At 38.8% G+C, this 564,617-nt stretch overlaps 4 protein-coding genes across 5 annotated transcripts; 2 read left to right on the top strand and 2 right to left on the bottom strand.

Annotated features, from left to right (window-relative positions):
* The first annotated feature begins 45,992 nt into the window (after positions 1-45,992).
* Positions 45,993-100,806, top strand: LOC124171611 (segmentation protein Runt-like). Its single transcript, XM_046550818.1, has 4 exons — positions 45,993-46,785; positions 67,251-67,364; positions 94,222-94,401; positions 99,208-100,806. Exons 1-4 carry the CDS (start codon positions 46,269-46,271, stop codon positions 99,768-99,770), a joined length of 1,374 nt encoding a protein of 457 aa, XP_046406774.1. The 5' UTR covers positions 45,993-46,268; the 3' UTR covers positions 99,771-100,806.
* A 219,775-nt stretch (positions 100,807-320,581) lies between these two features.
* Positions 320,582-437,342, top strand: LOC124171572 (runt-related transcription factor 3-like). 2 transcript variants are annotated; one of them, XM_046550750.1, is made up of 5 exons: positions 320,582-321,093; positions 384,492-384,605; positions 406,710-406,868; positions 432,762-433,025; positions 436,213-437,342. In XM_046550750.1, the coding sequence occupies exons 1-5, from the start codon at positions 320,655-320,657 to the stop codon at positions 436,950-436,952; spliced, it is 1,716 nt and encodes a 571-aa protein (XP_046406706.1). In that variant the 5' UTR covers positions 320,582-320,654; the 3' UTR covers positions 436,953-437,342. The 2 variants fall into 2 exon arrangements, with proteins under 2 accessions (XP_046406706.1, XP_046406707.1); XM_046550751.1 differs by lacking the exon at positions 406,710-406,868.
* Positions 437,343-438,127: 785 nt separating this feature from the next.
* LOC124170613 (brefeldin A-inhibited guanine nucleotide-exchange protein 3) lies at positions 438,128-534,107 on the bottom strand. The gene is made up of 30 exons (XM_046549441.1): positions 533,815-534,107; positions 531,868-531,953; positions 531,650-531,783; positions 531,433-531,567; positions 531,171-531,336; positions 530,953-531,091; positions 529,068-529,343; positions 528,819-528,951; positions 528,458-528,555; positions 524,361-524,545; positions 521,769-522,226; positions 520,977-521,124; positions 519,610-519,791; positions 517,358-517,520; positions 509,071-509,178; positions 507,339-507,557; positions 503,058-503,286; positions 502,808-502,975; positions 500,352-500,516; positions 498,352-498,643; positions 495,698-495,877; positions 494,844-495,105; positions 494,541-494,712; positions 493,770-494,077; positions 491,204-491,374; positions 490,245-490,368; positions 455,476-455,704; positions 451,019-451,299; positions 449,501-450,680; positions 438,128-445,609 (listed from the first exon to the last, which is right to left on the bottom strand). The coding sequence occupies exons 2-30, from the start codon at positions 531,950-531,952 to the stop codon at positions 445,394-445,396; spliced, it is 6,606 nt and encodes a 2,201-aa protein (XP_046405397.1). The 5' UTR covers position 531,953; positions 533,815-534,107; the 3' UTR covers positions 438,128-445,393.
* A 12,609-nt stretch (positions 534,108-546,716) lies between these two features.
* LOC124171458 lies at positions 546,717-564,119 on the bottom strand. The gene is made up of 5 exons (XM_046550629.1): positions 563,943-564,119; positions 563,581-563,813; positions 555,275-555,493; positions 553,805-553,990; positions 546,717-549,292 (listed from the first exon to the last, which is right to left on the bottom strand). Exons 1-5 carry the CDS (start codon positions 563,969-563,971, stop codon positions 549,039-549,041), a joined length of 921 nt encoding a protein of 306 aa, XP_046406585.1. The 5' UTR covers positions 563,972-564,119; the 3' UTR covers positions 546,717-549,038.
* Between the last annotated feature and the right edge of the window lie 498 nt (positions 564,120-564,617).

Here is a 564,617-nt window from a genome sequence, read left to right as displayed (position 1 = left end):
CACTGTACAGCTATTTTGATTGATTTATAATTACTTTTAATTTTTATAAATGACACATTTAGCCATTATAACTCGTTGTTGTCGAGTTTATCTTACTAATGAAAGCAGTATTTCGAAGCGCAGGTTCTACCTTAATGAGGCCGGGGAAATGGAGCAGGGTGGAGAGGGGTGGGTCGGTGAGAGGAGAGGCGAGGGCGGGGGTCCCTGTGGGGGCCGAGATGGATGCCCCCGGCTCGTGGAGTGGGGCCACAAAGGAAGATAAACGCGTGAGCAGATGCCCCCACTATCACTCCCTCGCTTCCCCTTCACAACGGCGGATAAATATATCTCCCACTCACCCCACAAAGCACCAAGGCGTCGGGAAAGGCAAGAGAGTGCCTTGAGGACATGAACATTTCAAGGGTGCTTGCACTCCTTTTTGCGCCTTACGCATAACCCGTTCCCATCAGTTCGGCGGTACACGGTATGGTGTATCCTGAGCTTCCGCCGAAATAAAAGTGAATGAGAAAGGATGAAGAAGGACAATGTACGTCAAACCGTAGGCTGTGTAAGAATTAAAGCAATTTCGTAAGAGTATTTCTTTAGTTAAATGCTGCAGTAAGATTCTTAGGGTAATTAAGAGAGATCCATGAGCATATCAGGTTATGCTAAAGAGCTGATATAAGCTATTGCATTTTTCTTTGTAACTTGGATTGTGGTCTCTATGCAGGAGTGGCAAAATAGGGAGGGAATATAAGAATAAAATTACATCATCGAGCATGTCCAATGAACGAATTTTACTAAATATTCCTCGAATAAACTCTACCTACCCTCTTTAGTTGAGCTCAGCCGATTCCACTATAACCCAATGTTACTTCTAAGTAACACCAAAACTATACACATTTTCAGCTCTCTTCAGGAAATATTTAAAGAACGCGTTTTACTGCTGTAAAGTTTAATGGCGAAATGTTTAGCTGCCACAAATATTTTAATTGGGGGGAAATTTTTTACAAATTTTTAGAATGAGAAGTCTTGAAATTTAATTTTTCCAAGAAGCATCTCCGGGTTATAAAGGATTAAAGGCCAACGAGAAGAAACTGCTTTCATGTGCACATTCTTTCACGAAATAATACCAAGTTCTTCAAAGTAAAATTCGAATATACAAGCGTGATAGGGGGATTTTTCAATACTGAAATAAATACTAGCAATTTCCCACGACTATAAAATTTATTATGACCAAGATTTCACTGTCACTTGCCCATGCCAGGTTTCAATGACACGTTACCTATGGTTTTTATAAATACCTTGAAGATAATTATTTTTAAATACTTTATTAGATTGAAATAAATGCTTGCAATTTTCCAAGATTATACAATTTTTTATGACACTGGTTTCAAGTTCACTACATATACCTTGAAGATGATGCATAAGAATTGACACCTAGGTCATAGTAAATTTTATAATCGTGAAAAAATACAACTATTTTTTGCACTGAAAAAAATTATTTTAAAATCAAGGTTGAGAAGGGGGGGGTGGGAGTTAAGCTCCGTGCTTAACCCCCACCACCGCCTTCCACTGTCACATGTGTGAATAAATATAAGATGCATGTAAGATCAGCCACCTGATGATGTAACCACGTTACAAAACCCGGGTCGTGCCCATATAAATAACAGTGAACCTTACAAAGTTTTATTTATTTATTTCCAATAAGTGATCAATTCAAGCGATGCAGTTGAGAGTTCCCCGAAAGAGCCACATGGCCACAAATATTACAAAAAGAGGATCCTCAAGTCTTCCTTTAAATGTGCTATCACCCACCGCGCTTTTAAATGGATTTACAAAAGCCGCTACTCCCGTCGCTGACGGACAAATTGATCCGAGTTTCACGGGGAAATAAGGTTTAAATTAGGGGTGTTAACCGATATTAATTTACATGATGATTTCATTCATCAAATTCATTATTTTTCAATGCCATTTCTCGCCATAACAAACATTTAACCGAAAATATTGGAAAAAAGTGGTCCGCACCGCGGACATTGTTGAAAACCGATTAAAATGCGACCGAAGTGGCAAGAGAAATCACCTATCTTACGGATGGAATTGGGTCTCCTCAGTGCAGTGTCCTTGCGCGTGGCTTCGGACACCACTGAATTACCCATAGATCCGTGTATTTTCTCTCGTATCCATCTTTCTCTCCGTTAATATGATTCCGCTACCCTCCACGCCGTCACCTCGAACCTCTCATCCTCAGTACCCACACAACTTCCGCACTCGCGATTGTCACAAGTGCTCTCCTATTCCATAGCAGTTCGTACGCAGGACTCTCTTCATAATTTCCAAGTGGAGTACATAGAGGAGGCCCAATGCCATCCCATGGAAGACTGATTTCTGTCGCCACTATCGATCGCATTTTAATATGTTTTCAAAACTGTCCGCGGCGCGGTGACGAGTGCAATGCGTTACACTTTTTCCCCATATTTTGGAGTATTACGTTTGTCATTGCGAGGAATAGCATTTAAAAGTATTGATATATCACATCATCATGTTATTAATTTCAGTTATCACCCCTAATTTTACCTTATTTACCCGTGAAACTTAGATCGATTTGTTCGTTAGCGCCGCGAATGGCCACTTCTGCAGACCTATTTAAATGCGCGATGGGTGACAACACTTTTAGAGGCCTGCTTTAGGTTTCTCTATTGTAATATTATGATAAATTCCATGCATCAATAAATATTTCCCTCCGAAACACAACCCAAGCGATAAGGGCGTTCTAATTTCGCTGCTTCCATTCCTTTCTAATTTTGAACTTGGTCTTCCACGTCTCGGGGAATTTCTTAAGCTACGACCTTTAGTAGTTAATCAACCATTAATTACGTGAGGCTTTTAGGAGGGTAGGGGGTCAAGCTGATTCTCATCCAATCTCACGTGGGGGACAGGGGATCCCGTCAAGTATCACGTAATTTCTTTCCGCAAGAAACATTGTAAAATTGCGAGAAAACTGGGTTGAATTACGCAAAACATGTATGTCTTTAACAATGACTAAATTCTACACGATAAAATTCTACTAATTGTTTTCTTTTAAACAAATCCAACGCATTGAAGCACAGATTACCGTATTTATACTCAAAATACGCATTTTGAATATTCTCGCCTGAGGTTAGAGGGATGGGGTCGAGCCACATCTCACGATATCTCTCTATGGGGGAATTCGGGGCGTCCAAAAATCGCCAAAATCACCTCACGTAATTGATGGACGCCCCCATACCATATTTGTCGCACTTCTTGGTAAACACATCCACCAGATCTCAACATTTCTTCAGGCTTACCCTAGGCTGGATGGGAGCTACTCTGTGAGCTCCCATCCAGCCTACGGTATATAAGCGAGGCAGAAACCAACAGCCGACACCTTCGATCTGAAGACGCTGGCAGGATAGCCAGCGAAACTGTTGTCTATAAACAAGCTGACGAGGAAGAAAACCCTGAAGAAATGCAGAGGTCAGACCATCGCCGCGGAAACCTACGTTCTAACAATACATCCACCAATTTCAAACTTATTATACCGGTAAAAAACGAATGCAATATGACTACCTTTTTTTCACTTCCCAGGCAGCAATCACCATCTTGGTCTTTGGGTGTGAACCAGCCACATTCACCAGGTTGCGAGATTAAATAGATTATCATATTAATATGATAATCTATTTAATCTTGTAACTATGATGGCCATAGTAGTTTGTATATGCTAATAAAGGCAATCTATATATTTTAAAAAATTGACCCCACGCAGCACGTAATTACACTGGTTAACAATAAATTGTAAATTTAACAACATTAACCAATTTAAAGAGTTGAGAAAGCGAGGGAGAGGAAGGAAGAGAATACGATTTTTACATAGAATGAAAGTGGTGGGGTGTGGACCTTACTGTGAATTGAAGAGGGAACTCCATGTTGAGAGGGTTGATTGGCCGGTGTGTTTGGCTAATGACTATAGGGAAGGAAAAGTCTTTAATAATACACAACTCAGATGTATTTTCTCCGCCGAATAACGAAGATGGCAGTCAAAAAATTACGATTCTCGTCAAAATGATAATTTTACCATGGCCTAAATTAGAGAAAGGCTGAGAGCTGAGCGCTATATAGCAGTCATACGATGTCGTTTCTTCCGCTGTTAAAATCGAATACTTTGAATTTCCAATTTTAATTTTTATAAAAATGTATAATTATTCTATTAGAATTAATTCATAGTTTGGGTTTCTCCGCAATAAAACTAATGCTTAGCAAAGTTTTGACGTGATTGTAACAAATAAAGCTTTTTAAATCAGTTAGCTCTAATTAATAAGTAAGTCATCTCACATTGTATTAATCATCACGGTTATTTCTGTTTATAGCATAAAATATGCGAGTAAGATATACCGTAAGAGGAACTAACAAACGAGAAAAACATAATAATATCTTAAAACTTTCCTGAAGCAAATACAATATTGCGATTGACCGACGACATGGTAGGTATCAGCGGAGCGCAGAACACGCATCCGTTCATCCCCCGAGTGTTTTTCCCGGAATGAGAGACCCTCCCGAGTCACTCCATCGCGCAAAAAGAGATGCAAATACCCATCACGATGAAACGCGGACTAAGATGAAGAGGAGGGATGCCATTCAGAGGATTACTATGAAAAATCGAAAGGGCCCAACGCGAAAAAATCCGAGCGCAACAAAGAAATATCCATAAACAGGGGGGAGGAGAGTATGTGGGGAGGGCGGGAGATGGGTTGAGTTACATTCACGGAGAAAGGGTTAAGTGACAAGGCGCAACCTATTGAGCGATAGCCATCGAGGGTGCGGGGGGCGGGGGGGGGGTGAGCGGGGGCGGAGCCTCATTTGTCTAATGACGGCGGGGTGCGAGGAGGGGAGGCTTCAGCGAGCCTGCCAACAATGATGCCGACCGGCATTGTTGCGGGGCAGCGGCCCGGAAGGAGGACGAGGAGGGGCACAAAGGGGTGCAGAGCAGCGGGCACTTCCAATCAGCCGGGCGCCCACCGCGCCGCGCTGGCTGCGGCACACGGCGCCCGACCCCTCCCGCCCCCACCCCCCTCTGCACGCCCCCAGGTGCACGAGGAAGCGGACAAACGAGGCTTAATTACGCGAGGGGGCGGTGGAGGCGCATTCCCAAGCGGGCAAAAAAACTGGGGATGGCGGTGAAAGAGTGATACGACCACCCCCGCCGAAGCTGGGCACTACTTCCCGAGATGACAATCGAAATAATATGCAGGAGAGGGGCCCGTAGAGGGGGGGGAATGGTGATGGGTGGGAGGGTGTCGTCTCGCCGGGGTCGCGGGGGTCAGCGGGGCCAACGCCCGTCGCAGGAGTGACGGGGAGTAGGTACTGCGCGACTATTACAGAAGTTATGTAGGCAGGGGCGATCTGTGGTGATTGGGGGCCCTCGGCTGGGGCTCGTAATGGGATCCTCCTTACTAGGGTATTCGGGGTCCTCCTCCTGAAAATTTTACGAAATCGAATGTCCGGAAATGGATCTTAATGCTATTTTAGCTCTTAAAAACTACGACGTGGAAATGGGTTCCCCATGTAAGTAGAAAAAGCCAAGTTTTTATTTCTTAACCCTCGAGCTGGTGCGCTGGCGTATCAATCTTTGAAAACCAAGGATTTCAACGTTGTAAGTACATTATGGTCTATAATAGCCTCGCGTATTCTTACATCGTACTTTGACTGTCTATAGGGCAAGTTTTCAAAGCTCGAAGTGTTGTAGCTGATATATATTTAGATCGGCAAGAGGACCCGTGGCGTACAAAGTACGCCGCGCGTCCGGCCGTGTACCTCGTGCTTTTCTTGAATGGCCTCGTGTATTATTACTATGTCATTTAGTCAATAGCGTGAGTTTTTAAAGTACAGAGTATTTTTGCAATTTTTTTTGATTGGCAGGAGGAACCCGACACCCGTAGCGTATAAATTACGCCACGCGACCGGCCGTGTACCACCTGTACCGCCTGTTTACCTTTACATCTTTATCACTTATAAATGTGCAAGCTTGAACTAACTTCTACAAATAAAGATAAATTTTAACAAAAATCGAGTGTTGCCATAAAAATGCATGTATTGTGGACAAAGTGCGCCACGCGCCCGGTCGTGTAAAAATATCAGGCGCGCCCGCTCGAGAGTTAATCCTACGATAAAGGATTGCCACCAAGTTTCGCACGCTACTATTGTACTTAGTTATACTTAGAAACTGCATCGAGGTTATTTTAAAAAAATAGCAATTTCGTGACAAAAATTACTTTGAAAATAAAGAATTCCACAGCTTGTTAAATTTAATAATGTATTACGGTTCTGATATCTATTTATTGAATTTGTCCCTTGAAGCTGCACTGAAATTTTAAAACCTCCAGAATAACCTTTTCGAATAACCCTCTTTTTTAAATCAGGTTCTCTTTAATTTTCTCCTTCACTTTATTTATTTTTTCACAAAAATATTTTACACTGGGTATGTTGTAAGTAAGTAACTACCTAATGAAAACCTAGAATTTCATAATTGCAATGAAACATTGATTAAAGTAACATGAGGGTTTAACTACACCTTTCATATACGCTTCACCAAAGACACGAGTGTTTTGGGCCCCCTAAGCCTGGGGCCGTCGACGATCGCCGACCAGCCGACCTGGTCTGACCGCCCCTGATCGAACACATGCCGATCGAAGCAGTCTTTTTCACCACCGCCACGCATGGCAATCTTGAGGAGAGAGAATAATTTTCACTCAAAATTCCTCTGCGATATGGTTTTGAACCCAAGAATAAAATCTGAGAAATTTTCAACACCACTCATATGTAGTTCCCAAAAATCGTAATTCCAGTGCAAAACTCATTATTACACCAAGTGCTACCACAGAATCATGAGTATAGCATGGCTATCATAACTTCGAGACATAAAACCAGAAAAGTTTATCATCACTGGTTAACAGCACTTAGATTGGTTCCAGCTCTTCAAATAAGTAGTATAGGTGGCAGATATTCATCCAAGAGACCTTAAAATGGATTACCACATAGTTTAATATGAATAAGTATTTTTTTTTGCTTCACTCACTTCTCATTTCGGCTAATCTTTTCACATCTAATTTCCTCTATTTCGCATCCAAATGTTTCATTCTAGGCCCTCCTCACAGCATTTTTAATTGAATAAATTAAATAAATAAGATATTAATATTTTATACATAAACCTATGATATGGATGCGGTATCACTAATTCGCAAAGCAACTTTTTCTTAAAAAATCAGCAAAATGCATAAAAATGTCATCAAGTAGATCTAATAGACCTTAGAATACCTATATACATACATAATTCTCAATATAATTCTCATTTCAAAATGAAATACGATTCCCGCGAAATATTAATAGTTTAAATCTTCGCAAGATCATCCATGGTTAAATTTCACATACACTTTAAAGGAGCAATATTTCCACAGCAGCTAATGACGGATTTTCAATATATTTTTTTACTTTTCTTTGATTAAAAAACCTTCATCACAACAAAGGTTTGAGGCCAGTCATGGGAAATTTATCATACAACGGTGAAGTAGAAGTCTTTTTTACGCTTTATATAATTGCAGTCCATCTTCCATTGACTCTCCCAGCCCATAAGAAATACCATTGAGAGTCATTCATTGCCATTTTTTTTTCTTTACTTCTTTACTTCACAACGGGGCAGAGAGGACCGCGAGCCTGACATCATCGCTTTGTGAGTTCGTGTCCAAATTCCTGAGGGCTACCTTGAGCCGCTGTGACCACGGCTGCGTTGAATGCGGAAACAGACACAACCGACGAGCGGTTACCGGCATTAAGCCTCGCGAACACTTCTCAAATATTCCCTTTCATGCTATCCACTTCATATCATGGTGACATTTTTACCATTAAGGTCACGTCCGTTTATAACTGAATTAGTTAGGAATGACACATACAATTTTGAACTTTCCTGGGAATTCTATGTAAAATAATGCTTATGAATGGTAAGTATGGTAATAGTCCCATAGTTATTAATTTATAGCCACAAATGACACTCTAAAATACTATTATTTGTCGCTGTATCAGAAAGGATTAAAGGGTAATGGTCTGAGTAGGGTAACTAACCACTAAAAGGAGTATTTCTAAACTGTCATTGCCCTTGGTAGAATTCGATGCTAAGAAGCCAAAAACGGGAGATATCACTTAATGCATGATATACACATACATGACGTATTCAGCATATAGCATAAGTTTTCGCAATTTCAGTGACTAAGGTATTGATCAAAGAATGACATAAAACAAGTCACAAACTACCGAAGGGCAAAGGCATTACTTTCATGGCATGTATGACTTTGAGAAAGTATTCTTATGCAGGAAGATGAATCATCTCAACACAAATACAGGGTGTTTCAAAAAGGACTTTACAACTGTATTATGGCAACAATTTTTAATACCATAGATTGATGAGGATGACCGAGAACGAAATGTTTTCTTTATGCAAGATGGCGCACCACCACACTATCTGACTGACGTCCGGGATTTTCTAAATGACCGCTTCCCAGGTCAATGGATTGGCCGTGATGCGCCAATTGCATGGCCCCCCCGTTCCCCAGACCTGACACCACTCGATTTTTTCTTCTGAGGTTTCATAAAAGATATGGTGTACGTACCTCCTTTGCCGGCCACTCTAGCTGAACTTAGAGCAAGAATTTACGCTGCTGCTGAGCAAGTTACACCTGAAATGCTAGTGAGAGTCTGGGAAGAAATCGACTACCGATGGGATGTCTGCAGAATAACCAACGGAAGCCACATAGAATATCTTTAGTTTAAGGTAAAAAAAACCTGCTCTGTACCTTGTGTAATAAAATTTATATGAATTTTCGAAGTTGTAAAGTCCTTTTTGAAACACCCTGTATATGAAAATTAGGGCCAAGCCATACTCCGAAAAGTTGACCATTAAAAATTGTGAGATCATAACACGAAGACAGATTAATTTGGGGCACATGACACATTAGAGTGGTAGTCAACATGAATCAATAATTAAATACGTAGTTTCTTAATATACTGTTTTTTGTACATGACAGCCACAAACTGTGTTTTCGAATGAAAGGGTAAACACGAAACGTATTTATCATCCTAGATATTTTTCATTCAGTGTTTTCCCTGAACCTACATGGCTATTTTTCGTTTAGATTTGTCTTTCAATAACTAATATCGAACCGCAATGTTTCACGTTGCTATTATGCAAGGTAGTTGAAGTAAGGATAGATGTGTTTATTTTTTGACAATAAGGATCGAAAAATCACCTAATTAAATGAGATATATGAAATTAAAATATCCTCTTCACACTTTACGCTAGATACTCTTCTGAACGATTTTCAAATGGATAAATAATTTTCGTCCGTCGCATTGACCCACTTAGGCAAAGTCCAGTACCATTTTGAATACTTTCGGACTCGCCAGTTTTGACGAATGAGCGTTGAGTCAGCGGTAAAATAACGGTTGACGACGTTTCAATTACTAACGTTAACTAGTCGGTTCTACGCAGCACTTAGAATTTGAGGTTTCATCACTGAAGGCAACGTAATGACAGAGTATAATTTCAGCTCACAATTAAACGATAAAATAGCTATAGCGGCAGTAAAAAAAATAACAGCAAAATATTCCACGTACTACATGCTGAGCATGGGACTTGGTTTATCGCACTGCAATGCAGCTAAATAAAATTTGATTTTAACAAACGTGCAGTATTTTTAATTGCATTTTGTCGAATTTTATAAGAAAAATGCCATTAGGGGAACTACTGACGGTCAGTCCCCCCAATGAGGGTCAACCCTCGACTTCAAGCCTAATCCGTCCCTTTCCCGAGGACTCGAGCTCAAGATGCCTAACTAAAAAGTTGGCAAGAAACAGTCAAATCCATGCAGTAATTATAGCTATGTGGCGCATTACCTGCCACAATATGGAGTTGGCCCGTCCGATTGGGAGTCGAACACCTATCCACCTACTCTATGTTGTGGCAGATAATGCGTCACAGACACATAAATATTTGGACAATGAACCTATTAGCTAAATTTGATTTTTTCGACGTTTTACATATTTTCCGTATGCTTTCTTTGCGTTCAGCGATTAGAACTACAGGACGATAAGAAAAAGAATTGACTACTTTTTGGAGTGTTGCCTTATGAAGAAATAAGGAGAGAAGAATTCAGTTTGGAAGGACATCACTCAAAGGTAAGTTACTGCCTTTTGCTTATGTGTTGCTGTTATTTTAAATTTCGTTAAGATTACCATCAACGGATTGGAGTTAAATCGAATTATATGCACTTCAGTTGATGATATGACATCCTAGTGACATTAATTAAAGCATATGAAAACAACTTAGAATACCTAGGAGGCAAAAATTGAAATGAAAAGCGTAATCCAATCACTTGAAACAGACCAATTCACATTTTAAAATTTTAAACATTTTTAATTTCCATACAGAAAACAGGGTATTTTGCGCACAACGCTAGAGAAATTGCTCTCTAAACTCAATTGCGTTTAAAAAATAAGCATATCATAAAAACTAAAGTAACTTTAGCTTCAATAATGACGTTAAACAAGATATTAATCGTACATAGTTTCACCAAACGTGTTAGCGTGGAACTACCTTGACAACAGAAAAAATTGCTAAATTTTTTTTAGAACAATATGATCTGCTTCAGTCTTAATGCATAATATTTTCTTCATAGCGAAAGCAATAAAAGTAATTGGATCTAACTAAATAGAATATAATTGTAGCCATTTTTACTAATCTGGCTTTCATTCATGACAATCACCTCTCGCATGCTTAAAAATTGAGGAAAACCGGTCGATTGTGGGACTTAAGCTCCGCCAGCCGATTCGATGTCAACATCGCTACATTGCCATACATTGCCAGCGATGACGGAAACATCATAGGAGCTACAGTGACTGCAGTTTTGATATGCTTTCTTTTGAAATAGAATTGAGTTAAGAGATTTCTCTTGTAATGTGCGCTAAATATCTTCCACTCGCTGAACGCAAGTAAAGCATGCGAAATATATCGAAACAATTTCCTTCTGTTCAGAGAATATTCAGATGCCTGTAAAAAGTCAAAATTAGCAAGTAAGATAATTGCTCAAATATTTATGATGTAGCTATAACTACTGCATAGATTTGATCCCTCTCAAAGCCACCATATAGTTAATCTGGCAGGTACATGCATGATTTTATAATTTAACCGTGATAATGTAATGCAAAACTGATAAAATGGTATCATTTATTTATTTGAGTAATTTCTCACTAACGGCATTCTGTCAATTTAAACTGACGCCGCAACAAATATTAAATATAAACATAAACAATCAAAACAAAGAGTACAGGCAAAAGATAGCAAAGGACAAAAATACCAAGACAAGAGGAAAGGGGGGTAAAGAAAGAGGTTTATTTATTCGCCGGGGAATGGGACATGGCCAGATTGACAAATGAGTTTAAAGGAAAAACGGAACAATATCATGCATATCAAGAGCATATAATGCAATTAAGTACACGCGGATGTGCGTTTTAACGATGGGCATTTGAAACCGCATACATAAGTCAAAATTGGCAAGTATAAGGGTGGATCAGTAGGGTACGAGACAGAGAACAAGGAAGGGAATGACCCGCTAGAGAGCACGCAAGAGATGGCCTGGAATGCTTTATCTTGCCATCCACTCATTAAAGAGAGGAGATGAGAGGACCTAATTCCCAGCGCGCAATAATAATCGATCGATTCAGGGAAAGAAGAAGAAAGGATGTGAATTTTCAAAGTGAGAAGGCGGGAGAACGACTTCAAAATGGTATGCATTACTATTGAGCCTAAAGAATGTTATAGGTAAATGAATGAATAAATATACGTTTATTTATGTTCTGGGTTTCCCCATAAGAGCAAATACGAAAATTTTTACACAAACAACAAAAATAAAAAATAAATGTATAACATACAAGTATAATTGATATCATAAAAATAAATACACTCGCTACATAACTATTTGCAACAAAAAACAAAAACAATGTGTCGAAAGCAAAAAAAAGCTCAGGTGATCAATGAGAACAAAAAGAATCGAACAAGAGTAAGAGGAAAATAAGAAAAAAACATTGTGAAACACGCTAAAAAATAAATGTAATTTACTGAAGTAAGTTTTATATGAAGTGATAATGAAAAAGCTTTTTTTTAATATGGATAGGGAAGAGGTATATCTTTATAATAACGGAAAGGAATTACGGATATCAGAACTAGATATGAAAAATAATTGAGATATGTGTTTGTCCAAGGTATAGGACGAAGGAGGTGGGAAGGATCAGTTCTAGTAGCTCTAGAATCGGAGGCTGATTTTGCTTTAAACATGGAAAAAGATATACTGGATAATCAGTCTTAAAGAGTGTGAAATCTATGATCCGTGTAAAATATTTCTTTTTGAGAAGAAGGTCCGAGCCATTACAAACTGTAGAGATGTTAGAAGATGTGATCATCTTCAAGAAGGTCAAGGACGAATCTAGCTAAGGAATTGAAGAGTTGCTGAAGTTCATTCTCCAATTCCAATGAAATGTCAATACAGACCAAGACGCAGTAATCGAATGAGGGGGAGAAAAGCGTTGAAATAAGCAGGTGACGTTAATTCGGTAGCTCTGCCGGTAGAAGAAGGCTAGGTAGTATTCGAATGTGTTGAATATTTAATGCAGTAACCGTTCAATACTCATACAACAAGTATTAAAACAATTCCGTCACTGCTGACTACGGCTTTAGCGATGCCAACTCGGAATCGTATGGCGGAGTTGAAATCCCATGATCAGCCGGTTTTTCTCAATTTTGGAGCACGCGCGTGGCAATGGCCTTGAAAGAAAGTCAAATTACTAAAAGTGGCTCAAATTACATTCAATTAAGTAATATGCCATTACTTTTATTACTTTCGCTATGGAGAAAATAATACGCATTAAGACTGAAGTAGTTCATGCTGTACTATAATAGTATTTCCCATGAGTCAACACATAATTCGAAATTTGCTGCCCGTTTATTCTTTTTCGTTCAAGGCGGTGAAAATGGATAAAATAGAGAGTAACTAGAAAAGTAGGAGTAAGTAAATAGAAAATGTGGATATTTAACCGTATTCAAAAATTTTCTAGAAGAAGTTTCAATCAATAACTTGTGAATTCAACATTCCTCTTTCTATAGAAATATAGAAAAGAGTAACTTATCTAGAGTTTTAATGCAACTAATTGTTTAGTAAAACATATAATTCATTGACTAAATGAAATAAGAACAGTATATGAGGCAGTCGGTTTTTTAAGTTCAATGTTTGCACTTTTCTGCGGTCTTAATTTGCATTCTGATACCACCCGATGGCCACAAAAACACAATGCAGGTAGGTGACAGCCAAAGAATAATGGTAGTTCCCAAAAAAAAGTTTGAGGAGAGTGATACACTAAAATACTACATCCTACTTGCCAAACCAGGGATAGTACATACGCCAGCATTTTTACGTTGTACAGTCGTGAAATAGAAAAAAAAATTATTCAAAATGAATGTTGAATAAGTAAGAATTCGTAGGATTTACACAGGCGAGGGGTGAGTAAAGGATTTCGCGGAAAAATGTTTTATTCACTTCCTTGTCTCACGCATGACTTCGCGGAATTAAATTCTTTTTTATTTAAATTGCTTTATTTAACCACTATGGTGTGAGTACTTTTATGTTTTGCTGGAGTGCTTGAGCCTGGTCGAGTTAGTTATAAATGCATTTGCATGCAATGCCGAAACCCTGCTTTTAAAATAATTTTTTTGTGGAATTACAAATATTTGCTTTTAAAGCGCAGCTTTTACATTTCCATTACATTAATTTACCGAACACTATGACCTAATTCTTGATAGATTTTGATTTACGGTCATCATGCGATTTTTATTTGATACAACATGAAAACCCGCAGTGGAATCCTTTTCGGAAAAATACGAATTTATTCTATTAAGTGAATTCGTAATTAATTTCTTTGGGATATTTATTTTTATTTCGATATTATGTAATGCCCGGTAGCATTGATCTCGAGGGAATGGCTTTATTGAGAAATAATGGAGGAAATTTGGATACAGCCCAAAGCAAACCACAATTAATATAGCGATCAGTTCAGATAAATATAAGCACTACGGGGATGATACGAACACTGCTATTACGCATCCATGGTAGGAGGGCTGGGGACAAGTCATTGGTGGTTGAAATACGAGAATCACGGAATAAAATCATAAATAATGTAAGTATGTATGCTGTTCCATCCACTTTTTAAAGTGTCGATCAAATAAATATCACCGAAGATGTGATTTAAGGTAGCCTTCGGAATAAAAGATAAACATACGGTGAACATAGCCGCTAGATTTGCGAACAAACGGATGTCGCTGGGAGAATTATCGATAGGTTTTTCAGACAGATTTGAAAAATCAATGCAAGGAAAACGAAATAAAGGTAAATCAAAATAACGTTCACATCATTGGGTTTTCAATGACAATTGATGTGATATTATATAAACATTAAAATTCATGAAAGAACATTAGTAAACTTGAGTACCTACTTATGAACTATTCTAAAATCCTGAGGAAAACAATCAAAGTTGGAAGGGCTTATGCTATGCAAATAGAAAGTGGTGAAAAGTATAGGAAACGATGTATTTCAAAGAAAGAAGAAATTAGAGGCGAAGAATCTAGCATAGCACACAACGTCAAACGAAGCTGAATTGATTATGAATGAGGAGAAGTAGAATTGATTGCACGATTTTGGGATGGAAGTATAGAAAACGTAATAGGGTGGAGAGAAGATCTGGTAAAAGAGAAATACAAATAAACTATTGGAATTTTCTGCGAAATATTCCTCAGTTACAGCCAAGTATTCGCGATATAAATAGTCATATTGAAAAACTCATGATATAATTAAATAGAATTAACGTACACGGAATGACGCATTTCTTACCCCAGTGAATGGACGTATGGCAAAGAGTGACGTTGATGATGTTCCATGAAAAGTTACAAACTTCAATTCTTTACAACCGACAACTCAAAAGGAAGAAATCCATGAAAAAAAGGAAAATAAGGTCTCCATTAGTATTCAAACTTAAATATAAGGGCAATAATAAATTGTTGTTCTTGCCAACCCCAAGAAAGAGTTATCAGTAAAACAATTTTTACGCAGGAGGTGGGTTCAATCTCATTTCTACCCAGCTTCCTACTACATTAAATATATAATAGAAATAACATTGAAAATGCGGCAAGGAAGGGTCACACTTAATCAGTATAAAATATGCTTGCATATGACTCGTAATAAGAGAGAGGCTTAATAAGAAAGAGAGAAACTATATGAGCCTCCTTTGCTAAAACTAAGTTCATCTAAACGAAAGGTATTTGTAGGTGCTAAGTAAATATACTTGACAGCGGCAGAGAAGTCATGGGTGGAGGCATTCGAAATCTGATGCCACCGAAGAGCGATGAACATAAAATGGATCGACCGAGTGAGTGATGAGGCAGTGTTGAGAATAGTGGGAAAAGAGAACTCTTTCAAAAACCTAAAGGAGAGGACGGGACAACTTAGTTTGCCACAATATAAGAAATGATGGTCTGATTAAAGTAATCATAGAAGGAAATGCGGAGGGGAAGAGGGGCAAGAGACGGCCTCGAATGAGTCACATAAGACAGGTTGTAAAGGATATAAAAGAAAAGAAATACGTCGCTATGAAAAGGCTAGTGGATCGGAGAAGAAATGGAGAGCTGCGTCAAACCAATGTTAGGATTGTTGACTGGTTTATATTGCAACTTTTTTCCTCACCAGTTTTCAACACCAAAACGCCATTCCCAAGCGACCCACCAAGAGAGTACGATAAGCACCCACGCATTTATTAAACGCCATGGAATACAACAAAGGACGTAGTAGTGTACGTAGTATTGTTCGTACCCACCCGAAAGGACATGTGGGTGTCACTCAACAGCTCTTGGTTTGGAGCTTGCCACTGGCCACTGCGTGCACACACACCTCAGTCAAATTCGCGCCCCCCTCCCCCCTCCACCCTGCCACCACTGCCCTCTCCCCCCCCCCCCCTCGGCAACGATCGATATCGCATGTGATTGGCCCCCCCCTACCACACTCGGCCGCATACTACTCCCCACCTCTCATCTCCGGTCGTGAGCCAATATTTAGACTCGCGTAACAATCTCGATAATTTCATTCATGCAATCCGACAGCGCTGATGGAATGGAGTTCACACCCTTCGCGACTGAAATCCTTAAATTCCATCGGGAACAAATTACTGCTCGCTCTGTGCGGCTCTGAATTTTTTTCGAAAAAATTTTTATGTTGATGTTGATGGGTGAAGAGCTACAGAAATATGAAACCTTGGAAACAGTAAAAATATTGAAATAATTCACAACCATCATGGTGTTAATGTGCATACTAATTTATCTTATTTTTCATCTAAAAAGATTCAAAGCAATATAAAACTGGCATCATAAGATGATATAAAGGAATAAGATACATGAAGGTTTTTTCTATAAATTAAATGTTCCAACTCGTAAGTTAAATGCATTGACCAGCAATTCATGATCTCCTCATATAGACCCACCAATAGATTACTAATTTTACAAATACAGATTGCCAGCGACGTAGTCAAATTGTATTCCTGACATTCCATGGGAACAATACGCAACATTGCCCATGAATTCAAGCGTCTGAAATTCGAGATAGCCACTTCGAGGAGTTTCTACAACTGTTAGTTGATTTCCAAATGAAATTGAAGCTTTTGTTTGGTTTCACTTTTACTGCTTAACTCTTTCTTTACAAATTTTCAACTTTATACACCTCTTTGTAGCAACTATTTTCTTATTATGAGTTACATCTGGGTAAAAGAAAATCACAGTTAAATTATCATCATCATTAGTCAACAATCCTAAGATTGATTTAACGCAGCTCTCCTTTTCTCTCCTATCCGCCAACCTTTTTATAGCGACGTATTTCATCTCTTTTACATCCTTTATAGCTTGTTCCATGTAACTCATTCGGGGCCGTCCGTTGGCCTTCTTTCCTTCCACCTGTCCTCCTATAATTGTCTTCATCAGACCATCGTGCCTCAAAATGTGGCCAACTAAGTTGTCCCGTCTTCTGCTTATGGTTTTTAGGAGGCTTCTCTTTTCTCCCACTCTTCTTATGTTAGCACTTCCTCGTTACTTACACCGTCAATCCATTTTATCTCCATCATTCTTCGGTAGCACCACATTTCGAATCTCTTGACTTCTCCGCTGCTGTCAACGTCCAATCCTCGCTTTCATAGAGGAACATACTCGATATATAGCATCTGATGAATTGTTTCCTTCCTTCTATGCTTGCATTCTCAGCTGTAAGATGATACTTCTTTTTGTAGAAAGCCCTCTTTGCCTGCGCAATTCTACTATTTCTTTCTTGCTTCGTCCATCGCTGGTAATTCGGCTTCCCAAGCAAGAAAACTCTTTCGCCTCTTCAGGCTTACGCTTTCCTAGGTTAATCTTTGTCTTAGCCTCCTCTTTTTTGCTGCAAACTTATATCTTAGTCTTCTTTCTGTTGATTTTCAGCTTATATCTGGCCATTGTCCCTTCCATATTTGTCAAAGTCTTCTTCAAATTCTTCTCTGACTCGACTATGACTGCTATGTCGTCAGCAAATCGCAGCATACTTATTTTTTCTTCGTGGATATTGACACCCGTGGCTTTCCCCTAGCTTTCATTGATTGCTTTCTCTATGTAAACATTAAAAATTAAGGGGCAAAGTGCACACCCTCGTCTCACCCCTTTTCTTATTCTTGCTTCTGCACCGTTGGGTCCACATTTGTTCACAGCTACTTTGTTTTTATACAAACTATGAACAATTCTACGATCATTGTAGAGCACTTGATTTCTTTCAGAATTCTAAGCAATGAATTCCATTCCTCGTTAACAAATGCCTTCTCTAAATCGACAAATACTACAAAAGTCAGTTTTTTAAATCTCCATTCTCTTCTCTATGAGCAGCCTAAGAGCCAAAATTGCTTCTCTAGTGTACTTGCTTTTCCTAAATCCGAATTGCTCCTCATCCAGGAATTCTTCTGCTCTTCGTTATATTCTCCTGCAAATGAATCTTGTCAGAATCTTCGACGCAGGTGTCGTCAGGCTTATGGTCCTTAAGTCTTCGCACTTCTCTGCTCTCTTCTTTTTGGGATTGGGAATGATGATATTCTTCTCGAAGTCACTAGGTAAATCTCCTGCTGAGTACATATCGCAGATAGTTTCATACAGCTGAGTTAAGACCTTATCTCCTGCATTTTTTAATAGCTCTGCTGGAATGTCATCTATTTCATTCTTCCATCCTGACCTTCACCGACGACAGCGTTCGAATCACCTTAAACAATAAGGTTTTCTTCACCCCTTACCTGTTTGATTACTTCCCTGATATCATCGTAGACGTCTTCAACTTCTTCATCCTCGCAGTCTGTCGCAGGTATGTAAACCTGTACCACTACGACATTTACCGGCTTTGACTCTAACTTTTCCAGAACTATCCTTTTATTGTACCATAGGAAGCTTTTCACACGCATTCCGGCGCTCTTTCTGAGCGTTATCCCAACCCCAGCATTATTATTTAGAGATCCTGAGTGTATAATCCTATAGCTTCCACTCCAAAAGTCTCCCTTCTTAGGCCACTTCATTTCGTTAATTCCTGGCACGTCGATATTCAATCATTCCATTTCCACCTTAAGGTTTTCTAGCTTACCGTAAGTCCTATGTGATCACACGTTCCATGTACCGATGTACCCTCTCGGGTAGTCCCCGCCCGAAGATCGGAATGGGGAACTAGTTTACCTCCGGATTTTTTTACCTCAGAGAATTCCATCATGTCACATAATTTAAAGTTGGAGTAGCTGCGACTCCTCGGGATAATAACGTACTGGTTTCTCCTTGTCTTCCGCATCGCAGTACTGCATCTGATAAAGTATATGTTACCACGCCTGAAGTTAAATGAGTGTCGCTGTACTGACCACCGTGGTCTCCACCTTCGCTCTTATCAAGAAGAGCTGCTGCCCTCTCCCCCAGGTGATGTAAGGCATAATTGTTGGCGGCCTCCCATCGCCAAGTCACGGCATCTTCACAGCTTTAATGTATCATTTAGATGGCCTATCTTACGCAGGGATAGACCCATAGCACCTCGGGATGCCGCCGCTTTTTGTCCACGACTGCTTAATCGACAGTTAAACTGGCTTATATCGCAGCTAACCTCTATATCTAGAGGTTTACCCACCGTCCGCAACCCGGTGGACGCACTCGAAGGCGGGAGTACAGTTAAATATAAACTTAAAATAAGCCTCTAATGCAATGAATTGGATGGATGAGGCAGACACTTTGTGGAGATCCATTATGAGATATGAAGTGAAACACTTTGCACTTTCCCCATAAAAATTTATTAAACTACAGTCGACATGTTTCGCTGCTCTGTAGCATTATCAACACTAAACCAAAAAATTAACCATACCAAATTGCACGTTTGAATGAAATTCCCACGAAATATATAAACGATTCAAATGCTATAGCGAATTCGTAAGCTTTCTCCAAAAGATCGCTGGCATCTCCCTTGCGCCAATATTACCGTAGATTTACTTAAACATAATTAGTTATCTGCAACTACGCCTATTATTGCACACGCTCGATTTAAACCATTCTCCCTATCAAACACAACGAAAAAAATTATTTTTATTTCCAGTATTTTTAACGGATATTTCCGGACTACTTATTATTTCCTACTGCAATGTTACCCCATTTAAATTCTATCTTTCAAGTCACTTACATAATTGCTCCACAATCAATAATACAGACAGAGTAAGATAAAAACTGGAGCAGTCATTCTTAGGTACTGTATCTACCAAGGGTAAAACACCTGATTTCACAATTCCATTTGGTATATTCAAAATATGGTGCTACCAAAGAATGGTGAAGATAAAATGGGTCATCCGTGTAAGTAAATAGGCAGTGCTGAGATAGTGGGAAAAAAGAGAGTCTTCTAAAAACCGAAGAGAAGACGCGACAACGTAGTTAGCCACATTATGAGACTTGGTGGCCGGATGAAAACAATCGTTGGAGGACAGGTGGAAGGGAAGAAGGGCAAGGAACGGCTCCAAGAAAGTTACGTAAGACAGGTAATAATGGATATAAAAGAGAGAAAATACTGTGAACGGGCTATCAGATAGGAGAGAGGGATGGAGAGCTGAGTCAAACCAATCTTAGGATTGTTGACCACTGATGATAACATGAATAGCGTTGCAAGCAGTGTATATAAGGGGGGTTACGGGTATTGGACATAAGAAATTTGTGGCACAGATGATTCGGAAGGAGAGGACGAACAGGTACTGCTAACTGCTTGTTAACCCATTTACGGCCATAGTTGCGAAAACGCAACATTATTAAGAAATGCAAAAAATTGTTTCAATTGATTTTTATTCATATAGAATTCGCTTTTTTCGATAAACATAAGTTTAAACTGATTTTTAGTGAGATAATAATGTTATTTCATAAGTATTTCGATTTTTTTTTAAATACTCAAAATGTGTCAATTATCAAGTTACCTGATACGTAAGATAAATATATTTTTCCTAAAAGTAGCTGTTACCTTAATTAAGTTTTTTGTTCGTCCATATAAACTTCAAAATTTCAATCAACTGATATAACAGCTTATATTTCGCCGGGAAGTCAAAATTAAGTGAAAATCGGATCGGGAACATAATGTTGCGTTTTTGCAACTTACGCCGAACTCAGTATCTATAGTCAGTTATGCAACCCGCATTACTATATACTGCCGTCTCGTTGGAATATGCCGTTTTTACTGTCAAATATAATCCTACATTTTTATGCCACGTATTTGACGGAAATCATCGTATTTGACAATTAAAATTCCTAGAAACGCAAACGAAACATTTTTTTTATCATAAGGAATTTTTTTGAAGGCCTATATTTTCAATTTACCATGTTATTAGGTAAAATTAAGAGAAAAAATTATACACTTTCAAGTATTTCTTAACTCGGCCGGTAATGGGTTTAAGAGTATGAGAAGAGGGAGGAATTGCGGTTGAGAGCTTCACAGGAAGGTGTGCGAAAATACCGTCTAAGTGAAATCTTCATTTGAAAGTCAAAAATTTCGGTTATTTAAATTAAGATAGGCATGTGACAGTTACAATAGTAGTAAATTTACTGATGATTCTTCGCATGGCAAGAACACCACATTGCTCCGCATTTAAACAACGTGTGTGAAGGAGAAAAATCTGGCAACGTTCTGTCAATTTGATTGCGTTAAATTAGCATATATACCTCTCATAAAAATAAGGATGAGTGCAGTTATCCGGCTTTCATCAAACATTTTCCATTCTAATATATACCTAAACGAGATTAGCTTCCAACCATAGGTAGGAAAGAGGCCGACCGGTTTCTTTACGAAGAAGGTAATTCCCTTGTGTCACTCGAAATCGTAAGAAAACAATTCGCTTAAAATGATTGATTCGGTTCTCACTCTCAATAAACTTGCAATTTTTTGGTCAAATAGATGATTTTTTAAGTGACGCTTGCACGGGCTTAAAAGTAAAATATTTAACGTGTTCATGGAAATACGGCGACATTTCATTACGGCGGAGACCCTGTTACTATGCGGTATTCAAATAAATGCAGAGCTAGTCTGTTCTATGGTTGCGAGGGCTGGGAGCATCTATCCTTTACTTATCTCCCTGCACAATAATTAACTTGAGGAAATAACTATAGCCCTATAAAAGCTATAAAATAGTTTTCTCGAATATAAATAAATGAATGAAACTTATGGCCAACAAGAAACATGACACCAGGATTCCTTCAAAAAACTTTGATCCGAAGTAATTTGTCTCCGTAGGCTCATTAATTGAATAAATTACATAATTCATTTATCATTTCTCTTTTTTCGCTGCACTGCAATCATTTACGTTTTGCAACTACATCAGTAGCCCATTGGCGTGAATGAAACAATGGAGCATAAAGAAATTAGGAATCTGAACGCGGAAACAATTTTTTTCAGGCGAAAAGTGTGAAATAGCAAAGAAACTACTCAATAATATGAGGTACCGAGCACGCAAAATGCAAATGAAAAATAGTCATATCCTACATCACCTTGCTAGGCATTAGGCAAAGAATTTTTGTCAGCATTCGCCAGGTTCCCAAGCCCATGTATAAATATGGAAATGTACACTATTTCACCAATGAATCTCGACATAAAATATCTACTGCCAGAGCTAACATCCAATTACATTTATTCTCCGAGTGCCGAACTCGGAAATAAGAAACAATCCAACGGCTTTAGCAGACAATTACAACAGCTTCAAACCGGTAACATCGCTCAATATTTTGACGCCGGCAAGAAATTAAATATTCAAGCGCGGAGGCTCCTCATACGTTTCCGCACGCGGCAATAATTCGGTGGGCGGACGAGTCCGCGACGGCGGGTGATGAGACCACCAGCCGATATCACTCCGCGCTGACACCTTCGACTCGACTCCGCCGCTCAATTATGTAATGTCCGCCCTTTGAGTCCACGACGCGGCTCATCCATAATGGACGGTGCGAGGGGGCCTCGATATTGACGCCGTCAAACCCTTCGCCCTGCACGCTTACTTGCGATGCGACGGAGCCGGCTAGGCAAGGTACCGGAGCCAACCTGTGCGATCCAAATATTTTAATCCGCGATGATCAAGGAGCAAATCCCCCAGGGATTCCGGCAAAAGATCGCACGGCGGGCAGGCGGCGATTCAATTGAGCGGCCGTCACCAGGGGCCAGCGTCACCACCGTTCGGGGCGGACAATATGGCGGTGCGGCGTGTGAGAGGTCGAGGCGGGTGCGCAAAAGGCGCCAGTTTGCCATTCACAAACGGTGGTGCTGGCTGGGGGGGGGGCGAAGGAGGCGTTAAAAGGGAGAAAGCGGCGTCCACGACGGGGTCGGCCGAAACAAGTGAAGAGCGACTCCGCGAAACATGGCATCAATGCACATGATGAGGGAGGAAGGGCTTGGACCAGAAAACAAGCTCACTTAAATTTTAGCAAACGGATGGGTGATTCAATCCTCATATCTATTGAATATAAAAATGTCCGTTTAAAGTAATCTGAAAATATTATGCGTTTCGGATCTTCAATTTAACACTATGCTTCTTTAATAGCCATATCAGTTCTTATAATCTGGCAATATCGAAGTTAGTTGGTTGACTTTTTTAACGTACCTCACAGCTGAGGTATTCTGTTAATCAATCGAGAGCATTTTGAAGGAGAATTATAATTATGAAAGTAAAAATACCGTAAAGACGGAGTTAAAGGACGATTTAATTCATTTTAAAATTATACAACTAACCTAATTTTTCAACAATGTATTTTTCAGGGAAATAATCGTTAAGTAGTTGACGCATTTGATTGAGAAACTTAAAAAATAATTCCGCTAAAAAGTATATTACCACGTGTTAAAATGTGTGTTGCTTCTACTAACGAGCTCAATGCCTTTAGCAATAAGCTTGATTTAAAGTATCCTCCAGGATTCCTCAAAATCACGAAACGAAATCAAAAATGCTTTTTCCATCTCTTTTTTCTGTTTCGAGCTAATTCTCTATTCACTGCCCTACTCACAGCTCGCTTTCAATAATAGTTAGTCAAAGATAAAACAGCATAAAATAGAAATGCCACAGTTTGCTTTTCAAGCATATTTTCAGCTTAAGAATCCAAAGTAGATAAAATGTGAAAGGAAACAATACTTTCCGCTGTCGTTGAGACCTTATTCAGTTTTTCAGTATCATACATCAGTTTGTGCCTAACCATGCTTTTCCCAAAATAATGTCATCCAAATTTTTATTTTATTTCATCAGTCATTTACGAGGTAGGACTGAGTGACTCAATATAAAAGTAAGTGGGCAACAAGTTGTGCAGGTTGAGCAATCCAACTAATTGGGCATCACATTAGAGAGTATGGTACAACAGTAAGGACACCGGGAAGGGAATTGCGTTAGCAAAGGAGGTGTTCATGAATAGGATAGTGCTGATTAGAGGATCGTTACGTAAGAGTTAAAATAAAAGAACAGTGAAGAGTATGATCTGGAGTGAAGCTCTCTACGATACGGAAACATGGACATTTTGGATGAAGGACTAAATAAAGCGATAGTGGCGTTCGATATGTGCTTCTGGAGAAGAATGGAGAAGGTGAAGTGGACGGAAAGGAGAAGGAGCGACGGAGTGCTGGACATGGTGGGTGAAAAGAGAGGACTTCTCGATATGATACTAAGGATGCAGACGGTTTGAAAGATGGGAGTAGTGAGTGGGAAAGGACGTTGAAAATAATGTTAGAGGGAATAATGTTGAGTGAAACGGAGAGGAAGAGAATATAGTTTTTAGATAGAATGAAAGGGAGTAGATGTGAATTGAAGAGGGACGTCCAGGAAGGGAGGGAATTCTGCCAGAATACTTCGTAAATACTCCATGCAAACATATCTTAATTGGTAGAATACCTAAATAATAACACACCTAGCGGTATTCAAACAATATTTTAATGAAAATTAAAGCTCGCATGTAAAAACACTTTCCAAATTTATGCTCAATCCATTGCAAGCTAAACATGTTTTTTGCCGGAAAGTAGGTTGTCGGCTCTGTACCCATTTTAAGTAGGTACTCGAGACATTAATAGCCTCCAAATATCAATTATATGTAATCATAACGTTTATATTAATCTGCATATCTGCATTCAGCTTGTTTATTCCACACCTTTAGGTATTCCCGTATGAAATCAAAAATTTGGAACGTTAAAGCTGCATAAGCATTAAATTACATACTTGAAATTCTATTCTACCACAAAATCCAATGTTATCTCCTATACTTGGAGTCTACAAACGTTTCATTCTATGGTTCAACTTAATTGAAATTTAGCACGATAATATGTGCGATAAGCTACTCGAAAATTAACTCTCAATAAGCCTCTCCGGTATAATTAATTATCGAATTCCTCACACGTAACGAAAAATAGAATTCACGCCCAGCCGTTTAAGTGATTATCACAACAAATGCAGCCCTTCCCTCGTTATTAAATTCTCTTCATTAAAAAAGAATAGATTTAATTAATTGAATTACCGATTCGCGGAAAATTGACTCAAATTTCCATCTCGCAAGCATGAGGCGTGATATATGATTTCAGAACAGTTAACACCTCGCAATTTAAAGCCATAAACATAACAACAGCGATAATGCTTTCAAAAAGAAAATTTGAAATATTCTTCATTTATCTAAATCTAGTTGGATAAATTTGGCGAGTCATTCTCATCCAATGGCTGGTAAAATGAGCGATTTGGTGAAAGAGGTGATCTCAGGGTAGAAATGGTGGAATTTTTCAATGCTAACTTCTTCACTCTTACCTTCGAATTTAAGCAGCAATAAAAAATAATTAAAAAGAGTGGAGTGTTAATATATATATATTTAGGTATCGTGCACATTAGAGCTTAACCATTGAATGGTCAAAAACTTACTAAATGAAACTGTATTCAATGAAAAAACTCTTTCTACCTGCGAAAAACTTAATATTATTAATTTCATGGTATACCGTGAATTATAATGTTTCCAAATCCAACTGCATATGTCAAGATATGGTGGCATAGAAGCTAAATAGAGTAATTCAATGAACATGACCATACCACATGATGGAACGAAACCTCTGAAGCTCCTATAGTCGATACATTAATGAATTTTGGACAGTACACAAAAACTTTCACTTTAATCTAATATAATTTTTTATATAACTTTTTTAATAGCTGTTGTGTCCTTCAAAATTTTATTTTTTTAAATTTGAATGCTTAATACAATAATACCTCATGCTTAATAGACTTTAAAGGTAGCAACCAATCAGCTTTCAATCAACTAGAAGCTCCGAATCACCACATACATCCCCAGGATTTGCTCGATAAAATGTACTAATGCGAATATAACTTAAATCGACACATTTCATAAATGCGTATTGGATTTAATAAATACATGGGGGATCAGGCTGCTGTGGTGACCAGAGTGTTGGCTTCCCAACCCGAGGGCTCGGGTTCAAATCCCGGCAGCGGCAGAGAATTTTCAGATACTGCCCGATCCCTGCTAGAGTGTTGTGTGGAGGACATTTCAAGCGTAACACTCCGTCCGTCGGATAGAACGTTAACTTGTGATCCCATTGGTGCCTTTCGTTATGAGCAGGATAATACCGACGCCGGGTTTCTCTCCACCCTTCCCTCAAGGCGCAAAACCCCTCAGCTATCGGTCGCCTCCTCCAAATACCATACCACCTACAAATACATTGCACATAAAATTCTCTTTGTTTTTGACTGTATAAAGTAAAAGCTAAGCAATTGAAAGCAAATAATAATAAAATATCAACATATAGTCAATTCAGAAGTAGCAACCAGTGATTCAAGCTTCGATTCGAGATTCATCCCTATAAATTCCGAGGTTATGGCGAATTTCACCATAAGGAAACATGGTGCCACAGAAGCATGATGAGGATCAAATGGATCGACAGAGTTAGTAAAGAGGAAGTCCTAAGACGAGTAGGAGAGAAGCCTCATGAAAACCTTAATAAGAAGACGGAACAACCTAAGAGGCCACATCTTGAGACACGATGGCCTGATGAAGACAATCGTCGAGGGACAAGTGGAATGTAAGAACGGAAAAGGAACACCTCGAAAAAAATATGAAGAACAGGTAAAGAAGGATGCGAAAGAGAATAAAAACGTAGGAGTGAACACATTAGCCGATAAGAGAACTGAGTGGATAGCTGCGCCAAAGCAATTTAGGACTGTTGACCAGTGATGAATATTACAAAATCATGATTATTATTTCTTATTCAGGTCAGGAAAAATACCCCAATCATGATGGAAATTAGGATCAGAGGCCTGAAATTGGGTGCTAAATTCGTAGGTGTGAAAAGATTAGCTGATAGGAGAATTGAGTGGAGAGCTGCGTCAAACCAATCTTAGGATTGTTTACCAGTAATGATGACAGCCAATCTTACCGGACATATACGGAAATGATGTTAGCCTAATCCATGATTGAGATTGGGTAGTATGCAGTTGAAAAATCCTCAACACAAACTAAATACTAGGAGGAAGGGAAACTATGAGCCGGAAATTGAAAGTTAGTGCACATAATAATTAACATATTAATAAAAGTACAATCCGAATATTCAACATAGCTTCCTCTAGGATTATTATTGACTTGATAGATCTCAAAATAGTGATTAACCAATGGGCATAGCCTCACATTTGCACAAAACTTCGCTTGAAAATTTTCAAATGTTTCTAAACCAAATAAATTATCAAAAATAGCAATAATAAAAGTAAAATGTGCTGAAACCATCGCACTTCCGCTAATTTTATACCACTATCTTCATCCAATTTGCGAATGTTGAGGTTAACTACTTGGTGCCGAGTTCCAAGACAAAACCTGCAGTCGGCATCGAATAAGATCATTAGAATCAAAAACTTTTTGTCTAATCATTGGAGATTCAACTTCTTGATGCAACAAACTTATTTTGGCAGGCTAATACTTTTTACTGTAGCTACTGTAACAATTAGTATGACTTTTTATGCCCTATGCCAATGAATACGGTGTATTTAATTGAAAAACTGGACAAATAAACCCGTATATTTCGCCATCAAGCAGCCAGCACAAATTGTGCCCATCACGTAAACTATGATAGTGTAATTGACCCTCTATCTTAAAAATTGATGGGTATTGGAAAGTGAGATGGCTAAAGAAATTCATTTTCATTAATAATCACCAAATATCGTCATACAAAAGTAGAAAAAGTACGTAAAATTTGCAAAAACAATCTTGTTTTTTGAACCATCAAGCAGCACCTTTCGACTGCAGTACCAAGAAAAAATAGTCATCATTGAGGTTCAACTATGGTGTATGGTCTTGAACAACATGGGTTTTTCGTAAACTGTCATCACCCAAAGAAACTTGTGAATTCAGTGCAGTTTTTACTAAACGTTGTATCTTAGACATTCCTCAAGATCTATTTTTAACAGGATTTTCCGTTAAATAGTTGGCTTAATGGAAAAATATTGACACAAATTTTAAAACCCATTCACTCCTTGGAAAACTCCGTAGAGCACCCAATTGAAATTGTCTTTTCTAAAAATAAATCCAAGTCCGCAGCATTTAAGTTTCTTCAAACATTTTTAATGTTAAACATTCTCATTTATACTCCTGTTTCGAATAATTCCTTTAAAGCTTGACGAAATATTTAGCAATTTATTCCACCAACAATCATAACTGTCAGAGATCCGAGATCTGCTACAACTTCCACTTTTAATGGGTCAAAACACCCAGGGTAAGTTTTAATTTAGCAGATGTATACATCTACTTATACCGATTATGACACAGCTTTAATGCATTATACCACCAACATGAAAAAATATTTCATGCAATAAAGTATTCCTTGAATTTCGCAACTCTTTCGAGAGCCAACTTCAAGCTTCACCAAAAGCAACTCTCTCCCACTCGGAAACCCAAGCATGAAACATTAACGTAATTAACATGTGTGCTGGAGATGAGTTTTGGTTCAGGAGGGCCTGACGCCAGACTGGCACCCCATTTCTTATTCTAAATGTTTGAGCCCGGCGTCCCACAGGGCGAAAGATGGGATTGAGGCAACGCTGGTGCGCCCAAATGCGGTGCCCGAATGAGTTGCACGGAGTCCAAGGAAGCGAGTGGCCCGATCACATTTCCGGCGCAAAGGCGGTGTCATTTCCTGAAGGACTAGGCCCGAGGCGCCGAGGCCGGACGGCCAAAAACACCCCCTGCCACACATCAAAGGGCAATTGCTATTCACGTCCATTAAGCGGAGAGAGCAGGAGTGAGAGAGGTGGGCAATTCGCTCGAGTCAGCCGGCAACTCCCCTCACGCCACCGCGGCTAATACAGCCGCCCCTTTTGACGGCGCCCCCCTCCCAGGCCCCATTCACCTCGCACGGACGATACGCTCCGCGAAACATCGCCCTCCCCACCCCACTACATACATACATACATACACACATACACGTTGACCACCTCCCCCGCACGATGTGCAACGCACCCACGCCCCATCATTTACCCCGCGCGAGGAAAAAGACTAAAAAAAACATCGGGACGAAAAAAAATAATTCCAGGGCTCCATTCGATTCTGGTTTCTCCACCCGCCCGACCAATTAGACCTACAACGGGAACGAGGAATGGTAATTACTGTCTCACGCGTTTGACACGTGGAAACATGTTTGACGTTCAAAACGATTGGCCGCCATTATTCTTCTCGTGCGCGGCAAGGCATTTCTCTCTGGCCGCCCCGTTCCGGTCCGACGGGGTTATTTGGGGAGGAAACGGGTGGTTGGGTCGTGGAGCCGCGATGGACAGCAGTGAAGGCAGGAATTGAAAGGCAAGGTAGCAACTACGGCAGCCGAGGTGCGGCCGGAGTAATATAAGCCTTGAGAAGAGTAGCGACCACAAACGAGTGGTTGAAGAAGCCCTCACCATGAAAACCACGAAAACGGCCTATTTTACGGGCATCATTCACCAATGCGCGAATAATGAATTGAAAAAGGCATCTCAATGGCCAGGAATTCGGAGGAAGATCTGTACATTTTTTAATGAGAGATTAATGAGGAAGGATAATCCAGGTATTCATTATCCTCAGTGAATTGTAAACGAGATTAAGAATATTTTATGTGATCTCGAAGTACCTCCTATCTATATTAAGAAGTAATCTAGATAGGGCAACATAGATTTTACGACCTTATGAGAAATATAACGTAAAAAGAGTAGAAAAACTGTATGAGTTGGAGATAATGGATATGAAGCGGCAGATGCATCTCATTTTGTTCACCATTTTAAGATAAATGTAAACATATTCTGCTGCCTTTGACCACCTAAAGACGGATTCTACAACTAAAGATACACTCGGGTGATTGTCTAGGGAAAAAGAATCCTGAATTCTGCTATTTCCACCCCTAACAAATGCTTCTCGTGGGAGCAATTTATTGGAATCGTATCTTAGCAATAGACGCGTATTACATTTCTTTGAATACTGTAGCGCCATTCCCAAGTTAACACATTCTATGGTAACACATTCCCGAGTTACCATCGCAACTCAGGGCTGCCATCAGAATAGGATGAGTAAAAAATGTGTGAGGCGCCATGCCCATTTTTAGATGATATTATTCATATATGTTAAGTCATTTAATACAATTCCGGGAGAATATTCAAAATATTTAACTGTTAGCTACCTTATAAGGTGCTCGGGGATAACTGGGACCATGGGGTGACTGGGGCATGGGAAGATTATATGCGTATTTATGGAAATTTTGAGTTTATCAGGTTGACACACCTACTTCTTCTTCTCCTTTTGTTACATGAACAACATGCCTAACCTCATTTGGAGCCATTTTGAGATTTTGGGCTGCCGTGGAATTTCAGGTCATGATGGACCCAGTTACCCCACATGTTAATTTGAATTGAAATTGCACTGAGATATTTATTATGTAACTAAACTTAGCTCATCGATAGCTCAAAAATTCCTTCTACGTAACCATTTTGCTCAGCTGCAGATAATGGTACGAAATACGAGGAGAACTCAGAAGAATGCTAGACTAATCTACTCAACTGAAGACCAAGAATATGCTGTAAATGATGTAAAAAACGAGAACAAAACTACTTGTGGAGCAGCATTGTTTTACCGCATTCCTAGGAGTACTGTACAACATCATGTTTCTGGAACTCGGGGGAAAGAACACATCTCAACGCCCAAGTAAGGGTGGTGGGGGTGTGACTTATTATATCTCTGTTGCTGAGGAAGAGGTTTTTGGCAATGCTACAGAAGTTATAGAAATTTATGGAATGCTATAGAAGCAGAGTAAAACCCTCGCCTGTCAAACCGTGGGTCGCGGGTTCGATCCCGCCTGGGTAGGTGTCATCCAGGGCATGGATGTTTGTGTCGTGCTTTGTTAATTCCTCCGATGTATGGGCCTCTATGCGCTGTTTTCTGGGAAGTTGGCAATTAATGAAATTAAAAAATGGCTTTGGACTAACTGGTGAGGAGGTATTAGACATTGAACAGTGCTAAATCGTTGTAAACAAATTCGTAACCAGATTAAAAAATCAGCGACCTGACCCAGACTGGTTTTTATAGTTTCGAAAAAGGAATCGCCTATCCTATGCCTCAAAGTATTAGCACTTTCGTTGTGACCTAACTATTCCTTGGGTCATTTAAGACTTTAAGAAAAATAAACAGATCTTGTTCAGAAACTCGGTTTTAAAGGGAAGCCAAGCCAAATATTCAGCTGTGACGAGAATTCCTTCACGATTCGTCCAAAACCAGTTTTATGAAAGCAATTAATCAGAATATCCAACCCAAAACAAGCATCTCTGGCGAAGAAATACAGCAACATGGTTTTTAGTTTCTGCTGATGGTAAGATGCTTCCTCTATTATGTGTTTTGAAAGGAAAATCCGTGACGTCTCAGAAACTGTCCGAGTACAACGGCCTTAAGGAGCATTTTTTCAAAAAGTTGGGTAAGCTAATATTTTTTCTGATCAATCAAAATTACTAGAGAGTAAAGATAGATCCTTTTACCCCAGATAGTGGTGGCAGTGTTCTAATGGGATTTTCCATGGGGTGATCTAGTTATCCCTAAGTCGTGGGGCAACTGGGGCCAAGTGAGACGTGAAAATAATATTAATTTTAAAAATTGTAAACTGTTAGAAATTACATTCAAGCCACATGATGCACTAGTATGATTGTTGATGAATCAATACGTGTTTTTTGTAAACCATTCACTGGTGCTTTATTTCCAAAAAAAAATATTTGAAAATGATGTTGCGCTATCATATTCAAAAGCTACGCCCCAGCTACCCCCCAGCACCTTACTCTCTTATTCAACACTGCGAGGTTATATTTCACCCTCACGGGACGGAGATATTAGTTCCCCTCGACTCAAGCAGCTTCACCCTGTTTCATTATTATTAACATTGATAATTATTCACACATTTGAAGACATTATAATGATCATATATGATACATTAGACCTTTAGTGTCATTGAAAATTTAAAAGTACTGACGATGACTCAGAGTATCTGCGGCAGGCAATTAATCATTTTTAATATGCAAAACATTAATGATTGTCAACTTCAAAACTTCCTATGCACGGATGCACATTGAAATACATGTAATAAATACCAAAAGGGAGGCATCTGAGAACTGATTGAAGCACTGGAAAGAGTTCAAGCATGGCCTGCGTTGAATGAATGAATTTAGTTCAATATGAGTTAAGACTTCATTACCGTGAAAATCGTGATGGTGAAAAGTAACGTCACACATTATCAATTGAAACTTAAGTCACAGAGAATATGCGCTTCGTAATTTAATTTACCGCCTATTTTTAATGGACCATTTAACTATTGCATGACGAATGAGAAAATATATTATCTTTTACTATGTCAAATGACCGTCGGAACTTGTTTGCTAGCCTTCTTCCACTAATGTGCATAGATGATAACTAATTTAAGATCATATACTTAGAAAAACACCACTAAATATCAGTAATATACAAAGTGTTTACAAGCTTATGAAGCCTATTAAGTAAGAATATCTTTAGAAAAATGATTTTTAGTCATTCACGACAAAATGGCAATACGTATTGGCAATCATACCAATATGTACCATACATCCCTTATAATTTCAACAATATGTACCAACGTATAACTGCTACATTAAAAATGGGATAAAGGAAGCCGCAAAAGACGTTCCTGGGAAAACAAAAGCTGTAAAGCCAAATCCATGAATCACGGATGAAGTCAGTTTTAAACCGGGCATGTTATTGCGCAGGTTAGCAGTGAAAGCATTTTTGAAATTACGAGAATGCGAGCTCGGAATTAGATTAGGAGCTATTTTGCCATCTCGCATCCATGCATTCTCACATGCGTTCCAGTAATTCACCGTTTTGAACGTCGACTTTTGTAAATAAATTTTGACTGGGCATTCGTGCGTACGTCAGATTGCGCAATGACGTTCTCTGAGTAAAATGGCCTTTAGACTCATAAAAGAGTGAAGAAAGTACTAGAAGGCAAAAACCGAAGAAAACCGGCTTAACTACAAGAATATGCTGAACGAAATAAGTCGCAAAGTGAGGAAATCTAGAGATATGTGGTTAAAGAATATCTGCAAAGATATGCAGAACGTCCTCTCGCGTAGAAAAGGAGAATCTGCCCACACATTTGTGAGGAACCACTTCAGAGATCAGAGCGTAAGCTGCAATGCCATTGAGAGCAAGAACGGAGATCTCTAGATTAAAAATGCAGACAAATTAAAGGGATGGAATACCTGGAAGAGTAACGTCACGGAGATGATCTTGCACCGCAAATGATTGAAGAGGAAAGTGAAATCAAAAAAGATGACATGGGAACTTCAAGCCTAAGATCCGAATTTGATGGCGCAATAAAATATCCACGGGTGCATAAGTCGTCTGGAATTAACGATGTTCGTCAGATATTATTAAAAATGCAGAGGAAAAGACATAAGCTCTATGATCATAGGTTTTCCCGGCGTATCAGTTGCAGAAAAGTTTCTCGGGTTATCCACCCAAGTGTCGTCCATGTCTCCCAAGACATGGACGACATCAACCGGTTGCTTGCTTGGGAGACATGGACGACATCAACCGGTTGCTTGCTTGGGAGACATGGACGACATCAACCGGTGGAAAGCCCGAGAAACTTTTCTGCAACATAAGCTCTACTTTGCAAAACCATCTGCGACATGTACACAACAGGAAGCATACAATGGGACTTCAAGAGGAACATCATCATCCCTATTCTCACAGACAAGAGACCGAAGGAATATGACCATTTCAGGATCATTAGTACATTCATCTCTTCGCACAATCTATTCTTGTCCATTGAAGTATTTGGAGCCGAACTTGAACTCCGCTCTATGATTTTCAATGAGAATTAACTACCGTTCGTTATTTGATGGATTTCCAATTTTCCTGGGCGCGTAAGCGCCAACCATTGAAAACCGGCAGTAGGTATCTGGAAGTACGTGTTATGTTGGTTAGTCCGCGAGTCCACGCGTTTTTTCGGGGATATGCTGGTAACGAAGAACGTGAGGACATCCGTTGTATAAACGAGATTATTAGACACTTCCTCATACGGATCAAAAAGATATATCAAATCCACACAACCTCTATCACTATTTTTTTCTCTCTTTTCTTTGTCTTTTTTACAATTCACAAGTTTGCACAATCGCCAAGCAAATTTCTGTGTATACATTAGAGTAGACCCTTATCAGCATTTGCCTCTATTTTAATCATGAAAATTTTAGTCTAGAGTTTACGCGAAGATAAAACTTTTATATTTAAGATACAGGTAGAAGTCAACTAAAGGTTTATTCTATACAGCCTGAAGGCTTCAAGATGACAGAGGAGGCTTTCAACCAGTAATGCCTCGGGAAAAAAAGACAAAGTAAGAGCAGTCGAGCAAAAGTGATGCCTTTTCTTTATGAACCTCGTCAATAAAAGACGGTCCAATATCTTGGTAGCAAACGAAAAGGATCCCATCATTCTAAAAACGGAACCCCCCTTTGGTATTGAGTACCGTTCATTAGCATGAGAGAGCAACAAACCAACCTTAGAATTGTTGATAGGTGATGATGGACTCTTCCAACCATTTTTTCCCTCCCTTCCATTTTTCTTCGTTTTCCATGAGGAGTTGTCCGCTCTTGCTCTAAATAGCATCGCATCTTGTGTGCTACACGTTGAAGTGGCACCACACTTGAAGCCTATTGAAACCTTGAAAAGAAGACGGAACAACCGTATGGGCCATATCTTGAGACATGATGGTCTGATGAAGACAGTCATCGAGGGACAAGTGGAATGCAAGAACGGAGAAGGAACACCTCGAAAAAAATATGTGGAACAGGGAAAAAAGGATGCGAAAGAGAATAAATACGTAAGTATGAACAGATTAGCCGATAAGAGAACTGAGTGGAGAGCTGCGTCCAACCAATTTAGGACTGTTGACCAGTGATGAACATTACAAAATCATGATTATTATTTCTTATTAAGGTCAGGAAAAATACCCCAATCATGATGGACATTAGTATCAGAGGCCTGAAATTGGGTGCTAAATTCCAGTTGAGCCTCCAACCGGGTATCTTGTGGCCGTAGCGTTGGATAGCGTAGTCTATAACGCGCAAACCCCCCGATATGATTGGAATATACAGATTTAAACGCAGATACACCCTCCGACTCAACACCTCTCGATATTCACAGGTGATCCCCTCCGAAGTTATTCTTGGCTATTGCCTTCCCAATAGGTAATATTCGAAAGGGAAACGTATTCCTAACACTCGGTTGACCTAATTTCCACTGACAATCTGTGACGGAGTAAGGACCCCACATACAGTTCTTATTTCATCAGTTTAACAAACAATGTTTACTATTAAATTATGATTATCTAGAAGCCACTGTTCTGATCTCGGACGAATTATGGTATTTTATTTTCGCGTTTCCAAGAAGGCCCCAAATACGAAACACGTCATCAGTCCTACATTTTCCCTTCAAATCTGCTTTAAGAAATAATTATCACTGGCGGTGGCATGTGATGACAGTTGGCTCTTTTTTCGCTCATATGGAATCCCAAGAAGCCACCACTGGGTTCATCTCTTTGTGTGCCCGTGCAAATTCCCTGACGGCCATTCTGCCACGGCCCCCGCTTGCCCCGGAGGGCATTTTTCAGCGAAGGATTTGGGACGAGAGCGTGTTTTCCAGGCATGGTTTCCAGTTTCATTATTGCGCCGAAGTGCTTTAAAAGGAGGCCATTGTGAATTTCCACTCCGGGACTCGTCAGCGTTAGTAACGCCTCCCCCAAACAGGTGCGACTGTTGGGGCAGCGGTTGAAATGAAACTACCGATCTTCAGAGACGGTTCACTCCTCAAAGGAGCTTATTATTTCCCCATACTTGTCTTGAAATACATACGTATCTTGCACAAAAGGCAAAAATAATAATAATAAACATATTTATTTCAGTGCCCAAAAATTACACCTGAATACATAGATACCTAGTCAGTGAAATGAGGCACTCCAGAATATAAAAAAGAAGAGAATAAAAAAATGTAGGAGTTGCCATTCAATGAAATAAGACAATGCTCGGCATTAGATTTTACAAAATAGTTTTAAACAAAAGCAGATCATCTATGATTCATCATAGTAACATTTTCCCATGCATAATGAATAAAAAGTAACGCAAAATAACCACTTCAAAATACTATAAGAATATAGTAATGGCAATAATTACTAAACAAAATTTTAATCGAATAAAATTAGTTGAAAAATAAAACATTATACGCAATTAGAATAATTAACCCTTTTTGAGCAAAATTAAGTAATTGTCTCAGAGAGAAACTCAACATTCTAGTGACAAAACAACCAGCCACTCAATTTATTAATATACTCATTTGACTATTGCAGTTCATTAATTACTGACGGGACGGAGTGTTGCGCTTGAATTGTCCTCCAAACAACATTCAACCACGGATCGGACAGTCTCTGAAAATTTTCTGCCACCGCAAGGATTTGAACCTATGCCTATAGGATGAGAAGGCAACACTCTAGCCACCAAACCCACCCGATCCCTAGTTATTTGCACTGATTACCATCACAATAACATTCGGAGAGTAGCTGCATTCACAGCAAAAGTCACGTTAATGATAATCAAGCCTCCCGAATTCAGTAATTTAACACGATAATGGTTTGGATACATGAGGTTAGATCTCATACCAAACAACGCGTGGGGCGTGTAAAATCCATAACTCCCTCATAGGAAAGCCAATTCCTTTCCCTAGACCACCTCGGATTGCAACGTTTTTCCTCGAGGGTGCCTAAAGGGTTCAGACGGATTTGAACCTGGGACTCTCAATAGGGCTCATTAAACACAAGATAATAAGTTTCAGCAGACGAAGACCAGCCAATTTAAGTATAGCGGCACTAGTCAAGGTTATAACTTTACGGAGTCATCCGCAATGCACAAATTGAGCGAAAAATCCACGGAGAAAAAAAACTTCGGAGATCTGTCAATGCGAATGATTTTTTTGTCAGTGGACTTTTTGCACAATATATCAGCCATTTATCCACAATTTCGAACAAGACAGAGCCTATGATACTTTGAAAGTATTCATATGTGCGATTGTAATAGTCACCCTTTTTCATTTAAGGCATGGAAAAATGTGACACTTTTCACGTGTTTGTAAATATTTCCAAGTAGTTTGGTTAGTTGTAAGACAACAGGGTCTTCTCCCAAGAAGAAAGTTAACAGATGACATTTAATACTATTATCTAGTTAATTAAGTACTTAGTTGAATATATATGTGACTTCAGCCAACGCTAGTGTTCAAAGGAAGTAAAAAATATTTTTGACTTGGAAGAGGAAGAAATAAAAGAATCATGAGTGAGACGGTGTTGTTAAACGAGAGATGGCGCGCGGGGAAATCTACATCTACACAATACCCCGCAAGCCGCCTAAAAGACGTGTGGCAGGGGGTGTTAGGACACCAGCCGTTTACAACTAAAAAAAATGAGGCGCTCTAACGAAGTTGGGACTAGCGTTTATCTAAGTAACGGTGGAAGGTGAGAAATATTTTCTCTTTCCTTGGAATGATATAATTATGTTGTGTTCTTTTTTCAATAGGTCCATCGAATTAAATTGATACCAACTATTTACATTTACAACATTACCATAAAACTGATAATGGGAGAAAAATATTCAACTGGAGTTTTCTAAGTAGGTTGTTTGACATTCGGTAACATATATGATGTTACCTTAATAACTTAGGGTTTCAAGGCACGAAATACCTTATTTAACATGCTGAATGTAATGCTCTACCCGCTAAAAGAGAAAAAACATAAATAGCTATTATGCAAGAAAAAAGCTCTGGGGAAGTCCTATGGCTCGGAAGAGGAACGTGCGCGTGGGGTATAGGTGACACCCCTGGACAATTTACCTCGTTCCGATCCCGTTGAAAAACGAAAATTTTACGGAATACTGACAGCATTTTGTCAAAATGTGAGGCTTGAAGGTATAAGGACTAACAGCTCTGTAGATACCACGATGCGCGTACAATGGGTCAAAGAAGGACCATGGTGTGTCATTTAACTCCATTTTAAACTTACTTCTATATTCGATAATGCATATTTTAGAATTTTCTAAGTATATCTAAGAGCATGTTTTGCATGTTCTACATTTAATGGTAGAGTTCCTTCATGAGTATTTGGTAAGTTTTACCATTGCATGAATGTGTAAGTATAAATTGTTATTATGCATAACGTTTTTTGGGCCGTGTGGTGTGCATGTGGGAATCGTCTTGTATGCTGCATGCTGGTGATTGATCAACCCTGCCAAACATCCTAGAAGTGGCTCGCAGGGCATTATGTAGATGTATATTTTTAAGATTCCGATCCTTCATTGTGTGGAACCCCATGTCAATACAGTTGAACCTTGCTAATTGTAAGTGAGAGTTCGGGGGGCATGCATTTTTTTCTCGCTTATAGAGGTTTCTTACTAACCAAGTTTCTCATTTACAAAGGTTTCCGGAATGACCTCTCTCACTTATAGATGAACGAATAAGGAATTAAGGGAAGGATAATGCAGGGAATCCACATCTATGTTTTTATTATGTAATTATCTATAAATTTATACGATTTACATTGTTTATCTAAAGAAATCAGTTGATGTCTTTTGATATTCTCTTGTGGTATTGTAAATATTCTTTTTGATCTCATTTCTCTTATCAAAAAATGATTGTTAATTTTTTTAAACGACTCTACAGCAGCTGGTCAAGATTCGCTGGATTCGAAGATGCAACAATGTAAACTTCTGGAATTATCTTCGAAAATATATCACTATCTTTCTCTTAACTTCCGTTTGATAGTGTGTTAGGAATAGATAGAGTCATGAAGACTATATTCCATTCAAGTTAACGTCAACCAAAATGTACAAAAATCTAAAATTAGGGTGCAACATAGGTTTACCGTCACTCCAAATCGAGTCGGACAGCGTGCACGTATTTACCCATCTGATGTCGGCCAAACAATCTCTCACTTATGGAGGTTCCAGGAGTTTCACTTATAGAGGCTTTCAAGGGTAAAAATGACGGCACCTGGCAATGAGTCACACTCACACATGTTTCTCACTTATCCAGTTCTCACTTATAGAGGTTTGACTTTATATGGAAAAGTTATGCTCTTTTATTTATTCCCACCACCCCGTAAGCAGTGCATGCAAGACCCGTGCAGCGGGTTATTCTAACAAATAACAATGATGGACGATCACAGATACCAATGACCTTGATAGGGGCAACCTATCCATGCGGGATACGAATTCGCGACCTTCCGTTTCGAAGACGAGGACTTTAACCAACTACCAGCGAGGTGGTCGAATTTTTATTCTTGAGAAAAAAGCACTCAAAGTAGAGCTTCTCTTTTGGTACACATTGTCTTTTGGAAACACATGAGTCAACGATGGACATACCCAGTTCGCAGTTAATTTTTTTATTCCTACTCATTTTATCGATTGGTTTTTCTTCAAAATCCAATAAACTGCTATCAAAAAGACAACGGCTTTATGACTCGGGGTCCTGCAAACCAAAAATGCAAAATCAAGAGTCTTAATTAGCATTCAAGTTTTCAGACAAACTCCAAGGTATATTCAAATATAATGCTAAAAAATGTATACGAGGTGGCTCTGAGGCAATAATCATGATCATATAGGGAAGAATTAGATTCAGATTAAATTTATATAGAATGGTACTTATTAATCCCATACCTTAGGAGGCGAGAATATCAATTCAATCCGTGAAATATCTAGGGGTTAAGACTCAATAATGATCTATCGTGGAATAAACATATTCGAGAAATAACCGGTCAAGCTAATCGTAAAATGGGTTTTGTTAAAAGAATATTAGGAAAGGGTGACGACAAAGTGAGAGAAATTAGCTACTTTTCCCTCGTTAGACCACATTTGGAATACGCTGCCAGTGTTTGGGACCCTCATGAAAAAGGCTTAATAACAGAGTTAGAACGCGTGCAAATAAGAGCTGCCAGGTATTTGAAAGGTCAAAACGATAATCTTGTTAGTGTAACTGACCTCCTAGATAAACTCGGATGGGAATCTCTGTCGGACCGTAGATTGAAAAATAGACTAAACCTTTTAGATAAATTCAAGAGCAGTGTCTTTTCTGACGAAGTTAACCATATCTTGCGGACGCCAACGTACTACGGAAGATCAGATCATATAAATAAAATAAGAGAGATAGATTGCAGAACAGACAGATTCTGAATGTCATTTTTTCCACGATCAATAAGAGATTATAACGGCAGAAATAGAACTCGTAAATAGATTGCATGACTTGTAGTGTAGCCTACTAACCTATGTAAAACTTAATGCATGTTTCTGAATTTCTATTCTATATTCTATTTCTAACAACATATAGTAGTATAGTTTGTTATTATACGGGACGTTTTTTGGACGGTAAGGTGTGCATGTGGGAGTCCAAATGCATGCTGCATGCTGGTGATTGATCACCCCCTGCCGAACACCCTAGAGGTGGCTCGCAGGGTATTATGTAGATGTAGAATATCTGGGATAAATCAAAAAACTAATATCATCGTTACGTAGCGTATTTACCCAAGCAGCACATAATATCCATCGGATATCTAAATAAGGTAGATATATCCAATATACGTTGTTATTACACGATGGATATTTTGACAACATCAAATAGATATCCTATCTGTAACATCCACGAGTTGTAAAAATAATGTATTATCTACTCATTAGATGTAGTGAAGATGCCTCAGAGATGTTGTAATATGAGCCTCCATGTATAATGTTGGACATCGCTCCAATGTTGCTTGGCGGGTCCTTAGGATATTTAACAGATATCCACATAAAGTTGATTAGATAAGCATGGATATTGCATCATATCATATGCTAACGCCGACAATGCTGTCTGAATGTTGTTGGGATAATGATTGCAGCTTCACTATAAATGTTTCTTAGCGTAATAAAAATGAAATACTATTCAGTTTTGCCAAAAAAATACGAGAGGTTGATTTTTTGGAATGATTGTGACTGTAAATTAAATAATTTTATTTTTTTTAACGTTAGTGATACAAATTGCACTGCATTCAAAAGAGATTTAAATTCGATGGAGAATATGCACATCCCCGTGCCGCGCGTTTATACTCGCCATACGCAAAACCTTCAAAACATACTGCTCACAACATGCGGGCGAAAATTCTACCCCAACAAATGCTCGGGTTCTAAGCATTCAGGGTACTAATCAGACCTTCTTCAATTCGTGGATCACCCCATATTTAGTGTTTTCGCCGCGTTCGTTGTCAAAGGTTGACGACCAGACGACGCCTGGTGGAATCCCGGCGAAAATGTCGTCAACCTCTGGCCACCAACGCGGCGAAAACACAAAATATGGACGGATTCACGGATCCAGAATGCCTCGGAAAACTACATCTGCATCATACCCTGCCAGCCAACTTTAGGGTGTTTGGCAGGGGGTGACCAATCACCAACATGCAGCATGCAAGAAAACCGCCACATGCACACCGCACGGTCATAGAAATATTACGCATACTAGCAAAATATACATGCATATTCATAAAAAAAACTTGCCAATGGTTATTAATTCCTATAGTAAACACATGCAAGGTTAGAACTATGGAAAAAAACATGCAATGAGTCAACCTAGCGAGTGACGCCATTAATCCTATTAATTGATACTACGTTTCTATCCATAATAGTACGAGGGAAGAATAACATTTTAAATCTCTCTGTTTTGCAGTCTATTTCTTCTATTTTACTCCCATGATCGCGTCTACCATATTACGACGGTAAACGAGGGATATGATTCACGTCGTCTGAGAAAATATCTTCTTCGAATTTACCAAATAAATTATGCCTATACTTCGATCTACGCTCCTGTAAAGATTCCCATCCTAGCTCGTATAACATACTGGAAACACTACACTTTTTGTCGTAACAACTCATCACAAATCTGGCCTCCCTGCGCTGTACTCGATTGATTTCAGCTATCAGTCCTGCTTCATAAGGGTCCCATACGCTAGCAGCATACACTAAGTTAGGCCTCACTGGAGTCAGGTAGCATATTCCTTTCACCTTTTTTTGGGCATTTACCGAGAATTCTTTTTACAAATCCCAGTTTACGGTTAGATTTCCCGCATACTTCTCGTATGTATTTACCCCACGAAAGATCCCGGACTACGAGTCAACGATTCTCCTCAATCGGTGCGAAGGTTTACACGGTGTTTCGAAGGGGTTGACGTTCCAGCACGCGTCTTCAGGTAAAACTGTTGTCATCAAAAACAATGAACTCGGTGGGAAAATCCAAAAAGATGCTGTCACTCAATATTTAGTCTTGTGACCCATCTAATAGGTGCCAAACCGGGAAAGAGACCCTCAGATGGCTAATTTCATGTTAGCCGTAGTCTACATATCCGCCAAAATTCATTCGCCCCAGTACAAAAATTGACAGACCCTCGAGTAAATTTTCATGACTCTCGAAAATACCAGAATGATTTCAATTCTACAGATCCACTCACTTTCCCGACAGCTTGGAGTCGTCCAAACAACTTGACATGCCGACGGGCCGGCCTGAGTGCACTTTACAACCCCTTCATGCCGAGGGCCCCACACCCACAGCTCATTCCCGAAGCTATTAAGGGCATGGGCGAGCCAAATGCTTTCGAGACATCTGGCAAACATAATCATAACCACACGGAGAGCAGTGACTCCACTCTCTCTACGTGGCCATAACCCAAAAAGGGACCTTTCGGCACTTGACTTTGGCCGAGCAAGACGCTGTTTTACGGTCGCGCACGGCTAATTTGACGCATGCCTCTAAAAACCAGGGGTCTTCCCCGTGAAAAAGGGGGGACGACACTCGCTCCTTCCTGCGGACAAAATAATTTCCAGGAGGGGTCCCCAGGAGGAGAGCGAACGGGGTGCAGGGGGCCCACAGCTGCCAGTAATTGCCGGGCGCGCGAAAAGCGAACGGGAGGTACGGCTCGGAGAGGCGGGCCGAGGTGTCATTGTCGTCGTAAGGGTGGAGGGGGGATAGGAGGGGGGGCAGGGAGGGGGGAAGCCGATGAATAGATGCATTAGGTCCCCGAGCCACGACTCCGGGGCTGCCCCTTCCTCCGGGCCCCTCAGCGGCCGACAATAGCCTCCGCCAACAATGGGACGAGAAGGGAAGGGTCGCTGTAACAGGGGCTCAGGCTTCCATTCGGCTTCGAAACGAGAGCTCTGCTTTTCCAGAAGTTGGCTCCAACCGTGGACGGAAGAGGCACAGCCGTGTGCTCTCGTTTTCACGACGAAGTGAACACAACTAGATGGGATTCTCGGACTACTGGTGGAGAGGTCTTAAACTTTCTGCGCTGAGCTTTGACTGAGTGTCCAAGTAGTTGAGGTCATCAGGTACATCATTCAATGTGTAAACACAGGCCCGCCCAGTCTAAAAAAACATGGACACTATACAATACCCCGTAGAATAGACTCTGTTGTGCCTATGATACTCCGCCAAATTTAATAAGAGCATATAAAAAAATAAAAATTGGTCGTTTAGAGATTGTTACATAAAAACAAACGCTTAATTCTCACATTTAAGCTACTTCGATAAAAAAAGATAAAGTTAACGGACGATATTGTCCGACAATATTGAGTGTCTGGATGCAAAGAAAAATCATCGTGTTACATGGCGACAAATTTCAATGGAGAGCTGGTGTTGCCGTTTATCCGACTCGTAATGGAAAACATTCCTTTAGTCGGGAGACATTGAGGTAATTACGACGGAAAATTCTAATAAAGTTTGGTAGCTACTCCCTCCTGACGTTTGAAACGAGTGCATATGCTTCGAATCGGAATTTATGCATGTAAATCTTCATAATAAAGCACAATTGTAAACTACAGGTCTATTTTAATGTTAACCATCCATGGTTTCAGTTCAGCGGCATTTTCTAGGCCTAGACTCAGCAGTCGAAACCCGGAACATTACAATATGTGCGGAGTTTACAATTGTGTTTCATGATGAAGATTAATAACTTCCACAAAGTATCTGCTGAAACAATTTTTCATAAAACATAAGTATGTTAATGTAATAGTTAGTATATTTGAATGTGTTATAATGGTTTCTTTGTTCGTATCTACAATTAAAATTTTCTGTTACACCCTCATAATAACTTTCTGTTTGTCTAGCCAAGCTATTGAATGAGAATCGTTCAGAAATTGTTGACATAATTTGCATTAGCTCGGATTTTAAAATGCCAAATATCTATGCTGAACGCAGAAGTAAAATATGAAATATATGATTAATAGATGCGAAATACATCAATATAAAAATGAAAACTGTAGGACCAAAAGTTTGTGAATTTTTTACGGTTTATGTAATGAACTGCTAACTCTATTACGATTTAGGTTTATATATGCTCCGTGCAAAATTCGGAGAAAATTATAAATAAATTTTATTTTTTACACCATGACTTTATCCTTTGTCTCAATTTGGGTGGGAGCTACGAATTTCAAAAGCTAAGGAATATAATTGCGGTGCGCCAGCAGCCAAGAGGTCTGGGAATTTTTAATAAATAATTTATTTAGGAAATTCTAATTATGATAACGCATTTTCAAAACCTTCCTTTCTTATTAAGTATCATACGTTTGCTTTAAACTCTACCGATAAATGACTACGGCCACACAAGCTATGGCAGCCTTTTCAGCATTAGCATAACAAACAAGTTAATAGATATTTAGAATTGTATTGGGACCGAGTTCGATTTTTAAATAGGCACCCGAAGTTACCATAGTAGAAATTCTTGCATCAGAACGAAACCAACAAAGAAATTCCAAGCTCAAAAACGTAGCTGCTGACGGCTGAGAGGACCCGCAATATCTCCGGATGCATGTACCCAGACACAAATCGGTGAATGCAGCGGCAATGTTGCCGAGGGAATTACTTCTTGTATTCAGCGATTATCGCCCTTTAACGGCGCGGTGTAGCTCTAAAATTCTTAACCCTGATCTAATCGATCATTGCACTGGCAGTGGAAAGAGAGGAAAGCTTTCCTTAATGCCAAACCTAACGCAAACAATTCCTGAACAGCAGATCAAAAGATCAAACTTTGACGCTTACCTTTCAATTATGCTGTTTAAAGTTTCATTTAAGTCAAGTCATCTCTGAACGGTAAATCCCCTCACCGTCCGAAACATTAATGGTACAAAATAGGCCACGGGACGTTTTATAGCGAGTCGATTTGTAGCCCGGAGGCAAGAGACACATCGCATTTGGAGCCGGGACGAACTTGCACCGTTCGCGCTGAGACCCCTCAAATTATGGGCTGGGATGTTTGGGATAAATCTCCGCGAGGCGATTGCTTTCATTGGCCTTTGGGAGCGGCGCTATTTCAGCCGCGGGGCCGCCGAACGTGAGGCATTTCCTTCGCAATCGATACATGAAATCCGTGAGTGGGGGCGGGACGCGAAAAGACGACTCGGGAGATGACCCACGGGAGGGAGAAGACGAGGGCCCGCGGGCCGCACCCTGGCGGCCCGCCGCGTCCCACCCCCACCACCGCCGTGCACCCCCCGGGGGACCCTCTTTTCGACCACGGGCCGTGGGCGGGGGTAAGAGGGGTTCCGTGGCAGCCGTCGGCCACAACACGCGGCCGCCGCGGCTGTGGTCCGGTGGCCGGAACACGAAACCAACGCCACGGATTGGAGGACGGAGGGCGGCGGTGGGGGGGAGGGGAGGGGCGGGGAGGGGAGGCAGCGGGGAGAGCGGCCCCACGGGGGGCAGAACAGCAGAAGGGGACGGACGGCGCACGCGAGTGTCACGCAGCAGCTGTGGAGGGGGCAGTCGACGCCTCCGCCCGTGGGACTTGTCTCGCTCTCCGTCATTACCGCGGCTGCCCAACTCTCCTCATCATTAGTCGGTGGGACGCTTGGCTTGGGCGTCGCTGATCGACTCGGCCTCGCTCGGCACCCCTTCGGCCCGCGTCGCGGCAGAGGGGCGCGCGTCGGCGCGGCACTCGCCACCCAGAGACCTGTCCGCCCGAGGCGCCTGTGGCCGCCTCGCGCCTCTCGCCAGCCCTTCCTCGATGCATCTCCCCGCCGAGCTGACGGAGGCGCGCGGGGCGAGCACCACCAAGCCGCTGTCGCCGGCGAGCATGGCTGCGGCGGCCGCGGCCGCCGACTGGGAGCTGGGTGCGGGCGGCGGTGGCGGGGGCGGCGCGGCGGCCGCCGCTGTTTCACCCGGCAGCGGGGACGCGTCGCCGCCAGCCTCCAGCCCTGGAGCCGCGCCCGCCGTGCCCGGCGTCGGAGTGGCCGGCGTGCCCGGACTGCGCGAGGCGCTCGCCGAGCACCATGGTGAACTTGTGCAGACGGGCAGCCCCGGCTTCCTCTGCTCCGCACTGCCCTCCCACTGGCGATCCAATAAGTCCCTCCCGGTGGCATTCAAAGTGGTTGCCCTCGACGATGTCATGGACGGCACGCTAGTCACTGTCCGTGCCGGCAATGACGAGAACTATTGTGCGGAGTTGCGCAACTGTACGGCTGTCATGAAGAACCAAGTGGCTAAGTTCAACGACCTCCGGTTCGTGGGACGTAGTGGACGAGGTGAGTGACAGTTTATTTGCATCCACTCACCTAATCACGATGGATAATCTAAGCGTTTCCTTCTACTAAAGTGATTAAATTCTAACTAAAGTGATTTTTTACCAATCGGTGTCAGTTTAAATGTCATTCACTCACGCGCTTCTTATGCTGCGACCGCTGTTTGGTCGGCCGTAGGGAAATCCCTTTTGAACGGCTTACCATTCAAAGTGGTGCATCCCGTGCTCGCGACACTGCATGAGAGACCGGGATGAACTAATGGTTGCATTTATGCTGTCCGTCGTAAATACAGATGTGTACGATGTGCAAAATGCATAAGGAGCGACCGTGTCCCGTAGCCGTTCACTCTAACCTAGTGCAACGTGCAAGTGGCTGAAAGAGCTTAAGAATCAGAGGCCGTTATTTTTTGCGTTTGCGTCACACGGACTTTACTTAACGTGCAGATCATCCACTCTGATGTCTACTCTAAGAAAATGTGCTGATAGTTCGTAAAAACGTGCTAAGATACCCGTGAAATTTTCGTGCGAAAGTATATTTGATTTAGTGCACTCAATACAGATCAACACGGTTTCGATGAGTCAGTTGCCGTAGAATTTATCACAGTATTCCATGCTTTTTTTCTTCGCCATCAATTATAATCCTACTTAAGCATGAGATAGTTTTTTAAGCTTTCATTCCCATAATAATTAACGCCTAAATGATACACAGCCCGAAATATGATAGACCATGGAGCAGAGAGTATCAATAAAAGCAATAAACATAAGTGTATAATTTAATTAGAGACTCGTGGATCACGGCATAGTTGCGTTTAACTTTCTCAGATAATAATGGAACACAAGCAAAATAAAACTATTAGTTAATTCATAATAGTTTTAATCAGGGATTATGCAAAAAAACACATTGATTGCTGCGATACAACTGAAGTAACTAAAACACGAAATTTCAGATCGGTGCTTTTGGCTGAAGAACCCACGAAATTATAACCTTTGTACCGGTCTTTTAGAGAGCAATCACTCTCAAAAACGATCTTTCATGATGTATTATTACAGAATAATACAAAGATGAGTTGGAAATTCTTCGCCGTTAACCATTGAATATCTAAGGTTTATATGTTGAAATTCATTCATAGATATTTATTCATTCTGTAGAAGCTTCCAGAACCAACAGCACTACATGCCACATTTATTCCCCGAGGTAGGAAATGATATGTGAGACTATTGTCTTAGTTGGTTGACTGTTAAGTGATGCAGACTTTACTTATGACAGCTGTCACCGCAACAGTAATGTAGAATATTCAATAGAAAAACAAGGAATTTTTATCAGGTGCAACCTTATAATCCGTGAACACCTAACAAAAACTGAATGTGCTTTGAAACATTTCTGCTGAAAATGTAGATCTTTTTCAGGATAATAGTGTATTTCTATTATGCATTTCCAAGGCTTTCATTTTGAGTAGCTATTCACTCATTCATTAATATCATTTAAGCCAAAAAACTATGTTTTCATGAAGTTTTTTATTAACTTTAATAAGCAATCTGAAACTGAATATTCATCATTTTTATTACAAAAGATTTTCAATCACCTGCATAAAACAAATTTGAATACAAAGATTACGAATAACCAGTACTTAAATATTTAAATTAAGAGAAACTTAAATAGATATTATTATTGGTATTAACATGGTTGACATGCAATGCATGAAATCATGGTAAAGAAATTGATAATTACCTCAGTCAAACGAGTACAAAGATTCAGTCAACCCCACAAAATAACATGGCATTAGGACGCTTTCCAATAGAATTTCAATTTCTGTTCTGATGTTTTAGGAAAAAATTGATATATTTATATAGCCTCATCGACATGATACTTTTTCAATTACGATCACCTCGATTTTTTTCTCGCCACGAACACAATTAAACAGAACTCTTTATAAATTTGGAAAGAATATGGAGTATAAACAGATCTCTTTCGAGAAAATTTCATTCATAGATTATAACAATGATAAAAACCGAGAATGAAAAAGGTAGGGCGTAAAACAAACTCGAGGTATAGGAGGAATGTATGAATAATTAAAAGGGCCCGTAGTAATAGCATGATTATTAGTAACTCTTCCACTCGAACTATTGTTTATAGCCTCTCATCATTATCTGGAACTTTAACTTCACGAGTTGATTACTTAATTAGCAACAGTCAAAGCATAAATGAGAAACTTGGGAAACTATCATAATAATCATATCTATTCGATTCGATACTGCAAACAACAACATTTGCAAGTGTTTACAGTTCGGTAATATCGAACACTAATCTATCATTTTCGATACTATTGACGACAAATTAATTAAGCAAAAGCGACATCACTGATGGTTTATTTGTCAAAATATGCGGAATGACCACTGGCGCAAGTATCGTAATGTTTAATATTGCAGCCACTTTGATGGTACGAAAAATAATAAAATTTTCATGAATTTAGAATGAAATAACAGTTTTAATTTCACACGAAGTTATACATCCTAATACAAATATATGTTTCTGTTCATTTGACAGTTTTAAGTACGCACAGATGATAGAAGAGAGTTTTAACTTCATGGATCACTAAAAGTAAGCCAATTCTGATGGAGCAAAAAAACAAAGCTCTCTTATAGCTAAAATAATTTGGATTTATCAAAATATATTAAGCTGGCAATCTACCTTAAGTTGCTATTCCAACTTATAGCACTGGTTTTGATCAAAAATTTTATGTAGTCAGTTTATTTACAATTGATTTTCCAGTGTCAGCCACTTAGATGACATCTTTTTGACTCTTAATATTCATATGTTTATACAATTGTGTACCAGTGTGAGTGTTGAAATGACACACTCAAAAGGGGATTGTATAAGCAGTCCTCGACGGTGGCATGTTGTCGATCCTACGGTCTGTGGTTCGAGTCCCAACCTAGTATATGTCCCCGCGCAGAGCTTGGGGTGTGCTTGAGATCATCTATGGCTACTAAATGACAAACCACAACGTAAATGGGCCAGCTTTCGATTTTTCTCCAGAAAAAAGTTATTACCAAACCAAGCGAAGAATAAAGATATGTTATGCAGAATTTATTCTAGATACTAATTGAATGGAGTGGTTGATCTTATCATTTCAATTACATAAAAATGCAGGATATTTTTACATATAAATAACTGGATTTGTTTGCTCCATTCGAAAGGTATGCCTTTAAGTCATGACATTTTCGCTAAGTATGATGAACTGGGTAGTGCTGTACAATTTTGGCAACAATTATCAGTTGTAATATGAAACGTGTTAATGTCACAGGAGAAATGTGAACAATATTCTTAAAATTTAAAATAGCTCGTGGCTAATTTAAGATTGAATTGAGCAGATTGCAATACAAGCGATTCATAATTCGACTCGTACTTCGATTAGTCGATAGGCGGCTTAAGTACAGAAAATCTTCGGCGTGAGGTAAATATGTGATAGCCTTCATAATATACTAAACTCTTACGAATTAGGGGACTAGAACAGACAGTAACATTGATAATTTAGAAATTAAAAAAACAATTTCCACTGTTTTCTCATCGAATTATAGAGAGTGTAAAAAAGAGTAAAACGTCATAAAAGAAACAGTAATGCGTAATGCAGTTGTGTCTCTCTGAGTTTTAATAAAATATATTATATATACGACGACGCACCCTTGGTTAATAGAGTGAATACTTCAAAAAACCTAATTTTAAAATGAAGAAGTGTATAATGCTTCCCTATAAGCATAAAACTATAGTTAAATTTAAGACAACATAAATTTTACCTTCGATTTAAAGGTGGAAAAACAGGTTTCTATTGCGTTTATTTGAGGAGAAAGGGGAAAATGCCACAATGGCAACCTACAAAATTCAGCTGACTTCGTTGAAAATAAAAGATTGATCAAATTTTTAAAAATACCATAATAGGTAATAAATCGATTAGGAAATAAACTACGAGTAATTTCCTACAGCTAGGAAAACATTTGCTTCATGTTTCTTCAGCTAGGAAAACATTCGCTTTATGCTTCATGAATTAGGAACAACTGGTGCCTATTAATTATATTAACTAAATTAATTAACTATTAGAAATTACCTTACGTAATTTAATCATTAGCGCCAAACTAATACTTAATAAAAATACAAATTTTTGTCAGGGTACATATAATCTTGATATAAATCTTAACATAAAAAGATAATCAGGTCACTATTACATTTCGGTGGATTCCTAAAAAAATCATGCTAAGATTATAATACAAGCCGACAAACAGCACCCTTTTCTGTATAAAATGAGCATTAGTTTTTTCTACAATGCACATCAAGATCATTTCGTCCATATCGTTATGGCTATCACATATGGCCAAAGGACGCATTGTAAAAATGTTTGGACAATATGGGGTACACGGCAGAGTTTATTTTTGCATACAATTTTCATTGAAGTGGCTGTTGCGTGGAGAAACAAATAAGGCTAAGTGTATTTGATATATGTTCAAAGTTTTGAAGCGACTTAAACGCAGGTAAAGGAGAATATTAATTGATTATGAAATTATTCATTATCATACTTTTCCTTTCTTCAAAAAAATCTGTGAGGTAAAGATAAACTCTTTTCATCGATATGGCTTTTAAAATAGCGGAAAGCATGATACACTTCTAGCTTCTGCTAGCACATGGGACAGTTCCAATTTAATTTATCTACATTTCACCAATCTTATACATTATTCTTTCAATATTTCAGGCTACGCGAAATAATCGTAATGGTATACAACAAGATATCTTCATGACATAGGATTTCTTACTGAATGAGCCGCAAATAACATCGTTTTATGATAATCATAAACCTAACAAAGCAAATCAAATATTACCATTTGTAAATACTTCTTTTCGCCTGTGAAAAAATGCGTCTCAAGACTATAAACTATCAAGATCATACCACTACTAATAACTACCTTCCAACTTTTAGGAATTCTCCTTTATACAAATATTCAAACTCAAGATAGTTCAGTCCTCAAATAAAAACTTCAATGCAGAGTAAACATGGTCACGTGGGCTGACTCAGCAGCCATTACGCATACAATGACAATTATCTTCGTAATCAAGAATCCTCATGGTTTTTACCATTTGGGTAACCGTACCGTTCCACATAACACATAAAATCCAGTATATACGGAAATAAAAAGTAATGCACCCCTTATTCAAATCGATTTCCACCATTTCCATGAAATGGTCGCAAAATGTAATATGGTCCCGTAAGCAATACGACTCGCAAGGTGCTCAAGAGAGAGCACAAGTAGTATTAGCACATATCGAAGAACATTTCAAGTGGCATCAATTTCCTCGCTTGAATACGTTAGGAGCTCACGGCCAAAATTTAATCCCAACATTTCCTGGAAAACAAAGGAATGGTGATCGCGCGAAAGCGATTTCGATATCTTTAGGCAACACTTAAGTCGCCTTAAAATGGGGATTTTAGACATAATCTGCCAAAATGTAACGGATTACTTGACCAGGATGTGTCATCCTCTTCGGTATTGAGTTCTAAAATGCGATTAAGAACGTATTGCTGCATAACGTATCTACATCTACCTTGTACTCCAAAAAAACAATTAGAGATAGATTCAGGGTCAACTCTAGGACTAACATTAGAGTATGAAGTAGGCTGGCAAGATTTCCCTTGAAATGTTCATCCGATAAAATTTTGAGGAAGACCTTTGTCAAATATAAGAGGAATTTATTAACTTGCTTCTAGCAGAGAATAATGACCCTTTTCTTTGTTTGAGTACTCGTCAATATCTACTCCAGAGCTTGATATGGTGTAGAGGTCCTTACTTGTATTAAAGAGGGAATTTTTCCATGTGTCTCTCGATTGCAACATAAACAGTTATTTTTCCACAAAGCTTATTTTTCCGTAAAAAAGAAATCCGCGAGTGCCTTGTAATATATGTATAGCAAAAACTATACCATTATTATTATCGGATTCGCAGAATTTTCCATTCAATGAGGAATCAAAAAGAAATCATTGGCATAATTTACTTTGCATTCCTTAACTAGTCATTATCTCCTCCGACTAATTAATTATAAAAATCCATGACAAGAATGCAAAGAGTTTCGTTTCCTTGACTTATAAAACTTTTCAACATATGTTAGTGAAGGCTGCTCGGCGAACCCGTTTTTCTCCACCCTCAGGTCTAAATGATTTCAGCCCTGATGATGAAGTACGACTCGTAACCCGAAACGTCGGCAGTCATTGAGAAGATTACCCGGTGGGTCACCCGAACATACGCCGGGAAAGAATCAGATCTTTTTTCAAGATATATTTACAAACAATATCCACCACTCCAACGCATATTCTGTACATACATAGAAAAACTTTTTAATTGTATGTTATCTCTCGCGCGAGTATTTAAAAAAAACACAGAACACTGAAAAAATACTCAAAATGAGCCTTAAATATTACTCAACATTAAGATGTTGACTATTATGCCTTGCTAGATTCAACCTTTTAGTTTTACCGTTCAGCCATTAGTTTTACATACCTGGTAATAGCTATGGCCTACACTTTGGTCGTCATCTAAGGAGGTTAGAATTTTGGAAGAAAATTTCACGCGATTCCACAAGAACGAGCTTGGGTAGGGACATAATAAAGGTTTTTCTTCCATCCCTCCCCTCAAGTTCATTCTTTTTTTTAATATTGAAATGAAATAAAACTATTTTTCTCTACACTTGAAAGCGGTAGTCCTTTTGTTGACGCTAAGCGTTGGAAATAATGAAAACCCCGACCTAAAATAATTTCTTCAACTAGAGTGCTGCGGAATGTGCGAAATCATATTTTAAATTTTGAGATGATTACACTTCTATGGTGTGAAATTATTTCACTATAGGGCATTTTGAAGAAGTTTTAACCTTTAAGTATGTTCTGGAGAGCAATATTTGCTGCGCCTGATAAATTCTCTATAGCGGAATCAGCGTTTTGCAGTTATTAGAGCGCTTCCTTTTGTGCAGTTAGCAATAGATTTTCATTTTATTCCAATAGCAAATACAATCTCAAAATAAATAAAACTTCTTTTTCCTTACATCTCACAGTCCTATCAAAAATTCCACGTTTCTAACCGCAAATTTAATTAATCATTTTCGAAAAACATTCTTCAGAAGAGACTTCATTTTTCCGTTGTCATCATGGAAAGTAATCCATAGCAGTAATTCCATCCATTTACCTATTAATCGTTCAAAAATTCCCAAAAACTGTCATTCCCAAGTGAATATCTTTTGGCATTGTATTGTATCCCCAAAAATTCTTCACACAAAATTACCGAATATAATGCGCACTTAAACATTTTCTCATGACACCAAAAAGGGTAAAAGATGTCGCTTCACATAAATAAATTTTTTTCAGTTCTTCTTACGACACTTTCATTTTTCAAACCAATATGGTTCCATCACGCATGTTACTTAGAATACTGCTGGGTAGGCGAAATTTTAACTGTAATTTTACACCAAGTTATTTTTGAATGACATGACAAGATAATTGCAAGCCATGAAGGACTTTCCCACAAGCTTCAATTCAATTATTTCGTGAAAAGTACTTCATTTTTTCAATTACGAATGCTTTCAATTACATCAAGCAAAACTCTTTTGATATTATTTCAGAATATTTGAAGAGGTGAAGTAGAATGAATGTTCAAAGCCAACCAGCATTGATCAATAAATGTCAGCTGATTTCCTTATTTTTTCAAATGTAAGACCCCAAGGGAAAAAATCAAGCTAAAGCAGCTTGCAAAGCATCAACGAATGAATCCACGAAAATTAAAAAGCATCATCCACTGAAACATATCGACTTCCACGAAAAATGCCGTTTTCAATGAAACAATATGACGCCGTGAAATTCTATAACCATCCGGTCCACAAACTTCCTGGAAGCCTCAGTTAAAGTACAAATATCTCTCGGTTTTTGTCACGCAAAACACTTCACACAGGGTTAACTCAAAGAGAAGATGATTCAAAACTACAATATTAATAGGAATGAAAACAAGAGATAAAACTTTATTGACGTAACTCGAAAACAACCACGTAAAGTTATTTTCCTTAAGGTCACAAAGTTCTCTTCAAAGCTCCATTGATTTATGCTGCTCTGCTCGATGAATGGATAACTTCTTACCCGGAAAACCATTCAATAAAGACAATACATCGCATGCTGTAAAGGGATGTGGGCTAGATATGATTTCCCCTTAGAAGGCAGTGATAACCGATATCCGCGTTTAAATCGTCAATAGAAAGAGAAAATCAGGAAGCCCAAGGGGTAATCTACAAAAATGCAAGTTTTGAAGGTGGCTTTCAGCGAGCAGATTTCGTGCATTCCATCCACCACTGCCGCTATCGCTCGTACACGCTAGAAAAAGCAAATGAATACATACAAATACGTTTTAACGTAGGTGCATTTGGTAGGTGTACTAGGTGTTTGTGAACTAAAGTCCGAAGATTAATTTTTTGAATTTGCTTAACGGTTATGTATTTTTTCAAGCGGATGGATGTCACTCAATTATAAATATTTTGAGTACTTCGTCGCCTTCCAAGGCATCCCTTATAACATTTAAGCGAAGTTTTGTTCTCAACAAACGAGTAGGCAAAACTGTAAAAATAGATTCGTAAAAGAACTTCTTCGAGGAAAAACACTTCTATAACATGGTGAATCCTCCAGGAAAAATCAAATAAAGCCGTAACAATATAGAAAGCTCCCCTTTATACGATTGGACAATAGTGTATTTTTTCCGCTATGGCTAATTCTACGCTAAGCACAGTTCTCTAATGGATACAACGAGGTAAACAGACTGTATATGAAAAACAACACCAGTACAGACGTTTTTATGCCATATTATCCCTACCTTTCGGGATATATTCCCTTAGAAATTCCAGGTATAAAATAAAGTACATAAAAGAAAGACTTTCACACGAAAAAGATTTAGAAACACCAACAACTATTTTTATATAAGTGCTGACATTGTAATAAAATGAAAACAACCACTATGATTTTTGCCGTTTGAAAAGTCAAACAATATCCCCATTTAGGACGAGAACAGATCGAAATGTTTATTTAATTTAAATATTCATTCACTCGGAATGTAATCAATTCAGCAAGATCGCCCAAAAAGCAAGTGGACAAGCACGACCAGTGTTTTTTTTCATTCCGTAACAGTCGTTTGACACGCATGTAAAATTTTCTATCATCGTAAAATTTTCAGGGTATATGGAATAAAACTTACTTAACATTTACATTTATCACACATTTTAAAATTTTAAATCGGTCTCATCCATGTTTTTTTTTTCAAAAATGTATAAGACACAGACAAATGTAACCGAATATCTGCCAATAACACACTGAAAATTTCCAAATCATGACTCAAGTTTTGGGCGTCATATAAGTCAAGGAAAACGATAAAATAAGGCCAGTCAAAAGGGAATGATACGTCCTCTTAATCCAAAACACACTCACGTGTATGAAACACAAGGATCAGTAGTTAAGTGCGTAAAACTCAAGTGGATGATAAACACTCCTACATAAAACTAAATCATAGCATTCCCGCCCACGACAAGTGCCACGAAAAGTAAAATGTGAGTGAAACTCGCGATCCGACCGCAATGTGTTAAGACTCCGAAGCCGACGACAAGGAAATATGTTGCGATCAAGGAGCAGAGGGAGTATAGGATACAGGACCCTCTCAATGGTCCGGGGATGAAGTATCAGTTTTGTTTCCTTTGATGCTGAAGGATTTAAGTCATTGTAAATAATGGGCGACCCACCAGCCCCAAATCCACCACCGACTCTATACCCCCCCCCCCCTTCAGCCTCCAACCTCCCCTCCGCACCCCCCCTCCACTGCTCACCCTCCCCTCGCCCTCCGCGCCGCGCCCACCAATCAGGGAGCGCGGCGAGCGGCAGATGTGCAGCGGAGGGAGCCAAACATGGGACGGCCGAGCCCGCGATCCCCCCACCCCCGTCCCTCCCCCGATGGAGAGGGAGTGAATAAGAGACGAGCCGCGGCGACTCCCCCGCGTCGATCCCCTCCGCCCCCCCCCCCTTCACACACGCTGCCGCCCCCGACCCCTCTCCCCCCGCCCCCACACCGCCTCCGATCGGGATGAGCACACACCTCCGAGGACGGGAAACCAACACTCCCTCCCCACTCCGCTTTTCCGCACAAATCGATCTTTTCGGCAATGATTATTCATCGAATCGTGTCAACTGATTCTTTTTCATACCTCTCTCTTAAACTCTCCGCTCTTCTCCGTACCCAGGGTTGCTCCTTGCGCAGGTTTAAAACTAACTATTTAAGACCAATACCATATTCACGCACTACATTTGGTGATTATTATGGTCAACAAACGTTGAAGCACTACGGTATCTTTTACTTTGGTTGCCAAGCAAGGAAAGATTACCTCACTTAATAGTTCAATTAGGTCGTCGCAATAATAAGTAGGTCGTCGCCCTAATTATTATTATTATTCATCGAATCGAGGCAACTGATTCATTTTCATGCCTCTCTTTTAACACAATATAACCCAATGTTCCTTCGAAGTACAATCTAACATGCATATTGCATATATTGTCAGCTCTATTTAGGAAAGATTGAAACTACGTGTACATTTGTGCTGTAAAGTTTAATTACGAAATATGTAGCTGCCACAAAAATTAAGATTGAGTAGAAAATTTTAACACTTTTATAAGATAAGTCTTGAAAATTAATTTTTCCCATAAGCAGCTCTGAGTAAGGGTTAAAGAAAGAAAGGGTTAAAATCCAGCTCTTCTCCGAAACCAGTGCTACTCCTTGCAAAGGTTTGAAACAAAATATTTACGACCAATGTCATATTCACGCAATAACTATATCTCTCTACCAGATAATGTCGATCCTTTCCCACTTTAATCTGATTCTTTCATCAAACTTACTATATCCCAATTATCGATTAAAAAAAACTTATCTCCCCCTCCTTCCCATTTAAGACTTTCGTTGAATTTTTTATTTATATTTTTGTAGTATCGTCTCTCATGTTTTGTTATTGTTTATATTTTAAACTTTTCACTTTTATCCATTATTATCATATCACTGTTTCACAGCTAATTTACAGAAGTATTGTATGAGAAAAACTTAAATAAATAAATAATTATTACGGTCAACACACGTTAAAAAACTTCAAAGACTAGAGAACTTTTACTTTGGCCACCAAGCAAGGGAAGATTACCTATTTTATCGTTCAGCAGATCTATGCGGCAAGTATTACTCACTGAATCGTATCAACTGATTTCATTTTTATGCCAAGTGTTCTATTTCAGCCCCACTCGTTCCAATAACCTACGATGCCCTCTAGAATTTGAATAAATTTAATACGCAATAATTAAAATACACACACAGTTAATAGCAATATACGTAACTAAGTGAAAAATGTCACTGTACCTACCTATCCCACGGCATCAAAAGCCCAAAAGTAGTGAGACAAACGAACTACGTTGGCTGTGACTTAAAATTGCCACGGGATGGCACTTGAACCCACGAAATTTATGTTTTATAGATCTTTCGATAATTGACGGGGGATCGGGTTGATGTGGTGGCTGGAGTGTTGGCTTTCCACCCAATGGACTTGAGGTCAAATCCCGGCGGTGGCAGGGAATTTTCAAAGAGTGTAATGTTCCTGTTAGAGTGTAATGTGGAGGACAATTCAAGCTCAACAATCCGTCCGATGAATGGGACGCTATGCAGTGGTCACCTTGGCGCCTTTCGCTAGGAGCAGGCTAATGCCGACAGAGAGTAAATCCCCATCCTTTCTTCCATAGCCATCCCTCAGTGCGCAAATTACATAATTATAATAAGATGGTAATTATCACTCATTGAGTATATAAATCATAAAGCAGACTTTGGCAGGGTCCGCCAGTGAAACTGGACGATTGTAGGTGCTCTTAGGACGGAGTTGGGATGTAGTGCCAGGGAAGGCTATTGATGCGTTACCAATTGCACACTCAGCCATTTCAGTCGCCATGGATCGTTGGACTGGAGAGCATCGCGGCATTGCATCCAAAGTTTTTTATCAAAACGGTGGAATCTTTGTGCAAACGCGGCGAGCTTTCCATCATTTTAAAATTCCGCGTAACCGGTCTATTCTGAAAGTTTTTTCAAACCAATCCACTTGCAGACGAGATAGCAGCAATACCTGTCAACATGCTACGAGAGGTTATGCAAAATTTCCTGGCTACGCTGCAAGAATACCTTATCTGCGATGGTGGACATTTGGTGGACATAGTGTTCAGAAAACAGTTTTTCTCGTTTTTATTCAAACGGGCTGCTTTTGTACATTTAGTTAATTAGTAAGAAAATATTTAAAACTATTTTTCAACATGTAATTTCTTTATTTAATCACCCCATTGGAGAACCCTGTGTGAGAGCCAAACCGCACTGCGGGACCTTTCGACCTCATATCCATGGTATCGTTTTTTTTTAAAGTCCCACTATATTTTGGAGGAAAGTGTCAATAAGGTTTCGCATGGACGATCGGTCGTCTCCAATGCTTTACACCCCTCGCCTCCCCATCCCTCTTTCTTCCCACCTTATTATTCCCACCTTCCCACATTTGTATTATTACTATCGATGAATTTCCACAAAGTGAACTCGCCAACAATCAATCTGGTGAGTAAGTATTATATTACGATATGACTGCTTAAACGTTTTGCTAAACAAATCCCTCGCGGTCATGTCTGAGCGTGAGCTTTCTCCCTCGTGGTGTTTAGAGGTCAACTAGAAGGGGGATATGTGGCTCTGACGACTGAACGTCGCCAAATATTCCAATAGAGACCCTCTTTAAACCATTATAACCCAAGGTTGCATCTAAGAAATATCAAAAATTTATACACTGTCAGCCACATTTAGGAAAGATTTAAACTACGTTAATAATCAATCATAATTAGTCTTAAAAATGTATTTCTCCCAGAAGTAGCTCTGGGTTAGAAAGGTTCAATTCATTCAGGCGGTGAGTTATCGAAAAAATTGTCTTTCTTTCCAGTTCTGATCAATTTTTTTTAACAGAGATAATTTCAAATCCTTAAATTCAATTACCTTCTCCTATAAGGTCGCCAAATTTTTATACCGCCAATTTTTCTGACTTAGCGGAAATAGTAATATTTACACACTAAAAAAGAATGGAAGTAAAACATCACAAAAACATGACAATAAGTCAATGTAAAAATCAAAAATTATTTATAGGCGGGCCTCAAATGAATATTAGGAAATTTCTGAGTCTTTCGATACTTTTTAAGATATGGTTGAGGATGGTAACTGATCTTTGACGGAAATATTTACTTTTTCCAAACTCGTTAATCGCATAATCTTATCATTACTTTCAAAATTTACCATAGCCTTACGTATAATTCGAGGATTTATGTAGAGAACACAGGGGAGAAAATTATTAGCGACCCCGTGTCCGAGGGCTAAACTGTCGAGGAAATAGTAATGATACAAATAGTTGTAGAAATATTCCACACTTTTTGATTAGCTCGAGCGGTTTCAATGCTTACACATCATTATCAAGACCAGTCTACTATTACTACAGCTGTTTGTATTATTACTATCGATGAATTTCCACAAAGTGAACTCGCCAACAATCAATCTGGTGAGTAAGTATTATATTACGATATGAATGCTCAAACGTTTTGCTAAACAAATCCCTCGCGGTCATGTCTGAGGTAAGTTCGCAAAATTGCAGCTGTCATGTTCTCGCGAGTGTCGCACTCCTCCGTGGAGAGGAAAAGGAACTAGGGTCTCAATTTCGCTCTGGCGAAGCCGTTCGTTCCTTCCCCCCTCACCCCACAACCTTTCCGCCCCCCCAGAATTTCTCGCACCCCTTTGTGCCGCCTCGACACGACACCACCCACCCCCGCCCCACAGCGCAGTCCGGGGGGCAGCACCTCACGGCGGGCAATGAGCTGCAACTAATTAAGGGAAGCCCGCCTTTTCTTCCGCGCCTGGCGCCCTCGTGAGCCGAACAATTGCCGCGCGTTTTCCGTCGCGCGGGAAACAAAGGCAGGGGGGGTAGGGGGCGAGTCGCGTCCGGCACTCAGCCCACCCCTCACACCCCCCTCCAATTACCCCTCAGTCACCCCCCCCCCCCCACGCGGGGCCTCCTCCTCCGCCCCCTTAAGCCTTTTCTTCTACGAATCCTCCGACGTACACCTTCCGCGCCCCCCCTGACAGGAGTTAGCGCCTCCGGCAATGCGGACTTGCTCCCCAACACGTCGCCCGAGATAAGCCTTATCATTTGAATCTGCTTTTATTCTTAACGCTCCGAGAAAATAACCCTTTTTCAACCATCCATTCGTTTCGTCTCCTTCTTGGAAACCATAATATGTTTTGTTTCGTTCTCCATTAAATACACACTCGTAATGAAAATTCCCCTCTTTGACTTTTCCGGATCCTTTCAGTGATTCCTCGAACGCTCTTTGCATCCCAAATGGGCTTAAAAAGTGTTCATCAGGTTTTTCGAGAGAGAGACCACGCCACCCCAAATGATATCTTCTTTTCAGCATCTTCAGCATCGAATTAGTCTTTGTCGCTATGTGGTGTACGAATATATGGCTACCCCAAGGGCTTTTAAGAGATTACGGTGCAAATATGGCAAGAGCAAAGTTTTATTTGATCATCGTAGAATGCGGAAGGAGTTCAGGATGGAAGTGCCCGAAATAAGAGGAATTTGCAGATTGAAAACAGTCTTCAAGCTCGTGAAGAGATGAGAAAACGTGTATTTTTGTTCAGAATGATTAGAATGATTCCAATCGCATTATTCAGTCCTTGGAAAATCGGAAAACTATGGGATTATAATATTATTTAAACTAACATCATTTCATCTGATCATAGCTAAATCGGATCATTCCATTGACTAAAGAGGATCCGATGACTTGAAGCTTTACAACTGAATCGAACTTGAGATGGATTATTAATAGCAATCAATGGGATAGATTGCATATCACTATCATCCTGTACATTAATGACAGAATTCAATTGAACAGTGAGGCTTCTAAAACTCATGTATTTAAATGTATTCATTCAAACTGCTAGCTATAATTAAACCTTGCTTATTTTTCCCGAATAAAATATTATCCGCAACTCATATATGTATAAAATATTGTATATCCTGACGCATGATATCATTTAGCTAGCTTATCGCGTATAATGTTCACTGTTTAATCGCAAACGCGGGACCAGCAATACGGGGAAACCCATTGGGGCAAGCCGACCTCAAGCGGGTGTATTTAGTGATACTTGAACAAAAGCGTTTTAGGCAACTTTTTGGCTGAGAAAGGACAACATTGAGGTGCATAACTGTCGGAGTATCGGGTGCAGTCAAACATAAAGGTCAGTCCTTGAAGGCACATATTGACGAAAAGCTGATATTTATGACGACGAGAGCCATTTTTCAGAGTTGGCATAAATCCTTCGTTACGATTAAATTCACTTCACAACGGAAGGGAGAAGTACAGCGACAAGAAGGGGCTTACTGTCTTTTCTGTCCGTTGTTCGCTATTCGCAGTACTGCCGCTCAACAAGTTCATCGATTTTAGTTACATATGGCATTTTGAAAACATATGTGAGGTGTATCTAATTAAAAGGAGTTGTTGAAGAGAACAATAAGGCAAAGAAGACTGCTAGCAAAACACCATGTTCTGAAACTGAAGAATTTCCTTGCCGAGCATAATTTTTAAACAGCCGCTAACTTACTTCATACGAGGCGCTTATGTTCACCCTCTTCCCCATATCAACCATCCTCGTTCCGTTTAGTAACCATCACTATCATCATGTCCACATTAACTGCAATGCGTTAAATTTAAAAGTTCTTCACTCAACAGCAACTTTTGTCAGCTTTCCTGGCCCAAAATAGTATCCTTTTAATCCACCTGTAAATCGACAACGAAATTACGGTCAAGCCATTTTCATTCCCTTTCTTACGCGTCAAATTTTATGCACTGAACATTTCTACAGGTTTTTAGTCATTATTTTACCGGTTACAACGGCTTTTTACTCGCAGAAAGGTTCAATAGTTCTATCCCCTTATGTACCCGATATCAAGAATATTTTCATTCAACATTCCACTCATATAATTGCCTTTCTCACTACAACAGACAAAAAAACTCTGCCTTGATAGATAAATATCTTTGCTTGAGGAGTCTTGAAGGAATGGAAGGGGTTAAATGCATTAGGAAAAAAATTCCCAAGACGTTTCATTACGCAGCGGTGAGCCTTCACGACACTAACAACTATGCAACGGATCCATTTTCAGGCAATAACTAATTACCTTCACGTCTAAATACAGCGCAGAGCAAATACTAAGTCGCGCAGTGAATTTCACGAGGTGGAATATGACGGAGCGTCCCGAAAGCTCGGCTCACATAAGGAATCAGCCCTCTCTCAAACCAAACCGTCTTGACTAAAAACCCTTCAAGAGCAATTGAATCGTTTTAGAGAAACCCCATAACCGATATTTTTGTCGATTTTGACTTGTTAGAACATAATGAATCTACATTTTTAAATACATCGTTTGGTCCAGAAACTACACAACGCGACAACTGGATATAGACTGAGCATTTAAGTCTTCATAGAGTAAAAACACCTAACTTACAGGAGTTAGAAAATTTTTTCCTTGATTTCCCGAACATTCGCAAATTGTTGGCAATGGCGTTTCTGTAATAAACGATTCAATTTAATGATCAACTTCCTGAAAATATTGAGGGACGTCCAAGGTCCCGAACTCGTGGAGTGAGAGTTTAATATCTGGTGGTTGTCGGCCATGGGATATTGCACTTTCACATCAGAAAAAACAAACGATAATTAGAAGAAAAAAGCGAATAATATTTGCAAAGTTACCGAATAGAGGTGATTAAAACGATTTAGTATTTTACTTAGTGGCAGCTTCAATGCACCCCCCCTACTCGTCGTGTTCCCAGTCCCTTCTTTGCTTTCCTATGTGACTTTTAGTTTCTCTTCGTCCATGATTTAATATTTCTTCCCAATGTTTTATCACTGTTCTCCCCAATGTCGCAAATAAAAATCCATGATAAAATATATACAAAAAATGTAATTTCCACTCTTGGACATATAAATTCATATCAAATAAATGTGGAAATTACCATTTGTTGTTTTTATTTTACCATAGATATATCGCATTTTCTCTCCGTCTAGCCAGAAACGATTACATAATTAATTTAAAACCTCTCCTCAGTTAGAATAACTCCCATCTTGCACCTCTCTCTGAACATAATTGCGTTCAGAAGTGCTCTATCATACCTAACACTCTACAGGATATCACGAAGAATAACGCTAAGAGCATCGATACTACCGTGAGCAAAGGAGGCCATTATGTAAAGAAAAAAGTTGATGAGCATATCGTACCGTAAAAATGTAAAGAAAATACTGAAAATGTGACATGGAGGGAAGCGCAGTGCGGAGCGGAAACGTGAACGCTGAGGAAGGACGATGAGAAGAAGCTGGAGGCGTTTGAGATGTGGGCACGGAGGGGAAACATGAAATGTACGGAGAGAGAAAGGAAAAGGAACGAGGAAGTTCTAGACATGGTGGCGGAGGAAAGGAAACTGCTGGAGGAGATAAAGAGAAGACAGAGAGTGCGCATGAAACGGGAAATAAAATGCAGAAAACCATAACGAAGGAAAAGATTTAGAGTGTGCGGGAAGGAGGAGGACCAAGAGAAGGTTACTGAATGGAACGTGCCCTAAAAAGCCTTATGCCGAAATGAAGGAGGACACTTAAAATGGGAATAGACCGGAGGGATCCGTCAAATATTCCACTCAATCCTAGACTTACAGAATACTAACACAAGATAAATAAAGAAACACTCCAAACATGTAATTTCATACTATATCCAGTAGATTCAGCCGAGTAAGTAATGAGGAAGTGATGAGAAGAATGGGAGAAAAGAGAAGTCTTATAAAAATCCTAAGGAATGGACGGGACAACTCAGTTGGCCACATTATGAGTCATGACGGACTGATGAAAACAATCGTAGAAGGAAATGTGGAAGGGAAGAAGGGCAAGGGAATGAGTTACATCGGAAAAGTAACGAAGGATGTGAAATAGAAGAAATACGTCACAATGATTAGGGTAGCGGATAGAAGAGCTGCGCCAAACCAATCTTAGAATTGCTGACTAATGACGATGTTGATCCAGCGAACCCCAAAATTTCCCCAGCTCTCTCCAGTTCTGATAAACTGTTTCCTAGCTTCTATGCTTAAACTTCCCGCTCTAAGAAGAAAAAAAAGCACGTCATAGAAATGTAAGTGCGGGCATGGTTCCGCGCTACTACTCGGGGAAAATACAAGTGCGAGATCAAGGGTCCCGACGTAATAATATTCGGCAGTGGTGCTCCATTCCAATCGCAGCATCCCCTTGCCACGCACTCGGCGTCGCTGCCAGTTCTCCTCCGTCCGGGGTGCGGGTCGGTAATTGCGGGGCGCGGGGCGTGCTCTCCGCCGGAAAGGGGACAATCCTCGGGACGCCTTGGATGGGGGCGGAAGCAAGGGTTGCGGCTCTCCCTTTGGAGGTGTCGCCCTGGGGGCAGGCGGGTCGGCCGGGGGAGTGGGCAGGGGAGGTAGGGCGGCCGCTTGGACTTCGCCGCCGGCCGATAATATCGATCAATCCGTATTCATATGACTCACAGTGGTCATGACGCACTGTTCACTCAGCGGGGACGGTTGGAGGGGCGGTGGTCGTGAGGGGGAGGGGGTTTGGCGTTTTCGGAACCGGGGGCGAAAGGGGCGACTCTGGGTCTCGTGGACATCCAGGGCCGGCGCGCCACAGAGGCCGCCGTGACCGGTCGGCCGACCCTTGGTGCTCGCTCCGTCCGTTTTTTGATTAGCGTCGCACACAACGAGCAGCCCTTTCTGCTCCACTCCCCCGTTTCCTTACTCCGAGATAAAGTGGAAATCTACGGAATAGAGGAGTATATCACTAGCGCGAATGAAAGCCATCCCACCCGTTTGCATCAAGGCATTCCTCAAGTCAAATTTTACCCCAAGGATAAATTAGATGCTCGGTGCAAATACTCGTACACGATATTTCCTCCCATGTTCAGTTGCAAATTATATCTTACGCGCATAGGAATAGGTCAATTGTTCCAATCGATAACTTCCCTCGTATCGAAGACTAAATATTAAAAATTTCCTACCGTTACTTAATTTTCAACTAGCTATCTTTAGCTATCCTTCCTTCAGTCTTCTAGTGGTATCGATAAAGATCTATGGCATTTTTTCGCGAAAATATTTTTGCAAATCAAGCCCCGAGGTTTTTATGCTTGGACAGAATCCATCTCCAGCAACTTTCTATTATGCGGCTTACAAATCAAAAAACGGTTTGAAATGTAATAAAAATGGCGTAAATAATGATGAAAATAATTAATCAAAACATATTTCGTGCAAGGACATCGGAAACACTGCGGTGTATGAATGAATTTCCTTCGAGCAGCAGAGTAGTAATTACAGAAAAAACAACGTAGCTTAGGATGTTAATAGAAACTACGCTCTGATTGGTCATTTTAATGTTATTTTCTGTTCTAATTGCACGATAGTAATGATCTGCCATTCCGTGTATCTAATAATCCCCAATAACACCTTAAATATCACCAATGAATCGAAGTCATGATTACAATTATATAGGTTGGGAATTTGCATTGATGGGAAAAGGCATCAGAAAATTTCCTGTAAACAATCTTTATTTGGGATAACCACCTTCTTCTTAAGGTATTTCAGAAAAATGAGCCGCTTTTCATGAAATGTAGTTTCAACATAAAATTTAGATATAAGACTAAAGGGTTTAATGAATATAGTAGGTATCTCATTAAGTTTACACAAGTTTCTTATATTTTTCTTAGAAGGAAAACATTATATCAGCCACATGCAAGCGGGTGAAAAAAATGCATTTCGATTGTTTTGACATAAAATTCAAAGATTTTTAACTCAAAATTCCAACTCATATCCATACATACCTATATATTTCCATGAGTACATATTACCACGGAGCGATGGTGATAAAACACTGCATCTGCTAAAGGAACAGTTATGTCAAATACATTCCCTCTTTCATTCCTCAACAAAGCGACCTGAAAAATGTTTTAAATAGGTAAAAGCACAAACATATATTTCACAACAGCAAATGCTTAACCTATCATAGCTATGCCAAGCAATTGTAGAGAAAAAATATCTAATTACAATCAGTAAAATAGGTGATAAAATTTTGTTCTTTTATCTTAGGTACTCTTACTAAAGCATTCACTTACACATTTTAGTTATAAAATGATGCATCACTAGGAATTATCCAAGTAACATATTAGTAAAGTATTAGTTCAGAGTGCTGTGGAATGAAATGGTTGTTTTCTGTATGCATTGACGTGCAATTTTTAATATATATGCTTCACAATTTTCCTTACAGGGAAGAGTTTCTCCTTGACCATCTTGATCAGCACCACGCCATTCCAAGTGGCGACCTACAATAAGGCCATAAAAGTCACCGTGGATGGACCAAGAGAGCCAAGGACTAAATCAGGTATGATAAACAAAGATTTTTGAGGTTGTTACTATTATTATTAAGCTCATATCTATTATTTGACATTATTTATTATACTACTTCATTCATTCACACCACGCCTTAAGTGCAAACATACAAATAAATTCACAGGTAAGGAAAGAAAGGAATAGGAACATATAATAGAAAAAGGACTAGGACAAAGGTGCTGTGGTAGATGGAAAAAATCCAGAAATCAGAGGGTAAAATTGCAGCCTGACTGGGATACTATGTGTTACAATCGTTTTGCTCACTTCTGCAATATAGAGGGAATTGGGAGTGACACTATTAATACAATCAGCAGCTTCAGAGAAATGTGGCTAAAATGTGAATCTTTTACTTGCTTTAATGAAAAATATTTATCACTTTACAAAATATACGGTCAATATCATAAGCACATCAATTATTTTGTCGATAATGTGTGTTTTTCAGTCATCTGTTTATTGCCTTACATCCACAAGCACAAATAATTGAGAGTTGACTGTAACTTGGTTTCATTCTTGGATCTTGGTAAATCATTGGTTTCATCTTTTCTAGCCTTCGGAATCAACTTTTCAGGGTTATTGTAGTTACATTAGTTTATAGACTTTTCTTAATTTCTGTTGAAAATAAGAGATTTTAAGTGGATAGGTATCTCGAGAATTCATTGTACATTCCTCATGAATTTTTCCTGTTTCAAACTGCAACGACATCATAGCTAAGTAACAATTTTCACTGTGAATAATATCATTATCATGCATGAGGGGTCTAAATGATCGCCAAGCGTATTCAAGAGATATCGCGAGCACTATTACTCTTCCAAAACCTATCTTCAAAAATATTATCCACCGATTGAAATCAAATAAAGCTGTTAGTATGTACAGTTTAAAAATGGCATAAAATTAAAAGTAATAACAATACTTTTCAACTTCATTGTCTCTCAGATTCTTGCTCACAGTAGAATTTATCTATCAAGCATTAAAAGCTGGCATATTATTTCCCTGAATTACGAAAGTATGTTCACGTGACGCGCTAGAAATTTTTAAATCATACTTCACTCCTAAGTCTGCATTTAATAGCCCTAATTATAATTTGCATGAAGTCATATCATTCATAACCTCCCTTTCTGCTTTTTTTCAAGGTAATACGCTATTATAACATCCTTTTTTTAATAGTCGGTATGTATCATCATTTGGAACATAACACGAGGTTATCTCTGGGTTATAGCGATTTCATACGGATTAATTTGCCACATAATGCTAAAAAAATAGCCGTATGCGTTGTTGCAGCGCTACTGTAGAGCGACTGTAAATTGAATAACCATCGTCAAAGAGGCACGCCAATGCAGGCAGGTACGTTTTACTTCCGTGGAACTATTTCACTTTCGAAAATTTTATTTTCCAATTCGAGGAAGGATTTTTCATTTCATCGGCCGATGCGGAGCAATTCCTGAAAAATAATGGCGGGCACATTCGGTCGTGGCCATCATCCATCAGTTCGGAGACTTCCTGCATCTTTTCAGGCAAAAACTCCTCTTGCACAACCGTACCGCTTTATTGTAAAATTAACCAATTTCTCGACGTTTTTCATATGCTACCGCCAACAGCATTTCAATTTTCAAAGGCAGTTGTCCCTAGGAAATTCTTCTTTCGCAAGGCATGGGTGGTTGCCGTAAACCGGGATAATTTTGCCAGCTTTTTTTTACAACTCCTTTCTTGTAAGTTAAGGTACTATAATGCTTTAAAACCATCATAAACTATTAATCCTCATCTTAAATTTCAAAATGTGTGAAAAAATGACAACTTCAGTAAAATTTTATAAGTTGAAAATAATTAAAAATACAGTAGGCAAAGATTCCCTGGAACTGGGGCAAATGGGCTATGACAGCTACCGACTGAGCTATAACAGTGGAAATATAAAAAAAAACAAAAGAGAAAAATAATTTTGAACTTTTAGAAAAGGCTAAACATGCCACGAGTTTCATTGTAAGGAGGATCAATTACATCGACTGTGTGATGAAAATATAGGCGCCTCTCTTTGTTGCGCGCCAAGTATAATATTTTTCTAAACCTGGCACAGTTGTCCCTATTGGCAAAGTACGGTTACGGTATATCTTATTGTGCATTTAACTAGGTGGAAATCGGCTCCATAAAATCAGGAGGAATCGGCTGAGATCAATAAAATAGGGGGAGGTAGAGTTTATTCGAGGAATATTTCGAAACATTCATTCATTGCGCATGCTCGATGACGTAACTTGATTCTTATATTCCCTCCCTTTTCTGCCACTCCTGCATTAATCAAGACCACAATCCAAGTAACAAAGAAAAATCAATAGTTAATATTACATATTTAGCGCAACTTCACATGCTCATGGATGGCTTTTATCTACATTAAGAAACACTACATCATTTAACTAATTAACTGCTATTACGAAATTGCATTTATTCCAGCAAAGCCTACGGTTTGACGTTAATTTTCTCTCTCGTTCATTTTTATTTCGGTGGAGGCTAAGGATAAGCCATAGAGAGGGCAATTAATGGGTGACAAATTAGGAGTACTCGGGGTATATTGGCTGTTCATTAACTATATAACGAAAAGATAGAGCAAACATTCTGCTTAAAAATAAACACCCATCGTCATGTCTCAAAATGAGAACGTCTAAATGGAAAATTGACCCATATAATAAGAGCTTCTATGCTGTCCATTTTCCATCCATGCCATTTCAGATTATGCAAAATATAGATTCTTTTTTATAGATTAAAAATTACCACCGCTTAACATTTTAATACATGCCTTTGGATTATTTCCTTAGGAGATGTCATTTGTTTTGTGGCCTCGCAAGACATCCTGGTGGGCTAGGATTACAGAATGTTTATTAACTCCTTAACGAATGAGGAGCATGACCTTGTTACCCACACGCTTTCAACTTATGAATTCTGAAGCGCTAAGTGGGATCTGTATGAATCATAGGCTCCATTTAAAGCGCTTTTGTAACATATGCTCACCTATCCCGAAAGGTGAAATTAGAATATGTTATACCAATGAGAAATAAAAAATCCGTCCACTGAGATAGTCACACGAAATTTAAACGGAAAATTAAAATCGAGCATGACACCATACTCTCAAACCGATTGCACCGCGAACATTTAAAATGGAAAGCGGAATGCACATTTACAAAATACAGGAGAGGGGGGGGGTCTACCTTTAGAAAAAAAAACTCCGCAATAATCGTTATCAAATATTGCACCTGTGTACATACAATGAATAAGCTACTCGATAATTGATGTATCGCAAACCAAGCAAATTACCTTTTTAACCATGGAGTATCACTAATTTATATTAGCACCAGCTCGTAGCGCTGCTTCAATTATTGCCTAGAAATTTCAATGCTTTATCATTGAAAAGTACATTTTAAAGTTACAATCATCGACGAAAATATGCACAAATCTAATATGACAAAAGTCGAAATGGATATCTGAAGGTATTCAGATGTTGACAGAGGATACCTTAGAGCAATAACAATAATACTAATGAATTTTTCCTCGAGAGAGAGACTACTTAAATAATAAAGCGCTAGCGCTCGGAGAAAATTATTTAACACTAGTTGTCAGAATCAGATATGCTTATGGAAAGCCACCAATATAAAGCGGTCAAACGAGTTTCCATATCCAATACTCATCTGATGCTTAAAACGGGTTATCTCTGAATTAAAAGCTTTCGAAAAAACTTACGGCACCTAACGTCAAGAATTCTGTCATTCGCCATTCCTGGTTAGCAAGAGGAGTGTTAAATCTGCGCGCTGTTGTGCTTGATAATCCCTAGCAAGTGCCTCCCCAAGCCAGTTTTATGACGCGTCACATCCGTGCACGACGCGGCGGTAGGAACAACAACTTGAACCATGCTATTGTGGTATCTCTACAAGATGTACGATAGCTTCCACTCGGCTGTAAGCAGCCTCGTCTATTCCAGGAGTATCCCTCATTATGCAAACTCTAGGACCAAAAACGTACGCCCTGTTTCTCGGATGTATATAAGTAGATACTGCCTCAAACAGCTCACAGAGCACACGTATACTTCCCAGCACTCATCAATCACATCCCACTAGTGCTTAAATGAAAAAATCACCATCATGAAAATTCCAAATTAAATAGTAGATGGACTACGTCATGGTTGATGGACTAATTAAATCTACAGAAAATGCATCCCTGTTAAGTAAAAACCCGTATGCTATTAAAAATGTGAATATTCGTAAAAGCTAAGTCAGAATGAATTCCAAGAGCGAAAATACCTTCGTTCGTGTCGCCCGAGAAACCTCGAGCAAATGTTTAGACACAAATACCACAATCCTCTTGCTTCTTATATTGTAGGGATCTCTTACATTAGACTTCCATTTGATGCCTTCCAAAAGTCATTTATTCTCAAGTATTCAATTAGTTTTAATACGTATGGAATTCGTTATTCCACTTTTCCCAAATATTGTATTTTAATTCATAAGATATCTTCATGGAAACATAAACTTTAAGTTCTTTATTAACTTAGTTTTAAACTTCTTTAAAGGACATTATGGATGTTTTGACATTGTAAAACTTTCAAAATATTTACATTGTTCCCCTAAATAGTGCTAAAATTATGAAAATCTGTTGACGAGCTACACTCGAAATTTCAGCGCAAGGGGTTTTAATTGAGCGAATTTTGAGTAAAAAGCGTCATGGGCTGGAATTTACTGCAACGGCCGATTGCAAACCACGTCTTTTAGCAGGACCTACGAGTCTGTAGGAAGCACCTTGACTTCACTTGGCGGTGAATTCTACATCATTTATGCCGAGCATTCCCTCAGCCGATGCGAGAGTGATACACATCTTTATCTGCACGTGAATCTGTTTCAGGAAAGTAGATAAGTCGATAAAACTCAGAGGGTTCACACACACAAGAATGTGCAGCTAAGTGGAAAGCTCCGCACATCGCCAAAGGCAAGAGGAACAAAACGGCAAACCGGGGAAGCGGACGTGCAAATGTCGGAGGAAGAAGTGCCCGGACCGCGAGGCCAGGCCACCGGTTGGACCCTTTGTGCGGATGCCATAAGGGGACAAAAATTCCCAGCCATAAATGCATCAGCCATCCCACACACCCCCAGAAATCCCTCCTCGTCCCCCCCCCCCCCCCCCCCCGTCCTCCCGAGGCACTCTCACGCTGTGCCTCTGTCCCGTGGATATTTCAAGGGTGCCACGAAAAGTCTTTTCTTTCGCCACCGTTGCTTTTCATACTTTGTGAACGCCGAATACCGTTACACTCCTTGTCTGCTGAGCTGTTTACTTTCCGCCATGCTACAAGTTCTTCTCTCTTCGACCCATTACCCTTGGGCAAATTCGGAAACGCATTTCTGATGCTATATAAATTGACACAATGTTCGTGAAGCGCGGGGCCATTGAATCACACCAGAATTTGACTGATGTGTTTTATCAAAATTTTTCATGCCAAGTAGACAGAACTTGCTCTGAAATTTTACACAGAAGAATAAAACCATATGAAAACCAGGATTCGTGATTACGTACTCGAGCTCTACTAGGAGCAAATTTGATCAATATTCGTGAGGATAATTTTCTCAGTCATCGAGTTCCCATGCCGAAACTATGCACTATTTTCTGTTTCTAAGAATCAACTGAACTGCATACCCCATTCAGCTCAATGTTTGACAGTACTTAATTTCAGCGGAAACTGTTAGATATTAATACAGAAACTCCTATTATACAACGAATTGTCAGGCGGGGCATTTTAATGCAACCCAGAATTTCGGTTCATAAGCGTCCGGGCTATATTAATCCAATTCTAACTTCAAGTAATACTTTAAAAAAGAGGAACTGATACCACCTTATTACGAAAAATGTACAGTAATTATGAAAAAAGTAAATTTTCACAGTTACTCCTATCTGGTAAAATAAAAGTTGATATCGTTTGTAAATAGCATCGGATATGCAGCAAATATGCGCGGCGTCTCAATTCCTCTTATCTATGTCGAACTCTACGTTTTACAAGAATGTACATGCAGATTCTCCACAAATATTCCCCGCAATGGAACACGAAATAGAAATTGAAAATATTAAACGGAGTAGGATATATACGACGATTGACGTGGCCAGGGACAGTCTGATGACTAGTAAGGCAGGCCTCAGAACAAAAGATGGAATGTTGCATGCGTAAAAAATATTCGACGAGGTATTTTTGTTCTATTTGACGAGTATGAATATTTATCCATTGCAAATGTGATATTTTTTTGCCGCGTAAAAGAGGATTGGGAATGCATTCAAGTACTCAATATTTGTTTCATATTTACAAGTTCGAAAAGATGGTTTTTCAAGCTCTTACGAGTACTTATCTTCAATACGTAAATAAGAAAAGCCATTACCGAGCAGAGTTAATTACTTCATATCAGTGAATATGAATTATAAACCCATGACTAAGTCCTCACAGGGGTATGTTGTGGCACAAGTTACGAGACTGCACATATTGGGGCTGATTGTTAGCACAACAGGCAAATCGTGCCAAGAGAACTACAATAACTCTATAGCATGAAATTCCGATAAGTTTATTTTTATTTCTTGGTCACCTTTTAACAAAAAATATGATAAGATATCCAAGACCTCATTACATTACTATCAGCGTGTATCAGATTAGGAATTATGAAATGCACGTTTTACTTTCAGCAAGAGAAATAAAACCATCGGATTAAAATTATCAAAAAATCTATTTGCAGAGATAAAAAATGATATACGTGCGTATAGATATCTTTACATTTTGGTATAACATATTGTCTTTCTCGCGCAATACGAGACTGAAGCAATGGGTTCTTAAAAACGCGTAACGAAGAAGAGAGGCGAGTTTATATGTGCAGAGAATGCTAACGTACGCACGCAACGTATTATTTTCAGAAGTTCCCAGTTATTGACTGTCTACTGGTAATTTAACTTTTTTATGGTTTCAAACTAAGGTACAGTCATGGTATATCAGGTATTTAGAATCCTGTAAGATAATATTCCCACACCGATATTAGTAAAATAAATGATGCCGACATTAAACACCTTTTATTTCCGCTATGAACAGATATGGTATTACAACGCCTATGACCGTATTCCGTTGTACAGTATGTAACGTTGTTATACACCCAGACCTCTTATCCATCACTGAAGTGCGCACTGCGCAGTAATTCCCCCACCGCCAGGCAGCACGAGAGAGGGATTCCCCCGTAAAGCGGACCCCAAAATCACTCATTGCGCATGCTTGATGACGTACAAACCTATTCCCCTCTTCCTTCCAGCTCTCGCCTGCTTAAGTTTAGGGAGTTCAGCCAAATCCCCACTCAGGAGGGCCGACCTTACCAAAAGCTACGCATACGGATTAACTGAATGTCATATGGGAATCAAAATAGGCCAAACAATACGAATTAAAGACTAATTTCCTTAGCAATCAGGCAATAATCATCTGTGCAATTGGAGGTAACCTATTTACTTTAGAATTAAAATCATAATTGAATCAATTTGTACGATTTTTAACCTTATATAGAAATTTTATAGAGAAATTGAATGGATCCTAGCTCGCCATAAGGTCTTGACTGAAGATCAGATGTATCCATGAAAAAATATAAAATATAATTGTTATTTCCACACTTGAATGTAAAACGCCACTACAATTTTTTTATATATTTAACAGTAGAAATTACCATATTTAGTTTATATTTTATTGCGGATATATCGCATTTCTACCATGTCAAGTCTGAAACGATTTCATACGAAGATCAAAGGCTAAAACCCTCAGTTAACAATTGCTAAGAAAAGTAAGTCGCACGCACCATGTTCATCTAGGGTTTCCTTGCCCCATCAATGTCAACCGTTCACTTATGAACAGTAAAAAAAGGGGGGCGAGGAAGACCGCCACGACTAAGTGTCACCGTCGGGCTTCCTCCACTCATTAGCAGAACTCCGCCTACAAGCAGGGGATCGCCCGTCGCATGCTTTGCCTAAGCTCCGAGCGGGGCCTCTACTTCCATACATTCGATTTGCTGCCGCCGAAAGGTAGCAGCCAATCAGGAGACAGATACATAACTGAAGAAAAATACTGAAACAATTCTCGGGTTCTACGCCGGGTAATCAGCTGCAGGTCTACCAGGGTGTCTAGCCTATCAAAGCAGGAAAATTCATGCATAATTCCAGCTTTTCCAGGGCAATTGTACAAAATTCCAGGTTAATCTTACGTGATTACTGCGATAGATAATAGTTTCAAAACACCCTAAATTACTTCAATAATTTTAATTAATATCATATGCATGTCTTTACAAGGACAAGGAATAGGTTAGTTAACACACATTGAACTTAAAATTTAAATTTATTCAATGCAAGCCAAGAAGCTGCTCCGACCTCATAAGTAGATGTGGACGTCACCTGGCATTTTATTCTTCGTGTTTTTTTAATCTAAATTGAGTCAACAGTGCTTAACATTTCGATTCTGTTGTCTAGTCTGACATTCTACGTTTCCATGCGGCTGTAAAAAAATATGCTTAGGTACGGCACTTATAATTATGGCAGAAAATGAGTGTAGAACATGCAAAATTTGATGTGAAATGAATTGAAAATAAAATATTTTGAAATTCCAGGTTGGAGCAAAAGTTCATCAGGGACGAAAAATTCACGCACAATTCCCGATTGTACCGGTTTTTCCGTTCTTCCGACGTTTCGAAGAACGTCTCGTTCTTCATCCTCACGAGATCTTCTCAAGAATGTGACTTGTTCCTCATCCTTAGAGGATCTTCACAACAAGGTCTAAAGAATATCCCCTGATGATGAAAAAAAATCGCTCTTCGTAAAGTCGGGAGACATGCAGCCAATCACATGATGGAGACTCCGAGAATCCTTTCTGCACCTGATACTTCGGGATAATCTAAGGTTTTACATGACGAGAAATATATCGCTAAAAGTTTTTTTCAATTCAACACTCCGATGTGTCCAATCAAATCGTGACACATTGCTGATGGGCGAACAAAACAACCGCTTTCGATCACCATTTCTGACGAAAAGTACTGGTCGTGCAAATAATTGTAAAATATTTGCACTAAAAATGTATCACGTTGAATGGAATGCACGCATTTTTTTCTAATTAATTTCAGCCACAAAAATCACATATAAAATATCCATTACTATATTTGATTTCTCTGCGGACGCAGATTTGGATCGATTGATCGAAAATAATGAATTTTAGCCCTCCACTCTACTGCATTATCTCACCAGTGATTGAAGATTAACGGATATGCATAGCTCACAGACTATCATTCCTTTTCATCATAGAGAAATTAAGTAAGGAGGATCATGCATGGCTAATGCAAAAAATGAAGTCCACATTTCGTAATTAGAAAATCCACGCGTATATATAACGCTAAAAATATTAACACTGTGATTAGTAAGAAATTATTCATGGGCTGAAATGTAGCAATATAAGCGGTCTTGAATGGTTATCTGTGTACAATCAGCGTTTCACCTCTTCACAGAATGCCCGACGATTTGTCCACTACAGCAAAGAAAACAAAAATAATCTGTGTTTTTCCACATGTATTATTAATCTGACCGAGTTTACGACGAGCTTGGCTTTTAACCATAACCTAAATACTTATTTTACCGCGGTTCATGAGGTATGTGTTCATGACGAAGAGTTTAAAAATATTTTCTATGGCAGAAATTGCATCAATTGTTTCTTCTAAGTCATATTGCTTATTAGAATTGAGAGGGTGAGAAACCAATGGGTCCAAGTGATTTTTTTCTAAACAGAGTTAGGCACAGAAAGATACAAAAACATACAAGAAATATACAAAAACTTGGTGGCCAAGGGAGACGAGTGAATCTCTATATTGTGTTGACATCGAGTGGAAAATGAAATGCACAACTTAATATCTAGTTGATCACGTTTGTTTTCTTTATCTAATTTCTCTTCATAACTCTGTTTAGGAAAAAATCACTCGTACCCCTATGTTTCCCACCCCCTCAAATGTGCTACTAATTTCTGAAAAGAGTCATGACTATGAAATAAATTTGCGCAGTATCAGAAATAACTTCGGTGTAGCTATCACCACAGTTAGTACAGATAGAAGAAGGGAGTACACGAGAGAAGAGATAATATGCTTAATAAATTCGGCTAGTCTCCGTTGTTGCTCAGCGCGAACTTTCAGTCATACCACGGCAGCAAATTCGGGGCAATGAGATTGAATGGTGATTTAGGGAGGTGGCCGTGACTCCCACTTTTTGCCCTCCACACTGCCGGAGAGGCGGGAAGAGGCCACTCAACGCGGGCCCATTGGCAATTAACCCCACGGCGCCACCAGCCAGGCGCTGCATTTTGAAGGTGATTATGGATTTCCCACCCCTGGACATGTGCCAACCCCTCGTCGGGACAATACCCGTCGATGGCGAACCAATCCGCTCTGCCACCCACTCGCGCTCCAACAGCGGCTCCCGAGCTCCCAAGAGTGTGCTTAACATTTGGATTGGCATCTCGGGAAGAGCAGCCACACGTATCCGGGTGCACGGTCGAGAGGCGGCTCATCTTTTTAGTGTCACTTCACCTCGCAACGAGCCTCGCCATTCATCTCCGCGACGCACGGACGGGTGGGAATGAGCCACTCACCTGCGCGATTATCGCCCGGGTGAGAGTGACTACCTTGTCGGGCTGTTAGAGAATGGTTTTGAACCGTTTGGTGATCGGACGCGAGTCATAACCACGGTGAGTGGCCGAGGGGAGAGGGACGCGGGGCTGATTGGAGGGCTTGGATGCACCCGCATCCCGGCGGGGCGCGCCATGTCGGCGCGGAGAATTGAACGGCTCTGAGTGCTCCCGGGCCGTGAAGCTGGCGTGCCGATTAAAATGACCCTTTGGAGTTTTAAGTGACAGCAATTGACTATCCTCTTTGTTCCCTCTTGGGCTGATTTAAGCAGCTATTCTTTACTTCCCCCATCTCCAAGTTGATGCGGTGAATATATCGTTGAGCCAACCGATGGTGCTTTAACATAGCTTATTCACTGATAGTTCTAAAATTTAATGGATATATCGTAGAGCCAGCCGAAGGCGCTATGACTTAGGTTATTCACCGATAGTTCTAAAATGTAACGAATACATCGTAGAGCCAACGGATGGTACTTTAACTTACAATTAGCTTATTCATCGATAGTTATGAAATGTAATCAATGAAAACGATATCCATTACAAAGCTTGTAATGGCACCTCATGACTAGACGTCAAAAACCACAATAAGGGTCCCTTTGAAACCGAAATTTGATCCTCGGCAGGATTTATCATACCAGGCCTTTAGTGTCTAACTATTGGAAATGGATATTATCACCACACCTGTTCTCAGATAACTGAATTATCCTTCAGCGGCGATATAGGTTCGAGATATTCTAAAATACATTTATTTAGGTAACCTTATTTACATTACGCATCGAATAATAAGTGAGTAATAAACGCAAATGAGCGAAAAATGCATCATGACCACTAAGGGTGAACTATCGTTGGATTATTTCCATGTCCATCAACATTCTAAGTCTTCCAAATTAAAGTGCATTATACAAAAAATGTGAAATTTTAAACCATCAGAATAAGGAAGTTGACTTCATTTCCACGAACTTGGGAGTATAATACAATATATATAAATATGGAAAAATATAAGTTAGTGGTATATCTCTCGAATGCATTGCAGTCTTCGTGAACACCAAATATGGTATTTGACCGAGTATTTTCCTTGTTTTAAATTACATTTTGGGGGAAGACCGTGAAAAAAGACTATTAAAATACGCGAGATGATGCAGCAAATAATCGTTCAAATTATCTAGAATGCGTAAAAGAAAATTACAGCGTGTAACATATAATACTCATGACCACGCGCAAGACTATCCCAGGAAAATCAGAACTTTCTCCATTTTGATTTGATTGCTTAATCTCGTATATGTACAGAATAATAAAAAAGAATACGAATAAGAATGGAGCCATCTTTTTAATCAAAATATCGTCATTTAAATAAATACAATCGAAACTATATTAATTCACGAAATCCACATTCTCGTCAGTTATGAATTTAAACGTCATTTGAAAAAGTACTGCTTGATCGGTGTAACATTCGTGAACCCATGCATTCGAGGAAGCCAGACATTTACAAAAGAGTGGACGTAAATAGTAGTACAGAAAAAAACTATTTTCTTTATTAGACAAATTAGTTGTACGGATTGAACCAATTTCAGGAGAGATACTTGGAATCCACGCAGGCACTATCCTCTGCCTGAATCGACAGCCCCATCGCAAATCCCCCATTCAGTTTCAGAGGCTGTAAATCAAAAAAGCTGAAATATGGCGAAAACTTAAAAAACAGATTTTTATTACATGGAGGAAGCAATTTGCATAGTTGTACAGGTGGCTGCAAATGCGTGGCAATGCATCAAGTTTAATACCAAGAGAATTTGCATCCAGTGCAATAGCATCTCTACTCGAGTAGCTACGTTCAGCTAACTCAAATCATGTTTTGCTTGTTTTGATTGAAGAAGATCTCATGCCTAATATTGGCCCGAATCTCATACGCTCACCAGGCACTAGTTGTAATTGAAAAGACAATAATGATGATAATGTTTCCCATGCACAAATTAGGGCGTAATTGGTTCTGACGTTCGCGTTAAGCCCATTCACGTTTGCATGGATATCAAAGATATTTCGCTGGATTAAAGGTCATCGCTCTCTGCATGAATGAACGGCTTTCGCGCAGGCTAGTTCCGATATTTATTGATGAATCAGCAGGCTCACATCGGAGTGGGTTCAAGTCCATTTGCTCCTGCGACTCGTTTGTGCCAATGAGAGCAGTTCACTCCCACGTGCATGACTCGAGAAGATCGGCAACTGATACCAAAGAAACGCATTTGACTGACTTCCGATCCAAACTTTTCCCATTCTCGAAGAGAAGCTGACAATTACTTACGGAAAAATAAATAAAAGGCATTGATATGTGAAAGAATTTAGTTGAAAGTTAGGTGTAATTTTTCTTATGGCCTAAAAATGCACGAATTTCGGTTTGGAAGCTCTGATGCCAAATATATCTGTTGAATATAATTAACACAGATTCTCAAAGGCATATAAATCAATCGGTTATTCCAACATTCCTAAATATGGTGGACAAAGTAGATGCTCAAGGAGCCACTCGGTTACTTCCTTACCTTAATTCAATACAAGTAAAAAAAATGGTACTTACTCGCTATTCAGGCCATACCTAGGATTTGAGGAGAGTCCTGCTGGTGAAGTGTTTACGTGGGCTTCCTATACCAAGGGCCCAGGTTGATATCCCAACGATGGTGGAAATTTATTTCATGGACCCCTAAAACCACATTATTAAGAGCTGGGAAGAGGAAACTATATACACAGTTCTCCATCCATTGGATTGACATAAAACCACGGTCCCCGCGACCCGTTTAACGAAGAGCAGGCTGAGAAGGTTGTCGGGTTTCCCTCCATTTTCCTTCCTTGAATGGTAAATATGGTCTCAGCTTCCGGTCATCTCTTCCAAATAACCAACCAGATGACGAAGACCTTGGGAAAAAAACAAATTTATTCCATTAGGAGGAGTGATAGAAGTAGATCATTTCCAATATCCTAGTAATAGTCACGCTCATTTTGGACGTAATTACCCGTTACCGGCTTATTGCCAGCCTATTCACTGTATTTTGGTGTTAAGTTTAAGTATTTCTAGTCAAACGCTATAAACTCTCTCATTTTTGTCGGTGAAAACTGAGTTCGAAACATCTGAGATAGAAAAACTGTCAACAGCTGCTGCCACTTAAATGCGACACAATCTATTTTCTAATTTGGGTCTAGGGAAGTAGCCCTCGGTTATCCATTCAAACAACCAAAATCTGTCTCCTTTCCGTCATTCTGGAATGAACGCGAAAACTGTCTGCATTATAAATGATTTTCTTGTGTCTTCCATTTACCTAGAGATGGGTCAAATTTGAAGACGAATCGAATACAGAACTCGAAAAGTTTTAATGAGAATCTCAAGCGGTCGGAAATACCATCTCAAATCGAATAAATGTGATTAAATTCACATTTATTCGATTTGAAATATAATGGCTGAATAATAGTCATATCTTCCTTCCGTGAGAGCAACATAATATGATCATCAACATCCTCCTGATATGCGGTTAAACATGATAATAAGCTTTGTCATAGATATTCATTATAAATGCCTACTTTTAATGTCGCCCGAAGATGAAAATGTGGCATCAAATAATATATTAGGGTAACAAAAAGGAAAATTATACAAAGTTAAAATCTTTCACAAGTTTCTCACTCGGTAGGCACTAGAAAAAAACAATACCACGAACTCAATTCCAAGGTTATAGACTAAAATAGGCCACTTCGATTCATTCAATCTTTCTTTCCTTGATAGCATTTTAAGTCATTGAAATCAGTGAGATTTGCTATTTAACCGAGGATAAGTTGAGTCTTGTACGCAGCCTTACTTCAAACTAATTTAAACAAAACGTGTAATTTCCACTTGCTGTTTTCGGGATGCTTTACATAAGGCACTTATTCTGCCACGCATTCGCGAAAGTTGTCGGCTGTAACATCTGGGAAAGATGGTGATAGGCTAATTACTAAAAAAAGTTATTGGTATGGAGGAGTGCTACTGTACAAAAAAATAATAGATGACATTCTCAATAAATGCGAATAATATTAGACATTCACTTTTGCATACTTTGTTTACGTAGTATCGAGATGTACATGTATGTTTGAGTGCCTCACTACAACAAGTAGGAACTCCAAAACAGAGACATCCAGCATATGGAGCGAGGACATTATGGATGGATATCGAATCGTGATTGAAATTTGATTGCTATCGTTGTCAAAAGCATCACATAATAGGTCATTTGCGGTGAAATTTTGCTCAAATACAACGATAAATTCAACTTTGTGGTCCATTCATCGAGGAAAATTACTTATTACCGAAAAGGTATCGTCACCGTTCATGACTATTGTCCGTTTTAGAGCGCTGCTGTTCCGGTGAGCCCAAAACTCACCCCATCCAGCCAGTATTCAAGGTGCATGAATTGAAAATGGTGCATGGTGTATATTGATGTTGGTGTGAAAGAGAAGCTAAAATTAGGGGATAAGAAGACAAGGGCTCCAAGTGATTTTTTCTAAACAGGCTTAGGCACAGGCATTGATATAAGAAATACACAAAATCTTGCAAGTGGCGAAATGATAAGAGTGCGTCTCTGTTCTTCGCTGACATCGAGTGGAAAATCAAATGCACTACTAAATATGTTTTTTCCTTTGTTTTAATGTTTTTTCTTCGCCTAATTTCTGCACCAATCTCTGTTCATAAAAAAATCACTAACCCTTGGCTTCCCATCCCCTCATATCTAATAATTTTTACAAAGTTCAGAATCGCCTATTATTACTGGCCATTTCTGGGTATCAGCAAATAGCGGCTACCAGGAGTGACAACTGCAAATAGTCCACAGTGCAAAAATCTTCATCACGCCACAAGGCTCGAGGGGGGCGCAGATACAGTCGGAGGCAACACTCACCGCCGGCGGAGGATGGGATCACTTTCATTCGGCGCGCGATGCAACACTCGGGTCGAACCGAGGCCGCCCCCGACCACAACCGCTCCCAGCCCCCCTCGCCAACATTTCTTCAGCCCCCCCTCAACGCCACCCCTGGCCCCTCACTCACCAAAACCCTCTGGAGGCGCTCTTTTTTTGGAACGGCAGCTGCCCACAACATAAAATATATCCCAAGCCTACTTCATTTGTTTACGGCAGTGGGGTGCGGCGGCACCCTCTATGTGATGCGACCAAAGCAGACGCCAGGCCCAAGGGCGTCTTTCGGATGCTTGGTCGAAGCGGGGTGCAATCCCGCGGACATTTCACGAAGGAACCTTATCCCGCATGAAGACGGGAATTCCCTCATCGATTCGGGCGGGAAGCATCGTTCCGTAGAAGGAAGGTATCTATGCCATGTAGAAGAGTGGATGCAACCCCATGCTTGGGAATTCGGCTGCAAAAATAAACGTGACCCTTACCAAGCAACATTAATATCCATACAACAACGTCGGCCTAAATCTATGACACCAGTGTAATATCCATTGTAATCCAACTGACGTTGCATGGATATCTGTCAAATATCCAAAGGACCCGCCAAACAGCGTTGTAGCGATGCCCAACAGTGGACATGGAGGTCCATATTACAATATCTCTTAGATATCTTCAGAACATCTAATGAGTAATAATAATTATGGTTTTTTTGTAATATCCAGACATACAAACAAAACATTTGTGCTCATCAATTCTATACAGAACGTATGCTACCTTTGGATACTGTTTGGAATAGCAATGCTTTAATATCACGAATCTATCGTATGCTGCTTGGATTTGTAACAATCTCACTGCTTACTAGATTCACAAGTCATGGAGGAATCGATGCTCAATCTAACTGTATGCTCACCCTAAACCCACTGTGGAAACTATGCCTCGAATACTAGTCGACAATCGATTTTTATCAGGGATGGCAAGTGACACGAAACGAAAATATTTAACGAAATTAACGAAATTAAAATCACCAAGGAGTTAAGCTTCGACCTGGGACGAAACTTTACCCCCAGGAACGAAACTAAATTAATCTAATCTCCGCTGCTCATAGTTAAGTTCCGAACCCAGAAGTTGAGTTGAGAGGGAAAAGAGGGAATAGTTTCGACCCATTACATTTAACATGCGTGTAGATAGGTTGAAACATCGAGATAAAAAATTGAATGGCCAGTTTGCGATCAACGTTCTCCTGTTAGGGGTAAAGATATGAGTGTCCCATGCATCTAATGACGGTAGGCCGAGCCTCTACTTCATTCAACCATACTTCGTACTCGGTGTCTGGGTCGAAACTAAACTGTTTGAAGGTGAAGCACGTGGTCCCTCCGGTGCAAAACATTATCTGTGTTGCTTTTCGCCCCAGGGTTTTAGTTTAGTTTCAACCCGAAGTAGTTTAGACTCCGATTTCGTTTGGACCCTGAGTTTAGCTCCTCGGGTTTAATTCTTTTTCGTTGCGTTTCTACATTTCGCTCCCGGCAACGAAGCTATTGAAATTTTACTGGTTCTGACTTTAGTTTCGTTTCACTTGCCATCCCCGTTTTTAATGCCATTTTCATAGGAAACAGTACATAAGTTTCCTAAATCGGGTTCTTTAAATTTCCTAAAATAGAACTTCAAAAGACTTACGCCAGTCACTAAAATGTAAAGCTTAAGTAAGTTCAAACAGTTCGTCCGAAGGTCACCCATACATTTTCCATCGTTCCGTGGAAGAAAGGATGCAATAAAGACATGAAGACACAATAAAGTGAATGCAATTCCATGCTTGGGAATGCGGATGCAAAAAATAAACACAGGCTTTAGTAACAAGCTCACTGCTTACTTGAGTCACAAGTCAGGGAAGGATCGATGCTCAATCAAATGCACTCTCTCAATCCACTGTGAAATCTATGCCTCGACTACAGGTCGACAATCATTTTTTTGTATCACAGTATCATGTGCGACGGCAGAGAGAACTCGATAGCTGTCCAATCATGGTTAAAGGAAATTTCGACACTCAAGGTAGTTTTTTTTTTGCCCCAAGTTCTGGGAATATTGCATCCCATTCACGATGGAATTTTCATTGAGCAAATTCTTTTTGAAGTCCAGTACTCTAGCCTCCACCATATAGTCGAGGAATATAGTGGAAAAGGAACCGCAAGTATTCGTTAACTGTCCCCGTCTCTACCAAGGCGTTAATTTTTTTTTCGTTGTCAACCGCATGTGCTATGTGATATTCAGGAGATGATATTCAACGTATTTTTTCAAGCATTCTTATTTACCGTTAAATCAATACCATCCACTGGGACCGGTGAAACAAATGAAACGCAGCAATGTTGGTGAAAAAAGTCAAAGTAATGGAGGACCATTTGTTGACAGATGTGGCGGGAGTAATAAATTCCATGAGTGCGACCGAATATTGTCCACATCAGTCCAAATCAAAGACCCTTAATTTTTCATCGAGTTAAATGAAAAGGACTCGCCATAGAAACATTCAGGAGTCGATCAGGATTTGGAAAAATCAAGTGCGACGGCAGAGAGAACTCGATAGCCGTCCAATCATGGTCAAAGGAAATTTCAACACTCAAGGTAGTTTTTTTCTGCCCCAAGTTCTGCGAATATTGCATCCCATTCACGACGGAATTTTCTGTGAGAAAAATCTGTTTGAAGTCCAGTACTCTAGCCTCCCAGAGTCCTTGTCAAAGTCATAATCGAATAACTAGGCTTCAACGAGTTGCAACTGCACTTCCTCGGGAGATTAGCCTTCGCTTTGATGGACTCTGACGGAAAATAAGAAAATCTGTACATTACCTCGAATTCGCACACGGAATGTCAGAAAAATCGAATTATTGAACCACGATACCACTCAGTCAAAGCAGTGACCTCACTCTGTGGGTGAGGAAATGGCATGAATTATGTCACTGATTAATTTACAAAAAAAACTCATTCCATGGCACAGCATTTCTGTCGCAACCACGACGAAAGATACTTTACGCAGATAACTTACGCTAAATTCTTCCTTTTACGTAATCCATTAAGAGTTTCATGCAGGTCCAGTTCTAGACATGTTTCTAGTGCAAGCGAACAACATTCCGACCCTCCCCTCAAAAATAACCTGAGAGGTAGGAAGAAGGGATTCTCTCGGGAAAAATTTGAAAATAAATACAAATACTTCATGAATGAGGGTCGAGACTAAAATATCAGCCTAAACTTACAACGTGCTTGCTCTTATGTACTGAAAGTGATATTTTTAGAGCTTAAAACTAGTTATACATAAACATTCAGAGTAAGTAATGTAAATAAATAAATACTGCGCAAGTCGTCTTTAAAGAAATTCGGCCATTTATTTACTCGCCAAATGAAAACATAACTTAGGAGTTTATACTTCGAACACTAAAAAGAGATTTTTCTTGGGTAAAGGAATCCACTTTACGATATAACTCTACTTCTACAATAATTTTGTGGAGAAAATCGACCGTCAGCGTTTATTCTCCTTGTTTGATTGGTACTGATCATTGCAGTGGCGTAACTAGGAATATGACTTGGGGGATGGGATGCCCTGAAGTGGCGACCCCTCCACCCAGGCAAAATTTGGTAAAATTTTTGAAAAATGACATGCCTGGAGATACATTTTACATCATTTTGGCACTTAAAATTCAACTTTGGGAAGATGTAGTCGTTACATGTCAACACTAGGCAATAGAGTTCAATATTTTTTTCTCCCTGAGCCTTTAGGGGGGATTTATCCCCTCATCCCCCCCATAGTTACGCCACTAGAACATTGGACTGAGGGCTTATGCGCCCCCTTTTGCTTGGCGCCCAACGCGGCGCGTATTTTGCTTATCGCTTCAACCGGTCCTGGTCTCACGCACCATTCACCGTGCCTCAGAGCTTCCCCAATCCCCCAAAGTCATCACCTGTGGCATACGATTTTCTGAAAGCCAAACTCATACCGTGAGAGAATATTCTGGGAAAATACATATGCGAACTATGAACTAAGAAAATAAAATAAATCCCGTCTATCAAGAGCGGAGTAAAATATTGCAGTGACAACTGATCCGATTACATAACAATAAATGGGACAGCAGAATTGATTACAATTTATTTACATTTTCGTTACCCAATATCTATTTCAGGGATACCTAAAAGGGGATTGTATTTGAAGCCATCATAATGATGCACTTAAAGGAAATATCCTGGCAGTTTAATCAGCTAAATCTAACAGATAATATTCTTTAATGAGACGTTTTAAATTATTCCTGGAACCCTAACGACATTTTTTTGCGGCTTTCAAGGTTTCGCAAATAACCACTAGAAGACGAAAACTATGTCCTCATACCTACGTGACCACATACGCAATCTCTACGCCTTAACATAAGCATAATGATAATTAGCATATAATAAGTAGCCGCTGACTCGGAACAAAACGGAGGAAAGAGTTGGAGGAAGATAACATTAAGCAATCGGCCTTACTGACGAAGAAGTAGCAGGCCCACTACTCCCTTTAGCCGAGAAGAAAACATAACCTTTGCGAGATGACTCTCCTCTCAGCTTCCATTTGTAGGATGCGAAATGCGGATGAGCAACAGAAAGGGGGTAGCGGGAGAAAAAAACATCATCCCAAGTGAAAGTGCAAATGCGCAAGGTGCTTGATATTATTTATATCAATATCAAGTACTCAACCAATGTTGGTAAACTCGACGTCACAAAACGGGTAGGTAATGATGGTTAAAATAGGCTTGTTGGAAGACTCGATGGATCAATGCTGGTAGTTTGAACAAAAGCTGTCTGAAAAGCTGTCTTCAATGAACGTGCTGAAGCCCCTACTTCATTATTCTCCTCACTGAGTTAACTCTCATTTACCTTAATTCAATTTTTATATGTAAACGGATGGTGCCCTAACAACCCTCCCGCTCCAGGCTTTTTTAGGCGGCTTGCGGGGTAGCATGTAGATGTAGATGAAGACTGGACAAAAAATGACCGTCATAGTCGCCATCATGTATAAGAAACACAATATATAAATAAGAAACACAACATATTTCACCTTCGACTTATCTTATATAAATTCCTGTAATTGGAACTTCTCCGTCTTGACAAACGAAAAGGGAAGGTATATAAAATAGCAATAAACATGCTTCCTTCAAGGAAAAGAGTTATGATATTTCAAATATTCCTATGATGTGGGTTGTGGTTTGATTGCAGGAAAGAGTCACATGCAACGTGCGAGAGAAGACATTTTTCAGCTTCAAAAAAAAAAATTCTTCCGTCTAAATGTGCCGTCAAAACATCTAGGACAACACTTTTAAAGAGTCTCCAAGATCGATGTATACGAAATAATTTTATCCTTAAATCAGCCCACCGTTACCTCAGCTAGCCCCTTCCGCAGCATTTCAATTAACTGAGCCTCGCTTTGTGCTGCTAGCGTCCCTGATTGGCTAGCTCCCTTCAAAGTGCCCCGCCGAATCCGCGGTCACTTGACCCCGACCAAAGGCCGCAGATACGCCATCCCACGAGCAGCTCTGCAACGTTGTGAATTTTATAGGCGCCCAATGACGTCTCACAGCCGAAGTCGGCGTGAACGACCGGGGCTTTTCCGTGACCCGGGCCCGCCGACTCCGCCAAGGTCCCCGGCGCCGTGCGGGCCTTTGGACGGCTGCGGACTGTTCGGAGGCGGCAGTCGTTAACCCGGCGGCAGAGAGGCGGTCTCGGGCGCCTGTTGAAGAGGGCGCCCGTGTTCGAGGGGCGGCGAGGGTGGGGACCGCTAGGACTGGGATGAACACTGTTTACGCCAGCGGACGATTTTTTAGCGGGGAGGAGGCGGTGAAGACGACTTCAAAGCCGTAGCCGTCGACAATTAAACCGTTTTATTGGCTAGGTTTGGTGGACGGTTGGGGTTGGGGGCCGCGGCTCTCAGTGGCTGGGGAGGCGAACCCACCCCCTCCCTCCTAAACGCCCCCACAACCCTCAGCCCCCCCCCTCCCGAGAGAAATAGTCTGGAAGCATAAACACTCACCGGATACATTGGTCAACACCGGCAGCCGGCCTACGTTACCCTCGCCTCTCCACGGAAAACAGCTCGCCCGAAAATAGTGCCCTCCACCCGGCTAGTGTGTTTTTCGGAGGAGTCAAAGGATTAATCAGCGTCTGGCGGCCGAAAGCCGGTCACACATGAATACATTGGAATCGGCCAGCGGATCGTGTTTGCTCGTGAACTCCCGCTCAATCCTTTGCGGAGAAAAAATATTCATCTCTTTCTGCGGAAAAGTCGTTTCCAATTACCACACTCACTGAGAGAGGAGGAGTGAAAGAATAGAAAATCGAAGAAGTGGGTATCGGAGCACGCAAAGCGCGCTTTAAACAAGGAAAAGGGAACGAGCTTAGGGTGCGCGCACAGGCCATAACGGGCAAAGCCCGCATTATGCAATAGCAACACTGAAAACTTAGGCGATTCACGAAAATGTAAAGCATAAGTAAGTTCAAAAAGTTCTTCAAAGGGTCACCTCAATTTTGAACTCAATAAAGGTAACACAACGGAATAAATTGTAAAAAATTATGATTCAAATACTAAGTATAACTTAGATTTAATACCTCAAGAGGAGATTCCAGCTTCAAAAATAGCAAATTCCACAGGTAAAAGCATGAAACATAAAACCCTCCTTGTAAAATATTTCAGATCAACCTAAAGGCAGCTGATTACTTACTCATCAATTAATGAAATTACACTTTCTACATAATGTCAACAACTTTTAATCAGTCCTTTTTTGGTTTTCCAAAGTCGCCGGTTTAATATCGAGCGTTATAGCCAAGTGATGTAGTATCATCGAAACTTAAGTCGTAGTAAAAAGTGGATAAAACATTTGGCGGCTGATCGAGGAGTCCCGGGTTCAAGTCTCGGGTGAAACCTAAGGACACCCACAAACGAAAATCCTCAAATGTCAAACTTAATCTAAATTTTAACAACTGTAAACAGCTGGATGAAATGTATAATCAAAATAAGCCCAACCCATTCAGGCGAGATGCAGTGGTAGTTCGATGTGTTGAAATGAAAGGTAGTTGCACTTATCCACAATCATTAATAACAGTGGGGAAGTAAAACTACATTTTATTGAAATATTTATAATCAAATAAACGCAATATGTTCATTAATTTTAATATCAAAAATTATGAAGCACACCCATCATTATTAAATACTATAGTGTAATATAAGTGATTGTGATAAAATGTCTACACTTTTCTGCTCAATGCCTCTCTATATCTCAGCCAAAGAAATCCTCTTACAATAACCCTTAATAGGTGATAAAAAGCGAAAATACTGAATTGCATTTAAGTGAAAATGGTGAGAGTATGAGAGTACCCTATTCGAGGAGTGCTAAGGATGGTGGGTGAGGAGAGGAAGCTTTTAGATGAGATACTGAAGAGGCGGAAGGTATGGATGGCGGAAGTACTTAGCGGGGAGGGGATGTTGAAAATGGTCTTAGAGGGTAGGATGCTAGGTTAGCGAGGGAGAGAATAGGATATTTAGATAGAATGAAAGGGAGTAGGTCTCATAGTAAATGGAGAGGGAAGTGCTTGAAGGAAGGAGAGGCTCCAGGAGTGCTTCTCAAGTACTCCGTGGAAACCTACCTTATTCGGTAGAATACTTCAATGAAGATCAATTTGAGCTGATATAAAATATCAGCGAAGCAGAGAGCGCGTGCAAGAACATTTTTTTTTAATGGCCCGCTTGCAGATTCGCAGCCACGGATGGTCCAGTTTTAGCGGAAGCGGTCGAGTTGGGGAGGTTGAGAGGAAAGTGGAAGATGGTTGGAGCAAGGGAGAAGGGATATGGAACGCCGATGGGACGGCGAAACGTTCGTAGAGAAAGATGAAATCGAAATTATGCCCGGATCGCTAGCATAGAAATTATTTTGTTGACTTGATTTCAGGAAAAATTGCCAGTTATGATTTCAACAATAATAATTCACTGCATTAATTTTAACTCAAAACTTCAATTTAAATTCGCATAATTTTTTAATTTTACATTATTTTAATGGAATAAATGATTTTAACAATAAAAGTGAGTAATTATTTCAGATTTTGAAATAATTTCTTGTACCATTCATTCTGAATTGAATTATTTGCGTATGAAAAATTCTCATTTGCCATTTCTTTCATCAATAAAAATACGGAGAAACGTAATGGATCAAATTGTATGAAACCATCTCATGTGTAATAAGTTCATTTATTTTCACTTAACATGTTATTCTTGGCAGAAACCGTCAGGCGAATGAGGTCACTTCGAGGATAAATATTTAAATTCACCTGAGGAAAGAACGGATGAGGATACAATCAAGGCCTTTGCCATCCATTTTAAAAAGTACATTTATTTCGGGGTTCCCGACGAGCCTTGGTCCAGCTGATAAAGCGCGCAGTGGCTGGAGAATTCTGCATGCACACTCGCAACGGAATTCCTTTATATTAGACAATCTGAGCTCAAAACTTCACCACTAATCTCTCATGGCCCTCGGCAAGGAACTTTCAAGTCTTTAGATAAAGGATACATTTTCCAGCGTTATTCAATGGATATCTTTTATATTGAACATAATGAAAGTACCTATCTAATTCCAAACGTATTTTATTCTTCTTCATCAACCCGAAAACAGTTAATTTAATACCTTTCACATTGAGGGAAAAACGTGTAACAACGACCATCACACACAACCATTCCCTGGGTATGGAATACCTAGCCAGGCGGGGCTCGAACCCGCGACCTTCGGCTTGGAAGGCGAGGACTTTACCCCGTAACCACAGAAGCCAAATTTATTTCAGCCTACCCAAGTTTCGGCACAACGTGCCATTTTCATCTTGATAATGTCATTTTGCGCCGAAACCTGGGTTGGTTGAAATAAATAAGAGTGAAAACAGACAAGTATTTTCATTACATGAAATTTCAAGCCTTTACCGCGAACATGATACTTATATGCTGCTTGGCTTATATCGGCAAGGCTGAGTACGAGGTAACCTTTTGACCTCCCCTGTGAAACAAGCATTCCTGCGACAAGGCTGAACGAGTACAATTTTTAAAGCGAGTGCAATGATTCGTTTCATCATTCAAAAATATCTCTTTGAGGTATGTTTCCGCAAATCCGAGGTAATTTCCCTCCTAAATATATGCATATATCCATCAAATTCAAGGGAATGCGAGTCATGAGGACGCAAAAAGGATATTATAAAGGAGGGATCAATCTGATTCGAAGACACAGAATGGAAAAATTAAGAGCATGGATTTGAGTTTCTAGTACACCATATTATTACGTGTAAAGTAAACTAAATGAAGGCACTATGAAACTCCAGTTACCTCATGAGAAGGGTGAAATAATATCAGTTCACAATTTTTGCGGCTAGCCCGCGCGCATCGAAAAATACCTTACTCAAATAGATTTCTGAAAGTAATTAATAACTAAAAACTATTTCTTTAGGCTAATCTTCTACACTTCACTAAATTTATGCACAAATAAAATAACTTTCATAAAATCTACAAGAGCGGTCTAATTATAGAATTTTAATATTCACCTAAGGCTTACCGATTGCGGCATGGCTTCATTTCCATTCATTGTTGCCTCTCGATGGCTGTAGACACGATTTTCAACACAGCTTGTGTCGTTTCTGTTGACCTGGGTCTCGATTTATCCGAGGTCGGTTAGCCAGAGTTTTAATTTACAAACACTAAGATAATTATGGGCATCACAAGTACCCCGTAAAATTCATTTTCAGAAGCGGTGAGGATGATCAATGTTATGAAAAGCTATTCGTAGAGTAAGAGAGCAAGCGAAACATAAGATTCCAACCTTTTGTTTATATCCCATCACAGGAAGGGATGTTGCCAAACCATTCACAGGGGCTATGCGAAGAATAAACACGAGTCTGCCTCAGTGAGTCAGACGAATGGGTACTTATGGTCCTTCGGCGCCTATCGTAACGGGTAGCTTAATGCCGACGCCGGCTACGACTCGTCTCTAGTCAAAAACATAGATTTTCCTCTCCACTCCCAAGTAAAAACCAACGCTATTACGGTTATGACTTAATCGTTTTTAATGACACAAATGTACGGCTTTTGGTCAATTTCCCAAAGGAATAAACCAAATAAGGGATAGCCTAAGAACAAGAGGTCTTTCCCATTAAGGCTTAACGGAAACAAGAGGTGATCATGGAAGAAAGAAAAGCTTTAAAATGTTGACTTAACGGATTTTAGCTATTCAGGGCCCTTGGTCACGATTTTCGGTCGACCATTTCAAGATATTTCTTTGATTTTTTCGACATCCAGGTAATCCTAAGTATCCTATGCCCCTCCCTCCAAAAAAGCAACAGAAAAACGGTTCAAGATTGCATATTATATCACTTAATTACTAAATGACACCTTTCGTTCAGAGATAATCTAAAGGACATAACATTTGATGCTGCATTTCAATGCATACTGAGATCAACTGCATTAATATTGCAGGTGAAAAACGTATTGAGTGCTGTTCAACACTTTTTATCATTCGCAGGAGCTGCAATTTAGAATATGATAACATTACATATATCAAAACCAACCATTTTTTTCCTTGGACCCTCATCATAATTATAGGAATTCCATTACTTTCTTTCTCATAATCACAAAATATTCGCTCAAAATGCTTACCAGTTTTCGATCTTTTACTTGATAATATTTCAAAAATACCCTTACTATTATTTAATTGCGAAGACATTATATTTAACGGTACACTATTCGCAACCAATTTATGAGAAATTCATTTTCATATGATCCACTATCACTATGAAAAAGTATAATATTAAAAATAGTTATCCTAAGTACCTGCAGGCATTTATAGTCGATAATATTGTTGAAATGACACATTGCAATATTTCCACTTATAGATTTATTTTACACTACGCGTTTCGTCGTTTCAACGACATTTTCAAGTGTGACGTCGTTGTAACGACGAAACGCGTAGTGTAAAATAAATCTATAAGTGGAAATATTGCAATGTGTCATTTCAACAATATTACGAACTTCCACCACATCGTGCCTAACATCATACAAGATATAGTCGATAAGATCAATAAACGTAATTATTCCTTCCCTTTTATTTTCATCAGATCTAGCATAATCCTGTAGGTGGGAAAGAGATTCTGGCGATAATAAACACATTTTTAGGCAATTTTTTCTGGTGCCGACTAAATGACTATTTCTTTTGCCTTGGCAGGACTGCATCACTTGCTCCCGGGTCAGCATCCATCCACATTCGGGACATTTGCGGCCATGATGCCGCCGCAGTGGCTGGATCCCGCCGCTGCCTACGTCACAGCCGCTTACAACTGGGACTACTTCCGACGACCAGACCTAACGTCATGCAAGCTGCCTGGTGCCTGCTCAATAGGAAAAGGTAGAGTAACAATTTCCTCCAATCTATCCAGCCACGTTTAGCAGGGTTTCCTCCAAACCCATCAGAATGTAAGGAAGAGACTACTAACAAGATTACGTTCTCCAAATTTTTAATTACGAATCCTTAAAACCGAAGTACAAGGCTCAAGGATCAATCAAATGAGATCCAAAACTCTCATAAAACGCAAAACCAAGTGTTTTCTATATTTTTTGTACATTCTCTCTCAGTTCATGAAACATTAACCTTTCTCCAAATATTTCTCCATTTCCCAAATATTGTGATTACGATTACTCATTACGAACATTTCTGAACGTTGCCATTATTAGGTGCCAATTAATCAGAGTGACTCTTGACTCGTATTTTCATATACCATTTGATTACTACCCTGGCCCCTTTGAACAAGTTTATTGCACTCCTGGCTGCAACTTAGAGGCCAGACTAGAATACCATATCACTTTTGGTAACCATGAATTTGAGCAAGTCCTTTTCACCGCATTTTCTATCTTTTTCATAGTTTCGGGTAGAGCAAATGGCTCTCTGTTGTTACTTGCTGCATTGGAATAAATATTTTCTTAATGTCTTTCCTTTGAGTCGTCAGCAGTGTTTCAATTGAACTGGCTGATGAAATAAGAACTGATGTCCTTTTGAAAATCATTCTTGCCATTTTTAAATGACAATACTCATGCTAAATATTTAATTGTGATGCGAACGAAAAAATGAACAAATAGTCACGGTAAATACAGTACCGATAAAACGCTCACATGATCCAATTATTTAACTGCTACAGAACCATCTCATAAGACTAGACCAGATCACGATGATACTAGAACCGAACAGCATGAAGCGATCAATACTTATGTAGCTAAGCGACGTTATAAAAGGCCATTACTTGGAATTAGAGAAACTACCTTACCTTACCTATGTGGCCACTCAAACCTCAGGAGGTTTTTGGCCTCACCAACAACATGTCGCCATCTATCTCTATCCGCCATCCATTCTGCATCTGCTCTCATCTTCCCTAAGTCCCTTTTCACTTGGTCCTGCCATCTTAGTCGGGGTCGCCCAAGCGGACGTTTTCCTCGGGGTTGATTTTCAGATACCATTCTTAGCATGGACTCATCTTTTCTCCTCTTTACATGACCGGCCCATCTTAATATCCTGCTTTTTATTTGCGCTATTATATCCGGATCTGTATATAATTCTCTGAGCTCTTTGTTGGTTCTGATCCTCCATACTTCATCTTCATTAATAGGACCATATATTGTTCTGAGGATCTTATTTTCAAAAACTATCAGTTTCCTCTCCTGGTTTTTTGTTAAAGTCCAGGTTTCGGATCCGTAGAGTATTACTGGTTGTATTATTGTCTTGTACAGCTTTGATTTAGTTTTTCTTGACAGAAGTTTACATTTTAGCAATGATTTAAGAGCCCAATAACAGTTGTTCCCGAGAAGTAACCTTGCATTTATCTCTACCTCCTCTTTATTTTCCTGTTCTATGGTTACTCCTAAGTATTTAAAATTTGTTGTCCTTTCAAAGGTATAATTTTGGACTTTTAAAGCCTCTGCTTCTATATTTTCTGCGTGTCGACCAACAATTAAGTATTTTGTTTTTTCTTCGCTAATTTCTAATCCTACTTTTTTGGTTTCTTTTATCAGAGACTCTGCAAGAGTTTTTAACCCATTTGCATCCTCCGCCAATAAGGTCACGTCATCTGCAAAAGCTAGCAGATTTATCTTTTTGCCGACTTCAATCCCCGGTTGTTGCTCCTTTACGGCTTTAAGTGCATTTTCTAATGACAGGTTAAAAAGCAATGGTGAGAGTGCATCTCCTTGTCGTACCCCCGTGACTACATCAAAACCTTCTGAAAATTCATTATTTATCTGTACTTTGCAACTTGAGTTTTCTGTACATATCTGAGCCAGTTTGACTAGTTTGTTTGGGATTCCCATTCTCCTGAGATATTTCCACATTTGGTTTCTGTTGATACTGTCGTACGCCTTCTTAAAATCAATAAAGAGGAGGTGCGCATCTCTATTGAACTCCCAATACTTTGATAAGATTTGTTTAATGATAAAAATTTGATCAATCGTAGACATTTGTTTTCTAAAACCTGTCTGGTGCTCTCCTATAATTTCTTCCGAGTATTCCTGTATTCTGTTATACAGTATTTTGGACAGTACTTTGTAAGCCGTGTTTATTAAAGATATTCCCCGATAATTGCTGCATACTAACCTGTCTCCTTTTTTATGCAGCGGGACTATTATAGAGAGGTTCCATTCTTTTGGTATTTTTTCCTCGTTCCATATTTTCACTATTAGTGCATGCAGCTTTCTTAAGAGAGCATTTTCCCCGGCCTTGAGGAATTCTGCTGGTATACCATCCTCTCCAGGAGCTTTGTGGTTTTTTAGAGCTTTTATCACGTTGCATACTTCCTCCTCAGATGGATCTTGGATCTGTATTTGAGGATATATATATAATTCATCTTCTTCTTCTGCTGGGATCCTGCCCGCATTAAGGAGGTTGCTAAAGTAAACTAGAGTAAAGAAAGCTAGAGAAACTAAAAGACCAAAATTCAAAAACGCAGTCACACGATTGGTATAAGCGGAGATAATTAAATGGAGCCACCAATATACGCTAAACACTTGCCAAAACTAGAGCGATAAACACATTTATATGGCTGCCATCCCCGTCACCATATGGCTAGCCATTCATTGGTCTTCTTCAAGAAGCTAAGCGATGTTACAAACAGCCATTAATTGGCATTAAAGAGACTAAAAGACCAAAATTAAAAAACGTAGTCACACAATTGGTATAAGCGGAGATAATTGGGCGGAGCTACCAATATATACGCTCAACACTTGCCAAAACTAGAGCGAGCCTAACTCCGCTAATCTTACCATCCCTTCCTAAACACATCTATATGGCTGCCATCCCCGTCACCATATGGCCAGCCGTTTGTTGGCCTCCATCAAGCAGCACCCGAGGCGGGCACGAGCCAGGCTGTTCAGAAACATTCACGGGTTTCCTTCGAGGATTTACCGAGTATACAGCAGCTCCACGCCCCGGAGGGAAGCAGCCCTTGTGAGAATTGCGATCGCGTTAGTTATCCCCCAGATGCCGGGCGACATCATTTACTCCCGTTCGCACCCCCGCCCCACGCTATTATGAGCGGTTCGCAGGTGTGGAGGGGGGCGGGGGAGAAAGGTACGAGGGCGATAAGGGGGTGGCGGTAGGGGCCGGGGGAGGTGGGAAGGGGATGTTACCGGAGGATCCGACCGCCCCACCCTCCCCTCCAAAACTTCCTTCGCCGCCACTCATACTATAGCTTAAGCCCTCAAATCGGATTAAGTGAGCCCCGTCGATGGATTTCAGCTGATGGCGGGTAATTCCCGAGGCCCGAGGGGCTGGCTCAGCCAATTGGGGCGGCAGCGAAGCAGGCGGCGCTGTGCGGGAGTGTTTGTTTGCCTAGGTGTGCCATTCCAATGTTGTGGGGCATTACCGGCAGGGTTGCCGAGATGAATATAAATCTTCGCTGAGTACGCGGGAGGGGTCTACAGACGGTGCTGAGTTGGAGGAGTTCATCGTTAGGAAGATGGGCGTAAAATTGGGAAGAAATGATCTTTTTCTCAGGCCCGCGCGTTCGTTAACAGAGCTATTCCCCACTGGAATAATTCCTAAGGCCGTTTTACACGGGGCACGTAATTGTGCATGCTGGAACTGCGTTAATTTCTCATCTTAGCATCTAATTTATAATTTTAGCGATTATATGAACGAAAACGGAAAGGGGCTATTTGCCATCTCACGTCCATGCATTCTCGCATACGTTCTAGTAATTCACCACTTTACACGACGCAATTTCCATTGCACTTCGTACCCTTCGTCTGATTATGCAATTTCGTTACCTGTGTAAAAACGGCCTTCAGAGGAGACTTCCTCTGGCCCATCTTTGCACCGCAATATTATGAAAATATAAAAAGCCAGGACGTAATTATTAAAAGTTCCAAAGTTGAGTACCTACCTGTCTATTGTACTTCCTATACGTGCACGGCAAAACATTCCGCGTTGGTATTATACTAGCTTAGAGTGATTAACATTAGAGTGGCTAATATTAAAATATAGCTCCACCGAACATTATTCTTAAATTACTCCAGCAGTTAAAGATTTTTGCCCCCAGTTAATGTGGTGTAGGCATCTGTATTTTTTAATTTAATGCATGAAAGTAGAAAATCGTTATCTGAACTGCGATCGCTAAATTTTTTGCAAAATGCTTGGGTTAACTTCTCTTCATCAAGGTCGTAGAAGCAAAGGACCGTATGTCTCACATTGATGTTATTTACTTTGAATACATTTACTATGTTAAAACGATCACTAATCATTAATGTAGAAGGACCTCAAAACTGTCAAGCTTCGTTAGATTAACAAAGAAATACGAGATAAAACCATCATCATCATACCATAAAGTTTAGAAAAGTACATATGACCATCAGTCAAGAGGTACTAATTAATTGTGTGAAAAATAATTATATAAATACTTGCAATTTTCCAGGATATAAAATTTATTACGAAAATATTCATGCAATTGTAGATGATGCAGTAGTATTGAAACCTGCGTCGTAATCGTCGAGAATTTCAAGGACTTCTTTCAATATGGAATATTTCCACTCCATCACGCTTAAATCTTCGGATTTTATGCGTGGAAAATAATTTACCGCTTACAAGCCTGAGTTGATTGTCAACTAGCATGACAATGGACGCACTAGAAGTGTCCTCTAATTGCAAATCATTAACAAAATTCTCTTTCCACAGGCGCTGCCTCGGCCATCACTGGGGACGGGAGGCCGGCGGACTACTTCCTCGGGCCCAACGGCACCGCATTCGCGCCCTACCTCCACGCCGCACCATCCATCCTCAGCTCATACCACCACCACGCCGCACCCACCGACCTCACGCCCCGACCCGTGCTCACGGATAAACTGCACCCCCCGCTGCCGCCCCCGCTGCCCCCTCCGCCCACGTCGCCAGTGGCCTTCGTGCGATCGGAGCCCCCGGCGCCAGAGGTGACCCCCCCAGAACCATCGACCACCACCACCACGTCCCCATCCAAGGCAAAGGGCGAGTCGCCCACCCGTGCCCGAGACTACGACAGTGACGAGGGCATCGGGTCAGCGTTCCGCCAAGTGCGGCCCCTCTCACTGACGGACCAGAAGAAGTCCGCGAAGCAAGAGGGTGAAGTGTCTGGGGAGGGGAGTGGAGCAAGCGAGATTAGCGGCACGGGCAGTGACAGCAGGAGTCCGAGGCAATCGACAGTTATATCATCCTGCTCCAGTGCTAGTGGCTACACACAAAAGACCGTCTGGAGACCGTACTAGTGGCGGTAGTGATACGAATGAACCAATCCATGGACGGCCTTTTGTGCTGATTGTGAACAGTATACGGAGTGCTACAGGAGCAATGAATGAGCTTTTAGGAGGCTTCGGCCGATTCCAAATTTAAGATGAATTGACTTGTCTAGCAGAGATTCTTCGTTTTAGTAGAACATGTACTAGGCTGGAACTACTACGAGACTGTGAGATCGTAAATAATACCTTATATTTTTAATGTCACCTCAAATAAAACTTGTGTTTGGGAATCATGTGGACTCGACTGCAATGGATAAGAAAAAAGAGAATTTAGTGATGTGTACGTTAACATGTGAGTTTGTGAACGCGTGTGAGTGGAGACTGGTGTGAGGGAGCGTGTTACATAGTGAAGAGATTCAATATTTATTGAATAGCGCTGATGATTAGCTTCCAACATTTCGTCAAATACTTTGCGAGAGACGGATATCTGTTTTTCTAAACCTTCCTCCTTAGACCGACAATAACATTTATAGGCAATGGGCTTAGTTTCTTTTTCTGGCTGACGGATAATTGGCATTCTGCCATCGTCCTCCGAACGGAAATGATCAATCATACGATAAAAATAATAGAATACTAAACCCTTAATTACTCATTTGTGCATGTATATTTTGTACAACTGAATGGACCAAATTAATTGCGTTGTACATATCAGTAAAAAGACATTAGGCACGGTTTAGAAGGGGCAACCCATCAAAAGCTTTCTGCTAATCGAAAAAAGCTGAGTTCACATTTGAAAAGTGACTCAACTTAAAGGCCCATCAAAATCTCAGTCATAAAGTAGTATTTTTGTAATCTGTGTCGTGAAGAAAAGGCCGAAATAACTGAAGGTTTGACTCCAAAATGTAATTCGCTGATGGATGAGGGACATATTTAACCCTGTGCTATCAGTAGTGATTGTGATATACTCTTGTTCGTAAATCACAGTGAGCGACCAATGATGGGAGTTATTTTTCAATGTAATGATTAACTAAACAAATTGATATTAATAAATCACACAAATTATAAATTATGGTTATTTTATGTAAGTTACACACCCTTCACACTATATAATTGGCATTTCACTGAGGTAGCTTTACATTTTCAAGAAATGAAATCAAATTTCTTGGGTGAGTAACCCCTCTTCAGGCAAAATATGTACTACAGTACATAGCTGCAGTGTTGTTCACCTCAAAGTTTGAGCAATTGTCACAATTACGATTTTTTAATAATCGATTGCTGATGTTTTGCAATTTATTTTATATTGAACTCCCAACTTAAACCTATTTATACTCAATATTGGGCATCACCGTAGAACCGTAGAATATTTTTTTACATAGACATCAATCGGTTCTGTGTTTTTTATTCATGTCGGAAGGAAAACAGTCAATGCCTCACCGTCGACGTCAATTGTGTACGGAATGAATAAAAGAAGATCAAAACATGCACCTGGATGCAAAGCAAGCATTGCACTAAATATTGCAATTTTCATTGAAGGGATGAGAATCCAAGGGGTCCAAGTGATTTTTTTTCTAAATAGAGTTTATAACAGAAATTGACAAAAGAAATATTTGGTGGCCAAAAGATAAGAGGCATGGTATTTGGAGGAGGCGACCGACAGCTGAGGTCATTTGCACCATGAGGGAAGGGTATATAAGGAAGGGTGGAGAGAAACCCGGCGTCGGCATTATCCTGCTCTTAACGAAAGGCACCAAGGGGACCACGGCTTAACGTCCCATCCGACGGACGGAATGTTGCGCTTAAAATGTCCTCCACACAACATTCAAGCAGGGACCGGGATGTCTCTGAAAATTCTCTGCCGCTGCCGGGATTTGAACCCGGACCCACCGGGTGGGAAGCCAACGCCAAGGGATGAAATTTCTTTTTTATGCTGACATCGAGTGGAAAATAAAATGCACTACAAAATATCTAGTTCATCTCGCTTGTTTTCCTTAACTAGTTTTTCTACCTAATTCTGTTTAGAAAAAATATCACTTGCCTAGAATTTTTTTAGACGTCTTTATTTTTTCTGACTTTTGTTTACTTTTTATGATACGCATTCTGTTAAAATATAATTTAAAAATTTCACATAGAAATGTTGTTATACCACCTTCCAACCTTATAAGGCCAATATCCGTCCAAAATGACTGGGTAAGCGTTTCTGTTTTAATTTAAACGGTAAAGCGTGTTTTGCTCAGGATATCACTACACTATATAATGCCTGGCCATTTTGATGTTTAGGTTTACACATTTATGCATTTCACATACCTTATTACAGTTTGAATGGAAATAAGCCGTGTATCTGCCATACCAAATGGCGGATGGTAGGCCAGGGTATGGGAAGCAGGAGCGACGTGAACGCTGTTCATTTTTTATTTTATACTGTGAAATATTCTGCATAAAATTTACTCAGTTAACTGATAAATATGGAAAAATATTTTATGTAATAATCAATTGATTTAAAAATAAATGAAGAAATATTAAAAATAATCAATACCCGTCAAAGTGACGGGTATTGGTCCTATGTAGCCATAATGCCCCGGTCATCCTAGTGATAGGTCCTTTACTACAATTTCCGTAACTGCGGTGAAAATTTCTGTTGATGCTTTAATTAAATTCCCTCTTCCTGTTTACGTAGCCAACCTCAATAGACCCCAATTCCCTAAAGCGCATAATAACCATGACTAAACACTCACCCAGGCAGCTCCTTAAATTACGCCTCTGTTAATCATCAGGATTATTATGACTTATTAGATTAGATTAGATTAGTTTATGCGGTGGGGGATCAGCTCCCAGGGCACTTAGACCTATAGGTCCATTGTGCTAACCACCGATAATGGATCATCCATAGAGGCCAATGTCCTTAACGAAGGACAAAAGGTCCCCAATGGGAAGATCTCTTACTTCCTTGGGCTCTATGAAAGGTGAGCCCAGGTGTCTATATCGAGTCCTCATGATTGCGGGACACTCGCATATTAGATGGGTGGTTGTTTCTTCTTCCATCTCACACCATCTACACCTATCTGAGTCTGTTATTCCCAGCAGGTGCATATGTCTCATTACGTGATAGTGACCCGTAAGCAGGCCTACTACCGTCCGCACTTGACTTCTGTTCATAAGAAGAAGTCTTCTCTCGAGTCTAGGAGAGATCTCTCCTATAAGGGTTTTTGCCTGACGTAAACCCGGTGTTTCCCGCCAGATCTTTAGGTGTTGGGTTGCTCCCCACACTTTAATTGCAGCCATCCCAATTGATGGGGCAACTGGCACAATTGGTTCTGGGCCAATTGGATTCTGTTCAGCGCCGGCATTTGCCAGTTCATCTGCCTTCTCGTTTCCGGTGATACCTGAATGTCCCGGTACCCAGAAAAGTTCTATTTTGCAGCGGCTGCCCAGAATATTGAGAGCCTTGTAGCATTCAGCCAATAGTTTAGATCTGCACCAAGGTGAGTTCAGGGCTTTTAGAGCAGCCTGACTGTCAGTGCATATATGGATTGGTCTCTTGTAGAGACCTGTCTCCTCAATAGCGTGCACACAGGTTAGGATAGCAAAAATTTCTGCCTGAAACACTGTGGCATATCTTCCTAGGGGAACATGTATGCTCCTAGGGGGGGACTGGCTGTAAACGCCTGCCCCTGCTTTCCCTTCTTTCATGGAGCCATCGGTGAACCACACTTGGGCTCCATTATGAAGGGCTTTCCCCTCTTCTTTTGCCCAGCATTCCCTGTTTGGGAAATGGGTTTTAAAAAGAGGCGGTGAAGAATTGAACGTCGCCATCATGGAATCCGACCCCATCTCAAAAATGGTGCTAGACTCCCTCAGTCCCGTCCACAGTTGTCTGTGTCCAGAGAAATTTCCTCTGTCGTACCACATACCTAGATTTCTCAATCTGTATAACGTGGCTCTTGCATGAACCTCTACTTCCACATAAAGTGGGGGAAGGTTCAGCAGAGTTTCCATCGCCAAGGTTGGAGTCGTCCTCATTGCTCCTGTAATGCCCATACAGGCCATTCTTTGTAGGTGGTTAAGCTTGTTCCTAACAGTAATTTGTTTGGTCTTTTTCCACCATACAATTGAGCAGTGGAGGAAACTAGGTTTCACCACTACATTGTATAGCCAGCTAATGGCTTTGGGTTGAAGGCCCCATGATTTACCAAGGGCTCTTCTACATGTCCATAATGAGGCACATGCTTTTTTGAGTTTGCTATCCATGTGCTCTCTCCAGTTGAGCTTGGAATCTAGAGTGACTCCAAGATATTTGACCGATGAGGACGGTGTTAGTCTCTTTCCCAAGAGGTAGGGGGAAGTGAATCCCTCTCTCTTCCTTTTCTTAGTGAAGAGAACAAGATTGGTCTTCTCTGGATTAACAGAGAGTCCTGTTTCGGAACACCACTGGGCTGTTTTGTCCAGGGCTTTCTGCAAAAGCTCACATACTGTGTCTAGGAATCTGCCTGAAACCAAGATCACGATATCATCAGTGTATCCTTGTGTGAATACACCGGTATTGTGGAGGTTTGACAGCAGACTGTCGACTACCATATTCCACAGTAATGGGGACAACACCCCACCCTGTGGACACCCTCTTGTCACAGTCACCGTCAGTGAGCTCCCTCCAAGACGGGCGGTAACAGATCTTTGCTCAAGCATGTATCTGATCCATCTCACAATGTGTGTATGGATTCCATGCCTGTCCGCTGCCAGGCAGATTTGTTCAAAGGATGTATTGTTGAAGGCTCCTTCTATATCTAGAAACGCTCCAAACCCATACAAACCATGTTCCAGTACGTTCTCTATCCTACAGACTAGGTTGTGGAGTGCAGTTTCCACAGACCTGCCCTTCTGGTAGGCGTGCTGATGTGGATGCAGAGGATGGTCCCTAAGGGGACCATCTCTGATATATCTGTCAACTATCTTCTCCAGCGTTTTCAGCAGGAAAGACATTAGGCTAATGCCCCTAAATGAGCTAGCCAAAGTGTAGTCCGTCTTCCCTGGTTTTGGGATAAAGACAACTTTGGTAGCTCTCCACTTCTTTGGGATATACCCATATGCAAGACAGGAGCGGAATATCCTTACCATGGGGAGTAATACCAGCTCCTGTCCCTCTTGTAAAAGTGCCGGGAAAATTCCATCTTCGCCGGCCGATTTGTAAGGGCTAAAACTCATTATAGCCCATCTAGTTACTTCATATTTAACGATGCTGGAGGCCAGTCTCCAGTCCGTCACAGCCGGACGGGTGGGAGGCTTCCATTGTTGCATCTCCTCCGACTCTTTGGAGCCTGGAAAGTGAGTCTCCAACAGAAGTTTTAATGCTTCCTTGTCAGAAGACGTATATTCTCCCGAGGGAAGCAAAAGAGACCCTACTCCGGCTTCCGGGTCTTTTGCAATGATTTTATGAAATCTTGAGAGTTGTGGAACTGACTCCACATTCTCGCAAAAGCGCCTCCAAGACTTCTTTTTTGAGCTTTTGATCGCTGATTTGTACCTACGTTGGGTGTCCTTAAAGGTTTCCCAATCTTGCGGCAACCTGGTTCTCTTTGCTTTATTAAAGAGTTTTCTTGTCTCCTTTCGGAGACTTTCTAACTCTGCTCCCCACCAGGGTGGATTACCACTCTCTTTCCTGGTTCTTAACGGGCAGCTGACCTCGTAAGAGGTGATGATGCACTTCTGCAGATGTTCCGCAGCAGCATCAATCTCCTCCACTTTGTTGAATTTGTTAGGAATAGTCTGTGACAGGCTATCCCTTAAATAGTCTCGGTACATTACCCAGTTCGTGCTCCTAGGATTCCGGTATGTGGTTCGCTTTTCAGCGGCGAGCATAAGTGTGAAGAGAATATGCCTGTGGTCTGACAGTGAGACCTCGTTGGATACTCTCCATTCACCCACTGAACTTACCAGTGTATTGGTACAAAAAGTAATGTCTAGCACCTCCTCCCTCAAACTGTTTGAGAATGTGGGTAAGGAGCCCCTGTTGAGCACCTGGAGGTTAGTTGTCATGAGGTATTCCACTAGGGCTCTGCCTCTATCGTTGGAGTCACTGCTCCCCCACACAAAATGATGTGAGTTAGCATCACACCCCACTAGTAATTCTAGACCATTAGATCTGCAATAACTTACCAACCTCTCCAACTCCGCAGTCGGCGGCAGCTCCGGAGAGTCATATGGTAGGTAGGAGGAACAGGTAACAATCCTCCTTATGTTGGCACCAGTCCCCAGAGTCAGCAGGACTGCCGTCTGGTCCCTGGAGGTAAATTGTGGTAAGAGCATGGCTCTCAACCCATTAACAAAGACACATGTCCTTGGTCTATCAGCATTGGTGCAATGAAACATTTTACCAGATGTTGTACTCAAGCCTCTGACCCTACCTTGGAAAGCCCATGGTTCTTGGATCAGAGCAACATTGACCTTACCTTCATAAAGGATCCTTTGCAGGACCCCTGAGGCGGCCTTGGAGTGTTGGAGATTGGCCTGGAGCATAGTGATGCCTGCCATGACTATTTCTCCACTCCCTCCTTGCTGGTTGAGGCAGCTTCTTCATCAGGGGGTTTCGGTTTATCCGTCCCCCCTGCAGTCCCCAGGAAAGCAACCTCAACTTTGCTAAGGCCGATATGCCTTTGAAAGTTGGGGCCCGATATGATGTCGGCAGATGGCTCATCGACACCCAAGATGAAACGGGTGCCCTTTGCAAGCACCTGCCTGTCATACGTCCTCCAAAGGCTGATGTTGAGCCCAGGATTGACGCGTTTAAGTCGCTCTTGAAGAGGCTTGACCTCTGGCCTGCTGTGTCCTGGGACCCAGACCATCAGTCTCCTCCTCTTTATGAGGGTGTCCGCCTCAACACACTTACAGACGATCCCTTCTACAGGTCCCATCTGTTCCGTGGCGGTCACCAGCCACGACGCTGATAGATCGTTGCAGCAGGCAACCTCCATGGCACCATTGATGAGCCTGGTGCCCATAAAAATCGGGAGCTCCTGGCCCTCTGGGACAGCGTCCCAGAGTTTTTCCAGTCGCCCCTCGATCTCCGCAATCCATTCCTCCGTCACCACCCCTGTCGGGTAGTTATGAGGAACGATGGCCATCCTCTTGAGGTCCTTGGTGACCTCAGCATATGAGGGTTTAACCCTCTTATTGTCTCTCGCCTCGCCGGAAGGAGTGTCGCCAGGGGTTCGGCTCCGTTTTGCCGCGGCCTTCGGGGTCTCCGCACCAACCACACCCCGCTCGGGGCCCCTGCTGGGTACATTGTCCCCAGCAGTACACCCTTTCGCAGGGGGGGGGCGCAGATCCTCCGGCAGCCTTAGCAGCCCTTTGCCTCTCCCTCTTCCGCAACCTCTTATTCCTCTTGGCGGAAATCTTGCTCTCTGTGAAGAGCCTTCTCATGTCAGAGGCCACACTCCCTAAGGTGGAAGCACCGGAGTCGGACTCCACTGTCATGGGAGTATGAGGCATCTCTTTCAGTGTTGACTCCGAGGAGTCTGATAATAAGCCCTCCTCCTCCCCCGAGGGGTTGGAAGTAGGGCCAACTTTGGTGGGGATCCCCGAAGGGCCCCCTTTTGTCAGGGCGGTTGAGTTGCTCCCGTCTCGATCCCCACAGGGGCTCATCAACAGGGCCTCCTCCTCCTGCCCAGATAGAGACAGAGACCGCCTTGCGGCAGCCTCCGATGAGGTTTTAGATTTTTGTTTGATATCCATGAAAATCCCACGAGTAGCTAGGGAAATAAAGGTCCTGCCCATACAGAGCCCCGCATGTATGAGTAAGGCTAAATAAAACCGGAGGTCGCCTGGTTTCCGGAGTCGCCCCTGCTAGAGACTTCTCACCCTCCGCCCCACCTCACGTGGTCACCTTGGCGCAGGGGCCCACCGTAGTGAAGGGAGCAGTTTATCGACCAGCCAGGTCTAGATCCGTCATGTTCTGCGAAAACCAGGGGCACCTCGTGGAGGATGTGGCTCTACACCACGCATGACGGTCTTGGCAGGCAGCAAGTCCAAAGGCCCGCTAGCCTGCCCTAGGATCACTTATCCTTCGCCCCCTTTATGACTTATTATATCGCTATATTATTTTATGACCAATCCTTGATTTAAAAAAAGTAAAATATAACGGACATAGTATGGTATGGTATTTGGAGGAGGCGACCGACAGCTGAGGTCATTTGCGCCATGAGGAAAGGAGGTATGGAAGGTAGGGTGGAGAGAAACCCGGCGTCGGCATAATCCTACTCTTAACGAAAGGCGCCAGGGGGACCACGGCTTAACGTCCCATCCGACGGACGGAGTGTTGCGCTTGAAATGTCCTCCACACAACATTCAAGCAGGGATCGGACAGTCTCTGAAAATTCTCTGCCACTGCCGGGATTTGAACCCGAGCCCGCCGGGCGTGAAGCCAACACTCTAGCCACCACACCAACCCGACCCCCCCCCCCCCGCGGACATAGTATTACTCATCATATGCAAAGACGCGAAACCAGAAATAACTGTGATATCATGGTTCAACATAACAGAAATATGAAATTAAACACTTCATTCCAATAAATCACCCGATGAATATCTGCTTGTTTTTTCAGATTAAGATTTTTACACCACAAAATAAACTCTTAAAGCAGGGATTTTTTTGTGGCCATTTGACGTCGTTTTCTTACAAAATTGACACTCGATCAACTCCTTGACCCCCAAATAAATATTCTCGCCGTAAAAAATGAAAATCGTGAAGTCGCATGTTTCTATGGATTTAAAATATTGCCCTCCCTATAAAACTGCCACGAAAGTCTCACATGAATCAAACCCACAATCGAATGGCAATTCTGTGTTTATGGATGTTAGCTATGCAGCAGGTCAAAGGGACTCGATAAGGGTCGTTAAAACTTGTAAACTATAGAGGCAAATGTTTAGCCTATTAGAATGAACAATAGGTCTCTGGAAAAAATTTTAATACCCCTTCAAATGGTAGCTAAAAATCGTCAACTGTAGTAAAATTGTCATTAATGAATCTTTAACGCACTTATTTCACGTATTTTCTCAAGCATTTACAAAAGAAGTGGCCGTAACAATTCCACAAACACACCCACTTCAAACCTTTATTCCATTTGCCAGCCGGAAAGTGACGTCAGCTCATGCAATCGGGTGTGAAATATCAGTGGCGTTGCGCTTCGTTTACCAATTTTCTCGGTTTATTTGACGTCTTTACGTAAAGTTTTGGAGGTTTTATCGTAAAAAACAAACGCCACGGAACCTGGTTTCACCATGGCTGACTTCAGAAACTTGCCGAAAATTACGACGTCAGCAATGTTTGCTTACATAAGCAGCAGCAATTGCTACATACAAGCTGAAAGCCGGGGAGTGAAGATGCAAAGGTATGGAAATATAATATTACTGACTCTTGTAAAATACGTATTGAATGTGTTTATGAAATTTAACAATGAAATTCCATTTAATAGGGTCGGACGAGAAGATTATGGTGACGACGCCATTGGTTACGTGCAAATTATGCACAATCAAAACAAATGTATCGTTCGAGCTCGTGTGTGCCCCGAGCACAAAATTAGAGCTAAGGCCTATTCCGTGGAGGCACGAGTTCTTTAGAAGGACGGTGACGTGGAGTTAAGAGCCTTTCTTGCAATGATTGCATAGCTAGTTCTGATAAGCAAAACTTCGAACGTAAGATCAGTTCAAGTATTATGTAAGCAGGGATGGGCAAAATACAGGCCTATGAGTCTTTGAAATGCACCATACGTTTTACTTGGGTGTTTGAAATGGAAAACAGTATTTGAAATAAAAATATATTCGTATGGAAACTAAGAGATCTTAAAAAATATTTAACCTGTTTTTGCTCGTAAGGATAGTTGCAAATAGTACATGAGAAAAGTATGTTTTATATATATTTCATTTTTAAAAGTACAAATTCTCTATTAATTCTTCTAAAAATTCTCTAAAACTTCTTCTTTATGGTTGAATTATTCTCCTTGAGGAATAGAAGTTTTTAAAAAAAGTGTCGGACAGAGATCCCCTCGCTAATAAAATGGATAAAGCCAGAAACTGAAAAATCTTTCCACTGATGAAGATGAGTATAGGATTGTGTCAAATCTGATAAACATTGTGTTAATATGTATTAGGATCCCTTTTCTTCATTCATTCACATTCGTCGTCACTTTCTCATCCAAACTAATCTTCGGTCTACGTCTTGGGGGACCGTATGGAAATATTTATTTGGAGCATTTCTAGTCGTACTGCTGCACTTAGGCACAAAGTACTTGAAGCTACGCTTCGACATATCAAGGAATAACTACGTTACGAAAAATACGGCTTAATAACCACAATATCTCGACTGTAAACTTCAATAATGTGCACGACCAAGTTGGTTAAGAACAACACTATTGCATGAGATAACGTCATTCTAGATGGCGGTGGTGCGAATTACGTTTTTCTTAAATGGCTTTTAAGAGATATTTTAAATACTCAAAATAAAGAATAAATTATTTTAGAGCCATATTGTTACAACTTTAAGCTTAATAATTACACCTACTTTTCAGAAACGTCTTTACCTAAATAGGTGCTCAGAGACCTATTCTGTTTCCGATCGGAGGAATAATGAAACTTTTTTGAGAGCATAAATAATTCCTTGATAACAGAAAGTATATATTCTTACCACATTTTAAAAGTTGATTAATATCCAAGTTTAATTCAATTGAGTCCAAAAATACTAATTATTCATTCAATAAATACGTGATTTAGCTTGAAATTTGCGAAGAACATCGAAGAAAAGGCGGAAATTATCGAAATGTTTGACTCAAAAATGTAAATTGCTGATAAGAGGGTCATATTTAAACCCTGGGCTATCAGTAGTGATTGTGATATGCCCTTTTCCGTAAATTACAGTGAGTAACCTGTGATGGGAATTTTTTTTCAATGCAACATTAGCTAAACAAATTGATATTATTTAATCACAGAAAACAATTTCAACTACAATTTCTGATCCCCACCGTGAGAGCTAACAAACAACCTTTATCATTATAATTGACAAACTCATCCAAAGGTCAATTCAAAAGCTTAAATCAATGAAAAAATGAACACAACTTTCCGGAGCAGTGAGCGTTTATTCGTTTCCGTTCATATTAATATTCCTATCCAAAAAAGGTCTTCTCCATCAAAAACTCCCTTCGCGGTTAGTTAGGTATCAGCAGAGACCATTCAGAGGGGATATATCAGCAGAGGGAATATAAAAAAAACTCTTCAGATGCATTACTTAAAAAAAAGCACTCGCCTCAAGTCGTTCCCTGGTAGGGTCCTCATTCCTTCACATTCAATGGAGGGGGCGAGTTGGATGCACACCTTCTTCGCTCCATCATGAAATCAAAGGATGTTACTTACCTCGGCCCCATATTTAATTTGCCAGAATTCTGCTCTCAATTTGGACCATTAAGATGATCGTCGGTGGGGAGAGCCTCAATTGGGGTACGCTGAGCTGTTAGCCGAGGGAGCTAAGGACGTCTCCTCGGCAAGGGGTCGAGATATTTCTGGGTACTTTACGGTCGGAAGGAAAGGAAGGGGGCGGGGTCCGCGATAAGGTGAAGACACCCAGGGGTTACGTCAGGTGAGGAGACCTCGGCGGAAAGTCCGGAAAACAACATAAGCAATTGGCCGTCTATTTTTGCATAAAATAGTATGCATTACTGAAATAATATTTTATGCTTTCTCGGCGGATAATATTAATAACTACCAGACCACCCGGCGTTGCTCGGGAAGGATAGTACCCAGAGATGTGAGAAACTTGGAGCTTAGAATTCATGGTCACATGGCAAGATTTTCAGGTAGAGGAACAAAGCAGGTATGATGATGGTATACATATATAAGAGCAAACAATGGAAAAAATTATTTACGTATACCGCGCACGGGAACAGCTTATACCCCACTCCACAACATTAATTGTTGTGTCCGCTCGTGCGTAAACTAAAAACGTCGTGTAAACGCATACTCCAGCGGAATTGTTTGCAGGGAGAGGATTAATAATTGAATGTAAAATCCTTATTTTTTCCCTTTGAGCGTGTCAAAGCTGTATAACGAGACATAACAAACGATAATGAGAAAACGACGCAAGGGACGCATCGGACACAACCAGAAGTAGCACTGCAGGATGAAAAGTGCAAAGAAGTAACTTTACGCAAGAACAACCCTAATAAACAATATACACGAAATTTTTTACTCAATTCAGTGACTTTCAACCATTCCAAAGAATTTTTTTTGACAAAATATTAATTCTACCTGCACCTCAAAGTCATCTTTAATTGTGCATAGCAAATACTCCACCATCAAATGTGTAGTCGTAAAATTTATTCCCTTAATTGTCATCAGTTTTCTACACAGTTCTATAATTCGTTTGTTACTTGAAACCTTGACCGTTCATAAATTTCACGAATAGAAATAAAAAGAATCATACCTTTTCTAATGAAAATTTCTTCTAAGTTTCATCTGATACGACTAGTATGGTATAATTGACTTGAGTTAACTGACTTTTTTTTCAAACACGTAGCTTATTCCCACCACCATATTTAGTTGGATTCAGTTAATAAAATGTCTTGATTAAATCTTCGTCTTCACAGCATCCCTAACAGTGTCTTAGATAAACAAGTGACCTTACATAGCTAGAACCTAAGATTTCCGCTTTCGCTGCTATATATATAACTTATTAAAACTTAAGTCATCGCCGGAATCATAGTTTAATGATACTCTTAATACAAAAATTTCCCATAATACTCTACTATTCTACTTTTCGAGAGAATGATATACATAAAATTTTCAGCTTAAAAAAATCCAAATGCATAACCCATTTTAGCACTAGTCTGTCGAGAGAGCTTCCCTTCCGATACTGAATCGTTTGTGCTCCATTCCAAAGTGCAACAGGCAATTAAATAAAACGAAGTTACATAGCAGTATGAGCTCCATGAACTTCAATAAAAGAGCTCACAGAAAGTCAAATGACCATATTTTGTTCGTGAAAGAATATGCTGGACATAAAAAATAAAATATCTGGTATTCGTGAAATAACGAGTTGGTCGCTGACACTCTCACACATCACGGGGTTTAATATGTTTATTGTATGCACTCCTCCACCCCTACTGTCAACACCTAAGGCTTTCTTCCACGTACTCTACCTCCGGTCAAACATTTATGTTCAGGGGCGGTCTGGTCAGGTCGGCTGGCAATCGCCGAGGGCCCCGAGCTTAGGGGGCACACACAAAGCTCGCGTCCACCATCAAGCGTATATGAAGTTGTAATAAAAAAAGACTCAGATTTCTTGGACAAAAGTGTTTTTGCAATTATAAAATTCTACCCTTACATTAGCTGCTTCATGTACCACATATTCAGTGTAAAATGTTTGCATAAAAGATAAAATAAAGGTGTTCGAAGATAAAAGAGAACCTGGTGCTTCTTGATAAGGTCATTCGAAAAGGTTATTTTAGAAGTTTTTTGTATTTGAAGTACCCATAGTTTCAAGGAGCAAAATCACTAAATATATAATAGTGCCATAATACATTATTAAATTTTATAAGCTGTGAAATTATCACTTTCAATAATATTTTTTCTTACGAATTGCAATATACCATTAACTTTTATCTGGATTTTTATGAGCGAGACTAGCGTCAAAATCCATTTCCGGGCATGCAATTTCCTAAAATTTTCCCGAATCCCCCCGTCAGATGGACCCCATCATGAGCCTCAGCTGGGGGCCCCAACCCCCCTGGAGCGCCCCTGGCTATCAATCTATGATACAGCACCCTAACGTCCTCTATAGAGCAAGTTTGACCAGGAAAACTAAATAATGAAAATAAAGCGAAGATCGTACAGCTACGACCCTCGGACGAAATACTAAAAGTAAGCAGTTGATTTCCACTGTTCAGGCTGCACCTCGTCTATGCAGCATGCATTGAAACTAGAAGAGAAAGATTTAATCTATAAGCTACGTAAAATACGAAGGAAAGCTATTGTATTCGCAGTGAACTGCAATGGGGTAAAAGAGAGTGCTACACACTTAAGTGCATTTTCAAGTAACCGTTTTCTGTTACCGAAAAACTAAAAGCGAAATTGCGCCAGCGTGTAATTTAAATCTAAGAAGCGTTAAAGATACACGCTACATGTTTCGTCCATAATTTTTCCATCTTTTTTATTTCAACATAAATCTTACAGCACAATTCATAAAAGCTAGAAAATGTATTGAAATAAATACTTGTAATTTTCCACGACTATAAAATTTATTACGATCTAAGTTTCAATGTTACTACATCTTCTCCCCCTTATCTCTCCCCTTACTTTGACACATTCCGGCTAAAATTGTATAATCGAATGCACTATAGACCATTTGTATCTCGAAGACGATGTAGTAACATTGAAACCCAGGACGTAAAAATTTTATAATCCTGAAAAATTGCAATTAATTATTTCAGCATGGAAAAATTGCACTCCATCACGTTTGAATCTTCTGATTTTACTACAAAATTTTCATCGTTTCTCATTGAGTTCAGATTTTTCACTTATATATCATATTTCTCACTGAAATTAATGGTATCTCAAGAAGATTAAGCAGTTAAGTGCACTTTAAACAGATAAAATGATCGTTAAATGTGGAATAGACGATTGTCTGAAGTTAAACGGTACACTTTAGTTTAGTAAGCAATTTTTCATGTTTTTTATTTCACTGTAAATCTAATACAAAAAGTCATAAAAGCTAGAAAATTTTCATCTTTCCTCATTTAGATCAGAGTTTTCATTTGTATAAACCACATTCAATCCTACCAAAAAAATCCGTAAACTAAACTAATAAATCCATAAATACTCCCTTCCGGATGAAGTGTCAACGAGAAACAGTTGAATATTCCGTGGAATTCGATGTAAACTCAGATTATATAAAGCAGTTTAGTGCACTTTAAACAGATGGAATGATTGTTCACTTAAATGAATCCCACACAGTCAATCCTACCGAAATATTTTCAGTAAATCAAACCAACCGAATCATAAAGGAAACAAACGTATCTCTCGTTTGGATCAAGTGACAATGAGAAACAGCTCAATATTCCGTGGAATTGAATGGAATCTCAGAGAAGATTAAGCAGTTTAGTGCACTTTAAACAGATGAAATGATCGTTAAATGTGGAGGAGACGGTGGGATTCAATATCCCGAGGGGAAGGGGGCGAGGGTGGGGTTGGTTGTCTGAGGTGCATGCGACTCGTCCCAAAGGAAACAGCAGCAGCGAGAGAGCCGGGGGCGGAGGGGGGGAGGCGTGGGATGGGGGAGGAGGCGGAGGTTCGGCGAAGCACATGAACGTCAATATAACGGCCGCGAAGGAAAACAACACCCCCTGCCATTCTCCCGTTTTTTTTCCCGCCCACCCCACTTCATTCCCCGATTTCCCCGTTCGCGCATCATTTCCTGCCATAACCCTTTCCCCCACCACCGCCTTCCCCCGCACGCCACTCACTCCATTTCTTCTGTTCATTTGGGGCACGTGAAACGCCGCTGCCGCGGGGGTTGAGGCGGTGTGAGGTGGCGTCTATATATTCATGCGCCAACTGCTATGTAAATAGGCCCGAGAGAGAGAGAGGCATTTAAAAGCTTCACTTCGCTTCTCTTCCATCGCAGTGCGTGAAGTGTGAATGTTGCTCAACTGAAGGGCACAATGGGTGATGATGGAGGGGAATATAGGACGCAATAAGCCGCGAGATCCACGCTTTTTGTCCGTGAGCAGGGTGAAAATGTTCGCCTCTGAGATTTTGGCCAACCAGATTAAACCTTTTGAGGGCTTTCAGTAATTAGCAGAAACTCAGTCAATCCAATCAACAACGCTCGCAAGGGGACTGCATATAGGAGGCCCAATTCTATCTCATGGAAGCCTAATTTAGGCTGCCACTTCGGTCGCATTTTAATCGGTTTTCAAAAATGTTCGCGGCGCGGTGATGAGTGCAATGCGATCCACTTTCTTTTAATGTTTTGCAGTATAATACTTGCAATGACGAGGAGTAGCATTGAGCTTTTATAAATAAGATAGATCAAATCAATATGTACATAACTTTCGGTAACACCTTATTACTCGGTATACCTTATTTCCCCGTGAAACCCGGATCAATTTGTCCGTTAGCGACGCGCGTAGCGACTTTTCCAACCCATTTAAATGCGCGGTGGTTGACAACACATTTGGAGGGCGACTAGAGGATCCTCTTTAGCAATATTTGTGGCTAGAGTACAGGTTAGAGGAGACTCTGTACAGCCGCACGGGAGAAGAAAATAGAAAAAAAGGCTAAACATAGTTATGGATACAAGATAAAAAGTATTGATGAGAAAGAAAATAGGATAAGCCAGGACTGAATTTTAAATATCTCAATGACCTGCGCATAAGATATTTCAAATACGATATTTCGTGGATGGTGATGCAAAATATATAATTTAAGCCAAAAATTCTCATCATTTGGGAGAATAATTAACAATAGGTTTTTGCTCCGTTGACAAAGTGTTTCCAGGTATAGAAAAGGTGGGGACACATAGGAGAGAACACTGCGAAAGATTTAGACCCCTTTACAGAGAAAGACCCCAAGAAGTTCACGATATGAATTTTATAAATGAAATTGTTCTAGATTTGGAAAATAAGGATGTCAATACAGCCTGCTATATAATTAATGAGGATCAAAATATAGCCTAAACATTATAGGTCCAAATAAAAAAAAAACCTTCACCACAGCGAAGTTTTCATTCTGAAATGTCGGGAGAAGAAATTGATACTCAAGGAGCCGAATCAGCATGCCTTCAATTCCTTCATCCCCAAAGAAACTTAGATTCGTACGGAGTAACGATATTCTTATAATTGTCACTATATCACCGAAGTGTATCACTGGAAATTTCACCAATGAATACCTTCACGGGATTTATTTTTCAATTTAAACCAATAGGATTCCATAAAAGGTAAATTTTCACTTTGGCTAAAAACGTTTATCGCATATAAATATTTGTAGCAGAATAGTTCCTTTCATCCATAATAGCCCAATGTTACTTTTTAATTTCAGCTCTCTTCAGGAAAGATTTAAACTAGGTGTACATTTGAGCTGAAAAGTGAAATGGCAAAATATATAGCTGATACGATAATTATGATTGAGTAGAATATTTTTACGTTTTTAAAACGATAAGTCTAGAAATTTAATTTCTCCCAGAAGCAGCTCTGGGTTATAAAGGGTTAAAACTCGAGGATAGGGATCATTAAGTAATGGTAACGTCTATTGACACCTGAAGGCGTAAGAGTATTTACCCCAAAATGTGGCTCTTTCCTCAAACTCCCTATCATGGGAAGCATGGAGCAATCTTATGTTTTGCCAACAAAAAATATATCAAAATACATCGAGGTCAGTATTTTCTACGAATTTTTTGCACTGGGTTTTTTATTGATTCCACCGTTAATAGTAAAGATTTTACATAATTTTCAATAGCTTCTACAAACCAAAACACTTTATTGCAAATATTACATAAATACATTTCTTGGCCATGTGATTGAGGCGTGGTTAAATAACTATAGATACCCGGTTTCTAATCCCATTGGAAGAAGACTCTTTTACCTAGCTATTTAAGCAAGTACGAACGACTCGGGGAAATGATAGGCCGACGGTGTTAGTACACCACTAAGAATATTAAAAATATAGAATTTATTTTCCAAGATTACTCCAAGAAAACAGCTTTTCTCTCGATTCCAACAAAAAAAAACTCCGAAGGTGGAATGAGGTCGATGGCCCACCGTTATCACAAACCAAGAAGCAACAGCATCCAAAACTTATCAACTAAATTTTAACTAACAATGCATTAGAAACAAAAGTCAATGTTCATCGTGCAACATCACTTCCTAACACTGAAAAGATCCGCCACTTTATATCAGATATTTAATTTAGCCATCCTTTCGTTTGTGCTTCCGCCAGGCTACACCACGCAAAGGCCCACCCACTCGTTCCATAAGCCACTTTTAATAGTACATGTTGATAAGTAGGAAAACAGTCCATTCCTTACGGTATGGCTATCCATGCCATTACGGTATAGGAGGTCGGGACAGTATGTAAAGTGGCCCACAATAAGCTTTCAAGTTAAATATTCTTTAGGAAATCCTACTGAATTACTTTTTCCTTAAAAAATTGGAATAATTGAAGTTGGAGTATATGCCTGGAAAACGGAAGGCCTATGATACCGAAGTATGGTAGGACATACAATTAATATAAACGAAATCTTTGCTGAATATGTACGGTAACGAGGCGGAGAAAGAACGAGGTCAAAGCGAATAAAAACGAAATTAATGCAAGAATAATACGTGCGTGGAAAATAATGAGAGCATAAATGCCAAAAAATACGGAACACGAAATGAAAAAAACGGAATACCAGGTGCTTCGGTTATGATCAAATGGATGAAGAGCAGGGAATAGTGGAATGATGGCTTCAGAGTATTTCATAGCGGAAGAGAAGAAATTCAATGGGGAATACCGACGGTAATTGAATCGAACTAAGAGAATTTCAAAGGCAATAGAGATAAAGGAGTTCATAAATAGAATTAACTTAGCACCCAGGTGTAAAGATAGAGGTGTGGGTCATGTTCAGCTGGAAAAAAACAGTCTTCCGGTTTTTTTTAAGTGATACTTTTGTGCTTCAATAAATGTAAAAGAAGATATCTGGTCATGCCATGTATGCTCCACGACATAATTTTTTTCGTGTTTCCTCAATTAAAAAAAATATGTATGAGTGACATTTCGGTATTCTTACTAAAATCATTGATGACTCCAAAAAAAATATGATTTTCTTCAAGCTATTCGTTGCAATTATTTCTGATGGAACTGTTCCTTCATCATTACTTCATCTATTAAATATCTTGCATATGCTGTTTATGATCAATTCTCTACCTCCGCTATTCAAGCTAAAGCCAATGTTTATTGAACAAACAAAAAACTGTCACCATTAAAGAATTTACGATTAAATTCCTCAAAACAAATTAATCAAACTGCTTCAGAGATACGCAAAGAAGGTTAATCAAAAACTGTGCTGAATAGAAGTGGGAGTAAGTACTCTTCCTAGCTTCGTTACTTACTCCCATCTCTCCATTTCTAATGACATGCGGCCTCTCTTTCACTCTACCCTTTCTATTCTTCTCCTTCCCGTTTCCGTGGTTTTTTCCCTAGTGTCGTGTTTCAACAGTTCATCTACATCCACATACGAGCCCGCAAGCCGCATAAAAAGGCGTGTGGCAGGTGGTGTTAGGACACCAGTCATTTGCATGTGAAAAAAATGCTCCAAAAAATTACGACTAGATTTTATTCCTTCATAGTTCGGGGTAAAAATGTATTTCCACATCTATCCGTTCGACAAGATATCTCTCTTAATCTATCGCTTCCGTAGTACCTAAAAAGGCGTGTGGCAGGTGGTGTTAGGACACCAGTCATTTGCATGTGAAAAAAATGCTCCAAAAAATTACGACTAGATTTTATTCCTTCATAGTTCGGGGTAAAAATGAATTTCCACATCTATCCGTTCGGCAAGATATCTCTCTTAACCTATCGCTTCTGTAGTACCTGGAAATACAGAGGGGTTCCAAGATGTTGTTCCCCGTGTCGCTCCTAAGACGTCTATTCTCAATTGCTCAAGTAACATGTACTACATATATATTGTATAAGTTATAATTATATTTTATGATTTATACATTGTATAAGTAATATGAACATATTATCGAGGATATTTTATTTTACCATACTCAGAATAGAAAGTATCTCAAGTAGTCATTATTATCAATAAGAAGCAGTTGATATTATGAATGGCTATCTCAAAACACGACCTCAATTAACTGAAATTTTTGAGAAATTCAAATCTGTTTCACGAATTATGAAACCAATATGCTATAAGCTTGAATTATTGGGATAAGGCGGTAAATATTTCTAGTTTGAAACGTTGAGGAGCCATAGGAATTCTGAAGTTATGAGAAAATATGCGCACATGCTGATAGCTATCGGAGGGCATGTGCATATCACTCATTCCCACACGCATTCCTTTCCTCAATGCAACGGTTTTTCCCTCCTCTCCTCAAATTTGTCCAATCCTTCCCACCCCTCCCTCACAGGTATAAATGTCATTTTCTTATGTACTACAGTGTCTTGTACCAGATGATGGTTTGTGAGCCGAAAAGCGTCGCACGCATTAAATTATTGAGGAAAAGTGTAACTAACTTTAATTTCAATAAATACCATTTATTAAAATCTAGAAGCAGAAGCTTTCCAAGGTATATAATTTACCCTGCAATTCGAGGAGACAAAAATTTACACCAGAAATTATATCTTTAAAGGATTGGCCCTTCCACATTTTTCACCTAACTTGGAATTTTAAAGATATTAAATTACGGTTTTTCAAATCATCAAGTCCATAAAAGTCTCCAAAACCACAAATAATACAAAATTAATGGACCCTTTTACCCAATAATTTAGTTAGACTTATTAGCTATCAGAAGATAATACTTTAAGACTTCTAAGAGAATTCATGAGCCTGCTTCCAACGAAAGGAGCCAAGAGGACCACGGCTTAACGTCCCATCCGATGGACGGAGTGTTGCACTTGAAGTGCTCTCCACATAGCGCTAAATTAGGGAAAGGACAACCTCGTTTCATCGCGGCCCACCGGGATTTGAACCGAGGCTCACGGGATGTGAAGCCAAACTCAAGCCATCACACCAACTCCATCCCCGTGGACAAGGGGACAGCATAGAGGAGGACATATTTCATCCCATAGACAGGCTTACTTCTATTGCCATTTCGTTCGCATTTTAACCCATTATAACCCCATGTTGCTTCTAAGCAACATCAAAAATGTATACATTATATGCTCTGTTTAGGAAATATCTAAACTACGCATTATTTTGTGGCATTAATTTTAATGACGAAATATTCAGCTGCCACGATAATTATGATTGATTGCAACATTTTCAAGGTTTCATAATGATAAATCTTGAGAGTTTAATTATCCCAAGAGTAGCTTTGGGTTAGAAAGGGTTACTCGGTTTTCAAAAATGTCCGCGGCCCGATGACGAGTGCAATGCGATCCTCTTTTTTCAATATTTTGCATTATCATGTGATTTCGAGGGATAGCATTGAAAAGTAATGAATTTGATAGATCACTTCATCGTGTGAATAAATTTCGGTCAATTTTCCCTAATTATACCTTATTTCTCCGTGAAACTTGGATCAACTTGTCCATCAGCGATAAGAATGGTGACTAGGCTTCAACTTTTGCAGCCCATTTAAATGCGCGGTGGATAACAACACATTTAGAGGACGACTTCGGGATCCTCTTTCATAATATTCGTGCCCGTGGATATTAAGAAAGGAAATCATTCGGAGTAAAAAGGCGAGAGTGTGACAGCCTACGAAGAGCGATGTGCTTTGGGTGTGCATTTACCTTTAACTTGATAATAATGGCGTAAATCACCTCAACAATAGATGAGAATGCCGACCATACCCACACACAGAGTTAGATAAGATGTAAAGAGGAGTTAATAATAAATTGATTGATCTAAAAGTAGCACCTAGTTACACGAATAGTAGTAAAAGCTCGATTTCAGCTATTCACCGACAGACTAGAGTAGAAGATAGACTAACGATGAAAATGGGAACATTCATCAGTTCTACCAAAAAATATGAAGCTTTACAAAAATACGGCAAATCCCCAGAATCCCCCAACTTCGTAGAAAAAAATAATAGGAAATTGTCGCAGCTATTGGCATATTTTTTCGAGGGCATTCACAATTATGCAGGTGCATACATTAAATCGATATTTTATTTTAAGTCTTTAGATACCCAAGAGCTGCATCATCATGTAAATGAAAACTTAATAGCAATATTCCACAAATTATTTTTTCTCACGACCGGTTTGCAACTGCGACTTGTATTGTATATTAGTTGATCGTGTGAAAAACAATTCAGTGGAAATGTTCAGTAAAGTTTTAATTTAAATTACGTTAGAATTCCACCAGTATCAACTGAATCAACTCTCTAAAGCAGCATTATAGTTTTTTCCGGAAACTTTAACCATTTTACTGATGCCACGTTTTTTATCAACTTTATTCTCTACGTAAAAGCTACATTTTTACTATTCACTCAACTCAAGAGCTTCAGTCGTTATGGACTTACCCTACTACGAGTGGTTAAGATGTCGCATGAAGTTCATACTTTTTGGGAAGTAGGAAGACATGATTATGACTACCAGTTAATATAAAATGAATATTCTGGTATGATAAAAAAATCTGCTTTAACGACGATAGGTGTCCATCGGCAAAAATAACTTCAGTCCTATTCACCTGGCTTAATGCAGAGAGTAATAGCTTAAAAATAACTTCCAAGCAAGTAGTAGTCATAGTCACTAGATCTAGGCATAAATATTATTATTATTATCAATTGCCAAAAACTTCTTTATAAAAATATTCCTTTATTTTCGTGAAATGTTGAATCAAACCAAGGTTGTTTCGGTGCAACCAGGACTATGACACGGATCCAAAAAAAAAGATCCGTATATTTTGACGCCTCCCTTGATCAATATTAATACATTTATATCTATTGTTTTCTACGTTAAAATGGACTATCCCTAGCTCCATCCAATGACTTAAAGACCATTTTACACGTAAGTCGGCGGTCGACGAGGTCGGACCTATCGATAAAATCAGACTCAGAGAAAAGGGAAAAAGATCTTTGACTGAATAGGTAAGCTTCATAAGCAACAATAAATACAAACATGAATACCGAAATGAATCACGAATGAACAAAATACAAATTCTCCCGCATTAAAAGTGAGTAAGATAGGTTTATCCCGGGAGCAGAAAAAATACCATATAGTATCCTTAATCCCAAATCTGCGGGCTCATATCATTCCAGGAATCAATACCTATGGACAAAATACAAATTTTCCCGTATGGGCTATTATTAAAAGTGAGCTAGATAGGTTTATCCACGAATGTTACAAATGAGGGTCCTCAAATCGGCCTCTAAATGTGTTGTCACCGACCGCACATTTTCATGGGTTTACAAAAGTCGCCAATCGCGTCGCTGACGGACAAACTTATCCAAGTTTCACGAAGAAATGGGAGGGCTGTTAACCAAAAATTTATATACGTGATGATGTGATCCATCATATTCATTACTATTCAACGCTATTCCTCGCCATTAGAAACATTATATTGCAAAATATTGCAATGAAGTGGATCGCACCGCACTCATCACCGCGCTGAGGACATTTTTGAAAGCCGATTAAAATGCGACCGAAGTGGCAGCACAAGTCAACTTTGTATGGGATGGAATGGGGCCTCCTCTATGCAGTCCCCTTGGGTTTATCCAAGAAGCATAAATCCTAAAACCCGAATTTGCGGACTCATATCATTCCAGGAATCAATTACCTACGAAAAAAATATTAATTCATCCGTATGGGCTGTAATTATAAGTGAGTAAGATAGGTTTATCCAAGAAGCATAAAAATAAGTATAAATCCTGCAGGCTCATATCATTCCAGAAATTAAGCAATACCTACAAACATACAACAACAAAACCTTGAACAAAATACCAATTCATCCGTGCGGGCCATTATTAAAAAAGAGTTGGATAGGTTTAGCCAAGAAGCATAAATCCTTAAGCCCAAATCTGCGGACTCATATCATTCCATGAATCAATCTCCGCCTAATTAGAAACTATATTTATTTTTGCCTTAATTACGACCCCTCGCCAATCACTTACCCGGGGATGGTCGCCCCCACTTCCTTTGTCATCCCATCGGCGCCTGCAAACCAAATCATCAGCACGGCACCGCCTCCCACCACACCCATCCCCCCAAACTCTTCCCTTCGCCCGGATTGCTGCTTCCGCACCCTCCGCCTCTTCATTAAGCGGCGGATGTTCCACTGCTTATAATTTCCCGACCTGGACGGGGTCACTTCACAAAGTGAATCAGACTGTATTTGGGAAGAGGGTAGCCAATGGCCAGGGCCAGAGAGTGACCGAGCACGGGGCATCGGCAACTGACTGTCGCGCAAACTGTTGCTGGAAGGAAGGTGACCTGGAATTGATTGGTACCGGCCGTCCCGCTCCGATGAGATGGTAAACAGGCCGAGAGCGTTGGCTCCAAGAACCCTTGCTTGCAAACACGGGGCTCAAACCTTCAGGTCCCCGGTGAAATGGTGACCTCACAGTTTATTTGATTTGAAAGCGAGAGACACGGAGAGCATCATCTTAGAGCCCCACGGATTTGCCGAACGGATAGATATGGAAAATCGTTTCCCCCCGAGCCATAAAAGACTTTAATAAATGTTAGTCGTAATATTGTTTGTGCATTTGCTTTTTATGTGCAAATGGCTGGTGTCCTAACACCCCCTGCCACGCGTCTTCTTGCGGGATAGTATGTATATGTAGATGAAATCATGGCGATATAGAGCACTGTGATCCAAAACCTCGGCGAAATTGAAATTCAACTCCTTTTATTCCTTTCCTCTGCGCACCGAGTAGCAGCTTGCAACCTCGATTAGTAGGAAAAGTTAATATTGTCATTCAAATTCCCTTTTTTTATTCATAACACATCCTTCTTTTCAAACATCATTACAAAAATTACATGTTCCCTAGATGTCGTTTCATTCAGTGTGTGTCCTCTGGTTAAAATTACCTTACTAACGGCTTTAATTTCGATGCTAAAATTCGATTAAAATTAAGTTTGTCGTAAAGCCCAACGCTAAGGACTATTTTTATCAAAGAAGTAAATTCATACAATAGTTCGCTCATTACTTCAACAACGGGTTGGTCTTAATCGGTGAGGATAAAGCTCGCTCGCTGGCGGGCAAATTTCAGCCATTTAGGGTAGTAGGGCAGTTCCTTTCCCTAGGCCGGCTCAAAGCGCAAGGTTATTTGTAGTGGGGGAATCTGAAGGCTTCGTAAGACAATTGCTAGATGGAGGACGAAAAATAGTCGAAAATAAACGAGAATGACCCGATGGACAATCCAGGAGTGTTCAATCGTTTAATTATTATTATTATTATTACAACATTTTGCCGATCAAGGTAGGTTTTCATGGAGTACTAGAGAAGTATTGGGGAGCCTCATCTTCCTTCAAGAACTTTCGTACTCAATTCACAATAAGGCCTACTCCCTTTCATTCGTTCAAAAAATCTAATTCTTTTCCTTTTTCTACCTCGTTTACCTCACATTCTACCCTCTAACACTGTTTACAAAATCCCCTCCCCGCTAAGTACTCGCTTCATCAACACTTTGTCTCCTCCGCATCTCATCTCAAAGCTGCCTCTCCTCACCCACCATGTCCAGAATTTCGTCGTTCCTCCTCCTCTCCGTCCATTTCACCTCCTCCATTCTTCACCACACCCACATTTCGAATGCCTCCACTCTTCTCTCGTCCTCCTTCCTAAGTGTCCATGTTTCCACACCGTAAAGAGCTACACTCCCGATCAAACTCTTCACTAACCTCTTCTTTTTTCATTTTTTTTCTTATTCTTTGACTAACCTTTTCTTTACGCTCTTACTTAAAAATCAACTCATAAGCTCCTTCCTGTTCATGAGCACCTCTTTTGCTAACGCAATGCTCTTCCTGATGCCCTTACTGCTGTATCCGTTTTCCGCTAATGTGCGGCCCAAATAGTTGAGTTGATCTACTTGCTCAAGTTTTTCCCCACCTACTTTTACATTGCATCTCACATTCCTAGCATGCTACGCTTTACAAAACCTCATAACTTTGGTTATCTTTCAACCGTTGAATAAAATCAGGAAGTATTTACGATTAATGTATTGATAAGAAGTTATGTTCTGATGGTCACGTTCTGACGTTCTACAGAGTGATAATGAGGATATTGCTCCCCCAATCAACGAATGCTAAAAATCGCAAATAATGTAATATATGCACTCATTTGCAATTGAAATTTATCATGCACTCCAAATAAGTTAAAAGTACCACGAGGAGAGAAATCAGGCTCTCCATATTTACGCTGGTAATACAGGCGAATACGCTAACGGCCGGTTCACTGCTTCCTATGCTGCCAAAATTTCAGATAGCAAGCTGCTGCTTACCATTAGAAAAGAAAGGTCTAATTATTCTATAATAAAGATAAATTATTCTCATCGAAGTGTTGTGCTAGTTGGAAAAAGAAACCGAAAAATTACGCAAATAGCTCTCAGTACCGTAGACGAGCTTTGCATCAGTTGGCATTAGAAATCTCCACAAATTTCCAGGCGTGCTTGAAATGCATGCATAATTATTTCATATTCTTTCATATAGGAATTCAATCAATGAGATGAATCATGTAACTAACAGCAAAGTACTTAACTATATCAAGCATGGAACTTTTACACATGTGATGCATATATGCCAAGTACAGCGCAAAACTGTTATAAAAGTAACGTACGGCGCTCTTTTGCAAACCAATACGAAAGTAAGCTTCCCAATATCTTGTAATTCATCCATGCAGCTTATTTGACAATTTGTGCAGTGCAATAAAATTATATCAAAATCTGAAACTTAAAATTAAAATATGCATCTCAAAATCTGGAGATCAAAATCCTTACGAATACAACACTTCTATCGCTTACAAAATCGAAGCAAGTTTTTTTAAGCGCTAATTTTTCACTATTTTTTCAAACACAAATAGGTTTCTTTGCAATAACACGGAAACTACAGACTTCAAGCTAATATCCGGTGAAATATAACTTAGAAGGAACACACACTAGCAACTTGAATTCAATTAAAATTTGTTCCCAATCAATTGCTCAACTCAACGTGAAGAATAAATAGTGATTGTATCAACCATTCTATTTTAACTTCCATTATTATTATTTCCCATATAATGGCAAATAATTGAATTGAATCGATTGGTGCGACGGAAAGACTGCATGGAAGTAGGAAAACAGTTGTCCGGGGTGTCACCCTGTCCTGCGCTAACGGCATCCACAGTCGGCATACCATTATATTTCCAGCCTTGTTCTATTTTATGGTCCCTATAAGGATCATGTTCTATTCTTTGCGCGAGCTAGGTTTCGAAGGCGGGGATGTCGGAGGCGGGGATGTCGGAGGCGGGGGTGTCGGAGGCGGGGGTGACGGTGGCGGGGTTGCCGCAGTCGGGGGTGTCGGAGGCGGGGGTGTCGGAGACAGCTGTCGCGCGAGCGGGGGAAGTTGGTAGGCCCCGTAGACACAATTATCGGCGAAGGAGAGGTGCTTTCCGGGTCTAAGCGGTGGACTCACCTTCACGGTAAAATGCATAAAGTGCAAGGGCGGATCCAGGATTTTATTCTGTGGGGTTACTTCATACTGTAACAATTACTGTATGAAATTTGATTATAAATATTATGATATCTGGTAGAGTAACCGGTCGGCAAGCGGGAGGTTCTTGGTTTGAGTCCCAAACAGGCTGCACTTTTACCCTCTGATTTCTGGCTTTTTCCACGTGCCACAGCACCGTTGTCCTCGTCCATTTTCAACCCTGTGTTCCTATCCCTTTCTTTCCTACCTCATCAATTATACTTGCGCTAAGGCGTCGTATGAATGAATGGTGTATTGGCTATATTGACTTATTTCAATTAGGCCCACGGTGCCCCGAAACGCATGTTCCTGTCTCTTTAAGCTATCGTGTGTATCTTTCCACTCATTCATGTATCCTTGTCCATTTCTTCTGTTGGTGAGTGGTTAGCTGCCCCACTGCCATCTATTCGTGACTCTTGTAGGCCAAAGCAAAGGGAGTTTTCAGTAAAGCCCAATGGGTTCAACTTTAATATGCCTGCATTTTTAATTTTTTACTAATTCAGGCTACTATTGTAAGTACATTTTTTTCTACTGTTAAAATATGTATTTGGAGTGTTTTTGAATGAATAATAAACATTCTATTGTAAAAACTGTTATTTTTACACAACCGTAGATTTTTCGATCAATCGACCTTTTGATTCTAATTCCAAGGATTTATACTTTTCCGCGACGCGCACTAATCGAAGTTAGACGGAAATCATTATCGAATATTACAAAATTTTCACGTCCATAAAATTCATGGAATCCTCTGGCATATTGTAAAACATGGATATAAATATTGTGATATGGTAAACCTCATATCTCTCAGAAATTTAATGGAACGTACCATGAACTTAAACTAATATGTATGTTCATAGAACGTACACTCGAGATGAATCAATGAATCATTCACTCATTAAACCGATATGGCAGAATTAGAAAGTTTATGCGTCGCAAACCTGCCTATATTTCTATACTTAATGCAAAACGGTTGCATAAATGCGCGGAAAACGATATTCTAATGATATTTCCTTGCGTTTACCTATCAACCACTGGAGTATCGTGAGACACTATTCCAGACACCATGATCGGCAAATCACTCAAAGTTAGCAAACCAAATATTTCATATAGGTACTCTGACATTTATTCTCACACAACTTGCCATGTTCACATCCTATACTTATTTATACGTGAAAATTAGATAGCATTTTCGCTCAGTTCACCAGAATGTTCTGAATAATATTTATGATTACCATTGCGTCATATAACGGAAAAATAGTTGAAATTGCGAGAATGCGAGCTCGGAATTAGAACAGGGGCTAGTTTGCCATCTAGCATCCACGCATTCTCACATGTATTCTAGCAATTCTCCGCTTTACACGACGTAGTTTTTACTGCGCCGTCGTACGTACGCCAGATTGAGCAATGAAGTGCTCCGCGTAAAACGGCCTTAATAGTGTACCGTCGAGTGGATGAGGCAGCTCCGCATCTAAATTATATCTTACTCGTATAATATCAAAAAACCAAGGAGATATTGCGCATGGTGATCGTAGCATGGGACAATTATAGATAGCTTCGTTCGGAGGAACAGCCAGATTATTACATTAAAAACGACCTGCAAGGAGCCCATATTTATAGGTAAATTGATATCACGATCCCGACGATCAATTCAGCGAAAAAATATCATACCTTCAGCTGCAATATTACTGCTAAAATGACATCGTTGGTTTTGGTAAAGGCAGCAACAAAAAAGTAATACTTCAACGCAACACTCACCATTATTTATTTATTTGAAATTACAAATACGCAAATGCCTAATGAAAAGATTTATGCTAAAAATACACACGGATAAAACTGCAAAAACACACTCCAATGACACTATTAAAGTGAGATTTGTCTTCGATAAGCTAAAAATTTACTAAGGATTTGGTAAGAGCTAAAAAAAATTAACAGGCAGTCGATTCCAATGGAGGATACCCCTGTGTGAAAAGGAGTACTTGGCGGTGATTCTTTTGAATTCCTTATTTTACTTTGTATGAGTGGTCATTTTCAATTATGTAATAAGACCTTTTGATGACACCTTTTAGCTCGCCGCAACCCTTGTCACCCGCGGAAATCCTGTAGATTGCACTTAATCTATTTGTGTTCCTTCTGGTTTGGAGTTTTTATATCCCAAGACTTTCATTATATCCGTCACGCCGTCAGTTTTCTTGTGACGACCTTACACTCATTCATTCCTCCATTCTGAGAAAACATATAAATATGTATGTTTGAAACGAAATAACATTCTTCAACATTGTTTATTGAAGTCGATTACCTATACGAACTGTTTGAAGATAATGCGTCGAAAACAAATTGACTCAATGAATTACGATATTCATCTAAGAGGCTCTCAAATCGGATGTTCCAATTGCACTACCATCATTTGAGTGCTTGACGATGACCTGTCTCCCAAAAAATCTGTTCTGGAAATCTGTTCACACGTGGTTAAGTAAACAGCATGGAATACACAGAGAATTGATTTCTGCTATGAGAGAATGAGGAAGGCTGGTCTTGAAAACACTGATATAAGTAAAATATGACACCAATTCTGTAAAAAAACATCGAAACACTTGCAATACAAAGAATATACAATGCTGATCAAGGCCGTAGGAATATAGTTTGCCGTTTACCTCGGGCCTATACATTATATTCCAGGTCATATTTTTCCATTCTAGCCATCCACTTTTCCCTTCCGTGCTGTCTCCCTTCGGCTATCATACCTCAAGTTTGGCCGATTAGGTTTTTCCATCTTCCTCTTTAAGTTTTTATTAGGCTGTCCTTTGCTCCTGCTCTTCTTACACCTCTTCATCATTGCTCATTCGGTATTTAAATATATTAATATTAATTAAAAATATCGCTAATCCGCTGATTTTTGGCGCTTCCTATGCCTCTTATAAAGGAGATCATCCTGATGGGATAATCATGAAAGAAAATTTGCAGGTAGATAATATTCTAGATTTGGAGAATTAGCCTTCACAGAAAAGAGAGCAGCACTCACTCCATTAGAAGTTGAGCTAGCATGACGAAAAAACCACTAACTGTAGATTTTTGAACTCTTGTCATACCTAGTATTAAAAGTGGTATCAATGCTACCGAACTTCTCCTTCTGCTAGTAGTTCCAGCCAGATCATAATGTGAACCGATTTCATTTATCAACAAGAGGCGAGTAAGAAATTCTCACCGATGTGGCCATCAAATCTAATAGATGGCTCCCAAAAGAATTCATTCCACGAATTCTTCAGACTCCATTTATGCCCTGTTTGAGGGAAAGTGGAGAGGCGCGCGTGAAATTTTCTTTTCGCCACAGGAGGGGTAGCATCAGTTTATCACACCATCCCATGGCAAAGGCAAGTGGCTGTTGGAATCCTTGAGATGCCACATATCTCTTTTTGCGGACTGCGGTGAAGGAAGGAAAGTTCTTTCATACTCGTCAATGCTCTCAGTCATCCGAAGAGTGGATTCTTGAGTGAACACTCCTGCGGCAGCCGCTCCTCAACACTGAATTCCTCCCTCCCATTCTAAATGGCATAGCATAAACCCACATACATGCTATTCCGGACAACCATGCATGGCGTTCCATTCACTCTTCTCGGCATGCTTTCTTTTGACAGTGAGCCCGAACTTGAGGCCGCGTCGATGGCCGGTGAACACGTGAGCCTTGCCACCATTCAAGCAGCCCGAAAGCCTTCTTGTCCCAGAAGCTCACGGACCAGCCATCGGAACACGGTCAGTCACCTATAGGAAACGGCGACAATAGATCCATCTCTCTGGGCCAAGGTGAAGCGCGCGTCCAAAAAAGGACCTTTCGTTTTGGAAGATAGTGTTGTCATAAATGATCCCTTGCGAGTCAACGCAGGCTGTCAAGAGGGATCCTAAAGGAATGTTTTCAAAGGCAGGAAATAAATTAGGCCCTACTCTTGACGTTGTCACCACACCTCTTGCAAACCAACATTTTTTCAGGCTTCCACATAAGCTGGAGGGAAATCCAAAATGGGGGTAAGTGTGTCTAAAACGATACGAAGAGTCAAGAGGCTTGGTTTCGGGAATTAAGTTCCAGAAATAATCTAAAAAATAACGTATCACTCTACAAAAGTTTCCATTCATACGTGGTGTGGTAAAAAAAACTTCCGATTAAGTGGCATCAAATACTGATATTGCGCATAAACCTTATAAGCTGCTGTTGACTTCAAAGCGGGCAGGCCCACCCTGAGACTTGACGTGATTCCAGCGTAACTATAACATGTTGAAGCATTTCTAGAAGAAATTTTCCTAAGAAGTGTCTAGAACAAAAAGGTCTTTATGTTTTACGTAACTTACAAATTTTGTTCGTTTCCAATCGCTGAGGGACAAGTGGGTAGGAAGAAAGGCAAAGGACAGCTCCGACTGAGTTACTTAGGACCAGTTATTAAGGATGTAAAAGAGAAGGTAAAGGCAAATATGAAAAGGTTAGAAGAGGGGAGAAAGGAGTGGATAACTGCGTCATAGCAATTTTCGAACAGTTAACTAGTGTTGATGATCCTGATTTTGAAAGTAATAAAAATGGAGGGGATAAATCTTTCTTTGTAGCTAAGTGGAATAAAAAGTAAAATGATTTGTAAAAAATGGTAACATAACGTCAACATTATTATCATTCTCTTGGTAAAATTATCATTGATGAATGCATCGACCAAATTAGTGAATTTCATCCCCGAGCATGTAAACAAGAAAATACTAAACTACCATAAATTTTAAAGAGAATATTATAATTTTGCTGAAGCAATGAAGATACCCAATGATAATTAATAATAGAGGATAAAATTTTAGCCACCACCATAAAAAATTCTCATTTTTTTCCACAGCGGACATACAGCCAGACATCCATTAGTCACAACTTTTATCAATGATTTTATTAACAAGATAGGATCACTAGTCACCTATTTCACTAGTCCAAAGATGGTTTGACGCAGCTCAAATCTCCTGTAAGCTTTTTTTTCACATATACGTATTTCTTTTTTTTACAACCATCATTACCTGTTCTATATATCTTACTCGAGGTCTTCCTTTTCTTCTTGTCTCCTACTGGTCCCTCGATATTTGTCTTCAGAAGACCATATTGTCTCAAGATACGGCTGAATACAGTTTGTATAAAAAACCTAGACACCCGAGTTTGAGTAGAACTTTCGTCCAAAAGAATCTACCAATTTCAATGCCATACAAGCATATGAGAGGACGTTAATTCTTACGTAATATCATACTTTTTTCAATCTGCTGTCCCTAAGTATTTCTTGTACTTCATTTTTTATTCAAAAAAAAAAGTACCCCTTTTTTGTGCGTAAAATCACGTTGAAAACTTTGCGCGTTTGGTATTCCCGTAGTTTTTGTTCCCATGACATGCGGCTTTGATATGAGGAAACAGAACCCATTCTTACAGCGTGCAGAAAACAATGCCACAAAAATTAAATAGATACAACGAAAACGTCATCTAACTTCATAATCAATGACTCAATTGTAAGTTCAATGGACAGGCATCTTTGCATGGCTCAAAGCAACTTTCTCCTTTTGGTAACTTTGTTTTGGTCTCCCTTGTCAGGCTAGAAAAAAATCGAAATTGATCACTAATAACATAAACAAATATCAACTTATCTTAGGTATAATACCACTATTTCATCCGAATATGCACGCTAGTATCAGCATTGAGTACATTATACTTCACACAATAGTACCAATCGACTTTCAATCGAGCCATTGGTTTAGAAAGAAGCAGGTACTCCAGCTTCTATGATTTCATTAGCATAAAAAAATGTTTTCTGCACACTGGAATAGATCTCACTTCCTTCAACCTTTACAAACACAAGAAAAGTGTCAATTTTTTTATTCCTTAAATGAAAAAGGGTGACTATTACCAACGCACGTATGAATACTTTCAAAGTATCATAGGCTCTGTCTTGTTCGAAATTGAGGATAAATGACTGATATATTGTGCGAAAAAATCACAGGGAAAAAATTATTCGCCTTGATAGGGAATCGAACCCGGATCCCGGTCAAGGCGAATGATTTTTTTTGTGTATTTTCGCACAATTGTGTATTGCGGGTGACTCCGTAAAGTTATCACCGTTGCTAGTCCCGGTATAAAAAAATTGGAAGAGTATTTCAATTACATACGTTGACCCTCTACAGTTTTTAGGCATGTAATAACGAATTTGAATACCGATGTCCGTCAATCTATTATATTCTACTCGACCCTAATATGAACATCAGCCTTAAACTCAAAGTACGAGAAAGTCATGAAAAACAGTCATTACCAAGTAGTGATGTTCACTTCCTCTCATAAGGTAATTCCCCAGACCAACAGATCTCCCAGAAAACCGTAGGATGCCCTCACTAATTACTGTTTATCAACAGTGAAACCGGGCCATTGGGCTCCCATTAGTGTTCACAGAATTTAAAGGATACATCACTTTTAATTATACTGCATTCCATCACATGGCTTAAATTTCTTGCGCTTTAGTTTGATTACATTAGTGTTGTGAATTCATCCCAATTTCGAATGGCTACCTCTGATTTCCTTGAGCAAAGAGAAACCTTTAGATCGAAATTATTTTAGCAAACATTTCGTAACAGCAAATATTTATATTAAATACCACATTCCAACATAATGTTCTTACTTACGAAATAAATTACTAAGTGGGAGCCAGCATTAACCCTGTTCACTGAAAAACCCTCAAGTTTCCTCCACTTCGACTTCAGAAATTTTCAGTGTTTCTCACATAATCTTTTCCAGAGGTTGATGGCCACTTGATTATGTAACGTAATATCTTAAGCAAAAATCTATTCCAATGATACGATGTGGTCTCCAATGCTGCATTGCCAATGTGATATTTGGTTTTCGCTGAAAATGTTTCATCTTTCTCAAAAAAGAGAGAAGGATATGGCATTAATTGTGGAAAATATTTCGAAACTATTTCCCTGAAATTTTCAGGGCATAGGAAAATAGCTGAGTGGATAATGCGCGAAGACAGAATTTTGCTCACCCTTGTTCGCCAAGATTGATGTTCTTATTTCCAGGCAATGACGTGAAGCTAGGTATCTTCCGTGCGAGTAACGAGAATTATCAAAATACCATTTGTAGCAAAAAACGGATCCTTCTTTTTAACTGTTTGTAATTTGAAGTAAGAGAGAGGAGAAGTAATATTTACGAAAGCTAGCAAATATAACAATGTCAATTTTCGTCACATCAACTTTTTTCCAGCCAAATCAGGACAGGAGAATAAAATATTAAAGCCCCACTATATTTCCAGGTCTGACGGAAACGATGAATTAAAAGAGATATTTAGCCGAACGGATGGATATGGGAATTCGTTTTCCTCCGAACTATGAAGGACTTTAATAAATGTCATTCGTGATTTCCTTAGAGCATTTCCTTTTAATGTGTAAACGGCTGGTGTCCTAACACCCCCTGCCACACACCTTTTTAGGCGGCTTGCGGGGTAGCATGTAGATGTAGATGTGGTTGTCGACAGTGTCATCATTAAGTGGAAAGTTGTTTAATTTCACTTTTGTACTCTCATCTCACAGTTGTAATTTTTAAAGTGAAAGGGATCAACCATCATTAGCATGCTATCAAATGCGCATGCACCAAATAATAATCACAGCAAGCATTTTTACTTCAAGAACAAGAAATATATTTCTCACTTCGGCGAGTGCGTTAACGTAGATGCAGACATCCCCAATTGATCGAGTTGCTTTTGTGAGTTGCATCATACAGCGCCTAATGTCATATTCCCATTCTCAATCCAACTGTAGCGTCACTCCGGAAAATCCAGTTTCGTTGCGTAATTCTCGTGAAATAGCTGACATTAAAAAAAACTCGGTCCTCTCCACTCTACTGGCTGCTTTCATCACCTATTCAATCATAATGTCGGATCCGGAAGCTAGGCTGGCACCGCGCTGGCCTCGCTGCCTGAGGGCTGCGAGTACAAATCCCCAGAAGTACACCTACTCGTTAATTTGAATGGCCCATTAAGATGAAAGGTACGATATAGCTTTATCATTGTAGCCTGGGGCGAACGCCAGATTGTCATTGATGAGGAGGAAAATCGTTGGATATTACGGTACGCTCCGTCTATCATGGCAATAAATGATTGGTGTATCTCCGCATGAGGAACCAATGGGTGGTGAGCATAGGATGTTTCAGTATTTCCACTGAAAGTACGACGGATGTGGTTAAGAATTACAGCGTTTCATATGAATATGATCCATGTGTAGGATGGAAAAATAGACAAAACCCAATAAGTAAATTTAGGAGTAGTGTATTTTCCGGGGAAGGTAGACATATATTAAGAACGCCAACATATTATGGGAGATCAGATTATATATATAAAATAAGATGGATAGACTGTAGAACAAATTCAGAATGCCGTTTTTTCCACGATCAATAAGAGACTATAGCGGCAGCGTTAGAACTTAAAATAGGTTAGTTGCCTTGTAATTTAGCCTACTAACTAATGTATTGCTTAATGTTTCCGAATTTTCTTATTATTTCTAACAACATGTTTTGTGCGTTATAGCTTTATTAGTAGATTGCCTTCATGAGTAATTGGCAGACTTTGCCTTCGCATGAATGTGGGAGGATAGTTCATTAGTATGAGTAACTTTTTATGTACGTGTGGTGTGCATGTGGGAATCCTATTGCATGCTGCATGCTGGTGATTGATCACCTCCTGGCTAACATCCTAGAGGTAGTTCACAGGGTATTATGTAGATATAGATGAAGAAATGATTGGTGTTTATCCGCAGGAGAAACTAATGGGTGAGCAGCATAGGGTGTTTCAATATGCCCATTGAAAGTAAGACAGATATTGTTAAGACTTGCAGAGTTTAGGCAGAAACTGAAATTAACCTGTCATTCAATTTGTCTATGCGGAACGCTTTCTTATTCCGAAATTGATCTTATCTGCCTTTTCCCAACAGCTGTGATCGAATTTCATCGCAGGTTTATATAAATTTGAATCGTGAGCGAGACGGTGTACCAAGTTACTTCCTTCACCCAGTGCTTTAAATAATTTTTACGTTCTCAATTCATTCTCATGAAGTGTGAAGTCACTAAAGATACATGGCATCCTTTGAGCCGTTATCTTCACGGTTATATTGCACATCTGATTCCATTAACGAACTTAAACAGGTTATTTGATGGTCTTGTGAGTCGACTAATCGGCTTTTGACTTAAATGTTCCAAAAGAAACAAGAGCCCAAGGGGTGATAGGAACGAAACCAGCACCCCTAATCGGATGATTTGACACCCACATGCCAATAGCTTAAAAAGCGTATCACCTAGTTCTGAGTGATTTCGAGTCCTATCAAACATTCTGGTAGCGGTATTGTTGAGAGTGAGAGATCACATAGGACTTCAAAAAAGTGAATATTCTTGGCTTTTTCTGTAGTTTTCGAACATCTACCACGACTTATTTATTTTATTTATCTATTTCAACTACCCCCGAAAACAGCACAATGAGGCCTTTTACATCGTGCAAACAATCAACAACAGACGATCACTTGCCCGTAGGGCGGTGCGGAACCGTAAAATACACATCGCTTACCAATCTAAATGGATGTTTTTCCATTAGAGATACTTAGGGGGAAAAGAAAGTATTTTTTCCTCTATCAGTAATCCAGGTTAAACATTTCTGCCAGTCTAAAATACTAAATGATCCTTGAACAATGAGCTAACTATCACAATATTCAGGCTAATCGTCTAAAAATAGAGCAATTTAGTTTTTGTAATGATTAAAATTTAGTCTTCGATATCCAAGAGAACAACTTCTTCAATGGATTGAATACAACGCTTACTAACGGCGGTGAAGATGATGTACGCGTTTTACTGCTAAGAACATAATGACGACGAAAAATATACCACTCAGTACACCAGGTGAGTTTATCTCATATTGTTGACAATAACTTACAGACAGTAAAAATAGTTGAAAATTTTGAATACGTTAACTGTGACTCCTCTTATTAAATAAGGCTCCGAGAGTAGGTACACTAAAGAAAATTCTAACTAGGCACTAGGTAAATTAGGTAACTCAATTCTTTACTATTATTTCCATACGGGTAGCTACCATGCACTTCAGCCTGATGTAAGATCCACATTCCTATCATTTTAATGCAGAAACGTGAACAATAAAAGATTTTATCCGGAAAAATGTATCTTTACCACACAACTGGGGGAAAGAAGCACTAAAAATTCCAACATGATATTGATTCTTCATTTGGAAACGTAATGACAGAACTGTTTTCGCTCCTTCACCCTTTTCTACATATAATATTCAACTTATTTTAAAAAACATTTCCAAGTATTGAGTGGGACTTTCAATTATACTCACGGTAACCGAAATTCTATGACGAATAATTAGAATAGTAATTAGAATTAGAGTGAAAGGTCGTTATGATAGTCTTGTTAGTGTAACTGACCTCTTAGATAAACTCGGATGGGAATCTCTGTCGCACCGTAGATTGAAAAATAGACAATACCTTTTAGTTAAATTCAAGAGCAGTGTCTTTTCTAACGAAGTTAACCATATCTTACGGACGCCAAATTACTACGGAAGATCAGATCATATAAATAAAACAAGAGAGATAGATTGTAGAACACACAGGTTCAGAATGTCATTTTTCCACGATCAATAAGAGATTATAACGGTAGCGATAGAACTCATAAATAGATTGCATGACTTGTAGTGTAGCCTACTAACCTATGTAAAACTTAATGTATGTTTCTTAATTTTATTATTATTTCTAACGGCATATGGTAGTATAATTTGATAGTATTCGTGACGTTTTTTGGACCGTGTGGTGTGCATGTGAGAGTCCAATTGCATGCTGCATGCAGGTGATTGATCACCCCTGCCAAACACCCTAGAGGTGGCTCGCAGGGTATTGTGTAGATGTAGAATCGTTGAGGAGAGACTTGCCGGCAAAAAGAAAACATTTCGCACATGTGAGCAGTTTTGCTATGTTATTTCGGCGCAGTAACCGGGCGTGATTGTCACCCGGTTACTTCATAGCGCGCAGTCATTCTCGCCCGCTGAGACCTCGACTCGTGACTCCATGAAAGCATTCACCTCGGCCCGCAAGTCTCCGATCGGATAATGGAAAAAGACGCATCCTCACGACGTCGACTCGCGACGTAAACCGAACCAAAAGGAGAGTGGGGTGGGGTATTGGTGGGTGGGGAGCATGGTGGGGTGAGAGGGTAAAGAGGTGGGGGAAATGAAGGGGTGGGGGAAGCGTTTCCAGGACACGGCGTCTTGCGGGGCGAGCGGGAGGGGTGTCGACATGTGGTCCCCCCCTTCCCACACTTCCCCCCTCCATGCACGCCTCCGCTCTCAGGGGGCACACCCTTTTGTTCCCAACAAAGGATGGATGCAAGTCGGGAGCGTGCAGCCAGGGTATCCGACGTGTGTGTTGGGGTGGGGGAAGGGAGGCTGGGGTTGCGAGCAAGGGTTCCGGGGGAGATGTCGCCGCCGTTGGCGAGGAACGATGACTCACGCCTCCCCCTAATCCCCCCCTCGGTGGCCTTGCGAGGGTGGGTTTTGCGGGGTACCCCTAACGCGCGGTCGGCACAGCAGCCCGGCCGCCCCGTCATCATCGGCAGGAATAACAAGGCGCGAATCGCATTTCCACCCTCCTCCCACCGAAGGCAACCAACCTACCATCTCGCTTCGGCTACACCAGCAGACGCTCATGCGAGACATCACAACCTTCCACAGAATGTTTTGTTGCCACCATTGAGCTTTTTCTGCAAATTAAGGACCATATCATTTTCATATCATAAATATGAAGTAAGAGAGATAGACTGTTGAACAGGTAGATTCAGAATGTCCACGATCAATAAGAGACTATAACGACAGCGTTAGAACTTGTAAATAGGTTGGCTGACTTGTAATTTAGCCTACTAACTACTGCATTACTTAATGCATGTTTCTGAATTTTCTTATCATTTACAACCGCAAGTTTTGTGTGTTATAGCTTTATTGGCAAATTGTCTTCATGAGTATTTGGCAAGTTTTTCCTTCGCATGATTGTGGTGGCATAATTTGTCAGTATGCGTAACATGTCGTGGTGCGCATTTGGGAATCCTATTGCATGCAGCATTCTGGAGATTGATCACCTCCTGCCAAACACCCAAGACACAGGGTTTTATGTACACGTAAAGACATGCGAGTTCTTCGAGGTCAAATCGGGAATGATTCGATTCGTCAGCCAATATTAATGCGCATGCGATACACTAAGAATAAAAATATAAACATTACAGCGGTAAGCAATCGTTTTTTAATCTCAAAATCCCAGCATTTGATGTTATGAACGTGAAGTCGTAAATTTTACTGGGGCATTCCGGTTTTGCATTACATGATATTATACTAATATTATAAGAGATTCCCACGTTCGTCGTTAAAATTTAATTGATTTAAATAGTGGAATAGGAATTTTAAAAATTTATTACCCAGAGAAGAAGATAAAGATAAGCCTGAATGTGGTAGCATAATTTTTTAGCATGCGTAACGTTTTTTGACCGTGTGGTGTGCATGTGGGATTCCTATTGCATGCTGCATTTTGGTGATCGATCACCCCCTGCCTAACACACTAGGGGTGGCTCGCACGGTATTATGTAGATAACACCAAAAAGAACACAAAACTACAGACACCGAAACACGAGGACCGAGGAAGCACATTATCCAAGAACATACGGGACCCGAAATAAATTTTGATTGTGTTTCAGACAAAGAGGGGAATTCCACAAAAACAATCGAAGAGCTGATACTATAAGCGAAGTAGAAAGAAAGAAATTCATGAAAAATAACGTATGGTATGCATTTCATTATGACAGTGATGCATGGATGACGAAAGAAATATCAAGGATCAATGGAAGCATTGGTAAGGCTGCGCTTTCGCAGAATAACGGAGATGAAGTGGATCGATAGGGTGGGTAATGAGAAAGAGCTAGGAAGAGTAGGAGGGACAAGAAATCTTTTGAACACCTTAGGAAGAAGATCTTTTTCGGCCACGTCCCCAGAATCCAAGCTTGATTGAAAGTCATCGTTCAAAGACAGAACAGAAAAGTACGGGGGTGGTACCTACATAGATGAGACAGATTGATCAGATGATGAAAGATAAAACAACTATAAAGGTGCCGATGGGAGAATTGAGTGGGGAGCTGCGCCAAACCAATATTATTATCGATGACTGTTGAAAATGGAATTTAGTGAAGACATACGTCATAAATATTTGTTACGCTGATAGTTCATTATTCATTCATATGTTGTATCATTTCGGCTTCGAGCAATCACTATATTCATAGGCGTTGATTGAGGATGAGATGTATGTATGGGAGTAATCAATTCACATTGTGCTGGGAAAATCTATATGCTCAATTGCTTATTGAAATACATGTATGAATTAACATAGAATCATATTCATGGAATAGCTCGATAGATAAACGTTAGGTACAATAAAATTTAGGGCTATACTAAATTTTAACATATTTAAGTGTTTGCATTTTAATTTGACATAAGTAGGAAATAGTATAAAGTCATTATAAGCTAGAATTACTGCAATAAGAAAGGATTTAGACATATTTATGCCTTGGACGTCTCACCTAAGGTTATAGGAGGCAGAAATATAATAAAATATTAAGTTATTGGGAGTGAATTTTTGTCATAGAGTGAAATGTGTGTTAACAAATTATAGATGGCGCGCGCTGCTCACTACTGCCGCAACAGTAATATGCGGCTCTCCTTTGCAAATCAATCGATGCATGGCCTTCTTAATAAATACAACGGTTATCTAGAAGTCGGTAATTGTTTATGGTTATTGATGAAACATGATATACATTTCTCAAATGGAGGAAACCGTATCTTTGAATATCACAATCTCTCCACAGTGTGTTTTATTGCGTAAATAAAGAATGAGGAGTACCAACAATGGGCGTGAAACAAACTTTCAAAATAATTTACTGTACACTTTTTGTGAAAATACTATATTTCGCACTTGCACCATTAAATCTATCAATACAAAATTAAAAGAAACTCATGGGAATTGAAATGAATTGGTGTAACCTGAATGTGACGATCGCCCTCTTCAGATATTACGTAGTTGACGGGAAAACTACGTATTCTGTGACTGTTTGCAACATAAATTCTTCATGAAGGTATTCATCGCTAGGATAGGTATAATCATATACCTATCACAGCGAAGTCCTAAACTACGCCAAAGATTTAGTGTCTCCTCATAGATGGCGCGCGCTTCCAACTACTGCCGCAACAGTAATACAGGGCTCTCTTTTTCAAACTAATGCATGCATGACCTTCTTGATAACTGTAACGGTTATCTAAAAATAATTCACGGTTTATAATTACTGAGGAGACTTGGTTTACATTTCCCAAACGGAAGGAACCGTAAATTTGTATCTCACTCTCTCGTCGCATAATGTTATATAGTGTAAATAAAGAATGAGGGATTCCTAACGACGGGCGTGATATAAACTCTTATATAAGTTTTCACTGTACATTAGCTGTGAAAAACTATCGTTTTTACTTGTAATGGTAAATCTATCAATTAAAATTTTTTTTAAATAATGGTAAGGGGAATGATGTGGTATTATCTGAATGTGACGATCACCCTCTTCAGAGCCTAGTTGACCCGAAAATTACGTATTCAAAGACAGTATGTGGTTTAAATGACGGCTTACAAGTGAGGGCAAGTGGGCAACATACCCATAACGATAACGCGTAAAGGTTTTGATAAATCAGTGCCATCTATGTGGCCCAAGGCTGCCGCGAAGTTTGAAGGCACATCTCGGCGCGTGTTTCAAACTTTTTTCACGCGTCACGATAGGGCGTGCTATTCAGGCTTAATAATGCTACTGCAATTGCGAGAAACTTAAAAGCAATGAATGTAGGAAAACCTTCCTGATGAACTTCCCCAGGTTACTAAATTAGTAACCATAATACAAGATTAATGTACAAAGTCAACTGGCGATCTGGTGGTTGGTAAGAATAATGATCACGGAAACTTACTTCAGTGGACATTGGTATTTATTGATACAATAACTGGAAAAAGAAATACAACAATAACAATTTAAATATGACATACTAGATATGAAATCTGTGGAAGTTAACAATTCTACAAGCACATGGGATGCACAAGCAACAAATATCAATGACAACAGTACATTGCAATGAGAGATGAGCAGCCTTTGCGTAATAGGAGACAGATTCCATTACATAAGTAAACACTCCACACTAATTGATAAAGAGGGTGACCCAATTTTCTTTGAGGTAGATGTATCTTGCAACAGCTCTGGGACAGGGAAAATAATACTAATCCTGAAACTATAGACCATAACACCACTTCACTAGAAATAAGAATACAAGTTTGGATATCATTTCATGGAAGATAATTATTTAATTATGAAAGGAGAAGGACATTATTTCCTCGGAAGTAATTCATGATGAGTTCCCATTAAGATAACATATCTTGGCAGCGGAGTTTTAAAGTGAAAGGTTCTTAGAAGTTGATATCCATCACTTATACGAAAGAAAGTATTCCAAAAGTAGGCAACGAGAAAAGTGATGAATATTTTATGCCATTGTAGTAGAAATTAAGTTCTTACTACAAAATGAAGGAGAAAGTTTTAAGTAATGTAAGCATTGTAGAAACACTTAATGAATTATGCTCAATTGATGACAATTTAACTGTTGAAAGCACAAAGCTGAAATAGCAAATTAAATGCATAACCAACAAAATGATTAGCATTAAACAAACCAAAGCATAGAAGTAGTGATTCATGAGTAGTTTGAACACCAGAAAAACTGCAAATAGAATGAAAAACATATTGCAATATAAGGAAGACAAGACACCATGAAATGTTGAAAACATGAGAAAAGGTTAGTTAATCACAGGTTGAAATCAAAATGGAAAAATAAAGGAAACAAAGAATTACTCACATTTTCACCACCAAATACATTTCATACCCATGCAATTTAGCAATAACCAAGATCATTGAGACTCATATCCTTCATCGAGCACATTCCAACATCCTAAGGGAAACAGTAAGCAATAAAAAAGTCTGCAGTTAATACTAATAACTATTAACAATCCTCAACATCACCTTTGTTTATAGCGGGATTCAATATGGCAGCCCCCAGTTCATGACTGCCCAGCAGACTGCCCAGAAACCATAGATCTTTCATACAGTTTATACAAAAATATATGTACATAATGCAAAAAAATGTGGCAGAATGACACAAAAAGAAACCTGAAAGAAAAGAAGATTGACATATGTGATCGAAATCTACAAAGGATAATAAAAATTGAGTTCCTCAACAAGTTCAAAGAAATAGAAAGTTTATCAACATTAAATTTTTTGGGTTCAGAGGAGATGAATTATACTTACTTTGGATCAGTGCCCTTTGAAGTGAATGGTTTTGGTGTTGATGCTGCGGCTGAAATCCAACTTCAACTCCGACACAATACTTTTTCCAACATGATACAGCCTGATGGATAGGTATTCATATATAATGGCCCGAACCAGGTTGTTGACATGATTTTCTTCAAAATCTTGATCCAGGATATGGTCCCTCAAATGTGAAAATGGTGATGTAATACCTCTGAATGCTTCCAATGTTAATATACAGAAAATATCTTTCTTCCTTAGTCTACCAGCTGCCTGAGCTTCCCTGAATTCTCTCTCCACTGCCCTGCATATATTTACTAGGTCTTTGCATGGAGTTGTAAGTCCTCCCATGTTTTTCCGTGTAAGCAATGATGTGCAGTCATCCTCCGGGTTTTGTAACAATTCCTGTCTACATTCATCACATTTCAGGGTTTTTAGTATCTTCTTCTGAACAAAGCCTGAAACATATCCGACAACGTCTTGCACATAAGCGCTCAGCCTAGATAAATTCGGAAGCTGAGCATAGGTGTGGTCCTTAGCAACAGTATCATCTACTGTTGTTGTCCTGCACACCAAGGACTTCATCCTCATTATATGAGGGTTGCATCTGTATGCCGACTGTGATGGCACAGATAGGATTCCTGAGTAATCCATATTTGTGCAATTCCTGCACTGAGGACCTTACACTTTGGTGGATCAAGAGCCTCTTATACGCAGCCTTAAACTGTCTGTAGGTAGGGTTATTATTGTGACCACCCCGACTGCGAAAGGCAGAGAAAAATGTCTCTAAGTGGTCTTGACTCATTTTATGCGTCAAAAGGAAGGAAAGAGATGAAGACTGAAAAAAGCGTTGTGCCAGTTTTTTCACAGTTTCAATTCCAACCAGAAAACCCAGGAAACCCGTCCGCCTGTTCGACTGTAGAATGGATGGCCCCACAGAACTCACCCTCAACCCACGTATATAGGCTACAGCACTGTCTAAATAGGAGACCATGGAATCAAAATTCCTCTCCGTTACAGGGGATTTAAAGTTCCTGGCCAATAACTTTCTGCTGTTTAAAATGTCAAACACATTGTTAATTGTGCGAAAAATCCCGGGTGACTCCCGTAAAAGTTATCACCGCGGCTAGTCCCGGTATACTTTAAACATTGTTAATAGTGCGAATGAATTTAACAGTTGGCTTACAGCCCACAAAGCCCTAAATTTTTAGATCCTCCTCAAGGCACTCCATTGCAGTGGCAACACTGTTACTCAGGGTTGGAGCTGCAATCTTCACCTTCATTTTCTGCCTGAACCAGTTAATGTGTTCAGAGCGAAGCTTTGTAGCTGCATGAAGGTCTTCTTCACTCTGAAACTCCTGGAGCTTTACAATGTAGTCCCACTTAATAACCCCACCGGACTCATCAATTACAACTTTTTTGCTTGCCAGGGCATTTCTGATTAATTTAAGCATGTGACAAGGGTCTAACATGATCCTGATATCCCTGCCCGTCACAGGGCGTGGGAATGAAGTGGATACTTCGGAGAAGTTAAATGATGCTCCAAGTATGGATGACATGGCAATATTTGCACTGGTGCCATCAAATGTTAACGTCATCACCTCCAAACCCACCAGATGCAACTCCTCTAAATACTGCAACACAAGGTTGGCTTTCTCGGAAGCAGTGAGGCCATCAATGAGGTGATACCCAACTGGTATCTTCCAATTTTCATTGATAGCATTGACCATGAAAGTCAATGCCTCCTTAGCAACTGGCAACTCATCGTCATCGAGGTTAGTGCCATAGTCGATGTAGCCACTACATTTCTGGCCATCCCACTCGATGTGCCTTCTTATAGCCATTTCATCAAACATCAGGGCAGCATAAACCTTATTTCCCTTGGAATTTGCCTCCTCAACCTTCATTTTTGAGGCACACAATGTCTCAGAGGTAATGCCGGGCTCACCATTCACTCCTGAAAACCATTTCCTAATGGTGGAGGGGTGGGGTAAAGACATGTTGAATGTCTTTCTGACGTATTCATATGCCTTGGAGCTATAAAAATGAAGGGTCAAGGCAAAGCTCTTCAACTCTGGAGGATATTTTTCCCGGCTGCCTTCCTTTTCCAACCTCTTCAATAGTTTCTCTACACATGTTGGCATTGAAACCTGGAAAAAAATTAACGAAGTTTATGTAGCACAAAAAAACTTGGCAAAAAAGTGACAACAAATAAACTATATTCTAGCACAGAACTTATTCTCTATTAGAAGCTATGTTAATCAATTAGGTACATATTTTGTCAACACTTGATAAGCCATGCCAAAAATATTAAAATAATATACCTGCAGAGCTGCACATGCATGGTCACTCATACTATATTTTGATTTAATTTCGTCAATTAAGGCCTTGAGGGATTGCACCCGCTTCTTCAGCCCGGGCTCCCTAACCCTTAGCCTTTTAATTTCCTTTTTGTAGCTCAAGCACTGATTTTGAGCCAATTCCAACAATTCCTTAGCCTTGGTGGGCGACGTGATCTCTGAAGGCGTGATATCTCCTAAGTACCTCAAAGGTCGCTTCCTCCTCCTCCTAGGTGCTGAAATAAAAGTCATCCTCAGTGACTGCTATGTAAACATAGAATTTGCTATCATGACCAGTTCTATTAGGAGAGGTTCATGAAACATACAAGGCCTTATCCCATGATCAAGCGATTTTACATGATAAATGAAATTATTAGTAGTGATAAAAATAGAAGCAAAACATCTATATCAGCGTAATAAAAGGAGAGAAATCATCATGAGGATAAACTGTGAAACAATACAGTATTTAATGAACGATTTTAATTTCTCCCTGTGTATTATATTGATGAATTATTCTTGATTTTGCAACCACGTTAACTCAGTTGCATGGGCCTACGTTTCGGAAGACGACTTGTCTCACATTTTCGAGGCGTATTACTCAATGAAAGTCCAATTTAACACTTTTCAATTCAAACTTCCCCTGATGATATGTTTCCACATGTTTATAAAAAAAGCAACCCTGGAATGGTCGATATAGAAGGAAGACGTGAATAAACCTCATGCATAACTAAACCCCTTCGGATTCATGATGTCTTTACAGAACAGAAACTCCCTTGTATCCCTTGGCAACCAAGTTTTTGTGTATTCCCTCTAACAATTAACTTTACCTAACTCTGTTGAGAAAAAAATCACTTGTACCCCTTGCCTTCTCACCCCATCAATTGTAATTTGCCTTCGAAGGGTTCAGAATACAGCTTAACGTTACAGTTACTCTTTCCACAAACAGCAACAGAATGAAATTAAGGCTCTAATCACCAATACCTGATTGCCTAAGAGCACTCATTAAATATATGTAGCATTAAGACGGAGGATTTGATGAAAAACATTACAAAACGGATACCATGCACTTTGCCAAGAAATAAATATTGTAAACAGTACCAGCTTGAGAGTTCAAGTTCTGTTCCATTGAGGGTTCTTCGTTTGGTCTCTCATGGGTTTCAGCACCAGCATCATCTAAAATGAGGAGGAATAAGAATAAAATGCGTTCTAAAGAGGTATAAAAAAGCATTTCAGAGATGGCAAAAAATCCCCAAAAAGTAACTGGCTGAAAGCTTTGACCTGTTGGCAAAAATTTCGATCTCTCAGCTCTGATGAAATAAATCTATCACAGTTATTTCTACACAGATAATACAAATAACAACGATAGCTCAACATCGGTTAGTAGGAATCGCCCAATGGAAAGAATAAATAGAGCTAACAGGAAGCTATTTATCTTGACATCATGCAGTACCTGGCTCAGAAATCACGGCCTGGTCCACTGAGGGATTCATATTCTCTTTCTGGAGGGTTTGAGACGAAGATACAGGCTCATCTAAAATGAAAAAATAATAAATAATTAAGGCACTACTCCAGTGGTCTCAAATAGCGTTCACATAATTTATTAAGCCTAAAGACACTGCCATAAAATTGACTTCCTTTATTGTGTCCGCTTACACGTGGCAATGAGGGAGGTCAATAAAGTGAGATTCCCGATAAACCTTGTCCTTTATACCTTAAGTTATTAGTTTTGCATAAGAAAGGATTTAGAGAAAGGTAACGCAGCAAACGTAAATGTGTACAAAAATAAAGGATGGAACAGTCATTATGGAATAATATGTTTCCACTCACCAAGTTCTTCCACAGATTTCTTGCTCGCTCTGGATGCGGGAGGTTTCCTCAGATTTGATTTCTTCATCAAATGCTGTGGGAAAGCGAAAATCGAAGGAACTGCGTCTGGTTTCAACCATCTTCCGCCAAACTTCTCCCGATCAAAACCCTGCTCAGTGAAATGGTGTGAGCATACCCGTGAGTGGACAGTGGGGGTAAAGTTCTCTCTTCTTAGGGCGACCACCCATTTCGCTCGTATTTCCTTATTGATAGGAAAGCTAATCAAGAAAATATTCACAGGATAAGAATTAAATACATAGGTAATATCTACGAAAATAACTTCAGAACCGTCTAAAAAGTAATAGAAAGAACAACATCAGATGACCTAAAGAAATTATAATGTTAAACTCACCAAGAACCAACAATGAAAGAGATTTAATAAAGAGTCAAGAATAGAATATTCATCAACTGGCATAGAGTTAACACTTTGCTCATCTTCCCCTCACTAGATTCCTTTCTTTAATTCAGCATTACAATATATCTCTCTCCTCATTCTTGGGACAACTCTATCTCTTCCAAAAATGTTCCACTCTGCCATTATCAGTGGTGGTCCTCCCCTCCTAACCTTGAGGTCATGCGTTTTAATTCCTCTATGGTGAGTTAATCACCACATAGATCAGGGCGCACATAGTTGTTTGAGATAGTCTAACAACAAGTTTAATGTGATAGATGACAGTGCATTACTAATTGCATATGGCACATAGACAAAATAAAAATTATTGTTATTGCAATCATCAGCATACCCCATCCGGAAAATAAATGCTCAAATGTTTCTGTCTGCTCTTTTTTTCCTAAATATCCATCCTATTTCCTTTTATCCTACAGGATATGGTATCGAGCCAATCAAAGCAGAATATTCATGCTTGATTCTCAGTTTTCCAGGGAAATTTTACGAAAATCCAGATTAATATAACGTGATGATTGCGATAGTTCATTATTCAATCATATTTAATATTATTTCGACTTCAAGCAATTTGTACTCACATAGGCTTTGATTGTGGGTGTGATGTATGCATCCCGATTGGAGTACACTAAACGTATGTATATATTAAAATACAATCATATTTTGGGAATAGCTAGGGGGATATACCCTGGGTACAATAACATTTAGGGCTAAAATAAACTGAAATATTTTAAAGTTTTGCAATTCAATTTCAATTTCATATACTTAGGAAGTAGTATCAATTCATGGTAAGCTAAAATTACTGCCATTAGAAGGAATTTAGTTCTTCTAATGTCATGAACGTTCTATCTAAGGTAACGAGAGGCAGAGATGTACAAAAATATCTAGTTTTTAGTAGAGGATTTTTCGCATAGTGTTAAATGTTTTTTAACAAGTTAATCGCAATGACTCTTTCACTAATCTTTCTCATGACCTAATGCGTGTTTGATTAGACTTGTTTCTATCCATTCACAAATTTTGGTGAATACATTACCCTATTTATGTAACGCCGTCAAAGCCGGGAAAAGTAAGGACATAGCGTGAGCATTGAAATAGGGCAATCACTCAGATAGCGTAATGCATTGCCCGAGTTGAATTGTCACATATTTCCAGTGTTTCTAGAATGCAAACGTATATTTTATGATAGTTTTCTTCGTGAAGGTATACTCGGTGAGATAAATCATACATTTATCACAGGGAGGTACTTAATTACGCCGAAGGTGGAGAGTCTGCACATAGATGGCGCGCGCTGCTCACTACTGCCGCAACAGTAATGTGCGGCTCTCTTTTGCAAACCAATCCATACATAACCTTCTTAATAACTGTAACGGTTATCGAAATATTGGTAATTGTTTGCCGTTAATGAGAAAACAAAATTTACATTTCCCAAATTGAGGAAACCGTATCTTTGAATGTCACAATTTCGACGCAAATGTTTTTTTTCACAGACAAACTGATACAAGTGAATCGATCACTGGATTGATTACCTATGTCGATGATGATGAAAAACTAGGAATACGCATACATTGTCAGACTCTGAGGTGGTGGAGTACTGTTCTAGCCTGCCACACTAGAGGTCGCGAGTTTGAGTTCCGCCTGGGTAGGTAGGTACAGTATTCAGGGCATGGATGTTAAGAAACGTCTAATTGCTAATTTAAAAACCCCAATGTAAAAAGCCAATGGTGCTGTTTTCGGAGGCGCAGGAATAAATTAAAAATGAAGCATAAAAGTATGTTTATAAAATATCTATTTTAATAATACTCAGACTGATTCTTAGGAAAAACGAAACACTTGAATTAGGAAACAAATACTGGAAGAGGAGAGTGAATTCTGTTATACGAGAAGCAGAATAATTAGCATCGGAAGAAATTGGCAGCATCATAGTCCAGTCAAAGAGACGATTACCATAAAAAAATTAATTATGTACAGCAGGAAATCTATACATATAAAATAGGATGTCTGTTTTTCTATCCGCTATGCATTTCCATACGGCTGCACGGATTGCAACCAAAGTTAGTACGTTGGTGTATCTTATGCTCCTAAAGCCCGTACTACTTCTGGTGTTATCTGACGCGTCGTTAGCGTAGTTTTCTCGTTATATTTTGTTACGTCACGCCATACATTTTTCTGCAGTTGGGCATCCTGCCGGGTGGGCGCACTTCTTGACACGCTCAAAGCTCATCCTATAATAATGGATTCTAGACATGACTATTACCCTTCTCAGTGCAAACCTTTTTGCTGAGGTATGCGTTCACACGACGTCTTTGGTCTATGCGCGTCCGGACACACATGCCGATAAATGCGGAACGGTATATAAGGTGATCCCGTGAGTGGTATACGGAAATAATTTTTATGATAGCTTGCTGTGAAATATGTACACCATCTTCTGCTTTGCTCCTTCACCTAAAAATCCTGCCATGTGACCATGAATTCCAAGTTCCAAATTTCCCAGTTCTCAGAGTATTATCTTTTCCGAGCAACGCCGAGTGGTCTGCTATTAAAGGATTATAAGTCAGGAATAGATTCATGAGAAGATATATCTTGAGTACACTTCTCTACGGCAGTGAGACATGGACGATGGATGACAGCGTCAAAGGACTCATGGGTGGAGGCATTCGAAATGAGGTGCTACAGAATAATGATGAAAATCAAATGGAGTGAGCAATGAAGAAGCCGTAAAAAGAGTGGGAGAGAAGAAGTCCTTGAAAACTAAAAGAAAAGCTAGAATGGCCCTAAATTGAAATGAAATTTATTCAACTCTCTAGGTACACACCCTAAGAACAACAAACAAATAAAGTCACATGACATTTTCAGTTAATATTAGGTAAAAACAACACTGAAAAACGTAATATAATATATATAAAAAGAAAAAACATAATTGCATACTCTTGAAATAACTGTGGCATAATTTAAAAATAAATAATTTGATTAATGATGTGGAAAATATTTGTAGCATTTTTTTTCTTAAAATATTCCAAATTCGTCAAAGCATTAATATAGCTGGGAATTTCATTCCATACAATGATATATCTGACAATAAACGATTTTTGGTAAATTGTAGATTTCTGTGACGGTAAGTAAAGGTTAGACAGTTCACTCCGAGTTGCCATGGATCTGGTTGTAGGCACGTACTAAAATACGCCAAGTAAATATTTTTTTTAAGAGAGAAAATAAAAAATACAAAGGAGGTATTTCCACCGAGAGAAAAAATATCCAACTACTTTAATAAAAGATAACGTATACATTACTCAATATGAAGAAAGATGAAAGTAGTAATTAACACGATGCGATTTCGGCATGATGAACAAAATCGCCAAGGGACAAGTGGATGGCAAGTATAGAAACTTAACCCCTCAGATATAGTAAATGAAACAGATAATGAAAGATGTGAAAGAGAATAAATAACGGCGAAAAGAAAACTGATACAAGAAAGAAATGGAGAGCAGCGTAAAGTCAATCTTGTGATTTCATCATAATCAGGGACGATCATTATGGTTGGTTCAAATTCGACTCGGAAAGTATTCAATAGTGTGGAGAGAAAGTCAAGTACATCCAAGTCGTAGCAGCGGCTGCTGAAATCAATGAGAGTAATAGAAATAAATAGAAAGTGAATTTCAGCTTGACCCTCGCGTAATTAAAGAAGGTAAGTTCAGGGAGCAACAAATGTTCGTTAATATAGTTCAACCATCATTCATATATTTGATTTCCGCCATCCATTCTGCCTCACGCTTAACTGCGTGAAAGCTTAAAATTCAAACACAATGAATTAAGGCAGTCAGGTACTAGAATACCAGTCGACTCCTCACCACATTTCAATTCTACGCCAGAACAGCTGTACTCCAAATGTTCGATTTCGAATCCAAATATCAGATGTTCGCTCCCTCATGCATATAGAGATTAGAGTAAATGACCAAATCCAGACGTGTGCTTATCTCTGATAATATTTACCTCAACGACCGTCAATCCATGAGGCATCAGGTATCATTCGATTTCATCATGAACATTAAAGAAAAGGAACACTATCGCCAAATTTAACTGCATTTAACTCTAGAGGGCATTACATCAAGATCGATTTGAAATGAAAACCCCTTATTTGCGAAGCAGAATGACTCACAAAATACTTTCAAGCGTGTTATGCCCAAAATTCACAATAACAACTTACGTGGGCCTTTACGTCATTTATAAGAGAGTGAAGTAACTGCGAATTTTTAAGTATTGCTTTCATCGAGGAACTCAGGGAATTAAATTTCTATTTTATATAATTAAGAATTAAATTTAGGAAAAGTTCATTCACCATCACTAGGAAGTCTTCAATCAAACCGCAAACTGTCATTTAATACGTACTTTTCGCGTCAACTACGCAATATGCAATGAGGGCGAGCGTCACACTCAGACTACACCACATCATTTCCATTCCCATCATTTTTTTTTATTTTTTAATTGATAGATTTACCATTACATGTACAAACGATAGTTTTTTAACAACTAATGTGCAGTGAAAATTTATATACAACAGTTATATCACGCCCGTAGTTAGGACTCCCTCATTGTTTGTTTACACAATATAACACAATGCGACGAGAGTGTGAGCTTCAAAGCTACGGTATCCTCCGTATGGGAAATTTAAATTAAGTCTCCTCAATAACTATAAACGATGAGATATATATAGATAACCGTTACAGTTATTAAAAAGGTCATGCATGGATTGGTTTGAAAAAGAGTCCTGTATTACTGTTGCGGCAGTAGTTGGCAGCGCGCGCCATCTACTCTATTAAAGATATTAATAGTTATGCGGCCATTCGTACTCTCATAAACATGAGGGGCTCTTGTCAAATTTAGGAAGAGTTCATTCACCATCACTAGAGAGCCGTCATTTAAACCGCATAATGCCATCGAATACGTAGTTTTCGCGTCAACTGCGCAATATGTGAAGAGGGCGATCGTCACACTCGGACTACACCACATCATTTCCATTCCCATCAGTTTTTTTTATTGATAGATTTACCATAACATATACATACGATAGTTTTTTCACAACTGATGTACCGTGAAAATTAATACAAGAGTTTATTTCAGGCCCATCGCTGGAAATCCCTCATTATTTATTTACACAAGATAATACTATGCGACGAGAGTGTGAGATTCAAAGTTACGGTTTCCTCCGTATGGGAAATGGAAATGAAGTCTCCTCAATAACCATAAACAATGACCTATTTTTAGCTATCCGTTACAGTTATTAATAAGGTCATGCATGGATTGGTTTGCAAAAGAGAGCCGTGTACAACCGTTACGGCAGTAGTTGGCAGCGCGCGCCATCTATGAGGAGACACATCATCTTCGGCGTAGTTGAGTACTTCGCTGTTATAGGTATATGATTATCCCACCGAGTGAATACCTCCACGATGAAAACTATGATAAACCACATGTATGCATATCTAACACACTGGAAAATGAAAAATATGGTTACAATTCAACTAGAGCCCTCATGGGATAGCTAGCCTCCATTAAGGCTATCATGATATTGTTTGGGACACATTAAAGGGAATTAGGTTCAAGTGCCTTAATCCTAGACACATAAACCAGGATTCAATAAAAAACTGATTCCATGTCATCAGACAGAGCTGTGGGAGTAATCACTTACCCAAATTCTGAGCAGTTCATTTCTGCATTGAAGATAGCAGTGACCAATGCTGTCATGCAATGGAAACACTGACCTTGACAGTTGCAGTCTTCTCAATAACCTCGAAAATGTTATCTACGTAGTGTCCTCAGTTCCATAAGAAAAACAAATAGATAAGTTAAGTTTAAAAAGGCGGGATGGAAAAATGTGCCTCATTTGGGAGCTGTGACTGCAGCAACCATCTTGTCGAAGTTAGAGTGCAGCTGCTGCTTGACTAATTTAACAACTTGCCCTTGTGGATCTAGTGACATTACCTTTGCTAATTTTTTTGATGATAGTAACAGCCATTACTCTCCCAGTGATGATCTTTTGACAGCAATTGCTGCAGTGATGGCTTCTGTGCTCTCTCATCTTGAAGATATTGCTCATGAGCCCAATTTGTCTGTTTTGTGTTCTCCCATTGCCGTCCAAGCTATGGACCTCAGTTTCATTATTTATGATGAGCATGGGAAGATAATGAGGGAAAGACTATGTTATTTCATTGCTCAGGTGGGGATCAATTTTGCTTGCTGGAAAGCGAAAAGTTGCTTAAAAAATTGTAAATATGTTGTTCACCATATGAGCCAAGGTGCATTTTGGGGTAAGTTTCCTTTCCTTTCCTTTGTGCAATCCAGTTAGTAGTTACAAGGAGAACATGTTCACATTTGCTATCAGATGATAATTACTTTTTAATTTTTAATAAGAATGGCATGGTCTTAAATCAAACCTACTAATTACCATCACTCTGATCCCTTATCATTCATCATCTTCATTTCCATTGTATATCATTCTTGCTTTCAATATTTTATCTTAAAGTTCATGCCAGTCGTCTTTAATTCACAAGAACTACTAAGTCTCTAAGACTAAGAACTAAGAACTCCCTCCTATTAGTCGTTGCAGAACTTGTATAGCAGATGTATTCTTTTCTCATATTGCTAGAGATGACGGATTTACACTAACTTATGCGTTTTAGTGTGGTAATTTGAATACACATTAAGATTCTTTCGGTGGCTGTTAAATATAAGAAAGGAACTACGAATTTAACAATTGCAGTTAATACATGTTTTACAATAGGTGTGGATTTATTGATGAGAGAAGGTCTTTTTGTTCTATTAATGCTTCCTTATGCAAGCTTTTTTGCAGATTATTGGTGGTCAGGTAGCTGAAGACATATAGCGAGGTTTATTCAAACCCCTCCCTCTGTTTCAAAATACAGGCAAAAGGCTTTTCATTGCAGGCCATGTTTGTATTTTCACCCGAGGATTACTGAATGTTTTCTTATTTAATATATGTTTTCTGTTATTTTATTTGCTACGTTATTTCAAACTGACCAATAGATTCAAACAATGAGGGACTTTTTTATATTTCACCTCATTACATTTACTTCTTTCTTTTGCAGAAGAAGACGGTGAAAACAGCAACGATAAGGGTTCTGGATTTTTTTATCATCTATATTCTATTGTATGTAATTAGGTGTAAATATGAGAGTCAGGTTAATAATCTGAAATTTTTTCCATAACGCACAAGGTAATGCAAGCCTTAGCCGAAGGGGAGGAAAGTCCATCCACTATCACTATTGTTTTGCATTGTGTTTGTAGAGTATATCCATAGAGAGGGCGTGGCAAGGGTTCGGTATGGTAGTTACAGTGGGGGAACTTATGTTTAAATCTGTGATGTTGGCGGGTGATCAGGCATTGGGCACAAGGGTTACTGGCACCATTGCATGCATTAGTTTACACGACAGGGTGTACGACAACCCATAAACTTGAGCAGGTTGATCATTTTCATTGTCCGATCAAAACGCTAATGAAAAGCGGGTTCATCGCTCAGGTTATCACAAAAATAATAGCATTCTAAAATGGGAAAAAGTTGGTGAATGGATTCCTGTTATGTATACGAAAGTTTGGCAAAAATGCTACTTAGAAAATAGTTACGAAAAGGAAGAAAACATGCAAATCGAGAAAGGGGAATGAAAGAGTACTTGAGCCGTTGGAGACGTGATCATGCAGTGTGACTAGCGACCGGGGAAATCGGGAATTGTGTCTGAATTTTGAGTCCCTGGAATTATTCATGATTTTTTGCTCCAACCTGGAATTTCTAAATCATTTATTTGAAATTCATTCCACATATTATAATTTAGGAAGTTCAACACTCATTTTCTGGCCTAAAATTTGTTTCACGTAATTATAAGTGCAGCTGAGTAGATTTTTCGCAGCCGCATCGAAACTTGATATGTGAGACAAGACAACGGAATCAAACTTTCTAAGACTCTTGACTTAAGTAAGATTCAAATAACAAAAAATAATAGAATACCAGGTAACGTCAAAATCTACCTATGAGCTCTAAGCAGCTTCTTGGTTAGTATTGAATTTATTTAAAATTTAATACAATGCGTATTATCTAACCTATTCCTTGTAAATACATAAATACAATATTATTTACAAGTAATGAAGTATTTTTGGGTGTTTTAAAAGTCTTATCCATCGTAGTAATCACGTAATATTTACCGGGAATATCGCAAAATTTCCCAGGAAAACTGGGAATCAAGCAGGAATATTCTGCTTTCATGGGCTGGATACCCTGTCATGTAGGACAAAAGGAAATAGGATGGATATTTTGGAAAAGAAAGAGAAGACAGAAACATCTGAGAATGTATTTTGAGGGATGGGGAATGCTGATTATTGTAATAGTAAAAATTTTAATTTTGTCCTTGAGCCAAAAACAATTAGGACTAAACTATGATCTATTACATTTAACTTGTTGTTAGACTACCTCAAACGACTGTAGGTGCCTTGACATATTTGGCGAATAACTCACCAGATAGTTATTCAAACGCACGACCTCATGGTTAGGAGGGGAAGACCACCACTGAGTCTGGCAGAGTGGAACATTTTTGGAACAGATAGGGTTTGGGGAATCCAGAGAGGGGAAGATGAGTAAAGTGTTAACTATATACCATTTGATGGATATTCTATTCTTGCCTCTTTTTTAAATCTCTTTCATAGTTGTTCCTTGGTACTAGAATGAGCTTAGTAAGTGAGTTTTACATAATAATTTCTTTAAGTCACCTGATGTTGTTCTTCCTATTACTTTTGAGGCAGTTCTGAAATTATTTTTGTTGCTATATGCACCCACATCATTAAGTGTATTTTTAATCATTTCTAAGTGGTATTTTGAGTGGTAGTGAACCGTATCTTTATAATTTCCTGCATTTACCTGTTTTATAGAATTGATTTGCATGGCATTTTTACTGCCTCAGTTAACTTTTCATGAAATAATTCCTAAACAGTGCATTATGCTGCTGAATCATTTATATCACTAAAAAATATTTATGGAAATCAAGAAAATTTGGCATAATTTTTATTGAATTAATATTTTCATTGTGGTTAGTTATTTTTAATTAAAAATTAAACTAATTCATTATCATGAAATAAACTAATAGCTTTCTTCTTCATTGAAGTTAAATCGAAGGGTTCATGGAAGAGTTACAATGGACATATTTTATTTTACTGTCTTATTGCCATGTTAAAGAATTGGAAGTTGCGACATTTCTTTACAATTATGTACTTTTTCTCAACAAAAATTTACATATGCCATTATATTCGATTACATTTTTATTACGAAACCTAAACCAATCGCGCTGTCCTGATGCTGAGACTGACTCCTGACAAGGAATTACAGGCAGAATAGAGGTCGCTCTGATAGATCGTGGCTCAAATAGTTAGTAATGCAGATAATAATTCCCAAGAAATTTCATTACAATCTTAGGTTATTGGATGAAAAGAGTAATAGTTGAAAGAACTGGTATCACAAGTGAAACTCTGTAGTAGAAAAGTTATTAAATACGTAGTTTAACGTTAACTACGTAATATGTGAAAATGGCAATCGTCACATTCAGACTACACCACATCATTTCCATTCCATGATTTATTTTATTTTTAATTGATAGATTTACCATTGCATGTACAACTGATAGTTTTTCACAACTAATGTACAGTGAAAACGTATATAAGAGTTTATGGTACGGTCGTCGTTAGGAATCCCTCATTCTTTATTTACACAATAGAACACTATGCTACGAGAACGTGAGATTCAAAGTTACGGTTCTCTCCCTTTGGAAAATTTAAATCATATATCCTCCATAACTATGAACAATGACCTATTTTAAGATAACCGTTACAGTTATTAACAAGGACATGCATGGATTGCTTTGCAAAAGGGAGCCGAAAATTACTGCTGGGGCCGCACTGAGCCGCGCGCGCCATCTATGTGGAGACACTTCATCTTTGGCCTAGTTGAGTACATTAGTACTAGTTGAGCACTAGTAGGTATATGATTTCACATTAAGCCATCTCTGCCTCATTATCAGCCTCATATATCTGCCTCTTATAACCTTAGGTAAAATGTCAAAGGCATAATTAACTGTACATCCTTTTTTTGCAGTCATTCTAGCTTATGAGGAACTTAAACTATTTCCCACTTATGTCAGATTAAAATGCCAACGCTAAAATAAATTTAATTATGTATAGCCCTAATGTCAATTGTACCCAACGTTTTACGAGCGTGATATTACGTAAATAGAAATCTATGTTAACTCATGCATGAATTTCAATAAGCAATGAGCATCTAAATTTTCACTCACAATGAGAATCGATTACTCTCGCACATACATCCCATCCCCTACAAAATCCTAAGAAAATAGTATTTCTTGAAGACGAAATTAAGTAAATAGTTATCAATAACGAACCACCAACGTCACAAATATTTATGACATGTATCTTCACCAAATTCGATTTAACAGCCACCAATACTAATATATGTTTGATACCAAATAGTTTCCTCCTGTCCCCATTAGGTTATTGGAGTCATTGTTTTTCGCAACATTCGTCGCTTAAGAAAATCAGTATTAAATCACAATGGGAAATATGTAACAAATCTAATCGGGCAACACATTAAGCCAACTGGTTAATGCGCCATTTCAATATTTCAACTTTTCCCATTTTTATCAACGTTTCAATAAAGATTCATATGATGACAACAAATTTGTGCATGCATACAAACAAAACTAAACAATCATGCATTACGTCTTGAGACGGATAAGTGAAAAATTCATTGCTATTAAATTAACGACGATGTGACGTAAATGACGTGACGTAAATGTGACGAAAATGCACTCCTAAATACTTGATATTTTATTACCTTCTACCTCTCATAATTTTAGGAAAAAGGTGCAAGGCATGAATACAACTAAATCCTCTCTTAAAGCCGTAATTCTATCTTATAATGAACTGATATTCCTTCCCACTTACGTCAGATTAAAATTCCAACGCTTAGAAATATCTTAATTAAGAATAGCCCTAATGGTCTATATACCTAGCGTTTATCCAACGAGCTAATCCGTAAATACGATCCTCAATATTATTTCTACTGTATAGATACCTTTCTCTCAACTTATACGCAACCACACTCTACAAATGAGGTACCAAAATGCACAGAATTTATCAGAGAACATGCGACGGCATATCTTAATGCCTAAATATTGCTATTGTTTCCAAAAATTGGTTTTTAAAAATTAAAAAAATATAATCGATTAAAAACTATATCGATTCTGGCAAGATTGTCCTCATCCCAAGAATACAGTTAATGCCATCGGATCCCACCATGCCATTTAATTTGACTCGCAGACAATTTCCCATTAAGGTTTCCTATGCGATGACTATTAATAAGGCTCAGGGTCAAACTTTGCAAAGAGCTGGCTTATTCCTGCCTGACCCTGTATTCTCTCATGGCCAACTTTATGTAGCATTCTCTAGGGTAAGATCATTTCAGAATAATTTTGTAAATATTAAGGAAAACGCTAAACAAGTGTTAACAGAGTATAGTGTAATTACTTCCAATGTTGTGTTCAAAGAGGTCCTCTGACCTCAATTTGTACATGAACATTCCAATTAAATTTGTAAATGAGACCCTGCCTTTTTTTTCTACATTTTAAAATTAGAAACGCGCCTATCCCTCTGTGGACCCGCAGTGAAAAGAGCGGGGGATGCCCGCTGGAAGCGGGCGCATCACGCTCGTTCTATGTTAATTCATAAATGTATTCCAATAGGCAATTTATCGCCTAAATTTTTCACTCAAAATGTCAATCGATTACCGTCATATATATATCCCATACACAAATATAGCCTATTAATATAGAAATTGCTTGAGGCCGAAATTATGTAACATATGAATAAATAATTAACTTCAATTATAACATATATTTATGATTTATATCTTCCCTAAAATCCATTTCCATCATTGTCATCAATTACTCTGCTTAAACCTTCCGCATTACTGACACGATATATCCATTTGATCATCATTCTTTTGCAACGACATTATGCTTGGACTCGAATTCGCTTTGAAAACGATCAAAGATTGTGGAGAGTGAATTAGGTACAACCTGAGTCGTCGCAGTGGCTGCTGGTACCACTGACAGGAATAGCAACACGTGAGTTTACAAATCGACGCTTCCCTTCGACGCGACGATTATAAGGAGTTATATCATTCCTCCTGTGAATATCACCAGTGGTTGACCTTCATTCAGAATATGGAACCTTCATTCACATAATTCATGAATGCCATACATTCTGCTCCATGATTGGCTGCAAACATGCTTCGAAATCGAAATGACAGAATTCGGCCATTAAGGTACCAGAATTACAGGCGATTCTTCACAGCAGTTCAACTCTACGTCAGAATGGTCGTACTAAAATAATTCGATTCCGAATCCATATAGCACAGTGCTGTAGTTGGAAAAAAAATTTAGGCAGGGCTCACAAAAAATTCCAACAGCTGAACATGAATTGCACCTCCGGCCGCAAAGGTATTTTGACCGCCATGCTTACAACGAGTTTGATTTTAGGGGGTACCGGCCCAACCACAACACTGATAATACACACATTCGCTATCTTATAGATAATGGGATAATATAAAATGACCAATTCCTGATTTGCTCCTTTATCAGTTGTTATTTCTCTCAAAGACTAAAACATTGAGGTAATAGGTATTGTTATATTTTATTTAGCTAAAAAGAAAATAACAATACCTCCTTCATATAATTAATTCCATTCATTAGGGAAAAGCAGTCACTATCGACTCGAAATGAGAACTCTTTATTCTCGAAGCAGAATTCCTCGAAAGGCATTCTCAAGTGTGTTAAGCCAGAAAGTTTACAATAACAACTTACGTGGACTATTACAATACGGGAGAGTGCCATCATGGTTCTTATAAGAGAGTCAAGTGGCTGGGAAGTGTTAAGTATTGCATTCATCGAGGAACTCGGGGAATTAAAATCCTATTTTATATAATTAAGAATTAAATTTAGGAAGAGTTCATTCACCATCACAAGGAAGCCGCCATTTAAACCGCAAACGGTAATTTAATACGTAATTTTCGCTTCAATTACGAGTGTTCAAGTTCGATTATATGTAGCGAGGGCAATCGTCACATTCACATTGCACAACATCATTACTATTCCCATGATTGTTTTAAAATTTTCATTGATATATGAACTTTACAAATGCAAACTATAGTTGTTTCACAAATAATGTGCAGTGAACATATATGTATAACAGTTTATATCACGCCCGTCCTTAGGAAACCCTCATTATTTATTTACACAAGATAACACTATGCGACGTGAGTGTAAGATACAAAGATACGGTTTCCCCCACTTAGGAAATGGAAATGAAGTCTCCTCAATAGCCATAAACAATGTTCTATTTTTAGCTAACCGTTACATTTATTAAAAAGGTCATGCATGGATTGGTTTGAAAAAGAGCGCCCAGTATTACTGTGTCGGCAGTAGTTGACAGCGAGCGCCATCTACGTGGAGACAATTCATCTACGGCGCAGTTGAGTACTTCGCTGTGATAGGTATATGATTATCCCACAAAGTGAATACCTCCACGAAGAAAACTATGATAAACCATATGTAAATATTTCAAACATCGCGGAAAATGAAAAATATGTAAACAATTCAACTAGGGCAATACATTAACACCAACTGATTGATTGCGCGATCTCAATGCTTAGCGGTACGCCCTTACGGTGTCTTTCCCATTCCTAACAACGTTTCAATAAAGAGTCACATGACCAAAATTTGTGCATGGATACAAACAACCAAAACGAACATGCATTACGTCTTGAGCCGGACACGCGGAAAAATCATGCGATAAATTTGTTAACATACATTTCAAACTATGACAAAAATTCACTCCTAAAAACTTAACATTTTATTATATCTTTGCCTCTCATAACCATACTATATAATAATTAAGGAATATAGTAATTGCTATTCTACATATTTGCATAAATGATGAAATGCATATTCTGAATGGGGTTACCCTTAAATTACTCCAAGTTCAAATTTACTCAAAGCAATTATACGCTGAGTACATGGCATGGTTAGTTGAAAATAAAATTCCATGCAGGGGGATGTTCAATATGAATGTGATGTTTGATATTTTTAGAAGTGAATAAGACGATAATGTTTTCTGTCTTGCCGCATGGACTACTTAAGCTTCGAAGTTAATGGATTTTAATGCCTTTGGATAATTTATGGCCGCATTTCTGTTGTTGCCCGACAGGCCCTTGCGTGTTTGGTACGGATTTTGCCAGGGCATTGGAAGCAACCGGTTTCATTCCTTGAAAATGACACGTGTTGAAACCATGGTCGGTTGCTGAATTGTGACATTAAAAGTGTGGAAATTACCATTGTGTTCTTCTTTTTATCTGAGAGTGAATATCAAGAGTCCGAAGAAGAAGAAACCGCAAGCACGTGTAAGAAGTACAGCAAAAACAAAACTGCAACAAAGTTAGAAACATCTTTAAATTTATCATCCAGCAAAGCATCAGCAGTTTGTAAACGGCTATTTCAACATGGGATTAATGTGGATATGTCTTCACAATGGGGTTTTTACAGATCCACTATTACAGAAGCCGTTACAATAAAAGAAGAAATGAAGAAAACGCTACAATTAGAAATATTTTAATAAAAAAATAATGGTAATTTGAATCAAAACAAATGGAAAAATGTATGGAAAAGTGTGAAGATGATTGTTGCTAATACTACAAATATGAATACCGGAAGAAAAAATGGAGTTGTCATTAGTTATTCAGAGTTTGCTGAAAAGAAACTGGAAAAACCACAATTCATTGCCTGTCAGCATCATGTTCTTGATCGAATTCTTCGCTTAGTAATAGATAATGAAATTGCAGCAAAAGAGACATGTCCCAACATTGAATATCCATTTATTCCGGAACTAATAAATAATTATGAAAAGCTAAAAATGAATTTCAACAATGATAAAGAAGAGATTACTGAATCAGCAGGCTGACGTGATGATATGACATTTCTATTTCATTTAACTTGGGTTTTCCGTTTTTTTTTTTAAGAAACTAGCAGATTTCCTAGATATTCAGAAAATACCTAATTAAAGTAATTCTAGGTGGAATCCCCAAGCAATACTAGCTCATCTGTCATTTAGTATTTTACCAGAAAGAAGATCTCACTACTCAAAACTTGTAGATTAATCTCCGACAGTTGGGCAGATCCAGTGGGGTAGCCATGAATAACGCAGGACGACATGAAAATCGGCCCTCACACGATTCCTGATGGTTTTTACGTAAAATGCCCTCCTAAATCCGAATATGAACTCCGCTTTCTCCATCACCCACCATTATCGGGGGAGCTCCCCCCTCCAATTTTCATCACTTTTCGGTCATTTGGAGAAATTAAAAAGATTATTTTAGCATTTAAATTTTTCTAGGGGTTTTGAGGGGCGAAAAATCCTTAAAAAATAATATTTATGGTAAAAATGTCATTTGGGTATTATCAGTTTCCAAGAATTGTCTAATAACGCATTAAAAATTATCAATTTTGCCATTTTTTTCGCAAATTTTCACGTATTTTAAAAAATTTCCAGCTTCCATTTCACATCACCGTCCCCGAATGATAAAAATATATAACAACAAGAAACAGCAGTGATAATTAAATTTTTTGCTTCATTGCATAGCAACAATAATTAAAATATGTAGCAATAGCTCGGAAGATTCACTTTACTATGCTGGCCCTCGCAGTGCCTCTCCCGCTCAGGCTTGGACGGCAATTCTCTTGCTTTCGCAGCTAAAAAAGGAGAGGTAATACTTTCTAATTACACGCAAAATATAATATTGAGATTTTATATGCTCATTGGAATTAAAAAGTATTCTTTCTCCTTAATCATGGAGTTCCACAAAGTAACAGCCTCTCAAATCAATTGAACTTTTCGTCATCTTTCCTCGGTATACCTCTAGCGATCCCAGAGCTCTGGACAAGGATCCTTCTTTTCCAAGTAGTTTAATTTGTGAAAAAATGTAAAAGTTGTTATACTCCGATTTTTTCCAAGTGAATGTCAATGTGTGGGCTTGAGTTGTGATTATTACCGTGATTTAATGTGTAATTATGTTACGCGTGTGTAAAAATCATCCTCATCACTTCTGCTATGTTTGCGGTGAATTGACTTAAACATCGCAACAATAACATCCTTCTTTAATTCTTTAAACTATTTATAAATTTTACTCTGGCTGCCAAATTGGTGGTCAGGGTTAGGATTAAGATCCAAGTGCTTGCTGCACCACTTGTTACTGTAATTTTACCAAATACTTGGTCAAACTACTATAACGTATGGCACAAAGTTACGCCTAAATGCCAATCTCTTAGAAAAGGGCATAAAAATCTTTTCCTGTAGGACAAGACAGTCAATACTGAAATTAATTTTTACGTAAGATGAAGGCTTGTTTTTTTACTGCAATTAAATGCATTGTTGATAGATATGATGTTGCCATTTGGCCCAGAAAAATGGAGACTGTTTATGGATTTGTCAAAGACAAGCTTTAAAGTGGTCCTGTTGGCCAATGGAAATGAGTTACCTTCTGTCCTATCTACATACTCTGCTGATATGAAGGATACGTACGGAGATATCAGCCAAATCCATCAAAATATTATTTATCGTGATTATAATTGGTAAGTTTGCGCTGATCTGAAAGTTACTCTCTACTCATGGGATTGCAATCACGATTCACGAAATACTGCTGCTTCCTTTGTGAATACAACAGCCGCGCCTAAAAAAACATGAATGAACATAAAAATCATGAATGGCCTCTGCGAGAAAGATGTAAGCTTCACTCATGGTTATAAAAATGTTTCCCATGTTTCCCTTGTTCCGACAGAAAATATTCACCTACCACCATTGCACATCAAACTAGAACAAATGAAATACTTTGTGAAAGCAATCATCAAGACAGGAGCTGAATTTCTATTTCTAACTTAAAGTCCTGGTCTTATTGTTAGTGAGGCTAAAACCAAGGAAGGAATTCGTGGGCACCTAGATTAGGAAACTTTTCCAAGATTCGGCGTTTATGAAAAACCTGAATCATAAAGAAAATCAAGCTCGGCTTGGATTCTGAAAAATGTGTTAGACCTGTTTGGGTGACAAAGAAGTGATGATTATGTCGCCCTTGTCAAGGAATTGCTGTCAGCGTATTAGGCCATGGGGTGTAACATATCACTAAAAACGCATTTTCTTCATTCACACCTGGAACTTTTGTTAGAATATTTTGGAGCAGTTTCAGATTAACATTGGGAACGGTTCCATGAATATATAACCAAATTTCTGTGGAGATTTTCAGGGAGCTGAATGCGGGCATGTTGGTATGTATATTAGGCCTACGGCTGGTTTTTGTGCGAGAAAATTCTAGCACAGTGTATGAAGGGAAATCAAATTCCAAATTAATTATGTTATTCATCGTTCTTCACAGTTATTATTTTTCTCTTTATTGATGCGCGTGTGGTATTAATAATAATAATAAAATGCCGTAATTCGGCCGAGGTTGAGACTAAAAAGTCCTCTCTTCCACCTGACCCCTCGATAAAGTCAATGCAAGCATAATAAAAAATGGTAGACAAACGTTTAAAATATTATCCCTACATATACAATACATCCTTACCATTAATTACGGCATTGAGGGCGCCAGCGTGGTAGCGTACCTTATGAACTGTTGGCACACATTTTTATTATTTTTTCTATGACGTGCCCTTAAAAATTTGATTATTGCTGATATAAGCTGTCAATATATTTTTCCATCAACCTGGGATATTTCGGGTTGGGGAAAATGAAATGGGAGCTGAAATATGAAAAACATATGTGAAAAATTGCGAAAAAATGAAAGGTTGATAATTTTAATGTGTTTTTTTAATCATTAACGGTAACTAATCCCCCAAATCTACATTCTTACCATTAATTATGATGTTTTAGAACTTTTCACCTATCAAAAACCAAATAAGAGATATAAATGCTAATATAATCCTTTTCATTCCTCTAAATTATTGCAAAAGTCATAAAAATCAGAGGGGGCTTTCCCCATGAACATGGTGGGTGATGGCGGAAAACGGATGTCATATTCGGATTCAGGAGGTCATTTGCATAAGAATCAGCATGAATGGTATCAGGGCTCGAGAAAAAATTATTTCAATAAATTTTTGCCGTCCAGTGTAATGTTTGGGGGGGTTTGAAAAACAGGGTACTAAGTAGAGGGTTTAAAACTACTTTTCACACTTTTATAATCGAAATAACTTCATTTGTCAAAGTAAAATTTAGTTAATTCACGACTTTTCAATATATTTTTTTATGCAGATAAGTAATTGTGTTTTATATTTCGGAAGTGGGGGTTGGTCCTGACCCCCCGGAAAACCCCCCCTTCGCCACACCACTTCACAGATGTGTGTTACTACATAAGTGTTATATAATTGCATCATTATAATTTAATTTGTAATCTAAATAAAAAACTGCTACAAAATGACTTTTTCACCTTGTACGTTACAATAGTAAGAGTAGTTTTTGGTTGGGGGTGACCTTTTTCAAAAACAAAATAGAAATCATGTCTTTTTCTTTACTTTTGAATAAAGTTCCTTAATTTATGGCGCAGGAACATTAAGTCATTACCCTAATGGATATATATTACATTTTACTGTATTTATGCGATGTAAAATAATTGGAAGTTGTGACATTTCTTTACAATTAAGTACTTTCCTTCAATAAAAATGTACTTACTCCATTATATTCGATTATATTTTTATTACGACAAACTGAACCAATCGCGCTGTCCTTATGATGAGACTGACTCCTGACAGGGAATAGGGTGGTTTCCTATTATTTTTTATTGCCTAAATCGAAAGATTATTACTCCTGGAGTACGTATTTCACGCTTTTAGATTTTTAAATGACGATATCTATTTTTCGCGATTAAATGAAAAGTGAAAATTTTCAAGCGCGCGAAAACGCGACGCTTAAGTATGAATGTCGGGAAGTCTCTCCGGGTGACGTATTTCTGGTTCCCCCTCCCGCCCTGCGAGGTGACCTTGAGGCGAGGCTTAGCGCTGATACGACGCAGGCTGCTAGCGGCTAGCCTAGTACCCTGCTGGCTGGTAGCGCTTGGCTTAAATAAGGATTATTAATAACTTATCAAACGAGGAAAACTTTCCGACCTTAGCCAGTTTTAATAAGTGATTGTTAAGACATGTTTCCCTGAGCTCTGCGCCTCATGCATGCAATGGTAACCTCAGACGACGTATAACTCCTATCTTCTCGTATAGAAACTAGGTCCCTGTGACGTCACGTGGAGTGGCATCGCATGGGCGCCAATCTGGCCCTTTCCAAATGAGGATAAAAATGGACCATTGCCATTCGTCTAACCCGGTATTTCTAAAACAAAATAATTTGTATATTATGAATACACTAATGGTGGGTAACGAATCGCAATCAATGCCTTTCGTTTTCTTTGATGAAGGAAACCACCCTATTACAGGCAGATTAGCGATGGTTGTGGTGGTGCTTGGCTTAAATAGTTAGTAATGCAGCTAATAATTCCCAAGGAGATTCATTGAAATCTAAGATTAATAGATAAAATGAGTAGTAGTTGAAAGAACTGGTATCACACGTGAAACTCTGTGGCGGTTTGAACTTGGCGGCATATGCTGTAGCATTGACACAACTGCCACCCTATGGTGTAATAGTCACAGCTCACGCCGAATCAATGACAAAAAGCGTTTAGTCTTAAGCACAGGTCACGAACAGTAATTGAATACGTAGTTTTAGCGTCAACTACTTAATATGTGAAGATGGCAATCGTCACATTCAGACTACACCACATCATTTCCATTCCATGATTTATTTTATTTTTAATTGATAGATTTACCATTACATGTACAACTGATAGTTTTTCACAACTAATGTACAGTGAAAACGTATACAAAAGTTTATGGCACGGTCATCGTTAGGAATCCCTCATTCTTTATTTACACAATAGAACACTATGCTACGAGAACGTGAGATTCAAAGTTACGGTTCTCTCCCTTTGGAAAATTTAAATCATATATCCTCCATTGCTATAAAAAATGACCTATTTTTAGATAACCGTTACAGTTATTAACAAGGACATGCATGGATTGCTTTGCAAAAGGGTGCCGAAAATTACTGCTGGGGCCGTACTGAGCCGCGCGCGCCATCTATGTGGAGACACTAAGAGTACCCCGCTGTGATAGGTTTATGAATATCCCACCGATTGAATACCTTCATGAAGTAAACTATGATAAAACACTCGTATACATTTCAAGCACATTGGGAAATATGTAACAAATCATCTTGAGCAATACATTAAACCAACTGATTGTTTGAGCTATTCCAATGCTTCGCGGTATGACCTTACGGTCACTTGTCCAATTTCTAAAAACGTTTCAATAAAGATTCATATGATTACCAAAATGTGAGCATGGATACAAACAAACCAAAACAAACATTCATTACGTCTTGAGACGGATAAGAGAAAAATTCATTGCGATTAACTTTTTAACATGCAATTCACACTATCACAGGAATCCACTCCTAAAAACTTAATATTTTATTACATTTCTGCCTCTCATAATATTAAGAATAAGATGCAAGCCATTAATAAAACTAAATCCTGCCTTAAAGCACTAATTCTAGCTTATAATGAACTGATTATACTTCCTACTTATGCAAGATTTAAATGCCGTCACTTTAATATGTTTAAATTTAGTGTAACCCTAAATGTTATTTTACCCAACGTTCATCCAGCGAGCTTTCCATGAATACGATTCTATGTTAATTCATGCACGTATGTCAATAAGCAATTGAGCATATAGATTTTCCCATCAAAATGTTAATCGATTACTCCCATATTTACCGGGAATATCGCAAAATTTCCCAGGAAAAATGGGAATCAAGCAGGAATATTCTGCTTTCATGGGCTGGATACCCTGTCATGTAGGACAAAAGGAAATAGGATGGATATTTTGGAAAAGAAAGAGCAGACAGAAACATCTGAGAATGTATTTTGAGGGATGGGGAATGCTGATTATTGTAATAATAAAAATTTTAATTTTGTCCTTGAGCCATAAACAATTAGGACTACACTGTGATCTATTACATTTAACTTGTTGTTAGACTACCTCAAACGACTATAGGTGCCTTGACATATTGGGCGAATAACTCACCAGATAGTTATTCAAACGCACGACCTCATGGTTAGGAGGGGAAGACCACCACTGAGTCTGGAAGAGTGGAACATTTTTGGAAGAGATAGGGTTTGCCCCAAGAATGTGGATACAGAAAGATTGTAATGCTGAATCAAAGAAAGGAATCCAGAGGGGGGAAGATGAGTAAAGTGTTAACTCTATACCAGTTTATGGATAGTCTATTCTTGTCTCTTTTTTAAATCTCTTTCATAGTTGTTCCTTGGTACTAGAATGAGCTTAGTAAGTGAGTTTTACAAAATAATTTCTTTAAGTCACCTGATGTTGTTCTTCCTATTACTTTTGAGGCAGTTCAGAAATTATTTTTTTAGCTATATGTACCCACATCATGAAGTGTATTTTTAATCATTTCTTAGTGGTATTTTGAGTGGTAGTGAATCTTATCTTTATAATATCCAGCATTTACCCGGTTTAAAGAATTGATTTGCATGACATTTTTACTGCGTCAGTTAACTTATCATGAAATAATTCTTAAACAGTGCATTATGCTGCTGAATCATTTATATCACAAAAAAATATTTATGGAAATCAAGAAAATTTGGCATAATTTTTTTTTATTTAATATTTTCATTGTGGTTATTTATTTTTAATTAAAAATTGAAGTAATTCATTATCATGAAATAAACTAATAGCTTTCTTATTCATTGAAGTTAAATCGAAGAGTTCATGGAAGATTTACAATGGAAATATTTTATTTTACTGTATTAATGCCACGTAAACAATTGGAAGTTGTGACATTTCTTTACGATTATCTACTTTTTCTCAAAAAAAATTTACATATGCCAATATATTCGATTATATTTTAGTACGACAACCTGAACCAATCGCGCTGTCGTGATGCTGAGACTGACTCCTGACAACGAATTAAAGGCAGATTAGTGGTCGCTCCGACAGTGCGTGGCTTAAATATTTAGTAATGCAGCTAATAATTCCCAAGAAATTTCATTGCAATCTAAGGTTATTAGATGAAAAGAGTAATAGTGGAAAGAACTGGTATCACAAGTGAAACTCTGTAGTAGAAAAGTTATTAAATACGTAGTTTTAGTGCAAACTACGAAAACTGTGAAAAGGGCGATCGTCACATTCAGACAACACCACATCATATCCATTCTAATGATTTTTTTATGTTTAACTATAAGATTTACCGATACAAGTGCAAACTACACTTGTGTCACAACTAACGTGCACTGAAAATTTATATAAGAGTTTATATCATGCCCGTTGTTAGGAATCCCTCATTCTTTATCTATACAGTATAACACTATGCGAGGAGGGTGTGAGCTTCAAAGTTACGGTCTCCTCCGTATGGGAAATTTAAATTATGTCTCCTCAACAACCTTAAACAATGACCTATTTTTACATAACCGATACAGCTATTAATAATGTCATACATGGATTGGTTTGAAAAAGAGAGACGTATATTACTTTTGCGGAAGTACTCAGCAGCGCGCGCCATCTATGTAGAGACACTTCATCTTTGGCCTAGTTGAGTACTAGTAGGTATATGATTTCTCATTAAGCCATCATTGCCTTATTATCAGCCTTATATATCTGCCTCTTAAAACCTTAGGTAAAATGTCAAAGGCATAAATAACTGTACATCCTTTTTTGCAGTCATTCTAGCTTATGAGGAACTTAAACTATTTCCCACTTATGTAACAAATCATCTTGAGCAATACATTAAACCAACTGATTGTTTGAGCTATTTCAATGCTTCGCGGTATGACCTTACGGTCACTTGTCCAATTTCTAAAAACGTTTCAATAAAGATTCATATGATTACCAAAATGTGAGCATGGATACAAACAAACCAAAACAAACATTCATTACGTCTTGAGACGGATAAGAGAAAAATTCATTGCGATTAACTTTTTAACATGCATTTCACACTATCACAGGAATCCACTCCTAAAAACTTAATATTTTATTACATTTCTGCCTCTCATAATATTAGGAATAAGGTGCAAGCCATTAATAAAACTAAATCCTGCCTTAAAGCACTAATTCTAGCTTATAATGAACTGATAATACTTCCTACTTATGTCAGATTTAAATGCCATCACTTTAATATGTTTAAATTTAGTGTAACCCTAAATGTTATTGTACCCAGCGTTCATCCAGCGAGCTATTCCATGAATACGATTCTATGTTAATTCATGCAATTCATTCAATAAGCAATTGAGCATATAGATTTTCCCATCACAATGTGAATCGATTACTCCCATGTATACATACCATCCACAATCAAAGCCTATGAATACAGTGATTGCTTGAAGCCGAAATTATGATAATATAAATAAATAACGAACCACCATCGTAACAAATAACGTTCCTGAAACAGAGCTGCCTTAGGGAGAAATTGAATTTCAAGTCTTCTAATTTTAATTTTTTTTTTAATTTTCCACCTAATCATAGTCAATGCGGCAGCTACATATTTTGTCTTTACACCTCACAGCACACAAAAACACGTACATTATATCTTTCCTGAATGGATCCGAAAATGTACATGTATTTTGATGCTACTTAGAGGCAATATATGGTTACAATAGGTTAATAGATAGGTATAAGAATGAATCAGCTGACACGATTCGTTGAATAATTATTGCCGAAAAGACCGCTAAAATATAAAATGCATACATTTTTGATGTTACTTAGAAGCAATTGGGTCATAATGGATTTATTATAAACATTACAACTAACCATTTTCTCCTGAACGCCGATTCCCTAAGCTTCCTCACCAGTGACTAGCCTGATTCCCACATCCTGCAAATAAAATAAGTTCAAGACTTTGAGAAAAGTGAAACCGATTTAGCAGCCATTCATGTGAATGGATTCCTTAAAATTAAATCAGACATAAATTAAATATCCTGCATGCAGATATCTTCTTAAAAGATGTAATGCTGGAACATATACCAATAAATCGTCGAAATGAGTCCCACACCACCAAGTAACAGTGATTGCTTGAAGCCGATATTATGATAATATAAATAAATAACGAACCACCAACGTAACAAATAACGTTCCTGACACAGAGCTGCTTCAGGGAGAAATTGGCTTCTAATTTTAAATTTTTTTAAATTTTCCACCTAACCATAGTCAATGCGGCAGCGATTTTAACTCACTCGGCGATTTTAACTCACCTTGGCAAGAATATGAGGTTGAAATAATATATTAGCTTACAGGATATCAATAATGTAATGGAAAGAATGCATATGTTCCTTCATTTCCATGCATGAATAACGGTTAAGATGCGTTTCGAACACAGATATGTACACAAGTATATATCTGTGGTTTCGAAGTACCATGGAGCAGTTAGACCCAACATGGGCGTGGTACACCCTCCGAAGGGTTCCTAATCCAGAACCCTTCCCTCGACGCGCTTACCCTCGCTGGCCCGTCTCCTCGACCCTCCAAGCGGGGGGCCTCCCTCCTGAAAAGTGACCGCTCTGACTACAATTTGATAATCAATCAATCAATCAATCCAATAACTTCTACTATATCTCACCTGAATCTTTTGAATGCAATACCTGTACTAATTTGATAATGTGCACGAGTATAACAACGTAAGTACTTTCCTCTCCGCTAATCACATTGAATTGGAACTGCTGACGTTTTATAAGCACATCCAAGCCACGATTATCTGAATCGAAGGTGTCATCAGTTTGAAAACTTAGTCCAGGAAAACTTATGCGTGGCACATGGTGATATTGGCCCTAGAGGCCTGGGTGTTTGCATCCGGGAGCTAGATAATTTTTTTCAGTGGAAATCCAACTCCTGTTTAGGTGCCCTGAGGAGAATTCTAGGTCACAGAACTCCGTCTGGCGGATGGGACGCTAAGCCATGGTCCCCTACTCATCTTTCGCTCAAAGGAGATTAAAGCCGGATGCCCGAGATCCGTCTTCCACAGCGTCACAAAATACATCTTTCCGGCAAGATTCATCGATTTGTACGGGACAGGCTTGGGATATATTAACGAGATATGTTGGGAAATGTAACGAGAATGACGCATAAATATTCCCTCAATCAAGGAAACTGCATATAGGAGGCCCAATTCCATCTCAGAATTCCCGATTCCTATTTCCTCTTCGGCCCCATATTAATCGGTTTTCAAAAATGTCCGTGGCGCGGTGATGAATGCAAATCGATCTAATTTTTTCCAATATTTTGCAGAATAATGCTTGTAATTGCGAGGAATAGCAAAGTTATGGATACGTTAAACCACATCATCATGTGTATCAATTTCTATTAACACCCCTAATTATTCCTTTTTCCCCGTAAAACTCGGATCACTGTGTCCGACAGCGACGCGAGTGACGACTTTTGCAAACTCTTTTAAATGCACGGTGAATAACAACATACTTATTCAGAGGCCGACTAGGTATCCTCTTCCGTAATATTCGTTGTCCGAATAAGCGGCCTCTTGCAATGGACTCTTACATACATTGAGAGTCATGAGTTATTTTGCCGAGCGGGTCACCGCTTCTCAGGTGCTCCTCGATCTTTTGCGTGGGCCTCGCGTGGTATGCTATTTTTAACACTCCTACAAACGATTACTTCCTTCTCTCTGTTAAGCTCTCTCTGGAGCAGTAAATGAACCACAGCTCTAATGAGGTCACCAATCCATGACACATTGGAGGCGCAATTCGGTATTTTACTTTAAAGTTATAAGATAAAGGCTGAAGATAATTGTCGCCGCAACTAACATTTCCCTTCCGAGTTCCGAGTTATTATTTGCAATTCCGACTTCGATGGAATAACCCCATTCGCTTTCGTAAGCTATGGACACTCATCCACATCTACACAATACCCTGCGAGTCAACTCTAGGATGTTTGGGAGAGGGTCATCAATCACCAGCATGCAGCATGCAATATGATTCCCACATGCACACCACACGGTCATGGATATGTTACAAAAACTAACCAATTATTCTTCCACACTCATGCCAAGGCGAAAATAGCCAACTACTAATGAAGACATTCTGCCTATGAAACTAGAACATGCAAAACATGTTGTTAGAAATACCAGAAAAATACAAAAACATGTATTAAGGAATATATAAGTTATTGGGCGAAACTACAAGCCATGACACTGAAGGTAACGAAGGCCGTTGCAACTCAATTGTGCCCACCAAGAGGCTCACTACTCCTACTTCCTCCCTACTCCTCGCTCTTCAACCGGAAGGGGGAAGCAGCATCATCTTCCGGGAGACGAGGTTTCCGCTGCCGAAGCCATGGATCTTCAGAGGCACGAGGCCACTCAGTAGCTCACCGACACTTCCCCCATTACTCCCTCCCCAACATCTTCAAAACATCTCACCGGCATCTCCCGATTGCAGGGCCCCAAGAGAAGGCCTCTCCAACCGTGAACTCTCTTAAAGCCCTCAGCTCCACCCCCTCGAAATCCATAAAGCAGTCTCTCTCTCTCTGGAGTCCTATTGTCTCCGCTTACGGCACCCTATCCGCCCGAGGTGAACCTCCGCCCTCGCCGCCTACAGCTCTTTTGTGCGGAGCGGCTTGCGTCACTCTCCTGGGTCTCCTTAGTGTCTCCCAAATCCCTCACTTCTGATCCGCTCCGCACAATCCGCCTCCTGACCATGGAAGCGTGCTCTCTGTACACAAACATCCCTCAGCTTGAAGGCCGAGCAGCCGCAGAGGAATTCCTCGACCACAAACCCTCATCCTGGTCCCTTGGCAGGAATCCCAGGCAAAAGTCACGGCGAGCTGCTTAGTATTCCACTTCCATGAACTTGTTTGGATCTGATATGCATTTAGACCTGAAGTACATCTATATCTACATGTACTTAATACCCTTCGAGATACCTCTAGGGTGTTTGGCAGAGGGTGATGAATCACCAACATGCAGCGTGCAATCGGATTCCGGCGTCCACACCACACGGTCCAAAAAACGTTATGCATAATAACAAATTGTGCAACCACATTCATGTAAAGGCCAACTAAAGATTAAGATAATCTATCCATAAACCTCGCATACATAAAGCATGCTTTCAAAAATAATAATAAAATTCAGAAACATCCATTACGGTATGCACAAGTTATTAGGCCACAATACAAGTCATCTAATCTATTTGCAGGTTCTAACGCTGCCGTTATAGTCTCTTATTGATCGCGGAAAAAACGACATTCTAAATCTATCTGTTCTACATTCTGTATCCATTAATTTATTCATATGATCTGATATGCTGTAGTATACTTGCGTGGAGTCATGATAACTTCGAACCTATCCTAGGGAAAACGAAAAACGATGTGTTGCGTGCTTTCACCTTTCGTGGAACAATCGTTTTTTCTCCGAATCATAAAGGATGTTAATAAATGCTAGTTGTAATTTTGTTTGAGCATTTGATTTCCATTCGTGGACAGGTGGAGTCCTAACACCCCCTGCCACACGCCTTTTTAAGAGGCTTGCGGGGTAGCAAGTAGATATGGGTATAAGTAAGGAAAATTTGTGGCAGAGCCCTGAAGAAGTTAGGATTCGACCAGCGCACTGCGGGAAGATTTTCGGGTGAGAAAGTAAAAGAAAGGTGCTAATTCGCACTAGTCCAACCACACCCTGAATATGCAGCGAGTATTAAGGATCCGGTGCAGAAGGACTTAATCGTTGAACTTAATAAAATACGAAGGAAAGCTGCGCGATTCGTCAAAATCTTCCACGGGTGTACAACGGGTAAGATAACGTTACCCAGATGTTAAGCGAATTCGGCTGGGAGCCGCTAGAGAATCGGAGGCTGCTCGCTAGGCTTAGGTAGCTTGAACAACTGAGAATAGATATCTTTAAGAGCGAGAGAGAGCCCCACTATATTCCCAGGTCTGACAGAAGCGATACATTTAGAGAGATATTGTACAAACGGATAGATATGGGTAAACGCATTTTCCCCGGACCATAAAAGACTTTAATAAATGCAGATAGCAATTTTGTTTCAGCATTTGCTTTTCAAATTTAAACGCCTGGTGTCCTAACACCCCCTGAAATACGCCATTTTAGGCGGCTCATGGGGTGGTATGTAGATATTTTATCTTTCACCCTGTTATGATTCCTTCAAATTCAACATATGATTCCTTCAAATAGTCCTACGCATCGGATACACAGCGATTAGCCATCACTTTGTGAATTGACATATTACGACGGAACAGCAATCGATGCTTCCGATTCAGCGAAATTTATTTACGTAAATTTAATCACCGCTAGTGGCCGCTACGCAACCGTGACTAGTGACTAACTTCCGTGTATTATGCTTCTCAAGGGATGAGGCAAGGAGAATGACAGCCGCGGAGAAATCAAGGGCACATGCCACGAATATTACAAAAGAGGATCCTCAAGTTGACCTCGAAAAGTGTTGTCAACCACCGCGCATTTCAATGGGTTACTGATAGGAGAATTGAGTGCAGAGCTGCGTCAAACCAATATTAAGATTGACCAGTGACGATGTGTGACCACAAAATGCAAGTCTGACTACCGCCGAAATGGTGGTAGAAAAAGAATGCCTTTGCCAATTTTTCTCTTTTTCAATAATTTCTGATTTATCAAGGCTATTTAAAACATTTTTAAAAAATTATTTACGCCTCCCATGCCACTGTTATGTTGTCGATTGACTTATTGGAATTATAAAAATCCAATTTCTTCAGTTAATTCTACGGCACGTCACGGTCTAAAGTGAAAACCCACTCCGGCGATATTAAGAGTAGGTATATTCGTAATTTTTCAATGTGCGATCATTTTCTCAAAACATCCTACCAAAATTCCTTTTTACACTGTCATTGAAGAGGCATTTAAACTGTACCATAAATTTAAAATGTATTGTGCACTGGTATAAGGCCAAAACCGAGGGTAAATACGTAGATTTAAGATAGTTTTAAATATGAAATTATTCTCAAGTTGTTGATATTGAAATACGACATTGTTACGATACAATTAGATCGTAAACAATCTGCTTTTTTATGCTAAGGAGTCATTGTGGGCTAGTGGATATAGTGAGATATTGTCTATTTTACAAAGGTTCTCGGACTCATGTCATGAGTGAATCCATAGGACATCACCAAAACTCCTTGAGGTGCTGGTTATTCAGGGAAAGAATTCCGAGGTTGCATGTACATTTTCGAGTTAACAAGGATGAGGTAAGCAGGTGCCGAGCAAATTTTAACAGCACATACAGAACGTTTTAGTTGAAAACGGCAAAAACTGTGCAATGACGAGAGGTCGGTGAAACGGCTTGAAGGATGGAGCAAGGGAACTTGCTGGACCAGTAGCTTCTACGAGAATAGGGTATAATTTTAGCCGCGAATGATGTATGAGTAGGAAACGGTAGAATTAGAAACTGGAAGCGGCGGAAACAGAATTTGGTGAAGAACCGGATCTTCGTCGGAGAGATGTAAATAAATATAGAGTGGAGTTTTCCAACTCTCCGAGATGTCCTCATGCTGCAACGCATCTGCTTTTCAAATCTCAAGGGTCAGGGCTGGTAAAAAAAATCTCTTTGTAAGATGGTGGGACGAGAAAGTGGGGTGATACAATACTCGATGTAAAGGGGAAGCTTAGGAGTAAGTGGATAACTCGCAGAGATCTTTTAGGCACCATAATGAGCGTCATGTTATTCCGAAAAGGACTCCATGAAAAGCTACCAGCCAAGATCGATGGGATCTCGGTAATTGACGACGCTTGAATGAAATTGCGACAGTGTTGAAGAGTAATTTTGATATGTGGAACTGATGAGCGCTGATTACAGAAAATCCGACAAAATGAATTAGAAAATAAGGGCGTTAAATAAGCTAAGCGAATAGAAATCATGAGGTGATTGCAAAAATTAGGAAAAATGTCAGATCACATAGACAGCTGAGCATTAACGGGCACAATAGAGTTCACTGATGAACACAATTAAGTAACATAAAGATTAAAAAATGTAATCGAACGAAACCACATGAACTGCAAATTCAGAAAGCATATGATGAAATTAAACAATAATGTTAGCGAATGTGGGACAATTGGATAAAATGGACCCACTATAAAACAAATGTTGATGAATTAGGGCGTTATAGGAATTAAAATAGATTTTACTCCAATAGAACCGGATTTAATTTGAATTGACTCATGAATTAGCCCATATAAATCAAACCTAGCTGAGAAATGATACATTTCAGGAAAACGGATAAACGTAGAAGAGGAGTTAAAGATATTTAAGAGAGAATAATGACAGAAAAAAATAGGGAATAAAACCATTGTGCCAAATTCAAGACAGGTTTTTCCAAGGAGGTTCTTAGAGAGCTCGAAAACGATGAGTTAAAAAAGAGCTATACGAAGTTATGAATGGAGTAAAAATGGTATACTTAAGTAAAGATTAAGGAATTAGATGCATTTCCATCAATCTCAACCATTTTCATACAATTCCTTCGGCCTTTAAGACTAATGGACATGAATTTATTACTACACGGGCAAATAAGCAGCTCATCGAATTTTAAAATCAGAAGAACTATGCGTGATGGAGTGGAATTTTCCCATACTGAAAGAAGCTCATGCAATTTTCCACGGTAGTAAACTTTTACTCCGGACCTAGGTTTCGATGTTACTACATCATCTTAAAGGTACTAAAGAGCTCATTCACCGACCTATTTTGTACGTTAAAGATGATGTAGTAACATCGGAACCAAGGTTGGGAGTAAAAGTTTATGATCGTGGAAAATTGCAAGTGAATCTTTCCATATCATCGAATTTTTCTTTGCACACAGTTGAAAATAAATTACATGGTGATGGGGGGCCCAAGTAGCTCAATATTTCCATGTGAACAGAGTATTTCGCAATTTCCTCGCCTTCCAAATGAGTCTAAGTGCTGTTCAACCTCCATTGCTATGAAAGAGACGTAAAGATCACAAGCGAGACGAGATGATTTGAGGTGCGCGAATGAGGAGACGGCAACAGCGGAAAGCAGAAAGCTCAAGAAATCGGACAATCTTGTATTTTCGGGGATGCTTTATGGTTTTCCTAAAAGGCTGGAAGGGACAGGGCAAGTTTCCCGATGCTTGGGAGAATAATGGAGACGGACAACGGTTTAGGGCGGCCTGTTAAGAAGGGAGTTTCCATGCATAGGGGTAGAAAATAGAACGTCCAACAGGACCCTACACGCTCCTCCTCGCCCTATGGTTCATTCCCCTCCGGGCCTAGCTTCGCCTCCTCCATTGTGTCTCTCAGGGTCGCCCCAAATAACATTCCAGCCTCTGAGTTCCATTCTCACCGGCTCAAGTCCCTTAAATATAGTGCACCCTAATCACTCGAGAGAAACGCAAAAATATGCCAAAATATGTTGGAGAGCTCACACTCACCTGAAAATGCGTGTGACAGAGTGGAGAAAATTATGTCACGAAATTTCAACCCTGGATAGCTGATGCCAGTAAGAACCAAAATTACCTAAGATGTTCAGATCGAAAACGCATTTATGAACTACAGAAGCTTGTAGCCAAGCGCTCCGATTGGCCGCGAGTTTACCCTGTTACCGTTTTCTCAGGACCAAGGGGACCGTAAAGACGAGGCCCGATTCCATCCCAGAGAAGGTTGATTTCTGTTGCCACTTCAGTCGCATTTTAATCGGCTTTCAAAAATGTCCGCAGCGCGGTGATGGGTGCAACGTGATTCACTTTTTTTGCAATATTATGCTTGCAATTGCGAGGAATAGCATTGAAAAGTTATGAAATAGGTAAACAGCATCATTCAGAATATAAATTTCGGTTGACACCCCTAATTATGCCTACCTTATTTCCCCGTATTTACCTGAAGTAATTTTTATCTGTCAGAAATAATAAGTCCAAAATTTTGACCTGAATGGCTCCTGATTTTCTCATCACCCCCCAACACAAAACTACCACCTATGAAAAATCTTTCTCTGTCATTGGAGCACAATTATGGAACAGTATTCCAAATGATGTGAAAGATTCTGTCTCTTTGTCTGCTTTCAAGCAAAGATTTTTTCGATTGATACAAACCCTTAAGGCCCTTACTTTCTAATTAGAAATTTTGTAATTTGTTCATTATGAGCTCTTTTGCATGTCATAACCATAATATGTTCTCGTTGGACAATTTCCAAGAGCAATAAATCATATTGTTAATATTAGTCTATTTACAATTTAACTAAGGCGATGCTCTCCAATTAACTGACAACTGAAGGAAAATGGTGTCTGAGGTATTAGTGTAAAAATCCCTAGTACTACAGTAATTTTTAGCCGATCAACGATACCAGAAAAATTGACTTATAACCACAAGTAAGTGATAGAAAAAAATATAAATAGGCATGCTGAAATCAGTCGTGTAAAACGCTGAATACTACGTCGTACAAGAAAATATTCAACGCATTGAAGATGAATGCTGAAGCCCGTTTCATGTATAGTAACAACTCCAAAGGCACTAACTAACATCCTCGGACATGAACAAGAAGTATCGTAAAAATCAGCAGACATAGAGGATAGCCAGAATCAAAACTGGAATCTAATGAGGAAGATTTCTTTCGTAATCTGATAGTACTTGATCCGAGTAATAGTTGGCTGCTAATGACAAACAAAATCAGCTAACTGAATTTTGATAGCCAATTTTCCGGCATCAACACTTATTCGCCCTCAATTAGTAGTCATTACTTTTTCGATTTCTGACGGTTAATAACTAAAAACTCGTATTAAAAATAAAAAAAATCGCGAAATAGCTCCCAGTACTGATATAATTATTCCTTCGCATTTGGTACTGGGCATCCTGTAAATGTAGAAACCTTCTTGGACTTACACACAGCTCGAAAAAGCCTCAAAACCGTAGCCTGACCCACCGAAACCATTTTTCCGTTTTATTCGATAAGTAAAATTACAGATTATTGAAATGCAATAAAAACTACGAAAATAATCAATCATCAGACACTGATTTTTAATTATCAAAAAAACATCCATGGATACAAAAAAACAGCCAAAGCACTTAAAATATTATATGCTCCAAAAAGTTACTTTTTTCACAACAAATTCCACAAGTGCATGTGATTTTTCCATTGTTAGATAATATTCCAGCGACGCACAGTGCATAGAAAACACCTATCCTTTCACTTCGTGCATCATTATATTATACCACATGATCATCATGTCTTGGAGAACTCTTTTTAACCTTACACTGCATTTTTTATCATATTTGATACACTACACTCAGTGCCGGTTAAGTATATCTGAAGGGCACAATTCTTCCCCTCCAACGCATGATGTATCAGATATGATACACCCCGTCGTAATACTATGTGGTTCTCAACGCAGTCAGTAGGTGCCAAAGGTGATCAGCTTCTAATTATGTTGAAGGAAGTCAGCTCCCCACATGAGAAATGAGTAAGAGGATTTAGCCGAGTGATATCCATTAATGTAATTAGTAAAGGTACGGGCGCCACTGAGGATTTTCAATGAATATGTGAAATGAAAACCTTTTGCGGAAAATTGCCAGATCTATGATACATATCCATCTAATGTAAAAGTTATCTATAACCATAATGTATCATATGTGATACATATAAAAATGTTTCCTTAAAAATTAAAAAAAAATAGCAGAAAGGCTATTAAAAAAAAGTAACAGATGCGTTTCTGGATATATTTTATAAAGAAAAAACTTTTGGCACAAATTCATTCAGTTAAGGAATAAGTTGGCATTTATAGTCTTGGGTCGGGCGTAAATTGGAGGACTGAGATGAGTAATCGCCAGGAGTGTTGCACGGAGAGAATCTGGAGATGATTGGACCAAGTAGGCTAAGCGATACTTCTTAAGCTACCCTACCTAGCCACCACTCACTCGTTTACCCCGGGGGCTTCAATTTGCGCGCCAGCTGGCACACCCCTTCCTCTACTGCCCCCGGAGGCGAAGCCGACCCCACGACCCGCCCCCGAACACACACGCCCCCTGACAAACACATCCTCCCCCTCGCTCAGGCAGCGAGTGCAGAGCAAGCCATTATTTTTCGGGCCCGCAGTGAGGAGTGCGGAAGGGCTGGAGGCCATACCACGAGACACTGTCGAGAATCTTCTGTTCCCGTAATTGTTCGTGAATATTGACCCATTATAAGAACGCGGCAACCATATAGTCGGATATTTTATTCCGGGAACGTGAAAATGACGAGAGAAAAGTAAGCATGTGAGGGGCAAACCTCGAGCTGGTTTAACGGCCTCTCCAGCGGAACAATGCCCCCGTGGTAAATGGGCGAGGAAATGGGAGCTTAACGAACGCCAAATCAGCTCCAATTTAATGAAGAGAAAAAGGTTAGAGTTCCCATTACGAAGACGATACAGGAAAGTTCTATGAGAAAGGATATTCGAAAGTTAGTTGTATATTAACAATTAATTATTGTATCTGTAGATGCTCCGAAACTACATTTATTAGATAGTAATTTTCTGCAGACAAAAACAAATTTTCTGTATTTCGAAACCTAAAACGTCCTTCTACGGTAATGGGCCTTCTAAGCCCGGGCGACGGTTATTTCTAATTTCGGCTGCTCGATAACGATAACTTTCCATTAAATAAGAGGAATTGATGAATGGAGTATGATGAGTAATCATTAAACTAAAACACTACTTCAATCTTCGGAATGTAGGACAATGGGGGCCACTACCCTGTAAAGAAATGTCCTTTGCTTTCATTGTTCCATAAATTCATTCTTTGATCTTCAGAGTCAATGTACTTTATAGTGGATGGAAATGATAAAATGAAACATGCTTATATTCAAGTGATGGATTAAGTCATCTACATCTTTCTCGGAATAAATCCGGCAACTCTTTCATCAAAGGTTAAAACTTTCGCGGTACATGTTATCAGGCAATGACGTTTGGGTTGCCAGGGTTACGGTTTAAAAGGCCAACGATTCGTCTCCGCTGCTGGAGACGTCGTCAGAATCAGTTACATTCCTTCGCTTTAGGTACGCATTCTTAGGAGACAATAATTGGGAATGGTATAGGATAGATATGGGGTCTTACGGAAATTTCTCTAGCAATGCGAGGATATTTAGGTAGACCATCGAAGTAATAAAGGATGCTAACAATTTTAAATAGATAGAGGATAAAAGATTAATTCACCATGCCTACCTGTAATTTCTAAAGAGTGAGAGAAACTCATGATAACTACATCCTCACCGGCATTCTCCGCCGGAGAACATAAAACAGATGCGTAGCGGAGACGTCATTGGCCCTGATTATGTCTCCAACAGCAGAGACGAAAATTTAGCATTTTAAACTTTAATCCGGGAAAACCGAAAGAACAAAACAAAAGGTAAATATTATACAGTTCGTCGTTTCGACCACGGATTTCAATTTGGTGAGACAAAGATGGGTATTTGTCCATTCTTCTCGTTTCTCGGATCGTCTGGTAATGGAGCATATCTCGGTAACCATATCTACAATCTCAAACGAGACATCGGTCTTTTGCTAAGCAGCACTTGTAAGTCTACCTGGGCCAGGTAGTGAAGGCTGCACCGGATAATCTCATCCATAGCTTCCAAGCCATGGAGGAGATTACCCGGTGGAGCACCCGAGAAGCCTTCACTACCAGCATACGCCGGAAAGGCATAAGATCTTTTATCCCACCTAGGCCACTTTACGTAAAGAGTGGGAGTATCACAATATGGCGGGAAGATGTGAAACTATACCGATGAGCAAATCCCGCAACGATGGTAAAAAATTACGATGAGTTAAAAACCTGAGCGATCATCAATTCGAGCCGCAAGGTACTGAAAAAATTATCGAGGAAAAATGCAAAAACAGGCAACCGAAGAAAGGAAATAGCTTGAGTTAACGCTCCCACAAAAATATCGCCGGCAGTTTCACCAAATTCATTCAAAACAGTTCGTAATAGTACATCTAAATGAAATGATAAAGGTGAAAATGAAAAAAAACATCTTAAAAAAAATTATATGCAGGCTGCAGACGAGAAATCGTAAATGCTAATACGTAATAAGGACGAATGTGAAATAAAACAAGAGGTTACTACGTAGGCGATACAGAGATACGTTAAAATAAAAAAATTGCATGCGTAAGTCTTGGAAAGGGGGAAAAGGTTAAATAAAATTGAGGGTGCGAGAGGCCTAGGGGTACGAGAGGTTTTTTCTAAACAGAGTTAGCAACAGAAATTGAAAAAATATACATAAAGTTGGTGGCCACGGGATACAAATGAGTCTCTGATCTGTGCAGACATCGAGTGGAAAATCAAATGCAGTACTAAATATCTAGTATATTTCGTTTGATATCTTTACCTAATTTTAACTCTACCTCTGTTTAGAAAAAGAAATCGCTTGTACCCCTTAGCTTCTCACCCCTCAATGGTCTGAGGCGATTTAAGATACATTTATATGCTTTCGTATTTTCTGTGAGCAAAATTCTTTTCCTGACTGAGTCAATATCCATCCTAAACGAATTGATATCTATCGCGTCAACAGGCAACGTTCACAACGCCATTTTATTACACACACACACCAACTTCCACAACTACAGTGTATTTTCCAGCACGAGTCGACCCGAAATCCACTAACATAAGCCAAAAAGTAAGCTACAGCAAAAATACCCTCCATTTGACGAATAAAAAACTGCCTAATGATGTAAATTTATGAATGACATGTTGTATTCTCCCCTCTATCATAATTTCTCAACCAAATCAATTACCGCTAAAAAAACTGCGAATAGTATATAGCCCACCAAAAAAGCTTTAACAACATTTATAACCCATTAAGATAACATTCCCTTAGTAAGTCATCTTTGCCCTCGTTAATGTAAATTTAAGTGATCTCAAAGAACTGGGCTTGTTTTACCAGCATAGTAAAACTGTCACATACACTTTCTTATCCTATAATTCACAGGACATATTAGCTCATTATAGCTAATTCCAATACCAGGCTCTCAAAAATTGTTGGTCAATATATTATAGTGGTCTCTGGTGATTCGCCATTCCCTTGGCAAACCCACTGGCTGCTATAAGCTTATATATCGGTTCGAGCATAGACCATACTTATAATCGCTGTTGTTGCAATATTAAAATTTAACCTTTATGGAATTTATCACCATATTACTAAATATTAATTCATTTTTAAGTAAAATAAATTACATTCCGCTCTGAAATAATAACTTAATATTGTTTTCGCGTAAGGTTTTATGAAACACTCAAATTCATGCCGTCACTTGACGCTAGTATAATCGAATTTCTGTGGCACCATGATGGGTATATTAGTCCAATTACCCATTCAAAGAGTACCCTTGAGCCACAGAAATAAAGAAACATTATCTCCTATCCACCGCGGATAGCTCACCTACAGCCTATTCCTGCCACTGTGATGACTATTTCCGTGCCAAACGAGTAGCACGAGGCCTCCGTAAGGGAACAATAAAAATATTACTGCACCAAAATATGACAAAACCTCCAATTTGGCAGATCAGTAGGGGAAAGTGGGACAAGACAGGGTTTTTGTAATTGATATCACGGCAGATATCGCAACTTAGCGAATAATAGTTAAACTTGTAGGCAGTTGCTATGGAAGTGTTTGACAGTTCTGGCAGCCATTTCGAGGAAACCCTTCGGAGTGCACACATCAGAACGTGTTTTTCGCCAGTGCTGATCTAATTTTTTGCTGCTTTCATTCATGAAAAGATTACTAAGATTTTCTCTTGTACTATTTAGTATCGTCATCAAATGAAGTGATCTTATTAGGAATAAATTAATGCATAACTCAACTTTATTAATTATATACTTAGTACTGTTACATTAACCTAAAATAGAAAGTGCCCTTGGGGGCAAGAATCTCGTAAAGAACCTCGTAAACCCTGAAAATATAATTTTTTGGTAGGCAAGTTCTGACATTTTACGGCCCTCATTTTTTTAAATAAATTCTAAAAATACTGACGTTAAAGTTGTGATATTTGGGTATTTTTATTAAACACATGTTTCTAAGTATCCCGCTGCGAAGCATTTCTATAAAAATATATCTACATACCAACCCATAATCTGCCTCAATATGCGTGTGGCGGGGGGAGTTAGGACACTAGCCGTTTAAACACAAAATGGAAATTCTCTAACGAAATTAGGCCAAGAAATTGTTAAAGTCTTTTAACGTGCGGGGGAAAATAAATTTCTCTACCAATCCGTTCGGCAAAATATCTCTCTTAATTCGTTTCTGTACGATAGGCCATGATTCGCACGCCTGCGACCGGAAGATGCGAAACGGTAGTCGTAGGAAAATTAACAAAAACGAATGACAAAAAATTCACATGTTCTACAGGAATTTCCAAAGAGTATATTATTACACCCCACCTGGACTAAGAGGATGGCACCACCGAGAAGGTGAGGGAAACTTATCAACTCAGGAGTTGTTACAGGCCGAGCGAGTTTGTTTCGGGCAGATAGTCAGTTTATAATATTTACGGAAAATGGTAGGATTTTTTTTCTTAATCTTTCCTTTCCGTAAAAACATTAAATTATGCTTTCTTTAGTAGTGGCCCACGACGCCCTAATGACGGCGTTGGGATTTCCCTATCCTACTCCTTCCATCCCTATCCTTCCCTTGGAGGTGCCATCGGGCTCTCATCGCGGCGGCGCGCCGCGGCGCCTCCTATCCTTTTTCCTTCCTCTGTCCTTCCCCGCCAGAGGTGTGCGGGTGAAAAGTCTCGGAGTTACAGACTCGGCCCTCAGGAGTGTAACGTAGTGAGCCCGCCCTAGGTCCTCATTTCACCAGTCAGTTTATTATATCAACACTGAGATGTGATTTTCCGTCGCGCCAGTCAATTCAGGCTGAATGACACGCGCGTGCTCCAAATCGCACATTTGAATGGAGGAGGAAAGGCAGGGGAGGAGAGGGGAGTGGTAGAGGGTGGGGAGGCGAAAGGAGAAGAAGCGAGTGGAAGTGAATGACGAATGGATGCTTGGGAGGTGAAAGGCAAGGAGCGAGAAGAAGGGGAAGGAGGAAGAGGGGGGCGATTGGCGGAGAGAAGGAACATGCGCGGCTGAGATAAAGGGATTGTACGAAAGGGAGGGGGTAAGGCGGATCAAGGAGGGGAGGAGAGGGGAGCAGCAGCACAGAAATGGAAGAGAGAATTAAAAGGGAAAGCCCTTGGCGAGGCCAGGCCATTGTCTACGAGAAAAGGCATTGACATTTTAGTGTCGTCGTCCTGAGAATTCCAATAAATTTTATTGATTATATTATAATTTATACTATGACATTAATGAATCTCGACAGAAACGAGAGATATAGAGAATTAAGAGAGATATTACGACAAACGGATAGTTATGGGAATCCGCATTTTCCCCGGAACCATAAAGGACTTTCAGAAATAATAGTCGTAATTTTATTTGAGCATTATTTTTATATGTGAATGGCTGGTGGCCTAGCAACTCCGCCATACACGTTTTAAGGTGGTTTGCGGGGTATGTAGACAGAAGTAGACGTATCCGTTGAATAGGGAGATCCGGGTTTGATTCCCAGATGAGCCATGTTTTTCCATGCAGAATTTCATTCTCGGTGCAAAACTTGGCACCTACGAGCCACCCCTAGGGTGATTGGTACGGGTTTATCAATCACCAGCATGCAGCATCCAAGTCTAGTACCACATGTATAACCACATGAACACCACACGGAAATAAAAATGTTACGCATACTAAAAAAAAAATTTTTCTCTTTTTTTTCAAACTTTCACATTCATGAAAAGGCAAAACTCTCCTACTACTCATGAAGGCAATCTGCCGATAAAACTAGAAAAGAACATTCTGTTAGAAATATTAAGAAAATTCAGAATCGTTTCATGCCAAAACAAAACATTTGTTTTAGTCGGGATTTGAATCCGGATTTCTCGGTTGCCGATCAGATGTGCATTACCCATATGCAGGCAGACTAAATCCGTGAACTAAATTAAATACAAAGGAAAGCTGCGTGATTTGTAAAAACTGCTACCGGCGTACAGAAAGCGATACCCAAATGTTAAACGAATTAGGCTGGGAGCCGCGGACTCGGAGGCTCCGCGATAGGCTTAAAGTGCTTGAGCAATTGAGAATGGATATCTTTAAGAGTGACACGGCGAACATCTTCTTAGAGCCCCACTATATTTCCAGGTCCGACATAAGCGATAAATTAAGAGAAATATTTTGTCAAACGGATAGATATGGGAATTCATTTTTACCCCGAACTATTATGGGCTTTAATAAATGCTAGACGTAATTTTGTTAGAGCATTTGTTTTGCATATTTTAACGACAGGTGTCCATACACCCCCTGCAACACGCCTTTTTAGGCGGCTTTCGGGGTAGTATGTAGATTTAGATGTAGATGTACCCGTTGTATAAGGAGATCCGGGTTTGAGTCCCGGATGAGCAATGCATTTTCATGCAGAATTTCATCCTTGGTGCAATTTACTTGGCACCTGCATGCGTGAACGTTTCCAAAGTTCCTTGTAAAAATAATACCTCAAATTTTCAATCCTCAACGTCCGTCTGTATAATCAAAGGTTGAATACCACGGAATACTTATTCTCAATTCCATAAACGTTGAGATGGAAGCTTACAGAACTTCAGCGAAGAAAATTAACAAATGAAACCAAGGGAGTATAGTAGGGACCAAAGTTGAAAACAGAAAACTCAATTCATTAGGAAGGAAACCTCTCACAGCAGGTTTACCAGAAGTTGAAATTGTTAAATAAGCCTGACGGAGGGTACAATATCAAGTGAAAACCTTCTAATGCATTTTTCAGGCTAACACCGCATTAATTGACAAAGCCCCATGCTATACAGCGTTCACGTAACTGTCGATGTATCAGACCTATGTTACGACATTGACTACTGACATAACGGAAGGGTTGTTGGAATTTTTTGTCGAACGCAAATGAATCATTTGTCGTTACAGATAGGACACACGGACATCCTTCTAATCTTTTCCACTACCTACCGATATTTTCACCATTATTTAATTTTCAATGCAAATTGAATACGTATGACTGTGCATTTTTTCTCACGCCTTGGTCAAACTCTGCCTCACATTATTAATAATATATTTGCTATTATATTCCGTTGCGGGTAAAGAAGAACAGAAAGGATGAGTAACTCTTAATGTTAAAAATAACGTAAGTGTAAGCAGCAGTTCAAATGATAATGATTCATTTGAAATAAATATATTTGCTCCAAAGTACAATACATGTTACAGATAATATAGTAATTGGTTTGAATTATATTGCACTCGATTTCTGTTACTCGATTTCTGTACCGTTCCTCGCTTCATCATTTCGATTCACATTAATATAAATTATTATTAAAGTTATTCAATTGGTAAAGGTACGTTTATGTGGAATTTCGGGAATAAACATGGGCAGACGCAATTTTTTGATAGTGATGATTTCTTTCCTAAAGTTATTATGAAAGTGGTATGCGGAATTTAAAGCCATTACTTTGTGAGAGTAATGGTGTCTTGAACTTGCTGGGAAGACGTGATCGGTAAAACTGGGTTTCCGGAAAATGGAGAAGGAATGCCGACATTTATCGAGTTTGATTAATACTGGCATCCTGTTCACAAAATTCTTAGTAAACGTCCATGCTACCGCGACTTAGAGCCCCACGGTCCAGAATATACACTTCGCTAGCCTTTTCTTTACACTTTCATACTAGGATTCTCTGATTACCTCCTTCCTACTGATAAACGCCTCTTCCAAAGTCATTCTCCTCCTCATAGACTCATTGTTTTCTCCATTTCCCACAAATTTACTGCATTACTAGTTAAATAGATCCACTTTTTTATGTTTATGATCTACTTTTACGCCTCACGTTCCGATTCAAGATTCTCACGTTTCATGAGAAAATCTCAACTTTTTAAGTTTCATTTCAATTTTTTAATAAAAAGACTCAATTCCGAAAATTCATCCATTTTTGTGACGGGTAGTTTAAAAATGCCAAATGAGAAAAATTGATTTTAATGACGCTTGATACTCGTTTTCCAAGTTTGATAAATCGTTGAGAAACACTTGCGAATATCTATTGATAGCGCAAAGAGTACTTTCAACATAAGTAACAGTTTACATCAGAAAAAGAGGAGAATCCAAGGTGACTGAAATAACGAGAACATATTTATAAGCCCTTAAATGAATAAATGTCAAGATACATCATCTTTTGGGTAGTTAAAAGAATAGAAACAAGAACAACACAGGACGAACATTACAAGCAGCTTAGGTAAATTAGTAAATTCTCTACTTTAAATGCCAGAATCGACTAACAATAACATTAAAAGACAAATCTGTTTTCTCCATCTCAAGGGGAAAGCCACTTTGGTTGGAGTTAGTTCGTTTGAGAAATTGGGAAAAACACATGGGACATTATCGAACGGGAAAAGCATAACTTCCTACAAACTCTCGAATGAAAAGTCAATCTCCATTGCAACCAAACCTTTTATTCCAAAATGAAGACCGTTTAACATTCTTGAGTGACTTCGAAATATTCTTCCATCGATGATTTATCAATATTTGCAATGCGTTGCATGATTTACAAGACTAATTTAATGGTCCAGTACAGCACTGAGCCTAAAAGAACAATAGACAAGTACTATGTGTACTCCATTCAAATCTAAAATTATTTAAAATATTCATTGAAAAATTATTTCAAATATGGGGATTACAAAATCTGTTTTATGCTCCTTCATTCTAGAGGACTACAAAAAACTGAGGCGCATTCATATTCAGTCTTAGATTAATACATTGGATTGGTTAAATTACCATAAATAGTGTATTGGGTTTCAGGGATCTTTTTCAAATTACATTTAAAAATAATATAGCGCAAAAACAATTAACTTGAGACACTGAGTAAAGAATATTTCGCGTACAAAATTAAACAGTTATAAAGCACATGAGGTGCATATAAAATCCTCAAAAGATATTTCATGCAAAATAAATTACACCAGAGTCTGTCTTTAAAGGAAAGAACCATCGAGCTTAAAGATCATGGGTTTTCATCACTGAACAAGTAATGAAAACTCCCCGTGAGCCGAGAGGGTAGCTGTGCATTTTGAGATAGTGGGAGGAGACCCTTCAAGCATTGTAAGCGTGTCACTGAATACAGCGAATGAGCCCAGTTGCCCTAATTTGTTGTGCAACGCATATGCATGTATCTCCAGACACTAACTATACTCAAGTAGTGATGGAACAATCGATTAAAATCTAAAATCGAGGGTCAATCGTCAAAGATAGAGGAAAACGAGATCGAGCCATGATGTTTGTGTTTCGATCCAAACTTGATTTTTCAATTCCGATCTTGACCATTACCTTTGACCTCAGCAGTATCATCACCGGCCTATGACAACGTCATCCATCCCATGTGAAGGATTGTTCTCTAAGGCAAGTAAACTTGGTAAGGCACGCCCTCGACCGTCAAGAAAGCATTCGATCAGTTAATTTTCATAAAAATTTATAGCGATTCTCAAATTTAAACGTTCGTCCATTTGTAAACTTTTACAACTGATAATTCAGGCTTGTATCTACGCAGATTTTTTTCTACTACTCAAATTTGCATTTCGAGGGTTTTTTTAAACTAAATAATAAACATGTTTCTGTACAAATGTTTTTGGACGAATCGTCGATTTTTTCCATTAATCGATCTTTTTGTTCAAATTTAACTTTTCATTTCGCTTACAGATAGATTGCTCGAAAAATCGATTTCGATCCACATTTTTTCATCACTTATCTCAACTTTTCGACCAGTTTTTGAAAATGAAATGTGAAATAAAACTTTTATCCGAGAAATTGGGCTAAGACCAGTGAATATACAGCTGTGAATTTGGTACATGAACAAGCATAGGCGGATCCAGGGGGGGGGCACGGGAGCACGTGCCCCCCCCCCCCCCCCCCAGACCCTCAAAAATATGCAAGATTTTTAATACGGTCCCATTATCATTGCATTCGTTTTGTATTACGAGGTATCCTTGTGCCCCACCCAGAACAAAATCCTGGATACGGCCTTGCTTGTGCCCCTCCCAGAAAAAAATCCTGGATCCGCCCCTGTGAACAAGTAGGTTATTTTAAATGCAGATAAATTGCCTGATAAAATAATAACACAATATCAAAACCCTGAGCGAAAAAACGGTTTACTATTATAACTAGCACTTGCATTGGTAAGTAACCTCAGATCATACTCCATCCACGAGTCCCCTTTCCTTCTTTTCATCCCCCTCCCCTGCCAACCCTTCCTCTCCTTCGCTCTATCACGACTTCTGGCGTCCCCTATCTCCTTAATCTCTGGAATGTTCTACCGGTTAAAGTAAAAAATATTCGGTTTTTGAAATCGTTTATGTAATTTTATATTTTAACGCTTACCGTCTCATTATAACTCATAGGCGACCTGAAGAAATATTCACATCTTTTATATTTCTCTGATTGTTTGTTATTATCATTCTTATGTAGCTTAAAGCTATTCCTATAATTTTAGTTAAACGAAACATGCAATATTTCCACTGGATTCCAGTAGAAACGGTACAATGTCTCATTTAACTAATATTTAGAACTTCCACCACATCGTGCCGCATTTCATACAAGATACTGCTCCTATAACTCCTTCTTCATTGGTTTTGCTCTTCATCATTTATCGCTGGGTAATTGATAGGCTGCAATGTTACTTATAGTTACTATGATGGAACTAATTATAATTTTTGGAACATTTTGCATGATGTTTTTTTAACTTTGTATTATGGAACTCTTTTGTTGTACTGTCCTGTAGGTTTATCGCTCAAAAAGAGCAAGTGAGTTATTTTCATGATACCATTTATTCTATGTTTATATATACTCTACGATGTTTGCACAGATATTTTTTTTATTTTTTTAGAGGACATAAGTCCTAGAGCAATAACTATCTTTTTAAATATACGTTCCAACCACACCCTGTGCTTCCTCCTTACTTCCTCTAGAAGTTGTCTTTCCTAACCCAACATTTCTATGATTTCCTCCTTACTATAATTCATTTATTATGGCAAGTGGACAGTGAAGATAAAACGGAGTAGTATTCCTACTATAGTTTTCTAGTAGCTATAGTTTTCTTGCAATCAATTTCTACGGTAAATGCCGTTGAATACCTTCGGAGATGAATTTGGTAAAATTTTCAGTTCTGAGAAACTGAAACTCAAATACTGCGAATGCTTTGCCGATGAGAATCAAGTACGATTCAACCCTTTTTCAAGTCGAACTTAGCTTTCAAAATTAACATAAAAATCACTTAAGATACGAAATAGGAGGCCATAATTCTTTTGGTATATTATACAATGGCAGTCCACTACAAGCCGCGTGAAGTTTTTTCATCAAAGGCAACAGAATTCTTAAAACCCATAAACAATTTAAATATTCGTATATTATTATGCTTGATTGTTTTAAGATTAATTCACTCCGTCACTTGCCATACAGTGTTTTAAGATTTATAATTACCTCCAGCGGTGAGTCCACAATAAAATATCATTCGAACCTAAATTGGAACAAACTAATTCATTTCGGCAAATATTTTATTTCATACGAAAGCATAAAACTGCCATAAATTACTTACTGATAATTCAAATAAAGACCAGTTAGGATCAAAATGAACGCACAAGTATAAACACTCGTAAAAATACCACCGATACCTATGCATACATACCTACTCCTACGCTTTAAAATATTTCCCAGAAATTTATAGATGTACGATTATTCCGTTGTTTGTTTCACTCCTAATATAAAGAAAAAGCTGACGAAATTAGAAAAAATAGGCCCACGGAGGGTAGAGAACCTGCGACCTCGTTGTTACTGGTACGACACACAATCTTAGTTATTGAGTTAAAATACATCCACACTCTTATCCTAATACACACTCGGATGGAGTGCTTTGCGTCGCAGTTAAGGGAACGCTAACCTGCTCACCACCTCTGATATTATGGGCGATTAGCTAACTAGATGTACTCCGCTATAATTATTTACGAAATGAAGATAAGTTTATCTCAATTCAATACAAGACAAATAAAAATAATGTGGCCTTTGGGCTATAATTTATTTTCACATACACCTAACTAATTAATCAAACACTACGGTACTGATCAAGCCCTCCATAATGCTTCTCGCTCTGAAATAATGTCTGCCCTATCTTGGGCCCCACTATCCACTCGAAGGAATACTGCTCTTGTCTCTAAATCTCTGAATTTTAATATGATCTTTCTTTCATTTACAACACCATAAATGGCAATGCACGATCCTCAGAAATACATTCTTTTCACTCCACATTCCCACCCGCGCTTTTCGTATTAACCACCAACTACACCAACCAGAATTCCGTCTTCCTCTCTCGCAGAGATCACTTTTTTGCAGACTTCCTACCTTTTTCAACACTATTTCGTCTACCTACCCTTCCCTCGATCTCTTGATTCCTTTCGGATCATTCAAGAGGCAGCTGCGAAAAGCCATCTTCTCCTGAATCTTTGTTTTATAGTTTTTTTAGAGTTCATACTTGATAAAGCTTCAGATTTTAAATTTTATATACAATGAAAAGGTCGTATCGACTTTTTTTGAATAATTAAATAAATACATAAAAACCACCAAAAATATTCAAGCAAACGAGACTAACAACAAAGAGGGATAAATTTTCAAGATTTTTCTCATATTTTTAAGTTACATCATCCTTGTGCTGCGTTTGGTAGTGATAAGACGAAGTCAAAACAGCTGCGTATCGACCGGCGGTAACGTCAATACTGCGCGGGTTGAAATAACGAGTGAGGGAAAAAAACACCTTTCCTCGAACTAATTGTAAGTTCCCCTGCCTCCCCTGTTTCCCGAGCTGCTCGCCCGCTTAGCATCCGTATCTAATGCGGTCAGTTCGATCACTAGCATCAAAGACAACAATATTTATGCAAATAATGCGTGGAAAATTCAATAACTTATTTTAAAGAGTGATATATTTATTTTTGAAACTACACAAACATAGAATTATTTAATTCAAATAACCATAGGTGAATAATTCCCAACAAGTAAAAATAAATGGTCAGAATTAGGAAGTGTTGAATTCACTTCAAGCTCTAAGATTGAAGAAAGCCTGAGTATTGCACTAAAGGTTGTATGGACTACATAAAACCATTAGCAGATATTTTTATTCGCCGGATGCTATCCGGCGTTCACTTGAAGAAATCAATATGAAATGACAAGAAGGACGACATCTTGAGGCAAACTAGAACACGTAATGAACAGCAGTAAATTCTAAGATCATGACCAGCATCCTGAAGGAAATTGAAAAGTATTTATGAAATACACACGTTCAATCGGGTTAGGCATCTGCGACAGTATATTTCTGTCGGGTAAATGATGACGTAGAGAAAATAACTCTCTCTCCAAATATGACTTTCTGAAAGCTATCATTCACTTCAAATGACTTTGCCGTTGAAGGTTTGGACTTTCTCCTCAGATGTCCTAGACACACTCGCAAGATGGGCTCTGTTGTAATGATATAATTCTAATTGAAATGAAAATCCCGACTTTTCAACAAAAATTTGAAACGAAAGATCGATACATAGAAAAAAATTGCAGAAAAAATTCAGTTCATACAAAACATGTTTTTTATTTATTCCATAAACACAGAAAATACATACTTGAGATGAAGAAAGAAGTTCTAATAAATCTAATCAGAATACGAGACTGAATTATTTGTAATAAACATTTACAAATCCAAATACACTAAAGTTTTGGGAACAGCTCTAGGAACCATTGGGCTCCACGGAAATTTTTAAGAAAGATTAACTGACAGAGATAATTTCCTGATGATCGAGATGATGGCTTTCCAATTTTACCGGCCTTGGAGAAAAGTCTTTCACACTTTGAATGTTTACACAAGCCGATAGAAACATTGCTAAGTTCACCCAAATTGGTCAAGACCGGAGTGGAAATGGAGTTTGGATCGAAATTCGAAGATCATGGCTCGATTTTGATTTCCTCGACATTTTTGTATTAAAACACGATTTTCGATTTTAATAGAAATGATTACAAAGGCCAACAATGAAAAAACTTTTTTACTGAACATACCTTATTCCTATGTTTTTTAAGTTGCTGAATCCAAATATGATGGTTTTAAAGTTGTATCACCCACCATTTATTCACATTTTACAGTTAAATTTATGAAATCAAGCAATATTTTTTAGAATTTAACAGCTTTTTCATAGTTATAATAAAATTGAAAAAGTAGGTCTAATGAACGAAGATAATCGTGGATTACTGTTGATACTTCACCGAAAAGTTCAGAAAGCGATTCATCGCAGAGAAAACTACACAAGAAGCTTCAAGGAAAAAAGGGAAAGAAAAATGTAGACCAATTCCAGTTGACAAGTGAACCCTATATTATCACGCTATAGTAAATACAAACAATTTTATCACGATGTAGTGAACAGTACATTCAAACAATTTTATGATGTAACACTGTGTTTCATTGATTTCCCTATATACCGTATAAAGGTATTAGACTCAATATTAAAATACATATTGCTTGGAAACTATGGGTGATACAAAAAAACTAAGGCCAGGCTTGGATTCGGTACATACAAATCTATAAAGATCAGCTATTAAAATAAAAAAGTTTTCAAACAAAAATTTTTTGTTGGCCTGTGTTATCCATCACTACTCCGACACTAACAATGATAATTATCATTAGACAGGTTCCAAAATTTCCTCCTCCTCCGAAAGACTCAACGAGGAAGGCTCAAATTTCAGCTACCAAGTCATTTAAAATGAACAAATTATTTTTCAAGCTTGCTACCGCAAGCTTAGTTCAAAGTTGGGATTACTCTTCGGAACGGTTCCATGTATAACTCAATTCAAAACTTTTACTCACAGTGCTAAGCTCGGCATTAGCCGTCGCTTTCCCATAAGACATTTTCAATTGTCTCAGTAACTTCTTGAATAAGTTCTTAAGTTTGACATGATAGTCCGTGGCATAGCCACAGGGGGAGGCCATGGGCCGGGAGGGAGTCGACCGGGAGGAAGGTTCTGATTCTAGTTCCGCTACTGCTTAGCAGTATCCTCCTCTCGCTTTGCTAACTTGCAATTCCTACGGGAATGGGGAGGAGTAACAGGTTGAGGGAAAAGTCACGGGCAAAAGAAGAAGGGCATTCAATAAAACCAATGCCAATCGTGCACAACAACAAGCTTTATACCCATATATAAAGAGATAATATTAATTCCCACCATCTGAATATGGAACTACATTACTGAAGGATTTGATTTGTTTTACCTGGCCCAGATGAGGCCACAATCCGGCCCCCTCTTCCTCTGGGCCGGGGCTCTCTTTTACAGAGGTTATTAATACGGCAATAAAAAAACAGGCGTCAGTTAAAAATAAATTAGTTGATACATATACACTTTTATGTAATTAGGCCACGTTATGATTTTGTGCCAGCTGTCAGATAATCTTCGTCCTTGACCAGCCGCGTCTTTGGTCATCCGACAGGGCGTTAAATGAGCGGGTAAAGGTATATAGGAATGGCCCCGTCATACGATAAGACCTATGGATTGGGAGCAGAAATTATAATGGAGAAGTATGGAAATTTCTAATCACAGATAATCATTACAGAGTAGACAGGGAATGCGACTTTTCATTCGAGCCGTATGTATTGGGCCGTATTTTTTGCAAGATACGTTAAATGTTTCGTCTATACGATTAGTTCGAAATCAACTAATATTAATGTGATTTAAAGAATTAAAAGCAAAATGCCAAATAAATATGAGACGCACGAAAATTCCTGAAAAAAGCTGCGATCGATCAAAAGGATGCCAGAATTATTTGAAGGGCTGGGTCGTGATGTGCAGTTAATGGACTACAAATACACGCGCTAAGTTCAGGTTCATAGCATAGAGCCCGAAGAAAGATTATAGAAATTTAAACGATCATAGTGATAGTTGTTGATCATTGTGTAAGTGGCCGTTCAGCATTTGGATATTATTTATGACCTCCCGAGAGGATATATCCGTAGAGTTTTCATACTTCGCGGGGGGAGGGTCCGGACACTTAAAATTCTCACCTAAGGAATTCATTCATGACATGGTTTACTGCTAGTTCCATGGGTTAGCGTATGCGGGGCACGAATCATGAGTCGTGCAACGCCAGTAGTTCAGAGTGGACTCCTCATGAACAAGTGTTGATATTGGGACCAACAGCGTGCCCTAGATAACGGATCGGTAAGGGGCAGAAAATGCCGTGGGCTCTGAGGCTCCCGTCACGTCAACGCAATGCAAAGCTGTAAATCCGCCCGTAACCCGAAGCCGAACTTCAGGTGGATAGGGGATAAGTTGGAGGGAAAGGGTACAAGCCTGTGGTGTGTGTGCGGATATAAAGCTGGCCGCACTGCGGGAAGGTACTTGGGTAATGGGTAGGTAGGAGGGTAGAGTGTGGTGCGTTGATTAAATATCGTGAACAAATGCATTTTCTGATACGCAATTGGAAGCCAACAAATTGAAATCCTAAGCATTTTTAACACTTTGATCTTTAATTATAGAAGTACTTCAAACTTTAAATAATCTTGTCCCAAATATTTTGCACATAGAATTAATTTATATTGAATTGTATTAAGGTCAGTCGCTTAGCCAGGATTTTGAAATGGGGGGGTTTACCGGAGATTTCGGGGCCCTTTCAGGGTGTATAGATAACACCCAAGAGCAAAGGGGGACTGTTCGGGGACTTTTTAAGTTGAAAACGTGATTTTTCAGGACTCAAAAACAGTAATTTTGTACGAGCATTCATTAAAATTAGGAATTTTTTATTTATTGAGGCCATCTTACTTGTCTTTGGCATCTCTTTTAAAGGCTCAAAGGGGGCTTTAACCCGGAAAACCCCCCGTGGCTACGCCACTGATTAAGGTACTAATTTATATTGTATTAATTGTGAATATTGAATTAATTTATGTTTAATTTTTTCACTGTGTTAACTCGAAATGGTTGATTTCTCCATTTTATGCTGCTCAAAAATTGTACTTATATATTTTTTGTTCTTAAGGGGTAGGTATAGCCCCAGAGCAATTCATAAATTTCATTTCAATGTGCTACTACTTCTAATGAGAAAATCATACCTCATTTATACGAAAACCCCGAGATATTATCTAAAAAAACTGAAACCCCATCTCATTAAGTACATACAGGAAAGAAAACTCTTAACCTGCAATACATTCCTAATTTATATGCTTAAAATTTTGAATAAATAAGCAATACAAGTTTCTCATGACATATTAATTCATCATAATTTGGTAACTACACATGATCAAATTTTAACATTTTTTTTCTACCTGCGCGTCGGGAAATTAGTTTTCAGGGTGTTGGGATTTTCAGTATGTGTACGAGTTTCTTCCAATCGGGAAAACGTGCAATTCATTTGTTAATAAGGGTATGAATTAATTTCTGAGAAAATTTCAATGCTGTACTCGCCACCGGTTTTGAGTAACGAGCATTTATTTATAGGGCCACCCTCCGTGGGCAAAGCGCTGTCGGGCTTGTGCAATCTAGTTACAGTCCGGCTTGCCGAACCGTTTCAAAATTCAAGTGACTCAGGTTTAAAAGCTTGTACCTTGGTAAAAATTAATTAGTCTAAACTTGCATCATTAAAAAGCTCATTTCGCTATACGTTCCAATCTTGATGTCTATTGTTTTCGCAACCGCAGGTAATGCGTTTGCCCTAAGGTTGAAAAAAGAGCTCCGTTATTTAATTAGCAGCGGAAGCTGTACCTTTTCAGGCATTTTCATATTTTCCTGGTATGAAACAATGTGCCTTTCACTATTGCAGTCTTATTTAATAAAATAATAAATTTTCGATAAAAAAAACTCTCAATATTTAGCTGTTAAACAGTTGGAAAATTTTATAATTCTCCCAACTGGAAGTTTATCGCCGCAGTAAAATTGAAACTGGAATTCTACATTATATGTATAAGGGTAGAATGATTTTAGTAATTCACCGTTAAAATATCCATCTTAAGATGAGACGAAAGTATGATTAACGCTGGGTTTTGAAATAAATAAAACTACGAGTTGCCGGGCCAGAGCTTCGCCTACGGAAGGGAGACCTCCCGGCCCGCAGTGCAGGCTTTCGGGCTACGGTTGTGCATAGCAAAGGCTTGCGTTGCTTACAACCTCTTCAATTTTAGTGACATAAACAATTTGTTTCGTAAAAACGGTAAGAAATAGATCTAGCTTTGTTACATACAAACTGCAAGTTTTGGGGAACCAAAACTATGGAAATAACAAGCGCTCACATTTCGGCAACGTGATTTTACGGACTTTTAATAGGTTAGCACTTTTTTTGAAAAAAATTAAACCAAGAAATACTAAGGAGCAGAGAATTAAAAAATAATAATGATCCACGTAGAATTTAACTGTCTGTCTTATTCTTTTAGTTGCACTGGAATTGGGTGCTTCGTTCGGATAATACAGCTTCTCAAACTCGGATGTCATGCTTTTCTTTAAAGACAGTAGTTGACTTTTTTGCGTTGACTCCTTCATCTTCAAACGTATCTCTGCAGCACAGTTTACTGTCAATATGATACTTTTAAGCTTTGCTGCATTTGGGAAAATTTAATCACACGTTTTTCTATGCTTATCACGTAAATATGCGTAAAAATGAGATTTATTATTTAAGTACATACGACGGTTCAAGCCGGATTGAGGCTGTATTATGATAAGGTGACAAGTTAACAACAGAGTATTCTAATTTTCAACGTACCAGAGAAATATGATCTGTCCTTACAAAATGAATATTGTTAAATTGAAGACCGATTCTCTTGATGAATCCTAAATTCTTTAAGGCTTCACAGACAGTTCGGTCCAGTTTTAGTTTTACCACATGAAAACGTTAATATCCTTTCCCTAATTAATTCCCTGTACATCAATTCCTTCACGCATCACGTCGTCAGCTGTTAACCGACAAAATTCCACAACGAGGGCCACACGGAGTTACGATGGTAACTTAAGACGTGTAAACGCGCGAGTAGTAGCTACCGTCGTCGCTTCGTTCGTTTTATAAGGCACATGTAATGGGGCGTAAGAGTCAGGCTAAGAGAAGGCAAGTAAATAGCGAGATCTCGACACCAGCGTTTTACGGTGCGGAAACGTGGACGCTGAAGCAAGAGGATGAGAAAAGAGAAGAGAGAAAGGAAATGCGTTAGTGGAGAACTCAAAACTTGAGTTGGAAGGAAAGGATAATAAATAATTCAGGAAAATCTATACATTGTGGACACATAGGAGAGAGGGGGTTTGAATGAAGAAAGTAGTAAGCGCAGGTGGGATCGGTATTCGAAGGAAGAATGTTAGGTAAACAGGGAATGGGGAGGAAGAGAATAGGTTTGGCGGATAGAATGATAGGCCATTGGCGGTACTGCGAATCAAGAGGGAAGTCCAAGGCATGAGGGAGACCGGATGATTCCCGAAATAGAACAGGTCAACTTAAGTTCACTGGTAGAATACCTTCGTTAAAAAAATATATGAGCATTTGCAAATAGGGGCCTTAACAACACGGAGAAGAAATATACGATTAAATATTTGCTACAAAATTAATTTCTTTTTAGTGCCTCAATCACATTTCTGGAAGAAAATCATTGCTATACAGCACATGCTATTGGTGGTAATTTTTTAAAGCAGGACCAACCCAATCTCAACCATAAGGTAGCCAGAGCTTATTGATTTACTCAGTAAGTACTACATTTTGCTACCGCGGAAGAAATCCATATCCGTTATGGAAAAAATATTTCACCCAGCATTGAGGCATATAATAATTGTCTAACGTCTCTCTGTGCATCAATATAACAAAATACTTCATTAATTTTAATCGCACCCTTCACATCAAGGGCCAACTTGCGAAAACAGTCTCGCATCGAACCGAGAGTCATGTTAGACGAGCACAACATTCGCAAAAAAAAGGCGAACAATTCTCGTGGGAAAGGAGGAGCGGGCAAGTGCGAGAGATACGCGGGATTTCGCTCGAACGGCCCATTAGAGGCCCGCCCGCGGGCTCCTTCGACACATCGGAGGGCGACCGACGCGCCACCCCAGCGGATTTTGCGCGACATGTCGCCGAGGCGCGGCGGCGTCGTCGTCCCGCGCACTCCTTGTTTGCCCCGATTCCCTCCCGCTCCCTTTTCAATCTTCGCTCCCATTAATTTCCATTCTCCCGCTCCCCGCTTCCGCTCCCACGACGACTCACGCCGCACCCTGCCGTCCCAGCATTCGTTTCACCCCCACCCTTTCATTATAACCACTCTCCATCTAAGCGCACTGAACACCGACCCCCTTTTAATACAACACTCGGCTCTATTTCCTCGCTCTCTGCCATGCATCCAACCCGACATGCACCCCCCACTCCCCCCTTCCCTTGCGTCATCACATAACCACCCCTTCCCCCCCCCCCAACAAACCCCCTCAACGCAACCAGGGTACCCTCTTTTTCGACCGCCTTTGTGGCTCTCCTTTACACCTCCCTTCCTCCCCGCAATTCCACACGCCCCCCTCCTCCCAGAAGGCCCACTCCCGCCCAGTGCACATATCCCCCACCCCACCTGGGAACCCTAACCATCGCAGCGGTACCCCTCAGAGGTCCGCGGCGGCTGTAGTGTGGGACGCCTCTCTTTCTCTCCTCCCTTCAGTCCCGACCATACAATCTCTCGCAGGAGAAAGGGGAGTGTGGTCCCATTTCCCTCGCTCCTTCTCTCGGCGAAAACACTTTAGCCCGAGGGCGGGGAGGCAGGAGTAAGGATGGATATTGTCCCCTTCGATGGGTCTCCGAGATAAGCAGCCCGAGGGGGTCCGTCGCTTCTGGCGACCAAGGAAACGGAGCCGGACGACCATTGCCCTGCGGACTCGCGGCCGTCAAAACCCCCCCCCCCCCCCTCTCGGATTTTCGTCGCACCACGCACGGAACTTCATCACGGTTACATTTCGCCTTAGTGCTGTGGCATCGTTACATGCCAGGATTTACGACACACATTTCTTTTCGAAGCAGCTTCTAACTCATACGATTGTCAGCAAACACAAGCACGCACCAATAGCTTTCAGTCTATATGAGCTGAATAATACGTCATGAACTATTCAACATTCAACGCAGTCGAACGTTTGAGTGCAAAGAATATACAGTGATTTTGAAACGTTCACCTAAAGCTCTCTGTCGTTTTCTCAATATCATAATTAAATTTGTCCTATATTTCATATTCCGCCGTCATTCCTAGCACTTAAAATCAAGTAAGCCCAGACTATTTCACAGCCAGCCAAATTATAGTATACGCTTCTCTCAGTTACAATTTTCTTGATCCAAAAAAAATTCTTTCTACTTAGAATAAGAAAAGGGGAGATAACACGAAGGGTATACGAACTAAACCACAATTACTTGACAGTATGGACCTTAGATAATACTATTGTAATGTAACTTACAATTAAGGAAACGACCAAAATAACGAACGAAGGCGAAAAAACCACTAGTGGTACTTCTACTGGTGTGATCTATTCCCAAAAGACCTTGTTCAGTAAGGTGTAGTGATTGACAGCAGACAGAGATCACATGCGTAGCATAGCATGACAAAGTGTACGGCTTGCGGCAAATTGTTGAGTTATCCCTTCGCCGGGTTTTGCAACTACGGCTCACTACTCTTTTTTTCACGAGGAGATTTCAAACCTGCATGCCTCCCTAAAATGGGATGAATTCTCGCAAAAATGGACATTCAACTAACTTCAGCACTAATCATCTAATCATCAAGCGCTGAAAAGATTGTTTGCGAAGCAAAAGCTTTCACAATGGCGAAAAACCATCCCCCGATTTTATTTCTTGGTTTAATATTCCAGATAGAACGTCCGAACAAATCACAATGAAAACGCAACAGGCAGGTAACATTACCTGAACGTACGATTTTTTTCACAATAAAGAAGTGCTCATGTTAAAGATTTTTTGAACACTGAAACACAAGGAAGTTTTACGCTCCTCTGTTTTCAATCTTGGGAAATTTATAATGCTGTTTGAGGCCATTACTGAAAATTTCCAGGCATAATTTCTCCCTTAAGACTTCGAACGTTGACGTTAAGGGTGCTCAGTCGTTCTGTCGGCAATACACTTACGTCCACTGCATCCTTCATGAGTATCATTATGAACACTTCACGTCCCATCTAAAATTCCACAGCCTAACATGACCCACCCCAGAGAAGTTAATTAGGTTTTTTTTTAAGGAAGGAGAAACGGCAATAATAAATTTGAGTGAAGTCATTCTCCAAGCTTATGCGATATGTTTTTCCTCTCAGGGTGAGCACATTACTGTTAAATACGACTCTTTTTTAGAGCCTTTAACTAGGGGTCACCCAAAACGGCCTATTGGATCCGAACTTTCAGAGCTTGGCCCTTTTTCAACGTTTTCGACCGCCTTATCTCCTGAATGGCCTCTCACAGTTTTCGCGCAGAGAAGTTTCGGGGCCGGCCTGCCTTTTATGTAGTCCACTTTTTCAACAAGTAATTACATTAGCAGTTTGGGAGGTAGAGCGCACGGTCAGCAGCTTATCTTGCTCATAAGGACGCCGCCAAAAGAGCCTTTCGCATTCCATGCACGTCGACCGCTCAGCCCGCTGGTCCCGATTCCGAACGAGCCGACAGACCGCTCAAACGCATGGCTCCAGAGCGAGATTAAAGCAGCACGCCGCACGAGGACGACGCTGATCCATATGGAAGTGGGACGCAAATTCCGTCTCAAAGAATGGCCCTCAAACTAAAAGAAAAGGGAAGCAAGGAGAAAAGAGTGGCTGCCGGACTTATTCTCTCATCGTTTTCATTTTGAACATACATACTTGGGATTTTTATCAACAGAGTAGTCTTGTCTTGTTTATTGTTTATCCTGACCCAGGTGAGGCCACAAACCGAGCCCCTCTTCCCCTGGGCCAGGGTTCTTTTGCAAATGAGATTTTGTCAATACTTCAGATCATAATATAGTTCAAAATTGTTACAGAAGCCTATAGTCTATTACATTTGCTTGATGTTTTATTAAGGTTGATCTTGTTCTTGTATTGTTATTCAGGTAGTTGATGAAATCAATGTCGATGGCTTCAGCTAGTCAAGTAATTTTACTGCGTACTGTAGAATACAACGCAGCTCAGGGAGCCCAATTCATATAACATATATGTATGAAAACAAATGGAAAGAAGTAGTTAAAAGCAAAGTAAAAACAAATATAAGTAAGTAGGGGCTAAGTGGGTAATATTCCTCTTGCACAGGGCACCGGTGACTCCATTCATCCGAACTTCGGGCGGTAACATTGAATGGGTGAATTTTTCTGAGGCCGTAAGTTAAGCTGACCAAATAAAGATCGAAATTGAGTTTTACAGCCAGGGTTTGAACTACACATTATGACATTTTAACGGACACAAAATTGAGGCTGATTCCCTCTTCAACACTCACGCTAAGAATCATGTCGACAGGAATACTATTGCGATAAAATGAGAAGGTAATACTTTCTGATGAGTAAATACCAGCCCTATATTTTTTAACGATAGGGCTCGAAATTTTCGAATTAATGAATAAGACAATAACAAAAAACTTCTGATAGTTTACGCACACAACTTAGTACCCTTAAAACACTGTAGTTATTTGTCTCGTCTTCTCTCTTGGTCCCAAAGTCAATTTAGTAGTAATTTATTAGTCCCTCAAATAGAAATTTTAGACCTAGTACCTTGAGCACTCTGCAATAAATAGACTTTACTGAAATAACATTTTAAAAATTCTGCTCAAAATATACTGACAGAAATTCACCTTAAACAAGATAAGATGATATGAATGATAATTAGATAATGTAGCTGTACTCTCTCATTGGGAAGACCAGCCTATTCATAATAAGAATCATTTTTTAAAAAAGGCAGTCAAGAATAGGTAGGCTAGTCAAGTTCGAATAATTTACTTGTAGTTATCAATGCCTGACACAGTGCCTGACACAGGAGTGCCTGACACAGGGCTCAGAATAATATGCATAAATATATAATTAAAAAACTATCGCTACATGCATAATTCAACTGAATGCTAAAACAGTTTGGCAGGATTTGCTAATGCGTTGACAATACGGCGAGGAGGATTAGTTGAACTCAAAAGGAATGTTTCCCCCAGCTTACAACTATGATACCATAAATCCCAATGAGAAACAAGTACTTGAGGGCAATAATACTTAATAGAAATCATGTAATGCTTCAATTGGTGATGGATTGGCCACGTTTATCACCAAATTGACTAGACAGGCGTAAGTCGTATAGATTATAATGAAAAATCACTTTCGTGGTGCATTTTAGTGGCATTTAATATAAAAGCTTTTAATAACCACATAACAGTTAACACTGGTGTCGCGTAGTTCGTGATCTGGATTAACTCCTGAAATTTATGTTACGTAACAATATTTCAAACATGAGTCCACAGACGCTTTCCGTAGAAAACTAGTACCGCTACGTTAGAAGACGTTCAAAACCTGACTATAAATACGACTCTGAATCTGTGAATGACGAACGAGAATCATGCGGCTACTGCAGGGGATCTTGCTCTACTTTCTTTGTATACAAGGCTATCACAATCCCGCTTACTAGAACAACGGAACATGAATACATAAAAATATGAGCCAATTTTGAACCCATTCTCACCTCTCATTCAGAAAAAAACTGTTCCTGGCCCTTGATCTAGAAAGTACGTGTTATTCATTTGAAAGTAAAATTTCTCAGAATAAAATAATACCCCGAGAATTACAATCTAAAAAACAATTATCTGTCCTAGCATGATCAATGAATGCGGCTCAGTCTCGCCTTGTATCGCATAATTACCCCGTCGTTGGCTTCCACGTCTTTCTGAGCCCCTTCATCTTTTCCGTGAAGGAGGCCATTTCTCCCAAATTTTCCACATTTTTCTCGTCTCAATTTTCGACAGTCGTACATATACAATGTACACTCACGATATAAACAAAGAAGGAATGAACAGAAGAATGCCACAAAATAGTGAGCCCTTCAGTATCAAAATACGCAAAATTCACGGCATACACGGTTTGGCAGGCAATCATTTAAACATGAAGTACTAACATAATCAACAACTCACCTAAACCTGTATAAAGTCCGTTGTGCGCGAGGCATGTCATTGCGCAGGTTCACACTGAAAACATTTTTGAAATTGCGAGAATGCGAGCTCGGAATTAGAGCAAGAGCTCTTTTGCCTTCTCGAATCCATGCATTCTCACAGGCGTTCTAGCAATTCACCACTTTACACGACGCAATTTTGACTCTGCCTTCGTGCATGCGTCAGTTTGCGCAATGAAGTTCCCCGGGTTAAACGGCCTAAATGAACCGTGGACACAGGATAATACAAAAAAAAAAGAAAACTAACTAAGCATAGTGATATTCAGCGAGGCAGCGCTCAAATGCATGTGGCGCTGACCTAGGGCAGTTATGAAGTTCTCTTGGGAGAAAAAGCAAGGTAAAAGCTTCCATGTTCAAGGGCAAACAACGGTTTAAATGCTTGGAGTAAAATATAAGATATGGTTTTTCATTTCCGAAGGCACATGACGGCTTAGTGCCCTCCTCAGAGAGCCTTTACGTGCCGCGTGGCAAGAAAATAAACATCATCATTAGCTGTTTCTCCAATATTACGCGTCATCCAAGACGGGAAACGGAACACCGTCTTCTTCGCTCACAGGGTAAAAATTAACTCCTCCTTTTCCTTTAGAAAGAGGAGAAGGCGTTCCTGTGGGTAGTAAATGAATTATGGCAACTGCCAGGACCACCGAAGAAAGGCAAGAGAAATAATAAGAGAACCACTATTAGAAAGAACTATGAGGGACTGACAAATCTCGGCCCCGACTTCTCATGGTACAACAGGGTTCCCATTTTAACTACATTATAAAATTCACGGTTTTTTTCCAGGTTTTCACGGTCTGAATGCCATCAAATTCACGGTTTTTAGATAAGGCATTTTAGGCAGAAATATTGATCACGTAACAATCATCGGCCGCACGTTAACTAAAAATGTTAGAAACGCGATAGATGCCTTGAATACAAACGCAACAATGAAAGTGCTATCTCTCATGACGTCACCTATAGTTAGCAAAATTCAGGTCCGGCTGAAGGGTGTGAGTGGGAAAATGGAGAGAGCAGGGTGGCAGGGAATTGAAGAAGTCCCTGATTTTTTACCAGGGTTAATGTCTTCCAATCGCAGGCTTAAGGTCAATATGCTGTCATGGCACACGGACAAATTAATAATTGCGCTTCGAATACACGTGTGCATAAAAATGCGTGGACAGTATCTGCACGTGACTCGGCCTTGAAACATGATCGAAACATCGATTTTTCTTTAATTCCGTCTATCGCAGTTCTACATTCAAGTTTGAGAGATTTCTAAGGTTTTATGGCGAAATTCACGGCTATTTCCAGGTTTTTTCACGGTAGACGAAATTCACGGCTTATTCACGGTTTTAAGGTTTTCAAGGTTGAGTGGGAACCCTGTACAAGATGAGTTACGAATAGGGACCCGACAGAGAAAACTGCTTCCAGCTCGTGGCGAAAAGGACCTTGGAATTCCGAGTACAACACTCCATTACGGAGGATGGAGGGAGTACTGGGCGTAAATCTCTCTTCACACGGTAGGCAAACGTGGATTAGACCAACTACGCAAATATGAAAGGGAATCAAACTGCCTCCTCCCTGTTTTAGTCGAGCACTTGGACGGCAGAGGGATGTGAGCAAGGAGATAGGGGAGTAGGAGGATGGGAAGGGATGAATGTGCTGAGGGAGGGGGAGAGAGGGGGATTAGGAGAAGGGGTTAGCGGCGCGGCAGAGGGTGCACTCCTCTGTGTGTGTGGAGGGGCCTGAATGGCCAACTACACGCCCGCTCCAATGTTTTCGGCGGAAGCGGCTCGCTTCCGGCCGAAATCAACAGACATACTGTAATGGAGACAATTTGCAGGCATAAATGTAGATGCGGCGGAGCCCTCACAGACTTGGCCTCCCGGCACATGTATATGCATGGTTAATGATTCCCCAAATCGTCCACCTCCACGACATCCGTTGGAACCAAGCCATATTATACTTCGCATTCGATGAATGAAGGTCTCTCGAGCAATAAGTTTGTCGAGACCTTTGTCGATGACTGCTTAAATGCCTTTCGTTCTCAGCGTAATGGTTAAGAGGTTCATTACCCGAAAGATAACAGCAGAGTAACAGATTGGAAGGCATGTCAAGGATTTTATAACTGGATAACGTACATGGCAACCCGAGTGATGTTCCTCTAATAAATTTATCAGCAAAGCTTAGAGTTAGTCATTAACGTACCAGCAAACTATTGGAACTTTAACCACCACCATGTGTGATATCCTGCAAACCATTATTTTACCTGATTAAACAAATGATGTGGCGATCTCTTGATATCATTTCAGATTATGTGAAACGTCGAAGTTTAGAAATCTTTCACTGGAAATGAGTGGAAAGTTAGTGACGTCAGTTGGCCGTAGCCAAAAAATTTTTGGTGACGGTGGGAATATATTTCGGAGGGCTCATTGGGAGGGCCTTAACCAAAGACTATTTTTTCCAAGATTTTGGGGGTGGTTTGAATCCTTTGATCACCCTTCACGCTGGCTACGACTTTATAGTGTCACCGCCTGTTCTACTAATAACTACTAATAATTTTCTGCTCCACTGAAATTCGTGAGGATGACCGACAAAGATATTATTAAACTCAATAGTGTGGGTCACATGGTTTACATGCCGGCGTTTAATAACGCTGAAAAACTCGATTCGTTCTGAAAGCAAGAATCAACTTTAGCGGAAAGAGGCTAAGATGATTTTCATGAAGAGATTTAATGAAAACAAAAGACGGAAGTACTTAAGATTTAAGGTGTGAGAACCAGCTAGGGTGCGAGCAAAGCGTAGACTTGAATGACCAAACGATGTTGATTGGTAAAGTACCGGTAATGGGAAAAATTCGTTTGCTATGCCTGGAGTAAAAATTAGATTGGAGTTATCACAGTGAAGCAAAAAAGAAGAGATTTCATTCCTTATTATAACATGAAATTGAGACTAGGATGAAACATAACAGCATAGTTATGTACAAAAGAATGAAATTCGCCACAAAAAAAATCATAGCTTCGCCAAAACACTATCAACCCATCTTCTTTCAAAGTGATTTTCAGGCTAGGTTTTCCGAACAAGATGTTTGCGTCTCAAGTCCACTTTATGACAGCATAGGTTTCCATTAAAACTACCGTTACTACCAGTAATCTCTCTTGGATAAAATAAGAAGAAGACAATGAAAAGATTAAGCAGAGCTAACTAATATACAGCATTCTCAAAATAAAGCTATTCCATGAGGTCAAAAACATTTCACTTACTGACTTAGTTGCAAGCTGGACAAAAAAAACTTATCCACTCCGAAAATGTTTTTCACATGAGCAAAAAAATTGCGCCACTGTATTTGAACATATAAGACCTGATAAAGCATAATAAGTAAGTGAAAACTAACTTACGAGCTCAAGTACTTAATTTCTCTTTCTTTTAGATATTCAACCGCATTAATTCCATGAACGGTAATTGATCTTGCATTATCACGCTATAAACAGAGGTATCAAAAATGCCTACTCATATTTTCCCGTCAAATTCTCCGAATTAGATGCTTAAAAATTGAGCGAGCAAAAAGGATACGTTAGGGGATGAAATTAAAATTTTTATCTTCTATACGTAATGATACCGCTAATGAAAACCAGAGAGATACGGTAGAATAGGATAAAGTGAAATATTATGGCATCGGTAACAGCTGTGAATTTCCTACTTTACACAAACACGCATGCATATGCCCCCGGAGTCAGGAAAATATCCTATTTGCCCCGATGAGCCCCTCAAATATTTGTAAATACACCTTTTAATCCTTGAGTTCCACGAAAATAATATTTATGGACCACTCGGGTTTCCCCTCATTGGATCCACTTGGACGAAGCAAAGAGACACAAAATTGCCTTTTCTCGGCCCTGTTCGACACAGATGTTCCATTATCTTTATGTGAATGCGAGCCATGTCCACGGGAAGAAATCTCCTTGCTACCGTCAGGCACCTTATTTTTCATTTCAGCGGTGTAATGCTCCAAAGAGATTAATACCCTCGGCGAGGAGAAAGGTGCCCTCTGGGCGGGTATATGCGAGGTACGGGAGGGACAAGGCCGCCACAGAAACCAACGGTCGGTTGACCGCGACACAGAAGGACGGAGGTTCACTGGGGTCCTGTAAAACCGGTCACGATGGCATTGCCACGTCTCTGACACCCTTGGGGAAAGGTGCAGAGCTCGCCCGGCCCCGAGGTGGTATAAAAAGGCAGCGCAGACAGCCTATAGAGACATAAAACCGAGAGTAGGACTTTTGGGGCGGGAGGGGGCCTTTCTGGGGGCCCCACTACCCCCCTCCCCTCCCCACAAGGGCCTTCCCCATCCCCGGATCCCCCCGCCCCTTGGGGCCCAAGCCGCGTCTCTTTGTGACTCCGCGGCCCGCCCCCCATTCAACACTATTACGCATGGTCGATCTTTTAACCTCCACCCCTGGCCCTTGATGGATTTGCAGCCACCCCTCCCCTTTTTGCCCCTCGTCCCTTCTTCATATTGTTCAAAAGTTTGCGAGGGCTCCACGCTCGAGATTCGGGAAAAATACGAGTGCAAACGTACCACGTCAGTCCCCTCCCCGTAAACAATTGCCTCCGCGTCAATTTAATCCGTTTAAACGCAGCGTTGAGGATTCAATTCCTCGATATTCCTAGGATCAATTCACCTGTTCAAAGGGTCTAGCCCGGGTGTCGTGTTGCCTTGCATGGCTCTTTAGGACCCACGTTATTTATTTACAATCTCGTAAGTTTGAGCGAATACTACTGCTGCCTCTTCCCCCACACCAATCATCGACGGGAATACTCATAGGTCATAAACATGAGTCTTACTAAGCTAAGGATGGAATACAGACCCGTGTCGCGTTGTTGCTGCTACTCGCAAATTAACTTTTCATAGCTAAATTGTATTGAAAAGACATTTTGAACTAACTTAAAAAAAAAAGGAGAACGGCTGCAAAAGTAAACTCAAAATATCTATATTTAAACTAATTTGCTACTATTGGAGTAAACATACCGAAGCGTCATAAAAATTGTCCAAGAACCTAGTCCATGGATTGAGTTAATAAAACTAGTAGCTGATTAAGGTTGTAAGGCTAATTAACATATGCAAAAACTATGAGAAAATTTCAAGACACGATACAGATTTAAAAACGAGTAGAAAAAGTAAATGGAACCCTTCAGATAAAGATAAAGACCATGAGCGATATAAGGCACTTACTCCTGCTATAAAGACCTAAACAGAGAACATTCAATAACAGGAGGGTTAAGAATCCAGAGAAAGGACAATACATAGAAGAGAGATTCGATGGAGAGAGTAAAATTGATAAGGTGCAAATACGAAGTGTAAATGAGGATGTACGATACATTAAATGAGAATGCGCTGAGAAGCTAATCGAAAAAGAAAAAATTACCAGAATAAAAAACGATGAAAGGGAAAAGCTATAAGAGGGAAATGGGAACAAAATAGAGAGAGCTCAAGATACTTCTATTGCTCGCCGGGAAAGAACCAAACATTATTTAAAGAGAGCTCAACCTAGTGGTATGCGAACATTAGAAAATATGGGCAAAAGAACGGGTAGAAATTCAAGACAGGTAACAGCGGAGTCGCATGTACACACTGGCAACAAGGTCTTCGGCCAATGGGCCCACAACTCCATAGGGCCTATCAATGGCGTAATAAGAAATATGCTTTGAGGGAGAATGAGGGGGACTGGGGGGGCGACCCCGATGAAAATTCTTGAAAAATTACAGGCCTGGAAATACATTTTACATCTTTAATAAATGATCTTTCACCCAAAGCAGATGCAGTTATTATGTGCCAAAACTAGACAATAGTTTTAAATTTGTTTTCTGAGGCTTTGGGGGGATCTATCCCCCTCATCCCCCATAGTTATGCCACTGGGGCCAATAATGGGAAAAATCCAGTGCTGTGTCCTAGTCCTCATGCAAAGTACATACGTAGAAGGTGAATGGTGAAAGGAAAGAACTCGATCAGGACAGGTATGGCTGCATCTACACTCAGACATAATGGCATATAACTTCAAAAGACATTTTCTTTAACTTAATCATTAAATTCACACAAGCATAATTCGTTTTGTTTTATCGCTGATATGCGTTTGAGTTTGAAAGGTTGTTTCTTCGCCTATTTTTCTCTTACTTCTTTGCGAGGCATTTCGTACCTCCCCGCAAAGATCCGCAGTCGTCCGGCCCGAAGTCGGGCGTCTTGACGCCTTCAAAATGATGAGAGGCTGTATTTTGCAAATTTATACCTGGGCTAGTATGCATGCTAAAATAATGAGAAATACGCTACTTTAAAGAAAATTTCATTTTAAACTCTGATTATTTTTTTTGTTTTATGACAAAGTCGAAAATGTAAACACTCCGATGCATAAAATGACCCCGTGTACCGTAAAATTAGCCGTTTTGTCAACTTCTTCATGAACTTTATAACTCAAACTAGGGAAAACTACAACGATCATCGTGTTCATCTTCCACAATAAGTTGCTAAAATTATTCAAGATACATAAAAAGGCCTTGTCGCAATTTTGTAACGCATATTTTGTTGCTAATTGACTAAAATGTTAAAGTAGGGTTCCATTAACAACAATACAGCTCTGGGAGGCAGAAATAAATGAAAGTTTTAGTTAACCGTGAGAAAAAAAGAGAGGCACTGAAAGAACCTAAGAATGGGAATCTTAGACACAACAATGGAAAAACCATTTCTGGAAAAAGATAAGATGATGGGAAACTGATGTAATGGAACCCACCATCAAGCCCGTAGCAAGGAAATTTTATGAAGGATTTCGATTGGGAGGAGGATGCATCTCGGGGCCATAGGCGGAGTTTTGGGGGACCAGGGGGAGCCTGCCTCCTACCCCCCTACAAAAATGGTAATTTGTCCGAAAAAAGTATGAAACTTGTATATTCAAGTACAATGAAAGCAAAAACGTCCAAATTTTAAATAATTTAAAAACTTCATTGTGTTGTTTTTCCTTAGATAGTACTTAAAATGCTGATTTAAGGGGCTAATTTAAACAAATTTTCCAGGCGAGAGCCCCAGGGACGCAACTCCCTCCCCCTCCCCGTTTCACAAGGGGGTATTCCATAGCCCCTAACAACCTGGCAGGATTGCTGACCCCCCAACATAAAATTCTAAACTTCGCCCATTCTCGGGGCATAGGAGAACCTATTCAGCAGCAACAGAACCCAGGTAAAATGGGGATTGGGAATTTGAAGAGTATCTTAAAATGATGTTTTGGAGGTGTTCTGAGTCTTGAAATTCCCTTCTTAATTGTACATTTTGAATCAAATTTGTTAAAAATATATACTTAATCACACATATCTGCTGCTCCCCGTACATATGTTAACTGTTTTTATCCCTTAATTTCACTAAGACAATGTGAAATAGCTAGAAAAAGAAATGAGAGAATGGCTGCAAAACCAATCATGGGGAAAATGCACCACTGAACTAATAATAACACCACTAGAGCAATTAGATTCCAAAGCGTATATAGATAAGGCTTAAGTAGAACACAGATCGAGTTCATGAAAAAAAGCTGATTAGGACCCTGTCGATTTCTGAAACAACAATGCCTGTTCGCTGTCCGTTTGAAGTCTGTTGATAGCCTGTTGGAGATTAGTGAACAGAGTATAAACAGCCAACGAACAATCTCGGGTCACTCACAAGTAGGAACAACTTACGAACAGCCTACCAACAGTTTGTACTCTGTTTGCTGCTTGTTCCGTAACAGGCAGGCAACAAGCATTTCGGGAACAATAGTGAACAAGCTTTTAACAGGCAGGGGCCGGTTGGTAGTATGTTTCACCGAACAGGGAATGAACAGATAACAGTGAACAAACACTAAACACCCTATCGATTTACGTAAAAATGATGCTTGTTCGCTGCCAGTTTGGAACCTTTTGGAGATTTTGAGAACAGATTATGAACAACGTACGAGCAATTGTTTTAAGTTTCGGAATTTGGACAACAATTTGGATTAATCCAAATTTAATTGAGTACAAGGAAGTTTGATTGAATCCAAAGAAAATATCATCTACTTAAACAGTAATTATATACGGTTGAATTCATTATCACGATTACCATCAACCACGGATGACGGTTATTGAAGTGAGCACGCAAATTATATTAGCTATCTGCTCGGCTTACGCACGTTAAATACTTTACTTCGCCAATAACAGGCAGGGGCCGTATGTTTCAGCCAAAGAGTATGTACTCTGTGGTTTCAGCGGACTGGGAACGAACAGACAACAGTGAACGAACAGACAACAGTGAACGGACAGTCAACAGGCAAGGGCCGGTTCATAGTCCGTTTCACGGTACAGGGTACGAACAGAAAACAATGAACAGCCAGTGAACAGGTTCTCAACAAGGACGGAAAGATAGCGTGGTGCTGCTACCTACCCATAGAAGATAGCAAACGCAAACAATGACGCCAATAACCGATACCGTTACCCGGACAGTTTACGAGCACATGGTCGACTGTGTTGTGGTGAAGTTGTTGGTTGCGGAGAAAACAGTTATTTATTTGATTATTATTTAACCTGTGCTAAATGCCCGCAGTGACGAATTAAGTAATTCGTGCATCCAGTCAGTGATAGTGAAAGTCGTGAAGTGATATTTGTTCTTGAGTGTGTTTATTTAATAATTTATTGTGTCTCTTAAGTTTTTGAGCAAGTACTGAGATTTGTGTTGTATTCGTATTATGCGTATGTGCGTTACGTCGCCAATAAGAACCAACAAACATTGTCAGAGGACTATCTTTCTTGTAGGTTTGTTTGTGAGAAGTGAAATCATCGTGTTCATAAATATTCTTTAAAGGCGTGTTTCTCTTTTAAAATCACACGTATTATATTGACATAGTGCAGAATCCGAGTTGTATTAATTTAAGGAAGTACCTACATATTTCTTTGATGAAGGCATGTGAAATATTTGTTGATGTAGTGGTTGTTCTGTTAATGATGACAAAGCTTGCTTTTCTGCAACTATTCAAGATTTTTATAACTAATGGAATATGTGGAAAAGCACAATAAAAGTTTTTCTTACAATCATTCAAATAAATTTCAACTTTTAATTCTATTTTAACATAAATTATCTCTTGTCTATTATGTCCAACTTAGCAACAGCGAACAGTTAAGGAACAAAGTATGCGCATAGGGAGAGAACAGACAAATAACCATCTTCCCACATTGTCACAGACAAGGAACAGACAAGGCGTTCCAATTTACATTCTACGAACAGTCGCCTGCCTGTTCTCTCTTGGTCAAGGAACAGGGAACAAACAACCTAAGAAAACAGGCAATGAACTGACAGCGCACAGTCACCTGCCTGTTCATTGTCTGTGGTCCAACAGGTAAGGAACAGAGAATGCCGCTTTCTTAACAGGGACGGAACAGACAAGTAACCCTTTTCTCACAGACAAGGAACAGACAAGGCGTTCCAATTTACATTCTACGAACAGTCGCCTGCCTGTTCTCTCTTGGTCAGGGAACAGGGAACGAACAGCCAACTGACAGACAATGAACAGACTTTATTGTTACAGAAATCGACAGGGGATAGTGGTAGGGAGCAACCAATGCCAAAACTTTGAGAAAATACAAATACCAATAGCTGATTAGGAAGGGAAAAGGGGAAAACAAATGGAATCCCTTTTAAAAAGATGAGTATCAAAGAAGAAATATAAAGATAATATGGTTACAAACCCCACCCCCTGGTATGGTTTCAGGTGGATAGCCTGAGAGAGTTGGAGGGGTTCTGCACCCCTTGACCCTTCCATCTCCTGGCAACTGCCAAGCCCAAGATAGTAATTCATTGCAGAAATGACGAAACAAAGTTTCGCAACTTACTGGTACTTCACATTGAAAAATCAGAAAAAAATATATTTAACATCCCAATGAAGACAAATAATGTCAGAACAATGAAGCTTTCATGCAATAGTTATAATTAAATTCTTGTAAATAAAAGAGCACTCAAAATCACAAGCTGAGCAAAGGATGGCTAAGTCAACAACCAACTCAAGGTTTCAAAAATAAGGGTTCACACCAGGTTCAGTAACATGCAGTCGCCAAGCAGTCATGCACGGCAAAAAATTAAGTAGGTACTCACTAGTTATTTTAAAACTTTAAGCAATAATGCTTTTTTTATGCTGCTATACGAGTCCCATGGCACATTAAGCCAAAAGGCACAAAAAGGTGGCCAAACATAGCCCCAAACCACATATATTTGAAATAAGACATGGAATGTGTGCGCAATAGGTGGAGAGACGAAGGGAGGAACCAGAGGATATAACCCGGCATTGCATCAGAATTTTCTACCTGTTAAGTTCCATATATGTTAAGATTGGTATGAGGCAGGCTTTTATAAAGAAAATATAAGTAAAAAGCGTGTCCAGGTCAGGCCGTGTCCAGGTATTAGGTAAAAGTCCTCCACTTTAGTACACATTTTTCACAATGGATTACGTATAAATGAGCAAAATACTGGATGAATATTAAGATGATCGAGATTTCTGACATAGAAAGTGTAGACAAAAGCTAATGTTTCTATCTAAACATGTATTTCAGCCATAAACAAAAGCTCACTCAGTATCGAGGGCATTAAAAGAAATGTGTAGATAATGGAGGACTTCATTTAGATGAGACTTTCTTTAAGGCAGGAAAGATAATTATTGACAGAGCTATTAACATACAAGGGACTAGGTCTAACAAGGAGAGCAACAATGCTAGTGAAGTAGCAAGGACCCAGAGGATAGCAAGAGACAAAATACTTATTGCAGATAGGATTAGAAATAAAATTTAGAGGGTAAAATGGAGAGAATGATAGGGACAGTAGATAAGTCAAAATGTAAAATGTCTTCAAAGAGTAATACTGTCTAGGGGAGTCATGCCACAACGGCTCAGTGATTGAAGGCTTCATTATTTTAAGACTTGATTATTAGTGAACCCAAGATTGAACAGGGAGGAATTTAGACTCAACTTTGGAAACCTATCAGAGGTAGCCTTGTAAGGCAGGAGGAATTCATTACCATGTTTCCAATGCTAAAAATAATCGATACCCTCTTCTGATGGTGGGCACCAAACAATTGCACAGGAGATTAGAGGATCCAAAAAAAGAAACGATTACTTCTGCATTATGACATTATTGGCTTAAGTAGGTAGCAGAAATTCATGCATGATGTGTGAGAATTGTTGATAGCACCAGAATGAAGATGATCACATTTCTAGGAGCAGTTTACTTTATTTTTCATTTGAAAATAATTATTTTCAAATGAAAAAATTAAATGGTATCCCTTACGATACCTTTTTTCTGCTCTGTTCTGCCTTATTTGTCTCAAATTTTACAGGCATGCATGGTTGTTCATTTATACTATGCATGGCCAGCACACAAAGAATCAAATCACTGATTTTGGCATTATTTGGTGGACCAAAGTAATATTCATGGTTGAACAACAGCAAGCTGAAAGTACTATTTCACAAACCTTTTCAATGCAATCAACTAGTTTCAATAGCTGTAGCATCATTATCAAGACAAACTGTTAGTCTCCATAATGACACAATAGCTGTTGAAACTAGTAAACGGCTTTAAAAAAGTTTTTGGAACAGTACTTTGTGATTCCTTTTGTTCTAACATGAACACATAAAGAGATAGATGAATATGCATTATACTTTAAACTTAAAAGGTTACATTACTTGTTTGATGTCCAAGTTAGAATGTGTTATAGGCTTCAGAACAAATCATGACTAAAATGCATTCTCTCAATGGTAACAGTAACATAGATATCAGGCTAAAAAAGCCCAATTCAATTTCTTTTCACAATTATTATGGATGAAATTATATTAAAATGACATAGACAGGGTCAGAATGGGGTAAATGCAAATTGTGCAGGCAAAAGAAATAAAGGGAATAAAAAATGGAGAAATCGAAATTAAAATAGCATGCAAGTTAGTTGAAAGTAGAGGTGACACGTAATGCCTTCAGATTCTTTCCAATAGCCTCATTAAATCAATACAGGCAACCTACATAACTTGATATGTGAAATCCAATGACAAGATGAAATGCTAAACAACTTCAACCATCATTACAGATGCAAACCAGAAGTACAGAGTAATATTATTGAGCAAGCAATGGATAATAAAAACGTATAGATTGATGAGTTAAACCAGAAAGACAGAAAATCAGTCACCCAAACAGGGTCACTGGACACTTAAAAGGCTCTGGCAGAACAATAAATATACTAGAAAATATTAAAATATAAGAATCTATGCAGCCACTGTGAAACTATCACAGCATACACAGACAAAACAAGACCAGAAACACTCAGAACACAACCTCCGACAGAAAGAAAATAAAATGAGCATCTCACTAAAGACCATACAAGATCATGAGAGGAACAAAAATCAATACCTCCACTGCACAAATGCTCAGCAATCGCCCTCATCTAGTAGGCCTTGTAGAACTAGATTAACAGATTTGATTCGGTGGGCGATTGTTGAGCGTTTTTGCAGCGGAGCTGTAATGAAATATCGGATGATCATGCAAGATCAAAATATTATTGAGTGGGTGAGCAAATGAAAGAAATGAATGGAATGACCATGATAAATAATAGCTAATATCAGGAGGGTGAGAAAGTTTGAGGCTACTTTCTAACTTGTGAATAAAATATAGGAAGACAGCAAAATCATGTACATAAAGACCAAATGCACCAAAAGATGAATTCAAAAAATTGATAGGTATGGTGAGGAGACTGGCTCTCAATCCACAGGGTGGCATTGTCCACTCATATTAGTGAGAGGTGTACAATTGTTAATTCCTACTTGGGGGTGTTCGTATGACACTCAATGTTAATGCTCTACATCCATTTCATAATGGATTGGGGAAGCATTCAGCACTGAAGCATTCTAAATGCCCCCCTCAAGCTACATGCTACAGGAGACTAAAGGAGCAACAAAGTGAGCAGGGAGTGAAGAATGGTTTGATGATGAGTACAGGAAAGCTATAGGAAGGAAGAATACAGACAGAAAACTATCCAGAAGGAGGCAAGGAAAATTGCCAAGATGCAAAGATATCAAAAGACAAGGTAATAGAATATTAATATGTAATAAGAAAAACACAATTCTGAAGCGAATACATGGGAAAGATCAAGAAACTGGGAACATAAAACTGAAGTGGAAAGTCATACCATACAGACAATCAGATGAGAAATAAATTGAAACTTATAACAAATACATGCAAGGATAAGAACGGAATTAGTTCAACTGATTCAGGTGTTATATACAGTGAAAGTTCGACATATTGAGACAAAATGAATTCACATTTTTTCATGAGTATTTATTGCGTACAATGGGTTTCTGCTCACACAGCCATCCTCTGGTTCAGAGAATGGCTCTGTGAGCATTGAATGCATTAAATACTTGTGAAAAGTGCAAATTCATTTTATTTCAATACAAGAATGGAAGGTTGGATGGAACGGAGGGGGATGGGGTTATGGGCATATGAGCTGTGTACATCGTAGAGTTGCTGAACACAGATTTAAAAAATGAGGAGGGTGTATGAATAGCAGACTTGAGCATAGATATGGAGTCTGAAAGGCCATCCTCAGAGGAGGAAGAATCAGAGACAATGTTCTGGAATGGGAGAGCCACAAGCTAACATCAAACAATGCAGAGGTAAATAAAAGATGAAGGAAAAGTAATGATAAAAATCCTACACAGAATGGCACATGAAATCTGGGAGAAATAAGAATAGCCAGACGAATAGATAATTGGTTTTAATTTCCCTATCTTCCACATGGAAGATAAGTTACAACAAAGCAACTATTGAGGAATCACACTGTTAAATGTCACTCGCAATATATTCTCTGCTACATTCAGAAAAGAGATGACACCCAAGCAGAATAAATCCTTCATAAGTTACAATATAGCTTCAAGCTGGGAAGAGGAACAACTCACTTTAAACTTGTGGAGTGACAATCCATAGAGAAATCTTATGAATACAACATTTAGCTACAAATGGTTTTCATTAATTTCCACTAAGCTTTTGATTGTGTTAATAGAAGAAAAATGTTGCATACATCAGAGGGATTAGGAAATATCCCAAAAAATAATTTTGCTAGTAAATATGACTACAGGAGGATTTCCAGCTCAGTCTTACATTGGAGGTAAGACCCATGAAGGTTTTGAGATAACTACTGAAGTGAGACAAGGAGACTCTTTGCAGTATAATTAAATCTCTTGCATCATGAAATCATTATGGAATAGAGATTATAGGGACCCCTTGCATTTAAATCTACTCAGGTTTATATCTCTGTGGACAACATGGTTCAAATGGAGCTAAACATAGATTTTCTGAAAGAAACAATATAACATAATATGCAGTAAGAATATAGGACTTGGAATCAATGACAGATAAAGTAAAATATTGGCTAGGAAAGAGAGAAGGTGGACTTGAAACATAACTAATAGAGAAAATATGATAAGGTGAAGATACCGCGTGAGGCTAGGTCATTTGGAAAGAATGACTGAAGAAAGAATGTCAATAAAGCTGCTAAATGAAAATATAGATGGGAAGATATAAAGTGGTAGGCCAAGGAAAATATAGATTCGGTTAGTTGAAGAAGATGTAAAGATTAAGAGGATCATATGATGATTGGAGGAAGTGAATGATACAAGAGAATTGCTGTTCATCTTGATGTAAGTGAAAGCCCATACCAGCCTATAGTGCCAATTAAATTAAAAAAGAAGAACTTCCCACACAGCACATCGTTGCCAGAGGACGTCCGCTGCGCGTCCGTCGCGTCCTCTCAGTGTCCGCGGATTTTCAGGACAGCCAGAGGACATCCGCCGGCTGTCCTGGCCATCCGTCCGCACACTGTCCTATCTCGGATGTCCAGCGGACGTCCAGCTAGTGTCCCATTACGCAGGGTTTGGGAGTTTTGGTTTCCTCTTAAAACACTCACCTCCTCAAGGAGGAACTCCGAGAGAAAGTCTCGTGATCCTCCTCCGAGTAGGGAGTATAGGAGAAGGGAGAAAGAAAAAAAACTCTCTCTCGTTTCTGAAGCCAGAATACTTCCTCCCGATCGAGGAAGAGGAAATTTTTCGTGGAGGAAGAGATATTTTGAGGATTATTTTAGGTAACCAAATGTAATCCTCTTGTTGGAGTGTGGACTCGGAGGAAATTATAAACTATTTAACAAAAAAAAAATTGACATTTTTACCGCTTCTATAGTTTAAGAACAACAAATGTACGCTATTTTTAAGTTTTATATTGTTTATAACAATTAATTAAGTTTAAACAAAGTTAGCAACAATTTAAGTAACATTTACGAGCGTTAAAAATTTCTACATGCCTCACGGGTTAAACAACAACAATTGAACGAACTTATGACTCTCTACATTAGTTATAACAATTTTTAAAGTTTAAATAAATTTAGCAACAATTTTAGAAACTTTCAAAAAATTAAAAATTTCCGCATGTTGTACGGTTGAGAAGCGTTGGATGAACAATAAACCCGTACTCTTTCATGATTATAAAAATTACTTAAATTTAGCAACTTTTACAAAAATTAACAACAGGAATAATGGAATTTATCGATTTTTACTGAAATTTTATATTATGTACCAATGTCCTGCGGACGTCGCGTAGCCGTCTCGGGGACATTCCATTCCTACAGGTTAAATGAACTCTTTCAACTTATTGATTAATTAATATTTACTCTCTAGGGATTAAAAAATCTCAGAGGCGATTGATTGGAAAGTATTTTAATGAAACATAACGCTTTAAATTCATTTTAATTTTTAATGGTAAGAATTCTCCTAAAATTATCACGGCATCGATGGCCTCATTCCCAGATTAGAAATTGTAATTGTCCAATTTAAGGATAGGCAAGTAGAAGAAGTAGTAGAAGATAGAAGGTAAGTACTGCCGTACCTTTACTTTATATCGAAATTCTAGTTTTTTTGGTGGCGAACGAATTTTGAATCTACCGCTACTCCGCGATTCAGGTGTTCTACCATGGTTCTCCACATTCCTCCGTTCCTCCTTTCCAACAGAGGAACCGGAACGGAACACCGGAGACAGCATGGTGGTTTGGCGGTTACAAAGATGCTGCTGCAAGTAAGTTTGATGTGATTTCTAAATAATTTTTTCTTGGCGTTCACTGGCGGCAGTATAGTGTTTCCGCATGCTCCTTATATTTCTTATAACTCAGCCTGTAACATCTCGAGGAAAAATATGGCTCTGCTTGGAACAACATTACCGTCTTGGTAAAACCGTTACTTGGCAACTAAAGGTAGCGTCTTTTTCCGTTGTTCATGGTGAAATTTTCGCTTTTGTTCCTTGTTTACATGATATAATTTAAAGTGGAAGTTCTTGTACTATAGTCTCTGTACGCGAGAACTTATAGGAAATAATGTAAGTGCTAGCGCATAAAATAGAACCTGTTGTTTTGATAGCGTAGGCTACGGCTGAATTTGTTGGAAGTCCCGATGGTCCGTTTGGTTCCGTTCCTAAATCAAATCAAGTAGGGTTCTTGGCAATAAATATAACTAGGAATTGTACTTACGTGTAACCGGGGGATTTTGCAACACGCATGTATGATTAATAGGTTTCACGTAAATTATTAATTCTTTGAAATCGGACTACACCGTGTGATTTCTTTCGATATGTATAGTTACGCACGCATCGAAAAAGAACAATAATGTTATGATAGGATAACCACCAATGTTTAGCCTTTTTACACTTTGCTAACCTAATAAAATATAAACTAATTTAACTACAAACTAAGTAACTGTGCTATTAGTCATCCATGCATTTAATTTAGTGGAAACTATAGGACGACTGTAAGAAACTCGGGATGAATCTAAACAAGGTCTAATTGTAAGTGATATATTGTGTAAACAAACCTTAAGGCTATGTTTCATGGTTCATTTATTTGCTCAAACTGCTGCATGAAATCTTATACCCAGAAAATAGAACTTGTGCATCTTTTCGTACAGCCATCGGTACACATTTTGGTGTAGAGTTTCGTGAACCTGATATATTTACCTGGAGGCATTTACTGACTATAGCTTTCATGTAGTGGAGTTGAATAAAAATAGTTCATCTGTATTTTTATTTATTTCCTATCTCTATTTATAAGTTTGTATGTCTCTCTTCTTATAATTGTCTGTATACTTATTTGTCTTCATTCTTTACAGATGTTGCATTTAACCAGGACGATACAGCCACCAATTCTAGTGTGGAAGTTACAGTGAAGAGTTGGCTGGAACATGCTAAAGCGAGGCATGTGAGAGAGGTGTAAGTATTCGTTTGATTATTATATAGGTTTGAGCAAGGAGGAATAATTTTGGTCTGGATACTTTTTTGGCAAGTTGCTCCTGTAAAGGGAGCTCATATAAAGTAAATTTAAATAATTATTAAACATCTTGTAATACAAGGTTCACCCTTCCATGCTAAAGGTAGAGAAAATAGTATTGTTATGTATTATTTTCAGATGCAGATTCCACTACCAAGTAATGCAAACATTTGAAAACAATTTTTGTTCTGCATATGGGAGGTATAATTACCAAAAACGTGGTTGAAAAGGATCTCATGCTCTATAAAAGTTCGATGTATAGCACCTGTAGAACTTAAGAATGGGATAACTTATTCAACAGGGATGGTAGTTGCACAGTACTACAGAAGCTACTATTTTCTAGTAGCTCTAGCTAACTAAGATGTTTTGAAGTAGGTGTTTTTGTAGGAGCTATAGAAATTTCAGTAGCTCACAGCAGGCCTTAGCTGCTATTCCCCTGTTATGTCTCTGTCGAAATGTGAATATTGCCAGTGAGCTAGGTTGTCACTTTTGCCTTGATACCAGACTACATTAGAAGATCTATTTTAATTATTAAGATTGGAAGAATTTGGAGATCTAAATCATGGAATGGCCTTCACTACAGCAAGTTTTTGCTAGTTTTCTATTTTTTTAAGTTGCATCTCGGCCAATGCAGCTAAGTGGTTTGTGTGCCAAATCAGTGTGGCTGTTTTCACACTAATCCCAAGAGATCTAGTTCACTTAAACTTCCTCCTTTAAATTTTCTAGTTTCCTTTACTCCTATATCATATTCAGCTCTTCTGCATTAGTCTTCCTTAGCTCCAGCTTATGTAACACTTTTCTTCACCTCCACAATTCACTCTAGTGTAGTCATAATCTTCAAGGGGAGACCAATTGTTCAGAAATATTATCCTCCATTTGAATGCTTTTTCCAATATCTTTTTCGAGACCTCTACTAAGCTGTCTGGCAAGGATGGATCAAAGAATTTTTTTCTAGATGGTGCACCAGGGTCTAACAGGCAACAGTCTTCTCATATTTGGGATTAAAATCTAGTTCAACAATTGTTCTATGAAAAATGTTCTTAATCATAATATATACATTACTAACACATTAATAATTTTACTCAAAATCTTTTCTTATTTAAGAACAAGAAAAAGTCGAAGAAAAGTTTGTAAAATGTATTCAGCCTGTAATGGACAGGTTTCCTAATTTTGAAACCTTAAGAATGTTAAACATGTGACTAATAAGACTGTAGCGTCCTGTCTTATGTAATCTGCTTGTTACGTACAAGATACAATTTCTTGCTACAATGAAATGTTTATATACTTCATTATTACAGGAGCAGTGCAGGAGAGCAAGACAGCCCCTGAAAAGGATGTGGAGGTTGCCATCCAAAGCTGGCTAAGGCACGCCAAGGAGAGGTTACAGGGGAAGAAGAAAGTTAAATAAATCGTATGTAGTTTCTGGCATTGTACTGTTTTAAGAAGCCAAATAAATATTGTGCATGAAATTGATGCCTTATTTATTTAAATTCTTGTCTGGACCTATTATTTATTAGTATCGAACAAAATGCAATCCTAACCTAAACGTGTCCTGAAGGTGTCCAGAGCGGACAATTTCAGGTCGTCCATAGGCCACCTTTTTTACTGACATGCGGACTTGCAGCGGACATCATTTTGTATGAATTCGGCTGTCCGTAGGATGTCCATAGGCCACTTGGCGGACAATCACCGGATGTCCGAAAGGTGTCCGTGTGCTGTGTGGGTTTGTGCTTTCACATTAATATTTATTCACGACCATGGTTTCAACGTTAGATGTCATCATCAGGTGAACTCTGCAGAAGTCCATCACATCCTTTTATACCAGGCTAGGAGGGGTAGGGAGGAAGTCAACTAGGTTGAACGGATTGGTCAACAGAGAAGAGGGAGGAGGAAAAAACTTGGTCATATGGTATGAAAGAAGTTTCCATATGACCAAGTTTTTTCCCCTCCCTCTTCTCTGTTGACCAATCCGTTCAACCTAATTACCTTCCTCCCTACCCCTCCTAGCCTGGTATAAAAGGATGTGATGGACCTCTGTAGAGTTCACCTGATGATGACGTCTAACGTTGAAACCATGGTCGTGAATAAATATTAATGTGAAAGCACAAAGTTCTTCTTTTTTAATTTAATTATGAATCGCTTTCACCAAGTTACGCCTCAAACAATCAATTCTATAGCGCCAAGTAAAAGTATGTATTTATGTAGCTGAAAATTAATAACATCTTTTTGTGAGAGCATGATGCCTCTGGTTTGAAACTGGAAGTGTCTGGCATAAAAAAATTAGCAGATTAAATTCATGATGAGTTCCACATTATTACACTAATAATTATGAAATTGAGGAGATATGCATGCTATTCAAAATTCTGGATTAGGCGCCACTACATACAAAAAATGGAAAAGGTTCAAATACTCTATTTGAACTGTATTTACAATATAGGGATGTATAAAAATACTGTGAAATCTTACCACTATAGAGAGAAATGGTCCATGAAAATATATTCTCAAGCAAGAGGTATCCTTAAGTAAGAGGTAACCTCAAAGAAAATTAAAATATTCTCATTTTGGTTTAGGGAAAGTACAGTACATGAAGTACAAACCCACATAGCCTGTAAGCTGAATTCCAGCCTGGATTCATCCATATAGAAGGGCATGCGTAATTCCAGCTGCATTCTGGCTTGTTAACAAGACTTCATTTCAGCAGGAGTTTACATTTTGTATAGCTTGAAGTTTAGCAACAACCAAGTCTGCCAATCACTAAAGAAATGCAGTATGAATGCTGTAAAGAGTAAAGCTGGATTTTGGATGGATACCAGCTGGCTAAATGGATTATCTAGCTTGATTTTGACTTGTATTCTGGATTTTGCAAAGGGGATCCTAGCCAGAATCCAGCATGCCAAATGGGAGAAACACCTAGGTGTCTTCAAAGGATCCAAGCCACGTGTACATGACAAACGTGTTATATAATTACAGAATTTTACAATTTACTGACACTAACCAGTCTACCAACAGCCCAATGATGGACGCTTGCATTTCTACATGAGACCGTGAATTGGTTACAAATGGTTTAAGGTCGACCATTCATAGAAAATGAAAGTACCTACATTAAGACTGTGTAGAAGAATAAACGTCAAAGAAGCATCCATGTTATAAAAAGGGAGAGTCTAAATGCATGTGGCTAAATACTACCTTGAAGGTGTATCACTCTGCTGAGAAATATAATATTTTCTGTGAGTAAGATGTGCTCAGAAGCATGAGGAGCCAGTTAATAGACAACTACTTCTTTCTACTATTTCTTGTAACACTAGACAGAGTTTTGGAAACAGCCTTAGGACCTCAAAAAACTTTCAAAGAGAAGATACAGACAGCCATGCCTCATATCAATGGTGAAAAAGCCCTTTTATTGCCATTCGTATCTGGATCTGTTTTGGATTCCTCCACCTGTAAATGTAATCTTGTGAGTGGCTGTCTAACTTATTCCTGGCCAGTCCAAAACCAATGCCATTAAGCTTTGCCACTGGTGATAAATGATATACAAAGGTTTAGGCAAAAAATACCTACCTCAACAGCACCGCTTATCCTCTTTCCATTTGAGCTGATTAATCAGTGTGTGAAGAATGAAAAGGTTTCCCAAGAAGAAGTACCTAATTTAAAAAGACAAATAGTTGATTCAGATGTATCAATTCAATAAATTTTTTATGACCAGGCATATGCTAGACAGCCACTCACAAGATTACAGTTACAGGTGGAGGAATCAGAAAATCAGATCCAGATACGAATGATAATGAAAGTGTTTATTCACCATTTTCTTTTATAGCCAAATGTGATAGAATTGAAAAATAAATAGACTGGAATTATGCTGATTTTTTAACTGTTGCCTATTTCATTTGCTATTTTAAAGAAAGTACTGATTCCCTTAACCCTATTGCAGATAAGTTGATGATCTTCCGAGCTTATGTTGAGTGGATCACCACCTCTCAGCAACCAGCTCCTTTGTCTTACGCGTGAGACTTCGGAGTTTTTTTTTTCCTGTCTACACTCTTGTGAGTGCTACATTACCTCAATGAAAGGTTCATCCTGAATGACTAAATGACCCAGAACTCCATTGATGTGACCAATTCATGAAAACGACAACTTTCCCATTTTCCTACTTTAAACTCATAGGAGAATACCTGAAGGGGGAACATTTTTTCACCTGTAACTAATCACCCTCCACCTACCAAATTTTGTTATTAAATTTCAATCATTACCTTCCACCTACCAAATTCTATTAGTGAATTTCAATTTTTGGTCTGAATGAAACACATCATAAAACAATAGAAGTAAAGAGTACATCAAGAGCTCGCTGAAGCATGGAAAGCAAGACTGAACATGAAAGTAGGCAACTTCAATTTTAAAACTGTGTATTGATTTAAAAGCAAAGATTCCATGGAGGAAAAATAATATTCCTTCCCTGGGATCCTGGTTCGAATCCTGGTCAAAGCAAGCCACATTTCCTCTGAAAATTTTTTGCACCAATTGTGATCTAACAGAAGACTAAACATAAAGGTACACCACCGGCTAATCTGCAGCAATATTCATGAATAATGGCAATTGATTTACTTCTATACTGAAGAGAAACCAGCAGGTATGAACTAATGGCTAGCATCTGAATGTGAAATTGAGGCAACTCCCACCTGAGTACAATTCTGAATGTGCAGCACAGTATTTGGTAAATATATTTCAAAGTTTCTCCAATGACAGGATAATCTTGGTGAACATCCGGGACAAGCAACAGAAACAATGCCACTCAGTACCTTCTTTCTAGGATTTTACTGTATGCCCTAAGGTATAATGGTCTTAAAAAGAGAAATTTTTTCCATTGAGTACTAACTATTTCACTAGTGTGAGACCCATAGATACCGCATCTTGCTATTTGGGACAATTTATTCTGGTATTAAAATTTTTAAGGAACTAAAGGCTATTAAAGCAATAGCAGTGAATAATGGCTACCTGGAAACATTGATAAACACACTCTACCAGAATAAATTGTTCAAAATAGTAAAATGCGGTACCTATGGGTCTCACGCCCTGGTATTCCCCTCTTCCCTAGAATAGGAAGGAGTGTCATATTGCCAATTGCTCAGAAGGAGGTTGGTTGCCAAGGAGGGTAGGCACTGGTTAATTTGAGCAGACATTATCTTAGCTTGACAAGGGATCCAGTCAAGGGATGAATGGACTTTGTGCCCACATGAAGGTCTCTCGTATAAAACAGCGCCATGTAAAGATGTACCCTTTCTTTTTAAATGTCCATGACCATTAGCTGGTCAAGCATAAGCAGTTCATTTCAATAATTTTTCTGTTCATAATTGTAAGAGAGACTATTTGAAGAAGTTCATTATAGTCTGTAGACATATTTCATACATCAAATTACCATGGTACCACTGCAGTATCATAATAAACATTGCTTAACTGAAAAGAAAAGATTGTGATGGTTTGAAAAAACGAGGTGCTTCTAGTAATGAGATATAGCAAGAAGTAAATCATAAAGCAAGCCATTTTCGCCTCATCCAATAAGCAGGCGTGAACAAAAAGCCAAAAGTGTTCGGAGGGATTATTGGTCTATCCTTGGATAAGGTAGGCCAATTAAATGATACCAAAACCTGTGAAGAGGGTGTGACTTGGCAACATGAGGCCCTTAAAATTATGCCTTCCATTATCTAGAGGAGAGGGCACAAGTTTTTCGTCAAGTGAGTGAATGTGAGAACCACAATGGTCAGTGCACAAATACTTATATCACTACAGGCTTGGTAATATTTACTTTACCAGATGTAGTACTCCATGATGAAAGCAAGGGGAAACCACCAATTGTTATTTCAAGGAGTGGCACCAACTCCAATTATTGTTTTATAAAATACATACATAATGGCATTCTCTCACGTGAAATATTCAGGAGGCAACTAATTCCAACAAAATTATGGATAAGATCGAGACCAAACCAGTATAATCTGCAGTGGTAAAGATTAACATGGCAATGACAGACAATGATGATGGAGAGGAAGAACACTTACATGAGAATATTGGAGAAATCTTAACAGGTAAGATGGGAAGAAATTCTCATTACCATTACAGATTGGAATGCTTTTGTGAGCAAATGTCAAGACGAAGAATAAGCAGGAAATATGGAATAGGATACGGAAATGAAAGAGGAGAAAGCAATTCTGCATTCAATACAGGCAAGTGGTTGCTAACACATTATTTAAAAATTGCAACTGATGAAGTTACACGTGGAAAATTCCATGAGACATGAGAAGATGAAGACTATATCTTAGAGAAGCAGAGATTTAGAAGCCAGGTGAAAGACTGCAGAAATCAACCCTGAGGCAGATATCAATAGTAACGATAGCTTAGTGATGATGAAGTGCCACCAAAAATTCATAAAACTGAAGAGAACTATGTAGAACTTATTGCAAGTAGAAAATCTGACAGAGGGTCAACAACAGCTAGCATTTTAAGAAGCAATAGAGAATAAAATATAAGAGGATAAAACCAAGTAATCAGTTGAATATAACTGAGCGTATATTAAAATTGGACTGCTGGAGGCCACAAAAGAAGTCCTTGGGAGAAGAAGAACTGCCAAGAAAAATCCATCGATCATGTTTGAAGTCTTCAAAACTGAAGAATGCACGAGAATTGGAATAAAGGAGGACAACTTAGGTATGTACAAGGAAATTAGGAAAAAATAAATCACTATGTTAGAAAAGCTAGGGGAGAAACATGGATAAAGAACATCTGTAAAGATGTTCAAAACAGACTTTCTCGTGGAGGAGTGGAAGCTGCCGTTAGGGTATTGAGGAACCACTTAAAGGAGCAGAGTATTAGATGCAAGGCCAAATAGAGCAATAATGGAGACCTCCTGATTGAAAATGATAGCAAAGTGAAGAGAGAGGAGTACCTGGAAGATATACACACTGGAAATTATCTTGCACAGCTGAAAGAGGAAAGTGAACTTGAAAAAGATAATATGGGAGCTTTAATATTAAGAACAGATATAATAAGTTGTTTCAGGCGAGACTTTATGGAATCTACTGAAAATAATGAAAAGGAAAGAAACCTTTTTAATTCCACATAAATATTAATGTACCGCCTAGGTTTAGAAATAGCACTTCATTGTCTGGCACAAATGCATACAAGGCATAGAATAAATAGTCACACACAAAATTATTTTTTTTTCAAAAACAAAATGGTCTGCAGAGAGAGTTAAGGAGAGTTAGGCCAAAGAGGTGGGGAATGGGTGTAAGAACATGGAGAGGATTATGGATTACGAGAAGCACCTCATTTTTTTTTAAATAATGACTGCTCAAATTAACCAGTGCCTACCCTCCTTGGCAACCAACCTCCTTCTGAGCAATTGGCAATATGACACTCCTTCCTATTCTAGGGAAGAGGGGAATACCAGAGTATGAGGCCCTTAAGTACCGCATCTTACTATTTTGAACAACTTATTCTCGTAGAGTGTGTCTATCAATTTTTCCAGGTAGCCATTATTCGCTGCTATTGTTTTAATAGCATCTAGTTCCTTAAAAATTTTATAAGAATATATTGTCCAAAATAGTAAGTTGTCTATCTATGCTGTATCTATGGGTCTCACACTAGTGAAATAGTGAGTACTCAATGGAAAAGGTTTCTCTTTTTAGACCCATTATCCCATAGGGTATGCTATAAAATCCAGAAAGACCAAATCAAATTAGCATTCTACAGTAAACAGTGCCCAAGGAATTTGGTTTCACATGCCAAGGACAGAATTCTGTAAAGTAATGAAAGTGGTATGTATAAATAGAAATGTTAATGTGGAGCAACATACATCGGCCAGACTGGATGTAAGTTTAAAGAGAGAATTAAAGACCATAAATCGTGCTTCAAAAATAAGGACTCTCTTCGCCATACGTCTGGTGGATGGGAACCATATTAGTGACTTTACACCAGATATCCTATAATTAGAGAAAAAGGGACCAGGACTTGACGCCTTAGAGCAATTTGAAATTTTGAGTGTCAAAAATAAGGAACATTTTGTTAACGAAATTTTGTATCCTTCCCACTTCTGGACCATCCTTTCTTAAACACCTAAAAGAGAACAAACCCTTTTCCAGCCTTGCCTCCCCTACTACCTCAGATGACTATGTTTTCTGGATACCCTTTTACCTTACACCGGACCCACGTGCCAATACATCCCCCTCTATTTTGAAGACAATGTAAGTACGGAAATCCCTAATCCTCTCCATGTTCTAACACCCATTCTCCACCTCTTTGGCCTCTGGGAATTCCACCCCCCCATCTCATCAGACCGTTGTGTTTTTGATATTTTTAAAAATAATTTTGTGTATGACTGTTTATTCTCTGCCTTGTATGCATTTGTACCAGACGATGACGTGACAAGTCGAAACCTAGGTCATACATTACATATTTATGTGGAATTACAAAGTTTTCTTTTCTTTTACTTTTCATTTTCTTTTCATTTATTTATTTTAACTTTTCATTACATTAAAAATGGAATTTGATGCTGCAATGAAATGACCAACAAATAAATTAGCCATATGGAATTTATTACATTTGTGCAGATCTTATTAAAAATATAGGGAGACAAGAAATTATGTCAGCTCTACGAAATCATCTGCAGGATGTATGCAACAGAAAATATATCATAAGGCTTTCAGAAGAACATTATCATCCCCATTCTCACAAAGAAGGGAGCAGAGGAATGTAAAGAGTTAAGAATCATTTGCATAACAACAGATGTTTTATAAACAGGGACCATTGACAGGAGAATCGTATGGAAAGCATAGGAGATTTTGGATGAAGACCAATTTAGATTTAGGAAAAGCAACGGTGCCAGTGAAGCAATATTGGCCCTTAGGCTGCAACGACAACAGAGAATGGAACAGAACAAATCAACATTCATCACCTTTGTGGACTTGCTCAAGGCTTTTAATAATGTGACTTAGAATGTAATGCTAGTAATCCTGAAAGATATTAGAGTGTTCTATAATGACCAGAGAATTATCCACAATTTAAACAAAAACAAAGTATTAAATCTGGGCCCAGCAGAAAAGTAACAAGAATAAGAAAAGGAGTGAGATAATAGTCTGTCCTGTCCATTGTAATTTTTTTAATGTTTTAACTGAGAAAGCTATCAGTAAAATCAAAGCAGAAGTGTAAGAAGTGAAAATCCATGGTGAGAAAAATCAGCATGCTGCAACTTGCTAATGACATAGCTGTCATAGCAGAGACAGAGGGATCTGAAGAAAATTCTTATTAATATGGAAAGGGCAATGGCTTGATATGAGGAGAAAATCAATGCTAATAAAAACAAGATATTGGTTTGCAACAGATGAGGCTAACACCTATATGTATTTAACTAGTACTTCATAAACTTGAAGAGATGAAGGAGTGTTTTTTTCTTTGGTAGCTAAGTGACTAGCGATGGATGAAGCAGCAATGAAATAGTCAGTAGAATAGCCCAAGCAAAGAGGGCATTACTCAAGAAGAGGAGTCTCTTAATAGCAGGGAATATAAGCAATAGAGTAATGGAAAAATTCATTTGGACATACATTTGGAACTTTCTTCTTCATAGTAGTGAGGCATGGATGATGACAGCAATGGAGAAATCAAGGTTGGAAACTTTCAAAATCTGATGTTATAAAAGAATGGTGAAGAGCAAATCGATAGATCGTGTGAGTGATGAGGACATTCTAAGATGAGTAGGAGAGAGGAGAAGTCTGTAATAAATCTTAGGAAGAATGGGACAATTCAACTGGCCGCATCATGAGATACAATGGTCTAATGAATATCCTTTAAGGTCTGGTGGTAAGGGCAGTAAGAATAGCAGTGGAAGGCCTTGGATGAGATGTGCAAAGCAGATGATGAAGGAAGTAAAACAGAAAACTCATGCAAGTGTAAAAAGGTTAGACAAAAGGAGAAATCAAATCAATTAGAGTGTGGGAACGTTTTTATACGTTTTGCACACTGACTGTGGCATTTACCCAAATTTTTTATTGCTACTTGGATATCTTGCAATCGGGCACTTTCCCTCATCATAAGGATCACTAAGGGACTTAACTCTACCAGACCAGCCCTCATGGCAGGGGGTGCGTCCTGCACAGGGAGTCTCTTCTGCACTGGCTGGTAGCTAAAATCATGAACTCCCGCAGCCCAAGGGTTAATGGAGAGCTATGTCAAACCTATTCTCAGACTGCTAACTATAAATTGACAGACTGACAATTTAAAAATTCCCATCTCAAAATGAATTTCCATTTCCCTTTCATGAGGGTGAGCTAACATCTAGCAAAGAATGTGCACTTACTGACAAAGCTTTTGCATTGTCATAACAATTGAATTTACACTTGGAGCTATCTTCTTCATGGTAGTGAGGCATGGAGAAATCAAGTTTGGAAACTTCGGAAATGTGGTGTCGTAAAAGAATGATGAAGATCAAATAGATAGATCATGTGAATGACGAGGAAGTTCTAGGTAGAGTAGGAGAGAAGAGAAGTAACAATGCACAACTGATAATTGCCAGTGATTCCATAAGCTATGCCTGTTATGTGGTTATGTTTACATAGCTGGCAATCCCTTGCCTACATCAAAAGTAGGTACTCTCATACTATATAATAATATTCGTATGGCGATTGCAGTATCTTTGTGGTTTCGATTTCCTGCTACGGCTAATGTGAACTAAGCTGTGCTTATGGAATCTCAGGCAAAGGAGTAAATTCAGACCATATATCTGCCAAGTGAAATTTTTATCCACTCCTACTTGTCAATGCAACACAGTTTGATGCTGTGAACAAGATCCCTAAGTAGTAAGGCTCTACATTTACATTGTAATCCAAGACCATTTTCAATTCAGGGCACAATGTTTTAGCAAAACTTAAATTTTTCAATGACTTGATAATAGCACCTACATGCATGGCCTGTCATATAGTTATGACAATGAGATATTTCAGCAGATGAGTAGCCTTAACAGCAAAACTTATTAAGAGTTTAGTACTGTAGCCATTGTAAAGAGGAGTTTCTGAAAGCTGCAACCTAGGCTTTCAATGAAAACATGAAAAATTGATACGTTTGACAAATATATTTGCTCACTAAATGAGAGCAATGTTGAATGTAGATCCAGGGAGGGTACACATCAGTTGATTTGGCTGGGCAGCATTGGAAATGCTTTCACAAAGAAAAATTTGTACTAAAGCAAATCTGCCCTTAATTGATGAGCAATAAATAAGGAACAAGAGTAAACATCTAGATAATATACCTAATTCCACAGCAAGCAATAATACTGCCTCCATGTAAGAACTGCTTTCATAAAATGCTCTCGCCAAGACTATCCTTGTCACAACCAAATTAATGACCATTAAATTCGTCTTGCTACCACATGAGGAGTGCAAAGCCTAATAAAAGCAAAAATCTTGTTTGTGGGTTGCAGGGCATATGAAAATGGCTGATTTAACTGCCAGTGATCGTCAAAATATCAGGGCATAATGCCAAGAGGGAGGGATCTAAATGGCAAATAAAGCCTGTGAAGATGCTGCCACTTGGTGACAGGAGGCCAACAACAATTTTGCTTCCCATCACCCAGGGGAAAGGGCACACCAGCTCCTCTTCTTAAGGGTGAAGGTGGAGACTACAGGGTGAGTAAATTGATACTCATTTCATTGCAAGTGAAGAAACAATTTCATAGTGGCTGTAGCACTGTGGAAGGCAAGGGGAAACCACTACATTATTATCCTGAGGAGTCACAGCTATTCCAATATTTTTTAAATCAGACATGATGGAATTCTATTGTGTAAAATATTCCAGGGATAAACTAGTTCCTCATTCTGATCCACAGACAAGAACTACTTGAGAGGGTTCATCAGTCAACTGTGATGAACCTTGAGGATAGGAACATGGGATGTTAGATTTCTTAGGACCTGGGGTATGTAAGAGAACGTGATGATGGAAATGCAAAGATTGAAGCTCACCATGCTACGAATCAGGAAAATGAAGTGGCCTTAAGAGGGAGACTTTTGAAGTGGAAGCTACAAAATTATACAAACAGGATCTCTATACAGTAACGCTGGAATAGGGATAATGCTAAGAAATAGCACCAAAATGTTTGTGAAAAGCTTTCTGCAGTAAAATTAAGGGATGATTATGGTAAAGCTAGAGATTAAATCAGTATATGCTGCAACAGTACTCATTAACATACCTACGGCAGACTATGAGGATGAAAAAATTGAAGAGGTCTATAATGACATCATGGAAGCAATCGAACATGTAAGAGATGAAGGTAACCTGAATTTTTATGGTGTTTGGAATTATGTCATCAGTAAAGGCCAAGATAAAATAATAACTGGAAAAAGCAGATTAAGAAATCAAAATGAAAGAGGAGAAAAGTTCTTGAAATTCTGCACAGAGCACAAGTTAGCCCAAGTAGCAAAATCTTATGTAAAAATTATTTTAAAATATATTGCGAGAACATTTTAAAATGATTTTAACATCATTTTGAAAACATATTAGCTTTCTCTGTTTCAACGTTACAAATCTTTTTTTCACCATTTCAAAATGATTTTAACATAAGTTTAAAATATGTCCTACTCTTGTATAAGCTATGAAATATAGATTTTAAAATAGTTTTAAAATATGTTGTAACTAATTCAGCCTCTTTTAAAAATGATTAATTGCTATGTTAATATGATATAAGTAAACACATGTTTGAAATTTCGAACTGTGCCAGGAACAGTAAAAAAAAACTTCCCACCTAACAATTATCCTAGCGTCAACAGACATGAATGTTTTGAAGGAAATGGTACATGCATCGTGACAATTACAGAACCTCCTTCTCTGCGTGCTTTCACGGAAATCCCACCATACACACCTTGACATCTTGGAAATCAGATGTCAGAGTTTGGATTTGAAACGAATTCATTCTTAAAACATGTATACTCAGTCCTTATCCCTTTTTAGTATGCAATAAAGCACATATTGAGAGTGTTTTCAGGTGTTCCTTGATTGCATTCTCGGATCGTTCACTGTCCATTTTTTGATGATATGCCTTCATTTTGGGATATTTTTCCCAGAAATTCATTATTTTAAATTTCTAGAAATATTATGGAAAACTGCCAAAAAATACTGTTTTGTGGATTTCAAGATGGCGAAATTCAAACTCACTTTTGAAAAAAGGGATTCATTTTTGGTAGACAAAGTCTCCAAAATCATCTGTATTACTTGTTTTATGAAAAGCTACTTGTCAGTTACCACAGTCACCTCCAAGGAATGAGAATGTTTATACTGGTTTATTTTATCACACTAGTATGACTAAGATTGAAATGACCTAATTATTTCAAAATTATGTTAAAATGATTTTAACATTATGTTAAAATGATTAGAAAATAATTATCAAATTATTTCAAAATTATTTTAAAATTATTTTAAAATGTGTGTAAAATAATTTTGAAATTGTTTTAAAATAATGTTCACATAATTATTTTTCTGTGAAATTAAAAAACGAACATTTTTGGCAAAAATAAGCCATTACTTCCTGCATATCCAAGAATATACTATCGACAAAATGAGATCAAATGGTACAAGACTTAAAAAGAGCAACGCCTAATACATTATTTTAAAATTATTTTAAAATCTTGAAAAAGTCATGAATTTAGCCATCTTATGATATTTTGATTTTAAAATCATTTGAAATAATTTTAAAATCATTTTTCAATATTCTTTTGCTACTTGGGAGTGGTTGCATATGCACTATCTAAGAATCATATGCAAAGAAGATACAGATGGAAAATTCCATGAGACAAAAGAAGATTTCAATTAGACTATATTTTAGTGAAGTAGAGATTTAGGAACCAGGTACAGAACTGCAAAAGCTACCCGGGGGCAGACGACAAAAAATATTAAAATTTAGGGATGATGAATTCCATCTGAAATTCAAGAAGTAAAAGATTCTATAGGAGCCAAAAATGAAAAAAAAACAACCAAATTACTGAGTGGTGACCTGTTAAGTCCCTTTTATAGTCATGCTCACTCTTGAAAAATAGGTGATAAGTACTTAATATTAAATCCAGATATGAATGATAAATTCATTTTCTCATATATGGTCTGACAAAGGTGAGTTCACAGTACAAGAGAGTGAGAACCATCTTCAGAGCAGTCAAAAGTCAACGATCGGGGATCAAACAAAAAATCGTCCGAAGATGAAGCACACAGTCCTACATTCAGACTCCTAAATCCTATTCACTTTGGTCCAAGGGACATTGGTTTTAGCCGGGATTCTCAACTCCTATCTTGTTCCCCTACCGAATTCAGCCACTCGCGTTCGATTCTATGTACTATCGTCTATATTTTACTCCCGGGAACGACAGCATTGGTTGTATGGAAGCAAATGTATTGGTTTCCACAATCCCTACAATAACAATTACTGATCTTAGTAGCATAGAGTTGAGCAGCACCTTACTCAGTAACCATACGCATTACCACTAAACGCCTAAGATATACTTTTTTTATGTAATAATTAACTAATACAAATACCTTAAAATTATTAGGCACTCAAACTCTGCTCTTTCACAGTCATATTCAAAATTCCCTCAAGAAACGAGTTTCCATTCACCGGTGCAGGCTGACATCTAGCGGAAAATGGCAAGAACTAGCTACGCTTACCAAGGTGCATTGCGAAGATGGTTGAACGGAATTCGTTTTTAGAATAGCCGAAGGACTAGTTATCTCGAAAATTCAGTTGATGTCGCGTGGACCGTCACATCCAAGTATTTACGGCTCTAAATTTTAATACAAATAGAATTTACTTGCGTCGCAAATAACGAGGCTTTCGCAAAATCACGATTTGGGCGCGAAATACAACTGTGTAGTCTTCAAAAGGCTACGATAATTTTTACAATTTGTTGATGGATGAACGTCAAAGAGTGAAATTTCGACAACATAACTGAGGGATAAGAGGTTTCTCAAATCGTACTCGTCGATTCCGAGCGGTTTTGATTTCGCGAAAAAATTGTTACTTTCCATCATCGATTCATCAATTTTCAACTACACATCACAGGGTAATCAGTTTTCAGCATGGTTTCCATCGTGAAATATAAATTGCTTTCAAAAACACAAATGAAGCAGGAATTCGTACAGCTTCAAACCATCTAGAATTGGTCGAAAAAAGCCTACGTAATACTGCATATTTGCAAGATGTAAAGAAAAAGATCTTCACCCTACATTCTGTAATTGGACTCAATAGGTCATTGACATCTCCCTAGACCAATATATTGCATGAAATCCGGTGAAGTATACGCTTGACGAAATAATAGAATTGAGAATCCCTAAATTAAACAATTTTTTGATCATCTTGAAACCAAAAAATAAAAGAATCAATTATTCTCTTTGCCACTGCAGGATTTGGGAGCAGTAGATGCATAGGATTAGACTTTGTGTGGCCCCTATGAGTGAAGAGGTATGGATTACTACCCAATTCAATGTGGTGGTCTGGGAGACAGGTACTCTATTGTATTATATACCCCAGGCATGCAACTACATACCCTGAGCTTAAATTTTCCCAGCCAAAAGAAGCCTGTAACACGTTTGCTGCAGTGTGAACCAGAGGAGGGTCAAACCCGAATGATTTCCAGTGGGAGAGCAAATTTACTGTTTTTTTTTTACTTCACGGCTGTTGCTATTTTGCAAAATTAGAAGTCAGACACAAAACTTGGCATGTCTGCACCACATATTGGAACTTATGCGGGGAAAATATAAGTTATGAGTGAGCCACTGGTTGGTCATACCACCTGGGACGAAACTTGTTTCAAAAATGGGTGAGCATGAACAACTAGTGGGTCACATTCTAGCCAGAATGGGTGGCACCGAGCAAAGTGGCCAACCATTTGCAACTTGGCCCACCACTTATGATCAGAGAAATCCCATTTGGTATGCGATTCTACATGAAATGTATACATTGTGTTTGTTATATGACTACACTCCCTGACGTCACTTCATACAACACTTTGACCACAAAAGTTTAAGAAAAAGGTCATTGGCACCACATGGATGGTGCTATCAGGTTATGAAAGCCCAGAAATTAGTGCATTAGTATAAGATACGGTCTCAGGCGTTACTTAGAGGAATTGTTTCATCATAGAATAAAATAAATTTACTTCTATTCCACACTTTATTTTAAATAGCACGACCCGGGTTTCAGAATCTAATGCTATCATCAGGTACAATTCGATGGGTGGCTTGCACTTAAATAGGTAACCGTGGCTGAAAGAGGGGTGGGACGGAACATTGATGACGGGTAAAGCTGTTTTTGAAGAAACTGGTGGGGGAAGGCCTTGGGCTGGCTTACATAGGCTAAACGACAAAGGAAAAAAGATAAAGGGGGGGGTTCTCAAAAGGTTTAAAAAACATGAGGAAATCAAGGTTGAGGGTCGTATGGGGGATGGTAGTGTGACGTAAGGTAATGGTGACTGGGAGGGGAACATATGGTCATTACAAAGTTTAGTGGGGCAATTCACAATCTCAAACTGTTCTAAGAAGTCCATTTTTATAAAAATTAAAAAGAAGAACTTTGTTCTTTCACATTAATATTTATTCACAAATTTACGACCATGGTTTCAACGTTAGACATCATCATCAGGTAAATTTGTGAATAAATATTCATGTGAAAGCACAAAGTTCTTCTTTTTAATTTTAATAAAGAATCACTTTCATAAAGTTAAGCCTCAAGCAATCAATTCATCGATCGAGTCCATTTTTCTCCCCTTGTCAATACAATGTAAAATCCTAGGTTCAAAATTACACCAATGGTTTTCGTCACATAAATATTTGGCTATTCCAGAGGATTCGTCGTTATTTGAAAAACATCGTCAATGTTCTTTCATTCTTACGTTAAAATTTCTCCCAGTTTGTCCAATATATTTATCTTAATAATTAATTAATTATTAAGATAATTGGTCCTTAATACTTTGTCCAATATCATAGGTGTCACACTTCCTGATAAACAGCACTTCCCACCCCTCTTTTTCATATTCCCCCCCTCCACCCACGGTTACCTATTTAAGTGCAAGCTACCCATCGAATTGTACCTGATGATAGCATTAGATGCTGAAACCTGGGTCATGCTATTTAAAATAAAGTGTGGAATAGAACAAAGTAATTTTATTTTATTCTATGATAGTGCAATAGAGTCCCAGCAGTGGTTCCACATCCTTGAGACATTGAAGTGGGAGGGCCTCACAATAAATGGCCTCCAGTGATTTTTATGGTACGTACATATTCTGTTAAAATATAATTTGATTTTTTCACATAGAAATGGAGTTATACCTCCTGTCTGCCTTAAAAGACCAACACCCACAAAATGATGGGTAAAGCATTTCCATTTTATTTGTAACGATAACACGTGTTTTCTTGTGGAAATCACTACACTATATTATGTCTGGCCATTTTGATATTTTAGTTAGCATATTTATGTATTTAACATTCCATATTACATTTTGAATGTAAATAAGCAGCATATCTGCCATACCGAATGGCATGTGGTAGGCCAAGGCAGGGGAAACAGGAGCGATGTGACCTCCGTTCATTTTAGTTTTTTCTGTTGAAAAATGATTCAGTTGCATTGATAAAATAAAGGAAAAGATTGTAGTTTATGAAGTTATCAATTAATTCTAATATAAACGAAGAAATATTTAAAATAATTACTAACCACCACAATGATGGGAATGGTTCTTCTAGGTAGCCATACAACCCCGGTATTAGCCATAGCCCGGTACTTTTAATGCTAAACCAAAGAGAGATGGTACTTCACCAAGATTATTTTTATGTTGAAGCAAAGACCTTTTGGAGTACCATGAAAACTAAGATCAGCCACAGTGGAGATAGCGTTACCTTTCCTCTCTCTGGGGGAGGTTTGGGAAGGGGTTAATTCAGCTAATTGATATGTTCTCTCCCATTGGGTCTGCTCCCACATGCAAAACTCAGTGAAAATTCCTGGGAAACACTACGCCAAATGTTAACAGTCAAACCAATTATATCACTGGCAAGCACTAAAGCATTAAGTAAAAAAAAACATGTCTCGTAGATTAAAGCCGCAGCAAGAATCTTCAATCAAAAACTGATTAGAATATAACAGTGGGTGAATACTTTTTCCATGGGTATTTTCACAGTAAAAAAACTCAATTTATCTTGAATGCTCAAATGATTGCTTTTCCCCATGTTTTAACTGAGATTCTATGTTTTAATTAATGTTTTCATTGAAAGTTCCCATATTTATTTACAAACCAGAAGGACTTATTTTAGGCTTGATCTCGTAAAATATCATAAAAAGAATATAATTACATTCTATTCATAAGCTATCATAAAAACCAGCTTTGATGAGTATACATACAATGTCATCATCATGTTCGGCTGACTCAAATCAAATCTGCTTACTGTAATGGTTGTATCGTAGCATGGAACCATAGGTATGCATATTCTTTTCATCAATACATTAACTCAATCACATAAGACCAGCACTTAATATCCAAACCAACCTCATAAGTGGTTCACTGGAAATTTTTAAGAGAAGGATTATCACGCACTTTGATTTATTTGTTTATAGATATGATTAATGTTCATTTAGTGTTAGAAGAAGAACTTCAGTTCATTTCTCACATTGTTGTATGATTCCTTCATTGCCCTTAAGTCTATTATCAACGCACTCCTTGTAAATTGATACTTATGTTCTAAGGGTGTTCAGACTTCTTGAACAATAGGTAAATGAATTTATTATTATATATACATACTCCATGAAGCAGAGTCAATACAACAACATGAACCTGGAAATAAATGGGTGGAGTGCATGGAATGCAAGGAATGTCACCCACTGCAGTTGATAGAAGTACATACCAGAGTGCTAGGTAAAGTACACACAAAAGTGCGAAAACCATGAGAAAGATGGGATATCACATTCTATTGTAACAGCTCACCTCCCACTTGATAAAAATGAAAATTTAGACCTAACATAGCTCTCCTGGGTGAAATCTATAAACCTTTCAAATGCCTAAGAATGGAAGGAGTAAGGATAAGAAGGGAAATGAAACATAAAGCAGGACATTAAAAATATTGCCTTATGACTTAACAGAGAATTAAATTCATCAGCACCCACGTGAGCCACAGCCAAGATCTATGCCAAACACAATATCTACTGCAGGATCAAGGAAAGAGAGCATGATGCTGATTTTACAACTGTGATCATGAGCAAGCATGACATGGGGACAAGGACATGGCCATAGCAAGCAGTCTGGAGTTCCTAGCTCCCACAAAAATGTTTAAGGCATAAAGCCTTAAATGTTACCCCTCCAAATGAAACCACCCAAAATGAACTAGCTTCCCTTATAACTCCACCAAAATTTTGTTCTGGCTATTGCCTTGGATCAGAATGGACATATTAAAGCAACTAAATTTTTTTTGGAATGAAGAAGCAATTCCAAATGATCGTGTTTTCTCCCTCCACGTACCAATACCTGATCTCTCATTGACAATCTATGATAAGCCCTCTGAACATCGGTTCACAATGCATTTCCAAATCATCATACACTCATGGTATGGTATGGTATTTGGAGGAGGCGACCGACAGCTGAAATCATTTGCGCCATGAGGGAAGGGTGGAGAGAAACCCGGCATCAGCGTTAGCCTTCTCTTAACGAAAGGCGCCAAGGGGACCACGGCTTAACGTCCCATCCGACGGACAGAGTGTTGCGTTTGAAATGTCCTCCACATAGCACTCGAACTGGGATCGGGCAGTCTCTGAAAATTCTCTGCCACTGCCGGGAGTTGAACCCAAGCCCGCCGGGTGGGAAGCCAACACTCTAGCCATCACACCAACCCGATCCCTCATCATAGACTCATTCTGAGCCCACTATTCCCAAATCTACCCTCAGTTCCAGCCTGAATCTCCTTTGTACACCTCAGATTCCTCTAACTGGGAGAACCTGTCATGCATGTAACTCATCTTTAATTATCTCCCAAACAATGACACCATTCATGCTAACAAATAGTAAAAATGGGTCACCAGAAAATGGAGACTTAACTCGGATACCATGACAGTAATATTATAAGAATAAACCTCCTAGCTCCCCTGCTCCTGCCCCTCAATCCTTCCCGGTCTCCTCTTGGTTAGAGTGACTTTTTCATTCTAGGATAGATAGGCCCAACAGACACAGAAGGCAAGCCCGAGGAAAATTTCTCCTATGGTATCTTCCCTCCCCAACTTTTACAAGCACTGAGAACATTATTTGAGGGTCCTTTGGAAGCTTTAGTAAATTGGAGACCCCAGAAAGCTGGACCTTGACCCCTCAATTCCTCCCGGGTGACACCAGGAATAAGGTTAGGGAATTAAGTTTTCTTAGCATATTTTTACACTGCAGTCCTTTGGACGGCCTCTTTGAAGAAGATACAGATGTGGGAGGGGCAGAAATTTAATTTGAAATTATGTAGTAATTTACCTCAATATTATCAGAGTCAAAATATAGCATTGATTCGTACAAACGGTGCAAAACTCAACGAAATTGAAAACAAAATTTAAGACAAAAGCAGCAACTGACAATCCTACATCAACAATTCTAAATTATCAGTCACATCCATTCGTAATTATCATAAACCTAATGCAATAATTTCAAGATAAGGTTACTTCAACCAATATCAATCGTAATCGGACTCATTACCTTACTTTCACAGGTCAAGCGATTATCTTGATGTAAAATAGCACTTAATTGATTTGACAAACCAACTTCGAGACAGTACGTCAGTTTATTTATAGAGTAGTGTCAAGGGAACCCCTTACCAAAATCTGTATGAAACATACCAACAATTGACAAAAGTATTTTCTAATACGATAACAGAAATAGAAGGTAACAAGGATAAAAATTTTGATTTCACGCAAGAGAACCCAGCAAATCATATATTAGAAAGAAATCGTATGAGGACTAAATTTTAATTCTCTTACCTAATAAATTTGATGCATGAAGAATTTGACTATTCGCAGACCATCGTGAGGAAACTCCTCAGCTGATTAGGTGAGACAGCTAACCACACAATTAGAGTGAAACAGCATGAATACATAACTAACACCCACACTGAAAAATATAAATATTGCGTGGAATTCTAGGACAGATAACCATTAAAACCACCTCCGACTACACTTTTCTTCCATTCGGACGATTTAAAACCGCTATGAAAAACAATTGCCGCGTGCTCTATGCGGTGCCCTCGTTTCAGTACGCATAGTAAACACCTGAGTAAACATATGGTATCAGAGGAAATAAATATTCTATCTTTTATTGAAGTCCATAACTGTATCGCTTTCATTTACTTTTACCCTGAAATTAGCTGATATAGAAATGTAGTAAGAACATTCGTTATTCTGCGCATGCCCAAGGACACGAAGTTCAAATAGCACAAAAGTTGTTTCACCTCCTCTGGTACTTCGTTTTCACAATATTTAGAGCTATTTGGGGATTTATGTAGAGTCAACTGCTATTTTATGGGCCTATTGAAAATGAATATGATATATCAAGTCGTAAAAAGCTAATATGATGATTATTACGACTAATTATTATACGACTAATACAGATTCAAATGAAATTCCAGCGTAAACGCCTCCATAAATCACAGAAATAAATGGATATCATGAAATTAGGCGAGTACGTACAGGTATATATGATACAAAATGCATAATAAGTTGAAAATTTCAAATTAAGCCGCACATAATTTACAATTGCTATTTGTTCCCCTAAGCTCAATGCCTTTCCAATATAGTTTCCTTCATCAAAGAAAACGAAAGGCATTGACTGCGATTCGTTACCCACCATTAGTGTATTCATAATATACAAATTATTTCGTTTTAGAAATACCGGTTCAGACGAATGGGAATGGTCAATTTTATCCTCATTTGAAAAAGGCCAGATTGGCGCTCATGCGATGCCACTCCACGTGACGTCACAGGGACCTAGTTTCTATACGAGTAGATAGGAGTTTTACATCGTCTGAGATTACCAATGCATGCATGAGGCAGAGCTCAGGGAAACATCTCTTAATAATCACCTTTTAAAACTGGCTAAGGTCGGAAAGTTTTCTTCGTTTGATAAGGTATTAATAATCCTTATTTAAGCCATGCGCTACCAGCTAGTATGGTACTCTGCTACCTGCTAGCATCCTGCGTCGTATCAGCGCTCAGAGCCACGCCTCAAGGTCACCTCAATTGCGGCAGCGGGAACCAGAACGACGTCACATGGAGTTTTCCCGGCATTCATACTTACCCGTCGCGTTGTCGCGCGCTTGAAATTTTTCACTTTTCATTTAATCGCGAAAAATAGATATCGTCATTTAAAAATCTAAAAGCGTGAAATACGTACTCCAGGAGTACGATCTTTCGATATAGGCAATAAAAAAATAATAGGAAACCACCCTATTAAATGGAAGCACATTACCAAATTACGGTCAGAGAAATTATTAGATGCATGCATTTAATGAAAATTATTTTATCATCCCTTAAAATAAGGTAAAATGTAGGTGAAGCTAATCTCCAAATTTATCTTTGTTTTTACGATATTGTAACACGCAGGTATGGCAAATATCAAAAGAGTGTATACTAAAGTCATATACATTATACAAACCCAAAATATCACTTTTAGCAGGTTTTTGTATGAATTCTGCAATTAATATTTCAAGGATTACGGTACTAATGCCAGTGCCGTTGCGATATTATTTCCGCGATAATGCTGTGAGAATCTGGTTTTCCAAGGGACGCTTGGTACATAGGCGAAGTAAAAAAGATCTGAGAGTAATGGGATTTTCAAATATTTTTTCCTGCAAAGCATGCTTGAAAGATATTAAATATTCCCGTGTTTATAACATGTGTTTCTAGCTTACTATCACTATGGCCCTATGTGTTATACTTGCCATTTTACGTATGTGAATACACTTTTCATGTACCAAAACTGTTATTTTTGATTAGTTATCATAATCAATCTTAACTATAATAATATCGTGTTTCTTGCTTCTATGGAATCCTATAATTAAATGAGGAAGAGTCATTAAAAAAGTATTATTCATCCTAAATTATGTTCTCTAAGTAGCTCAGAATGTTATTACTATTATTTCATATTTTCTTGATGACATAGCAAGAATGAAGATTCTCACAAATTATGTAAATAATTATGATGAAGAGCAGCATTTTATCAGAAAACTAATGGAATAACCTATGTGATGCCGTCTTTGCTGCACGCCGTAATTCCGGTCTCCCAACCCAATCTGTCCGGTCTCCCAATCCAATCTTCCGCCAATCTTCATTAGCAGAAAACAGAAGAGGCAACACTTTTCCGCTACATGGCTGCAGAAAAAATTGGATGGTGGAGAAAGATAAGATCTAGAACGATAAATGAGGATAATTCACTATTTAAGGATAATACAATTGGTCGATTGAAACAGTGCATTTCTTAGGGTAGGTGCTAATGACATTGTCGCATACGCTTGAGGGCGGAATCCATACACATCTGCTCGGAATGAACGAACACCTGGCCTCGCCATTCGAAAAAAAATAAAGAAGTGATCCTAATGCTAACGAATGCCGGCCAGGAAATCCTGGTAAGTCAGAAGATTCTGTCAATGGAAAAGTCACGGAAAATATTTTAAAAAGGGAGGTCGAGGACTTTCACAAAACTCCTAGGAAAGTTTTATTTCATAACCAACCATTTTATCCCAGAGTTCAAAAGTGTGGTAAGATTCTGTAAATATTGCGTTTACAGAAAATTACTTTGAAATTAAAGTGATTTTCCTTAAAATTTAAGTAGAATTTCAGAAATAATATTTAGTAACTAGAAATGGAATCAACTACAATAGCTTCATTTAATTCTAGAGGACATTGCTCTTTATTAAATTACTTATAACTCCTTAGTATTCAGCTGGCAAATAGCGTAATTAGTACTGAGTATAGCACCAGCAATTTGTCACTCAGCCTTTTATATGGGGACAATAGATACATTAGGAACACACGAAGTCCCTCGCTTCGATACGATTAGTTGGTAGCCGTTGTTTTATTTATTTTATTTTCTTATTTTGAATAAGATGGTGCACATACAGCAAGACTGCCAATTTGAAGTGAACTTATTAAACAAATAAGCTAAATTACAATTCCAAATGAAACAAAAAAACCAAACAACAAACCAATTACCGTGCCCACAAGCACAGTATTTATCAAGTTATTTAGTGAATTAGGCGTTAAATGAGATGATGCCAAGTGAGTAAAAGTTTTAATTGATAATAAAAACGGATCAATATCAGTCGGGAGAGAATTCATTAGAACATAAGGTCGGTGGAATAGAGAGCGCATAATTACTGATTGCCTGGGTATTGGCAAGTGGAGTAGGGAGGTCGAACGGGTGTGGCGGCAAGGTACTCTAATGTTGAACAAGGAAACAATATCAGGACTGTCGAAGTGGGATTTAAAGGGCATGGCGAAAGAATTAAATGTTTTTATATATGACCGTGGCCGATATCACTGGTCAACAAAATAATATTTTTTTCTGTCCTAGACGTGTTGTTGGGTGATCCTAAAGTTGTTTTTCGTGCCGATTCCGAATCTGGGCTTAGACTTTTCCTATCACGTCTAGTTTCCTTAGGAAAACCGGATTAAATAAGGGTAAAAGAGCGTTTCAGCAAATAAATCGTGATTTTTAAAAACGTTAAAAAATGGGTAATTTCTTAGGATTTTCTCGTATTTTTAGCATCCGACAAGTCTCTATTCAGTGTCCGGCAGTTATCTGCTAACATGTTTCTGAACTTTCCTTGGTGCTATTTTTCCATTCGTAAAATATGCTACTGGAAACGCTCAATGTGTTGATCACTGACAGCGCCGAGGTTTGGTGGAAAAAATGTCAAAGCGTGTTCTCTATTACGTATAAGTCGAGAAAGTGAATTTTTAAATTCATATGGCAGCCCAATTTTTTTGGTATGATTTACTTGGATTATCCACCAGATCGTGATAATTTTCAGCCACTATATTTCCTAGAGAATGCTAAAATAAATTTTTGAATGCGTTACACGCGTTTTTTTATTCGTTGAACTGAATTGCTGTTGAAATTCCGAATCCTTTAGCACTTACCTTATCTGTGGCCCAATACAATTTCCTTCTTTGATCTTTACCTCTCTGATTTTAGGGATTTATTTTTCAAATAAGAAAAACCAGCACAATTTTTGTCCATGTCTTACACAAAGTTTTAAAGAACTTCTTACTCTTCGCTAAGATTAACATGTTCCATTGGTTCCGGCACTTGTAAATTTTCGGAGATGGGGATCGGTAGTATCGCTGATTCCAAATTGTTTGGATATTTTACTGTGCGTTTTGACATCGGTGTAATTCCTTACATTTTTCAAACAAAAATAACAGTCTGAAAAATGATCTTTAGGGTCCCTCCAAATAATGGGGACGGCAACATTCTTATGACGTTTTCCCTCAGTCCAAGCAGTAAGAAGCCTTACACAGGTGCCACAAACCACATAGGGAGCCCATCCTTTATCTTGGTCACCCAACAGGCATTCAAAAATGAAGCTTATAAAACTGTCTCAAAAAGGGAGTCATGTTCCGCCTTTGATTTTTAAAAGTAATTTTATCCACAGGTAACAAAATTCATCGGATGGTTCACGTACTATCTAGGCCTGATGAAAGCTAAGCAACTTCTCAGCGATTACAATGTAATAAACTGTAATTTCCTGCGAGCAACAAAATTCTCAAACCATCTATAGAGAAAAAACAAGACGTCTTCACGCACCCATATTTGGTTACATACTGATGTGAGGCGGCAGCTGATTCAGCATTGCATTTAACAAAACGATAATATAGTGCTTGTTTGAACATGTTTTTACAGGATAGGAAGGCATGACAATATAGGACTACATGTTTTGGCAGAAATGCTTTATTTCCACCTGCTCGTGCTATCACGATATATAAATGAATTCAATTACTACTTTCGTAAAACAAAAACATACATTAAGCTGTCCTAAACTTGACGCGATAGAAAGAATCTATGCACAGATTCGGAATCAGCGCGGAAAATACGTCTAGGATCACCCAAAAACGTCTCTAGGAAAAAATCTATGTTGACCAGTGTATTTTTCTCAATAAGAAGAAATTTTTCATGATGATGACATGCATAGATCAAATTATGCCTAAATCAGGGGGTGGTAGACAAATATTGGAGGTTAAGGGGGTTTCCCAAGTGTAGGAGAGGGGCTGAGGAAGGACTGATTGGGTGAGGAGAGAGGAAACACGTGGGGTGGTCCAGCGTAGAGAAAGAGATGCCAAATTCTCTCATCTCTTGAGCTAGCTCCTGAGGCGGGTCGGTCATTCGGACAGATGGCGAAAATGGGCAAAAAAAAGCGGTGGACGCCAGAAAATGTAAAGCGGAGGGAATGTTCACCAATACGGAAAGTACAGACGGAAATATTTTTCAATTTTTTGGAAAAGAGATTGAGCTCCGGGATATTGCAAAGCAATTATAAATTATAAGAATACTTCAATAACAATAATAATGATATGTTGAGGCACCATAATTATGTTTTTAATAGCACGGCATTCTCCCTTCTAAGAAATAATAAGATAATGAATGTGTAATGGGAGTAAGCGGTAGAAGCGAGGTTATTAAATTGCGGAATTTTAAGATAAACGGTTCAAAATGGTGAGTTTTACGGCTTTCTCAGGGATATTTTAATAATCCTTACACTATTCTATTAGTAAAATCAATCCAATTAAGTAAAATTGATTAAACTTAAATATTTCTCTGAGCTCGGGGGGGGGGGGTTTAACCCCCAAAACCCCCCCTCGCTGCGCCACTGCTCTCTTGAGTCTCAAGCGTGATTGATGACGAAAAATTGAATTTTGGTGTTTACTACTACTACAATGATTGCGGCATTAAGAAAAGTGAGTACAATTTATTGATACTATTTCACTACTATTTATTGATATTATATCAATAGCATGACCTCATTTGATATGAAAACTCTTAAGTGTGCATTTTTTATTTTTGCATAAAACCCTTTTCTTGTAATTGTTGCATTATTTTTACCTATCATGGGTGATACAAGGGACTACTGTACTACGGTTTCAATTTTTTAAGCGGATTGATATTTTTCAGTTCTGTTTCTGTAGAAAAATGAGACAACGCAAATTTTCTGCGGAAAATGCACTTTCAGGTCTGAAGAGGTTACTTCACCGCTTACTGTTTTATGAAGTGAGAAGTTTACTTTTGTCAGCCCTCAAACAAACTTGCATGGCTGTTAGGGCTGGTTTAGTTCAGTGATGAGCGTGATTAAAAAGCGAAATTCGCGTCCCTTAATTTTATCTTCAGTTAGCATGAGAATAGGCAGACAAGTTGAATGACGTGACGTAACAAACGGTAACGATAAAACGACGAAAAAGACGCGTCGGACGCAACCGGAAGTAACACTACGGTGTTTAGAAGTATTAGATGCACCTTTTTATTAACTTTTGTCGCAACCCGTGTAGCAGTATGGAAACGCATAGCGAACAGACAAACAGATGTAATCTTTTGTATGACTAAAAGGCTACCCGGCGTTGCGCGGGAAGGATAGTACCCAGAAAGTGGAAAACTTGGAAATCATGGTCACATGGCAAGATTTTTAGGCACAGTAACGAGGTAGGTATGATGATGGTATACTTATGAAACTGCAAATTATGGGGAAAAAAACTTTCTGTATAACGCGCACGGGATCGGCTTATACCCTGCTCCACAACATTGATCGCTGTGTGTGTAGACCAAAAACGTCTTGTGAACTCGTACCCCAGTAAGAAGGTTTGCACCGAGAGGGTTATTAGGGAAGTGTTGTTTCCTCTGACTAATGTTTTCCCTTTTATTGTGTCAAGAGGTGTGCCCATTACCTTCTCTCCGCCAACTTACTTACTATTGCCTTGAAGGAGTGTGCAAATATTAATAAAAGTCTACTTAGCATTAGCTATATTAATGGACTGATGAATTTTCTATAAAAATATTTCTCATAGTTTCTTGGGTTTTCGATGAACCTTATTATATTCAAGAGGAATAATATCTGGATTAACTATGACCTTCGACGCTAACTTCCATTTTTATTCTAACCCCTTTGTTACATGTAGGAGCGAATCCTTTAGCGTTCTTATTATTTCTCTGTTGCGGACAGGGGCATTGCATTACAGAGACATTTGCGTTTATTAAGTATACCGGGACTAGCCACGGTGATAACTTTTACGGAGTCACCCGCAATGCACAAATTGTGCGAAAACTCCACAGAGGAAAAATCATTCGCCTTGACCGGGATTCGAACCCGATCCCTAAATTTCCGGCCAAGTGCAGCCGAGGATACTTTCGGCGCTACATCGGAAAGACGCATAATACATCGGGAAACCAACCGTCAAATATCTGGCATTTGACAAGAACCTAAAATCCGACTCCTTATTGTGGAAGGGTCACTAAAAAGTCCTTTATGAAATGTGGATGACCCGTAAATATTGAAACTATACGTTTCGGTGGAAGATTCAAGAACTTCGTTGAAAACAGTGTCAACATGGTGCACTCAATGTTCTGTTTGAATGATTATACTCGGACGGAAACGAGGACCCAGGGCGGGCTTGCAGGGTTACACTCCTGAGGGCCGCATCTATAAGTCGGAGACTTTTCATTCCCACAACTCGTTAGGGGAAGGACAGCGGAAGGAAAAAGGATAGCAGGCGCCGCCGCAATGAGAGCCCGACAACACATTCAGGGAAAGGATAGGGATAGGGAAATTCCAACGCCGTCATTAGGGCGGCGTGGGCCGCTACTAGCGAAACCACAATTTAGTGTTTCTACAGAAAGGAAAGATTTCCCTATGAAGAAGGAAAACCCTACAATTTTCCGAAGATATATAATCGGAAACGTATACATTGACGTGCAAGAAGCATAATGGCAAAGGTGTCTTAGTGGCTCTTTCGCTCTGCTCTCCCGAACTTCAAGGAATTCGCCGTGGAGAAGGAGGAGGAACAGAGAATTGTCGGCAAATCTTACGGAGCTAATGATTTCGGGTAAAGAATTGGGTAAGCAAAGGTAGTAAAATTTTACTCCTCTGTCAACTATGCGAATGGCTATGCACAGTTAGAACTGAATGTTAATTAATATGAAATACCAACCCCAATCGTTGAATTTCATCCTTTTCAGCAGCTTTTCAGATTGAATTACCAGGAAAACGGACAGAGGATTACGAGAGCGGCATCCAATTAGCCGTCAATAAAGTTCGATATGCAGGCACTGGGGTCCGGAGGCACTTAACCTACTACTCCTCCGGATACTTTACCCTCAGCGCGACCGTAACGAATGTGCGTGCAACAAATTTCTATGCAAAATGAGTCTATTCTTACATAATGAAAAAGACGTAGTATATATGGTGTAAGGAGATGACGGACAGCGAAGAAGTGAACTGAAATAATTAAAATGGATTTTATGTGACAACGGGTACAGGAAAAGCGATATTGACACGGCCATCCGGAAAACAGAAAACGAAAAGAAACTGAAGTCGCCGCTGAAAGAAACAGCCCCGTGAAAAGGGCTCTCCATCCTTATATTCTAGGGGCGACGTACCGGATTGCAAGAATATCGGCAGAATATAGCACAAATTACATTTTAAAAAGCCACCTCCGAGACATTATAAGCAGCGTAAAAGGACGCAATATATTGTAAATGTATCGCGTCCATGAACTGAAGTTCCAAAAAATGTAAGGAGGAATCCAATAATTAAATGAGGCGTTTAGGGAGGGGGAAAAGTTCAAGCCGTTTCTCACGTGGGGGATAAGGGGGTCCTGGCAAGTATGGCGTATTTTTTCGGCAAGAAACTGCGTAAAATGTGATTCTAGACTACGATGTAAGTAAATGCCAGTCTTAACTTATCTTAAATTAAGATAAGTAATCAATTTTTTAATAAATCCAACACAATGAAGCATAGTTTTAAGCATACCGGGACTAGCCACGGTGATAACTTTACCGGAGTCACCCGCAGTGCACAAATTGTGCGAATAATCCACAGAGAAAAAATTATTAGACGGATGATTTTTTCTCTGTGGATTATTCGCACAATGAAGAATTGATTAACTTATTTACACTGAAAACACGCATTTTGAACAATCTCACGTGAGATATGAGGGAGATGGGGAGAGACTCAACAACTTTTGTCTCAACATTAGACTCAACAACTTTCGTCAATGTTCTGCAATCGGCGGTCACTCTGCAGAAGGGTATATCATAGATATCTGCGTCATGAAAGTCTTACCGAGAGATGGACATTATAAAAGTCGCGTATTTGGGAGGGGTTAGAGCTACGGGAAAGCAACACCAATCATAATAATAATATGGTTTATTGTTCTTGGACATTGTCTATTAAGAAAGTATTGGGGTTAGACCATACTAAAGTGCTTATTACAGAAAATTACAAAATTTATAATAGGAAATTATAGAATTAGGCGGATAAATTACAGTAAAAATGATATAATAATATAAAAGGGAAGGAGTATAAAAAGAAGTTATACACTTTCAAGGGTTTGTACACACAGAAAAAATGTTTGCTTGTAAACAGAACCTTTCACATTCTTTGGATCACTGTCACAGAGTTCTGTGTTGAGGGTGATGAAAAAATCAGGAGCCATTTTAGTCACAATGTTGGACTTATTATTTCTAACAGGAAAAAAATTCTTCAGGTAACTAGGCTGTTCATTTTTGAAAAGAGGGACAGTGGGGCAGCGAAAAAATATCAGCCATAAATAACTTTCAATTTTGATTACTCGAATGTTCGAGAGGAATTATCCCACCCCTTTACATGCTTAACCCCACGCACCCGAAACCACAAGAATTCCTTGGAAATGGGCAGATGAAGCATTCCATCATGAAGGGGCCTCCAGCAGTGGAGGGGAAACGTCGGTGACAAACCCACGAGAACGCGGAGCTACCCAAATACCATTTTACCGACAGCGAAAAGTTGGAGGTTTGATGATTCCCAGTTGTATGAGAACCTTTGGGGAGAAAATTTTTTGAAGACGGATTCTTCCAGCTGTTCCCAGGTTCTCCGCATTCAAACGCAAAAGATATTAACTTCAATTTTTTCAGCTACAGCACTACATACCCGCAAGCCAGACAGTGAATTTAATTATGCACCTCAACAGTGGCGTAACTATTGGGGGATAGATCCTTCACCCCAAATCCTCAGAGAAATAAAAAATTATTTAAAACCATTGCCTAGTTTTGACACATAATAACTGCAGCTGATTAAAGTAAAAATTTTGGTGCCAAAGTGATGTAAAAAGTTTTTCTAGGCACGGCATTTTTCAAAAATTTTACCGGACCCCGTTGCTTGGGAGGATCGCCCTCCCAGGCCCCACCGTCCCCCAAAAGCATACTCCTAGTTACGCCATTGCACCTCACTATTTTAACCGCCAGAAACATAACGAAATTTCCTTCCTTGATTATCATTCCTCGGTTTCATGATCTGAATTCCATCGCTAAAAATCACCCTATGGTAAAGAAGATTGAATTATCGATATATTTCTTCAAAGTCATTCGGTGGCAGACTTCATGAAATGTAACTGTATCAAGAAAGAAGGTATCACAGAATAGCTGCCCCTGCACAAGTTGCTATCCCGGTGGATGTATAGCAGGCAGTCGCCAAAGAGAGAAAATTTCTTGGGAGCACTGAAGCCCCCAAAGAGCTACCCTCGCCACTTGCCCGTCCCGACGGTAGACTTGGATTGGTGAGACTACAGCCCACGCCAGGCTAAGCCAAATGCGTGTGAATGTCAAACATTAACCCTCAACAAGTGACGTGCAATTCTTGTTACACTATCAGTGACGTGCGATCTGGGAAACCGCAATAAAACAAAATCCATAAAACGTTGCAAAGTCATTATTAATGCTTAGTTTAATGTTTCTTTGACTTCTCAACTATTATAAAACTTATATTTAATATTATGCTTTCCCAATACGAACTAACTTTTTCAGTAAAAATTGTTATTTGAAACAGGATAAAAAAACTGATATCAAAAGCACTTAAGTTGTTATTATTATCCTAATTTTTTTAATTAAGTACTTAATTATCCACGTTATGCAACTAAAAATGCTTCCTTACAAATCACTAATTACTATTCTTGAAAAATCACTTGGAATTGTTTTTAACAACTTTTTGAATTATTTCTACCAGAATTACGTTTATTGGTTTTTCCAATTTAGTGATTTGAGGTCTCAAAGACCGCTACTAAAATTCAGTTGCAAATTTTCAGAAATAAATAATAAGTACGTTAAATTTTAAGAGTTCTATGTCCTTGATATACAAAATTATGGCGCTCATATTTTGAAATAGCAATTTTGAAAACATTCATAATTTTAGAAACGCAGTGGTCTCTTAGACCGCACGTCACCGGTTAAGGGTCAAGGGGAAGGGAGGAAATGTGGTAGTTTAGTGAACAGAGTGCTCGGCAGCTGATCGAGGGGTGGCGGGTTCAAAGCCCAGATGAAGCCTTCGGACACCCCTCAAAGACAATCTTCTACGAGGGGACCAGTCCCTTTCCCTGGACTACCTCGCTCTACGAGGATATTTGTTGAGATTGAATGGGTATTTAGAGGTTGAATTGACACCGAATAAGTAGCGGATACAATCCTGGGTAAAACAGAGTGAAGACGACCAAGAACTTTTAATCTAAAAGATTTAGCTGCGCACTCCATTCGGGGAAAAGAAGAGAATGACTGGAAACCGAGACGATTGCAAGTCTGTTGATACTCAGGGATGAAACTTACTAGAAGAAGAAAGAAGTAATTTGTCATCAATTAAGAAAATTTCCGCAAGAAAGTCTTCCTAGCCCCAACTTGATACTTTTCTCGCTAAATTTAGGGTCCTTCTGAAGATTTTGTACCCATAATGGAGTCCTCCCCTCATATCCTTAACTGCAATCCCCTTTTTTAAAAATTGGTTGATGAAGGGGAAAGGTGCGTTACAGAGAAAAAATCTTCCTCATTCAGTCATAATATCATTAGTTTAAAATAAAGAAATATGTGATAGTTCCCGACCACTCTTCATGAGTTGGTAATTTCATTAGGGTTCACATCTACGTCAACATAATACATTTTGGCAGTGGGTGATCAATCACCAGCATTCAGCATGCAAGAGGGTTCCCACATGCACCCCACACGGACATAAAAATGTTACGCATATTAATAAATATGCTTCCACTTTCATGCTAAGGCGAAAATCGCCCGCAACTCATTAAGACAATCTGCCAATAAAGCTAGAACGCACAGAACATGCTGTTACAATTACTAAGAAAATACAGAAACATTCGTTTAGGAAATCGTAAGCTTGTAGGCTAAACTACAATCAACTAACTTATTTGTAAGTTTTAACGCTGCCGTTATAGACTCTTATTGATCGTGGAGTAGAGATATGGCTAACTTTGTCGGGAAATACCTTTAAAAGGGTTACGGCTAATTAATCCAGATTTCATTAGGGATACGACATTTATAAAAACAGAAAGATATTAGATGAAAAGCACAGAGTAACTATTTTAGGGGGTAGGTATTCTGTCAATACCTGGCGGAAAACCGAACCCAATTTCAGCTCTTTCTATCTGGATGTTTGGAGTATCTCGATAACATGAACCCTTAACGAAATCGCAGCAGCGAAATTTTCAACACTGTATCCTGTGCCTAGCAACAGCCACAGCACGCCTCCCTCTCCACGAAAAATATATCTGACCCCTCCCAACCCATATAAATCTGAGTAGATGTTCATTCTATGGGCTACAGCGGAGCTTGCCGGTCCAGAAAATCATGTGGGTACAAATTCACAACAGTAAACTTTACGACGGTGCCAAGTCGTGGTCAGCCCGAAATTGTGCAATTGCGTTCCTGTCACATCGGTAAGGTTTTCTTAGTGATATAAGAGTTGATATGCTATCAACTTCATATTTTTGATAACTAAAAATATAAGAAATATTGAATCAGTATCCAAGAATATAAATGGGAATTTTCATAAGAAACGCAAAGAAACAATCTCGCCGTGGAAATGCCATTTTACAAGCTCTATTTGAAAGTTCAAATGAAGATTCTGCAAGTGAAACCGATAATGATGTCGAAGTGTTTGTAGCTGGTGGTACTAATGACATTGACTCCATTGAAGTGGATAATTCTAGCACGGAGGACAATGACATTGCAAATGAAGATTAGCATTTTTATGAGGGATCTGCATCGAAACAACGTCGCTTATTGAGGAGATCTGAGAAACAATGCACTCGTGATCGTCCCCGAAAGACGGTAACAGCTTCAAGTTCATTCAAGTGGTCAGAAGTTGAACGTGGCATTCGTGGTCGGCGATCCGGCGGCTATCTACTACATGCAGCTTCTCCAAAGAATGATTGCTGGTAATGTAAAAACTCCATGGGAGTCGTTCAGTTCTTTATTCGATGAAGCAATTCTTGGCAGAATAGTCGAGCACACCAATTGAGAAATAGGACTCACTATGACTCACAAATATATGAGTACCTGGTAATACACATATAAGTAAAACAAATTGAACACGCCTAATTTGCAGTCTGATGTCTATGGCTGGGGTATTTACCGCGCTACATTCTCTGAAATTTTTTTCAATTCGTAACGTGTTTAATTCGTTTTGATGGTGAGGTAACTAAACTCAGCGCATAGATACCGATAAGTTAGCACCAATTGTAGAAGTAATCCCTATTTTCATTGAAATTTGTAATAAAAATTATGAACCATCAAATGATTGCACTGTTGATGAACATTTTGATGGTGACATTCCGACTAAACACGGAAAACAAGCCAAATAAGAACGGTAAAAAAAAATATGCAGAATGATTGGGAAACCTTCTAAAATTGTACAGCTATCCTTTACGCGGGAAAAGTAAAAACTGCAGGGAATGACAGCGTTCTAACATTTTTTATAAGCCTGGGTAGATCAAGCTAATTTGCGAGGCTCCTGGCGAACGGTTACCATGATCAATTGGCTCACATCAGTACCCCTTTTTGAGTTGCTTAAGACTTCGAGCTAAAGGCTTCATGCTTCGAGACGAAAAGCTAAATAATCTGTTTCGAGCTGAGGGGACAATCAGTAAGAATAAGCTTGAGATTCCATCAGTCAGGATTGCCAAGCAGGGGCGATGTGGCCAGGTCGGCTGGTCGGCGATCGCCCCGGGCCCCGAGCTTAGGGGGCCCCCACAACGCTCGCGTCTATTGTGAAGCGTATTTGAAAGGTGCAATAAAAACACTCAAGTTACTTGAATCAAAGTTTATTCTTGCAACTACAAAATTCTAAGTCTTCTTTAATTTGATTTGTTCATAACATAGTGTAAAAAGGTCATATAAAAATACATAAAATAAAGGAGTCAGAAGAATAAGGAGAACCTGATTCTTATTTGAAAGGGTTATTCGAAAAGCTTATTTTAGATTTGTATATTAATTAAGTTTCATAAACTGTTAAATTCTCACTTTTTACAGCATTTTTTTTGACGAAATTGCTATTTTATAAACTTTTATGTTATAGTTTTTAAGAGCCAGAATAGCGTCAAAATCCATTTCCGGGCATACAATTTCCTGAAATTTTCCGGGGATGGGCCCCATCATGAGCACCAGCCGAGGGCCCAATTCACGGCAGACCACCCCTGCTACCAAGGCTCCAGTAGGATCTTCACGATTTATTGGTACAGATAATTTGGCACTTGTAACTTACACACCACGGCAAAATAAATGTGTACCTGCTGTTTTCGTCTTCTGTCCATGAAAAAGCAGCTATTCATGGAGAAACTAACAAACCCAAGACCGTCATATCTTGCAATGCCAATAAAGTTGCAACAGATTCTTTCGAGCAAAAATGTCATAACTTCTCTTCACTCCGAACTAGAAGGTGGCCACTTACATTTTTCTATAACATGTTAGATGAGGCAGACAGGATTTTTTCATATTGTATGATTTACATGGAATTAATATAAGGCCCTCACAGTGGCGGATAGATATGGGGGCGCGCACCCCCTACTGGCGGGGCCGCCCGCATTGCCTATAACGTTGCAGATACAAAATTGTAACTTTTTTATGCATGAGATTTCACTGTATTTTATTTACGTATTATCAGTTTTAATAAAAATTTCTTAAACTTTGCATGCGACTGAACTATATGTCGTTACTACAAAAGTAAAGGTAGCTCAAGTTATCTGTTGTGCCCCCCTTGAGTTTTTATGTATCCGCAACTGGGCTGACCTTCTATTCAGAATATATTCATTATTCAGAATAATTAACGTATCTTTAGGATTAAAATAAATAAATTTTAAATTCGTCAATCTTTTATTTACGGCCCTTGTGGACATAGATACTTAAATATTGCAGCATTATCATATGTGTAAGCTTATGGTACATCGGCACAAAATTTTGCTTTCATTTTAATATGACATTTAGGTATGAATTGCACTCGATATAAAAAATATGCATCTGGCAAATATCAAATCCTGCAATTTTTACCTTAATAACGCCATTTTGCAGTGAAATGAAATTGGTTTGATTAATATTTAGTCCTTTCATGGAAATTAGTATTTAAAAATACAAACTTAGTTTTTAAAACTTTAATTTTGCTATGACAATTTTCCAGCAAACAAATGACAAAATAACTCAATTTCATTTGACCTATAGGATTTGGTGGGAAAAGATATATTAGTCGTGGAGGGGGAGGCCTGCTGTGGCTGTTGCTAGGAACACGGTACAGAATTGAAATTTTCCCGGAAAGGGTCCTATGCGATTGATTTCAATGCAGTTTTTCATGATTGATAATCATATAAAATAACAAAATCCCAATTAGCACCAGTGTACCCTTTGTGGGTATGTGCGTTGAAGTTCATTATTTGAGGGTTGAATTCGCCTATATTTAATTACAATAATCGCCTGTATTTAATATTATTTAAAGCGTAAGGAACCAACATCCAAAATGAGAATTCTTAACTGAGGTTTGATTGCATGCCTTTGTTCTTTTTAACAAGGTAAAGACTTGAGACAAGCGATTGAATGATGAAGAAGTAAATTATTATAAGTTAAAAATACACTAAAATACGTATAATCATAATGGAGACATTTTATAAACAAATTCAGCATTCATATTATAATTATTAACTGTGGTTTGATTGCATGTTGGCGTTAATTTTGACAGGCTTGGGACTTGAGTCACCCGATAGTAGAAGCGAATTGTTATAACTGATAAATACGTTATAAGCACGTGTCACCATAACGATAAGATATTTTAGAAATTAATTAAGAAAATAATGCTGTAAAAGCATGAAAATTAATGGATATTCGCAAGGAGTTAACAAGAAAAATGCTCAATCAAGGAGGGTAGAATGGAATAGAAAATGATATTTATTATTCTGGGACAAGTGTGTTCCTTTGGAGCTTACATAATTATAAATATTATGGAATCAAATAATAGTACATAAAATATGAAGATTTACATGATACATCGATATCACAAAATCTGACATAATATTTGACAAAATATAACAAAATATTTAATAGGAAGGCAAACGTATGAATACACATAAAAACATCTGATTCTGTAAACTATAGTTTTACGTTTAATTACAATATATAATTCACTTGTAGTAATATTTCATGCTATTTTTTTAACTGCCACGTGTTTTCAGATTTATTTTCATTGTCTGATATTTGATTCTATACTTCCCAAGAGGAGACATGGCAATACCTAGCGCATACTGATGTTCGAGAGTGTGATATATAAAGTTCTTCCATGCGGCGTGCTGGACATTTATTTGGCCGAGCATTATATTGTACATTTCGGTGTAAATGTGTGGGAAGTTCTGTCGTTCTTAACGTGTACATAAGTGTTACCTTATAAAGTAAGCGTTTTTTAAAACTATTTTGTATTTTTAACCATCTTACTTTTTAAAAATATGGTGTCACATCTCCATAATATGCTACAATGATAAACGAAGATATCGTATCATTATCATTAGTTATGTTCCACGACACCTCTCCAAAGAAAGTTGACTTTATAATGCGTTATGTCAAATATATACCTCACACATGAGTTCTGAATCCTCTGGAGTTTGAGAATTAGTTCGTTTGCAAGTTCAGAATATCCCAATCTTTGAGTTTCATCCTCTGAAACCACCAGCTATCCTCTGTGAAGATTGAATCGCCAAGAAAAAGGTGCGGATCACGAGAGGATAAGGGGGGGAGCATGCTGCAAGGACTACCACTTCTCGGCGAGGAAAATGAAAAAGGAGGGATGAGAGGGGGAGGAGACATATTATTCAGTCACTTGCTAATATCCAAACCCAGTCAGAGAACTCATATGAGAAGTGACGCGCCGTAAAATACACCCAGGGAGCAACAGAAGACGGAGAATATTGTGGCTGGACGAAGGGTGGCCCAAGGCTGCGGTTGCCGTCCCCCCCTGCGCTGCGCTCCTGAATCCGATCTCATGTTTACGGCAAAGACATGATGATACACCGATGAAACGCTCTAACATCTGCATAACACCTAACAGGGAGGATGTATATAATAATAAAGGATATTGAGTAAGCTTCTCTCCACAGACTCGAAGCTTAACTTGGCGGAAAGGTTAGCAAGTGGCAATCAACGTGTGAATGAAATCACCAAAAGGAGAGAGAGCTGTGAATGGATTCAAAGTCATCCACCTCAGTTGGTGCTTACTCTATCTCAAATTATGTTGTACAGATATGTTTTTATGGTTTTAGAATCTGAACGTGCACAAAATTAATTGGTTGTATTTCAAGCATTAATTTTCGGGGAGCTAAATTAATTGGCTGATCTTCTGATAGAAGATGTCCCTAAAATTGCCCGTTATATACTATCCTCTGATGAGAGGCAGTAAGAATACAGATCGATATCCTCCTAAGAACGATTTTTGTACAAGTTTCGATAATCTACAAACGGCCAAGGTGCAGAAAATATCTTTAGATGGGTCTAAATAGTAAAATGAACTGATCCCACTCCGGGATGTAGTAAAATATGAGTGCATGTTCTAGCATAAGTGATGGAAGGGCTGCTGATATTGGGATATGTTTTGGGATATGATCCAAATTGAGATGTTTCCAGTGAAATTTTTTCAACAAATATTTATCATTATTTTCAAAATTTTAAATGAATTTTTCACAGCATAATCTTTAAAATGTGCATGACGCGTTTATTTCAGGAATTAAATTAATTTCTAAGCATTTATTTGCAGTTATTTTTGCATTCTTTGCACTGTGGTGGTGGTTGAGAATGCTCTGAGCAAAATTCCGTCTTGAGGCCGCAAAGAGCTCAAAAGTTCTAATGCATACATGTGATAGTCAACCTTGAATAAAGTAATAAGAAACATGTCACCAAAGCAAAACGCGCGATCAGGATAGTAATCATTGATTTAAATCCATCCATTTTCAATTTTAATCGATGGTTAGTAGACTGATGACATAAACAGGGGGATTTAATGCTCATTTTTCAATATTATTTTCATCTAATTATTTGAAAAAAATAGGTTACACCACCTGATAGGTCCCCAAAATGCAATAAAAAATCAATATCAAAGCGATTAAAGCAAGGATTTTGAGCATAAGGTATCCATCAATTACTTGTTAATAACGATTTTATTAACGATTAAGTGGATCTACTCACATGTATTCCTTAACCATTCATCCCGGCATCTCAAGATTTCGCAAAAAGCAATGGTGATCAGGGAAGACACAAGCATGGATCGTAAATTATCTTTATTTATGCCAACATGATTAGAAACTTCGGCATGGGAAGATTACTTTTCAAATCCGGTGGAAGCAAGTTAATGCAATAAAATGAATTTTGCACGCTCAAGGGAATTCATTGTTTCTCCATTCTCAGACTTGCCATCTACTCCAAGCAGTGAAGCTGTTTACCTTTTCCGTTTCATTTGATTGATGGTGTTTAGAGGAAACTGATACGAATAATTTTTTTCACTGAATAGCTTCCAAGGGCAATCGTTGGGTGTTGCCAACAGTGTCAATATCAAGTTACTCATCCATCGCTCTGCCTTTATAGATGCACGCACGCTTGATAGCGAAGGATCGACTCCACCCTTTCCATACGACGCTTCCCATTAAAATTGCTACATTGGCGTGAATACAGTAATAGGCTTGACAATCCTCTTCAGTGTAAAAACATTTTCCTTAAAATGTTTTTTCACTATCAGTCTCGTTAATTTTGGAAAATGTTGATGCAAGAAATTTTTTAAAATATACTTAGAGGCTTGGCTACCAGGAACACAAGCCATAAAATGACTGCGTATTAAGAATTTGCAAGTAAGGTTTACATTACAATGGACCAGCCGTAACATGTTTGCGATGAACTCTATCGCGATGTAAAGATGTAAGAGCGTACAAATATTTAATTCCCGAGTAAAAATTTTAAAAACATCTAAATTCCTACAGAAAAATTTTTTTAAATTTAAAACTGTCCACCGTTTCAGCACATATTGTCATTATCAGGTATATGTTTTCAAAAAATTCATCATGCAAGCATATTGTGGAAGGAAGGAGAGTATGAAGTCAGCGGAGGGGGTTTATAGAGGTGAAAAGCCACCGATAGTGACTAAGGTCAGGAATCATGGTCCATCAGTGGGGAGCAGGATAAAGAAAACGTTGAAAAAAATGATCGAATCTTAAACAAGGTCATTAAATAACATAAATAGTATAATGCTCAAAGAAATCGAACTTAGCCTCTCAGCCAAAACCGGATAAAATATCAGCGCCAAAATTAATAACATGACTGAATTACACTGATGCTTCGTTAAACAGGATTTATCATCACAATCAACAGAACTCCTCCCGTGTTTCTTCACTCTTGTCTTTAAACAGTCCGCCTCTTTAGTTAATGATACGCAAAATACAAATCACACGTTGGTTTCCAAACACGATATACAATCATATCGATACATCAATACAGTCACAATGGTCTTTTGTATCGAATTCCCTCACCAACCATTCCCACCCCCCCATTCCCTCACCAACCGTCCTTTCGGTGAAACCATATTTATGCAAGGTTAAAATATGCTTCAGTTCGTTCGTTCATTGAAGTCACCGTCTCACTCCGTGGGAACGAGGTTAGAGAGCGATAAATAGGTACATTCTATCAGCAGACATACGAAGAAAAGAGGCAGCGGTGTTGACTAAGGTACGAGTGAAAATGTAATTGACACTACGCTATTATAATGTACAGAGCGTATAATTGTAATTTTGGTCTGTTCTGGACTATAAAAATACAAAAATATCCATCTATAACATGGCTTATAATCTTAAGGTTATCTACATTCCCCAACTAAATACGTTTCTCACGTCAACCCACTTTTTTCTTGTGATGACAAAGTTCTTCCAGATAATGAATAGCGAAGATTAATAATAAATATAGCGGAGTTTAGGAACGATATTAACATTAGCAATCGCATTATCCGGTAAGCACAAAAACGTAAAGTATGACTGTGTTCGCATTTGTGCATGAAATTGCTCCCCTGTAAAATACACCTATTTGCAATCACCACTTCTGTCTCTGTCTGTTCTGTCAAATATCTCCTGCTGAGTATCGCAGATACTCAGCAGGAGATATTTGACAGAACATTGCGTATAATATTTTTATAGTTTATTTAAAGCCTTCTCTCCTGCATTTTTGATTAGCTCTCCTGGTATATCATATATTCCTGGAGCCTTATTATTTCGCAGGTCTCTTATCGGAGCGTCAAATTCCAATCTTAAATTGCTGGCTCTCATGTCATCCTTATCTACTTCACTTACTCCTTCGATTATTTTTGTGCTGAGTTTGCTTCCGTTGTATAACTCCTCGAGGTATTCTTTCCATTTCTTCATTTTGTCTTCGTTTTCAATCAAAATATTTCCATATATGTCCCATATGATATTACATCTTCAGCTCCATTCCTTGAAATGGTTCCTCACCGCTAAATACCGCCACCAATATCCCATGTTATTTTGATTCTAAATGCCGCTACCAATTCCCAGGATACTAACAAAAAAATGGAGTAGTTGCGACTCCTCGGAATAATAATGAGCTGGTTTCCCCTTGCCTTCCACATCATAGTACTACAGCCGTTAAATTAAATGTTACCAAGGCCTCAGTGATTTGAGCGTCGCTGTACTAATCACTGAGGTGTCCACCTTCACTCAAATGACGAAGAGCTATTACTCTCTCCCCTGGGTAATTGGAGGCATACCTAATTGTTGGCGGCCTCCCATCGCCAAACCACGGCTTCTTCATAGGCTTAAAGTATCATTAAGATGGCTTATCTTACCGATGGACAGACTCATACCACCTCGGATAATTCATAGCAATATCAGTGTTCTTTTACTCAGAACATTGTGCCTTAATGCAATTTGCGTTTGAGCATCTTTTACGCTTATGTTTTGCACTCATAAACGAAACGCAGGTTGTAAAGCCGCATATACTGAGTGAGCTATTCGCCCTGTTAGAGTTAAGGGATGAAATGATGCACAAGTTAAAAATAAAGCCACGCCATTATCACAATTTCCTAAATTAACCTCGCTTATCACTGAATTTGGACTCATAAATTCTACGATTGATAGATTGATTTTTTTTAATTATTTTATTCGCATCAGGTCAGCACGCTATGAATGTATTGGGGACTTGTTTTTATTGCTAATTTTGGATTTAACTTAAACCCTGGCAGTTATTTTGCATGACTTTTGTTTATTTCTCTGGTGAGAAAGAGATGGTGAACAATGCAAGTGTATGCTTTAAGGACATAGAGTTCTTCTTAATTCGTAATTTTTCCCATGAATTAACTTTCATTTGATTCACACCTTTCATATACCATGAACCTGATATTGCCCGAAAAAATGTAAAACCCAATTTATTGATTCAAAATTGACCAAATGTCTAGCAGCATATGAAATGGTATATTTACTAGACGTATCCTGGTCATTCTTCAATATTTCTAGAGTTAATATTATTCATCACTGAGATGGCTCTGTTAATTTTGCTTTTGACTTATCTATAATTTCCGTAATCCTTAGCGCAAACGCGTAGCAAAGATTGGCTTTGATGAATTCCTGCTCTTATGGGTAATTTTAAATTTAAGAACTAGCTGGAAGTCTTTTTTCATTTCTTTCCAGAATTTAATTAAGGACAAACTTGTCTTCGGAACAATGAAGAGTAAAATGAAGAAATTCGAGAGTTCGGCTATAAGTAAGAAACGAAGAATTAGGCCTCAATGAGAGATGGGCAGATGGAAGATGATGGGCAGTTCATCGCTTCGTGTTTTTAGTTAATGAGCGTTATTTTTTGTGCAGAGCTCTGGGTTTCAGTTCATTCGTCTTTCACACAAAATGTTTATGTTTGCACACAAATAACACAAGGTATGAACTAAGGTATACACGACGTCCATAAGTGACGATTACTTTGAATGAGCGCAATGACAAGAGTCAGGAGGGTAAATAATGAGTACTCAATGGCAAATTGGTTACAGTAAATAAGAGGTTATGATAACTAATACCAAATCACACGAACAAAGAAATTTCCCTTAGTCCAGTGGCCACGAACAAGGTTAACAAAATAATGAAAATAGCGCTAAAGTAATGGTGCTAAAACGAATGCTAAAATAAAATACCATGTAGACCTTAATTGGGGTTATTAAGATTATGACTTCAATTAGAAAACGTTGGTAGGGGTGAGTGCTATGGTTAATTATTCTTGTGTTTTCATCTTTACATTTTGATTTTGTTTTTGGGAGTCTTGGGTGGAAAGTGTTATGCATATTTTTGCATGTGCGTACTAAACAGACCTCTCCACATAATCAAGTCATCTTTGGATTTGAAGAAAAGAAGGAAGAAGACAATGGTCGAAGAGGACCTAAACAAGTATATTGTGAAAGTGGCGGCATTGATTTGGGCCGTTAAAGCCGAATAATTTGCGTAATCTAGGGACCGCGAGGCTTTGGGATTTTTAGCGCAAGGGTGCATTATTTTGGTATGTGCCTACTAATCCTACCTCTTCGCAGGTTTGTCACTCCCGGTTATGAAGACAACAGCTTGAAAAGACAACGCAATGAAGACAACGAAGTCATTGCTGGATTTCAAAATCAGAAGACAACGGTCAAAGATGACCACATTATGAGGACAGTGAAAGTGTTAGCTTTCATTTTGGTCGTTAGTTCTAATACATAGCGTTACGCAAGGATATGCATTTTTACAAGTGCGTTAACTTTAGCCTTTTGAAGCAAGTTTGGTATAATCGCTAATCGATTACAAGGTACAGAAATGGGACTTTCACTTGGTTTAAATGCAAAAATATCCCGTGCATGTTGTCGTGGAGTTTATGCGAGGAATTGGGATTTTTAGTTCAAGGATGTTTTATTTTTGAATGTGCCTATTAATCCTACTCTCCATAGTCATAAGCCATCCACGAATTTGAAGAGGAGAAGTTGGAAAAGATACAGCATGCTTCACCGCAAATTGAAGAATATAAATAGTTGGCACCATCACCTGAGAGTAAGATTAAATTCCATGTTAATTTATTTTCATATGTGACTATGACTTCAAAATTTTCAGATATACTAATTAAAATTAAGGGAGGATACAATGACTGTCTGTATTTTTTTATGATTATGAGCTTTTTTCATTTTTGTCGTAAAATTTGTACCGCATACATTTTCTGTTAAATTTTAATTTCGATGAGACACTGTCGGAAATAAAGCATTTTACCCATTTTTTAGACAGTGAGTGCAATTAATAAATAAATAATACCTGTAAAATAATTTTTCAATTTTTTAGCATTCGAGAGTCAGCAATATAATTTTTAGTAAAACAACATTTATCACGATTTTTATGATAAGCTACCTTATAAAGTCGATTATTAAATACAATTTGTTCAGTATTTAGAGCGTTAAAATGCAAAGTGCATTTCATAATATTCACTTTTCCCTTCTAAGCAGCAGCTCATCCCCGGGAGTAAAGGAAAATCTGGGTAAAAGACAGCACTGCTCTAGGTTATGAAGACATTGAGATCTGGAATTAATTATCTCATGGTGGGAATGCATTAATTTTATTTCCATATCTACTGAAACATATGTTTGGGCCCTTCACATGAAATTTGAGGACATAATTTTGTTTATATATTAAGGAAAAGCAAACAACTTTTTTAAGAATTGACTTACTATTAATCCTACTCTTTGGTCGCGTTATGCCTTTCTAATTTTAATTCAAAATTTACGAGTAGTATAAAAATCGAGCCATTATTAGTAAAATATTCTTCTTTATACAAAAATTCAGCTTAAAAGTCCATCTTCCACTCGTAAGTCGATATATTCTTTAATGATATGCATTTTCAAAAATGGCACATTAAGGGAACTTTTTATTATTGTTTTCTAATCAAATTTAAATTAAAGCTCACCAATCATCATCACAGGTCAGCAACCCTAAGAATGGTTTGACGAAACTCTCCACTCCATTCTCCAGTCCGCTAATCTTTTCTCATCTACGTTTTTTTTCTTTCAAATCCTTTACCTGCTCCATATATTCTATTTACGCTTAATTTAAATTGGAATAAATTATTTCCTTGCTTCTATGCTTAAATATCCCGCTGTCAGTATATCTTTCATTTGGTAGAATGCTCTCTTCACCTGTACTATTCTGCTATTAATGTCCCTCTTGCTCCACCTATCAATACTTATTTTCCTTCTCAATAATTCAGATTTCAGAATAATTCAGAATTCATTGCCTCTCTTCCAATTTTTGCTTACTTATTCATACATTGTTCAATACATTACTCAATACACTGTTCGTCGTCACTGCGAACATTGAAATTGTAACTCATTGGATTCATTATAATACTTCATTGGCACATAACGATATAGTCCGTTCTTTTTCTTTGTACCGACGCGTCGCGACGTAGTTCTCAGGCCATTAGCATGCGTAGCATATCTACCAGAACATTAGGTGATACCTAAGTAGTTCTTTGGTCGTCGACAAAAGTATATTAGCTGGAAAAATTATTTTTAGTCTCGGAATTTTAGACCTAGGTGGCTGCTACGATAGTTGCATGGTATGGGTCGAATTGTAGTTGTGTGAATGCTGTATTTTGCTTGATGGGAGTGAGTGCGTGAGAGACTTGGTGTGCTTGTTATAGTAGTAGGGGTAGTGTTATTAGTAGTACTAACAATAACTGCCCTTTCATTTCCTGACAATATCTCCCCGACCTCCCCCCCTCAAACGCATACGTGGGGAGGGTGAGTAACAGAGGAAATTCTATACCATTTAATTGATAATGTGAAGCAATAATTTCAATCTGCAAAATCCTGATTGCATGGAGTAATGCGACTTTCCTCTGGTGACAGCAGTGTGGGATATAGCGTAGTATCGAATAATATGAATGTTCTATTTCCTTGGAAAATGTATGATGACAGAATTTTATCCATCGTTGTGGACAAGTGATAATGTTCATTTGAAAATATTTTCCTTGCGTATTTTTTCGTTCCATCACTTAAAATATTGTTGAGAATAATATTACTGATTTCGTTACGATGCATTTGGCTTTTGCAATATCTATGTATTGGGACTTATTGGTCTTTAAGTATTCCACTACATCACGTTTTTGCATTCAATTTATTTCCAAATGCTTCTTTCATTGCTATCATCATGTGATTGTTACTACTGCGTTATTTCGTTTATTCTATTGTCTTCTTTAAAGAGATGAACAAATTTGACTTGCAACTATGACATTGATTTTCCAGTAGAGCGAATTTTAATATCATCTATGATTTCAGTAACACCCTTATTTTCCTTGCCCTCAACAATATTCTTCAGTGATTAGCAGTTACAATGATATTTCTAACACTGATGTGTTTGTGATCGAGTTTTTTTCGTTGCGGGTATTTTTCATGACGGATGTGTCCTTGTGAGGTACAACATTGGAATTAAGATTTGTTGACCTCCATATTTACTATAGTGCTTTGCATTTATTTGCAAAGATTAGCTTAAATCACATAAGGTTAGAAATGCTGCGCTTTTCAATTAATTTTTACGGATGACCTGCTTTCAATGTAATCATTAAACCATTCTGTGCTTTTCTAAAAAACTGACCTGCCTTCCCGATACTTTCCTTGTACCAGGTCAACATTCCAGCTTTTTTATACATGGAATAGCTCTACCCATATCCTGAGCATTTCCGTTTAATTGTTATTTGAGCCATTTTTTCGGTGAAAATTTCATAGATATATTTGTGCATGTGTGATTGATAATTAAGTAAATACATAAAAGTAAATAAAATGTGCTAGGATGACAGGAAATGTGTTTTATTTATGCTAACGTGGAAAAAACTGAATTTTTGTCATCTGATTTAGATAAATATTGATTTTTTTTATCATGCATCCATACTCCTTGAACAAACCAAAAAGTGTGGGAAAAATTGAGAACAAAAACCGCGTGCGGAGACCAGGCTACGTTGCATTCCCGTGTCAATGAAGAAATCATGTGTGTATAGAAGGTATAGGCATTTTGAAAAATACCAAATGTTTAAACCGTTATCACTGATTGAAAAAAATGCCGTTGTCGAATCGTAAGTCTTCCCCGATTAAGATTTCCGCAGCTGCCAATCTGGGAGCAGACTATAAAACTGATTAGAAAGTTAGCACAAGGGGTGAAACAGAATTAGAGATGGGTGCCAATAAAAATCACAAAGGTAATGTCCAACGAGAGGCAGCCAACCTACACGAGGTAATAACATTTATAAAAAAGTGGATAGTTATAAACTGAAATGAGGAAAGGATACTCTGGGTTAGGGGTACACTCGCAGTATCGCAATCCACTCCAAGAGCCTAGAATCTCACTTTCAAGGCGCCCGTTAAATGCCAATAAACATTTTATTGGTACTAATCTATCACTCACCGAAGCCAAGAGGGTTCATTTCTGCGCCTGATACTCACAATCAGCTTCTCCGGTTTAGTAATCGAAGCCTTGGATAGGAAATGAACAGTGAGAGACGGACAAATCATGTTCGAAGCCCGCGTAAATAGCCTAATAATTTTCCGGAGTTCTATAGACACATTTATAGCAAAGGTGACAAAATGGTAAATTTTTATCGCAGAAACACGGTTAGAAGACGCACTTGATCATGTGTTGGCGGGAATACGATGAAAACCATTTAATTTTGTTGCATTTCGTTGTGCCATAAGTTACAATTGCAGCCAGAGCGGGCATTTTCGGGTGGGAGCCCCCCCTCGGAGGGTCAAGGACAGAGGCCAGCGAGGGTGAGCGACGCGAGGAAAGTGTTGCGGATTAGCGACCCTCCTGAGGTTGTACCACACCCAGCTCATGTGGCATGGCCCCAGATAATGCACCTTAGCCCAAGAAAGGAACAGTATGAACCAGAGCGCGAGTGGTCCAGTAAACTTCAAAATGGAACAATTGTTGTAAATAATTTAGATTCTTCATCACGGTTGATAAAAAGGTAAGTGGTTTTTCAAAGACATAATAGTCATTTAAAAAATTTAATGCAAAAATTTCATCAATTGAAATGAGTACTTAAAAACTATTTTCCAGTAATTTTTAGAAATGTATTCGCAACTAAGGTTTTTTTCCACTTTCTCCATGACTCCTCAAGCATTTGGCGAAAAGATGGCACTCATAAAGACACACCTGATAAATTATCGATAGAATAAAACATTTTTCACACTCTTGGGAAATGCATACTTTAAATAACATAATAACTTTCACCTTATTGCTAATTTAAAAATTTGCAACTTGCAAAATATTCGACATGTTCGAAGAAAATGAAGGATTTAATTCGCATACATCGCCGAAAAATTGAGAGGAATCAATTATTTTAAACTAAAAATACAACCATCGTAAGTTTTTTAATTAATTAAGGAGAAACTGTGTTTTTTGTTGAGATAAGCAAAAAACACCTACTTTCAAATAGCGCTGGAGCCTGAACGTTTCGCCAGGGAAAAGATTTTAGGGATAAAATTTGCAAGAATAGCCGAATAAGAGTGTGAAAAGTCCCCCCTCCGGGATTTTTCCCGGACTTGAGGCATAGGATTTGGGATCAAAAAGGACTAACCTCCCCACACTTCCAGCCCGCTAGAAGCCCACCAGGGCCGGCTAGCTCGAAAATTCGATTTCCACTGTTTTTTTTATATATCGGGGTAGAAAGCATATTTTTCAATGCAATTTGCGGCATTTGTGGGCGTTCTTAATGGAGCAAATGCACATTTTTTCACAAGTTTTCAGTGGCATAAGGAGAAATGGCGTCGATTTGAAAATTTCAAACGCTAGTTTTCATAAAATATTTTTGAGAGGGTCACAAATAAAAAATGAGTTTCGATGGAGTATTTAAATACCTTTTGGCTAATTTAATGAAAAAAGAATATATAGGTGGTGGAACACCGCGAAAAAAATAAAATATGCTATTTTAGCCTTTTTTGCTGTTTTTTCCATGACCTGTGCCCCCATAACATCCGTTTCATACCATCTCGCACATATTTAGTCCTCTCACTAACGCTCAAACTCATACCGATTGTAATTCCAACCACAAGTGACAGAATTTGGTATGGTGCAGTACTACGACAATTTCGCTATGATTTCAAAAAGGGTCGTTATCGTTATACCCTGTCAACTGCTATTCAAATAACTTAAGGTTTTCACGTCGTGTTTTGGGAATTATATTTGAAAGTCCATAGGATTTCTACCCAATCTTAGCAATTCAATCGTGTCGGGCGAAACATGATGGAACTCCTTCATGACGTATCAGAAAGGAAAGACAATGGCAGGTTCCACTATGGCAGTAATCAATAAATTGTGGAACTTGCCATTGCCTATCCTTCCTGATACCGATCTTAGGAGACTAACAGATTATTCGTAAAAGTAATGTAGATGGGTCGCTCTAACCAAATTCGACCGGGTGATTTCCCCATGAGTCACCAATGTCGACTAAAATCGGCAAATCGTCTTTATTTCATTGGAAAATAAACACCTAAAAATATTTTACAACAAATTCAAAGGTTTTCAAGATATGTCAATGTTGTATATCTGTAATTTTACGAAAGCGTTTTTTTATTACATCATATATCTCCAGATATAAGAAAGTTGCAAAAATAGTACACTGACACATTTCAAAGGTCTTAAACTGACAAGGTTGTTAACTGATTATCTCATAAATTTAAATAAATTTCATGAAAATTTAAAATTATCAAATATATTTTGGACGATTTTTCATAAAATTTTAGACAATTTTAGACATGTCAGACAAATTTAATGTGCCATAAAATTTATTTAAATATCATATAATCAGTTACTAATCTTGCCCAATTAAAGGCCTTAGAAATGGTAATAATTCAAACAGCTGTAATAATTTTCCACGCCTTTTTTATTGTTTATATTGTATTTTATCGACCGGTTTCATTTCTTACATATCATTATCAAGAAATGTCATTGAAACCGGTCAATAAAATCTGTTTGAATTAAGTATTACTATCCATGAACTTCCACAAAGTCAACTCGTAGATAATCAATCTACATTCGAAATGACTCACTGTACGATTTTACAGCAACCTCATATCTGGGGACATGACGTCTAATGAAAGATGCTTTCGCAAACTGATGATTAGGTTGGTTACAAATGAGTGTAGAAAAGCCCGATAGGTGAGTAAATATTGGCTATATTAATACTAATGCTATATTCTCCGAGTGTTGAAAAGCTTATTTTTTTCTTTTTAGTGCATTTTATACTATCTTTGGAAAAGTGTGTTTTATAATCTAATTTTATTTTTGCTTTCTTCGTTTTAGTATTAATTTATTTACGAATCTGAATGTTAAATTAATTTGTTAATCCATTTAAATATTATTTTCATAATTTTGATTTTATAAAAGTGAGGCCACCATAAGGCTACCAAAAACTTCCCTAAATAAACAGCGAAATAGCAAAGCCTAAAACGATGAAAGATGCGTGGAAGTCAACTTGCAAACACCATTTAAAAACATGGAAAACAATCGAATTTTCCTGGATACGTATGTTTGGTAGAAATGATATAGCACTCACCTCATCAAGCGGAAAATGTATTAATTAAAAAAATACGTTCCAGATTTGAATAGTGCGCACTCCAATTTCCCTTTCTATCATCGTCTAATCTCAGCTCTGAATGCTTGCCCTCTTAAGCACGCGACGTGAATGGCGTAGACGCAGCGACACCTCAACATCCTCTGAGAAGTTCCTCTCCCAAACGTCGGCCAGGACTGTCAATGGAATCTCGATGACATAGTCATTAGGCCGTGGGCTGTTTTTCCACAGGCCCCCTTCTTCCCCCCGGGCGGAGACTCAACTTTTCCCCCTTTCCTCCCTTTGATGGGATTGGCCGGCCGGCCGCTTTTGTCGAAGGGCGAGACGGTTGGACCCTCCCGGGGGAAGTCCATTGCCGTGATCCCCAAAAGCGAAGGAGGACTTAGCGGAGGCCACATCACAGGAGCAGCCCCTCCTCCCCCGCCCTCCCCCCCTCACCCAACGTTTAATCTGCAGTCGACGGAATACTCCTTGTCCCCCCGAGGCGGTCGGATCTCATTCGCCAAGGAAGGGATTGTTCAGTTGTGGTGATTTACTGCTGTAATTCCGGCAGCGCTTCCCGAGTTCACTTCCTAGTGGCACTTTTGTGAATTCGTAAGTCAAAGGGCGGACAAACGAGATACTTAATGCGATTAAAATGGACGACCTGAGGTGAGTGACATGTTTTGAAATGGCTTACGGTATTATTCGGAGGATTGGGTCCCCATTGGGCACTTTTAAATAGTCCTCGCATATCTTCTCCCTCGTTGCGAATTGGTATGCGACCGTTTCGCAGGCTTTCATCTGGCGACCACTCTGTTGTTTTCAAGAGAGCTGCTCCACGGCGTAATACCGAAAATTCCTTGGTTAATACGAAATACCCCCTCTTGAAGAATCCAGGGCGCTGGCCGGGCGGATTGTTTTAAATATCGTTGTTGGAGCTTAAATTTTCTCTTCGCTTCAAAATACAAGGCTCTTAGTGAAATACCGGCGAGAAAAATGTGACGTATCCCTTCCGAAAAAGCTTACTAAGATATTGGAACTGGATGGCGAGATACAAGAAATCTGGTCAGAACAATATTAAAGACAATTCACAGGAAACAACCTTATTTCGTTAATGAATAATAATAATGAAACTGTGGGCTAGCACATATTCCTTTCAGTAACCACCTCTAAGCGTTTTTTCAGACGATAGATATACTACTCTGATCTCGACTTAAAGCAGGGTTTCCCGATTCGTTGTCAAGCATATGCGTCAATATTTTCCTTTACTGCCTCATATCCTTTCCTCATTCATTAGCATCTATTGATATGCACGTAACAGATTAATTGCGGATCACACTCCGCGAAACCTCGATTCTTGGAGTGGATTATTCACATTCTTCATAGAATTTTTATATATCTTCCACTTTTTTCTTACGATTCGGCCGTGCGGGCCTTTCTGAATACTTTTTGATAATTATGTTCATTAAATGACGAAGGCGTAGTTAAAACAATAGTACAACGAACGGTTGCTAGATGGATAGCTAAGAGTAGACTCCGATTTTTCCTCGCCGCACGGAGAATGAGAGCAATTATTTTCCGGTATGTTTTGACATAATGGTACTCTTATACCCTTATCTCTCTGCTTCGGTCGAGATTTTGACACTTGATGTTGACCCGATCCTCTTTCTTGAATCCATTTGCATTATTGGCATCAGCTCCGTGGCATGTCTGTTTTCCGATTAAAAAAAACAAGCTTCACGGCTTAAGGGGATAGAATTAAGAGGAAAATTTTATATGGCTTCATTTATTCGGAAAGTCAGTGGGAATGTGAAATGATACCGATAAGAAAGGTATTCGGAGCTAACAATGGCGTGCGGACCAATCAAAGACAGTCACCGCAATTTGCTTCAATCAAACGCGCTCCTCCTGGTTCGCTATTGCTCAGAGAGGGTCGATTTCCGTTCGCTTACCAATAAGTTGACATTCAATGAGGTTGCTTAGCACAGCACGAGCAGTGGAGAGTGACATGAAAAAGCTCGAAGGCTTGCACTCGCACATAAATGGAGAAAATTATACAAATTATCTGTCAACCTCTGACACGCCTGTCCTGGTCTGCATCTAGCGCATTACTTATAACAATGGGTGTCATACTATATCAGAGTATGTCTTAACCCTTTCTAACCCAGAGCTGCCTCTAGGAGAAATTAAATTCGAAGATTTCTCATTTTAAAAAAAGTGAAATTTTTCTCCTCATTGATAACTGTTGCGGCAGCTGTATATTTCGTCATTACACATTACGGCACAAAAATACACGTAGTTTTAATCTTTCCTGAATAGAGCTGAAAATATATAAATTTTTGATATTATGTACTTAGAAGCAACATTGGGTTATAATGGGTTAATCGGATTATTTTTTAGTGGAAATATCGCCGATTAACCTACACTCTCCTCCAAATGTTAACTCCGTGTTAAATTGTACCCTTAGAATGGATTCATAGCTTTTCTGCGAAAACGGAAAACTCAACGACAAATTATCCTTTTTCTCGCCATAGGAGCCTTAGGGGGATGCCAGAGATTGTCCGGAGAAAGGTCTGACTTCGAGCGGTATCACACTTAGCAACTTGACCGGCTAATGACCGACGTAAGATGAGCAAAACCCCATGGCGCCAGGAGAATGCACAGCAAAAAGCGGTACACTCAAACCCTTTCTAACACAGAGCTGCTTCTGGGAGAAATTGAATTTGAAGACTTATCATTTAAAAAGAAGTGAAAATGTTCTAATCATTCATAATTATTGTGGTAGCTACATATTTCGCCATTATACTACAGCACAAAAGAACACGTAGTTTTAATCTTTCCTGAATTGAGCTGAAAAAACGTACCTTTTTTGTGTTACTTAGAAGCAACCCTGGGTTATAATGAGTTAATTATAGAAGTATTTTATTAGCAGATATAGCTTAATTCCAATTATCATATGTAATTACCCGGAAACTAGACACGGAAAAACGTCCTCTGATGCATTGGTGGTTCTCTGAAAAAAAATTCTGGATGGCATTATTCGTCAAGGGACTCATACTAATTACTTATATTCTCAAGATCAAGCATACCAGATGGAGAAAAAATGTATTTTTGTTGTATCAAAGCATTCAAAAGATCAGTTCTTGCTTGCTTCCTTATGCACATGCCTCAGTAGAGAAGACTTAGAAAGTTTATCAACTAACATAAGTTGCGACTAACGGTACGCCTCGGAATCCTCTGGCAAGACATGTGGCTTAGATGGATCGCGTTTTTTATAGAAAATAAAGGGATATAATAGATCAAAATATATTTTTCCACTGTGTATGAATCTTCATTTTCGGCTTTAGTCAGGAATACTTTCTCTCCTGATGTTTTAGCATAATGTGAACCAAGCTAAAATTTTGTTGCGATCTCCTGGCACATTTAGTTCACTCACTTGCACTTCAGTTCATTCCAGTACGCTTTGAAAGTATGGAGGGTAATGCACGGAAATATAAAAAAGTAAAGGCTTATTCTCATATGAATCGCTAACTGTAGAAAGGCATAATGTCCAAGTTGGACGATTTGTTTTTTTTTCCTTCTTTAAGTTGTTGCAAGGTGCAAGACTTAACGTTTCCTACTGATAGGAAACATGCCAAGTTAATCACGCCGAGCACATGTTTCCATAACTTGTTTCCTTTCAGTAGGAAACGTTGAGTCTTGCACGTAGCAACAACTTAAAGAAGAAAAAAGACAAATAGTCTAACTTGGACATGGCCTTTTTGCAGTTAGCGATTCATACCAGTATTACAAGGAGTTTCTAGAGATCCTAGAAAAATTCAAAGAAAGGAACACAGAGAAATTTTGGAATTAAAATCCATCGTAATTAAACGCAAAGCTAAATCTAATCTAATTTTTAAACTGAATACTGAAAAGGACATCTTATCCTTTGTCCTTAAACAGTAATATTAAAAATATTTTCATTTCTCATGCATGTTTCAATGAGTGGGGCAGAGCCAATGGAGGCTGTAAGGGTAATGGAGGGTAAGGGTAATGTAAGGGTTGGAAGCAGGGTAGGAGAAGGTAGGGGGCCCACGGTTAGGGGGGACGCAGGCTCCCCTGAAACAAATTTCTCAGCTCCATAGCAAGCTTCTGCCCTCCGAGGCATCAATCCGAGCCATCATTTTCATTATTTCGAAATATTTTTTTCTCGAAAAATTGCCATGTATAAAGAACCTCATTTTTGAGTTCATCCTGCTCCGTGTATTACTTCTTTGTCACAGTAAATTCATCAAGGAAACGTTCCTTGAGTAAGTGGCGTAAATAGAGACTCTATCATTGTATTGCTTTAGGAATGGAAACGCGTCAGTTATTGAGGAAGTAATTCAGCTCAATATTAAATAAAAATGTTCTTTTTCAAAATGAAAGCTTTCCAAATCATTGACCCAAAATTAGCTGTTTTTGCAAACGTATGGATAGATTTGAAGGCTCAATGGAGAGTAAAATACGCAAGAAGAGTACCTGATCGGCTAAATAAATTTCCAAAAGCCATATCGCGATAAGGTAAGCAGGCATATTGATAAAATGACATCAGCTGTGCAGCAGTTTGCCAAATTTGAAAAAAATAGATGTGGATTCCATATAATCGCTATCCTTGGTCCCAAAGGTCATCCTTTTACCAGGTCATGCGAGCGAATGCTAACGAGCAGGATTATAAGAAATTGTGAATCTACAGTAGTAACATAACACCTAATCAATTTATTGGAACCGATTTTCTTGGAATTGATGTGATGGTTTAAGGAGTTTATAGGCTAGCATTCAAGTAACAGTCAACAAAACAATCTTCAACGCCGCAGTCATTTTTGAAATTCGTATATTGCTACTGCTTGTGGTCCATAAATTGCCAGTAATTTTATCAATCAATCTAAGTTTTTGGAAATTAGCATTTATGCAAATAAAACATGTTTTCAGAAAAATAAATTCCCATGCATTGGTAGCATAAAGATATTGCAATTAATATGATAAAAATATAAAAAAACTACACACAATATACTTTTTATTGCAATCCTAACAACACCTTGAATATCTTAAACGAATGGCTGAAGTAAAGAAAGAGGTATATGCCTGATTATAGGAGGAAATTAAAAATCTTTAACCGGTTATGTTTAATGTATATTTGGTACGACTGTCTGTGCCTTCAAAAAGGTGGAATGTTTTTTGGCTAAAGCAATATTTAATGCTTGCTAGTTGTAATAATATCATTTGTTTAAATATTTTTCAGGATTTTGCACATCATTTGCTATTGGCACCATTGTATGGGTATCGGTGAGACACTCTAACAAGCCATGTGGCTCAAAGGGACCGTCTTTGTTAAATGCAATAAATGGATACATTAAATCGAAACCTGTATTTTTTACTGTGTGTGAAACTTCATCTTAAGCTTAAGTCAGGAATATTTACTCTGCGAATTAGTTAGCATGACGTGAAGCAAGTTAAAATTTCGTTGGGATCTTCTCACGTGTTAAGTACACTCAAGGTTGCGTACCATCAATTCAAAACGTTAAAGTCAAATCAGCTTCAATGTCAAAAGTAGAAGGCTGATTCAGTATATGATTCAGTTTGCTCATTGTGCGACTACACCGAAAAACTCTATTGTATTCTTTCCTCTAATTGAAAAGCTGCAACTCACCTGTTGAGCTTCAAAAACATTCACCAATCTCCATTATTTAACACGATTTTCCACCTACTTGTTACTCGGCATCACGATCCCATCACTTCACCATCATACTCCACAATGCACAAACATACTCGAAAGCTTCTTAGTTCTACGGCGTTCGACTATGATCAACTTCTTCGAAATACAATTGATCCCTCAATCAAAAGATTTATCTCTTAAATTACTATACTGCATCACGAACTCGACTTAGACTAATAAAAATAATAAACTTTTTCGGGTCTTACGGCGTAGTTCAGGTTTTATCCCAACGTTTCGCGGCCCCTGCTAAGCGCTTCTTCAGGGGTGATTGGGCTGCTCCCGGACCAAATTTAGATAAATTTAAACCTCAAGCCGAGGATTAAATTTGGTCAATTAATGCAAACCTTAGCTATTTCGAGAGGTGACGGAAAGTCAACGACTTAAAATCCACAATATTTTGATTTATAAATGTAAAAAATTAATAAATAAATTTATAAATCCAAAATATTTTAAAATTAATACAAGCAAATCCAAATACTCCAAACGCACCGTCACTCCTAATAAATACATCATTTTAATGAAATTGTTGCGATAGATTCCGCCATTATTGACCTGGGTGTTACTTTCGACCCCAAACGCACCTTTGTTCCGCACCTCAAAAAAATAAAACTAAAGCCATGTCAGTCGTAGGAGTTCTGTATAGAGTCGCTAACATTACCGACCCTGTTGCCATGAGAGCAATTTTCACTGGATACGTTCTCCGATCCTCGAATACTGCTCCGTAATCTACTCCACTGCCTGTCCCTCCAACCTGAAATTTTTTGAACGCCCTGTTAATTTCTCCATTTCAGTAGTCCGACATCGCGTTCCTCACCTCCGTAATTCTTCTCGCTCTGAAGTAATGTCAGCCCTATCAATAGTCCCACTATCCACTCGCAGGGATATTCATGATCTTTCCTTCATTTACAACGCCTTAAATGGCAAGTTCCGATCCTCATAAATATTCTCTTTCTTTTCACTTTACATTCCCACCCGCACCTTTCGTAATAATTACACCGACCTAAACTCCGTCTCTCTCTCTCCCAGAGATCACGGTTTTACAGACTCCCTACCTCTTTCAATACTATTTCGACTACTCACACTTCCCTGAATCTTTCAATGCCCATTAGAACATTAAAGAGGCAGCTTCCAAAAAGCCATCTCCTGAATCTTTTTTTAATATCCTTTTTATAGTTTTTTTTATTTTAAATTTATTAAAGCCGCAGATTTTAAGTTTCCTATTCAATTTAAAGGCAGTTTCGGCTGTTTGTGAATGATTAAATAAATACATTTTAAAAAATGAATAAATTTCAACCCACACCGTGAGCAGCCTAATCACCTCTCAAGAAGCGACCAGCAGGGGTCACGAAACGTCGGGATAAAACCTGAACTACTAGGTAAGACCCGAAAAAGTTTTTTTTATTAACCATAAACCGCGAAAGCCTCAATGTCGACTTAAACTTATTGGGCATCACGATACTCCCAGAATACTAAGTTTCCCAGCTTTGGAATCACATCATTATTCGTACACCTAGTAAACATAATTAGGAACTCCCATAGATACAATTGTGGCAGAGCCTTAAAGACGCTAGGATTCATCAAGCGTGCTGTGGGAAGAAAAAATCAAAAGAAAAGCTTTAATTCGCACTCGTCAGGCCGCTCGTTGAATATGCGCCAAGTATATGGGATCCGGTGCAGCAAGCTTTAATCGGTGTATCAAAATAAGTACAAATGAAAGCGAATTCCTCGTTTAGGCTTTGGCGGTGTGGCGAAGATTCAGCGGATAGGCGTGTTAGCGGATGTTTCGAAGACGACAGTTTCGCCGGCATTGCAGCTGGCTTCTTGAGGTCACTTCACTTAAGTGACCTCTCTGCTGAAAAATGAAAGCGGTGCGATGTGCCAAAAACTATTTTACATGAATTAGACAGAGAGCTGCTATAGATTTGGAGTCTGCGTGCTAGACTTAGATTGCTTCAGCAGTTAAGAACTAATGGCTTTCAGAGGTACACAGAGAATATCATAGCATACCAAAATATACGATCCAAAATACCAAAATATATATAGTCTTTCCAGGTCCGATACATACCATAAGTAAGAGATACTTTTTGCCGAAAGGATAGGGATTTGTGAATCAAAACGAAGTATATGACATCTGGTGGCCAAAAATCGAAGCTTCGGAAATGAGACCGCGTGGATAAAGTGGTTTGACGCACGCGGTTTTCGTAATTTTTTTACCTTGCCCGGAAAGACTGCTTTCGATATCATAAATATTTTATGAGGTGGCTTCCAAGAAATACGCTCAGATAAAATTTTAACCTCATGAGTGGTCTGGAGCATATACCCGTAGACCCCTGTAGATGAGCAAATAATTTTATCGCATATAATTAATTACCTGTTCGGAATTGAGCGATTTCGCGCCTTCAGTCAAAGAATACATATTTACATCGAAGTATTCTACGATCTCAAAAACTTCAACTATCGATGCCAACGCTAATTTTTAATGTAAAACACCATTGGGGGTATGGTATTTGGAAGAGGCGATTGACAGCTGAGGTCATATGCGCCATGGGGGAAGGGTAGGGAGGGAAGGGTAGAGAGATACCCGGCGTCGACATTAACGAAAGGCGCCAAGAGGACCACAGCTTCACGCCCCATCCAACGGACGGAGTGATGCGCTTGAAATATCCTCCATATATTATGCAAGCAGGGAACCGGTAATCTATGAATATTCTCTGCCACCGCCAGGAGTTGAATCCGTGCCCCCTAAAACAACAGTCGTCAAAACGTAATGAATATGGCCATTTGCACCCAATCACCTCTCCCTCGATGATCGGCCAATAAATTCGCAGAAAAGAATTCGTTTTCTCCCCGAAACAGTAAAAGACTTCAATAAATGTTGGATCGAGCTCAGTCAGGCGCATCAAAATCCTGCATGGATTCCGTGAGGATATACACAGGAGGACGGGTTTACAAGTGTGAGACCTTTCTACCCTGCACCTCTAGGGGAGGAAGGAGATAAGGATGGAGAAAGGCACCCACTTTCGCGCCAAAACGGCCGCGCCAAGATCCCGAGTAAGAGGGCCCGGCGCGAAATGGGACTGACGATGCCTACAGGGTGGGGATAAGGGAGGAAGGTAAAGGAATAGAAGAAATATGCGCCGGCAAAGCGAGCTATCATAAAAAAAAACAAGATTTGATATTCCTAAAGAAAAGGAAGACCAAAATATGGAATCACACGAATAGGGTGGTTTCCTATTATTTTTTATTGCCGAAATCGAAAGAAAAGAAAAAGAAAGAAAATTATTAATCCTAGAGTACGTGCTTCACGCTTTTAGATTATTGAATGACGATATCTATTTTTCGCTATTAAGTGAAAAGTCAAAATTTTCAAGCGCGAGAAAACGCGGTGGCTAAGTATGAATGCTGGGAAAAGCCCGTGTGACACCATTCTGGTTCCGGCTGCCACCGTGTGAGGCCACCTTGGTGCGAGGCTATGAGCTCCGCTACGATGCAGGCTGCTAGCACGTAATGCCTCGTTCACATTACGATCGTCCGAGCCGTCGTCCTAACGATAGTTGACCGAACTAGCCGTGTGAATGCAAGTCCTGACTATAGTTGACGTAGTTCCGAACGTTGCCACTTTACCATGGTAAGGCGCTGGGAGACCGGAAACGGAAGCGACAAGAGAAAGACGAAAAGCTCGTGAAGCTCTATTTTTTCATGGATTTGACCGAGGAAGGAAGAATATGGGCGGAAGAAAAATTATTCGGTAAATACACGTTGAACACAGTATTATCCTGTCCATGCATACCTCAACAGCTTTGCTATCCGTCAATTTCCCGTTCACTTTAGATGTCAGCACTAGAGGGCAGCACAGGTTTTAACCATCGTTGTGTGAATGCACGATAGTTCCGACGATGGCTGGAACTATCGTAATCTGAATGAGGTCTAACAGAGTACCCAGCTAGCAGGTAGCGCTTGGCTAGAATAGGGATTATTAATACCCTATCAAACGAAGGAAACTTTCCGACCTTAGGCATTTTTAATAGGTGATTATCAAGAGATGTGGAAGAAGATGTGGATGTCAAAGTGGAGTTTGATGTAAGATGGTCCTGTAGTTATTCGCCGCATTGGTGATAGCACCATCAGGTCAGAAGAGGAGTGATAATGACGCGATAGAAGCAGCGATATCCTAGAATGTATTTCTGGGGAGACCGGGCAAGCCATATATATAATTATTAGTAGGTATAATATTAAATGGTGTGCATACCACTGGGAAAATCCGCACAGACTGAAATTTTTTTTATTATTCGGGTGCATCGTGCGAGAAAAAATTGGGAAATTACTTCGCCGGCTTTTCTGCAGGCTTCTCGGGATCCAATTTCCTCGAGAACTCGACGTGAAGAAGCCAGAAAAAGCTGGCTTAAGGTAAAAAACCTGTGATGAGTCCGAAAACCAAAATTCTCTGATTATTTTTTCATTATTCGATAAAAAGTCTCATGCATCACGTGCATGAGCGAACAAATTCTCAAACCAATCCAAAGTCATTATCAGAGAAAGAGCACCGATAACTTTTACATTTATTTTTCATAACATGAAAACTATGAATTTTTAACTTTCGTTTTCTTGATTTATAAGGCCTACATCTTTAAATTGATGATTAAATGGCATTTTCACAAAATTTATGATTTTATTTAACTGTAAAATTCCAAGTATTATTATATTATATGTATTAATATGATAATTAAGGCCGTGGAAAGTGGTTCAAATTGAAATATCCACGAAGTACTTTTCAATGGCCAAGCGTCCGGTCAGCTCTCGATTCTATGATGACCAAACTAGAATGAAAAATATTTGTAAAACTTGAGTAAAGATCATAAAGCGATTTTAAGTCAAACTGAGACGGTATTTGTACCGTTTTCCTCCATAGAAGACCAAATAGCAAGGTGGCCTATTAAAGTATTTAATGAAAGGAGATGCTAATTTATGAAATTTATTTGGCACGATATATGCGAAGCAGTTCAAATTCTAATAACAAAGCATTTGATGGCCATAACTACATTTTTCACGATTTATACCTTGGTCTATTTCACGATTTAACATGAAAATCAATTGCGGGTCATCATATCAGGTGTAATCAACAGAGCTAGAATTTGTTTCTCAACCAAGAGTGTTAATTCCGCTATATCTCCGAATCGTATATTTTTTCTTCACCACCTCTTGTTTAATTCATGATTTTTTTCTCCTAAAAATACGCTGCATGGCCTTGTCATAGTCATATAATGATCAAAATTAACTATATCATATTTCTATAGAAAAAGAATCTGTCAATTCACCTTGTATAAATAACAGTTAAAAGGCATCTTTTGACGTTGGAACATTAATTCTACATTCACGTAAATCAATATACCATAGCCGGCACTGACTTAGCATTAATCCATCGCAACTACATTAATTTAAAAAATCGTAAGAGTCAAAGTGGGGAACCTTATTGTATTCATCAAACTAATTTTCAATCTTGTATGTCAGTTTCCTGATGTCCGAATGTATATTTGCATACAGCGGGTACTTTTGCTTCCGTCTAAATCAAGTGTTACCGATGAAAGAATCCAATGTAAAAGAGTGGACAGGTTACCAAAGGGCCTCGGGGCAACGAGGTCAAAGGGCCCTATTGGATCTTCAAGGTGTCCAAGTGATACGATAAGCCGCTTTTTTTGTTATATCGCGAGATAGAAACTCGGACGAAATGTTTTCATGGCTATCAAAGGCTAAGTTAATATAATTTTTACTGTTTAGTATATATTGTACCCTCAATTGGTCAGCAGTTAACGCTTAATATTTGCTACACAAATGTTTTAAGTGGATTGTGGATTTTAAGTGGAAGTGGTATTTTACAAAAACGACTATTGATCAAATTAATAGCAGTTCATGGACCATAAGCAGTAAAAATATACGGATTTCCAAATGCCCGTGATGTGAAGCGGCGAAGTGCGCGGTGTTAGAGTTAAAACTGAACTGTGAAACTGACTGAAATGTGAAAACTGAACCGAAAAGGGCGGGATGGGGACTATCTCCAAAGTTTCTTGATAATTTCGACCGTTGGCGAGTGCGAGGAGAAAGATGGACGGGTCGTAACCACTGAAGGGACGTCTCGCGCGTTATTTCATTTTACAGCTCATATGTACTAGCATGGTCGCAGGAAAATGGAGGGTGCTGAAAAAGCCCTAACCTCCCGCGTCCCCGTAGGACCACCACCATTGACCTCATGATTTTTTTAAGAGCTAAGTATTTTATCAATGCCAGTTGAATATCAAGAAAAAGTGATCGTTTTTAAACGCTTTTTTTTAATTGAGGGCCATTCACCACGAATTTACGTCACATTTTAGGTACTGGAATAGCCAATCATTAGATAGCTGTGTGTTTCATACTAATGCGGAATTAAGGCTTCGGGTCTCAGCTGAGTTAGTCTGACGTATTTTTATTGCTTTGGTCAAATACGGAGGCCTTATGGAAATATTACGAGTGCAAGACGTTCGATATTATCAGATTAGTATATGGTTGCATGACGGAGCATTCCAATACACACTACTTAGGAACCCACAGCTGAAGAAAACTCACGACGCTCCAACAGCTAATTTTGAACGATTTTATGGCGCGTACCCCATAAAGTTGTTTTTCATTGTAAAAATAGGCTATTTAAAAATTAAAAACCAATCATAACGGCCTGACTTGTTCCTGCCTTCCAGGCCTGTCAATGACTTTTTCCATCCTCCAAGGTTCCCTTTACTTTTTATGGCTGCTGTAACTACCCACCAAACGTTGTGGCGTCACTTTGAAGGTTCCATTGTCACTGATCACATGTGGAGCATAAAAGAAATTGCGAACTTAAAGCAGCGAAAAATGGAGGGAAGGGAATTTGCAATGATGTACTATAAAAAAGCTATTAACGAAGGTTTGAATGGGCGAAACTTAGGGCGAAAATTTATTTTCACACGGACATCGTAATATGTGGCTGAAGTTATATGCTTTAGTCAAACGGCTACGCCTACATACAATTCAATGTCATGCAAGCTATTTCGGTAGGACACGGCATTGCCCTTCCGAAAATTAAGCACGAGGTTCAAAAATATTCATATAAAAGATAAAGGATTTTTAAATACGAAGTCCCTAAGATGAGCATGACCAATGCATAAGCAAATAACTAAGAGCGAAACTGCTCGTGTATTGAAGATTCTGCCGAAGTTTCATCCATTGAAAATCGCTTGTGAGAATGACAAATTAGCTAGGGCGGATCCAGGATTATTTTCTGAGGGAGCACAAGGGTCTGACAGGCAAAAGGTCTCCTCACATTTGAGATTTAAAACAGCACACAATAATCACTGTAAGAAATATTCTCTTTACTTTAATATCGAAGTTATTAATATGAAAATATTAATGTGCTACACATATAATAACGTCACTTTTCTAACTCCTTTCCCACTTCGACGATGCTTTTTTCGAGCGATGACTAGCGAATGATCAATGACCAGCAAATCTGTCATCATGACTTGGTCTTAAGGCTTCAACTATTGAGGCCCCGTAATAAGCAAAAATAAACGAACGCAATGGCAACCGTAATAAAAATCTTGTATATTTTTAAGTGTCTAGGGGGAAACGTACCCCCCTCTAAATTCGCCTATGCATATTAGCCATATTGCTCCGTGGAGATAAAAGATTTAGGAGAAACTATGGTGTTCAAATGTGTCAGTATGAGGTATTAGAACTTAAATGATAGCTATAATGGAATGGGATTAGATGCTAAGATAGGAAGGTAAAGACTGAGTAATGAAATATATGAGGGGGTGAGATGTCAAGGGGTACAAGTGATTTTTTTTCTAAAAAGAGGTACAGAAATTGATAGAAGAAATTTACAAAAACTTGGTGGCCCAGGGATACGAATGAGTCCCTGTTCTGTGCTGACATCGAGTGGAATATCAAACCAACTACTAAATATCTAGTTGATCTCGTTTTTTTTCTTCACCTAATTTATGTTCCTATCTCTGTTTAGAAAAAGAAATCACTTGTACCCATTGGCTTTTCATCCCCTCATATAAGATAAAAGGAGGCTCTTTGGGTCAAAGAGAAATGATATTGGATGAATATGCTCGGAAAAAGGATGTACAAACTTGGAGGACACATTTCGACACGGAACCGCTTCTTCAAAACAATACCAGAGAATAAACTGGAAATAATGATAGAGGGTAACCACGTTTCCACCAAAGGAGGAAGCCAAATTGACTAAGAAGGATCACGAACAACAAATTGAGTGAATGAAAGTGTGTAAAAGACATACATGTGACATGGGAAGTCAAGGCACACAAATCATTGATTTGACGTATAAGGCATATAAGATTAAAAGTGTCATTGCATTTCATATGACTCGAAATTTATTTTTTTTCTTAATGAAATTTCATCAATCAATTTCACCGATCAAAAATACATTAATTGCTTCAAATTCAGTTAAAATATACTTTTAGCTATGCTACAAAATGCGATCATCTCGATCGACCTCTTTAACCCTGCCTCACTCATTGTGTAATTTCCAATAAAAATTGAATCAAATGGGGAATTATACTAGATTGATTGGGTTTTGGTCAATTTTCCCAGTACTAAATATAAATTAGTTATGACGACGAATTAAGGCAATGTAAGAGAAAAATCACCACTGAAAAAATTAAACGGTGTGATAATAAAATAATTTCAGATATAATTACACAACAGAAATATTTTATTGCTTTATTTGATAGAGTAACGAATCCATCGCAGAATATAGCCAATCAAACTAGATCAACGAATTTTATGACATAAATCAATCTATAATCGTCGTGTAATCTGACGTCAATGGCAGACGGCAAACAATTGCAAACGGTATAGACATAAAAAATCTATAATGAGGGACAGTGGCTTCTGCGCGACGCATGCCTCCTAAATTAGGTCGCCTATTTACCACTACGATATAGGTTGAATCAAAATTATTGCTTTAACGTATCTCGAAAAAAATATTCCATATCTTTAATTTATAATATCTATATTTCTATATATTTATAATATAGTTCTATATTTTTATAATATATTTCTATATTTATATTTCAATAGTTTTTGCAGTGATGATTTACCAAAGATTCGCCTCTCGTTATAGTGGCGAAATATTAACTGAGAGAGTTTCGCTTTGATTTTTCCGTCAGATTTACGTTTGGTTAACGCAACCGTCTTCAACGGAACAGCGTATTGACTTCCATGCCCAAATTAAAATGAGCTCATTCAGGGATTATGAAACTGACTTTTCCGCAGAGGGTTTCCGCTACAACTGTGTGGCTAGAGGGGAGTAGCCTCTCACCATCCCTCAATGAGCGGGAATTTTCTCGAAGGCAAAGAGCTTATAATTTATATAAAGTCGATTGGAAAGGGCAAATGAGTAATTAATTAACAACATTGAATTAAGCCTCTTCGATTAAAAGCCAATTCGAAACCTTTTCACTTTAGAAATGGCACCAATAGAGTGAAAAAAGGTAGCAAAAATCTATTTATATCAACAATCTATTTAATGGTTGAGCTTAGCATGTTTCATAAGGCACTTCCAACCCAGATGGACCAGACGTTTGATATTCCTGATATTGCCCACAGCGTAATCGAGTATATTTTAGGAATTTAAACAAAGGCACAGGGATAGCAAATAAAGTGATAACTTCCAAATATAAGCCTTATGAGGGCTTAAAGGAGGACAAAATAAATCATGAATATAGGGTTAAAATGCGAAAAAAAAGTCTTAATATTCACTGCTTCAGCGGTGCTTCATTGCTTAATGGAGGCTTTCATGCTTTCCGTCGCGATTGTTTCATTTCGGTGGGAACGGTGCTTCACCCTTTATAGGTTCCAGCACTCCAGCAAGGAGTGGGGATCGGGTAGGTAGAGTGGCTTCCCACCCATATGGCTCAGATTCAAATCCCAACGGTGGCAGAGGCTACGCGACTTCTGCTTTAGTGCTTGGAGGAGGACACCTCGAGGCCAACACTCCGTCCGTCGGATGGGACGCTAAACCGTGGTCCCCGTCCTGTCTTTCGTTTAGAATAGGTTAATTACGATGACGGGTTTCTCTCCATCCTTCCTGCCATACCCTTACCCCATGGAGCAAATGGCTTTAGCCGTCGATCCCCCCCTCCAAACACCATGATGTCCCTGCAAGGACACAATAGTTTTAAACACTCTGAATTGAACAAGAACACAAGAATAGAATAAATTAGTGTTTTAATGAGGAAAGCACTACATATAAAGATGATGGTGGGCAGGTGATCTCCTGAGTATGGCTATGAACGCAGAAAATATCACTTAACGTTTTCACTTTAATCCCACAATATTGAGAAGAAAAGCTACAATATTTACCCATCCAATCACCAAAATGTAGCCATGCAGCCAATAAATTTTCAAGGAAGATTACAGATCAATGACCTAATAAACGGCACTTGTTTTAATGCCCATGTTAGTGAGTACGTAAATCCAAATCATGTCACTTTTTGCTCACTCATGGAGCAAATGGCCTTAGCCGTCGGTTGTCTCCTCCAATTACCATGATGTTCCTGATAGGGCACAATAGTTAATTTAGTTAATCGTTTATTCCAGCAGGGAAGGTGTTAAATCATACATATTAGACATGGTAGCAGAGATTTTTCGGAGGCTACATGATTCCTGCTTGAGTGCTTTGTGGAGGGCATCTTAAGTGCAACCCTCCGTCCGTCGTATGGGAAGTAAAGCTGTGATCCCCTTGGCGCCTTTCGTTGGGAGTAGGCTAATGCCGACGCCAGGTTTCTCTCCACCAAATGCGAATGACATTAGCCGTCGGTCCCCTCCTCCAAATACCACGATGTTCCTGCAAGGACGCAATAGTTTATATCGTTAATAATTGATTCTAGAAGGTAAAGTGTTATATGACACTTATTAGAGATGTACCCCACGGGGGAGTGAAGGATCGGAGCAGGGGGAGGCAGGAGGAACCCCCGTCCTAAATCGGGAGGGGGTTTCCCTCAGGTTGAGTGCATGGCGGGGCGAGAAGGGTCGCCCTTTGGTGGTGGCCGGGATTCAATTAGGGACAAAGAGGGTGGCCGCCAGATGACACCGTGGCCTTTAACTCGATTCCCGGAATCTACCGTCTTCGATACGGATAGCTGAGTGGACGGGTGTGCGAGATACTGTATGCCTCCATAATAAGGCTTAACTTGGGACGGGGCAGTTATTTAATTTGTGCTCGTGAAAGACGTGGGCTACGGCGACGGGTAGAGTGGATTTTTCGGGCAAGGGAGGGGCTCTTGATTATAGATCCCTGCGAATCCCGATAGCCTCACCTTCCTGCCTGCCAAGCCATTGATCAAGGGCAGAGAAAGAAAATTCCCGAGCTCTCAGTGCCAAGCGTGCTGCAGTAGGGTGATCCTTATTTTTAAAGTTTTCGAATTTTTTTAAACGCCCCCCAGATTTGTTCTATATGGTTAGAAAATAAATCGTGAAAAATATTTTTGCAGTCGGATACCGGGAAAACGTATCGCATCGCCCTTTAAGTTTTGAAATTTTGGTACATTTGGGTGCTTTTCGGATATAACTGAAGATGATGACACTGCCGGATTTTTCAATCACTTTTCTGTTCTTTACAACAACTCGTTAGACATTTTTGGTGCATCACCTCAAATATGTTCCATTTCTGCCCTTTGATTCCCGAGATATCGCATTAAGAGTGAGCGCGCGCCACCCCTGATGCCACTAACGAGTCGTTGTAATAAACAAAAAAGTGATTAAAAAATCCGAGAGAGACATCATCTTTGGTTGAGTCCGAAAAACACTCAAAAATACCAAAACTTTAAGTGCGATGCGGCACGTTTTCCCGGTATCCGCTTGGAAAAATTATTTTCATGCTTTATTTTCTAACAAAATGGAACGAATCTGGGGGGGATATAACTACAACACAATTTTTCACTTAATTGATTATTAAATGGGATATGGATAGCTCATTTCACTCCACTATAATTACGATACAACCTTAAATTAAGTTTTTTAACAAATACAAAATGCAACGGAAAGACAATCGTAGCATATTTTTGAATATTTCATGTTAGTGATATCGCGTCACTCAATGCATGATGGCATACAAAATGTTCTGGTCTCATCAACATAAATAACTGTTTTTTTAGATGCCTATGAAGAAGTCGTGGTGCCTCACAGTTTCAATAATTTTCGCAAAGTACTCTTATAATGTCCTGAGAATCATCTCTAAATTATTACTCCTTCTAGGTTAAGAATTTTCATACAGAGTGTCTTCAATCATTAAAAATCAGACATTTAAGGCCAGGCATATCAAGGTTGAATAAGTGAAAAACAATTGCAAGTGCAAGAATAGGCTATAAACACCTCAAGTGTTTATATTTTCGTAGCCGTAGTATGTTTGCAGCCTCACTGCGTATAAAGTCACTTGCTCATGCAATGGTTTTTACAATGGGATTCTTAGTCCGCTATGCTTTCTCTAATTTGTCCAAATATTCCAAAAGGTAAATCACATACTCAACTATAGCCGTGGAACTTCAACACTGTCGCGAGGCCCTGGTTTCTCAGATCGCGTTTGACAACTTGTTAAGACAGCACTTTGGAGAAACATCCTTTTTCGCCCTCAGGTCGAAGGTGAGAGGAGAAATATTGTCACTATGCTATGAAATATTGCTAAAATGCCTTTACAGATGCGAAAACTTCTATGGCCATGATGCAATCTCCAAAGTAATTTGAGGGAAAGAGTTGTGACCAATGAGAACACAGCAGTAGGATGGACATCACCATAAAAAGGAAATTTTCAGTACCCTCGCCTTCGACTCCAAGAAGAAAGCAGAATGGATTTTCAAATTACAGTCCCAGTAAATCGACAAACGCTGTTGGAAAACTTTCGATCTTACAGCAGTCCTGTGCCACGCCGTTACAACTTACATGAGAGCTTCATGCAGTCTTAATTTCAATTAGAGTAAAATTCACATGTAGGTGAACACATATTTAACATTAGATAGAGGTAAATTCACTTTCCTAAGTTCCAAAAAAACATTCTTTTTGTGGAATTAACTTCTATTATTTGAGAAACTAGTCTTCAAGTTCTCCCTCCGCGTTTGTCAGCTGCCTATTCATATCCAACTAAGTATATGATCTCAAAGATCCACTAAGTCATCTTAAGGATCCTCACAGGCATGAAGTGACAACAAAAGCACGGGGTGACCTCATTTATCCAGTGAAAGAAGACCTTTCAGTGGACCTGAAGATGTCAACAAGAGCGTTGGCGAAATAATGCACGAGGAACAGACGCAAACTCAGACCCAGGAAACCGGTCTCACCAACTCCTTGACCGCACGGTGGTGTTCACTTACATTGCATTCATCAACCAATTAGTTCTATCAAGAAAAGTGTCCTAAATTGATATTTAATTTTAGTTATATTCAGAGAGAGACTTTAACTCAGTCATCGCAAGAGTCATCGCATTTCCTTCGTTTCGCAGTGAAATCCCTTCAAGAAGGCGCATCACTTCCCCTCCACCACTCTTCCTTCGAGAATCATAAGTTATTTAAAACATATGCTCACCAGTTTGGTCTAACGCCTGCCCCACTACTCTAAACTTACTAAATCGCCATGTCAACTTCTTTCTTGCTGTAGCCAGCCATCGAATCCCCTCACTCGGATATAATGCCCGTGATTCTATCCTTTCCTCGCTCAGGATTTCAAATATAACTAGCCTTATCTGATCTCATGTCTCTGCATAGAATCTTTAGCGTTTCTCTCCGGACTAACTAAATTCTCCCTCTTTTCCGTTTTCTTCTTCCTACTCGCCCCTCGCCCTCGTAATAACTCTCTGCTTCACATTCCGCGATTCCGTCTTTCCATCTCTCAACGCTATCTTTTCTACCGCATCCCCACTTTGTTTAACTCCATGGCTTAAAAAATTCCTTCCCGGGAACTCTTTCTCTCTGCCACTATTTGCCACAAATGCAACCTGAGCAGTTCACCGCTGTCTAATCCATGATGCCCCTTCTTATGTTCAAAAATTTCGTTTTCTATTGTTCTTTTTACTGTGTTATCTTTCAGCTGTAATTTATTTATGAAAACAACCAATGTAAAAGCATTTGTGCCGTTTTTGATGGTGAAATAAATAAGCAAATAAATATTCTGTCATTGATGAACATTTCTCGGGCTTCCATTCGGGTTGAAAACTTCATCGGCGCCAACGTTTCTAAAAGCCGTTTTACACGGGGCACGTAATTTCGCAATATGACGCGTGTACGAAGGCGCAATCAAAATTTCGTCGAGTAAAGCAGTGTATTGCTAGGACGCATGCGAGAATGCATGGATGCGAGATGGCAAAATAGACCCTGCACTAATTCCAAGCTCGCACTCTCGTAATTTCAACATGTTTTCAATGAAACCTGCGCAATGACGTTCCCAGTGTAAGGCGTCCTTAAGAGCGCGTTGCTCATAGTCTTCAGGGCAGAGCATCGCCTTCAGACTGCCCTGAAGACGATGAGCAACGCGCTCTCCGAAATGGAGTTTTTAACCCGGGTGTAAATATTCAGCGCTCGCACGCATCGCTTCTGATGTTTTCATCTTAAAATTTACGGTATAGAAATGACCACTGTCAACATTTGATAGTATATTAACCCATTTTCGCCCAACGTACCCGTATGGCTGCATCCTACCATTCTGAGAAAATGAAGCTCTTGATGAAAACCCGCAATCGTTTTTGCTATCAAATTGTCACAAATATATTATTGAAGATTGAAATAACTTAATTCATTCATTAGTTTAATTTTAAATCCGGTCGAAATAAGCCGTCCATTGATACAATGTGGCGGGTGAGAAATGAAAATTAAACAATGGACACCTACTTTCTGTAAATGACATGCAAGTTTCATAAAAGTGGACAGGGCATTGTATAGAGTATTTTAACTTTCCTTCATCCAAAAACATCCAGCCCTTAAGATCCTTCCTATCAAAGCCACTCGTAAAAACTCGTTGAACAACATTAGATTCCAAACTTGTTACCACCCAGAGTAGCTATATGGCAACTGGTCATTCTCAGGAAACAAGTTGATATATCACCAAAATATTTCATAGAATTACTAGAGACAGACACAGCAGAAAAGTGCCTAAATACTTCACAATCCCAAGGAGAAAGTTTTCTGGGCAGAAATGGGTTGAATATGAATATTTTACCACCGTATTTTCTCTTGGGTAAAAGTTTTCCATTCGAGGCACAGTTCAAGTTTGAAAAGGGTTTACTCCATGAAACGAGAAAATTTTAAGATCAGTCGCCTCAAGGATACCCACAAGCATGAAGTGACAACGATGGCCCGAAGTGACCTCGTTTATCCAGTGAGCGAAGACATTTCAGGGGACCTGAAGATGTCATCAGGAACGTTGGCGAAATAATGCACAGAGAAACAGACGCAATGTCAGGCATAGGAAATCTGTCTTCTCCACTCTTAGACCCAGCGGTAGTCTCCCCATGGATTGAATTTATTTTAGTTTAGATATAGGTTATTCAAGGAAATAACCGCGGATTATCCGCCGGCTTACCTTTAAGGAGTCGCCCGCAATCTGCAAAAATTCCACAGAAGGAAAATCATTTCCCTTGACTGGGATGTGACTTTATGATTTCTCCTCAATGATTGATTGATGGTGGATTTTTTCTCAGTGGTATACTCACATGGTAACGTAAATTTTAAACAATTAATAAACCACAACAAATAACAACAGCTCAAATACCTGAGTATCAAAAACTAAGTGCAAGGAGATTACAAAAAGATTGATTGTTTTTGCATGACATTATAAATATAGGTGAAAGTAGTAGTCTGACTAGTAAAATATGTATCAATGTTCCAAATAGCAAAATAAGGTGCAAGAGGACTTTTTATATCATGAATGTTAAAAATGACTTTTGTAAATATACCCCTATAAATAAAATTTGTAATTCCTTTAGTACACTATGTAACGACTTGATTTTATTTGAGCATCAAAGGAAATTATGCTCAGAGGTGAGGAAATTTTGTACAAAATATACTTGTAAATAAAAATAACGCATGTATATGACCTGTTTGATTCAATTGTATAGAATTTGTAGTTTTTAAACACAAATAATAATCGTAAATGAGTACTAAATATAATAAATAAAAAGAAACGTTCGTTAGATTGGGAGAGCATCATCGTTTTCGGAAGCTACTATTGACGGTACGGGACAACTAAAACGGCTACCTAATCACACCTAAGGCATAAAAATGTATGCATATGACCACTTTGACTCTATTATATAGAATTTGTATTCATTTTTGCTATAACCGTTCATCCTGTAATTGTATTAATATGTTGGATGCACGTTAAACACAAAAAACAATAATAAATGAATACTTTGATGCTCTTAATTGTTGAGGCCTTGACCTAGTAGAATTCCATTTTAAGTTAGGGAAAATAAGAACTTAGCTCTCAACAATTTCACTTTTAATCGTCGACTAATTTCAATACACTTTCATGGCATCATTTTCAAGACTAGTTTTTTCACACTAGTCTTGAAAGTGATGGAGTGTATTGAAACTAGTCGACGATGAAATGTTAAATTGAAGATAAGGCAAAGTTGTTATTTTTCCTGACTTAAAATTAATACTAAATATTAACGAAGAAATGAATGACAATGCACGTGCGTTCGATCGGGAGTGTATCACCGTCTTCGGAAGCAACTCTTGAGGTGAATTAAAACGTCGACCTGATCACACCTGAGGCAGGTCCACATCACATGGTGGCGCACTTTTCTCTGCTGGAGTGCATCGGATGGGAGTAGGGGGGGGGAGCGTTGGGCCGGGAAGGTCGTGGACCCGTTGCCGCTTGAGTGCGCCGGACGCGGGTGGCGGGGTGAGTTAATGAATAAGCAGCGGGATGGGGGGCGGATGACACTGGCGGCGAGACCTACCCCCCGCCCCTCAACGCTTCCTGCGAGTAATTACTCCCCCGCTTCACACCACCGCCAAGGAGTTATGGCATCTGATGAAAAGATTTCGAGAAGGCCGCGATATCGGCTACCGTTCGGCCAAACTCTTGCGATGACGAGCCAAAATACACACAGAGTTCCAGCCAAACCGGTTAATTAGTTAAAAGGAAAGAGAAATGTTCTGAAAACCTTATGAAAAAGACGGGACAACTTAGTTGGCCACATTATGGAACATGAAGGCTTGAGACTAGCGGATAGGAGAGAGGAATGGAGAGCTGCGTCAAACCAATCTTAGGATTGTTGACTTATGATGATGATGACTAATGACGATTTGTTTATTTATTGCCACACCAGCACCACAACAGCACCATAGTGACTTTACATTGGGGTTTACATAGCATTTAAATTAAATTTATTTATTAAATTAAAATTTACAATTAAACGTACAAGAGCATCCATGCCCTCGATAGGGGAAATTTACCCGCGAGGACTTTACGCCGCCACCACCTTGCCTATTGGAGAGAAGAATGAAGAGCTGCGCCAAACCAATCAATGGATTGTGGGCAAATGACGATGATCGATGCGAAACCACCTCGCCATAATCAGGAGTTCCTACTATCAATATTCCCATCTGGTGCTCGACCCAGACATAACGTACTAAGTAATGTGGCAATATTCAGTCTTCTCCACCGTCGACATGAAGGCAAAAACCCAGGTCTGCGAACCCAGTATTTCGCGACAGTTTTGACGTTGCACGGCTGTAATCGATTAAATTATGTACATCTTTAGAAATGTTTGGGACAATTATGGAAAGTATAGAGGGATTTGCAGGTGGTTGGAGCGAAAGGTGTCAGAGGTTTTCTTTCAAAATAGACATTCATTCAACGAAGTGAGTGCCTCAACAGATTTCTACCGGCCGCGATATCTGTTACCGTTCGACGAAACCCTTGCGCGACCAAGCCACAGACGGCTTGAACCGGGCACGTCCAAGCTATCCCGGCAAGTTCCAGCACTCACCCCACTGTTTGATTTACATGCATCTATATGAAACCACCTTGCCATAATCAGGAGTTCTAAATATCAATATTCCATCCGTAACTGGACCCAAGCATAAGGTTCCGAAGCCTCTGCAGGTGGTTGGAGTGAAAGACTTCGGCAAATATGAGAGTTTTTCTTTCAAAATGGACATTCATTCAACGAAGAGAGAGCCTCTATATCTACGTTGAGTTAGTTCACATTGAAAAGTTATTATATTCAACGCATTACTTTTGTTACAGTTCTACGTCAGGGGTATTAGAAGAAGCTAAAACCTATAAAAAATCATTAAAAAACATTGAAACACAAAACTTTGCGCAGTTAATCTATTTAAAAGAATATAAAGTATTAATATGAAAAACATTTTTCCTACATGCATCTTTTATTTCAATTTTTTAAACGAAGCATTATTTTTCAATGCCATTGATTTAAAGTATTCTATTTTCTAGTTTATTTTTCTTGTTTTATTTCTTATATTTGAAAAAGTTAAAAAATTGATTCGCAGTGAGTTTGAAAAGTCGTTCGTCTGATCGTAAGACTTCGCATCGGTAGTCTCGCCTCCCCGGAAAATATAGCCTTCATTCATATCCGGCGGCCCTGGTGTAAAAATATCCCACTGAACAAAATAAGACCCAACTGCCCGAGGAAAACCGTCATGTCTGGAACACGGACGGATTAGTTGTTGCGATAAGGCCACAAAATTTCCACTCTTTAACCCCTTGACTTCCAAAAACTGGCACATATCGGTATTTCGCATAATTTGTTTCACAGACTAATCCTTTCCGTATGTAGGAAAATTTCGGGGCGAGTTTGCTTGCCCAGTCACTATCATCATTACTGGTCAACAATCTTAAGCTTGGTTTGACGCAGCTCTCCACTCAATTCTCCTATCAGCTGAAAAAAGATGGGATGCTTTCCCGGCGTATGCTGGTAGTGAAGGCTATTCGAGTTCTCCACCGGGTAATCTCCTCCATGGCTGCCGACGTTTCGGAGTACGACTCGTACCCCGAAACGTCGGCAGCCATGGAAGAGATTACCCGATGGAGAACTCGAATAGCCTTCACTACTCCTATCAGCTGATCTTTTCACACCTAGGTATTTCTTCCTTTTTGCATCTATCTTTACCTGTTCCTTATATTTTGTTCGAGGTCTTCCTTTTCCGTTCTTGCCATCCACTTGTCCTACGACGATTGTCTTCAACAGGCCATCATGTCTTAATATGTGGCTTATAAGGTTGTTCCGTCTTCTTATTAACGTTTTCATGAGGCTTCTCTTCTCTCCAACTCTTCTTAGGACTTCCTCATTACCAACTCGGTCGATCCATTTGATTCTCATCATTCTTCTGTAGCACCACATTTTGAAGGCCTCTATCATTGCTTTCTCCGTTGCCGCCTATGTCTGAGCTTCATGCCAGTCATCATAGAAGTCTTAAAATATCTATTGTATAAATCGTAGCTGACACAATTACGCACTCATAAATCCGGGTAGCGATCCTGGTACAATTATCCCACGCATCAGCTCTGATAAAAGTAAAGCATAATGCTTGACGAATGAATAATATTTTAATTGGCAGTTATAACTACTACTAACAACTAACGAATGACCTTGCTGCTATCCAAGCTTGGTGCGATGCTTGGCAGTTAGAATTAAATTTGGAAAAATGCGTCGTAATGAATTTCTGGAAGAAAAATAACTCCCTACAGCGTGACTATATCATTCGGGGCACCCAGTTAAAGGCAGTTGAATCCGTGAAATATCTAGGGGTTAGACTCAATAATGATCTATCGTGGAATAAACATATTCGAGAGATAACCGGTCAAGCTAACCGTAAAATGGGTTTTGTTAAAAGAATATTAGGAAAGTGCGACGACAAAGTGAGAGAAATTAGCTACTTTTCCCTCGTTAGACCACATTTGGAATACGCTGCCAGTGTTTGGGACCCTCATGAAAAAGGCTTAATAACAGAGTTAGAACGCGTGCAAAGAAGAGCTGCCAGGTATGTGAAAGGTCGTTACGATAGTCTTGTTAGTGTAACTGGCCTCTTAGATAAACTCGGATGGGAATCTCTGTCGGACCGTAGATTGAAAAATAGACTAAACCTTTTAGATAAATTCAAGAGCAGTGTCTTTTCTGACGAAGTTAACCATATCTTGCGGACGCCAACGTACTAAGGAAGATAAGATCATATAAATAAAATAAGAGAGATAGATTGCAGAACAGACAGATTCCGAATGTCATTTTTTCCACGATCGATAAGAGATTATAACGGCAGCAATAGAACTCGTAAATAGATTGCATGACTTGTAGTGTAGCTTACTAACCTATGTAAAACTTAATGCATGTTTCTGAATTCCTATTCTATATTCTATTTCTAACAGCATATAGTAGTATAGTTTGTTATTATACGGGACGTTCTTTGGACGGTGTGGTGCATGCTGGTGATTGATCACCCCCTGCCAAACACCCTAGAGGTGGCTCGCAGGGTATTATGTAGATGTAGATGTAGATGTATGGTCAGCCTATGATCAAAAGTTTTGTAATTCCGTTTATTCTGTATTTCACTTTCAATAATTCCGCAAATGTTAATTTTTCTAGTTTCTTAGAAATTTCTCACACAAATATGAGGTGGATGCTGTATATAAATAAATTAAAACGCAAAAGCTCGCGCTGCATTCACACTTATTTTCATACTTCACCTTCGGTTGAGATGTCGAAAATCACCTTGGGTATTTTACTTGGAGTGCAAAGTAAGCTGAAAAAAAACGAAACCGATTGCGATCCCTACGGAGTTGGAAGAAGTACTTCTTTCCATAAATTCATCACACATGAAGGAAATTGTAGGAAGAAATAATGCCCATAAGTTCATGAGTGAATTCGTATTTTTCGCGGCGATAATTATGAATATTTCACTCATCAATATTTTTTTTGATCATAGCCAAATTGGGAAAATCTCTGAACTATCGTAATTATTTGCTGCACCTATTTAACTCTTTCTAGTAATAACATTCTCATACTTATATCATATTCATACCACGGCTAATACAAATGCCTTTCTGACCAGGAACGGATCCAGGATTTACTCTGGGAAAGCACAAGGGTCTGAAAAACAAACGATCTTCTCATATTTAAGATTTAAAACAAAATACAATAATTACTGTACAAATTATTATCTTAATTTTGATATGAAATTTATTGATATAGAATGAAATGATTGAGGCTCGGTAATACACAAAACAAAACGAACCTAATGATAACCGTATAAAAATTTTTGTCTATTTTGTCAGCGTCTGGGGAGGGCACGTGGCCCCTTGCCCCCCCTTAATCCGCCTATGCTTCTGACCACAATTTGTACATAGAAACTCAAATATTGGGTAACATAAGACTCTCAAGGTTGGATTTGGTTCTTGTTGTGAGGGCATGATTTTTAGAGGCCTGGAAATGCAAACATGATTAACACACTGCATTAAACATTAGCAATAAGATAGGATAATTACTATTTCTGCAATAAATTATGCTCGCAAGTTTCAAAACCTAGTAACTAAAAGCCATTTCCGTCTTCGATATTTGTTTTTACCCTTACATGCTATGAGCAATATTTAGAAGAGATGAAAAGTGAATGGCCGTTTTAATTATAAAATTCTCTTTACAATAAATAAACATTACTAGTAAATTATCTGTAAAATATGCATTAGACCACTGAATCTTTTGGAAAAACAATATAAAACGCTTTACATAGTTCCAGTTTCTTGTAACTGAAACTCAGAATTATTTACTATAATTTGACTATCATTACTTCAAAGGTTACAATTCTCGGTCAATATGACCCGATGCAAGTAATCACGTAACTTCTCACGCGACATCACGTAACATCTCACGCGACAACGTTTGGGTTAAATAATTTTGTCTAGGAGTGTCGGTAAGATTCAACCGAGATTTTAACCCAGATCCCTAATACCAGCAGCCAAGCGTTCTCCCCACTAGGCTACCATCCTTCCATAATTTATGTAAAGCAAAATCAGACAACATCGTACTTGATTTCAAATATTTTCTTTTTCGTGAGTTGCAAGCTGTGCCGACGATGCCTATTGCAAGTTATATGGCTCAAGAAGATGTTTTACTAAAGAAGCTGAAAATAATGACGGAATATGCAAGTGGAGAGCCAATTCGTTTGAAGGATTTAGAGAAATGCTAATGCCTAGATAAAAGTCTCTTTCGGTAATGAGAGAATCAATGACTGGGAAGTGAGAGATAAGAAGGACAGGGCTTTGACAGCAGCAACATTTCCTAATCGTGTGTGGTCAGGAAAAACGGCTCCTGAGCTCCTGAAGGAAAAGAATGAGCGTAGATAAGAAGCTTATCAAAGGAATGAGGAAATAGAACCGCATTGGTACTACTAAATAGTTATACCAAGTGCCTGGATTTAAAGTAGTTTACGAAACAAATACAGCCGGGTAAATGAACGGCAAAAATATTTCTCAAGTGCTAAAGCAATTTTTCGAATAATACCAAATTTACTCAAGTATCTAAGTTTTGGTCATCAAACAAATTCCCTAGATAAATAGAGATACGTAGAGATACGTAGGTGTGAAAAGATTTGATGACAGGAGAATTGAATGGAGAACTGCGTCAAACCAATCTTAGGATTGTTGACTAGCGAGGACGAATATTGGCACCATGGAATGCTTGGCACATACAACACATCACCGGATTCGGAGAGTTACTAAGCGTTTCCTTTTTCCGGTTCCGGGGTGGTGGCTTATTCCGCAAGTTTCCTATCCGCTACCTTGCCACACTTGCCGTTGTGTTCTCACTTTCCCAGAGACGGAAAATCCAGGAGAACAACTTTATGGGCCGGACTTCATGATACTAACATTCGAAAATACCCCAAATTTTGAGGTTGAAAGCAGCCCTAAAAATCTCAGAAGCTGAGTGACCCATAGTTAGGGATGCATATTTACTAGAGAGGTAATGAATCGCATGCGTGAAATCGAATATCCAAGGGTCAAGGTGCGTACTGCGCATGAAAAAAGGGAAATTGAGAACGTTTCATTTATGCAAGCATATTGACCAAAGAATTATTTAAACAAATTCCAAAAGAGCATCACACGCGGTTAAGACAAATGATGTACATGCACAAAGAGAGGAGAAAAAACTATAAATAAAGGAATGCTTTCGTGGAAATATGATTGCTATGGGCTGATCAAGCTTCTTTAAAATATGAGCAGAAATATACAAGTGGTCATTCCAAATCTAATTTCAGAAATGTTGCCCCGCCATAAGTTAAGCGATGATTTTGGTGGTTTTTTAATTTCATGATTTCGATTTCAGCGATTGAAAGATGATTTTTAATTTTTATTCTCGACTTAACTGTGAATATACTTTCTAAACACAAACCTGATTTTTATCCATCACCTTAGGTAGGAATATTTGGTTTGACAAATCTTCTTCCCTGGTTTAAAATCTTCGGAATAGTAATCGACAAATATGCGTAGATTAGATAGAGCGATGCATAAACATAACAAATAAAATTACAACACCTGTTGTGCATTGAAGTACATTTGTGAGTGTTGCACTTGTGAAATATCGAGGGAAACTGATGCAAGGAAATCACTCAGCTCAGCCATAATACATCGATCTTGTGTATCGAAATGAATGATACACAAAGATATTTCACAAACAGGGGTTCTTGATAATGATTTCAAGCAAATCGAAACACGTGTAGTAGAGTTTGTGAAATTTAAATTAGGTGGAAAGTACGATATCTTTGTGCATCATTTGATATGCTGTACCACGATATCTCACCGGAAAATTTGGCCTCTTTTATATTAAAGCTTTATTTTATATGGTTTTATATGATAATTTTATTGGTACAATTTATTTCGTTGAACTGCAAATAAAATTGAAAATTCGAAACAATATTAATCAAGTCCTGTAAAAATAGCCAGGGAATGCGATATGCTTCGATGTGAAACCTCAAAACAAACAGGCTCTATTAATTTTGGCCAGATTTTTTACGTGGACACAGGAGCACGGCAGCGGCGTCACTGACGGTCGCATTGATTGTGGGAGCACGCACGTGGCATTGCGGGCGACGCTCGCCAGTCAGCCGCACGAGACGCGGACGAGGAAAAAAATCCGCGGGGCATTTGCCACCGTGGCAGGAAACAGAACGCTATAAGAAGCCACTTCCTCGAGGCTCCGTTCAAGGGTAAACTTAAGCAGCCACCTCGCTCGCCTATCAGTTCAATGCAATTCCCCCACCCCGAGTTGACCGACTGCATATAAGTAACCTAACCAATATCACCTATCAGGATGGCTTAGCGGGAGATGCGAGGAAACTTGTTGAAATCGATCTAACACTTTCATTTTGTGAAAATTCATGCTGGATTAAGGTTTTTAGAAACTTTGTAAATTTTCACAGATTTATTTATTTGGTACGACGCGTTTCGACACATAGGCGACATTCACGAGTATTTGAGAACTAAAATTCATAAAGGTAGTGCATATTCATTCAAGCTGTTGATACTCACGGGATACTCTTACGGGAACACAGAGCATTATGTTTAAGTCCCAAAAATTGGATATTTATCTGGCAAATCGTCGAAAAAAGGCACCCAGCGATTCCTGAAAATATCATGTTGTTAAATTATGATATATAACGGCAGGAGGCAAGCTTTGTACTAATTACAGAGACATAATAAATTGCAGTAGGGGTAGAGTACTTTGCATATGAATTAGCAATGAGTCGATGACAAATTTTATTGCTGATTAATACAATGGAAGAAGTATTTTCTCTTCATTGAAGAGTTCTCGATAAGTAGCGGATATTCAATGACAGCAATTTTTCAAATTAAATATGAAAAATAATTTAATACGAAATGCTCCTTGCTTATAGTTTGAACTTTCACAGAATTCTGGACTGAAGTATCACGTAGACTATCTACATAACCAACGGAAGTAGGGTCCGATCATCCCAAAATTCAATTGCAGATAATTATTGCACCATTACCAATTGTACTTTTAACATAAACGCAGAAAAATATTATTTAAACTGACATAATTACTTAAAAAAAGAAAAAATATTTATCAAAGCTAGCCACCATGATGTTTTCTTTATTATAATTATAAAGTAAGTGGATACTTTGAGGTTTTCAATTCTCAATTGCTCAAGTAACATGTACATATATATTGTATACGTTATAATTATATCTTTATGGCTTATACATTGTGTAAGTATTATTCACATATTATCGAGGAAATTTTAATTTCACCATATGTAGAATAGCAAGGATCTCAAGTATTCATTATTATCAATAAGAAGCATTTGATATTATGAATGGCTATCTCAAAACACGACCTCAATTCATTGAAATTTTTGAGAAATTTAAATCTGCTTTACGAATTATGAAACCAATATGCTTCAATTATTGGGACAAGGCAGTAAAATTTTCTAGTTTGAAAAACTGAGGAGCCAAAGGAATTCTGAAGTTATCATACAATATGCGCACATGCTGATTGCTATCGGGTGGCATGTGCACTAGGGTGGGCCGAAAAAAGGTTTTATTTCCTGATCAAATTTGCCCTGTACTAGAAAGTTGCGAAATGACATAACTATCTCGCATACAAAATTTTTTTCAAATCGGATAATATTAACCATTGCCGCCCGAGCTCTAAAGTTTAAAATTTTGCGAAAAATCAGGCTGCTTTCAGAATCAAACGGCTCTTAAGACGAGTTATATGAAAATATGGGATAATGGATAATATCAAAGAGTGGATACATTTTTATAGTTTATGAAAATGAAATTTGAGGTATATTTGACCAAATCTATGGTTCAAACAATGTCTATGAATTAACAACAAAATTAGAGTATAAACTACCCGCACAACACAACTCATTTTTGCTTACGTTTCTAAAATTCCATTTTGGGGGCTAAATTGCAGGTAAAATAATATTTATTTCCAATGAATTTAATTTTTTAGTAAATAAGTCATCATATGGTAGTAAATAATCCCACATAAAGTAATAATAAGGTAAATTTTTTAAATTAACATCAATCATAATGACGAATAACGTACCTGTGAAGCTATTTTCAACAAGAAATTCAGCCAAGGCTGAGAAAGAACAGAACCCGAACACCAAGCATTTAACTAAGTAGCTCTCTGCTAGTTTCGCTAAGACACTAGCCAGAACTCACCACGAGGAAGAGGCTACCATCGAGTTCCACCCGTGTCCCTCCTAGCCAACCTTTCAAAGGACGCGATTGTGAAAGCACATCAATTACTGTGACAAAATTAATTTGCTATTTTTTTCGAATATCGGCTGAATTTCTCTGTCTCTTATGCACGATAATTCCCACCCATGCCTGCGTTCTATACTGTACACGGATTTTGATGCTAACATTATCATTTGTACCATCCTTTCAACTGCTTGTGTATGGCAGGAAAAAGGTGCTTATTTTGAGCATCTAAGTTTAGCTTTGGAAATTCGAAACATTGTGCACATTACTCATTCCTACACAAAATTGACTTGTCTAACGAATTTTCAAAGTTTATTTATTCCAAAGTTTGTTTCCTTCAAAAATGTAAATTCCCTTTTTCGAGCTAGATATTGAAAATCGCCCATTAATCCAGGCAATTGTACAAGTAGGCTAAGAAAAATCTCCAATTCTTATAATCGCAAGTTTTTTTAATGAAATTAGCATCCGCCTCTTCGAGTTGGCGTTCTTTCATTCTCAAATGGAACTTCTGTGATTTTCATCTTAAGCTGTATTCGATTCCTAGTTATCATCTCATTCTTTTGCTCATACTCTTCGAATGGCGTCAAAAAATGTCTTCTGAGCTGGTCAACCAAACCATTCCCTCTATCACCCGTCTCGATCAAGCAACTTATACTTTCCGGAATGGCATTCGGATAAGCAAGGTAACCAGCACCCACGAGGGGGTATCCACTAATTACGTGAGGCGCTTAGGGGGGGAAGGGGTCAAGCCGATTCTCACCCTAGCTCACGTTAAGGTTCGAGGGGGTCTTGACAATATCACGTAATTTTTTTCCGCAAGACTGCGATTCTTGGCTACGAACTTCGTAATCCTGAATAATAATCTTATCTAATCTTAAATAAATAAATTTTTTAAAATTATTTCCTCAATACATCCAATGCAATGAAGCATAGACAGTATAGCTAGCATTTATATTGAAAATACGCATTTTGAACATTATCACGTGAGATTAGAGGGAAGAGGTCGAGCCAAATCTCACGTTATCTCACTAAGGAGAAAGGGCAAATTAAGGGAAAGGAAGATGTCAGCGCAAATGAGAATGTCAGGTGGGAAATTCGAGAAGAATCCACTTAAACACTATCCATTAAAGTTGACACTATATCATCGCGCTACCATAGTAATAGCCCTTATGATAAATAAGTAACTTTTCAGGTTCCCTAAGACTTAATATTCAGATTTAATCGGCGGAAATAATTTTGTTGAAGTTTTATGCACCGCATAGGGTGGACTTGTTCCTGTATAGTTCTCATGTGCCTTTAATGCCCGTACATAACGTTTACTACGCGCCATGTGATAAAGAGAATAACATGAAAAAAAACCATTATCGTCATTTTTGATATTTTAACTGCGGATATTAAATATTACTTCGTGCATAAACATTAAGTAAATGTATGAAAAATATGAATAGCGCAGAAATATGCTCAGTATTTTGTTAATTATAATAATTTTCAACTATGAAGTCTCCGAGACGTATGTTAAATGCCTCGTATTAATATGAGTGTATCGATGTATAGAAAAAACCAATTGAGGGCGCACTGAGAAAAGGAAATAAGCTCCATAGAAGTGGCCTCCCGAGAGAGGCATTTAGTTTTCCAGCTGATTCATAAATTACCAATGAGAAATCTTGAGATCGTTGGTAGCTAGGCGAACTTCGCAACCCAGTCCTCGAGAAATAATGCGTAAGCCAACCACTTCCTTTTTTCCTTCTCCGCTCTTTCCTTTTGCTGTACAAGATTGAAATGTTTTCAGTCTAATGATGGATGCTGGATCACCGCCTCATCCGGGTGCGCCAGGTCATGCAAATCGCGGGCATAAACAACTCATTCTCAATGGGCTTCATAACTTCTACGGAAGAATTGAAAGTTATTCCTTTTTCCCATAGAAAAATCTGCCCCATCCGTAGATACATCAAATTATGATTTCGCTATCAGTGGCCCATGTCGCCCTAATGACGGCGTTGGGATTTTCCTATCCTTTCCCTTCCAACCCTATCCTCACCCCGGAGGCGTCTGCGGGCTCCTAATCGCGGCGCCTACATCCTAATGCCTTCCCCTCCAAACCCCTCCCCGGGATGACTGGGCGTATCAGTTAAGTTACTGGGTTCCGGCCACGGTGGTCGTGACCTTGTAAGGGCCCACCCTGGGTCCTCATCCGCTGGGCTTCATAGCTCTATTTCATCAGCAGGGAAGAAGACCATTGCTCGACGATCGGAGAGTGTGTTGTTCTTCGCAACAGGGGCTTGATTAAGCGGTATCTCCAAATCAGCGTCAATTCGGGACTTAAAACATTTTCGGCTCTTGCGTGTTAAGACTGTTATATCCGGGACTGTGCATTTGCTCTTATTGTGTGAGTTTCTAAATAAAAAACATTGCAATCACCTAAACTACCGAAAAAATAATACCAGGCTCATCATTTCTCAAGTAATTAATTATAACACAATCTATGCCTCTTTTTTGTTATCTTTTGTCCTTAATCGGATGAGAAAAATAACTGCAGTGCATAAAATGTGTATGTGCATTGATATTAATTGTGAAATCTTATTCCATTCCAAATCCCAGGGGTATGAAGACCAAAACAGGTAAATAAAATAGCAGCTCTCGAGAAGTGCGAAAAATCCACAGAGGAAAAATCATTCGCCTTGACCGGGATTCGAACCCGGATCCCTCGATTTCCGGCCGAGTGCTTTAGCCAGTTAAGCTACCGAGGCGTCATTCTCCCCTGTGGAAATTTGTGGACTATACCGGACAAGGTGGTATGGACTGCTGAGCATATGATGCGACTAGCAGTCCAGGTCGTGCGCATGGCGCCACAGCCGGAGAGCTAAGTCCGAACTTTGAACACTAGAGGTGTTCGCTCTGGACTTATGAAAGTATACCGGGACTAGCCACGGTGATAACTTTTTACGGAGTCACCCGCAATGCACAAATAGTGCGAAAAATCCACAGAGGAAAAATCATTTTTTCGAATATCTTTAATTTAATAATTTCATCGAATATTTTTAATCTCTCTCTATTGAGGTGTTCTTTTGAGAGGAGTACACTTCTCTTGTGTTTGCTTCCCTCTGATTTGGGACTCAGCTCAATGGGCTGCACGGCTAATACCCTAGGCACTGCACTAGGCCCTCTAGCCCATGAGTCCACCATCAAATTATTGCATTACTAGGTATTGTTTTAAATAGAAATATTATGTACCATTCACAATAATTTGCATTTGGACTTAGCTCTCCGGCTGTGGCGCCATGCGCACGACCTGGACTGCTAGTCGCATCATATGCTCAGCAGTCCATACCACCTTGTCCGGTATAGTCCACAAATTTCCACAGGGGAGAATGACGCCTCGGTAGCTTAACTGGCTAAAGCACTCGGCCGGAAATCGAGGGATCCGGGTTCGAATCCCGGTCAAGGCGAATGATTTTTCCTCTGTGGATTTTTCGCACTATTTGTGCATTGCGGGTGACTCCGTAAAAAGTTATCACCGTGGCTAGTCCCGGTATACTTTCATAAGTCCAGAGCGAACACCTCTAGTGTTCAAAGTTCGGACTTAGCTCTCCGGCTGTGGCGCCATGCGCACGACCTGGACTGCTAGTCGCATCATATGCTCAGCAGTCCATACCACCTTGTCCGGTATAGTCCACAAATTTCCACAGGGGAGAATGACGCCTCGGTAGCTTAACTGGCTAAAGCACTCGGCCGGAAATCGAGGGATCCGGGTTCGAATCCCGGTCAAGGCGAATGATTTTTCCTCTGTGGATTTTTCGCACTATTTGTGCATTGCGGGTGACTCCGTAAAAAGTTATCACCGTGGCTAGTCCCGGTATACTTTCATAAGTCCAGAGCGAACACCTCTAGTGTTCAAAGTTCGGACTTAGCTCTCCGGCTGTGGCGCCATGCGCACGACCTGGACTGCTAGTCGCATCATATGCTCAGCAGTCCATACCACCTTGTCCGGTATAGTCCACAAATTTCCACAGGGGAGAATGACGCCTCGGTAGCTTAACTGGCTAAAGCACTCGGCCGGAAATCGAGGGATCCGGGTTCGAATCCCGGTCAAGGCGAATGATTTTTCCTCTGTGGATTTTTCGCACTATTTGTGCATTGCGGGTGACTCCGTAAAAAGTTATCACCGTGGCTAGTCCCGGTATACTTTCATAAGTCCAGAGCGAACACCTCTAGTGTTCAAAGTTCGGACTTAGCTCTCCGGCTGTGGCGCCATGCGCACGACCTGGACTGCTAGTCGCATCATATGCTCAGCAGTCCATACCACCTTGTCCGGTATAGTCCACAAATTTCCACAGGGGAGAATGACGCCTCGGTAGCTTAACTGGCTAAAGCACTCGGCCGGAAATCGAGGGATCCGGGTTCGAATCCCGGTCAAGGCGAATGATTTTTCCTCTGTGGATTTTTCGCACTATTTGTGCATTGCGGGTGACTCCGTAAAAAGTTATCACCGTGGCTAGTCCCGGTATACTTTCATAAGTCCAGAGCGAACACCTCTAGTGTTCAAAGTTCGGACTTAGCTCTCCGGCTGTGGCGCCATGCGCACGACCTGGACTGCTAGTCGCATCATATGCTCAGCAGTCCATACCACCTTGTCCGGTATAGTCCACAAATTTCCACAGGGGAGAATGACGCCTCGGTAGCTTAACTGGCTAAAGCACTCGGCCGGAAATCGAGGGATCCGGGTTCGAATCCCGGTCAAGGCGAATGATTTTTCCTCTGTGGATTTTTCGCACTATTTGTGCATTGCGGGTGACTCCGTAAAAAGTTATCACCGTGGCTAGTCCCGGTATACTTTCATAAGTCCAGAGCGAACACCTCTAGTGTTCAAAGTTCGGACTTAGCTCTCCGGCTGTGGCGCCATGCGCACGACCTGGACTGCTAGTCGCATCATATGCTCAGCAGTCCATACCACCTTGTCCGGTATAGTCCACAAATTTCCACAGGGGAGAATGACGCCTCGGTAGCTTAACTGGCTAAAGCACTCGGCCGGAAATCGAGGGATCCGGGTTCGAATCCCGGTCAAGGCGAATGATTTTTCCTCTGTGGATTTTTCGCACTATTTGTGCATTGCGGGTGACTCCGTAAAAAGTTATCACCGTGGCTAGTCCCGGTATACTTTCATAAGTCCAGAGCGAACACCTCTAGTGTTCAAAGTTCGGACTTAGCTCTCCGGCTGTGGCGCCATGCGCACGACCTGGACTGCTAGTCGCATCATATGCTCAGCAGTCCATACCACCTTGTCCGGTATAGTCCACAAATTTCCACAGGGGAGAATGACGCCTCGGTAGCTTAACTGGCTAAAGCACTCGGCCGGAAATCGAGGGATCCGGGTTCGAATCCCGGTCAAGGCGAATGATTTTTCCTCTGTGGATTTTTCGCACTATTTGTGCATTGCGGGTGACTCCGTAAAAAGTTATCACCGTGGCTAGTCCCGGTATACTTTCATAAGTCCAGAGCGAACACCTCTAGTGTTCAAAGTTCGGACTTAGCTCTCCGGCTGTGGCGCCATGCGCACGACCTGGACTGCTAGTCGCATCATATGCTCAGCAGTCCATACCACCTTGTCCGGTATAGTCCACAAATTTCCACAGGGGAGAATGACGCCTCGGTAGCTTAACTGGCTAAAGCACTCGGCCGGAAATCGAGGGATCCGGGTTCGAATCCCGGTCAAGGCGAATGATTTTTCCTCTGTGGATTTTTCGCACTATTTGTGCATTGCGGGTGACTCCGTAAAAAGTTATCACCGTGGCTAGTCCCGGTATACTTTCATAAGTCCAGAGCGAACACCTCTAGTGTTCAAAGTTCGGACTTAGCTCTCCGGCTGTGGCGCCATGCGCACGACCTGGACTGCTAGTCGCATCATATGCTCAGCAGTCCATACCACCTTGTCCGGTATAGTCCACAAATTTCCACAGGGGAGAATGACGCCTCGCTAGCTTAACTGGCTAAAGCACTCGGCCGGAAATCGAGGGATCCGGGTTCGAATCCCGGTCAAGGCGAATGATTTTTCCTCTGTGGATTTTTCGCACTATTTGTGCATTGCGGGTGACTCCGTAAAAAGTTATCACCGTGGCTAGTCCCGGTATACTTTCATAAGTCCAGAGCGAACACCTCTAGTGTTCAAAGTTCGGACTTAGCTCTCCGGCTGTGGCGCCATGCGCACGACCTGGACTGCTAGTCGCATCATATGCTCAGCAGTCCATACCACCTTGTCCGGTATAGTCCACAAATTTCCACAGGGGAGAATGACGCCTCGGTAGCTTAACTGGCTAAAGCACTCGGCCGGAAATCGAGGGATCCGGGTTCGAATCCCGGTCAAGGCGAATGATTTTTCCTCTGTGGATTTTTCGCACTATTTGTGCATTGCGGGTGACTCCGTAAAAAGTTATCACCGTGGCTAGTCCCGGTATACTTTCATAAGTCCAGAGCGAACACCTCTAGTGTTCAAAGTTCGGACTTAGCTCTCCGGCTGTGGCGCCATGCGCACGACCTGGACTGCTAGTCGCATCATATGCTCAGCAGTCCATACCACCTTGTCCGGTATAGTCCACAAATTTCCACAGGGGAGAATGACGCCTCGGTAGCTTAACTGGCTAAAGCACTCGGCCGGAAATCGAGGGATCCGGGTTCGAATCCCGGTCAAGGCGAATGATTTTTCCTCTGTGGATTTTTCGCACTATTTGTGCATTGCGGGTGACTCCGTAAAAAGTTATCACCGTGGCTAGTCCCGGTATACTTTCATAAGTCCAGAGCGAACACCTCTAGTGTTCAAAGTTCGGACTTAGCTCTCCGGCTGTGGCGCCATGCGCACGACCTGGACTGCTAGTCGCATCATATGCTCAGCAGTCCATACCACCTTGTCCGGTATAGTCCACAAATTTCCACAGGGGAGAATGACGCCTCGGTAGCTTAACTGGCTAAAGCACTCGGCCGGAAATCGAGGGATCCGGGTTCGAATCCCGGTCAAGGCGAATGATTTTTCCTCTGTGGATTTTTCGCACTATTTGTGCATTGCGGGTGACTCCGTAAAAAGTTATCACCGTGGCTAGTCCCGGTATACTTTCATAAGTCCAGAGCGAACACCTCTAGTGTTCAAAGTTCGGACTTAGCTCTCCGGCTGTGGCGCCATGCGCACGACCTGGACTGCTAGTCGCATCATATGCTCAGCAGTCCATACCACCTTGTCCGGTATAGTCCACAAATTTCCACAGGGGAGAATGACGCCTCGGTAGCTTAACTGGCTAAAGCACTCGGCCGGAAATCGAGGGATCCGGGTTCGAATCCCGGTCAAGGCGAATGATTTTTCCTCTGTGGATTTTTCGCACTATTTGTGCATTGCGGGTGACTCCGTAAAAAGTTATCACCGTGGCTAGTCCCGGTATACTTTCATAAGTCCAGAGCGAACACCTCTAGTGTTCAAAGTTCGGACTTAGCTCTCCGGCTGTGGCGCCATGCGCACGACCTGGACTGCTAGTCGCATCATATGCTCAGCAGTCCATACCACCTTGTCCGGTATAGTCCACAAATTTCCACAGGGGAGAATGACGCCTCGGTAGCTTAACTGGCTAAAGCACTCGGCCGGAAATCGAGGGATCCGGGTTCGAATCCCGGTCAAGGCGAATGATTTTTCCTCTGTGGATTTTTCGCACTATTTGTGCATTGCGGGTGACTCCGTAAAAAGTTATCACCGTGGCTAGTCCCGGTATACTTTCATAAGTCCAGAGCGAACACCTCTAGTGTTCAAAGTTCGGACTTAGCTCTCCGGCTGTGGCGCCATGCGCACGACCTGGACTGCTAGTCGCATCATATGCTCAGCAGTCCATACCACCTTGTCCGGTATAGTCCACAAATTTCCACAGGGGAGAATGACGCCTCGGTAGCTTAACTGGCTAAAGCACTCGGCCGGAAATCGAGGGATCCGGGTTCGAATCCCGGTCAAGGCGAATGATTTTTCCTCTGTGGATTTTTCGCACTATTTGTGCATTGCGGGTGACTCCGTAAAAAGTTATCACCGTGGCTAGTCCCGGTATACTTTCATAAGCTCTCGAGAAGCTTGGGTATAACAAGAGAAATAGGTCGCTATGTATGAGATATTTGTTTTATTCAATTATCTCTCTTTACTAAACGTCGCCCAATTGAATTGGTGTCTGCAACCAATATTTGATGGGTATCACCACGGCTAGTCCCGGTATACTTAAATACCATCTCCTGATGGTTTCTAATTTTCTTTGTTCGTGATCTCCTCAACTGAAGTTCAATGTTTAAGAACGAATTTGTCCTTTACTGCAATGAATATATTCTCACACGGTCTGATATCAGTTACGTTAATCTTTGAGACAACGTCACGCAATATTCTAGCATAAAATTGCTATCGCACCAACCAATTTATTCAAACCCCAACAGTAAAAAATACGTATGCTAATATGTACAAAAAAAGACCACCCAACAAACGCTAATACGTCATCTGCAAGTTTTATTAATTCTGATAACAACAATTTGAGAGACGTTGGTCATTGGTATATTGCAATAGAATGATGAAAATAATTAAATGGCAAGAATTAGGAAGGAGAAAATTGAACCAAACATAGATTTACAGTCTTATGTTAAATAGAAGGAATTATATTTCAGGGGAAAGTTTATACAATGATGAATAATCATAGCATAAGCAGTATCACTACTACAACTTTAGCGAATGAATTAGTTATCGATCAAGAGGACTTGAATAAAAAATCAAGATTATTTGAAATATCGGCGAAAAAGCTATTTTATGTTTTCTTCAGTAAACTATGTTTCTTTGCAGTTGTTGATTGACTTCAATATTCTACGAGAAACATAACCTTAGATTAGTGTTAATACAATTGAGGCTTGACTAACACCTTGACGACTTTAAAATTAAAATGTAAATAATACAGCCGGAATCACTACTTTAATCCGCAACGTTTTTCGACCCCACAATTTACACAAAATTCTGAATTCAAATTCATATTTCAAAGGTTTATTTTAATGTAGAAAACATTTCATAGACGAAACAATGAGGATTCGAGGATTGTATCATTGTCACTAACATTAATAGAACTTGAATGCTGCGCTCGCTTACAATAATTTGGTGATATCACTTGAGTTAACAGTATTTCCTACACCTATTTTTACACAATTTATAAATACTTCCTTCGTAATACCTTAAAATTATTTTCATGAGAATAATTTAAACAGATGACATGCCATCATTTTTTGTAAGCCGAGAGTAAAAACGTATTGGACTGGGGCATCCAATATTGAAATCCTAAATCACGTTTTTTTCCTGGAATGAGCCAAAAGCTATACAGGAATTTATGAATCTAAAAAAATCAAGTAAAACAAACGGGAATATGACGAGAGATGACTGATTCATTTTTAATAGAGAGGCAGATTCTTTCGATTTTTGTTCGAGCATATAAATATTACTAATAAATACTACTATTAAATACTAATAAATATTACTATTATTACAACTGCGTCAACAATCAAGTGTAATACATAAATTCATTAGTTACTTGTAAAGGTTATATAATCATAATCTAACAAACGACCGAAGCCAGTCAATTTTTTTCGTAGATTTTAAATTTATAGATGTAAAATTCAACATTGACGCAAACTGATTTTCATAAAAACTGTTATATTAGCGATTTCAATTCAAATGGTATACATACTGTCAGACTATTTAAAATGTGCTACTTGAAAATTACATCTGTATGATGGAGGAAGAATGCATCAGTTTCCCTGGCCCGCTGAAGAATTATGGCCGTTTGAAAGCCCAGCCATGAACTGAAATACATCAGCACCAATAGCTAACAGCCCCAATATTGGTTTGACGCAGCTCTCCACTCAGTGCTCCAATTAGAAAATCTTTTCACCTTTAAACAATTCTTCTGTTTTGCCACCACCATCACTTGGTCTACATATCGCTTCCGAGGACTTCCTGGACCGTTCTTCCCGCCCGCTTGTCTTTCAACGATAAACTTCACCAGACCATCATGTTTCACGATGTGTCCTATTAAGATGCCTCGTCGTCTTCTGAGTATTTCGAAAATAATGATCTACTATTCTTAAGACTTCCATGTTACTCACACGATAGATCTATTTGATCTTCATCATTCTCCTGTAACAACACACATCGAATGCTTCCAGCTTTGACTTTTCAGCTGCTGTCATCGTCCTTGCCCTACTACCACATCAAAACATGCTTCGAATAAATGCTCTGATGCTTTGCTTCCTTACTCCAATTGTAATGCATTGGTGTGAATGACAACATTGTTCAATCGCAATATTTTATCACATCAGCCTCGATTATTTTCCAAATTGGTCATAGATCTTAAATTTTCATTCCTGATTTCTCCAATAAATTTAGTTCTTGGCCTAAGAATTCAGTTTTCGTAGGAAATATCACGTATGAAACCGTATTGGTTGACATTACCCATCTAACCAAACTTTCCAAGTGATGAGGTAAGGTACTATCAATGGAAGGTTTGATTAATTATTGACATGACCATGCTAATGGCCATTAAAGTCCACTAATTAGATAGGTGGACTATGGGTGCAGTTGTTTCGATGTTTGTGAGAATATATTATCCTGAATTCATATTGAACTTTCGAATTAATTTAGGCGAAACATGAAGCAGTTTCTCCAAGACCCAATAAATTTGGGTAAAGTTGAAAAGTTGCAGCTGATAATGCAGTGCTCATTGAGTGAGTAAAGGGACCGATAGGTTTCTAATATATGCATCATAAAAGGAGCTAAGAGGAGAGCGGAAATAAGAAAAAAGGCTTTTTAAGAGGAAATTAAAGAATCTTCTTCAGCGGTTTGTCGGTTAAACATTACTAAGCATTGTATAATTGTGGCATTGGATCGATGAGGAATTCTCCTCAAACACCAAATCAGCTCTAATTCGAATAAATTGCCAGCCGACACAATTACGTTAACACCAAGATCGTTACCAGATGGGATAACTGCATTAAAAAAATGAACAAATACGTTAAGTATGCCCATTAAAGATTGGATAAATTCACTTTTTCAAACTGTTTTTACATCCAGAAAGAAATCGCCCTTGGAATACTAAAAATTGACAAGGAAATGATGAAACTTAACGGGAATATTGTAACTGATAGGCAAAATGATACTCCTATATTTAATGCTATCGTTTAGCTTCTCAAGGTAATTTGCATACTTGAAACATTTTACAAGTAGGAGAACGGTAAAAGGTTACAGATAAATTTGGTAACAATTAATTGTTTTGATGAGGTCCAACTGAAGTAGATCCTGAGAAACTACAGAGATTCTCCAATGATCAGCTTAACGTAATTGAGTTCAAAACACTGCCAAATTCTGTTGCTTCCCAGGGGCGACGATACTCCTCGAAAAAAGGATAGGAAAGAGAGCTTGTTGGCTTCTACGCATGCGAATTGACTATCTGAAACCACGTGACCTACCCTAAAACCTAAATATTAATAATGAAAGACACTATGTTTCTTCCACAAGTTTATAAAAATTTATATTTTATTACCGGTTTCGGCAATTACACCATTATCAAATACTGTATTTGATAATGGTGAAATAGCCTTAACCGGCAATAAAATAGAAATTTTTATAAACTTGTGGAAGAAACAAAGTGTCTTACATTATTAATATAGAGCCCTTCCACCACGTACGTGATTTAAGTTTCGATTTGATTTAATTCGATCTAAACCCTAAACTTCTCGAGATAGGAAAAACCTCGAATCTTATATGTAAATACACTTAGGTTGTACACTTTACCATGGTGACAGACGGTACCATAATCAACCCAGACAACTCCGTTACAGTGTTTATTTTTTACCCCGAGGAGCCCATTCATGACTTAAGTTAGCTAGTTACTATATTTGAGCTAGTTGATTTTAATTACGCGGACGCTGCGCGACTCGTGACGCTATTGGTCCAGGGTAGTCTTTTATGGCTCTTCATTTGATTGTTTTGATTTTCGGTCCAATAATATTCCGTGTCAACTGATCCACTGTCTGCGCGTTCGAAGGGAAATACTGTTGCCTGAGAAGTTATATCGGTGGCACAGTTTGGTTCATAGCGGGGATGTTATTCAGTTGATTGAAAATATAATAATTAAGTTTAGAACTCACACTGGCGAGACTGTGATTAGAAACTGTAATTTGAGGCTCAATCATACTTTTTTCACTTCCTATTACCATATTGTAAATTTACTAGTGTTTTCAGCCAAGGCCTCACCTTTCGACCACTTTGTGCCCGAGCGCTCTGTTTACACTCTGGGGACATCCGAGGTTTTACCAAGACGAAGACGGACCAGAGGTCCTCGCGCATGCGCTGCCCGCCCCTGGGGGCGCGGCAGCGGGGCGGCGGCGAAGGGGGGAGGGGGCGAGTTCCCGCCACTCGCCCATTGAAGACTCAGTTGCGAGACAGTGGTGGCGCGAAGCGGACGCGCGCCTCAGTCCATTGCCGAGTGGTATGAGCGGCGGGGCGTGACGGTGGGCCGCGGGGGCTTCCGATGCATCTGCCGGCGGGGGCCGGCGCGGGGGCGGCTTCCTGCTCGGAGGAGGCGAGCGACAAGATGGCAGCGGGGGGCGGCGAGGGCGGGGGCGTGGAGGGTGCCCTCGAAGGTGGAGGCGGCGGTGGCGGTGGGGGGGAGCTGTGGTGGACGGAGCGGGTCATGTGCGAGGTGCAGGCGGAACACTCAGGCGAGTTGGTGCCCACAGGGAGCCCTTACCTGCTCTGCTCCGCGCTGCCCGCACACTGGCGATCCAACAAGACGCTGCCCGTCGCCTTCAAAGTGGTCGCGCTCGTCGACGTCATGGACGGCACGCTGGTCACCGTCCGAGCCGGCAATGACGAGAACTGTTGCGCCGAGCTGCGGAACTGCACCGCCGTCATGAAGAACCAAGTGGCCAAGTTCAACGACTTGCGATTCGTGGGAAGGAGCGGCCGAGGTGAGTGATGAAAAAACACGCGTCATATTAGTTGCCTATGTATCCGGAGGTGGGCGGGACACCGTCGGTGGTCCTCGCCGCGACTCCAAGCGGCCCATCCACGCTCAGCGGGCGAACGATTGGCCAAAGACCGCTGGAGGAGGGTGGTAATAGTCAGCAGCAAAGACGTTTGAGGGGAATTTTCAATGGCCCCAGCAACTAGATTTTGCTTCATAGAACGCTTCACTTTCGTTAAAATGCCGAGAAAATTACCTGGCGCCTCAGTCATCGCTTCCAAAACCTCAATCGAAGACTTTTCCCTTCACAAATAGGCTCATTGATGTGTTTCCTATGAATTTTTAATGCAAAGCCCTCCAAAATATCACTTAAACAAATTTCATAGGCCTCATTTTCCATCATATAAAAATAAATACTTATGATCCTTTAGAAAATAGAGCGTCATGCTTCTCGTTGACCTGACAGTTCTTGGTTGGTTATCATTGAAGGCTAAGAACAAATTTTCATCCTTAAATAAGTGTGTTTTACTTGGTGAGGAAGATATATAAATAAATGATGGGGAGTAAAAACCCCAAGTCGTCATCACTTCTTACATAAGTGGTCAAGTTGGGTGTGTAATACCGCATAGTACTGCAAACGATGTGATCTCTTCCAATCCTACTAATATCGAGTTCATTCACAGAATCTATGGTCCTCGAACCCGATCGATTGTGATGGGAATCCAGAAATAAAGCACCCCAAAAAATCGCTAATTCTTCAGTAAGTCGGGAAAAATTATATGAAACTGTCATCATCAATAATTATGCTCACGGGTAAAATGAAAACCATTTGAAATCGTTCAAAGAAAATTTCAACTTCACTTTACTCATAGAAAAACTTCCGATACTTAAAAAACAATTGAGCTAAATTTTTTCCCCGTGTCTCATTTGGAATGTGTCTTTCTGATACAACTTATTACACACTCACAGAAAAAAACAATTTTCGTTGCGACCATTTCTTGGTGCAAATTATATCGCTGGCACATTACGTTTTCAAGAAAAAAAAACAGTTAAATGGCTACCGCGCTTTACTATCTGAACCTCCATATTTCCTTCTCCCATTCGCTTAACATTAAATTTAAGAAGCAATAAAACATTAGCATTGAAAAACTTGGGAAATACTTAAACATGTTTTCGTGCATGTTCCAGAAACAAGATGCGTGCATACATGGCGATTTTACGAGCTTCTAAAAGAGAAAATCACTGTGACATAGCGTTCTAATTACGTTTGGTCCAGCTTAAACGACATAACAAGGAAGTTATATGGGCACGTGAATAAGTGTAAGAATACGAACCATCCATGGGCAATATATGGCCATCATAAAGGCCGAACTACTCAAAACACTCCCAACTCGACATGACAGTAAAAATTCGCCGGCAGTAAAGATTCGTTGTAAATATTTGATTCGTTGTCGTTGTCAGTTGGCAATTGAAAAACTTGGAAATACATAAATATATATTTCCCAAGTTTTTTAATTGCCAGTTCCCACACCTGAGCTTGCATCAAAACTCATGGCACTCATTTCCACCATATTAACATTGATATAAATACGACTCGCTTAAAAACACCGGCGTGACGGCCGAAGGCTCTCACCGCAGCCCCGCCAGCCCGCTGCCCTGCGTCCGACCATTCCCCGCGGACGACGGCGGCGCGGGAGTCCGCGATCACGGCCGTCGTGGAGCGCGGCCCCCGCCGCTCCTGTCCGGCCCCCGTCCCGTCAGCGCACCGGCAATCGCGGCATCCCATCTAATCCGCAAGGGTTCCGAGTGAAAAGCGATCACAGTATATTCATTAATAATGATCTCCCATTGGCCGGGCGCTCCGCGACCACATCCAGCCCTCGGGCCGTGTGTTGACTCTAGCCGCTCTGCATTTGCACCCTCTCGCGGCTATCGATCAACCATTAAAGACTGCGGGGGGCCTTGCGTCCACCGCCGCACCAACGCCCAGTAACGAAAGCAATGGTCTGTGGATTAACACGGAGTAATGGGACGGCGTGGATTTGCAGAAGGGATTTGTTTATACGGGGCTTTAAGCAGGGTGGCGCGATCGACAACGTGCAGCAGCAACTGACTGAAAAACACGTGGTGTGGCAGCAGTGGCAATAAAGCGGCCGTAAATCATACATGAATCACCGGCCGCGGTGCACGGCTCGGTACACCCACGGTGGGGGCGGGTGGGAAGCAGTGGGGGGAAGGAGGGGGCGGGGGAAGGGGACACCGGCGGCGGCGGGCATCGAAGACGGGACTCGTCCGTGCAATCCTTCGGTAACCATCCCATTCATTGATTTTTGATTAAGCTAATAATTAAAGGGAAAGAGGTGGAGTGTTTTCCATGGTTATCCGACGGGGGGATGGAAGGGTCCCGCACCCGACGGTGGGGCTGGGTGCCGGGGGGCGGGAACTCGCTCACGCGTGCATTTGAAATACGTGGTACGCCCACGTAAACGTTAGCGGCATTAGGGAACACATAACTAACTGCACACTACCACTCAAATGTGGTGCACTACCCGGGTTGATAGTCCAACCGTGACACCATTAGAGTAACATCAAAAAACTTATTCTGTAACGGTATTTATTACGTTGTCACATTATTACTTTGTTTATTGCCATTATATTATTATCCCATTATTGCGTTGAAACGTAAAAACAACAGTGAACTCATTGATTGCACATAAAGTCAAATAGGTTTTGGCTCATCAACTGCGATCTAAGCCCTACATTTGCTAACTGGATACACAGTTTTCGTATCTCATCAGAAAATCTAAATGAAACGTTTGATATCCTTATCATTATGGTCAGGATATTAAAAATTTATGGAGAAAGACGGATAGCTGGTCATTTACAAGTAATCTATATGTATTTCAGAAATAGTGCTTTTACTTTCATACAAAACTTTATAAATTTACTGATGAATATTGCATGCACTAATGTTAATGATTTTATTGTAATAAATTTATATTTTAAAGAAATCAGCCCAAAAGTAAATAAATTATTTATTTATCATTAATTTACATGAAATAGAAATTTTCACAACAAAAATGCAACAGTGATGATCTCTCCTGCTACATCCTGTTTATTTTTATTTCTAAGAGAAACACGTCGTTGCATCGAAAATATTGTCATCTCGAAAATCCATAGCTACTGCTACTGCACCAGCATCATTTATATGGTCGAACACGCTAAGCAAATCTTCTTCTTAAATCTTAAAACAGCTCCGAATGAATTTCAAATCTTGAGAAAATCAATTAAAACAAAATCGTTTCTAACTTTTAAGCGAGATGAACGCAAAAACATAATTTTTGTATTTGGTTAATAATAGATGTGATCACAAGTATTTTAATTTCAACAACTATTAAAGGCAGCTTTATCAATTTGTGTTCGGATGCATCGCCATGTATATGTCATCCAAATAACTATAAAGGTTTGTATAAAATTTAAAGCACTATTTCTGAAATATATACTATAGATGAGCAATTACCTATATCCCTCCATGACCATATTAGGTATAATCAGTACTTGATGACTAGGTTTTCATTCCTTAGGTCTTAAATCGTCATTTATTTCGCCTTAAGTTGATAATGATTCGATAAAGTAATCAAATAAAACAATATGCCACAAATCACAGATAATTTTGTACTCATTTGCATGGTTGAATAATTTTTTCCTCTCTGCTTCCGAGTTCATGAGTCCGTTTTGTTCAACGGAAAAAATATCGAATGTTTTATTTAGAACGCTATCTGATGGCAACATCATTCTAAAAATACGATCAATTACCTATTATACGCTATGTATTTATTTTAAATAGGAAAGGACTGACATTAAGTGAATATTATTTCAATAGGATAATTAGCATTTCTATTTAGAGAATTTAACTTATTTTTGATGAAATTAAATGCTACAAAATTGATGGAAGGTTCAAGTATCAGCGTATTATTTGAATAGATAAGAAATAATCCGTAAGATAAAACTAAAGTCGCTTATAGAATTTAAAAAAATTATCGTGCTCAGTAATTAGGATGGAATGAAACGGACTTAAGAGTCTAAATGCTGGAGTAAATGCTTTTCAAAAATTTGTTATTTGAGAAAAAATGATCCTCTAGTTACCTATATCACTTCTATTATTCCAATTTAGTCTTAATTTATAAAATTTTATAACAAAAGTCATTTAAATCCGCTATTGAAACCCTAAAAAAAGCCAATAAATTTAAAAACGAGCAAGTTATTGAGTTAATTCGCTCCTATTTAGCAAGAAGGGGACAAAACTAAAAGCACGGTCTAAATTTTGCATTAAATGAAGTTGATGGTGAGTGAATTAACTTTGTGGAAGTTACGCATGATAGAATAGAATGATACTCACGTCACTATAATAATATAATAACCTGTTTCCATGTGTTCTACGTCATTGAAAAACGACGTAGAACACGTCTAAACTAGTTGCAAAATATAAAAATTGTGTGGAAAGTACAACGTGCTTTTACTTTATTCTATTTTGCTTTAAATGATATCTTGTTGTTCATCTGATTTCCCTTATCACATTTTTCCTTTCTCTTCTTGCCTCAAAAATATATGAAAAAATGAACTATATGCTGGGGAAATCGTTCGCCCGTTTACATGGAAAAACTCTCAGCTTTATTATCGATAATAACTATTGACCTTGAACTATTGAGCACGATATGAATTGAAATTCACTACATAAATTCGATGAACCTGACATAGAATTATAAATACTCCATACATAATTGACGATTTATAATACTATCAATTATACTACTAATATATAGCGTAAAAGCTTCTCCTTGTAAATTTTTAATGTCTTACTTTAGCTACATCATTGCAACGTTCACAAGAGCTACTGAATCCAGGCGATTAATATCATATCATAGAGGATTCAAATCCATTAAATTGATTACTCTCGTATTCAATTGGTAACTATGTGAGCATTAGACAATTGCATTGAAGAGCAGCGGCTGAGCGTGCCGTTGCGTAAGCACACAGCGCCAAGGAACTATAATACCTGTTTCACTGCACTACCCCTATCAACCCCTACTCCAATTTATAAAAGACTCAACTTCAACGGAGAGCGAATATGCAAGCTGACTGGGAACGTAAGAACGTGATATATATTAACCGTGGAAACAGCAATGACAATATATAGGAATATGCTACACCGTAGGAAAATCCTTTTCGGCACTCAAGTAGCATGAACTTTTTATTCTGAGTACCAAAGACGGACTCGCCATTGAACTAGCATCACCCCGGGGATAAATAAAATCACCAGAGCTCCTAGTAGTACTGCCCCCCTATGGGCGTTTACCCCGCACTATCCTGTAACGTATAATGGGAATATTTTCCGATGAGAAAGTAAAAGAAATGCTATTATGCACTCATCCGAACATACCTTGAATATGTAGTGAACATATGGGATCCGGTAAAGAAAGACTCAATCCGTGAATTGGATAAATGCTATGGAAAGTTGCGCGATTCGTCAAAAACTGCTGCGGGCGAACACTCGTACAGACAGCGTCACCCATAAGTTAAGCGAACTAAGCTGGGAGCCGCGAGAGACTCGGAGGCTGCACGTTAGCCTTAGATAGCTTGAACAATTGAGAATACGTATCTTTAAGAGCGATACGGATAACATCATCTTGGAGCCCCAATATATTTCCAGGTCCAACAGAAGTGATTAATTGAGAGAGATATTTACCCGAACGGATAGAGATGGGAATTCGTTTCTCCCCCGAACCATAAAGGACATAAATGCTAGTCGTAATTTTTTTAAGCATTTGCTTTTCATATGTAAACGGATGGTGTTCTAACATCCCTTGCCACACGCCTTTTTAGGCGGCTTGCTGGGTAGAATGCAGATTTAGGTATAAGGAGTATTTTTGGCAGAGCCCTGAAGAAGTTAGGATTCGTGAATCGTACTGTGGCAAAATTTTCGGATGAGAAAGTAGAAAGGTGCTATTTCGTACGTAGATGTTGATCCTGAGAAAGATCGTTTAAAATTAATTAAAAAATATTTCTGTATCATCATAACTGATCCTTGAGCAAGGTACCACGAAAGACGTGGAAAATGTGGGCATATTTGAGAAGAGATAATCCCTATTCACAAATACATATATTCCCACATGATACAAACGTTCACGTGTAATTTACCGAGTTTTGAGCCGAGAGCATCATTTCTGCGGTTGGTCATTGACCCAACCCAGCGTTTTCTTCGACTCGGAGTAAAATTTGAGGCGTGAGAATTAACCAGTGTCACTACAATGTGAATGTCTTCAAATACGTAGGATCCAGTCTTCAAGAGAGTAATGACTATCAATTAGTCGTAATAGTCGTAAAACGATTTCAAATCTTAAGAAAGAGACGGATAAAATGCATTATCAATCGGTACATTCAAACAGTGACGTATGCTTTTTAAACGGACTTCCAGCCCTCTTTGTAACAATTTCAGATTTATATTCTTGGATTTAATTTATTCATTTACTTTGCTTATTCTAAATTCGTTGCCAAACCATGTGATATACCCCTTTGTCTTTGTGGTTCCTTATTTGTGCCTTCCCGCTAGGTGCGACCTACGTTCACGTATGAGATACAAAGTATAAAAACCTTAGGACGAGCCCATAAAAATAGGCAATGAAAACATGTATCAGGAAACTTGGGATAGCTCCTTAATGACAAGTTAACGATTGTATGTTTTGAAGGCATTCAAACTCAAAAGATAACTCATAAATAAATTACAAAAGCAAGATAAAAATATTATATTGCTTCAAAGGATAATCCTTAGTGCTAAATTATTATTTAACGTGAGATATATCAACAAAAATCTCCGTAAAACAGTGGAAATTGAGTGAAACATCGAAATATTGAGTACATATTTCTAAAATTGATGATCCACATAAATATTGGAGTGGTTTCTACAAAAGCAAACATTCCATATTTACAATATTGATAATTAAGCTGAGAAAAAATAAGAAGAACTTGAAAACGTGAAACCATGAGCAGCAATTTAATTCTATTTCGTTACCAATGTAAAGGAATGACGGTGAGAGTGAATATGAATAAAAAACCGCATGACATTGACAAAATTGGTTTAATTTCTGATCTTTTCAGTATTCCCTTTCGAAATAAAGGGCTGAACCATACGAAATACTTTATAAACGAAATTCGACTTTAAAAAATACTTTTGAGTACGGTGTGATCATCAGTTAGACGAAATAAAGATTTTCAATTTTTAATTTTCTTCAGATTTTCATAGATGCATTTTTCAATTTCCATTTTTTCAATTTATTTTAGAAATTTCGCGGTTGAAAAAAGTGACCTGACCGTATGACGGCACTATTCTTCTAGGGAAATAAAATTAACTTCGTGCGTTCCACACTGAATATTTAATCACGCCGATCATGGTTTCATTTACGTTATATAATTTTTAAGGTACCTGGTCATAATTGATATATATTCAGTGTGGAAAATACAGAGTGAATTTCCGTTTATCGCGATTCCACAAAGTGTAACCGGAAACCTTACACACTTTTCTTTTAACCCAAATCTTTTTTCGATGGATGAATCTATCATTCGCCCATAAACACCAGTCTCCTTGAGCTATTGGCAACGGTGTACGCCTTTTGGCTGATTTTTCTAATGTATTAACATTTTTGTGCACATTTAAAATGTTAAAGAGAATTTATGAACCCGCCTGATTTTTGACTGAGAGATTAGTTCTGTGACTCGGTGTTTGAATGCAATGAACATAAATTCAGCCGAAATTTATTGTATCATTGAAGAAGTTAACGGTGAAAATGATGATGAGTAACGAAATGGTGCGGAAATGGGTAAGAAGTTGTATGAAGGACGCACGAATTTCCACGATGAGGCTCGGAGTGATAGGCCTTCCGTTGCCAATGATGATCTCAAACGACGTCGACGAAAGAGTTCTTGAGAGAAGACGTTCCATGAAGACGCTTATACGTACCTCTTCTGAAATTTCAAGACCTCCTCCGCACGACATCGTCGCAGAGCTCCTAGGTATTAGCAAGATTTGTCCCCGATGGGTTACCCAAATGCTTACTCATGCCCACAAAACCAAAACAGTTAAAATCTCATTTATCAGTTCGGTTAGTAGCAGTTAAATCAACCACCGTAGAGTGAAGACGTGGTACAATCTGATAACAGTTGTTCTTACACTTGAAGCATTACCTAGGTGATAAACCTTATGAAAATGACGACAATGAGAAACACTTCGCACAGCAATTCCTGTAAGAAGGCACACTGAAGGTGATAATTATCGTTCAAGAGCCTCTGAACTGGGGCGAAAAACTGTGGGACCTTCATCGTATTTTTGCATTCCTCTAACAGTACCTATGGTGACCAACTAAATTGAATATCAACACCTACTCTCTCGTTGATGTCAGAATGATGGCCGCCATTTACAAAAAAAATGTATAGTAAATCACTCCCAAAACATGTTTTCCCGAGAGAAAGAATTTTACTTCGGCTGGAAAAGAATCGTGATTCTTATATGCTGCATATAACATGGAGCTGCGGTTATTCTAGGGAATTAAAAATAGCATGTTACACCCCGTAATAACTTTTCATCTGACCAAGCTCGTCCCATGGCTGTCAGTATTTATGTGACTTTACGTCCTTTTGTTTTGGCGTTCCTACAAATACTATTTTCTGATCCCACGATTGCACCATTGAGCAAAACTTCTTTGCAAATTAGCGGAAAATGCAAACAAAAATTTCACCCATCAATTTACCTTTGCGTATAATAAACTTTATCTTTAAGTCCTCACAATACAATAGAAATTCAGGTTCCCCTCCTGAATATTCTCCGTAAGTTCAAGCTGTTGAAGCAGCTACAAACGTAATGTAGAAGAATGGGCATTTTGTTTGTGATTCTTCCGCAATTAAAGTTTCTTTTTTTAAGAAAACTCCACCCGGAATACGGATACAAAAATCCACCGAAACAAGACATCGGAATTTTGGTACCTTATTGATAGAAAGCCAATTATGACCAATTACTCCCAGAAATATTTGACAATCAGGCCCCCAAAAGTGAATTTAACTGAAAATTGAATCACTTAAAATGCGTCCTAAATTAATTACAAAATTTTAACATTGATTAGATAGATCCGATTTAAGGGATGCGTTTGGAGAGAATATTTGATTCATTGGTTCTTTATTTGAAAATTTTACTATCACTTGAGATATGATTGAAAACACCCAATAATTATTTTATGACCAATTACATGCACGCACTTTCTTTATCAGTCATGACCAAAATTGACGCCTGCTGGGGATTTTTGTTTTCGTCGAAGCAAAAACTGGAAACAATAATGAAAATAGCAGGGCAAAAAGAGACTGGCATCAAGGAAACGGTCATGAATAGAACAAATGGCAGAAAATCTGCTTTACGTAAATAAATCGCACAGATTTTCCTCAAAGTTAGGAAATGACGTCCTGGTATCACACTGTAGTTCACTTCCCTTTAGGACTGATATTCGTCTACCTCAGGCGGAAAGAGCCACGCCGCAGCATGTATCATTAACATAGATTCATATTAATTGCGTCGCAGTGAATTTTTTATGATAATTGAAAATCTATCAAAAATCGCCGAGTGACTCACCCTTTATGTAGAGTATCATGAGATACTGCTCTCACCCATTCTTTTTCTTTTTCTTGTCTAAAGTTGTATTTAACTGTGTGAATTACTGATCTTTATACGCTCACTTATTAATTGTCAGCCATTATCACACTATTGTTTTGAAAACTTCTCCGACCACCCCTCATTGGAAAATAGAAAGGATGGCTCAGCTTTATAAAAAAATATTAAAATTCATAACACTAATTTTACAGTCATAAATTAGATAATATCGCATTTATTGTAACCCTGCCATTGACAGTTGTCCTGCAGTTACAAAACTAATCGTGTTGCATTCTCAACGCAATCGGTCTCCTATCAACTCTCAGGTATTTCATTGGCATAATATTGCACACGATGCCACTTACTTCACCTGTTCATCCTAAAATTAAAATTTTATACGATTTTCAAAAATAATGCTCGGACAAGTTTTTATTATAGGCATTAAAATCACGCAAATAATCCACAAACATGATGAAAGTACTCTAATAAATAGATTTACCATGGGAAATAAACACTGATAATCCCGCAAGGTATATAAAAAGCGCTGATAATTTCACATCTAACGACATAGTGCGTGATGGTGTCCGCCAAGGAAAAGTTTTCTCACGGAATCACTGCATTCAGATAACTTCCACTTCGAATTTGAAATCAGTTTCCTGGAATTATCGCGAGCGATTGAACATTACGGGGATAACTGCCATATCTGTACAGAGATAGTTGATTTTTGACGGCTGGACACAGAGGAAGGAAATTTCGGATGTGATTAGCGTGGCAGTAACGGTGGGAAAAAGAGCCAGTCGCGAACGTATCTCGCCGCACACTTATCTCTCGAGGCCTTCCTCCTCAAACGTGCTCAGCTTGAGCCCCTCCGGCTTAAGGGGACGTACCACTCAACCGGCCGCACTTCACAGTTTTTAGTGACGTATTACTTATTAGCAGTGAAAGAAACTTCGTATGGTATTTGGAGGAGGCGACCGACAGCTAAGGTCATTGCGCCATGAGGAAAGGGTAGGTAAGAAGGGTAGTATTGTTTTTTAAATGCCCTCCACATAGCATTCAAGTAGGGATCGGGCAGTCTCAAATAATCTCTGCCAACGCTGGGATTTGAACCTGAGCCCTCCAGTTGGAAATCTAACACTCTAGCCACCACTCCAACACTTCGTTACATCCACAATATATTTAAAAAGTACAACCGGTTTCGCCCGTTACGCCATTATCAAGTACATAAATCAATTTTGTGTACATGATACTTGATTTGATGATTAAATTTGTGTACTTTACAATGGCGTAGCAGCCGAAATCGACTGTGCATTTTAAATAAATTGTGGGAGTAACGAAGTGTCTTTCATTGCTAATATGGCGCCCTTCCACCACGTGAAAGCTTCATGTTTGGATTTAAAGACGCATTACTTGCTTAAAACTTAAGCCATGATGAGGGGGTGAGAGGCGAAGGGGTACAAGTGATTTTTTTCTTAACAGAGTTAGGTACAAAAATTAGGTAAAGAAAACAAACGAGATCAACTAGATATTTAGTTGCGCATTAGATTCTCCACTCTATGTGAGCATAGAACAGACACTCAATCGTATGCCTTGGGCACCAACGTTTTGTATATTTTTTCTATCATTTCTGTACCTGACTCTGTTTAGAAAAAAAGATCTCTTCTATCCCTTGGCTTCCCACTCCCTAATATAACCGATGACTTCAGACTTCCGCTGTGTGAAAACTTTCCGTTACGGAAAATAACGGAATAGCACTCCTGAAGCATTGCATGGAACAAGTGACTTTGTCCGTCATCACGCGGACGGGTGCAAAGTTATGTACACCAAGATGAAATTCGCCATGAAAAAATATTTGGCTGAACTAGGATTCGAGTTCGGATCTGAGTCGAACTCGGATCTCTCGATTGCCTGATAGGAAATCGGGAGATCCCGAGTTTGAATCCCGGCTAAGTCAAATATTTTGTCATAGCGAACTTCATCCTTGGTGTATATCAATCCGGAAGTTTCGCATAAGAACTTAACTTAATAGGCACGACCTGGGCTCCAATAATTTAAATTCTATTCTTCACTTACGTCCTCAGTTAGCTGTCACGTGACGATGTAACTAAATAATGAAAGCTGGGTCATGCTCAGTTAAAGTTCGTAATTGAAAATTATTAGGTGCTACTTTTATATTTTCCATTGAGAAATCATATCGAGATTTTCAACGTAGCTACGGCAGGCGTTTTTAAAAATTTGCCTGCATATTAAATATAAAAAGGCTACATTAAGTTGTTCAGGTTATGGAGGATTGTGAAACACAAATAAGTTTATCTCTCATACGCTGACGTTTCACTCCTTAGCTGAAGCATGATGTGTAAAATTACATCCCTAAGTGTAGGTACAGAGAAAAATTTTCATATTAGAGATATAGGCAAACTTCAATACGGGTCTACTTCATAAACCCTAATTTTTCAGAATTATAGCTCATGTTTTCAATAGGTAATCCCACACAAAAGTACCGGTCCATTGGGAGTGATGAGTTCTTTCAAAGCTATTCGCCTGGTCACACTATAGCTCATCAGCGCAATATATTACCAGGCCGAGATCAAAATTAAGAAGCGCTGCCTAATCGAACTCCCTACTATGGTCCCCTCAGTCAAAAAAGTCAATCACCGCAAGAGCCATGAAGCAGGAGGGCGATGAAAACCTAGCGTCAATAGCTTTAACAGTGATAAAGATTTTGAAGAAATTTACTTTCTCATCATAAAGAGCACGGATGAATCACGAATAAAATAAGTAAATGACAAAATTAAATATAATATGATGCTTAACTTTAATGTAACATTTGGGAACATGTATCTTTTGTCAGTTGCTGCGGATGGCTAGGGTTCCTATGGAGGCTGAAACGAGACTATTTTTAGAATCCATTCTCAACCATTATGACGAGAGATTCGTGGCCCAGGTCGTAATCTGAAGCGTTCCCTCTCCGTTGACATATATAGATTCCCTATCAGAACTGTAATTTCAATAACCACTGAACGAAAACGATTAAATTACGACTACCGTAAACCGAGACATCTTTGCGAGGCTTTGAAAAATATTATGTTTGGTGCCCTACCGAGTTCCCTGACTAACCAAGAGAGGCGCCTATGTTTTCATCACGCAGGTGGTATAGTTAGAGGGAGCACTCAAAATTAAAAATTCGTTTTTCTTATTTAAAACCAAAAAGATGTGAATGAAAAACACACAGGCCAATTTTCAGCGCTCAAATTTGATTTTTAACCGAGATAGCTTTAAAAGTCCACTAGAAGCTTCGGCCATGCCCACGACGCGAAACGTATTTCCATTGGCAGACGCCGCGTGACGTATGAACCTCATGAATGTCGCGTGAGTAACGCTTGAAGAAGCCGTTAACACATTGGGTACGTGGAAATATTGTCAAAAATTTTATCATCATGGCGGAAAAAAAACGTTAATTTTGTTTTGGCTGATTCCCGAAATGTACTGAAATTATTAACAATGACTCTGAATAATTTTTTGTCTCAAAACGAATCATGTAATTAATAGAAAACTTTTTATGAGATGAAATGTTTACAGTTTGAGTGAGGAGGTAATCACGGCAATTATTGTGGATTTATTATTTGTGGACATACCATCGTAAAAGCCTTTACTTAGTACTGCCTTTCAGCTTCTGGATGCAAATTATAAAATAAACGAACAAATCATCACAGTCAATATCTTTCCCGAACAATGGCTGTTTTCTTGTCCTCTAAAGGGAGTAAATTCGTGGTTCTCTTTTTAAGCAGAAGCCTTGCTTTGGTGAACCTTTGTTCCTGGTAATTCTTCGAGTCAGTTTCTTACCATAAAAATGATAAACAATTGCCATCAAAATGAAAGAGTAACTCAGAGATGGAGATATTTACATGAAAATATCCGTGCATTCACTTATATTTACGTCAGAGTTACATTTACAGTCACTTTCAAAAGTTTTAGGGCAAAGGTTGTGCCACCAATTCAGCTTCTTATGGAAACTTAGTATCCTTTACTCCTTTCGTAGTTTTTTGCAGCGCTCCACAAACATTCCGCTGTTAAGTGAATATGTATGCACTCAAAGGGATGAATAATTTTATAACTGTAAATTTATCATTCCGCTTACATTAATGTAGGATGTAAAGATTATATCGTGTGCATTTACAGCATACTAGCACCGGTTTTCACCCTTAGTTTTATAATACTTATTCTATATTAAAATTTGTGACCGAGGTAGCGTAGTGGCCAACGCTTTGAGCTGCACTGTAGCTCTTTTTCTCGATTTTTTCACGTAATCACAAATATTTTATGATCTTAATTTCACTGCCATAGCTATATATACCTACTTTTATAAATGGTAATGAGTTTTTAAAATTAGGAAAAAATTGGTGGATAACATACTGGCGCTAAAGGGCGTACCCAAGACTGGGGAGAAAGCCATGGTCGTTCAAGTCTTAACATTTTTGCATGGAAAAGGTGTATTTAACCAACATTTTGAGAAATTTATAACTGCGCTTAATTTATAAAATTATTTGCTTGAAAAATATTTTAGTCAAATGTCTTAATCTAATATCATTTCTCATGGATTAAAAGAAAATTTGCTGAAAACTTTTGTTTCAATCCAGTCCTGATTTTCGTTAAAGACTTCTACGATTTTTGCTTCTATTGGGGGGGCAGCTGCCCCATCCTGCTCCCCGCTGAGTACGCCCATGCTGGCGTTGGCGTTAACGTACAGTTTGAAGTCTGGCGAAAGGAGCCACACTTTACCTTGTGTTATTTGACACTTATTCTGTTTCCATTAATGATAATTCAAACTATTCGCTAGTATTAATTCAGTACCCGCTTGGTTCCGGTTTCTCTGCTTTTTTGTAAGACTTGAAAAGTTATCCGTGTTTATTATTTGTGCTTCTATTTATCAACCCGGCGGTAACTTCCGGAGTCAATTGTGCTCATTTTTTGATTTTTGTGAGTAATACGATATCGTAGTATTTCCTGAAGTACAAATTTGATATTATCATTGTTTCAAAGAGTGAAAACTGGGGCAAATATGCAGTAAATGCACACGAAATAATCATTGAATCCAACATAAAATGAAGCAGAATAATATATTTACAATTACAAAGGAAAATTTCCCGTCGAGTGTGTATATATTTAAGCATGTACGAAATTTTTGCGATGTCTGGCCAAAGACAACAAAAGGAGTAATGGAAACTAAATCCCTTTGAGAAGCAGAAGTGACTTAAAATGGCCCTCACAAATTCTATTACAGCGTATTTCTGAAGGAATATGCAGTCTCCGTGCAGCGTCGTACCACCGCCTTCTTCGACGTGGGTCGTTTGGCATTAGCAAAAAATACTTTTCTGGTGTTTAACGATAGGTAAATTCACATCTCAGCACACAACAATATACGTAAGGTTCCCTCACTTTCATTTAAGATTCTCCGTTTCATCTACTATTTCTCTATACTCGAAATAATGTATACGACAATACTCTCCTTAAGCAAGCAATGCAGATATCGTGAGGTTCACACGTCATCAACGTGGCGTCACCCGAGAAATGCTTTTTTGGGGCGGAATTCAAGTTGAAATTTCAAACCGCTCTAGAGGCGAAATTTTTCTGCGCTCAATGGTAAAATTTAGTGAGAGCCTTTCAAACACCCATTGCATTATAATCAAGCATAATATTTGATAGTGTAATCCCTTCTATTGACCCTCCTTACAATGAAACCCGTGGCATCTTTACCTTTTTTGACGAAAATGTAAAATTGTTCATTTATTATTGAAGTTAGTGAATTTTAAACATTCCACTTTCAATTTTTTTAGTATCTCCATGCACCTTTCTTCATATTAAAGAGTTTTCAAAGTTCAAAATTATTTTTTTCCCTTGTTTTATATAGATTTCCACTGGTTATAACTCAGTTGGTAAAATTGTCTCAGCTCCAGGGGATTACAACTAAGTATGTTTCTAATTTTTTTGAGCGGCTAAACTTTTGCTTAAGTCGACATTTTTCACTTATTTTGAATGTAAAGACCAAGATTATTTGTTTATGATAGTTTCAAATCATAATCGTACATCAATTTACAAGAAAGCAGATGAATAAGAAAAAAGTGTCAAACCTGTCCCGGCTTCAGCTGATTGCGTGAAGCGGCGTACAACGATCGTCATTCTATTGCATTCTGCTCATTGGTCTCACCCCGTCAAGAGTATGAAAACAGAAGAGGTCGCGGTCTATATATAGAATTTTCCCCCTGCTTGGACAAAATATCTGCGAGAGCTTACAAGCAATTAGAGAAGTTAAATTTCTCCGCTATTTTACTGAAATTTACCCTAATTATTTTACGAATGATGGGACAGTTTTAAGGGGAATAAATACCACGCCAGAAAGTGCCGTTGCAGGACGCTACCATTAAGATCGCAGGAGGCCATTTTTACATATAACGAGGAATTGTTTCTACTAAAAACCATGGGATATATGTAGCCTTTGTTTTTTATGCTTTTATAGTCACGCATGTAAAACCAGTTGGGAGGAAAAAAATTGTTAACTTCCCAAAAATATGGTCTTTTTCTCGTGAGAATTACTCCGCTCCAAATAGAGACACATCACTGATCAAAAGTTAAAGTCAAAGCTGTTTCTTTAATACTTTAACATATATTTACCTATGGTGCGTACATGCAATCATATTCGTGTGATGTTCTTATGCGCGATGGATGTTTTGGCCTTTCTACGGCTCGACGTCTTTCACAGGGCCAGCAGGGAACTGGCGCTGCTGTCATCCAGAGAAGGATCTTCCAGCCTCCACTTCCCCTCCCTTTGTCCGTCTCTCTCCTTCCTCCCTCTCTCTACCTTTCTCTTGTCTTCCTTCCCCTAAAACTGCTCAACAGCTTTCGTTTCAACTGTTCGGGCTTCGGTGTGTTGGCCGGAGAGGAAAAATATTGTTTCGCGAGAAGGGCGTGTTCAAGCGTGCCACGAGAACGAGAGACTAGAATATTTAAAAAAAACGACCGGTATTTTTTTGGTGAGTATTAAAAAGCAATAATAGTACTCCCTCGTTTGTGCCAGCGAAAAAATACCGGTATACCGGTACTTTTGTAATTGATAATTTATTTATTGTATTAATTTTTTTCCCAAACCACCAGCTCATGTTGGCCATTTTAAATCGGGTATTGAAAATTTTTGCAATTAAACGTACGCGCACAACCATGCCCTGGATAGGTAAAACCTACCCATGCGGGACTCGAACCCGCGACCTCTCATATAACAGGCGAGGACTTTACCCCTCCGCCACCGATGATAATTAGTTGAAAATAAACGTTCGTATTAATCTAATTATCCGATATTTCCGCAAATTAGAATATTATGCAAGAAGATTACACTGAAAAAAGTCATTCACAGGCATTTATACGAAAAACCATCGGAAAAATGCATCAGAGGCTCGATTATCTAATTGTGGAACGGTGATAGCGACGTAGTTGTCAAAGGCAACGTTATACAAACGATTTCGGGACATACGTTTTAATTTTTGTGTTTTCCTAGCGAATGATTCATTTGACACAGTTTGACACAGTTCTCTCAGACAGAGTCTGTCATCAGAACGCCTTCTTATTCAAACACCCGACGGTGTCAATCCAACACAAACTTTGGCTATACAAAAACCACTCACCTGGAGCCCGAGAAAGCTCTTGTCATTTTAAATTTAGTTGTACATACGTGTGCAAAAATGTGTTTACACTTGTCTGATGTAAGGACAGAGTAGGATTTTACATTTCTAGAATCGGAAATAGCTATACCTAAAATACTGCGATCAAATAAAATTCGATGTGTAGGTCACAATTCTGTTTAGTTTAGAAAAATATATACATTGTACGGTTCAATAACATTGATTTTCTTGCCTTCTATGTCTAAAAAAAATCTTTTATACCTATAGTGATAACACTTGTCTCCAACTCGCTGTTTTGTAGAAGAACCATAACATGATTCGAAAATAATAAAGAGACTAAGGATGTTTACCCTGTAACTCATTTCTATGCATATTTTGAGATAATTATTGTATTTATTGTACGCGTCACGACGTATCCTAGCAGTGAATATCACAGTCGCATTGTGAAGATATTCTTGTGAATAATTGTGGTGTGCACATTTAATATATGAAATTAAAATTATTATACTATTATAAATTATTATTTTTATCCTTCATTATTATAATATTTATGCGGGTGGGGTATAGAGGCGGGTTTTTGCTACAAGAATAAATGAGAACTAAAAACAATCATGACTTGGAAATAGCCCATCCCCAGCCAAATGGCACAGTAATATTTTTAAGGCTTTTACGTGCGACCATTCAGATTTATGACACACCGCAATATCAGAGGGAACGTTGTGGCGTAAAATCGTCACGGTAACAATCGTGCACCTAATTATGCGCCTTGCAATGAACCCAAATGTTGAATGATATAGCTTTAGAGCAAAGAAAATCTACAATCGATAGTTTTATGGCTTGAGGTGCTTCATCATTCTCTCGGTATTTGTTTCCAATGCACCTCAATCAGCGAGATTAACTCAGAATCGCCATATCCATTATCCCAGTAAGTTTTTCGTGACATTAAGCTCAATAACTACAACTAACGGGAAAAATATATTTTATCTTAGATCTGTTCATAGAGTTTTCCGATGGATGGGTGCGAATTTTGCTTGAAATATCTAAATATGAATTCATTATAACACCAAGCGGTAAAGGAACGATGCATAAAATAATTCCATTAATTTTTAGATGGTATGCGCGTTCAAATATTCCAAAACTCAAATTTGCGGGGAATGGAATGCCCGTTTATAATTAACCCGGCGTCATAAAGTTTTTAAATCACAGGATATAGTATTTATAATTAATCATCACACTGCCATCCCCCTGCTTTTAGCTCATAAAATATTTTATTTGGCACCTTTAATTTGGATAAACATTTTCTCCAGGTGTGTTTCCCAGCTAATCATAAGAAAGAGAATTTATACAATGCATACATTTTTTAATTTTATGATCGGCCCATATAATATTCCAAGTTCACTGTACATATTGAAGAAAAGACTAGTCTTAATTAATATGTCGCGTGCCATGTGTAGCAAAGCTTTTAAGATCACAAAAATTGACACTAAAGGTTAAATTCCGTTAGTTAGATGGTAATACTCAATAGAAAGACCTCCGGGTGAAGAAATTCATTTTTATTACAAGTTAATGGGAGCTTTAACGAGGAAAATATAGCTCACAATAATGGTCACCATAGACAGATTGTTTTCTAACCTCGCCGAGGGGTACTTGACGAATAAAATTTGTCGCGTGGTTTCAGAAATAAATTTGATGCACCGCAATTTATGCTTACTCAACTAAGAACTAAAAGCAGCAATGTTTGTGCTCACTTGCACCAAAAGAATTTATAGTCATTTTCTATGACGTGTGGAATTTCTATGGTGGTGTGAAATCTTTTATGGCAGAGTCGTATATCACTTATGGCACCGAAATCATCGTTGGCATGATTAATCTGACACATCATTAAGTCTTTGGCCAAAATTCATCAGATTAATACAAGTCATGTTTTAAGAATTTTTTCAATATTTAATATTGCATTGTTCTAAACGACACATTCAAAATTAATTTATTATCAGTTTTAGCGATTTCCTCTTTATTTCGCGCTAAAATTACGAGTTTTACTTTTTTAAATTTTAGTATACTGCCTTTTAGTTCCTTATAAAAATCAACACACCAATTTAATTCACTAATTTCCGGGTTGAGGAAGTGGGCATATATGTTGCAGGAATTATCCGAATTTCTGAAAGAAAATCACCTCATTTGGGAACCAATATGGCCATAACTACCTTTAATTCTCTTTGTAATAGCTAAAAAAGAAATTTTAAACATTGTGATCAGCCATTTCCCAAAAGAATATAAAATATTTCTACAATAATTGACTACAACGCTGGAGGGTGCTAGCAAAAAAACAGTAATATTAGCATACTATTAGTAGAATTCCACACGTGCTGCTGCAAACAAAATCGAAGCTGTCCCTCAAGAGGTCTCGTCTTCGTAAAATTTATTTTTTCAAGTGGTTCCGCAGTATCAGAATACAATAAGAATTTGCTGGATAATACCTTGATGTTAATGATGAATGTACCTAATAATGAAGTACATCAAGTAAATCATTTTGAAATAAAATTAATATATTTTACGCTTGATTTTCCAGGTCATGGTTACTTTCACTGGACCATATTTTACCTCTATTTTGATAGAAAACTATGGATACACATGAATAATTATTCATTATGAAGTAAAAATTTAATTTCCATTACTTCTACCATGAACACTAGTAGTGCAACACAATTCGTCCGAAGAGAGGGCTCACTTTAGGCGGCCATTGCGGTATCAAAGGAAAGAGGTTTGCATGGCTTCAGAATACCACTGGTCTCGGTCACTCCCACTTTTCGCCGGAAAAAAAACATCATATAACCATTCCGCCTTTGCTAATTAATTCCAAGCACGATACACTCCCTATTATGCCACAATTTTCTACTCATTGATAATTATTGCGGTAGCTACATATTTCGCCATTACACTTTACAGCACAAAAGAACAATTAGTTTAAATATTTTATGAATAGAGTTGAAAATGTACACATTTTTGATGTTACTTAGAGGAAACGTTGGGTCATAATAGGTTAATAAAAACACGTATGGAATTTCCTTGCGTTAATTTTGACATTATTTCGCTTTATGGTACCACTGTAGACAAGAGTGATAATTTGTGGCAGCATCCATTTTCCTATTTTCAAAATCGAGTCCTTTCCTGATGCTGCGGTCCACGATCACACCGCATGAGGCACATTCAAGTCCATCACTCGCTGTTCACAACCGCCTTGCTCACCACACAACCGCATCCACTGCAAAACTAGTCCGCTGAACCCTCGATACAACGCACGCATTCCACCATCGCGCCCAAGAATTATTGATAACATTAGAGGATCCTCAAATCCGCCTCTAAATGTGTTGTCACCAAGGATGTTGGAAAAATTATTATCAATACCACAGTTTTACAACCATTTCAACTTTTAAAAAAATTTTACGAGTGTAAAATGGTTATTTCCCATCACTTATACCGGTATTTAATTTTATTAGAGCCAATGGGAATCTAACTATTACAGTAAAAAAGTATATTTTCGAGGATATTCCTACGAGTAAAATGGCCATTAGGATACAGATTCTATACATTAATAGAAGTATTACGAATGATCGGAAAACTTCGATTACTATCACCAGCGAAATACAAGTCATTGCGGCAGCATTTTTCACTTAACTTAGCGCATTTGGATAACAAAACTCAGTCAACTCTAAACATGAGCTAGAGATTAGTCCAAAATTTTAAAACTAAGATGGCGGAACCGTGACCACGCAATAAAACTCGGAGACAGCGCCTCCAGGTATTCCAGCATCCTTATTTGTCACCGAACGCGCATTTTAATGGGTTTACTTAAGTCGCCACTTGCGTCTCTGACGGACAAAGTGATCCGAGTTTCATGGGGAAATACGGTATAATACTAAAAAAAAACTAAATTTCAACAATCAAACCAAATATCCTCCTGGATTATGCAAATGCATAGATGCAAATGGCGCAATGCAGTAATTCGTGTTTTTGACCCTGTTCCGCCAATTTTAAAAATCTGAAAAAAATTAGGATTATACTGTAAGATAGGGGTAACAACATATATTTTTTTCGGCGTGTCTATTGTTTCGTAAAGTTTTTAATATAATTATGAAAATTTCAAACTTATGTAAAAGTTTAGTTTTCGGTATGTATAAAAACATGTCATTTTACCACTCAACGGTTCTTTTATGATGGCATGAATAACCCTTCTATTCTAACCCATCCCGTAGGTCAAACCACGATAGTAAAAACAAGCTCATGAGAAAAATATCAATAAAACATTTCATCACTCAAACACAAAATCTCTATTTTAGATTTTTCTTTCATTTCGTCAAATCACAGTGCGTATGAGCTGGCCCTATAATCACGAGAATATATATGTCCACCATTCGAACGAGGGGTAGGTCGGTAGTTCCTAAGCGTTTCCCTCAAATCACAAAATAATTTTTCCCTCGTCCAACAATCCATTTCCCATTCCTACTTTCTCTTTAACCATTTTTTACCACTCAACCTTTACCATTAAGCCCTTTATTGTACTCCTACTGCCGTCGAATACTAGAAGTTGTTTAACGCATTGTTTATGTTAATGTTTATTCTTAATCAATAATATTAGAAACTGATCAACAGTAGTTGCTCTCAACAATCAAACCAAATATCCTCCTGGATTATGCAAATGCATAGATGCAAATGGCGCAATGCAGTAATTCGTGTTTTTGACCCTGTTCCACCAATTTTAAAAATCTGAAAAAAATTAGGATTATACTGTAAGATAGGGGTAACAAAATATATTTTTTTCGGCGTGTCTATTGTTTCGTAAAGTTTTTAATATAATTATGAAAATTTCAAACTTATGTAAAAGTTTAGTTTTCGGTTTAAAAATTCTGAAAAAATCAGGATGGCAGACCATAATAGTATACACAATTTAAAATCAAGAAAACGATTTTACAATAATAAAAACTGGAGATATAGTTAAAAAACTAAAAATCGTGTTTCGATTTTTTTCTGGGGTTATTTTCCATTGTTGAGACCTGAAACTTTGGGTAAACACATAATTTTGAATGCACTCTAAGTGTATATTTTTTATTTCTCAAAATATCGGGGGGCACTTTTCACCATCTTAACCTGCTAGACCCTTTAGTCTCGATCATGAACTACTTCCTCCTAATAGCAGGGAATAGCTATCGGGGGTTCATTGGAGGTATTAGATTTCTAGTTTGCGCTAATTAATCAGTGTTTTGATCCGAAATGCGTCCACACGTGTCTAATGCGTACAGACGCGCAAGGGAAACCTCCATTCCATCATAATCGCAATAGCTCGCTTGGAGGCACTCGAGTTGAGTGGAACATTAAATTCTTTCGCCACATGAAGTTCACTAATTAATTAGTGGAGAGGATTTGAGCTCTGAGATTGACAGGTTTTTGAGGCCTCTCCACCTCACGATTTCGCCATCATCGCTTGCGGCTTCCTCGCCCTGATCCTCCAAAAATCCATCGGCACCTGTTGGATCGCAGGAATGTGCCCTCTCCCTTCAAGCCATGCTTCCTCCTCCAAACACCGCATCCACGAGCATCCATATTGGCAACAGGTACACACATAAATTCATACGTAGCGTAATCTACTTAGCATCAATAGGAAAACCTCCACAGAGGACACGTCCATTACTGGGCAATTGCAAAAGTGGGGAAAGTATTCTGTCTCATTTGAAGCCAGAAAACTAAAACTGAAGGACTATTCAAAGAAGGATTTTAGTTGGTAATGATATTTAACACCTCAGCGCCGTCATGCCAACCCAGTACGCTTCCTGAACTTCTGTATCTAATTATTTTCTCCGTTAAATATTGCATTTTAAATTAAAACTAATTCCTCTGCTTTTTTAATAAATTTTTTATCTTTGCAATAAAATATCCATAGCGATTCAGTCATCTAGACCGTCACTCCAACCCAGGGCTCTAAAATAATAATATAAAATAATGATGAGTATTACTCCATGTTATCTACATAAAAGACATAAATGAAATATTTGAAACTTTACTTAACCTAGAAGCCTGTGTTTATGTTAGCATAATTATCTAATCTTCTTCCATGGTTTGGTTTAAAGAGCAGAAAAAACTCATGTACAAACATTAACAAAAATTATACACCAACAAGTTTCCTTTTTACTGCCAAATTTCTTCCAGGAATGGCAACGAGAAATGCGAAGGTAATTTGAAGTAAATTTAGCACATTAGCGAAGAAAACAATTTAGAAATTACAGTTCTAGATACCAATATTCCGTTTCTTTCTTATATATATTTGGGAATACTTCATAGTAATTCAATTCTTATGAATGGGATGAAAAGTGCAATTATTTCAGCGTTGTTAAACTGAATGAAATATAATATGTGACGCATTACATACGAATTTCGGGCAATGAGGATTCTAAAGCAATTATATTTGAATCACATTTTGATACCAACAGTATATGAGCTACTATTAATGGTAGATAGGACAACTACCCATTTCTTTTCCTATGGTAAAAGTGTGCCAGAATGGTCGTTTTAATCATAATGCATTCGTAAATTACAACTAAGGTAGAAATATGAGTTGAAATTGGCTGGTTTACCATTACCCGCATTTGTTGTCCACCAAAATGAGTTATAGGATCGGCTAAAAGAGGATTATAAACGCATCGTTCTCATGAATTCAGCCATGGTTTACAATCAGCCACGTCATAGTTTATAATCCATTTTAATTCGCTTGATGTCGAAAGTAATCTCCTGTGTTACAACATCCAGAGTTAAAAATACACTAGAGTGATGAAGAGCCATTTTCATAACTGAATCAAATCACATGGAGCTGGATTGGTTAATTTATTATAGAGCTTGCGTACAAATTGAGCTAAATTTCCCGCGATAAACCTTTAATCTTATTACTGGGCAAGTGCTTAGTAGGGATAATATTCTGTCTCATCCGAGGCCAGAAAACTACAAATGATGGACTATTCAAAGAAGAGTGTTGGTTGGTAATGATATTTTAGCTCCATGATACTTGAGACTCGATTTTTACTTATCACGGCCGGCCGTGGCCTTCCTTGGCCCTCCTTAGGATACATGTGTGCGAAACTAACGCGATTTCACTCATCAGGATGGATACACAAAATTTCACTACAATAAGTAGGGCTATCACTTTCTTAAGCTATTTTAAAGTGTTACCTTTGACTTAAAGGATAATTTTCAATAAAATACATTATTTGTACTTCAATATGCGTTAAAAAAGAAACTACAAAACAAATAAAATTTTGTATTCACAGTTTATAGTTCCACCTATATATTTAAAATTTCATTATAAAATGACATAAAATTAGCCGTCAAAACAAATGAATGATAACAGAATCCTGTGCATTTTTTTCCAGGAACTCGAAGACGTGTGATTAACGCTTTCCGGAATAAGACGGATTTCCTCAACCCTTGATAATTCTTACACTCTCTTTAGTGTTTTAGCGCGCTAGCTACTTTGAACAACAACAGATCCTCTTTTTTTTCCTTTTTAGCTATAAGAATAAGTTTTACGTCACTAAAGAGATAATTTACGCATAGTTGATCATTTGTGCCTCTCCATATCCTCATATATATCTCATTTTCCATTCCTATTCGACTTGGTAAAAGATTCGAGGCTTTCCTGGCGAATAGCGTAGGTGATTTCCCTACATTTTATACACCAGGTCAACGTAACACACCCAAGCAGCAAAGCAACATCTACATAACATCCAGGCAACATTGTCGGCGTTAAGAAATGAAATTCGAGAAATATCCAATCCAATTAACGTTGCATGGATATCTGTCAAATATCCGAAGGACCCGCCAAACAACGCAGCAACGATGTTCAACATGGAGATCCATGTCACAACATTTCTTAGACATCCTCACAACATCACATGAGTAGACAATGAGTGTGCTTATTATGGCTCTTGGTTCTCTCCAGACATACAAACAAAGCATATGTGCTCTTCAATTTTATACAGAAAATATGCTACCTATGGATACTGTTTAGAACAACAATTTTTTAATACCACGGATATTTTAACTTGGATATCGATGTGATGTTATTTTCGCAACTCGTTATGGATGTTACAAATAGGATACAGCATTGTCAAAATATCCATCACATAATAACAACGCGTTTTGGGTATAAGAACCGTATTTAGATACCCGATGGATATCGTCTGCTGCTTGGGTTGTGGCCGTCAGGGCTGGAGTACTGTTATACTGAACAGTCCGTTACTTATTTGGTATCTCCTTTACCTTAGCGGAATGCCGTGGAGTTCGATCCTCGCCTGTATCCAGTATTCGAAAATCCGGAGTCCTTGGTCTCTCCAGATATTTCCACGGTGGAGGTTAATCTTTGATGCTTATTCCGTTACTTTACCTGGATCTATCGTCCTAGTCCGTCTTTGTGACTTTATGCGGATCCTTTTGATGCTCCACGCACCGTGGTGCTCTCCCTGAGGATACGATTATTCTTCATGATGCTAAGCTGCGTCACTGCGAGTTAACTGAAATACTCCGCCCAGAAAAAATTAAGGAATTTTTATCAATTGTACTTTATTTCCAGGGGCAATGAAATGATCACAATGGTTGTTGGATTCAAGTATTTGAACTGCAAGCTGGGGGCAGATCCCTCATCTATGAGTGAAGCCTCAGAGTAAACAGAAATCAGAGTGGTGGTTGAGAACACACTCGCAGCAAGCAGGGTGTCGCCAGAGTGCTCGAAGCGAGCCCCGGCCGAAGCATTTCATCCTCGAAAGCTTGCCCGCCTTTCGGTCACGTTTCAATGAAGGCACGGCCATATCTCCCGGAAGAGTGATTGCCGGCATGCTAGGGGCGGGAATTTTTTCCCATCGATTTGTCTTTCCACCCTTTTCCTTTGAAAAGACCCATTACGTTGCCTGTGGAAAACTTTACTCTTAAGGGCGTTTCACACGGGGCGTGTCATTGCGCAAGTTTGAACTGAAAAGCTATTGAAATTGCAAGAATGCGAACTTGGAAATGGAGCAGGGGTTATTTTGGCGTCTTGAATCCACGCATTATCGCAATGTATTATAGCAATTCACCGCTTTACACGCGCAATTTTGATTGCGACCTCATACTCACTCAAATTGTGTAAGTACGTGCCCCGTGTAAAACGGCCTTAAGGCACTGTGACAAATGCGGGAGTACGGAATCTTAGTGTTTTTACGCGAACAGTGACAGCAGAAGTTCCCTTATCCACAGTAAAACCTTTTGCCTGTTATTCATCTTCCTGAATTTTTTTAGCCTTCTTTGTGCAACATACGGACAAAAACCAACAGCAACACAGACCACAGCCATCACGGAAATGCGTAGAAGGAAATAGCTAGCTAGCCACTCATACAGTTATATTATTTTAATTGTATTATTTTATATGCGTAGGGCAATTCAATTCCACAGTTCACATTCATAATTTATTTTCACCCTTCACATAATATTGATGACCTTATTATTTATTCCATTCTCACAGCTATAGTATGGTTTCCAAGAAAAGGGAAAATAGCATGTGTAGAATGAAAACAAAATCCTGAGGTATTTTAAGGGCTGAAGTTTAACAAACTGAATTCTTTGGTGCACCTAACATAACTCAAAAGGCCTTAAAGAAAAATCAAATTCGTTAATTTACCATTGGAAGGGCTACGTTTCCATTCTATATAGTATTTCAGTTCATATTTTGATAATTCCACAAAGAAAGCCTTTCTTAAAATGCAGCATTTTATTAGGCGTCTAATTTCACTTGTTTCCGTGTCCTGTTCCGTGAAAAGGAAATTCAATTTCTATGCGATATAGCACTGGTAGGTCATTATCACACCGCATGAACGACCACAGCTAAATAGAGATACGGAGAGGGAAACAACGGGGTTAACATACTTGAAGGGACTTCTTCGTTGGCGCACAGCACTGTCTTTCACCGTGAAGTTGCGGACAGCCATATGATGATGGCCATGGGGAGAGGCGCTCTGTCGCCCAGAACGTAACAGTGAGCGGGATGCGCATATTTCCGTTCTTATTATGCGCCGTAAAGGGGGATTTTGTTGCTTTTCTTCTTTTTCAACTACTTTCTTGTAAGTTAAGGTACGATAATGCTTTAAAATCATTACTCTTGGCCTCTACCTTCAATGTGTGTGAAAATATGACAACTTAATTAAAACTTTACACGTTAAAAATATTAAAAACGTAGTCGGCAAATATTCCCAAGAACTGAGGCTACTTTACCGACTAAGCTATAAGAAGGGGAAATCTCAATAAAAGAAAGAAAAAAAGTAAATTTTGAACTTTGAAAAAAGAAGAAAGGTACATGTCCATTGTACCTAATATCCAAGGCAAATTAACCTGAACTCAAGAATGTCATAACCAACTTTATGAGTCCTCAAGAATGACTATATTACTCAACTCATTTATCACATCAAAGGCATAATTTTGAAATATTTTTTTCCGGTGCTTAATCCAAAATTTCAAGGGTTGTCACACAACGCCAAAGCTTAATCACACACAATTTCAAAGAGTGGGAAAGTTGTCACACAATTCATAATCATTAGACATGATTCAGGAGCATGACTATCTAAAATAACTTTTTTTATTATTCGTAGTAATATTACATACTTCCTCACTGCATCATGGAAATTACCGAAGACTTTATATATTCACATATTGGATTGACTCGCTAGGCTAGACTCGCTAGTTTACTATTTACCCTAAAGGGTTACTCACAAAATGCATTAACCCGTGCATGTAAGTGCCTGGACAAATTCTCGGATGGATGCACGAAATTAGAACAGGGGCTGTTTCCTGGGCAGGCATTACTATATTTGCGCAATTTTACTTTTTTTTAAACGGTGCTATTTTGATAATGAATATGTTTACGCTTCAACACGCGCGGGTAAATGCATCGTGAAAAAACGCCGTAAGAGATGGTCCCTGCTAATCCCGGCGAAGATGAGAACAGTTACATAACATTCAAGCGAGATATCAGCCATGTGAGAAACCCAAATACCAACGGATATGCGCTCAGCCGCTGAGAGATTTATGTGGCAGAAAAAAAGAAATAATTGAAATTTAGCATTCATTATTCTCAATTAGAAGAGTAATGAATATTGGAATGCAGCAAATACCAACTTAATTAACTTCTGCTCAGAGCGTTATGAACGCCACAATTTCCTCTTGGAGGCTTCCATGCGACCACTTACAGGCTTATGAATAGTAGAGGTAACTATGGAATACAGTCACTGTCAGCTAACGATATTCCCAGAATTTTAAGACCAAGTTCAATTTTGCCGAAGAGATATTAATAACAATGAAGGTACCTCTATCATTCACAATTAGTGATTTTTTTACCTTATTCCATCAGTATAACTTGGGCCCGATAACGTCATGAGACTAAACGTTATTGATAATATTCTGGGGAAAAATTACCTTCTATCCGTGGGCGCACTAATTTAGCATCAAATAACCTGCATACTGCAATCCTTTTCATGCAATTATATTTCTCTCTTTCATCACCACACTCAAAGTAGCATAAAATCCAATGTATGGACTGATTATTGAGACAAAAGTCATCTTTCATCACCACACTCGAAGTAGCATAAAATCCAATGTATGAACTGATTATTGAGACAAAAGTCATCCGTTTACTTGGAAAATAATCTCCCAGAATTTAGAATGAAATACCTTTCGCGTTTTGAAATTTCAATCCAGAGTCATCGACAAAGCCCGCAGGTATCGTCACAACAAGCTATGCGTTACTAAGCACTAATTCGATATACATTATTTTCATCGTCAATTCCTCATAGCTTCCGATATCTAAGCACAAAAACCCAAAAGAATGTAATCCTCAAACTATTATAATCCCTCGAAAACATTTTGGGTCAAAATATGGAAACATGATCACGACGCTAGCCCAGCAGGACAGTTAACGCAGTGTGGAAAAATCCCCACCAAAACAAGACACGAAATCTAGCCGTAATCTAATCCCAATTCAATATCCACACTAAATCAAGGGTAGAAGATTTTAAATATTTAATTTGATAATTCAAGTGAAAGACATAAGTAAATCCGATAAGAAATTCCGATAAATTAATTTCATTGAGAAGAGGAGGAAACACGCCAAAATGAGCGCTAATCAAACACCAAACTTACCCAGCCGTTAAAAATTAGTTCTCTGGCGATGTTTTTGGAGATTGCACTTAATAATTAAGCGATCGATGGTGACATTAGTAAACCAAACACATGAAGATCATATCTTCACATCGAATATTATCTATAAAAATTCCTCAATGCTGGAAAACTACCTTTTGAAATGTAATTGTTGAAATATGTTTTTCCAGGATCTTTACTTGAATTCAGCTCATTCAAATACTTTCGCTATTTGCAATAATAAAAATTATATAATCTCGTCACACTCGACCTCAAGAACGCTTTAAAATAATTTGCGCGCTTGACGAACTTGTTAAATGACTTAGGAGAACTGGGAAACATACAGGCAAAGCAAAAGTTCTCGAGCGCTTAGGAATTTTGTAGACATCGTCATGAGTCTTTATGAGTATGATGCCGTTGTGTAATCGCTAGATTAATTAGGTCCTGACCTCGAGAAAAAATGCTTAGAAAGTCAATCATATGAAAACTTTCTGGGCAGTTAATCACCTCCTTCAAACGAAAGGCATAAGATTCAATGGCCTTAGATTCAATGCCACTATTCAATCCCCAAGCACTAAATCACTCAAGACATCGCCATATTTATTTGATGATTTCCGTTAATTAAAATGCTAACCTTCTGAAATACATGAATCTACAAAAAGATGGCTTAAGGAAAGTTTCGACGTGCAAGTAGCAGTATAATTGCAACACTGGGTCTAAGGACAGCAAGGGGGTGGTCTGAAAAAAACCGTAGGAACGTAGTGGGTCGGGCATGCAATGTGTATGATAAATAATAGGAAACAGGCATACGGAAGTACATTCTTAACCTTATCTCCGTCGACATTTCGTACCGTCCATATACTTTCCACGGATCAATCTGCTGTTAACATTCACCTCTAGAATTGCAAAGTATTATCTAATTCTCACGTACAACTTCATATCTTTTATTATCATTACAAAAATGATTAAACTCTTTACTCTGACAAGGGCATTCTTAGAGCCGATATGTAAAGAAATTTTTTGCTCCAAAACGAGCACTCCTTAGAAAAATGCAAAATTTAGGCTCTAATACAAGCGAGTATCTTTAGAGAGACTTGTTTTCCGAGAGTGACCTCTGCTCTAACGGCGAAAATACTCAATATGTCACCGTGCGCTCAATATCATGCCAATAGCTCAAGATTGAGCGTAATATCACCATAAAGAAAATACTAATAAAGACTCATTACGATCTACAAAATTCCTCAGCGTTCGAGACCTTTTACTTTGACTGTACGCTTCCGATAATGATATTACGCGTATCATAATATTGCGCGAGTAGTATTTAAGTGCGCTGGAATTAATTCGTACGACGGATATTTCTCGAGATAATATGAGTAAAAAGAAGTACCCCTAACGTATATCACCGCAAATACTCTTGATCACTTAGTTAGAAGCATTTGGCAAGAATTGAATGTTATTTCCATGCTCGTGTTCCCATTTTACACTATTGGGTCGTTCACTCAAAACAGCATTTTAATACGATAATTCTGAAGACGAATGGGAAATATAAGACATTACAAAAATCCTTCCTCAGTTAGATGATTTCTCATAAATTTAAAATAAAAAATGCACAGGTTGTCTTCCAATTTTCAAGAGTTAGTGACGTCATAAAAGTTTCGGTTCATGTACTAGTTCAGAGAGATCCGATCCTTGATGGAATGAATAGCTCATTAGTGTGTCAATGAAATGGGAGCTCTTGAGGCGGATGCGCGACGTCGACAAGTAGCGGAGAAGTGGTTAGCCGCTCGGCAAGGGCCAGTGACGTCATAAACTTATCAGCGTAAAGGGTAATGCCTCGTTCAGACAGCAATCGCATCAGCGATCGTACGAACTACCGTGCATTCACACTACGACGGTGAAAACTGTGCGGCCCTCCAGTACTGAAATCTATGGTGAAAGAGAAACTGACGGTTATCAAATCTGTTGAGCTAAATAGGGTGAAAATATTACTGTGTTCAATTTGTATTTAACATATATTTCTTATTCCACCCAGATTCTTTCTTGCTGGGACAACTCCATGATTAAAAATAAGCGATGGCAGCTGCACCAACTTTTCGTCTCTCTCTTGTTGCTTCCTCTTCCGGTTTCGTAGCGCCTAACTATCGTAAAGTGGCAACGTGCGTAACTACAGGTACTATTGTCCGGACATGCGTTCACCACTAGATCTGCCAACTATCGTTAAGACGATCGCTGAACAATCTTAATCTGAACGAGGCATAAATCCGTCGATGTTTCGCGACTAGCTCGAGAAGCAGAAGACGGGGAAAATACAAGTCTCTCTGTTTTTCAAACTCTATCGCAATAAAAAATAATACGAAAATGGTGATCGAGCCCATTTGTAATCTGAGTAATAAGTTCTACGTACTTTTCGCGGGTTATTCATTCTATTCAACAACGTATAGATGAAGCGCATAACAGAAACTCAACTTTCACCTTTAAAATGGCAGCCGGCAGTCCTAAGGCCTCCTCGGTATCGTGCGGTTTACTCACCGTTCTTTCACTGGGCAGATTTTTTTGTCCCTCTAAGATCCCTTTGAACTCACTTGAGTTCCTGTGTTGCAGAAAGAAAACCTATGGGGTAAGCAGTCAAACATTAAGAAAAAATATGTCTGTTAGCATATTTATTACACAAGAACAATAAATGAAGCTTTCGAAATTTTATGGTCAGAAAATGTTTTTTATGGGATCTTCTGTATTTTAACCCAGCCCTTACTTTATCGCAAGTAGCCCAGGGCTTTAAACACTATTTTCCCTCACCACGAATGAATTCTTGAATACTAAATTTCGTGCATCGTATAATAAATTTTCACTAAACTGTCCTTAGGCAGTCAACGTCTTTCCCTATTAATCCAGGAATATCAATTGCAAAAATGTCCATCACGAAATAAAAAGTATGCTTTCATGAATGCTTATAACTTGATACCCATAATAAAAGGCGAATAACTCAAGCGGAATTGGAAATTAACTTTTCAATCTTTAGGAAATTAAATTTTTTCAACCTTTAGCTAATGGAGAATTGTAAAAAAGATAACTACTCCACACGCACGAATGCAACTTTTGAATTAATAAATGCCATTTTATATACTTTTAAACATTAAATCTTTCCCGTCAAATAAAATTTCAGTCTACAGAAACAACTTTTCAAAAGCAAAAGGCGCAACACAAAGTCTAATTTACTGAAAACCATCGGCGTCATCTCTCTATCATTTGATGGATATATGTCAGATATGATATAACATATGTTTTGGGGCGTAACTTTCTGGTACCGATTCATGATAGAAGTTGAAAACTTAACTTCGTCATTCCTCGTAAAATAATTTTACTATAATGACGCTTGTGCCAAAGCACAACGTCATCTTCACGTAAAATCACCCTACAAATATTGGAAGCTCATATAAAGGCGCCACTCCAGTAGAGAGTCTACCTGCAGGTGACAAGCTGCGCGTCGACACCTGGGTCGTCACAATAAGGTCAATAATTATTATATTTTAATGCATAAAAGATAACATATACAGTTTCCGGCGTAAGCAGGTGGAAATCATTGATATTTAACATAAGTAGTGAAAAGTACTTGTCAACTTCTACGCTCCTTTATTCATTCCAATCGACCCAGGCTTCGGCACGTAAAACCTTGAAAATGGCATTATGTGACGAAACCTGGCTCGATGAAATGAACAAATAAGTGTGGAAATGAAAAAATATGTACATACACATCAGTATGTTAAATAAAACATAACTTCAAGAAGCATCACAAAGTTACTTTTTAACTGAAATTTTCATAGGGAATTATAATGTCTTTAATCGGTTGGCTATAGCAAGTTATGATCCTTTCGAAATATCTTTGCGACTGGCCCACTTGCACAAGCTCGAAATGTTTCGAGGTGGGACCTACGACACTGGGGTTGTGGAATGGGGAGAGAGAGACGCCGGTGTAGTCATATTTTCTCAAAAGTCTTTGTCAGGGAATGGAAACGAAAGACTGTCCCAAAACCCTTCTTCCCACTTGGCAACGCAGCTAACTTACTCACGAAGCGTACAACACGGAGGTCTGAAAGCGACTGAATTTCCCAAAGGCTAGACTCCGCCTATCGCATTTTGGTTTGTTACCAGGAAGTCACGTGCCCTCTGCCCTCACCCCCAAAAAACTTGGGCCTGCCTCTCAGTCGTAAAGATATTTGCAATGAACTCTAGCGGCAATGCGTTAATCCTCATAATGATAGAAAGAGATTTTCGTAGCCGTGTCCGTCCGTCCGTCAGCAAAGATATTTGAAACGAATTCCAGCTATATTTGAAAGCGCAAAAGAATTTCGAATAAGGCTTTCTTTCTGAGCAGCGACTGAGTCTATGGTTTCCGCGTGATGGGACACAGGGAACTATGAAGCGGGAGGGGTGTGACACGGATTGCACAGATCGCTCACCGTGCACCATCTCGCTGCACTCCCCCTGACGTGCGAGCACCACCGTCCCCCCACCTCTCCCGCCCAACCCCCGCCCCCGCTCCCAACCCCCACTCCCCATGGATCACACACGTCCACCGCAAAATGAGATCGATATCACTTCGTCCGATGGACAGTCAATCGATTGGTTTTCCAAAGAGAGAGATTACACGCACCAAGCGGCCCGCGTGCGTCCGTGCGTGTGTACGTGAATGGGATGGGGGGTTAGGGGTCCGTGTGGAGAAATCTCGGGGTCGCGGTTGGTCAAGGGGGCAGGGCTCTCGCGCCACAAACTGGGCCAGAAGGAAGCCAACTCCATTCCCTCAATCTCTCACTGATCGAGGCGTGAGCCGCCACGTCATTTGATTTCATCCTCCGGTGCGTCCAATTCTGCCGTTTTGGGCGATGCCTCGTATATGTCACCCGCTCGCTCAACAGGTGTCGGCGATTTTCCCATTTCGGGATAACTTCCTCAAGATGGGATTTCTGGAGAAAAGATTTTGCTTGGGTTTTCACTTTCGCTTCCAAGTACCAATCCGGGCATCATTCGCCATAATTAATACTTCCGGGCAGGGGCGGTCTGGGATGCCCTCGGAGCTCATGATGGGACCTTCCTTACCTTTGTGGGTCCTTGGCCGGCATATTTTAGGAAATTGCATTCCGAATTTTGAAGCTATTCTGGCACATAAAAATTTAATAAAAGTTAATAAAAATAGCATTTTCGTAAGGAAAAATACTATGAAAAGAGAGAATTTCACAGGCAATAAAATTCAATGATTATTATGGTTCCATTAATTATTCTGTGAATTTATTGCTTTAAAATGCGCTGAAATATAAAAAACCTCTGAAATAACCATTTCGAATAAACCTTGCTGAAAAGAATCAGGATCTGTTTTATCATCTGGCACCTTAATTTTATTTATTTTTATGCAATCTTTTTACAATGAGTATGTAGTAAATAAAGCCACTAATGAAAACGTAGAATTATAATAGCTAGAAAACTTCGGTTCAACTCACGAGTCTTTTGCTGCGCCTTTCATATATGCTCCACGATAAACCAGAGCGTTGAGGGGGGCCCACTACGCCCGGGGCCCTCGGCGATCACCGACCAACCTGGCCCGACCGCGCCTTCTTCCGTGTCACAGTCCCGCATAGGTAAAATATTATTACTTTGGACCACATATGTTTAATATTTTTATTTCGTCATTCCATGAACTAACGCATGCGGAGCGCATGCTAATTAATGGCTGAGGCTGACATTATAGTAATAATTAAAAGTTTTTAATTTTATAATAATCAAAGGTTAATTAAAATGTTTTAATGAATTCCCGTTTTATAATAGATTCACTAATATTGGTTATTGAAAATCGACGCACCTAGGCGGGCATGATTGAGAATCTGGGAACTTCAGTCTTTCACCTGAAAATCCCATTATAATTCCCAAATTAAGTACGAGGAAACTCAGAGAGTTCTGCAATTTTATACGGCATAATTTACACTTTGTGGAGTGCGGTTGTGTGTTGTACGTCCATACTCAACATACAATTTAAATGGCCTCGGGTGTTTGGTATAATGAAATTATTAACATTACTATTATTGTTGTTTTTATCAAAATTACATTTCAGCCTATTTAAGGTAGGAAAACTGACCCGATTGTTTTTCATCATCTGGTCTTGGTCTTATCAAATATTTGCTGCATTTTATACTTCACCTGCAGCTCGCATTGAATTCTTCCCTTTCATTAAATTAACGAGTCATCTTTTACTCGAACGGCAACGTTCAGAGCTAGTTGCCTGCGTAAAGCATACAAATATCAGATATGTCAGATACAGAGCCTTAAATCGTATTCTTTCAACGCAATTCAATTAAGTGCAATGGCACTTATATTGCCCACCTGTTTTCATTTTGATTTGTCTTGTTCGCAGAAATTACAATTAAGACGGCCAGGTTAATTACATTTTACAATGCGGAGCTATTTTGTATGATAATCAGTTTAACTCGTTCCCTACTTAACCATTTATCAAAGTTTGAATGCATGCATTTTCCCTTCCTACATTTAGTGCAAAAGAAAACAATATATGCAAAAAGGGAAAATGTGAAATGATTTTTGAAAAGATCAACAAGCATTTGAAAACTGTGAAACTGTTCATGTTTGTTTATTGAACGACACATCTCCGGTAGAACATACCTTAATTAATAATACCTTAATAATACCATATTAATAAATTACAATACTAAGGAAAGATGTCTTCTACTTTTACTACACTTTTACACACATGGATTTCGACAACCCCACAGCTTTCAACAATAAATCTATATTTGGTCCCTGGTGATGGCTGCGGACAATATAAGTCTATAGATCACTAATCACCAAATATAGTTTACTTTTGATTCCGTAATTTTATGAAGTAACGCATGCGGAGGGCATGTTATTAATGGTTGACGGTTTAGTCAAAAAAATATTCTAACCAAGAAATTACTAGTCACATAATTCGAAAGTACTCAGATCCTGAGATTAAATGTAAAGGTTGAGATAACGTTCCTTAGACTATGATTCTCGGGTGAAAAATTCTTTAATGTAAGCAATTGATCATTGCGTAATTTTCCCGTTCATAGAGGGGTCATTGTTGTTGTATCCAGAAGTTGCCGGAATAATGTGAAAATTATTTCCTTTCTCCGTGGATTTTCTATTAAAGTAAATTAATAAAACGGTATGAACTCTAAACCACTGTGCTTTATTTCCGTGCGTGCCCTCAACACAGTTAAGCGGGTTGTCTACTTCTGTGGCCATTTTTCTTTTCTTCATAGCTTCCACCGTTTTACCAGCAGCAGAAATAGCCACCACAGAGTAATAGCCCTCACCCTGTTGACTGTGGCAAGCGTGGTGGATGGAGCGCTTGGATTTTCTAGATTGCCTTGGACGGTAAATAGCTCCTCCGCTGAGACCAATCTGTCTTCATTTAAAAGTAAATTGTAGTGGCAACAGATTGATATTATTGAAAATCAAGCATTTAGAACTTTAAACTATGAAATGTTAGATTACTATTCAACTTCGTATAATTCAAACGGCAGTGCATTACTTATACAAGAATACTACTAAGAATTTATAAACAAAATTAAATAATTTACAACTTCGCTTATAACTTTATCAATTATTTATTAATCGGTGGCGATGTAATTTACCAAGAAAAGTTTTCATCCTCATTAAAACTGCTGGTAGGTACATTAAAATTTCAGCGATTTCAGCGAAAATCATTCCGGGATAAAGATGAGCGGCCGAAAGAGAAACTTTAAACATCCCCTCATAGCACAACACGTCTCATAATTGTAACCATTGATGTGTTATTGAGCCACGAGTGACGATTTTTAAAAATCTGTGCAGAGCTGCTTTTCACCATCTGCAATGGCCAAAGATAGATCAGTTCTCTCTGATAATTTGTCATCTTTCATTAAGAAGTAACCTCTCTTTCAATTGACTTAGTCCGTAACTGAAGGGATATGAGTAGGACTTCGACCAGATACTTCAGAGTGGAAAAAGGTCCGTAGGAAGAATGAGATCGATGTTCTTAAATCAGCTTTTCACGCAAAATCTCACGGTTGAAGATTTCATTTGACGACATTGATTGAAAAAATGCGCTTATCCTTAAGTTATGACCATTTATCAAGTTCCTTACCACCCACCACTGGCTGACTTCATTACTGACGACGGAAAACGATGTAAATTAGGCTCTCACCGAAGGTAACTGACGCGCTGTAATGGAATGAATTGCAGTGCGGCTGACGCTTGTGGAAAGCTGAACGAAGGAAATTTTAATCTGAAGCTAATATAGAGCGATGGATATATGATGGAGCGAAAATAAGCTAGGATCGAATGAGAAAATGGGAATACTTAAGAGAGAGAGAGAGAGTCATCACGCTACTTCAATAGACCATCTAGAAACATTACTTTCAAAATGCAATAAAAAGAATTATTACATTGTATCGATAGCGACTATAAGGAGGTTCGTACTTTTTATAAATAGCATTTCAGGGAATTTCAAACGCAAGCATTACTATGATAAATTAATCGTAGAGGGCGTAACTTGGTGGAAATCCATAATAGCACGAATACAAGGATCAAGAACTTTGCTATTTCCACATAATATTTTATTAGCACCCATGTTATTAGGGTGCTGATAAAATATTATGTGGAAATAGCAAAGTTCTTGATCCTTGTATTCGTGCTATTACTATGATAATTTGCATTAAGTTTGATAGGCATACATACATATTTTATAGCACCGTGTGTTTCAATTTTTCTTCCCAGCGAGCCATAAAATCACAAGCAGAGTCGATACCTGGCCTAAGGCTTCAGGTCTCCCACGATTTTGGTGCTCCAATTGAGGATTTCCCATGTTTCATTTGAACAAGACATTTCAAGGAAGAGAAACACGTAAAGCGTCGGCACTTTGGCTGGTGATAAACACCTCACCCTAACAGTACACCTAGCACATTTTATCCAGTCGATCTACCATGAAAAAAACGAATCCTTTTGACCGAACTTAATAACTTAGTTTATCCGACACGAGGCAATAATTGTTGATTCCCAAGATCAATTATTTCAAAAATTACAGAACCTAGGTACATTACATGGGATATCTATATGAGGATCTCTGAAGTAATACGACCATATGAATTTATAAGATTAAAATTTACCGGTCACTAATAGCACAAATCATCTGCGACCATCGTGTGAATTCATAAGAGCTATACCGAGCGTTAAAAATATTACACCTAGTTCCAAGACGCCGTCAATAAATGAGTTCTATTAATGCAGTTTACTATTTTATGTCACCAACATAAATAATGCACAGGAAGCGGGGACAGGCAAGGAGGAAATAAGGTTTAAACGATGATGAGAAGAAAGGCAACATTTAAGGTAACTTGAAGAAAAGGTTAATAGACGTAGGTAATGAGTTGCAAATATTAAATTGCACTAGGGGACCCTCGAGATAGATAACAACCAAAATTACACTGCCTATCATAGATATAAATTGGATTATGGACAGAGAAAAAACGTGGGCTGGACTGTAAAGAGCATCGCGCTTCGATCCATCGTTGCATCGAACATATCCGTCACGTATTACCGCCCATCCATCGTTGTATGGAACATATTATTATAATTAAAGTATTCTACCGATTAAGGTAGGTTTCCATGGAGTGCTTAAGAAGAATTCCGGGCGCCTCCCCTTACATCATGCACTTCCCTCTTCAGTGCACAATAAGACCTACTACATTTCTTTCTATCTAAAAATCCTTTTCTTTTCCTTCCCCTCCCTCGTTTACCTAACATTCTTCCCTCTAACACTGTTTTTAACATCCGATCCCCGCTAAGTACTCGTTCCATCCATACCCTCTGTCTCCTCCGTATCTCATCTAAAAGCTGCCCCTGCTCACCCACCATGTCCAGCACTTCGTCGATGGAACATATCGGCCTCGTATTCCCGCTCCTCCATCGTTTTATCGAACATATCGACCTCGTATTCCATTTCATTCGTTGCTGTATCGAACATATCGGCCTCATTTCCCCGCTCATCGATATCTGTATCGAACATGTCGGTCTCGTATTCCCGCCTGTTGGAGCAGCTGGAGATAGGTGGACGGATGAGAGGGGGTGCAGGTGGGCTTGAGGCGTGGGTGGTATTCTGGCGTATCCGCCACCCGCCGAGGCAGACCCGCGACGAAAGACAAATTGGTGAGACGCGGCGGCGGCGGCCAGGCGCTGCGGCCCGGAAGGACTCCCGCGGAGGAAGGCCTCGAAGGGACGGAGCGGGAGGAGGGCCTCGGCGTCTTCATCAATGGCACGCAGAGGCGGGGCGCGCCCGCCACTGCGCTGCTGCAGCCCAGGCGTAGCAGCGGTGGCGTGCTCGTGGAGTCCCGCGAGTGGCGAAAAGGCCGCGGGGCAGGGGAATACTCGTATGTGCCAGGTGAAACACGTCATAAGATAAATACAAAGTTCTTGGCGCGGAGACTTTCACGGCGTATGGCCACCTGAGAATGTATAAGACGTAGATGTAATCCTCCAAAGTCCCGGGGCATAACTACCGTTACTTTTTGTGTGAATTTCATGTTTTCCGGTTAATTAGATGCTAGCAAACAGCATTAGCGATTTCTGTGAATCATTCTTCCGTATGATGCTGTAATCGGTTACGAAGCACTGAACTATTCACAAATACGACATTCCACTTGGCCAAGTGGAGAAAATGCAATCGTCGATGTATTGCACACAACACGCCAAGACCGAGGAGGTTATAATTGACGACACGATCTCGACACAATCCGAAAATTCTCAATACGAGGTGTTTCTTGAGCATTTAGGACACATTAACTGTATAAGTCATGTACTGTGAGGAGGGATGACTTGAGCGACGAAAGCAGGATACCAATTCTCATATCGGAAAAAATTCCTCCGTTACGTTTTCAAGACAAAGAAGAGTTTGGACCTCTACAGCTCTATTTGGCATTCTAGACATCCTGGCCTTCATATGGCTATTAGCTATAAATCATAATTGGAGAGATGAACCCCATATTTATAGTATCTACCTGCAGTACGGCCCTTTAAGGGACAACCATCAAAGTTACAATCTGTAGCCACAAATAAAAACAGAGGATTGATAGTTCATGCATTGCACTTTATTTTAAAAGGCCATCGTAATATAAAAGCCAACGAATTTAAGACAATGGGGAATTCAAATCCATGAAAGCGAATAACTGATCCCGTTAAAATACCGTCCTCTGAATGCCGAAAAAAATCTGCGTATGTGTGTTTCGATACGTCATTTTTCGGGACATTTGTGATTCGATCCTACGTAACAGAAGGGAAAATGTACGCAGAGCTAATTCACTAAATGTTCCGTCATATATTCCATGTAAGTCGTAAACTAATCAACTAACTTCTTTAAATCTCACCTAGAGCATAAGGAAGGATTATCTCACAGAATTTCATCCGCGCCCATTTAGATCTTTAGCCATTATGAAGCAAACATCATATTAACTCGCATTGTTTAAATTCCAAGTAATTGTTAAGTGATACGGATAGCATTCATCTACATCTACATCTACATAATACCCCGCAAGCCGCCTAAAAGGCGTGTGGCAGGGGGTGTTAGGACACCAGCCGTTTACAGCTATTAAAAAAAAGTAGTGCTCTAACGAGGTTGGGACAAACGTTTATTAAAGTCCTTTATTGTTCGGGGGAAAAACGAATTCTTATATCTATCCGTTCGGCTAAAAATCTCTCTTAATTTATCGCTTCTGTCGGACCTGGAAATATAGTGTGGCTCTAAGATTATGTTCTCTGTGTCGCTCTTAAATATATCTTCATTCCATTCTTAATTGTTCAAGCAATCTAAGCCTAGCGCGCAGCCTCCGAGTCTCCAACGGCTCCCAGCCTAATTCGCTTAACATCTGGGTAACACTGTCAGTACGCCCGTAGCGGTTTTTGACGAAACGCGCAGCCTTCCTTTGTATCTTATTCAGCTCGCGGATTAAGTCTTTCTGCACTGGATCCCATACACTCGCTGCATATTCAAGGTGCGGTCGGACGAGAGCGAAATAGCACCTTTCTTTTACTTTCTCATCCGAAAATCTTCCCACAATACGCTTGACGAATCCTAATTTCTTCAGGGCTATGCCGCAAATATTCTTTATATGAGTTCCCCACGTGAGGTTCGAGGTTATCGTAACTCCCAGGTACTTCACTTCGTCTGTTGCCTTTATGTTAATGCCATCCACTGCATAAACATTGTTAGTGTTGGACGAATTCCGCAAAAAATGTACCGCCATGCATTTGCTCAGATTAAGTTCGAGTCCCCACTCTTGACTCCACAAATGAACGTTGTTTAGGTCAGATGATAGAATTTCATAGTCAGAGTGATCACTAATTTCGCGATAGATGACAGCGTCGTCAGCAAATAAACGTATTTTACTGCTAATGCGGGAGCACAGATCGTTAATGTATATAATGAACAACAGGGGGCCGATTACGCTTCCTTGTGGAACACCTGATGTAACTTTTACAACATCAGAGCTAATTCCGTCAAGAACTACTTTTTGTTTACGATCTCTGAGGAAGTCGCGTATCCAGTTTACAACTGTTTCGTTTAATCCGCATGACTGTAATTTGTATAAAAGTTATAGTCGAACCCCACTATATTTAAACGTCCCACAGAAATGATAAATCAAGAGAGATAAAGAGAGATATTTTGCCGAACGGATAGGTAGAAGAATTCGTTTTTACCTTGAACGATAAAGGACATTAATAAATACTTGATTGGACTCCTTACTCCCTTCTCTTTTTCTCTTTTGTTTGCGGCAGTCCACGCAACATGGTATTGAGGCATATTGCGGTGTTTTATGTAGATGTACATGAATTGGCGGATGGATAGGGAAAAAGGGGAGCTAAGTAACCTTCCAGAAGTAGTGGGGGCTCGACCAAAATTACCTATAGGCCCCCCCCCCCCTTGGGTTTCCAATTTACACAAGATAAAATGGTAGATCCGCCACTGTGTACAAGTCCAAAATACTTCGTAGCGAGAAAGATGACAATAATATATACTTCCGGGAAATTCTTTTGCGTGAAAACGATGGATCAATTAAAGTTTTCTAACAAAGTCTTACATTCTTAATCTTTTCCAAAAAAAATTATTTCCCACATTTCCGATCGGTATCATTCACTATTAAGCCCAAGTGATATCGTGAACACAGTGAAAATGTCTCCACACACGGCTCCAAAATCTTCACCTAGAGCATTTAAAGAATAGCCGAGATCCTTGGAGGATAATTCTACTCACTCCGTTCATATGGATGTGTTTGCAGTTTTTTTTAATTCATCAAAGTTTCGTTCATCCTTAATTCCTTCGGTGAAATGAGTTTCCTACGGCACTTAAGTTTTGAGCACACGAGTCATGCGACGAATGATGCCAGAGTGGGCAATGATTTATAATTAGAACTATAAACGTCCGACTCAAAAGGCGCTTGAACACCTGCATTTCGAGGAAAGAGTCGTGAAGTATTCTTCTTTATAGCCCTTGGGAAATATCATTTGCCTGCGCCATGATTTAAAGACGCTCATGAGTTTCATTTGCGAGGCGTCGAGCCGACTTCAATATTCTTCAGGCGTGCCAACACGGGCGGCGCGAAACAAAGACGGCGAAGAAGCACCCACCCAGCGGAAAGACTCCAGCCGCTCTTTGGGAGCAGCGGCTAGCCGGCGCACTGGGGCCACTCAAGGCGGAGCCCTTTGACGCGGCATCCACCGGCAAACGAAGCCATTATTATTTAAAGGAGAATTAAATGCTCTTTCAACTGTCCCTTATCGACTGAAGATCACAACATTTAGTGTCCCACGCGATTGCCGGCCTCTGTGACGGCGAGGTAAAGTCCATACCTGCCAGACCGAGACAGAAGGTCGCGGGTTCAAGTCCCGCCTGAGTAAGTTGCCCCTATCCAGGGCAAAGATGTTCGTGTACGTTTAGTTGTTAAATTTTATGAAAACCCTGCCGTTAGGGCCACATAGAGCTGTTTTCGGTGGTGGAGCGATGCATAAAATAAAAATATTTTAAAATTTCATTTGAAAAGTATCATTTTTGCATTGGCCCTGTTGCCAATGCTCGAATAAGCACAGATAAAATGCAGATGATGAATAAAACTTGTAGGCCATTTTGAAAAAAGAAATCCATCGTAAGTTATTAATAACTATCGCGATAAGAATAGAACGAAGATTTTTGCAATGCGGGTGACTCCCGTAAAAGTTATCACCGTGGCTAGTACCGGTCTGCTTAAAAGTACGAGGGCATCTCATTACTACTAGCAAATCAATTTAAATTAAAAGATAAACATTTTTACATGCCACACAGTATTCATTGAAAACTACCGGTTTCAACCTTTTCAGGTCATTATCAAAAGGCAATGGAACATGTTGATTATGGCCTGAAAAGGTCAAAACCGGTAGAATTTCCAATAAATAGTGTGTGGAATAAAACAACTTTTATTTTTCAATCTATCACGTCAACATTCCACGAAGTGAACTCGCGAACCATTTATTTGATAGCAAATCAATGCTGCAACTTCTATCAAAAAACATTGGCTGATTGAAATTGGCACCACTATTAACTAAAAAATCTCGACAAAGTGTTAGCTGAAAATATATTAATTGAATAATCTGCATACCCAAGGCATGTTTCCAGAAATTTGCATGGGGGCCGCCAGATTCATGGGAGTGAGGAAGGCTTACCAAATTGAAAAAGGCGCTAAATTGGTGCCACTATGTAATAAATCTGTATTTTAAATTTCCTTCGCTTGACAACTATAAATTTTAGCACCGAAATGAGTCACATGAGCAGGCAATATTTTTCAAACACTAAATCCACAGGCAGGAAAGAAGTGGTTGTTTTCAAATGTATAGTTAGGGCGAAAATGCCAAAACTGAGTGATTCCAAACAAATACTTGATTGAAAGGTAAGATTCCAAAATATTCCTCCCACATGTGACAAATATTGAAAATAAGTCAAAGAACGCATTTTTCAATTAAAGCATTCTCTAACCTTCTGACGCCATCATATCACGATTTGAATTTAAGTGGTGTACTTTCACTTCAGCTACGTTGATTCCCATCATTTGAATTAGTAGTATGTCGATGATATCACGTTCAATTTTTGTCAATATTACAATTTGTGGCGTTTCTTAAATTAGTTGTCAACAATGAATTATGTTCGAGCTATGATATGCATGTTAATACTTAGAAACAAGCATCGAAACAAGAGTGTATGGATACTTGTGAATTTTCACTGTGACTTTCCAAGATAAATAGAATGATTAGCTCATGTTCATTCGATAGCAGCCAAATAATAGACAATTTATGATACTTTGAAAATAAACATATCGTTGCTTCTCAAAGAAATTTTCCTATACTAAATTTTAGATGGAGTACACGAATGAGAGAGGAGAATATGCTAAGCTGAATGGGGTCAAAAATGGGGGAAAAATCGCAATTCACTTTAAAGAATTAGGTATATAGAAATGAGGAGAAAATTACGAAAAAATATCTTCTCCATTTACCCATTCTATGGTAAGTTTAAAACACGAAAACGCGAAAGCTGCCGCCCATTTTCCTTGAGTTGGTGATTTCATTAAAATTCTGGTTCATTTACTCGTTCAGGAAGAAGCGCTTACTAGGGTAAGGAATGGCCAATGGGGACTGCATAGAGGAGACCCAATCCCATCCCATAGATGGCTGATTTTTGTTGCCACTTCGGTCGCATTTTAATCGGTTTTTCAAAATGTCCGCGGCGCAGTGATGAGAGCAATGCGATCCATTTTTTTTACAACATTTTGCAGTACAGCGTTTGTAATTGCGAGGAATAGCATTGAAAATATTTCCCTATGAAACTCGGATCAATTTGTCAGTTAGCGACACGAGTGGCGACTTTTGTAAACCCATTCAAAAGCACGGTAGGTACGAACACATTTAGAGGCCCACTTAAGGATCCTCTTTTGTAATATTCATGGGAACGGCTTACAAGTTTGTAAACAACAACGAATCACGCATGACCAACGCGAGGAGGAGAGGAGTACCTGGTAATCTACGCCTCGCTCGGCATGTGCTCGTGACGTCATCAGCTCATCTGCGAAAGGCTGAAGGCCGTCTATTTTGGCCGCGAATAGCAAGAGAAGTAGACTACAGATCGAAAAACAAAAACTTAAGGGTCTCTAAAGTATTAAAACTTTCATACTCGGCCATAAAATAAACTAGGTAAACGACTACGTTCAAGTTGAGGTTCTGTTTTTAAAATCACAATATTTTACAGTAAGTTTGGTGCAAAGTATTGCATCACCTATCGAATATTGAGTTCTCGTTGAGTTTGTTCATTGTTGTACTTAAGGCGCATAAAATCCAATGATATCAGCGATGACAACAGGACTCGCAGAGCGATTCTGGTTTTGCGATACTCCTAATTCTACTAAGTGCATACGTACATTAAGTGGCATGGTAACAACGATTTTTAATAGAGATGTGTTACTTCGATTCTTCGGTCCTCGATGTCACCTATACTTGAGAACAGGTTCAAAAAGAAACCAATGTGTGATGGCATCGATTTCTGTACAAAACCCGCATTCCTTAAAGCTGGCCTCACGAATCGAAGTTGGCTCATATGATAGTTCCTCACAAACGATATCACGCTACTATTATCATCAAATAAGTATTTCAAGAATTCCAAAACGCTTTGCGAAGGCAGATGGCAAAAAACAAAAATTCCAGGAGAGAAAGGAAAATATTATCTTCTCTCGTGATTTCTGAGAAAATATACTCGCAAATATGCTAAATACTTTTTCAAAGTTTATAAATCTGCCAATCTGTGCCTTATTTCCGAGAAAATATACTCGCAAATTGAATAAATAATTTTTCAAAAGTAATCTATCACTCTCCCTCTGGAAAGAAAACGTCACAGCTTTTTTGGAGCTTTCTACCGCTTTCTTTCTTTCTATCGCTTGCGAAGTAACTATACGCATCGATTCGAACTGGGTTCTTATGTGAAAACCTTTAACTTCGCTAAAATATTGACTCAAAATCAACCACGCTGTAATTCAATTTTTGCTTTCTTTGTTGTGCTTCGCAGTCACTGTCCACTCATGCGACTCGATCCTAAAAATCGTTATCAGTCGATAGCTACAGCAGTCCATAAAGGCGTGTAAACCAGCTCAAATACTCGTACTCCAGAATAATCTGCATGCCAAAGGAGATATGTATCTCTTACTAATAGATGTTTTCTTTATATCACATACACCAAATCTAGATGGGCTGATCAGCCAAGTTTCCGATAAAAATTATGTTCCTTTCAGCCTATATATAACGGTTATATACTCTCCAACTTCCTTCACCGGCAATAGTACTGGTTTTCCTTAATACCAAGGGCTTTGCCGGTAATTTATTGACTTCCAGGGCACCAATTAAGCGACTGTGGTCGCTTATATTACGTTCAACCGCTTATTCGGGACAAGCGCTTAGCAGGCGACGTCGCCAAAACTGTCGAGCATCAAGCTAGATGAGGTTATATGCTTGCCAATATCAACAAATGCCGCAGACTGAGACAATTAGCGCTAATCAACGTGCGATAAGGCACCGAATGTCCCCTCATTGGCGGTTTGTGGAAACATCCAATGCTTAAGCATTCGCAGAGAAGTCGCATCGTAGGATGTATACGGCAGTTTTCCTATTGAATTCTCCCATAAAGAAGGTGTGATGCAATATTTAACACGCGGCAGCTTCCAAAAGACTTTAAATTCATGCTCATATCAATAAATGTTGATTATAATGAAGACTTCTTTTCAAGGTATTTCTGCGAATTAAAATAATCTTGCGAACGACGACCACTGGATATAGTTTAATTTGTATAGCGCCCACCAGTTAATGTACAGAATATATGAGAGTACACAAACCTGCTTCTTAATTTTAAAATACAAGTCGGTACAGCCGATATAATATACAGCCGAAACATATGCCCTCGAAAATATTATTTATTCTAAAGCAATACATTGAAAAACCACTTAATATAATCTCAGCTAATGTGAGTTTGGTGAGGTACTTTGGTGGCCTTACAGTTCAGCGTGAGCTTTGTTATATCTTAATTTTACGCGCATAATAGTACTCGGCACAGAAGGAAAAGCAAATAAATTTTGACGTGATAAGTGCGAGGAAGAAAAAATACGACAGTTTTACGCGACTAGTTATTAATGCGATAATTGTTAGTATCCGAGAGCCAATAATAATAATTTGTAAAGTTGTGTCCATAAACTCTGTGTGCAAGTGACGCAAAAGGAGAGTTAATCAAAAGTGGAGACGAACTCACCCAGCAATACAAGACACAAAAGAATAACATTATATTTTTCTCTCCATTTAAACATGACTTCACTAACCACTGGCCAATTAAGCCAGCTAAAAATGCATTCAAAAATTATTTTAAATGCATGCAAACAGTAATTCGTTGTATATATCTTGCGAACATTTATAATTATATTTCACACAATATATGGAATGAAGAGGAAAATTCGATCCTTCTTAATTGAATTGTACTTTTGATTGAATTGTACTTTCATAATTGAATTGAATATTCCTGGATAATAAAACTGCGCTGTATATTTTTTAAACTAGTCGGTGGCTTGTACTTTTTTCACTTTTATCCGGGGATTTAATTAACCTATAATAGAGCTAATAATCCACCCATTTTAATTTATAGTCATGTGAATAAGTACAAATGAAAATAGTTTTATTTTGTCGAGCTCCCGCCAGTTATTCAACTGAATAAATGTATGTCTATTCTGTATGTCTATTCTGGCATGATAAATGTGAGGAAGATATTTCGGCGCGTAAAAGTGAAGACAAACGCGTGATACAACTTGATATTGCTTAGTAGCACACAGAATTATAAAGGATTAAAAAGAATAACTCTGAACCCACCTCGAGAAAAACTCCAATTTGGAGTTCGCTTCGCGTTTATTTGAGTCTCGCCGGCGATCCCTTTACTTTGTCAGTGCGAAGGAAGTGTTCCGATGTGGATGACTGCAGAGGGGTAGGGGGTGCGAAGCGGAGACTTTGGTGTCCGCCGCACCCACATGCCACCCCCCGGCCGCATGATTTACTGCTCCCGCGATGACCCTTTACTACCGACGTCGTAATCCCTGACATGATGTGCTCAGTTGTGCACCGTAAAAGTCCATTATGCCCGGCCAAGTTATTCTCTTTCCCCTCGGCCTTACCTCCTCCACACTCCGGCTTCGGCGACTGCTCTCGTCCTCGCCTCGGAGGAAAACATTAATGCTCGCCCCACTCCCCTCGCCGCTCGGGGCATTGAAAACGTGGGCCCCGTGATTGATTTATCAGGCAGGGACCCCTCCCCCGTCCTAGCCGACCCGCACCTCGGAGGCCCCTAATTGATTCCCGAACGCGTCCCTCCCTGCACCCGGCACGCCGACCCATTGTTCCGGAAGGTGTCGGTAATGAGTTCCACCATGGGAGCATAAAAGTCCACTGTTATTATTGTCTGGCGGCAGTGATCGGCGTTAACAGTGGACCGGACAGGCACAGCGCCGCCCTCGCCTTGCATTCAATTTCACGGAGGAAAAGGCTCTTTGGCCGCGCATAATTACACGCCCGCGTAGCTCGAGATGATGAACGTTTTTGGCACCAAGGCCTTTTCGAGAGGAGCCGATGCATTTCGCGCTTTTATTGTCCTTTCGTGGAGCCGAAAGAGATAATGTTTCATAGCCGCGCGCTCCGAACGGAGGATAACTTGCAAATTCTGCGAGACCGTGAGAGATGGAGAAAATCCGAACAATTATTGGACGAAGATTCGATAAACAAGGGGAACAGCAAAATTGTTATTTTGCTCCAAGGTCAGGGTAGTAAACTAGGGCTTTACTCGACGGAGGTTAGCGTTAATAATGGTGATATTAGGCACACTACCACACGATGATTTGACTGAGGACTTAAATTGAAAGATTCGAAGTGTACGGCATAAAAAACGGATCTGAATGCAGAAACAGGCGCAGTCTCAGAGGAAAAATTTTAATTCACCATTACATTTCCTCCTGCACATTCTAAATATGGATAAAACTTTCAATATTATCGACGTTATCAGTAACAACTTCAGCGCTTTGTTTACTAAAGCATTATCGTAATATTTCTTATTATTTTATCCTTGCATAAGCAAGACCTTAATTTCGAGGAAATATCATTGGCGTTACCTATGCTACGCTACGCTGAAACATGATCTTTGCAAACTAAAGTTCCAAGCTTTCCAAATGATATTTAAGAATTTAGTTTTAGATTTTTTCATTGTTCGAATGTCCCCGCAGCTACCGTAAATATACCTACCATGCCTGTGCCCCTCTAACCAATAATTCAAGCGATACAATATTCACGATTCAAAAATATGGAAAGTACAAATAGCTCTTTTTCATTGGGCTCGAAGAGAATAGTCGATGCCTCAAAGTAATATAAAACCAACACGATAGGTTTTCGAACAAAAGTCAGCCTTTAACCCTTCCAGTCATATCTGCTTATGACAGCAAGCAAATTTCACGATTTTTCATTTTTAAAACTTGAAAATTTTGCACTAAATCGTAATTATCGTGGCAGCTAAATATTTTTCAATAAAATTTAAACCACAAAATAATGCGTAGTTCAGATATTTCCTAAATAGAGCTGAAAATGTATACATTTTTCATGTAGCTTAGAAGCAACATTGGATCATAATGAGTAAAAGCTGAGAAGATTTCCTAGAGAAAAATTCACCGGGCATATTAAGAAATCAACTTCTCTGTGAGCCACGCGCGAATACCATGAGCGAAACGGCAAAAAATGAGCATTGCCTTAGAATGCACTTCAGTAAGGTGAGTCATGAACCTGAAATAATAGTTGGAGATCTTGGGAAAAAAATCTTTTACACTTGAATTCACTCAATTCTTGACTCTATCGCTCGATTCACCTCAGAGAATGACGCTGCGAGACAGAAAGCAATGAGGATATTATTATTCTCTATGCTAGGAAAACAAAAGCTTGAAGAGGTGAAAGAGTTTTGACACCTAGGAAGCTGAATTGTCAACGACGGACGAAGCAAGCAAGAAACGGTCAGTAGAATAGCGAAGGCGAAGTGGGATTCCATAAAAAAGAAGAATCTACCAACAGCTGAAAATATAAGCAGAGAAGTAAGGAAACAATTCATCATATCCCACACATGGAGCGTGTTTCTGGAGCAGCAGAGAAGTCAAGAGTGGAAGCATTTGAAATGTGGTGATACCGAAGAATGATGAAGATAAAATGGATGATTAGCCGTGTAAGTAACGAGGAAGTTCTAAGAAGAGTGAGAGAAAAGAGAAGCCTCCTAAAATCCTTAATCAGAATACGGGACAACTTGGTTGGCCACATTTTGAGGCATGTTGGCCTGATGAAGACAATCGTTGTAGGACAGGTGGAAGGGAAAAAGGGCAAGGGACGGCCCCGAATGAGTTACATAGAACAGGTTATAAAGGATGTAAAAGAGAAGGAATACGTAGGTATAAAAAGGTTAGCGGATGGGAGAGAGGAATGGAGACCTGCGTGAAACCATCTTAGGATTCTAACGATGACGATTGTTGATTGATTATGATGAAAGAATGTTTTCATAGGTTTCATTATACGTATATATGCTTCAATATTAATGTGATGAATTTCACTCGGCCAGAAAAAAATAGTCGAACGCCTATATGAGGAGATTCATAAAATAAAATCCAATTATTATCAACAGTGGGGTAGTGAGATTCGATGTTGGTCACCAAAACAGTTTTTAATAAATCCAATATATGAGCATAACTTGAATTTACCGCTGTTCTTTGGGTATACAATATTTAATATTGGTTTATTTATTAAATGGAATACAAAATCATTAATAACAAATCTAATAACAAATTTTGATTTATCATTGGAATCAATATTTCAATCTTATATTATATTTCAAATAAACAAGGATAAATAAGGAATTCTAGGCATTGCTTGTACTCTTTATAGGATACCTCAAGACAAATTACAATACGAATTGAAAAATTAAGTAAACTGAGACCAGATACGAAACAAAAATAAATACATGAAAATATAAAAATTTGTACTTTAATCTAAACCAGTCGTGCATACAAAATTTACATTTGATTGCAATAAGTCTGAAAAAGCTTTTTGGAGAATCAGCATCGGATTGAGCGAATTTTCATAGGCAGCTCCCCAGCTAAGTTCATTTTGTATAGTACAGACGCATTATAAATAGTTTTATTGAATTGTCGGGGACATAAATTTCGAAGGAAGCAAAATTTCGCGTCATTAAATTTAAGTTTTAAGATAATAATAATGACAACGTTTGAGTAAAATTAGAAAAAAATGTGCTTTAAATATTTTATTCACTAGTATATTCTTTCACGCGGTGTTTTCACATTTCTAACGCAATTATGCAGGGACTCTAGTATTTTCCACAGCTGATGGTAAAAGTGGTAGTGGAATTCTTAAAAATGAAAAATAAGCTAACAGCCAGTCAGAGTTTCCTATCAGTTTTTTTTCGTTTATCCATAACGCTAATGTTAACTTTCTGATAACTTAATAATGACCTGGATAATGAATGTAATGTAAAATAGTTGTAGTTAGTAAGTGGTAGGAATCAGAGTAGCATAAACAGTGTGAAAGCTTTATTTTTATTACATCAGTTCTACTACGTAATGCTGGAGGCTATTATTTTTTTAAATAGGTAGAAAAAAACGAAAATGACATGATATACGGTCCTAAATTAACTAACAATTTTCACCGAGGCAAGAAACTATTCCGGCACCCTACCACTGATTGGATGAAGGAAAAACTTAATATAAAAGCCCATTAGGCGACTCCTTTCACCATAATGTGACTAATGGCAGTGAATAATGTAGGTATTTAGTTTGGAAAAGAGAGGTTGCAAACATTTTGTACGAACCCTCTCCTGCGCAAAGACTTTGATCCATGAGGCTAAGGCAAAATTTAGCAATGCATCAAGGTAGTGACAGTCAAATTGCTTTAGATGAATAAAAATATTCATTTCACAGCGGTATCATACATTTGGTTGTTGGTAGGTAAACGCAGGTAATATTAGGGGGAGTAATACCGACATGGAGTAATACAGGCAAAGATTTCCAGTGAAACAGCCAGCTCTACATGGTTCAGTCTATGCATGACGTTTCTGAATGAATTGCAGGGAGCGGTAGAAAGTAGAGATGCCTACCAGGCAATTCAGTTTACAGTATCTTTTTCACAGATGACAGGGCAATATTGAGTGCGTGAGAATCCGTACGCGGGGTTTGATCCAGATAGATTACTAAATGAAGCAATTGGAACTATGAACGAGCTGGTTAATGCTATTCAGTGATTCAAAAATGCTACCATCGATAATACACCCTTGTAAACGACAAAGAAAGAAATTTCAAATTAACTTTGATGGCCACAGCACTTGGGTAACGTCACTAGATATGAGAAAGCATTTGGAATGATTTTAACATGAAGATATTACTCCATAGCGAGGTCATCAGTGAATTTAGTTAGAAAGATAGCAAAATAATGTACTGACACTGGAAACTCTAGAGCAATAAAAAGAAATGTTAGCATATTAAGTATTTATAGCAACGCTTTTGGCAACAGGTAATTTTAGAATGAAATTTTGTTTCAGACTCTGCATTGTGGAAACTACTAATTTTAAATTGACATGTTCCAATTTCACATTAAATAATTAAAGCACTAAATTTTAAGGTACATACATACTTTTTAAACACCTGCATGACTGTACACAATAAGGAATGAAATACGTAGCGATATGAAATATTTACGGTAAAACTCCAAGAATTGGTTAAAAATTTTATCACATGTCTACTGAAGGAAACCACAACATTTATGATACTGTTGTTAAATGAATATTTTTATCCATAAAAAGCTATTTGAGTTTCACTACTTTGATGTATAACTAAATTTTGATTACTATCATATATAAAAGTATTTGCGGTAGAGAGAATTCGTATAAAATGTTTGCAACCTCTCTATTCCTAGCTAATCACATTAAACACCGTCATTAGTGACATTATGGGAACGGAGAAGCCTAATGGACCTATTTTTTAATTTTACCTCCAGTTAATAGAGGGCTTCGACGTAACCATCGACAAACTTTGAAAACTGAACTTCATTCAAGAGCGATAAAGAGCATAGGTGCTAAAGAGATGTTACAACACATGAGAAGTTAGACGAAAAACACAATATCAGATTCGCCGCAGTTACCAAGTGAGAAGAAATGATATGCCGCCTGCACTGAGATGGAGGCAAGAAGGTGAATGGGACAGGAAGTTAATTGGATATCGTAAGGGAGAACTCCGGAGTCAATGGAAAGATGAAGGCCGTTATAGCTGAAAGGCTGTTGGTTGAGAGGAGGGATAAGCGCCGCCTCAAATGTGACGGCGGGAGAAAGGAACTGCGTTGAGCAGAGGATTTAAATAGCGCAAAAACAGGGGTCACGGCCACAAGTTCCCTTTTCAATTTGCTTCTACGAGACGGCAAAAATGATTTAGACTCGTTCCAGGAATTTAAGTTCACAAATCCTAACATTCACTTAAACATGAACACTAATTTTACATTTTTTTCACTAGCCTCTGCGAAATGTACAAGATTGTCTTACAACTGAAATGCCATTTGAAATTAGGTGCTTATGATTATCCATGCGGTGCTACCAAATGATGATGTGAAGCTACCGAAGAATAACGAGGATAAAATGGATCGACCGTGTAAACAACGAGGAAGTGCTAAGAAGAGTGGGAGAAAAGAGAAGCCTCCTAAAAACCTTAAGCAGAAGACGGGACAACTTTGTTGGACAGATTATGAGGCATGATGGCCTGATGAAGACAATCGTATAAGGACAGGTGGAGGGGAAGAAGGGTAATGGACGGCCCCAAACTTTCATTGGACAGGTTATATGGATGTAAAATAGAAGAAATACGTCGCTATGAAAAAGCTAAAGGATAGGAGAGAGGAATGGAGAGCTGCGTCAAACCAATCTTAGGATTTTTGATTAATGATGATGATGAACCCTAATAAGCTGCCTGATAATCAGATGACAAGCAGTAAAATTTTACATATAATCTATTACGGTGGAAATCAATTTTTCCCAACTTGATCGTAGCTAGCCAAGAAGACTGACCTCCGCATCACTATCAAGATTTTTAAACGTAAACCGGCCCTGAAAGCGACCTGACCTAAACTGGGTAAAGATAGCCAGCTTACATGCTCTGTAATTCAATCATAGCGCATACACTCCGTATGGACTTCACATAAGCTTGCCGAGTACAACTCGGCTAAGAAAAAAACCGCCGTAGGTATGAATCTTTACATTATATAGGTCTTACCTTAGTATTACTATAATCTTAACATTATTATCATCATCTTAACATTATTATAATCAGTGACGCGGAGATTAAATGGAATACCTTCTTCCCTCCAGCTTCTGAGGTCTCAACAAAAGATAGATAATCGCAAGAAGACCCTTAACCCACAATTAAATATGGCGAAACTCCTGTTCCATAATTCAGCTCCCTTTAGTGTATTCCTGAACATAAACTACAGCTTTGACAAAACTCTCAACTAAATTCGGCGAAAAATTACTTTATTTGGAATTCTTGACAACACGTGCAGCGAACTTATGGGATTTTCTGTTCAATAATCAATCACTATGTAAAAGAAAATCGTCATCCTACCTAGGTAAAATATTTCAAAGCTTCATGGAATCGTTCAAATTGTATGTCTTTAAATAGTAAGCAGATGGCGAGATGTAAGTCCGTTGAAAGCGTAGAGAGTTATTTCAGGGTTAATCCAGTGAAATTCCCACATATTAGTAAATTAAAAGTTGTAGCACACACGAAGGTAATGTAAAATTTATTCACACCGATCGCGAAGTAAAAGTTAAGTACTGTGTATGATTTCCATTAATTTTTAAATTACTAACCGCTGAGTGGACTTTGTAAGCTCCATGAGCGCTATCACTTCACGCAGTAATTCCGTGGCGAGACGTGACGATTGCCCGAATAACAAGATAAAATCTATTATTTTACACTTTCGTTTCAAAACTTTATGCACTCCGTCTATCCCTTTCGTGAATATATCATAAAATAATCCATAGTTAACTCCTGCAAGGACGTGCATTATGAAGGCACATGCAGTGGTTTTCGGAGCAACGTAAACCTTGCGTGCTTATGAGACCATGACAAAGCAATCGCTCTTGATGCCTTAACATTCCCCATTTCCTCTTGTGCTCCCTTCCGTGATCCTGCATCTTTCTCCTCCATCCGAGGTCGACATTAATTGAGAGATTGCATCGAATCATGCGGCACAGGAGCACTGAAAAGTTGAAAGTCCCTTGAGAATTTTCTACCAGCCCTACCAGTTATTACTATTATTTGCGCAGTTAACCCACATATATACTTAAGAGCAGGCCTAAGCTGGGCCGCCCGGATACCGGGACGTATCCCGGTGCGTCCTCCAGCCTAGAAATCTTTGGCACCCTCCTGTTCCGAAAGTGACAAATTAAATTTGATTTTTTAAAGTCGGAATACCAACATTGAGCAGTTAACTTGATTTCAATTATATATCATTCAACAGCATTATTAACACCGTATTGGGTAAACAAAACAACAATTTAAATTAACAAACTTCAATCTTGTAAGGTTCAATTCAATCTCAAGAGGGTAAGGATTAAATTTTCAAAATTTATTATATTCCACACCCCCAGACCTACTTCTGCATAGTGCTGGCGCCCTCTGGCCATGGCAGTCCATCACCCTAATAAGGGGTCCAGTACGGCCCTGCTTGCGCACCGGGGCATTTAAATTCCTAGGAACGCCGATTCTGGAAATATGTGCCTATTGGGGCGTAATGCCTTTGGTTTAAACTTGGTTAAAAAGCTAATGTTTAGAATATAACTTTAACCTATCAAACGTTATGATGTATCAATTCTTTATGAATAACGAACAACAACTGAAAACGTACTAACGAATACGTATTGTACGCTTTAAAATTGTTTAGGTTGACGCGCCTAAATGACGAGAATCTTCGTCATCCGTCCGGAACGTTCGGGAAAAAAATGACGAGAATTCTCGCCATCCGTACGCAACGTGTTAAGCGGCTGCTATATCGAATGATTACCATCTCTTTATGCTGTTAAAGTCTAATTGCGCACGCATTAAAAGCTTATTAATGGGTCTTCAACATAAAGACAGCATAAATGTATCATTATTACACACTTAGTGTATTCTTCAAATAGCACGTGGCTCAGAGGCAGTTTAACAGTTTGCTTATATAATGCGGTAGTAGTGCTCTGCCTACAGAAGCGAAGGAAACAATATTACAACATCGAAATGTAGTTTGCATGTGACGGAGATAGTTGTTGTTGGAATGAATTAGATACTTAAATTATCCATGAGATCATATTTTCTTTTTTCGGTACCGGATATTGCTATGTATTCATACCTTAGTAATACAGTTTTCATGAAGTAAGTTCCGTTTAAATGTTATCAATGGAAGGTTATGGTATTATGTTTCAAAAATCGTTTACCGTTGTTGAACGGGTCGGTTGCGATGTTTTGAAGAAACGTGAGAAGAAATTCACTGTTGATACGAAAGGCAAAAGTCTATTTTGTATAACCCATTCCAAAGGTGTTATTTATCCACATCTGGATTCATATTTACTATGTAGGGCACTATTAGGAAACTATTGAGTTACCTAGTTTGACAAATGTTTTTCATAAATCTTTTGTAAAAAAATTATTCATTTTTGCTTTTATGATACTAATTTGACATTTTTGGGAAAGGCTAGTCCTTCCAATTCGTATGACAAAATAAAAGCATGCAAGCTGAAATATATAAAAAAAACAGATATTCATTTCAAGCGCATATCCGAGTGGAAAATTGGAAAAAAATAGATGGTATGTAAGTAAAGATGTCAGTAAAGATGTTAGGAAATTGAATACTGTGCGACCTAGATTTCAATGTGGCACGTCATCATCTGGCACCAGATAATGCCGTGCCACGTCGAGGCCTAGGTAGTACAGTATTAAATTTATGTGGGATTACAAAGTTTTTTACATTACATTAGGGGTCATAATCCCTAAAAATGATCTGGCACCGCCAGGATTTCAACCCGGGCCCACGAGGTGTGAAGCCACTCTCTATCTACCAAAACAACATCAACATACCACTAGGCACTATTATCCCTCCCTTAAAATTTGTAATTAACTCAAGAACCGCCAATGATATTAGTCTTCCCCTCATGATTTTTCCACCAGAAGAACAAAGGCTGTTTTAACAATTGGGGTGAATGTCAGCAGTAGCCGGGAAACCATTTCAGACATCCACGAGAGAGGGAAGTTGAGAATCAGCCGCCCAAATTTTACGTTTTCGACCGACAATCCTAATGTGCCGTGATTTCAATAACAATAATAATAAAAATTTATTACCGTGGACTCATTGGTCCTTTAGACATTGATAAATGAACAACAAAAATAACACATTTACATAATTAACAAAAAATAAAACAATCAAAAAACAACTCAAAATCCTGAATAATGTGAACATAATATTACATAGAATGAGTGGGAATACAATAATACAATGGATACAACAATCGATTTCTCTTTTCATTTCACCATGTTGGGATCAGTGGCGTAGAAAGGGGACCCCCCCCCCCCCCCAGAAATATAAAAACACAATCATTATCCATCGTAAAAGAAAACAAAATATTGAAAAATCAGGAATTTACAAAATTTTTCTTTAACATATGAAGTTTTTTCTATTATGAAAAGTGTTAAAATTAGTTTAAAACACTCTACTTTGTACCATCTTCGTCAAACATTTTCCCCACTGGTTTTGGACCCCCTCTGAACGAAATTCCTGGCTATACCACTGGTTGGGATCCATTGAATTGAAAACTTTTCTTTTAAAACTTGCGATGTATATACGTTAATGCTTTAACATCATCAGGCAGCGAATTCCATCTGTGGGAAATATAAACTATGAACGATCTATGATAAATCTCTGTACGATGGTGTGGGATCAATAGATCGGAAATATGAGTTTTTGTAGAAGGGTGTAGTACATTTCCCTTAAAGGTGATTTTAGCACTGATCAACAGGTTTTTGCATCAAAACCCTCTCGATAGGGCAAAGTCAATTACTATAGAGTATCATCCTTGGAATTTGGGAACGAGAGCTGGGAAAGAGATCATAGGTAACATAAAGGAGAGAAGGTCCTCTCTCTAACCGCCCGTGGCCTTTAACCCTTTCAAACCCAGAGCTGCTCCTGGAAGAATTTAAATTTCAAGACTTCTCATTGGAAAAATGTGAATACACGTCATATATATTATTACAGAAAGGTCTTTCTCTGTCAATCCGTATAAGATCCGTTAATACTGCACCTATATTAATAAATGAGGTATCATTTTAATCGATGAATCACCGGATTTGACAAAAAAAACACAATCTCAGTCTCAAATTTCACTATTTACCCTTAATTTGACTTAAATGTTTCGATTTTCCCACGTCGATTACTCGCTCGAGGTACATCAACTCTACACATTTTTTTTATTCTAAACTTCAAAAAAAGGTTTCAAAACTCATAGTGATGAAACTCATAACCAAAAAGTTACAGACGTCAGCATTTTTCCTTCTAATATTGTATTTGAAGAAGTTTTGTAAATTGCGTGCCATTATTCAGAAACATACGTCATGATTGTTCCTACTGGTATCAAACTCTCTTGCCTGAATTGTATTCATATGTTTTGTATATTTTTGCTAGAAGCATATCGGTTGAAGTTCTCGCGGGTTCGGTTTTTGATGTTGGAGGTAAAGGAATTCGAAGAGAATTCCAACATGGAATGTGGTCTAAAAACCAGCCACGCGCGGGATTCGGCTCCAAAATTATGCTAAATAAAATTGCAACTCCTTCACCCCTCCCCTTTCAATCTCCTTCCGTATTTACTTCCTCCAGTGAAAGACTATCCTCATTACCTATGAAAAAGTTACCAGCAATGGCTACGAAACGTCGGGCAACAAACAGACCAAATACGCGGTGAACACCCGAAAAACATCATCGACAGCTTCAAGACTTCTCATTGGAAAAAAGTGAAAATTTTATACTCATTGCATGGGCTATGAAACACTATCTCATTACGGACAGTCCTATAACCCTTCCTAAACTCAGAGCTTCTTCTGGAAAAAGTTAAATTTCAAGACTTCTCACTTTAAAAACGTGAAAATTTACTGCTCAATCATAGACATCGATCACCGTCTCTTTTCCACTCGCTCAGCAAACGTGGTTGAACACAACCACGTGTGAAATGATGAAGCCTATTTGGCCTTCCTTCTCCAGACCATTTTGTCACATTCCCACCCCTTGAAAAAAATCCTCGCTCGCATGGAAAAAGCTTCACATAACTCTTTTCCAACCTTTTAACCCTTTTTAAGCCACAGCTCCTTCTGGGAGAAATTAAATATCAAGACTTCTCATTTTTAAAATGTGAAAATTTTCAGATTAATCGTAATTATTTGGGAAGCTAGATATTTCGCCAGTAATCTTTACAGTACAAGAGACTAAATCTTTCCTGAATAGAGCGGAAAATTTATGCATTTTTGATCATACTTAGGAGCACTATTGGGTTATAATGGGTCAAACTGCAGTCGCCTATCACGAACAACACCGCCCGAAAAGCCAAACTTTATTGACTGCGTCTTTATATTCACTCTAACTCCTGCCATCCTCATAAGACCTGCAGCATAATCTCAGCCGCCATTAAATTATGTTAAGGGAATTATAATAAATTGACTATCTCGTCATTTCAGTTTTTGCGACGGCGATAAATATTTTGCAAATCCGCTTTCAGTGAAATTAATGCGCATTAGGCCGTAATTACTGGCGAAATATGGCTAAAAACTGACGACCAAAGACTCCTGAGCAGCGAAAAAATACTTGTGAACCCGCGGCGTGCGGATTAACAGGCGAGGAGATTACGTAACCACCAGCGAGGCCGCCTGATTTCGTTTTCCAAGCATATTTTGAGAACTGGTATACAAGCCGGAATCATATTTATAATATTATATCTCATTTTAGTCGTATAAACTTCTGCTTGGCTGAATCTAAATAGCAATGATTCGAAATAAATCTCGTTAAATTAATATATGAATTTAATATAATTATCCCCATCGATAGCATATAATTATCACAATTACTGTAGCATGAGAAATATTATTTTTCCATAGCAATACAACAGCTCAACTCGTTAATTAACGTAAAATACATGGAAACCGTCGTTTCCAAAGAAAAATTAGCTTTACATTGATAATACTGTCACCAAAATCCCTTTTGAATCTTTAAATCCTTTCAAAATATATGTATCTAGTTTTTAGCCCTAACAGTTTTTGGCAATTTTGAGGTTTCGTAGTGAGAATTCGGGAATGATTAGCAGCAGAGTTCATCACAGGGATTTTCCAACCCTGGCCAAAAAAATATTCTAGCTCTTTCCCGATATTCCCTTTTGAAATGCAAAAGCTTGCACCCAGGCTATGTATTCAATAAGATATTTCATAAAATTTCCTTTTATCCACCACAAGTACGCCACCCGGTGTTGTACCCAGAGAAGTGGGAAGCTTCGAATTAATGGTCACATGGCAGGATTTTTAGGTAAAGGAATAAAGCAGATATGACGATGGCGTAGGGGAGACTAGGGAGCACTGGGACACATTTTGGAATACAATTTTTTGTGAAAATATTAGCGGCTAAAATCAATTTTTTTTACAATCTTCAGTTGCCTTGAACATTCGAAATTCTATGGAAAATTCTTCGATGAATTAGAATACGTGAGCACTGTGAAACTTAGCATTTTCTGAACATACGACATCTGTCCCAGACCTCCCTCATTCCGGGAGGAATAAGGAACCATTGTAAATGTGCAGAAATGACTATAAAAAATATATGATTGATTCATAATACATAAATGATAGATATTGTAGTTATTTTAGATGTTATTTATACGATTTATGGTAACAGTAGTAAATGAAAACAAGGATTTCACTCTTTCAGTGTCTGTAAACAAAATATGAGCATTCTGTTTCAGAAAAATATTTTTTCTATATGAAACTAATGTCTTTTTGTGGAGGGAAGATATATTTTGAATTGGCCTCCCTTTTCCGCATGAATTTTGCATCATTACATCATCATACTCATTACTACCAGCTTTCCACGGGTAGTACAAAAGAGGAAAACCATTCCACATGTCGGATTACTTTGAAAAACTACACTGCCCCTGTCTTCGGAGGCAAATGTTTTCGTTACGTGTCATGATAATGCAGATTTTGATGAATTATTTACTCTAGCTACCTCTTTCACACTTTTTCCTCCATCACTAACCATCCTCTCAGCTTCCAGAATGGCACAATTTGGCACTGGTACCATATCTGGATTTTTCCCTCCATATACGTGGCATAATTACCGAAAACTAAAAATTAAAATGCCTTATAAAATAAAACTTAAAAATATAATAGTGCTTGGAAGGAGTGGGACACTGTATTTTTTTAGTCAAGAGACAGGAGTCTTGCATTTCATTCTTGACTTCGACGCTTATCCAATCTTTGAAATAAATTGATATTCCTGGAAAAGGGAACATGAAAGTTTACTCTTAACTACTGAACTAACTCCAATCCCATTCATCAACTCTGGAATTTGAAGCATGGCGAAATATCTAAGACGATTAAATTTTAATAACACTAAATGTTATTAAAATTAGCAGTTATGCATTCGAGGGACATGCATTTTAGTCACTTCTACTAGCGAGAGAAAGTCATGGTTGAAGTAATAGATATTTAAAGTATCTCACGAAAGTTACAAAAATTGGTGTGAAAACCTTAACTCACATTCACAGGGCTGAGCCAGGAAGCATTTTAGGATGAAATGTAGCTACTTCTTCCCGTACAAGTGAAAAAACAAGAGCTAAAAAGTTTAAATCGAGAGAGGGAAATCTTAAATCTCCAACACCCCCCACTGCCCCATTCCTCCCTTGTTTCCCCTACATATGTAACAGAAAAAAATGGCAAAAACGATTTCAGCTCATGTCCCGCTCCACAACATTCATCTTTATGTGTCCGTACGTGTGTAGACAAAAAAACCTCGCGTGAACGCGTACCCCAACAAAATGGTTTGCACAAAGAGGATTAATAGTTAAGTGCAGAATCCTTTGAGTTATGTTTCCCTTTGATTGTGTCAAGAGGTGTGCCTACCCAGCAGAATGTCCAACCACAGAAGTTGTACGACGTGACGTAATTAACCGTTTTGAGAAAACGACGCAAAGGACGCGTCGGACACAACCAGAAGTAGCACTACGGGCTTTGAGAGCATGGGATGCATATACGTACTAACATTGGTTGCAATCCGTGCAACCGTATGGAAATTTATAGCAGACAGACACACAGGCATCCTCTTTTATATGCTATATATTTTGGAATTAGTAGTCACATGGCATAGGAACAAAGTAGACTTTTCTAGACAGACTAATCAGTTTTTCCTTGGACGTTGAGAATGAAGCTGTTGGTTTCGAAAGCTCCAAAAAAGTTCCCGTATGGGTGTTTCTTTTTCTATGTTTCTTATTTAGTGCTAGTGACTTGCTACTGTATTATTATTATGTGCAACACGCATCATTTTTTTACAAGATTTATGAATAGATTTCTTCATGTCTTAGAGGCTCATTCTAGCCCCTTTTTCCTTTCTTTTCAGGGAAGAGCTTCAGCATAACCATCACGGTGGGCACCACTCCGCCGCAAGTAGCGACTTACAACAAAGCCATAAAAGTGACCGTGGATGGTCCGAGGGAACCAAGGAGCAAGACACGTAAGTACCCGACGACACTCTGCAAGACTCCTCTCTCTTGACTAAGCCAACTCCAGCAGGGGAACCTTTTACTCGCATTAACTATTTACCTTCGATTCAGGGAGGAAGGGAACTTGATGAGAAGAAGCATATGCAAGCATTTCATTCCTGACTTCGACGCTTATCCAATCTTTGAAATAAATTGATATATCCTGGAAAAGGGAAAATGAAAGTTTACTCATAACCACTGAACTAACTCCAATCCGATTCATCAAGTCTTGAATTTGAAGAATGGCGGAATTTCTAACACTGATACATGGTCATGATACCGTTCAAAACTTTAAAATTCAATTTTCCTAGCTAAAAAAGCAGATTTATGAGAGCAACACATAAGAAGCAGATCCAGAAGATAATCTAGCTTTAATACAAGAGTTAAAGAAGCTGAAGTTTTAAGGAAACTGAATTTTAGACTTTAGAATCAATGTTTTACTTCTGAAACATGAGCCTTCTCTCATGAAAACGTCACCAGAGAGCAATTTCTTCGATTGTATTGTTATTGAAGGCAACTGAAACCAATACTTTTAATTAAAACAAATATATTTTTCAAATTTATCAAATCAAGTATCACTTGCTACTTCAATTGAACGACGATTTGTATGAATAACGCTTTGTGGAACGGACAAATCAATGAGAAAAATTTTATAACGATTTTTATTATGAATTAATTCTAAGCTACCACATTGTGCATCATCTACCAAAGCTAAACTTATGCTAGATTATTCTAATCCATGGTTGAGTCATAATGAGCTGATTGTGACTGAAAGATCTAACCAGAGAAGAGAAGTGAGTATAAACGGCTAAAAAGTCCTTTCAATTTATTCAGTGATTGCGACTAAAAAGAAGGGATTGGAGATTATAGAACAATGACAGACCGAAGAGGAGTCGAATTTCGACGATTTAGGCAAATTAGTTCAAAAACTAGTGATAAAAGAACCCTAATTGGGTGAAGAGAAGTTTTCTTCAAAGCTACTTACAATTGGATTCTACAGAAACATACGAATCTCACACTACTCCGCTTTCTTCCATCTATGAGACGACCACATCCTGCCGCCTGCACTACTTATTCCTAGATTTTCAATGCTCTTCTCGTTATAGACAAGAAACTTCCTCTAAACTTTCGGTTATCTCATCTTACCCAAGCCATGAAAAATCGATTCCTTAGTAGATACCACCATTTAATTCGTTCAATAAACGATTCCAAACCTTCATTAATTTACAAAAACCTGCCCGGCTCCTCTCATTTCTACTATTGATGCCTGGAAACTGTAAAGAGTCAAAGTTCTCTGGGATGGAGTAGGAAAATTTAAATACGCCTCGACGCAACATCGTATTACCACTAGTCGTACGATGTGCATCTTCCGTCTCAAACTTGGAAACGAAAAATAAGGAGTGCTATTGGAAATAAAGTCATCGTTTGATAAGATTACGGTTCTACGTAAAATGAATTTTTGCACGAAGAGCCGTGATCATACCATATTCCGTCAATCATCGAATAATTTAATTGAAATACTAAGTCAATATTGATGGCATGGTGACATTGCCAACCAATATATACGACAGAGAAGTACGTTATAAAAGCAGAGAAAACTAAGATAAGGTCCAAAAACAATAGATGAAAACAACAGACGGTAACGTAAATGGGGTAGTGTTGCGGTTTTGGTGAGTTATTCCATGAACCGATGCGTGAAAGCGCCTCAAGAAAAATTCGGTGGAAGCATATATTCTTATCGGTCGGTAAAACTTGGCGATAAATTTCCAAGTAGTTCTATTGAACAAAGGGTGAGTTAGATCTACGAATTAAAATTAGTGAGAGCTAACTGCTAGTGAATTTCAATATTATTCACTAAGTTGATCACCGTTGTGGGTACGCCTACAAAAATAAACATTTTTTATTCATACCAAAATTTGTGTAACAGACACATACTTTACATGATCGAACTGTCTAAGGGGCTACGGCGAGCATGGATTGACATGACAGGGTTGGAACAATGAACTTTGAGAATCGAAGTGGTAAGCTGAGGTCAATTTCACCTTAATTTACAACAATAAAGTTAAATTAATTGTTTCAATCTTAACTATGTGAAAGGTCGATATACTCATGATGAAAAATAACTTGGTTTCAATCCATGCTTTTGATTTCTCAAATGACCCGACTTTAAACACAGTGGTACAAAAACTACTTGCTCTACTACTGGTGGCACTGACTGCTGTCAATATTAAAAAACTGCTATATTTGAGCCTGTAGGCCCAAATATTACAATTACAATTTTGATGCAGTAACAAAATATTGCTGTCAAATATGGATTCAGCCGACCGAATTCCTATGTAACGATTCCTATGTAATTTAAATGCAGGATTCTTCTGGTCTTGCCATCCGTAAGCTTGTGTTACCGGTTTCTGTCTTATAGGAGATGGTCGACAACTTGGGTAATTTTTGCAACTGAGCTGAACACTAGAAGTTTTGTGGAGAACATGGTGAGAAACCTAGGCAAACGTAAGCTTCATGTCTACGAAAAACACCTGGAAAACTAAGGCTAAATCTTTAATAATCTATCGATGGACAGGGTACATACTATTCTAATAATTGTCAACAGGATCCGTGATAAAATTTGAGTGAAATATGGAGAGTATTTGGCTTTCTGTTTTCCTATCGCCGTGATCCATGCTAATGGTATATATATTTATCAAGTGTTCAGGCTTCACTTGGTAGAACCGCATATCTATATTGCGAAATAAATCACTTACAATTAGTACTGTTCCACAAAAAAAATTATTGTTTCAACTACTGCATAGTCATTATCAATACCTTCGTACCTTTTAACCTAAATATCGTACCTCGATAATGATTATATGGTAGTTGAAACCCAGGGTCGGAAGAATAAAAGTTTTCGTGGAACATTACCAAGTGATTTATTTCGCACTACATGCAAATGGTAGGCACTTAAGCAAATTTTCAAAGTCAGCTTCTACTAGGGGGGAAACTATGCATCCACGCCCTTCGAAATCAAGTTAGTTGCCTCTGTCTTAACCTCAAAGAGTTGCAACTCGTCTTCGCGGCTGTTCGCTCCATGGAATTCCAGGATATTATTGGGGGAGGGGTAGGGGGGTTATGGAGAGGGGGGGAAGGAAGTGCCGAGGCCTTCACGGCGCAGTGGAGGTGTGTGTATGTGCCGCATCGATTGCTGCAAAGATGAAGAGCGGGGGAGGGAGGGTGCCATTTCCGCGAGGAGTCTTCTTTAACGAAGGGCAGCGCCGATGATGGGACACAATGCATGAAAACCTGATCTAGGGGGGGTTGGTGATCGACAAAGAATCCAGGGTGCGCCGTGGTGGCCGGAGTACAGACTCTGCGTAAGGCGGCAAGATTCCGCATCACGCACTTTCGTCCTCGTTTACGAGGCAATCTCATTCGATGAATCCAAATGTGACCTCTGAAGTAGCCAGAATATCTTAAAATTTTGACGGAATGACAAAATATTGCTGCCAAATTTGGATTCAGCCGGCCAAATAATAGGGTGGTTTCCTGTTATTTTTTATTGCCTATATCGAAAGATTATTACTCCTGGAGTACGCATTTCACACTTTTAGATTTTTAAATGACGATATCTATTTTTTCGCGATTAAACGAAAAATGAAAATTTTCAAGCACGCGAAAACGCGACGGCTAATGGTATGGCTAATGCTGGGAAAAGTCCGTGTGACGTATTTCTGGTTCCAGCTGTCGGCGTGTGAGGTGACCTTGGGGCGAGGCTTGAGCGCTGATACGACGCAGGCTGCTAGCAGGTAGCTGAGTAGCCTGCTAGCAGGTAGCGCTTGGCTTAAATAAGGATTATTATTGCCCTCTCAAACGAAGGAAACTTTCCGAACTTAGGTAATTTTAATGGGTGATTATTAAGAGATGTTTCGCTGAGCTCTGTGCCTCATGCATGCATTGGTAATCTCAGACAATGTAAAACTCCTATCTACTCGTATAGAAACTAGGTCCCTGTGACTTTGCGTGGAGTGAATCGCATGGGCGCCAATCTGGCCTTTTTCAAATGAGGTTAAAATTGGCCATTGCCATTCGTCTAAACTGGGATTTCTAATACCAAATAATTTTTATATTATGAATACACTAATGGTGGGTAAGGAATCGCAATCAATGCATTTCGTGTTCTTTGATGAAGGAAACTACCCTATTATGCAGCGATAATTTTCACGTAGGATTCTTCTGGACCCCTTCTCATCAGTTACCGGTTTCTATCTTATTGGATAATAATCTAAGCGGAAGAATCTGTTACATTTTAATGTAAAGCTTGATAGGAGTGGCTTTATCGTTTTAGATTTGTGGCACCAGTTTGATTTTACCATACAACATTTAATTGTAGATAATAGCATATATTATTGAAAAGGACACTTGACTCAAATTAAAGGAAAACAGAAGTTAAATAGGAGAAAAATCTGAGAACCCAGAATAGAGGTAAATCGGAGCTGGCCTTACCCAATTTTGCCGGAAGTGGGCAAAATTTCGTATCATGCACTTTAGTTCTCGTTTTCACGGCAATCTGATTCTGTGAATCCAAATGTGACCGCTGAAATAGCCATCGTGACATTATTTTGAACCATAAATTCAAAATTAGTTGCTTTTGGGGCAAGTAAACCTGGCAGAGAAATTAAACACCCAAAGTTCATGGTATTAAAATACTAACGTATTACTTAAATCAATCGTGCACTCGAGAGGAGAAATATTTGAATTCAATATTACGACTTTGAACCACATAATTGATTTTTACCACGATATTGCCATTCATTAATAATTAATAAATTAATGTGATTGTCTCTAGGAAACTCCGATGGAGCCTTAATAAATACACTAACACTCAGACTGTAAAGTTACTACATAAAAATCACATAAAACTCGGCAAAAATTTGGTAAATAGGAAAACGAGGATAAAATATTCTTATGTCAATTTAAAAATCAAAGTATAATATTTCGGCGCAAATGAATGTGGATGATCAGTGCTGCAAAATTCTCTTAAGGCGGCACTGACCGTCGACGATATTACAAAACTGCTATATTTGAGCCAATAGGCCAGGATATCTTAAGATGTTGATACAATAACAAAATATTGCTCAAAATTTGGATTCAGCAGACCTAATTATTGCGTAAAGATAATTAATACGTAGGATTATTCTCGGCTTACCATCAATACACTTGAATAACCGGTTTCTTTCCTTTAGAAGTTAAGACTCAGTATCCGTTTCAGTATCAACTCGGGTAATTTTAGCTGTTTAGCAGTGCACTATAAATTATGTCGAGAACATAGAAAAAAACCTAGGCGAAAGAAAAATTGATGTCTTAAAAAATACCAAATAAACAACGGCTAAATCTTTAATTTACCTTTTGATGGACAGGGTACTGCTATTCTAAAGGTGCCCACCGTTGCACCAATCGTGGAATGGGATTCTACTGAAAAAAATCCGTCACCGATCAGATTTGCGCTCTGTTCCGTAGTCACCAAATCAGTCCAAATCCTAGCGGTAGAATACGTTAGCTCTTAGTTTAGAGCTTGATTGGAGTCGCTTTATCGTTTTAGATCTGCGAAATTAGTTTGATATCCCCATCCGCCATTTCAAAGTAGATAATAGCATTTATTATTGAAATGGACACTTTGATCAAATTAATGGAAAACAAAATTTAAAAAGGAGAAAAAGTCTGAGAACCAAGAACAGAGGTAAATCGAAGCTGGCTTTTTCCAAAAGCCAATACCAATCTTCCTCAAATGGATCGTAATCTCTAACCAGCTGAAGTGTTTGAAGTCGTAGTTGAGCCACTGCTAAAAAAATATAATGCAGAAAATATGGAATCCTGGCAAGCTTATATGGATCAGTGAAGAGGAAGCTTTGGAAGACTCGCTGTGGATTATCACTTTAAAAAAATACAGTTTGCAGCCAACATGATGGCATAAATCAATCATTGGAATGAATATCTGTGCACGTTTCCGATTAATCCTAACCAGTTGCTTTAGCCTTTAATCCTCAATTGGAAAGCCATTGACTTACAAATTTGAACATTCCATCCCTTTGTATACTACTCACTCAATGGATACAGAAGTATAATATGCTCTTGTATTACTCCCAAAAAGTACTCTTGAAATGCGGCGAAAATAGAAAATTGACAATTAAATTCACAAAGAAAGTACTCGGGCAAAAAAGTACCGACCTTATTAGTGGACAATTTATTAAAATTAATCAAGACGCGTCATTATCGGTTACATTTTATGGCATTAAATCAAGAATTTCCTGACGGTGCAAAAATATAGTTAAGTTCTCCGCTCATCGTATCTGATCCTGGTTGATTAATGGTTACCCAAGAACGCTCAATCCACCAATTATTATTAAGTATAAAACAAATTAATGAACTTTTAAAAAATATTGACGGTATTTGCAACAAGAAAAGTGATCATTGTTAGCATAGTACTTTCTATGGAGCCGATGCGACAAATTAGCTACACCTTTATTCAACTTTCTAAACTTAAAATCTATTTTCATCAAGATAGTGCAGTCAATTTTGCCATAGAAAAGGTTACCATTCCATCTTTATTACGACGTATTATGATGCCAAATATCGGATCAATGAGATAGGGACGGAAAATTTTATCTTTACGAGCAATTATAATTGAAGCTCTGGTTAATACAGCCAATCAAGCTATAGGATAGATTTCCTGGTAGCCAAGAGTGCCTTTTACTAATGCCCTCATAGACCTCTCTTTTCCCCACTACATATTCAGTCACTACTCCGAAGTAGGACTCCCATAAGTATCAATACGAAGCCTTTATTCTCTCCCCATAAAGGAGCTACATTTCCGATGACTTTCCAAGAATAAAAATTCTCTCTATAATAAATAGAATATAGAGAGTTAAAAAAGCATTTGGCGAAATTCTTACGGGCTGAATATGGCATTTAAAAGGATAAACATACTCAGAGAGGCGTTGTATTTTCACTGCAACGAGGCGACTGGAAACGGAAGGATAAAACAAACTTTCCCAGCATAGCGTGTTAAACTTCCAGAGAACTATGTGAATGAGAAAATTTCGGAGTAGCAATCACAAAATATTAGGTAGTTGGAATTTCAGGGATAACGGTGATCAATATGAAAGGGGTTCATTGTATGCAGATCATAATTTGATCACGTCGTTATATACTCACAAAACTCTCGCAAAGTTATGCAATTACGCAAGAGGGGGATTCCGAAACGATTACAGAAACTAATAAAAGGTGTTTATGCTACTTTCACTTTGAGAATAGACTCATAAGCGGGCTAAATCACATACAATAAACCATACAGATTGTGAAATCCAAACCGGGGGGAAATCAATTGTCTGCAATGCGATGGACTGCATTTGTAAGTGGCAACAAGCCCAAGTCTACATCCCGGAGCTGCTTGTTTCCGCGGACCGCGTCATTGTCAACTAAGAGCGAGCACCACGGCATGGCGGATCGCCTCGGGCCGTGAGCGCACGAGCTACCCGTTTCATGACCATCCATAGAGTCATCATTAGCTCTCACGCTTTGTCCCATTCAACGCCCAGAGGGGGTCGAGGAGGGAAATAGCGCCTGCGCAGTCGCGCCGCGCCTGATTGGCCAATCGAGCGAATTCGGAGAAGCGCCGCCGGCATTCTTAGCAGGGAGATTAAATTGAGAGCGCCTAACCGAATTACAACTTCAAAGGCGAAAGACCTCGTGGTATGCTCATTGAAACAGAGAATGACAGTCACCTCCGGTTTGTCGCAATTGGAGTGGGTTAAATGGGTGATACTATAACGTGGGTATTTGTTTACTTTAGGAGAAAACTATAACCAGAAGAACGAGGATAGAGCGATTTTAACAGAAAGTACGCGGTGAATCCGCGGGATTAAAAGTTTGATTTGAAACATTCTTCTACATCCTTAGGTTTTTCAATTTTAATATGCCAAGTACATGAGATTGAATAATTAAGGAGGCGCTGATTTTACTAATCTGCACGAGCAGGTAAACGTTCACATAAAATCTTTAAGCAATAGTAACCCATTATCCGAGGAATCTAACAGACCGCATACCTCATTGTGTAAAATGAGGTAAAATGATAATTCCATCTACTTGTACCTTATGCAGGGTTTTCCTCTCTCCTCGGTACGGTTATCCAGATACCTGAAGGAAGCGTTGCACGGGCTGCTTAGCCAACACATCCGGAAAAGAGAGTGAAAAGTGGTTAGCTTGGCAAAGTACTACAATCGAAAGAAATATTGAACATTTCTGGTCCTCTCAATGTTTTCTACGCTTGGACAGCCACGGGGAGAAATATGCATACTCTCACTACCTCCGAGCAATATCCATCAAGTTAACGCTGAAGTAGGACCGTATTCTAAAATATTAATTCATAATACCTGACTTTTCGGTTATAGAGGCTATATGTATGGTTTTCGGGCTTTATTACCTCGAGGAGCGAAGGATACAATCTGCGTCACTCTATTCCTTAACACCATTACCTTCTACTGTCTTCTCCTATGAATTGAATCTCCGCATTCGAAAAAATTCATAGGTCTGCGGTCAGGTCAGGGGGTCGAATTATTTCCAGCCGACACCCAGAGCTTATATTAAGCCTAGAGCTTACATTTATCCAAGATTGAAAACTTTCCCATCCATGGGCTTTCATGATTCAATGAGATTTGGTATCCACGTGAAAATTAGTATTATAAATATATTAGGTACTCGTATTAATGGGTGACATAATGGAAAGTCTTAGTACTTCGCGACTTTGAGCCAATTACATCGAGCAATTACAAGCTGTGTCTCCTTTTATTGTCTCCTTCTACGTTTATGCATCTTCGTGGCCAACATAAAACTCATGTTCTAATTTGCTTCTTCAGGTACACTCAATTATATCCAAAGGACTTGAAATATTAAGCTGAAAAATGGGCGTAATAGTGTCGTGGTACATTTATGAGGGGAAAACATCAAAACATGCAGGTCTCTAACTGAACGACTCCGCGAAAGCCTTACCAGAAAAAATCGTAGTAAATCTATAATCCCCTCTATTTCATCGAGTATCTTAATCAGTATCTTTGGGCAAGTAGTTGCGCGTTTTATCAGATTCAAATGGAAGCAACCTCAAATCATATTATTTCTGAACATTAACATTTTTTTCTTCTTTAGTCTCTGAGAAGGGTGTATATTGAAGGTAGGGAACTTTTTTATCTTTGATGTTTCATCCGCCTTTTAGGAGCTTATCCCTTAGGCATTCCAATCAATTGGATATTAATTTCCTGTAGATGACTATAGCTTTTTCGGACCCTCAGACACCATAGCAGCAGATATTTTGGTCCACGGAATTATCAAACTCGTAGCTACAAAGTCAATTCATCACACAATTTTCCAAATTTGCCCTGATTGGGGTCCCAAAGGGGAAGTTGAAATAACGCTTTTGGAAATGTTCTTGCCTGGTATCTGGTGATTTTCCGGGTATTCTTCCGCGTTTATCCATTATGTCTTCAGTGGACCTGAGGAAGCCAACTGGAACGTTGGCAAAATATTCTCCTACAAAATGGATAAACGCGGAAGAATACCCGGAAAAATCACCAGATATCATCATAATCTCCGCGGAAGCCTACTTGGAAATGTTCTTACCTGTTTAAAATTAGGGTGGTAGACAAATTTTATGACTGCTATTTGTCAACCATCAGATCATAAATGATTCAGATCCATTAGGCAAGTAGCTTGTCATATTCGTAGGAATATTCCTGATACTCGTAAATGGTTATTTTCATATACTGTCTACATCATAGCCACTTTATCGTCCAATGAATATTTCTACCTTCAAACCTGATGATAGGTACAATAACGTGCATGAAACGCTACCTGAACGCCGCAGAAACAACGCGGAGGATTCTAAACAACTAAATTCTACTCACAGATTTCTTTCGTGAAAAGCTGATAACAGAGACCGTCACGGAGACCAATACTTGGCTTGAAAAGCGAGAAAAATGAAATCACCCGCATCAATGTGGAACATGTGAAGTCAAGCATTGCGAGTGGCATAAGATACCATCGGCAGAGAAAGTCCTATGACTCTCAGCTCCACCGTCCGCACAGCCAGGCAACTGCTCCCACTCGTCTCTTGACAGCAGCGGGTCCTCCGACGACCCTCGCCTGGGGAATTACAGAAAGACCGTACGTATGTTATTTGAGTATGGAAAAGACCCAAGGTCAGCATAGTGCTTAACGGGTCATAATTGTTAAAAGTGAATCAAGCGAGAAGCTGGAGCGAAAAATGGAGAAGAAAACTTTCGGAAACCCCATGACACACTGACATATTAGAACAAATCCACAACAAGATGGATGCACATTGAAAAACTTATAAAGCGGCAGAAATTTAATGCAAGAGCCCGCCAGGTTTCACTCTAGGCTCGCCGAGCAGCATCATTCGAATGCTGGATAATGAACCTGATGACATACAACATCTCAGTGACACCTAGGTTGTCATTTAAATTCATGATATGACAACACATTTCCATAATTTACGCTCATAAAGTCAAAGGTATGAATCTATAAAACAAAACACTACCTAGACTGATCATAGGAGCAAAGCATGACGTAAATGTCGTGTCCAATTGAAAACTAGGTGATAAGGTTAGGCCTATAGATATAAGTGAAGATAAACATAGCTAATTTATTGATGAATGCCTCGACGAAAACGCAAGATCATGGAGACTCCCATGGTTTTGAAGGTCAGAGTCACATAACGTCACCGCCGTTGAACAGAGGTTGGAGGGAGCTGAGATTGGATATATTTCAGGAGGTAAAGCTAATTGCCAATTCCAAAACATTGACAATTTGAAAGGGCTGTATCCCCACGCTCCCCCTTCGTTCACTTTGCGACCACCCCTAATCCATTCAATAACCCCGCGGGGACCCCTCCGATGATTACACTTTTTACATGCCTGCTCTCCCTTTCACTCGAGCCACCTCATCGGGCACACGATACGGGGGCACTGTTGCTGCCTCAGTGAGCAGGTGCTAGCGGTGTCTCAAGTATTAGATCACCACACGGGCGGACAGGGTTAACTTCCTGGTTGTGGCAGAAATGATTTCAGAGGTCACACGATCACAACTTGGGAGCATTAATGAGGGAGCATAATTTCACAACTCCGTCCTTCGTTAAGGGCGTAAAGCCGTTATATTAAGCCAACAGTGAAGGCTTGTTCACACGGTACATTTGCTTCTACAAGTTAATGTCAAACAAGCAGCTGTCGATATCCATAGGATATCTAAATAAGGTTGATGTATCCAAAATACGTTGTTATTACACAATGAACATTTTGACAACGCTACATAGACATCCTATTTACAACATCCACAGCGAGTTGTAAAAATAATGCCGCATAGATATCCAAGTTGTATAATCCGTGATATTAAAAAATTGTTATTCCAAACAGAATCCATTGGTACCATATGCTCTGTATAGAATTGAAGAGCACAAATATTTTGTTTGAATGTCTGGGGATTACCAAAAACCACTACAAGCACACTCATTATCTACTCATTAGATGTTGTGAAGATACCTAAGAGACTTTGTAATGTGGACCTTCTTGTCCACTGTTGGACATAACTACAACGTGGTTTGGCGGGTCCTTCGGATATCTGACACATATCCATTCAACGTTAATTGGATTGAAATGGATATTTCTCCGATGTTAATGCCGACAATGTTGTCTGGCTGTTGTTGGGATATTGATTGCTGCTTGGGAAGTGTATGGACGCGAGAGTGAACACCAAAATGCACCGTTTAACCACCTAACTTGTGCGAATGCATGAACAGAAAATAGAAACTGTTCTATTTTGGTTCATGAATTCGTACATGTTTCGTTCCGGTCCACAGAAATCGTTCATGCTCACAAATATTAACTCGTACGTGTAAATGAATCGTGTAAACAGGCCTTATGAGCATCAGTCTTCATATACATCTACATAATACCTCGCAATCCGCCTAAAAGGCGTGTAGCAGGGGGTGTTAGGACACCAGCTGTTTACACATAAAATGAAGTGCTCTAACGAAGTTGGTACTAGCGTTATTAAAGTCCTTTATGATTCGGGGGAAAAACGAATTCCCATATCTATCCGCTCGGCAAAACATCTCTATTAATTTACCTTCCTGAAATGCCATTACCTTAAGTCTTGCCTTCCCCTTCCACCGCACTTCCCCTCCTGATATTCCAAAATTCATCCTCGCTTGTTAGGGAATACTTCGAGTTGTAAAGGCTATGGTATAGGCTATAATATTTGATAGTGAACTCAAAATATGACCTCGTTCGTTGTCAACCGAATCAAGAGGGCAATAATAAATTAGTTGAAAAAAGCGCAGAATTATTCATTTTTAATATTTATGGTCTTACCACTTTTTTATGCGTGATGAAAGGAAGAGTTCTGAAAATTCTTCAGTCCATACCATATTATAATTTAATTGTTGCAGACTACACAATTACCTAAGTCCTCTCTAAGATTGACTGAGGCAGGTGAGGTGCAGTGGATAGAACACATATTGGTTGAAGAAAAAAAGATAGCACTTCTTCCACAAGTTTCACTTTGGTATTACGCGTTTCAACCTCTGGGTCATGACCTAGGTATGTACCTGATGATGACCAAGCGGTTGAAATGCGTACTACCAAAGTAAAAATTGTGGAAAAATGCTATCTTTTTTTCTTCTACCAATTTCACCATGAGCTGGTCACCAGTTTCCATTACCTATTTAACGGAAATTGCAAACGAAATGGCAATACATTACAAAGTGCCCATCATGCAATCTGATGGTATTATTCAAAATAGCAATTAAATACTAAAATATATAGCGCTTCCTCAGATCGTACGAAAATGCAAACTATGGATATATGTCTAAAATAATCATTTGGCCATTTTAACGGTGCATGGACCCAGATGGAGGTTTACTCATTTCAACGAAAAAGTCCACTTAAAAGTTCAAGAATTCACAGGAAGCGGAACATCAACCTTCTCAATCATCCAACGCCAAAGAATTCAACACTACAACTCACAGAGATGGATTTGGCAGTCGATACTTACACGTTACACTATGATCCAGTGGCATAACTATGGGGGGATGAGGGGATGAAATCCCCCCCCCCCCAAAGCCTAAGCGAAATAAAAAAAATATTTAAAACTGTTGTCTAGATTTGACATGTAATAAATGCATCTGCTAAATGCATCTGCAATGGGGAGGTCGTCCCCCAAGCTCCCCTTCCCCCAAAGCATATTCCTAGTTACGCCAATGCTCTGATCTATGATATCATTACTCAGGACATACTTGAATTTCTATCATTTTCACTCAGCATTCGCTATAATTTTCGTATGGTATGGGATTTAGAGGAGGCGATCGACAGCTGCCGTCATTTGCGCCATGAGGAAAGGGTAGGTAAGGACGGCTGGAGAGAAACCCGGCGTCGGTATTAACCTGCTCTTAAATCAAGGCGTAAAGTGGACCACGGCTTAACGTCCCATCCGACAGAAAGAGTGCTACACTTGAAGTACCCTCCACAAGGTATTCAAGCAGGGACCGGTCACCCCCTGAAAAATCTCTGCCACCGTCGGGATTTGAACACGGTTCGACTAGGTGAGAATCCCGCACTCAAGCCACCACACCAACTTGAGCCCCTGATTACTATACGGTCCAAGATATCATTACTCAGCGCATATCGTATTTCCTATCATTGTCGCCAGGCATTCGCTATAATTTTTGATGAAGCAGATATATTTTGCCAGTCTCCAGGATACAGGATCATTGGAGAGGTATCATAACCTCAAACGTGAAAAATATAGCATCATAAAATCATTTATTCAAAGCGAACATAGTAATTCCATAGGCGTGGTCGATGGTTCCTGATAAGTTATATCTTGAAAATGCTGAGATGAAGTATTACAGCAACCTTTCTTTTTCATTTCTCCATTCCAATAGCTATTCCGAGGATAAAACACCATTTCCACGGCATATAATCGATAAGAAAATCAAAGAAAGGAAGAGGAAGTGAAGTAAGTGCTTTCACTCCTCAACGCCGGCCTCTGCGGCGGCGGGGAAAAGTCCACGCCTACCATACAAGAGGTCGCGTGGTCGAGTTCCGTCTGGATAGGTTGCCCATATACAGAGTATGGTTGTTCGTGAACTTTCAATTGTTAAAATGTTGAAAACCCTCGATGCAAAAGCCAATATGTGCTGTTTTCGGTGGCATGGGAATAAAACACCTAAAATTAAGTAAAAATTTTGTTATACCGCTCGTGAAACTTTTTTCTCGCAAGATTTACCCATTATAACCCTAAGTTGCCTCTAATTGTAATCAAAACTTTATATTATATCAGCTATATTCAGGAAAGATTATAACTACGTTTTCTTTTGTTAAGTAAAGTTTAATGGCAAAATATGCAGCTTCCATAATAATTATGATTGGGTATAAACTTTTCACATTTTTAACATGAGAAGTCTTGAAATGTAATATCTTCCAGAAAGAGCCCTGGGTTAGAAAGGGTTAAACAACAGCAATAAATAAACCTCGCATCGTGTCTAAAATTCCGGCGCCAGCGTCTTGAGACATGCATTTCTCAGATAGAATCTGCTTTTCGGCGCGGTACGTTTCACTCTCGATAGAGGCATTTCCCTGTAAGCCCACTTCTAAGAAGCGACAACGAGTGGAATACCGGAGCCAATTTCGGTGCGCATTTGTCAGTCATGCGGGATCCCAGCCCTGTATCCCCAAACGTCTCCTCCGACCCCTTGGACGTATTCTCCACGCTGAGGCGGCGCAAGCATTGAACTTTCACTAATAACGCTCCCTCACCGCGTAATTGACCGGGGAATTTCATTCCTCATTTGCTCGCCTTGATTGCAATACCTGCCGGAATACATAAAACTGGGGAACGTATCTTGTTTACTGCCACAAAATCAGGCTCATATATTACTAAATTATGTAATAAAATCATGTAAAATAAATTTTTCTGAGGATGCAGTCTCCGAAGTTGATGTTTGATTAACCCTTTCTAACCCAGAGCTGATACCGAATTTCGGGATACATCATTTTTTAAATGTGGAAATTTTTTACTCAATCACAATTATCGTGCAAGCTACATATTTCGCTATGATCGTGCAAGCCATTGAATAGATAGCCAATGACCTTTATAGAAACAATTTCACGTAATCGTCCCTGGATAGGGCTGAAAATGTATTCGTTTCTATGTTACTTAAAAGCAGCATTGGGTTGTAATGGATCAAAAATATTTCTATTTCTAACTTGCCTTTCATAACGAGATGAAAACGCAACCTTAGTGATTCCACACGACATGAATTCACGAATGTAAACCATTGTACATGTGATTTGGAAGGAGTTATTACGATGCATATTTCATTTCATGATGCTAATTTCCACTAAATCTTTCCTGCCAGAACATCTATGGATGGAATTTTATTTTATGATAGCGTAAAGTGTGCCTTAACACAGAAAATAAACCATTAATGCTTCACTGAATTCCTATATCTTTTCCTTTTTTACTCACGTAATTGCTCTAGAGCCAAAAAAGTGCAATCCGCTTGATTGAAAGAAAGTTAATCCGCTTTCTTTTTTGTTTAAAAATTTAATCCGATTATTGAAAAAAATAAGATCCATAGTATTAACTTCAATAAATACGCATTGCACTTCATTGTACACTAAGGGAGGAATGGGTGACTCTTTCATTACTAGGTACATCCATTCTTACGAATTACACACCCCGTAACTGGAGATAGGGACGTCCTGCGGGAAGAAAAGGCACGACGGATCCCGTGACGTATAATTTTTAAGAGGAAGCTGGTTCCGACGCCAGATTTATCGTCACCCTTCCATCAATCGGCAAATTATCCCTTTGAAACCGACCTCCCCCTATAATCACCGGCGAAAATGACCGACTGCCACCTTCTGCCACCCCATCCGATCTGGGAGAGGTCTAAATTGGGTCCGAAGAACGAGCTCCGAAGGAAAATTGTGTCAGTGACGTGGCCACGCCTCCGTGCGGGGGCAGGCCAAGGGAGCCAAGCACCGCCATGAACACTGAATGGCATCTAAGCCTTCAACCACAAAGCGGTTCGCCATAAGGCAATGTGCTGGGATGAGACGGAGGCCCGCAACTGATTGCTGAACTGCAACCACTGAGGGAGTTGTCGCACTTATCCATTTCCTCGCCATTGTCGAAATTCAACTCCCAGCCTGCTCGTGGGAACAGAAGCCGAAAGTTTAATTTCTATTTACTCACAAGATTACAGTTACGGGTAGAGGAATCAGAAAATCAGATCCAGATACGAATGATAATTAAAGTGTTTATTCACTATTTTTTATCGCCAACTGTAATACAATTGAAAAATAAATAGACCGGAATTATGCTGATTTTTTATCTGTTGCCTATTTCTTTAAATATTTCCAAGAAAGTACTGATTCCCTTAACCCTATTGCAGATAGGTTGATGATCTTCCGAGCTCATGCCGAGTGGGTCACCACTTCTCAGCAACCACCTTCGTTGTCTTACGCATGAGCTTTCTGCGGTTTTTTTGCTGTTTACACTCTTTTGAGTGATACTTTACCTCAATGAAAGGTTAATTCTGAATGACTAAATGACCCAAAACTCTATTGATGCGACCAATTCATGAAAACGACAACTTCTCAATTTTCCTACTTTAAACTTAAAGTTAAAAATTAAATTTCAATTCATAGCGGACAAAATGATTAATTACGCGGCCAGCTATGTAATACTCTTCTTACGTAGGCCATTATTTGAATATATGCAATATGATTTTGGAGTCCATTTCATTATTAAAAGAAGATTGGCAATCCGTCTGTTGGATGGGATGTTAAGCCGTGGTCCCCTAGACTTCTTTCATTAAACTGTCTTTGCGTTTGTTTCCACGTCCCCCTCCGCTGAACTTTTCATTCCGACACACCGAATTTTTCTGACTAGTTCTAAATGGCTGAAATAAACCCCCACTAAAAATCCTAATAACACAGATTTATACATAAAAAATTCACTGCAATGAGAGAAGAATAATAAAATCCGAAGATCCAAGCGTGAAGGAGTGGAATTTTTCCCTATTGAAATAAACACTTGCGATTTTCCACGATTGTCAAATTTATACCAACCTAGGTGTCAATATTACTGCATTTTTTGAAGATGATGTAGTACATCTAGGTCGGAATAAATTTTATAACTGTGGAAAATCGCAAGTGTTTGTTACAATAGAGAGAAGAATAGAATAGTCTCTATAGTGTAAGGCTCAACTTTGTGGAAGTTTATTCTAACAAATGAAAAGAACAAACTACGTATTTATCCACCAATTTATTCTCGCGCTACAACTAGTTTCGACGCAGCGGCGTCATTCAATCAGGTACAAAAGTTACAAGCATAAAATACGTCCTCATATATCATAAAAATGATGTGATTACAGTGGGAGAGGAAGAGGGTAGGTGGAAGGGGTGGCTGGGAAAATCTCAAGGAGGTGACGTGGCGTTGTGAGCGGGTGGTGAGAGTTGGAGAGGGGCGGGTTGTGGAAGACTATTGGCCGGGAGTTTCGGAGGTTTGTCGGTGACTAAGGTATTGACGGTGGTGTCCGTAGGAGTCCTGATTATGACGCCACTGCGTCGAAACTAGTTGTACCGCGAGAATAAATTGGTGGAAAAACGCAGTTCTTTTCTTTCATTTGTCAGAAGAATAGAAAATAATAAGTTTTTTCAGGCGTGACTTTATGGTCACTACTTAGCATAATGAAAAGTAAAGAAAACTTTGCAATTCCACATAAATATTTAATGTACGACCTAGGTTTCGACGTGGCACGTCATAGTCTGGTGCAGATTCATAGAAGGCAGACAATAAATAGTAAAAAAACGTTGTTTATTAAATTTTTAAGCAATTTTGTGTGGAACTATTTATTCTTTGCCTTCAAAAATGAGATACCTACTGATAAAGGCCCCCGGCATAAGTGATCAGAATATTTTTAGATAAAGGACGTATTTGTTGATCACGAAGTAGAGATAGTGGTAGCTGATAGAGGTAGCTGAAAAATGGAAACGACATAAAACTAATGCCATAAATCATAAAGCAATAAGCGCGGCACGATTACACTGCTTTTCCTTGAAGATAAAGATAACCCTTCATGGAAATTCCTATTGTATGAATTCTGATATGCGCCAACTTCCCCGGAAAATGTTTATGAATCACAGTCTTAGAACTTCTTCAGTCTTAGTCTTCAAATATAGGTGGCTCGCATGGTATTATGTAGATGTAGATGTCTTCATGAAATGCTTACTTCTCTGGAACATAACGAAGTTCAGAGTGCAAAAAACTTATGGTAAGCTCGGTATGACCCCTCACTACAAGTATAGTCCTCAAAAATTAATACTGTCATTGTTTTTTATGTTTCTGAGGGCAGTAAATCTGCAGTTGATAGGAAAATATTCAATTAAGGAGATAAATGACGGGGAACGTCAATTTTTATCATATAAATACCTTATTTCTATCTTATCCTGTCATGTTTCGGTATTTTGTTCTTTCTTCCACCATCACACCTGCTATCCACATCCACTAACATTGAATGGAACCTCGTAACAACCAAGTACTTACGATCTATTTTCCATTTATAACACATTCACTCCGCACAAATACGAGAAATACTATGACATACGAGAAATACTTGGGCTGATCTGCACAAATTTGTGAGCGGCAACATTTTTTCGGTTTCTAGCTACTCACATTTGTTCCCACTCTTTTTTTCTGAGGAGAAATATATATCACTCCTCCAAAATGACTTCTACCATGCAAAATTGATTTAATAAACTACAAATGCAACTACAGGTACAACGTGAGTTGGAAACCACTACAACCACTCAAGCTCATATCCTGAACTATCTTATAATTACTCAATCGACATCAATGATTCGAAAGACCTATTAAGCCTTTAAAAAATCACTCACAATAAAGCTTGAATTCTTAGAAAAAATTAACTTTCATGACTAGCGTAAAGAAATAAACTAACAAACCTTGATGACTTAGAGCTACGATGTAAGCTGTATATATCGGGTATGAATTTAGTAGACAGTGGGTCATTCTGGGGAGATGGGAACATGAATTCCAAAATGAGGCATCCTTACAACTACAAATCAGTGAACACTCACAACTGAAGAAAGTAATTCGTGAAAAGTGGTTACATACGAAGCGTACGCAAGTTACGCTTAATGTATTTTTACCATTCCACGATCATGTATTTCATAGGAACCTTTCACGAAATGGTTCAATTAACGAGACAAAGTGAATAATCTTTGTCTCAATCTTGTCCCTTAGTCATATAAAATTTAGATAGATACTTCTAAAAATATCCAACTCGGCCTGTCTATTAAGAATATGTATCACTTCATGCCTCAAATTTGATGCTGTTTTCATATATAAAGATAAATACTCTATTTTCTTTTTTAAATCGATAAAATAATCATCCCCCCAAACTTAAGAAAGGTTAAAAAATGAGCAAAAGAGAGAAAAAAATAATTTTTATCAACTCAGAGCTTTTGTTAATAATACAGCCGAAGGATGTGAACTATGCGTCTATCTAAAAAATTACGATAAATTAAATATATTGAAGAAATATTTTATAACATTTCCATGGAAAAAGAGATTAATTGCCATTAGGCGCATGCGACCATTCTATTTTTACGAGAATAAACTTTTTGTAATGAGACCAGAATTTCATATCAGTTGCTGAACTCGCACTGGCACGGAAGTGCTGAAGAACTCGCTCTAACACGGAAGAGCTATCTAAAAGTGAACTCCTTATCGGCATTCGTGAGTTGTATGAAATAGATACTTGTCTAAATGTGGATTCCTCTTCGGCAATCGTGAGAGTTAGAAAATTTTCCAATGTAGATTTTTCTGAGCTGACTTACTTAACAACAGCTTTCGCATAGCAGCTATTTTTTTCTGAAATGAAACTGAATTCCTTGAAATCCTTTTGATTCCCCGCGTCCTCCCAATAAATAATTGTGAGTCAATCCCATTGCCACTTTCTTCGCCTAAATGAGAACGATAGGCATTGATTATAAACTTTTACAGCAATTTAAATCACTTCATCATTTATGCTTGCTCTTTTCTCACAAATACATACTGCCTCATCCAGAGAAAGATAACTTTTTTAACTTCTAATTGAGGGCATTAGCTATTTGACTGAATTACCTAATGATAAATTACATTTTTTTCCAAAAAATATACCAAAAATTCATACGCAACACCTAATAAAAAATTCGAGTACATAATTCATCAGAACATCATCTTCGCACACTCAGCCAAATGTATACCAAGGCCCTGGTCCTTTATTTCATGCAAATACGCAATTTTTTCAACGAAATGAATAAAACTTTTATTTCTTCCAATCCATGTGAACAATGGGTTATCTGAGATGCCCATGACTGAAAAGGCCCTGCTAAGCAGAATTTTGATAATCTGGACCGTGATCGTAGATTTATGAACGAAAACATACTGTTACCTCATAAAATTTGCAGCATTGTTCGCTGAACTCTATTTTTACAGCAAGCACTGTCAAGAAATCCAAACAGCTGCTATTTAATTATTTTAAAAAAACTGTAAGATTTCGGTATGCAAGGGTAATGGGAGCGAGGTCTCGAACGACCGAAGACGTCGAATATGTACAGAATACCGTAACACAGAATTTCAACTTATTTATCACCAGAAAACATCTGATTGGATTCCTTGAAAATGATTGCGATTTCCTACCAGGTAATTCATGCAAAAGAGCCCCACAAAAGTCCTATTTGTTTATTGAGGAGAGGTTACGATGTCATTCAGTAATTTCGATACAGTAACATGCATCCAGTTAATGAACTGCCATTGTCGCTGTCTGCCGCTGTCCTCTTTTGTAAGTAGCCCAGTTTTTCTTCTAAATTAATTGTAAGATATCTCTAGTTTTTCACCTGATGGCAATGTATAATCGCATCAAAATTTTATACGCATAATTCCAGTTTCACCTTCATCGTCCTATCCGCTTCACTACTAACCTGCCGTTGCCTCAGCTCCTGACGGTCTACCCTCTGTCTGACAAAGTTAAAAAGGCGGGAGAAATGACATCAAAGCAATCACCTATTAGCGCACGCTGTTATCCCACGGAGGTTTCCCTCTTATCAAACTTGAAGCTACAATAATATGCCGGCAGCTTCCGTTGCAATATTTTGACAATATACATTTCCAAAGTTTCTCAAGGGAATCATTTGCAAAAATCATGGCAATCAAAACTAAGTTACTTCAGTCAAATAGCTGATGCCAACAATTGGATGTTAAGAATGCTATCTTTCTCCGGGTGGGACAATATGCGAATGTGAAAAAAAGGAAGAAGTGTGGGAGTGAATAATCTTGCACCAAAAATTTATAACCAATGCCCCTCGTTTCCATGTAAGTAAACAAAGAGACAGTGATAGTGACTCATTATTATTTATGGGGTGGGTATGGGGAATAATGATCATCACAAGGCTTTATGCTCCTTTCAGAAATATTAACTACTCGGCGGAAGCTATATTTGAAGTCGTCTGTTCAGAAAACACTTTGAGCTTTAATATACCCGTCAGTTCTCGGAATTAAATAGAATTATTTCTAAAGTGTTTATTTCCATGGGTTCTTTAAACGATAGAAAAATTTGCAAAAATTACGGCAATTCCTAAAACATTCAATTACCTTTACAGTAAAAGCACAATGATTCTATTCGATCTGAGAGTAGGAAAAATTGAAATAGGTTTGAATTGCAGAAAACATTGATAAGATTTCCATTGCTATAGAGATTAATTGCCACTAGGCTCTAAGCGATCATTCTATTTCTCGAGAATTTACATGAGTGAAATACGGTCATTTTTTATATCACTTGAAAAGCTCGCTCTAACACGGAATAGCTGTCACAAAATGAATTGCTTACCGGTAATCGTGATTTTTAGAGAATGCTCCAATTGCAATGACTCAAGGGGTGTGGTATCTCTTCGCAGGGCAGCAGCATCAGCAAATCCGAGCGATGGCCCTGGGCCAGCGGCCCTTCATCGATTCCCCGTTCAACAACCACCTGAGGGAGTTAGAGCACTTCCGAAGGAAAAACGTGGACCCGATGCCACCGTTTAAGGGAGCAACGGGCGGCGCGCCGGTGCAAGGTAGGTCACGCGGAGCGAACTCCGCGTCGCGTAACCACTCCGGCCTCCCAATGCCTTCCGCTGTCGTATCGGATAGGGTTTAAAAAATAGATAAGTGCAGTGAATGACATACAGCGCATTTTCTCTTGCACAGATTTGATTATTTCTGCGATCAGTAAATTACACTGCGATAAGTATATCAAACTGCGATTAGTTTATTACGCTGCGATGGGTATAATGCTAAAATTAACCGCAAAAAGTAAATTTGCGAAAAAAAAACTTAAAATCTGTTTTTTTTTTTACAGCAATCAGTATATTATACCGATGATAGTAATGAAAACCAGAAATAATATTTTTCAAAGGCAACCATTTCTAAGGAATCAGTTTCTCACGTTACTGTAAAATTAAAGGAATGTTTAGAGCACAAATATTTCTATCTAAACTTAATTCAAAAAAGCGCTCTATCGCATTTCTATCGCGACTGTGATAGATTGATTGACCTTGAGTCAAGATCAAGACACGAAACCGCTTCTGTAAATTTATACCTGACACCACAATCAAAATTATTGAAGTTATTTCGTAAAATTCGGAAAATCGCAAAATAAATCATCATATCTAATCAAAAAGAGCCTCAGACTAAGGTCGTGGATTCGAGACCTGGGCAATATCTACCAAACAAAAGGTTCGAGTCCCCCCTGGGTAAGTTTCCCCCATCTAGGGCATGCCTGTTTGTGCACGTGTACTTGTTAAATATGACAAACAATCCGATATAAAATGGCCGATATGAGCTGTATTCGGTGGTTTGGGTATGAAATAAATAAAATAAACCCCGTTTTGCGCATTAACGCCGAACAGTGATACTTCACATTCCCATTGCTGTGGTAGGCCGAGAAAACAGCTGTGGTGCATTACTTCCTGGACAACCCTCGGACAGAGGCCCGCTATGAACATAAGCAAGCATTGAGAGTTATCGTTTTCCTTTTCTATCGGCAAAATATAATTTCCTAAATTTAAAAAGATGACGTTTACATTAACACCACAATGATTCTAGTCAACCCCGTCATTATCCAGCGAACGGAACGAGTAATTTGGCAAAGAAGTTACGACGCTGCGTATTATCTCACTCAGTGATTTAACTTGAGAGTTAGTTATGATAGGTGAGGGTAGAGCAAAGGCTTATCCACAGCCGTATGACATTCAGGGTAGATGCTTTCCCTGGGCTACATCGCACTTCGAAGACTTTGTGCTTGGGTTGCCCGAAGGCTCATCATAAAATGATCCCCGCATCACTCACCCAAATGTATAACAATAATTATTATAATCTGGTCGCATGTTTCATGGAAAAAGCAATGTTTTCAACAAAATGGGTAAAACTTTTATTTCCTGCAATCCACATCAACAATCAGTTATCTGAGATGCCCATGACTTAAAAAGCCTTACTAAGCAGAATTTAGACTACCTGGACCGTGATCGTACATGTTATGAACGAATACATACTGTTAGCTCAATTTGCAGCATTGTTTGCTGACCTCTATTATTACAGCAAGTACTGTCAAGAAATCAAATCAACTGTTCTCTTATGATAACTAAACGGCACTTACCTATCATTCGGTTTAATTTATGCTTCAGGAATTTCCTCAATATCATCACCACGGTACAATTTTTCATGACGACCTCATATCATACGCTCAGTTTAAACTCGTCTATGAGCATTAAAGAGACTTCTTTAAGACAGTGTCTAGCATTGAAAGCCACCTGAAACCATTATACACACTGCAAGTACAGCGAGTTCTCAGTTCTCACTTATTGAAAATCATGTTATATAATTCGTATTGTTCTTCAAACTCTAGATAGCCACAAATCTCAAATTACTATCTCAAATCCACGAGGAAACAATTAATTTTTAATCCGACCTGAATAAGATAAAAATACTTTAATATTGTCACACCAAAATAAACAAAGAAGTGAATACTCTCATTAGAGTAAAATATAATATTACGCAGTAAATTACAGTACTATTACTAGCGAAATTGGGACTTCCAGAATTCAAAACCGTTTAGGTTAGAGAGGGGAGGATGTGGAGAGGCTTAGGCTCGGGACCTGCCGATGCCATTAGCTGAGGAATCCTCCCTTCAATCACGCAGTGCAGCCGCATAACATTTGTTAGTTAATCAGCTTGGAATGCGACTCAATGCCAAGATTACACGCTCCATTACTGTCCGCAGAATAGACGTTGGTTTATTTGGGAAGTGGAGGTATGGTGGAGTAGGCAAACTGAGATGCAGGGGCAGATCAGGCTCTTGCCAGCAATTTAACCTCCTCCACGGCCAACGGAGAGCTCAATCTGAAAAATTCTTCACATAGCTCTCAAGTTGGAAGCGCGCATCTTCGATTAGAGAGATTGAATCAAGGGGACTGCATAGAGGAGGCTCAATTCCATTCCATTGAAGTATGATTTCTGTTGCCAATTCGGTCGCATTTTAATCGGCTTTCAAAAATGTCCACGGCGCGGTGACGAGTGCAATGCGATCCACTTTTTTCCAATATTCTGCAGAATAATGTTTGTTATTGAGATGAATAGCATTGAAAAGTAATTAACTTTATAGATCACGTCAAAATGTGTAAAAATTTCGATTAAAACTGCAAATTAAAGCTTATTTCCCATGAAACTCGGATTAATTTGTCCGTCAGCGACGTGAGTGGAGACTTCGTAAACACAATGAAACGCGTGGTGTGTGACAAAACATTTAGGCCGACTTGAGGATTCTCTTTTGTGATATTCTATCCCTTTGACTTCCATTTATGGTTCAAATTCTTCTTGATTTTGGTATATTGATTGCTGTGTGAGTGTCGCTGCACATTGCTGACGAACACTTTCTCCTCCTTCAGCCCTCCACTGTCAGCCATGAGCACCGCCACATGCAGCAGCGCAGGGAAATAAAAAGAATGTTTAGCAACCATTTCGGAAGCTTTTTCGTCAGTTTAAGTTCACTGGAAAATCTTTAGTAACTCAAGGAAAGTTTGAATTAAATACTTGATTGATAATTTTTCCATAATATCCTCGAGTTCAACAAAAAACTCATATGGTATCATGGCTGAGAAAGAAAAATGTCATGCATTTTAACGTGATTTTCTTCCACTTGAGATATCCGTGTCACTGGAAAACTCTTTAAAAACACCTAAGAATATCGAAATAAAGAGACATTTCTATATAATAAATCTTCTTTCTTATCAATGAGCTTTAAAAGAACACAAAGCCTAGACCCAATCCCCATAAACTAACTTTAATATGGACTGCTTTCGCTTCATATGCTAACTATTTCAACAGCACTTTAATTACGTTTTCAATCCAAGGGAAACCTGTTATTGATACTTTAAAGGGCTTAGAAAATTAAATCAATTCTAAAATAATAAAATACATTCGTAACTATAATATTGGATGCGAATTCTATCCTCTGGCCAATGGTCATTTTATAATCATCGTTAAATCTCTCAGAGAACAATTTTACAAACTCAGAATCACGAAAAGCAGAAATATCAAACTGCAGAAAAAATGAAAGGATCTTATAACTTCCTGGAACATGGTAGCCACATATGTCTCAAAGGAGAGAGAGGTGAAATCCCCACGAGTAAAATAAAATACCACCACCCTGAACTTCCCCGACTTGTGAAAATTAATCCTAACGCTTCCGGAAATTTTGAGCATGCGAAAATACGTCAAAGCAACATTTCCTCATGACCTGATGTGACGCATGTTTCTCCAAAACCCCGTTCCCTCCCATTTTCAGACCATCGACAATTGAGATGAATAAAATTTACCTGAAAATTCCCAATTTTTCCTCGTCAGGTATATGTACCTCTTATGTGATTTATTTTCCAATTTCGAGGGAAACGACACCATTGAATTTCAGACTTGAAGGAGCTCGACATGATACACTGAAATGTCAGACGTGAGCAAAAATCGAAACGGATGAAATTGAGCGCAAAAATCAAATGATAACCAGAAGGCCGAAGTTTTCCGAGGTTGGGGCTGTGAGGGGACGGAGCAGAGGTCTCGCAATGATCACCGGTGGGCGGGAGGGGGGGAAGGCGGCCCCCGCAGCGTACCCCTTTCTCTTTCAGGCGCTCAACCCCTTCCCTATGGGGCGCGCGAATTTTCGGCCAGTCATCGCCAGCTTTGGTGAAGGTGACAGATCCATAATTAACACATTTAAGTTAATTAACAATCGCTGCCAGAGACCGAAAGGGTTGTCAGCGACACGTTGACGACTAAATGTGACGGTTTGAATGAGCCTTTTCCTGGGGAGGCGCGCGATACTAGTCCTCCTGGTTGGACTTCTCCAGCACTCCCCTAGACCAGGCCTCTTCTAACTCCATGTCTGCATCTGGAATAATCGCAGGCCACCGAGGCTCATAGTCATGAAGTGTAAATGCTTCATTTCCAAACTATTAGTAAGTTAATTGAAAATTGAAAGTACCACCACTGACCTCACAATTCATTAAAGAAATACGGTAAATAAGCTATGGTGAAAAAATGGCGCATTCAGCCACTCTCTTATAATTCTAAAATGAAATAAACGCGGAAGTTATCGCGCATTCTTGATAAGTTGATTACGTCATTAGAGCTTCGGCTCCGTGCCTCTTGAAGAGACAGCCGCTCATTTAGGGGACCGCTCGCAAGAGTATAAGAAACAACGAACCACGCGAAATCGACGCGCAAGGATGAGGAGTACCTAAGACGCGGTGGCCCGCTTGGCAAGAGTGCGTAACGTCATCAACTCATACTTGCTTAGACTTTGCGTAAGCTTTGACTACACCAAATCTAGGCATCACTTCGATTACAAAGTTTGTCCTAAAAGAAGACGAAAAATAAGCACGTGAGCATACGCACTCTTGGAATATGAGACATTGAGACAAAGCTTAAAAATACAGTTGATAGTAATAGATAACGCCAGCAGTTATCTCTGGAAAGAAACTAGCACTCTGCGATAGTCTTGATAGACGATATTTGGCCGGATAGTTGGGTTCTCGGACTATGTCGTTGACAATGCTTTCAATACAATAACAGAAAAGTAATATTATTTCTATTGGTTTCCAAAACACCTTCAAACAATTTTAAAGTTATTTCTATGAGCATTTATGGTACACCAACACTCAAATGAAAGGGGAAATGACTTATTTCCGAGCCGAGCAACAGGACACTGGAGTATTGTCAGCAGCGACGAGTGACTGTCAACTGTTGCCTGTGGTAATTCCGCGGAAACCTTTAACTCCCTCCTTTCGAGAATAATTGCCTCTCTAAGAATATACTGAATATTTGGCGCGGTTGCTGATGAAATTTAAGTTTAATTTGGTTTATTTGAAACAAACTGTACACCACGTTTCATCCTTCTTCCTGATTCCCCTCGCGGTTAACTTTGAGGAGCATTTAAAACGAGCTGTATTAGGGTTCGCTGTTTCTCCAAGTACACTGAAGAACTCACGAGCATGAAATTCATCTTAAAAGTGGCCTCCCAAAGACGGAAATGGATAAAATAAAAAGTTTAAAAGAGAATAAAGCGTGGGTGCTGATAAAGTTTATTAGAATTTACTGTAGAGGAGCCTGATAGGTGAGTACGGAATGGCACGCAATATCTGATCCCAATAAGCACCCACGTTACGTTCTCTGAGTGATGAAAAGCTTATTTTGTACTTTTTATTGTATTTCATACTCTTTTTTTAAAAAATTTTATCTTTTAAAATTTACATTTTACTAAAAACTAATTGTAAAAGATAAAAAATGCAAAAATGTTTGTAACAAAATTTCGGAATGGGCAGGGCTTGAACTCGCTTCCACCGATAAATTTCAGTATCACATTTTCTAGAAGAAACTAAAGCCATCAAACAGAACGATCAATAACAATAAAGAGAATTTTTTTCCATGCGTAAATTTAGTTAATTAATAAGAACACAATGAAAATAAATTCAAATGTATGGTTATTGAATATCGTATTGTCATCGGAAGCAAGCACATCTTCTAAATTCCAAGCTGATCCGACAATGGGAAGTGGGGTTAAATTTTTTTACAAGATTCCATCCATGAAACAGGCAAAGAGACGAAGAAAAAAGCGTGTAAAAAGGGAGAAACACGCCTGTTATGTAGCTGCGTCGGACGATTATAGCATCTTTAGTATAAGCCAAATTATCCAAAAAATGGCCTATGTGGGTTAACGAGTAAAACGCGTTAACCCTGTCTAACCCTGTGAAATTTCTAATCATTCATAATTATTGTGGTAGCTACATATTTCCCCATTAAACTTTTCAGCACGGGAGAACAAGTAGTTTAAGTCTTTCCTAGATAGAGCTGAAAATATGTACATATTGCTTGCTACTTGGAAGCAACATTAGGTTATAATTGGTCTTAAAAAATTAAACTGAAATAAGAGAAATTGAATTTGAAATATGAGTAAGAGGAGTTCCCAGATTTCACCCAGAACGCAATATGTAAAGTCATTGAAGCCCTACACTTACGATGTAAAATAAGAAAAAATATGACCCTAGCTTGGAGAAGGAGCACAAAACATTTCAGAGCAGTTCGTGAAGAATCCTTTCAAGTCCCTGAGAAACACTTCTGTAAGAAGGAAGAAACACACCTTTTCTGTGGCTGCGTTGGACCATTACATCATTTTTAGTAAAAGTCAAATTATCTAAAAATAAATAAAAAGGCTTCTGTAGGTTAACGAGTAATATGCATTAACTCACCAAACTGGAAACAAAGTTAAACAGAAATAATTGAAAGTGAGTTTGAAATGTGAGGAGGAGGAGTTCCCAGGGTTCACCATGAATGTAAAGTCATTGAAGCCCCACATTTACGAAGGAAAATAAGAAAAGTATGCCCCTAACTTATTAAAAGAACAAAAAACATTCGGGGGCAGTTGGTTAAGAATCGTTTCAAGTCCCTGAGAAACACTTAAATTCTAACTTTGGGAAACATCCGGGAAATGCGCGGTCAAGCGAACTATAGATAAGATTCATGAAGAAAACACGGCTTGATAACCACGATAACAGCGTTAAAGGACGTTGTATCCCCTCTCTCATTACGTTGAATCGAGAAGGTTCCCAAGTTTTGCGTTCTCTAAGAGTTAATTCCAAACAAAAAACTAAGCAGGATGCGCCCTTCAACGCAAGTCAAACATAATTGATACGTATTATAACCTCCTCGGTCCTGGTGTATTGAATACAATACATTGACGTTTGATTTTTTTCCCGCTTGGCTAAGTGAAATGTCGTTATTGCGACTTGTTCAGTGCTTCTCTACAGATGACAATAGCACGTAAATCGCTGATGTTGTTTTTTTTATATCTAATTAACCAGAAAACGTCAAATTCAGACCAAAACTAACGGCATATGTCCAGGGACTGAGAAGGTCAAGCTCAAGGTAAACATCGCTGAAAAACACTGCTTTTACAGTTGATCCCCTTCAATATTGAAAATCATAGTTATGCTACACAAAAGTGTATCTATGACTAAATACGTGGTTTAATTATTGCTTCTCTCAGCAGCAAAGTCTCTTGAAGCACGATTTTTATCCCATTGTCAACTGCCTTTAATTTGCTAAAAACTCAAATAGACTATAGAGGTAAATACGATTTATTTTCACCATGACTCCCGCATTACGTCGCATATTGTTCTACTTTGGATTGATTATTTTTCACATTTATTATCTATATTTCAAAATAGATTCCTGGATAGATGAGTACAAGTAGTACGTCTTTGACGATGCCTTATTCCCAAATGGACTTGTCCAGTCGTCCGTCGCTTCGTCACCTACTGACTTATTCGCAACAGTACTCTGAATATTTATATCATCATCATCATTCGTCAACAATCCTAATATTGGTTTGAAGCAGCTCTCCACTTCTCTCTCATATCTGCTAACCTTTTTATAGCGACCTATTTCTTCTCTTTTACATCCTTCATAGTTTGTCCTATGCAACTCATTCGGGACCGTCCCTTGCCCTTTTTCCCTTGTCCTTCAACGATTGTCTTCATCAGGCCATCATGCCTCAAAATTTGGCCAACTATGTTGTTCCGTTTTCTGCTTATGGTTTTAGGAGGCTTCTCTTTTCTCCCACTCATCTTAGCACTTCCTCGTTACTTACACGGCTAATCATCCATTTTATATTCATCATTCTTCGGTAGCACCACATTTCGAATGCTTTCACTCTTTACGTCTCTGTTGCTGTCAACGTCCAAGCCTCGTTTCCATAAAGAAATATACTCCATATGTAGCATCTGATGAATTGTTTCCTTGTTTTTATGCTTGTATTCCCAGCTGTAAGAAGATTCTTTTTGTAGAAAGCCCTCTTCGCCTGCGCTATTCTACTGACAATTTCTTTCTTGCTTCGTCCATCGTAGGTAATTCTGCTTCCATGGTAAGAAAACTCTTTCACCTCTTCAAGCTTATGCTTTCCTAGGTTAAATATTTATATATAAATTGTTTTTATGTTAAAAAATATCACATTCAATACATAAAGAGTACATACACTTTAGGTATAAGTTTATGCTGATATTTGAGTCTCGGCTCTTATTCCAAAAGTATTTGTATTTATTTTCAAATTTATCAAGAGATAATCCCTACTACCTGTCAGGTTATATTTCAGGAGTGGCGCCGAAATATTGTTCGCTTACACTAGAAAATGTCTATAATCGGCCTAGGGTACATGGGAAATTACTTGAGTGCTCTAGATACAATTTAATTGCCGTTGCTATGTGAAATCGGGCGATGTTGGGACGATCGGCAGAGATGAACAATTTTGGGGTTTTTGTGGTAGATCTTCTTGGGACCGCCTTCTTCTAGGTCTTTTGGGATGTGAACAGTACTTCTCGATGTGGCGACACCACTCTTCAGCGAAGGTACTATCCCCAAATCTTCTTGATGCACAACTTAAACGGGTCCGTCTCACGGAGTCAATTTTTTCCGTCCACGAGGACGAAGCAGGCTTTCACTGGCCCGTTCTGTACGGTGAGTCGCACATCTCGTCCTCCATCTTCCCAAGGCTAAACATCTCCATATCCCCAGTGAATCAAGTTCACAATTTTCCGGGAAAACTGGGTTGTGTCAAAAAATTTCACCTTTTTTCATATTTGGTAAATCATGATTCCTAATTGTAACCTTTATTACAAGTTTTAAAAAATGTGATGTTGTAAAGGGTGGGGATACATTTGAAAATTATGTGAGTTAAATATGTTGGTATGCGTGTACCTAATATTTTAGAAAGTAAGCACTGGTTGAGATTAAACGCGGTACGGTCAGAGTGGTGACATGTTTTTCAATAATAAGCTTACATTCATTGCCACACTTAAAAATCGTGCTGAATCGTGGGAAGCCAACAATCTAGCAACCACACCAACCCGATCCCCCTGAAAACAGATCAAGAAAAAAATCACGATATAAAAAAGACCAGGCACACCACCTGAATGACATACTGGGAATGGGACGTTCGAGTATCGAATATGTATCTAAGCATCAGAGGACGAGAGAACTCCCCATGCCATTTTTAAAGCAAACATGATATTTCCAAATTTACGTTCATTTTCCATGAACCTCAATGGTTTTCCAGGTACAATGAAAGTCCACGACTTTCCCGGTTCTCCATAAGGAGTAGTTCAATCTTATTTCTTCGAATAAATAATATTTGTCAAATTTTTATTATCCCAATTAAATATTTCTTCCTTCAAACACAACGATATTTCAATAATCACGATTAAAGTTTGTTAATCCAGCAATTTTGAACGTTTTATAAATAAAAAAAATAAATTCCAAGAGGAAAATTAAAATATAAACACATGTAAATCAATACATTCAATCCAATATATCTAACCAGGATATGACCGTTACACCTGTTTGTTATGCCTATGTGATAGGAGAATAGTGAGGCATATTTTTAAATAGTCCTCTCTAACTTGTCACCCGTAGTTGACAATTCTGGAGTATTCCGGCCGTACTAAACAATAAATGCATATCTCACGCCTTCATATTTGCTCCACCTGATTCACTCACGGTGAAGCGCGGTGAGTATTCACCGCTGCCCGCGGTGGCAGAGAGGAAAGGGACCCAAGGGCCCCTATCGCTAGCACCACTGTAATTTGGAATCCTCATCTTCCCCCAATCGCCAATCACTCCCCCCCGCCCTCCGAGTCACGTATCACTGGGACTGCGGGAGCCATTTTCAAGTACTCCGAGATTGCTCCTCGGGAGCCACACCTGCCGAAGGGTAATTGGGGGGCCGTGCATTTGGGTGAGCCCCCCCCACCCAGCCATCCGGGCTACCTATTCCCGTGGACGCACGATTCCTGCATGCTGCGGTCAACACTGGTGCAGAATCTCGTGTATGCGCGCGAGTCAACGAAGAAAAACAGTCATTCACCGCGAGCACACGGCACTCTACTGGCCTCCGAAAAAGGGCAGTTCTCATCATATTGTAGGTATGTTCCCATCAGTAGCTGTCTTGTAGAAGTGTGCATTTTGTCATCAAATCAGCCCATTTAACCACTTGATCGTCTTACTTGCCTCAAGGGACACAATATTACGCTGGATACTTCATCATAAAATTAGTCCCGTACGTCTCATTCCATTCATAGATAGCGAACGTAGTTACGAACTATCTCGACTCAGCTGTGACCAAAAATATAAAATGAAATCCCCAGATTCATACACGTGTAATATTCAAGGTATTAGGAAATTGTTGGTTTTCGGGAGTTTAAATATGCAAATAGTGAACGACATGAAAATTATACCTCTTTCATCACTTTTTCTCGGACATTGGAAAATGATTTAGACCAAAGTTTGGAAAACAGCGAAACAATTTCATAAGTCCCGTACAACATTTAACGACTGTGTACCTATTTCAAGACTTTTTAGACATGGTGCATGCGCACTGCTTACTGTAATGAAGTTACTATTTATTTAGATACTATCTCGTGAAAATTCACGGATAAGTACCGAAACGAAAATACTCAATTGAACATGCGGGCTGCATGCCATACATTGGTTTACCCCTAAATTATATTTATTATTTTACTCATAAACAAATCAACGGCCAACACTATCTTCGAGCCCTTGAAGCAATAATATTTATCAAATTTTGAATCCAAATTTAGATTTCTTCCCTAAAATACATATTTCAATTATAATGATTAAATTTTGTTAATCCTGCAATTGTGAAAGTTTCATAAATCAAAAATTAAATCCCGCGAGGAATTTTAAATATTAATGACGAGTAAAATAATACCTTTTATCCAATATGCCTATCCAGGATATGACTGTAACACCTGTTTACTATACCTATATGCTCCATGTAGGATAATAGCGAGGCACTTTTTAACTGTGCTCTGCAATTGACGAATTTAATCATCTATCAATTATAATACCAAGTAACCATTTTCATTATACGCTCTTTCTTTTTTCGGGTTCGGATGCTCCCCCCAGAGAAAAAGGAGGGGAATAAAATACACCGATATAAATACTATCTCAGTATGTTTTCAGCATCGGCGCTATCAAATAAACGAAAAAAGCCACAGGAGATCATCGAACGTGAGCATAGATTTTACACTTTCCAATTAAGTAATGTGGGCTCTTCTATTACAAAAGGATATCCGGTTACGATGTCAGATAATCACAAATAACTTTAATATGGACCACTTTTCAGAGCTTAACCACTGGTTTGATTTGAGATTATAGAAAACTCTCGGAGAAAATTTCCGAGGATTCATGCACTAAATACGTCCGCCCTTCTACAGGTGTGCACGGCTGAGGGAAAAAAGGGTAAATGCGTCAGAAAATAGGGTGTCATTTCGTGCTTATCCCCATTTTCAGACGTGGAAGCCATTACTCGGCGAATGCTCGGGATAAAAGAGTAAGAGAAGGTGGAAGTATGGTCCTAGCGGAGGAAATGTGGCTCAGTGACAGTGAGAAAGGCATTAGCTGCTGTTTATTCGATAAGGAGGGGGAAGTGGGAGGCGGAAACGGGTCACGTGATCCCCAAGAGACAGAGCGGTCGATCCTCTGGGTGGAGGTTCCGATATTGGCCGCTTTGGAGGAAAAAAGTTATAAGATGGTAGGTATATCATTCCCCCGGCCTCCCTAACCATTCCCGGGAAGATTAGAATGGTATTGTTCCACGGAGGAGGGCAAAAAAAGCGATGAATGAGGGTTGGCTTTTTCTCCGTTGCGCGCGAGCAAATTGTACGAAATTTGAGGAAATAATGACTCCCGTTCTGAAGCGAGAGAATGCTTGGCGCTGGGACGTGATGCTCCTGCTAGGGGCTGGGCCGTGGGAAGGTGGGTCTGATGGGCCGCCGAATGGGGCCCCGCCGGGTACACGCCTCCTGTGAGTGAAACCGTATCCTGGAAACTGGAATGATAACAGCTCCCAACGAGATGAAAAATATGCAGACTTCAGGAAAAGCTTACACACTTACCGGAGAATCTTGGTGGAAATCATAGACTGAACTGCTGTCTTGGCGAACAAGTAATAATTATTTAATACATTTTCTCGAATGCATTAAGGCCTGTTTACACGATATGTTAACACGTACGAGTAGTCTGTTTGCATGAATGACTTTTGTGGACCAGAACGGAAGATGTACGAATTCATGAACCACATTAGAACAGGTTCTATTTTCTGCACAGGCATTCGCACAAGTTGGGTGGTCACACGGTGCATTTTCGTGTTCATTCACGCGTTCACACATTTGGACATTAACTCGTACGGGTCACTGTACCGTGTAAACAGGCCTTTGGAGACTAGAAACGGCTTCGCGAGGTAGTAGACTGTATTATCAGGCACAATGCTCTGCGTGGTTGAAACCAGCTTTGAGAAACTGTTGTTTAAGAACCTTTTGCGAAAATTTAATAAAAATAACTCAGCTTAACTAACTTCATCGGGAACGAATTTCCTACGCTTCCAAATCTGCCACGTCACGGTCACAACTATTTATTGCTTTAAAATGATTCAAGTGCCAAAGCTAGTACAACTTGGAAGGGAGCAACTCAAAGTATAATTTTATGCATATTCCGACAGAGGTATCCCGTAAATTTAATTCAAAAGCCATCAATGTCTTCAGTAACAACTAAATCAAGTAACAATTAAATCGGAGGAAAAATTTTGGTAAAGAATACAAGAATGTTATACTTTCATGAACTCCAATGTTAACCAAAAAGAGTAGCAATTTTTTAAATGACCGGATAAACCAACTATAATTGATATCGAAAATATCTTCTCAAGAGGAACAAACAATTACTTCATCCTTACCATTGCGGATTCAAAATAAGATTGCATAAAAGTATTTTGATCAAACATGTAAAAGTAAACAGGTTCCCTCACCAACTCGTGCTTTGAAATAGTGCACCAACTTTAGTTGACTCCAGAGGTGTGAAATTTTCCTTAAACCCCGCGAAGTCTTTCAATCTCTCTATTTCAAACGAGCAAAAATCAGATAACGAGTCGCTGAAGGTTCTCTTTCAACAAATTTGATACATTTCAGCATTGCGACTTTTTAAATATTGAACTACGCCAACAATCTTATACGCTGCATCTCAGTATTCATAAATTACTCAATTCCTGAATTTTAGCCAAAATAATCATGATAAATAGGTATTCACTCTCTATGTTGATATTCGGCAACTCAAGTTTAAAATAACGTAAATACTTGACACAGAAAATGGCTAACGGTCTCCAACTCCCAGGACACAAATTTTCTTAACCATCCTCTGAATTGAAAAAACTTAGATTGCGAATTAACTCCTCTTCTTCATCATTCGTTGGCAACGATGTGATTTCATGGGCAAAATTCCTTCAGGTTCGGCCCGCTATTTAATTCTGCTATTATTACATATTTTTCAGCATTTGAAAATGTGCATAATAATTCTACCGCGGTAAAAGAAATCAACACCCAGAAAAAACGTCGGCAGTATTATCTCTATCGCCTCAGGCTCCAATTTGTGGAAGTTCATTTAATAAATGAAATTTAAAAAAAAAAACTTTTTATTTCACCAATTTATTTTAAGGCATGACTAGTTTCGACGCAGCGGCGCGGCGTCATCATCAAATGCCTATAAATATAGGTATATGTACCTATATAATATAGTAATCCGATAGAGGTATCTGATGATGAAGCCGTTGCGTCGAAACTAGTCACGCCTAAAAATAAATTGGTGGAATAAAACAATTTTTTCATTTCATTATTGTCGGCAGTATTATTTACGCCTGAAAGCTAGGTTTAACCGTGCTATCTAACCCTTGCTCGGAGAAAAATCAACTTCATTTTCCGACAACAGATCATATTTGGGCGCCACCGCGTCCCACCGAAGACCATCCGGAGGTGTAGAATCACTAGAGCGGCGATAGAACTACAAGCGGGGGTAGGGGAGAGGGGTGTGAGTCGCCGTCCGCCATTGGCGTGGCCCGGCGCGCCGCTCTCCGATTGGGCGAGGGCACAGGAAGAGTTCCGGGATGATGACGTTTATACCGCCCGGCGAAGCTTCGATGACTCGCCTCCAGTCAACCAAGAGCCCACGCGGAGAGAGGAAAAAATTCCGGCAGCTGGAATGAGTCAACGGTGGAGACGTTTTTGATGTTTTGCTGCAATCTAATCCCCGCCACGTGCAGGTAACCCTTACGTGTCCAATAAATCCTTCAGGAGAAATATGTTCGGGTGAATGTCATTTTGGGACTAACTCAATAACAAAATAGCAAAGAAAGCTACAAAAAATAGTAATAGTATCCAACTCTATTCCAAGGGCCATTATAAATGTTACATTACAGCCAATAAAACAATTGCATACGCGCCACGTAGGCTTGAATGGAAAGGTAAACTAATAAGAAGGTAAGCGCAAATGCAGTTGAATGGGAGAGGGGCTAACGGGGGACTACTACCAAACAATTTGCAACTATTGCTCAATAATTCACATCTACAGCAAGAGGTAAACCAAGTGAATTCTTCTCGGGTCGATGGCTCAGGTTCAGGGCTGATGAGCCCTTAGGATGTATGGAAATGGATTTTGGCACCGCCAGCTCTTACGAAAGCAGGGCAACGTGCTATCATCTGGAGTTATCAAGGGAGCCCTTGAGAGGCATTTTTCCATTTAAAAAATCGTAATTTTAATCTTAGAATGGTAACGCTATTTTTCACCCTATTCTGGTATCGTGGGGTTGAAAAACACCCCAATATTTAAAAATAAAACCTTATCTCACATCTATAATGACCATGAGAGTCCGGTGAGGGCTAATAGTTTCTTTAAATGCAGAATCACGTGACTGAAAGAGTTTTTTCAGTGAAGGTATCGAGTAGCAAACGTAAACCGTTTTCTTTCGGCACGAAATTTCAACCGCTCTTGAGATTTTTTCCCTCTAGGTTGCCGTTCCTGGGTTAAAGCTCCTCTACGAGGGACAGTCTCCAAACGAAATATTAGCAATCATCATGCAGGCCCCAGCACGGTGGGGGACTCGTAAAAAATTCACCTTAGACCTTAGATCCTTAGAGGAAGTAAATAATTTAGTAGAGCGGTCTACGGCTCATTTATGCAGCCGTCCGTCCATCTCCTGCGTCCAGATAATATATTCACGTTTCAATTGCTACTTTAGGTATTTCACATTTTCTGCTGTATTTTTCTATCCACTACTATCATGTAAAGACAATTCAACTATGAATATTTAAAAACGAATTATTCAAAATCGGAGTTGTTCGCAAATGAATCGCTAACTGCAGTAAGGCATCATGTCCAGGTTGGACGATTTTTCTTTTTTCTTCTTTAAGTTGTTGCTAGGTGCAAGACTCAACGTTTCCTACTGAAAGGAAGCATGTTATGGAAACATATTCTCGGTGTTATCAGCATGACATGTTTCCTTATAGTAGGAAACGTTAAGTCTTGCACCTGGTAAAAACTTAAAAAAAGATAAATCGTCCAACTTGAATATGATGCCTTTCTGCAGTTAACGATTCAAATTTGTCTTACTATGACAGTATGTCTCATGATAAAATTTTAAAATTTGTATTACAAGAATTAATTAAATTTCGGCTTGCTTCTTTAAATCGTAGAACACTTGGATCTATTACGTAACTACTACACTCGCGCAACTTTACCTTCGGTTCTAACCATTGAATTAATTTAAAGACATTCTATCCTACCCTACTCACATTACCAAGACATATTGATGAAAGAGTGTATCTCCCCACAACGTAACTTATACTACTGCTGTGGATCAATTCTTTCTTCCAAAAAAATTGACTCAAAAGCGTCCTATGGAACGATTGGCTCTTGATGTATCGGAATAGAATGAAATTCTTACCCTCCATTGTTTACCAATTATCCAAGAGAATACAAAATAATACTTTTATTTTTCATATTCCCTAAATGAAAACCGGTGGCAGCGCAAATGCCGTTAATACATTATGATTACGATACGATATTACGATATGGATATTTTACTTTTAATGTATGCCTACAAAGTTTTCAGAAAGTTACCATGGACAAGATAAAATAATATCCCCGCGATTAAAGTTTGTATATTAAAAGAAATATTAGTTTTTTGAGTATAGTTACCAAGCGAACATTACCCACAAAATAATCATTACTGATAGTTTGATTACTAGCCATAAGTTATAAACACTGATTCCATTTTCATACACTCTTGCCGAAATTTTTAGCAATATTTAAATTAAGGTTTCGATTCGCAAACATACAGAATAGGTCAAAATCAGAATGGTTAAATAGATCCCATCGTTTTCACGGCTTTTTAATTAGGCATAAGGAGTTCGTCGCGCTACTTCGTTTTCTGTAGGAGGAGGACCTTCCATTCTACTATCTAAGTCAGAGTTTGCGTCTAAAATTTAATTTTCATAAATTATAAAAAATAATATCACTTTAAATACCATTCAACTTTACATCGACATTTATCAACAATTTGGCGAAAACTGCATAACTATAAATGTTAACTTGAGTTACGCGATTTCTCATAAGTAAACTCGGAACGTTGGTAGTTAAATTTCCCTTGTAGAGGAGCTTTAAAATTGCGATTCTTTTGATGGAAAGATCGCCTCCCTACGGCTTCCTTGATAACTCACAAATTTCAGCACGTTTCCCCGCGTTCTCAAGAACAGGCGGAGCCAACATCCATTTCCACGCCTTTTCACTACGAATCGAACGTCTAAGAACGTTGCCACATCTCATCCGCGTGAATAGTTTCGCGGGAACATAACTCTATCAACGCCCCAAGGGGACTGCATATTGGAGGCCCTATTCCATCCCTTGGAAGGCTGATTACTGTTGTCACTTAGATCGCATTGTGATCGGTTTACAAAATTATCCGCGGCGTGGTGATGAGTGCAATGCGATCCACTTTTTTTCAATATTGTGCTGTAAAATGTTCGTTATTGCGAGGAATATACTTGAAAATTAATTAAATCGATAGATCACATCATAATGTATATAAAATTTGGTTTGTATCCCTAATTATACCTTATTTCCCTGTGAAACTCGGATCAATTTGTCTGTTAGCGACACGAATGGCGACTTCCGTAAACCCATTTAAATGCGTTTCGAGTGAAAACGCATTAAGAGGTCGACGTTTGCAATATTCGTGCGACGCAAAATGTAAAATATCCTCTTTAATCCATTTCCGCCCAGAAAACTTTCTGCCTCCGATAGTGAAGATATTTATGAACTTTGTTCCTATCGTCGACATTAGTAATCCAGTGAAATATTTTGGTGATGCATCGCCGCGTTTCTTCAGAACGCGTTGAGAGAAGGGATGAATCTTAAGGGCAAGGATATTTTTGTATGAATGAAAGTTACAATAATCTATGCAATGTCATTTACTGCTAACTTTTATGAAACTTGCATGCAATTTACCGACAGAGGGCGTCCACACAGAATTTCCGTTTAGCACCCGTCTCTTTCCGTGAATGGACTTATTTCGACCGGCTTCAAAAATAAGCTAATGAATTGATTAAATTCTTGAAAGTTTCAACAACATATTTGTGACAACTTGATAACGAAGCGTACTGCTGTCTTTCTTCAAGAGCCTCTTATTCTCAGAGTGGTAAGAAGTAGTCACACGGCTACGGTGAGCGGAAATGTGTTAAAGAAAGAATCTAAAGAAACGTACCTTCTAAAAAAACTAATTTACAAGAGCATCTGCATTCATCCGGTCAATGAGCTAGCTGCAACTCTGCGCCTGACTCACTCGTCGCCAACCATGAATTAGCTACTTCCGATCTCCGTAATAAACTACGTATGCTAATGGAAAGCATACACACAGTTTGAAATAAGGGGTGGTGTGGAAACCATTGTGATTTCTTCACCCTTATGCTCACAATATTCGCTTATTGTTTTTTCTCCTATTTAAGGAAGTTATTTTCAAAGGAAGAGTCACACGCAGGTATGTAGAAACGTATAGATATACTGTAGCCATGAAAAACCAGACTATCACTTCATAAATGGATACCCTCAAACTCTCGAACATGTAATGGCCTTCTCATTATAAATATGTTCAACCGATTCAGGCTTCATATAGTGGAATTTCAACATATTGAAATAACAGGTAGTTGCGCTTTTCTACAGTTATTCAATGCGTAATACGCGTCAAATAATTGTACGAAAGTGTAACTACCTATTATTTCAACACTTCTTATTGTATATAAAATCCTCTTGCTAATGTAGCAATCCCATTCCCAGCTTCCAAAAAATATTATTTCATAGGAGAATTAACAACATTAACAAATTTCTCTGCGCTGTCGACTCATCAATTAAGTTTTTATAGGTTGGCACGCATGGATTGAAAATTTAAGAAATAATTTCCTGCCAAGTTTAAGAGTCAAACAACCCATTTATTCGAGCATAACGTATGGAAACTCACTATGCGCACCTCTATGGCATTAAGCATTATCCATAAAAGAAGCATTTGCACTTAATTCATGCTTTCATCCCACATCAATCAAGGTTCCACATCATTCCATGAACAAAGTGGTACACAACTGATACATTTACTTCCCTCGCATGCAGCACAATTCAAGGAATGGGGCAGATTATGGAGAAGGAAAAAATGGGGTATATTATGAGAAAATTTACACCCGTTAATAAAGTGAGAGAAGAGAAAATAGACTTTACATAACAAGTGGGGGATTTTTCGGGAAAGGTATTTATGGAGGTCATTATCGGCGTTCAGAGCATAGAAGGATTTAGGGGGGGACGTGCCCCCCCATCCCAGACGCTTATAAAATAGACAAGATTTCTAATGCAGTTATCATTACGTTCTTTTTGTATGGTATGGTATTTGGAGGTGGCAACCGACAACTGAGGTCATTTACGCCATTAGGGTAGGGTAAGGAGGGAAGGGTGGAGAGAAACCCGGTGTCGGCATTAGCCTGCTCTTAACGAAAGGCGCCAAAGGGACCACGGCTTAACGTCCCATGCGACGGACGGAGTGTTGCGCTTGAAATGTCCTCCACGCATCATTCAAGCAGGGATCATAGAGTCTCTGAAAATTCTCTGCCACTGCCGGGATTTGAGCCCGAGCCCGGGCGGTGGGAAGCCAACACTGTAGCCACCACACCAAGCCGATCCCCTCGTTCGTTATGTCCTGTGAATTACGGAGCCTCAATCATTTAAACCTTAAGCCTTGAGCCGAAGTCAAGACGACAGATTTGTCGGTCATTGGTCATTCACTAGTCAGCGCTCGAAGAAAAGTATCGTCCAAGTGGGAAAGGGGATCGAAAACTGCCGTTATTTTACATTTAACTTATTAATATTTTCATATTAATAACTTTCATATTAAAATAAAGAGAATATTTCGTACAGTGCTTGTTGTATGTTGTTTTTAATCTCAAACATTAGATGACCATTTGCCTGTCAGACCCTAGTGCCCGCTCAGAAAAAAATCCTGGCACCGTCTTTGGCTTAGAGGCTAGCATCTAAGTTTCTTTAAGGTTCGACCATTCCATCACTTTGGACAGTCGAGCCTTATATTACAAAATTGAAAAACTTGTCTTCTTACAACGATGTGAAAACTGTGTAATGAGATCTCAATAATGCAATAACATTTTTATGCTCTAAGATGCCTGATGACATGATTTAAATTAGCACCCCATAAGGGAGGGCAGGGCGCAATAACTTTGGTTTGGAATTGGACTGAAATATATAAGCAACCGTCTTGGAGGGGTCTGCCTCCCTCTCCCCCTCTTGCAGGGGCGGATCCAACATTTTTTCTGGGGGTACAACGTACTGACAGGCGAACGGTCTTCTAATATTTGAGATTAAAAATAGCCATCAAAAATTACCGTACGAAATATTCTCTTTATTTTAAATTGAAAGTTCTTTCGCTTTATTTTAAATTGAAAGTTATTAATATGAAAATATTAATACGTTACATATATAATAACTAAGTTTTTCGAGCCCCTGGCATGACTGGCAAATGTCTTCTTACCTTGGGCTCAAGACTTGAATGATTGAGGTTCCGTAATACACAAAAAAGAGCGTAATGATAACTGTACAATAAATCTTGTATACTTTGTAAGCGTCAGGGGGAATGCACGTACCCCCGTACCCCTTCCCCCAAAATCCACCTATGCCCTCTTGGTAAATTACCATGAACCTCTTCTAATCATTACGTACCTTGCGCGAGAAATCTTTAAAAATATGTGTAAACGGGTTAACGACATTAGTTTCCACAAAGTCACTTCATTTCGAGGAGGGCTTCAGAGTCCTCCGCCGGATTCCCTTCGAAATGAGACGATCGCGACCCAGGGGATTGTTTTTTTTACACCCCCTCACCACTTTCTTCCCCTCAACCGCTGGCCCGCCCCTCTCCTCATCCGCCTCCGCCACGCCCCCCTCCCCTCCTCCCGACACGCCTCGGCGCCGCCGACCACGCCCCTTACCGCGTAAAGGTGAGGCGGCGGCGCAGCGAGGAGGGGGGCGTGGCGGGGCGACTCGGGTGCCGAGGTCCGCGCTCCGCGAGATGGAGCCAATCGGAGGACGGATCTCCAGCGACCGGGTGCCGATCCGCGGGTGCCGTCGCACCAATCTAGCAGTCTCTGAGGGAATGCCTGCATCGCGTCACTCCAAGATTCGCTGTCTAAAGCTGCTGCTCTTCCAGCAAAGAATTCCTTCGGTATTTCTATTTTAAAAAATCAACAATATTCACTCAAGCAAATTCTTGTGACTATTTTCAACCATAAACGAATCCTCTAGTTTTTACCTCCCCATGCTTCATTTTTAAATCCTCTCGCACCTATTAATTTGATGACTTCAAGCATTCCTAATCCTACGAATTTCTGATCCAGTGTTATTTGGTTTTAGAAATCCCAGTTTAGAAGAATGTTAAAGGTAAATTTCAACCTCATTTTAAGAAGGCAAGATTGCTGCCTATGCAATGCCACTCCACATGACGTCACAGGGACCTAGATGCTATACGAGTAGTCAGGAGTTTTACATCGTCTGAGGTTACCAATGCATGCATGAGGCACAGAGCTCAGGGAAACATTTCTTAATAATCACCTATTAAAATTGCCTATGGTCGTAAAGTTTCCTTCGTTTGATAGGGTATTAATAATCCTTATTTAAGCCAAGTGCTACCTGCTAGCAGGGTACTCTGCTGCCTGCTAGCAGCCTGCATCGTATCGGCGCTCATAGCCTCGCACCAAGGTGGCCTCACACGGCGGCAGCTGGAACCAGAATGGCGTCACACGGGCTTTTCGAAGCATTCATACTTAGCCGTTGCGTTTTCGCGCACTTGAAATTTTTCACTTTTCATTTAATCGCGAAAAATATATATCGTCATTTAAAAATCTAAAAGCGTGAAATACGTACCCAAGGAGTAATAATCTTTCGATTTAGGCAATTTAAAAAAAAATTGGAAACCACCCTATTCCATGAGGACTTAATTTCATTTAGATGCTCATTTTAGTCATTTTAGAATTTAATTCGACCAGGAGACGCTATATTTCCTAAATAATCTCTAGCTTTTTCTTCGTTACAATTTTATTCAAGTTTTCATTTCCGAGAAGGTGACCTAATGAACGAATATTTCAAGTTGGCTTATGATACCCGGACGTGAAAAAGAAGCTTTTAAATAGTTCAAGAGGTGAAATCAATGCAATCTATCAAACTCGATGAAAATGAAACATTGGGATAACACACAACGGTTTGCTTCGCAGAGTGTACGAGACTAAATAATTCAAAACAGAAAACGCAAAACATTTATTCCCAATCGTCATATATAATGTCATAAATATTTTATGCACTGAGAGAGGTAGACAAAAGAAATGTCAATGAAGGCATGTGAAAACTTTCTATTGTAGGAGCAATTTTAAGACAAATATTTCGAAAATTAATAGATCTCAATTAAATCGCCCAATGTTATGAAAAATAATAACTAGGAGTAAAAACATTACTATGAATAAAAAATAAGTATACAGAGGTATTAAAAGAGATCCAAAAGAGAATGAGAAATAATTTTTAACGGTAAAAGTTTGCGTGGAATTGTTTACCACTAACATTCCTCGGATTAAAAATCTTAATTCCATGGGAAAGACGAATTCTGCCAAACCTAACTTACACATCCGGCTAATATGACATTCGTAATGAGATCCAAGAATTTTTTCGAATGCTTGGAGGGGAATATTATTGAGAGGTAATTTCATCCGAAAATACAGAATTATTTAAGCGATTAAATCAGTTGCTATATGTATTTTAGACACATACAGTCATAAGGTAGCCTCTTTCGATCATTAAGGCTTCATAGGCGAGGACAGTGTAAGAGAAGTGGGAGGCGAGCAAGCATCCTGAGGGATTGTCCTCTTATAGTTTACCATTTCGTCGGTGTAAACATTGAATGTATAGCTAGGAAAAAATATTGGTCGCAACATCAAAACTTCTTCACAGGGGCGGTCTGGCCAGGTCGGCAATCGCCGAGGGCCCCGAGCTTAGGGCCCCCCACAACGCTCGCGTCTATCGTGAAGCGTATATGAAAGTTGCTAAGACTCAGTCAAAAAGACTAATTACTTATACGAAATTTTTTCAACTATAAAATTCTACCTTTTCACTATTTGCTTTATTTACAACATGCACAGTGTAAAAATATTATACGAACATAAATTAAATGAGAGTGTCAGAAGATAACGAATATAAAGAGAACCTGATGCTTTATTGAAAGGGTTATTAGAAAAGGTTGATTTAGAGTTTTTTTTTTACATTTCTGTGCAGTTTCAAGGAGCAAATTCACTAAATATAGGATAGAACCATATACATTATTAAATTTTATGAGCAGTAAAACTCTCACTTTTCATATAATTTTTTCTCACGAAATTTATTTTTTTTAACTTTAAACTGTTTTTTTGAGAGACAGAATACCGTCGAAATACAATTCCGGGCATGCAATTTCCTGGCATTTTACGAGGAGGGACCCCGAAACCCCCCACCCACCTCAGACCGCCCCAGCTCCTTCATGAGGAGCTTGCCTTGCGCCACTAGAATTACACGCCCTATGAGTTTCAATGCGCATGCGCAGTCCTTAAAGGCCGTTTTACACGGGGCACGGAATTGCGGAGGTTAGAACTGCATTAATTTCTTAAGGCCGTTTCACACGGGGCACGGACTTGCGCAGGTTAGAGCTGCATTTATTTCTAAAATGGCGTGGAATTGCGCGAATGCATGAACAAATTAGAACAGGGGCTATTTTGCCGTCTCGCATCCACGCATTCTCGCATGTGTTCTAGCAATTCACCGTTTTACACGACGCATTTTTGATTGCGCCTTCGCACTTACCTCAGATTGCGCAATTCCGTGTACCGTGTAAAACGGCCTTTAAGTGGCGTGGAATTGCGCGAATGCATGAACGTAATTAGAACAGGGGCTATTTTTCCATCTCACGTCCACGCATTCTCGCATGTGTTCTAGCAATTCACCGCTTTACATGACGCAATTTTGACTGGGCCTTCGTACACACGTCAGATTGCGCAGGTACGTGCCTAGTGTAAAATGGCCTTAATGATCCCTGAAAACTATTACCCGAATTGGCTCCTCTGGTGAAAATATAAAAATTAACCATGCTTTACTTCTGTGCCACTTTTTTGATTGGGATGATGCTCGTTTTCTGTAAAGGCCGATTTACACGGGGCACGGAATTGTGCAGGTTAGAGCTGCATTAATTTCTAAAATGGCGTGGAATTGCGCGAATGCATGAACGAAATTAGAACAGGGGCTATTTTGCCGCCTCGCATCAACGCATTCTCGCACGTGTTCTAGCAATGCACCGCTTTACACGACGCAATTTTGATTGCGCCTTGGCACGTACGTCAGATTGCGCAATTCCGTGTACCGTGTAAAACGGCCTTAAGAATTGGAAAAATATATTCTATTTCCGCAAACACGATACAGCATGCTCAATCTTCAAGGCTGCCATGTAAGGAGGAATAGTGACAACTTGAGGATTCGACGATGAATCTCAACTCCGCTCTTTTCATTCCGCTTTTGGTCTAAACTCATTAATGTTACTCATTTCTTTTCACGAGGAATCACAAAAGCCCCTCACGTTATATTCGACGTCGCTTTAAACCACTCAAGTAATGTTAGAATTAATCAAGTAGGAGGACTGATTCAGCTGTTAAAACGTATTGCACGGTATGCATGTTTTTAAAGCTGTCCATTTTAACACGAGTTAATTCGGAATGAAATGGAGATGCTAGAGCATAAAAATTTGCAGCGGAAAATGTGATTTCTAGAGAAAAGGAAGTGATTTATTTTACTTGTCTAGAATTACCTTTTTCAGCCGTAGAATTAGACTTGTACTTTCACAACGATCAAGAAAGTAGAGGTTCTTCATAGTTGAGGTTATTCAGAATACTTCTATTACAAAGGGTAGTTAATTATTCATTCCGCTTTGTAAAGACCGTTTTACACGAGGCACATACTTGCATAAGCTGACGTGTGTACGAAGGCGCAGCGAAAATTGCGTCGTGTAAAGCGGTGAATTGTTAGAACACATGCGAGAATGCGATGACGTGAGATAGCAAAATAGCCCCTGTTGTGATTTCGTTCGTGCAATTCCACGCCATAAAGATAAATTAATGCAGTTATAACCTACGCAATTACTTTCCCCGTGTAAAACGACCTTAAAAACCTGTCCTCTTATATAACCCGTTATAATTCTGACCTTCAAATTCCTCAAGCCAGCACCAACATATAATCTAAATATTTCCAACTTACCGCATCTATGTTCTGGAATTCCCTACATCTAGATATGAAAACATCACAATCACTTCAATCATTTAAAGAAAGATTGTACTCCAATTTGAAGATCAGGATTTAAGTTCGTTTATCATTTATATTTTTTGTTGTTATCAAAACTATTTATAAACGTGTCCGTTACCATTTGTGCTATTATTATTGATTATTTTATTGTGTTGTTGTCCAAACATTTTTTATTAGTAAAGCCATGCTATGATTTCTTCAAAGCCAAATATTAATTTTTTGTATCGCTGATATGGTATATTTTGTCAAAATGATTTTTTTTAGAGCAGAACATCATATGTATTTTCTTTTGTTAGCTCTAATAAGTTTTTCCTAAAGTATAATAAATATTCATTCATCCACATTCCTTGGGGTAATAAACTGACGATTTCGCTGGTTAGTAGGGCAGAAACTTGAAGACCTGAAAACATGGAAAAAAGTTACCATAGGTTTTTACCAATTTCATTTGATACACACGGACTAAATAGAAGAGATAGATGCATGATCAGGAGTCACGTAAGGGACACGCAAGTTTATTTTGGTTTGGGATAGTCGCAGGTCAAATTTTACCACAAGAAAGTTGGAGACATATTGGCTCTAAGACTTTTTTCTCGATACTCATTCATTCATTCTCTCGCTTTCAGACGCCAACCAGCCGGGGAGCGGCATCGGGAGCGGCAGCGAGGGTTCTTCCTGCTGGGGCGGCTCCAGCTACGGCTCCTCCGTCAACTACCCCATGTACCTGCCGCCGTCGGGGGCGGCCGGCATCACGCCCCCCGGGGGCAGCGCCTCGCCCGCTCCCTTCCCAGCCCTGCCCGCGTCGTACGCGCCCGCCGCCGAGGGGCCCGTCACCAGCGACACCTCCGCCATGGACTCGGGCCTCGGCGCCCACCACTCGCTGCCGCCCGGTACGCTATAAAATCTCTCAATACCATTACATGAATACGCTGCTTTCCACCCAGGAAAATGTAGATAGACGTCCATACGCTTCAGCCATGGAAATTTAAAGTCCGTACACAAAGGAAATGAACTATTATTAAATTTATTAATTAAAATTAAATCATAGAAGTTGAAGAAATAAAAACTTTGAATTTTCCGCATGGTGATTTATTTGTCCGACCATGGTTTCGTTACATTTTCAAGGTTTTCTTCACATTGAAAATTTTACGCGGTAAGGAAACCATGGTCGGACAAAATAAATAAAGCTAAGTACTTCGAAACCCCTGTCTGCTCAACACAGTAATTTCATGTGAAATCAAAACGTTTTCCATTTGAATGATGAATCGATTTCATTTATTGACACGTGAAACCATCCATTACACCTCAAAATGACTACCTGGAAATGAAACAGCTGTCGAAAGAAGTCACCACTATAATACCAACCCGGATGAAAATTGCAATTTAATTACCCACCACATCCTTATACCATCATATCCTCATAGGTTTTCTATATTTGGACCTCAGACGTCTCGGGGCCCGGGACAATAAGATTAACAGTGTGAAGTAATGTAAGTTATCTGAGAAAATATTATGTCAATATTAACGAAAAAGAGACCGTGTTGAATGTTTTAAACATCACACCCCATCTGATGATCGACAGCAAGGGGACTGCATAGAGGAGGCCCAATTCCATCCAATGGAAGGCTGATTTCCATTGCCATTTCGGTCGCCTTTTAATCGGTTTTCAAAAATGCCCGCAGCGCATTGATGAGTGCAAGGCGATCCAGTTTTTTCAATATTTTGCATTATAATGATTGTAATTGCGAGGAATAGCACTGAAGAGTTATGAATTTGATAAATCACGTCATGATGAATGTAAGTTTCGGATGACACCCCTAATTATACCTTATTTCCCCGTGAAACTCGGACAATTTGTCCGTCAGCGACACGAGTGGCGACTTCTGTAAACACATTCAAATGCGCGGTGGCTGAGCACACATTTAGAGGCCGTCTTTAGGATACTCTTTTGCAATATCAGTCATTGCTTGATCATCAGTCAAAAAACATCCGATACATGACGATACTTTGAGACCATAGCTGATACTAGTCACTTTAAACAATGATATTTTAGCAACACTACGGAAGAAAGGGAGTCAGATATACTAACTAATCAATTACTTCAGGTCCAATTATTCCAACGGTTTTTGTTTTATTTGCACCGATCCATGAAAATTAATGAGTCCCATCAGCCTACAAACAAACTTAATTTTGGACCTCAGTTCCAAGGAGAGTGGTTACGTCAAGATGTAGTATCTCATCAAAAATGTTAGTACCTCCTCATTCTTACTGGCAAACAATTTGCAGTTGCTGAATAAACTCGAAATTAGTGAAAAAAGAGCTTGAGAAAACCATAACAATTGAAAGGTTAAAAAGAAATGAACACTGAATCCACTACCTATATTTACTCCGTCCTATTTTTTAAGACGGGTTCAAATGCAATCATCTCTTAACGTGGTAAGTAATTTATTCAAATATTATTATTTGACGTTTGATTTTCCTGCAATTGATATACCTTGAAGATGACCTGGACAGAGAAACATTGAAAACCAAAAATGAACCATCTTCACTGATTACCGTATTTTAGACCATTTGCCTTTTCGCATTCATTATATTAAATAAAGTCTTATGAGATTATAAAATTCAACGTTTATAGGCCAGCACAACCTAGAAATATAATTCCGAAAAGGCTTCACACTTAAGGTGGCTGGGTCAAGAAATTCTTCACTCGGTGATTTCAATGACAGATGCGCTTGCCTCGCACCGCTCAATGCGAAACATACGTTAAAATTACGGGTCATAAAACACAAGACTGCCATTTCATAAGCATCCCGAACTTTTAATTAAAAATGTTTAGAATTAAAACAAAAAAATACGAACTAAGTGTATAAACTTCATGCTCAAAAAAATTAATGATAACAAATAATAATGAAAAATTAAATAAAAAACCATTTTGAAAATGACAGAAATTTTCTTTAGTCAAGCCAGAACCTTTCATCAGAATATTACCGGAAGATTGCGTTTCTCATAAAGGTATACAGAACACACATAACTAAAATTCAAATTTTGGTGCCATTAAGATTGGAAAAGTGACACGGATTTCAAACAATGATTCTATTAAATTCCCATTAGGTAAATATTGCGACCATATTTTTGCCAAGCAAGTCCATCATTTAGCAGATAAAACTTTTGAATTTAAACGATAAATATGTCAAAGTACACATGTAACGAGAAAAAGAATGTCTATTAGGCCAAAAAATGAGCAAATTTCTAGTGTACATCTAAAATAGTTGAATGGGTATTTTTGTGAAGGTGCGGCCATTATTAATTTCGCTCGTATATTTACATAGTTTAGTGTACGTTTGAGCGTTTGGATAACAGGCGCGGCATTTTATCTCACTGTTCAATTTCGACAGACACTGGTGGGCAAAAGGAAGATAGTGCATTGAGTTACAGTTTAGGAAGATGGTACACTGAGAGACTATACAGTTGAAACATATGCCAAATAATATCGATATAAAAATTAGAACCTGCTGTTTCTTAACTCTCATCAAATTTAACACATCGGCATTGAAAGGAAGATATTAATTTGTGTCATAGAGAGCCCACCACATTGTTCACTAAGACAAAGGTTTGGGATAGGCCCATCACAATTCCTCATCGAGTTTTAGAAGTATTAGTCTGGGATATGCACAATTAATTAGCTGATTTGATAGTTTAATGATCTCTGTCAAAACAATCTCAGAATTGAAGCCCAAAGGTCGTAGATCCTTGGGTAGTAGATTCAGGATGATAATGAAAATGGATTCAGAAAGCATTTTATGTTTCTAGTTTTTACGTGCATTCATGTCAGCACATTTTATCTTTATTTTATTAAGTAATTATAATATTCATCTCTTTATTTCAAATACATTACAAAATCCAATAGCTCTTCTTATTTTTACGCTTGGCATATCTAATTCTACACCTCCAATGCCACCCTCATCCTTTGTAGGTTCCTAGAACCTGATCATAAAATCGAAATATTCTTTTACTTTTACTTACTGTGTATAACGCAAGGTAAGCATGAGCTCATAAGTTTTCCATTCGCAATTTCAGTGCTTGGAGAGCACAACAGCAACAGCATCGTGAACCAAAGCAGCGACTACCTTTTCCTCGGGGACTCGAGGATGAAGAGTGAGTCTCTGGACGTGCTCAGCCTGAGCGGGGGCGGGGGCGGCGGCTCCAGCTGCCCCACCCCCGGCCGGCCACCATCCGACCCCAGCTTCGCGCCGCCCCCGTCCATGGGGCGCTACGCGGAGCCCGCGCCCGCCGCCGCCCCGGCACCCAACGGCGCCACCACGCCCTACCACGCGACACACCTCGCTCCTGTCCCCACCGGCCCTGTGAACCCCACCACGTACGGCTTCGCGCCACAGCACGGCTACGCGTCCAACCACCCCGGCTACCACCACCACTACGGCGGCGGAGGCGGCGGCGGCCTCCCAGCCGGACCCGCCTCCAACGTGTACCTGGGATCGCCCGTGGTGCAGACGCCGCTCATCTACCCGCACCTCTACCCCACCAATGCGACCCACATGCACGGCGGGGAGGGCAAGGCGGAGCAGTACGGACAGAACCACTTGGCGCAACAGCAGCAGCCGGAGGCCTCCAGTCAGGAACTGGGGCTGGAGGGTATACGGGCGGGCGATGCCGTAGGGCCAGTTCTCCATGGCCAGATGACGCCCCCCGATGACCCCAGGCAGCAGAGCCAACAGGGAGGGCCGGAGGCGGACAGCAGATACCCGGGGAGCAACGACCGACAACACACGGATCCCTCGGTCTGGAGACCGTACTAAGACTCCATGTCGATTGTGTCGAGACTCAAACCGCATTGGTGTGGGAGTGGCGAGTGATTCGTGAACCACCCCGCCAGCTCAAGTTTCAAAGATAAAATGGGGCAGATTTTATGTGACTCCTTATGTGCGCTTATGAATGAGTACCATTCAAAATGTGTAAAAGTGAATTAATTACACGTCCAATCAAATGCCAACCGAGGAATCTTCTCTGTGTGGGAGGCATATGTTGAAAAAGTGATACAAACTTTATTAGATTAACAGTGTGAAGTAATTTAAGTTATTTGAGAAAATATTATGTCAATATTAACGGAAAGGAGGAGATCATGTTAAATGTTTTCAAAACATAAAATGACGCATAATTCCATGAATTTAATAAATTCGATATTTTAATTCGGGTCCGTTATTATTACGAGATAATTAAATTCTGACTTTGAGAAAGTTTTCAAAGGATATCACGAAAATAAAACTATAATTTATAGCTAAAGAGGAAAGGTCAATGAGGTATTGATTCACTATGAATCTTAAGCTAAAGTACCGCGCGGATCTGGAGGGGTAGTTCGTGACTTAAAATGGCTCTAAAATGAACTAGGCCAGAATATTCAATAACTATGATGGCTGCTCAAAACGTTTTGGCTGTAACGACACCCCAAACGATCCACATGTGCATTCAACTCACCATTGCAAATACATAAATCAGGTAACAAAGGATAACAGAGTGAACCCATACTACCAACGAACCACACGGAATGACTCACTGGGCTTCTATGAAACCCACTTTACAGACCGGAGGTCTTCATGTAAAAAAAATACATTCCTCAATCCCGTCAACAAACTGAAAGTGATGATTATTCTCGAATCTTTCACTTGTGGGTAATTGAGTGATTCCCAGCGCACTTGTGTCCTCGAGCGAAAACAATGAAGCGACATCTCCCAGTCACATACACCACGAAATGCGAGAGTCATAGGTAAGTATGGATATACTGCATGCATAAGGCAAGAAATCCAAGGTAGGAGTCCATTTCCACAATTGTAACCTGCAGAAGGAAGTGACTCATAGGAAAGTTTAAAGCATCCAAATCCGCCAAATTCTCAGTAGATATTGATCTTTACCTACCAGATATTTTTACATGCTTTTTATGAGTAGAGAGGTATAATAAGGTATCAAACACTGACAATGTCATTTAAAAAGGCCTTTTATTCATGGCAACGACAAACATTTATCAATCCATGCACCAGCTGTGAACAAATATATATTTCCTTTACCACGCATGCCATGGAGAACTTAAAACCCATCAATATGTTAGAACTCTGGCATTTAACTGAGAAATATAAACGTCAAACAATATGCATTCAGATACTTTAAATTTGAAACTTCAAAAGATTCTTAAAATTAACTTCCAAAAGAGACACCACGATAGAGTTCATTTCCTATGTTTGACCAATTACATCGATTAGTTTTAATGTAAATAGGTAAAAAAATTATTTATCTGGAAAAATAAAAGGAAAAGAATAAATATAGACACAAGTTCTGTGCATGACTTCACCTGCGATTCCAATGCAGATTAAAAGAAAAATGACGGACAAATGAGTGCATCTCTTGTAGTACAATTCTTAACGACGGTCTTAACGTACAGAACCACAGAGCAAATATGATTATTACTGATTTCATTCTGATATCTTAGAAGATGCCAACTAGACCAAATAATTTGACAAAATATCCCGACGCACAAGTCGCATTCAAGGTACTAACACTTACTAATGAAATACTTTAGTTGCACATTAGAATTATGCAAAAGTCCTCCCTAAATTTGAATAAATAGCTCAAAATTACAAAGTCTCCATTTACATTTACATTACAGTTTCCCAAAATATATGTTATTATCCTTACATCATAAATATATTACATTGGCTGTGTAATTAAAAATATTAAGGGATTAGACATTAAGAATTACAATTCGACTTTATACGGACATAGGAATTTAGGGTAACATATGACAGGATTACAAACAGAAATAGGACATGCATACACAACGCCATCAAATTTTATCTCAGAAGTAAGCACACGCAGAAATTGGCGACAATCGATATAAGAGCAAAAATCAATCCACACCATAGAATGAAACAAATAAATACGTAAAATGAGGAAGAAAGAAATGGTTCATGACCGGAAATATTCAGATCTACAAGCTCTCCCTAAGCATAAGAGAACGGAAGAGTGCATTTCTCCTCCTGAATGCTTCATCACCTAAGGTAGTCCTAACACGAGGATAAACGGATAGAATACGCTTTGTTATTTTTCAAATCATACGTGATTTCTTACTTCAACGGTAGGACCACCACCTTCGAGGAGAGCAACAAGGGAAGAATGGGATAGGGAATTACCTGAAAGATAGTGAAGGAATTCGGAGGAAATACGTGCTACGATACGATATCAAGCAAATACACACATAAGCATTTAGAATATTTAAATCGCTGAGGATAGTCGGGCACCTGACAAGGGGAGAATGCACAACGGCTAACGGGGTAATAAGAAGGCATGGTACGAGAATATATATTCAGTCATGATAGAGTGGAAGGTATCCATAATTGAAAAACAAAAAGCACCATTCCACAGTTGAATTCACCGCGCTGCATTTTATTTTATTAGGTACGAGAGAAGCTTAATCATCGTTCTTTGCGGATCCGACACCTCGAGTGCAGCCACAGATAAAATTACCAACGCTACTTGGGCATTGAAAGGGTATATCACTGTGATCTAAGTGAAATGTCCAAATTTATACTTCATGCAAAGAAAGAATTAGAGAGACAGTATTGAAAGTACATCCTATGAGGGAGCAAAGCTAGTACGGCGAGTGCAGCGACCCAAAAAAGTAGGACAATGAATGCCAGTGGACCCACGCGCACAATCAGAGGACTCGTACCAATGAATGAGAGAGACGATATTGATACGGAATAATTGAAATCAAATTGATTCATCATATAAGCCTTGGTGAGTCGAGAGCCGCTCCAAGACAATTCTAGGACATCTACCGTGAGGTAAGGAATGACAAATGTTAAGGAAAGAAGCATCCCAGTCGGTTGAACTATAACTGGTTTATCATCGGAAATATGAGAAAAATGATAATAATAACCTCATCATTCGTAAGTTCAGGGAAAAGCTCGTTTGAAAAACGAATTTTAAGGCGGTGAATGCCACGTAAATAGTGGGAGGGTATGAGATACTTACATTTAGGTGGAGGATTTAGGATATGAAGGTGACACAAGTACGCGTAGGTTGACACAACCACTTCAGATTTCGCGGAATAGAGTGACGACGTATCTCTACTCATTTATTTTGTATTTAGATAAAAATGAGATGACTCCAAATACAATGCCAATCGTCGAAAGAGGAAGTGAACACAAAAGAAGGGAACGCTTTCGGAGCTCGATTGCCACAGGCTATGTGAAAATCTAATTCAGCAGTAATTCGCCATCATAAGATTTAATTACTGGGTCAAAAACGGGGAACTCAGGGGGGATTTTAATTAAGTTTTAGTTGAGTTAAGAATATCAAAAGGCTACTTTCATACCCCTGGTGCATAACCACAAAGCAAATATTATCATCAATTTTATAAAAAAATTGACAAATACGAAGATGAGGAAATAAAAGAATGAGATTAGTAGGTCGGTGGAAAAGGATTAAAAATAAACAGGAAATGATTTAACTTAGGAAAACATAGGGGTCAAGCGATTGACGAACACGAAAGTAATGGCTTCTCCGGGCGATAAGGTAGTCCATGAAGACGAGAGAGAAGCAGACGGAATATCAACGACAACGGCTTAGACTAGGATCTAGACACAAGAGGTCGGACGCTGTAAACTTGTGACAAGAATGGGTTACGATCAGAAGAGAAGCTAGTAGGCCGTAGTGTCAACTATTATGAGAGCCTTCAACGGCAATTGATATGCTGGAAATCGCAGAGACAGGCCTTTTACCAGCTTCAGGGACTATTATAATTCGATCCGAAATGGCGGCTCATTTACTGACATGTGCCTGCGGAGGCATCGATGACCACCGTAGAAATCGTAGCAACACACATCGTCCCTGTCGTTTCGCTGCTTCCTTTGCAGTGCGTCGAGGAATAGGCGAAAATTGATCAATCAATTTGCCAAGAGGGTGGTGGTCCCACAAAAAAACTTGTAAAATACGAGAAAGGGAGCTCATCATTTGAACTATTTGTGCTTCATTAACGTCGTATTTTGTCCCACTCTACTACGCGTAACACTCTTTCATTTGATTGAGTACAGGAAAAACAGAACTATCCACAAACCCAGTTTCTCTCTTTTTGAAAATATATTTCCCAAGAGTTTCATCTAAATGACTAGATATAATCATGGCTACCCCGAGGTAGAAACTCACGAATAATGTACGACGCACCAACCCTTCACCGAACATTTTAAAACTCAATACTGAAATTAACGAAATTTATTCCAGTGTTAAGGTTTAACTATTCGAGATCACATTTTAATCTCCATCCTTTCAAGCATAAGACCTATGCTGACCACAACGTGTTCATTCAACCACCAGCGAAGCACAGGTAAGTCACATCGACTCTTCAGAATATCAGTCACAATCACCTCTGTTTTCCCTAATGCCAATTGAAATTTAGTAACATCACAAAATACATGAAAAAATAGGCTTTTTTGATTAAAATTGTGAAAAACGAGATCCCGCCAATTATTCGTCCAACCGTCTTCGAAATATAGTACTAAAGTGTCTTACTTCTACAAAGAACGACCACTATTTTCACAGAAATAATAATGCAAACATGGGTACAGCCCTTAGGTACACACTAAAGTAAACGTACGTCAATCAAAACCTCAATACTCCAGCTTTAGCCTGATACTCTCCCCATATCCCACCAAAGTTTACCCGGTTTAATGCCAAATTCCTCCCTCAAGGAGTAGCTGCTAATCCATTGCAGTACGTCTACGTCAATTAAATTCAGTATTTAGGATCATACGTTAGCGTTTCCCAATTTACGACAACCTGCCGGTATGTCAAACAGACTAGCTCAGGTGGCGATTCCTGGAGGCAAACCCTGAAGAGAGAATGCACAACCAATCCTTTCCCACCAGGTGGATTCCCCGCATGCTCCCCATGCGCAAACTCGGCTTTATTAGTGCTTTCCCGAAGAGGCAATCCGCGGATCAAAAACGGGGACATCCAGTGAGCGGCCAAGCGGCCTCACAAACATAATTTAGTGTAAGTAGGAAAGCCTGTGTTAGCCAAGTGGACTTCAAGAGAAGTATTCCTTTATCTACATTTAATAAGAATAAGGCTGCCACTGCCGGCAAAAGAATAAGAACTGGGAATATAGTCCCACATTGCCTTGACACAACTCCTGGGAATTTATATGGAAATGGCGGGAACTCGAGGGCGAAGTTACTCCGTTAGTTTATCGAAATAGACTTGGACCGACGCCTAACATAATCAATGCTTGCCGAGCGCAGTGACCACAATAAGCGTAAAACCAGCTGGAAACTAAACGCGAGACACTGAGGAACATGGGGATAGGATCGTAGGAATAATTGTCACATTCCAACGCCAGAAGTCTCCAACAGACTTTTAACCTTTTCCCAAATCCCCGAACTCTGCCCAGTTCTGAGAAAATAGGACTTCGGGCTAATGGTAAGATATATGCAATCACAGCAAGGTCGTAACGAGCGGGGATGTCTAGGGGTTAAAACAACACGAAATTTTTTGGTGATACGGTCTTAAGTTTCCCCAAACAAATGCATATATCTACAACCCATTCATAACCATTTCCTAATTTCTTTTCTGGCTACGCCCTACAATTACAGTTAAAAAAATCCATAATCGCTCAGTTGGATATTGTAAAATAAAGCGGGGAAATGACTTTTTTGGTTAACAATCTCTCCTGCCTTCCTTTAACCCTGGCTTATTAACAATTAGCCCAGCGTCGGGTGTAACATCAACTTTGAATCGCCGTCATTTTAAAAATGTGCACGTTTTCAACGCTATTACGTAAAGACCTGAACTACTTGTCATTTTTTCCTGAAAAATTAAATAATATATATATGATACTGCCTTAATTATTATGACTGAGTCGAAAAGGAACACATTATTATGATAAATTATCAATTTTCATTTCTCTCAGGGATAAAAATTGGGCTTAAAAAGGCTAAGTCAAATTAATCGATCCTTTTTACAAAACAGGAATCTATTTTCCAAAAATAATCGAGGGCCAGACTGAAGGTGACCTACATTTTTATTCTTTCTTTAGTGTTTTATACCCTCTGTATGAGACATCACGTTTTCTTCAATTTGACAACTTTAAATGAGAGCCACTTTTTCCTCGTCTCAATAGTACTTTTCACTCTCTCCAGTAAGATAAATACCATTATCTATATATTATTTTACGTGTCTAGAAACAACACAAACGAGCACACAACACAATTCTGAAAAATTTGAAAATAATACTGAGAAGGCTGACTTATAGATAAACCACTTAGACTGAGTGATAAACCCTCGCAAAAAACTAGTAGTAAAACAAAAAATACAAATGAAGAGAGATTCTTTTCCGCAACATCACATTTGGATGTTTCGGCGCGTAATTGTAAAACGTTGGAAAATTATTAAAAGACACGCTCAACACCATAAAGATGATGAATCTCCCAAAGACCGAATTTCCGGTCCAAATCAGCTTTTGAAAGATATATTTGAAGAAGCAAATTTATGAATAACTTCGTGGAAGTGGTTCTCGGTCGTGAAAATTGATAACTTTAAAAATATAATTGAAATCAACATTGCGAATTGAATTCGGCGCGGAAAATCAAGTTTTTTATTCACCGCGAAAAACTGTGTCCCATGAATCGGCAAAAATTAATATTTCACATAAATTATAAGTGAAGTCATATGAAGAAATCAAACGCATACGAAATCATAAAACTTGGATCATAAAATAGAATGGAGTACTATTTAAAACGACTTCCCTGTGCGTTATAGCTTACACGGGTCTATCTTATAGTAAGTATGAATGACTGTTCTACTCCAGCAAAAAACACCGTAAAAATTGATAAAAATAATACCTATTATACAAACTGTCTGTAACCCTTCCGGAGATGTGCATGAGTCGAGTATGCGCTCACAGAGCGAGCAATCAAACTAAATAAACTGCCCTCCGCAAACTAATGGGTATTCAATCTATTACCTCGTTTTTGCCAGAAAACAGTTCCAGTGGCAGTCCTCTCCTTATCTGTGACAGTGAGTGTGTATACAACCACGCTAGTAGTCCCCTAGGCCAACTAAGGCGGTTGTGCAATCGCATGCATACGGAAAACAGCATTCCAGTATCAGGGAAACTTTAGAATGAACACAAACCGAATAAATCACAGCTGATCATATATTGATAAAATTTTGATTGCGCACCGATAAACACGTTCTTAGAAATAGAATTTTATTTTTCATCTTAGGGTCCGTTTAAATGTCCGTTTTATACTACGAGAGAAGGGTGCGGTACAAGAGTAATAAGCATAGACGTCTTTCGCTTCACAGCAAAGTTCGAGTGTATTTAGAGTAAAAAGGAATACACTTTCAAAAGCATGCGACATCCCTACATTCTTGTAGCGAGAAGGTAGCTATGCAACGGAGTCCAATGCAATCGCAAAAAAATACTATGCTTCACACATAATCAAACACAGCGAGACAAAACGTATGAAATTCACAGCATCGAATGCGAGGAAAGGATGGAGACAAGTTTGCAAATATATCTTACAGTACTGATCTCGAACCCAAATGGACACACTAACTACAAGAGACACGGCAATGGGTCAAACGCAATCACTCAATTAGAGAGAACTAAACTTGAAAAAGCTTTGAAATTACATTAGGTTGAATAAACATGGTTGGACTGTGACGAATACAGTAGAAGGCCACAAAAGTAGTCCGCAATATGCTCATATCTCTACGTGGATGGCATCAATGCCACAAAAATAAAGTTACAGCCAAAAATCATTGTTTTACACGGATACAATCGGAAATAATTGCCTCGAAATCAACAGGCAAAACTCCCAAAAACAGCCTCGAACATACGACGCTAAATTTGCTCTAATGAGCGGGTAGTGAGAAGAATAATTTTTCAATACAATATAAATCGACTGACCATCAAAAGTTTTCGAAAAGGAGCTACAATTTTTTACCCAATCGAGTACTCAATTCATCTGACTCCGACAGCTGCTCCTAATGGTGAGTTCAACCTGTTGAATTAATATTTAATTAATTAAAACATATTGATCGGATGGCTGAAAAAAATCAGTGCTTTCCTCCGATCAAGGAGATTCCCATTATAAGTACACGCTACAGAAAGATACACCGCCTGTGGGCCGGGATAGCAACTTTGAAACGTTTACAGCCAGTGGCGAGGAGTCGAGGGCCATGTCTACTCGACGTCGAATCCGTAGACGACGGCGACGCGCTGGAAGAAGCCGGCCACCACCCGCTTGAGGTTGGCGTCGGGCGCGTGCGCCGTGAGGCGCTTCACGCCGCCGAAGAGGGCGGGAAGCAGCGCACGGAAGTGGTCGTCGTCCAGGTGAGCCACGAGGTCGAACACGGACACGAGCATTTCCGCCCAAACCTCGCGGTGCGCCTCAGCGTCCTGCGAGAGAGAGTGCGGGCTACAGACCATCCACATCGCTTTCAAGGTAACCTTCGATCATGTAAATGTTAAATACACCGTTGGGGTAAAATTTTGGAGCCAACATTAAAACATTTTCATGAAGAGCTTGTCCTGAACCAGTGGCGGATCCAGAGAGGGACTAGAGGGTATAGCACCCCCAATTTACACTAGATAAAATGGTACTTTGTTCGGACCTCCACTACTTCATCTGCATACTACCCCGCAAGCCGCCTAAAAAGGCGTGTGACCGGGGGTGTAAGGACACCAGCCGTTTACCTATGAAAAGCTAATGATCAAGTTCTTTATAGTTCGGGGGAAAAAAGAATTCCCATATCCATCCGTTCGGCAAAAGATGATGTTCGACATCTGGGGGCCACCCTCAGGCCCCCTCAAGCCTCCCCTCTCTTGTCCCTATCCTGGATCTGCCACAGTCCGTAACCACTAGGCTAACACCTCATGCGCATGCACAACCCCCAACAACTAGCCCACAAACATGCTGTTCCTCACGCAAACATAAAATAATTGTGACGCAAAATTCCCAGGTTGATTCGAGGGACCAACTGACTCGTTGGTGACGTTTTTTAAGGATCGCATCTGTTGTCGCACACGATCGAAGGTGTCTATTCCTCCGACCAACCAGTACCTCAATTCCAAAGTTTGTTTTGATGGGTGAGGGTAGAGCTCACCCCTGAATGGGAACGTAGCCTGGTTGAGACGGCTTAGACCCTCTTCTTTCCTCAGCCATTCCGAAATTTAATCCCCATTGTGACTGCCATTTGCTTACATACTCGGATTACACTGGGTTAAATTCAAGTACTAATTTAATTAATACGCATGTTTTTAGTGAAATGTATCTGTGTAACTAATTATAGCTCTTTTACGATCGCATGATGCCCAGACCTTCTACTCGAGGAATGAAAAATTTATATTTTCGGAGGCAAGGAGAGAGCTCAACTAGTGAAAAGCGTCATAAAAGGGTACTGTGAAAGATAGGTCTTACGTATAGACATAGATAACCCATATAAATTATTTTTTACCAGTAGAGCGCAAAATCTCATTAGTTTATGAGTCGGAAACCTCCGCATTATTACCTAAAAATTGGTCCACCTCTCCAGACATTTAACCCTTAACCCTTTCAATCAGTAGCCAACCGCTCTAACCACTAGATCAAAACGCCCCCATAAGTTGAAGAAAGTTTACCCTCTAAGAGCAATTTTATTTATGACAAAAGTATGCCAAAAATTTTATTTCTGAGTCATTACGTTCGCTATTTTCTGCTGTAATACAAGAGAAGTCGGTTTGCCATTAGCTTCAATTTCAAAAAACTTTTACACATAAGCTAACCTTCGACTACATTGTTAGTTAGAAGGCTTCAATATTTCTATGCTTGCCAATGGAGTGAGGTGCCACCAAGGGCGTACCCAGGAACAAACCAAGAGAGGGGCAAGCCGTGGTCGCTCAAGTTGTAAGACAGAAAAGGTTAAGGACAGCAAAATTTCAAGAAAATTATAACACTGCTTTATTAGGTTTTAAAATTATTTGCTCTAAAATAAAATATTTTTATTAGTCTTATACTAATATCACTTTTCTTCGAATTATGGAAAATTTGTTCAACTCTCGTTCTGAACTAAATTTACTTTTGCTTCTAAGGAGGTCAGCTGCCCCCTCCTGACTCCCGCTCGGTACGCCCATGGGTGCTACTAAAATGCAGGGACACCTGTGGAAAGATTCTCCCGTGGATACAACGGAGATGGCTTCTCGGGTTTGCACCCGGTTGAGCTGCGTCTTCTCCGACATGCTTCGGCACCATCCTCCCCTTCCGTCTTCTGGGATGAGGGAGGGGCCACATAACGTGAAAATGGCACTGGAGTACGCGTCTTAAAAATGTCAGATATGAACAATCGATTTCTTTTTCATGACCTCGATATATATAATAATTAATAACGTCTTGGAGTATAGAATATATGCATGGGAATATAATGCAAAATTATTTGCCAACGTTTCGATATTTTCTTTTAATTATTTTTATTTAATGAATACAAAATGATTATGACCACGATATTTTACTAACCTAGTTACAATAGGAAAAAAAGTGCAAATAATGCACGTCAAAATTCTAGTCTCTTCTTTTCAATGTATGAACAATTGAATTCTTTTCATATTATATTATTACATATTTATTATATTATTTTTGTTTCATTTTATTATTGCATAAAACATTGTAAAAATCGTTCATACCTTCATGTATGTATTGTAACCATTATTCTAAGCCCTGATGAAGATCTAAGAAAATATCGAAACGTCGGCAAACATTTTGAATTTCATTCGCAGACCTATACTTCAAGACGTTATTGATTATTAGTTAAGATAAAATTCACCAAGATGCAAATACAATAACCGTATCTACAGAGCACCCTGTAACCCATCTCCAGGACGTCAAGTATGGACCGCGTTTCCCTAAGCCCTACACCATTAGCACCCAACCTTTCGATCACGACGTAACACAGGAAATTTTAATAGTTATTTGTCACGCCACCTAATTGGAGGGTACGAGTGTAGGGGCCTATGAATTGCATACTCCGCAAAGGAACGAGCATTTATTTTCTAGTATGCGTATGAATTCTAGAGCAATCGAAAAAATGCTTATGTTTTGGGCCATACTGGAAAAAGGAAATTTCTTTCGCATAAAACTTGATTTTTCATAGAATCCGATTTGACTTCAAATGGCAATGTTAGGAGTCGCCGTCGTACACGTCACAAGACGTATTGCTTCAAAGGCCAATGCACAATCAATTATGCGTCTAGGTAGAATTCTCAACGTGCATTCACTTTTTCATATGACAGAGAAGTTACAGAAGCATGAAAGCCAAAACATACAAGTAAATGCACCGATCTCACCGGAAACGATCCACCCATCAGAAGTCTTCTGACACACCCCAAGATTGCCATCTCTTTTTTTAAGTTATAATGGTTAAAGTAAATAATAAAATTGAACCAAAACCATATTCGCTACATGAAAGGACACTACAGTTTAAGAAGATTAAACATTTAAATTCATCTGCCCCTGGTGTTCACGCATGAAATCATTTTGTTAGTTTTAGCACCCAGCTTCACAAAAAAATGCCCGATCGAAATTGCAATTTAAGTTAAACTCCATCAAAACCTTGCTGTATACTAAAGCACTAAACTAAACTAAAGCACTAAAACTAAATCACTGGAACCAATCTCGAATCCAGTTCCAAAAATTCCCCCACAATCTCATCCAAAAAAATCCCTTTAAACGTACACAAAGCAGGATTTCATGACGTGTAACTTTGGATTGGACCAATTGTATTCAAGGTTCAATTTCGTGCTTCATGTAATACTAGCGCAACATGATGAGAAAATACCCGACCCGATATACAAGCAATGACATCGAACAAAAAACAGAAAGGAGGAAAGCCAGCTACACAAAGAGATAGACATTTTTTTAAGGAGCCTGTGCCAGAGATTTCACGTCCGGCCCAGGTAGTAAGGCTGGAATATGGTGCTATAAACTGGAATCAAGTAAGTCAGTCCCGGGACTGAGGGGAAGAATATGACACTTCACAAAAAGCCTCATGACAAAATGATATCACTAAGTATGACGCCAGTTAGTTGGGCCCGAAAAGGCAGATTCTAACGTCAAGGAGGCAAGTATGAGTAAGAGGATAGGCGAATTTAGCGACCAACCAATGCCTCTTCATTCGCCCATATTTGGCTTCAAACGACCCTAATCCAATCTCTTAGCAGGCGCATGTAATCAAGGCTAATGTGCCGTTCAATGACAGCAAGGAATAGGTGCATTGATTAATTACATTTCTACAGGAGCCAAATTAAGGTAATACCAACCTTCATAATGCTACTCCTCCTTTGATTCTCCAACTCGGGAGGAAGTCTATCTTCTGAGGTAGCCGGTATAATGGTTTCCCTCAGTCCAGCCTTCATCTTCATGTCTACACTATGAGCTTCCCTAGGTAAAATATTTGATGTGATACCTCGGCTTAGCTTATGCCGCTTATATTCGTCCATGAGCTGCTCAACATCCTTTTCCGTCGTTATCCCATTGGATGGACCTGCCGATTCCCCATTGTCATGCATCGGCGATTCTGAATGTCCATTCTGAGCATCGCTGGCGGCCGGAGGACTTGTAGAAGCGGCCGACTTATCGGCGCTATGGTCCTCATTGTCACTGCCTTCCGACGGCTCACGAGCCAGATCCGAGAGGGAGAATGGCTTCACGGGCGACGAAGGTTTCGTTTCCTTCGCAGCGTGACTTTCGGCAGCACTCGGAGACGGTTTCTGCTTGGGAGGCGACGGGACGGGTTCAGCCGTGCCCTGAGCAGCTATCGATGGAGGTGCTGGAGGATCAGTGATCTGTGGGTCCTTTGGACACTCTTTCCTCTTGATCTCCGGGAAGTCGTCGGGGTGGGCTATCAGAAAGAAAATGGGACGATCCGATATCCGGTCCACGGCCGAGTGTTGCCCGTTTCTGTCCAGGGCAACGTCGATATACGTCTCCACGAGATCATTGAAGCCCCGCCACAGTTTGACGATCAGAGATGGAACATCCAACACGAGAGGGTTTTTCCCCAACTCCATCATGATGTTAGACGACTGGTCAACCACGTTCGTAATTGTATCACGACTTTGATCCTCATTCCCTTGGTGCAAGTCCAATATTTGCTTGACTTTTTCCACCGTGATTTTTCCCTGTCCAACTTCATGCAAGCACAAATCAAATAGTGCAATTACTTTGATAGTCCAAGCAGCACCTGCCTGCTTGTAAAGGTTCGCGGCCTGGTCCAAATAAGCTACCTTTTGGACTAAAAATTTTAGTCCCGGTCGCTGGTCAAACTCGATTGCTGCTTTATAGGAAGAATCCAAGCAAGAGAGAAGGACTTGCATATCTTCCGCTGACATGTGCTCCATAAAACCAGGCAGGGGGAAAGATTTGCCCTCGGATGAAGATGTATGTCCCCTAGAACCATGCAACCCCATCACTGGACTATGAAGGATGACGTTTCCCAAGCTAAAATAAAATAAAACTCAAATTAAGCACGAAACATCATGGTTATTAGACAATTTGAAAACCAAAATGTAGTTAGAAAATAAGCACACCACACCGGAACCAGATATTCAGGCATATTTTAGCAAGTAAATCAGTTCCATATCACCCAATAACATAGCAGCATCTCCCCAAGGGCAGCACATTCAAAGAGAATCTTTGCAATAAGTAAAACTTTCCTTTGAAATTTGCTTCTTTAGATCAGTTAATGCATTACTTCATAAAAACTAGGTACCAAAAATGCCATGTAGTAAACCATGAATAATATAAACTATTTGAATACGACAACATCGTGTACACACCTTGAAACAACGTGTTTCGTTCCATTTAGAAGGATGGAGCCAATGGTCTGAAGCAACATTTGATGAGCCAGAAGGCCAACTACTAGGCTGCGAAAAGGTACGCGCACGATGTAGAGATCTGGGTTTAGAGTGTTTTCAATGTTCGGCGGATACAGGAGAAAAATGAAACTCCTCTCCTCCCCGCCTTGAATGCCATCTCCGGAATATTCACACGACGACGGGCCCTGAGTCACTGATGATATAGTTGATTCCAATCCGCGCTGACTCTCCAAAAGAAACACCTGTCAATGTGAAATAAGAGAAACTGCTTATGACAACGATATGAGCTATGAAAAATCAACTACTAAAAATCTCGATGAAAAAGTGAAAAATGCAACTGAATGATTTCAGAAAAAAAAACATAAAAATCAATGATTCAATATAAGGACGAACAGAATATAAAAAAACAAACTTCTCTGACCACAAGGAATAAGATGGTCATAATAAATAAATGATAAAATGCACGATAAAGTGCAATTTCGTCATTTAAGTTGTATTTGGTCATTTAAGTTAAACGATTACTTCTAGACATTATAAATCAGTCCCAGAACTAGGGTGGGGCAGAAGGGTCACGTGTCTCCTGCGGCAGATTTTTTATTTTTTTTATTCAATTATTTATTGAACCATTTAAAAACAGCCAAAACGGCCATTGAATAGACAACTTAAAATCTGCAGCTTTAACAAATATAAACTATAAAAAGGATATTAAAAAAGATTCAGAAGACGCAATTTCGGTTGGTGTAGTAGGTGATTATTACAAAAGGCGCGGGTGGGAATGTGGAGGGAAGAGAAAGGCAATATTTCTGAGGATCGGAACTTGCCATTTAAGGCATTGTAAATGAAGGAAAGATCATAAAAATTCCCACGGGAGGGTAGTGGGACCAATGATGGGGCAGACATTACTTCAGAGCGAGAAGAATTACGGAGGTAAGGAACAGGGTGTCGGACTACTGAAATAAAGAAATTAACTGGGCGTTCAAGAATTTAAAGTTGGAGGGACAGGCAGTGGAGTAAATAACGGAGTACTACTGGAGGATTGGGAGAACGCTACCGGTGAAAATAGCTCTCATGGCGATAGGGTCGGTAAAAGTGGTCAGTCGATAAAGAACTCCCACGACTGACATGGCTTTGGATTTCATTTTGTTGAGGTGCGGAAGAAAAGTTAGTTGGGGTCGAAAGTAACACCCAGGTCATTGATAAAGGAATCCATCGGAACAATTTCTTTAAAAATAGTACACTTATAAGGGGTGACGGTGCGATTAAAAGAAAAAGGCACGTATTTCGATTTGCTTGTATTAATTTTCAGTTGCCACTGAAGGCACCAGGCCTCGAGGGAATGAAGGGAAGACTGCAAAGACTGTGAGTCCAGAAGTATTCTCAATTCTTTTGAATATTTTGCAGTCGTCTGCAAAGAGGAGAATTCCGCATGCGTTAGAAAGTACACAGCTCGCAATATCGTCAATGAGGAGAGAAAAGAGAAGAGGCCCGAGAACGCTGCCTTGGGGGAACGCCTGAAAGGATGGGGATGCTTAAAGAAGACGCTCCGTCAAGAACAACTAGCTGAGGGCGGTCGGTTAGGAAATTCGATAGTATAGATGGGAAAGAGCCGTGGATATTGTAGCGATGAGACAGCTTGTGGATAAGATATCATGGGGTGGAAAGTTTATTTTTATATTATTTATTTTTTATTTAATTATTTGGCAATTATTAATCAATACATAATTAAAAAATTATACTAATAAAACTTCTTAACTGCAATCATACGGTGTGTAATTTCAACTACCGAACCTCAAAAAATAGCTTAAAGAGGTATTATATTTTAGTGGTGGGGTGATGGGGAGAGAGGGAGCGAGGGGAGAGCAGGGGGCGGGGGGAACTAATCTTTGCCCCACTAACAAAATTCTTAGTTCCGGCTATGTTATAACTATAATATCAAATGGAGATTAGTGTTCTCTCTACTACTTTTATTCATAATAATATCTACTTACTCCTCGCAGTTTGGAGAGTATGTTTGTCAAGTAAAAAATAATTACCATTTAGCTTAGGTTTTTGTTCGTTTAAAACCATCATTAGGAATTCGGATACTTTACTCCCGATCGATTCAGACATTTTAATCGCGATCAATGGATAAACTTCACTTTCATTAGTACAAATGTTAATTATTTCATCAAAATTATTAATGGTTTTTGGGCATATCAGCCTAAAAAACCTAAAGCCCTGATGATGGTTTCAACAGAAACAAAGAGGTTGGATAAAAGAAATTATTTTCCGTTATCAATGTAAAAAACGACCAACCTATGAGAAGGAAGAAGATACTATCGTAATGTTAAAATAATGAAAATGTTTCCATCCGAGCTACACAGCGGCTTGGTTCGCTATTAGCGGCTCAAATCACCGTGAAGAAATTAGGATTCGTCAGGCGTATTGTGGGAAGATTTTCGGATGAGAAAGTAAAAGAAAGGGGCTATTTCGCACTCGTCCGACCGCACCTTGAATGTGCAGCGAGCGTATGGGATCCGGTGTAGAAAGACTTAATCCGCGATCTGAATAAATTACAAAGGAAGGCTGCGCGTTTCGTCAAAAACTATTAAGGGCGTACTGACAGCGTTACCCAGATGTTAAGCTGGGTAAGCCGCTGGAGACTCGGAGGCTGCGTGCTGGGCTTAGATTGCTTGAACAATTGAGAATGGATATCTTTAAGAGCGACACAGAGAACATAATATTAGAGCCACACTATATTTCCAGGTCTGATAGATGCGATAAATTAAGAGAGCTGTTTTGCCGAACGGATAATGTGGGAATTCGTTTTTCCCCCGAACCATATAGAAATTTAATAAACGCAAGTACCAACTTCGTTAGAGCACTTCATTTTTTAATCTGTAAACGGCTGGTGTCCTAGCACCCCCTGCCACACGCCTTTTAGACGCGGGGTATTATGAAGATGTAGATGGCCGCGCTGAAGGCGCTGACGTAATTAGCCGATATGGCCGAAGGACAGTGAGCGGAAATCGAAAAAAGCTTGACAAACCATCAATTTTCAATATTTTTTGGTAAGCAAAAATGGTACAGTCCGATAGAATAATGTCCAAGGATCAAGGAAGTATGGCTATTTAAATATTTGGTTCACCCATTAAATCATTAGAAGCCGTTAAAGACGAGAAAACATTATAAAAAATTTCAAGTCGGAATTTCTGCAAAAATCGAGTATTTACTTTCGCTCGTGAGCCGTTAATATGGTTTTCCATAAATACCAAATCATATTTTCTGAAAGGGTAAACCTTTCCTAAGAATTATACGGGATAGTTTATCTATTTTTATAAATTGGAAAGAAAGACCTGAATCTTGACTATATGATCCAAAAGAAAAATCTTGCTCCAACTTGATACCTTTCTTTTAAAGATGGGATATGTATAAAAAGCCAACGCAGCCGCCCGGCCGCGGAATATCCTGATTTGGTTTTTGCTCCAGTTTAAAGCAAATCATATTTCCACAACTATTATTTTTACCCCAATTGAGATCACGAGCGAAGGCTTTGGGTATGCCCAACAAATACCCTCACAATGCGCGGTAGCCTAGGGAATGGTATTGACACCCCTGATAGTGATGAAAAAATGTCGAAATAATCGATTTTTAATCGAAATGAAAAGTTCAACTTTCCAAAAAAATCGAAATTTAAACCGAAAGATCGATCATTCGAAAAAATCGACGGTTCTTCTTTTAAATACATTCTTTACAGAACACGTTTACAAAACATTCTAAAAACACTCATTAAACATATTTGAGATGCAGAAAAATCCGAAAAGATAAACTTAGAATAAATGCATGAGTTGTTAAGAGTAAAAATTTACAAATGCACGCACGCTTAAGTTTTGGGATCACCGATTGGAACCATACGGCTTCCCAAAAACTTTTAAGAAAGACGAACTGATTGCGATGCTTTCCCGATGATCAAGGGCGTGCTTTGCAATTTCACCGATCTTACAGAAAAGTCTTTCAAATGGGACGGATGGTGTTATCATAGGCCGGTAGTGACGTTGCTGAGATCAAACGAAATGGTCAAGATCGAAGTTGAAAAATCAAGTTTGGATCGAAACTCGAATATCAAGACTCAATTTCGATTTCCTCGATCTTTGTCATTTAAAACTCGATTTCCGATTTTAATTGAAATCGATTTTTCCATCACTAGACCCTGAATATGAGTGAATAATCGAGCCTATAACTTAAGAGGTAAAATCAACCCTCACATATCACATCCAGCCTTCAGATCGAAAAACTACACTAAATTCTATCTCCGTAGATTATCTCTTCTAATTCATAATTAGAGCTCCATTCTCGCATATCCAAACTTCGGGTAGAAGCAGTGAATGAATGACTTAGAGAATGGTGAACTGCTGACGAATATTGAGATCCTGCATTACCTGCTGCGCCAGCTGCTTGAGGCGATCGCTTTCCCGGATGGTGCAGTCCCTGCGCGCGGCCACCTTCACTTGTCCCGCGTCGCCGTAGAAGTTGTGCGAACCCGCGTGGAAAGCCACCATCAGTTGTCGCAGGGAGTGCAGGGAGAGGGCACAGGCGCGGTGGATGGCCACGCACGCCACCGCCCACTGCTCCCGGGTCAGCACCGCACCCGCAGTCAGGATGAGGTGCCTGCAACGGAACGGCTTCGTCACTCACAAGATCACATGCTCACTGATACGTGCCAGATACCTCATTGAGCGCGACGTACAAACTAATATTCCCAGCACTCCAATGGCTAATTTCAAAACTAACCCGGAATCAATATGCCAAAAAAATGGATACATAACGGTTAGGCTACATACATCCCACCTCAATGACAAAAATATTAAGGAATGCTAAATAGATTGCTTTACCAACAAATGGTCATCGTTAATACGCTTTCGAGGAATACAAACAATGCACTGGCAATGCTCATAGGGTTTGAAATTACTTATATGATATACATAGGTTAAAAAATTGGATTCGCTTTTAAGGTTACTGAAATGATGACCGATCGGGAATCTAAAAAACTAAACAGGATATTTCACTAGTTTCTGGCTTAATATACGAAAACGCAAAAGCAATGTGAAAACAATGATACGTCTTAGTGCCAATAATTTCACCAAATGAAGGACACTGGTTCGGGTCAACGAACTAACTAATGTGATTCTTTCCTCAAAAATAATGGAAGGAGCAATATGTTCTAAAATTTAAAAATGTGCCATGAGATCAGCAACCAGATTTATATCTGCAAAGCTAACAGGCAGCTGAGGACACAAAGATAAAACTGAATTCCAATAACTTATATTGGAGTATATTCAAGGAAAATCATTAAATAAAAAGTTTCAAATGACATTAAACAGGTATTTTTATCTATCAGTCAATCAAAATCTAAGAGTTTTATGGAGTTAAAAAGTTGCAACAACCAACACACACATTTCGTAAATTAATTTTTGATGAAAATTCTTAACCGAGTTTGATATTAATCTCATTACCCTACATACAAAAACTTCCTTAAGTAAATAATTATCCATTTTGACACCAGAAAATTCGATTTTTCAACTTATCATGAAATTCAGTTCACCAAATGACCACACAATTCAACCCAAGAGAAATGAACATTCTTACAGTTTTTTTAATAGAGACATGTCCTTACATTACAAACGATGCCAATACAAAAACCTCTTCCTACAAGAATGCAAAGCCTTTTGCAATTTCCTGGAGGAGTTAATAAGGCAGAACAATGAAAATTATCAGCGATGCCAACCCAAAACATTCGGGGACAGAGTAAGTTAAGCTCAATGACCATGGACTAAATTTCATTGAGTTCTCACGGATCAGGAAAGATGACATTTCATCGGATTTCAATTAAAATGAAAACAGAAACGCCTCATTCCAAGGACTCGGATGGAAAATACCTGATAACCTTCATCCCCCCGCCGATCGGAACCAAAACCTTAAATCACCATTACATAAGACATTCTACATGTCACTCTCGCTTTGAATATCTTCTCCGTCAATCCCTGATCTCTGCTATCAAAGAATTTAAACAGATTAAAAATTTATTAAAAATATTCTAAACACACAATGATTGTCCTAATTCGCTTTCCTCTATTAATTTCAGAGTGCCTAGTCGATCCACACGTACGCATTCCTAACTCCATACGCCAATCCCTAGACTTTCCCTCGGTAAGCGCTTACTCCACCACCGCCTTTCCCTGCTGAATTAATTGCTGGATAATATTGATCTATATTCTGCCCTTAAACTCATTTGTCAATCTCGCATTGTCCCATTCCCCAGCGAATAAATAAACCTCTTTCTTTACCTCCCTTTCCACGTGTATTTTATTCATGTTCTTTACCATTTTTATTCTGTACTCTTTGTTTTGATTGCTTAAGTTTATATTTCATGTCCGTTACTTCGTCACTGTAAATTGGCAGAAATGATGTGAGAAATTATTTAAATAAATAAAAGAAGGTATAACCGGACGCCTTGCGCCGCCGCCGGCCCTTGCCTCCTGAATATCGACTTAGCGTACCTCTCGTCATCGTCACTCGCAAGACCCTTCCCATCCCCACACCACGATGTGACATCCAACCCCCCTGCTACTACTACCACCCAAAGGCTGGTCGCGAGAGAAGAGGTTCGAGCTCCATACGCCAACTAGCCTCATGCTCTCCCACCACAGTACTGACGACTTACGCGTAAAATAGACAAAAATTTAAATAATAATAATTTCGTCCTTATTTATCAACCGGATTAAGGACTAGACAGTCCCATACTCCACCCTGCCCTGCTTTCCTTGATGGGAAAAATAGCAAGGGATGGCTCTGAATGAGTTACATAGTACAGGTTATAAAGGATGTATAAGAGAAGAAATACGTCACTATGAAAAGGATAGCGGATAGGGTAGTGGAATGGAGAGCTGCATCAAACCAATCTTAGGGTTGCTGACTGATGATGATGATGATATTGAGACCTTTATTACAATTAAGTTGATGGACAAGCACATATATCCATGCCCTGGATGGAGGAAAATCCAGCCATGCAGGATTCGAGCCCGCGACCCCTGGATTACCAGGCAACGACTCTACTCCGCCGCCACCGAGTGAATCAACAAATAATACCTTCACAAGATAAATAACTTACATTAAAGGAATACTACTAAGATTTAAAAAATCATTAACGTACATCATTCTTCCACTTCCCTTCCTTTCAATGGCTGTAGCTCTTTCTGATATCAAAAGGAAGGCAATCACAGAAGTGAAAATGACATGGGTTACTTAATTATCCAATTAATAAATATGATTCAATTAGGTACTTCGGTTAATGAACGCTAAAAAAGGGAAATAGGTAAGTACGACATAAAGAGAGAGGTCAAATGTAGGAAAGGGGACAAGGCAGGGGCGATTTGCAATGTTCCCCAAGTGAACAACGATAACCATTAGAATTCCTACAACAACATTACTCGTCTCACGATAAACGACTCACGATATGACCTTCAAAGCAAGCATCTACCCTCAGGGAGGCACGTAAAATTCGGCAATAACCTCAGATCACGAAATTAAAGATCCAATTTTACAACAGTAATCGGACGAATTTATCACAGAACTAAATTAACAGACGAACGTCAATTTTCCCAACAAAAGAGAGAGATTAATAAGGTAGGAGTTGAAGGAGTATAAACTTGGCTTTTCCACGAGGTGATTTATTTAGCCCGACCATTGTTTCGTTACAGCGTAACATTTTCAATGTGAAACGAAACCATGGTCGGACTAAATAAATCACCATGTGGAAAAAGCTAAATTTTTATTCCTTCAGCTCCTACGATAAAGGATTTCCACCAAGTTAAGCCCGCAACTATTAGTTAAAGTAGAGAGGATGACTTTATAATCAACTACAAAGCACAAAGAGTACAGAGCAGGTTGCTGGTTAGAAGCTGTCTCGACCGCTTCAGTCCATTCAATGGAATGTAGCGGCAAGCATCAACAGAAGGGGGTTGATGACAGCCATCCGACTCCATGCAGGTATCAGTATGAAAAACATCCTTACGCGCGGATAGGGAGGGTACAAACACAGCATTCTCAAGTTCCCACACGCCGCGCCGAAAAAGACCCAAGTTCAAAGAGAAAGTTGTCGAGTCGAGTGAAAGCGAGATGAGAATATGTAAGCGAAGCCTGCCGGCCACCCACGGAGTGATACGGACGGGGGGCGGGGCAGCCGAGGATAGGGTTGCAAGCTTGGTGACATGAAAACCCTGGATGGGGACTAGGGGAAGGGGGAGTTGGCCTTCTACTGGCCGTCGTGAACGCGTCCTTCCGTGACAAGAGTACTCCGGGCTCGTCGATGAGCTTGGATACGCTGATTGGAACTCAGGCACGAAGTGAACAGCGCACATAACTTCACACTTCGCGAGTCGAAGGCATAAGATAAAGACGGTCCCGACGACAAGATTTAAACACGCAAGTATAAATACACATTAAGAGGCAACTATAATGCGAATGATACAAACAAAACAAACGGAGACAAATTTTCCTCACCCGAGGTCTTGACCATAATAATTAATGATGAACAAAGTTACATAACACAATGCCAGGGAACACAGTGACACTAGCTCGCAATTTCATGCAACCAAAAATTATTCTGACCAAAAAATGTGTTTACTTCAAATCAGTTTCTACTAAAAAATAGGGAAACTGATTTTTAATTCTTACGCAAAAGATACAAGTTAATTGGCAGAAAAATATAATATTTTTTAAAGGTCTGTAGTGGCTATGGAACCTAACGCGCGTAAGAGGTAGCCCTCAGACAACGTGATATAACATTCCTCAGCCCACGTGAGTGCATGATGACTGGACGAATGGTCAACTTATGATCCGGCAGAAGCTGAAGTAGCCCACGTTCGATGAGTGATGATGAAGATAGCGATAGCTAAAATAGCAGGAGTCCAAAAATCAGGCGAAGAACGGCATTAAGGCATCGATTTCGCAACGTGAGTCATTGCAGTACAATTACGAGGACAACCAGCTCACCATTCATTTCTCCAAAACCATACTTTCTTTAAGATCATATTTACGTAAGCCTTAAAGAGAAAAATACGCTCAATAAGCACATGGGTATCAGTCCGTGAACCATTTAAAAGTAAAAATAAGATAAACAGCAATCAAATAATTCAGCAGAGATGTAAAGGACGAATACAAATTTAATGAAAGTGAATGTCTGGGCAGTTCAGGAATCGATGAGATCAAATGTCACGTAGGTTCAAAGAGCAGACGAAAGAGAACAAAACATAGATGTATAAATCGGAACTTTGGTTTGGGAAGATTACTTTAGAAATTAGCCATAGCCTAAAGCTATCATAATTTCCATTTAAGTGTGACTACGGTAAAGAAAGTACACAATAATTAAGCACACAGCAGAGGTTGAAGCACAAGCACTCACTTCACATTATACTAGGAATGGATGACCAAGTAAATGGATATATGATGAACAAGATATATGGCAGTCGAAATTGCTGGAATAGACATAGCGACTGGAAATTGAAATATCGATTTAATTGACTAGTTCATTCCAACCTTATTTATCTCCTTCAGACGACGAAAATTCAACACATGGCATGACAAACTTAGGGAAAGTCTTTCAAAATTTCGATTGATTTGATTATTACTAGATTTACCACAGTTGCAATTAACAACTTTGAAGAGATATTTTGTTACAGCCAAGTTTTTCCTAAGTAAATGCACTATTAATATAAATTTACATTTGAAGTGTATTATACCATGTCTTTTAACATACAAACTCTCATCTAGTTCAGTTGGTAGGGTTCAAAGGGGATCTTTCTTTTAATTAGCACCAATTAGAGGGCGTTTTTCCACTCTATGCCGAAATCAAAAATTGGAATATTTGGATAATACCCAATGCTATTTTTCATACTATTATTACATTCATAATATTCCCTTTAATTTTCAGTACAGTTCATTGCTATTTAAAAATTAGATACCGAGATAAACACTTAAAAACTGGTAGCCAAGCCGTTTTCATGGTTAGTAGGGAACAAGGTTAGAGGAAGGCGTATTCGCAAATTTTACACTGAGAAGAGTTTATTTTGCCTGATATGAAACACGGAAATAAAATTCTACCTTTAAGACGCAAATTGGCTTTCGGGATAAAATTGGAGGAAAGGGAAACTACGTTGATCATCCGTTCATAAGGCAGTTTATCATAATTATTTTTTATTTTAGTACTCTACCGATAAAGGTAGGTTTCCATGGAGTGTTCATAATAGAAAAGAAAATACTGAAAATTTTACGGGAGAGGTCATCATCAATCAATCATTACAGTTGCCTGTCAACGGCACATTACAAACAGAGATGAACTAGCACTACGATTTTTGCTTTTCTGTTTTCAATCAATACCCTATAACCCTCACAAGCCGTGTCTTCACGTATCCTAAGTAGCGCATTTTAAGAAAAAAAATTCAATTCGAAAAATTAATATTTTTATCCTATACACATGACTGCTTTTATAACCTACAATCCTCTACATAAATTACTGAGTTAAATTTCAGCATTTAGTAATATTTAAGTATAGGATACACATTCTCTTCTATCATGTTTGAAGGGACGAGATTTATGGGGCGACTAGGTTTTAAGATCACGAAAAACTGATGATTTCTGTAATCTGCACCCCCTTCTTAGCAGGGAGTTAGTAAAAACCAGAGCTGGGCAAAATACAGATTACCGCTCCAAATGTATTAGATGCATTACATAATACCTTTGACTTGTGTATTTGAAAAACAAACTGCAAAATAGTATTTTAAATACCTTTTTAATAAAAAATGGAAACTAAGAGATCTTAAAATATATAACCTGCCTTGGCGCGTTATGGATAGCTGCAAACATGAAGAATACGATTCTTACGAAAACGAAGTAATCTCGGAAGCATAATATTAGAGAAGTGTAATCAGAGCTGCTTCAAAATTATTCTACAAATGTACTGTTAATATTAGAATGGGAACATACCAAAAATCTGTATTTGAAATACAAAATAAACTCAGGCCGTGTATTTGAAATAACAATACAAATCACAAAGGTATTTCAAAAACGTATTTTAAAATACATTTATTTGAAATTCTGCCCAGTCCTGGAAAAACTAGCGCAAATCTACGAGAGAAAATATTCACACATTAATTTCCAAGGAAAAAAAGTGAATTGCATGCGGAATAAAAAGTGAATTTCATCACCGTTTGAAATATAGCACAAGTAAATATATGTGTTGTACGGCCCGAAACGCTCTAACCAATGGAAAAATAGAGGGACAAACAGACGAAAAAACCAGATATGAAAAGCAGGGAAGGAAAAAATTTCATGCCATTACTTCCTTTGGAAAAAATTTTTAAAAGAGAAGAATCTACCGTGCAAATCTTAATTAACAATGATAATTCACTACCATATTGAATATCTTGTTTCATCTCAGGGGTCTTATGGCAATGGAGAAATGGTATGCTGAACTTGGTTTAATAGTTGCTGTTGTTTCATGCGGAGTTGACACATCCGCAACCTTCCTTATTTTTCTAAATGCATCATTTAGGCCAAGGTACTTTGGAATGGAATCCCCCAATTCTTGTCCTCAACTCAGTTTCCAAACCTCAGATACATGATATCTTTACGTCTCTTCAAAATTCAATGGAAGCGCGTATACGTTACCTATTGAATTTCTCACGAAAAACCCTCCAGCATTCTCATGTTCCTCGTATTTTAATGACACCGAACTGAGAAGTTACAGCGATAAAATAGGGAGAGAGGTAGTCAACATACACCCCCAAGATAGGATTATTGAACAAAGGCACTGGCGTTGTACCCAAAGGACTTGAACCCGGGGCCCATAAGTCAAATCCTAGCCCTCTACCCACAAGGTCACCAAGCTCCCCAATACGTACTACGCACAGGAGAAAGGCAAATTTTGGGGTCGCCGCAGGACGTGGGGACCTCTACTTCCCTTGTCAGTACACCACGGCGGAAGGTAAAGGCACGGTTATATCATTGGGTTTACGCAAGCGAAGCCGGAAGAAATCATTCCGAAGGAGGTAATCTATCCACCCATATCCGTGACGCAGGTGGCACACTTAGCTTGACCGAACGTAAGTCAAAGAAGGCGTACAAAAGCATGTTCCACCACTAGCAGACCACACTGACCGGTCAAGATGCAACAGGGGCAAATTCATCCAGCATAAAAAAGGGTATTTGATACAATTTTTGACTTCAAGAGCAAAAAATCTAATTCTTACCTCCCGTTTTTTCTCAACAGAAAACCACCAACCTCAACCTTACCTACGTCATTAACCCCACACTTGCAACAAATGTATAGTTAACAGGTGTCAAGATAAAGGGATGAGAATACCTTCTATCAAGCCAAAAATTATGAAAGATGTAACAACTACCCATCGCCCTAAAATGAAAGATACGAACGATACTATTATGAGTGGAAATTACTATTTCAGCGTTTTACTTTTAAGGTACAGAAAACAATTCTCGCAGTATTGGCGAACAGACGCCTGATAATCGTTAAAAAATAAATATATTGAAATAAGAGGAACAAGCGATACTTAAGCTACAACTTAATATGAAAGAATAAGCTAATACTTAATATGAAAGCAAAGTAAATAATATTTAATAAATCCATGAAGACAGTTGATTGGAAAAATATAAGCTGGAATCATTACGAAAGAAAGCATAAAAAATCGGAAAAATTAGAGCGTAGAGAAAATTGTACAGAAAAATTAGAGTTAATAGGTAAATGAATAATTTGACAAACGTGCACGAACTATTTATGCTACCACACGAAATAATGACAATTAATTCAACTACCATTTTTAGTTCCAGAATAAAATAATAAAAACTAAAGAGAGAAAATAATCTGATCTTGTTCCACTCCTCCCTTTCCATCGCACAAACTGAATAGGAATAACCGACTTGCTCAAATTCAGATAGAGTAAAGCGTTCATATACTTTCTTAATAGCTCACCACTTGGTATTAAACGAAGCATTTACTTTACAAAATTTAGTAAATGCCTCTAACTATTTCTCAAGCACCTAAAAAAATAACTTTAAGTAAATGATCATGAAGTGCTAACTGAATTTTTTTGATAACGAAATAAAATCATTTTTAGACAATAAAATTCAAAGGAGTAACCAATATGGCTAAAACATCCCTCCTGTACTTCCTTTGAAACTATTGGAAAACATATGCAACGGTGGAGTACAATTACAGAGTACATTACAGTTGCCTGTCAACGGCACATTACAAACAGAGATGAAATAGCACTACAATTTTTGCTTTTTTGTTTTCAATCAATACCCTACTACCCTCACAAGCCGTGCCTTCACGTATCCTAAGTAGCGCATTTTAAGAAAAAAGTTTCAATTAGAAAAATTAATATTTTGATCCTATACAAATGACTGCTTTTACAACCTACAATCCTCTACATAAATTACCTCACCTCACATAAATAGAGTCACCTCAAACTATTGAAGGCTTCTCGGGTGCTCCACTGGGTAGTCTTCCCTATGGTTGCCAATTCAAATCTGCCAATTCACGGCAGCCATGGAGGAGATTAGCTGGTGGAGCACCCGAAAAGCCTTCACAACCAACATGAGCCGAGAAAGCATTAGATCTTTTTTCACCTCAAGCTACACGCTGAACTAAGAAAGCAAACATAATATTGAGCACGATTTACAATTCAATTATAACTCCTCAAAGCCTTCCTTTTCACGGCAGCCATGGAGGAGATTAGCTGGTGGAGCACCCGAAAAGCCTTCACAACCAACATGAGCCGAGAAAGCATTAGATCTTTTTTCACCTCAAGCTACACGCTGAACTAAGAAAGCAAACATAATATTGAGCACGATTTACAATTCAATTATAACTCCTCAAAGCCTTCCTCCTTACTGAATACGGCACATGGATAATAAGGGGACTGCATGCTTAGTGACTTAGGTTTAACATTCAGCAAGGACCTTCATTTTTCCCGGTAACTACAATTCAAACACCAGTGCTACCAAATCGAAGAGCTGATTCGCTACACTAATCACATCGAATGTAGCAACACACTTACCGGGACCTTCAATAAAAGGGAAACAAATGACCAACCTGTCATTTAAATACATCACACATTAGCTATTGTGCGAAAAATCCACAGAGGAAAAATCATTCGCCTTGACCGGGATTCGAACCCGGATCCCTAGATTTCCGTCCGAGTGCTTTATCCAGTTCAGCTACCGAGGCGGGGAGAATAACGCCTCGGTAGCGTAACTGAATAAAGCACTCGGCCGGAAATCTAGGGATCCGGGTTCGATTCCCGGTCAAGGCAAATGATTTTTCCTCTGGATTTTTCGCACAATTTGTGCATTGCGGATGACTCCGTAAAAGTTATCACCGTGGCTAGTCCCGGTATACTTAAACACATTAGCTATATTCCGGCACATAAGAATGAGCATGATCTCGATATAAGGCCCGAGAAATTTTCTGATATAGTGTAAGTATTTTCTCATTTCATCGCGTTATAATTACGTATACATTAAAATACGTATATATTCAAATTTTACACCAAAAGGTTTTAGAAGCAACAATTTTCATTCTTCGGCTCACGCAATTAATTTAAGTTATTTATTACATGTTGGCGCAGAATTTTTTTAAATCATATTTCAATAATTCACCCAGCATTCCCATCTTCTGACCACTCCCACTTTAAAACACGTGAAGGGTCATTTTTACCAGCAGCGCCTCCAATAGGCAACTAGAGCCTTGGGAAAATTCAATCCTTCCCGACCAACACGACAGATGAGAGCCAAAGTGAATAGAATAAGTCTTTTCCACTCGCATTGGCTGGGAACGATTTTCAAAGGGCCTCTTGGGGGCTGCAAGTGGAGACGCAGAGCAAACTTAGCGACCCCATGACCATGCGTGTATAAAAACCTCCGTTTTCGGCCAAGTGACCCCAAAGATAACTCGCTCACCATGGACTACGAGGCTCTTCAATGGTTTCACACTCTCCTCACAAACTGGCCGAGCAGCCCCACCCACTCTCAGATTCAAAATACGGCGAAGACGCGACCGGCCGCTCGGCATTTTTCCCGCCACTACCCTGTCGCCGCCAGGGCGTGGTTCTGCTGCGCCAGACGAGAAGCTGATTGACAGCCACGACACCCGCTCTCTCAGGCGTGCTCCTCGGCTGCCCTCATCCGGCCCCGATCCCGGGGCTGCCTGCCATTGATACCCCCCCTACATCGGCTCTCGTGGGTCACGAAGGGTCACGGCGCTGTCCAGCGACTCATCCGGCAGCCAATGTCCCCACAACCGGAATTCGGCAGCCGACCCCCACCACACCTGGGCCATCCCCCGCTCGCGTCGCCGGCTCCGTGACAACAGTCCCAACGGTTCTCATTACGATGGTTCTCATGGTCTCAGGTTTTCCCAGCTCGTAAAAATGTCGATGGTGTGGGTGTCAAGGCACACGATACCTCAGATCCCTTCAAGCGTTCTGTAATCGGTGGTATTCGGTCCTTTTCGTCGGGGGGAAACTCTCTGCAAGTCACAACAGAGGACGAGAGACCAAAATCCAGGCGCAACAAGTATAGGATGATCACATGCGCAACTGCTATCTGCGAGCCATTAATCGAGATCGAGACTGAAAACATCATTTCAACATAGCAAAATAGAAACAACGGATGGGCTACACACTCTGACCTCGTACAGCAATGTAAAACACTTACAAAATATTTATTGAGGCCATTTTAAGACAAAATTAACACAAAAATGAGAAACTTCAAATACAATAATTATTACTATTTTTATGACTATAATTTCATTTCTCATAATATAAATAATACTTGAAGTACGGATAAAAAAAGAAAAATTAGGAATTAGACACCCTTTAAGACTTTCGCTTTGGTCCCAGCTGCTGACTCTCTCAATAATAAATAAATTTTTAATTGGTGTGTGCTGCATTTATTTTTTAAACTTGCACTTAACTGCATCTTTGACTAGGGTGGTTTCCTATTTTTTAACTGCCTAATTCGAAAGATTATTACTCCTCGAGTACGTATTACACGCTTTTAAATTTTTAAATGACGATATCTATTTTTCGCGATTAAATGAAAAGTGAAAATTTTCAAGCACGCGAAAACGCGACTGCTAAGTATGAATGCTGGGAAAAGCCCGTGTGACGTCATTCTGGTTCCAGCTGCCACCGTTTGAGGCCACCTTGGTGCGAGACTATGAGCGCCGATACGATGCAGGTTGCTAGCAAGTAGCAGAGTACCCTGCTAGCAGGTAGCGATTGGCTTAATATGGATTATGTTTTTTTTGCGTAGTGGATACAGTCCAAAATTTTTTGGGAGCAATGTGCTGTTTAATTCTCGCAGAGGTTTCTCGATCCCTATGCACAAGCCTAATTTAACGATGTATAAAAGGAGTTTTTTGTATATGGGACCAAAATTGTATAATATTCTACCAAATACAATTAAAGAGACAAATTGTTTTGGTAAATACAAAAGGTTGATACAGAAATGGATAATGACTTTTGAAGACATCGAAAAACTATGGGAAAGGGTCGGTATATTGCAGAAAATACCCTAGGCATCATATGTGTTGTACATTATAAGTTGTATCTCATCTTAAGGTCAGCTCTGTTATTATATTATTACGCACATGTTTTTTTTTCTCAAGGTATTGTGTATTTTGGTTGTATGTGTTATCATTTCCGCAATTTATGAAATTTGAAGTTAGCCTAAACACAGGCTTATTGCCTTATGGGCTACCTTACTTCCTTGAATGGATGTAATAGTCTGTAAAAAATATGTATGCATGGAAGAATAAATTATTATTATTATTAATACCCTATCAAACGAAGGAAACTTTCCGACCAAAGGCAATTTCAAAAGGTGATTATTAATAAACGTTTCCCTGAGCTCTGTGCCACATGCATGCATTGGTAATCCCAGACGATGTAAAACTCCTTACTAATCGTATAGAATCTAGGTCCCTGTGACTTCACGTGGAGTGGCATCGCATGGGCGCCAATCTTGCCTTTTTCAAATGAGGTTAAAATTGACCATTAACATTCTTCTAAACTGGGATTTATAAAACCATAATTTGTATATTATGAATACACTAATCCTGGGTAACGAATCGCAAACAATGCCTTTCGTTTTCTTTGATGAAGGAAACTACCCTATTGCCCTGCTTTATACAAAAACCCATTACTATAAACTGTCTCTGTTTCGTTTTTTCAATGATATCTTGAAAAGATTTTCATGATGATCACGAAAAAACAATATCAATTAAAACGTGTAAACATAAAAGCATTACTGACGAATACAAAAAACAGGTTAGCCACCTTTCAGCCAAAAACCTTGACAATAAAGTAATACAAGACCGTCGGTGAACTCAAAACATATCAAGTAGGTCTCTTTCTGCTCACACCTTGTTAGTCAGAGGCAGAATTTTTCAAAAAAATATTTTTTGTAACAATTATACAGTAAATATCCCTACGACCACTTCATTTCAGCTGGCTGGTATCTTTATCGTTTCAGCTACAACACTCAAGCTACAGTTTCCTTCCATCATGGCATGAAAGTAGAAACATTTTGTGGCAGATCAATTATAATGGACTGAAATACGCCATTAAAATGGTGAAATACTTTTTTTAATCCTAACCAAAAATTCATAACTTAACAGCAAAATACGCATAATTTTTCTCTAAGAGAATGATTGCATATCATCGCGCATCCACGGCGTAATGATGCCCAAGGTCCTTTCTAATGAATACCTTCGGATGAGCGGTGAGACAGAGCACTGTTTCCCCTCATTTATCTCCGCCGTGCGTACTTCATGCCACTCATTTTTCCGTGTCTCGCGCGGGCCACAATGAGAGCATTCCCTGGGGAGTCTCATCATCCGCATGATTTTACACTTCTTAAAATACATGCTTCCGCATCCAAGGGGTCAATTTCCCCTCGTTAAAAACTCCCTCATCTGCAAGAAGGGCTACTGCTATCATGAGGCCCGCAATGGATTCTTAAGTACCGCCCTGGGAGTACGAGTATTCAGTGCTTGCCGTGCTATTAAGAATTGTTTTCTTCCACAATCGGGAGTATAAATAGACAAATTAGGCGCTTTCCCTATTGGCTCATTACGCTCGTATTGAGATAACATTTAGGTCAGGGAAAACCATAAGCAATCCATTTTATTAATAAAACATACTATTTATTTCATCGAATTCCCAAATAAAAACTAATAATATTAATTCAATGCAAGCATATTTATACGCTTTCAAATATATAACGCAACTGTGAGTATACTTCAAATCCATATAAATTTCCAAAGGTGCATTTCATAATTTTAAAAATATTTTCCGGGTACTCCAAATTCCTTACACAATATATTTTTCTCTAAGATGACGAAAAAAATTGAATAAAACTTTAAAATTGAGCTCCAACGAACTATTTCATCCATTAAAATTTGGTGACCAATTTGGGAACTCATAATATTTAATATTAAAATATAAAACTTTATTTTTTACTTAATGCCACTTTAATATTTTATTTTGATCTGACAATATCTTAATTGTAAGCAGTCAATGTCAGGAGATCCTTTTCGAGGACCATTTTACTTACCGTCGCATATCCATGGCATATTATCTAAAGATTTTTTAATGCGGAACGAATTCATGAGCAAAAATGAGGGTTGCGTATTGAAGGAAAAGAGTTTTTACTTCAAATATAAAAACGGATCAAATATAACAACTTGACTCATAGACATATAAAACGCACCCACCATTACAATTCCTGGATTTGGTGGTTCGTTATTCCCAAAAAGAAATTATAAGTACTCATTTGAATCACACAAAACACAGTAAGAAGAAATCTCCTCTCATTCTCAAGTTGTGAAACTCCTTGGATATTAAGTATTAATTCTCTAAGTATTCAGACGTAAAAAATCCTATCCGAAATAGTAAGTAAAATCAGTGAGCTAATCGTTAGTGCAATCGGGATTTCTCCTAAATTCAATTTCTAACGCAGACTATCATAACGCAGCATGGGATCCTAGAGAAAGTTTGTTAACGCTCGGAGACTTCAACGACTGAGTCGAAGTGGGCAGATAACGTTCACGAGTACAAACGTGACTTATCAAGCACGGAGCATAAATTAAATCATCAAGTTAAGTTCCGGAGGATGAGCAGACTAACGATAGGAATCTGCAATGTGAATACTCTTTATATGAAATATTTTTTACGCAGTACGTGACAAAATAATAGCATTATGGGTTCAAGAGAAACAACTGATTTCAACACGGGGTTGTTTCGTACACTTCAAAGGATTACGAAAACGTTAAAATGAAGTAAATATACGTTGATCAAGACCAAACCATCATTCAGCCCTTACCTTTCTGATTCTGATGAGCAGTGGCGTAACTACAAGGGGAAGAGGGGAATAGATCCCCCCCCAAAGCCTCAGAGAAATAAAAAATGTATAACTCTTATCTAGTTTTGACATATGACAACTACACCTACTGAAAGTTAAATTTTAACAGCCAAAATGATGTAAAATTAATGTATTTCCAGGCACGTCATTTTTCAGAAAATTTCCCGGACCCCCGATGCCTGGGTGGGTTCCCCCTTTAAATAAAAAATATTTTGAACGAGATACGTCACAGTATGTAAAGATAATTCAATTCCAAAATAAAAATGCTCATAAATACGTCACACTGCACGTAGTGAAATAACCGAAAGCGATTACGAAACCCTACCGATAAAGCGTACACAAGAATATTTGGGAAATCAAAATGACAGCACCAAAAAATTGCGCTTTTCGGAAGAGTATGAATCAGAGACTCCCGAAATCGAAAGTTCATCTACGATAGAAAAGGTGGCAAGACGTCCCTCAGGAGCGCAAGCACAAATCATTATAAATTTACCGCGACTATTACCAAGCCCCTTAAAAGTTTGTTGGTACCAAAACAGTTGTACCCCTAGAAATGGGTATCAAGCAACAATTTCATTTCGCAACTTGACTGAGATAAACTCTCATTTTATCTTTATCAGGACCCGGCAACAGGGAAAAGTATTACTGACTAAAAAACGAAAGATAAAAAGTTACTGTCGTTACAGCCCAACCCATAGAAACAAATTAAGTCAACAACGAGGCCTTCATTAAGGTTAGGGAACATTTAACTCGGATTACATCACAATTTCATTCGCTAAAAAGAGCCCATATAAATATGCACATACAAAGGTTAGGTGTCACATATTCCAAGTTCCAACCGAGACATTAATCGTAATAGGGTGGTTTCCTATTATTTTTTTATTGCCTAAATCGAAAGATTATTACTCCTGGAGTACGTATTTCACGCTTTTAGATTTTTAAATGACGATATCTATTTTTCGCGATTAAATGAAAAGTGAAAATTTTCAAGCGCGCGAAAACGCGACGGGTAAGGAAATCTCTCCGTGTGACGTATTTCTGGTTCCCCCTCCCGCCTGGTAGGTGACCTTGATCGAGGCTCTGAGCGCTGATAGGACGCAGGATGCTAACAGGTAGCTGAGTACCTTCCTGTCTGGTAGCGCATGGCTTAAAAAAGGTTTATTAATACCTTATCAAGCGAAGAAAACTTTCCGACCTTAGCCAGTTTTAATAGGTGATTATTAAGACATGTTTCCCTGAGCTCTGTGCCTCATGCATGCATTGGTAGCCTCTGACGATGCATAACTCCTATCCTCTCGTGTAGAAACTAGGTCCCTGTGACGTCACGTGGAGTGGAATCGCATGGGCGCCAATCTGGCCTTTTTCAAATGAGGTTAAAATTTGACCCTTGCCATTCGTCTAAACCGGTATTTCAAAAACCAAATAATTTGTGTATTATGAATACACTAATGGTGGGTAACGAATCGCCATCAATGCCTTTTGTTTTCTTTGATGAAGGAAACTACCCTATTGGGAGATAAAATGCCTGATTAAAGTAGCTGACTGAACTTTTGGCTTCAAATTAAGTTAACGGACGCACTACGACCCAAAATGAGCATCATAAGCCGTGATCCATGTAGTTTTGTTTACAGCCGATAATCTGCTAAAAAGACTGACGCGTAAGCAACACGGACGGTAGGTAATTTCTCAGAGTTTGAGGCTCATAGTGTAGCTAGATACCAACAATTAGTAAGCAAATTCACTTGAGCATAAGTAAGTTAGTGGTATGCACATTTGCAAAAGCACTTCGCTATTGTTAATGCACTTAGAAATAAATATACCGTCCATTATGAATGCATACTTCATTTTCCATCGAGAACCACCGAGAAGTCTCATTCATCAAAAATATTTTTTAGGTCATTAACACTTCATGATAGGTACTTTTTATTTTTTTAATTGTTTTATTCAATTCCCAAACCATCGAATACAGCTCCTATCGGCCATTTTCTATCGGGTTATTTAACAAATGACCCGATAGAAACACGAAAAACCATAAATACTCTACCTTCTATTGTAATATAAACTTTATGCGAACAACCATACCCTGGATAGGGGAAACTTACCCAGGCAAGACTCGAACCCACGACCTATTGTTCGGCAGGCGAGGACTTAACCCCGCCGCCACAGAGGTCGGTCGGTAGTGAACAACTTCATGGATTTCATCCTTCCTTTTTTTTACTTTTCGATACATACTGAAACTTGCACAACCGCAGAGGCATTAATGCAACGAAAGAAACCTTATTTTGTTTAGTTTCTAAAAATTAAGCCATCACGAAAAATTAATACCCAAAGATAATACAAGATGCAAAAAGCTGCCTAGACAATGATATGGTACCTAACAATAAGGCAAGTAGAAGTATCAGACCTGAGGGGCTAGCCTTTAGCAGGTAAAAGGGTTAAACAATCACCAGATTTCAGGGCCAAAATAGAATGCACTACATCCCAATTTTAAATAAAGATAATATTCATGGCATTCCTTTAACACATTAACCCTCAGCCAATACTTTCCCAGCAGATTTTGACGTAATTCCACAGCCAGCTAAATTCTCTCTAGGAAAAATGCCGATTTGCCCGAATGTGAAATAAAACCACATCTAGCGAAAAAAATATCGGATACCAGTCGTAACAGCAGCCAACATATGATTAAAACTAGGGGCACATAAGTAGTATTTTTATAGAATAGAAGTAAAATGTGATCAAGAAGGCATCATATTACATAAGAACTACCTGGCCGACTACACCTACCAAATAGTATCTCACAGAAATGTATAATAAAAAATGCATCGATGAAAAATCCGATTTAACGTGGAAACGGGTTGCGTTCCCGAAGCAACGGCCCGAGCAAATTTCTGAGGGGGAGTGACACGTGATCACGAAGGCTGCATATTACGAAAGACCTGGCCGACTACAAATAAAAAATATTAACACTTTGCGTGCTATGGGAGTAAATTTATGCCATCCGTCTTCCGAATAATCGAATTTTGCCATTTATAACAAAGTAATAAACCTCTAAATCCAACCTACATAAACAAATGAAAAAACAAAAGCAAAATTCATTCTTTAGAATGATAAAAAACCTTACTCCTCGCATCAAAGGTTGGTTGTTAAGAAATGACATAAAAGTATTGAAAATGGCCAGCACCGGGATAAAAATCTACAGTACTATGGTCAGTACGGTAAGTGCTAACTCACTGAAATGCATAATGAAAAATGTATCGATGAGATTTCCGATTTGACATAGAAACGGGTTGCATTCCCGAAGCAACGGCCCGAGCGAATTTCTGAGGGGGAGTGAGAGGTGGAGGGGGTCGAAATGGAAGGTGTCGGGTGTCGGCGGCGCGGTGGCGGGGGGGCAGAGCTGTCGTCGTGCGTTAGCCGGGCCAGCTTCACCCAGCGTCACTGCACCTATCGGCTTACAAGCGTGCACCACGGGCGACACCGCACGACAACCCCTCGTCCAATCTCGCGGTCCGCGCCCACCCGGGCCCTCCCAATGCCACGGCAAACCCTTCCTCACGCCTAACCATTCTTTCCAGATTGCCTTAACCAGGGACGAGTCGATTCTAGATGTTGATTCTCAATTCCATCGATTCTAGGACACGGTATCGGAATCGAGAACGCCATGTAAAATAATTAAACCGTGATTTAAACGTAATCCTAAAAAAATGATCTTGAGGTCCAAGAGAACCAAAAGCATTTTGCATTTTCTTAGAATGTCAGATATTACTCATCTTTATATATTTATATGCCCACGTATGATAGGTAAATTTAAGATGCGATTGGTGAGAATAGGTCAACAGGACCGCATGAAGTTCAATTAGTGAAAACGAAATAAAATTTCAGCAAATACGGAGGAGAAGTTTGAAATAGGAAGCTATGCACAGTGGCGGAAAAAATTAACACAAAGCTCATTGGCGTCTGAAAGCGGCCAGTTCAGGAACTGCTTGTCTTCCAAAATTTTGCCCTAGTACAGCCGGGATTTTTAAAAGCTATATGCTCCTTATAACGGGGAAATAATCACATCCGTCGCATTTTGACAACGCGCAAAAGATCCAGCCACGAATTCTTCCCCATATTCTCCGAAGTGTGCTTCGCCTACGACTCACCTAGAATGGAGTTTACTCTCGTCGGGACAACTGTGGACACAGCCGACATATTGGGCATTGAGACTATCTCAAGTCAAAATCATTCCGATAGCGTAGTGGGTAAAGTATCAAGCAACGAATCATAGGTTCCACGGATCAAGTCTCAGTTACGCATGATTAGATGCTGCACACGCAATGCGGACATTATTCTGATCTATAAACTTCGCAAAACCTATCACAAGGTTCAGAGGGTGTTGCATGACTATTTAATTCTTAATTGCTTATTTATTTTTCGAAATTCAACTCCTGTCTTGCATACCCATTTGGGCAGTTGACTGTGGAGTGAATTTTGACTGCCTTATCCGCGTCGTCCAGCTCCGCTACAAGACCCCTAACATTAGCTGCGACGTGTCACTGCCTACTCCTCCTCCTTCTTTTCACGGGAAAATGCCTCGTACGTTTCGCAGAACTGAGCGAAGGCAGAATAAAGAGCCGCCCAAATTCAGCAATTTTCAATCGGGAAATTTTTGGCGTATGTGTATGTATTTCATCAGATATATTGAGCAAATGATCGAGGTAACAAAATAATACGCTTGCCCTTAAATTTTCCGACAAAATGTGCACTACGCATACATTTTTTTAAACATTTCATCATTATCTTGGAACTAATTTTATTTATAAGTCATAGACTTTTTTGACTGTTGGCGTTTTCTGCTGTTTATTTAGTCCCTCCTTAAGGTTATGACTTTTAACACTCAACATAGGTTTAGGAATAGAATACGTGGATTTTCCGCCTCAAAATTGCTGTTGTAAGATACTTTTAATTTTCATACATATTTATAAAAACCCCTAATCTGGTATAGATTTTTGACGTAATATTTTCAAAAGACTTAGATACCAACCAAAATGTAGCAAATACAAACTGATTTGCTCATTATCTTTACCTATCAATGAAGATATATTATTCATGCGATTACGTTAATGACAACTCATTGAGATATCATTTTCTGGCCAAAGGGCATAGCCGGATAAGAAGGTGAAAAGTCCCCCCTCCCGGATCTTTCCCGTACTTGGGGTATGCGATTTGGGATCAAATAGGACAAACCTACCCATATTTCCAGCCCGCTATGTGCCCACCAGGGCCGGCTAGATCGAAAATACGATTTTCACTCTTTTTTTAATATCTCGGTCAAGAATGCATATCTTTTAATGCGGTTTGCGGCATTTGAAACCTTATTTAATGGCACATGTTTTCAAATTTTTTCAAGAACTTCGGGCGGGGCAAGAAGATATGGCGTCGATTTGAAAATTTCTAATGCAAGTTTTCATAAAATTTTCTTGAGAGGGCCAAAAAGAAAAAATGTTTTCTGGAAGTGATTTTTAATACCTTTCGGCTGGCGTATTGAAAATACAACTTTTAGGTGGTGGAACATCGCGAAAAATGCGATTGAAAATATGCGATTTTGGCCATTTGGCTCTATGCTCTGACCCTCCATAACACCCATTTTTAGTTATTATAGTATTGTACCGATTAAAGTGCTCACCACAGGGAGAGAATTGTATTGATACTGGTACTGAAAATGGCTTAAGGGCCTCCGAAAACTGCCGGAATGTAAGAATTCAGATTAAGAAAATGAGCTCGATTTGAGTTTTCCCCGCGTTGTATCTACACGCAAGTGTTGTTTCATTTGTGGATATACCGCTACAAATTACCTCCATCCTGTTCCCGTATAAGCTAGATTGAAGGGGGTGGAGGTTGATCATTTCTTTCAAAAATGTGGTCTGTAAAGGTTATGTACATGATAAGCGGTTTTTACCAATGAAATTCCCACTTTCCGTATCTACTGCATAAGTATTTCCTTGCATGTTTCTAAAATTCGTCTATTTGTGGACAAAGTCGAATATTTATCTAACCGCAGTTTGACGGCGAAACTTAGTGACTTCCTTTTTCTAGAGAACTGATTGTCCGCGAACTTTTACTGGTTTGTCATGGGACCAAGTAACACAGTTACTTAGGGTGCGATTCATAGACGACACTGAAATTGCTCACTTTACAAAGTCTCACTTTACGGTAAAGTGAGACTTTAGCTAAAGTTCGTTGCAGAGTCGTTTCAAGGATCTCACTTTATAAAGTGGCACTTTAGCTCCTAAAGTCTCGATCATGCATTGAAATTTTGAGTGTTGGCAATGAACGCTGCGAAAAAGTGAAGAAAAAGATGACACACGATATTAAATGCGTACTTGTTTACATCAGCCCCCTAGAACTCCCTATCCCTGCCCATTGGAATCCATGTTCCTTTTTTGAAGCCAGTTCCCGCGTTCTCCGCTTTGGTTTGGGGGTGGCGCCACCTGTAGAAAAGCCCAAGCTTAAGAGCCCTGAGCATATGATTCAGCCTGAATTTCTCTTGAGAGCACATATGTTTAAGACTCTTATTTGAAGATTGAGCGAGCTACTGAGGTTATTTACCGCTGTAGTATGATTCGTTTGTTCTATTGAACATAAAAATCGTTTTTATTTCGTAAGAATTCCTATTATTAATCTCTTTCGGAGGGATGCCGTGGTCTTATGTTGTGCCGAATTGTTCCACCGGCTATGGCAGTTCGAAGACGGAATATTGTATATTTGAAGTGCCGTCGAACGCCAGAACAGGGGAAAAAGATGGATAAAAGATGTTCGTTTATCAGAGTGCTGTCCTGGTGTTCAATAATTTACATAAATTCCAACTGCTCTCTACAGTCTAATTCACGACGGTGGTTCTGCTGGATATTTAAATTGGTGTTTTGATTAAATTAATGATGTAACGCTGGTATAGAATTGTCTTCGTGTTCATTTCTGATAATATTCAGGTGATTTTTTCTGTCTTCATTGACTTTTAAACCGACTTTTTTCTCCTATTTTGATAAAGTATCCCTCTATATTCCTCCCGTTCTGTCTTTTGGCCATACTCTTGTGATAATTTTTATTAAAAAAGCATCATGGCATCTTTACCAACAGCTTTGCCGCTTTTGAAACAGAAATCTGTAATACGGATTTTATTTCATTTTTCTTGACTCAGAGCGTGGGTAACTTTCTTCCATGGGTTACCCCCCAGAAGCAAAAATCGCAGAAGTCTTTAATTTATTGATTTTAATCAGTACTGCATTGAAACGAAAGTTTTCGACAAATTTTCTTTAAACCCACGAATGTAATGTAATAGTATAAGGCATGTAACTAAAATAAAACTATTTTTCAAGGAAATAATCTAGAATGCTAAAATGTCACAAGTTGGCTTGCCCCCCGCCCCTCCCTCGCTAGACCATGGCTTGCCCCCTATAGTTATGATCATGGGTACGCCCATGTGTCATCCCTTAAACATTTATATCCTCTCCTTTTTATTTTCTTCTCTATTTTTACTTTCTTCGCAGTTTAAGAGCTCAGTTAAGTTTTCTTTCCAAGTTTTCAAAATTTGGGCTGGTTCACTGAGAACAATTTCATACTTGTCCTTCACCCCTACTGTGTGAAAGCCTTCTTAAAAGGATCTTAATTTTCTTTAAATGTATCTTTAATTGTATTGGGTACATTCTTGCTCTGCCATTGTAACTGAATTGTATTTTCTTTTCTATACCCCTAGGATTTTGTTTGCTTTCCTATTGACTAGATGGATGATAACTTTTGATTCCTTGCTGTGATTTTTATACTAGGACTTTCCTTTTGGCTCATTCCTTTTAAACGAGTCTGGGTTGTATCACTTCTTAAAATTTTCACATTTTTCCACCTCCTTACCACTATTTCTAAGGCCCGATTTAGTAATTGACAATAGCTTCTTATTACCAATCGATTTGGGCTAATAATTTGCAATTAGATGGCAATTTTAAATGAATTCATGGTAAGGGCTTACCCAATATCAAAACTAGGGGGTGGTGGCAATCAATGATCGTTCAAGATGCACCAGTAGCGGATACCGATGTATACCCTACTGGTGCATTTGGGGAAGTGAGGAAACCAATCTTACGCGCCCCCCCTTGAGTTTTCATTACAGAAAACACAAAGGGGGGGGGGCACAAAAGATATCTTGTCGAGTTACCTTTACTTTTATCGAAATAAAAAATAATGAAGTCACATGCAAAGCTTCAGAAATTTTTAATTTAAGTTATTATACACATATTCAAGGCAATGCCATCTTATGATATAAAAAAGCTTAGAATTGTGGTTTTGCAATGTCTGACAATACGGGTGGCCCCGCAAAGGGGGGGGGGGGGCGCTCCCATCCATATCCACCAATGAGATGCATGGATAGAGTGAATGAAACCAATATTTTAAGAAAATTATAATAGCGGTTCATAATTTTTTAAAATTATTTGCATGAAAACAAATTATTTTTATTTTAGTGACATGTCTTACTCTAATATCAATTGTCGTATGATAAAAGAAAATTTGTTCAAAACTTTCGTTTCAATTCAGTCATGATTTTCCTTTTAAAAAATTTGCTATTTTTGTTCCTGGGGGGGGGGGGAGGGGCTGCTGCTCCCTTCTGGTTACGCCCATGATTCATGGTTGCTTATTTCCTTAATTAAAATTTTAAGAAGCGCCTGTACCTGGTATAATTTTATTGGTTAACGGATTAATTGTCTCATATCGTCCACAGTTAAAGATGGTCCGTTTTCCTCTCTTTTCTTAATTTATTTTGACTCCTAATTCACCACAGTGCTGAAGCGAGTATAATAATTTCGTTCCCGGTTTCATCGCCCGAACAGCTATCCCTTTTCTCCGCTTGGTTAAATAATTACATCCATTAAGGTACACCTTATGTCGAGCATTTAATTTGGATGTTATTTGCATTACAAATAACGTATTATATACACGGTTTTCACCTTATATTCAGTATCAATTGCCAACAAAATCCAGTGCTTCGCAATGCAACGTAATGCGCCCGATGGGCTCTTCGACTAGTGGCGCCTCTACTGGCCACAGCCCTGAACTGGCTTCAAAATAGGAACATGCCTAAAGCCCTAGTTCCGGGGGGCTGGTTTACATGTTTCTGGCGACTGGGTTTTCATGTTGTATTTTGCTAAGGTTTTATTAAGCTGCATTTTCTCATATTATGAGCAAATGTAAATGAATACTGCGTCATTGAAAGCTTTTCTCCACTAGCTTTATTGTACGTTAATGACTGATTTGGCTGAATAAAAGCTCGCTTTTAATTAGCTTCGTGCATTGGTAATGCCCTTCGATGTTTCTAGAGAAGTAAATATTCAAATGATGATATTTTCACGACATTTTATGATCATTTTCTATGATTAACTGCAAACGGTTGTTTGGACTATATGTTAGTCGAAGTTTGATGGTGTAGGTTCATTGAAGGTGGGTGAAATAGTGAAATTCTCTCGCGTTAACTTGAAACTGTACCAATTAATTTGAAGATTTACCGATCAGTGGTTGTCTCAGTTGGACGTATATTATGAATGATGTATGGGCGTTTGTTGAATTCTTTTGAGCTTACCAGTATTTTAATTCTTGGAATGTTAACCTAAGGGGTTATATATTTAGAGAAATGTACTTTCAATAATACCTACATCATCAAAACCAATGAATGAATGCCCCTATGAAAAAATTGTATAAACCTGTTTCAAAATTTTATACAATTTATACAATTGCCATGGTAATTGTATAAATTGTATAAAATTTTGAAACAGTTTTATACAATTTTTTCATAGGGGTGGCCACGCAATGAAACATTTTGAATGTGAAAATGGATTTATATCAATAAATATCTCTTTGTCTACTTCAAATGATGCCTCGACATGTGAATACCTAACCCGAGTATCCATTCACGAATTTCGTAGTAAAAAATTTCAATGAAGTCTGTGATGCTGTGTAAATAAAATTTCATAACAATCCTACATCCTCGAGAAAACATCGCTTTGCTGCAGATAATATGATTATGAAGGAAAGTGTGTTTTACTTTTTATTGCTGCCTTTCATGACGAGATCTTATATCATCATTATAAACATTCAAATGCATAGACGAAAAACGAATCAGAAACTCGACTCTATAGTTTCAAAATCACAGAAACATGTTAAACGCGATATGGAGGCATACGGCAAGAGTACATTAAGCAATATTGAATGAAAACACTTAAAATACAATGCAAGGTATAGAAGCTAGCATTTGGCTGGCCAAACGACATGAAAATCAAGTCTTAGCGTACGAAGGCTATTGACGCCAATGTAAACAGAATTTTGCTATCATATTCAAGTATCTTTAAGGAAAATTCTAGAATATGAACGTATAAATAACCTAAGAATTTAACAATTAACTTGTATATAAAATCAACATAAATTATGCCAACCTGTTCAACCACTTACTGTGTTGTAATTATCACACGACCGATAGAGTTAAATTTCAAAATATAAGAATTGGGTCATCTCCATCAATACCGACTCGATATATATTCAGGGAAAAGACATATATTACTTGTCTGGTTATTTCTTGAAACGCGCCAGTTTGCTGCTGTGTTCTCACCAAAAAATTAGTTCATATTCATTTCCGTAACCCAAATATCTTCATATTTCAACTTCAATAACAGCCGGTGCAGCCATATTTATTCATCCGTAAAGGACACTTTAGCCCTAAAGTGAGCTCCGGTTGGGCACTTTACGGTAAAGTGACGATTCGGCCATTTTTCCTCTAAAGTGGCGTTTATGAAACGGAAAAAGCAGACTTTAGCCCGGCTAAAGTATACTTTAGCCTAAAGTGCCGTCTATGAATCGCACCCTTAGTGTGTTAACGTCGGCGAGATATTCGAATATTAGGTCAGTCACTCAAGGGCTGATAGTTTTTCTTTTTAAGCTCCAAACCGGAAACATGAACAGTACTAGCTCCTCTTTGTAAACCATTCCCTATTTTTACCCTGGATGCGTTGTGATTGTTATGCCCGGACCCTTTTTGGCCAATCAAAATGATGCCGATTCTCTAAAATCAATCTTGCAATCGGCATATCCAGTAATAATTTCATGAAAAAAGGTGACATTTTTATTCTGAATAGAGGATTTCGGGATGTTGTGTCATATTTAGAAGATGATTTAGAGTTAAGCGTGCTGATGCCGACGCTGAAAGGCATGCGAGCTCAGTTAACGACTAAAGAATTGAATAAATTGTGATTTCGGGGCTAAATTAAGACGAGTAGGTATTGTTATTATTAAGGAAAAATATCATTAAAATATAAGGAACTATAATTTGTATTTATAATATAATTACAGCGAATGGCATCGTATGGGGCAGCATATTGAGATATTTCTGTGACTGTGGTAATGGAATAGAAGAATGGGGTGTTGCGCTCATATAGCAGCAACAATTTATTATTTATCCAACGGGCAGTACCAAGATAAGATCGCAAGACCTTGATTTTATTAAGTAATATTAAATAAGATTTTAACTAGCATTTGTTTTGACGGACAACGTAATAACATGCATCAATAAATATTCAGAGGATGACGAATAACCTTTCAAGAGCGATTTTCATTTACATCCTGGAGTCAATATAAAATTGTATGGTGAAAATTCATCTTTTCGGCTAGTTACTGTTCACCAGATTTTTTTTATTTGTATGCCAACTGGGAAAAAGTTGAAATCCATATTTTTTTTCATTTCAGCAAACAGCTATCATAAAGTTATAATGATATCCACATAGCTTAGCATAGGTGAGGTAATTTCAATGAATTTATATCTGATAAGGACATTGAGGAAGTTCAATAAATTCTCATTGAAAGGAATGACGGAGGGGGTTGGAAGCAGGGAAATTCTTTTTAGCTTACTCGAGCGTTTTCAAGGGCCCTGGAGGCGTTTTTGGAACCAGTATCAATACAATTCTGTCTCTGTGGTGAGCACCTTAATCGGTACAATACTATAATAACTAAAAATGGGTGTTATGGAGGGTCAGAGCATAGAGCCAAATGGCCAAAATCGCATATTTTCAATCGCATTTTTCGCGATGTTCCACCACCTAAAAGTTGTATTTTCAATACGCCAGCCGAAAGGTATTAAAAATCACTTCCAGAAAACATTTTTTCTTTTTGGCCCTCTCAAGAAAATTTTATGAAAACTTGCATTAGAAATTTTCAAATCGACGCCATATCTTCTTGCCCCGCCCGAAGTTCTTGAAAAAATTTGAAAACATGTGCCATTAAATAAGGTTTCAAATGCCGCAAACCGCATTAAAAGATATGCATTCTTGACCGAGATATTAAAAAAAGAGTGAAAATCGTATTTTCGATCTAGCCGGCCCTGGTGGGCACATAGCGGGCTGGAAATATGGGTAGGTTTGTCCTATTTGATCCCAAATCGCATATCCCAAGTACGGGAAAGATCTGGGAGGGGGGACTTTTCACCTTCTTATCCGGCTATGCCCTTTCCATTATTCTCCATTCAATGAAGAGGTGCGATAGAGCTTTTTTTTTTGCCCATCCTGTGAATTATAGTATTTGATCGAATCTTGTCATTGTCTTGGCAAAAAAAAATATTTCCATTAAGTCACCGAATATTTAAGTACTAAAATTGTTCCTCATATACAGCAGACCATTCCCTGCTCACTTTCTTATAAGGGATTTAATTTCGTGATTGTTGCATGATTGAAACACATTAAAAATAGATTATTGAAGTAGTTTACTTGAACAAAATAAAAGTAAATGAGTTTAGTTGTGGACATGAAATATTTTTCAGAAAACGATTCGGACACACAAAAGGAGAAGATAGGTAAATATTACTGCATGGTACAGCATATGTGCATTAGAGAAGAGGGGAATTATGCAGTAATCGATAAAGAAAGCTAGCATCAAGGATCGGATTTTATTTTAAAATATTCAATTGAATATAAGGAATTATATGCAAGAATAAATATATTCACTATGCCTGAGATCCAAGATGAAAAATAAATTAGTTCATGAGATGTATCAACGTCACGCTAGGAAGGATAAAAAATATAATTCGATTATCGCGGAAAAAATCTAGAAAAAAGTCATTCTCTCCTATTTACTCAAAAATAGAGTCGAATTCCATTAAGTTCCTTTCCGCCCATTCAAATTTCTGCGATCTTTCCATTTTTCTAAATAACTTTGCAATAGATGAAATAGAGATAAATATTTCTGATTCTCATTTTATGTCAGTTAATAGAATTTAAAAACTAATAAAGCTGAGTTGAGACACATCTACTTTAATAAAGATCTAATATTTTATTAATGTTCTTATTTAGATATGCGTTCGTAGGGATCATTCATGTCAGCGGTTACATATCTTTTTTTTCCTCCCATCCCCTCTATATATATATATCACTAGTAGTATACCCCCAAAAATGTACCGTGCACATTTTGTATTCGTATTTCCTGGTTAAGAGATACATAGTTCCTGGCGTCCGACATGACCGATTATTTTCGAAATACCCCCAAGTATATTCTAAGTCAGTCGTGGGCGAAGTACACTTCGGAGAATATGGGGAAGAATTCGTAGCTAGATCTTTTGCGCGTTGTCAAAATGCGACGGATGTGATTATTTCCCGGTATAAGGAGCATATAGCTTTCAAAATTCCCGGCTGTATGAGAGCATTACGATGGCAGAATTTTGGAAGACAAGTAGTACCTGAACTGGCCGCTTTCAGACGCAAATGAGCTTAGTGTTAATTTTTTCCGCCACTGCACTAAAGCGTAGCCTACGTTATTCGTAGGCTACGACTAAAGAGTATGGGCTACATCAGAAAGATCGAATTGCCGGTCTGATTTGGAGAAAAATCTTTCGATTGTTCTTCCTCGTAGAATCATTTTCCATTTTTCTGGCTATCGCAAATTCGGTTTCGCTGGTGGTACCTCGCATGGCCTTCATAACGACGTCGAGATTCTTCATCCCACACCCTTCCTCCCCTATCCATACCCCTGTAAGCGTCGTCGGGCTCACCTTACGCCGCGGCGTCCCTTATCCTTCCTCTCTCTCCTCCCCCTCTCCAGGCACATGAGCAAAAAATTCTCGCAATGGAGATGAGTAACCTCGCGGGACCGCCTGTTTCCAATGTCGGTCTGAGAGACCAAACGTCACCAATTTAGGTTAAAGCATGAATCACACCATCATTTTTTCCGTCCCTCTGAGAGATAGCTCCAACGATAGCTTTTCAGGGACCAAATGAAATGATCGCTCGCCTCACCATTTTTTTAAACACATATTCCCTTCACCCCTATTTCCATCGCTTATTCCGTCACTTTTCGTTTTTACAACAGTCATTCAATCAGGGGCGGCCAGGGGTGACTGGGGGCCCTCGGCTGGGGCTCATGATGGAGCCCCCCTTACAGAGGGAGTCAGGGGTCCTCCCGTGGAAATTCCATACCCGGAAATTCAATTCTGGCTCTTAAAAACTAGATAACTACAAAACAGGTACATATTTTGTACGAAAAAAAATACAATGAAAACTGGAAATTTCACAGCTAATAAAATGTAATTACGTATTATGGTTCTATTACCTATTATTTAGTGAATTTGTTCCTTGACACTACGCTGAAATGTAAAAAAATCTCTAACATAACCTTTTCAAATAACCCTTTCAAAAAAGCATTGGGTTCTCTTTCATCTTCCGACACTTTTATTTTACTTATTTTTTATATAATCTTATTACACCGAGTGTGCGTACAGTGTAAAGCAAAATAGTTGACTGAAATGTAAGTCTGAAAAGTGAGAATTTCATAGCTTATAAAATTTTATAAGGTAGTGTGATTCTCTTTTATAGTTGGCGAATTTTTTCTTTATAACTGCACTGAAATCTAAAAAATAACATTTTTGAATAACCCTTTCAAAAAAGCACATTTGCACACCTCTCTTTCAGCAAGTGGGTTTATTTCCACCACCGTCAAAAATAAACTAATAGATACATTAGGTTGAAAAAACCTTACGCAAAATATTTGTGGCAATTTGAAAGCAAAATAGTGCTCTGTTTTTTATCAAGAACCTCATTTTAGGTAGGGTGTAGCCACATGGCTACGCTATGCGGAAATGGGATAAAAATGGAATTAGAAACAAACTAGGCAAATTCCAAACAGCTTAATACATTTTACAGGGTGTACAACCAATCAAAGCAGAAAATTTCATGCATAATTTCAGGTTATCCGGGGAAATTCTACAAAATTCAAGGTTAATCTTCCATGATTACAGCAATATATAAGAATTTTAAAATACCGAAAATTAATTCAATACTTTTAAACAATATTATATTTATTCATTATTTTATATTTCTAATTTAAAGACTGAGACTTGGTCATAGAAATTTCACACTTTATTTATGAATGTCTCATGTGGCATCTCTAGATATATTCCATAATTTAAATAAATGCATATATGTTTTCATAAAGTGCAACTTGAATTGTAATCAATGCATTGTAAAGCATGCGTGTGCCTTAAATTGCCTTATAAATTCCGGCAAACAAATTTTCAGCCAGAAACAGGTTATTGAACTGGCTAAATAGTACGTGAAATGAAGTTCCAGGTTAAAGAAAAAATTCACGAATAATGCATGAATAATTCCAGGGGCTAAAAGTTCATGCATACCATATTTGACGGCATATTAGACGCACTGGCATATAAGACGCACCCTTATTTAGAAGGCCACACACCAGGAAAAAAAGTTTCAATAGTCCGCTCGACTGCTAGGTACCACAATAACTTAGAATGTAGTTTCTTATAGTCCTCACTTTTCGTAAAAGCCAGATAAACAATCATTGAATACAATTACCAAACATATTTTTATTGAGGAACCGAAAACCAAAAATTATATATTTTTATTGAGGAAAATTGCCAAACGGCAAGCCATTTTGGACATGATGTGTAAATTTCAATAATGAATGAATGAATGAACGACAAGCAATCGAACATTATACAAAATAAAGCAGAAACAACAAAAAACACAGATTCTTTTAGTTCTCACGGTACGTAAAAGCCAAATGAACAAAGCAAAAACATAGGCGGGCAAAGTAAAGCAGAAACAAAAGAGGGCAGAGCGAGCGCTATTAGTTCCATTTACTTTTAGACCGGAACGGTGCGATGTCGGAAGGAAAACATCACAGTCCTCTCTTTTGCACTATATTTTTGCAGGCAAAAATTTAGTTACACCTGATAAAATAATTATGGCAGATGTAGAAAAAGTTACGTGTGTCTAGACCTTTATCCGGGCTAAAAATAGCATTCAGTATTGAAAGTTAACCTGTGTCCTTCACGTATAAGACGCAGGTAACTTTTTTGAGATCAAATTTAGGAAAATACAGTAATTCCCAATTCTTTTTTCCAGTCACTGGACACCCTGATTTTATGACAGATTTTGACAAATAAGAGTAATTTTTAAGGGGGAGCCAAACGACAAAATATTTTACTCCAGTTTTTTCTTTTGAGCGCTTATAGGTGCACATCTCCCAACAACAAGGCATCCTAAGCTCAGTCTCTCCAGCCCAACAAAGAATCCCAGGTTGCCGACCAGGCAGCCTAAGTTTGGGTCCCTTCAGCCCTCACAAAGGATCCTGCTTTGGTCGTATGATTGCACGAGAATGTTTCTGTGCGTGGGTGTATAAGTGAGTTTGGCAATACCAGTTGAGAGGCTGGGATTTGATCCCAGTGGTAAAACTCTCCCCTTCCCACATACTAACACAGTGATTCATTGTTGCAAGTTAGACAATAGTTGGGAAATGATATATGGCCAAATGAGATTTTCATTTCACATTGCAAAAGGCTTTTATGTACTTCCCTTATGAGCAGGGGTGGTCTGGTGTGCTTGGGGTGGTTCTATTATCTATCTAAAAAAAACTTTAAAATAACCTTTTCGAATAACCCTTTCAAAAAGTATCAGGTTCTCTTTTATCTTCAGACACCTTTATTTTATCATTGTATATAATCTGAGTGTGTTGTATACATCAATTAATGAAAGTGCAGAATTATATTTTTGCAAAATACTTTGGTTCAACTAATATGAGTATTTTTTTATTACTCCTTTCATATACACTTCACAATAGAAGCGAGCATTGTAGGGGCCCCCTAAGCTGGGGCCCTTGGCAATTGCCGACCTGGCCAGACCGCCCCTGCAGAAGTTATTTCTTCGCTGTAGCTTAGAGGCATTTTTTGCGAAATTCCACTGAGGAAAACAAACCACCATCAGAAACTTGAAAATAGTAAAAGAATGCCGTCTCCAATACAAAAAGATACATCAAAGGCAGCAAAATTGGTCTCTTAAAGAAGGCCCATTTATTCAAGGCATTCATTCTGCTATGCCCTTCCCGCATTCTCTTACAACACATCTGTGGCAATAACAACAGCATAAAAGTAACTGCAAAAGCAATCATTTGCATCGTAGTAGGAGCAGCACATAAAATTGGCTATTGAAATACATAGGAGCAAAATATCCATTTGCATTTGGGAAAAAAATTTATGGATGTAAAAGAGGTTCAGTATGATTGAGCGCAAGCCTTATAGAGGGATGGATAAGGGATTTCTTTTAGAAACAGAATTATTACAGAGAAAAAAAAGACAAAAAAAGACAAGGGGGGTATGCCACCTTGCCCTATCCCACCCCTTTACCTCTATGCGTATAACAAAGTCCAAGCATAGTTTTTCCTGAAGAGTTTTGGGGTAGTATTGATTTCTTCCTCCTTTTAAGGGGCACTGAATTCAAATCAGAGTCTTCAAAAAAATTTACTCAGCAATAAGGAAGAATGGAAAAATTTTTCCACTTTAGGTTTTTTGCTTATAAGTTGGAATCTATCAACTTTTAACAACTAACTTATCTGTCAAAATTCAAGTGCATAAACTATCTTACATATTTTAACTATTGTGGATTCAGAGCTTCAAAATATCTAGGAATCCACCATCAAAAATAAATTACAAAGAATGTAGGCTTTGGCAAAGGAAATAAATACTAATTTTAAAATGGATCCTGAGTCCAACCTATTCATTGAAGAGCACAATCTAAGTGAAAACATTTGCAGGAAATCAAACTGATATACCCAGACTTTTCTGGACTATACCATACCATACGTCTCGGGAACTTCAGAGACAATTTCTCACGTGCTGAAGAAACCAGGAATCGTAATGCGATACAAGGCATTTAAGAAGATGAGAGACATGTTTCCTTCCGCCAAAGACCGACTCCATCCCTTGAACATGGAAGGTGTATACAAAATCCCATGCTCTTGCGAGAAATCTTACATCAGGCAGACAGGGCATTCCATTACTTTCCGATCAAAAGAACACAAACATCCAGATAGGGAGAAGTCGGCCATAGCTGAGTGTGTCTACTCTGAAGATGGACATAATATTTTAATCAACAAAACGCAGGTGATAGCCCAAGAAAAAATTTATCACAGAAGACTAATTTGCAAGGCAATTGAAATTGAAAAATGCCCCAAAATTTTAACTGAGTGGATGGCGTTAAACTCAGCAAGATGTGAAAGAGAATCTTCCAACAGAAACAATAGTGCTGATATTTCCAGTATGGTTAAATCAATGATTCACCTATCCACAACACACAATGGAGGAGAGTCCACTCATCGCTCAAGGACAGGACTGACAGTTCTAATGATCTCAGCATCACCCTTCTCCCCCACCACTCCAGTAGAGTGAGGAGGGGTGACCAGTATATGTATTAATAGACAACCATCTTCCAATTTCTTATTCATCGCTTCATGATGCAACCTGCAATGGCCATAAAAGCTCACGTGACTAAGCGCAATACACAGGTGCTCCCAAAAGCCGTTGACACCAATGAATCTCGCTTGGAAACCCTACATTTCAGACAATGGAATTCCATCAGTGGCAATCCAGAAATGTAGCATCTTCTAGTGTCTTATACAATAATTAACAAGCAGCCATTGAATGAAAAGTGGATGAAATTAAGATAAACGATCTTGTAACCTTAACAAACATACCTAGTGACCAATCTTCAAATAAAATGGGCATATTTTATCTCCATTTATCCATCACGTCCATCCAATTGGCCAAATTTTCTTTTTGCTTGTAACCTGTCTGAAACTTAATCTTGCACCTTGAAATTTTCAGGGTATGTAGATTACATCTACTTCAACATTTGCATGTACCTCAAACATCACAAACATGGGAGAGTGACACATCCCCTTAAATGATTCAATCTCTTTCTGAATAACTGGTAACCTTGCCAAAGCTCGTATTTCACTTCCAGATGGCGATCTGATACTTAGGTTCCTTAAATATATTTGAAAACACATGGGCGTACCCAGCGGAAGGCAGGAGGGGGCAGCTGCCCCCCCTAAAAGCAAAATTAAATTTATTTCACAGAAAGTTTTGAAATTTTTTCTTTAAATCCAAGAGAAGTGTTATTACTACAAAACATTGTAATAAAAATAGAAATATTTTTCTGAGCAAATAATTACATATAAAATCTAATAAAGCACTGTTATAATTTTTTTGAAATTTAGGTTTCCATAATCTTTTCTGTGTTACAACCTGAACAACCTCGGCTTGCCCCCCTCTAGTTTTGATCCTGGGTACGCCCTCGTGAATTCACACATTTTCATTTAAAGAACTGCCAATTAGCTCAAATATTGAATATACCCTCACCTGATACATGCACATCCCAATCTTGCAATACTTTCAGTAGACTGTACAACACATTCCACCATTACGAGAAGTAGTTGTCGGACCATCAAAGTGGAACCTTGCTTCAGCTTTAGATTCTTGTTACCTGCAATATAAATTACAAAAATTTAAGTCTTGACTAGATAATTTACGGCTACTGACAATGTAATGCATGTAAATTACTAAACAACTGATGTTGGCCATTACAATTTACAACTGTAAATGTTAATATTTTCTCTTTCCGAGAAACCACAAAGTCATTTGGATAGGGTTTCTCTTAAAATGGTTATCACCATACCTCACAAACATTTAGAGGGGATTTGAACCACGTAACTACCCCTGCTTCCTATGGTCTTGGTTTTCTCAAAAGTTAACTACACTGGGAATTTACAGAATATGACATGAATAAGGACTACACTTAAGAATGATAATTGAACGAAAAACTTCTCTAAAAGAATACCAGTTGCACAAGCTGGCTTGTTTCGCTGGAGAAAATAATGAACATAGAACAGACCATTTTGTGAGATTTCGTTGACATGTTACAACCAACTTAAGAGTATATGGCAATATTTTTTGGAACCGTGTAACACATTACATAACACGGACAATAATTGACTGCAATTATAATTAGATTATAAATTATAGATAAATATGCAAGTTAATGCAAAAACATATCTTCTACCTTAATTAAAGAGCTCAGATATGAAAGACAAATGGAAATTTAGGATGAATAACTATGGGGCTTCATCTTTCACCTTCAAATAATACTATTTAACGATATATCAAAGAATTTTCGAGGCATTCAGACCACTCATTATGCCACATGCTTCCTCTATGGACTACACTTAAGTCAAACCCATCCACATGATAATAACTTCTGGCAACAGACTCACTAAATAAATAGAATATGCACAAATGTAGCAATGGATACATGAGCTTACCATGTAAATAATTCAGGTATTCTACCACAAGGTCAGTAGTTAAGCCACAACACTGCTTGAAATTTGGAGCAAAATTGTCCCAGCCACGAAATATTCTACCAGTTTTTCGAAGCCAACACTGAACCATTGGAAGTAATATATGGTTTATGCAGTAAAGACCAAAGTCAGGTCCTGAAAAATAAAGAAAAACATACAACATAATGCAAATGAATAAATATTTTTTTTTCTAAAATTAGGAACTACAGCAGACTCCCAACTATACAGCTGCGGATTATCTGTGTTGGGTATAATCCACGCATGAGTTTTACACTTCATCAATGTTTTCCGCTATCTTTATAAAAAAATTAATCGGATGCAAAAGAAACAATATATTTGCGTTTCATGCAAGGCTGCAATTTGATTATTGTTTCCATTAGAATCCTCTTTGTACAAGGGAATTATTTTATTTACTTTTAAATATGGAATGTTTCAAGTTTACTTGGCCATCGGCTCTACCATGCAGACGACAATCAGCAGCGGGAAAAAATCTCTTGATTAATTTTAGAAGATTCTTCAATGGTTAAACAATCCCAATTTAAGAGATATGTTGTCTATAATTGAATATTTCATATCAAAAATGTGCAATAATTACCGTGGCATCGCATACGGCCCAAAGGAACCAGAGATTTTGTCACACTAAGACATATTTATGCTGTGATTAGTCGAGTCAAACTGGAGAGGAAGGGAATAGTAGAAGTGAAGGCAGCGAGGGAAGTGGAAGTAGAGATAGCATAAGTTACAGCCAGGCACTCGCCTGAGTAGACAAATTGCCAAGAGACCAGGTTTCCTATAATTGCTACTGCGCGATGGGATGATTGCACACCTATTAACTTCACAGAAGCTCCGTACTCGTGTTATATAAACATTACAGTGCATGCTTGCGTTCAGTAACTACGTAGCGTGGTGCCTGACAGTGTAGTTTCCGATATTGCACCATGGTTTTGAAGGATTCATGCAAACCAATTTTCTGAACCTGTGATCTCACAGACACGGGTGCACGGTGAAATCATGAAACCAGGTATTACATGGAGCAATAGGAATATGAGTAAAATCACGTTATCGCCGCTAAAAAGATAGCAGTTACGAAAAGAAAGCTCTAAATGATTCCGGAAAGCTATCTGAAAAAACAGACTATGTGCAAAGTTAATAATTGATAGTTTGATTTGCCTAAATTATGATAATTACAAGAAATTACAATGAAGGTTTGGAATATTCATGTTTCCCGATTATTCGTGCCACCTCTCCCCATCATTAGCCCGGATAATCAGGAGTACCTATGTAGTATGTTTAGCACTAGTAGCCGAACTACGATTTTAAAGGTTTCTGGCATAATTCAAATGGGATTCGTTTATACGAACAATGGCGATCACATGTATTCAGCAATCACAAGGAAATTAACATTCAGCCATGCAGAATAATTAAAGCAATCTCAGATTAGTCCCTCTAGAGCTTGCAATCGAAAAATATACAGCTGAGTACCCCGAATCCAGCACTAAGGGGGACTCAATTTAAGGAGACCCATGAACATGGCGGATAAGCATTATATCTGTTGCCATTTTGCACACTTTTATTTGATAGCCAACACCGGCCCCATTGCACTGATAAGCAACCGTATCTCCATCAGTGTGACTTTCATTAGCCATAAACCGAAGAGGAAGTGGTTCCGCAATCTCTGTCCTCAATCAGTTTTTTACACTGATTTTCCTAGAGAGAGTTATAGATTAAGTTTTATTTCGGCTTTCATGATGGGATCTAACAGTCCTTGCTAAGTACCTGGGTGCACAGGAAGCTACGGAAGTCAAAAGAGATGTAATAAGTAGTGAGGCACACGAATTCCCCACCAGTCACTAATGCTAGGCTCCTAATTTTATGAATGAAGTTCTGGCTTTCCTATGCCTTCCGGCTCTGTTGCTGGGTTACTCATTTTCATGGAATGGGTTACGATATTCTGTTGAAACACGATTCCTTCTGATCATAACTTCCCTCATCAATGATCACCTCCAGCAATGTGATAGTTTTTAAGACATACCCATAAGTTTTGAGCAGTGTTGAAGAAGTAGCTTCAATGTGGGACGGAGGTAGCAACAGCATTGTATTTTTAACACGTTGCGTACGGATGGCGAGAATTCTCGTCATTTTTTTCCCGAAAGTTCGGGATGGATGACGAAGATTCTTGTCATTTAGGCACGTCAACCTAAACAATTTTAAAGCGTACAATACGTATTAGTTAGTACGTATTCAGTTATTGTTCATTATTCATAATGAATTGATGCATCATAACGTTTGATTGGATAAAGTTATATTCTAAACATTAGCTTTTTAACCATGTTTAAACCAAAGGCATTACGCACTAATAGGCACATATTTCCCAGAATCGGCATTCCTAGGAATTTAAATACCCCGGTACTCAACGTGTTAAAACGCTGAATTACTTGAATAATAATTTTAAATGTATGTATATAACCATTCAAGTAGTAGATAAATCTAACCTCTAAGATGAGTACCACTATTAGGCAAATTAACTCACCTGGAACATCCAGAAGAGACCTTAGAAGTGAAAACATTGTTTCTAAGGTGTGAGGCTGGTATTTCTGAGGACAAGTAGTAGTAGAACTTGCTAAGCCTTCAATAAGGATAAACCAGACATGTAGAATACCACTACTATTGTCCATTTGCTCCAGAGACAATATTTCACTGCTGGACAGCAATGCTTTATACGAAGAAGACAATTCCCACTCATTTTTCTCTTCCTGGTTGTCAGATGAACTGAAATTTACCACCTCAATGTTTGGAATAACTGGGTCAACCACTTGAGGCATATTGTTCAATTTGATCCTAGATTCAAAAGATAATCACAATGAAAAATTATCACTCATTTTCAGGGGTAAATTAGCATTAAAGGATAAATTAAAATATTTTTTTACTATTTTCAATGCAACAAGGGGAATATTTGCATTCTCTAATTAAGCTATGTACAACAAAAATACCACAATTTGAGATTATTAGGTCAAATCATTACATTCAGCTACTCAAGCCCAATGTCAGCAGAACAATAATTTTCACAGTGCACTACCTTAATAACTTAGAAAAACATTTACCTTAAGACTAGAGAGAAAATTGCAGTCATAGACCATTATAATTAATGAGCACTTTCTTCATCTTGCATATAATAAATTTAATTTCATATGATCATTATTAAAGGGAAAAATAATGCTGGATATTTCTCTTTTTTCATAATACTATAGAAAATTTATGGCTAAGTTAGCATGCATAAATGGTAATGAACCATGAAGCTTACCTATCTGTTGCATGAAAAATAGGGCATGCTGGCATTAGATGCATAGCTGAAAGAATCCTTGAGCACCGATGGATATATTTTAAGGCAGCAATACACAAATCAAGAGGAGGTAAATCTTCTTGGATTACATCCCCTGCATGACTCAATTCATTAGGCTCTTCTGTATCTGGGACTAAAGAAAAATACAAATATTGTCATTATGCACTTAAAAATATTGAAATGAAATAAAATAATAAGACAGAGCTTCGAAGATCAACAATTAACATACTGGCTACATTTAAAGCATAATTTATATGAACTTACTATCTCCCCTAACGTGTTTCAGAAGACACAGAATGCAATCCACAGCTGCATTTGAAAACACCAAAGTATTGTCCGTGTTCAAAAATACTTCAAATATATCAAGAATGACTCTCAAATTTCCACACGGCTGGCTGTCAGAACTATTAGAATTCACCAAGGCAGATGATCCATGCACTGCTCGGAGTGTACCGAAGAGAGGTCGCCAACCCGACCTAATTTCAGTCCGATTTGTCTCCACAAACTCACAAAGAGATGTCACTATCTGAAAATTAAGAAGGTATTTTTATGAGTTAAAACAAAAAAGTTACGACAGTAGCATGGATAATAAAAATGTTCTCACTTAGCATTCTACTGCATGAATACAATGGTAAGAAGAATTGGAAAATTGTTTTTAGGAAATAACAGCAGACTAACTACTGGTAAACACTTACACAACCAATCAAAGCCAAAAAGAATCATAAATATACCTTGTCTGCACGAATCTAAAATGAACACAACTCTAATATGACTCCCCTTTTATTGGATTTCCGCTAAGGAATGAAAGTTAATTTTGAAAAATAATTGCTGTATATACATATATATTTGAATATAGTCCCCACTGTTCTGCCCAAAATCACCAGGAGGTAAGTTACAGGGTGGCCTACATCATATCCTCTTTTAACAATTTAGTTTTAAAAGAGGCAATGGCCATCTAGATTCATGAAAATACAGTGATCTTATCACTGCAGTACCACAATAAGCTTGATATTCAGCTTATTAAAAGGAAAGTAATACCAAATAACATTTTTAAAACCTTGCAATTGGAAAAAATCCTTTGAAACCCAAAAAACAGAGAATGAATCCTAATAACTCACTTGATCCTGGACATCCGCATCACAAAGTTCTAGACACAGTAAGTTCTCAAACGGCTTGAAAAGAGCTTCATTGAAGTGAAAATGAGGCAGTTCTGACTGCTCATTCAATAGAGCTATGACTGTGTCATGAATACATGCAACTGCTTTTTTGGATATCAGTCGTTCTTTGTGGCATGCAGCCTGGAAGAAAAATTGAAATGTGTATTATACTAAATCCAGATTCTATGCTATAGCAAAGTTCAATACAGTTAGACTAAACAAACTCAGGAAAGTCATTTCTAACATCAAATATATGTGACAAGCTTTCATCCAATAATAACAGTAAAATCTGATAAAAAAAAACAGTGTAATATGCTGAGATATAATCTCTATAGTGACTGACTCAACTTTGTGGAAGTTTATTCTAACAAATGAAAGGAACAAACTATATATTTATCCACCAATTCATTTTCGCTCTACAACTAGTTTCGATGCAGTGGCATCATCACCAGGTACAAAGGTTACAAGCACAAAATACGTCCTAATATATCATAGAAATTATGTGTTTTCAGTGGGGAAGGAAGAAGCTATGTGGAAGGGGTGGCTGGGAAAATCTCAAGTAGGTGATGTGGCATTGTGGGTGGGTGGTGAGACTTGGAGAGGGGCAGGGTGTGGAAGACCATTGGTCGGGAGTTTCGTAGGGTTGTCGGTGACTAAGGTATTGACGGTGGTGTCCGTAGGAGTAGGGGGAGGGGAAGGATTATGGGTTGCTGGTTTTTCCGTGAGGGTCAGAGAGGCTTTTAGGAGGGGGGAAAGGTTTTCAAATAGAATGTCATTACGTAGGGGGCGTTTCTTGATGAGCTTTCTAATCTCCAATTCTTCTGTATTTTTCTTCCCGGTGTAGAATTCTTGGGATGTAATCATTTCTGTGGTTCTCCTCCCACAAGTGTTTTGCAAAGTGGGACTGGGAGAGGTTAAAAGTCCAGAAACTCCTTTTGTGTTCCTTCACTCTCTGCCAGAAAGTGCGGCCCATTTGTCCAATATAAGCAGCAGAGCACTCATTTCATTCCAATAAAAAAATGCCACTGTTTTCCAATGGGTCATTTCTCTCTTTTGTGTTATTAAATATTCTTTCCAGGTTGTTGTTCTTATAAAAAGCAATCTTGAAAAGGTTTTTGGGAAAAAGGTTGCTCACTTTCTGTGATAAAAAAACTGTAGTAAGGTAATTTTCTCCACTTAAATTTATCGCACTTTGATTACATTGGACTGAATAACATATCATGTGCTCTTAGGGAACGTTTTTTTACGAGCATTTTATCTACAAGCGGTTCTGATACATCCGTTCGTTGTTGTTATTGTTTTGATCATGCCCATTCCTTATTAAAGTTTTCTTTTGAGAGGGGGATATTCAGAAGTCTATTTATCAAGAAGTGAAATGTCGATAACTTTTGGGAAATGTGATGGTGGTAGTCAGAGGGGATTACATGATCCGTGGTGAAGGTTTTTCTAAAAATATCAAATTCAAAACACTTAGCACTTTTGGAAACAGCCACATCAAGGAAATTCAATTTATCACTAGCTTCTTTTTCACACGTGAATTTGATTCTGTCACACTGGTTGCTTTCACACTGGAGACAACTGGCCACACGGGAACGTTAACTTTATGTATATTGGGGAGCCTGAAAAAACAGGGTGCCCTTGGATTGATCATTGTCAATTTATAAATTTCGCTGGGCTTGATAAGTCTAGGGGTGGAGTTGAGGAATTTTTTTCACAATATGGTTTAAACTTTTTGGTTGGATCCCCATAAGTTTTATGATTTGGTTATTCTTGATGAAACTGTAGCACTTATTAATGTAGTCTTCCTTATTCATGATTACCACCGCGTTTCCTTTGTCTGCCTTTTCAATTACTAAATTGTTCTCATCCAGTCTTTTTTGTTAGATTTTATGGACTTAAGTTCCGAAGATCTGCTTCCTTTGTCACTGGTTGGTGATTAAACCACACCTGGTAGTTTCCCTGCGATAATAGTTTTCAAACCAATGTCACATTTCTCCAGAGCCACTTCACAATCGATCACTAAATTCTCCATCATCACTATCTCTCATTGAGATATAAAATTTCTGGATATCACATCTAAGTAATTTCATGGCAAGTGAGTAAAATATATTGCGATGCATATGATAATATTTTACCTGATTTAAGTATACCGGGACTAGCCACGGTGATAACTTTTACTGCTGTCACCCACAATGCACAAATTTTTACAAATTAAACAAAACAATATTTAATCAGACAAAAGTTCAAGATAACTGAAAAAGCTGAGTAAAGACAAGTAAGTATGCTCCAGCTAGCCAAGCCGGTCACCAAAGCAGTGGCTGATGTGTTCACGATCTACAACTGATTGCACACAGAGGATGAGGGAGCAATCAAGTGTAGTAATACACAGCTGACTTGAGACTACAGGGTAGACATTCAAATTTGCCAGCAGCCAAGCAAAAGTGGGTGACTAAGGAGGGCACATACTTAGCAGGATTATACCACCAATCCAATTACTTAAACCACCTTAAATGGGATTGCCATAAAGTGTTGAATGTAACGTATGAATAAAATGGAACTGATGAATCCATGTATGTATTTCAATAATCAAAATATAAATCATAAATGCTCTTTACCTCCATGAAATGAGGTCCAACCACCGACCACACCTTCATGATGTGAATAAGAGGTCGGCCACTCTTCACGCATTTAAGCATCACATCACCAATACGACTAAGGAGTAGCATGTTGCCAGTGGTTTCTGATTCTTTATTCTTCATAAAGAGAGGCCGCCACCAAAATCGTGACCGAGTGTTGGCTTTAGTGACCCTCTGGGAAAACAACTGCGCTTGGCTAGTGGCACACAGTTCCGTCAAAAAACTATTCAAGGCTTGCAGGTTTAGCTTCAATGCTGCATCATCAAATAACCTTGAACAAAAAACATGAAAAATCAGAAGAAAAATTAAGCACAAAGTACATAATTCCAGTTAACATAAGTCTAATCATAAAAATGTAATAATTAAAGAAGTTAATTTCAGGAGGGTAATGAGCAAGAGATAATACGAACAAGTCACCTTGATAATTCTTGCAACCCTTCATAAAAGAATTTTTCTCACATTCATATTTGAGTTCAGGTTGAGAAAGTTCGGAAAGACAAAGCTAATCAGATTTCAATTCTCATTTAGACTTCACATCAACATGTGTCTAAAATGGCTGAACAGAGGCAACACATGTAATCACAAATTTTCACACAGTGATAGGACCAAGCCTCTTATTAATTAATTATCAGCTAGTTTAAATTTAATTATTGATTTAATACCTGTTACAGGATTTTCCAAAAATTTACTAAATTTACATCTTCTTCAGAACATACACATCTAATAGGAAAAATGATGAGGAACTTTCGACGTGAAGCAAACTTTATCAACCTAAATGTTATGCCAACATTTTCACCAAGTCCTAAGTAATGGCAGAGGATCAAATACAGTAGATTCTCATTATTATGAAGTTCACGGGACCAAAAAACTGGAGGTTCGTAATAACAAGGTTCATAGGAGCATTTCCTTTAGGATTCATCACAATAAATATTCCTTGCCAAAATTTCTTGTTTCTTCAATCTCCTGTACTAATAGTCAAGCTGCAGAATAGCTTCAGCCATGTGTATGATACAGGTGATAAATTATGCAAAAATATATTAAAAAACAAGCAATCATTTAAACAAATTAGGCATTAATGGTGCTCTCTAGAACTTTTAGCAAGTGAAGAGGTGAATTTCTTAAAAAATAATATCTTAAAATATTCACCAGTGGCTTTGAAGTGATCTACTTGAAAAGTGATCCTAGGGAAAATAATTTCAGAGTGCCTAGCTCTTGCCCTCTGAATTCAATAAGCAGTTTCTTCTCATCTTCCAAAACCAGGGGGGAAAATTGAAAATTTTGAAAAATAGGGTACTAAGTTGAGGGTTTTTCATTTTTCAAAGGAATCCTTTGTAAATTCATGATTTTTTTCAATATTTTGTTTTCTTTTATGAATCATTGTAATTGTGTTTTTATATTTTGGGGGGGTCCAGACACCCCTTCGATAGAGCATGAAAGTAAGAAGTAGTTTTTTAGTACCCACTGGGACTGGGACTGACCTTCGTAATTTCAAAACAATATTTCTTGTAGTAAAGATTGGATTAGCCTTTTCGACGGGACCAACGATTTGCTTCGTAAAAACGAGAACTTTGTAATAAGGTTGTTTTATTAACGAGAGTCTACTGTACTTGGAATATAGCCATTTGATGGTCATACCTGCATTAATTCAAAGTAAAAAGACCCTAATGGTGAATCAGTTGGCTAATCAGCACCAAAATATATCACATAAGAAAAGAATATAACCTCAGAAGCTAAACCATCAGATCAGATAATGTATTTATTTCTGTTGATTACAAATATATGTACTTAAAAAAGACATTGTTATAGCATATTCAAAAGATGATAGAAGTATTGATTAATTATGTTAAGAAAATATACGAAAATTTATTATAAAAGTTATAAATAAATAAGCTAGCAATTACTTTTTAAATTTTAATATTTTATGAATGAAAAGCCTAGAAATGCCTACGGAAACTAAGTTGCATGGAGGAAGTGTTTACCTGTCCACTTGCTGAGACAGGACACAAATAACTTTAGCAGCATACTGATAGTTCAGAACTCCTTGAGAAGTTATATCTGCATTACTTTCTTGTATGAGTTCCGTGATGGTAGCCGTGGTAGCCATTGGTGAAGTAGAACCAGTCAAAAAACTGTAAGCATCCCCACTTGAATGAAATGAGATCATGTAAGAACAATTGGGATCATGAAGGAATAGTAATATAATTACGATTCAAATATATTATGCATTGAGAAAAAGAAACCTTTCATTAAAAAAATTTTATATTGAAGAGAACATTTTCAATATAACTAACAGAGGTTAGAGCATGCAAGGATCAGAAAAGTAAATGATTCATTATACTAAGTCAGAAGGGCAAATTGAGTTTGCTGGACATAATCTACTAGGAGTTAAGGGAAATTAAATAAATATCAGAAAATCTGAAGAATAAACTACTTCACTAAGAATCCATAAATTTGATCCAATTGATCCAAACAAAATTTCTAGGTAATGACAACTACTCTGAAAAGAGACACAATGGTACACCCATGTCTTTCTTAGCCCAAGGGATGCATTCCTTGGGAACTTTGCGCTAATCGAATTTGCATTATTTGAGACCATTTCAACATAGGGAAGATAGGGATGCCTTCGTGGTAGCATCGGTGTTGGGTATCGAATTGGCTATAAACCATATATTTTCCAATTACTAGCCCAAGAAAACCTTATCTATATCAACATTTATAGCTTAAAATATCTTCATACATGGTAGCCACGCATTCAAAGACATTTTTTCTCGTTGAAAGAAAATTCGTGCATACTTTTGAAATTCCCTCCGTACATGTGGGTGGGCTAGCATGTAGGAAAAAAAATGCATGCCATCTCAGGGGTTTGTAATGCGTTAGCGGTTGTTGGCAAATTTTCAAACCAGTCTAAAAACAATAATTGTGACACTGAGGCCCTTTTGTTGCTCCTCCAAATGACAGTCAAATGGTACTTTGAATAGCATTTGATTGCTCGCAGAGTTTGTGAATAATAAATCATAACTGGCTTTAATTTGAAGTCCTCCGAGGCATTAGAAGCTACGTGAAACAGTCATTAAATGCCTTGAAAACTGACCCAGGCTTTTCTTCCCTGAAAATAAATGAACAAGATTGCATTCTTTTCCAAAACAATCTCATCCCATCAATATTAAAAACTAGTTGAGGGGGAAAGAAGCCACTTTCAATCACAGCTTGGAGTTCATCAGAAAATTTTGCGGTAATTGCGCTATCAGCACTTGCAGATTCACCTGATATCGCCGCACTGAAAACACCTGCTCGTCATTTAAAATTCTGAAACCAACCGGAGCTTTCACTAAATGTCTTGGAGCGATTACCACCCTCATCTTCTTTTACAGATTCAAATAAAGCCACAGCTTTTGCATAAATAACTGCCCAAGATCAAGGAACATCATTCGACGATTTAATATAAATCCAGGTAATTAGAAGTCTTGCCGTTTATTCTAACAATGAACTTTGCGTATGTGTTGAAGTTGGAGCGGCTGATATGACTGACATTTTAATTTCATCCTTATTTAGAATGACATCGTGAGTTGAAACTTACGCACAACATCGCTTTGACGGTCTCCATTGTCAAAGCAATTGATCACTTTCAAATTTTCTTCTAGGTTTATACTTTTTCTTGATAACTTTTCTATTTTCTTATCTGCATTTCTATTTTTGCCATTGTTCACTACATATGACTCTATCAAAATCACCTTCTGGCACTTGACAGCTTTCCGTACTGTATTCTTGAGACGCAGAGGGCCTACGACTGCTGTGAGGGAATGAAGCCAATGTATTTGAGATTCTCCAGCGGATCCTTTTACGTGTTGATGCTATTCATACACAACTCAGCCACCGCTCCATTTCTTTGGCATGAATACCAATAACCTTGAAGGCTTTCGGGTGGACCCTGTCCGTGGAAGTCAATTCACCCAATAACCCATGACAGCAAAAATTACCTTTTAGACCATATTGCTTTCAAAGAACTCATCTCCACTAGCTCCAAACTTAATTAAAAATCTAAAATTAACTAACGTCATTCTGTTAAGGAGAAGATATAAATGACTTTGGTAGGTTGGCTATCCAGACGCATGACGGGTAATTTTTTTTTGGCCTTGCGCTGCAATGGATTTTGACGAATATGTAAAAAAAAAATAAGATTTGAGGCATGCAATACTATTCATTTGCGAAAAATGAGAGTAATTTCATGCATAATTAGTGCAAGTTCACGTTTTATCAAGAGAGTGTTAAGGTTATTTGATTAGGCTAAGCAGCATTGGGATGTTTCCCAAGAACGAATTTGCTCTATATCAAAATTGCACTAATTGAAATTGCACTAAGTGAGGCATGGGTGTAGTCACTGGTCATAATTGAAACATGAGGCTGATGTTTTTCAAAGAGATCCACCCTCACTTACCAATGTTCATCTTCAGTTTCAGGCACTGAGGAAGAACCAAATATAGTCGATGTCTTCTTGGAATTTGGAGATTTGGGCAACAGATTTATAGACAGCTTTGGACCCAAATGCCTGTTATCACTCTGGCTAAAAAAGTTGTGCTCCAAGCATGAGACATACATGCAACACCTGAGTACAAAGCAGAGGAGTTAATCATCTTACAGGGAATAATATGGAAATACATCAGTTAACTTTGACTCTGATCAGATACCTGAATACATGCTTCCAACAGTCACTGCTATGACTTCCCAATTCAAGCCCTCTGCCAAGGAGCACATCCATGCTGAGAGCATGAGAGGTGTGCAACTTTTCAGGTCTTTGTAGGAGCTTGAGGACAGCAGACCTCCTTATGCGTGTTCTTGTCTCTTTCTTAGTGATTTCATTAGGGCAGGAGGCTGAGGCCATCAGGGCAAAGATAGAACCACACCTATTTTGTAATCCTTAAAAAGATCACATAATTAAAACAATAATTATTAGCATGTTCACCCTGGTTTGCAGTTTGTTAAGTATTCCTACGTATTGGCCGACCATACATGAAAAATTAATTATACAAAAAAATCCCTTATCTGGTGGTGGCTACTTCAACTTACATTATTATTCAATGGTGGCACAAAACACCTCACAAAAATCTGGTAGGCCACACTAACAAATGGTGAGAACTGTTGCAACCAGAGTTAGGTAAACAGCAAATTTTTTACTCACACTGATTTGAGCTAAAACTCAAGAATTTCGAGCCAAATTGCTACTAACAATGCTATACTTTACGTTTATAACAAAACACTACATCCATCAGTTCAATTTAATTCCAGATTAGCTTCCTAAATGTCATCAATGCAATGACTTTTCTAAATTATTCAAATCCAGTTGATTTAGCATTCAAACTTGGAGTGAGGACACTGAATTCTCGTAAATCCAAAATATGAGTCAGACTTATCTATTGTAACTCCACGGGGTCAGCGGGTGGAGAGTTAACCAACGCGATTGCGGGTCAGGGGTGTAAATAACACGGAACTCGCACACGAGAGAACTCGACGCACATCGTGAGGCAGATGTTCTCGGACGCCGAGAGGGGAAAAAAAGGAGGGGAAGCAGAGGAGGTGTAAGTTCGGAGGTGAGGCCCGGAGGCTCACTCTCTCTCTCTCGTCAACCACAGCTGTGAAAGGATCACGGACAACCTTGCCTGGTGGAAGGTCGATGGCGGCCGGAAGGGCAGATTGTGCGGTGGAGCGACGATCCTGATTCTTAGCGGCAATCTCGCCGGAACAGCTGTTAAGAGTTCTGCCGTGACGCCGGAAGTTATCCTGATTTCAAGCGGCGACGTCGCCAGGACCGTCCTGGAGTTCCACCAGGACACCAAAGTTGTGAGCCCCAAGTACTTGCCCTGCCCGAAAATTGTCGTGTTGAGTTCTCTCGCGATTTGGTATGATGTGAATGACGGAATGGGGTATGTTTTCCGAGTTCCGTATTTTTGGTTTGCTTGGTCGCGGGCGGCGCAGCGTTACATGTGCCAGTCATTTTGCGTTTGCTTCTTCTCCACCCAAAATTCATTTTCATCGCATGCTTGGTCTGTTTCTCTGTTAATGAAGGTAATTAAATTGCATAATTGTTTGTTAATTATTAAAAATAAATGCTGTTATAGATACTTGTGTCCCGACCTTTCATTTGGCAACCTGTCACGGTTCCTTGGATGAGAACCTATTTCACGACCCGATTTACGTTAGCCTGGTATTAGTTTATTAGTATTGTAGACCGAGGGATGGCGCCTGTACGGTCACAATATACTATAAAGTATCGACATACAGCGGAACCTTGATCTATCATTCCCACATTGATAATTTTCCTCATTTTCCTCATTTATCATTTGCCGTTCCTGGTCCCAAATAAAGTTCCATCGAGATTATGTAATTCTTTCCTGCATCTATCATTCCCCAAAGCATTGTTCTCCTGTATTGATCGTTTGCAGATCCAAGTCCCGATGTACTTATATCCCGCATCCATTATTTGACAAAAATAAACCAAGTACACCCATGCCTGGCTTAGTGCAAGGGATGTGTTCCTAGAGGTCTTGGTGCTATACGAATTTGCGTAATATGAGAGCATTTTAACATTGGGAAGAGAGGGATACATTTTCGGTAGCATAAGTGTTGGGTATCGAATTTCCTAAACCATATACAGTGGAACTTGGTTAGTACGTTTCTGAAGGGACCACGAAAAATGAACGTACTAACCAGGAAAACGTACTAACGAGGAAAGTAAATAATAGCAGTCGGGGTTATTGCAATCAGTGAAAAAGTCGTCATAATTACAATTACTATCGGTAGTTCTCATAGGATCGCCTTCCTGAATCTTTTCACATTTAAAATCAAGAAAATGAGCGCTACCGTGAAAAACAATACCATGAGATTAAAAATCGCAATTTTTCATGGACATCCCGGAGACGATTTCATGATTACGGCATCTATCTCCCGTGATTTATCCTATATATATTTACAGAACGAGGACGAGTGAAGCTCAGACAAGCGAAGACAAGTCATTTTTCTTTCTCACAGCGTACTCTGAGAATATAACAACAACCCGGAGTAAGTCAACTGGTTTTTTAAACATCATAAAAATTGGGCAAAATTATATTGACTTTCAAATTACGGCAACAGCCGTAGACATTCGCTTCTGGAATGATACCATTTCGATTGTAAAATCGATCGATATATCGACTGATGACACGCAAGATTATTAGATTACGACGTAATTACAAGAAAATTTTATATTAAACAGTTGAAATTTACTTTCAAAATTTTTCTAATGTCGTCTGCTTTCGTTCCGAGATCAAGTATTTTTAAGCTAAGCTTCGCGTGGAGATCCAGAGAATCGTCTGCTCCCGCAACAGTAGTCAAGTTAATACGCACGACGTCGAGTTTATGGAGCAATACTGCTTTAGATAATGTGGGAATTGTCTAATACCGTTAAGACTCATTTCTTCATCATGATAACTCGTGCAATAGCAACAATTGCCCACTCACGAACTTTGTGCGCAGCAGTGGGCACTCCCAAGCGCTCCAAAGGCAACATAAGGTGAGAAGCTCGGGGTGGGGAAAATTGGGGCTTCTTATTGGCTGTAGTTTTTCATAGTCAGACATTCCCGAAAAATGGCCGCATTTTATTATTCAGCACGTCACAAGAATTCAGAAATGCATTTGGATAAATTATGGTAGAAGAAAGAGATGTGGAATGAATAATAAATTAAATCATGAATTCAGACGTTTGCGACCCTTAAGAAGACACTTAAGAACGAATTGCGGGTTGCGTCACAGCAAGCAATTAAGCGTACTAACCAGGAAAGCGCAATTTTTTCAAACGTACTAACCAAATTCTTTTACCTGTATTCTGTTCGGATGGTACCGGGACCGAGGGAAATCGCCGTACTAAAGAGGAAAACGTACTAAGGAGGAACGTACTAACCAAGTTCCACTGTATATTCCTATTAATAGCCTTGAAGACCTTATTTATACAAACATGTATAGTTTAAAATATCTTTAAAGATAGTACACATGCATTAAAAGATGTTTTTTGTCGTTAAAATAAATTTGTATGTGCTTTTGAAATTCCCTCATTTCGAGCGGGTGGCCTAACATTCAGGAAAAATGCATGCTATCTCAGGGGTTCGTAATGCATTTGCCAGCAGATGACGAATTAAAAAACCAGTGTAAAAACAATTCTTTTGTCACCCAGGCCCTTTTGTTGCTCATCCAAATGAAAGAAAAATGCTACTTTGAATATCAATTCATTGCTCGAGGAGTTTGTGAATGATAAATGCTGGTTCCTTAGTAATCAGCCTTTATGTGATTTTTCATTTTTTACTCAGAGGCCTGACCCAGTAATGTTCAAAGGATTATAACTTTATAACGGTTCATTTCTGAGCTGAGATAAAGTGATCATTACTCATCATAAGGATACTGCTTTCACATGTATAAATTTCTGAGAAATTGTTAATGGTCACCTGACGCCTGATTTGAGATGAAATTACCTATCAATTGACTTCAACTGTACACTTTCCACTGAAGCAAATGCTTCTCAAAATTCTCAGATGGCTAGATTAAGGGAAAATGGGACATTCAGAGTAAAAAGTTTAAAAATACCATAAGAGACTAGTTCACTAAAATGCTACGCCTTGATATTATCTCTCCATTTTACAGTTAACTTTTTCAACAGTAACCTATGCAAAAAAAATTTTTACCGTATATTGTTAATTTAACTGTATTTATTTAAGGAAGTTAAATCTTCCAAGGAGGATGTTTCATTTTTTTCTTCATAGCCACACCACCAATAACAGCACTACATATTTGGCCTTTTGCATTGGGGTTTTCATTACATTTAACAACTATATGCACATGGTTGTTCCAATAACACACTATATACACACATGTTCAAACTTAAACTAGCATTAGTTCAAAAAGATTCACATAATTTCTCTCATTTTTAAAAAAATCATTCTTACCTAACACATTACTTAGTCTTGCAGCTTTCTGGAGACCTTCTAAACTTGTAACAATTGCATCTCTAGCCCTTCGATTTTCATCTCTGGCCATTTCAGTTCCTAATAGCAATCCAATACTGGCAGTAACTCCTAAGTGACCAGAATCGCTCAACAAGGATGAAAGGACAACATACATCGAGTCCCAACAGCAGGTCAACACCCTTCGGGAGAGCTTCAGACCTGAAAATAAATAATATATTTTGATGAAATGACATGACATGTTTACAGCACCAACAGTAAAAAACGTATTCCACAGTGATTATCCACTTTTGAAATTCAAAGTCAATGAGATTTTATTCAAAATATTCACAGCAGGGTGTAAAATCAATTAGATTCTTTACTCATAATATCAAATTGAACACACTACCCTTTGGATAATATTCACAAAGGAAATTTAAGGGAAACATTTTACCATGGTCAATTCTCACACTGAATAGGGTAGTTTTTCCTTCATCAAAGAAAACGAAAGGCATTGATTGCGATTCGTTACCCACCATTAGTGTATTCATAATATAAAAATTATTTGGTTTTTGAAATACCGGTTTAGACGAATGGCAACCTAGGGTCAAATTTTATCCTCATTTGAAAAAGGCCAGATTGGCGCCCATGCGATTCCACTCCACGTGACGTCACAGGGACCTAGTTTCTACACGAGAGGATAGGAGTTATACATCGTCTGAGGTTACCAATGCATGCATGAGGCACAGAGCTCAGGGAAACATGTCTTAATAATCACCTATTAAAACTGGCTAAGGTCGGAAAGTTTTCTTCGTTTGATAAGGTATTAATAAACCTTTTTTAAGCCAAGCGCTACCAGCCAGCAAGGTACTCAGCTACCCACTAGCATCCTGCGTCATATCAGCGCTCAGAGCCTCGATCAAGGTCACCTCACAAGGCGGGAGGGGGAACCAGAAATGCGTCGCACGGACTTTTTCCCATCATTCCTACTTACGCGTCGCGTTTTCGCGCGCTTGAAATTTTTCACTTTTCATTTAATCGCAAAAAATAGATATCGTCATTTAAAAATCTAAAAGCGTGAAATACGTACTCTAGGAGTAATAATCTTTCGATTTAGGCAATAAAAAAATAATAGGAAACCACCCTATTTAATTTCATGCATTAAAAATTCACTGTGTTGAACAATTAATAAATATGCCCATGAATATAGACTCTGGATCTTGTATCGTGGCCCATACATGATCCAATAACTTCCAATTCAAATACTATATTGCCTTGAAATATTATTATACAGCAATTGCTATGCAGCCAATTAGGTGAATATGATATTAAAAATGGAAGGCACAGAAATTTATGCTTCCACTGAAGATTATATTTAATTTCAGGGCTACCTCATTTAATTGTTCTTCCTAAAAATGATTTCTTTTTCCCTAACTACATATTTTAAATAAAGCTTGTTTAAACCTTCCGTGACTGTGCCTAGAAAACTTACACAAACGACTGTGTTGGGTATCTCAGATACCCCATTTATAATTCATAAATTATATGCTGTATTTTAGTCTTTCCTACAGTTCAACACCATGGCTCTTTTTTAATGATCATGTAGAATATTGAATGAATGTATGCAATTAATATATGCAGAATAGCAAAGGAAATTTCTACTGAGAAATGAAGCAGGGCCAATTATCATACGGCCTTCAACTTCCATTGCCAAAAATTAATGCTAATACATTACCTGCTTCAATCTCAAGGCTCGTATCCAGATGACTCATGGCTCTCTCCAATCTTTGGAAGTCAGAAAGAAGCTGCCCACCTTGCTGAGTACTGTCAAGTCCATCCAAATCTATAATGTAAATAGCATCAGTATAGTTCATCTATGGACACAGTAATCAACAAATTAAAAAGCTAAGCTCAACGATAAAATAAAAAAATGCAAAACGATATGAGATGCTTGGGACACATTGTTATGGTGGCTTGAATAAATAAAATGCTGATGTCAAATCATGCAAGGTAATAAGATGTTAGAAAACCTATTATGCACACAGTACTGACAAATAAAAATACAAAACTTAATGGCAATGCTTCCAAGTAACTTTCACAGGCAAATTTGAGACCTCCTACCCTTGCTGATATGGCAACCCTGAGCTGGGAAAGAGAGGAATCACAAAGAGCAAAGGGAGAAATGGCAATACCTTAGGCCTCAGGTTTCACGTTTCAAGGCATGGATGTAAAAATATTACTCACCACTCCAGTCAAAAGGCCTTTTCTGATCAGCCCCATTGAATACAAAATCGCAACTGGGTATTCATTAGTTTCTGAGCCAGTTTTCTACACAAAATGACAAGCAGTCACTGCTTGAAGATATTCATCTGCTGGTATTTTATAACGTGAATAATGAATTTTGTAAGCTTTTTATTGGCAAAAAATTACTTCTTTTATGAATAATTATGACTTTTTACCTTTCTATGATTGTATATCATGGAAAGTATATGATTTTTTTCCTTATTACTTTAACAGCAATTCTATTAATAATAACAATTATCATTAATATTGCGAATCATGACAACGTGTCTTACATTAATTTAAATTTAAATTTATGAGTATAGTTTATCATTAAATTAAAATGCAACTGCGCAATCTGCAACACAATTAAGAGTGATATAGACGTCAACTGCGGCAAACTTAACAGAACGAGACAACTGCTCAGCAAGGGGTTGTGCAGCAGAAGCTCGTAAAGGAGAAGTAGAGAGGAAAGAACATGCTCTTCCATCTTTCAAGCAGCAAGGCTATGAATGAAGGAGCCAGGCCAACCTATAGAGTCCGATCTTGCAACTTATTGACGTCATATGCTTTAAGGCGAAGCCAGGCCATGATATACACAGTTTGCGTTTCCAGGCTGTCTCTTGTGTGAGTGTGCTCATGTTTCCTAAAAAATAGTGATGTTTGGACAGTGTTGAGCATTGGTATAGCCTTGTGGTAACTAGAAAGCTTTGTGCCAATCAATTAGCGCTTTAAAAACAGAAGAACAGAAACTGTCAGAAAATTGTAGTGTTTGGTCTTGTAGCAGGCGTCGGGGTTGTCGGCTAGCAATGAGAAGTCAATGTAGTAGTTTGGGACGATGTTTATTGATCCGTTCCGAATACAAGACTGACCTGCCAGCCGAAAGGCCGCAGTATTTATTCTGTTGAATCACTTCCAGAATATTCCATGTTACCGTTCTCGAACATGAAAGAAAATTCTAGAAAAGAATTCTAGAAGGCAAGAAAAATCAATAAATAATTTCACTCTCCGGCACCGGGAATCGAACCCGGGCCGCCTGCTTGGGAGACAACTGTGCTACCGCTGGGCTAGCCGGCCTGTTGAGGGGAAGCGATGAGAGAGCGCGGTTTATGTTGCCTCCGGGCAAGCGGTGTGGCGGCGAGGCAGGAGGTGCGGCCGCCACAGTCTCTTCTTTCGAGAATCTCATGCATGTCACCCAATTGCCGAAAGCTATTGTTAGGCACCTATGAGTTCAAGAGGTGACTCACATACCAGTTGCCTCCAGAAACGGGGTGAATTTGAAGTAAGTAGGATGAAAAAGGTGAGTTGGTGAGCTGGGGGAGGGACAAGAAAAGTTTTTGTTGCTCTCATGTAACTTGGTATTTTTCTTTAAAGCTTAAGATTTAGAGTCTCTCTTTGGAGATGGAAAAAAAGTCAGAAGCATGGGCCGAGGGCTAATGGAGGGTCGAGGGAGGGGTTGGTGGTTTTGTGAAATCTGCAATATACAGTGCAACCTCGATATAACGACACCCCACGGTGCACTTATAAACACTCGTTATAGCGAACTATCGCTTTACCGGAGGTGAAGCAAATAATAGCCAATATACATGTTGGGAACAGTTATCCAGGAACAGGAGTGGTGCGGCGACAGATAAACATCTATCCGATAAACGTAAGCATAAATCCAGACGAAAGGCGATGTTTTTTTGCATCACTAAATTTCCTTACTCAAACAACGACTAACTATTTAAACAAATTATAAGCGCCGCACTGAATAAAAATCATGCAAAGCATTGTTTCGTCAATCATTATGCCAATGCACAACCGACGAAGCCATTTTTCTATGCACTTAATTAGTTCATTTACGTGATCATTCTATTATTTTAGTATTTTCCACTGAAAATTCATAAATTAACTGATAAAACAGTATCGCGGTTATTTAATGCCTCAAATGTTTCCATTGGTGTGTGTTTATTGTTTCTGTACGTTAAGCGGCAGTGAAGTGAAATAACGTATTACATTTGTTTCCACAGGAGAAAACGGTGGAAGGTTGTATAACGTTCCCGCCTTGGAAGACTTTTTCTATCAGATAATGTAATATCTTCATCATCTACGGTAAAAAGTTCACTAAGCTTGAAAAATGATTTGATTAAAATTGTCGTTGTTGAAAAAAAGTTTCTTTTTGAGTGTTACCTACGCTCGCGACATATTCAACGTATTACATTTGTTTCCACAGGAGAAAACGGTGGAAGGTTGTATAACGTTCCCGCCTTGGAAGACTTTTTCTATCAGATAATGTAATATCTTCATCATCTACGGTAAAAAGTTCACTAAGCTTGAAAAATGATTTGATTAAAATTGTCGTTGTTGAAAAAAAGTTTCTTTTTGAGTGTTACCTACGCTCGCGACATATTCGAAATAATACACCGAGTTTACCACGGCACTGCAAACGAGAGTTAGTTGTTCTGTGAGTTCTTCCAGCGGCCACCAGGGGATGCTCGGCTACCCACGTGACAAAAGAGAGCGCCAGTACGACTCCGACTACTGACGCGAATAGTTCACCCGCATCGGAGAATAAATGCGTCCATCCGGACAATTCACGCTGAGTATCATTTCTTCGTACATCCTAACATCCTACATCATCGCTAAGGCGCACTACCTACCTTTAGAGGCATCATTGCAAGAAATACCTCATACTGCTAGGGTTTTGTCGAGGTGTAGTATGTAAAAAAGTTCCGTTTCGTCTATGTTATATGACGCGGGGAATACTTCTAAAGATACTTATGATCGGAGTCCTTTCTTCCACGACTTCCGGTTTACACCGCCGGCATCACCAGCAATTATGAGGGAAGATTATAACGCTTTGGTGCTTCGCATTGGTATAATCAACCTTCCGCACTCTTAAAATTCTCGATTCGCAATCTATCCCTGAAATACTCCGCTTTAGGCTTAGGCGTAGCCCCTTTCTCAGAAGTTCCCGCAGATTTGAGTGGGCAAAATCACCCGAACAAAGCTCCTTATAACTCTTCATCGTCTGCATTCCTTGGGCGCTTTTGTTTTTTTTTTATTTTGCAGAGCGAATAGGAAGATAAATTAATTTCGACACTCATATTACTCCTTCATTTTTATTTTCTCGCTTAGACGTGTTTGGTGTTTTTTTGGCCATGGTGACTGCCATCAAATGCTTCCTATTCACGCAACTCACGGACGTGCGGGTATGCTGCCGACTGCTTTCTGCCGCCCGAGGAACAAAAGAAGATGAAGCATTCACGAATGCTAATGCCACAATATTTTCACCAAAATGAACTACTTATTTATCGAACGACAGTTTACCACATAAATTTGAGACTGAGCACTCCATTAACTTCATTTCTAACAGATCGCCAGAAATTACAGAGATTAGGGAGAAGGTATTCCGGCGATGGAAACCCTCGCTATGGCGAGAGCCCACACCAAAAGGGCCTCGTTAAAACGAATAATTTAACATGCTTATTATAGGGTCAGTCGACGGTGCATCGCCCATCTCTCGTTATAGCGGGGGTGTCGCTATAGCCCGTACTCGCTTTAACGAGGTTCCACTGTAGTTACTTTCAACGTGGCTATTATCCTATGGCGCTGAGCCTTCCCACTGTGGTTGTTCAATCTCTTGGGAAGATTCATACTCGTATTTACCTGTTGCGTTTTACCTTAAAATTTTCCACGGCTGAAATTCTGTTTTGTAATCCCTGTAAGAGCTTTTGAACAAAACGGTTCATGAGTAGGAAAAACTCTTTCCACTCTCATGGGCACTACATTCACTGAAGCTTTAATTTTAAAGAAATTCAGATTTGATGCCTTCCACAACTCTGGATCTGATTTATCTGGTGAAGGGCAATATCTGCAGATACTTGGATCCCATATATCCAATCGGACCATCCCAACTTTAATTCCATCGCCACAAGTTGATGATTTTATTCCTCTCTTTCATGCATGCGACTAAATACTTCTGCTGTTTGTTTCCTTTTTCATTCAATCTACATTAATTCTGAATATCATCTGACTGTTCCATTTATGAGTCCCCCACCCATCTCTCAACAACCTCCTCTTCATCTTCGTTTTCATCCCTAATCAGGTCATTAGATGTTTCAAGGTCATATTCTACTTCATCCAATAGAGCACAACAAATTCAATCAATGTCACCAAAATCGCTCATATTACACGTTCGTTGTTGTGCAGCCATTTATTTCTGGGGAAAACAAACAAAACTACTTCATCAAAATATATGTGCATGCAACAGAGACATGCAGAAACATGGCAAGTATCCTTTTTTTAACAGGCCGAAATGAAACACATCATACCACCTACATGCAGATAAACTCAGACAAAACAAACAAAAAAACTGGCCCAAAATATACACGCGGAAATACAGACGTCACGAAAAATAGACACGCTGTTTTGCACAAATGCTGTAACTGAGGAATAGTGTATCACATACACCTCGTAACATTGGAAACCTGAGCCACAAGTATGCAGAAATGTAAGACTTAGTAACACAGACAATCGGAAAAACTAAAACTAAGTAACACAGAAACAAAATATTAGACTCGACTACAGGAAGACACGCAAAAAAAGTAGTTATATGAAAAGTAGTAGAACAACCTGGGAATGTGCAACAGACCCTCTTGCCCACCAGTTGCACAGGCGGAACGGAAAAGACAAAGTAACATACTCTAAGTACAATAGGAAAAGCAGGGGAGGCATCAGTGGGCACCTCAACTCTCGTGACATTGGCTCCCATTACATATTTAAGAAAATGTAATTTCCAGGGGGACTTCACAGGTTGCACGTTCCAAAGGGTTAATGATAAAAATACAAGTTCTGTCCCAGAACCATAACGCCAACTACTTAAACGACCATTCATCCACATCTCTGTTCTCAAAATTGCCATCAGATATCAGCCACTTTCTAAAAAGCCTAAGTACAACCATTCACCCACATCTAACTTCTCAAAATTGCCATCAGATATCAGCAACTTTCTAAAAATAGCCATAAGTACTCTTTCCACCACAAAGACCCCAATTCACCACACTTGAAAAGAATACTTGGTATTCAGTTACTATCATTAGAGCCATAATGAAGAAAACTATGTAAACAAAGAACATGGGGTGACTTCCGAATAAGAATTAAGCATTATAAAAATTTATAGAAATGTTTAAGCATTCTTCTTTCGTGCAAAAACTTCCAAGAGCCTAAATTGAAACTCCAAAATAGAGATATGCAGGAGATACACGCATCATGCATAAAGCTCATCCCTTCATATTCCAAGCATTTAAGTCTACAGGAGATGAGGACACAGGGTGGGCCCTTACAAGGTTACAACCACCTGGGCCGCATCCCAATACAATAACTGATATGCCCAGTCATCTTGCAAAGGGGTTTGGAGGGAAAGGGATAAGGAAAGAGGCACCGCTGCCATTGGAGCCCACCAATGCCTCTGGGGTGAGGATAGAAATGGAAAGGAAAGGATAGGGAAATCCCGATGCCATCGTTAGGGCGGCATGGGCCACTACTAGCAAAACCGTAATGTAGAACTCGCATGGTTTTGCTACAGCCATTTCAACCTACAAAGCTTATAGTTTACCGTTATTGTTCCAAAAATATACTTTTCTAATGACTGAGCCACCCTTATTTATTGAACGGCAGTGAAGCAAAGATAGGACGTAGTTTCAAACGCAGCTTTCTGCACACCATTTTTGGAGATGGGTGCGTGACGTCATATATGCCATTGGGTTAAGATTTCGCTATGTTTGCTATGCGTTCTGAGTGTAACCGGAGTTCTTTGAGCCTACCAAAGTTCTTGCTTTGGTTTTGCTTAGTGGTTTGTCTCATTTTCATTTAATAATGTATTCCAGAGGATTTTCAAGTAGGAAATTAATATTAGTCACTATTATTACTGGCTTATTTATCCACATTGATGAGGGATACGTTCGTGCTGAGTCAGATTATTTGCCTGCAGTTGACCCTCTTATAGCTTAATGAGCTGCGACGAGTACATGTCGGCTATAATTCGAAATGTCTAACGATCATCCTTGGTAATTTCTGTTATCTACGAGATAGTGGTTATAGTAGTTGTATAAATTGATTTACTTTGATTTTTACGATTGCATACGAATCCCACAGTTTTACACAATACAGTGAGTCCTCGTACTACGTCACCCCGTTTAACGTCATTTCGCGATAACGTCACGAAAATTTTACGACCGTGATTCGTTTATCATCCCTTCGCTTCGCGATAACGTCACGTATTTTAAATTTCGCGCGAGAAAAAAGGCGAAGTGGCAGGCGTTACAGGTTGTTTGTTTCGTGGGCGGTAATACAGTCAGTCTATTCAAAGTGTAAAACGGTGTGTATATTGTTAATTGCGATTACGGTTTTGGCAAATTTTAGCATCAGAGACATTTCCACGACAATTTCCAAGATAACACTGTTCACAATAATTTTGGTTCCTGTTACTGCGACGATGTTTCAGCGATGATGATGCCCAGGCGACGCCCGCCCGCCTCAATTCGCAATTAAAACCATCTCTTCGATTTCATAATCCCAGTTTGCCCGCCCTCGCTCATTTCCGCCATTTTGATTTCGCTCCTTACCGGTCCGAAAAGAAATTCTCGTAGCGAGGGTAGGGCCTATGGACCGGAGCACCGGATCCCCGGTCTGTAGCGTCTGGTAGCATTCATTGGACCGCACCACGAACCGCGAAGCCGAAAAGCAAAAGCAGGAAGATACAAAAATGGAGAAGGATTTACGTCACTGCTGCTATTGTCGTCGATGAAGACAGGAACTCGTATTTATGCCATAGTTTGGCATTCCCATCGTAAAAAATGCCCCAGATATGATACGCAAAAATTTTTTCGCATAGGAATTGTGAGGTCTAGGAACCGATATTCAATTTTTACATTGTTTTTATGGGATATTATGCTTCGATTAACGTCATTTCGTTTATCGTCACATTTTTCAGGAACGGTAGGTGACGTTAAATGAGGACTCACTGTATGTCCTCAATCTTCTTCCTCATGGCCTACTGCCACAGTAAGTACAACTTTTTGAAGGTTATTGAAGGAAGATTATTGAAGGAAAACTTTTACTGGCGCTATAAAAGTTGTACTTCGACGTCCAGGAATCAAACAGTAATAACAAAGAGCCCTACTTATGGCTGAAGATTGCCGAAAATGCACATGTATCGACCACCATTAATACGATCTCAAAGCAAACAGACATTTTTTAGCATTTTCTACAAGTCTAAAGAAAATTTAGGGACATAAACTTAATATACATTTATGCAGTTGTGATGTCAGACCCACCCGAATTGACCCCGCCCCCTTTCAAAGGCAGTTTTTCGCACTTTAGAATTTTGACCACTTTGGGAATTTTTATCTCGAGAATGAAGCGTTACCTAGCCCTCAGGTTTTTTGCATAGTGCAAGATTCATCATCCTCTATCACCTCTATTTTTTCCAAAAATGTGCAAGTTCTCCATTTGACATATCTACAGAAGGGGCAGATTGAACTCAACAGTCAGTATAAATATGTATGAATTGTTATGACTCATTTCCACATGACAACACACACAACATCAAGGCATCAAAACATGGATACACGCCATAGGACACATTAAGAAAATCACCAATAATACCTCCTTTCCCCCTAACTTAGGCATATTATTTCTACATGCAAACTAAACTTAATGAATAACATTTTTATTACTACAAGACCTAGCATGCATACCTGTTAGAAGGTTGATTAAAGCAATATTGTTAGTAGTGGTACTGTTATAACCAGCAACTTCAAGAAGATTAACACTCAATACTTTCTGGTAAAGCTCAGCCAGCCATGTGGCTGATAGATAGACTAGTACACCACTTCCATGCACTTCTTCAATGAATTGTTCCTGGAATTGGTAAGTTATGATAATCCTTCATTATTTTGCATACATTAAAAGAATTATACGCACAATCGATCACACAATTGCTATTAGAAAAATTAGTAAGATTAAAATAAGAGGAAGAGTACCAAATTGAAACACAAAATAGGTCACAAAGGTTAAGCAGCATTTTGATCAATACCACACTGAAGATGATAGAATATAAATTACATAGATCTAGATAAACAATATGATACACCATACAAGCACGTGTAAGAGGCAAACCTTTTTTCCCAGAAATTGCAGCCAAAAATGGGAGTGCGCCTCTTACACAAACTTCTCATCTTTCCCCCTCCCCTTCACCGGTCGCAAGTCCAAGGGAAACTAAGTGACCTTGGTTTTCAGCGTGAGTCAGTCATCTGAAACCTTAGGTCAAAAACAAGCGGCAGGAAGGGGAGTTTCTCCCTTAGCGGCATATTTTTAAAATGCTCCTGTTAGCTTTTCTTACATTATTGTGCCATCACGTCCATACCTCAGAGGTACATATGGAAAAGATTGCGAGGGTTTTTCGGACCAGTGGGCGTACTAACTTTACTGCCACGAGTGGGCATCCTGTGGCATTTATACTGCAAATAGTAATTGCATATCAAACGTAAAGAAATGCATAGTTTTGAATGACAATACCTGGTTAATACTCAACATCTGTCTTGCTGAGTAATTTCCATTACGCTAAGGACCTATTTTGCAAAAATCATCTTCAGAGCTATTATGAGGATTATTGCCACTGAAAATTATATTGGTGTCAAAACCTGCGGATTAAAAAATTCAAATGAGTGTGTACATTGTTGGACTAAATGGAGGATGGAAGAAATCAGGAATGCTTATAAGTGAAGAGCATTGAGAGAGAGGTCGAGGGGAAGGAGCGCACTCCCTCCGTCTTTCAAGGAACGAGGCTACGAGTGAAGGAGCAAGGGAAGAACACGTCCGACCTTGCATGTGACATCATGACCTTGCGTGTGACGACTCGTCGTTGCCCTTGAAGCGAAGGGGCGAAGGCGCAGCAATGTGATACACACAGTTTCCGTTGCCTGAAGTTTCCAATCCATCTCGTCTTGTTTGAATACCCTCATGCTACGCTTGTTTCTTCTGAAATGGTCCTGTTTGGACTATGTTGAATATTAGTAGCCTTGTTGTGACTGTAAATCTTTGGATCAATAAATTAGAGCTTAAAAAACTTAAATGCTGTCAGATATGCATCGCATTAGGTCTCATTCTTTGGTGAGACCTAACGCGATGGTGGGTAGGACACATTATTGGTGAGTAGGACAAGCATCGTAGGGGCATGCGAAGAGAGGATCGGAACTCTTTCTACTCCCTCTTGCTGGACGTTGCATTCATGAAAGCATTGATTTAAAATTTCGGATTTGGATTCAATTTCTTCGAAGAATTTGGATCCGAAGTATAAGGTGAAGGGCATTATCTGCGGATATTTGGATCCAAGGTATCCGATCTGACCATTCCTAGTAAGCATCATAAGGTTAAGACTACAAGTGAATACCTAAATATCTCCGAGCGCCATATTTATTGCATAAATTTAGCTGAAAAAATGCCACGTAAATTTTTAGCATTGAAAGAGGAAATTTTGATAACTGTTGAAAGTCCAGGCATACGTCTGCAACACGGAGCGATAGGATTCAATAAAATGCCACAAAATTATTTTTCTTTAGCTTTGATGCTCAAAATAGTGGTGCATCTCTTACATGTGTGCCACTCTTACACACGCTTATATGGTTCTCTTCATTTAACCACAAAAAACATTTCACATTTTCATAAAGTTGCCCTTCATAGTTTGGTCCATATAAATTTAAATGCTTCAATGCTATGTTTTTATAAAACAGACAAACAGATTTTTTTCTCTGAGGGAGGCGTAGGGGATGGATTTTAGCCCCCATGAAGTGCAAGCTTTACACACAGATGATTCACAACCAGTAAATTTCCTCCTACCTAGTATCTTATGGTCAGGGAGTAATACCCAGACCACACCCTACAACGTATGCCCGCAGAGGGAAAATTGATAAGAAAAAAAAGAAGAAAATAGAACGAGGTCCTTTCATACCTCAGTTAGAGAAACCGGTTTTGAATCATCTTCATAAAATCCAGATTTTATCAAATTGAGATTCAAATGCAGGGCAGAATATGTTGCCAAATAAATTCCATCTGCATTGATGATGGTGATCAGGGACAATGTTTGTGTTGTACTGCTCTCTTCAGATTTTATGTGCTGACTGGATAAAAGATCTGAAATAAATTCACACTCATTATAATTTGAAAAAAAAATTCCCTTTTCACATTTCACTTTCAGACCATAAATTGAAGGCTAAAGGTGTCATGAAACAAATGAAATCTGCATGATAATACATATTGTCAATTTTAATATATTATTACCAAATTATCTCACAGCTCTGCCACTATCTTAAAAACAAAACCTCTAAGTTGAACCGACTATAAATTCTTAAATTCGCAAATCGGAGGGGACATAATGTGGAGGTTGCTTTTGCATTGCAGATTGCATCAATAAGTCACCCAACAGGTATGAGGATATGAGATCACCCAGGCACTTTTAATGGACAGTATTTGAATACAAATTGCAACATATGCAAAAACTGTACTCATCATACAATCATAAAGGGTCATATTTCATAAAGGGTCAGAACTGTGATTATGAACAACTTTTTAACCTATTGGGCAGTGCACTAACAAAGAAGCTGATTCTGGCATCCAAAAATATTCCATAGTAAAATAAACAGTAAAACATTTTTCCAAAGAATAAAAATTTTGTAAGTGGCATCCAAAGGAGGAAGAGTTGTTTTAAGACTTTCCCACAGGCAAAATTAGAAATTGGCCAACATTTCTCCTCCTCTGCCAGGGACATAATCAAGATTATGGATCTCATTCGAGTAGGGCATAAATGTCAATTCAAAATTTGGTATCATTTGTAGCCATTAGTACAGCAAATTCAACAAATAAAACCAAAAATATTTTTAAACAGTTTTACTTATATAAAAATCATTAAATCAAATGACTTTTTTGTTTAAAACCATTTTCCTGAAAAAACAACCATTAAAAATTCACATTTATAGCAGTTGAAGTATTCTGGGATCCCTAAATATGTGTCACTCATTTTGTGCAGTCATAAATTATTAACACACACTGACAGAGTATAGACTATATTCTCTCTTAAATGTCATTGCCTTAAAATATCACTCATCAGCAGCATGAAAATGCTACAGCAATTCAAGTCACCAACTATACAGAAAGCATTAGGGCCCCATTAAGTTTACCCAACCTCACTTCTGATACAATGATCATACTACTAGACATGATCCCAGCACACATTTTAATAGATACTTCACAACATCTCTCATCTCACATGAAGTGATGCTCATGTCATCAATACTTACTAAGCCACGTATGTATATTCACCTTCACAATATTTTGAAGAAAACTGCTGCAGTGCTTCATCAACCTCAATAGAAGTTCTCAGGGACAAAAGAGTAGGAATTAAATTTTGCAAACTCCTAACAAAATGCACAGCATTTTGCCTCTCGACATCCACATACTGATCCTGAACCTGTGAGAACAAAAAAGTTGATAACATTAGATACATGCATAAGGTAGCAACAAAAACATTATTATAGTTCCTACTACGTATTCATATCAATTCAATAGCAGTTAATATCGCCATTGGAGCACTTCCACAGAAACAAATTCCACAGCAAACATGGAAGTTGGCAATTAAAATTGAACTACCTTAAAAGCATGTCCCTTTCACTCACAGCAACAGGTTAGTAAACAAAAGGATGATTCCAAAACTGCGCAGAGCCTTAGGCATTGGGGAAACTACATTCTAAATCATTAGTAAGCAGAATACATTTATTTAAGTGCTGGTTGAAAATTGAAGCTCTATACCTTTCCCAAATTTTGGCAGTTTTATTATGATCAGTCTGATACACATTGCCATGATAAGCCAAGCATGGACATGACTAGATCAAAATAGCAAGTAATTATTTGTCATCCAACTTGTACGTGGCTAAATATGACTTATTTTAGCAAATTTTTTAATGAATACATGGGAAGCTTACATAATGACTGCTATTGGCACATCAAATAAACATAATACAACTTACTGGGTGAGCTAACGCAGTCAAAATTAAATACAAATTCTTCATTCACATAAGTTTGGTGGATCAACAATGAATTTACATATTAGCATACCTGAAAGTGTAACATGTCATTCATGTGAAGAGTTTTTGGGATTTTTTCTATGCATATCACATCATCATCATCATCGTCATCTTCCACATAAGCCCTTTCTCTTATTTCCAATGAGTGCAGGTCATCAAATCGGTCCTCCGGTCCCTCTGTGTCTCCAGATGAATCACTATCTTCTGCATAAAAATCTTCACTGTTCTCATTAGTCCGGGACACTGGATACCTATTGTCAGCACCATCCACTATTCTATTGCATTCATGCACACTGCAGTCATCTTCATTGTCCAACTCAGCCTCTTGCTCAATACCACTGCTATCACTATCTTCTGTCCCTGGAGTAATTGAGGTGATTGCGCTTTCATAACCATTATTTTTTGTAATAGCCAGTAGCTCCTTCTCTTTTTTAATTCTTTCCTTATACTGCTCAGGAAGTCTTGCCATGTACTGGTAAGTAAGAGGCCCTGGAGATAGAGAGTTTTAAGAAGTCAAAGAAAAATGTAAAAAAACATAGTAATCACAACTCCTACATAAAAAGTAACCACCACTTATGATGTAATAGAAGGAATTACACTACCAAATGTTATGTTTGATTTATAATACAGTGGGTGTAAAAAAGAATTTTACCACCGAGCGCTGAATAATTTCGACATAGATAAGTTTGAAGTTTCAACTGGAATTCCATGCCAAAAGCACATTTCTCGGGCGACGCAATATTGATGGCATGTGAACCTCATGATATCATCAGGTTTTGGCTCAATCTTAACAAATATAAAGCAGATTGATAATTTTTTAATCCCATGGAGATAAAATGGTTAATTTAAAAAAGTTGGTGTTTCATTTAGTTTTCCCCAACACACGACTCATGCTTCCTAACTTGGCTAAAATGATTAAGGTTAATTGCGGGATTAGCAGGGCAGGGAGCCCAGCAGTGCCTTTGGGTGAACGGAATGGGAGGGGGTGGGTACCTACCAAGTCTCAGAGGAGCTAGGACAGACTAAAAATATGTCAAGAATGACAAAACACGTGTTGCAGCCAATAAAATGAATGTGGATAACAAACTTTTCCTCTTCATTTCCCCAATAATGGAAAATACTCCTCCAGCCCCTCTCCAGTTGGAAACTTATCCCTGTTGCCGGGAGAGATGATCCATCTCCTTCTCCACGGACGCAAAACGATACAAAGTGGGGGGTTAGTAAGAGTGGGATAGGTATTGCCAAGTCAAGGAGGTGGAGGCAAGATGAAGAGAGGTGCAGAGGGCCGTACAAAGATGGGTGGGTACAGGGTCTTCAGCCTTGCCTGAGATTACCTTTGGGGGCCGTATTTTTTTACGAAGCACTCAAGGTCATCACCGGAAATGCTAGTGGTGGGGGGTTTGGGATGCGTAAGTTGAGTGTCAGGGAGATCAACAAAAGCTTGTAGAAGAGAGTAAACAAAGGTTTTGGAAAGAAAGATCTCTTGGGATGGGGGAACAGGTAGGAGTGCTACAAGAAAGTTCATGGTTAGAGTTGGAAGTGCCTCTTTATTATGCATGGCCTGCAAAATAAATTGGTGGTAAATAGAGCCCAATATTTAAGATACCCCTCTTCACTTTCATCTTTGTCAACACTGCTGTCATGTACGCCTAGTCCCAGCCGCTGCTTCTACTAGACTGTTTGCTGCTTAGACACTCGCTAGGCACTTACTGAGGGCCTTTGCACACTCTCTCATGAATTTAATTCAAGCTAATTCCATACGATTAGCGTTTCCAGGACGAAAGACACCTTGTGGATAGATAGCAAGGTGCTTACATTAAAACTTAATGCACAGAATCATCAAATCCCTGTTCAAATTGGTAATAGAGGAGAATTTTGCCCTCAGTATGGGCTTGTGTATAAACTATGATATCATCACTGATATCCTTACTACCTCTCCCCACCTCTCATCCTTGACAACCACAGTATTTTCCCCGACCTCTCCCTCTCTGAAATGTAAAGTTGTCTATAAAATGAAACTTCAAAATGAAAAATATTATTAATCCGCAAGATCATTGCAATTTGAGCAATTTTATGGACTTGCATCATTTTCTTGGTAGGATTCAATTATGAAGGGTTTAAGTAGGAGTGTAAGAAATACCCCGCGCGACCTCCATCACATGTTACGCTACAAAATATAATCAACGCGATGTTTACGACTAGGCACGCAAATAGGGAAATTGTGTCAGCCACAATATTTTTACTGAACTCCTACTTCTCCCCGTTTCTTAAAATATTTTTAAGCAAACCCTTTCCTTCCAAAGTTGCACTATCATTTACAACTTCAACCTTTATACACCACAGTCAGAAGCACTGATTTTTTTGCTGCTTTTGCCGGAATAACTACCTTTGTTGACAAATTTTTCACCGTAGTTCGTATAAACAAATTCCATTTGCCCCTAGGGACCGAGCCAAGGTTCGTAATTTCAAAACATTTTGTATTATCGGATAGCACCATGTATAAACCATACGCTTTTCTCCGGGACCACAATTTCACTTCATCTTATCGAAAATATCGTAATATCCTGCTTTATATAATCAAGAGTTTACTGTATGAATTTACTCATCACAACTACTTTCTCACCTTGATAATCACAGTCCGTCAGCTCAGCATACAATGCATTAATCTTTTCCAAGTATTCATGCGTAATACCTTTCCCAGAGCAAAGCTCTTCAAGAGATCCCAGCATTGCAACAATGCATTCCACACTGGCATTGCATATTTGATAATCCTGGCACTTACTGCACTCTTCAATGGAGTCCATAACTCTAAAAAAAAGGTATCCAATGATAAAAAATAATGATAATAAACATAACAATGACATTACAAGTTAAGGATTTAAATAGCCATTTAGGACAAACAAATTAATTTATAATGAGGATGGGTCAGTCGGTCCATCTAACAAGAAAGCTCAACATATTAATAAGCTTAGCGCTAATAAGCTGATCTAGCTAGGATGTAAATTCACCACCTATTTAATGTGAATTTATTGATAATAAGGCACACATCAGCTATGGAAGGCTTTAAATATATGGCACACTACTGACTACGAAGCATTTCACAAGCCATGTATGATATCCTATTCACCTTCCACAGCTCTTGCATTTTAAATGGTGACATTATATTGAAATGTAGAGCCAGTCATACTTCCTGTAACATATGACTCCTATTTATTCTAAATACATTAATAAATGCAGTTTACTAAGCTTTAATCCAAAGCCTTCATTTTTAGCAAGTAAAAATTCATCAAATTCATATTTGCAAACTTTATTTCATTACAGATTCTTTTTGGTTTTAGTTCCCATCCCCAGTTCTAAGCTTACGAATCAGAGAAACTGTAAACTGATCATACTCATCCCTAATTTATAACAATAAAGGATACACTTCTTTAAATTAATTGGCATGTGAAATACCAAGAGGGGTGAGAATCCAACCATAGACCAATTGCTTTCCACAGTACTGTGCAAACCACTAAACATATTATTCAGGAGTAAAATTGTCATATAAATTCCATACTCCAGAGAGGACAGTGGTCTGTACAGAGGGCTATAAAGTCAAAGGTGAGTGATACTACACCCAGTCGCTAAATTTTTTCCATTAACATGAATTTTATGTGAAAATTCCACAAAGAAAAAAATCATTCGCCTTGACCGGGATTCAAACCTAGATCTCCTGATTTCCAGTCAAGTGCTTTAGCCAGTAAAGCTCCAGAGGCATCTTTCCCTTCTGTGGAAATTTGTGGACTATAACGGACAAGATGGTGTGGACTGCTGATCACATTATGCGACTAGCAGTCCAATTCATGCACACTGTGCCACAGCCGGAGAGCAAAGCCTGAACTTTGAATGCGAGAGGTGTTCACTCTCGACTACATAAAGTACACTAGGACTAGCTACTGTGAAAACCTTATGGAGTCACCCGCAATGCACAAATTGTGCAAAAATTCCACAAGGAAAAATCATTCGCCTTGACCAGGATTTAAACCTGGATCTCCTGATTTCCATTCTCTGTGGAATTTTTGCACAATTTGAGCATTGCAGGTGGCTCCATAAAATTTCCACCATGGCTAGTCACAATATACTTAAATGAATTTCATTATTGGTCATACAGCAGGTTTGAAATAAATGATAATATAATATGGAAGAATGATGAGGATCAAATGGATCAACTGAGCACGTAACGAGGAAGTCCTAAGAAGAGTAGGGAGAAGAGAAGCCTCATGAAAACCTTGAAAACCAAGAAGACGGAATAACCCTATGGGCCATATCTTGAGACATGATGGCCTGATGAAAACAATTGTAGAGGGACAAGTAGATGGTATGAACAGAAAAGGAAGACCTCGAATGAAATATATGGAACAGGTAAAGAAGGATATGAAAGAGAAGAAATACGTAGGTGTGAAAAGATTAGGTGATAGAAGAATTAAGTGGAGATCTGCATCAAACCAATCTTAGGATTGTTGACCATTAATGATGATTGTTTAACTCCAATGCAATGAGTACGGCTCATTGCAAGGGTAACCCTAAAGTGAGAGATTAATAATGTAGGTCTGTCAATGTAGAAAAGCATACAGAATTACACCCTATAATCAGTGGTGATCCTAGCACTGCCTCATTAACAAGCCCATTTTTCTATCAATTTCATTCACAACGTATAATTCTCAGGTAACTCTGCACTAAACTTTGATTGTACAGTGGCTGTAAGCTCATTTCAGATGAGTTTGAACAAGGAAAGGCATCATTGTAGTGGACAAGTGAAATATGATCATCTTCTCCACACGTAAATGATATCATCACCATCAGTTACCCCTTTTGTAAGAAACCTGGAAACAAGTACCTTGTATCATTTCAAGCAACAGCAATAGCCCACAAGATGCCTCCACACATCTCCTCACAATTCTATAGGTCATTAAACAACTTTTTTCGAAATTCCAAGTTCAGCATCAGTCAAAATGTAGCCTGAGGTACCAAATGAACAGAGAAAAAATTTTTTCCTATAGGTTGACATCGTACGGTGGTGCCATTGCCATTTATGTTGAGTGTAGGCAACCCGCAACACTTAACCTCTTTTTACGCTATTTCGGCAATAAATGTTGTGATTTAAATGGTTTTTTCAGCCAATTCTGCACCAGACATGTCTGAAATTGTCGAGGTAAACAACATAGATCGAATACTCACGTTTTTTATATAATCACCGGTATTAAAATGCAAAGAAACGTAAAAAACTTTGAAAATTTCTTAATCAATCGCATATATTTTAATTTGGTGTACTCGTATGGAGAAATGGAGAAATTTGACGGGCCGACGACAGGACTGAATATCTACTTTGGGTCAATTGGTCGCCAACTGAAGACCTGTGTGCAGCTACATCTAGTGAAACATCAGGCAATTGATCTTGACCTACCTGATCCTTAACTAGATTTATCACTCATAAGCACACACCACAAATATTCGCTGGGACATGGCCTGTGGTATAGCCAGGGGATACATCCCACAAGAGCTGGCTGATCATGATAATGGGGAAATGAATAACAACCAGCAGATGGGGAACGATGGCCAACAGAATGATCCGCGTTTACATAGGAACAAGACGACCAACAGTGGCTTTGAAAACAATTAACAAGATTATCCTGAAACTCTATATTCCTATGTGGTTCACAATAAAGAAAAATTGGAAGATTACAGAGGGAGCGAAACATGTCTGGGAAATGCTTAAGAGAGTAAGGCAATTCCCTAAAAAGTAGAGTTCTTGAGAAATTCATCTAGAGCAAAGCGTTCTTCGCTCATCCAAGGAGCATCCTCATTGCAATGGTGAATGATGAAAGGGCTGAAGTGCGAAGAGTAGCCTTTCAAAGGATAGTGCAGGCAAGAAAGATGTATTCGCCAGAGTAAGGCATCAGGGCTTTTCACATCCCTGAGCAGTGTGTTGACATTAGTTCATAGGCAGGCCATATAGAGATTAGGAGATCCTTACTTTAGGATGGGAAAGGGAAAATTGTTGTTCTATATAAACGATTGGGTCATATTAATGCGATCATGCCCATACGAGCACACCAAATTAAAATACATATATGCCATTAATTAAGAAATTTTCAGTTTTTTACGTTTCTTTGCATTTCAATACCGGTGATTGTTTAAAAAACACGAGTATTCGATCTATGTTGTTTACCTCGACAATTTCAGGCATGAATGGTGCAGAATCAGCTGAAAAAACCATTAAAATCACGACATTTGTCACCGAAATAGCGTAAAAAGAGGTTAAGTGTTGCGGGTTGCCTAAGCTCAATATAAATGGCCCTGGCGCCACCGTAGGATGTCAACCTACAGGAAAAATTTTTTTCTCCGTTCATTTGGTACCTCAGACTACATTTTGACATATGTTGAATTTTGAATTTTAAAAAAAGTTGTTTGATGACCAACTAGCCCCTACTCCATAGCAAACCATTTTTCTACGTCCTCTCCTCAACTCCCACAGGTTTCTAACTACCTCACTCTCAAAATGGCAATGGCTGGTTGCTGAGTGTGTACTCTTCTGGGGAAGACACCACAAAGCCACCAGCTGTTGCCATTCTTCTACAGTTAAGTGGCTTGACCACAGAAACGTTACACAACATCATGTGATTGTCATTTTTAAGTGTCTATGTTTCCTCGTTTATATATCCCCAGCCAAAATATACTTACAGTCTCATTAAAGCCATGTCACTTTGCTGAGATCCCTTTTCACTTTCCACCAGAAGTGGACCAGCCATATCAACAATCCGACTAGGGCTCCTAAGAAGCTAAACATTAAGCATTGAGAAAGCACAAATATTAGATGATTACAAACAGAATTCTTTAGCAACATCACTTTTACTATACAGCAACTCCCCATTATTTAACATTGATTATTAATGAAGTAAGGATTATTTAAAAGCACAGACGACCAAAATGATAAGTAGGAAATGTTGATACAATACTCAAATTATCTTCATATAGATAGACATAAAATGGCTGATAAAACTAAATCCTCTTGTTTTCTGATATTTTTTTAGGAGGAACATACCTCCTTCAATGCCTTCAATGCTTCCAATCTATGTCTAGGTGGTGGATACAAAAGCATTCTGTGGAAAAATGACTCCAATACAGGCCTCAGAGACCCAACACGTCCCACTAACCGTACAAGCTGAGTTCCAATACTGAAAATGACAGATCAGCAGTGGTAAGATTTAACTTACATAGAGTTCAAATCTCATATCCTCCAAAAGAATAATTAAATTCAATACTATTTTTAAAGACAGAGATAATGACTCACCTGTACACAGTTTTTGCCTCATTACTGTTAAAACTAGGAGCTGAAGCAAGACAGCCTGATCCTCTTCCCATTTCTTCTTCCATTTTGCTTCCAGAAACGATATTTTTGTCAACTTTTGGCGATCCCAGAAATGCAATTAGCAGAGGACAAAATTTTTGCCAAAGGAACATAGTAAAGTGCTTATTAGTGTGAATCCACTGAGGTAGGCTTGAGATTAATGTGTGAAGGCATTCAAGGAGGAAGACTGCACTATTACCAGATCTGCCAGTTGGTTCACTATGGAAAAGAGAGTGTAAATAAGGCTATCAATAATCAAAGCTCCACAAGACTTTGACAATATTTCTTATAATGAGAATGATAGGACAAGAACCATTTAAGAAAAGATTATTTTCTTACAGTGAATTAATTTGAGAACATGCATATATTAGAGGATCAAGTTAGTCCTTTAAGAACATTTACTTCACACCAACACAAATACGGTAAAACCACTGTACAACGAATTTGTTGGGACCGGAAAAACGGTGACTTTGCTGTAAGGGGTTTCATTGTATGAAGGCAATATGCAGGTTACATATTTGCAAGGGCATCCAAGTGTAACATTTGAATTCACATCTTGTTGCCACTCATCCAGTAATTACCTCTTAATACTTGAAGAAAATTATAAGCCAGGTTTGCCCTTTTTAAGTCCTTTGCACCAAGTCTCTCATTTAAAAATGCACACTGCTTGCAAGCTAATACAGTAAAACCTCTGTACAACGAATTTTTTGGGACCGGAAAAACCATGACTTTGCTGTGGGGGATTTTGTGGTACAAAGGCGATATGATGGTTGCGTCGTCGAAGGGGCATCCAAGTTTTTTTTTTTAAAAAAACCTTTCCAATAGCGATTATATACAATTTTTAATATTTATCATCAAATAACATGGCAATCAAGGCGAGAATTTAACTCTGCATATTTCTAATTGAAATTTTTTTCCACGTCCATTCTGCTCTACACCTCATGACCCAATTTATCTACAATCTGAAACTAAAGGAATGCCAAAATTGAGACCTATGTATTACCTACTTTAAAAGTACTTCAAAACTTTCCTGAGTATCTAGTCGATATTATCCATATCCAAATATTCATATCCTATTCTTTTCATCAAATTTATGTGGATTTTAAAATTTTTATGAACTAAAAATTATGGAATAAGATACAAAATAAACACTATGAGCACATTTCAGGCATGGGCTACAGTTAATTGTAAAATAAAATTTTTGCAAAGTAGCATATTTCGCCTGGAGTGTAGATAACAAAGAATGAAAGATTTCAAATGAGATTTCTCGGGCAGAAAGGAGAACAGCGCTAAAAACTGTTGTATCCTGCAGCTAAGCAACCTACGATCCACTCCTGTCGATGTGATTGCCTAATTTACACTTCCCTTTATAGAACATAATTCACCTCCAAGGTATAGGTAAGCTCTCTGTGATTAGAACCCTCCACCAGTTTGATCAAGAGACGGCTCGAAGAAATAAAAAGGGATTTTAGGATTTAATTAAACTTTCAATGAAATACTTTTTTGGATAAAATAAATTTTAATAGGACAGCAGTCCACTAACATTTTTAAGTCTTAGCATTGAATTTTAAAAACAGTAACATATTGAACATCTTGTGCTTAGTTAATTGCCAAAATTAAATGGATCCAGTTACATTTAGCCTTTAAAATGTAAAATATAAGATAAAAATGGGGACTGCAGTGAGTGCCCCTGAGCAAAAGATTTTCAATCAAATATTCCAAAGGTACAGATTCGTCACCAGAGAAAAAGAATTATTTGCAACAAATATCATCATTCTAGAAAGAGAGACAAGTTTTTGATAAAAAAGGAAAGAGAAGTTTAACTTACGTCTGAGCTTCCTCTAATCTGCTGCATATGAATTGAAGAATAGGTATAGCCTCATTAAAGCATGATGCTCCAATCAAATTGCGGTCAGACGGTTTACCATTGCTTCTCCAGCTTCTCTCCAACTCCTGAGATTCTTCCTCTGAAAGAAGATTATTGGCATAAACATGATGACTCCTGCTCATTCTGCACCAAGCCGTCAACATGATAATCATACCTACCAAGAAAGCTGCAAAACGACCTCAATGTTTGGCTGGTGGCAGCCTGGGCAGCAGTCCTAACAGCCTGATTGCCAGTTTCGTAAGCTTCACTGCATACAGTCAGAATTTGTATGATGATACGCCCATTCATTGTCCAATAACTGGTGCATGCCATATTTAAAAGTACCTAAACATTTTGAATTCCGTGATAACAAATTTTACTTTTGAATATCATTTTACAAGAGAGTATGCCATTCACAATATAATCATTCATGTTACCTACTTTTAACATATCAACCTGAGAATCATCAGACTGCAAATTAATGGAACTAATAGCTTCCAGAAGCTGAGAAGGTAGCCATAAAGAATCATCTTCTGGTTCAAAATTAGAATGAAATCTATCATCACGAAGTAGTTTCTGAAAAATAGAGTAAAAAACTGTTACAATAACTACCATATGTTCAAACAGCACAAATTATACACCAAAATGTGAATATTACATGAAGGCCACTCAGTCCATATGCAACAAATTTACTCCTTTTTGTTTCCAATGCAAGCCTAAGAGCTGCAAAACACTTTGCCCGAAGCTCATGCGGTGGATCACGTAGCATTCCATGTTGGCTTTCAAGGATATCTGAAGGGCAATTGATAATGCATTAATAGTTGCCAATGCATATTTAGGTTTATCACAAGTAGCTGAGAAAATAGCCTGCATTACCATGAGCTTCTTGAGAAGCTTTCCTCAGAGCAGAAAATTTTGTATTGGTGGATTCTTTTACAATTTGCAGGAATAAGTCCTCCATACTGAAAAATAAATGGGAAAATATTTAATAAAATTAGAAAATAAAAAATATAACCAATCACCCTATTACAGAATACTTAGCTTATTACTCAAAGAACACAAACAGAAAATTATTAATATCATGAGACTTAATCTACACCTTATTGACGATATCAATTGTCATGGTGTTCATAACACCTTATCATCACTTTTGGGTCTTTTAGTATTTCGTTTTGAATAAACATGGTCAAAGACAGCCAATATGAAAAACTCATAGTCTTCCAGTTACGACTGAGATGCAGTATGAAAAATTTCCATCAAGCTGATTTCCACACGGTTCATCTTTTAATGAATAGTACGTTGCAGCATCTATATCGGCACTAGATTCCTCACCCTGAACTCCAATTCTATGTGCATTGTTATAATTCTATAAATTAACCAGAAAAAAGTCACTGGAAATCATAATAAATAAGAGAGAAAATTAGTTTAAATGACCAACACTAGCCTATATAAATATTGATGCAATACTGAATTTAAATAGCTCACTATGAAAAATCTTATTCACAAAATGAGGAAAGAGAGAGAGAGATCTTTCAATGTAGCTTTTTCTAAGAGTGAATTAATTCTAAAATACCATTGGTTATTTATTACCCTGGAAATCTCCCTAGGAGACACGCAATAAAAATGTTTAATTACCATGAAACCATGTTGACAAGAATAAATTCTATTGTGAAAACAGCAAAGACCTCACTCTCCCAGTTTTGCAAATAATTTCTTTCTTTGCGGAGTCTCTCCTGTGAGTTTACTTATCTATAATCCAGTATTTGTATCCATAAAGATGGAGGTAGTGTAACTGTAGGTCACTTGAAGTCATGAGAAAAAGTCTGGCTGTGTCAGTGTAACAAATAATGACTTAAATACTTAAAAACTAACTTGATAATGTTTTAATCATGCAGGGCATTTATTCCGATTCACTATGTAGTATAAATTTTGCGCATATATACACTTCTCTAAACCAAAATTATTATTTGTAGCTGTGAAATCTTACGTTGTCAATGCAATGACCTGCTATGCCTACCTCGGTCCTCTTATGTAAAATTAAATTAAAGGAAAGAAGTGATGTGATATTAAAAACAATATTTCATGCGCAATAATCATTTATACGTAAATACGACGCGCATTATGGCATAAGCAAACAAACGCTCCGTTTTAAACGTCAATCGTTCACCCTTTGTACGATACCATACAAGGAAAAAGTGACAAAAAAAGGGCACCAAGGAGTATCCGCGAGAGTATGCAAACGTGTGATATTGTCACGATTCGATTGTAAGTGGCACCGTGAATAATAAAATAAAACCATAAAAAAGGAAGTTCATTAAATACGGAATGGGGCGCATTCAATGTCAATATCTCAGTGAATCTGTTATTGAGATCACTGCGGTAGTAATATCCATCCGAGGCCGTAGCATTCCATTGTCACACAAGAAACGAATCCGGCGAACTGTCTGAATTGCTGGGACATGAAACTGATAAGAGCATTAATCTCTGAAACATTGCTAATATATCCACGATAGAATAATGATAATTCAAGTAAATTATAAATCAAGAAATCAATAGCAAATGAAAGGCAAAATAATATTCCACAACACTCAAAGTACCAGACACCATATGCCACAAGCCACAGCTGTAGTAGGGCATGAAAAACCTCACCAGCTGTAAATACCCAACAACTGAGAGTGCGTATTCTCAAACAACTGGTACAATTGTTGAGATATAACAAGCAAAGACATATTGACGTATACCTTGACTTAAACAATTCCAGTAAATTCCTCAGTTATGATTTTCAAGCTATCAATGAAATGAAGAAAAAGTCATGCATATTACCTTTTCTTACGTTCCCAATTACAAATTCAACTTCAGGAACTTCAAATAATGCTGTCAGCGACTAAAAACGAAAACATCTCGCAGCGGCAAAACCATTTCTCAATCTGACGACAAGACAGAAGTCAAGGTACCATTCACGATTCAAAATTTACACTAATAGAATAAAATAATCAAACCTATGTGGATGACAAAAACTCCATCCTTTAGATATTTTAGACGCACTGAAAGCTAAATTGTGACAGTAGAAAACAACCGCTGTCACCCATTACGATGGTTACGATGAGATTGTTGCCGTCCGCCCAGGCGCATCAAGAACCCAGGTTAGCCACTCCTGAAAAATAATTTTGGGATAACTGGCGTGAAGTTGGCTAGCGGAAATTCTGCTTGGAGGTTGGTATATTCCATAAATACTGTATACTGTAATTTAAACTCAATTGTATATTCCAAAAGGTTGATATATTTCATATACACTGTAATAAAAACTCTATGGTATCTTCCAACCTCCGTGAATTTCTAAGAATTATGGGCGCGATTAGCGCAATCGAAAACAGCGTACACGAAGAAGATACACATGGCGATTTTAACTTTATTTTACTCTAGGGTACTCTACTTTGTTTCCGCGACATTTGGGGCATATTTTTCTAGCAATAAAGATTCAATTTTTATGACAATAACCTCGAATACGCTTTATGAGAGCACGCAGACTTAATTCCTTTTGCTTTACAAGACGATGCATTGATTAAAGTTAAGAGTCATTGAAAAAGGTTTTTTTTGCGAGGATATACCTATGAAGTATGAATAGTTTTTCCATGAAGAGACAAAATTTTGCATAGAGCTATATTAGGATGCAATTAACTGTTTTTTTTGCGTCAAAAAAGTATTACTATAATTTTTAAAGAATTGGGAACAAATGGACGTGACCGTATTTAACTTATTATTTGCGCTTTGCGCTGAGCAAAAACAAGTAGAATATAATCATATCCGAAACGATTAATCGACCGTTATTAAACTCAATGAGATAACACCACGAATATTAATTAGTAATACTACGGCAAAAATTACTATTACAAAACAGGATCGTCAATCCTCTATATTACAAAAGGTGCCACTCGAGTCGCTGACAGACGAAGTGATCCGAAATTCACTGGGAAATAATAGCCACAATTAGCAGTTTTAACCGAAATTTAAATATAACATGATGTGATCTATCAAATTCCTAACTATTAAACGCTATTCCTCGCAACTACAAGCATGACAATGCAAAATATTGGGAAAAAAGTGGATCGCATTGCACTAATCACCGCGCCGCGAACATTTTTGAAAAGCGATTGGATTGCTACCGAAGTGGCTGAGACTGAAATCACCGATGGCGGCGCTGCAGGCGCTGACAATATGGCCGACGCAGCGAGGTTAGTGTTCTGACAATAGCATAGGCGTAGTAGGAGCACAACTCTGTGGTAGGAAGTATCGTCGAGGTATCCCGCTGTATCAATTGAAATATGTCGAGGAAGATGTTTCTTGGTTATGAAGAAGTATATAGATACCTAGGGGCAACAACGAATAGCGGCTGTGCCACGGAGGGAGAGTGTATTTTAAGTGCGGGACTTGTTAATTTCCGTTGGTTGCCTTTTAGCGAGCAAGGCGGTGAATTGAAAGTATTGGCTTTGGAAAGTATTGGCTATCGGTAATGCATAACATATATTACTTACAACGTTATCACAATACTAACAAAATAACACTGGACGGCATGATTATCGGCCCTGACACCATTCCTGCTGCTTCTACTGTAAAATGACCTCCTAAATCCGAATATGAACTCCGTTTTTCCCCATCACCCACCATTTTTGGGGGAGCTCCCCCCTCCAATTTTTATCACTTTTCAGTCATTTGGAGGAATTGAAACGATTATTTTAGCATTTAATTTTTTTCTAAGGGTTTTTAGAGGTGCAAAATTCTAAAAAATATATATATATGATAAGGAGGTAGATATTGGGGGAATAAGTCTCCGTAAATTGTGTGAAAACGCATTAAGAATTTTCAATTTTGCCATATTTTCGCAATTTTTTACGTATTTTTAAAATTTTCCAGCTCCCATTTCACGTCTTCCTCCACCGAATGATAAAAATATGTATAAAAACAAGAAACAGCAGTAATAATAAAAATATTTTGCTGCATAGCATAGCAACAATGATTAAAATTTGTAGCAATACCTCGGAAGGTTCACTTTACTACGCTGGCCCTCGCAATGCCTCGCCCGCTCAGCCTTGGACGGCAATTCTCTTAGCTTTCGCAGCTAAAAAGGATAAGTAATACTTCCTTATTCCACGAAAAATATAAGATTAAGATTTTATATTCTCATTTCAGTTAAAAAGTTTTCTTTCTCCTTAAGAATGGAGTTGCACAAAGTATCAGCCTCTCAAATCAATTGTGTGTATTGAAGTTGTCGTCATCTTCCCTCGGTATCTCTAGCAATCGCAGAGTCAACTCTTTCGGTGTTTTGGACAAGGATGATCCTTTTTTTCCAAGTAGTTAAAATTGTGCAAAACAGTATAAGTTCAGCGTGGAGGTTTTCGGGGTTACTACCGCATAGATTCATCTCTGCAGACAAATCTGATCACAAATCAATCTACAGAATCTACGCGGTAGTAACCCCGAAAACCTACACAAGGATTACAGTAGAAGTTGTTTCACTCCTTCTTTTTCCAAGTGAATGTCAGTATGTGGGCTTGAGTTGTGATCATTACCGTGATTAAATGTGTAATTATGTTACCATGTGTAAAAATCATCCTCATCCCTTCCGCTATGTTTGCGGTGAATTTACTTAAACATTGCAACAATAATCTCTTCTTTTAATTTTTAAAACTGCTTATAAATTTTACTTTGGCTGCCAAGTTGGCGGTCAGGGCTAGGATTAAGCTCCAAGTGTTTGTTGCACCACTTGTTACAGTAATTTAACCAAATACTTGGTCAAACCACTGTAGCATATGGCACATAGTTTCGCGCAAATGAATGGCAATCTCTTAGAAAAGGGCATAAAAATCTTTTCCTATGGGGCTAGACAATCAGCACTGAAATTACTTTTTATGGAAGGTAAAGGCTTGGTTTTTTCTGTAATTAAATGCATTGTTGATAGAACTGATGATGCCATGTGACCCAAAAGATTGAGACTGTTTATGGATTCGTCAAATACAAGCTTTAAAGTGGTCCTGTTGGCCAATGGGAATGAGTTACCTTCTGTCCTTTCTGCATACTCTGCAGATATGAAGGAGACGTTGAAGGAGAGTATTTCAGTTGAATCCTTGAAAGAATTAATTATCGTGATTATAATTGGTAAGTTTGCGCTGATCTGAAAGCTGTCGCTCTACTCATGGGACTGCAATCAGGCTTTACGAAATACTGCTGCTTTCTTTGTGAATACAACAGCCGCGCCCGTGAAAAACATTACATAGTACGGAATTGGCCTCGGCGAGAAAGCTTTACTCATGGTTATAAAAATGTTGCTTATGTTTCCCTGGTTTCGACAGAAAATATTCACTTGCCACCATTGCACATAAAATTAAGACAGATGAAATACTTTGTGAAGGCAATGGAAAAGACAGGAGCTGAATTTCAATTTTTAACTTAATTTCCTCGTCTTGCAATTAGTGAGGCTAAAACCAAGGAAGGAACTCGTGGACCCCCAGATTAGGAAACTTTTACAAGATTCGACGTACATGAAACACCTGAATTATAAATAAAATCGAGCTTGGCTTGGATTCTGAAACGTGTGTTAGCTGTGAGAATGAGCTGAGAAACGTGTGAATTGCTGTCAGCGTATTAGGCCATGGGGTTTAACGTGTCACTAAAAATGCATTTCCTTCATTCACACCTGGATCTTTTCATAGAATATTTACGAGCAGTTTCAGATAAACACAGGGAATGGTTCCATGAAGACATCACCAAATTTGTGAGGAGATTTTCAGGGAAATTGAATGCGGTCATGCTGATATATTAGGCCTACTGCTGTTTTTGCATGAGAAACTTCTACCTCACTTCACACTGGTTATTTTTCTCTTTGTTGATGCGCGTGTGGTATTGAGGGCACCAGCATGGTAGCGTACCTTCTCAACTGTTGGCACACATTTTCATTATTTTTTCTATGCCGTGTACCTAATTTTTTTTATTACTGCTGATATAATCTGTTGATATGTATATTTTTCCATCATTTTAGGATATTTGGGGCATGGAAAAATAAAATGGGAGCTGAAAAATGAAGAAAATAAGTGAAAAAATTGCGAAAAAAGGAAAGGTTGATCATTTTAATGGGTTTTTTTAAATCATTAACGGAAACCAATCCCCCCAAATCGACAACCTTACCATTAATTATCATGTTTTAGAACTTTTCACCATTAAAAACCTAATAAGAAATATAAATTCTAATATAATCCTTTTCATTCCTCCAAGACATATCAAAGTGATGACAATTAGAGTGGGGGCTTCCCCCTGTAAATGGTGGGTGATGGAGGAAAGCGGATGTCATGTTCGGATTCAGGAGGTCATTTTGCCTAATAATTAGCAGGAATGGTATCAGGGGTCAAAAAATTGTTTTTGCCGTCCATATAAATGCATAAAATACATTACTTACGAAGTTATCGAAGCTTAACACTAACAATTTATCCAGGGAAAACTGAATATACCCTACGGGGCCTATTACGTAACTTTTACTCGGAGCTAGAGCTATCTGTAACTCCGCCCGGATTTGTTTTGATTTGTAGCTCCAACCCTATTACGTACCGGCAGGAGTTACGAGAAGTCTCCGAAAGAATGCGGAGCTACAGTGGCTATGGAAAATTCGGAAAGCAAATCTCCAGAAATGAGTCAACCAATAGGAGCTTAGGTATCCGATAGTAAATGTTTCTGAGCAGACGGGTTTAACGTGAATTTCGGAATGGAGTCCCAAACTTGTATTTCGTAATTTAACGTGAAATCCGTGAAATAATTAATATAAACTACATTGTTGAAATGTTTATACTTTAAAGCTTATTCATATACAGTTATATGTCATCCAATGTATGCAGTCATTCATTTATCGTCGAATCCAAACCTATTCTCTGCCCATGTTACTATTATGGCAATGAATACAATTTTAGATACCGGCAAAGGTCGGAGAAAATGAGCAGGAAGCAGTATGTGGTGCTCACTAATTTTATGAGTGACCACAGAAGCTTTGTCCTTGGCGTATTCCAAGGAATAAACGGGGAGGCAACAATAAATAAAATGTGGGGTGACAAACCTTAATATTTCATCGACAATTAACAAAAATGTGCTACTGAGATTGACAGATGCCTACAAAGAACGAAGATATTTGCACACACACCGACATATTTTTAAATACCAATAACACCAATAATGAAAATAAAAATGCCTTATGAAAACTCCAGCCCGATTTCCTTCGCTTCTCATCTGTCATTTGTTGATGTCTGCTGTCGGAATCTGAAAGATAAGGCAATGGATCGACCAATAAACATATATTGGGGAAGGATGATGAGGGTGTTTGCGGAGTATGTAAGAAGGAGGCATCTGACATTAGAAATGAGACGAATAAGGGTTTCCCACAATCCGATCGAATTAGATGAAGACCATTTTCCAATGTTTTTCAGAGTGTCGAAACACATTTTTCAATATCTCTGCCGGTCTCTGGGACCCACACTAAGGAAACGCAGAATAAGAAGATTCAACATTACACACGCCCATAGTGATATAATGAAAACTCTTCAATAATATTTATCTGTTTTTCCACGCTTAGTGATATTCTGCGTTTCCTTAGTGTGGGTCCCAGAGACCGGCAGAGATATTGAAAAGTGTTTTTCGACACTCTGAAAAACATTCGAAAATGGTCTTCATCTAATTCGATCGGATTGTGGGAACCCCTTATTCGTCTCATTTCTAATGTCAGATGCCTCCTTCTTCTTACATATATGTATACTCCGCAAACACCCTCGTCATCCTTCGCCAAATATATACATATGTTTATTGGTCCATCCATTGCCAAATCCTTCAGATTCCGACCTTCCGACGGCAGAAATCAACAAATGACAGTTGAGAACCGAAGGAAATCGGGCTGGAGTTATCATAAGGACGGGTCAGAAGCCTGCGTTATTCCAGCCCCGAGATAGCTCCAGTTCGCAACTCCTATCGGAGTTATTTTGACTACTGTAATCGCAAATTGAGCTATGGCAGCCATCATAACTCTTATAGCTCCATAGCTCCGGAGTTATGACTTACGTAATAAGCCCCTACAATGCCTATGATTTCGCAACGTGGTTTCTATATTACCAACGTCACAGTTGAGTGACGAATTGTAGCAATGAAAACCAACTTAAAAGCCTCGAACACAATATCAATGGATAAAATATATTGCTTACGACGTAATGATAGCTTCATGTCAACAAAATAACTACAGAATCCGAGAATACCGAACAATACCAATGCTTGATCAACGTGGCTTCCTGCGGTAAATGCCTAGCCACCTATGGTTCCCTCGAAGCTCTACTTTCGAATTCGGCCGATAGTTGGCGTCTCCCTTGTCTGGATTCTCGAATAGAAATCAGCCTCCAATTGTTTGGAATTGGAGCTCTTCTACAAATTCCCGTTGGCTAATACGGATAACGGAGGACTTCGGCATATTTGTTATACTTCGTGGAGTCCGATTCGTGGAAACATTTAGCAATTAATCATTCGTTAGAGCACTTAGCGTGAGATTCCAGTTATGTACGCCGGCGGCGTTCATAGAAATAACATGGTATGTTCACCACTGGTGCGATAATAGGAAGAAGGGACAAAAAAGGGCACCAAGGAGTATCCGCCATCAGGGGCGCAGCTAGGAATGAAGGCTGGGGGGTTTAGGTGCACCTAATACCGGATGTGTGGGGGTATGGAATACCCACCAGGATAAGCGGTAGGTGCGAGATTAATAGATGGCCGAATTTTAAGATATATGGTTCAAAATGGTGAGTTTACGACATTCTGAGGGATATTTCATATATCCTTGGGGCATCGTGGGGGGATTTATCCCAAAAACCCCCCAGGGGTGCTCTCTCGCTGCGCCACTGTCCGCGATAGTATGCAAAAAGTGTGATATTTTCACGATTCACTTGTAAGTGGAACCGTGAATATCAAACAGAATGGGGTGCATTCAATGTCAATATCTCAGTGATTCTGTTATAGCAATTACTGCGGTAGTAATATCCATCTGAGGCCATTGCATTCCATTGTCACACAAGAAACGAATCTGGTGAACTGATAAGAACGATGGATGACGTCAGTTCCTCGCTATTTTTTTCTATGAAAGACTTATGCTGCGAAGCTAATTTTTTCATTGATCGCAATATATATTAATGGCTATTTTTCTATAAATCAGCCTAATCTCTTTCATTGTATACTATAGAATTTTTTACTAAATACATTGCAGGCTGACAATATGTTCCGCACTAGAAAGATGGACCGATAAAATAAAATGATGTTTTCAGTGAATACATATCAGAAAATTAGTGATGTAATGAATATAGATATCATATTTGGAGAAGCCTTACCTTAAATGGAAGGAGGACCAAATCTAAGGGAAGTGGATGATGCATCATAGAGAATATAGATGTTCATAGACATTTTGAAATTAACAAAGATTGAGGATGTCCTGAATATGAGCCTAACAGCTAGCATATACAATCCAAAACAGACACCAGATAATAGGACAAGGTCAGAGCTGATTTCAGTGATTGCTGACGTCTTCATTTTTCTGAGGCTTTTTAACCCTTATAGTGCCAGCAAGCCGATCCATCAGCCCGAGGGGTATGTGCGAAGAGTTTCAAGGGCCGATGTATAGGCCAGGATTTTTTACACTCATGCCTTTCATTTTTTTGTGTTTCTTGTAGCTTTGGTAACTATTTTTAGTATCTGTCATGATTTAACTTACCCATAAGTTTTGGGAGCCAATTAACAAAAGAAATAGTTTCTGAATATGCATATTAGGCTTTATGTAACTTGTTAAGCGCAAACCTATAAATTCACCAAAAAAAGCCCTGGCATTCTTCAGCATACCAGGCAAAATAGGCTGGTAATAAAAGCGTTAAAGTAGGGAAGACATATGTGGATGGTTTATCCACCAATGCCTACTTCACTCAAAATGCAGTCTCCAGCTTTCAGAATCCTAGGTATTTCTGGTGCTATTAATAGCTCATATGTTGATACACGCCCTGATTGCTAAGCTAAATAGGTATGTTAATAATCCACAGCCATGTATAAGGACATGTGATATAAGTATTTTATCTGGTGCTTACGAGATATATCACAACTCAACAGGTCAGATTTTTGCCTTACAAGAGCAAAACTTTACAGCTATGCTGAGTCCACTGAGAGTTTCCAACAAAAATCCTTTCACTAGGATATTATGTCAGATGTAACTCTGCAGAAAACAGAAATGACTGAATTAAATATATAATGAATATGTTTTGAATGAATTAGAAAAAGTTGTGTACAAAGCCAACCTAAATACAAACAAATAAGAAATATACCTACTGGCATGACAGTACTTCATGTAGTCAAGAGCCATGAATACTAAATCAGCTAAGTATTTAATTCAAAAAATGGGCAATAAAGAGCTTGGTAACTGATTTTTATAGTAAGTAATTGCTTAACCAGACAAAACTGATATCATACCATTAAATTTTCAAAAAAATATGAAAAAGGATTAAGTAATTTCTTAAATGCTTCATGTGTTTAGCTATTTTTATTATACTTCAATATTTGAGATAGCATGTAAACAGTCCCGTATGTAAAGTAGAAATGAGGTCCATACATGTAACATAATTCATAGATACAAAATATTCTGTTCACTTATTTTATATTTCAGATATTACCTTATTCTGCAAAACAAAGGAAAAATTAAGATTTGGTTAAGGCCAGAAACAAAATTATACATGCAATAGAATACCAATTACGCATTCTGGGATTTTACATTTTGCTGATTTTTACCAATTTTTTTCAGATTCCATCAAAGTGTTTCCTTTTACCACATTCGCCAATTTCCTACTTCATACAATGTTATAGATCCCTAGAAGGCCTCAGCTCAATAAGGCAATTCAACAATTCACGTAAAGTTTTTAAATAGATAGCCTATGTGGTATCATTGGCTAACAATCCAATTCATAATGGAATGAAAAATAAACCAATATATACAGCCATATTTTGCTTTGTTGTAATTACTGGCTCCCTCTTCATTTTACAACAGTTTTTGATAATTGAAAAGAATAAAAACTTAATATCACATTGTATATATAAAATCATGTAAATCATTATTAAGATAACATAAAGGGTAAGGAAGTAATGCATTGACTTGAAATTTAGGGGTTGCATTGTGCCTACTTAAGTGCTCTAACATACAAAATATGTATACAACACAATCATGGTACAAAATTTCAATGATTGTATTGACAAAAGCTTAATATGTGGGATTCAATTTACCTATACAGTATTAGCACAATTTAGGAACAATTTGATCACAAACACTGCATTTTTGGTAAGAAAAAATGGCACTGAAAGATGATCATATCCACACAGTAATGGCCTCCCTTTAGAAAGACTTTAAAGGTTGAGGTAGAGCTTATCCAATATAACACATTCAAATTGATATATGTGTAACAATATTTCTCTAAGCTACAGCACATGGATTGCCAGGTTCACAGTTGCAAACTGTCTCACTGTCTCCAGTTCTTATTTTCCAGAAAAGTTAGCAAAACTAGCAAACAATTTTAGTATCTTATTACCAATCTATTGAACCTGAATCACATAATTTTTGACCTTTCACAAATTTGAGGATTCCAGAAAGTATGTACAGCATTTTTAGTATTACAGTAGCAGTATGGTGATTGGAGGAGGCGACTGACAGCCGAGGCCATTTGCACCATGAGGGAAGGGTATGGAAGGAAGGGTGAAGAGAAACCCGGTGTCGGCATTTGCCTGCTCTTAACGAAAGGTGCCAAGGGGACCACGGCTTAGCGTCCCATACGACGGACGGAGTGTTGCTCTTGAAATGTCCTCCACACAACATTCAAGCAGGGATTGGGCAGTCTCTGAAAATTCTCTGCCACTGCCGGGAATTGAACCTGGGCCCACCAGGTGGGAAGCCAACACTTTAGCCGCCACACCAACCCGATCCCCTTTAGTATTACATGGTTCATAAAAAGCATCCGGAAATCCTGTAACATCCATAAAATTTAGGTGGTACATTTGCTTTCATCATCCTTGTGATAGCTTGATACTTCCTTCCCATAGCACCAAGAAGCTGCCAATCAACAAAGTTAATTTGTCATGTTTGCATCAATAATTCCAGATACTCCAAGTTTTCTCTCACAAACAATAGTTTCCCATGGCAGGATGATAAAAAACCTTGAACAACTTTGAATACTATACCTTACCCCTGAAATAACAACCATTATCCATCACTGTTTCCAACTGTAGTTTTGGTTCTGGAAATCCTGTACTCTTTAGAACCATTAGACTTGTGCAATATTTCAAAGCCTGCCGTATGAACACTGCTGAAATATACATGAATTACCACGAGAAAAAGTTCCCTTGGACCTGGAATCAAACCACGGACCTTTGGCTCTACAGGCCACTGCGCAGACCACTACGCTATACAAGATCCTTAATTCCCATGGCAATTGTACCGAGGCTCATGGTACTAGATGTTATGCCCTCGAAGTCAATGTGTAACACGTAAATAAGGCAAAACTTCAACTTTTTATACCTTTACCCTTAACCTGCTCCCATCGTCTATAAGCGATCGCCTTAGCAGACTGCTCCCATCGTCTATTGACGATTTGAACTATTCTTCTACTCTCCCAGTCTATGCGTGCTTAGAAGTTCCTTTGACAAGTAGATGTCATGCAGACATCTTTTACTCCTCTTTTTATTTTTATTGCCCTTCAGTAGCCGCCTGGAACCCTCAGTAGCCTATTTCAGCTTATTTGTGCAGTTAAAGGGTTAATAACTGTAAAAAGAAGCAATTTTTGATGGACCTCTATAATGAGTTTGTATTACAATGAGTTTTTTTTACCAGGAATCCTTAGAACAGGTTAAATTGGACTTCTATGGTACTTAATTTCAGAGGATGAAAGGCAACTGGTTTTTTTAAATGCACCCTCCCACAACCCCCATGGGCAAGCTCCAAAACAACTTCCACTGAAAAATTTAAACGCTAGTCTCTCTCAATAGTATAAGAACCTTGAGCCAGGGAAAAAGGGATAACCCAGGAGGAAAGGGAGAAGAGACCATGTTTTCATGCTCAGAGTTCAAATGGAGGACACCCCTATCTTTTATCTTGAGTGTGCAAGGAGTAGGTTCAAGATAAAAGGTTGAAAAATGATTTCTCATGAGTAAGTTCGTCACAATAAAATGCCAGAATTTCATGTACCTTAGACTTTTAAGTAAACATGAGCATCATGCATAGTTTTTTTCAAAGAATTGAATGCTTTATACAAAAAGTGAGCTCCTTATTTATAAAAATACCGTATAAGCGCGTGTACAAGGCGCACCTTTTTTCCCAGAAATTGCAGCTGAAAATGAGGGTGCGCCACTTACACAAACTTCTTATTCCCCACCCCTCCCATTCAAGGGTCGCAAGTCCAAAGGGAAATTGAGTGGTCTTGGTTTTCAGTGTGAGTCAGTCATCTGAAACCTAAGGTCAAAAACATGCAGCAGACAGAGGAGTTTCCCCCTTAGACATACTTTAAAACTGTTCCGGTATGCTTTTCTTGCTCGTAAGAATCATGCCATCACGTCGGTACCTCAGAGGTGAACATGAAAAAGATCACACACGGTTTTTCGCTCCGAGGGCGCACTAAATTTACTGCCATGAGTGGGCATTTATACTGAAATAGTAATCCCAAATCAAATGTAGAGAAATGCGTAGTTTTGTAGGACAATACCTGGTAAATAGTCAACATCTGTCTTGCCGAGTGATTTCCATTACGCTAAGGACCTGATTTTTCAAAAATCATCATCAGGTGCTATTATAAGGATTATTGCAACTGAAAATTATATTGGTGTCAAAACCTGTGCTTTAAAAAATTCGAACGAGTGTGTACATTACTGGACTAAATGGTGGATATAAGAAATCGGAAATGCTTATAAGTGAAGAGCGCTGAAGGACGGGCCAAGGGGAAGGAGTGCGCTCCCTCCGTCTTTCAAGCTACGAGCGAAGGAGCAAGGAAAGATCAAGTCCAATCTTGCATGTGACATAGTTGCCTACAAAGCAAAGGGGCAAAGGCGCAGCAATGTGATATACGCAGTTTGCATTGCTTGAAGCTTCAAGTCCATCTCTTCCTGTTTGAATGCACTTATGCTATGCATAAAAAACTTAAATACAGTCAGATATGCGTCGCGTTAAGTCTCATTCTTTTTTGAACCTCGTGCGTGTCATACAATCACACAATTGCCGAAAGCTATCGAGATATCTTCGAGTTCAGTAGGTGACTCATTCTAGGATTTGGCCTCCAGAAACTGGGAGAATTGAAGCTGGTAGACCGAAATAGGTCATTTAGTGAGATGGGGTAGGGATGAAACACGTTCCCATTGTTCCCGTGTAACTTGATATTTTTCTTTTGAGGCAAGAGATTTATGGTCTGTGGGGTCTCGGAAAGGAAAAAAAACAGCAGAGGCATTGGCTGATGGCGGGCCGAGTGTGGTTCCGTGAAATCTACGACGTGATTATTACCCTAAGGCACTGAGATTCCCCCAATTGTTGTCCAATCTCTTGGGAAGATTCAACCTATGTGCCTTTCATGTTTCGCCTTATAATTTTCCACGGCTGCAATCTGTTGCAATACTCCTACGAGAGCGTTTAAACAAAATTTTTCGTGAGTAGGACAAGCATCGTAGAACAACGGCTTATGCGAAGAGGGGATCGGGACTCTTCCTACTCATTCTACTGGGACATTGCATTCACGAAAGCATTGATTTAAAATTTTGGATTCAGATTCTATTTCTTCCACGGATTTGGATCCGAAGTATAAGGTGAAGGGCATTAGCCATGGATATTTGGATCTGAGGTATCCGATCCGACTATACCTAGTAAGCATTATAAGGTTAAGGCTACAAATGTATACTTTCTTATCTCCGAGTGCCATACATATAAATACGTAAATTTAGCTGAAAAAATGCCATGTAAATTTTTAGTGTTGAATGAGGAAAATTTGAGAACTGTCGAAAGTCCAGGCGTACGTCTTGCAACACCGCGTGATAGGTTAAAAAAATGCTGCAAAATTTTTTTTCTTTAGCTCTGATGCTCAAAATAGGAGTGCGTCTCTTACACGTGCTTATACGGTGCTTCTCTCTCTACCTATAGCAGGAAAAGATTTAACGCCACTAACACAGAGGCAAGCATCAAAAAATATAAGAATTGCATTTGTTCTGAAAAATAAATTTATGCAGTCAAATTTCCAAGGCTGTCCTGCATGTAGTATATGAGTGAATGTTATGCATAGTGAAATTTAAGGTAAATGAATTTTAAAGAGTGTTTACATGACCAGAAGAAGGGATTTAGGGAAGATAATCTGAGTGATTTTTCTCGGAGTGTGAATTTAAGCCTGATACCAGCCTACTATTTTGGATTCATTAGAAGATGAATGAATAAAATGTATACCTCATCAAAAGTAGTTAACATTTCTACAATATTTAAGACATCAGCCTTATTCAACACATTGCCTAACAAAGTGTTCCCATTCCACCCTGTGAGTCCTCCAATTCACCAGCTCAGTTTTTGCTGATCAGCAGCCTGTTCTTGGAGTCTCACGAGACATTTATGTGGAATCAGCAGTTTCATTTTCATTAACCAGAACTTAATGCAAATAGAGCCCTAAAGACACTTTCATGAACTTATATTTTGAGGGAGAGGGGAATATATCCTTGCAAAATATATTGCATTCCTTGAAAGACTCATTCATTTCAAATAGGAACTATTGGAATTATTACAACCTATAGGGAGGATGAAGTAGGCATGAGTAGGTTTCTGGCCGATTCTAGAGATTTGGACAGAAATATAAAAAATCCATGATAAAGAGCATGATGCACATGATCTAAAAGCTGTACAAAGAAGCTAAAAAAATGTGATTTCATGCTTTCTGCCAGCCACTTGCAGATAAAGGAAAAATAGGATATTACGAGCACCATCACTGCAACTTTCTGATGTAAGTTTTTGTGGCATTCAGGTTTGCAGTAGGGTAGATTTCTAAACCCACAAATCGACCCCATTAAAAAGCAAGAGTGGCAAGAAATATGCATATTGCTAAAGGTTCCGTTAAAAAATTTCCTCTGGAATGAAGAAATGGCAAGATAAACTATGCTTAACAGCCAGAGTGGAAGGACTTTTGGTTGATTTTCTCAATGCCATAAAACCAAGGTGACCTTCTTGATAAAATAAAAAAAATGGCAGAAAGGCAGAGAAATTAAATTAAAACTACAACATTTTTGAGTGAAAATACACAATAATCTCTTAGAAATAAAGGTAAGCATTCCATTGCTGTGTTTAAAGGCCAAAATTGAATGGTAATAGGTCATCATTACCACTGATACTATCACAACAGATCCCATATCTTATTAGATACTAAATTCTCATAAATTCCACAGTGGGAAGACAACAGCTGCTACAGAAAGTTGACAGCTGAAGATCATAGACATGTGAACTACACCAGAGAGTAAAAGTACTTTGCATAGAACAGGACTTGAACCCAAAACCTTCCAATTCATACCATGTGCTTCAAAACAAAACGCAACAGAAGCCCAGGTTCAAGTAAGGTCAATAGTATTGAAATGAAAGGTGGTCAAACTTCCACTATATAATTCCTGAATCAGTTGAACTTTAAATCAATGGATTGCAGTAAGTATACTCACTCATGAAATTTGCTATTTGTAAAATCTGTAGGTTTTACACTCCTGACAAGTTAGCTCTTCCGGTGCCAGAAAACCGACCTATGCATTTCTGTCACATACAGCTAAGTTCAGTTTGAAAAAATATACATCTCTGAATATATAATATTATGATATGAAAAAATTTACACAGCCTTTCATATTGGGGCATTTCATAAATGGTAAAAAAAAGTCTGTACAAAGCTATTGACCCATATCAGGGTTTGAAGTTGATTTTTGACACATCACATTGTAAAGAGCCAAAATCTTTAAGACTTTTAACATCAAGAGACATTTGAAAGATCAAAATTTGCTTGGCTACTTTCCCTGGAATTATTAGGAGGACTTGAGCCACAGCAACCAGCATCTGGATTGTTTCCATGGCTAAGTGAGCAAGCTTCATCCGATAAGTTTGGATAGTAAGGTGGTGGAGGTTCTCCTCGCAGTGCAGCACTTGGAACCATATTGTGAGAACTTCGACGGTACTGCCTCAGAAGATCCTTTACCCTTGAAACAGCTCGTCTTGTTGCTTGAGATCCTACAGAGAAACAGGTATAAAACAAAACTTAATGATCAGCCTTGCACTTTCCTTGATTGGCATGAATAATTAACAGGTGCACAAAATGTGTTCAATCAAAAAGACCAGCAGTTCTCAATTAAGGGTATCAGGGTTAATACCGGCTTTCCAATCCCAATTTCTGTGACTTTTCTGATTTCTAGTCCCAGTATTTTAAATTTCCCTGACTTTATATTGATGGCAAAGCAGTCCCACAAGGGGATTACACGGAGAAATGCAGCGATGCATACTATGAAATAAGATTAAGATGTAGTACACAGTAGTAATCGAAGAAATGAAGTCAAGTAATACCAAGTAGGCACTGCTCAACTTCATTTTTACAAGTACTACTACTCGTGGATAAAGAGATAGTGCATCCCTTTCTTTCCTTACCTGTGAATTTATTTGTACATACATAAAATTTTATAACTACCTATCGGATAATAATTGACTTATCCTTGTACATAATATTTGGCACAAGATTCAATGGGAATGTTTACGTTCAGCCACGAATCAATGATGTGAAAAACCTTACTGTGTTATAAGCTCATCATAGAGTCTTTAGCTCTACACTAAAAATTATATTATCAGTGATGTAGTACTTAGCTCAAAAAGCATTTCTCAAATTTATCTACCACCTGGTTTTATTGTTCTTCCCTGTCATCATTACCCACATTGGAAAGCTTAAATTGTCATCACTCTTTGTTTAGCAGAATTTATGTAGAGTTTCACTACAATAATCACTTTACCTTCTTTGAATATATTATTTAAAGTATGATATTTATTACCATCATCTACAAAAACTCAAGTTCTGTGATATGAGGCCCCGATCATTAAGCCCTCATTTTGTTCAGGACAAATATACCAGCAAACTGAATTACAGTCAACACAATAAATTATTCCCATTGTAATATAATTATGATAGTGCGAAAGATCCACAGATAAAAAATCATTCGCCTTGACCGGGATCCCCCGATTTCCGGTCGAGTGCTTTAGCCAGTTAAGCTACCGAGGCGTCATTCTTCCCTGTGGATATTTTTCGGACACTATCGGACAAGGTGTTACTGGACTGCTGAGCATATGATGCCACAAGCAGTCCAAATCGTGCGCACAGCGCCACAGCCGGAGAGCAGGCCCGCACATAGAACACAAAGAGGTGTTCACTCTTAGACTAGTTTAAGGTCCCGGTCAAGGTGAATGATTTTTTTTCTCTGTGGATCTTTCGCACGATTGTGCATTGCGGGTGACTCCCGTAAAAGTTATCACCGCGGCTAGTCCCGGTATACTTTAAACTATTAAAAATAATTATGATAGTTAAATGCTTAATGCTTAGATAAGAAGGAAAAAGTTATCATCATTGAATAATGGATCTGGGGCTTGCTCTCAATGTCAAATGGATTATGACGAGTGGTTATTTCCCATATAGGGTACTGTCACTCATCCTTTTTAAAGGAAATTTACTTAGAATCACATATTCACTGAAACTTTCTAGAGGATGATGTGCATAACTCATATTTTATATCAATGTAAATAGCCTCTAGGAAGCATTGTTTCCATTTCTTTAAATACATTTAGTGTTTTGTCACTCTAGTTGCACACAGACACCAAGGGGATATAAAAAGTATGCATTTTTTACATTCCAATTTGTAAAATGTCATCAAAAACCATTGAAGATATACATAATGTTAATCCATTGTGGTGCTTATGATGATCCATTCAATCAGAAGTGAGTGCATTAACACTTACGAAAATATAAAGAAGATAATCTGTGTGCAAGGGATCTTCACGCTAAAACTATGAAAATGAATTTTAATAAAAGAGCAATCAGAGTAGATAATGGGAAAAAATTCCATGCAATAGTTACATTACAATAAAATAGTTAAAAACTAGAGATGTGCAAATAGTAAAGTCAGGGATGCAATGTGTCAGATAGTATGCAAATAGTCAGCGAATACTCGAATACCTTGAATACTAAAAAGTATTCGATATTAGAGATCTCGAATAATTATGCTTTAAGTACGATCTCCAATACCTCGAATACTTTGAATTTCGTGCCATACACTGTCGCACGCACGTCCTTGGTAGCTGACTCGAAAACAACGTAGAGGACTCAAGTCATTTCATGCATACAGCGCAGTTTTAGGCAAGTTGACGAACTACATCAAATTCGCGGAAAAGAGTGATGAATAGATATCATTCGACATGGAGAACCAAAAATGATCGGGGGAAAAATCGGAAGAAGAACTTTTAGTATGCTTTGCACAATTCTAGTATTTGAGGTATTCCAAATTTGATATATTCGAGCCATGATTTAATATTCAACTTCAAGAAATCTGCTATTCGACCCATCTCTAGTTTAAACATATAAACGTGCAACATTGCTTTGACGCTCTCCTTTTTCACAGCAATTGATCACTTTAAATTTCCCTTCTAGGTTTATGCTTTTTCTTGATTGCTTCTTGATTTTTCCACCCACATTCCTATTTTTTGTCATTGTTCTCTTGGTTTGTACATACTCCGTATGGCTCTATAGAAATCACCTACTGCTGGGCAACTGCAGCACTGTATTCCTGAGACACAGAGAGCCTACGACTGCTGGGAGGGAATGAAGCCATTGTGTTTGAGACTCTCTAGTGGACTCTTCTAGGTGTTGATGCTATTCATACGGAACTAGGGCACCGCTCCATTTCTCCCCAGTGAACACCAATGACCTTGAAGGCTTGAGCGTAGACCCTCTACGTTGAAGTCAATTCGTCCAATAACCTATGATAGCAAAAATTACGTCTCAAACCATATTGCTTTAAAAAATCTCATTTCCACTAGCTCCACTCGATTAATGATGGAAATTCACTCATGTCATTCTGTTAAGGATGCGAGATAAACTACTTTGGTAGGCTGGCTATCTGGACCGCATAACGAGTTATGCTTCTGACAATTGTGCAAAAATGGATTTCGAATACTAAACAAACAAAGAAGAATATTTGAGGCAAGCAACACTATAAATATGTGTAAAACGATAGCAATGTCGTGTTTACTTAGCGCAAGTTCACATTTTATTACGAGAGCGTTAAAGGTATTTGATTAGGCTACATAGCGTTGGCATGTTTCCCTGAGGAAAGAATTTGCGCTATATTGAAATTGCGCTAGGCGAGGCATGGGTGTTCTATAAGTAGAGGCAGAAATCTAAGTCTCCATTGCATTTTTCCAAGTATTACCTTGCTTAAAATGCTTAAATAACCTTAGAAATACGCCTTGTTTGGTCTCATTCTTTTTTTAATTACGTGCACATTACTAATATTTCAATCTAATAAAAGAATAATACCAATTTTCGGAAGCCATTGTTAGACACCTTTGGGGCTAATAGGTGACTCATGCAGCAGTTGACCTCCAGAAGCAGGGAACTTTGAAGCGGGTAAGCTGAAAAAGGTCAGCAGGCGAGAAAGGGGGAGGCGTGAAAAAAGGTTTCTTTTGTTCTCGAAACTTGATATTTTCTTTCGAAGCTAAGGTCTTCGTAATATGATCCATGCATGAGCTGGAATCTTTTATCTTTTGTTTGACTACGGAGAAAAGGAAAGCTTAGAGGGGGGGAGGCGAGTGCTGAATGGAAGGGAATAGCGATCTTGGGAAATGGGCTTATGTTACTATCCCACGGCATTGAGCTTCTCCCTATGGTAGTTTCATCAAGTGGGGAAGATTCAAACTATGTGCCTGCCGTTATTAGCCATAAATGACAGATTGCATATATTTCGTCTCATTTTCATCAAACGATGGATGCAGGAAAGTTATACGCCAGGACCGCTATTATTCGACGCTAGTATTCGAGCTATGATTTACAATTCGAATTCGATATTCGAGTCCAAGAAATCTGCTAATCGACCCATCTCCAGTTTTTACTGATTCTTCCTTTCAATGATGTTATTTTTAATTATGGTTTCTAATGATGTTATTGATGCAAAAGTTTTCATTAAATTTGAAATAAAAAGTTGATATTTAAAATTTATTAGGTACATACATATTTATTTGATATATTCATCAAGTGAACTAGATGAATGACATTTAATACGCTTTGTGCAATTCTAGTATTCGAAAATTGAGATATTCAAGTATTTGAGCTATGATTTACTACTCGAATTTGTTATTTGAGTGCGAGAAATCTGCTATTCGACCCATCTCTATTAAAAACGAATAGAAATCCCATTTCAAAGGCCAATTCCAAAAGCCACCATATTTGTTTCATCACGGATCCCACACGTACCCAACCAAGTTCAGCTAACCAGTAGGGATGGTCAGATTGGATACCTTGGATCCAAATAAGCAGACATTCATATATCTACAAAATGTATAAAAGTTATTACAATTTCTAGATACTAGCTGAAGAAATTCTAGATATTTTGAAGACATCTAGTAGATATTTTGCGCTATGTGAGATGGTGATCCATTACTCAATCCCCAGCATAAATTTGATCTCTTAACAATGAATTATAATTAACTCACCTGTATACTTAATTTCCTGAATGTCGCTCTCATGAACATCCGGGATTTCATGAGCAATGTCCCTTTGAGCATCATATATAACGTTGCATTTGTGAGCCAGCTCTATGTAAGATTCTGAAAGTTTCAACAAACCTTCTTTCACTCTGATCATTTTGATGCACTCATTTTCCTGAATTCGGTCAACAACTGCAAACAAAGCCAATATAAATCAGAAATAGATAGAAATATTATTTAATGATGATAGTTTTCTTGACCATTTATACATACATAGTTATTTCATATCACTTTTTTACTTATGTAAAGTCCATTTCATCAAACACAAAAGATGAAGTTTGCCATGAAAAAATATAAGGTATACTTTCTCCAACAGTGGCTTAGTGACCACGACCTTTGTTACACATTTGCCACAGTGTGGACCTGTGATGCCAACACCTTGTCCAGTAAAAACCCATCCCAAAGTTCACTCTGAGAAGATGGCTTGGTGGTGTAACTGGCGAACACACCTGACCCACAATCAGGAAATCTGAGTTCAAATCCTGGCTAAGCCAAATATTTCTTCATGGCTAACTTCGTTCTTGGAGTTTATAAATTCGCACCCATGTGCATGACTGTGCACAAAGTCACTTGTTTCATGCAGTCCATTGTATAATAAAAATCATAATATTCTCATACAAAAAAATGGCTTCAAAATATTCAGCATATCATTTCAAGGCTAAAAAGCTTTATTGATAAGTTTTTTAAGCATACATGCAAGGAAACAGTAGCATCTTTCTATGACATGCCTTGATAGGACAATAGATATTTCTTTCATACTCAATAATGTACAGTGACATTAAGTATTGAAGAAGAGGCAGCAAAGGGTATGAAGTCACCTCTGGGCCTCAACACTGGGAAAGTTTTATCCCAAACTACCACTGACATTTCATCTGACATAAAACATCTACACTATGAAACTACGACCAATGAAGTCATCATTTTTCCTGTTCCATCAAATTAGTTACACAGAAGTTTCCACTCTTCCCCAAATCAAAGTCTTTTTGACAAGTGCAAATATCCTTCTTTAGAAACTAATCGCCAACTGACAAGCTATCAGCCCTTTCAGAACCATACTCAAGTGCAGGCCAAGTTCCATAGAGGAAAATTTTTGTGTAAGAACACAAGTAAAATATTCTGTCAGATGCTCCAAAACAGTAATATACATCCCACTATCATACAATATTCAAAAACAGCTCAACATTTGCTTATATTGGGGAATTGTATGGAAGACTAACAAATTTGACGTGATTACATTCGGGGCTTCATATTTCTAATGCAAACGTCAATTCCTTAGGTCCACACCCCGATACAAGGTAAAAAGACTACAAAAAGACAAAAATTAAAGGAAACTAAAAAATTACCTAAGAAATAATTATGTATCACATCCAACAACTGCTATGTTCACTTGCCATTGTTTTGATAAGCCTGCCTTACCTTCCAAATGTGCCAGTCCCCTTGATCTCTCTGCTTGAGCCAATCTCATTTCAAGCTGTCTCACTTCCTCAGATTGAGCTTTCTTCGCAGCTTTTTTCAAATCCTTCCTTATCTTAGTCTCAACCAGTTCACAGCTATTTAAACGATTTCTTGCTTGGTCCACATGTTTCTCTCCTTCCAGAATCAGTTCAAACTGGTTCGAAAATTCTTTCAGGTGATCTAAAATAAATTGAAAATACCTCAAATTAGCTAAAAATGAAGTCATGGTTATAATAAATTAAATCACTAAGTGCAGAAACGTGACACTCTAAGGAAAAAATGGCTCATGAAAGGAAAATGCTACTTAAGCTGAAACATTTAAAGTATAGCACCCTGAAAAATACAGTACGTATAATAATTGATACAATACAATTTTCAGGTTCAAAGTGGTAATACAGCACACATAAAAAAATATCCCCAAGTTGCTGCTTCTCCATTTTTCTGGCAATATTACAAAAAATGCTTATCAAAAAATGCAAATAAAATGACTTATTCATGGAAACACTTAAATTAGACACACAAATATATCGGATACTTTAGCAGCTGGATTGCTATTCTCAATGAGAGAGGCGATTGCTTGTGGAGGATCTTGAAGACAGGCAAGTTCCTAAGGGGGGTTGAGAGAAGGGAATTTTAGAACTTCCACACCTCTTGCCCCCCGATATTGTTCCCGTGCAACTTCTACCCGCCAACTATCCCCTTAAGTGACAACTAGCCCAGGAGCACTTATCCTCTTACTTTCTCTAAGCTATTATTAACATGCTGTGGACCGGGTATTTAATTCCAATCTCATCGGGTAGGACCCGGCATTTAAAGAAGCTTTAACCTAAATGACACTGATACACGAAAACTCTCATAGAATGTTTACTTTTTCATGTATTTTTAAAAAATTTGAAGCGTTTTACTTATCAGAGATATTAGTACTTAGTTTTTGTATGGCATTTGGTGAAACATCCTCCTTTGTGCAGGGGAACCTTTCAGAATCCACAGATATGCCGAGTTTCCTTTCTAAGTTTATTAGCAGAACAAACTCGACACATCCGTGATGGATATTTCTTCTTCCCATACCCCACTATCTTCATTAGATTGTGTTTCATCATTTCCCTAGCTAGCCTTGCCAGGTTATCCTGCCGAGGCGCTTGCTGAGTCGGCCTTTCTATCTCGCCGTCCGTGTCATCATTGCTGGAAGACGCACTTCTTCCCTTCTCACATTTAGCCCAGCCCTTGGCTACTTCCAAAACAAATTTTTTGAGGGTCAAACGGGTAGAAGTGTTCAATGTTTTGTATACCACAAAATAATTAAATAGGGCAAAGTTGATCAACCACAACACCACTTTTTTTGTCCACTTCATAGTTTTTCTTAATACTGAAAAGTATATCAAGTACATATCAGCTTTATCTACTCCTCCCATGTACTTATTGTACTCCAAAATACAAATCTGTTTTCTCTGTATCTGTCCTGTCAATCTGTTTCGCTTTCCTTCGCCCATACTCGAGTTATGGATTGTGGAAATCACCCTCACCTTCCTCTTGTCCTTCCACGCAAGCAGCAGAACTTCCCCCCTTCTACAGAACGTGTAGTCACCTTTCTTCATAATTTTGATTTCATGCCTAAATTCAGTGGGAAGCCCCCTGTTGGCACAGACGGTTCCACAAACTCGAGTTTTTTCACGAGAAGATTTTCAGCTATCTGTACGCTATCGTAATAATATCTTGGAACACATGATGCCAACGGTGTAAATATGGAACTAAAAGGGTCAATATGGTCTCCTCTAATTTTTTTTCCTTCAGCTGTGTATATTTCTATGTTGCAAATATAACCACTTTCACTTCCACACACCACGCACACCAATAATCCGTGCTTCACCAATTTCCCTGGATTGTATGTTCTAAATCTCAATCTTCCCCTCCAAGGTACTACTCCTTCATCAAGGGAGAGATCACGTTTAGGCATATACACAGTTTTAAATTTTTCTAAGAAATATGATAGTATTGGTCTAATTTTATGTAAACTATCGGAAGATTCAGAATTTAATTCGTTATCACTGAAACTCCAAGAATTCCAAATTTGTTCCTGCTGAGCAAATTACTAAATATGGGTGTATTGATAAATTCATCAGCGCTCCAATACTCCTTGATTGAATCTTTCCTGACTTTTCCCAACAAAATTATAATTGCTAAGAAAACTTTCATCTCTCTCACCACTACATTTTTCCACTTCCCAGTTTTCTGCGAAGACTTGTATCTGCCTTCGTTCTGCACTTCTAAAACACATTCACAATTATTAGGCGCATTGTTGCCCCTAATAATTGTGAATGTGTTTTTTTTCCAATCAATTGATGATTCCTGCCACTCCCTGAAAATCTTACAAACTTCTTGGAAGGTCAATTTCATTCCATGTCACCGAGGTGTCTTTTACTAAGCTACCATTGCTAACACTTGCATCCGAGTCACAACCATCAGTGTAAACTAACTGTACAGCTTTTCTTTTAGGTTGTATTCCACCAATATCAAAACCAATTTCACTATCTGAGCTCTCACACTTGTCTACCTAATCTTCTGGCACGTCAACACAAAGTTCTTCGTATATATCCTTCTCCGTCATACCGCAAGCACCGCCACTATTTGATGCCATTACTATAGATGAGGTCTTATTGCTATTGGAGTAATTTTTCAGTAGACAAGATACGCAGGAATTATTGCTGAAAATTTATATAGACTACATATGCATGCACTTTCATAGGGTAAACGCACACCAACTTTCATCCAAGGAAATGATTCCTCACTAAACTACATGACTTTAAATCTCTAAAAAAGAGAGTAACGAACACAAGAACGTCCCAAAGGAGACTAATATGCATTCTAAGCAAAGGGAAACATTAGAGACTAACAAAGATAAGCTTTGTGGCCATCTGGTCCTTTTCTATCACGGACCAAAAGATAGGGTCCCGCTGAAATGACCCTTATATTCCTTGCCCTTCGAGACTCATTGATGTGTTTACGTTGAGCGCTGAAGATTGGATTTTTTGTGAGAATCTACACCATGGAGCTTGTGAAGGACAGCCGAAAATATGCACCCAGAGGTGAAATGTGAATTATTCACTTTGCACCACCATACATTTGGCGATGAGAGAATTACCGACAATAGATTTTGTGTTAGAGCCAATTGAAAAGGACTGAAAAAATCTGACCAAAATTATTCCTCATAAGCTAAAATATTATAATTCGTAATTTCAGGACATTGTAGAAGTTGTAGTATTACTGTTATAGAAATATGAATGTTTAATCAAGTTTTTTCAAACATTACGGCTAAGTGAAATTTTATTCCTACACATTAGTAATCTCTAAAAGTGAATTACGTTCATTTAAAAAATACTAATAAATTTATAATTTGAATGGTATAAAACTAATCTAAATCAATGAAAGCACATTCTAAAATACACCGGAAGCAAATGCGAACTTAAGTAACTAATATTAAAATAAGCAGAGAAAGTTTTATTATCATATGTGAAAACACGGAAATCTCCATGGTCCGTCCTCAGCACTCGGCAGGCAAAATACGGAGATCTCAATGTTCGGTTTGCTACGTGTTAACTATGGACTGAGATCAGAGACTCAAGATCCGAAATTTTCTCGAATCGAATAATACTACCTACTACCACCAAAGCCCTACTGTTTAAATTTTTAAAAATGAGGGAGATTTCAGAAACAAACACCTACCAAGGCCAAGCCATAATAACTACAGCCATTTTAGTAAAAACCATTGATGACAATATTTTCATCACTATGCAAACAAAATGTTAAACCTAATTTGTGATTTTCCGACATTTGGAAATTGACAATTAAGTTACCAGAATTATGAACCTACGTACCACCCCAGAACCCCTACCACAAATTTCTGACTAAGTGCCTGCTTGAAACAGATATTCCCATGCGAGATTAAGGAGGGGGGTAAGAGAAGGAGTGGGGGATGACCAGAGGAGGGAGCCAAAAGGAAAAGGATTGCCTGTGGTGGCTAATGGGCAATGTTCAGTACAGGTGGTTTGAATGCCCAAACCCAGAAGTTGGCCAGCTCCCTAATTCTCACATAAACACTTGCGTTACTTTTCAGCATTATTTCCATGAATAGGGTAGTTTCCTTCATCAAAGAAAACGAAAGGCATTGATTGCGATTCGTTACCCACCATTAGTGTATTCATAATACACAAATTATTTGGTTTTTGAAATACCGGTTTAGACGAATGGCAAGGGTCAAATTTTATCCTCATTTGAAAAAGGCCAGATTGGCGCCCATGCGATTCCACTCCTCGTGACGTCACAGGGACCTAGTTTCTACACGAGAGGATAGGAGTTATACATCGTCTGAGGTTACCAATGCATGCATGAGGCACAGAGCTCAGGGAAACATGTCTTAATAATCACCTACTAAAACTGGCTAAGGTCGGAAAGTTTTCTTCGTTTGATAAGGTATTAATAAACCTTTTTTAAGCCAAGCGCTACCATTCAGCAAGGTACTCAGCTACCCGCTGGCAGCCTGCGACGTATCAGGGCTAAGCCTCGCCTCAAGGTCACCTCACCGGGCGGGAGGGGGAACCAGAAATACGACGTACGGAGATATTTCCCGGCATTCATACTTGAGCGTCGCGTTTTCGCGCGCTTGAAAATTTTCACTTTTCATTTAATCGCGAAAAATAGATATTGTCATTTTAGAATCTTAAAGTGTGAAATACGTACTCCAGGAGTAATAATCTTTCGATTAAGGCAATAAAAAAATAATAGGAAACCACCCTATTCTAGGGGAAAAAAATGATCAAAGCTGGTATCATGGGAGGCATCCATGGGGAATGCATTTGGGGATCAGCTCAACAAAAAGGGGGATTTTAGTGAAGTGGCCATTGAACTTGCAGCATATATGGAAAACTAAATGAAGGAAAGAGCAGAAGGGCTTATGGAAGATCTATTAAAAACCAGAGAAGAAGTTTTGCTATTTAAATGTTATTTCATGTAGTTTTCCCTCAATGAAGTTAGGGCTGCATGGGCAGTTGTAAAATTGGTGTCATATTGTAGATGGTTATAAATCTGATATGTTAATGAGCTCATACATTCATTCCGTGGATGAAGCAAAGCTGCATGAATGTGTATCATTATGAACACAATCCAAGTAATATAAGCAACAAATGTAAAAAAAATATTACTGATCCTTCTTAACTATAGCACAATTCATCCATAAGTCCTCACATTTCATTGAAATTATGCTATACAAGAAATATCGCTGACTTGAATGTAGTTCACAAATTTCCACATCTATGAAAGAAAATCTTGCACTCAGTTAATATGAACAACCCCATTTTTTTATTTTTACCCATCAAAAGCTACTTGGATTTAAATTCTAAGAAGTACTGATCACCGATATATGATAAAATTTCGAAAATCATCACTAAATTAAAAAAAAACATTACAATTTTGATACATTACCACATTCATGTCCTTGCCCGTTTCTATTACATCAAGGAAATAAGTGGAACCATCATTTTCATGGCATGAACGGGTTGGAATGGGTGTTAAGAATTATGTGAATATTTTGTATTATCAGCGCTATCTGGAGGGCAAGTCGGTAACTTGGGGCGCCTCGTTTGGGAGAGAGAGTTGTCGCCCAAAATTGTCTCCCCACCCAAGTCCGTAACTCGGTAGAGAGAACTGTTTCTCCCGTTCGGATGGGAGAAAACTCGCTCCGATGGGTAGTATGAAAAATTTCTAAGGCGAATCTGATATTAGAGCTTGATTTATCGAAAAATTAACCGTGTGTAATTTAAAAATGTTTTTAATTTTATGTCAAACTCATCCATGCAAATATTTTCTAAATTAAATGCATAATAACCTCATTATGACTTACTAAAGTCGGGACTACTTTTTTGACCGCGCGCAGTGATTCCTCGCTTGCAAGCGGCTGCAAGGCTAAATCCAAGTGCCGGTAAATTTTGCTTGTCACCATGTAAATTCTTCATTTCGTATCAATTACAACCTCACCAAAGTTGAAAATTATGAGTATATTTCTAATGTGAATACAGCTTTTGCTCGCTGCTTGCAGATTTGTGCAAACATCTTTTGTGCCAAAATTGTGTTATTGTCAATGTGACAACTCCCGTAAATCTTCTGCTGATAATCACAGTGCCAGTGGTTGCAATGTACAAAAATATCGGCTAAGAGTTGTAATTATCAGTGCTCCATCGTGATTGAATTGTAAGCAGTGTTATTACCATATCGATTAATGTCTGACAGCAATGTAAACATTGTCAGTGGGCGTGTTCACCTCCGTTGTTCATCGTATAGGTACATTGACATTTCACGATCAAGCTATCAAGATCAAAGCTGTGTGTGAAGTTTCTTTTTCTAGTATATTAACGAATAATGGTCAGAAAAGTCACCTGTGCCTCTTTCGTGGGCTAATTTCTGGCTTTAAATCAGTGAATTAATAGTTGTTTTTATCATTACGAGCTTAGTGATTGTAAGTTGTTCGTGATGAATAAAAGAGTGGAAGTGATTTCCAGTTTTTTATATTTTATTTGCCTATGTCTCACTTTATATTTACGGTGTGTGCTAGTACTTAGTTTGTGGATATTCATTTATTATTGAAGTACATTTATAGCTTCTGTATGTGTTGACAGCGGAACCGATTCGCGATCTCATGTTGTGTGCACACGGTTATGCTGAGCAGTCGTATTCGTGAAACCGATGAAATGGTGAAACTCTATTGCATTGTCGTGGAATAAGTTCTTTTAACAATAAGGGCATGTCTTGTGTTTCATTAACTATCTGTTGCTTTTCATAGGTAACAGTTTAGAAGTTATTTTCCATTATTTAAAGTGCTTTTCTTGCGCTCTCTGAATTAGCATTAGCTTTCTAAACCCCGCTACTTACACGAAAAGAATTCAGAGCTACAGATAATTGTTATTTCATAGGATTGCGGTGTTTTTGTCTGCTATTGAGGGTGATGGATTTTCAGCTGGAAGAGAATCGGACCATCGAAGGACGGATAGGACAACCTTCTCCGCTAATGCGGCCGGAAATCTTCCTCCCTCGCCTCAAACGGTTTATTAATATCCCGCAACAATTTCTCACTGGTGTTAATTGCCCCACTTCTCTTAAATGCACCTCATATACGAGCAATAATATTCTATGGTTTGAAAGAAAACGCGCCATATTGAGAAAATACAACAAAACACTGTCGAGATACGCACTTTCTCCATGGGAGAAAGAGATACGTCGGGCTCTTGAGGGGGACGTAACTGAAGCGCCCGTCTGGGGCGCCAAAGGCGCTTGAGGGGGCTTACGGACTTGGGTCGGGAGACTAGTACTCTCCCAGGCGACAAATAGTCTCCTTTCTCCGGCGGGGCGCCCTAGAGACTTGGGGCGGGCGACAACTCTCGCGCAGGCGCTTCACGAATCTCCTTTCTCCCATTTTCGGGAGAGAACAGAGTTACAGACTTGCCCTCCTGGTGTGTGTTGCGTGCGCATGCACATACTAATGGTAGATGCTCGATGTGTGTGATGTACGTTAGCATACAGTCAGTCACTCACTAGCCAGCAAGCAGTTATGTTGGTAGAAGAACAGAGCGATCTCCTGTACAGATCATTAGTTCGTTACAATATTAAAGCGCATCTTTATCTTAATGGCTTACATTATTTATCTCAAACCATACCTTTCTCAACAATGGGAATTAAGGTCAGTGGAGCCAGGAATTTTGTTCGGGGGGTGGTCCAAAATCAGAGGGGAAAATTTTTTAAACTTAGGGTATTAAGTACAGGGTTTGAAACTAATTTTAACAATTTTCACAATCGAAAAAACTTCATTTGTCAAAGAAATCTTTTGAAAATTCATAATACTCCAATAATTTTTTTCTTTGATGAAGCAAAGCAACTGTGTTTTTATTTTTCGGGGAGGAGGGGGGGGTCCGGACCCCCCCTTGGCTACGCCACTGATTAAGGTTATACGTCAACGCCTTTGATTTTAGACTCATAAGATATGAGAACAATTATGACAAATTATGAACAATTTGAACCATAATCAAAACGTAGAATTTTAAAATTCAATTCAGATCAAACACAAAATACATTTGATACCCTTGGTCTCTACAACTGGAAGCTATGAAATAATAGCGTTTTCATCCACTAATTACACAGACAACTACCGATTTTCATATAATTGAGGATGTTTCAATACACAACAAATCAAAATGGTACATAGAAGAACTGACTAACAAGCATACCAGTGAAGTCCTTTTGTGCTTCGCTCCAGAGCGTATTTAATTCATTCAACTGCATAAAAACATCTTTAAAAGCCAGATTCTCACAAGTAAGAGACCACTTCAATAAATCTTGCATAGCCGTGTTCTGGGCCATCATAAACGCCTTGGCAGACGAACGTACATCTTTCAACTGTGATATGACCATATTAAGATCAGAATGTCCGCTTCCCAAAGCTTTCAGGCGAACACTGCTCCTGCGCGAAATTAATTGGAAGAAATTAGAAGCAGTGCACGAGAAATAAACACTTGTAAAATTTGCTATCAACAAAACGAATGACAAAATGAATTTGTGAGCAAAATTATACTGCTTCGAGTCGTTATACCTCCTCAAAGTTTTCCCAGCTTTGTTCATGTTCACAGGTTAGACTTAAATTTGATGCAGAACGAAACTAATGTTCATTATTCCAACGAGGACACAAGAAAATTGATAGCAGATCACCTGATAAAAACAAATACAACAACTGGCTTGTTTTGGAAAGTTTAGCTCTCGGAAATCGCGATATGTCAACTTCACTTGCGATAGGAAGTTCTTCCTTCCTCACCGGCGGCGCTAGCGGTTAGGTACTATTTAGAGGCGGGATCTCGGACAGGTTTAATAGTTAACAAACATTATAGGTTTTTTTGTGTCCAATATTTATCTCGATCTCTGTTTAGAACTAGAGTTGAATAATTTTTACACTTATGAGTAAATTTGCGGCTAAATCTTATTCCCTGGCTTACTTCCTGAAATCTTCTGATTATTCTAGCACACACTGTTCACGTCATCATATTCAGAGCATTGTAGGGTTTTCGTGTAAACTCGAATTTAATCCACGGTTTCTTGAAAGGAAGAAAATAATAGTGATACCATAGATTTTATATCAATACAAAATTTATGAGTGATAAATACAAAAAAAACAAGAGAGAAACAAAACATGCACAACTGAAATTATTTTAAGGGGACTGGATACCGCGCCGGAAAGTGCCTTTGCAGGACGCTACCATTAAGGTCACTAGGA

The sequence above is a fragment of the Ischnura elegans genome, chromosome X (genome assembly GCF_921293095.1).
Source record: "Ischnura elegans chromosome X, ioIscEleg1.1, whole genome shotgun sequence".
Lineage (NCBI taxonomy): Eukaryota > Metazoa > Arthropoda > Insecta > Odonata > Coenagrionidae > Ischnura > Ischnura elegans.
The sequence above is the reverse complement of the archived record's forward strand: the minus strand, read 5'-3'. Positions and strand labels throughout refer to the sequence as shown.

Excerpts from the sequence above, each read along its gene's own strand:
- LOC124171572 (XM_046550750.1), top strand. The coding sequence starts at position 320,655 with ATGCATCTGCCGGCGGGGGCCGGCGCGGGGGCGGCTTCCTGCTCGGAG. Across the intron at positions 321,094-384,491 it reads CGTGGGAAGGAGCGGCCGAG|GGAAGAGCTTCAGCATAACC; the intron begins GTGAGTGATGAA and ends CTTTCTTTTCAG. Across the intron at positions 406,869-432,761 it reads GGGCGGCGCGCCGGTGCAAG|ACGCCAACCAGCCGGGGAGC; the intron begins GTAGGTCACGCG and ends TCTCGCTTTCAG.
- LOC124170613 (XM_046549441.1), bottom strand. The coding sequence starts at position 531,952 with ATGGAGGACTTATTCCTGCAAATTGTAAAAGAATCCACCAATACAAAA. Across the intron at positions 531,337-531,432 it reads CTCAGGTTGATATGTTAAAA|GTACTTTTAAATATGGCATG; the intron begins GTAGGTAACATG and ends CAAAATGTTTAG. Across the intron at positions 522,227-524,360 it reads GACGGACTGTGATTATCAAG|GGCCTCTTACTTACCAGTAC; the intron begins GTGAGAAAGTAG and ends CTCTATCTCCAG.
- LOC124171611 (XM_046550818.1), top strand. The coding sequence starts at position 46,269 with ATGCATCTCCCCGCCGAGCTGACGGAGGCGCGCGGGGCGAGCACCACC. Across the intron at positions 46,786-67,250 it reads CGTGGGACGTAGTGGACGAG|GGAAGAGTTTCTCCTTGACC; the intron begins GTGAGTGACAGT and ends TTTTCCTTACAG. Across the intron at positions 67,365-94,221 it reads AGAGCCAAGGACTAAATCAG|GACTGCATCACTTGCTCCCG; the intron begins GTATGATAAACA and ends TTGCCTTGGCAG.
- LOC124171458 (XM_046550629.1), bottom strand. The coding sequence starts at position 563,971 with ATGAACAAAGCTGGGAAAACTTTGAGGAG. Across the intron at positions 563,814-563,942 it reads GCTGGGAAAACTTTGAGGAG|GAGCAGTGTTCGCCTGAAAG; the intron begins GTATAACGACTC and ends AATTTCGCGCAG. Across the intron at positions 555,494-563,580 it reads AGCACAAAAGGACTTCACTG|ATCACCTGAAAGAATTTTCG; the intron begins GTATGCTTGTTA and ends AATTTATTTTAG.